This window comes from Peromyscus californicus, unplaced genomic scaffold (genome assembly GCF_007827085.1).
Source record: "Peromyscus californicus insignis strain IS unplaced genomic scaffold, ASM782708v3 Scaffold_8__1_contigs__length_139910024, whole genome shotgun sequence".
NCBI lineage: Eukaryota > Metazoa > Chordata > Mammalia > Rodentia > Cricetidae > Peromyscus > Peromyscus californicus.
In genome coordinates, this window is record NW_026294606.1 from 39,522,342 (window position 1) to 40,099,057 (window position 576,716).

Here is a 576,716-nt window from a genome sequence, read left to right on the forward strand (position 1 = left end):
GTGGATACTCCAGCAGAATCCACCGATAAAAAATTTTAAATATATAAAACAAGGGAAAGAATAGAATATGGAGAGGAGAGATAGATGACCCCTAGCTCCCCCTTTTTACTTTAGAAATATATGTTTTTAAGGTATGATGGCAGTCCGGTAAAACGTTAGGTGAGAAGGAAACCGACAGGGAATCTGAATAGGGAGGACATCTGGTCAAGGTCGACAAGCAAGGCGGCAGCCACTCACAGTGGGGGGCCAGGGCCCACAGGGCTCCCCTTAATGTTCCGAGGAGATGCTGCAGCTGTGTTAGCCTGTGGACAACAGTTTGCTGCTGCTGTGTCTTCATCCCTCTGGGCTTACTCTGGGCTTTTGGATTGGTCAGTTTAGGATGAAATTTCCAAACTTCCATTTGTTCCCATTTAACCCAGGCAAGTGATTCTCTAAAGCCAGTGAGTGCCTCTCAGCTTCCTAATGCTGTGACCCTTTAATACAGTTCCTCACGTTGTGGTGACCTCCAACCATAACATTATTTTTGTGCTACTTCATAACTGTAATCTTTCTACTGTTATGAATTGTCTTGTAAATATCTGTGTTTTCTGATGGTCTTAGGCAACCCCTGTGAAACGGGGGGGGGGGGGGGGGGGAGTCACACAACCCACAGTTTGAGAACTGCAGTTCTAAGTTCTCTTAGACTTACTGTCCATCTGTAAAATGAATAACCACAGAACCCACTTTGCCATGCCTTTTGAAAATTTAAAGACACATTGCATATAAAATATCTTACGTGTGTCTAGCGCACTGGACATTTTAGCAACTTTTGTTCTAAATCAGGCACAGTGCTTCTGTAGTGAGAATCTGCATAGTCACCACTACAGATGACTCAGGTGTATTTTATAAATATTTCGGGAGGAAACTCTCATCCCTGCATCCCTCCTGGCTGTCTGGATATTTGCTGCCACTCCGTCTACACAGTGCTATTTTAAACCAGAGCTGGCTGGCTCTGGAAATGGACTGGTGATCTTTCACCCTGCTCCTCTTTAAAGGATAGTGTCTGATTTTTATTTTAAACTGTGTGTGGTGTGTGCACATGTGTGTACAGGTGTGCACACCTACATGTGCATTTGCAGAGGTGGAGGCTGGATGTCCTGCTCTATCATGCTCTACCTCATTCGCTTATTTAGAGTCTCTCACCGAGGTTGGTGCTGAACTTGCAGGTAGCTGGCCCTGGCAATCCTCCTGTCTCTGCCCTGCCCTCAAGTGGGAGTTACGGGTGTGTGTGCTATGCCTAGCCTTTTATGTATGTAGGTGCTGGGGATTTGAACCCAGATCTGGATGCTCGGGTAGCAAGCACTTTTGCCTGCCAAGTCATCTCCCTAGGCACAAATGTGGTTGCTTTTCACAAATCTTTGTTATCGTTTTGAGGTAGCATCTCATACAGCCCATGATGGCGTCAAATTTGCTTGTAGCTGAGGATGACCTTAAACTCTTGCCTCCATCTTCTAAGTGTTGGGATTATGGTGTGCAGAATTCTGGGTTGATCCTTGCCCCGCCCCCCACCCCCCATGCTTTGCTTTCCAAATGCAGGGTTAACAGGTGTGTAACAGTGTGTAACAGTGTGTCTGATTAAGAAATCCCCCCCCCTTTTTTTTTTAGTTTTTCAAGACAGGATTTCTCTGTTGCCCTCTATGTCCTGGAACGCAGTAGACCAGGCTGCCTCTGCCTCCTGAGTGCTAGGATCAAAGCCGTGCACCACCACTCCCTGCTTAAATGGTTTTTAAACAAAAGGTTCAAGTACATGATTGAGACATGTGTTTCTGAAGGCAGCACTGTGCACATCTATCATTTCTCGTCTCCTTTTTACTCTATAAGGAAGGCGTTAGGAAATAGGCACAAACTCTACCATTCTCTTTCAAGTTACTTGGTAACATTGTTAAATATTCAGTCACTGGCAGCCGCCTGCATTGAAGGATTTGCTTTCCCAGCACCGGCTGCCTGGGGCTGGTCCCTCCTTCCCGTTGCTTCCTCCCTCTCAGATTTCAGTTAAGATTTTTCTACAGATTAAGATTAAGATTGGTTTTTGTTTGGGTTTCAAACAGAACCTCACTTCAGCCCTGTCCAGTTTAGAACTAGATATGTAGATGAGGCTGGCCCTAAACTCAGAGATCCCATCTGCGCCTACCTTCCAAGAGCTTCGATTAAAGATGTGGACATGGTGCCTGGCCTAAGACTGTTTTATGGGGGTGCAGCAGCATGGTATAGTAGGTAAAGGTGTCTGCTACCAACCCTGATGACGTGTTCCAAGGCCCAGACCCAACATAACGTAAGGGAAGAGAGTACTGACTCCCAAAAGTTGTTCTCTGACCTCTACACACATACTGTAGCTTGTATGTGCATCACACACACACAGATAAATAATAAATGTAATTAACAATCTAAAGGATGGTTTCATGGGGAGGAGGCATTGTTTGGGGCTATTGCTCTTCCAGCTTGTGCTGTAGTCCTGCTCGGAGGGTTCCTGACATGCTGAATGCTTAACCTGCAGGTGTTCTGGACTCTCACTGTTTCATTGTCTGGTTTTCTATTTCTTTGCTTGCAGCGCCCCGCCCCACCCCTAGTCCCGTGTTTTTGATGCAGTGTCTTACTATGTAAACCCTAGGTGGCCTGGAACTAGCCAAGACTGATTCAAACTCGTGTTCTTCCTGCCCCAGCTACCCAAGGGCTCAGGGGATAGGCATGTGCCACCATGCCAGGCTGGCAGTCTGCTTTAACAAGCTGTTTGGATAACTCAGATGCCTACTGAAGTTTGAGGTGCTGCTGGCTTTGTTATGGAGGCCAGCTCCAATTAGAGGCCTGTGGCTAAGCTTGGCAGTCCCAGCCTACCTGCTTAGGAAAACGGCTTGATGAGGCTGGTCAAGCGGATCTTTGCTGTCTGTCATCCTTCCGGGGCTGCTGTGTGCTCAGCTGTATGTGCTCCTTCCTGCACAGGTCTTGTTTGGCTTTGACTAGATCTTCTGCTTTTGTTGTTGTTTCCAGCGTGAGTGTGTGTGTGTGTGTAGACATTGAACAGCCTACTCATGAAGGATCAATCCCCAGCACCCTTTGGTGTGTGTGTGTGTGTGTGTGTGTGTGTGTGTGTGTGTGTGTGTGTGTGTATGTGTGTAGACATTGAACAGCCTACTCACGAAGGATCAATCCCCAGCACCCTTTGGTGGAGAGAACACAAACCTTTGGAAGCGGCTTCTAAGTCTGGTCTCAGCTGGGTGCTGTGAGGCCAGGGCTGTATCTAGTGCTTTGCTGCATCGAGCATCATTTTCTTTGCCTGGATCCCTTGCTTCATACATTTCTGAAGCTCATTCTCTCCTCTTCTTTTGGGAATAAAATCTATTCTGTCTTATTTTGATTCTGTCTTTCAACAGTTCACACAGAGGCAGCCTCCAGTCCACCATCTTATCCAGAAGTCTCCACAGCTACCTTTACCTTTCTTGTTTAGAAATAGAATCTCGCCGGGCGGTGGTGGCGCACGCCTTTAATCCCAGCACTCGGGAGGCAGAGGCAGGCGGATCTCTGTGAGTTCGAGGCCAGCCTGGTCTCCAAAGCGAGTACCAGGAAAGGCGCAAAGCTACACAGAGAAACCCTGTCTCGAAAAACCAAAAAAAAAAAAAAAAAAAAAAAAAAAAAAAAATAGAATCTCATGATATAGTCCAGGCTGGACTTGAACTCACTATATATCTCAGGCTGGCTGCAAAGTAACATTTATCCTCCAGCTTCAGTCTCCTGTGTGCTGGGACTAAAGATGCGAGCCACTGTACTTGGCTAGAAAGTTTTCTTTTAACAGTGTTCTGGATATTTGAACAGGGACCTCCACAGTCTGGCTTTCCGGGTTAGGCTGGGAAGGGGTGTACTTGACCAAAGGGCAAGTGTGTGGGGGCCAGCAGCAGCCAGTGCCTCATGCTACTCCCTGACATGGACCTTGGATTGGAACCCTTTCTATCTTCCTGTCGGGTGTTTGTGTCAAAATTGGAGTGAGAACCCAAGACTGATCCCAGACATCAAAGCTCTTGGATATGCAGACCCAGGAGGTGTCCGGGAGGCTGGATCAGATGATGTCACTGCACAGCTGCTTTGAAAAGGGTAACGCTCACTCTGAAGTTTAGTTGAAGGGCTTCAGTGAATGTATCCATAAACAGTGTTTCCAGTTAACTCCAGGCCCAGCCTAATAAAGCTGCTGACGCTGCTAGCCTCTTACTTCCTCTTCTGTTTACTTCTTTGATAACCCTTATGGGAGGGAGACCACTATGATCTGAGGCCACACCAGGATGCCATTGTTCTTCTTAGTGGCAGAGACTGTGGAGTGCACAGTGATCCCCTGAGCTCACTGATGCACACAGTAACCCCAGCACTTGGGAGGTGGAGGCAGGAGGATCACAAACTCAAAAGCACCTGGTGGTGGTGGTGGTGGTGGCACACGCCTTTAATCCCAGCACTCGGGAGGCAGAGGCAGGCGGATGTCTGAGTTCGAGGCCAGCCTGGTCTACAGAGTGAGTTCCAGGACAAGTCCCAAAACTACAGAGAAACCCTGTCTCAAACAAAACAGAACAAAACAACAACAACAAAACAAAACAAAACAAAAAAAGAAACTCAAAATCATCTTCAGCTACATAGTGAGTTCCAAACCTGTCCATTCCCAGCTGTATGAAACCCGTTCTAAAACAAACAGAACAAACTGGAGAGAAGGCGAGTGTCTCTGCAGCCACTTCCTCAGAGCAAGGGCACTCAGAACTCCTGGGTAGCGTCTGCCTTTTTTTTTTTTTTTTTTTAACCCGAGAGCACAGTCTAGGGGCAGGGCTTAGATGTAACTCAGTGGCAGAGTACTCGCCTAGCATACATGAGACCTAGGGATGGATCTGGGGAAGGTTCATTTCAGCATGTTGATAGTTTACCAAAGGACACTGCCTAGGGCATGTTTCAGGAAGCCTGGGGCCCTACTTTACCTTCGTAGATGAAAGCAAAGAGCCCTCCCCACCACTGTATCTGCTCTTGAGGTCCAGTGCTTTGGCATTTTTTATGTGTGTAGGCCCGCACATGCTGGTCAAGACCCTCCCCGCTGAACCACCCGGGTGCCTTTTCTCTTACTGTTCCTGCCAAGAGGCATTGACAGGGGCCAAAGCTAGTACCTTAAGAATAGAGCAACAGCGAACAAATGAACATACCAGCATTTGATGGACAGGGAGTGCTGTCCTGATTCCAGCCTGTGGAGCATCTTATAAAAATGTAGTAAGCCTAAAGGGATAGCTCCCTAATTTGAATGGTTGACATAGGTTCTTTTGTTGGCTGGCGCCTCCTGGCTCCTGCTCTGCCATTTCTTCTCTTTCCCTTTACAGCCAGAGAGAGAGGACACCAGCCCCAAAGTCTTTGTGTGCAGCGCAGTCCTCTGGTTCTTCCACATGAATCAAAGAGGTTGAGTGACATGCAGAGTATTCTACATGAGGACACCAGCCCCAAAGTCTTTGTGTGCAGCACAGTCCTCTGGTTCTTCCACATGAATCAAAGAGGTTGAGTGACATGCAGAGTATTCTACATGGCTGTTCAGCTGTGAACGAGTTGGTCAAGTTACAGCAGGAACCACCCTGGGCTTGTGTTTAGTACTTGTCTTCAAGGCCAGCGTTAAAAAAAAAAGGGTTCCAGCTAACAGTGCAAGGGAGAACTGTATTCTCAAAAAAGCTACTCAGGACTCCCGGACCTTTTCGGTTTTCCTCTTGGTTTTTTGAGATAGAGTCTCATGTAGCCCAGGCTGACTTTGAACTGACAAAGATGACCCTGAGCTTCGGATCCTCCTGCTTCCCCCACAGGCTTCAATGACAGGTGTGCAGCAGCAGGGCGGCTCCAGGACAGTTGATTGTATTTCTTTATCAAGTGCTTTGGTCCTAATGATGGTCTTTTCAGGACATGCAAAGCTTGTTTGCCCAGTAAATGACTGAGACCTGGCTTTGAAATTCAAGCCCAAACTGGTTTTGCAGGGCTTTGGAGAGTCTCTACTCAGCAGCCACATCTGATCTAGCTCAACTTTAATTAGCTTTATAAAGCAAGATGCAGGATCGATAACAGACACAGAGATGGGAGAATGGTCAGCTGCGTACAGCTGCCCCTCACAGCCTGTGAACTGGACCCTGTGGAACAGTTTGAAAGCCATTAGGGGCTTGTGGATTGGACTGCCTGAGCTCTGCTTTCCATCACACTCGGTTCCTAACCCTGGAGGTTCCCCAAAGCTAAAGGAGAAAACACATCCTCTCCCTGCCCTGCCCTCCACGTGGGTGGCACGGTGTTCCTGCTGTGGCCTTAGGACAATGAGTCATAGTAAGTCATAGGTAAGGCACTTGTCCTGTTTCCTCTTCTGCTCTGTCATTTGAGAGAGCAATTTATTTTCTGCTGGGGAAGGCTTGATCTCATCTTTTTCATAACACACACACACACACACACACACACACACACACACACACACACACGAGACAGGGATATCAGATGGACTTTCGCCTCAGCTCTTGCTGGACAGAATATTCTCTTCCTCATTTGTGAGAGATATTGTCTCAGGGTTTCTAATGCTGTGTTAGAACACCATGACTAAAAGCAACTTGGGGGGCAGGTGGGGGCGGAGTGTATTTCAGCTTACACTTCCACATCCCAGTTCATCACTGAAGGAGTCCGGACAAGTACCTGGAGTGGGGAGCCGAAGCAGAAGCCACAGAGGAGTGCTGCTTACTGGCTTGCTCAGCCTGCTTTCTTGTACACCCCAGGACCACCTGCCTGGGGACCCTTCCACATCAACTATCAACCAAAACACATCCCAGAGGTTTGTCTACAGGCCCATCTTATAAAGGCATTTTCTCAACTGAGTTTGAGAAAGGACCCCAGCGTGTATCAGGTCAAAACAACCATCCCCCTCCCTCCTCCAAAAAAAAAAAAAAAAAGCCCTAGCCAGTACAGATTTTTGTGCCAACTGAATGAAATACTTTTTTTTTTCTTATGTTTTCAGTGCTGACACTTCATTTCTCTTTTTGTATGGATGTTTGTTTGTGGACACAAAAGGTCTCATTGTGTGTTCCAGGCTAGACTTGAACTAGAGATTTTCCTGTCTCAGCCTCTTGAACGCTGAGATTGTGTGAGCCGTTATGTCTATGCCTAGCTTTATTTTATCTACTTAGATTTCCATTGCATTTACTATGTGTGTGCATGCATGTGTTATGGTAAGTATATAGAGGGCAGAGGACAGCTTGGAGTGGAGTTGGTTCTCTGCTTCCACCGTGTGGATTCTGGGGCTCAAACTCCAGCAGCCAGGTGACAAGAGACTCTTCCTGGTTCACACACTAAGATATTTCCCCAGGCCTTTTGTTATTGTTGTTGAGACGGGATCACGTGCAGCCTAAACTGGCCTTGAAGTCAGCATGCAGATGGCCTTGAACTTCTGATCCTCCCGCTCTTACCTCTTGAGTGCCTGGTTTTCACCAGTAAGCCCAGTTTTCTTCAGTGGGTGGGATCAGACCAGGCCTTGTTCATGCCGGGCAAGTGATCTTCTCACTGAGCTGTATCCCAGCCCTTTTCCTTTTGAGACAGTATTGCAAACTGGCCTACCCCCCTCTCTAGGATGACCTTGAACTCTTAAATCTCTTGCCTTAACTCTATAATGCTGAGATACTGGTAGGGTCTTGGCTCTGGGATATGGATTATTTTTAATGAGTAAACTTTTACCTGAACTACATCTAGTTGTTGGCCAAGAAAGCCTCGTATTTCCTGTTGGTTCTTTGGGCATATAAAGCAGAAATCTCTTGTGGCTCATTTCCCAGTTAGAAATAGATGTTCTTGGAGCTGTGTGCTCAAGGCCTTGACCCCGTGTGTTTCACACTCCAACGGGTGTCTCAGTGGGCGTCCACCTTGCAGTCCTCAACACCTCTACCACCCCTGTGCAGCACTGGCTCTACACTTCCTGAAGCCCTACTTCCCATTTCACAAGAACCTCAGAAAAGCTGGCGGGCAGGCTATGGCTGGGGTATTTTATCCTTTACACAAACAAGCAGTGTGTTTATGAGAATTTGGGCTGTTGTCATATCTGTCTGTGACATTTTATAAATTAGCCAGCTGGAAAAAAAATATGTGAAGAAGGCCCATTCATTCATTCCATTCTTTAGGAAGATTACTGAAGTGTTTCATTCAAAATTATTGTGGCGGGAATGATGGTACATGCCTGTTGCCCCAGAATTGGTGGAGACAAGATCAGAAGTTCACGGCTAGCGTTGGCTACTAAGCAGGTTTAAGGCCAGCCTGAATTAACCGAGGCCATGTATATATTATATTTTTTATTATTATTGAGTACTTCATGAAAAGGAGCTGTGTGCTGTGCCATAAAGGAGGAAGAGCACTGATAAGATAAAAAGGGAGATTATGGAATCTACTTTTCAAAAGGAACTACTTGTTTTAAATAGGATAAGTCATGAACAAGGACTTGAAACAAGCCCTGCACTTTCTCATTATGCAGCAACTGGACAAATGATACAGGACTTGACAATTAACCCAAAAATTTTCTTTTCAGGATTCCCTAAAGATGTCTTCGCCCCTAGAAAGCAAGAAGTAATTTTAAGAAAACAACGCCCACATTCCCAAGAGGTGGGATGGGAGGTTTTTGGTTGTTTTATGAGTTATGAATATTGTCATTGTTTATGATGGTTGGTTACAAGTTGTTAATTGTTAATGGTCAGGAAAAAAACTGATCATGGAGATTAGATTCAGAGGTTTGTTTTAAAAAATAAAGGAAAAATAAAGAAGAGAATATAGATATGAGGTAGATCACTGAATCTACCCTAAGAAAAAAGATAAAGAAATAATAGGATAAATGGATAGATCATTGAATTTACTCTAAAAAAAATGGGGAAGATATAAAAATGACAAAAGGTAGATTATTGAAACTTTTATGAAAAGAAAAAAGAGAGAATATGGATATGATAAGATAAAAAGGGAGATTATGGAATCTACTTTTAAAAAGGAACTACTTGTTTTAAATAGGATAAGTAATGAAATTTTTTTTTGTCTGAGTTTATCACATGTTACTGGACTGGACATTGTTATATATTAATAGAGTTTTTTGTCTGAATCTGTCAAATGTTAATGGATTAAACATTGTTAATATAATTCTTGACTGTATATATTGTATATACTTATTGGATAGTTTTTCTTGTATTAGTTATAAGCTTTTTTAATTTTAGACAAAATAAGGGGAAATGTGGTGGTATTGTGTTCCCCAAAATATTGTGCACCCTAATAAACTTATCTGGGGTCAGAGACAGAACAGCCACTAGATACAAAGGCTAGAAAATGGTGGCACACACACCTTTAATCCTAGCATTCCAGAGGTAGAAATCCCTCTGGATTTCTGTGACTTCAAGGCCACATTGGAAACAGTCAGGCATGGTGACACACGCCTTTAATCCCAAGAAGTGAGCCTTTAATCCCAGGGAGTGATGGCAAAAACAGAAAGATATATAAGGCGTTGGAGACCAGAAACTAGAAGCATTTGGCTGGTTAAGCCTTTAGGTTTTGGAGCAGCACAGTTCAGCTGAGAGGCATCCAGTCTGAGGACACAGGATCAGCTGAGGAACTGGCGAGGTGATGTAGCTGTGGCTTGTTCTGCGTCTCTGATCTTCCAGCATTCACCTCAATAACTGGCCTCAGATTTGTTTTTATTCATAAGTACCTTTAAGATTCATGCTACAGAACACAGTTTCTTGGGAATCGCTGGCCATAGATCAAAAAATGAAGTCCCTTTCCCAGGGACTGTCTTCGTGGGCTATCAGGTAAGATAGTAGCCTGCATGTTGTAGCTGTTAAAAGATACTTTAAACAATCCTGCTTAAAAAGCATTGAGAAATAGGGCTGAGAAAGGTTCTGAAAATAATTTCATCGTGCCTGTGACGTGGCACTTTGTAGTGAAACTGCTGAGTGGCCTTTGTACACAGAAGGCCACATGGAAGAGAGGAATGGATTTCTCTGTGTCGCCCTAGCTGTCCTGAAACTCACGCTGTAGACCATGTTGGCCTCGAACTCAGAGATCCTCCCCCCTCTGCTTCTCAAGTGCTGGGGTTAAAGGTGTGCGTTACAACTGCCCAGCATCTGTGGTCTTAAAAGGGGGTCATGGGCGGAGGGTGTGGACGGAAAGGTTGTAGTTAAGAAGTACCTTTCCAACGGTCCAACCCATCTATCGAGTAATAGGATGTTGCCGGCCAGGGGAGGGAGACTGAGCTCCCAGCAGCTGGACAGGCTCACATGGAGACTGTTTGTCCTGAAGATTGTTTGGCCTTCTCAGTGGATGCCCTTAGGGCATTCAGGTGTGAAATACTTTTGGGATTCACAATTTTCACTGCTCATGTGTCAAAGCACATGGTAAGTGTCACAATTTTACCATTAAAAACTTCAAACTAGGGCTGGAGAGATGGCTTAGAGGTTAAGAACACTTACTCTCTTTGCAAGAGGATCTGGATTCAGTTCTCAGCATCCACATCAAGTGGCACACAACCACCTGTCATTCCAGTTCTGGGGATCTGATGCCCTCTCGCCTCCACAGATATCTGCATGCACACAGTGCACATATTCTCCTGGAGGCACATGCACATGCATATAAATAAAAACAACAAAGATATTAAAACGATCCCTTAAAACTTCCCTTAGTGATGTCTGATAAAGCAGACCCTTAGCACAGTGCAGTCTCTCACTGGCCCCTCCTTTGGCTCCCTGCTGCTTGTGGCTGAGCGTGATCACTTTGACACCGAACAGAACGAGGAAGTCTGCTCATGGCTCTCCCGCTGGGTTTGCTGCATTTCGCTCTGGTAGAGATGAGAGAAAACATCTTGGACAAATTAAGCAGCGTTTGCCTTTTGCTTTTCTTCTCATTTTTTAAAAGACAGGGTCTCTCGTAGTCCAGGCCAGCTGGCCTCAAACTCACTAAGTGGCTGAGGATGACCTTGGATTTTCTGATCCAGTGTTCACCTCCTGAGTGCTGGGATTATAGGAGTGTGCTGCCACACCTGGCTTCTCTCGTGCTGTGGATGGAATTCAGGGCTTCATCTAGACAAGCACTATAACACCCTAGCCATAGCCCCAGCCTTTGATTTTACCCTTCTGCATCTTCCATGAGAAGAACTCTCTCCCTGCTCTTTGGATGGCAGAAAACTGTGGCTGTTGTGTGTGTCTCTACAAGGAAGGATACAAAGACATTTAAAATGACATTGTGGCTTTAAGAGTTTGAGAGTAGGGTGCAGGAGGGTTAAGGCTAACAGTTTTGAAAATGTTTTCTTTTAGGCTGCAATTTCGGTCAGCAGTGTTGCTGTGGGAAAGACTCCTTCTAGGGATGTTTTGAAGTTCAGAGGAAGTAGAGTCTTGTCAGGAGACCAGGTTGAAAAGCTGATGCAACGGCTATGTTAGTTATTTTTTTCATTGCTATGATGAAATAACGGACAGAAGCAACTTAGGGAGGGAAAGATTTGTTTTGGCCCCTGTCTCCAGAAGATATAGTCCATTGCAGCGGGAAAGCATGGCCCAGGTCTGCAGGGGGGAAAGCATGGCCCAGGTCTGCAGCGAGGGGGCGGGGCATGGCCCAGGTCTGCAGTGGGGAAAGCATGGCCCAGGTCTGCAGCGAGGGGGGGGGGGCATGGCCCAGGTCTGTGAGGCATCCAACTGGGTTGCCTGCAGTCAGTGAGCAGAGAAAGGTACATGCTGGTGCTGAGCTGACTTTCCCCTTTCCCTTTTTATTCAGACCAGGACCTTGACCTTCCCTAGCTGCTGACATTGTGCCACCTACCTTCAGGTGGGCCTTACACACACACACACACACACACACACACACACACCCCCCTAAAGGGAGGCATGGTAGCACATGTTCTATATACTGGGGAGGCTAAAGGATTAAGTTCTAGGCTAGTCTGGGCTATGTAGTGAAATTTTGTCTCAAAAAAAAAAAAAAATCCATATGGGAAGTTCCCTCAACAAACATAACCATCTTCCCAAACCATTACAGTGAATCCATGTAGTACTATGCCGAGTAGATCGTTCAGTGGCCCTGGGTGAGTTTATCATTTCTGCGGCGTCCCCTCCACACCTGTTCCCCATGCTGGCTTCTGGCCTCTGTGACTACCCTCCTATTCTTGGTCTCTAAAGTCCATTCATTCTGAACACTTGTAGAAGTGGAATCCTATGACATTTGACCTTTTGTGTCTGGCATATTTTATCTAGCATAGTATTTTCCTTTATCTTTCATTTTGTTGTTTACTGAGAGACGGTCTTGCTATGTAGTTCAGTCTGACCAAGAATTTGTGGTGATCCTCCTTCCTCTGCATGCCTCCACACATGGCTGTTGTATGTTTTCAAGCATGTATCAGAAATCCACTCTTTTTTTTTTTTTTTTTTTTTTGGTTTTTCGAGACAGGGTTTCTCTGTGTAGCTTTGTGCCTTTTCTGGAACTCGCTTTGGAGACCAGGCTGGCCTCGAACTCACAGAGATCTGCCTGCCTCTGCTGGGATTAAAGGCGTGCGCCACCACCGCCTGGCAGAAAGCCACTCTTTTTAAAGGCTGAATAATATTCTGATTATGTATGCATGTTTTTCCCTTTAATTTTTATTTTATTATTGGATATGTGTGTGTATATGATGTGTGTGTGTTGGGGGGGGGTACCTGCATGTAGGTGTGCATGTGTCACAGGGTGATTGTGGAGGTCAGAGCACAACTTCCCAGGAGTTACTTCTCTCCTTTTACCTATTGAGTTCTGGGGCTTGTTTGGCAAACACTTTTACCATGGAACCTTTTTGGTACCACGGAACCGTCTGTATGTTTTTTGTTTGTTGTTCGTTCATTCTTTGGACACTGACTGCTTCTTCCTGTTGGCAGCTTGGACAGTGCTGGGAGCGGCCTCAGTCTGTGGGGTCCCTGCTCTGTGCTCTGCTCCCATGTGCTGAGGAGCTGCTGTATCATGCAGGAACAGCAGGGGTCCTGCTAGGGAATCTGTCAGGCTGTGTCCTGCCCCGCTCATTTTTAGAACTGAGCAACAGTAACCAGGCTTGTGAGAAATGTCCTCATATTTATCAGCCGCTTAGAATTTTCAACTGGGGACAAGAACAGAGTGTCCTTTGGTCATGTGGTTTCTTAATCACATCATGGAATTTTCTGTTTGTTCCTTGCTTGTCAGTGTTTGGGTACCTGCGAGTTCCCTCCTTTTCCTCCTCATTTGCGCTCTCCCATCTTCGATCACTTTTTTGTACTCTCCGTAGCAGTTGAGATATTGATTAGATGTACATACAGCATTACTCTAAACCGTAAAGACAGATCTGCTTACCCTTCATTGCTTTCGTTTTGCTACGTTTAAGATCTGATGTCATCTCTTCATTTGTTTTGGCTACAGAAGAGGGAAGTATTCCTGCTATTGAAAACAAACATTAAGAATATAGTCAACAGAGGGAAGTATTTAGACAGCAGGGGCCAGCTTCCACACGGAGTCTGAATAGTGTGGGAAGAGGATTCTGCTGTTAGCTATCTCTGTGCTCCTTGTCCTCATTTTGTTTACATACTGTCTTTCCTGTGGCTCCCTGGTAGCACAGAAATCTGCAGTTTTTTCTTTGCATCTTAAGTTTTTTAATTAGATATATCCATTCTGTTTTATGTGTGAATGCTTCTCCTGCACGTATGTATGTGTGTTCATGCTCGGTGCCTGAGGAAGCCGGAAGAAGGCATTGGATCCCCTGGAGGTAGAGCTGGTTGTGAGCCTCCATGTGGATGCTGAGAATCGAACCTGGGTCTTCTGTAAGAGCAACAAGTGCTTTTGACCACTGCGCTATCTCTCCAGCCACCCCAGCACCTCCCTTTTTTTTTTTCCCCAGACAGAATCTCACTGTGATGTCCATTTGGCATGGAACTTATAGTAATCCTCCTGCCTCTGCTAAAATTTAAGCCAGATAATGCCAATACTGAGGAAGCAGAGGCAGTATTGGAATTACCTGGCTTAAATTTTTAAACTATTTTTTTTGAGAGATGAGGGGGTGAGTGAAAGATGGATTATAGTACTTGCTGATTTTGCTTTTATTGCACACTGAGGATTTTCACAGCTTGAGTCAGAATGCGGTCCACTCTTTAGCCAGGCATGGTGACCCAAGCCTGTAATCTCAACAATTGGTGGCAGAGGCCAGGAGATTAGGAATTAAAAGCTAGTCTGGGCTACACAGTACCTACCTCACAGAAGGAAAATAAGTGTGTGTGTGTCCACTTATTCCCCAAAAACATACCTAGCAGGTGCCCGTGGATGTTGGCTTTCAAACACACAATGATAAGACTTTAAATGGGTAGTCACCAGTTACGCTCTGGCTAAAATGACCACATTAAGCTCTCTATTTCACATTGCCATAAAATTTACTCTTTTTAACAAAGGTATCAGTGATCACTTTTGGATTCCTCTGTTTCCCCAAGGATACATGAGTCTGTATTTCTTATCTCTTTTGGTGGCTAACTGTTGGTCATAGCTGAGCTGCAACTGTTTTTGTAGGAATTAGGTTTAAATTTGCACTTGGCATGAGGCCAGTGCTTTCTCGGTTCTTCTTGATGGGCCTAGAAAGTTCTCATTAGCTGACTGTCGTACAAAGTTCTACAGGACAGCATTGCATAGCTCTCCCCTCCAAAGCGGAGCAGGTGGCGAAACAATATTTTTGTCTCTTGTTTTTTTTTTTTTTTTTTTTTGTTCAGGGTTTCTCTTTGTAGTGTTGGCTGTCCCGGAACTCACTTTATAGACACAGGCTGGCCTTGAACTCAGAGATCCACCTGCCTTTGCCTCCCAGTTGCTGGGATAAAAGGCATTCGCCACCATGCCATGCTTATTTTTGGCTCTTGAAGAAAAAAAAAATCCAGGGCTAGGGAGATGGTGAGTGGGCAAAGGACTTGCTGTGCAGACTTGAAGACCAGAGGTCAGATCCCTGGCACTCACACTGATTCCAGGTGGGGTAATGGCCTGCCTGTAATCCCAGTGCTTGTGAGGTGAGACTGGGAACCCCCACTGACTGGCCCCAGCAGACCAGAGTTCAGATCCCCAGCACTCACACAGATTCCAGGTGGGGTAATGGCCTGCCTATAATCCCAGTGCTTGTGAGGTGAGACTCGGAAGGAACCCCCACTGACCGGCCCCAGTGGCTGGAGTTGATGCATTCTGGATTCTAGTAGAGACCCTGTCTTAATGAAGAAGGGTGGAGAGGGATTAACAGCCAGGACTTGACAGAAACCCTGTCCTAACCCCCCCGCCCACCCCCCATGGCATCAACCTTTAGCCTCCATGTGCACACACACATGACTGCATCTTCACATACACATGTACCTCCACACATGCAAGCACAGTGACGTACACACTCAAACCACACACACATGCAAAGAAAAAAAAATCGTTGAGACTCTTCAAGGGTGAGGGACTGGAGGCTATGGTATGGGCATCAGTTAGTGCAAGCAAAGTTCATTTTCCGTCCTCAGGTGTTCACCCGGAGTCTCCTCAGGTGGACGCTTCCGCAGGGTCAGGAGTCTCAGCCGGCCCTGCAGTCACCGTCGTTATTGTTATTAGCCTGTGTATGTGTTCACCTCCGAATGTCTCTAAGTGGATACTGTGTACACAGTATGGAGGCAAGAGGTCAGGATCGAGCATCATCCCTAAGTAATTATCCGCCTTATTTTTCCGATTTTTCTATTCTTTGTCAGTTTCATACATGACTACAAGGAATTTTAGTTTGTTGCACCCCCCATTCCCGTCTCTTCTCCTCCTTACTCTGGAACCCCTCTTCTCCGTAGGTCTTCCTCCTACTTTTATGTGTAGCTCACTGAACAAAAGTTTCTTGCTGGAACCCAGGGCTCACAGATTTAGCTCGTTTTCAAAAAACACTTTTCAGCTAGGCTAGGCTGGCCAGTTAAGCTCTAGGAATCCCCCTGTCTCTGCCTTCCCAGTGCCCAACCGTAGCCACCTGTTGATGTGGGTGCTGGGGATTGAACCCAGACCCTCAGGCTTGCATGGCCAGAGCACTTTATTGACTGAACTCTCTCCTTAGCTCCTGTGACTATTACTGTTTGTTTTGTTTGTTTTTGGAGACAGGGTTTCTCTGTGTAATAGGCCTGGCTGTTCTGGAACTCACTTTGTGGACCAGGGTGGCTTTGAACTCAGAGGTCGGCCTGCCTCTGCCTCTGCCGAGTGCTGGGACGAAAGCCATTCCCTACCATTCCTGGCTGTTTTTTTTTTGAAACAGGATCGTGTGTATCGGAGCTTGCCCTGAACTTGCTATGTAGCAGTGGAGGGCAGCCCTAAATTCCCGATTTCACATCCTGAGTGGGCTTGCAGGTCTGGTGAGGCATACTTGGCTATAGGCATGCGTGAACATGTCAGGATGACATTCCGAGATGGAGTCAGGGAAGGACGAGGGGACTTGTGATCTCAGAGGGCCGAAGACTGTGCTGATGAAAAGCTGCCTCTAGAGCAGTGGTTCTCAACCTTCCTAATGCTGTGACCATTTGAAACAGTTCCTCATGTTGTGGTGACCCCCAACCATAACATTATTTTCATTGCTATTTCATAACTGTAATTCGCTGCTGTTATGTATTGTAATATAAGTATCTGTGTTTTCTGATGGTCTTAGGCAACTCCTATGAAATCAGCGTTTGACACCCCCTGCCCCCAAGGGATCTTGACCCACAGATTGAGAACCGCTATAGTTGTTTTTTAAACTCTTTACTCTTTGGGGGGCCCACCACCCAGCTTCACAAATAATCACTTATTATTTATTACTTATATATTTATTACTTATTATTTATATTACTTATAAATGCCCAGACTTAGCTTAGTTTATTTCTAGCCAGCTTTTCTTAAATTATCCTGTCTACCTTTTGCCTCTGGACTTTTATCTTTCTCGATTTCTGTGTATCTTTTCTTTCCTTCTTATTCCGTGTCCGACTGTGTGGTTGGGTGGCGGGTCCCTGGCATCCTCTCTCCTCCTCCTCCTCTTGACCCTTCCTCTTCTCTTTTTCTCTTTCTATTATTCTCTCTGCCTGCCAGCCCCGCCTACCCTTTCTCCCGCTATGGGCCGTTCAGCTCTTCATTAGACCACTCAGGTGTCTTAGACAGGCAAAGTAACACAGCTTCACAGAGTTAAACAAATGCAACATAAAAGAATGCAACACATCTTTGCATCATTCAATAAATATTCTGCAGCATAAACAGATGTAACACATCTTCAACTAATATTCCACAAGAAACCGCTGCTCTAGAGGATTGCAGAAGATACTCATCTGCTTTCTGGTCTCGGATTCTATCGTAGGTGGCCCTGGCTTGGTGGCAAAATCATGGAATTGCTGGGGTCAGAGTCTGTGCCCTGGTGGCCCTAACATCCTAGGCTGAGCTACAGTCCTCAATGACCAAATAAACAAGACAATTAGGAGTGAAAGGAAGAGAAAGAGTCGTTTGACGGGGCTACCCTAGGAAGAAGACGTGGTCCAGTGACCCCCTCCCAAGGACTTCCATCTTCAGGGGGTCCTGATTCGGGCTGTAGGTTTAGATGGAGGGCAAGAGGCATGCGCAGCTAGACTGTCAGGTCGAGGCCTGGCCCTGCCCACCATGGACCCCATCATTGTTTCATCTCTAGCTCTTCTGCAAGGTGGTCTAGCAAGTCCTCAGAACTGCTTGAGAGCTCTTCCTGGGAGACAAGCTCTTCCCCTTGTTGGCTCCAGGCTTCGTTCCTCCTCCCAGAATTCCTGGGGAAATTCCAATTTCTCGGGTTCCATTGTTTGATAGCCAACTGATAACCCAAAGGGAGGGGCAAAAAAGTCTCTTTAAAGATTGCCTCCATTTCTGCCTGGATGGTCACACACAGGAAAGCCACAAGGGAGGGGAAGATATTGAACATTTAAGCAGGTTTTTAGTTACTGAATAAATTCTAAATTACATCCTTTTTGTTTTGTTTTGTTTTGAGACAGGGTCTTGTTAAGTAGACCAGGTTGGCCTCAAACTTGTGGCAATCCTCCTGCTTCAGCCTCCGGAGTGCTTGGAATTACAGATGTATGCCACTACATCTGGCTCAAATGCTTTCAGAAAAAGGTATCTGGTCAGGTGAGCGTGAACTCCTTGCTTTGTTCTGTCCTGTCTGCACCCGTGAGCTCCATGCCCAGTGGGGGCTTTCTGCAGTGTCTTTAGCAGAGGCTGGGCTGTTTGGAATGAAGTACTGAAATCCTATGCTAGCCCAAGATCACGTGTCCCCCAAACCCAGACCAGGAGCTGTCCAGAGGTTCAGATGTTGAGGGCGGTTGTGAATTTTAAGCAGTCTTCCTTTCCCTTTTCTTCCTTTTAGGAAAAGGGCCAGCAGCGTTGCAAAACATAAGCCATCAATTATGCAGGCAGGCTGAGTTCTGTGAATGTGAGCAAGCAAGATTTCCGGAGGGCCGACACCCACGATAAACCAGGGATTTGACTGTTGATTCTCAACATGGTTTGGTTTGTTTTTATTCACATGCGTGGCATGTCTCTAAAATGGAGGCCACTTGGTTGGGAGATTTGTATTATGAATGGAACCTTTTTTTTTTTTTTTTTTTTTAGGTAGGGTGTCTCACTCTGTAGCCCAGTTGAGCTCACATTTGCTACAGTCCTGCCTCAGCTCTCCCAAATTGCTGAGACTACAGGCCAGGTGTGCACCATCATACCTTACTTTGGAGGCGTTACAGCTTATTTATTTACATTTTTGTCACTCTGTCTAAGGATGGCTTTAGAGTTGCCCATCCTGCCCCCCTTCAAATGACTTGTGTCTCTTTTTCACCAAGGTTGGAGCCAGGGTCACATTGCCAGGCGGTAAGTTGTACATTGCTTGAGGAGACAGCTGGCCCGGCTCTGTAGTGTCCCACCTCAGCTCTGCCACTACTTGAAATTTCCTTCGCATGACTCAGTTAAAAAAAAAAAAAGAAACAGAAAAAGCTAGGGGTCAGAGCGAGCCAGTGAGTGGGAGGAGAAGGCAGCGCGGCGCTTCCCGTTCTGGGCTGCAAGGGCCTTTGTGCAGGCTTTAGGGAACTAGCCAGTCTCTAGCCTGTGCTGAATGGAGGGAATCCCTCCCCGCTTCTTCACCTTGGAGGAACTCAGATGCTGGAGGACCTCCTGCAATTTTAGTTAGGAATATAAACCAAATAGAACAGAATTTATTTCTGTTTCACAATATGACTACTGTCTTTAGGAGCGTGGGGATGGTTGAGAGAAAATCAACCAATAGAGATTTGCGTGAAGGCAGACTTCCAGTTACCCATGGACTGGTTAGTTTTATGCCAACTTGACACAAATTAGAGTCATCAGAGAGGAGGGAGCCGTAATTGAGAAAATGCCTCGTGGGAGCCCACTCCCACCTTTTGAAGAGTTCTTAGGTAGAGGAGAGAGGAATTAAGAAATGATAGAAAGAGAGACTTCGACTAGAGGAAAGACAGAAACACAGGATAGCTTCGGGAGGGCCTGGGTCAATAGCCACCAGCTTTGTCCTTTGTTGAAAGGGCTTTTTATAACATGCCAGGGGGAGAGGCAAAAGATCTCCCCCTTGCTAGATCAAAGCACACCACACAGCCAAGTGTAGACCCTTCCAAACATCTGGCAAACACGTTCCTGGCCAAATCATCTCCTTATGCAGCCCTGCTAGGTAAAGCAAGCTCAGATTCTCTGACCCTGAGTAATTCCTCACTAGGAAGCCTCTGTGGGCTCCCACAGTGTCTCCATAAGATCAGGCTGTTGACAAGCCTATAGGGCATTTTCTTAATGAATGATTTACAGGGGAAGGCCCAACACATTGTGGGCAGTGCCATCCCTGGGCTGGTTGGTGGTCCTGGCTTCTATAAGAAAGCAGGCTGAACAGCATGGGGAGCAAGCCAGTAAGCAGCACTCCTCTATGGCCTCCGCAGCAGCTCCTGCCTCCAGGTTCCTGCCCTGTTTGAGTTCCTGTCCTGACTTTCTTTGATGATAAACAGTGACATGGAAGTGTAAGCCAAATAAACCCTTTCCTTCCCAAGTTGCGTTTGGTCATGGTGTTTCACCACAGCAATAATAACCCTAAGTCAACCCAGAAAGAGGGAAGGGCCCTCTCTGGTCTTTTGGCCCTTCCCTTCCTGTGCCCAGCCTGCCTAGGGTTAGCTCCCTAGCAGGGTTCAAAGGAATCCCGGCTCCTGCCCATTGGCTCGTTGTCCTCATGGTTTGTTCCCTGTTCGGGATGTTTCTCTTATTATTGCTTGGGTTTTTTGAGACATGGTCTCATGTAGCCCAGATTGGCCTTGAACTCACTGTGTGGCCAGGCTGACTAGCATCCCATCCCACATCTTTTCACACCCTGTATCTTTGGCTTTATAGACCCAGATGCACACTGGTACAAAAAAATAAAAAGAAAAGCAAGCCTATCACGGTGGCACAGACCTGTGATCCCAGCACTTGGGTGGTGGAGAAACATCAGGAGTTCAAGGTCAGCTACAGAATGAAACCCTGTCTCAAACACCAAACCAAACCAAACCACTACCAAACCACTACCATTGCCCTTCCCAAGGTGGCTGTGGCTTCAGCTGATATGCTGTAGATAAGTGCCGCAACTCACTTCTGATTTTAGAGTGCTTTGACATTTTTAAAGGTTAAAAAAAAAAAATTAAGAGCTAGATACATGAGCACTGCATCTAAATCACTCCTGCTTTCCCAGCTCCTCCTGCGTCTCCCTTACTCCCACTCACAATCTCTTGTTTATTATGAAATATTGTACATGCATGTGTATACACCCTGCTGAGTCCATTTAGCACTGCTTGCGTGCACATGTGTGCAGGGCTGACCACTTGGGGTTGGATGGCCTCTGAGGGGTGCTTCTCCCCAGAGGAAACTGATTGTCCTTCTCTGGGAGCCGTTGGTCACCTGAACCTCTTCAACTGTGAGTGGAAGCTTGTGGAATTTCTCTGTCATGCTGGTGTCACTGCACGTCCATATTGTTGAGATTTTACGCGTGTTTTCCCTGTCATGTCTAGAGGACACTATCTAATCTAGTAGCAGATGTCCTGGTCTTCTAGCTTTCATAATCTTTTGTTCCCTCTCCCACAGCTTTCCCTGAGCCTGTGCGTAGGAGTTGTATTGCAAATGTATCACGTGGGGTGGGCACTCCATGATCTCTGTCCTCTGCATTTGACCTCTTTGGATCCTGTAATGGTCTCCATCCATTGCACAAAGAAGCTTCTTTGATGAGGGGTAAGAGTGACTTTTTTTTTTTTTTTTTAAATTTATTTTGGTTTTTCGAGACAGGGTTTCTCCATATAGTTTTGGTGCCTGTCCTGGAGCTCACTCTCTAGACCAGGCTGGCCTTGAACTCACAGAGGTCCGCCTGGCTCTGCCTCCCGAGTGCTGGGATTAAAAGGCGTGTGCCACTGCCGCCCGGCAAGAGTGACGTTTATCTGTGGGCATAAGGATAAATATTTAGAGTACAATTAGAAATTATACTGGTTTAGGAAAGTGGCAGTAGTAGGCTGTTTTGAGGATCTGTGTTCTTTCCGGCCATGGGTGGTTGGCTAGGTTTACAGTACCATGCATGAATTCCCTATTGTTGAGTGGGCCTGAAGTCCAACAGTGCCACCAGTTCACCATTGTGGAAATCTTGCTGGGCCAGCCAGTTCATTGTTGTGGTTCCTAGTGGTTTACAGCTGGGTAGGACAACAGGTTGCTCCTCTCTCTCTCTCTCTCTCTCTCTCTCTCTCTCTCTCTCTCTCTCTCTCTCTCTCTCTCTCTCTCTCTCTCGGCAGCTTGTATAACACCTTCCGATAGATAATACTGTGAGAGCTAGTCATCGGGGAGGAGGCTTCCAGGGCAGTTCCCACGCAGTTCGCCGAGTCTTGTGTTTAATTTTGTGATGTTTTAAGCAATAGGGTTTTTTTTTTTAATTAAAAAAAAATAGAATGTTAAGCCAGGTGGTGGTGGCACATGCCTTTAATTCCAGCACTTGGGTGGCAGAGGCAGGTGGATCTCTGAGTTCGAGGCCAGCCTGGTCTAGAGAGCAAGTTCCAGGACAGCCAGGGATACACAGAGAAACCCTGTCTCAACTCTCCCCTGCTCCCAATGAATGTTATCATAGCTATCATTATTTTTAAAATGTCTTGTTTTATTTTCTTACTGGTCCTTTGAGAATTTGATACAATGTGTTCTGATCATATTTACTTTGTCCATACTCCTCCCAGATGCACCCCTGCTTCCCTTCCCCCCAGCTGCCTGTCGTCACTGTCATTTTCTCCGATCTGTGCTGTCCGTGTGTTCTTGGAGGAATGGGCTTCCACTGGAGTGTGGTCCACTTACCAAGAGGCTGCACTCCCCTGGAAAGCTGGCTTTTCCTCTCTCAGCACTATCCCTGTGAGTTTGTATGTGCAGCTGCCCTGCTGAGTTCCGAGGACATTGTTTCCCTGTATTCATCCATCACCTCTGTCTTACAGTCTTTCTGCCTCCTCTTCCAGAATGATCTCTTGAGATGACTGATCCCATCACCACCACAAGCCGATGCACGCGTCACTTCACACAGTTCAGGACCTAATTCCAGGTTGTGTCAAGTTGACAATTAAAGCTAATCATTGCGGGACTTTATTTTATTTTATTACTTTACTTTATGACAGAGGCTCAGTATATAGTCCAGGCTGCTCTCCAGTTTACCATGATCCTCTTGCCTCCGTCTCCATAGGACTGGGATTGTAGGCTCACCACGCTCAGCTGGCAGGCATCTTCTGGAGTGCCTAATCCTCTTTGAGAGAGGCAAGGGCCTCTCAGTGACACTTGTCTCCCTGCAGGTGCAGCCCTGGCATGCCTTCTCCCTCCCTTGCTCACCTTGAAGGGCTTCAGGAATCTACCTGCAGTGTTGGGCGGCACACCCAGTCCTCACACCTCCCCCACACCACTTCATCCTTCATTTCCAGCAGCCTCTTCTTACACCGCTTTTTATTCTTGGTCTTTTCATCCAAGCAGCTTAATTCCATTTCCTGTCTCCTCTCACCCCTCGTGACATAGTGAACACGTTCCTTTTGCCCCATTGTCCAGATGGACGCCGAGTTAGCGGGATTGCTTAGTCTATTTTTCACACTCACTTTTCTGTTCACTGCCCTCGCTCAAATTAGGGACAGCAGAGTGTAAAACAAAAGCACTCCAGAGGCTCTCTATACCATTACTTGTTAAGAAGAATCTCATTCCTGTCAGAACAGGGATCGGGAGTCCTTAGTCATGCTGTGGTGACTGTAAGTTACATTCAAGGGACACTGTGAGCATGCCTACACTCCCTACCCCCTACCATGCCTGTTTCTAGACTTGCCTTGAACATGTGTACCCCACCCATGCTCCTTGCTCTCTCCCCTCACTCCCCCATCTTTTTTTTTTTTTTTAATGGCCTCATTCTATTGTCTAGGCTGGCCTTAAACTTGCAGTGATCTTCTTACACCAATCATATCTGACTTAGTGTTCCAGAGTCTTCATTTTTGTTTGCTCTCGAGTTTCTTTTGGGAGTCATGAGGGAGGGAACACACTGATCTGGGTAGATTACGGGAAGAAGGAGTGAGCATGCTCACTGGCTTTCATCAGTCTTGGCTGCCGGCTCTGTGCACCACACCATAGAGCCAATCTGGGGCAGGAATGCCGGCCATCTCTGTGGTCTCAGATTGAGCATCCACTCGGAGAGGAGAGGATGGAGACGGGACAAAACAAGCCCCATCCCGGCTGCCGGTGAGGTGAGGTGAGGAGAGGTGAGTGAGGAAAGGGGGACTGCCTGTGTTTGTGAGCCTGGTTCAGGCCGTGGTGTTGTCTTGGGGAAAATCTTTTAGATTTTGATGGTCTTTCCTTGGGTCAGCGGAGAAACTTTGAAAAGCCCTATTTGCCACACTCTCTTCCCCCACTTCACCGTAAGTCAGGCGTGGTAGTGTGCTCCTGTGAGGGGGCTGAGGCAGGTGGACCGTCATGAGTCCCAGGCCAGCCAGGTCTATATGAGATGAGCCTGTCTCAAAGACAGAAGCAAAGCAAAAATAAACATGGCCTAGGGAGATCTCTCCATTGGCCAAGTGCTTGCCACACAGAGTAAGATTTGAACTTGACGCCCTAACATGCAGCAGAAAGCTGTGTGTGGAAGCACGATGCTGGAATCCCAGCTTCAGGGAGGCGGATGAGGAGGACCCCAGGGGCTTGCTGGCCTGCCAGTCTAGCTAAGTGGGTGTTCCAGGTTCACTGAGAGGCCTGTCTTCAAAATCTAGGAGGGGAGCCATAAAGCACCCAACGTCAGCCTGTGTTTGTCACATGCACTTGTATACACACACACACACACACACACACACACACACACACACACACACACAGGAGAGAGAGAGAGAGAGAGAGGTCCTCAAACCACAAATCCTCTGTGTCCTTGGAAGTGTGCTATGGTTACATTTGTTTCTTTTCCCCTGCCCCATAGTTCATTTTTTGCCGACAGAGGGAGGAGACTGGATTACTGCTGAACCAGCGCTCCTTCCTTCTGGCAAACTCCTGATGCATGGTGAAGTTCTGGGTGTGGAGAAGGGAGAAGTATTTCCTAGGTCCCCTCCCAGGATGTCTTATATGGGGACAGGGTTCCCTTCTCTCTGGAGGAGGGCCATGAGTACACCCAGAAGGTAAATGTGTTCCATTTCTCTGGACCCCAAAACAGGAGCTGGACACACTCCCCCTATATAGGCAAAGCTTCATTCAGTAAACTCTAAAATTTGAAAAATGCATTTATGGGAGACTGGGCTCTTTGGACTCTCTTGAGTTAGACATCTTTGTGTCAGTAAGGGAAGGCAGGCCCAACAAGGAGCGGCCTGCTTTGAAACAATGGGGAACATAGCCTCTTTTTAGAGTCCAGCAGCAGCCTCAGCTTACACATGCAGTTAGCTAATTAGAGCGATTGTGAGCTGCTCTCCTTTACTCTGAGAAATCCTTGCATGAGGTCAGGTTTCCCTTGGCTGCCTTCCTGGTGGGACTTTGTATTTGCCATTAAAGAAAAAAAAAAAAAAAATCAGTTCTTACCGTTGATGTGTGGCAGTAATTTAGAGATTATTATGATTTAGAGAAAATTTTATAGGGCATATTAGCATGTATTCCTCTAATCTGTGCCCTTTGATACTAAAAGTTATGCTAATTTCAGAGGGCTCCATTTCCTTAAAAGGAAGAGTCTATGAATCTAGCAGGAACCAATTAAGGGAGGATCACTGGCTTTGGAGGTGGCTGGGTGATCTGAGACATTAGTCACATTTTCAGGCTAACAATCCAAATCTAGAGCCCACTAATGTCCAGAACCACACATGCAAGTTTGAGATTTATTATTATTATTGTTGTTTCTTTTTTTTCTGGAGCCCATGCTGCTATTGGATCTGGGTTCTCTGGACTCTTTTGAGTTAGTCAACTTTATGTGAGCAAAGGAAGGCAGGCGTGACGAAGAAGAGTGGCCTTCCTCAGGCTCTTTTTAAAGATGCCATTTGCTACTCTTAAGGAGTGGATGATCCGTAGAAACTCAAAACTTGTGCAAAATGTTTTCCTGAGGATCATAAAATCGCTACAGATTTTTAAAATACTGAATCTTACCATGTTCTCACCTCTTTAAGGATGCATGGCTAGCCAGGCAGTGGTGGTGCATGCCTTTAATCCCAGCACTCAGGAGGCAGAGGCAGGCGGATCTCTGTGAGTTCGAGGCCAGCCTGGTCTACAAAGCAAGTTCCAGGAAAGGCACAAAGCTACACAGAGAAACCCTGTCTCGAAAAACCAAAAAAAAAAAAAAAAAAAAAAAAAGAATGCCCGGCAAGCCAGGTCAAGGTGATGGTGCACACCTTTGATCCCAGCACTCAAGGCAGAGGCAGGTGGCTCTCCAAGTTTGAGGCCAGCCTGGTCTACAGAGTGAGTTCCAGGACTTCCACGGCTACATAGAGAAACCCTGTCTCTAAAAACAAAGCAAAACAAACAAACAAAACTACATGGCTCTCTGAAGGAGGATTAGTAAAGTACCACTCACCTTGTCTGCTTTGACATCAAAATCCCTGTGCACATCTTATGTTTAGACAAGAGTCAGTTAATGGAGCTCAGATGCCGAGGGCAGGCAGGACCATAGCGCATCTCACTTTAAGACCCAGAATAAAAACCAGACATGGTAGTGTGTGCCTGTAATCTCAGCACTCTGCTGGGGAATGCAGGAGGATTGCCATCAATTGTAGGCTCGTCTGAGCTACTTAGTAAGTTTGAGACCAGCCTGGGCTACTGATTGAATCTCAGCCTTAAAAAACACTGACAGAAAAGCTGGACATGGTCGTGCACACCCGTCATCTTAGCGTACAGAAGGCTAGGACGAGAGCAGCTCACGTCTAGAGTCGGTCTGGGCTACACAGCTAGACTGTGCCACCCCACAGAAAAGCTTTAGACTGTGGGTGAACCGCACTGGTTTGTAATGTTTTAAAACAAGCCAGGTAAGATAGAAAAACGTATTCTGTTCCTCCCTCTGGTCTGCCCAGCCCTCCGTATATGTGTGAGCCACAAGTTTGGGGGAGGGAGGACCCCAGGAGTGATTTCCAGTGGGTGAGAGAAACCAGGCTGGGCCAGACCTGCTGTATTCACCCGTGGAGAAGATGGGACTGGCTCGAGGAAGAGGGAGGGGCTAAAAGGAAAGCAAGAAATGTTAGCAGCTGGCAGACACGTGCTTCCTGCTTCCCATCTGCTTGTGATCAATTCTGCATGTTTAACATATAACTCAGCTTATGCCTTGCAACCCAGCAATACACTACTAGTTCCCCTGAGTAGGTCCTCCGAGAGGTAGCTGCGATCTTTTCCTGTGCTGGCTGGGCTGGCTGCTTCAGGGGTCTCCGTGTGACTTGGCATCCATGGTATCCCAGGTCCTTCAACTGGACACTGCCCCTAGCTTCCTGTGGAGTCCAGTGGCAGGGGTCGTCACTGGCAATTTCAGAGGCTTCCAGAATGGGGAGAACCTTGACGATCTAGACCTTTCTGTACCCCCACCTCCACTCACATTCAGCAGTCTGTGTAAACAGCTCCCTGCCTGTCTTGTCTTTCTTGTTTTGGACTCTTATGTAGCTGAGGCTAACCACTGGTATCATTAGCCCTGGACTCTTGATCTTCCTGTCTCTGCCTCCCCTGTGTTATAATTACAGAGTTGTGCCATGATACCAGGCTGTTTAAGTTAGTTCTAGAGAAATGAAGAGGGATAAAAAGAACAATTTTTTTAGAGCCCATGGATGGCACTCAAGTGTGTGTGCACTCACACGTGCAGTACGCGTGCTGTTAGGGCAATGCAAGGCTGTCTGTGCACGTGGCACACACTTTGTAATGCCTGCTCCCCCATGGGGAGTAGACATTGCTCCCCATGTACTTATAATCAACAGAATTTTTTGATCGATGCCAGAATGTGTTACAGGGCAGTGGAGACACTTCTGAGGGAGAAGTGTGAAGTAGATGGAAAACAGTTGTCAGGTCTGACCAATGAGGTAATGGAATAAAACAGATGATGTGTGTCTGCGCGGTTCCCTGGGCATAGAGGAGATGCCAGTGTGTGGCTGGCTTTCTTGGGCTGTTTCTTGTATGTTCATGTCATGCCAGCTTCAGATCACTGCCGTATTGATGGGCAGTCACTAAGAAAAGTATTTCAGCCGAAAGGTGTTCGCATTGATTGACATTTTAACCTATGCTAGCGCAGGAGGGGAAATTCCAGTGCAGTAGGTTGGCGGCTGGAATGTGAGAGCCACGGTGAGAGCTGGTGCTCGGCACAGTGCCGCTGGTGCTCGGCACAGTGCCGCTGCCTGGCACTCCACACGCAGCACCACCACTGTAAGTTAAGGAGTGTCTGTTTGCTTCTCTGTGGGCTCATCTAGGAATGATAGCAGAAGGCAGGAGGTGCAGACTCCCCTAACGCTATAAGAGATTGTTTCCCATGCTGTTAGTGCATGTCAGAATTTCTATACTTTTTTTTTTTGGTTTTTTCAAGTCAGGGTCTCTCTGTGTAGTTTTGGTGCCTGTCCTAGATCTCGCTCTGTAGACCAGGCTGGCCTCGAACTCACAGAGATCCGCCTGTCTCTGCCTCCGGAGTGCTGGGATTAAAGGCGTGTGCTACCACTGCCTGGCCTAGAATTTCTATACTTTTTAAAGGCTGCTACTCCTTTGAGCATGCATACCACCCAGCTGTAGATGAACATTTGAATTGTGGCCTCCTCCTGGATATAGTTACTTTTTTTTAATTTTAATTTTAATTTTTTTCAAAACGAGGTTTCTCTGTGTAGTTTTGGTGCCTGTCCTGGATCTTGCTTTGTACTGGAACTCACAGAGATCTGCCTGGCTCTGCCTCCCGAGTGCTGGGACTAAAGGCGTGTGCCACCACCGCCTGGCTACTTTTTTTTTTTTAAGGTAGGATGCTTTGTAGCTAAGGCTGACTTGTAACTCCAAGGATGGCCTTAAACATCTGCTTTTTCTGTCTCTACCTCCGGAGAGCTGAGGTTACAGACAAGCACCACCCACACCCAGTTTCTGCAGTGCTAAGGATTGAACGTAGGCTTTGTGAGTGCTAGGTAAGCCCTCTACCAACTGAGCCACACCCTCAGCCATGAGTTACTTTCTTATGAACCTGGCTTATAGGATTTGAAACAGGAAATGGATTCAGCCCAGATCTGACCCTAAAGGATATCACAGTATCTTTGAGGAAAAAGCAAGTAAATCAAGTATGCTTTGGTTTCCTACAAGGAGAGCTATGGTAGAGATGAGCAGAGATTGCTGTGTGGCCTGAATTCAGTCCACGAAACTAGGCCTTGAAAGGCCATGAGAGTATGTATGTCACACTGTGACGGAAGGGACTGGGGAGGGCTCGGGAGCCAAAGGAAGATGGACTCCATTCCAGAACTGGAAGTAGCTAGGATGTGGAGAGAGGTGAAATAAAGCCAGAAGCATAGCAAACAACCAGGGAAGAGAAGAGAAAGGGTCTGGGCACGTACTACTAAAGAGAAGAGAGCTTTCCTTGAAGCCCACTGGAGCCACGAGAGGCTTTGGAGCAGCCACTGAGGAGACTGACAATGGATTTGGAAGGGGTTATGCCAAAGGCAGATGCTATAAAATGCTGCTGAAGGTGACTTTCTCTCTCCCCTTACCCTCCCCCCCCTGCTGAAGGTGACTTTCTCTCTCCCCTTACCCTCCCCCCCCCCCCCCCCCCCCCCCCCCGCTGAAGGTGACTTTTTCTCTCCCCTTACCCTCCCCCCCTTTCTTTTTCTCTTTCTCCCCGACCTTTCTTCCCATCTTCCTTTCTGTTTCAAGTGTCCTAGGTTGGCTTTGAACTCCTGATCCTCCTGTATCAGCCTCCTATGTGCCATCCATCTATCATTCGTTCATTGCTTTATACACGTTTTCTGGCTGAGCAGGTGTGGAGGATGCCTTCTCTCAGCCAGCAGAGAAGGGCACACTGTCTCGGGGACCAAGTTCCTCTGAACCTTGTGTGAATGTGCTCATTTGCTCTTGGGTATCTATGAGAACAATTCTCAGAGAGGAGCTTGTCACCATTTGGGTGGGGGACAGCCATGGAGATATGAATATTTGCCAACACGAGGCAGGAACATTTGTTTTGTGAGAGTGTTCACATATTGCCACGAGCTGTTCGGTCTGGAAGGATTTGTGCTGTGTCATCTGCTGGGAAGGCTGATAGTCAAGTGCCTTAGAAAAATGCGGGGAAAGGGGACCCACTTCCAGACTCGAGTACTTGCTGCAGGGCTGTTGCTAAGTGGCATTCTCCCTCCCGCAGCTCTCATATGGTATTGTTTTGACAGGCAGGGAAGATAACTTATCTTAAAGAGACTTACTGAAATAGTCTGACAGTTTGCATAATTACATTAGCTTGAAGTTTGCTCTTACTGCCTGGATTATACAGTTCTTTATTTGTTTACTTATCCTCTCATAGAGATAATAGAAATGCGTTCAGCTACCACCTAGGCGGCAAGAGAGACAGACAAATGACCTGATCTTAGTCCCTTTTCTATTGCTATAATAAAGTGCCCAAGGCTGGGTCGGTGATAGAGGAAGAAAGGTTTATTTAGCTGCTTTGGAGGGTCTTCTTGATTGGTGGTGTCCCACTGATAAGAGATTCTGGGAGAGGGAGGGTGACAGAGCAAAGCTGGAGATTCAAGGGCCTGCTTGCTCTTTTGTGTTACAACTTGTTCTTGAGAGCTGGTTGACTGGGGTCCCGGAGAACTATGTTAGTCTTTTGCAAGAGTACCATTACCAATGATCTAAGTACCCATTAGGTCCTGCATCTTAACGGTTCCGTCATCTCCACACTCAGGATTGAGCTTCTGGCACACACAGCTTAGTGGGACAGGTCATCTCAACCCACAGCACTGAGCATGCATGTTGCTTGTGTTAAGATCAAAAAAGCATCAACAAGTGATGTTTGGAGTGGGATGGGGGACGTATAGGGCACATGCCTGGCTTTTGACACGGAAGCTAGGCATCCAAACTCAGGTCCTCATGCTTTCATGGCAAGCACTTTACCACGGAACCATGTCCTCAGCCATATTAATTATTATTATTATTATTATTATTATTTTGAGATAAGATCTCACATAGCTCAGACCAGACTTTTAAACTCCAGATTCTGCTTTCTCCATCTCCCGTGTGCTAGTTAGAATTCTAAATGTGTGACGTTCATGCATGGCTTGGAGTTAGGTTTTTAAATTTGTTATTGTTATTATTATTTGTATGTGTGTGTACTAACATCAGTTTCTGTGTACCTCATGTATACTGGAGCCTGTGGAGGCCAGAAGAAGGCATCCGCTGGATTCCCTGCGACTGTAGTTACAGATGGTTGTGAGCTGCCATGTGGGTGCGGTAAACTGAAACTGGGTCTTCTGCAAGAGCAGTGTGTGCTCTTAGCCATCAGGTCATCTCTCCAGCCCTTGGAGTTTGGTTTTAAACAGAGAACAGAGCTGGGTGTGGTGCTACATGTGTACAATCCCAGCATCTGGAAGTTGGAGGCAGGAGGATCAAGAGTTCAAAGTCATCTTCTACTACCAATTGAACTTGAGATCAGCCTGGGCTACGTGTGTGTGAGTGTGTGTGTGTGTGTGTGTGTGTGTGTGTGTGTGTGTGTGTGTGTGTGTATGTATGTATGTGTATGGGGGGGGGGAAGAAGAGGAACGAAGGGAGGGGGGAAAGAGCAGAGAGAGGCAGAGTATATGAATGAATAAGAATGAGAATGAGCCATCTAGGATCAGGAAAAACAACCAGGAACAAGGAAAATTGGCTTTTCTGGGGAGTATCTGGAAGGACGCAGTGGTGACTGGGCCCTGGGCCCTCGCAAAGCTGAGTGGCTAATTGAAGTAGCATAGACAGCCCTGACCTTCTGAGCAGGTCAAGTTAAAATTCAAGGATCACCTCGACTTTGCAACGGGAATTTTTCATAGAAGGAACCAGAGATGCACAGCCCCGTCTTTTGTATTTAGTGGTTTTCCAAACATCAAGCCTTCATTGATTTCTCTGGCTCCCATCTAGCTGCCACTGCTGTGAGCAAACACATACTGGATGAGCATTTTGTTGTCTTGAAAAGGAGAGCATATGGGCTTCGACAGCCGGCCATATTTTCATTTATTACTGTATTTAAGACTACATCCAAGATAAAACCGAATTTCCTGGTAGCTAGCCTAGCAGGCTGTAATAAATGTGATCCCTGATCCCTGATCTCCTTGTGGGCCTCTGGGCTTCCTACGCTTCCGGAACCCGGTGTCTTGGAACTGACAGTCACAGAGCTAATCTGGCACTCGGCAGATTTCTACTAACAGTACAAAAAGGCTGGTAACTTTAGGCCCCTTCAGGTTGCTGTTCAAATGGGGTTGCTGTGTCTTAATTGTTTTTACATTTTGGGTGATTATGAAATGCTGGGACTCAGGTGGGAGGATCTGGTGGTAGTGAGGCCTCGGATCTGTTTCGTGCTTGATTCGGGGTCTTTGGAGTTATTTCATTTCATCACTATTATGAGGTAATGGTATTTTCTACTCTTGCAGATGAAGAGACTGACTACTAAAGGTAGTGCCTGTCACCATTGCTGTCGTCCTCGCCATCCCCGCCACCAATGTCAATAATCTTTTAGTGCTGGGGAGAGAACACCGGCCCTAGCCCATGTCAGTGATTTTTTACCGTGTTAGTGATGGAAGTCATGGCCTTGTCCATGCCAGGCAAGTGATCTACCACTGAGCTCTGTTCCAGTCTAAGAAAATGCCTGTTTAAATCTAGGTCAGGGAAGTACAGGCAGGAGGGTCAGGAGGTCAAGGCCAACTTTGACTGCATAGTAAGTTTGAGGCCAACCTGGGCTATGTTAGACTTTTAATATAATGATGAAGAGATGACATGGTTAGAAGTTTGGGCAGCCAGTTCCTTGCCTCTGTAGGTTTCTCATGTGTGAATGTGACCAACCATAGGTTATATATATATGTATATATGTATGTATGTATGTATGTATATATATACACACACACACAAACTGTATCTTTTATAAGTATGCATACATTTTTCCCTCATCATTATCCCCCAAATACTGCAGTTTAACTATGACATTTACACTATGGATTGCTATCACATCTAAGGATGATAACCTGTGCCATTTGCACCATATTAAATATTATAAGGAACCTAGGGAGGCTTTGAAGTACATGAAGAAACGTGTTTGAATTATATGCAAAGACTGCCATTTGAGACGAGGGTTTTTGTCTCCAAAGGTGCAGTTGAATCAATCCTCCTCACAAATTGAGCTGTGACTGTTATCTTTATGAAGGTTAAGGATGAGGAACTGCCTTTGAAGAGACAGTGCTGGTAGACCGAGGTGTGAGTAAAAGGGAGCACTCGCTTCAGTGGAATTCATAGGGCATCCTGGGAGAAGCTGAAAAAGAGGATTTGAGTTGGGCACAGTTACACATGTATTCCTGTAATCACAGCACTCTAGTTCCCTCCTGTTAGGGAGGGTGAGGGGCATGGGGATTCTCACGAGTTTGATACTAGCCTGGGCAACACTAGCCAGAGCGTGCAAAGAAGTGAATGGAAAGATTTTGATTAGGTTTTTAGTCATAACTAAATACAGATTTCTTCTTGTGCCAGACAGATTGTTTTCAAAGATTCACACTCTCAATTGCCGTGATATGTGGTTTGTGCATGTGTGTGCATGCGCATTTGTGTTTACATGTGTGTGAACTCGTGTGTGTGTGTGTGTGTGTGTGTGTGTGTGTGTGTGCATGCTCCTGTCTACGTGTGGTTGTAAGGCCCAAAGTCTTTCTTGACCACTCTCTACGTACTGAGGCGGGATCTCTTGTGGAACCCAGAGCTCGCCAATTCCAGTTAACCTACTTCGTCAGCTGACCCCAGTGTCTTAGGGTTTCTACTGCTGTGAGCAAACACCGTGACCGACAGCAGCTGGAGAGGAAAGGGTTTATTCCAGCTTACAGTTTGTAGTCCATCATCCGGAGACGCAGAGATGTCGGGACAGGAACTGGTGCAGAGGCCATGGAGGAACACTGCTGACTGGCTGGCTCCTCCTAGTTTTCTCAGACTACTTTCTCATAGGACCACCAACAGCCCAGGGTGGCACTGCCCACCTCGAGCTGGGCCCCTCACACATCGATCATCAGTCAAGACAGTGAACGCACCACAGGCTTGCCCACAGACCAATCAGATGGGAGCATTTTTTTTTAGTTGAGGTTACCTTTCAAAAATGATTCTCGTTTGTGTCAAGTTGACATAAAACTAACTAGCACACCCGGGGATCCTCTGCCTCTGCTGCCCGAGTGCTAGGGTTGTGGGTGTCAGACACACCCGCCTCACTTTTACTTGGGTTCTAGGGCTGTAGATGTAACCGTTTTTTAAAATAAGAAGCACCGCCGGGCGGTGGTGGCGCACGCCTTTAATCCCAGCACTCGGGAGGCAGAGCCAGGCGGATCTCTGTGAGTTCGAGGCCAGCCTGGACTACCAAGCGAGTTCCAGGAAAGGCGCAAAGCTACACAGAGAAACCCTGCCTCGAAAAACCAAAAAAAAATAAAAAAATAAAAAATAAAATAAGAAGCACAGAGCCGATTGCAGAGTTAAAAAGCCCAAGAGGTCAGAGCAATAGCTAAGAGTGAAAAACCTTACCCTTCACTGCCACTGCTGTCCTCCTCAGCCAGAGACCTACTTCCTGTGTGTCTGTCTTCTTATGGACTTTCTGTTCTGCCTTCTCATTGGTTGTAAACCCAACCACATGACCTCCTCGTCACTGCCCATCTATACAGACCTCCAGATCTTCTATGGTTGGTATTGAGATTAAAGGCGCGTGTCTCCATGCTGGTGGTATCCTTGGACACACAGAGATCTGCCTGTCATGTGATCGGGATTAAAGGTGTGTGCTACCACTGCCAGACTTCTGCTATGGCTTGCTATTAGCTCTGATCCCCAGGCAACTTCACTCTGGCCTAGCTCTGGCCTTCACTCCTGCATGACTTTAGTGCGTTATCCAATGAGCCCTCTCCTCTCCAGCCCCGTTTGAGTGTTTTGAATGGCAGGGCTGAGGAAGCCAGTGAGAAGAGTGGCAGGGTTTTCTTTCCCCTGGAGCTGCTCTGCAGCCTTGATGCATGGGAGGGTGTTTTCCAAATCTTGGTTCCCCATATCATCACGATAAGTTGTTTAATAATGAATCTGTGAGAGGCATGCGGTCCTGTCCCCACTGAGGACGCATGGCTAACAGAAGCCATCTGCACACACTGGGGGACATGGGGTTGGCCTAAGACTGGAAGGTAGGAGTAGATGAGGTAGCAGAAAAACAAAGCTTCATTCAGTGGTTCAATGAACACCCCTGGGATGCCCCACAAGGGGGGGGGTCAGGCCTTTTTATTGCTGCAGGGAGAAGGAAGATAAGATAAAGAGAATGTGCAGACTAGTGGGAATCCAGCTTGGCCTGTACAGCCATCTTGGGCATAACTACCTTTTTGTTCGTTGGATGACCTTGGCATGGATTCTAAACCCTATGGAATAAGTAGTTTTTAAGGCACACCGCCACGACACTGGGGAAATGCTTCATTGATAAAATGTGTGCCAGGCAGACATGAGGACCTGAGCTTGGATCCCAAGCATCCATGTGAAAAGATGTACTTAGTGATGTTCATCTGTAAACCTAGGGCTTCTGCGTCTCTGTGGGAAGACAGAGGAAGAGGAGGATCCCTGGGGGCTAGCTTATTGACAAGCTGAAGGTTCAGGGACAGACCCTGTCTCAGAATAAGGTGGAAAACAATGTGTAGCTGCTTATGCGTGTATACACACAAACCCGCACACACAATCAGCCCAGGCCAAGTGTTTTATGTCACACTCAGACCATTTCTTCACTGATATTGGGCTCTTAATAGTTTTCATTTATTTCCAGTGCTGGAGATTCAACTGGGGTCTTTGCACACACCAAGCAAACGTTGTACCATGGACTTAACGAGCTCTCCTGCTTTGTTACTACTTTTTGAGAAGTCTGTACGTCTTGGCTTTTGTCTTCCTGAACATGTTGTTCCCTTTGTTCTGTCTTGGGCTGTCCGGAGCCTCCTGTCCTGCTGCCTCTCAGGGCGTGCTTCTTTCTGTCCGTGTCTGCGATTGTCCTGTGTGTGATTCTGAATCTGTTTATCTCTGGTCTCTAGTGCCTTCTGCCACGGTGACCATTCCTCATGCCACGCTCACCACTTCTCTTTGCTACCTTCTGCTTTTGTGACCGTTTTAGATGCAGTGGGGTTTTGACAAAACAGGACTTTGACAAAAGATTCCAGTGCCGTGTGAGGAGAGTCACACCCATGGCCCTGGGGTTAGAGCAGATGGCACTGTGCCCACTCAGGGCTGGGTGGATGCTTCTGTGGAGAAACCGATGCCTGGAAGAGGCATCTAGAACTCTCGGTGATGCATGGTGGAGGTGGATGGAAGATTGCCTCACAGAGGGCTTTGCTGAAGATTTTGGGGAGGCAGAGAGGAAGGAGATGATCAGTGTGTTACTTTGACCTCAGGATGGCAGGTCTAGACTCCAGAACACCAGAAAAGTGGCATCCAAGTTTAAAAAGTCCTTTTGGCTTCGGAGGCAAGAGTCAGGGTTCTGGAGTGGCCAAGGCCTCATGTTCCCAGTAGCTTTAGGTGAAACACTTTCCAGAAGTGTGTGCCTTTTTGTCGATCCAGCTTATTTCAAAGGGTTTTCCCACCCCACCCCGGCCCAGGCCTACAAAGCTGGAACCCAGGCTCTTGAACATGCCAGACAAGTGCTGTGTGTATCATTGAGCGTTATCTCCAGCCCTGTTACCGTCATTTTGATAAGTTTAGCAGAAGTAAGCCATGTTGAAGAGATAAGTTGTACTAGATGCTGATCATACCATTGTTTCTATGGGAAATCCCTCCCAGAAGCAGTAGACTTCTGGGAGGAGGCACACACCTCAATCTCTACCTACAGGAAGCTGAGGACTGAAGCCTCGCCCTTGCTCATGCTCTGGGCTTTGATAATACTAGAGTGATGTGATGTGAATTGGATGAGGTTGGCGAGGACACTGCAGATAAGCAGGTGGGTTCCGGATATTTTCATGTTAAATAGTTTCTCTGTAGCTCAGAAGTGGGAAAGAGGGAAAAAGAGAAACAGGAATGTTCTTAAGGTCTTTGCTGTTTTGAGACAGGGCCTCTCACTGTGTAGTCTGGGCTGGACTAGAACTCGGGATGGCCCTGAAACTGAATGGATCCTCCAGCCTCTGCCTCACCCCTGCTCCGATGGCACCCGCCTTCCCCCGAGCCCAGCCATTCTCAGGTTTCCATCCACATACAGTGATGACTTGGGCTGAGATGGGGAGGGGGAGCAAATGGGGGAAGGAGGAAGAAAGCTGAGCGTTTGAGACTTTTACTCAGAAACAGCCATTGTTCAGGCCAATATAGATGATACTTAATACTCCAGAGCTCAGCGTGCAGACTCCTTCCCCTCTCTATCCCTAGCTTTCAGGGTTCGGATGCACAAACCTTGCATGCAGGTGCACACACTCAAACACACTTCTGAAGGGAACTTGTGTCGCCAACTGAAACCACACGATCCTTGGGGTGGTTCGGCTTCCCCAGCTTCAGGGAAGGCCCTGTGATTTTGGTGTCCATGGCTCCTGTGCCCTAGTTTTCTGGCTACAGTTGTTCATGTGACCCAAGCAGGTGTCCCTCACCGTGACTTTGGAAAGACAGCATTGAAGAGATATACACATCTCTCTTTGCTGCCTGCTCTATCAAGGAAGCCCTGAAGAGTAGAGAGGAGACACTTTCCCAGGAACGCAGAGACTGGAGAGCTGTGGACCTGCTGATATTAGCTACACGGCATCCCTTGGAAAGCCAGGGCGGCATGGTGTTGGATAAGTGAAACTCTGGTCAGCAAATTTAAGAAGAGGTTCCTGACGGTAGAAACTTTTAGAACGTTTCGTATCAGGAGTGATTCCTGCTGCCCAAGGCAGGCTGGTGCGCAGTGTTTCCTGAAGTTATTTGATGGTGGAGCGCTTTGGTTTGTTCCATGAGGGGTGTGTGTGTGTGTGTGTGTGTGCGTGTGTGTAGCTCTGCATGGGAACCAGTGTGACCTGCTGTTGGAAGGTGATCTTCATAGTGGTGGTGTCGCTGGGAGCTTGCAACCACTGGTAACTCTGTTTCCCCTCCTTCCCTTCCCTGCCTTTGTCTTTCTGGATCTTTCTTGTTGAGAATGGATCTCCAGAAGCCCAAGCTGTCCTGAAACTGCTTTGTAGCTGAGGCTGCCTTGAACTCCAGGCTCCTGCCTCCACCACCACATGCTCGGATTCTAGGCATGGGGCATCATGCCCACCATGCCCAGCTCCCCGTGCTTTCTTGATGTTTTAGATTACTAAGGTGACCGTAGTTAGAGCCAGATTTTATCCTCTGCTGCTAGTTTTGACTCTGTGACTTGCTTAGAGTCACAGCACTGGTGACCTAGAGGACTCTCTCTATGCTGTGTTCTCCCTGATTTCTCATATTGAGGGGTGTGTGTGTGTGTGTGTGTGTGTGTGCATGTGTGTGTGTGTGTGAGAGAGAGAGGGGGGGGCGTTTAAAGTGGTCTTCCTTCAGCCTTCAGAGGCACTGGGAACACATCCTGGCCAGTGGAGCAGCTAGAGGGACTGAGTGAGTGACACTGGTGTTGAAGGACAAGCTGCAGCTCATAGTAGTGGCCTCAGGCAGCAGTGTGTAGACACGTGGCTGGGGTTTGGAGGAACTTTCTGCTCTGTGGGGATTCTGGTGCCACAGAAAAAACTGATTGCCCCTAACCTCACACAAGTTTACCGTGTCAACTGCTGTGTGGGAGGATGAGGCTGGAGGATTGCTTGATTCTTGAAGGCCAATCTCGACAACATAGCTAGACCCCTCATGCAAGAGTGCTGTTCAGAGAGAGTAAGGGTTGTGTGACTCTGAGTGGCTTGCTGTCTCTCTTCTCCTGAGTTGAATTGTGGAATAGGTGAATTTCTTTTCCCTATGGTGAATTCTGGTGTTTCGGCCTACTTACCAGTTGAGCCCATGCAGTCTGTCAATTTCAGTGTTCTCTGAGCTCGGTCCTCTAGCTGATCACCTGTGCTCCCCTGAATCCTTGGTTTCCAAAATACCTGACCTCCTACCCTCCCTCCCTCCCACCTTGCCAGCTCCCTCCTTCCCTTCCTTCTTCCCCTCCCCTTTGTTTTTGTGTGGCAGGGTCTCAGGTAGCTCAGGGCAGCCTCTAACTCACTATGTAGAGTGGGATGACCTTGAATCTTACTCTGGCTCCCAAGTGCTGGGATTAGAGGTGTTTTGCCACCCTGCCCTGCTTGTGTGGGTTTTACATTTCAGTTTGTATTGCAGCTTGTAGGTCTGGTTGGTACTGTGTTACTCGGCCCTCCTCTGCAGATGGACAGTTAATTCACATGAGTCCCAACAGCATGCCAATCTGTTGATTGGATTTCCATGTAAGATGAGTGTATAAATAGCAGTGGTTTGAAATTAGGATGTGTACAATTGAAAAATAAGCCAAGCTCTCTGAAGCAATTTCAATTTTGGTGCCACTGTTATTAAAAAGATATACTTTCTAAGGATGTGGTCATGTTATTTTTCATCTCCACAATTTTTCTGAAGCTGTGCTTGAATGTTAACAACTGTTTGCAATCAACCGAGAGAGAAGATAAATGGGTAAGACATTTTACCAATTCTGGCACATCCCCAGATAAGAAGTGCTGTTTAGGACATGAAGAGGACCCGGTGTGTTTCTAGATTGATTTCGGAGAACCAATGGAGACCCTGTGTGCCGCCCCCTGTGCCCCCATGAAGCGCGGCCTGCCACGTGCACTCCCCTCACGTGTCCTTTGCAGGCTCGCTTTCTGGCTGCCTTTGCTTTCTGCATCCCCAACAGGCCACCAGACTCGCCGCTGTGGAAGACAGTGTGTGTGTGTGTGTGTGTGTGTGTGTGTGTGTGTGTGTGTGTATGTGTGTGTGTGTGTGTGTGACTCGGGCTCTCATCCCTGGCCAGCTCTGCACTCTGCAGCCCGGCCATCCTGTTTCTGTCATTTCCATTACCTCAGTCTGGCCTGCAGCTGCTTCTCAACCAGCCCTCCACTTCCTGGTTCTCCCATGCTCTGTACTCTGGGAAAACCCCTCCAAAGCTTTCTGGTCCTTCCCAGCCTCTCTTGAACCTCAGTGGTCAACGGCCCGGCCCGTGCCCTTCTCTGAGCGGCTCCAGGCTGTGTGGAACGTGGTTGCAGGCTGCGCTTTGCCCCGCCAGCTGTATTCTGAGTGCAAGTGCAGGGACAGGTTGTGCTGAGTGGGTTGTTTGCTTTTGTTTTAGGCCTCCATCAGATTAGCCCGTAGGCAGACCAGTGGGGCATTTTCTTGTTTAATAATTGATGTGGGAGGGCCCATCCCAGGAAGTGGGTGCCACCCCTGGGCAGGTGGTGCTGGGTAGTGTAAGAAAACAGGCCGAGCAACCCATGGGGAGCAAGTAAGCATCATCCTTTGTGGTGTCTGCTTCAGTTTCCCCCTCCATGTTCCTGCCCTGCTTGAGTTCCTGCTGCGGTTTCCCTCATTGATGAACTGTAAATAGGATGTGTCAGCCAAATAACCCCTTTTCCCACAAGCTCTCTTTGGTCATGATCACTGTCATAGCAAGAGAAAGTAGGTTAGGACACAGAATGATTGTGTGTGTTGTTTGTATTAATAAACAGCCTCTACTTTCCCAGTGTGAACCTGGAGGGCACACACAGAAATGACTACCCACTTAAGTAGCAAGTCCCCCTAAGGAACTTAACGATGTCGATAGGACCACAGAGGCACCTGGGCATGACACAACCAGAAACCTGCCTGTGAACTTTTGAGCACACCAGACCAGTGAAGGGTTCAACTGTCAAAACCTGCATCCAAAGGAGAGAAGCGCACTTTGGGACAGGGACACAGGGACACCCACTGACCATCTGGTGCCTGTGTTGTGGGGTGGGATGGACAGGTGACAATTTCTCTACTATCCCCAAGGGGTTAGCTCAGCACAGGCCTCCCTTGTGTACATCAGTCCTCTGGGACTTGCCTTGCCTCAGCCTGTCTTAGAGCTCCTTTGCCTCTACGCAGCTTGCCATGAAGGCCTGTGCGTCTCCAGGAACTTCCTGATTCGACTTGTGAATAGCTCTTCTACCCACCACACATTCTCTTTACATCTCTGTTGGTTCCTGTCTCTGCTGTTAGTAGTGTCTTTCATTCCTTCTTTACCATTCTGCAACTCACATGTCAGTGTGTGAAGTGTCCTATATGATCTTTGAGTTGATATTGATAATTGACATTGAAATAAAAAAATAATGTGATTGCTAATGTCACACTGTAGGGAGAAATTAGCATTACTCAGTGAATCATTACCAACGAAACTGGAAACCTATGTAACTTGTGAATTTGTTATTCAATAGATACTAATATGATGGACAGGGACAAATGTGTCCACTTATAATCCTGATGTAGGGTGCTCCCAGAATCCTCTTTGCAGACTATTTGCTGTCCTGACCAGATCAGGTCCCGGCCTCCATGCTTGCAGGTTGTATTGCCCCATGACCAGAATGCCCTTCTCCCTATTTTCTCTGGTCCGTACTTCAGGAGTTCTTCGTGTCATGGCCTCTCTCCACCTCCTTCCCTGAGCCTGGCCGTGACTTAATATCTTCAGGGTAATTAAGGTGCTCTGTGGTCCCAGACTGTCTGGGATCACACCTACCTGCTGTGTGTCACTCACAGTCCCTTACCCTCTGTGTTTCAGTTCTCACCTATGTATAAAAGCATGTTTATGTGCTAAGGCGATGTTAGGATAAGCCAAATCCAAGCATGTTAATTGTTTATGAAAGTGCCTGCTCAAACGTTCTATTATTTATATTTAAATGTACTGGTACATTTTATTAAGCTAAAATCTAATTCTTATTCTGTTTTTCATGTTTTGGGTCCTGGGTATTAAACTCTGGGTTTCCTGCATTCCAAGCACATGCTTTGCCAGTGAGCTACACCTCTGCTCTCTTAGTTGATTTTGGTATCTTTTGAGACAGGACCCTTCTCTATACCTTAGGCTGCCTGAAACTTGCTATGTACATCAGGCTGGCTCCAAACCCGGTAGCAATCCTCCTGTCTCAGCCTCTTGAGAGGTTAGCATGGATTGCTTGGCTCTAGATTTTTTTTTTACTGTATCCTATATAACCCACTCTGGCTTTGAATGCACTATGTAGCCAATGCTGTCTTTGAACTCCTGATGCTTAAATATGGGATTGTAGGTGATGCCTGTTCTGACTGTAGACTTTCCACTAACACATATATAATTTTGGCACAGTTCCCTTTAAGAGTCAGTGGATATAGGTCGAATATAAATGTCGTGTACAGACTCACAGTATACCTATGCTAATAAAGCCATAAAGTACTTATATTGGAGTATGATGTCATAAGGCCTAAGGACTTGAACCTACATTGTCTTTTTGTGCTTAACAATGTCAGTCACGAAGTGCACCGATGTACTTCCTTATTGTAATTTATCTGTTTGCAGGTTAATAAATGCCTTGCTGCACTTTAACCTTATTAATTCAGATGCTGGCAGTTTAGTTTCCAGGTATTTGCATATATGTGTATTCAGTAATATGCGTTTAATATGTCTGATCTCTTAAACTTCATTTTTCCTTCCAGCCTAACTGCTACATTCCTACTTTGCTCCTTGCCTGCCTGCAGGGCTGGTGCTCCAACCCACAGCCTTGTGCACACACACTAGGCATGCGCTCTGCTGTTTTCTTTCTTTGTACATTTCTGGCTCATTATGTACATTCATTACAGTAATTGATCACATGTCTTCTAACCTGTCGACCTCACCCCTTATAGAATGTAAGCATGTTAGAAGAAAAATGAGATCTAGACCGAGTCTAGAAAAGTGGATGGAGTCAATTGAGTTGGCACACAATGGTGTAATCGGCCAACATCCTCTGAGAGCCCATGTCCACAGTGGTCCTGGTGACAGCTGAACTGTATGGAGTTGTTCTCTGACAAGCCGTAGAGAGAAAGCCTAGTGTCCCGGGGTGATTATGGCAGCTGTGGGCCAGAGCCTGCTCAAGTGCAGTGAATGAGGCCAGCCACAAATGGGGACAACACAGTGAATGATTCTTTTGTCACAAGGTGACATCAAGTACTAGAAAGTGTCTCTAACAAAGGATGCTGCTTTGCCAGAATGGACATAGTGCTGTGGAGTGTTTGCAAGTTTTCATTCAGTGACTGATGTTTTGGCTCAGTAAACATCGATGTCCCAATAAAGTATTGGTTGGGAATGGCAGGTACTGTCCGTTGTAGCTGCTTTGGACTCTGGGTGAATGTCTCGTGTAGTGTCTTAGGGGATTGCTGTCCTCACAAGAGATGGAAGCAGTTTGGAGCTTATGCTGCAGGGTGTCTTAATAGTTCCTCAATATTAGCTTGTAGCTATTCTCCCCGCCCGCGCCCCCCCCCCCCCCCGCCCATGTGTGTGTGTGTGTGTGTGTGTGTGATATGTGTGTGTGTTCATGGAGAAGACAGAGGACAATGTTGAGATGGCCTTCTCAGTCAATCTCTACCTTATTTTTTGAGACGGAGTCTCTTCCTGAGCCTGGACCTTGCTGTTTTGGTTAGATTGCCTGGCCAGTGAGTCTCAGGCATCCAGCTGCCATCCCCCCCCCCCCCCCCCCCCCCCCCCCCCCCCCCCCCCCCCGATTCCTGGCATTATAAATGCATGCCACTGCACTGTCTTTGTGCACGAGTGCTCCAGGTCAGAGGTCAGTTACTCATTGTCCAGCAGGCTCTTCACTGACTCAGCCTTCCCTCTGGTCTTGTGAGGAAAGTCTGTGTGTGGTAACAGTTTTCCATTTTCTCGTCACCTCTGAGCAGATGTTAACTGCCACACTTAATTGATAGAATAAGAAAATTTCTTTTCTCTGCAAGTTTTTGGTGCTCTTCCAATAAGTGGGCCACGGACAGAATGAGCCCCTAATTTCATGAATGAGTTCTGTCTGTGATAGGATTTCACCCAATGTTTCTTGGGGCGGTGCTGCTTTTGTGTTTAGAAAGTTATTTAAAATTAAAGAGCTCTGCATGTATGGTTTATATGCGGCAGGTGGAAGGGTGACCGGGTTGATTCATTGGGGCCTTGGCCTGTGAAATTCCTCCCTTAAAGGTAATACTGTATTTTGATGGAATTCGCGTATTCCATGAGTGAAAGAAGCCTGTGGAATTCACTTTTTGTGATACCCCCTTTGCCACGTTATAGTTTTCTTACCAGTGAAAAACAGAAAGACCACAACAGACTCACGGGGAAAATGAGGTCGTCTCTGGTGTCGGGGGCTCACTCAGTAGGACATCTGCTGATGCAGGAATGGGTCTGTGGCTAATGCTTTGGGCCTGAATCCCAGCCTTGCTCCATGCAGCCTAGACCCAGGTCTTTACCTTGTTAAACTTCAATGATCTTGTCATTGGGCCTTTTGTAAAGATTAAAGAGCTAAAGGGTAGAGTACAAAGCCATTTGTGAGCAAAGTAAATTGTGGAGAGGTGGTTTTTTTTTTTTTTTTTTTTTTTTTTTTTTTATGTAGCTCAGGCTGGTTTCAAACTCTCCACATAGCTGAGGATGACTTTGAATTCCTGATCCTCTTGTCTTTACTTCCCCAGTACCAATATTCCAGGCATTGGCCACTGTGCTTAGTTTTGTGTGGTACAGCTTTGTTTATGCTGAGCCAGCACTCTACTACACCACAGCCCGAGAGGGATGATTTCATTAGCATAGAACTGAATACAGATGCCAGCATCCAGGCCCCTGGCTCGCCCTGCCTCTTATCAAACCCAAACCGCCAACGCCATGTTACAGACACATGGCTCTTATTTTCAAGATTGCTTTTTCTTTGGTCCTACCATAGTCAGGCAATTTCAGTCCTCCCTCCCTCCCTCCCGTCTTTCATGGGGTCTTGCTACATAGCCCAGGCTGGCCTCTAACTTGGGATTCCCCAGTAGCCATGCCCCAGCATGCTGACTCAGATTGTCTTCTGTAAGTAGAACTAAAGCAGAGACTTGAGCATCCTTGTCTGAGTCTCTCCTGAGTTAACCCAGCTGCACAGACCTTCCTTAGGAAAGTGGAAAAGCAGTAAGGAGTCCTTGTTCCTTCAAAATTCAGTTTCCATGAAATCGTTCATCTTAGAGTGCAGCATCATGTCTTGTGAAAAGAGAGCTGGCTTTTTGTTGTTGTTTGTTTCTGAGGCAGATCCCCATGCAGTGCAGATGGGCCTCCAAATTGCTATGTAGCTGAGGATGACTTTGAACCTATGAACCTGCCTCTCATCCCCCCAAGTACTGGAGTTACAGATGTGCATCACCAGGCCCAGAGATTGCTGTTTTTTGTTTGTTTGTTTTGTGTTTTGTTTTTTGAGACAGGGTTTCTCTGTGTGGGCCTAGCTGTACTGGAACTTGATTTGTAGACCAGACCAGCCTTGAACTCACAGAAATTCATCTGCCTCTGCCTCCTGAGGGTTGTGATTAAAGGCGTGCTCCACCACCACCCAGCCAGAGATTGCTGTTTTTTTTTTAAACACATGTTTATATCATAATACTATAAGCATAGAATATTCACTGCCTACCGACTTCCAGCTTGTTGGGATTTATAGATGAGGACTCACTTGACTAGAATGTATTACTTTTGGCTATATGCCAATAATATGGGCATCTCTTGGTTAGGTTGATTCTTAAAGAAGCCAGAGACCTGTAGGCCAATGAGTGCAGATTTGTTTTGTAACCTCAGATCAAACTGGCAATCTGTCTTTGAAATGTCACTGTTGACTATAGAAGCACTGGTCACAGTTAGTCAAGGGACTGGACAGATCCTCCGAAGACCTGCGACCACCCACACTGTGGGGAGAGAATGATCACCCACCTGCACTGTCAGAGAGTGTTGGGAGCGAGCCGTCGGCAGAGCCAACCTCCAAAATGAGGCCCGCGGAGACCACTGAGTGTGGTGTTGTGAGGAGCCTGTGTGTCGGTGAGGTGATGGCTCCGGAGGTGAAGGAGGTTGCCTCCAAGCCTGCCACCTTGAGTTCAGTCCCCAGAATCCACTTGGTGGAAGGAGAGAACCGGCTGCTTCAGGTTATCCTCTGACCTCTGTAGTGTGTGCTTGTGACATACATAAACAAATAACTGTGAAAGTAAAAATTCAAAGAATGGGGATAAGTGTTGCTAAGTGACAGATCTCCAGAACCTCAGAGTTTAGGAAAACCTTAGATATCTGAATTCTGATTTGGGGATTAGATGCTTCAGTGACAAAAAGGTAAGGGGATGTATTCAAAGGGACTTGACGATGGCAGTTTTCATATGAATTTAGATATGAAAAACACCTTTGCAGAAGGTGGGAGCCTGGCCCAGGGGACCCTCAGTAACAGATGTTTGCACACTGTTGCTAAGCACTGCCGTGAACATTCTGGGTCCTGGTTCCGCCATCATTGTGCTGTCAGAGCAGGACAAACCAAGGGGCGGAGTTTTTAGATATTTGATACAGCTACTTAAGTAGCTGAGCTGGAGTTTAAGTTGAGGTCATCTGATTCCAGAAGGATCTGAGACTTGCAGAAGGTGAGTAAAGACAAAAATTATTAAAGCAAGTTTTCAGAGTTAGCTGTTGTTCCGAACACTTGGAATCCCGTGATTCTAGAAGCCAAAGCAGAAAGATGCCAAGTTTAAACCCAGCCTTGGCTACCTGCAGAGATACTGTTCCAAAAAACCAAGCCAAACCAAAACAAAAGAAAACAAAAAGACTACAAGAAGAAAAACAACCCACCACACCAAATAAATTAGCAGAAATACCTACTATGTTAAAAATATATGTTTGAGAAGTAATAAAAATTGGGTTTTACTAAATGAATTTATTTCCAACAAGGTCTTGCCATGTAGCCCAGGATGGCCTCCAACTGCTAGAAATTCTTGTGTGTGTCATTACATCCAGTTTTTATTCGGTGCTAGGGTTCAAACCCAGGGCTTCATACTTGCCTAGGCAAGCGGTCTAGCCAGTAAACTACACTCCCTACTCCTAATTTAAGGATCTTAGTAGGACTTGTTTCAGGAACCTTTGGACATAAGGCTATGGATCCAAATTAGTGGAAGAACACTGGCCTAGCATACATGAGGCCCTGGGTTTAGTCCCCAGTACCACAAACTAGCAAACAAAAAGAACATTTGGGATACTGATTGGACAGAGCTTCCTTAAGATGTAATGACCCATATGACCCTTGTAAGATGAATGACCTGTGCTCTTGCTGAGTAAAAGGCTGTGAAGCCTTTATTATTCATTCATTCATTCATTTATTTATTTGTATTTATTTATTTATTTATTTAAACATACTTCAGTCTATAAAAACATGTAGAAGGACTCAGCAAGTTTCCTTATTAGCTAGTGAGTGGCCCATGCTTGGGAGACTTCCATATTCACTGATAAAGGTCATTGCCATTCCTTCTGAGAAAGCAGTTTGTATGCATAAGAAATTGGACCAGATCCTTGTCTGGATGTTTGGTTTTCCATTTGAGACAAGGTCATTTAAATCTCATTTCCGTAAGGAGAAAGTCAAGTTTAGAGAGGCTGGAACCACTTTCCCAAGGCCGCTCAGCTGTAAGCCAACTGCTTCCCTGTGTCTGTTCTTTACTGATGCTCGTCCGGATTGGGAGCGGGGCCTCGAATTCAGATCCAGCTCTACTACTGATCCTGTAACTCTCAGTATTGTAGAGATACAGATACCCAACTGCAGATAAAGGCTGAACAAACTGTGAAGCTAAATACATGTCCTCTCTAGTTAGACCAGAACTCTTGCTTTAATCTCTGTAGTTAAGTTTTTTGTTTTTGTTTTGAGACAGTCTCACTGTATGGTTCAGGCTGGCCTTGAACTCAGGATCTCCTCGCTTTAGCCTCCTGAGTCCTGGCGTAGAGGCATGTGTCATAATGGCCAAGAGGTTTCTCTTGTGGCTCTGTGACTGTATAAGGACATTCCCTAAAGTTTTCTACATGCAAAGATGATGGTCTAAGGCGTGGGAAGGAGTCAGCGCCTGGCAGAGCCGTTTTGAGCTCTAAACATTTGGATTTCATTCTTTTTGAAAAAGATGCTCCTGACTTTCTTGGTGTCGCAGCTGTGAGAGCAGTTTTCGTTGCTGTGGTAACCACACTCCAGTAGTCCTATCGGGAACCATGATGTGTCTATCTGTCTAATCTTGTTTTCCAGTCTGAAATGAGGACAGTTTCCTTCGAAGAATCCCATGAAGCATATGGCCTGTAACAATCTCCTCATTCTGATGTCTTGGGATCTGCAGAATAATGCACCTTGGGAGGGATTTCCTCAGCTCTGACATCGCCCATTTTCCACATGGACCCATACAACTGAGCATGCCTTGAGAAAACCACATATTATTATTCTTTTTAAAAGGGTTTCACATAATCTAGAATGGCTTCCAAACCCCCTCTGCAGCTGAAGACGAACTTGAACAACTCCTGATCCTTCTGCCTTTACCTCCCAGGCAGCAGGTCACAGCCACAGGCCGCCATGCCCAGCTTCACCCTGCCACATTGATCACTGCACCCTGACGTTAGGTACCCAGTACTAAGCAGACCCAAGAGGCTGCCCGTCAGTCACACCATGCTGTGCCTGTCCATTCTCTTTGACTGTGCCTGTGCTGTACTTGTTCTGCAGACGTCCACAGACTCCTTCCTTTCAGTTGTTTCCTTTTTCACCAAGAAGCAGAGACAATCAGAAGACGGCTTCCATCCTCCCAGGTGCCCACCTAACCATTCCCTGGCTCCTGCCCCATCTCTCTCCGCTCACCCTCCCTGTCCACCCCAGCTGCCCCGCTAACCATTCCCTGGCTCCTGCCCCATCTCTCTCCGCTCACCCTCCCTGTCCACCCCAGCTGCCCACCTATCTCAGTGCTACACACCCGTCTGTCTCCCTCCCTGTATGTTTCCTCAAGGACATCGCCGCATACAAGTTTCCTGCTTTCCTCTGTCATCAGTTTTGACTGCAGACCCTCTGGCATACCTATTTCCCTTCACTGAATAAAAGCGTCTTCTCTAGATTCTGATGTCCTCTTGCCTCTGGCTGGTTTCTTTTATCCTCTTATGGCCAGAGGTGTTTTCATCCTCTTCACATGGACCCTCTGAGTAGCTTGCCTGTGTTCAGTGCCTGGTGTCTCCTCTTGCGCGCTCTCCTGAGCACGGCCCTGAGTTCAGACCCTGCACACACTCCGCTCTCTCCTTTTGCCTTGGTCAGGACATCAGGAGTGTTTCTTTACTGAAGCCCATGGTCAGGTCCCTGTCGGCTCTTACTCTGCGTTTACTGCAGTCCATTATTTCCTCCTTGACATCGTTCTTCCTGGGCTCCCTGGACAACATCCCTGGCTGTTCTTTTACCTGTAAGCTGCTCTTTAGCCCCCTTTTCTGGTTCCTCATCTGTTTTTCCTCTAAATGGAGTGCCTCCGGCTGCACGCTCCATGTACTTATCTATAGTTACACTTACCTACAGAAACATGTCTATAGGATGAAGTTTTTATCTACAGCCCCCACCTCATCGCAGGCTTCTTTATCCAGTCACTAGCTGGGCCTCCAGTGGGGTCCTTCAAACATAGTGGGTGTTTCAGATATAGCTTGTCCAGGAGGGAAGCCGGTCTCTGCTAATGCCCGGGATGATCCTGCCTTGGCTGGCAGCCCACACTATTCCTTCAGAGAAGCCGTTGTAGTGTTCATGATGTGTTGTTCTCGCACACCCTTTCTAGCAGATGCTTCATCTAGAGTCTATCAGTTTTTCCACCTGTACCGCTGTCACCCAGGCCATACTTCATTCATTTATCTGTAGATTAATGATGTATCCTTGTAGCTGGCCTTTCCGCTCCTGCTTGATCTTCTTTAGTCACTGGATGGACATAGACTGTAGCTGGCACCTCCTACCTCCCTCATAGTAAGAGCCAATATTATTCCTGTGACCTGCAAGGATAGTATGCAGTTTACCCTCTGTCACTTTCTGACACGTCCCGCACATCCCCCTCCCTCCCCATTTGCAGGGCTGCTGTGGCCTCCAGTGGCTCTCCCTTCTGCCTGGCGTCTCTTGCCACTTCCTGCCGTCTATCCAGGTGGCTCCCTCATTTCCTTCAGACCTTTCCTCAGATACCTCTTTAAGAACTGCTATTGTGTATGCCTCTGTGTGCATATCGCATATGTCTGTGTGCGGGTCCATGCATGCATGGCATTCATGTAGAGGTCAGAGAACAAGTTTACAGGGTTGTTTCCTTCCTTCCGTGGTGGGTTCTGGGGCGTAAAGGTCGTCAGACTTGCGTGGCAGTGCCCTTACCCTCTGAGCTGTTGGCCAGCCCTCAAACGTTCCCTTTCAGTGAGGACTTTCTGATCACCCATCTGGTGCCCATCCTCCTCCTCTTTCTGTTCATCTTGCACAAGTTCTTACCCCTTAGTGTTTGCTGTAGCCTAGCGGCATATGTTCTATTTATCTCATTCCTTGTCTCCTTACCTCCTGGACTAGCCCACAAGGTCAGGGACCTCTGTTTAGCCCACTACCCATTCCCATTTATGCCCAGGGCATAAATCTGGGCATTCTTTTGCTTTAAATTCCTTGTGAAACTGCCAGAAAGCACTTCTGCAGGTCATTATCAATCTCAAGTTTTCTCTGAAACTGTATTTACTATCCGTGTGTGATGGAAGAATATCCTACCAGTGATTCAGGATGAGCCAGGGGAGGTTTCTCCATGCTGCCCGCTGTTTCTTTTCAGTGAGAACGTTCACGGTGTAGCTGTTTGGAACTGTGCTGGCTCACTGCCTTATTATAGGACAGCAAATCAAGGAGCCACCTGGGAATTTTGATGATGTCAGGAGGTTGGGACTTCCATATTTATGCCACAGCGTCACTTCTGAAAGTCTGAGTCTGTCTGTGGTGCGGTCGGCCACTGCTTTCGTACGCCTTGCTTCGGTTCCACCTGTCCTGTCTGGGTAATGAGGTCTGCAGCACTCCAAATGAGAGCTCATTTAGAGTCTACAGGGAAACACTGTGAGGGCTTTGACAGCTTGCTTAGTTCAAGTCAAATGAATCCTGTTGTCTACATGTGACTGTGTAATATTGTACCGAAAGTCCTGTGGTTCGTGTTCTGCTGGTGATAGCACCTGTTAGCAGGCGAGGGACAGAGCCTTGACTTTTGACCAGTGTGCCAGGTAGTCCAGGCTGACCTAGAACTCCTTATGGAGCCTAGGCTAGCCTCAACCATGTGGCAATCCTACTGCTTCGGCCTTCTAACACTAGGATTGCAGGGCTGCTCCACTAAGGGATTTGTGTTACTGCCAAGAGTTAATGTGTGAAGTCTTGACCAGGGGAAGGCTGGAGGAAGGAGATCCTGACTGAGCGGTCACCCCTAAAACCGGCTTTTGGGGACTGAATCTGACCTACAGGCTTTCTAAAATGTGATTTGAATTCACTGATTAAAAGTCTCTTTTCCCTAGAACTACTTTCCTATTTGACTCCTCCTTAGGAAACTGGTTCCCAGCACTCACTGGGTGGGCACAAGTCTTCCACGACAACACCAAATGCTCTTAACCAATGAGCCATCTCTCCGCTTGCAAATGGGATCATTTTTGAGAAATTTGTTGTTGGCCTGTTTGCTTGCTGGGGTCCAGTTGTTCCCTCTACTGGGTGTATGCTTACCTGGTGCCCTTTTCCTCTGAGGGGCCTGCTCCAGTCTCTGGGGGCCCTGGAATTCACAGTGCTTGCCTGAGGTTGTTATGTTGGAACCAAAGTAAACCCAGTAGATCTCCCTCCCTCCCCCCTCCTCCCCCCACTTGTTTGGTTCTGTGTGTGGTATTGTATGTGATTATGTGCTCATGAGAGAGGAACTTGTGATAGATGAGGTGTGTTCAAAGTAGTTACATATCTTTGTTTTCTGTGCCCTACATCTCTCCAGACATGCTATCCATTCCTTCTGTGTCGTCTAAAGGTTTCATGACTGACATATTAGCTTGGCATGTTCACCTTTCTGGAGCATTTTTTGTTTGCACACAACTCAGAGCGTGATATTTGAAGAATGAGGTAGAAGCCACACTGGAATTTTGGTATTTGCTGCTGGCAGCTCTGGCCTCTCATCCACGGCAGGAAGCATAGAAATGAGAGCAAAGTAGTCCCATTTCAGATCACTGGAAAAGTGGGCACGCGGTTAAAAGTCTAACCATTGAAACTTGGTAACACCTATCTCCAAGCCTAAATGAACCAATAGACGCACCTACCTCTACCTCTCTTAACCCTGGGCTGTCTAAAGGCTTCCACAGCAGAACTTAAGATTGTGTATTTGTGTAAGCCTAAGGACTAGGTATAGGCTGCCCTCAGTGGTAACTGCCAATCATGTGCAGCCCCTGAGCACGTTGGAGTGGACCTGTTTGGATTGTGATGTATTGAGAGTGTAAAATACACACCATATTTCACACTGTGAGGAAAGAATGTGGAGTATCTCATTGATCATTTTTAATTGAGCATTTACATGATAAAATTTTAGATATGTGCAGTTAAATAAGTTAACATCATTACTATTATTATTTTAGATTTTTGGATCAGTTCTCATTCTGTGCTCAGGTTGGACTTAAACTTACTGTGTGGTCTAGGCTGGCTTCAAATTTGAGGGAAATTTCTTGCCTTACCTTCTGAAGTACAAAAATTATAGGTGTGTGTCTCCATGCCTGTCTTAAATAAAATATTCTAAAAGTTAGTATCCTATTTCCTCCCCCTCTCCCCTCCCCCTCCCTCTTCCCTCTCTCCCACTTCCTCCCTACCTTCCGTGGCTACAAGACAGTTCAGTCTTACACACACAGAGTGTATGCCCTGTAACCTGTTTTTTTGTTCCCTGATATTCTAGGTCCCGCTGTACTTGGTGCTGAGAGAGAATTAGCAGTCTGTTTTCCAGGCCTTGGTAAAGCACAGAGGGCAAATGGAGGCAGTGGAGAGAGGCTTTCACAGCCCTTGGCTCTCGTAATGTCCTGCTTACTGCTCACGGTAGTGTCTCTGGTGTACTGAGATGGATTTGAGGTTGCCTTTGTCACTCGAGGTACTGGCTCATTTTGTGTCAACTTGATACAAGATACAGATATTTTGGAAGAGAAAATACCCCAACCAGATTGGCCTGTGGTCAAGCCTGTGGTGCGTTTTCTTGATTGATGATTGATGTGGAAGGGCCCATCTCTTTGTGGGTGGTGACACTGGGTGGTGGTGGTCCTGGGTGCTGTAAGAAAGCAAGCTGAGAGCCATGAAGGAGCAAGCCAATAAACAGTACCCCTCCCTAGATGATGGACTACAAACAGTAAGATAAACTCCTTCCTCCCCAAGTTGCTGTGTGTCATGGTATTTTATTAAGCAATAGAAACCCTAACTAAGACACTTACTTAGTGTCAAGAGAAATGAACCAGGAGTCATGCCGGTGCTGGTTTGAATTCCACTCAGACATTTGTCCTCAGGTCAATCATTTTGATGTCTATAAACCTCATTATCTGAATTCCACAGGGACGTTGATGACTCCTCCCATTGTGTGGTGTTAAGGGCATAGTGTTAGCACATCCAAGTAGGTCTTGTCTGTGCACTGCATCCATGGCCTGGACCATTATAATAAGCACACTAACCCCTCCTATTGATCGTCATTGTTCTTGGAAACCTTCAGAGAAGAGATGGTTAAGAAAGCATGAAACGATTTGGGCTTTTACATAGAAACATGTATGTTGGGCTCCCTATTGACCACATAGCAACTGTAGAGGGCAGGAGCTGGAGTGAGGATCTGCTCTATCACTAAGACACCATGAAAGGGGTGGGCCTGTTCAGAGAACCTGGCTCTAGTCACACATTCTACAGGTCTGGTGTCATGCTTAGGATGTGACAGGGCAAAAGGTCATCAGGGTAGGAAGCTGTGTTTTAGCAGGATCCTGTGTCTGGACATGTGGCCTCTATTCCTGTATAGTATTGATTATTAAATAACTTGTCATACTAATAGAAGCTTTACTGTGGCATGTGATTACGGCTATTGTTATATTACATATAATCTGTTATTATAGCTTTCTGGCAGGTGACTTTGACCATTGGTTGATTCTCACTTGCCCCTCTCAGTGCCCTGGGCGTTAGATGCTCAGATTCCCATTATTCAGATGATGAAACTGAGGCACAGAAGGTCAGTTAAGCTGCCCGGAGTCTCAGAGTCTGCAGAGCTGAGTCTGGAGTCTAGATTCACACTCCTTTTCTGGTCTTCGTGGTTGCCATTTTCTTCGTGTTCTGTCACCCGTGGAGCACACACTCTCCTCTGAAGTGACATTTCATTGCGGACACCAGGTTACATCACTGAGTGGTTTTTCCTGCCCCTCCCCCAAACTGAGCCAGCTGAAGGATGTCTGGCCTGTCGCTGCAGGACTTGACTATGTATTTTCTCCTTGATTGTTTCTTATACCTAGGTTTTGAATTTACAAACTTTATTGTCAGTATTTGTAATGTGGGGGCATTGTATATTTCTCTTAAATTTTCATTAATAGTTCAGTAGTGAGTAAGCTCATCCAAATGGGTGTATAACCAGTTTCATTAGTTCCATTTACCCAGCATCTTAGCCCACAGAGCTGGGGATTGGTCTAAATGGTTTTCAACTAGGAGCAGTTTAGCTCTGCAGGGATCATCTATCTCATAGTGAGAGGTAGTGTTTTTTTAAATTTTTACTTTATTGGTGTTTTGCCTGTATGTATGTCTGTGTGAGGGTGTTGGGTCCTGGAGTTACAGACAGTTGTGAGCTGACATAGTTTTAATTGTCACAGTAAAGTGTAGCATGAATTCTAATTGGCCTTAATAAAAACCTGGCGTCAGATATCGGGGTAAGTGCTGAAAGATCAGAGAAGGAGTCTGTCACTAGAAAGACTTCTTAACCTCTGCTGCACCCTCAGATGGGGAGGGGGGCGGAGCTCCTGTCTCCTCCCGCCTTATAGTCCTCTCTCTGCCCAGCCACGTCACTTCCGGTCTCCACCTCCTTAGTGCTGGGATTAGAGGCATGAGATCCCAAGTGCTGGGATTAAAGGTGTGAGCCACCACTGCCTGGCCTCTATGGTTAACTAGTGGCTGGCTCCACACTCTGATCTCCAGGCAAGCTTTGTTAGAGACAAACAAAATATCACCACAGTAAAGGTGGAGATGCTAGTTGCTATTATACATGGCATAGATGAAAGAATTATCTGCACTGGGTATGTTGATAGATGCGCATAATCCCAGCCCTCTGGAGGGAGGAGGGGTGCAGAGAATGTCAAGCTAGCCTGGGCTATATTTAGCAAGACCCTGTCTCAGCAGCCCTCTCCCACATGTTATCTGTGCACAGATGTCAATGGTGCCGAGGCTGAGGAGTGGCCTGGCAGTGTTCATGTGACAACGGTCTCTAGTTACATGTCAGTGCATATCAGTGGCACTTGGCTTGCAGCTTTCTGGAAAAATTTTGCTCTCCTGAGGTAGCAGTCCTTTCCTGTTTCAGTCTCTTCTGCCCGCAGCAGGGGCTAGATCCTAGAACTAAAATTCTTGTGACCAAGAGACCATGGATGAAAAGATAAACGTCAGCATGCTCATGGGATGAAAAAAAAAAGTTGCTGGTTTTCTCGTATTTGAAGTGAAAGTATTCTTAACTGCCATACCGGAGACTTAATGGGAAAGGACCTCAGCCCATTATCTTGTAATGATGCTTGCCCTACCATTTCTAGAGAACAGTCGCTCCTGGGGGGGAGTGGAAGCATCCTCATATTGTGAAATGCCAGAGGGTGTGGACTTCTGCTCACTTAGGATTTCGTCTTCTTGGCTCTTTTAACTCAAACTCTCTCATGGAAGTCACTGGAGAGCCGTCCTCATAAAGCTGGCAAGTTTGCCGACACACATTGTCCTCCGGATATTCTAGAATGGTCTGCATCCTATAACCTAACACCTTCTCCTTGGACATCTCCCACGGCCAAGATCCTCAGGCAGGGTCCTGTGCGAAAGAATCCCCTCTGGAACTGCCAGCAGGGATAGCGTATGTGCCTCGGCTTTATCTTGTGAACAGTGTGGAACGGCCTCACAGTCCCCCTTGACTCACAGCTGCCTGGAACTGCTTTCTTAGGGCATCTGCATCCATCAAGTCTGTCTCCCAAGAAGTGCCTCATACCTCTCAGACCAAGTGCTGGAGATCTGTCATTTTATCCTCACCGACTGCAATGTATAGCCTGGGCTGGCCTCAGACTCACTATTGGAGCTGAGGCTAGCTCTGAACTTCTGATCTTCCTGCCTCCACCTTTAAATGTAAATATGACTAAATGATGGAATTACTGGTGCTTTCCACCATGCCCAGTTTATGCAGAGCTGAGGATCGAGTGCAGATGTCATGCTTCCTAGGAAGCACACTACTGAGTTCTATCTCAAGCTTAGCATACCTCCGTCCCCCCTTTTAAACACCCCATATGCTTAGGCAGAGCATCAAGGCACCGAGAGTGTGAGGTGTGGGATGCTCTTTACCTGATAATAAACCAGAAGTAGAGATGGAGGAAGGAGAACCAGAGACCCATCCTCAGGGCCCTACTTCCTGTATTAAGCACTTCCTCTTAAGTTTCCAGACTGTCCCAAGAGAGCGCCACCAGGTGGGGACCACGCATTAAACACATATTTTGTATTCAAACCACAAGGCTCTCCTGGCTATTTTATTATTTTACTTTTTGTTGTGTTCAAACCTATGGTTGCATGTATGTAAAGCCCTCTCTCAGCAAGCACACATGTACATATCCATGCAGAATCTAGAGGTCAACCTCAGATGCCCTTCTTCAGGAGCTGGCTACCTTGTTCTTGATACAGCTTGGAATTTGCCTGGAACTGGCCAAGGAGGATAGGTTGGCCAGTCAGTAAGCTTCAGAGATCTCCCCATACTCCCACCCTACCCCCATCTCTGACTTCTCAGAGCTGGATTACCAGCACACAGCAAACAAATAGCATGTCTGGCATTTTTTTCATGTTTTTTTCATTTTTTATTTATTTATTTTCTATTATCAGCTTGATACCGTATAAATTCTTATCCTAATAGTGAAATGTTTCACTGAGGCTTGTCCAGTGATTGAGTAAAACCAAAACTTATAAGCCACAGTCATCCTAGGGTCTCCCCTGCTATGTAGCCTCCCTGGTTCTGTGGGTTGCAGTCTGATTGTCCTTTGCTTTATATCTAGTATCCACTTAAGAGTGAGTATATACCATGTTTATCCTTCTGGGTTTGGGTTACTTCACTCAGGATGATATTTTCTAGTTCCATCCATTTGCCTGCAAATTTCATGCTGTCATTGTTTTTCTCTGCTGAGTAGTACTCCATTGTGTATATGTACCACATTTTCTTAATCCATTCTTCGGTTGACGGGCATCTAGGTTGTTTCCAGGTTCTGGCTATTACGAATAGTGCTGCTATGAACATAGTTGAGCATGTATCTTTGTGGTGTGAATCAGTATTCCTTGAGTATATGCCCAAGAGTGGTATGGCTGGGTCTTGAGGTACATCGATTCCCAATTTTCTGAGAAACCGCACATCTGGCATTTTTATGTGGGTCTGAGACTCAAACCCAGGTCGTCATATTTGCATGGTAGGTATTCTACCAACTGAGCTGTTGTCCTGGGCTCCCTAAACCATCTTTGAGCTCCGTTCAGCAGGATTAGTATGTTCCCATTGCTGGGCTGTAGATCGGAACTTTCTCATCTTGTCTGTGGAATACTGTTTATGGCTGGGCAGGGTGACCCGAGTCTTTGTAATAGTCTCGCCTGCATCTTGTGTCTCTTCCACAAAGTGGTTCCCACTTAGTACAAGAACCAGATTCCTCCTTGTCCTAATACTGTGGGCCAGCTGATCAGTGAGTTTGCTCTAGTAAAATTAGACCGTGCAAGCTCTTAGGTGGAGTTCAAAGTAGAGGGGAGTTTGAATACAAGCAGTGAGTATCTGGAGGGACTCAGGATTCTCGGTTGCTAGGGGGTTGACTTCACCAGGCAACAACTGAAAACATCCTCTCCATCTTACTCAAGGTCTCAGGCTGTAACAATATGCAAAGGTGTTTTTCCCAGCAACTGTCCTTCCCTCCCACCCCCAACTTCCCCCATGGCAGTTCCCTAGTTCTGATCACGCCCTGGCATCCTTGCTCTTATCTCAAGGGAGCCCAACCACAGATGACAGGCTTTGTCTAGTTTTGAGTTAATTGAGCTTTGGCTGCTGTCTGTGAGGCTTCTTCAGCCCATGAATTCATCAGTGTGTCATCAGTCTGGAGCCCTGGCTACCTGGCTGCCTGGCCACACAGCAGACCTACTTTGGGGAAGGGTGCTTTCTGCTCAAGCTTTAGTAATTGATGCTGGGAAAGAGAGGTTCTTCCTAGATCTTTTGGTGATGGCCTTGTCTTTATCTCTAAGGCTCCCTCCGCACCCCCCCTTTTTTTTTAATTGAGGTAGGCTCTCATTATGTAGCCCTGGCTGACCTAGAACTCTAAGTCGACCAGGCTGGCCTGAAATTCATGGAGATCTGCCTGCCTCTGCCTCCTGAGTGATGGGACTAATGCGTGGGCCACCATTATGCCTGCCTGGCTACTTACTTTGCAGATGGGTTGTGGCTCTCACTGCATAAGAACTATTTCAGTGAGTTTTCCAGGGATGGGGTAGACACTTTGTTCTAAGAGTGCCTTTATTATTTTTGTGGCAGCCTAAAATATTAGAGTCAGTTACTTGAATTTTTCTCAAGGGACCTCTCACCTCTAGAATGGAATAGATTCAGTTGTGTAATTGAGATTTCCCTGTAGGGACTGGCAGTGGTGAGGATGCTTGTGTTTTCAGGAGAGCAACACCAAGCACAAAAGCCCAGAACAAAGCTCACAGCACTTGTGGTGTTACTATTTTAGCTAAGGGGAAGTCTTTAGAAGCTGTTTATAGTCCACAATGACTTAAGGGCAAGTTCCCTAGTTCAGGGGGCCGATGATGCAAGAGTTTTATTACCTTGTAAGGGATGCTTTGTGACAAACAGTTGGTAAGTGAAGTAAGGGAGTGGCTGTTTTTGATGGAATGCTTCTGCTGGCTTTGACTTTCTAGGTGAGCCCCCCTCAGCGTTTGGAATCCCCCCCCTGAGCCTTTTCAGTCAAACTGAACTGGTTGTAAGGTTCTGGCTCAAAAACACAGGCTGACAGATTTTTTTCCCTGATTTTGCCTCTCTGTATAAGGAGCTCCAAAGAAGGGCCTTGCCTATGGCAGAGGTGAATTCTGCTTGTCAGCTTGATTGGTCTCACAATGGGTCTAGGGTGTCTGGCGATGGTGTTTCCAGGGAAGACACATCCTGAACGTGGCTAGGGTCCCAGGCTGAATAAAAAGGGAGAAATAGAAAGCCACTTCCTGCTGTCATACCCGTCTCTGCCCCCTGCCTGGCCTGTGGGTTTTTGAACAGGAGCCTCACACCCCTGCCACCTTGCCTTCCCCACTGTGACGGATGTCCTCAAGCAAGGAGCCTGAATGAATCTTCCTCTTCCTCCCCCGAGTTACTACTTGGCACAGGAGGCAATGTCATTGTCACGTTAGACAGTGGACAGCGAGTGGTGATAGGGAGGCAAGAGGAGCTTCTGTCCACCTTGTCATTTGTCGCCTACCAGGTGAGGCTGCCGTATAAAGGCCTCGTCCAACCAGGCCCAGGTGTCTTGGGCTTCACCTTGCTCTCGGAGCTGACTCTCCCATGCTGGCTGGAAACGGAAGCCTAAGGACTTTGCCTGGCTGTTGTGAGCAGACACACTTTGAGCCCTGACGCTGGAAGCCTTTAAGTGGCCTCCGGCACGCTGGTGTTACAGAATGACATGACAGGGCACCCACTTCCCAGCCTCACACCCAGCTTGCTGATGAGCAGGTCCCAAGTCAGATGTGTTAGCCTCCCAGCTGGCCCAGGGCTCAAAGCCGCACACAAAGGCACTTAGCCCAGGGGGAGATTCGCCTAGCCCCTCGCTCCTTCCAGCTTCCTGGTCTGTGGTCTGCGTTTGGACGTTGAGAGCAGGAATTCTGAGGAGTGAGCTGCAAGAAATTCAGCTAGGAATCTTTTCCCGTGAGCTCCCTCATGTGCACAGTGGGGTGTGTGTGTGTTGGGGGAGGGCGGGCAGGAGGCTGACCTGGGGTCATTTTTTTGATTTCTGAGTTGGGTGTGGTGTTTCCTTTAGGAGCGGAGTGTTCAGTTTAGTTGTTAGTATTTTCTACTGTGCAAATAGAAGGTTTCACCAAGTCTGGCTGAATGGCTTAGTCATTCACTGAGAACGAAAGTGCTTTTTCTAACATGTAGGGGAAAGTTGAAGAGGTCTGACTTTTAATACTTAGCATTGTTGGCCTAAGTGAGCAATGGTGGGACTTTTACTGATGCGTGGCCGGACCTGTCACCTTTGCAGGTGTATCTTGTCCAAGTGGAGGCTGCTAGAGACGACTGCGTTCTGAGAGGCAGAGGTGGGAGGATCACAGCGGTGTTGGGGTGGGTCAGCCTGGACTGCTATCTCGAAAAGCTGAAAAAGAGAGGGAGAGAGCGCAGGCGCATGAGAGCGCCTTTCTGTCTTCCTGAGGTGTGAGGGCATGCCTCGAGGCACAGAGCAGCCATTGTTCCCACCCATGCACTCCCTGGCTCACACAGCACTTGGGAGTTTGCAATCCTGCTGACAAAACTGTGGGTCAGGAACGGAGACACCTGGACGCCTCCTGTTGGCAAGGGAATTCTGGGTAGTCTCTGTGTATGACCAGGGAGGGAGAAGGAAAGGCTATAAGGAGAGGACTATCACGGAGGAAGGAGTGGGAAGGGAAACGTTCTCAGAAGGTTCAGACGTTCAGCAGGTTCACCTTCCTACTGACCTTTGCAGGAGCTGAAACCCAGGCCTTCTGCAGAATACACAAGTTCTGGGGCCAATGGTGGGGTGCGGGGTGTGGGGAGAGGACCAGCAGTGTGAGGAGTGTGTGTGTGTCTGGAGGGGTAAGAGCAAAGTCTAGAGATACATACAGAAAATACCACAATGAAACACATGACTTTGTATGCTAACTAAAAGAAATTAATTAAAAAATCAAAGAAGAGATCAGGAATTTCTAGCTCGAAACATAGAAGCTGCCATCAACTTCAGAGGAAGCTGAGCTTTGGCAGGTCAGCCAGTCACCATTTGTGCCTATTACTGTAACACACAAACACTGCCTGCCAGTACTTGACATGTGTTCCGTATTTAGGATTTAGTAAGGGCTGGTAAGCCAGGGAAGAGTGGGAATTTCAGGATTACATTTTTTGTGAGGCAAGTAGGCTTCACACTTGACTTTTGACTGAGGCTGACCTTGAATTTCTGATCCTTCTGCCACCACCTCTCAGAGGCTCCCAGGGTCACAGCGTGTACCACCACGCCTGGCCTGATTGCTGCTTTTTGTAATCACAGAACACTTTGACTTTCTGTGGGCAAGATGGTATTAAAGGCTGGTTATTAAAAACCAGGCGGTGGTGGAGCACACCTTTGATCCCAGCACTCGGGAGGCAGAGGCAGGCGGATCTCTGTGAGATCGAGGCCAGCCTGGTCTACAGAGCGAGATCCAGGACAGCCAGGACTGTTACACAGAGAAACCCTGTCCTGAAAAACCAAAAACCAAACAAAACCAAAACAAAACAAAAAAGCCAAACTTTAAAAGCTGGCTATCTATTTCACACTGGCGCTTTCTGGTTAGTGACAGACAAAGGAATCAGTCTGGTATTTGCAGTAAACTTGGCTCCACTCTCCTGTCTGATAAAGACTCTATAGATTTTCTAGCTTCAGAGTTCAGATACCTCCTGTTTTGGATATGCAGATAGTTGGCTGTTAAAATTTGTTGAGATTTGTCCTGATTGGCTGTTCTTACATTAGCTGTTCTTAGAATTAGTCCTAATAAATGATTCTGAGTCTACAGAATAGCTCAATGGGTGGATTTCTTGGTTGTACATTTGTACATTGTAAGCCTACAAGAGGAGAAGGTGGAGACCCTAAAATAAAGCTCTTCTAGTTAGTGTGTCCAGGAGTAGGGGTTTGGGGAGAGGGTGGGGCTGAGGAGGACGGCACTGAGCACCCTCTCACCACCATGCCAGCTCACCTGAGGTTCATGTGGGAATGTGCTGACATCTGCACTAACTGCTCCTCAGTTTACCTCACCTCCTTCCTTGCAGTGCCTTTGGGGTGCTGGGAAAGTCTTAGAAGTGAATTCTCCCCTAAGGGTGTGTTCTGGTGCCTGGGTGGGGAGGTCCCTGAGTAGCCCTGGCTATGCTTCAGTGATTGAGCCCTCCTCTCTCCTTCCAAAGTTCTAGACCGGGGAGCACTTGCTTGGATGCCGTAGGTTTGAAATGACCCTTTGAACAAGTCAGTTTGTAGAAAGAGATGGACTAGGTGAAGTCAATAGGTGCTTATTTTAATTGACGATACCAGAAGATGTGTGTAGGACTTGAAAGTTCTGTGATCCTTTATTTTGGAACATGTTAGGGAATCACGGCGTCACAGAGGACACTGGGACAAATGCTGCTCCAGGTCATAAAGTCTACCTGCCCCCTTTTTCCTGAGACCTTTTCACGTAGATGTCCATGTCTGTCATTCATACAGAAAGCCTTTGCCTCTGCGGCTATCCTACGTGTGAGTTTCTTCATCAGTTCCTTAAGGACCCTTTGCATTTCTCCTGGGCATCAGTAAGGACCTGAAGGTCATCCTGCTAGATTCTTAGTGGGAAGTAGGAAATAGCAGCTTGTTTTATGGGTGGGAGGAAAACCTGATGGTATACCAAGAATACACACCGGACACTTTTTTAAGATGATGAGATTTTATAAAATACTTATTTGAGATAATTGTAGACTGAACACAGCTGCCAGAAATAACACGGTGACCAGAGTACCACTCATTTCCTCCAAGAGTGGCACATTTGCGGTGACTAATTTCTACGCCAACTTGATTGGATTAGGAAACACCCAGAGCTTTAGGGAGATCCACCTTTGGGTGTGTCCCCAGGGAGGTTTAATTGAGGAGGAAAGAGCCGTACTAAGTGTGGGTGGGATCATCCAGTCTGTGAACTGGGAGCCCAGACAGGGTAAAAAAGGAGAAAGTCAGATCAGCCTCTCAATAAGACCAGACCTGACCCAACTGCAGGTCGCCCCGCCTTCCCTGAACAAGCTGGGTCACCCCGCCTTCCCTGCCCAAGGCAGGCTGTATCACCTGAACAGCGATTCAAATTAAACCCTCTCCTTCTTCAGCTGCTTCTTTGGTTGCAGTCAGGGAAAAGTAACCCATGAAGTGTCGCATAGCAACGCATAGCAACCCAAGTTTGCGCTGAGGAAATTCACGTGGATGTAGTCGTTGACCTGTCTCTAGATCCCATAGGTTTATCATGTGCTCTGGCATGCGATTAGCCTGGACAATTTTATTAAAAGACACTCTTGTAGTTACCACTACAAACTACAGAAGAGTCCCATCCCCAGGACCCTGAGTGGTATCCTTTTATAACCATAACCAATTCTTCCCCTCCCCTTCAATCTCCAACCCCTGACAACCACTAATTCGCCATGCCTATCATTTTATCCTTTCAGGCAGATTCTATAAATGGATCATATGGTATGTATGTTTTTGAGTTCAGCTTTTTAATAGGCTGGCTATTTGAATCTATTATTCTAACCTCTGCAGCAGTTCCACAAAAGGATGAATTCCCTTCCGTCACTGAGGCAGGGAAGCCCGACAGTTAGTGGGCCAGGAAGCCAGGAGGAGCCCAGGAAGAGCACCTGACCCTCAGTCTTGCTGCTCTTGAGTAGACTTGGGTTCGGCTCTCAGGAGCCACATTGGTAGCTCACAACCGCCTGTAACTCCAGTTCCAGGGATCGATGCCCTTTTCCTCTCTGAAGGCTCCTAGAATGCACGTGGCACACATAAACTTACAACACACATGCGAAATCAGTAAAATGTAACGAAAGGTAGTGACTGCTCCCTCTTCCAGGACACAGGAGAACAATCCAGTCGCTATACACCGCTTAGTGCAGGCATCCTCAGCATGCTTCTCGTAGTGACTTCCCCAGCGAAAGATGATTAGCTTTGGGGAGCGCTTTGGGATGTAGAGGGAATTAACCAGCAGATCTGAGTAATTGAGCCTTGCATGCAAACTATCCTAGAAGAGTTTAGATTTCTGCCAAGTTGAAGCGCACGTTTGGGGTTTGCACAGCCTCCCATGTAATTATACGTGTTATCGTGCTACTGTGTGTTTTCTGGGCTGCACTCTTCAATTTGACAATCAAAGTATTTTCACATGTTGACTGCTACTGTGTAAATTGGTTCCTCTTGTACGTTGGGAAGGAAAACTGCCGTTCTCATTTGGGAGGGCGTAGCTTGGTTCGGTGATGGAAGCGAACTTTTGGTTTCAATTTCTCTGCCTCTGAGTGTTTTTGTGAATACTCAGAAGGGAAAATGAAGTAAGTGTTGCCTTTGGGATACTTTAGGTAACATGCACCCCATCTACCAAGAACAGTGTGGCCTTTGAGAAAGTGGGACCTGGTAGAGTAGGTGCTTGCTGAGCTGGCAAAGGTCTGGTTTCTTTGAGGCTGTGTTGGTGGTTTGGGATGCTGCGGTGAGGAACAGGAAGGGCAGTCATCTGTGGCGGGGAAAGCTCTCCTAAGGGAGGGCTCACCCTGCCCGTGATCCCGACACTCAGAGCTGTTTATGGCGTAACTGTGTATGGCTTTCCTGTTAGTGGGTTTGGTGTGCATTAGGTGACCTGAAGAAGGGAGAATCAAAGGAGAATATTACTGCAACCAGGAAGGAATATTTGGAGACAGTTAACACTCAGTAGCTCAAACCTTCATCGTCTTTAGACTTTCCTTAAGCATGTCTCCTGTGTTGGCTTCCCACTTTTCCATGTCAGCAAGGGAAGAAGTTCAGGGTTCAGTCACTTGATACTTCCTGATGTCCCCTAGAGCCACAAGAAGGCTGTCTTTGTTACTTTGTTAAACTTAAATAACTAATAGAGGTCAGACATGGACAGTTTCTGAGAATAATCCTTAGCTGCTCTTTTCCTCAGGGAAATAAGCTCAGTCGAGTTCCCTAAAGCACAGTGCACTTTTACCATTTCTTGAAATAATCACCATTTTCCTGCCTTGGAAGAGCAGGCAATTGCAAAGAGGTTGAGAAAGAGCTACAAAGCCATTGGGTTAAATTAGCCCAACACATCACCCTTAGAACTCATTAAGCAGGCAGTTAATGCCTCCTAACAAACACCACTTACAATCAGATCCGTGTTTTCAGGTGAGAACCAGGACAGATACAGCACCGTAAGTCTCAGGCAAGGCCACCTGTAGAATGACAGCAGATAACTAGCAACCCATGGTGGCCTGAGAGTTCCAGAATTTTCCTCTGGAAATGTTTAAATCTGACACACTTTACTTTTGTGGCCTTTTCCCCCCCACATTTCAGAAATGGTTGAAATACCTAGATGCGGATTTTTTTTTTTAACGGAGTCAGGCTAGCCTTGAACTTGCTAAGTAGCTGTGACTCACCTTGTACTCCCAGTCATTTCCCCTCCTTCCAAGTGCCAGGATTACAGATGTGCAGCACTGCACGCAGCTGGGTGTAGAGTTAAGGAGAATTTTGCATCACTATGATGATGCTGAATATACTTTAATATGACAATTGGCTTAGTGTCTCTTGTCTTAGATGCATTTTTTTTATCAAAACATTTAATTGGACAAAATATGTTGTGTTGCCTAATGTAATACACAGAATGGGAGAATTCCTGATTCATAGTGAAGAGTTATCTAATGAAGTGATTGTTAGGAGAGTTTTGAGTCCCCTCCCCCTCCAGATTTAGCAAGGAATGGCCTGTATGACCCTATTTCCTACGTGATTTTTGGCTACATTTAAAACTCACCTTGTGGTCATCTGTTCGTCTGTCATGTATCTAACAAAACAGGGGATTGAGCCCCAAGGCCTCATTCATTCTAGGCAAACACTTCAGCACTGTACCGTGCCCCCAGCCCCAGCTGGCGTTTTACAGGGCTACCTGAGAGGCGGAAGTTAAATAATGGTCCGTCTTTCTGGGTCCTGTGCTGCGGGTGGGTCCAGGAAGGGAACTCAAAATGAGTAGGTTTCACCATACAGCATGCTCAGTGCCATAGGTACCATTAGAGCAAGGCCCGGCAGCCGTGGCTTTTGGCTTGGCTCTCAACCCATTCATCAAGTCTGTTTACTTGCAGTTGACAACCACGCTGTATTTTGATTTTGTTTTCCCCCAAGGTATTTCAGAAATTACCATAGCTGCTTTTCATGGAGTAAGTTTGTACGCTCCTGGAGGCTCTGTGTAAGTATGTTTTTACATCACAGTTGCCTCCCCCACATCCCTTCCTAGCCCTCTGCCCCCTCTCCAGCCCGTGTACTTTCTATGCATTGAGGTGAGATGGACTCTGTGTCCTGCAGGGAGAGCTGGGCCTCTGGGTCACAGTAGCTTCTTTCATCAGCTGAGCCCTGCCCGGGAGGAAACCAGCTGTGGGTGGACCCCTGCTCTCGGAAGTGCCAGAGTTACTTGGGCGTGGATGTTCCTCCTTGGCTTGGAAACATTGGCAGGGAGGCTGAAAGGTCCTTTTTGTGATCCAAGGTAGCTTGCCCTTGTATGCATCCCCAAGATGTAAAAGCTCAGAGCCTTGCTGGAAGCCTGCGGCAGGACAGTTTTTCCCTGGATGGGAACCAGGCTGGTACTGTGGATGCTTCTGCTTCCCAGGAAGGTGGCAAAGCATCTGTGGTCCTGGCTGTGTCCTTGCTGTCTCCTCTGCTGAGCTGCTTTCCCTTGTCACCTTCTTAAAGGTGTATCTGTTTGCCTCAGCCTCCCTGGGCACGCTGTTACAGCACACACAAAAACACACCAGGACCCTACCTCCTTCCGAGTGCCTTAGAAACCAAGGACTATAACCACAGGAATTAAGTACTGGGAACTAGCTCAATAAGGGACCCTCTTCATACTTTGACAAGTGAGTGTTTTTATTTCCGATCTAGGAACACCGAAGCTTCTGTCCCCCTCCCTCAACCTTCCTGCAGCTGGAGGCAGGAAGGGGAAGGTGGAGGAAAGAAAGGGGTCTCTCAGATCTCGGGAACCCCAGCTTCTGTGGGCAAAGCTTTCTAATGCACATCAGCCTGGAGTTGACTGGCCTTTCCCTGGCAGTTGTTTATTTTTGAGACTGTGTTGATGTTAATGGTTGTCAGCTCTAAAGACCTGGATGGCTGCTTCACTAGTAAACGAAGATGAGTAGGAAATAATCGTGAGCTGTCTGCATGGTACGACTGCTTGTCGGAGTCAAAGAACGGAGTTCCCTAGCCCAAGCATTTGTGTGGCTTGCAGGATGTTGTCGGGCCTTTCTGCGGTGGCCCTGCCTCCCTGGTAACTTGTGTAAGCCTGATATGATTGATGAGGCTGAGGCAGAAGGATTCCTACAAGTTGGAGGCCAACCTGGGCCACAGAGAACAACTCTGTCTTAAAAAAAAAAAAAAAAAGGAAATGGGAAAATTAAAGGAAGATAGTATAACCAGGTCTGTTTTAATTCACTAAGTAGATAGTACTATATGCCTTCAGGGCAAAGTGGCAGGTTCGATGTTAGCCTTAGACTCAAACAGACCCTAGTGGGCACCCTGGTTCCGCCATTTTTAGAAAGGCCTCCATCAAATTGAGCATGTGTGGGCCTGGGCTCCCCAGCAGTGAAGGTGGACAGTGATAATCCTGCCTGCCTCTAGGACTGTTTTTAGTGTTAAGACAATGTATACAACGATTGCCTAGGGACACTTGTTTTTAGTGTTCTTATTGAGTTGGGAACCAAAAAAGCAAATGGAGTGAGTCCTGCCTCTTGGGAGCTTTCAGCCCAGAAGGCTGTAAGTCACGGATCAGGTCAGTGTGTGTGTGTGTGTGTGTGTGTGTGTGTGTGTGTGTGTGTGTGTGTGTGCGCGTGTGTGTGTGTAGCTCTGCATGGGAACCAGTGTGACCTGCTGTTGGAAGGTGATCTTCATAGTGGTGATGTCGCTGGGAGCTTGCAACCACTGGTAACTCTGTTTCCCCTCCTTCCCTTCCCTGCCTCTGTCTTTCTGGATCTTTCTTTTTGAGAAAGCATCTCCAGAAGCCCAAGCTGTCCTGAAACTGCTTTGTAGCTGAGGCTGCCTTGAACTCCAGGCTCCTGTGGTGTGGCCAGAGGGACTTGGTGGAGTCACTGGGATTAAAGCTGTCACATTACTCATGGCCTAGGAGTACCATCAGTTTCTTTGTGAATGGCCCACGTGCAGTGGTGCATTTGCAATGTCTGGGGTTTTGGAAAGGACCCTAAAGGACATAAAGCTTTTAGTTAGGTGGACGGTGGGTGACACTGCTTTGGTGGGACTGAACAAGGTCCTGCAGGGCATGTGAGGTCTCCCAGTGGTGGGAGGCTTTGGCATGGAGCACGTGAGTGGGCTGGCTTCATGGTCATCCCTGCTAGCTGGTGGAAGGAGCATCCTGCTGGGTGGTTCAGGCCAGGTGAAGTGTGATGCTCTCTTCACGTTTCCATGGAGACACCTTTGCTTCGGATCAGCTGCTGTATTTCCCAGAAGGCACCTTTCCGACTGCCTCTCTGGTTCCATTGCTTTCCTGAGCGCTTCGGTCCCATTAGGGTAGACGTTGTATGTTACATGTGTGACGCTGTGAAGGTCTGTGTTGCCTTGGCCCATTTTTGTTTTAAGCCATGCCCTCTGTAGAGGGCAGGCCATCCTGTGGAAACCAGGATGGCCTTGAACTCCCAGGTCTCCTGCCTCAGCTTCCTGAGCGGGAATTTCAAGTGTGTGGCAGCAGACCTTGCTCAACCCTGCCGGGTTTTCATTACTTTTCTTACCTGCTTAGGAATTTATTCTTCTTAAACAAGTCTGTTGGGGGTTCTAGAGGGTCAGCGAGGGCCCCGGGGTTTTAAGTGTGTTTCTGCATGTTGGTAGATTTCCATTGTGAAGCTCTGAGTAAAACTGTAAGGATCAGGAGAAAACCCCAGATTTGGTTCTCATGTAAAATGACCTCCAGTCAGCAGATCCTCCAAGTTGTTTACAGTATACACTATTGGTCCAGCCACTTGGCTCTGCAGGTAAAGGCGTTTGTTGTCAGTCTAATGACTGAAGTTCAATTCCCTGATTTCATGTGGTAGAAGGAGAGATTCCTGACAGACAATTCCTGATTGTCCTCTGATTTTTCACCCATAGAGTGCACACTCACACAAAAATTAAAAAAAAAAAAAAGTGTTTTTACTATCTATTTACATGATGCCCTGAAACAAAGATGTCCGTGTCCCCCCCACCCCCCCCCACCCCCCCCCCCACCCCCCCGCCATAGCTCTATGTAACAGCTCTGACTGTCCTGGAACTCTCTTTGTAGACCCGGCTGTCCTTGAACTCACTGAGATCCTCCTGCCTCTGCCTCTGCCTTGATTCCCAAGTGCTGGGACTAAAGGCATTTGCAACCACTGCCTGACTCTCAAACATTTTTTAATGGAGAGACAGAGAGCAAATATTTGGACTCGTCAGTCAGTTCTGTGGCGCAGACCCCAGCCTGCTGTCAAGTGTGTGTGTGTACTTGACACCTGCTACGGGCAGGATGCACAGAGACTGGTCACTTTGTAGTGAAGTTTTTCTTTATGGGAACCGGCCAGGTTTGGGTCTCTGAAGTGTCCACTGCCCCCTGCTCCAAAGATACTTTGTAGTGAGAGAAAGTAAATCAAAATTAAAATGGGATGAGCCACGATGAGCCACACAATTTACAGATAACTCCACAAAGGCTACACTTAGTTTATTTTTGCTCCTGCTGTGGTGTGCTTTTTCCCATGGTTTCATTTTCAATGGCTTTAGTAACACACGGTTCTCCAGGTGTGGTGGTGCATGCCTCTCATCTGAGCACTTTGTAGGTAGAGGCAGAAGGATCAGAAGTTCAAGGCCATCCTGAGATACATAGTGAGTTTTAGCTCTTGTAACAAACAAACAACAATGACAAAAAACTAACTTACTTCTAAATAAGGTGTTTAGTTATCAGTGATTATCTGTGTTTCAAATGGAGAATGCCAGAAATAAACAAATCCTTAATTTAAAATTGAATGTCATTCTGCATATAGTAACAAAATTTTGCTATTCCCCGCCCCCCTCCATCCTCTGCCTTTTGAGAGCAGTTCCCCTGTATCTAAGGCTGGCTTGTGCACTCATTGTGCTGCTGAAGGATGACCTTGAACTCTGACCCTATACCTCCTGAGTGCTGGAATTACAGGTGTGTACACCACTTGGATATCCAGCCAGTCAGTCATTCCTCAGCAGTACCTCGGTTCTCAGTATCACAGTCTCCGCACTCAAGTAACTGAGTTTTTTACTGGAGTGAAGGTCCCGGAGCATGGGGAGTGAATTGGTGCAGTTGAACTACAGAATATTGTTAAGCCTTCTGCATTTTATCATTGTTGCTAAACTCTTGCTGTATTTATAAGTGAAATGTTGCTGCAGATGTGCAGGGAAAGGTGTAAGCAGCGTGGGCAGTGTCTCTGCCCATCTTCAGGATTCTCCTGGGGTTTGCCAACCTACTCCCTCTGGATAATGGGGTATTGCTTGAATTAAACTGGATAGTTAACAGTGGTTTGCAAATAAATTCTAAACATCATTATCTGTAGTTTTTCTTGTTTTCCTACCATTCAACTAGAGTGCCCCTGCCCCCTTTTTAATCTAGCATCTGTTTATGGGATGTCTTCTTCCCACCAGGCTTTGGAAATTTACAAGTTGCTTAAGTCACAAAGGTTTCCTTTGGGGGAGCAGCCAGCTGGACTTTATCCTCATTCTAGCCAGATGTGGACTCTTGCTGTCCACCACATCAAACATAGGGCCTAGGGCACCAGGAACCATGTGTCGCAAAAGACACTTGGCCTTTTCCTCTGTCTGCTGCGTATGTGTTTGGGAAAGTGGTTTTTGTTTTGTTTTGCTTCTGTTTTTTTTTTTTCTTTCCTTTTTCCTGTTTTTTTCTTCCTGTGTGTATAGTAGAGAAAGTCTGGAAGAATTTACAAGCAGTGAAAATATTTTAATAACTTAGCTGTCAAAATTCCCAGTCTTGATGATTCAAGGGATTGTTTTTCTGGCCTTTAGAGTTTTCACTTAGTTCGTGTTTTGAATTTCTGTAAGTTCTGCCTGCTGAATTAAAAATAACTTGTACCTGGCTGCAGAGGGCTTTGCCCTGGAGTAGGTTCAAAATAATGTCCTTTTATGTCTAGCAGCCCCTCTGAGTATCCTTCTGTGTGTCTGTCCTCTGTCTAGCAACCCTTGTTTGTATGTTTGTGTGTTTGTCTGTCTGTCTAGCAACTCCTTTCCAATCTCTGTGTGTCTATCCCTCAGCCCTTCTGGCCCTTTCAAATTGAATGTGTCTGTCTGTTTCTGTTCATAACACTTCTGGCACCAAATAACCCAGCACCCCTCCCCACCTCCCAATCCGTGCTTTAACCCTTGGATACAGAGAGGGGCCGGGCTTGGTGTGTATGTACTGCTGCCACGCCAGCACTTGGGAGATGGAGGCAGGAGGATCATAGGCCATAGCTGTGTATCCAGTCCTTATTCTTCAACCCATCCACCCACCAGGAGCTACCAGGAGCTAGTGCAGTCCTGCAGCTTATGGGCTCAGAGCCACAAGCTAAACAGTCCAGGCTTCCTATATTTTAGTCCAACTGGTTGTAAAACTGGAGTTCCTATGAGCTCGTCTTTGGGTTCCGTATTGGCTAGAGCGGCTCACACAGTGGTCATGCATTTCTTTCTTTCTTTCCTGGTTCTTAGAAAGGCTGGACCTCAGTCAGCCCTATGGGAGAGCTGCGTGGAACTTCCCTGCCTTCTCTAGATACCTCGCCCTCTCAGCACGCCTGCACTCACCAAACCAGCAGTATCCGAACCCTGTAATTAAGAGTTTTTAAAGGGCCCAATCTGGGTGTACTGGCACTTGCCTTTAACCCCAGCACTCAAGAGGCAGAGGCAGGTAGATCTCTGTGAGTTTGAGGCCAGCCTAGTCTACATAGTTCCAGGACAGCCAGGGCTACACATAGAGAAATCTTGTCTCCAAAAGAAAAAGAAAAAAAAAAATAAGCGGAAGGTCCCATTATGGTCACTGGTGATTTAATTATTGACCAGCGGTGATTCATCCAGTCTTCTCCCTCCTGTAGGGGGTGGGGTGGGGTTCTGAAAATTCCCCTTCCAAGCACATCCTGGTTTTCATCCTGAACCTGTTCAAGTTTTTTTTTTTTTTTTCCGAGACAGGGTTTCTCTGTGTAGCTTTGCGCCTTTCCTGGAACTCACTTGGTAGCCCAGGCTGGCCTCGAACTCACAGAGATCCGCCTGGCTCTGCCTCCCGAGTGCTGGGATTAAAGGCGTGCGCCACCACCGCCCGGCAAGTTTTTACAACAAGCCCTCTTTGGCCTAAACTTAGGTGTTACTGAAAGGGGCTTAGTATGAGAAAAAGCAAACAAATGCCCTTTCCATTCCTGTGGCTCAGGAGGTCCCAGTGGTTTTAGAAGCTCTCTGCAGGGAGCTAGGGCTGAAGAACAGATGTCCATTCCTCACCACTGCGAGGCTGGGTGAAGGAGGAGAAGGGTGTGAGGAAGGAGAAAGGCTCTGAGGTCCTCTTGGGGGTGGAATTGGACCCTCTGATCCCAAGCAGGACAAAATGCTCGGCATGGTGGGTGACTTCGTGGGATGTGAGGAGCTATGTGGTCTCTCACGTGTGAACAGTAGAATGAGGATCGTGATCTGAGGAGGAGCCTTGATGACTGACAATCTCAAAGGAAGCACAGGGGACGGGGAGGAGACAGGAAGGGGACACAGTAACTTCAAGGCACCGAGGGCCCATGGGAAAGGCTTCGTCAAAAAACGTCAGCTTTTTATCTTTCCTCTTGTTTTCCTCACAGCTATGGAAAGGTCACTGAGTCAGTGAAGTACTTTGAGGTGAGAGAGAATAAAAGAGATTTTTCTTTAAAAAATATAGTCGGTAGAATATGCCAACGATAAAAGCATGATAAAGATGTGAGAATAAAAATATAATGGCAGTCCCTTGTGCATTCTGGTATAAAAACAGAGGAAAGGCCATTTGTGTTTCACGTAAACAGTGGCTTGTCCCGGGCTGGAGAGATGGCTCCGAGTTTAAGAGCACTTGCTGCTCTTGCAGAGGACCTAGGTACGGTGGTCAGCACCCCCATGGCAGCTCACAACTGCCCTTAACTCCAATTGCAGAGAATCCGATGCCCTCTTCTGGCTCTGTGGGCAATACACACACACACACACACACACACACACACACACACACACACCCCTGCAGTCAAAACTCACATACAGAAAACAAAACAATGAGTGGCTTGAAATCTGGGGTGATTCTACCTTAATACACACAGACCCTTCCGGCTGGGAGTAAGGCTGGGATTCAGTTGCAGCTTTGAGTATGCCCAGAAAATTCTATGTAAAAATGTAAACATTGAAAAATGTAGATGAAGAACAAAAAGCACCATATTTGTCTAAAGTCTCTTAGAAATAAAAATATGTTTCAAGGGCACAAGTGATTTCCCCTTAGAGGGCATCTTTGAGGAAGTTCCTCTCCAAGGCATCGAGCTAAATGCCGGGTGCAGAGCAGGTCCCTGATGGCTGCTTACTGAATGAGTGGGGCCATGGCAGAGTATGGCTATCAGAAAAATCACCAGTGCATGCTTCCTCTGTTCTTAAGTTTTAATGTTACCATACAAGGTAAATGGGCCTCCTTATGGAATTTTCATAAACATGTCATCATACTTTGTACTAACTCATCTGCTCCCCTACTGCTCTCCCCAGACATCCTTTTAATTTTTTACTTATGTACATGTATGTGTGTGTACCACATGTTCATAGGTGTCTGTGGAAGTCAGAAGAAGGCATTCGATCCATTGTTTGCTAGTCAGCCTCCTTCAGGGAAGACTTGGTTGTTTAGTGACATGGGTATCTGTGTTTAGGAAGATTTCCTATGGGTACTGTGGGCACTTTTTTGGTTTATTTTGTTTGGGTAAGATTATTTAATTTTATATGTGAGTATCTCACCTGTGTGTATGTCTGTGTGCTACTCAGGTGCAGTGCCTGTAGAGGCCAGAAGAGGGCGACAGATCCCCTGTAATTGGAGTTACCTATGGTTGTTAGCTGCTGGGTAGGTGCTGGGAACTAACTCCGGTCCTCTGCAAGAGCAGCAACTACTCTTAAACTGCTGAGCCATTTCTCCAGTTCTGGATTGTGTTTTTTAAGGATGAAGGAGCCAGGTCATAATGCTGGGCCTAATTATTTTAATTATTCATCCCTACATTTAACTTAGTACTCACTGACTTGAGTACTCTATTCTGAGTACTTGGTATTATATGTTTACATGCACCAATAGGAGAGAATTAGCCATATTTATTTATTTGGCTAGTCCCCAATGAGTTGCAGAGTTTACTGGGTTTGGTAATGACAGACCCGTGGATCCATGCTGTTTTCTTGAGGAATGAATTGGTGTGTGACTGTTTCATCTGGACTTTTAGGCTAGTGAGCTCTGATGTGGTGGATAGTTTCATCCACAGTGCAGAGTAGTGGGGCTTTGGCATCTGCTCTGGAATGTTCTAGGACCGATTCTTGGGGCCTGTAGATTATTCTGGGCCTTAGAGGATATTTACTGTTCACTGATACTTCTGCCTAATCATGGGGACAAAGGGGCGATGTGCTTTAGGCTGACTGGATGCTTCTTGGCAGGTTTGATAATACAGGCAATGCGATTAATCTTGACTTTGTAAAACGAGGCTGCAGATGGTCTCTGGTTGCTTCTGTGTTTGGCTCTTGCTTTCTTGTTGGTGTGGTTGATGCTCTCTTTGGGTATATCAGGCAAGTGTGAGTCCATATGCATAGAAGAGTGCAATTCACCTTGGAAATTTGGTGTGGGCAGTAGCCTGGTAATCAGCACATTTAATTATACTGCCAATCACATTAATCATTTGCAATATCAAAATACTCCAGAACACAACATGCTATCTACAATGTAGTATCTGTTATTGAACTTGTTAATGTAGCTTAGGGGTAAGAAATAAAATATGGAAATAAACGCCCCAGGCACCCAGTTCTGGATTAATATAAGGCAAAGACCATTGAGAATTCTGTGTAAACTCTGGTCATTACTACTGATTTATTTTTTTTCAAAATCTGTCAGAATTTGCATGGAATTAGTAGGTAACGGGTGGGAATCCTCCTGTAGCACATCTCATAGTGACTAGCAGTACATTTCATGTTTATATTATCCTATTATCCAATTTTAACTGTTCGGATTTAAGGGAACTTTGAAGTGCTTCTAGGTATAAGTCTACATTTGAAAAAATGCTAGTTTGTTGGGTGTGGTGGCACATGCCTACGATCATAGTACTAACAACACCTTAGGAAAAGGAGGCAGGATTCTCCCAAGTGTGAGGTCAGCCTGATTTACTGAGTGAGTTCCAGGCCACACAATAGTACACGGTAAGACTGTGTCTCAAGACAAATGAAGAAATAAACAAAAGAAAACCATTAGCTCTGAACTGAGGACAGGGCAGAATTAGTATTTGGGTCTGCTCGTCTCCAGAACAGTAATTCTGAGGAGTCTGTGCAGAGATGTAAGAGTTGACAGCGGAATCTACCGAACACAGAATCTGTTGATCGCCACGGACAGAGTTCCTATTTTGTAACACATGAAGGTATAGTGGATCACACCAGTCACCATAACACTAGGGAGGCCATCCTGATTTTGAATTTTGTATGGGAATTTCACATGCACAAATAAGAGAGTCATCATCATCGTCATCATCATTATCATCATCTTCATCACCATCATCATCATCATCATCATCACCATCATCATTGGCTAATAGCCGATGAATGGCAGAATTTGTTGGGGAGATGGCTCAGTCTGTGAAGTACTTGTTATGCAAGCAGAAGAACTTGAGGTCAGATCCCCAGTGGCTTGGTAAGAGCCACACATGGTGTACACATCTGGAATGCCAGTGCTGGGAAGGCAGAGGCAGGTAGAGCCCTGGTTTCCTGGTAACATTTCACTCAATTCTGTGAGCCATTCGGGAGATTCACCTGAAGAAGATGAAACACCATGAGGGTGAGGGAGGGCACGGGACGTGTCTTGGTTCTTGGCTGCAATGGCTTCTAATCCAAATGGGTCAACTCTCTGTGGAGGATGGTGGTAACTTTATAATTACAACCAGATATTGCCAGTGCTGGAACAAGACTGCAGGGGGAACAACATTTATTTGTGCATTGTGTGAAATGAGGAGGAGTCAGCAGGTGTGACAGTGACCCTTGTTCCTAGTGGGCAGTGACTCTGTCACTGATTGTGTGCTAGCCAATGAGTTTCACTTTGATACTTTCTGGAGTAAAGAAAAGACAAGAGCCAGCACTCAGGAGGCAGAGGCAGAGGCAGAGGTAGGCAGATCTCTGTTGTGGAATATTAGTTGAAGATGTGTTACATTTGTTTACGCTGCGGAATATTTGTTTAATGATGCAAAGATATGTTGCATTCTTTTATGTTGCATTTGTTTAACTCTGTGAAGCTGTGTTACTTTGCCTGTCTAAAACACCTGATTGGTCTAATAATGAGCTGAACAGCCAATAGCTAGGCAGGAGAGAGAAATAGGGCTGGCAGGTAGAGAGGATAAACAGAAGGGGAAGAACATGAGAGGGAGAGAAAGGAGGAGGACAGGAGGACTCCAGGGACCAGTCACCCAGCTACACAGCCAGCCACGGAGTAAGAAGTAAAGAAAGGTATATAGAATAGAGAAAGGTAAAAGCCCAGAGGCAAAGGATAGATGGGATATTAAGTTAAGAAAAGCTGTCTATAAACAAGCCAGGCTAAGGTCGGGCATTCATAAGAAAGAATAAGACTCCATATGATTTATTTGGGAACTGGGAGGTGGGGCATCAAAAGAATAAAGAGTGAGAAAACCCTAACAACTATGCTCTCTGTGAGTTCAAGGTCAGCCTAGACTACAGAGAGAGTTCCAGGAAAACCAGGGATACACAGGGAAACCCTGTCTCAGGAAACCAGAGCAGTGTGTGTGTGTGTGTGTGTGTGTGTGTGTGTGTGTGTGTTGGGGGGGAGGAGAATAGGGGGGAAGGGGTGGGAGGTGGGAAGTGAAGGAGAGAGAAGACAAGAGTAGATGAGAAGATGTCCAGAAGGAAGACAGTAAGGACTTTGAACAGATAGGCAGGTGGATGTCAAAGGCTTTCCTTTTGAGTTTCCTGGTGAGCCTCGAAACTTGTCAGAACCTGTGTTTGCGTGCAGGTGAGGTGCTGGGTGTTTGAGGCCTTTTTGATAAAGACACATTTTGTTTTTTCCAATGTTGAGTATAGAGCTCAGGGTCTCAGGTATACAGGGAAAATGAGATGCCACTTGGTAATCCCTGGACTTGGATGAAGCATTTTTTTGAGAGTCAGAAGTGTGTAAAAGCCATAGGTTATAGGTAACTTCTTTGTTTTCTCTACACCTCTGAGGCTGTAAACTTGGAAAAGCTGCTTCCGGTGGTGTCTGTGTGATTTGAAATAGTGGAGCATCCGTGATGGATATGAAGGCTTTACATTATCCTAACTTTGTATCTCCCTAGCAATGACCACCTCGTGGGGTCAGCTTCCACTGGGTATGCTGTGAGCTCCCCTCTCCCACCACCCTGCACACCCTCATATTCAGGTTGCACCTCCCACATTACCCAGATGTTTCCTCATGTTGGGATCTGTGATGCCACCAGGCTTCTTTGACTGGGAACCAGTCCGCCTTGTATTTGTATGTAAAGGATTCAGCTACTTTCAATGGGCAAAGGCATTATCTCTGCTGAACCTCCACAGACTGATTTCCTCATCCTGGTTCCCTATACCAGTACACTGTATACCAGCTATTTACACAACCTTTGTATAATATGTTAGGTATTGTAGGTGCGCCAGAGATGGTTTAGTATGCAGGAGGATATGCACAGTTTATATGCAAATGCCCGCCACTCAGTGTAGAGAGCTTGAACATTCAGCGGCATGGATTTGGTATCCCCAAGGTGTCCTAAAATAAATCCCTCGGGATTTGCAGGGGCAACATCTGAAATGTCAGCAGTTTTATTTCAAGAGACACTGAGCTGACTTCAAAGGGACCCGTCCTTCAGCTTCTCACTAAATGCTTAGAAATTATGGAGCTGTCCATCATATGTTTTTATAACTGCAAATCCTCTTTATGTCACAAATCCCTCTGCAAAATGATAGTTGCTTGAGGTTTTAGTTGGATTGGAAGCCGTTTATCAAATCTTTCCTTCAAAGTCTAAAATGGAATAATCACTGGAGTTGAATCCCCCTCTCCCTGTATGTATATATTTAATTCTAGACACTGGGAAAAACAAGTCACTATGACAAGAAGGCAGTTAATTCTTTCTCCATGCGGTGATTGGAGCCCAGGAGGGCAGGGAAGCTGATGCTGGGTGTGGGCCACAGCCAGGAGGAGTAGATCCTGTGATGATTACAACAGGGATGCAGTCTTCACATCAGGACATACTTTAAGTACTAAGAATTAGCAAACAGACCCCGAATTTTTTATACAGAAGAATTCTCCATGTGGCAGATGCCAGATGAGTGTACATTGTCAGAAAATATTTCCCTTATAAACAGGTAATTGGCTTATAGCACGTAGGCTCTTCTGGTGGCAATTGCCTGTTTTAAAAGAGGACAAACCTAGGCCTGTTGGGGGAGGCCTGTGATCCCAAGAGACTGAAGGCCGAGGCAGGAGGATTGTGATATTGAGGTCAACAGAACACGACTCCATGTAAAAGCAAGCAAACAACTTTAGAATATTGCAAAGGTACGCAAAAGAGCTTCCTAGATGGCCTGTCTTTCCTGATGGGGGCCATTGGTACAGGACAGCTCACTGCCCAATTACTTGTTGATGTCTCCTTCTGCACTGGAAGGCTGGCTTTATTAATATATGTTAGGACATTTGTTCCCGGCTTCCCTTAAACTTCTGTATACTCTTACTAAACCTGTCAATTTTTCAAAGGCAAGTTTTTTTTCCTCTTTTGAAGGTTGGGTGAGGGCATGTGCTGTACTCAGCACAGCTCCAGGGATGGACCTGACTGTGGCATTGAGAGAAAGAAGGAAAGACAGACACACAGACACATGTAGAGAAAGAGCTGGATTGGGTAGTCTAGGCTCTCTGATGGAGATGCTGCAGCACCCTGCAGCACCCTGCAGCACCCTGCAGCACCCTGCAGCACCCTGCAGCACCGTGTGTTTATTCAGTTGAACAGAGGCAGGTCACTACAAAGAGCCTAACAAGGAGATGGTGTTAGCCAATCTCGAAGCAGTCTCTGTAGGGAGCAGTCCTTCAGGCTCTGAATATGGGGCAGGGAAGCTGCGGTGGACATTTTCTCTATACATTGTCAATATCCAGACAGGGACCAGAGGAAGGTTTTGCCATTTCTCTGAGTCATACCCAGAGATAAGTGGGGGACACTTTGTCATTTTTTCCCATGGTGCTGAGGTACGCGTCCACTCAGGCCTTCTTTTGCTCCCAACAGTTTCCAGACTTACTCTTCCTCTCCCCTACCCTCCTGCCCTAAGGAGCAAACCCAGGGTCGAGTACATGGCAAGCACATGGTCTACCACTGAGTTACACCTCAGCCCCAGCTTTTACTTAATTTGATTCGAAAGCTAAAGTAACTCTGATGATGGATTTCATAAGAGATAGCTGTTTGTAAGCCACAGGGAATGTGACTATTCATTAATAGTCAATAATTATTTGAAAATATTCCAGTAATAACTTCTCTAATGTCTTTTAATTAGGACAGCTGGCTGGTGGACTTTCCCAAAGGCCTGGCTTCTCTCTGGTCCCCTTCCCAGGGAGCACTGCTCATTACACTGCACACTTCAGTGTGGGGCCCAGCTCAGGACCATCGGAAGATACAGGGATGCTAGCCTGCACCTCCGAGGGAAAGAGGGAAAGCCGGTGACGTCCTCCAGTATTCTCATTTTTATTCTTCCTTCGCTTCCGCTCGTCTCTGTGCTGTTGTGATCTGGAAATTGACTTTCCCCTGCAGTTGCCTTGTTGGATATCACTAATGATTTGCTACACATGACAGAAGCCGTTAGGCATCTGTGGTTGTCTCTGTAAGACAGTTGCAGTGAGGTAGGATTGATAATTATATTTAGGTTAGTATTTCCTCAAATGCATGAACTCCACGGGCCCTGGAGGCTCCCAGACGGAGGAGCAGAGCAGGTGCTATAGATGCTATACCTGGAGGACTTGCCCATGGTTACATGGTTAGCTAGCCAGTGTACAGTCAGGGATGCTGATGAATTTCACACCAGTTTCCAGAGGTGCCGGGCAGGCTTTTCTGTGCGGGTCTTGGCACAAGAAACCGTTTCTTCTTTGAGGCTGGCTTTTGATCAGCATCCCTGTGTGTGGTTGTCACCCAATTGTGGTTGCTGTTGTAGTTGAATGATGCTCTGGGGGAAAACAGGGAGGTGGACTTTCATCTGATTTCTCTTTTCCTTTTCATGTGTTTGTCTTGTTCTTTTATTATGAATTGTTTCAAACACATAGGGAAACTAGTTGTCCCACTGTCCATCCACATAGGACCACCTAGTTTCTGTCCTCTGCATTTGACTTAGCATACCTGTTTGGGCCTCTGTCATTAGCCGGTGTTTGGGAGCGTGATAGCAGAGCAGGAGGCTTGGTGCCTACCGCCGCTGGAGCCTGCGTCCATGCCACACGGTCAGTTCATCTTCCAGCAGTGACTGGCGATTCTGCTGAGGACGGCAGCAAGCCTGCCTCATGTTCTACTGCTCACTTAATCTTCAACGCTAGGAGACACATGCTGCCACTCACCTCCGTTGCTCAGAAGTGGAAACTGAGGCACAAAGGAGCTAAACTGATCCACAGAGTATCATACAACCAGTGAGAGGTGAAGTACAATCACTTGGATACACCCCTCCCACACCCTCTTTTTATGAAGATCTGTGGAATTCGTGTGTTCCATGTTTCTTTCTCTGTATCTCTTATTGTCTAAGTCTGCCAATATATTACACAAACAAACCAAAAAGGAAATTGAGATCTCGAGGGCTTAGTGGTGCATACCCTTGGAAGGGAGAGGCTGGAGAATTAGGAGTTCAAGGCTGATCTTGGCTATATTTAGTATTTGAGGCTAGCCTGGGCTACATTAAAGCCTGTCTCAAACAAATGAGTAAACCATAAAACCTGCAAGGGGGCTAGAGTTTCCTCAGGAGGTGGGTAGATGAAGGTCTGTGCACTCTTGTTCTCTAGCCCATCTAGGTGTGGTGGCTCATGCCTGTCACCCCCAGGCTTCTAAGAGACCAGGTCAGGAAGGTTACCCCAAGTTTGAAGCCAGCCTCAGATATACGGTTAGTTCAGCCTAGCCCAGGCTACTGTGTGGGAGCCTGTTTGCAAACACTGAAATTAGAATCTGCAGTGTTGGGAAGGAGGCAGGAGGAACTAATTTCCTGGGAAGGATTACAGGATGCTGAAACCAGCAGCCACAGTGACACCCTTCGTCAGTGTTGGTGGAATACACAGCTAAGAACTTTTATACATCCAGAACAAAGCCATTCTTGCTGATCAATGGCAAAGCCACTGGGAATGGAGACATTTCTTGCTTCAGGTTTACTGACTCCTTTGGCCTTGGTAACATTTTTATTTTATTTTTTATTATATTCATTCATTTATTTATTTTGGTTTTTCGAGACAGGGTTTCTCCGTATAGCCCTGGCTGTCCTGGAGCTCACTCTGTAGACCAGGCCGGCTTTGGACTCACAGAGATCTGCCTGCCTCTGCCTCCCAAGCACTGGGATTAAAGGCGTGTGTCACCATGCCCAGCAAGGAAGTTCTTACTCTGAATGCACAGATTGGCTGAGCCACAAGTGTGTTGGAGATGACCTGGTTGACTCTGCATATATAAGAGATGGGTTCAGAAGGACAAGTGGACATTTTTCTGGCTGGTATATGGCTAGGCAGAGATGAGTTTCTCTCTCTGGTGGCCAGTCCAGTGTCTTCATGACAGGAAGCCATTTATTTTTGGCCGCTGAGGCTCTGTCTGATGGACACTTTTCATGAACAGCCTATCAGATGAGGGAGGGTGTCATCAGCACTGCGGAGGAGGTGGGATGTGGAAGTGAGAATAGCTAGACTACAAGGAGTGATCCACTCAGATAAAGTATGCTTGCAGGCAAGCTTGGTGAAGGACAGAGCATTCTTCACCAAGGAGACTCAGTGATGTGCCTTACACAGCTGGTATTTACTGAGTCTGTTGCTGCCGAGGCACTTTGCTGAAAGCTGTTATATGAACCCTTATTTAATGCTTACATCACCCATGTGTGGTAGCTACCGTTCTGTGTGGATTTATAGGGACATCTATGAGGTATGAGGGCCTTGGGTCATTCGCTCCGATCATGCAGATAATGAACAAGGAGGCAGGCCCAGACATGTCTGTCCTGGGAGTTTTGAGCCGTCCACCCGCAGTTATACCTGTGGAGATGACCTGACTTGCAGAATTGATGTGCTGTGTCTGGGCAGCTCCAGATGTGGCCGCGGTAGGTATTGCTTTACCTCCAGGTCTGTTTTCACCCCAGAACTTCCATGAAGCCTATGCTGCTTTAGCATAGTGTAGAACATTCCAGCATTGTCAGGGAAAGAGTGGGAAGACCCAGGAAGGAAAGTCCATCCGAGGGCTCCCCTAGGCCAGTTCTGGGGCCTGAGCTTCTGTTAGGCTGATCTGGGCCTTCCTGGATGCCTTTCGTGCCCTGCGTGTCTGGAAGATTAGAGCTACAGTCGATCTTCCCACCATGGAGGTTTCCCGTGGAGTGAGAGTGACGTTTCTTAGTATGAAGATGGAATTTTGACTTCTTCTCTTTCATTCTTAATAATGCTTTTCCTCACTTACCTCCCCCTCCCTTCTCCAGGATTAGGACTGGAAATTTTTTGGGTGGATTCCCCACTCTCTCAACCTGTTAAGTCAGAGGCATACATACTGTCAGCTCAGGCTATCCCAAAACTCAACTATGTAGTTCAGCATAGCCTAGGACTCATTACACTCTGCCTGCTTCAGCCTTCCAGGAGCTGGGATTATAGGTGTGAACCACCACATCTGCCTTAATAACAGGGTCTCTTACGGGGACTGAGCCCAAAGCCTCGATGTGCTAGGCAAGTGTTCTACCATTTAGCTACATTCCCTGCTCAATTCCTATTAAGTTCTTTTAAAAGTGTCTGAGTTGGGGAATTAATAAAACTACTTTGTAAAAGAATATGAATAGTGGCCATCAAAATAATCGGCCAAGTGACGTCATGACGGCATTGACTGTTTGGGTGGGTAACCTATAGCACATAAAACAATAGAATTGAGAAAGTTGTTTCAGTGTTGAAAACTCAGTCATCACTAACATCTTCACTGTCCTTAGGAAACACATGTAAAATCGCTGCTCAGATTTCACATTTGGCATTGTGCCAAGGTGGGGACAGCTTGACTGTCTGCTCAGTCAGAGGAGCCTTGCTTAGGTGCACTCCAGAGACCAGGCTAGATAAACAAGGAGCCAGCCTCATTTCCAAAAAGCAAAACAAAATGTTATTAATTGACTAGCAATGATTTTGGCTTAGACTTATGACATGGTTCTAGTTTGTTTCAATATGTAATGTCCTTAGTGTAGTTAAGCTTATTTCACAGGAGCTGCCACTTGAATGATGCTATTATCATTAATTTTAAAATTAATATAGTGTGTGTGTTCACATGCATATGCTCATGTGTTATTGCATGCACGTAGAGGTCAGAGGACTCTGTTCTCCTGCAGGACTTGGTTCTTGCTTTCCATCATGGAGACTGGAGATTTAATTCTGCTTGTCAGGCTTGTATGACAAGTGCTTTTACCCATGGAGCCATCTCACCAGCTCAATTTTAAATTAATTCAGTGACTTATACTTTTTTTTTAAAATAAAAATAATATATCTGGATTCTGATTTAATAGTTTTGTTTAGGGATTTATCTGATAATTTCAGTATTCTCACAATGAGAGAAATTCCATATTTCCCACATCTATAGAGACGCTTTTCCAGTTGTACAGCAACTACAGGCATGAGGGCCGTCAGCATTTAGTGGCTCACACAAGATGTAGCGTCTGTCATGCCTGAGTGGTGTGCAAGGCAGGGACTGAGCATGCCGGTTAAGCGAGGCAGGGACTGAGCATGCCGGTTAAGGGAGGCAGGGACTGAGCATGCTGGTTAAGCGAGGCAGGGACTGAGCATGCCGGTTAAGGGAGGCAGGGACTGAGCATGCCGGTTAAGCGAGGCGGGGACTGAGCATGCCGGTTAAGCGAGGCGGGGACTGAGCATGCCGGTTAAGCGAGGCGGGGACTCAGCATGCCAGTTAAGCGAGGCAGGAACTGAGCATGCCGGTTAAGTGAGGAATGTGGTTTTCTGCCAGTATCAGTTTTTCTTCGACTCAGTGCCTTCATTCTCAAGGAATTTAACTGATTTCAAAGACGACCGTAAACTTAATTGACCTGCCTGCCCTGTTTCCCTCTGGGTTATGCCAGTCAGTGCTGACGGGAAGGTTAGTTAGCCTCTGAGGTTCAAGGACAAGCTCGTTGACGGCTCGTTCTCCAGCTGTCAGACTAAAGATTGTTCCTGAACACCGTTGTCCTGTTCATTGAATCCGCGAGGGCTTGGTGGGGAACAAATGAACCCTGGTGTAGCAGTAGGCAACTCACGAATGGGGCCCCAGCCTCGTTACCTAGTCCTCTTGAGTTGGTTGTGTATCAGGATCTTGGCAGACCTCAGGGTCATTGCTGAGTTGCCTGGAAGCCTCAAAAGTCCAGCCTAAAGGACAGACAGAGGCAGGAACTGGGTTTCCTCAGCAGCTGGCATTTTGAGGCCTGGCTGCCAGCTGCCTTTGAACTGGGAGACTATGGACTTGTGTGCAGTTTCCTTTGTCTCGTTTTGAAGTAATTTTCTTCCAAGCTCTCCTTTTCTGATTAAGCTGAGGATACACTGGGAAGCAGACTGCTCTTAATCTTCCTCTGCCTGGAGTCTTTAAAAGCAGAAAATGCTGAGACTGACCCAGCCTTGCCATTTGCTGTGATCTCAGAGGAGGAGAAATGAGATGCTGATGCTGTGAAGGGCCTTTCACCTAGACCTGGGAGGACAGCTCTTAAGTCTTTATTTTCATGCAGCATGCAAGATGTTAGCATTGAATCCAGATTAGGGGAGGAAATCTCATCTGAATGATATTGCTAGAGTAAAGGATGGCCTGGAATATAGTAGACTTGCATAAACACTAGGAAAGTGCATTTTAAACCACTTGTGTGCAAAACAGGAGACTTTGATGGTAATAAAATAGAACATGGCCTTTTAGAGTTTATAAATTTATTCTGTTTGCTTTTTCTAGTTTGTGTTTTGGTGCTGTGGCAAATACCAGGACCAAAAGCAACCTGGAGGGGAAGTAATGGCTTACTTCAGCTTACAGGCCCACTCTCAAAGGAAGGCAGGGCAGAAACCATGGAGGAATCCTGCTTGCTGGCTCACTCACAGGCTTATGCTCAGCTGCCTTCTTCATGTACTCCAGGACCACCTGCCAGGGGAATGGCACTACCCACAGTGGGCCGGGCCCTCCCACATCATTAATAATCAAGACAGCCCCTCAAGGACATGCCACAGGCCAGCCTGATAAAGGCAATTACTCAATTGTGATTCTTTCTAGGTGATTCTAGGATGTCAAGTTGACAGTTAGTGTTAAGTAGGACACTTGAAAAGTAATTCATGAATGCGTGGTGGAATTTTTTTCTGGAGGTAATATGGAGGTCTAATATGGTAACTATCAGCCACAAGGCCCATGTTAACTTCACAGAACGTAAATAAAACCCTCAGTTACTCTAGTCACATTGCAAATGCTTATATACTTACTCTATCCACATGTGGTCAGTGGATTGTGTCAGGATATCCACAAACAGGACATTGGTGGAAAGTTCTGTGAGAGCAGTGTTCTAGAAGAATGGAGAGTGTAAAAAGATGGCCTTGCCCTTTTCCTCCTCAAAGTTACTCTTTAGAATTAGAACATCTGGTTTATTATTATTTTGAAATGATGAAGGGTCAGGATGGAGGTTGGGCATCATTCTGATAGAAAGAACCATTCTCCTCTATTCAGAATAAGGATGTCGCTGTTGTGCTAAAGCTTCAGAGGATATTTGAAAAACCCTGGAATGAGTTCTTTGCTTTTATTAAGGCAAATTTTTATTACATTCGCCTATTTATTTGTGTGAATGTATGTATTTGCACGCATGTATACAGGTGCATGTGTGGGTATCAGAGGGCAACTTGGTTCTTTTACCCTGTGGGCTGCAGAGATCAAACTCAGGTCATAAGGGTCGGTGGCAGGTGCCATTACTACCTGAGACATCTTGCTGGACCAGTTTGCTTTGAAGTTGCACTTTTTCTGTAAAGATTTCCTTGCCTCGCTAGGTGTGGGGGCTCCTAATCGTTATTCTAGCATTTAGGGGGCTGAGGCAGGAAGATCCTTGTCAGCTTGAGCCAGTCTCAAACTACAGGCCAGAGAGAGATGCTGTTTCAACAATGAGCCCATCGACCAACTCCACACGGTCTTCTTGCTTTATTAGGTAAGACTTTATCTCGATCAATCTAGAAGGCCCGGAGTCACATGTCATCTTAAGTTGTTACATAATTATTTCATGAGTATAAGCCAAACTAGCAACTTTTGGTGAAATAAATCTTTAGTTTCAAGTACTTTCCATCACCAAAACCAGTTGGGCTCCATTCTTACTGCACAGAGTCTTAAGATGCCTCTCTCCATCACATGCCTTCTGTCGTCGACCCTCTTCTGAATGTAGCAGTGGCCTCCTAACTGAGTCCACCTGGATACGCTCTGCCCTCCTGCCCACTTTCTGGTTGGCAGCCACCGTGGTCACCAGTGGGAGCAGCGTGTGGTCGGCGGTCCCAGGCCTCAGATCTCTGGGCCCCAGTCTCCTGAGCTCTCAGTTTTTGTCTTCCAGCTGCCAAAAGCTCTTCTTCAGCCTCCAGTGAACAGACACTCTGTTTTCTCTGCTTGGACCACTCTTATCCAAGATCCCCATGTGGGGTATCACCAGCCTGGCATCGTCTGTTCCCATCACCCAGACTGTAAGGCCTCCCCCCTCCTTCTCTCTCTTCCTCCCTTCCTCCCTCATCCTCCCCCCACCCCCCACTATGTAGGTCAGCTGGCCTGAAACTTGCTATGTAGCCCAGGCTGGCCTTAAGCTTGTGGCAGTTCTCATGCCTTGGCTGAGTTCTGGGGTTACAGGTACGCCATCATTGTTAGCCCTGTTTCCCCAGTGCCGTGTGTTTCTCCATTTCACTTACCACTAGTCATGGGCCCGCGTTCTATTCAACCTGTAATGTGTCTCCACTCCAGTAGAATATGAGCCATGGAAGGCAGAGCTTACATCCTTTACTATTTAGTGTCTAGCACCGTGCAGCCACAGAGTAATTATATGTTTGCTGAATGAATAAACTATTTACTTAAATATTTAATATTGACTTTGATCGTATTTCACCATGGCCCAGAAAGAAAATGGAATAGATCAAGCATACTGAAGTGACTATTTTGTTTTTTGGAATAGATCAAGCATACTGAAGTGACTATTTTGTTTTTTGTTTGTTTCCGCCCCCACCCCCCCCCCCCCTTGGGAGGTGGGAGATGATTTTAAAAGTGGAATCTTCCCCTGTTTTCCTCCTAAATGCTGGGATTACAGAGGTGTGCCACTACTCCTGGTTTGAAGGGGAATCTGTTGTTTTGGAAACAAAGGTTCCTACAAATTTAAATTCATTATTTGCAAGAGAGAAAAGCCCAAGCCACCTCCTGGTAAGGAGCATCCCCAGGCAGAAGCTGGCTTCTACCCACACAGCCATTGCTCTGGTTTCAGGCCATTTTTTTCTGTCTGCCTCTGCAGGAGACCTAAGTTCTCCTTCTCTCTCATGGGCTCAGGAAGAAGGGAGTTCACCCAGGGTTCCTGGTGTGAAATGTGGGGAGAAGGGGAGGGGTAGCGGCAGGGGTGGGAGGTGGGGGGTGGGAGGTGGGGCTGGAGGTCTGCTCAGTTTCTTGTTGGCTGTATCCATCACACCAGCACCCTGGGGCATGCAGAAGAGTCGGAGCCAGGTTTTTACAGGTCCGTAGATAGAGGCAGTCGGGGAAGGATCTGCTCTGCAGTTTATAGAGTTGGAAGCCAGTCCCTGGCCATGGGAAGTCATGGATACCAGGTTGAGCATCTGGTCTGCTGCCAGCACAGAGGGGACACTTTGGGAAGGGTTGGGGGCATTAAAGAAGAGTCACCTACTTTCTGCTACTCCCCACTCAGAAGGGAGGCAGAGGCAGGGCGGGTGGTAGAGATGATGCGGAAACCTTGCAACTTTTAACTTCTTCCCTCAGATGCAAACAGTTTGATTTCCAAAACTCTGCCCATTTGGCAGGACACTTAGTGGCCGTAATAGAGGAATGATGATTTCTCTGTTCCCCGAGCAAAACACTTCGCTAAGTAGCTGCAGCTCCAAGGAAGAAAAATTATGCCACCTTAAAAAAAACAAGAACAGAAACAAAAAAACCCCGCCCCCTCCTCCTTAGTATGCCTTTCCACCATGCCTCGCTTTCTTTGTGATTTTGAGATAAATTTTCTCTGTGTAGTTCTGGCTGACCTGGGATTTGACGTGTAACCCAGGATACTCTCATACTTGATAATCTTTCTACTTCCATCTCTTGAGTGCAAGCAGGCCCAACTCTGTGCCCTGGCTTTCAAAGATGGCTTCTGTAGTATTGAAATTATCTATCCATTGTCACTAAAATAATACATGATAATTTTTATTTCCTATAAAAATTTCCTATAAAATCTTTCTCACTGGGATCCCGACCCATCCTTCATACATCATTTACTTCGTGAGCAGACATCTGAAAGCTTTTATTAAAGCGGGTTTCCCTGAACCCTCATCCATTGCGGAAGTGACGTCACAGCCCCTGGGCAGTGCGGAAGGCTGGAGCTGTGTCGTTGGTCTTTGAGCACAGTAGGCAGCAGACAGACAGACAGCAGTGCTCCACCCGTAGCTCTCCTCTGATTGTCTCTCTTCCTTGTTTCTCCTCTTTGGACAGCTAGTAGATGTGTTTGAAGAGGGTGCAGGTAAGTTGGAAACAGCAGATTTTCTGGTCTTTTCCTTATGGAATATGACTATTAACTCAGAAGGATGTATCAGTTTCATGGTAGGCAGAGGATGGTGTTAGACAGAACTCAGATTTTATAATTAGATTCACAGGAGCTGGAGAGATGGCTCAGTGGTTGAGAGCAATGGCTGCTTTTCCAGAGGACCGGAGTTCAATTCTTAGACCCACGTGGTGACTCCCAGCTGTCTACAAGCTCCAGGGATCTGATCTCTACTGGCATTGCACACCCCAGACATGCATTTAGGCAAAATACTCTCATACACGTGAAATAAAAATAATCAATATCACAGGTGTAGCAACTTCTCCCCTTCTAGAATCTAGAATTTTTGCCGCTGGAAATAAAGCAAGGAAGAAAGGTGAGCGTTCATGAGGCAGAGATGCAAGCAGGTGGGCTGTGTGCCAGGTACCATGGGGCACTGAATGAAGAGGACACAGCCTTTTCCTCTTCCCACATACCCTATGGTCTGGTAAGGTTGGCAGATAAGACATACACAATCCCAGCAATTCCAATTGTTCTGGGAAAGTAGGATGGGAGCCTGTGACAGGGACACATGAGTCTCAGGTTCTTCTTTAGAGATGTCCTTTAGGTTGGAATGTGAGTTGGGGGGTGGGGGGATGAGCCAGCAGGGGGAGGGGGCGCATTTAAAAGCAGGGTGTGGTGTAGTAAGCCTGTAACCCCCATGCTCTGGAGACTAAGGTTGGGGTGGCTGGAGTTGAGGAATTCAAGACCAACCTAGGCAACAGAAAGTTGATCAAGAATTCTGTAAGAGGAATTTCAGTTGAGCTGTGGGAGAGAAGCCAATTTTGGATACCAGAGTAGTGATTTTGTACCCAAACCTCCGACTGAGGATACAAACCTATTCTGAAAAGTTGTGTTAAAATGGGGAAGGAAGCTGAAGGGTCCTGCAAGAGCTGTGCAGCATGCATGGATAGCACTCTGGGGAAGGGGAGCCATACTTTATTTATGGCTTGGCAGTTCTGTGAAGGTAGGCAAGATGTTCCGAGCTCTTACGATGGCATGACCATACTCCCACTCCTAGAAGGGGAGGAGGAGAAGGAGGCGGCAGAAAGAAGGATGCCTGAGTTAGCAGTCCTCAAGGTAGCCGGGGAGATGACAGCGGAACAGTTGACTACTGCCTTTGAAGTTGTAGGTTGAGCCCAAGCATCACGCCACAGAAACAGAAGGGAGATCTTAGAGGTGGGCAGTTTGAAGTAATAACCAGCCCAGGCCAGGGCGTGGTGGGATGGTTGAGGAGGTCGAGGGATGGGAAGACCACGTGGAGGAAGAGCCCACATTTTGAACACTTCGTGTTCATCCTTGTGACAACCTCACCGAGGTGTGCAGTGTGGCCCTTAGTTCCACAACCAGGAGAGCAGGGCACAGAGATACAGCTTCCTAAAAATCCCGTGCTTGCGAGGTTTTTTTTTGGTTTTTCGAGACAGGGTTTCTCTGTGTAGCTTTGCGCCTTTCCTGGAACTCACTTGGTAGCCCAGGCTGGCCTCGAACTCACAGAGATCCGCCTGCCTCTGCCGCCCGAGTGCTGGGGTTAAAGGCGTGCGCCACCACCGCCCGGCTGCTTGCGAGGTTTTGTAGTGAGTCAGAATTCGTACTAGGGCGGCTCATCTTCAGGGTGTAGTATTCTGTGTGAATGGAGGCACCATTGTTCCTGAGGACATACGTGGGGCCGCGAAGGCAGAGGTCTTGGTGCTACGTGTGAAGTCAGCTGGAGTATGTAGGAAAGCACCTGGTCTTTAGTGCCCCAACTGAGCTAATCCTCTCACCTGCTCTAAAGGCACCTTAGAGGTCAGAGAATGCTGCAAGAGTTTGAAAATGGCTAGGTAGCCAGCCAGTGGGCATTACCGGGAGAGTTCAACTTGGAATTCCATCCTATGTTCGTTGTTCCTGGCTGTTACCATATCCCCCTCTCCATTTCTCTTCTCTGGATTGAGTGCACATGCTCACTCCTCCACCTCTATTTTATAATAATATAAGGTAGAGTCAGGTCCTTGTGCTCTGAGCCACCTGCTCTTTCGCAAAGTGGGAGACTGTTTTGTAGCTTTGCTCTGAGGAAGGAAAGAGAACACATATGTTTTTTCATTTGCTTATTCTAACAGGACAAAAGGGAAGAAGGGATGCCTGTGCCTCTGTGGGCTGGCCACACACAGGTTGTGAAGTTGAAATCCTTTAAGTGGGTGGGGGAGGGTGTGTGTGGCGGTAGACTGACACAAAGACAAGTGACACTTCACGTTCCTGTCCTGCGCTTGTCCAGTTGTTAGCTGTCATCATCATCCCTTTTGTCCGAGGACGTGCTCTCCCGAGGCGTGCGCTGGCCACAGTCGTGGGCTGTCACTGTTACTGTCTGTCCTTTGGAGTGATCTTGCATGGCCTGGCCCTTGCCGGATGTGATACACAGGATGGAGGACTCTTGCACGGGATGTGGATCTGGAGAGGGTTCGACAAGGGGAAATGATGACAGTTGATTCAGCTGGAAGGACTTCTCATATGGTCTTGCTTTTGTCTAGAGAGTTCGAAGGTACTGGCCGGTGTGGCCAGAAATGCTGCCATGCAGGCCAAGTGCCTCCTCATGAAGCTTCCATATGAACCCTCTGACCTGGGTCTAGAGCTTGGCCTTTGATTTACCTTCACCCTGGGCCTAAGAAGGTCCCATTCTAGTGCCTGTGATCATAATGCCTCTATTTATTTGTTTGTTTTTTATGTGCACGTGTGTGTGTGTGTGTGTGTGTGTGTGTGTGTGTGTGTGTGTGTGTATGTATCCATGGAGTTCAGAAGCTAGGTAGCTGATGAGGGGGCATTAGCAGGAGAAGTGAACTTGGTTTGGATTCCTGAGAATTTAACTTGGTCCGGATTCCTGTTCATCATTCATTGTTGCTGTTTGTTTGTGGTGGATCATTCAGAGCTGGAGTTACAGCTGCTTGTGAGCCACCTGACGTGAGTGTTGAGAGCTGGACTTTTGGCCCTTTGAAAAGAGTGGTAAGTGCTCTTAACTTCTGGGCCATCCCTCCAGCCCTAAGACACTTTAAAAGAAGGCCTGTTCTGACTATGTGTCACTAGTAGGGCACTGTAATTAAAAACATTGTGCTTCTCCTCTGTCTTTAAAAATGTCATTAAAAAAATCATGTGTTAGATTACAGAATTTTGTATCACCTGGTATTTAAAAAAGAGGTTATAATGTATAATTACATTAAGAACCGACTGGACATGGTGGTTCACGCCTGTAATCTGAGTACTCAAGAGGCAGAGACAGGACAACTGTGGTAGTTTGAGGCCATAGTTTGGCATACACAGTGAATTCTATGCCAGGCAGTGTTACATAGAGAAAACCTGTCCATTAAAATAAACCGGAAAAGCACCCAGCATTGATACTGTTTTGAAGGAGGCGCATGCTCACCTGTGGGGAAAGGTTCAGCTGGTTTGTCTCCTGCATGCTTGACTTCTTCCTGCTCGCAGTAATGGGATAGCAGGAAGAATGGAGCGATTATGTCTGACAAGCCGTGTGTAAACATTCCATTTCTGTGTAAGCAGAAATAACCAGGCGGGAAGAAAGGATTTGCACAGGTGTCAGAGCACACAGCCTTTGCTGGCGCCGGGCACCAGAATAGAAGCTGACCTCAGCGGCCTCTTGTCCCTTTCTGCAGGATCAGGACCATGGGAGTGACATCCTTTTAGCAAACATTTACAACCAGGGGCCTGTTATTCCTAGAAGTCCACATACACCAAGGGCAGGGAAGCCCAGAGAGGGCCTAAGCAATGGGTTCAAAATTCTGGAATGTAACTTAGAAACTCATTTCAACATTCATTCACTCATTCACTTCATTCATTCATGAATAACAGTATTTCATAGTGCAGCCCAGACTGGCCTTGTACTCATGGCCCTTCTTTCCCCAAGTTCTGGGATTACAGACAAATTCAATCCCTCTTTCTCTCTCAATTAAGCTGATATAATTAGTGGGTTTTTTTTTTTTTAATGCCGAATGCTGTTTATTGAAGGAGGGAAGAGGTCTTAAATACAGGCTTATAGCACAATGGGAGGACCCCAGAGGGCAGAAGTTCCATAGGGATGTTTTACAATCTTGCATCTAAGCTGTTAACGCCCATTATGCAGGTTACACAGACAAGGAACTTCCCTTAAGCATTCAGGAGGGTGGAATCTGGCAGGGAATTAGCATAGGGAGGATATCAAGGTCAAGGTCAGCAAGCAAGGCAACAGTTACCCAAAACGGGGGCCAGGACCCTACAGGTCCCCCTTTTATTAAAAAATGAGCTTCTGACTTAGGTTGCGTGGGATGTCAGCAGGTCACCTTACCTATCATGGAGACGCCTGCCAAGGCCACACAGGCACTCTGTCTTAGGTTGGTAAGTGACCCCCAGGTAGTGTATTTTTTTTTAAGTAAAAAAAAAAAGATTTATGTGTTGTGTGTGTGTCTGAGTACATATATGTACTCTGTGTATTTGCATTGCCTGTGTAGGCCAGAAGAGGGCATCAGATTCCTCTGGAGCCTGATTTACAGGCAGCTGTTAGCTGCCCACTGTGGGTGCTGAGATAGCCCAGCAGTTAAGTGCACCTGCTGCTCTTCCAGAGACATTAAAACTTATTCACAGTTGGTTCACCCGACTAGCTTATTCACTCAGGCTAAATCTAGATGCCTCTCTCCTCGGTTTCATCACATTATGGTTATACTATAAATTCAATTATAACAATATAGAAAGACACTATAACGTGTCCCATAGAACAGAATCCCTTTGAGCACTTTGTGTATTAGCTCATTTAACCCTTACAGCTCTATGAAACACAGATACTATTTTAAAATTCTTAATTGTTTGTGTGCACAGTGTGTGTGTGTGTGTGTGTGTGTGTGTGTGTGTGTGTATATGTGTGTGTGTATGTGTATGTGTGTGTGCATGTATGTGAAGGCCACAAGTTGGTGTCAGGTGTCTTCCTTGATTCGTTCTCTACTGTACATTTTGAGTCAGGGTCTCTCACTTGAGCCCGGAGCTCACTTATCCAGCTAGTGCGGTTAGTCATTTTGTTCTGTGGATCAGAGATCTTCTAAGCACTGGGGTCACAGGTTGGCTGCTGTGTCTGCCTGGCATTTAACTCCATTCTTCATGGTTTTATTTGATGGCAGACACTTTACCCACTGAGCCACCTTCCCAACCCTCGGGTTGATTCCCCTACCCCTCCCCCCCCATTATTTGTTTTGAGACAGGTTCTCACTACGTAGTATAGACTGGCTTCAAAGTCACTGTTCCTCTTGTTTTAGCCTCTTGAGGTTGGGATTATAAGTATGTGCCACCACACCGGGTTTATTGCTCGGTCACAAAAGAAGAAACTGAGGCACAGCAAAGGTTTAGTAATTTGCCTCAAGGTCATAGAAATAGTAAATACTGACGCTGGAGTCACAGTCGGACACTGCTAGACCCAGCATCCATATCAGATGGCATAAAATTGCCTCTGACTCCAGCTCCAGGGGATCTGACACCCTCTTCTGACCCCCTTGTGCACTTGAACTCACGTGTGCATGCTCCCATGTGGACACATCTAAGTACACATAATTTAATTTTTTTTAAATGCCATGGATGATATATTTTACAAACTGTTGTGGTTATATACCAGTAAAACTGAGCCAGGCAGGTATGGTGGTGCACGCCTTTAATCCTAGCACTCGGGAGGCAGAGGCAGAGGCAGAGGCATGCAGATCTTTGTGAGTTTGAGGCAAGCCTGGTTTACAAAGCAAGTTCCTGGACAGCCAGTGATGTTACACAGAGAAATGTTGTCTCAAAAAAACAAAAACAAAAACAAAAAACCCAACAACCGTATTTACAAAAGTATGAAGCTGGACACAGGGACCCAGACACATTACATTGTTTAAATTCAGTTATAATTCAATTTATAGTATGAATATAATGCAATTAAGCTGAGAGGAGATGTGTCTAGATTTAACCTGAGTGGATAAGCTAGCTGAGTGACCCGACTATGGACAAGGTCTACTATTGCTGGAAGAGCAGCAAGTGCCCTCAACTGCTGAGCCATCTTATGGGGTAGCTCACAACTGCCTTAGGAGGTAGGAAACTTGCAAGCTCGAGGCCAACCTGGACGACATAGCAAGGCTTCATCTCATAAAACTAAAAACTAAACCAAATAAGCAGCAGTCCCTACCACACCCCACAAATGAGATGGATGTATGCTTTTGCCATAGGGACTACAGTTGGTGAATCCTGTGCCAGGCTGTATTGTATAGTGAGAACGCTTAGTAGTGATGGGAGAACCCACACTTGCCAATCAGGAATGATGCTTCCATTTTGAAAGGGACTTGGAGCTGGGCGGTGGCGGCGCACACCTTTAATCCCAGCACTCGGGAGGCAGAGGCAGGCGGATCTCTGTGAGTTCGAGGCCAGCCTGGGCTACAGAGTGAGTTCCAGGACAGGCTCCAAAGCCATACAGAGAAACCCTGTCTCGAAAAATCAAAAAAAAAGGGGGGGGGGGACTTAGGATCTGGGGTGGCTCTACCTTGAAGCATTTCTGATGTTCCTTTTGGGTAAAGTGTCCTCCTGCCTCAGCTAGAAAGCTTGACGGCTACTGTGGCTGTGTGTGGTGCTAAGAGCCTTAAAACCCATGTGACCTTGCAGGAATCTCAGTATCTGTCGCTCAGCGATCTCACCACTTGCCCATGCCCCTTACTCAGGTGTGCGTGGTGGATCACACACGCCTTGTAGAGGATGGCCAAGGGGCTGGGGATTTGGAAGAGAGGGAAATGACTTTTATCATTTGGTTTGCTTGGAATTTACAGGATGCCTCAGGGTATAAGACCCTGTTGAGTATTCAGCTTGCCACCCGCATGAGCATGGATTTAGGCAATGAAATTTAAAGGGTAACATTTTTATTAGTGTTGGAGGGGGTTCCAGAGTCCACCTCAGAGCGCATCGCCCCTGTAAGAAAATGGAGGCATCACTGTGAGCCGTGTGCTTTAACAGTGTGCAGAGTTTTTAGAAAGTACTGCCGAGTGAGACTTTGATTGGAGTTCCTTTAGAAGAAAAGGGGCTGGTGCTTGCCTTTCCATGAAGATCAGATTAAACTCATTCAAGTTGGCCCTGTGGGGTGCACACTAAGCCTCTGTGGGAGAATGCATCTTTGGGGCTGGAGAGCAGTGATGGCTTTGTTCTTGGTGACAAGGGTCCCTTGGCTAAGTGTATGTACGCTCTCCATACTCCACTCCCCTGGTGTCTTATAGTCAAGGTCTTACTCAGTAGCTCAAGTCTGGAAGTGACAGTGATTCTTCTGCCTCAGCCCCCAAGTATGATAACAGGTGTGAGTTATCACGTTAACTTTCCTCATTTTTTTTTATTAACTTTGGAAGAAAATTCTTCTCCTTCAAGATCAAAACTTGTGTATTGACAGAAAATTTCAGCTTAGGGTTTGCCTTAGTGTCTTTGTGGGTTTTGTTTTGTTGAACAAAACTGAGGGAGTGGGCCTGCTTACCCCTTGAGACCTAAAGAAAGATTGGTAAGGAAAGCTTGTGTTCAGTAAGCGTGTGCGTGCTAGGTGCTGGAGCGACACTCTGCTGTCAACTGCTGTCTCCTCATCATGGTCCTGGGGGTGGCTGTTCATGCCTGAGTGTCTCATTTCAGGAGCCTCATTTCCTCACTTGACACTGCCCGCAACCTCTCATCTGCTGGACGTGTCAGCTTTGTGGAAGAAAGTGAGAGAACCTGAATTTCAATCCAAGGTTTTCCTGAGGCCCAAATCCAAGCACGTAGGTTGACCTGGGTTCCCAACAAGATTCTCGGTGCCAACACTGGAAATGTCCTCCGAAATGAGGAGGTTTGGCCATGATGGAAGTCCTGGTCATTGAGGAGGTTTTGGTTTGAGCATGAAGAACATGTGGTTGAACACTTGGTCCCCAGTGTATGGTGCTGTTGGGGAAGGTTGTGGAACTTTAGGGTGTCTTAGGAGCCCACTGCTTGGGTTACTGCATGAGGCCTGCTCTGCTTCCTGCCTACGACACAGTGCTACCAGCTAGCCACATGCTCCTCCCATAGCGCCTTCCCTGCCTTAAGGGACTGTAGCACCTTGAACTATAAGCCCAACTCAGCCTCTTCCCTTAAGTTGGTTCTTGTGAGGTGTGTGGTCACACCAAGGTGAAGGGTTACTCAAGCACATCTCCCCATGAGTATGCTCCTGGCCGTTCCCATGAAGGTGGAATCCATACCTGTGCCTGCAAATCCTCTGGGGCTACATCTTGGGGCAGTTTGGAGACTGCATGGATGGGGCTTCCCAGCATGGCTGGAGCCTCATTTATTGACTCCGTTTGTGCTGGTAAGGGAAGAGGCATGCTTCAGAATGGTAGTGTCTGTAGCTTTCAGTCTTGCAATAAGAGGGCCCACGTGCTCCCTGGACTCACTGTGCTCTCAGGTGCTGAAAGATCGGCTCCATTTCACTTCTGCTTTGTTATAGTTTTTCTGAGACCTTCCACATGACTCTGGGGACTGGAGCTAGCTCTCAGAAAGTAGGGCCAGGCAGCACAAATCTTTCATGGCTTGTCTGTCTGCCTTCAAAGCCGGGGCTTCCTCCTGAACGCATCTCTTCTCAAACAACTTATTTTGAACTGTGTCCAACTTCAAAAGGATGCTGTGTACTTACACAGCATGGCCACCCATCCTTGTAAAGATAGGAAGTTGACACACCAGGCCACAGATTGTGAGCCTGTGAAGTTCCAGGGTGAAGGCAGAATAATCATTCGAAAACGACATGTCTTCCTGTGACCAAGAAATGGTCCTCACTCAAAGGCGAATGTGTGGTTTTGCTTTTCTTTTCCATCTCTTTTATGTTTAAATGACTAATACTACTTAATACTCAGCCCATGACCTCCAGAAATACCTTGTGATAGCACCTGTGGAAGGGGCATGGCGGGAGAGGACCCACAGTTTGGCTGAGCTTGGTGGCTGGTGGAGGGAGGTGTTTATCCCCAAGTGTAGCCACATGGTGGGAAGGCTAGCAATGCCATATGCTTCCCTGTTCCAATTGCTTAAGTGCGTGTTTGGAGATTGGTTTTCAAGACTTATTAATGAGGTGCACACAGGGGACCTTGTAAGTGCTTAATTACCTGTGTGCTGCTCATTGATGTCCAAAGGCATCTCTTCATTTCCGTTTATGCGTTGTTCACGTTTCTCTGTAACTGTGCTGCAGATGAAATTCTCTCCTGAAATGCAGTATTTCTTCTGTGATCAGTGTCTGTTGGTTTTCTCAGAAGGCATAAAGACAACCCAGGATCTACAGTGACCTTTAGAGAAAGGGTTGGGGGAGAAAGGGCTACAGCCGGTGTGGAATGCAGAGGAAGGAAGAGGTTGGAGCAGGCTGGGAAGAGATCTGGTGGGAATAATGGCAGCAGTGGCAGAGATGGGGTCTGAGGGAAGAATTGGGAGACAGTGAGGAGGGACAAAGACTGAGAGGTCTGCATCTGGACCCAGGCAGACAGAGGAGGATGGTGACAGTGGCAGAGACCAAGCCATGACCAGAGAGATAGAGGCGGGAAGGCAGTCTGACTCACCTTTTTCTTAGGGTACCACTCATCCCTCTGGCTGCTGATGACCTGTGTATCTATTTGCTTCATAAGGCTTTACTCTTCTGTGACTTGTTTGTGGTTCTATGTCTGCCAATTCCTGAGGAATCTTGCTCGTAGAGGAAGATTAGAATCTGGGGTGAGTAGCAGGAAGCACCCCAGAAGTGTAACTAGAGCACCTGGGTCAGAACTCCAGCTCTGCCATGTGCTGCTGTGCTTGCTGTGGGAATGCCGAAAGCATGATGGAGCAGAGCTGCTCACTACATGTCAGTCAGGAAGCAGAAAGGGAGATGAAGGGGCCAGCACCAGCATCACATGGAAAGCCCATTCTTGCTATACAAGGTGGATAGTCTCTGTCTGCTCCAGCTCCTTTGGCTTAAAATGGGAATAAGGATAGTGTTTCCCCCATAACATGAACACAGGCACACATTCGGACAGTTCAGTGTGTATAACAGAGATCGACTCATCAAAGGATCCAGGTATTGGTACCCTGGCTCTCTCCACTTCTCATTCTTCCTGGCTACCAAGAAGTAGTTACAGATGTGCTCCTCCATGTATTCCCTGCTATACTGTTCCGATCTCTGACCCCCAATGAACTTCAGTGGTCATGGACTGATCTCTGACCCAGCAGACAAAAGAACTGTCTTTTCCTCTTAGGTTGTTTCTCTCAGGCTCTCTGCATCCTACATTCATTCTCATGACCAGCAGCGCCGCCCACACTTACCTTGACATTTTTTATGTGTATTGCTTTGTTTCTTTGCCTGGCCCCCAAGAGCTGTGACTGACTCATGGCATATAAAATCTTCAAATGATGATATCTTCTGTTGCCTTCAATCCCAGAACTTACTAGAGTTGTTTAGAGCAGGCCCACTTCTAAAGTCGAGCAGTGAAGGTTTTAGGCAAGAATGGATCCTGGGCATAGCCCCCCTTCCCTCTTCCTTAGTAAAGACTGACCTAGGTCCTAATGCAGTGGTTCTCAACCTTCCTAATGCCAAGACCTTCTAATACAGTTCCTCACATTTTGTTGACCCCTTACCATGAAGTTATTTTTGTTGCTAGTCCATAACTGTAATTTTGCTACTGTTACGAATTGTAATGTAAATATTCGGTATGCAGGATGTCTGATAGGCGCCCCCGTGAAAGGGTTGTTTGACCCCAAAAAGATCACGACCCACAGGTTGAGAACCACTGCTCTAGTGCATGCTAGCCAAGCGCTATAACTCTGAACCATATCACCCCCAAGTCCTGATGTGTAGCTTCTAAGATTCTATTCAAATCCAGGATTCTTAGATTAGTACGAGTGTCATTTGCTTAATGGGGATTTAGTGAAAAGGACGTTCTCTGGAAAATGAAGGAAGGCAATGCTCCTGTTACTGGACGTTCTCTGGAAAATAAAGGAAGACAATGCTCCTGTTGCTGCTCACAGGGTTTTGGCCTCTCTCTCCTTCAAAAGCTCACTCATGAGGCCCATGGGGATCTCTGTGGTGCAGAGAGCCAAGTTAGATAATAGGTAGGTACCCTGCTCAAAGCCAGGCATCAGCTTCTTTGGATTCAAGAGGGCTCCTCGGATGGCAAGAGAGGCTTATAGGCCCACAGGGCCCCATGGAGTCCTGATGTCATTAGCTGATTATCAGGAAGAAAGTTCAATCGTGTCCTGTCTAAGGAAGCAGCGCTGGGAAGGTCTCTTGGAAACTAGCCTGAGTTTTCTGCCTGTGTGTTATGTGAGTGCTACCAGCCTGCACTCTCGTGGTAGAAGCAGGAGGGCAAACATGGGTGCTGCTTGTCATTGGGGGGTGCGAATGAGAAGGTACCGACCTTCACTGAGTGTGCTGTTGACGTAGGTGACTTAGGACACTGCAACACAGCCACATTTCAGTGTCTTGCCCATTCCGCCATGGTGACCTAGTCTTTTGGCTGACTGCTCAACAGAGAGTTCATGGGTTACTTGTTCAATATAGGCCATGATGCAGGCATCCCTGGACTGGAACTAATTCTAGAGGACCGAGAAGCCATCCCTGGTCACTTACTCTTCTATGACAAGAACTAAGCCCCACTATAACACTGAATCATGCCACCTGCTGCAGTGGCGACAGGGAAAGTTTTAGGGTCTCAGGGTCATTGACGTCAGGCAGGTGAGACTGAATCTCCCCCCCCCCCCCCCCCCCCCCCCCCCCCCCCCCGGGACCATTTGCAGTACTGATGCCAACATCTGCTTTTGTGTTGCAGGTGCTCACGTCATGCCGAGCCTTCCTCCTGTCAGCGCGCATCCCCACCAAGGTAAGCAGTGTTAAGCTCTCCTTCTGAGACGGCCTGGCAGACACACTCAGGACACAGCCACATGCACACTCTCGCACATATCCAGAGATACTCAAATGAAGGGGCGTCCAACCTTTGACATTTCGATATGGTGTCGTCATCTGCAGATGTGTTGAGTTGCCCTCACAGCTGTTCTGGGATGCATGCTCTCTGCAGAATGGACAAGCCACATTTGCTCACAGATTCATTACACAGGCGTAGGGTTTAGGCTAATGAGTCTAGAGTTATCTTAGCGCACACGTTTTGTTTCATTCCTCTCCAGAAGGCCCCGAGAGGTTGTCATGAAGGATGCTTTTCATTTCCTTTCAGCTCTCTGTGGAAAGCCAGCCCAAGAAAAATGGTGACGCAGTTTGTGTTCCATGTCCCCGGGCTCTTCGTTGCAGTCACTTTCTCCCTCAGCTGTGCTGTCAAGTCCCTTTCCTTTCTGCCTCAGTCCCGCGGTAGCAGCGTTTGTCTGTCGGGTTTTGACGTGTGGGAAATAATCCTCAGATTCTGAAGGGGCGTGCCGGGTTGTGAGCGCTGCAGCCCTCTCGTTCTGCCTGTGGAAAGAACATTTCAAATTCCCTGTTCCCTCCCCTCCTCTCTCCCCTTCCCACCCCTCCCTCTCCCACTCTCTTCTCTTCTTTCCCCCTCACCTCTTCCCTTCTCTTTTCCTCATCTTCCCATCCCTTCCTTTTTAACCCTCCCCTCTTGCTTCCTTTCCTCCATTAACTTCCTCTTCCTCTTCCCCCTCCCTTTTTTCTACCCTCCCTTCTCTCCTTTCTTTCCCCCACCCCTCCCTTCACTCCCCCTTCTCTTCTTACCTCTTCCCCTCCCCTCCCCTCCTCCTTCCCTTGCCTCTTCCCTTTCCTCAGTTTCTTACTCTGGCCCCATACTCCCTATGTACCTCAGGCTGACCTTGAACTCACAGCACCCCTCCTTAGCTTCCCAGGTGTGAGCTGCATACTAAGCTCCAAGCTTACAAGCTTCTCTAAGGAGAGATACTTCAGGTTCTAACCCTTTGAGATGTAAAGTGATACATGTTTACTGTGGTATAAACTAATCGGTGACTATGGCAGCAAGGTTGGACTAAATTCTCTCTAAAATACCCAAGGCAGAGCTGGTGTGGTATGGCACTTCAGTAATCTGAGAGAGGAGGGTTGTGGGTTCCAGGCCAGCTTAGGCTACATAGTAAACTCAAAACAGGAAAGGGGCAAGGATGGAGAGGCAGGGTATGGGGTGGGGGTGGGGATGGAAGCACATTCCAGAAGGCTGCATGTAACAGACCTAATGCCGCTTTATTGCAGAGGGAGTTATTTGGGGCTTGAGAAAAATAGCTTGCCCTACTGAAGGGAAGGCTCCAAAGCTGAATGTGCCCGTTCTTACACATGATTCTAGTGCTATGGTGGTAGAGACAGGAGGTTCAGGAGTTGAAGGTCATCCTCAACTACATAATGAATTAATTCCAGGCTAACCTGGGCTACATAGTAGATTGAAGGCCAGCCTGGGCAATATGAGAGATGCTATCTGGAAAAGAAAAAGAAAAGGCTTCTGGGTAATATTTGGGTAAATATGTGAGATATCCCAAACGTATAGACACGGGCCCACAATTGAGTCATATGTCTCAGGTCACTCATGAAGAAATAGCTAGGCAGCAGGACACACACCTATAGTTGCAGTGTTTTGGGGAGTTGGAGACAGGAGGATGACTGTGAATTCAAGGTACCCCTGGGCTTTACAGTGGGTACCAGCCAGCCTAAAAAAGAATGGGGGAAGGGCGTTTGTGTGGTGTTGGAGGTTGACCCCAGTACCTCATGCGTGTGAGGCAAGCATTCTGACAATTGAAGTCACACCCCCAGTTACAGCCCTGCCCTAGGCATGTCTAACGATACCCCAAAGCTCTGACTGAGCCAGGCTCAGCCAGTCATCTGTTATTGAATGTTGGTCCCTTTCCACCTCTTGTCGGCTCATCGAGCTCGAGGTTTTTCTTCAAGGACCACCTACAGTCTCCACAGGCTTCCCTGGTTCTGCTAGCCCAGTGCAAGTCCTTGTTGGGCACAATGCCAGCATCTTAATTGTGGTCCAGCATCAGCAAGACAAATTGACAGGGTGGCAGAGCCCCACCTGGTGACTCACACCAGCGCAGCGTTCAGAGCTGTGCACCCACCCTGCGTCTGTTGGATGTGATGACCGCTGAGGGTCCCTGGCGTGCTCTTTATGTAGCAGTTATGTCAGATACTTTAAATGAGAGGTGTTCTCCATAGCAACCGGATATGAGTATACAAGGGAGAGTGCCTGTGACATAGTGGAGGCCAAAGGAAGTGAATTATTGAGAAAATGGATACCCTGAGGTCCACACAGAGGCGGAGTAAGAGGTATAGTCTAGAACATGCCTGTGCTCACCTGCAAAGCAGCTGCCTTCAAATGCTCTCTTTTTTTCTTTAAGTTTCTGAGACAGGGTCTCATGGAGCCCATTCTGCCTCTCCCTCCTGAATGCTGCAATGACAAGCATATATCACTGTGCCCTGTTGATTCAGTGCTGGGGCTCAAACTCGGTGCTTTGTGCATCCTTGGTCCCAAGTTCTCTTTTAAAAGGGATTTTAGTTGGAAGCTGGACACTCTGCCATGCTAGTAGCTCGTCTGTTAGGCTTGACTCAAATAAAGGCTTTGGCACTATAAAAAAGAGCAGACTATCAAAGTACATGTACATGTTTGTAAGTAATGCAGGTAGGCAAGTATGCCATTTTAGGACTCAATTTTCTGCTCTACTTTAAAGAATTTCACCCAGACGTAGATCTTGGTAGTACTGGGTAAAATGTCACTGTAAATGAATGTTTCAAAACATGGGCCTCCAAGGTTGCATGTAGCTCATAGAGGAAAACACTCTCCTTCCTCTCTGAGTTTCCAGTGTGGCACATAGTAGGCTGTTCAGAAGTGTCAGCTAAGTGAATATGAAAGAATGAATTCATTTGTTCATTCTCATAGACCACCCCCTCTAACAAAGCCTTGCTGTGTAGCCCAGCTGGCTCTGAACTCACGGTGATCCTTCTGCCTCGGCCTCCTGAGTCCTGGAATTGCAGACATCAGCCACCAAGTTCTCTGTGTCTAGCTCCAGGCATCACTGGGCCTCTGGTGTTTAACTTTGGGATCTTCTGCTTTAATATTTTGTCCTACTTGTGAATTTTTTTAAAAAACTTTATTTTATGTGTATTGGTGTGAATGTGTCAGATCCCCTGAAAGTGGAGTTACAGACAGTTGTGAGCAGCCATGTGGGTGCTGGGAATTGAACCCGGGTCCTCTGGAAGAGCAGCCACTGCTCTTAACCACTGAGCCGTCTCTCTAACCCAATTCTGCACCCTGTTTCTTAAGCATGACAGCTGGCCTTCTATATCGGTGGGTTTCCCATCTGTGGATTCCTTTATTTGGATCCAAACTATGTGAAAACAGTGCTCCCCTCAGACATTTTCTCTTCTTTCTTCCCCAGGCAGCACGGCCCTGCTGTTTACACTGCACTGCACTGTCTTAGGCTTTCTCGGAGCTGGAAAGATGGCGTGAAATGTTTGGGAGGGTGTGTGCCCATGCACAGTGTGCCCTGGTATAAGAGACTTGGACATCTGCAGATTGTGGTGCCTTTGGGCATTCCTAGAACCCCCCAGGGGTACCAAAGGGTGCACATGAGTTCCTAGATTTAATGTGAGATGGGGCACACACTCGACCCGGTCATCTCCCTCTGTCTCCCGGACTCACATCTTGTGACTGTTCGGTGTGAGATGAAAGACTGCACAGCTAGGAGAAGTGTCAGTGACCAGAGCTAGATCTGGGAAGGTGCTCTACAGTCTGGAGAACGTTTCAGATGGGGAGAGATGGTGGTCACAGGAGAAGAGATGAAGGATGCTTCTTAGTTGAAAAGACTCAGCTGAGTGGTAGGGTGTTTGTCTGGTTTGTGCATGCTGAGTTTGGTGCCTAGCATCATAAAATAAAAAAAATGAATAAATAAAATATGAAAGAAATAATATATGAAGACTTGAAGAAAGGGTAGCTTTGTTTAACTATGCACATGCCATTAAACATAGTTTAAAATTCATAAATTATGTTCCTCCAAATCCAGCTAAAAGAGGAATTTTATGGATTTTTGAGGAAGAATGTGACTTAGTGAGTGACTGGAGGAAGGTAAAGGTTTAAAAGAAAGGCCAGGCCATGGGGGCTGAGCCTTTCCAAGGGAACATGATGGAGAAAGGGGAAACAATGTGTATTTGGTGGCTCGGTCTCCTGAAGGCATTTGCCAGTGTACACAGTGGAGTAGAGTTCAGGTCCTTTATTTGGTTTGAGCCTGCATGTAATGTGAAAGTCAGGTATGCATGCACTTCCTCCCTTCTGTTTGTGAGGTGGGTAATGCCTCTTTTGAGATATGATGAATCCCAGCTCTGTTACTGTGGACAGAGGTATCCAGTAGCCTGGCTTCAGAAGGTGCACAAACCTTACTTTGCCTTGGGGTAGTTCTGATTATAGCATGTTTTGAACCTCAAATGATATGTTTTTAAGCCCTCATTACAGGTCTCTTTTTCCCCTTTCCCTCTCATTACAGCTCGAGTTAACCTTCAGCTATCTGGAGATTCATGGAGTCATCTGCCACAAGCCAGCTCAAGTAAGTATGAGCTCTAGGACCCTGTCACTGTGAGGTCACGTAAATGAAGATTTCTTGAGACAGAACAGAAAAGCAAGAGAAGAGTAGGATTTTCAGAAGGAGAGACTGCGGAGGCTGTGTGAGAGGGGTCAGGGGCTCCTTCTGATAAGGAAAATGATAAACAAGAGGGAACTGAGAGAGCCTCGCCAGCTGCTGCTGTGAACATGACTTGTCCATTTGGCAATCTGTTCTATGACAGATATTAACATCAAACCTTTGTGACTTTTATAAAGTCCTATGTAAAATACCCCTCAGCCCAGGCAAGGCTGGCCTCAAGTTCTCAGCCATCCTCCTGCCTCTGCCTCCTAAGCATGGGGATCACAGGTATGAGCCATGGGCCTGGCTTTATGAAAGTCTTTCTTGGAAGGAAGTGATAAGTGGTTTCTTTTTGGTGCTTCAAAACTGATTAAAAATAGTTTCATTTTAGCTGTAAGTTGTTGCAGTGGAGTGTAAAATTGGATAACTTTTGGCATAAGTATACCCACGGAAGTGGTAGTACAACCAGGAAGCTGATTATATGCATCCCCTCCCCATCTGCAGTCTCTTACAGGCACCTGCTTTCTGTCACCGTAGAGTGGTGACACTTTATAACATTTCATATGGATGGAATTATACCATTTCATATGGATGGAGTCACATAGTTTATAGTCTGGCCTTCCTCACTCAGTTAACTGTTTTGAGGAGGATTTATTGCATGTTGCTGAAGGGTGTGCTGTGTCACGGATGTGTCAGTTTGTCCATCCTTGCAGCTGGGGCTAGAGAATGTGCTGTTCCCGGTTTGGACTGTATCAGGAGCAGCTGCTTCTTTGGACATAGATGTGGGGGTCCCTGCAAGCGTCACAGCCAGCAGGGAAATGATCTGGGTGAGGTGAGAATGAAACTCAGTTGAGCCTGACTTAGCTGGTGCTGGGCCAAACTTCAAGAGCCTGGCACCAGGTCTTTTATCTTAGCTATATTTAAGCGCAGCATAATTTGGGAAAAACAGTTTTCTGGTGACAAGTACTTTAGTCCCATGTACACAACAAAGCTTAAGAGATGTTTACATTGAAACTGTTTAAAGATGGGTTTTGTTGACTCAGAAACAGTGCTCAAGATAAGGGTCTAGGGAGAACACCTGAGGTAAACATGGCACCTGTGGGAGTCAGGATTGGGCTGGCCGGAAGATAACAGAGTTACTTAGAGTGTTGTAAAGTACAAGTGACATATCTCATAAGCATGAGTTTATGGACTAAGGAGCAAGGCTCAAGATTTAGGGGGGAGAGTCTGGGATAAACAATGTTCTGGGGGATACAGGTGTAGCCTGGTCCTGCAGATGGCAGGGGATCACCAAGCTGTAAACTACATCCCCAGCATTTTGGGTAGAAGGCCGGCCAACACCTTCCTTTGAAGAGATAAGCCTGTGTTTTGAACTTTTCGGCTTCTCCAGTGTTCTCTCTGAGTACAAGGACTGCTTACCCTCTACACATGGGCTTTCGTTTGCCACGGGCACTTGTCTTAGTAGACTGGCTGGCTCCTCTGGTAGGTATATTGAGTACTGCCAGTCTGCCCTCAGGTAGTACTGTTTTCGGTTGCCATCAACAGTGTGCTAGAGATCTGGTTCTTTTATATCTCCCTGAACATAGGTAAGGGCCCTTTGTACAAACTGAATTTTTTTTTTTTAATTTTAGCCCTTTTAACAGGTGTGTGTGTGTGTGTGTGTGTGTGTGTGTGTGTGTGTGTTTTCTCTTCTGAATTTAAAAACAATATTCTGGATACAAATAATTGACTTTGGCATTTTGGTCTTACTTTCTCCTCACCTTGCTGTCCTCACCTGGTGGAGCCAGAATTTCTTTCAGATTTCTTTGTTTCTGTAGAGATGCTGTCATCATTTGTGTGACTATGGATAGCTTTTCTTTTTCTTGCCTTACTCCCATGGGGAGGGTACTCCTGAGTTGTATGCTCTCCTACACATCTTGCTGATGTAGTGAGAACTCAGGACACTGACTTCTTTTTCCCTAAGCTGTTTCCCAGAGTTATTCTGCAGTCAGCTACCTTGTAGAAAGATGGAATGTTTCTCTATGAAAGAGCAGGCTTACTTACCGTTTCCCCTGGAAACAGGAGACCGTGCAGACACAATGGTTCCCCTATTGTGTGTGTACAGGCATCCTTCTGACTCTCTCCATGTCACTCTGGGGGGACATCGAGCTCTGGGGAGTGTATTATGGTGCCCATGCCCCTTTGTTGTTCCACTCATTAACTTTGTGAACAAGGAGCTTCCTGGCTCCAGCCAACATCTGTGGAACAGAAACAAGCCAACCCACTGGCTCCCAGGGAGGGTAGAACCAAGTCTCAGACCTTGAGAGCACCCTAGCCAGCACCTCCAGGACAGTGCTGAGCAGAAGCGGCCAGACCAGATGTTCTTGTCTCCATGGAAGATTCCTTCTTCCACCATCAAAGATGACATTGCTGTAGATTGTTCTGTAAATGATTGTTACCTAATTAGGGACATTCCTTTCTATTCCTAGTTGAGTTTTTATCAGGACCAGTGTCAAATTTTGTCCAGTGTTTTTCTTTATTTCCTGAGGTTGATGAGTTTATTATGATTTCTTCCCTTGCCTTCCATGAAGAATTATATTTATATTTATTTATTTATTTATTTATGAATATTGAGTCTTTCATTCCTAGGACAGTCCCCATGAGTCATAACATATTACCTTTTTATATATTGTGGATTATATTGAAAAATATAATTAATTTTTTATTTTATAGTCTGTTTATCTTGTTATATCACCTCATAGGTACACCCTCTTTCTCTATCGTTTCCATCATTTTCTACACCTATATTTTTTATCTTTTAAATCACATTTCATTTTTTTAGAATATCATCTTATCTATTATCCTTTCATGTATGTGATAATATGTACTGATAATATATATAGTCCATATGTTACACTTCAGGAAGGAGGTTTTGCACTGCTGTTAAAGATGCTGGTTTGTCATTTTCTGTTTCTCTTTTCTTCCTCCAAGATGGTAGCATAGTCGTGGTGTTACCGGATGAAGTAGGAAGAAGTCTCTCCTCTGTTTCTCTCTTCTTATATGAACGGTGTTAGCATTGATTCTGACTTAGACATTTGGAGGTTGTCTGTGCTTTCAGGTAATGCCACCATCCTCCAACTGGCTCATGGTATTCACTTGTGTTATCTGTAGAAATCTTTCCTGACATTGATAATTTGGTATCTTTTGTTCTCTTTGTGCTAGTTTTGTTAGACATTTATTTTATTGTTCATCTCAAAAACTTGTTTTCTGGTTGAATTGCTTTTCTGTTACGTTGGTTCTTTCTCTGATCTTTATTTTTATAACTGATTGTTTTTATCTCTGAAAAGCATATGTGTGTTTAGGTTGTTGGTTATGCTTTTAAAAAGAAACTGTCAAAACTGTCATTTACGACAGCTGAGATTATATACAAATCCTTGGAAGTTTTCCATAGTTCAGCTGAGAGCAATATTTTATCATTCTCCAGAAACTAGATTTTGAACAAAAAAAAAAATCACGGCAACATATGTTTGCCCAAATGGCCAAACATATAGAGGAGTGAGTCATCACTCGTGAGTGATGGATGGTGATATCACCCTCGGCTGGTCTCTATTGAGGAATGTCTGCTTATGATTCAGGATGGGAGCAGAGGGCATGAGTGAATGTTAATGCCAAATTTATATTGAAAGTATGATTTGACTGTGGTATTTAATTATAAAAAAGGTGTTGGTACAGCAAGATGAAGTTTCCCCTGTGGCTGCAGGAGTTGACTATTCCATAATCTGTAGTCTTATCACCTCTGTATGCCAACCACTTAGAAGAACTGGGTAGGCAGCTATCAGCGTCAGTGACAGAGCTTCCCAGTTACAGGGAGCTCCTGATAGGAAGCTCTTAGAGTTCCCACGTGGGCTCCCCAGTGAGGTGGGCTTGGGAGATGAGTGCACCGATGGCCATGGTTCTGTGGTCTTACAGGTGAGACTACACCCCCAGTCCTGTAGTGCTGCTCAAGCTCTGCTGCGTTTCACAGTGGCCTCAGTGTGTGTAGGACGAGGTACAGATGCCCACTCAGATACCCATGCAGCAGCCTAGTCTCTTCCTGTCACATCACCCCCAACCCTTTGCGTGTATGCCCACATACACAACGTTTAGGGCAATATGGATTAAATAAATCTGAGTGGTTTGTTTGTTTTAAATCAACAACACACTTTGGTTATCTGCGTTCTGAAGATCGAGACTCAGTAGCCCATGTAACCCCAAGGGAGGATCAGTAACTCGAGAGCCTCATACCCCTTGAGTCTCTAGTTTATGTGAAGTCATGAGGACAATGACATCTGCCAGTTGCAATCACACTAACCTTTTTTTTTGAGTAGATATTTTATTTTGTTTTTATTTTTGAGAGAGACTATGAATGCTCCCGTATGCAGATGCCTGCTAGAGGCAAGAAGAGGGCATCAGATTCCCTCAAGTTGGAGTTACTGGTGGTACTTGAAATGGGTGCTGGAAACTGAATCTGGGTCCCGTGGAAGAGTGGCTGGTGCTCTTAACCCAGTGGGTCTCAACCTTCCTGATGCTTCGACCCTTTAATACAGTTCCTTACATTGTGGTGACCCCATAAAACTATTTTCATTGCTACTTCAATAACTGTAAATTTGCTACTGTTATGAACCATAATGTAAATATTAGTTTTTTCCGATGTTCTTAGGCAACCCTTGTGGAAGTGTTGTTTGACTCCCAAAGGGGTCATGACCCAAAGGTCGAGAACCAGTGTCTTAACTGATGAGCCACCTCTCCATTCCCTACAATCTAACCTTGATAGTGAATTCTTGCTAACATTCTGGGGTTATTAAACTTCTGCTGTTGCTATTTTTACCATTTATGTGTAGTTTATCAATTCAGGTAAAGTGCTTGGAACATAATGTAGTGCCTGTATATGAATGATTGAGTAAATATGTTACCGAATTAGTGAAGTTTGCCTTAATTATTGCTCTTTTCCTTTCCTTTGTGGAAATCTGGGATGCTGAAATCTTATTTTCAAGTCTTGATGTTGTCAGCACACCTTTGGTGCTCATGGTCTTACACCTCTATACTATGGGATTTTTAGATTTTTCATCTGCAGCCCAAGACCTGCTATTATTATTATTATTATTAAAACTAAAATGCTGCTCTGTCATAGAGTGACACAGGTAAGCCAACCTCTGCTCGTTTCTGTTAGAGGAAATAAAATCACCACATAAGTTTATTGACTGTGGTTTAGTAAAAAATGCTGCCTATATCTGGGCCCAGTGGATTAGGTCTGTAGTCCAAGCCACTGGATGCCGAGGCAGGAGGATGGCAAATTCAAAACCTGCTAGCACTACAGAGTGAGTTCAAGTTGAGCCCAATCAATTTAGTGAGACCCTGTCTCAAGATGGAAAAGAGAAAAGAGGTAGAGGATGTAGCTCACCCAGTCCAGAGGATGCTTGCGCTGGGTTCCGTGATCAGGAGTAGAGATGGTGGCTTGTCGTCTCTGGAGATTTTAACTAAGGACCTGGAGATCAACCCAAGGACCGTATGCACACTGGGCAAGCACTTTCTGGGTTACTGTTTTAAATGGGAGTAGAGGTTACTAGTTCTGCCCTGTGAGGTGTTTGAACATTCTGTTTCTGCTCAGCCTGGAGCAGAAGGAAGCCAGCATGTGACAGACAGCTCTTTTTGTTGAGGCCTTGATGTGCTGGGTGGCTCCATCTTGGTGGCTTTGTTGCAGACTTTACATTATGCAGAGGTGTTGACATCCATTGCCAGCCTCGCTCTGTAAGCACCTTCCTGTCAGGTTGGATCTGAAGGCTCATTTCTTCCCCCACCTGTTGCCCTTTCTCCTCCCTGCCATCCTATTCAGTCCTGTGTAATTAGAGATGATTATGTGCGAAGATGAAGTGGAATTAGAATAGGCTAATTATGAATCACTGGCACCCAGACTGTGAACTGCCTAGAAGTGAGGAATGGGAAAGGGCCTTCACAGAGGACTGGGGGCAGGGTGTCAAGCCTAGACACACAATGGCTCCCACACAAGCTGGCTTTAGCAAGGACTGTCAGCATGTGAAGCAAAGGAGCCCAATGTGGGCAGCAGCATCCTGCGGTAGCCTCCTCCCCAACACAGTGGAGTCTGGTTGGAAGCCAGCTACAAAGCTTCCCTGTGCATGGGGCAACTGCCTTGTTCAGCGGTCAGTATGTCTCCTGGACCACTGTGTACAGGACAGGATGGGACTTCAACTAGAGAATTCTGTAATTTCCTTCCTCCCACCTCCCTTGCTTCCCTCTCCTCCCTCCTTCCCTCTCTCCCATTCTTGGTTTCCTCCTGGTCTTCCCATGTCTATCCCAAGCTGACCTTGAACTTATCTTTCCATTTCAGCCTTCAGAGTGTTGAGGTTACAGGTGTGCACTACCATGCTTGGGTCATTGTTTTTTTTTTAGATCTTATTAATTTTATATTTTTTATGGCTTTTTGTGTGTGTGTGTGTGTGTGTGTGTGTGTGTGTGTGTGTGTGTGTGTGCCTATGTGTATACACATGTGTGCATGCTTGCCACTATGTACATGTGGAAATCAGAGGACAGCCTTTGGGAGCTGGTTCCCTCTTTCTACCATGTGGGTTCTGGAGAACAAACTCAGGTGGTTAAGCATGGTGGCCGGTGCCTTTAAGTACTGAAAAATCCCACTGGCCCTCTTTTCCTTCCTTCCTTCCTTCCTTCCTCCCTTCCTTCCTTCCTTCCTTCCTTCCTTCCTTCCTTCCTTCCTTCCTTCCTTCCTCCCTCCCTTCCTTCTTCCTCCCTCCCTCCCTCCCTCCCTCCCTCCCTCCTTCCTTCCTTTCCCTGCCACCTCCCCCCACCCCATTTCTTTCTTGACAGTGTCCTATTATTGTAGCTCAGTTTGACCTGAAACTTAGTGTATATCCCAGGCTGGCTTCAAGCTCATGGTGATCCTCCTGCTTCAGCCTCCCATGTGCTGGGATTATGGGTGTTCGCCACCAGGTTAGCTTCTGTTATCAGTTTTTTAAAGAATATGTTGAGAGTTAAAATTCGCCCCCTTGCTAGGTAGCCCCGAGAGCTAACCCTTCTGAAATCTCTGTAAATGAGCTTTTGTGACACTGCTAGGATCGTTAACTGGATCTCAGCATTTTAACACATTCTCCATTCCTTTTCTCCTTAGCAAGAATACATTGATTTAGATGATTCTTTTTTTCAAATTGGCTAATTTTATGGAAATCTAAAACAAACTGTGAGCATTGCTTTGTTACTCTCCCTGGCTAATTGCACATGGAATTCTGTTTCCTTTTTATATACATTTAAGTGACAAGAAGGAACAGATGCTGAGGATTAGATACTGTGATAGTCCCAATGGATTTCATTGTACATGGCTGCTTAGAGCAGTGGTCCTCAACCTTCTTAATGCTGTGACCCTTTAATACAGTTCCTCGTGTTGTGGTGACCCCCAACCATAAAAATATTTCCTTGCTACTTCATAACTGTAATTTTGCTACTGTTATGAATCATGATATAAATATTTGATATGCAGGATAACTGATATTTGAAGTTAATATTAATATTGATATTGACCCTTTGGGGGTCACAACTTACAGGTTGAGAACCACTGACTTTGAGGGTTAAGATAATGCCATCTTTTAGGAAAGTGACCAGTGACTATTTCTTGTGAAACGTTCCCATCATCAGCAAGTTGCCTGTTTTGTGGCTCAGCCTCTTTTTCAGGTGGATTTTGACTTATTTTTGGTACTAGGTGAGGAATACAATCTCAGTTCTTTCTGGGGTCTCCAGCCCACTTTCGACATTAAGCCTAGCAGAAGATTTTGTTACCTTGCTGTTTCAGTGTTTTCTCTTGCAGGTCTCTCTCTGCTTAGACAGGTTGGCTTTTTAATAATAACTTTCGCTCCTAGTGAAAAAGATTACTAACTTTTATTCAAGTATTTTATAAGATTTCTTTTTTTTTTTTTTTTTTTTTTTTTTTTTTTTTTAAATTTTTATTTATTTATTATGTATACAGTGTTCTGCCTACATGCATGCTTGCAGGCCAGAAGAGGGCGCCAAATCTCATTTCAGATGGTTGTGAGCCACCATGTGGGTGCTGGGAATTGAACTCAGGACCTCTGGAAGAACAGCCAGTGCTCTCAACCTCTGAGCCATCTCTCCAGCCCCAAGATTTCTTATCTTAAAAACACACTTTTCAAAAGAAAGAAAAAGAAACGCCAAATCGATGAAGTCATATCCAAGAGCAGAGCTACCACAAGCTTAGGCAGATGTTTCTCAGGATAGGATCAGACTGGAATGTGTGGGATGTGGTCACATCACCAGGGAGCTCTATTCCAATCAGTTTTGGACTTTGGGATCCCGATTCAGTTTCCTGATCACATCCATAGTCAGGAGCAGAGAATAAAGAAATGGATCTTTGCTTACTTATACTTGGTTCTGTTTCTCTATTCTAATATTGTTCAGGAATTCCTGCCTAGGGAATGGAACCACTCACAGTAGGCTGCCTCTTTTTCACATCAGACATTCCACCAGAGACTTCCTCACACCCCAGTCTGACCCACACAGATCCTTACTAAGACTTTCTTCCCCAGTGATCTGAGGCTGTGTCAGATTATAATTCAAAGTAACTACCACAGATACCTAGGCTGATTCTATTTCCTGGATGTTGTGAATATTCCAGGAATAAACATGGATGCGCAAGTATGTGGTATGTTGATCTAGTATCTTTTGGGTGTATTCTCAAGAGTGATACAGCTGTGTCCCACGGTGGTTATGGTTTTAGTTTCTGAGAGCCCTCGTGGTGACTTCATTGTTGCTGTACCAGTTCCTACCCCAGCCGTACGCATGCTCCTTACAGACATCACTTTATAATGGTATTAAAGAGGGAAGACATGGGCCCCTCGGTAAGTGTGCTGCTTGTTCTTGCAGATGGTCGTAGAAACTGAGAAGTGTAGCATGTCCATGAAGATGGCATCAGCTGAGGATGTGAGTGACGTGCTGGGTCACATAGGCACCTGCTTGCGGAGGATATTTCCAGGCCTCTCCCCACTGTAAGTCCCGCGGAAGAGCAAAGACCTTGTTCTTCATCAGACTCACACATGTGAAAATACTTTCCTCTTGGCCTTGTCCCTTTACCTCTTCTTTTCTCAGCCCTCTTAGACCACCCCCCCCACCACCACCCAGCATCACCACCACCACCACCACCACCACCACCACCACCCAGCATCACCACCACCACCACCACCACCACCAACCACCACCACCACCACCACCAGCCACCACCACCACCACCACCCAGCATCACACCACCACCACCACCACCACCACCACCACCACCACCACCACCCAGCATCACCACCACCACCACCACCACCACCACCACCACCACCACCACCACCACCCCCACCTCCTCCTTCTCCTCCACCACTACCACCCCCACCCCTCCCCTCCTCCACCATTACCAACCCCCCACCCCCCACCTCCTCCACCATTACCACCCCCCACCCCCCACCTCCTCCACCACTACCACCCCCCACCCCCACCACCCTCCACCTTTTCCTCCTTTTCTACCGCATCTTCCTTTCCTTACAACATCCCTTCCTTTTCTTCTTCCTCCCTTTTCTGGGTCAGGGAGGACAGGAAGGGGATGGGGGAGAACAAACAGTTTTACTGCATAGCCCAAGGCTGGTGCAGGACTTTCTTCTGCAGCAGCCCCCAGGTGATGGGGTTATAGGCATGAGTCACCCTGTCTGGTTTAGAATAGTGGTTTAGCTAACAGTCCACGTTGGGGGTGGGGTGTTGGAATGGAGGGTGGATCGACTGAGGTTTATGGTGTAGACAGAGGCTTCTGTCGGGAAACTCTAGGCTAAGATACTTTCCTGACAGGAGGATGTGTTCCAGGGGTTGTGGGAAACCCCTTCCCATTGCCCACTGAGCACGCTGAGGGGTGCTGGAGAGGCTAAAGCCTCACGCCTGTGTGTGCTGATTTCTGGTGGCTCTTTCCTGGTGGTGAGCGGGGGAATTCTGACAACGCTTGCCCTTTTTGGAACACGAAGGAAGGAAGGCCAGCCTTAGGAAAAGGGAATCTTTGTATCTTCATAGCAAAGGGCTAAAGAGGGCCTTGGGGTTAGGGACTGTTTCTGCTGCTTTATGCTGAGCGGACCTGCTTGGTTCTGCTAGGGTTCTCCTTATTCCCATCACAGACATGCTAATGTGAGCATTCTCAGGGTGGCTGGTTGCTGAGATTACCTGTGTGTGCCTGGCCTCATGGTGGTACAGGGGGAGGGAAGCTGGGGTTGGTCCCTGCCACCTGCCTGTAGTACTTCAAGTCTTGAGTGTTTTTTAAGGCAAGCACTGCTGATGTCCAGTCCCAATGTGCATGTTCGCAGAAGCACACGCCTGCAGGGTAGGCTGGGAGGTGAGGGATGAGTCAGTCACAGCCGCCGTGGGGAGACATTCAGAAGGGACACTTCCTCTGGAGTGGTTTCTGGTCACCCTTACCTTCCGGCCAGGTTCTTCCTACCTGGCCCTGTCCATGAAGGAAGTGAGCAGACAGTGAAGGATGACAAAGCAGGACTTTTTTATTAATGCAAGATTAACAGTGGAACCAAATAGGAAAAGTCAAACCAAAAGTCGCCATGCAGGAGTGTCACCTCAACGCAACAGTGAGAGATTTGAATTCTTGCTTTGCAACAGGATACAAACCAAGAACTTGAGGAAAATGTTAGGAGAGTTAGAGCTCTCACAGGCTGGGGGAGGGGTGGGGCTGGACAGCAGGTCTCAGAGGGCCTGAAGCAGTAGGTACCCAGCAGAAACAACTTCCTGCCTGCAACCACAAGTTGAATCTTGGAGGTTGAGTCAGGAATCAGTCACTCTGCTGTAGCCAAGACAGAGAGGTTGAGGTAGGAAGCAGTCACCCTGCCTGCAGCTGCAGGTCTGTGAGGCCAGAGCAGTGGTAGCCCAGGGGGCAAGGGAGTCTGTCTCCAGCAGGTCTTGAGGGCACGGACAGCCTTGCTTTCCATCAGGGAGCTGTGTCCCTGCTTCTCAACCTGTGGGAAATATCAGATGTCCTTCATATCAGATGTTTACATTATGATTCATAACAGTAGCAAAATTAAAAGTTTCAAAGTACCAAGGAAATATGAGGAACTGTATTAAAGGGTCGCAGCATTAGGAAGGTTGAGTACCACTGGGCTATGTGAAAGAGTTTAACCCTTCAGAGTCTTTGAAACCCCCCCATAACCCCCCCCACGTATATGTGGGTGTGGCTGTATGCAAATTAGGTATAGAATGGGACCAATTAGGGAAGAGCTATCAATCCTGGAGGAAAGAGGGAGACCTAAACCTGCCAAAAGCATTCTCAACCGGGTGTGGCTCCTTTCTTCCACAGAAGTGGTAGGGTAGCAAGTACAAGGAAAGGGTGCCACAGGATCGTCATGTCTGGAAGTCTGAAACGGTGTCTAGTGGTTGTGGCCGTGTTGCTGTGATGATTGTCCAAAAGACTGCTGCCATGATCTCTACCTGGAGGTGTCCTTCTGATACGGTTGGCTCCAATAGACCACTGGGATTGTTCCATCCGTGTTCCAGGCTGTCACATTCAGCCGATTTCCAGCTCCGATTGTGCCTGGGTTTTTTGGTGTGGTTTCTGCACTTCCTGCTGGCTGCCCCTTCAGTGACAGTGGGGACTCCTGCTACCCCATCTTCATCAGAAGACTGACCATGTGGGGAAAACCTGAGTCCCCAATATCTGAGACTTCCCCTTAATGTATTGCTCGCGGTGAAGGGACAGAGGGACAGCTCTACCCTGTCACCCTCAGCAGTGAGGAGTTTTCTTAATCTTTTAGAGATCTCGACTCAGGCAAGCTCAGCATTGGTTCCTTTGATACCGAAAAGAATTTCAAGACTAGTCGGAAGCAAAATTGGGCTTTTAATAAAAATTGAAAGAAAGATGTTTAAAAAAAAAAAAAAAGACCCAAGGTTCCAGGAAGGCTCCAAAGCTACATAGGGAAACCCCGTCTCGAACCCCCAGCCCCCTAAAACAGACCAAAGGTATATCTACCCAAGAGAGTGGGTGTGAGCTTCTCATAAAGGAACTGCGGTTTGTCAAAAAGTGTTTAAAACTAAAACAGTCTGTTTCAGTAGTGGTACTGGGGTTTGAACTCAGGGCCTCCTAGGTGCTAGTCAACCACTCTGCTACCGACTAGTCTACCTACCAGCCTGATTTCAAATTTTATATCTATTTACTTACTTATTTGTGTGTATGTGTGTGTGTGTGTGTGTGTGTAGTCATGTGTGTGCCACAGCACGCCACACATAGATATCAGAGGACAACTTGTGGGAGTTGCTTCTTTTTCTACTCTCAGGGGATTTTTTTTTCCTTCCAGAGCACATTTAGTACAGAATAATGTTTTCAGTGTAACTTCCTGTAACACCCATTTGTGGCTAGGCAGCTTTGATAAAGCACTGGCTCCTTCGTTCCTGCCGTTCCCCTGTTGGTGACCCACATTCTCCCCTCTAGTCTGTCTGGTGTGCATCTCCCGAGGGCTGTCCTCAGGCTGCATACTCAGTCTGTCCCAGAAGAACTGTTTATCTTACCCTGTAAAGCCCACCCGTATTGCCCAAGGATTGGCTTTCGTGGTCTCAGGAGGAGGAAGCCATGAGTTAGTTACCAAGCTCCTGATGTCATCTCAGTGAGTCTCGGCTGGGTCCTCTTTCTTTCTTTTTGTTTCCCTTGCCTCCGTTGAGACGGCGGCGGCGGGTGCCGCCTTCTCCACTGAAGCGTCTCTGGAACTTGTCTCTGGACCTCGGCTTTGCTGTGCCGCCAGCCCTCCATCCCATCCCGATAGCACTTGTCTGTGTATAGCTCAAGCGGTGTCTGCGTCTTGCGGAACTGCCTGATGGCTAGCTTCCTGATAAAACTGAAATTGTGTCTCCCGGCCCAGGAGGGATTTACTTCCCTACCATATGATCAGCTTATTTCAGAATGCGGCAGATGCTTGCACTTCCATCCTCTTTATGAAGGCTCCTTCCCTGATTAGCCCTGCTATATTTGATGGAAACTCCCTCCACAGGCTCACAGGCACTGTTCAGATGACTCAGGAGTGAGCGTGTGGATAGATTCTCAGGGAAGTTTTCCTTTGGAGAACTGCTGAGTAGGGCGTGGCTTGAGGGCTCTGGGGGATTCTAGGGAATGTTTGCCAGTGTTGAGAATGGGTGATATTAAGTCAGGGAGGCAATGAGTGAGTGAGGGCAGTAGGAAAGAGAGAGTGTGTGATCGAGCAGCATGCGATCAGGCACTTGAGCGAGCTGAGGAATAGCGGACGGGCCGTTGCTGCCCGCACCTGTCTCCTTTACCCGTGAGCTTTTGGCCTGTCACCATGTTTCGGACTCTTCTTCAATCCCCAGTCCCTGACACACAGGAGGCACTTCCCCTGACACCCTCAGAACACTGTAGCTCAGGCTGGCCTCAAGCTTGTGGCAATCACAGGACTCTGCAGGTGGAGACGGGGTTTCAAGATTCAAGACCAGCCTGACGAAGCAGCAAGACCTGTCTCAAAAAACAAACAGCCAGCTGAGCGGCAGTGGCACACGCACGCCTTTAATCCCAGCACTCGGGAGGCAGAGCCAGGCAGATCTCTGTGAGTTCGAGGCCAGCCTGGTCTATAGAGCGAAATCTAGGACAGTCACCAAAGCTACACAGAGAAACCCTGTCTGGGGAAAAAAAAAAAAGAAAAAAAAAAAAGCTCATGAATCTGTCTGTTTGACTGTATGCAAGTGAAACTATAGTTCTCAAATCTGAATTTCTGGCTCTACTGAATTATCTGAATTAATAAATAATAATTACATTATTCCTTACTTTAAAAAAATCTTGTCTGTCTTCTATACTAGCATACACAGTAATAGCAGGATAGTGGCTGTGTAATATGGCTTTGACATGCTTCCTGTGATCCTTTCATGAGTGTGAAACGTTTGAGGATTGGCTGTTAAGACTGGTGTATTACAACAGTGTTCTTTACTTCTAAACAAACTGATACTGTGAATTTCTCTAGAAGACAGACATTGATGGAAAATGCAGTTACTTTGAAGAAAAGTGGCCCAAGAGGAATTTATGTGGAAAGGAAAGTGGTTTACCGCTCTGAGATTCCCCTCACTTCCTAAAGCTGTGGGCAGCATATCATGTTAGGGTGCTATCGTTGAATCATGGACTGGGGCTCATGAGGTAAAGCACTTGCTGCTGCCAAGCATGTTGATGGGATGCTTTACATTCTCAGTCCCACATGGTAGAAGGAGAGAACTGACCCCCACAAATTGTCCCCTGACCTCCATATGCTCATGTGATACATGCACGTGCCCTGGAAAGCGCACACACACACACACACACACACACACACACACACACACACACACACACACACACAGAAGTCTTTCTCTGTCCTGCTAACCAGCTCCCAAAGAGTGACACGGAGACCTTTTATTATGAAAGCTCGGCCTGTAGCTTAGGCTTGTTCCTAACTAGTCTTTATAAATTGATCCAAATGTTTATTAATCTACGTTCTACCATGTGACTTTTACCTCTATCTCATTCTGTGTGTCTGACCGTGTCTGGCTGGCTTCTCTGCCTCTGTTCTTCCCAGCACCCTCTCTGTGCCTGGAAGTCCTGCCTATACTGCCTGTCTAGCTATTGGCCATTTAGCTCTTTATTAAACCAACCAGAAAGTGCTTTGACCAAGACACATCTTCACAGTGTACAAAAAGATTGTTCCACAACACACACTCCCACCTCCACACTAAATAAAGAAATGTTATAAGAGATGCTTAAATGGTGACTGTTGAGGACAGTCACTGCTTTGGATGCACACTGGGCTGGATTTTTAACTCGGTTATTCTCCATGGCTTGAAATCATTCAGAGATATTTTCATGCCAGCAGCTTACTGTGAGACATGCATGAAGAGCTGGTATGCGCACTGGAGATGTTTTCTTTTTGTCTTTTTGCCACACACACACACAGCAATTTTTTTTTTCTTTTTGAGTCTCAAAACCACCATTGGTTTATTACTAGAGCCAGTAAACAGTCTAGGGCCCAAGCGTATCGCACCTGCTCTCACAGCAAATGCTGTGTCTGGCTGGAGCTTCAGTTTGCTTGTGTGTGAGCTGGGTGGCACATGACTGCTCTGAGCTGTCATTTAGCTGAAGGCAGAAAACATGTTACAGGATTTTCTTCTCACACTTATATGTGCAGGCCTAGAGCAGAAGCAGCCCCCTCAGCCGTCTCTACAAGCTTAGCTTTTTATCTCCTATGGAAATCCATGCACATGTTTTGCAAGGCTCCTTTGGCTTCTGACATCTTAGCAAAAAACAGAAGGTGAGAACTATTGAAAAGTGGAGCTGCTTGGTAAAGCCCAGATGGATGCTTCTGCTGAGTGGCTCATGGAGACTTCTGTACCAGCTGCCTCTTTTCTTCCACTCATCTCCTCCCCTCTGGGTATGAGCGTTCTGTGCTGCTTTGGAAGTAGAAGTCTCTGCTCTGCAAGTCTGCTTATTTTGTTTTATTCTTCTGTATTCTTAGAGTGCTATTGGCACAATCAGTTTTCTCTTATTACAAAGCACCTTAGGCCAGGCACTTTATAAAGAAAAGAAGTTGTTTAGCTCATACTTTTGGAGGGAAAAATTTCAAGATTGAGTGTCTTTATCTCACTGACCTCTGGTGAGGACATAGGTCCCTGTGGACTATGTTACATGGGAAAAAAGCAAAAAGAAAACAAACAAACAAACCAGAAATAGAGGCAGCCTCATGCAAAAGAGGTAAGCAAGTGGGGGTGGGTTTGCTTTAGTATACCCTATCTGGAGAGAACCAAGTCCCAGAAACCAGCATTAATCTTGTCTTAGAGTATATTTTCCTTCTATGACTTAATTCCCTACTACCAGGCCCCACCCCTTAAAGGTCTCACTACCCCAGCATGCCATATTAGAGACACATGCTTGGAATGCACACTTAATGCAAATCACAGTAGCTGTTGCTTGGATTCTAAGGGCTCCCTCAGGGGACAGGGTGAGAAGGTGTGGCATCAATGACACAGACACTGGGAGTCTGTTGAAGGCAAATAAGGAACTCATTGTAACAGGGTAGGCCTTATATACCCTCCTCCCAGCACCTAGTCTGTGTGGTCATCCCTCATTGGCTGGGCAGAGACCAGGCACTCTGACAGCTCCTGTTGCTGGGCCTTCAGGCAGACTCTGCATGATCAGGAACTCTGACATTGGTCTGGAACTCTGACAGAGACCAGGCACTCTGACAACTCCTGTTGCTGGGCCCTCAGGCAGACTCCAGGTTGGCTCTTAAGGAAGTACGTTATGTGCATGCCTTGGCAACTGGTCTGAGCCAATTTCCTCGACCCTATGGGCCTGTCCTCCTACAAGTAGCCATCTTTAACTCATTTCACCAGCATCTGGCCAATGATTTCTTCTTTACTTTCTACCTACCTTTGTCTCTCCAATCCTTGTCCTATCTGTCATTGGAAAAACATGCCCTGCAGTTCTACGGAGACAAAACAAGAATTTTTGTTTTTGTTTTTGGAGACAGGGTTTGTCATGGAACTCGATCTATAGACCAGGCTGGCCTTAAACTCAGAGATCCACCTGCCTCTGCCTTGAGTGCTGGGATCAAAGGTGTGCACCACCACTAGCCTCAGTGCAAGAATTTTTAAAGAGAAATGTGAGTCTGGATATAGTCAGACAAACATCCTGCTCAGTATGTAGAAGTTGACTTAATTCTGCTGCCCAAGTGCTTGGGGCTGCTTCTGGAGGCTCTGCTATTTCTTCGTGTGACATCTGGATTCCCAGTGTTAACATAGCCAGGAAATAATGATGTGTTTGAATGATGGTATCGGATCAAAATGAAATTTTCCAAATCACTGGATTTTGTTCTACCATTTACTTGTGAATGCTTTTTTTTTTAACCCTGCCACCCCCAAATTAAAGAGCTTTGGAATAATAGTACTTAGTTAAATATGTTCATGTAAAATAAAGAGAAACCATGCTATACCTACAGATCTGGGATGTTTATGTGGGCCTTGAAGAACTTGAAGGCCTTAGACAGCAGTTGAGTCTACCTGATTTCAACTTACTCATAAATGCTATGAAGTGGCAACAGTCTGTTTATGTTTAATGTTTTGGTTTATTTTGTAGTCATCTGTGGGAGTAGAACAGATTGCCCAGGCAGTGAGGAGGTTCCAGCAGATTCTTTTTGGAATCTATCCATCAGAAAAATGAACGTAACTGGAATGATTTTCTTTGAGTGTGTGGAAAGTGGCTGAAATGTTCAAAGATGATTGAGAGACCCTCATAGAGCAGAATTCCCTTTAAATTCCCAAATAGGGCCATTCAGGAGGCCAGTGGACAATGACGCTTGCTGCCAAGACTGAGGACCTGAGTTCAATCCCTGGACCCCACTTGATGGAAGGAGAGACCTGACTCCCTTAAGTTGTCCTTTGACCTTTACACATGCATTGTGGCACATGTACATACACATAAATGAATGTAAAAAAGTGTCTAGAGAGAAGTGGGCAGAGTGGTGCACAATTGTAGTCCTACCACTTTGAAAGCTGAAGCAGAGGGGTGCCTGGGAGTTCAAAGCTAGTCTGGTCTATATAGAGAGCCAAGACCAAACAAAAGTTAAGCAAAAAACAAAACAAAACAAAACAAAACAAAAAACACCCATTAAGGAGATTAAGCTGTGTTTGGCATGACATATGAGCTATCTTATTGAGAGTTTCTATTGCTGTGATGAAACACCATGGCCAAAGAAAAAGTTGGGGAGGAAAGGTTTATTAGGTGTACACTTCCACATCACTGTTCATCACTGAAGGAAGTCAGGACAGGAACTCAAACAGAGCAGGAACCTGGAGGCAGGAACTGATGCAGAAGCCATGGAGGAGTGCTGCATACTGGCTTGCTCCTCATGGGTTACTCAGTCTGTTTTCTTATAGAAGCCAGGACCACCAGCCCAGGAATGGCACCACCCACAGTGGGCTGGGCCCTCCCACATCAATCACTAATTAAGAAAATGTCCTACAGGCTTGCCTAAAACCCAATCTTGAGGCATTTTCTCAATTGAGGTTCCTTCCTCTCAGATGACTCTAGCTTGTGTCAAGTTGATAATACTAGTCAGCACATAGGCTGAACAACTGTAATCTGAAAATCCAAAATCTAAAGCTTTTGAGAGGCAATGTGATACCACAAGTTGAAACACTTCCCCAGGATTTGTGCCTTTGTGATATATATATATATACACACACACACACATACATATATACATATACATATATATACATACATACATATATATACACACACACACACACATACATGTGTATCTATACGTGTGCTAATGGTGGCCAGAGGAGGATGTCAGTGTCCTGCTCTATCATTCTCTGCCCCTCTCTCACTCTTCCACTCAGCATAGGGTCTCTTAGAAAACCTATGTTAATGGCCAGCATCTCCACCCCAACAGGCACATGCTGGCTATCACCAGGTCTTTCCATGGGTGCTGGGGATTTGAACTGAGGTCCTTGTGTTTGTGCAGCAAACCAGTAAACCATCTCTCCAGCCCTACCTTATCATAAACCTTCTGTGCATGAAATTATTTAAAAAGACTGCGTCAACCTGTCTTCATTTCTAGCCTTGGTGGCTCAAAGCTTCCATCTAGTTACCTGGGAAAGATGAGGCCAGGAGTATTGGTAAAAATACCAGGGTAGCCTGGGCTATGTAGTGAGTTCCAGGTCAGACTGGGCTACATAGTAAGACTCTGCCTCAGAAGTCCCCCAAATAAGTAACCAATGAAGCTTCAGGTTGTGGCCACGGTGTGTGTGATTCAAGTTTCTATTATGCACATGCAATATCCCCACCTACAAAGCCTCTGAACCACTTTGTGACCTTTCTACATGTGTGTTCATTTCACTGGGACATCTCAAATTATGTCATAGTTCCAAGTCACCAACAGCACCCCCCTTTTCGGATGATACCCTCTCCACCTGGTCACCACTTTATGCCCCTGACTTTGTGGTGCTGCCCGGCATCTGGAACATCTGTTCCCATGGTGCATGGGTCACTTAGCCATCACTACTGGTGACATAACGTTTCTTTTCTTTTTCTTCCTTGGAAGAATTTGTGTTTGGACTTTTTCTTTACTTTTCCTTTTTTGACGTCTCTGTCTCTGGGAGAAATGGAGCTTCATGTAACTAAAGGCGGCCTTGAATTCACTTACAGCAGAGGATGACTTTGAACCGTTGATCCTCCTGCCTCCACCTCCTAAGTGCTGGGATTACGGGTGTATGCTACCACTCATGACCTTGGATTTTGCCTTTTTTATGGCTTCATGTTTGCGCAGGTCTCGATTCTCTCTCCCCTCCGTTCTCTCTGCGCCTTGACCACCAGGTCCACAGTGCCCATCACTCCGGGAAGGCCTTGTTCATGTTCTTTACTCCTGTCCCACCGTTTCTCTGGCGTGCCCTCCTGGAAGGCTGATCCTTTCTCCATACACATTTGGGCCCCAGAAGGTTCCAGGAGAAAACCCTCAGCTGTTGAGCTTGCTGTCTCGGGGGTGTGTGTGGGGGGATCATGGGCTTCATTCTCAGCAAGAGCTCTATCTGGTCCTGTGACCTTCTTTCCTATTTCTCAAGTTACCCGCTCCCCACTGCCCTCCCCTGTGATGGTGGGTATGCTGTGCCTGGCTGTCTCACTCTTCCAGTCTACATGGTCTCCTATGGCACCTCACTGCCCTGACAGTAAAATCCAGACTTCTTCTTTAGTTTGACTTGCAGGACTCCCCAGGGACCAGGTCCTGCTTAGCTCCGAGCCCCCGGCCTCCTCTCCCTTTCTGCTGACTAGTTTGAACTATAGAGACTCTGGTGGGCCTGAGCTTTCATATGTGACAGGCACATCGACCCTTTATCTGAGACTTCTTTTCCTTCTAGCTGCAGGCTCACTGCTTCTCCTGTCCTCACCCAAAGGTCTCTTGGTGCAAACATGTCCAAGATGAGCGTTCCTAACTGGAAAATTCAACATCTGACATGCTCTAAAATCTGAAGCTTTTTGAGTGCTTCTAGAACTCTGCCCAAAGCATTCCAGACACATTTCTGAGCTGTGCACTGAGGGTGTCTGCACTCCTCCACTGGAGGGGAGATGCAGTGCTGGTTCTCAGCTGTGGTGTGCACTGAGGGTGGGGTCTGCACTCCTCCACTGGAGGGGAGATGCAGTGCTGGTTCTCAGCTGTGGTATGCACTGAGGGTGGGGTCTGCACTCCTCCACTGGAGGGGAGATGCAGTGCTGGTTCTCAGCTGTGGTGTGCACTGAGGGTGGGGTCTGCACTCCCTCACTGGAGGGGAGATGCAGTGCTGGTTCTCAGCTGTGGTGTGCACTGAGGGTGGGGTCTGTACTCCCTCACTGGAGGGGAGATGCAGTGCTGGTTCTCAGCTGTGGTGTGCACTGAGGGTGGGGTCTGCACTCCTCCACTGGAGGGGAGATGCAGTGCTGGTTCTCAGCTGTGGTGTGCACTGAGGATGGGGTCTGCACTCCTCCACTTCACTGTTGCTGTGATAAGATACCATGACCCAAAGCAGTGTATAGAAGGAAGAGTTTATTTTCACTTGTGGTTCCAGAGGGAGAGTTCCCAATGGCAGGGGAGGTGTGGCAACAAGTAGCAGGAACAGGAAGCTGAGAGATCAAATCCCCAACCATGTGCAGAGAAAGAAAATTGGCAGTGGGACAAGGTCATAAACTCCCAAAGCCCACCCCTAAGGATGTGCTTCCCCAAACAGTGAAGCTTGCTGGGAACTCTGTGTTTAAATACTTTAACCCCAGGGGACATTTCTCATTTAAATCACTACTGGCTGGGCATTGTCCCACATTCCTTTAATCCCAGCACTCCAAAGGTGTGCTGGCTAGTTTAATGTCAATTTACACAAACTAGAGCCATCAGAGAGGAGGGAACTTCAATTGAGAAAATGCCTCTGTGAAACCAGACTGCAGGCAAGCCCTATAGGACACTTTCTTAATCCATGGCCTCTGCCTCTCATCTAACTCCTGGTTCCTGTCTTGTTTGAGTTCCTGTCCTGACTACAGTGATGGACTACAATGTGGAAGTGTAAGCCAAATAAACCCTTTCCTCCCCAGTGTGCTTTGGACATGGTGTTTCATCCTGGCCATAGTAACCCTAGTAACCCTAACTAGAGGCAGGCAGATCTCTAAGTCGAAGGCCGGTCTGGTCAATGTCCTAAATTCCAGGACAGGCAGGGTCATATAGTGAGACTCTGGATCAAAATAAAACAACCTCATAAACAGTAAACAAATGGTATTTTTATTCATGAATTTTATCCACAGCCTTCTTGAAAGTACAATATAGGCCTTTAGCCGATGTTTGGATGAATTGATACGTTACTCACTACATGCTCAGGGTGTGATCCTGTTAACAACATCATCTAACTTTTTTGAGATCCTGCTGTGTGCCCATTGCTGTTGTAAGTAACGTGTTCCTTTCTGTTCTCGATGAGCTATGAGTCTCCTTATTTCATCACTTCTGTGTCATGAATAATGATAGTTTGGAGGGGAAGGCTACATTCTTGTTTTTGTTAATTATGTGTTTGTGTGTCTGTGCATGTGTGTGCAATGCCTGCAGAGACCAGAAGAAAGTGGCCAATATTCTGGTGGTGGTGAGATGCCCAACATGGGTGCTGGGAATTGAACTTCAGCCTTCTGCAAGAGCAATTTGAACTAACTCTTTCTCCTCTCTCTCTCTCTCTCTCTCTCTCTCTCTCTCTCTCTCTCTCTCTCTCTCTGTGTTTCAAGATAGGGTTTCTCTGTGTAGTTTTGGTGCCTGTCCTGGATCTCACTCTGTAGACTAGGTTGGCCTTGAACTCACAGAGATCCTCCTGGCTCTGCCTTCCGAGTGCTGGAATTAAAGGCGTGCGTCACCGCCGCCAGGCACATTCAGAACTCTTAGCTGCTGAGCCATCTCAACAGCCCCGGGATTCATTTTTACCCATTCTGTAACTAGGCAGGAGCTTTACTAGGTTTTGAGGAGGAAGAGAGATGAGAGGAGTAGAATTCAGGCATTGCCTCAGATGACCCGCAGTCCCTCGGCATAGAGCCAAAGGACCCGCTACTCCAACAAGGGATGATCGGTCTATTGATGAACACTTGCACAGGGCATGATGGATTGACTTAGAGATTTGTACTTTAGTTCTAAGAAGCTGGTCACATGTATTTGGTAGAAGTACAATATAATAATTCACTAAATATAGTACTTCTCATTTTTTGAGACAATGCCTCATGTGCTCCATGCTGTCCTCAAATTCAGTCTGTAGCTACAGATAATTTTGACATTCTCCTCACTCCACTTTTTAAGTTTGGTATTACAGGTGTGTACAGTTACTTCTGGCTTATGTGGCACTGGGTACGGAAGCCAGAGCATTTTGCATTGCTGGACAAGCACTCTCCCAACTGAACCACACCCATTACCCCTTACCCTAGAGCACTGTTTTCTAAGTATTGTAACAAAAATTTCACATTAGAAAACAACAATGAAGCTGGGCGGTGGTGGTGCATACCTTTAATCCCAGCACTCTGGAGGCAGAGGCAGGCGGATCTCTGTGAGTTTGAGGCCAGCCTGGTCTACAAAGCGAGTTCCAGGAAAGGCTCCAAAGCTACACAGAGAAACATTGTCTCAAAAAAATAATAATAATAACAATTTTTAATGTGTGTATCTACAAGAGGAAGCAAATCAAAGTATTAATATGTCCCTATAGGTTGCCATATCCCTAGTGCCCATATAATGGAATTATTTTGACCAGAATTGAAGTAACACTCGTGTTGGTTTAAAACAAACAAACAAAAAGCATAGTACAAAATAAAAGTCTATATGCTGTTCCAAAATCAAGAGCTTTGAAATGTGTTGTTGGGGTTAACCTTTCAGGAGAATCATGAAGAAAGTCTCCATGGAGCCATCTGAGCGCCTGGCCAGTCTCCAGGCCCTGTGGGACAGCCAGACCTTGGCTGAGCCAGGCCCCTGTGGTGAGCATGCATTTTAAACTAAAACACAAGGGGTTGGATGCCCGTCCCCCTGCCAGGAAGCTGAGTCTATTCCTGGTCTGCTACTGTAGAGTACAATTAGTTCAAGGTGTAATTAGCATGCACAGACTTTAGATTGGTGGACAGAAGTCCTATATTTAAGCCCAGCTGCAGCCTGCTGTGTATGCACCACGGAGCTGGGGAGAGTCCTTGCTGCTTCTCTAGATGGGAAAGATAACCCGATTGCCAACAGCCGCCAGACTGAAGCTGTAAACTTGTGATGTAACAATTGTTTGACTGCAAACCTGTCAATATCAACATTTCTGCTTCATGCTTCAGGTGGGTTTTCCCAGATGTATGCCTGTGTGTGCGACTGGCTGGGGTTTTCCTACAGGGAAGAGGTGCAGTGGGTAAGTCAACCTGTCCATCTGCGTGCACGCGTACCGGACACCGGACGTGCGGTCTGTTAGCGCTGTCCTCCCCTCCCCCTCTCCCACTCTTTTGTTTTGTTCATTTTGATTATTGTCTTTCTTGTTCGGATTACTCAGAAATCTGCCTGTGTCCTCATGCAGTTCTCTGAGCTTGTCTGGCTTCTCTGTTTATATACATGGATTAATTGTCTAACCGAGTTTTGCTTTAAACAGGATGTGGATACAATTTATCTGACACAAGACACCAGGGAATTGAACTTACAAGACTTCAGTCATCTTGAGCACAGGTAAGCCCCGTCTTTCTCCCTTTCCTTTGTCCCTTCCCTGTTCTCAGAACGGTCACTCTTTGTTGTCACTTAGAGACAAAGGTAACTTTCAGAGAACCACAGAAGTGAGCAAACTCTAAGAGGCCTTGCTCATCACCACAGATGGTTTGTGGAGGTGCTTCTGTATACCAAGACTAAAGTCCATGTTTGGAAAATGCCCTGACATTTACTGTGGATGTAGCTTATAAAAGCTTATTTGAGGGGCTGGAGAGACGGGTCACCAGTTAAGAGAGTACATGCTGCTCCTGGAAAGGACCTAGATTCAGTTCCCAGCAGCCATTTTGGGCAGCTCCTAGCTGCCTGTAACTTCAGCTCCACTGGGGTCTGATGCCTCTGACCTCAGAGGGAACCTGCACATACACCCACACACATGCACATATTTAAAAATAAATGTTAAAAGTCCATTGACCAACTCCCTATAAAAACATAAACTGTTGTGCCAAGTTCCTTCTTTATAATAGTATTTCTGGGGCGAAAGTCTAAACTTCATTTCTAATAAATGACTTTTTGTTACAACTTCTTTATGCCTGGGGAGTTGCTCCTTTACATATGCACTTACCGGTGAAAATCAGTTTGTCAATATCTGCCTGGCGATACTGATAATGAAAGCATGTTCTAAGTCATTGGACAAACTTTTTTCACAGTTTTTCAGCCCTGACCTGAATGGGAAAAATAGCATTCTCAGGAGATAGCTGAGTGGGAAGAGTGCTTGTAACGCAAGCACAAAGAACTGAGTTCAAGTCTCCAGAACCCATGTGAAAAAGCCAGATGCTGCAGAGATCCCAATGTGAGTTGGGAGAAAGGCAGAGACAGGGAGTCCTTGGGGTCTGGCCCAACTACCCTGGTACACTCCGTGGTGAATAAACACTGTGTCCTTTCCTTATTTCTGTTGCTGTGATAAAATGCCGAGACCAAAAAAGTAGTTTTGGGGAGAAAAGGGTTATTTTCGTTCACAGTTCCAGGTTACAGTCCATCTTCAGCAGAACTTAAACCATCTGGTCACATCACAGCCACAGACAAGAGCAGAATGAAATGAATTATTCCTGCTTAGTGCTCAGCAAGCTTTCTCTACTGTTACACAGGCCAGGGCCCCAAACCATGAGCCGGTGCCACCCGCATTCAGAGCCGGTCTTCACAGCTCCTAACCAAATTCAGCAAATCCCTTGCAGGCACACCCACAGGCCAGCCCGACTTAGGCATTTCTCAGAGGCTCTCTTCCTGGGTGACTGGAGACTGTGGCAAGTTGACAGTTGAAACAGCCACCATACCCTGGCTTAAACAAGGCGAGAGTCAGGTCCTCTGACCCCCACACACATTGAGATGTGGCATGTGAGTGCTATAAAGTGACTGTCACCTGTTAAATTTAGAAATTATCAGCTCCTCCCCAGTCTGAGTAACAATGGTCCTTTTTTTTTTTTTTTTTTTTGAGACGTTCAATGAAAGGGAACTATTTTTGCTGACAGCTTCCATTAACTCATACTTTGTACTCAGACAGTTATCTCGTTGGGAGACTGGAGAAGGATTCTGTATGTACTTCCATATTTATAACACTGGATATTGGAAGGATTCATGCAGGTGCCTAGATATCCCAAGATGAGCAGCTTCCATTTCTTCATCAAGAGCATTCCAAAACAAAACTGACATTTAAGACCAAACAGACAGTGTGACAGTGGGGGTGAGTGTCTGCAGAGCCTGTGGTGAGTGTGACAGTGGGGGGGTGAGTGTGACAGTGGGGGTGAGTGTGACAGTGGGGGTGAGTGTCTGCAGAGTCTGGTGGTGAGTGTGACAGTGGGGGGGTGAGTGTGACAGTGGGGTAGTGTCTGCAGAGCCTGTGGTGAGTGTGACAGTGGGGGTGAGTGTGACAGTGGGGGTGAGTGTGACAGTGGGGGTGAGTGTCTGCAGAGCCCGGTGGTGAGTGTGACAGTGGGGGTGAGTGTGACAGTGGGGGGGAGTGTCTGCAGAGCCCGGTGGTGAGTGTGACAATGGGGGTGAGTGTGACAGTGGGGGTGAGTGTCTGCAGAGCCCGGTGGTGAGTGTGACAGTGGGGGGGGTGAGTGTGACAGTGCGGATAGTGTCTGCAGAGCCTGTGGTGAGTGTGACTGGGGGGGTGAGTGTGACAGTGGGGGTGAGTGTCTGCAGAGCCTGTGGTGAGTGTGACAGTGGGGGGGTGAGTGTGACAGTGTGGATAGTGTCTGCAGAGCCTGTGGTGAGTGTGACAGTGGGGGGGTGAGTGTGACAGTGGGGGGGTGAGTGTGACAGTGGGGGTGAGTGTCTGCAGAGCCCGGTGGTGAGTGTGACAGTGGGGGTGAGTGTGACAGTGGGGGTGAGTGTCTGCAGAGCCCGGTGGTGAGTGTGACAATGGGGGTGAGTGTGACAGTGGGGGTGAGTGTCTGCAGAGCCCGGTGGTGAGTGTGACAGTGGGGGGGTGAGTGTGACAGTGCGGATAGTGTCTGCAGAGCCTGTGGTGAGTGTGACAGTGGGGGGGGTGAGTGTGACAGTGGGGGTGAGTGTCTGCAGAGCCTGTGGTGAGTGTGACAGTGGGGGGGTGAGTGTGACAGTGCGGATAGTGTCTGCAGAGCCTGTGGTGAGTGTGACAGTGGGGGGGGTGAGTGTGACAGTGGGGGGGTGAGTGTGACAGTGGGGTAGTATCTGCAGAGTCTGGTGGTGAGTGTGACAGTGGAGGGGGTGAGTGTGACAGTGGGGGGGTGAGTGTGACAGTGGGGTAGTATCTGCAGAGTCTGGTGGTGAGTGTGACAGTGGGGGGTAGTGTCTGCAGAGCCTGTGGTGAGTGTGACAGTGGGGGGTAGTGTCTGCAGAGCCTGTGGTGAGTGTGACAGTGGGGGGTAGTGTCTGCAGAGCCTGTGGTGAGTGTGACAGTGGGGGGTAGTGTCTGCAGAGCCTGTGGTGAGTGTGACAGTGGGGGTGAGTGTCTGCAGAGCCTGGTGGTGAGTGTGACAGTGGGGGTGAGTGTGACAGTGGGGGTGAGTGTCTGCAGAGCCTGGTGGTGAGTGTGACAGTGGGGGGGTGAGTGTGACAGTGGGGGTGAGTGTGACAGTGGGGGTAGTGTCTGCAGAGCCTGTGGTAAGTGTGACAGTGTGGATAGTGTCTGCAGAGCCTGGGGTGAGTGTGACAGCGGGGGGCTAGTGTCTGCAGAGAATGGCAGGGTGCTGCCTTGCCTTTTCAGCTGTTGCTTTTGTGACACATGTGCAAATGGCAACACGGCAGAAAGGAGTTGTTTTCAGCATGATTATGAAATTGTTTGAGCCTGTGAATAGGCGAGTCAGTCTCCAGGGCCCCAGGGGTGAATGGACCGTAATTAGAAGGCATATGGCCTGCAGAAGTGGAGGTACTGGAGGACACTTTAACGCATGGCACTTGAGGTGTTTCTGCATCTCATGTCTGTGTTGCATCCTTGATAACCATGGTCTGTTAGTAGGCTGTGCAGTTTGGTGCTGAGCTTTGCTGCTCATCAGCTGAATTAGTTGCTCCACCAGTCCTCAAAAGGAAGCTAAGGGAGCCATGTGATGCAGATGCCTACAGTAATAGCAAAGTAGCTGATACCAAGAACTATTGTTAGGGCCACCAGACTTGCCCTGCAAGGGGATTTTCTCATTTCAAGGATGGAGAATTTTCGGTTTGTTTGCAAGCACTGAGTTAATGGGACAGATGAAGATCACCTACTCTTTTTTGCTCAGTTAGAGAATTAAAAGGACTCTTTTTGACCAGACATCGTGGCACACACTTTTAATCTCAGAACTTGGAAGGCAAAGGCAGATCTCTATGAGTTCAAGGCCAGCCTGGTCTACATAGAGAGTTCCAGGCCAGCCAGGGCTACATAGTGAGACCCTGTGTCAAGGAAATAAGATAAAATAAAAGGTCTCTTTTCATTATGGACCATCTCGTCCATGCTGGGTAATAACTACTTTAGACTCTGTGAGCCAGACAGCTGCTGTAGCAATTACAGCAGGTCCTGACTGGGATGCTTTTACTTAAGGATCTCTTGACTGCACAAGGATGTGAAAGCAATGCTCACTCAATAGAAACCATTCTGCAAATTTTCATCTTCGTGCTTTGTCAGGACCAGGGTTATGTGGTTTAATTCATTCTCTCCCATTCATGCTCATATTCATTCATAGTTTCTGTTTCTGCCTCTTACTCTACTGCCCCTCCTCACCCACCTCCCTTTTTCCTTTTCTTGCCTGTGGCATTTGTATTGAAGAACTGGCTTCCTGCTGTGGCTGCATAAGCATTCAGGTGTGGGCTTCAGAGTGGTCCTGCTGGACTCCTCCTGTCTGTCCCTAGAGAGGATTAGTAATAGGGACTTCTGGGAAAGATGCCTGCTCAGTTATTAGTTTTAGGTTCCAACATTTTATTGTAGGGTATTTGGTTTGCTTAGTATGCCTTTACAGTTTGCCCTGTCTTAGTGAATGCTGTGCCAAGAAGAGGCAGAGATGGAGAAACGCCTCCTTCCACATTTCTCTTGGGGTGTCTGGAAGGGTTTCGAGCCGACGTGTTAGAAATGTAATTACACTGTAATTTGACATGGCAGGGAGTGATGAGGGCAGGCGGTGCTGCCAAAGCAGAGGAGAATATACGGCCTTGGACGCATTGATTTCTCTGCCTCCCAGCAGACTTTGAAGAGGAGCTCATCTCTTTAATCCTCTGCAGCCTGGTTGGACACGCACCGCTGAGTTTAAACTTGGCCCGAGAGAGTCCTTCCCGCTGATTCATGCTCTTGGCTTGTCGTATTTCTTGGTCATGCAGGTGATATTCCTGAGCAGGGAGCTAGCAAGAATGAGTTCTAGAACAGCTTATGTGTATGTGGCAAGGTGGTTCTGAGGTCATGGGGACAGTCTTTTCTGCCCCAGGCCCAGTTCCTCATTCCTTCTCTCTTGTGGTTCAGGAGGTGGTACCGAAGGGGTGGGTCTGGATTTTGTCTCCATCACTAAATTTCTCTGAATTTGTGTGTGTGCACGTGCACACGTGTTTTATTCTAAAGTTAATATTTTAGTGCTATAGCACATGTATGTGATTATAAGTAAACTCACACAGGGTATACTTACAATCCTTTGTTGTTAGAAATGAATAATCAGAATATTAAAACTTTATAAAATTTATTATTTGGAAGTGTTTGTGTACACACGCATGCCATATGTGGTGTGGGCATGTGCCAGGGCATATACATGGAATCTGGAGGATAATTTTGTGAAGTTGGATCGTTCCTTCCGTCTTCACATGGGCCTCAGGAATTGGATTCAAGCTGTCAGGCCTTTGTGGCAAGCAGCTTTACCTGCTGTGCCGTTTTCTGGCCCAGTATCACAAGTTTATGGTCTTTTTGTTTGATTTTTCAAGACAGGGTTTCTCTGTGTAGCCCTGGCTGACCTGGAACTCTCTCTGTAGACCAGGCTGGTCTTGAACTTACAGAGATCCACTTGCCTCTGTCTCTCGAGTACTGGGATTAAAGCTGTGTACAACCACTGCCTGGCTTATTAGAAGATTTTTAAAGACTGCTCTGATACCCTGGGGATATCTGAGGACTGAATGCTGTTCAGTTAGTAAGCTGAGAGTGTACAGGACATACCTCTGTAAACTAGGAACCAGGAAGGAATCACTCATTTACAATGCTGTCCCCAATTCTAAGACAGAGTCTCATGTACCCCATGCTAGTCTTGAACTCAGATATGCAGCTGAGGATGACCTGGGAGTTTTGATCCTGCTACTACCTCCCCAGCCCTGGGATATAGGCATGATCCATATTCCCAGTTTTTGTGATATTAGAGCATGGAATCTAGACTGTTCTGCATACTAGGCAAGCATTCTGACCATTAGCTACAGCCCTAGCTATTTTTTAACTGTATTTATTTTCATGTGTGTGTACATGTGTGCATGCATGTGCATGTGTCTTTGGAGGTCCAAAGTTGATTTGGGCATCTTCCTCAATCATTCACTGCTTTATTCTTTGAGGCAGGGTCTTTCAGTCAAACTCAGAGCTCACCCATGAGACTAGTCTTACTATCTAGCTGTTTTGGGGGAATTCTGTCTCCAACTGTAAGACTGGAATTACAGGTGGGTCTCCATATCCACCCAATATTTAGGTGGGTGCTGGGAATGTGAACTCTGGTATTCTTTCTTGCAAATAAGAACCTTAACCACTCAGCCATTTCCCTAGGACCCTTTTAAGTTTTAAAGCTGTCCAAGTTGCGGGGTGTTTTCCCACCAACCCCACAGTTCCCCAGAGTTTTCTTGAGTGAGAGCAGCAGGAAATATAAGATAGAAGGATTTAGATTGTGGAGAAAAACAGATAGAAAATGCAGGATAACCTTTAGAGGGCCTGGAACCTATTCTAACTGGCCCTGACTAGCTCTGCCCTAGGGTATTTATAGAAATGCCAAAGGGTGGAGCAAAAGACCTCCCCCAGCACAGCCAAGTGCAGACCATCTCAGACACCTGCACTCAGGCCGGTGGTCCTAATCATCCTCTATGCAGACCTGCTGGGTAAAGCCACGAGGAACCTGAAAATGGGCTCCCACACCAAGTTCCGTTCCTGAAGTAGATATGATAGGAGATAGTTTCAGACATTCCCAGGAAAGCTGGCTATGACTATGCCAGGAGGCAGTACCGTTGTGGCAGTTTCCCACCGCTTGTCCATGTGTGGCCACTGTGTGTGTGCACAGAGCGTAAAGAGTGGCAGGACTTGATGTTCTCACACATCACCTATCTGAGCCTTTGTTTGTTAGGGTTATTAGAAGGAGAACTTCCCCCTTGTGTGGGTGTACCCATAATTCACATATTGCCCCTCGTTGGTGTTCTGTGTTTGAGATCTTCCCATCTTGGACATCCTGGAGCCGCTAGACATCTTTCAAACTTGTCAATTATTTTTGTTCTGTAGCACTTTCCTGGGGTCTTTCACACTGTCCATTTAAAAGTCTCAGTGTTTTTTTAAGCTTCAGGGAGAGAGGGAGGGCAGGGGAATGGAATAGAAGGAAAATTTGGCCTGAAAATAATAACACACAAAATGTCCGTGTGGTCACACAGCTCAGAGAGATGTCAGAACTAATGTCTCCTAGGCTGCCTGGAACCTAGGGCAATAAAGACCTTGACAACAGAGCCGGATTCGAACCCTCTTGCCAACTTTATCTTTATATTCAACATTTAAGCATTGCCTGAATGTGTTAGTATCATAATTCAGTTTTTGTTTGGCTGAGACAACATCTTGCTGTGTAGGAACACTGGCTAGTTCCACAATTGTAATTCTTCCATCTCTACCTCATGTATTCTGGGCTTGTAGTTGTTTCTCATCATGCCAGGCAAGTAATTTATTTTTAAGTTTAAGACAACAACAACAACAAAAGTTCTTCAAGAAGATAGTGCTGGCCCTCTGATGATGGATATGCTGTCGGACTCCTATGCTCAAGCAATCCTCCTGCCTCAGCCTATTGAACAGGTTACCCTTATACTGAGCATTTTAATTTATTTTTATTGTTCAAAGTAACAAAAGTAAACTTTGTTAGTTGAGTAATAACTTCAGAATACATTGTAGTGGGCTAAGGATGTAGTTCAGTTAGTATGCTCAAAGCCCAGGGTTCCATTCCCAGCACCGTATAAAACAGGGCAAATAATCCCAGCTGAGGCAGGAGGATTAGAAATTAGGCCACTTTTGGCTCTATAGTAAGTTTGAGGCCACCTTGGATTTCACAAGACCCTATCTCAAACAAAATAAAACGAAAAACAAACCAAAACAAACACCACCACCAGCCTACCTCTAGGTGTTGACTGGAAAATGAGAAAACAAATGATTGGTTCAATGTGCCGAAAGGGGTGGAGTTCCTTTGATTTGAAACTATGTAGACATGCCATCCTGCATTCTCTGTGGAGGAGACTGAAGGCTGGAAGTGTAAGAAGCAGATGGATTGATGGCAGTCGTTTAAGACAGTGCACTTGTGAGTCAACCATCGAGGGTTGAACACTCACTGTCTGGACTTGGTGTGAGAGCACAGACCGACTAACTTCCCTAGGTCTTGGGAACCGTTGTCTGTCTATGCGTTTTATACATAGAAATGTTCAAATAGCCAGGCATGGCAGCACACATCTGTAATCCTGCACATAGGAGGTGGAGGCAAAAGGGTCACGGTAACTTAAGAGCATCTGGGCTGTGCAAGACCTGGCTGAGCAAACAAACAAAATTTCAAATACATTTCAAGTTCTCAGTGCCTGCTAAACCTTTTCTGAACAGGGCTCTAGTGACACAGGAAATACCTCAAGAATCAACCAAGGAGATGTTTATGCACAACCAGAAAGGAACTAACTTCAGTGTGTGTGTGTGTGTGTGTGTGTGTGAGTGAGAGAGAGAGAGAGAGAGAGAGAGAGAGAGAGAGAGAGAGAGAGAGAGAGAGAGAGAGAGCGAGCATGCAGTGGAGTTTTGTCTGAGGTTTGCTTATATGTGCATCTGTGAAGTGCTGGCGAAGCCTTTCAGGATGAGCTCTAGGAAGTGACGACAGTCCCATGCTGCCTTGTGTATTTTCCACTTAAGTGGGAGTTCCCGGAGTTTTCTCCTTGCTGACTCCATGATGCTGTCGGTTGAATGCAGGACTGAGTCCCCATCTTGCTCTCATTTTCTCCCTAGCCGTCATGTTGACTTGTGGTTCAGAGGGTCCAGTTCAGACCTTAATTTGACACAGAGTTTTCTGAGGTATTCTCTGGGCATCCGCCAACCCAGATTTGAGGCTCCCCATTCTCTGCATGTTCCAGCCAGGTTGGAAGATTGTTAACTCTGGAAGACGGGGCTTTCCAGGGTGCCATGTGCCGACACGGTCCATTGACTTTTGTTTCAGTTTTTCTTTCTAAAGTAGGACATTGCACAGTCTAGCCATTCTGCTCTTGACCAGACATTCTGCTTAGCTTATTGTCTATTAATGAACAATTCTGTTAAGGCCATTCTTGTATTTGTTCTCTTAGAGAAAAATGGGCAGATGTGTACCAGGATGCAAATAATTGTAAATTCAGCCATTATGTCTACCACTTAGATCAAGAAAGAGGCTCCTGCCTCACTCTGGACTTGTATATATTAATTCCTAGTCATGGTTCCCTCCTCCCCCCTACTCTATCCAACTGTAAGAATTTCCCCAATCTTTTTTTGGTTTTTATGATGGAAATATGCTGTTCTAGTTTGATTTTCTGTTACTGTGATCAAATATCATGACCAGAGTAACTTAGGAGGAAGGAATCTACTTGGCCAAAGCAGGAATTCAAGGCAGAAACCTTGAAGGAACACTGCTTACTACTTACTGGCTGTCTCCCTGGCTTATGTTCAGCTGCCTTTCTTACATAGCCCAGAGCCACCTGCCTAGGGCTGGTATTGCCTACAGTGGACTGGGTACCACTACATCAATTACCAACCAAGAAAATAGCCGACAGCAGGACCATAGGCCAAACTGAGGGAGGCAGTTCTTCAATTCAGGTTCCTTCTTCCCAGGTGTGTTAAGTTGACAGCCAAGATTAGCTACCACATATGCATATTTGACAGGTAATCCTGTAAATCCACTTGGGAAGAATTCTCTACCTTTTGCTTCTTGTTCTAGCCTCAGAACACTCTTTGCACCTGAGGCTTCTCTTATCCCTCTGATGCTCCGCCCCTCCCCCCTCCCCCCAGCTTCCTTGGGTACATCCTCCCAGCCTTGCAGATAGTAGCTTTTTGAAAAATCTCTTTACTGAAAGGCTGTCCATGCTTTTCCTCCAGTCAGATTTCTTTACGCAGCTGTCAAACCTTCTTTCGTAGATAGCAAGTGTTGTGGGTATGTGTTACTATGTGGTAAACCTCTAAAGTTAATGGCCCACAGCAAATGCACCTATAACCCATAATGATGCCTTTTTCATTCAGTCTTCTGGTGGTTGGTGTCAGCTAGCTGGTTGCTGGGAGACCTAGATGTGGCACTTCCCTGTGCTCTTGGCATCCTCATAAAGTTCCTGAGCTCTGTGGATGAACTTGCAAGAGCCAGAGTCAGGCAGAAACTGAAATGGTCGCTTCTAACCCTACCTCCAGTGCATGTGCCGTCACCGAAGGACATCTGTGGTGTTTCTACGTTTGGGTGGTTAGAAATACAGTGATGATAAATAAGACGGTTTATATTTTTGCTTCTGTTGGGCAAATACCTAAGCGCGAGGTCAGTAGGTCACGTGGCAGGTGCCTAGCAAACTCAAGACTGAGTCGAGCTGTCTCCTGCACCGAGTCTTCCGTTTGTCTTTCTTGGGCTGCATCTGGCAGGTCCAGTTGTGCTGTGTCTTGATCCACATTTGGTGCTGGCGGGGTGTGGTCTGAAATTTTGCCACCCAGCACACACCTGTGGGGATGGGGTATTTTTGATTTTGGCTTTGAATTGCATTCCTCTAGTGGCTGGCCCCTTGAGCCTTCTCATGTGCTTCTTCGATATGTGGAAATGTATAAACTCTGGTGGAAAGTCTCTTTAGATCTTAGAGATCTTATGTCCAGTTTTAGAATTGGAGTGTTTGCTTCTGCCTGTGTGTGGGGAAGGTATGTGGGTGTGGTATGGGATGCATGTGGACGTGTGGACAGATCAGTGGTGGTCTGTGTGTGTTGCGGGAGCAGATGGGTGTTTGGGTGTGGTGTGGTATGCCTGTGGATATGTGGACAGTCAGTGGTGGTCTGTGTGTGTTGTGGGAGCAGGTGGGTGTGTGGGTGGGGTGTGGTATGCATGTGGACTTGTGGACAGATCAGTGGTGGATGTCTGGATGTCTTCCTCAATGGCTTCACCATATTTTTTGAGATAGGGTTTATCCCAACGAGCCTGATATTTGTTATTTTGACTGAACTCACTGGACAGCTGCGCCTGGAAACTGTTTATCTTCACACTCCCAGCACTGGCGTTACAGACATGTGCCACCTTGCCTGGCTTTTCTGTGGCTGCTGGGGATTGAATTTAGGGTGCGTGTCACATTCCTCTTGGTGCATGTGGCTTCTTTCCTTCATTATACTTGCTTTCCTCCCCCGGTTGCCTGCTAGGCTGTGCCAGGCTGTCACTGTTACAGGGCAGGGACTGGGTGCTATGTTCATTGTTACATTAGACCCTGTGATTCATGCATGGTGGCTGGCACTTTCTGAATCTATGAATGGAATGAATTACTGGGCATAGTCAGTTTCCCATGCCTGCACACATCTGTCCCTAATTATTTTAAGTATTCTGTTCTTTTCTTCCCATCTTTGGAGCCCTGTGAACCTGTGCCCATCTGCTCCAGGTGGGATTTCTTGTTCCCCATGTTCTGGGGCCCTTTAACATTCCCAGTGTTTGGGATGGCTCTGGGTTGTCTTTCTTATTCATTGCATTGTGGGGGAGGGGCAGGAGAACAAAGCACTCAACTCTTAATCCTCACAAGTAGTAATCCTACCCAGTATTTATTAAGCACTGGAGCAGTGTTTACTGTTTGCATTAAGATACATGACTGTCTCCTTCTAATGGCTTTGTTTTATTATTCATTTGTTTTGTTGAGATAGATGTAGCGGTTGCCATCAAATTACCTCTTCTAGTTAAGGCTGACCTTCAACTGCCTCCTGCCTCTACTTCCCAAGTTATGGGATTACAGGTATGAGTCACCATGCCTGGATTCTATTTTAACTTCAAAATAACGTTAACTTTGAGCAAGTTAATCAAAAGACACAAAGACAGAAAAACTGGCAGATGGAACCTGTGGATGAGCCTGTTCATTTCTGTGCATTGTTTTTCTGGGCTGCCTGTGAGGATGCATCTCATCTTCTTACTCATGTCTGATGAGCTCACACATGGTGCTTCAAAATCTGGCAAAGGCTGTAGTTTTGTGGGCATAAACTCTTTGGAACCAGAGCCAGAATATATCAGTGACATCTGCTTTATTTATTTGTCTGTCTGTCTGTCTGTCTATCAATCTGTCTATCTATCTATCTATCTATCTATCTATCTATCTATCTATCTATCTTCTATCTCTCTCTCATGTATTTATGTATCTATCTACTATCTCTATGTATTTATATATCTGTCTGTCTATCTATCTATCTATCTATCTATCTATCTATCTATCTATGTATCTTCCTCTCTCTCATGTATTTATGTATTTATCTTCTTTTTCTCTATGTATTTAAGTGTCTATCTATCTCATGTATTTATGTATCTTCTATCTCTCTATGTATGTATGTATGTATGTATGTATGTATCTATCTATCTATCATCTATCATCTATCATGTATCTAGCCATATCTATTGTAGTCAAGTTAGGAAATCATCCTAGGTGTCTGTTTATAGAAGACTGGGTCAGAAAACATGGATTATTTCTACAATGTAATTTCATTCAGCCACAAAGAAGAATGAAATCATATCATATGCAGGAAAATGGATGAAACTGCATAGCTCACCATGTTAACTGAAATAAGTCAGATTCAGGAAGACAAGCATCATGTATTCTCCCCACCCCCAATGCATGGAACCTGAGCGTAGTGGGTGGAACTGGGGAAGAACAACAGGAAAGCAGAAGTGTCTCTACCGGGGAACAGGAAGCTGATCATGAGGAGGGTGGAGTGGAGGGAAGAAGTAATGGGCAGGCGGTGAATATGATCAAAATATATTATATGCATACACAAATATGTCACAGTGAACTGTGTTCTGTATGATTAATATGTCTCCTCCAAAGGGGAAAAATCATTTTAATAAAAAGAATCTCATTCTCCCTCTGGTCCAGCCTCACTTCATGTCTCTGCACATCAATCCCTTTGCCTGTAAAACAACCGGTACCCCCTGGCTCGTTTGCAGGTTAACGGAGGTGCTTTTTGATAAGCAAGCAGACCAGCTGCATTCCTGAACTCTTTCCACCTCCTGCCCATCTTTGCTGTTCAGGCGAAATTGCAGCATCTGTGTCATATCATACACAAAACTAGAATTGGAGCTTAGGGTTCAAAGATTTACAGTCTGAGGTCGTACAAGCAATGAATACAGGAGAGCTAAGTGCGAAGTGGAGAGGCATGCACCATGCCGGAGTGCGAGTCAACAGGAAAGCGAACAGAAAAGGAGATGTGTGGTGAAGGTGGCAAAGGGCATGTGGACTTTCAAAACATGGCTCAGCAGTGAAGGGTAATTCTGCCTGTGCAGTCCTGTGGTGAGGCAGATGAGGAATGTGTGGCAGGGGCCAATACTTGGGAAAATGGTGTAGAGGCCGGGATTTCACATGCAAACCTTTACCTCACAGCTTACGAGCTCATATGAAGCATCAGAGATAATTACAGCTGCTCTGTTTCAAGGAAGGGATCACTGCTGGGATCACTGCTGGGAAGTGTAAGAACTACCAAATGGTGGCAGGACACTTACTGAGCACTGAGAATGATGGTATTTGCTGTCAGAGAGTATAAGGCATTGTCTTTGCTTGGGGACCAACCTCTCAGACACTGCATGAGATCCTTGATGCTTGTGTATCTATGAAAAAGTCTAAGGACGGGCTGGAGAGATGGCTCAGTGGTTAAGAGCACTGGCTGTTCTTCCAGAAGTCCTGAGTTCAATTCCCAGCAACCACATGGTGGCTCACAACCATCTACAATGAGATATGGTGCCCTTTTCTGGCCTGCAGGCTGAACATTCACTGTATACATGATAAATAAATAAAATCTTAAAAAAAAAAAAAAAGAAAAAAAGAAAAAGTCTAAGGAAACAGGCCCATTAATGTAGTGTTAGATGTGATTTCTTTCTGAATGCTGGCATCAGCTTCTTTCCCCTGGAAAGTAGGAATTGGAGGTGCTGGGGATAATGTACTTTAATTTCGTGAAATTCTGTTTGTCTTCTGCAGTATGAGGATCTGTTGCAGAGAACTGAATGGTTTACTACTAAAATTGTTTGGAGGCTCAGTAGGTAAAGGTTCTTGCTATATAAACCTGCCAATCACAGTTCAGTCCTTGGAAACCACGTGCAGAGCAGATGTGGTGGCATTCGTTTGTAATCGCAGCACTTCACAGTGAGGTGGGAAGCAGGCTCCCAGAGACAGAACTGCCGAAGCTCTCAGGCCAACTGGTCTGAAGAACACAACAGAGAGACAGGAGAGACTCCACCTCAGCAAGGTGAAAAACTCAAGAGCCTACTCTTGAGAGTTAGTCTCTTCCCTACACACCTAAGTTTTGGCATGTGCACACATACACACACACACACAACACACGTACACTTTTAATAAAAAAATATAAGGTTTTAGTTTTCTTTGTTTTGCTCTTTGAGACAGAGCCTCACATATCCCAGACTGGCTTGAATTGCCGATATACCAAGGCTGACCTTGAACTCCTGATATTCCGGCTGCCGTCTTCCAAATGTGAGAAGAGGACAAGCATGCACAACACACCTACCTAAAACTGCGCTGTTGCCGCAGCGCTTTTGCAGGACCATGCTCATGTTCTTCATTAATTTTGCTTCTAGAGACCTGATCCCCATCATTGCGGCCCTGGAATATAATCAGTGGTTCACGAAACTGTCCTCCAAGGATCTTAAGCTGGTAAGTCACTGAAGAGGCAGGCAGCCACAGCATTGCCCAGCTTTGCTGGACTTCAAAAGCCCGATGGTTGTCAGAAAGATTTTATTTTGGTACCATGCTGGTGAGCTGCACACACTTTATTTCTTGAGGAGCTCTCCTTCCTAGGAATGACTAACGTGACATTGTGTGATGTTTGGAATGTGAGCGCTTCAGAGAGATCCACCCTCCTGTTTTCAGTTGCCTCCGGCAATTTTAGACCAGAAAGGCGCTTTTAGTATTGACTTCTGTATACACTCATTCAGTTGGCAAAAGCTATTAAAGTCACATTTGCACAGCTGCAAACAGCTGGCTTTATATTTCCGCCTTCCTGTTCATCAACACTAGGTTCTCCATGAGAACAATTTCAGGAAATATCAACAGGTAGACTTGGTCTGATTGGATTATAATAGTTAATGTTAACTCTGTAGATGTTCTTTGTGGGGGGGGGTTAGGGAGAGGATTTATATATAGACACAATAAAATCAAAGTGAAATCTGTTGGTTTTTATATTAAATAGAGCACAAAATAGTTGGTCAGTTCTGGTAGTAGACACTGTTGGAAACTAGACAGATTCAAAGCTGCTCTATGGAAAGAAAACTTATCCACAAGTTAGTTTTCAGATATTTTATTTAGGATGAGAAGTAAATTAGATTTTGTTTATAGAGGCTTGGAATCTGGGGGTAAGATTTTTCTAATAAAGACGTTGGATTGAGAAAGGGCTTTGTAGAAATGGAGCGTGTGAACAGGTTTCTTGGGTGTCTGAATTGACCTAAGAAAGGTATGACTTAAGGCATTATAGATTCAAAATGAGCTAGACTCATTTGGGGGCCCTTAGGAGTCATGGTGGCATAGGAAACCAGCATGGAGTCAGAAACCGGAGTTTCCTCCCATGCCTCTTCCGCCCAGACTGTGGGAGTGGAGATGAGTTACCTCACCTTCCTGGACCCCAGCTTCCTGTGTGCCTATGACTGTGTGATAGTTGCAGTCTTGCTCATCTCCATCCTGTGTTTAGCATACTGTGTGGGTATTGTAGCTTCTTGCTGAACTGGCTGCATGGTAAAAACTTGCTTCATAAATATAGAATAAAATCACTGAATGAATGAATGAGAGAACCCAACCATGAAACTGACCTGCCCTTGCTGAGATGAGTAGCACATCACAGAGATCATAGTGAGCAGGTTTTTTTTTTTTTTTTAACCAGTCCCTGACTACCCAGGAACTTCACAACTGTTGACCCTTAAGATAATCATCATCACAGAGTAGTAAAGAGGTGGAGAAACAAACTGATGTGGGACTGGGTAGGTTGGGAATGAACCCAGCTAGGTAAGCCTGTGTTTACGTATTGTGATGGCGCTGGGACAGCAGGAATAGAGTAGGGTAGCCCTCTGTGAATGAACAGGTATCCATGAAGGACAACATGGGAATGGGAGCCTCAGGTCTGCTAGGGTGGGACCATCTCAAGGACTGAGCTAACAGAGGTTGCAGGTGGGAAAGGGGAGACCTTGGAGAATGCCCTTGTTACTTCTCAGGGGTTTCAGTTGTGTGTATGGTTGGTTTTTGTCCTGCTGTCAGTTCACCGGGATGTGTCAAAGCCCCAGAATGGTCTGAGACAGGCTTCCTACTGAATGGGATGAAGCAGAGTGGAAGAGATAAAAGCTATACAGTGGGGCAGCATTCTACAGCCTTCTTCCCCATCGTCCGGCTCTTACATTCTGTCCACCCCCTCTTCCACTATGCTTCAGCCATTCTCTTTTATGAAGCCTTGCAGTATAATATCCACAAAGACCACATTTCATTTCAAAATATGAAATGTTAAATGTAAGCCAAGAGAGCTACTGTATTCCTAGTTTTGCAACTGAATTGTTCTGATCCTGTACTGAGAATGTGATAGACAAGAAAAACTTTTATGCTTACTACATTCTTTTCATATCTAGGTTTGTGTATGCATTTCTTTAAACATGTCACCATTGTACATTCTTGGATACAGGAAAGACTGCTTTTCATGTAGTTGGCATAAATAAAAGTTAGCACCATTAATGGAGCTATGAATAACTTGTTAGAACTCTGCTTTTATGGACCTCTTAAAGAAGAGTTCGCCGCATCTGCATACACTCCCTTAAATACATTTTCGTTCCAGTGTTTAACTCAGTGTGGATACTCTTTAAAGCTCCCTTTGGGTGAATTCCTTTTCTGGATGCTCTGCTGGGTAGCCAGGACAGTGCATGACTGCTTGGATTGCTTCTAAAAATGAGAATAACTCCTGCTAAAACATGATCCAAATGCTCACTTTAAGCCTTGACAACACCTAGCTCAATCAATCCCCTTGGACATACATCATGAAACAAAGAGGTCTCCACACATAAGGGCCAAGACATGGACGATCACTGCTGTCGGCCTAATGGAAATGGCATTGGCTTCGGTAGAGCTCACTTTTGCCTTTGGTGTCAATACACCCAAACCGTTCAGCCCAGGAATTGGACTGAATTGAGCAAAGCAGCATGTAAGAGAGATGAGAGTCTATAGTGGGACTTCGGTTATTTCCAGGGTAGCCTTTTGTAAAGATTACCCAACTGGAGAGCTCTGGGGCACTTCGTTTCAGACTGTGTTTCAGTTATTGGGGATGCCAGCTAGACATGTGTCACTGGATAAGTCAGAGAACGCATATATATTTATGTGATGGCTTTGTTTAAAAAATTGCCTTGCTGTATGCTATGGCACATGGGCAGGTGGTCTCTTATTTATACCGTAAAAAATTCAAGTAAGCCCTTGGTTACAATGCAGTTGTATAAAATCATTTATCAGCACCTGAGCTACTGTAAGTTTTGCAGTGAGTCAGTATAAATAAAAATATGAACATGTAGAAATTCAAACATTAAAACCTCATGTCCAACTCTACCACCATGGCGTGTGGCATAGTTCTTCAATATTCAGTTCCTCTGTAAAATAATTATATAAATTCACTATTTAAAAACAAACCCCCAAAACTTTAGTGACCTGGAGAGCCGGCTCAGCAGTTAAGAGTGCATATTGCTCTTCCAGAGGACTTGAGTTCCACGCCTAACACCTGTATCAGTCGGCTCATGGCTCTAGCTCTAGGGGGATCCTATGTCTCTGGCCTCTGTGAGTACCTACACTCACATGCACATACCCAGATACAGATACTCACGCATATACTCATAGATACTCACCCATATTCACATATACTCACACATACAATTTAAAATAATTAAAAAATACTATTTACACGGAGACATTTATTTAGTTCTTTGACATTTCCCCTTTCTCCTACTTTAGTGAATCCTAGGGACCAACCACACCATGACGGGGCTGGTCCCTGTTGAAGTGCAGAACACTCTATCCCTTACTGTTCTTATTCGTAGTAGAGACTAATATGTAGCTACTGGTTTGGTAATGACATAGGCATGCAGATGTAGCTCAGTTCCCGGTCCACAGTGACAACTGTGACAAGACCCTCAATGTCACTATCACTATCACTTAGTCCTCAGGGCCTCACCTGGAACATCCATCACTGCCTTCGAAAGTCATTTTGCTTTTTCAAAGAAAGGGTAAGAGGGCCTTAGGTGGATTTGTAGCACTGCTAAAAAGGCCTTTGTTACTGCATCACGGCTGTATATTTTATCATACTCCATTCAGCCTGCTTATAACAATACCATAGGTGTTATACAACTTATACAACAGAAGTTTGTTTCCCACAGTTCTGGGTGCTGAGAAGTCCACAGTTCAGGCAGTAGCCTGTTCACTGTACAATGGCATCCACTTTCTGGTTTGCAGATAGCTCCATTGGCTGTGTCTTTATGTGGTGGGAGGGTAAGGCAGCTTTCTGGGACTCTTTTATCAGGGCACCAACTCCCATGACATACTCACCTTCCAAACCCACCTGCTGCTGCCATCACATTGCTGGGTATGTTTCAATGAGTGAGGGTGTGGGGCTTGGCTCCAGCTCAGGCCACAGCATTTGTGTCTCTTCTTTGAGGAGTAGTACACTTAGAGACTGTATTTTGTACCATGGTGTCCCCAAGTTTTCATGGTGGTGTGTAGTGGGGATGCTTTCTGATGAGTTCCCAAATGAATGTGTGTGGACGAGTGTTTCATTTACTTGTATTTCTGCGTTGTGTAGATTTATAGCACTCAAGTGAAATGTTTTTCATCAGACATGCAGAATGACCAACAAGTGTTTTCTGTTACAGTCCACGGATGTCTGTGAACAGATCTTGAGGGTGGTGAGTCGGTCCAACCGACTGGAAGAATTGGTGTTGGAAAATGCTGGACTCAGAACGTGAGTATTTTAGGCCATTTGCCCCTTTAATTAGTACATGATCTTTTAAAAAGTTGAGGCGCTCACATATAGTGTTTCCTTCTGGGAAAAAAACAAAAAAACAAAAACCACCGGAATGAGCAAAAACCATATTAATTTTCTTACTGTAACCAAATACTCCAGAGAAGGAGGGCAAAAGGGTTTGTCTAGAATCAGCATAGATACAAATGCAGTGCATCATGAGTCCTGGTGTGGAAGGCATGGTGCCACTGGGCACTTCAGGGGTCAGGAAACAGAACAAAGGCCAGGCTATAATCTGTATCCCCAAATCTATGGCCCTGCATCGGCTAGCTAAGCCCCCAACTGCCAGATGTTCCTCAACCTCCCTAAACACCACTGCTGGCTGGGAGTAGGGGCACATGCTAAGACACATGAGCCTATGGGGTAAATTTCACACTCACACCACAGCACAAATCAATCAACCAGTCCACAATACCATTATTATCACGAAAGCCAAGTGTTTAATAGCATGTTCTGTGTTGTGGGACATCCTGAGGGTTCACAGTGTAGTGGATAAGAGTATGGGCCTTAGTAAAGTGCCTCCTGCTTCAAGCAGGGAGTTTAGAAGTCCTACATCTCAGTGTCTTTACCTTGGAAATGGGGGCAGTAACTGAGGTTGTGCAGTAAGCGCATTGATGTGTGTGTAGTACTTATAAAATACCTTTCTCACTGAAAATGCCTGGGCAGCTTTTACTATTGTAGTCATGATACTAACAGATTCCCTGTGATTTTCTTACATTCATCAGCTTTAGTCATTTCTCCTAATCTTCTCCTGGTGGTTTAATGCCACCCCTGAGTTTAATACTGAAGAGCATGAGTTAGAATTTGTTGGAACAAAGGCTTTATTGTCATTAATGAGCAAGGCAGGTATTTTGTAATCCTAGCACTTAGTGTGCTATTTCAGGTTAAAATATAACTAAAACAGTGATTTTTCTTTTTGTGTAAAATAGGGTGCTAGCAATGGTGGCCTTTAACTCAGTAATTAAAGCACTCAGTTTTACATTTGTGAGTATTAGAGGAAATGAGAAGTAAGATACAGTGAAGAGCCTACTAGAATTTTCAAGAAAGGTTTGCTGTGGAATTTTTAAAAAACAGGAAGGGATCAGTGATACTGTTAGCAGCATTTAGCAGTGTCTCTAGAACTGGATGTGTTACCAAACATCTGACTGCTGGTGGACATGTGGGGGGGGGGGGTGAGGGGGATGTCTTTTGGCACAGTAGTTAAGAATAAAGTTCTTCATACCAGGGAAGGTGTAGTGGCAGGAACGTGAGGTGGCTGGTCATATTTGTCTATACTCAGGAAGCAAACAGCCCATAGGAAGTGTGACCCAGCTCTAAAACCACAAGGCCTATTCCTAGTGACCCACTTACTCCAGTGAGGGTCCACCTCTTAAGTATTCCACACCCTTCCAACATAGGACTAGTGCATGGGGACCAAATGAACCCGTGGAGAATTTTTCACAGGTAACCAAGGGGAAATGCCGTATTGTCTCTGTTCCTTTGTGTGAGGTTTTGTCAGATCAGAGTGAATTATTATATATGTGTGTGTTTTCCCTGCATCCCACTCACAGAGTGGCAGTTGAACCTAGAGTCTCCCCCATGTAGGCAAGAGTTCTATCCCTGAGCTGTACTGGTAGCTCTATATGGAAAACTGTAAGGGAGAGTTTCTTCCTTTTTGGTTTCATTCCATTTTAATCCTTAAATGTTTCATTTGAACAGTTTGCATCTTTTTCATTACTTGTGCCATTTTGTTTCCTTGCAGAGATTTTGCACAAAAATTGGCCAGTGCTCTAGCACATAATCCTAACTCAGGACTTCACACGATCAACCTCGCCGGGAACCCGCTGGAGGATCGAGGTACTGAACCATACGTACGATCAGGAAGGCCAGAGGTGTAGGATACTAGGGTCCTAGTTTATCCAGGGCTGGTGTGTAGTGACAGCTTCACTTTAGTCACCTGGAGCCCTTGTCACACCTACCCAGTCTTCCACATGTACCTGGAGGCCTCTCCACACCAACCCTCCCCACATGCACCTGGAACCTTCTCCACGCCCACCCAGAGTCCTTCCCATATCTACCAGGAATTCTCCCCACACCCAGGTGGAGTCCCACCCACACTCACCCTAAGTCTTCCTTATCTCTGTTCAACAGAAGATTAACTTTCCTTGGGGCAGTAGGACTCAGGGTCCCTCTGCTTTTGCTCACTGCTGCTGGAGACCACTCCTAGATCCAAGAGGCTGCTTAGGTTGTATTTTCCACCTCTCTCACAGGGCACTTTGTGATGTTAGGGACCAGCTAGAACTTGTCTCAGAAGCTTTTGTTTCTTCCAGATACCTCTGTGATAGGGTGACCCATTCAACATTTACCCCCTAGGGCCCTTATTATTTTTTTGAGACAAGACTTATGCTATGTAGCTTAGCCTGGTCTCACATTTGTACCTTTGTGCCTCTGCCTTGAAAGTTCTGAGAATGCAGGTCTGTGCATCAGTACAATTCCCAGGCCCCCTTGTAGTGAACACAGAGCCTTGTGCATGCAGGGTGAATGCTGTACTGCTGAGTTCCATTCCCAGCCTGTGGTTTCTTTGTAGATAAGCTTAGAATTCATTGATTTAATAATCATGCGGTGAGCCCCTCTTATAAGCCACCTGTCTGTCTTGCTCTATAGGAAGCATTTAAGAGGGGGCCAGAATCTGGGTGACCAGTTTAAACTTGTGCCTACTACATGGATCTTTGAATACTTGATTAGACTTGAACATGTGATTATAGTAAGGTTGAAGGACCAGATTTGTAAGGAGAAAGATTTATCAAACATGTTTGCATCTGGGGCTGGGGTATGGCAGGGTGCTTGCTTGTCATGTGTGAGTTCCTGGGATAATCCCACCACCGCAAACAGAAGGGGAACTCAAAGGAAAGTCTTCATAAGTGGCAAAGGCAGGGCCTGCAGCTGACCCAGGAAGGGAAGCCTGTGGCTGAGTTCTCCCTCCTGGTCTCAGAACATTGATGGATGGGGTTGGAGAAGGAATCGCAATATCTCTGGAGGGAACATTTTGTTTTCATTTGCTGCTGGAAATGTTTTCCAGCCTTGTTGAGTAGGGCCTTTCATCTTTCAATGTTAGGTATTTGATGAAGATTAATTATTCAGCTGAGCTGAGGGCACCCAGGCAGCTTCACATTTACTTTCTGACTGGGATGCTGCTGTGCGTGGAAAAGGATTCCTTTGTAGCACTAACACGGGAACCTCAGGGGTAACTTCCACCATTTGAAGTAGGGAGTCTGAAGGGAGAATCCAAAACTAGGTCACATGGCAAGCAGCCTAAGAAGAGCCCAGGCTGAATTGTGGGGCTGAAGTGCAGGGTTCTCTGGGGTGTCATCATTTCTGTAGGAAAAGCAGCTGTTCTCTCTACCAGCTCTGCTAGAAGTGGCAGAGTGGTGAGTGGGGTGAAGTGGAAACTGTCCCCAGCCCCTCCTGGAGTCAGGGGAGCTGTGTTGGGTTTGTTTGTAAGATGGGGGGATCTGGCTGTATTTAGCTACTGACAGGGCTGGATCAGTAGAGGGAAGTAGTCATGTCCCTAAGGAGGTGAACTCTAGAAGACAGGTGGGCCAGCAGGGCACTTTGAGTCATTAGGGAAATGGAAATTAAAGGCACAGTGGGGTACTAGTTCATAGCCAGTCATCTGGCTGTGATAGAACTAAATGTATTTGAGAGAATGTGAGAAAAGGAGAATGCTGCCATTGCGGGGGCAATCGAAAAAGAGGCAGCCATTTGGAAACTAGAGAGAGAGGTTTTTTAAAAGGTTAAACAAAGATGTTCCAAAGGACCTAGCAAGTCTACTCCTGGCTATCAAAAGAAATGAGACCGTCTGCAGAAAGACTCTGCTGTAAGCACAGGTTTAGAGGAGCAACACACGCACACACACACACACACACACACACACACACACACACACACACGCACACACACGCACACACACTCACATGCAGATGAATGGTCTTGTTAAATAAGAAACACCGAGCCAATGCAGAGATGAAAGCCCAAGAGGTCAGAGCTAAGAGTTAAAAACCTTACCCTTCACTGCTGCTGCTGTCCTCTTCAGCAAGAGACCTACTTCCTGTCTGTCTTTTTTATAAACTTTCTATTCTGCCTTCTCATTGGTTGTAAACCCAACCACGTGACCTCCTCGTCACTGCCTGTCTGTACAGACCTCCAGGTCTTCTGTGGTTGGTATTGAGATTAAAGGCGTGTGTCTCCATGCTGGCTGTATCCTTGAACACACAGAGATCTACCTGGCTCTGCCTCCCAAGAGCTGGGATTAAAGGCGTGCACCACCACCGCCCAGCTTCTGCTATGGCTTGCTATTAGCTCTGACCCCCAGGCAAGTTTATTTATTAACATACAAATAAAATCACATTTCAGTACAATTAAAATATCACCATACTCTCACACACAAACACAAGTGTGGAAGCAGCCTAGTGATCATCAATGGGTAAATGGGATGTAATACACGTGGATAAATGGAAGTGGTACATTTGTCCCGAGCATCAGTGTGGTTGAACCTCAGAAAGGAGACACACCCAGGAGACCACAAGTCAGGTTGTGGGCCTGGGAGGAGAAGAAGGAGTCTCAGGCCCTTTATCTCCTGTCCTGTGTCCTTCATGTACTCTTTGACAACTTGTCCCCTCAGGTACTGTTTCTTCTCTCAGGTCCTCCCCTTGGAGCCCCCGAAATCCTTTGATTTAACTCACTGTATTCTGCCCGTCCTAGAGCTGAGCATGGGCAGTTGTGCCCTACTCCTGGAGCACCCACTGCCTGTCGCTCCCTCTCCATGCCTGCTTCCTCCTATCCCCCCCTTAGACACACAGCATCTAGTGCAAGACTTTTCATATGCAATAAGTACTTCCCTTAAATGGAGTTGGATTGAATTTAGCTTCATTCTGTTTTGAAAAGTTTGCTTTTAAAAATTGCACTTGAAAGTCATGGTGAAGTTTATAGAGGGGTCTTTTGTGTGAGTGAGGGTCTGTGCTCAGCAAAGATGCCTTTCCCTCCACCTTCCGACCTCAGCGATGCTACTTGGTGCGTGTTTTCATCCACCGCCATCAACTGTGTCTGCTACAGATACGGTTGCCACGGATCGTTGTGAGTATTGCTCCGCTATTTGCTCACCAGACCTCCAGTGTGTATTCTGTCCACATTCCCTCAGTTTGGACACCTAAAAATATTTTTGCAGCCTGAGACTTGCCCATTTCTCCTCCAAGTTCATTCATTGCTGGGTTTGCCACTGCCTTGGCTGGCTGTCAACACCTACTTCACTCTTGGGGTTGAGCCTTTAGAAACAATTTTCATTGTCTTTTTCTTTTAGGAGAGAGAGGGCGGTGAGGGGGACAGATGTGTGCATATAGACAGGCCTCACCGTGAGGGGGAGAGGTGTGTGTATATAGACAGGTCTCACCGTGAGGGGGAGACGTGTGTGTATATAGACAGGTCTCACCGTGAGGGGGAGAGGTGTGTGTATACAGACAAGCCTCACTGTGAGGGGGAGGGGTGTGTACATATAGACAGGTCTCATTGTGAGGGGGAGAGGTGTATGTATATAGACAGGTCTCACCATGAGGGGAGAGGTATATGTATATAGACAGGCCTCACCGTGAGGGGGAGAGGTATATGTATATAGACAGGCCTCACCGTGAGGGGGAGAGGTGTGTGTATACAGACAGGTCTCACCGTGAGGGGGAGGGGTGTGTGTATATAGACAGGTCTCACTGTGAGGGGGAGGGGTGTGTGTATATAGACAGGTCTCACCGTGAGGGGGAGGGGTGTGTGTATATAGACAGGTCTCACCGTGAGGGGGAGGGGTGTGTGTATACAGACAGGTCTCACTGTGAGGGGAGAGGTGTGTGTATATAGACAGGGCCTCACCGTGAGGGGGAGAGGTGTGTGTTTACAGACAGGTCTCACTGTGAGGGGGAGAGGTATATGTATATAGACAGGCCTCACCGTGAGGGGGAGAGGTGTATGTATATAGACAGGCCTCACTGTGAGAGGGAGAGGTATATGTATATAGACAGGCCTCACTGTGAGGGGGAGAGGTATATGTATATAGACAGGCCTCACCGTGAGGGGGAGAGGTGTGTGTATATAGACAGGCCTCACCGTGAGGGGGAGAGGTGTGTGTATATAGAAAGATCTCACCGTGAGGGGGAGAGGTGTGTGTATATAGACAGGTCTCACCGTGAGGGGGAGAGGTGTGTGTATACATACAAGCCTCACTGTGAGGGGAGAGGTGTGTGTATACAGACAGGCCTCACCGTGAGGGGGAGGGGTGTGTGTATACAGACAGGTCTCACCGTGAGGGGGAGAGGTGTGTGTATATAGACAGTCCTCACTGTGAGGGGAGAGGTGTGTGTATACAGACAGGGCCTCACCGTGAGGGGGAGAGGTGTGTGTATACAGACAGGTCTCACCGTGAGGGGGAGAGGTGTGTGTATACAGACAGGGCCTTGCCATGTAGCCTAGACTGGCTTCAAATTCGGACCAAGCCTCTTGTCTCCGCCTCCTGAGTGCTGGGATAATGGTGCTGTTAATGTACCTCTGCTCCAGCTGGAATGGAATGCTTTTCATTGATGCTTTTTGTTTAGGCTAATTATCAAATATGCTTGGTCGTTTTTAAAATCATAGGTAGGAATATCATAGGAAATTTAGCTATGTGCAGAATATTTATTGAAATTTCAGTCTCAATAATAACCTTTGTTTCTTCTTTCTTGTCTTATTTATTTATTTTTAAGACAGGGTCTCATGTAACTTAGGCTGTCTTTGAACTCCTGTTTGTCCTGCCTTTACCTCCTGAGTGCTGGAATTATAGGTGTGTGCCACCATGGCAGCAATTCTGAACTTTCCAATGACAATGATTTGTATTTTAAAGCAATCAAAAGCTGGGGTGGGTTGAAGGGTCAGAGAGGAGGGCCTGTGACATAGAAGAGAGAGCCTGGGACAGTGGTGATTATTTACAAGGAAGCTCAAACCTGAGGCAGATAGGATCTCAGTGTGTTAACAGACCAGAATTCTGAGGCATTAAACACCACGTGGAATTTGACTTTGCCCCTGAACCACCTACCCTGAGACCTACTTTGGCAGCTCTCAGACAGAAAGTTTGTCTGTTGGCTTTGTGATATGAATATGGATACAGCAAACCCTGGTTATTTACAGCACGGACTTCTTGTCATACCAGAGTCTAAGGACAGTCTGCAGCCTTCGGATTATCATGGGCTTGTAGAGAGGAAGCATAAAGTGTGGTTTAGTGAGCAGAGGGAGAGAGGGTCTGGGTAAATGCATCAGAGGCTTTTGTAGAGACGTGACAGCTGTCACCCTCATCAAAGCAACCATGACTACTGCCACGAGACCCCCAAGACCAGGGAAGAAGAACAATGGTGCTGTTTCTGCTGTGAATGAAGAACTGAGGCTGGGGACAGGGGCATCTTTGTGTGTCAGAGGCAGGGAATCCCAGTATGGCCCTTTCTCTATGTGCTAGAAAATGGGGTTCCTTCCACTGTAGTGAGAGCTGCGTTGTCCTTGCTATGGGGAGTAAGACCCCTAACTAAGGCTGAGCCATCAGAAGGAGGAGGGTGGGGAGGTTCCCAGAGTGGCGGCAGCCTTCTCTGGTATAAAGAGGCTTGCCTGCTTGATTAGGGGACCCTACTGGGTGAGTATGGAGATTCCCCAAGAAGAGCTGGAGGTCTAAGGCAAACTTTGCAGTCTTCGAGAGCATCACTAAGGAGAGGCAGTACCAGCCAGCTCCTGCGGACTCATGCGACTCTTGCTATATGTACTGAGACACTCATCTGAGGCAGAGCTGGCTATCCAGAGGGAATTTATTTGTGTGAAGGAAGAATTAGAGTGGGAAGAGGCTATGCTTCCAGCACCCCCACCCCCAGTTGGGTTCTGATTTGATGGGTAAATTCAATAAGAGAGGCCAGGAGATGGAAGTGTTGGCTTGCCACTTAGGGCTGTGGGCAGAAAGGAGAAAAGAAGATAGATTAGAGGAGCTTTGATGAGTCCTTTTGGGATCCAAATCTGTGGAACATGAGGGAAGTTGGATGATGAAGAGGAAGAAAGTGAGTTAGAAGTGATGGATGACACTCCTCAAGCCTCCCTTTAATACAGAGAAAAAGATAATCCACGATTCAAATGCATCTGGGAGCTTAACAGTGGCCTAGTGTGGGAGACTGGTAATCGGGAAGTACAAAGTACCTGAACTGCTTAAACTGGAAAAACCTTTTAACAAACAACAAAACTTTCCAGCCTTCTCATGAGGCTGCCGATTATGGGATTGATGGTGTCAGTCTAAGTGCTACAGTAGCAGAGAAATTGAGTAATGTCACCACACAGTCCTCCGGGAGACAAAGGCGGTACAAAGGGAAATCACCCATGACAGACTGGCTCACAGGAGCTATTAGAGACACGTGGCCATCCTCAGAGGTCCCATGGTCATCAGAGACTGTAGGACAATAGAAGAGACAGGCATTGCCCAGGGAAGTGGGCATGGGGGAGGCAGTGTTTGGTGGCCCGTGTGCAGGTCCCGCTAGGACTGTGGTCACCAGAGAAAGAAGTTAATTCATGAAGGACAGCGAGGCAGGGCTGGAGCTCTGGTGACATTTCTGAGCCCCATGGTGGGAATTATATTATCTCTTTGGGGTAATATAGACATCTAGATCATGCCCACTGGCAATTGTGAGCAGGTTGGAGAACAGAAAGCCAAGCAGAGGGGCCTTTCCTGGTCACTTGGAAGCAAATGTGAGTCAGAAAACATAGAGTCAAAATAGATAGAAAGTCAGATGTGGTGCTGGGGAATCTTTGGAAGGCCTTAAAGCGTGACCAGCAGCAGTTCACCACAGGGGTAAAAGAAACAGAACAGAGAGGCACAGATGGCACCCCCTGGTATGTATAGAGGAAGATCTCTAGGGGTGGTACCTGCCCCCCGCCCCCCAGCTGCTTCCCTAATGAGATGGCCAGGGTCTTCTGCAGGCTAATGGAGAACATTGTGAATTTATTGTTTTCAAAATACTTAGGGTGCAGGATATGTGTAGGATCCAGGTGTGCTGTGGGTCCTGGTGGCCCCAGGAGCGTCGGAGGCCATGCGTCAGCTGATACATAAGGGACTATAGCTGTGCAGGTGAAAGTGATTATTCTTGATCTAGGGGTTGGCAGCTTTCTTCCCTGAGTATGCTGTGTACATTCATCCCCCCCTTCTCCCCAAATACAGCTCATGTGACCAACTAGGGGGTCCTCAGCAGCTTGGTGTGGCCTGTGGAGAGGCATTGGCTAACTGTAACTGAAGTACAGTGCTAGCTAGCAGTCTGCTGAATCCAAGGGATGGCTATCTGGAGCCGCCCTGATAGTGGGCCATGGTCCTGGGAACCAGCAGGCCTGTGGACTGCCCTATTCCCTTTTGGCCTTGGGCCTGGCCACATAGATTGAGCCAGTCCCATTCCCTTCATCAGAGGTGAGGAGATGCACAGAGGCCCCATGGAAATGTCCAGAATGAATAAGGGGTTCAGCTCAGGGAGGATGTCCTTGGATTATGGATAGCTAACTAAGGTGGGACTCCAATCCATGCTACTGTACCAAAACATTGCTCTTCTAATGGACCAACAGATACAAGTAATAGAATCTTTTCATGCTTACATTTTACTTTGGTATCACTTTAGCTGCTGACTCCTGGGATTAACTGAACTTCTTTGAAAGAGCCAACAGTGAACTTTCAGAGGAGAATAATCACCTATCTATGCCACCTTCCTCCAGGACCCAGGGAACATGGGTGGGGGTGTAGAAGAATGTAAAAACCAGAGGGAGGTACCGGGTGCTATGTACTGTTATCCTTCCAACCTAACAGCTGTCGTCGTCCTTAGAGCAGCTGTGACTGCTTTACAAGAGACCTTCAAGATAGGGCTATTGACATTGTCTCACAAAAGGAGGGATGTAGGGAGAATAGTTATTGGACCCTCACCTTCTCTAGGTCACTCTCTTCTGCATCTCCCAGCTAACTGTATTGTTTCACCCTAATTACATGGCCTTGTGGTCATGGGAGATGTTAGAGTACATAGAGAGGAGATATACTAATGAGGGGACTCTGTCTATGCAGCTATGGGAAAGTCATTGTCCATGCTGCTCAGAAACACCAGGTCTTTCATAGCCATACCCCACTCCTGGTACCAGTTTCTGTCTTAGGACTTTTATTTTGTGGTTAAACACCAGGCATAAGCAACTTTGGGAGGAAAGTGTTTATTTGCCTTATACTTCCACATCATAGCTCATTATCAAAGGAAGCCAGGGTAGAACTCAAGTTATATACATGGAGGCCGGAATTGAAGCAAGCCATGCCACTTCCTGGTTTGCTCTCCAAGGCTAGCTCAGCCCGCTTTCTTATGGCACCCCAAGACCACTGGCCCAAGGGTGGGACCACCCACAATGGGCTGGGTCCTCCCATATCAATAACCAATTAAGATAATGTCCCGTGGACTTGCCTGCATGCCAATTTGGAGGGGAGCATTTTCTAACCTGGGGTTCCCTCATCCCAAATGACTCCAGCTTGTGTTAAGTTGACCATACACTAGCCATCACGCCCTCCTTCTCACAGGACTTCGTCTACTGGCCCCATAGTGAGCTCCACAGTGATGGGTATGAGAACTCTGCGTTGTCTGTCACTTTGTGATGCTGACTGCAGATCTGCTTTTGCTTCCTGAATTGGTTACATGTTTTCCCGGAAGCCAGTGAAGCCTTCTGCTCACTTTATCTTCTTCCCTAAGTGTGGTAGTCTCCGTAATTTTATGTGTTTTTAATAAAAGAAAACATAGTCTAGCATAAAAGCAATGGGTTTCATCATGGCATTCCTTTGGATTTTTTGAGACAGTGTCTCAGTCTATAGCCCAGGATGGCTTCAACCTCTCAGCGATCCTCCTACCTCAGTTTTACAGGATGAGCTACCTGCCTAGCTCAGTTCAGTTCATATGATGTCAGCTTGGTCAGTTTCATCTTCCTCCCTTATTTTATTCCAAGTTTAATTATTTAACTTAAAGGTGATTTAGAGTCCCACCTAATGCTGTTTAGTTTACAAGTGTTGACCCGAGGTACCCAGTGTTTCTCTTCTGACCATCCTTGGTGGCTCTGATTTGAAATAGCTCTTGGGATTGTTGTTGACCTCTTTGGGGGCTTCTGATCCTGCCTATCCCTGTGTATCAGGTTTGAAGTTGTAGTACATGAGCTCAATTCTGGGCCCCCCAACTGTTGACAGACTTGTGTCAGGCAGGTCATCTGACTTCTTCATGTCTCAGGAGCTGGCTCATCTTTAGAATAGTTAATAACGAGAATGTCCGCCAGGAGGATGTTCTGAGAAGGGGAGGAGATGGTCCACAGAGAAAGAGCAGCCTGTGGCTGTACATCCAGGAAGCCCCAGTCTTCCTGCCTCTACCTGATTACAGAGGATGTGGTGCAGATATTCTCGCTCATGCCTTAAGGGCAAGGAAACTGTTGCATCTTTAGGTGTCTGGGACAATGATGGAGGAGACCATGTGTACAGACTTCCTCCTGTGATTTCCTGCCTCACTTGTTCAGGTCAATAGATCAGTGTACTGTGCATGGTAGTTCTGAATCTGGCTATACAGGTCCCCTTTGGAGGTAGAATTAAGCAGTTCTGTGCTGTTGGAACAAGTTAGTTTGTTCCATAATATGTCAAAGGCGTTTCTTAAACCTTTGCTCTAATGATTCAAATGTCAAGTTTCTCTGTGGCAGATATAAAACAGTGCTTTCCTTGATTGATCATTTTAATCACGTTTAATATCCTCATTGTTAACTAGAGTGAAGCAATACAATACTTTTTAAATGTCACAGGTCTGAATTTCAGAACATAAAAAGGTAGGTAGGTTGAGTCCGTTTCCTCTTCACCACCAATATCCCTTAACTTTCAAATTTTCTTCTTAATCTGTTTTCTTTTCCCCTTCTTCCCTTCCCCACTAAAACCTCTATTTTCTGCCATTCTTTCTCTCCTTCTTCCCTCCCTGCCCTGTTGCCCAGAGCCCCGTGGTCCTGTAGTAGCCCAGTGGTCCTGGAGTAGCCCCGTGGTCCTGTAGTAGCCCCGTGGTCCTGGAGTAGCCCCGTGGTCCTGGAGTAGCCCCGTGGTCCTGGAGTAGCCCCGTGGTCCTGGAGTAGCCCCGTGGTCCTGGAGTAGCCCCGTGGTCCTGGAGTAGCCCCGTGGTCCTGGAGTAGCCCCGTGGTCCTGGAGTAGCCCAGTGGTCCTGTAGTAGCCCCATGGTCCTGGAGTAGCCCCGTGGCGCTATTTGCCTGTTGCCCTACTTCCCTGTTTCCCATGTAGCCCTGTAACCTTATTGCTGTGTTTCCTTGGAGGCCTGTAACCCTGTTGCCCTGGGATCCTGAAGCCCTGGTAACCTTGTAACCCCTGTGACCCTTTCCCCCTGTAGCCCTGTGACCCTTTCCCCCTGTAGCCCTGTGACCCTTTCCCCCTGTAGCCCTGTGACCCTTTCCCTCTGTAGCCCAGGCTTTCCTTGAACTCACTCCCTGGTCCGGTCTGGTATCACTCATGACGATCCTCCTGTTTTCCTCAGTTGAGTGCTTAGATTTCAGGCATGAGCCACCACACCTGGTTTTCTTTTATTTGAAAAATAGAAACAGTTCATTTTATTTTATTCAGTTATTAGCTCTTTTTTAGTTTTTCTCCACTTTCCAACAGGAATTGGTAGAAATCTATAACTTTTGGGTTTAAATTTTACGAGTATGGGTGTTTTACCCGTATGTATGTCTGTGCACCATGTGCATGCCTGGTGCCCATGGAGGCCAGAAGAGGGCATCTGCTCCCTTGGAACTGGAGGTACAGACAGCTGTGTGCTAGGAATTGAAACTTGCTCCTCTGGAAAAGCAGCCATTGCTCTTAACTAACCTAAACCATCTCTTCAGCTCTGAAATCTCTAAATTTTAATGTGATTTGATATTTTTAGAGTCCCTATCTCTATATATTTGTGTTTTGTTTTGCTTTTTGAGGTAGGTTCTCCAAATCGGACTGCTCTGAAATCATGTCTGTCAACCTGTTTCAGCTCTCCAAGTGGTGGGAGCCATGGTGGTCCCTACATGCTTCGTGACAGACACAGAATAAGACTTGCATTTATTTCTCTGTATCACGTTGCTAGAGCTCTGCAGGCAGAATTTGGTTAGCTTATTAACATAATGCTTTAGATTAGTCAGGGCCTATTGATCCCATTTCTCACCATGTGAATCTCGGTGACACCAGGGTGGCCCAATGTTGGAATTGTATATGGCGTTGGAAGCTTTTAAGTGCACATGTGACTAATGGGGTTAAATTTACAATGTCAAATTTAATTTTCCTGTGTATGGGAGTTAATAATGATGGACAGCAAATTAGCATATGAAACATTGTATAATTACTTTTTCATTAGATAAAAATGCTTTGAAGTAGAGGAAGCCAGAACAGTTGCATTTCGAAGGGAAATATACATCTTCTACATACTTTTAAAAAATCCTTGGAAGATCTAGTAATAAAATCTCCAATGGAGGCTTTCGGTGGTAAACTTGGTTGTAATTCACGGCTCTGGAGGCTCCGCTTGATTTTGTTTAGTTCAAATGGTTAAATTGAATAGTCTTGGCCCAAAGTTTCATCACGTCCCCTGTCCTTTCTGTAAAGACCTTGTTCATTTGTGATCACTTTCTGCTCCTATTGCCATCGGGAAACCAGCTTCAGCCAGTGCAGAGCATCTGTGTTTCTTCCCTTTCTCCTGGTAACACCTACCGTCTCATACCTGCTGAGACTCCATTTCGGAACTGTGCCGAAGCGAGGGCTTTGTGTGGTAGCTTGTGGAGCTCTCCTGGCCAGTGTCCCACTCTTCTCTTCCTCAGGGTAAATACATCACACTTCTCGTGGTGTGTGTGTGTGTGTGTACACAAGGATGTACACATGTATAGTCTTTTTCTCCTATTCTCTCCCTTCCATTCTCTCCTCTGTCCTCCTTTCTCTTTATTTTGTTGAAGAAACTGTCTTTTTTTTTAAAAGATTTATTTATTTATTATGTATACAGTATGTATGACTGTAAGCCAGAAGAGGGCACCAGATCTCATTACAGATGGTTGTGAGCCAGCATGTGGTTGCTGGGAATTGAACTCAGGACCTCTGGAAGAACAGTCAGTGCTCTTAACCTCTGAGCCATCTCTCCAGCCCAAAGAAGAAGAAAAAACTGTCTTAATGAATACCACATTCTACTAAAGAAGGCAGGAACAGCTTTAACAAGGGCTATAATCAGTATTTGATTGCTTTTTTTTAATTCTTGTTTTTAAACCATCCAGAACAATAATTCATTATAACCTCTTCCTCCTCTATGATATAAACTATGTTTTAAAGACAGCTGTGATGGCAAAAGTCTGTGATCACAACACTCTGCAGGTGGGGCCTGGAGGGTCAAGAGTTCAAAGCCAGTCTGGCCTACTTGAGGAAAATGTTTTTAATGCTGTATTTTCTTACATAGCCATTATATGTTCCTAATTACTTATCTAAAATTTCATATAAAGATACTTACCTTTGCTTTTATTTATTTGCCTTTTTTGATTCTCCTTGCTTTTAGACCTATTGAAAAATAATTCAGAACTACACAGCATGATTTTGCATGTATTTGAAACTTAGGAGTTTGCTATTTATCACTTGTGATGCTTTGAGTTGCTCTGTTGTATTTCAAAAGAAAATACTGCTGGTTTGGGGTACCTTCCTTTTTAAAATGTGTTTACAAGTAATGAGTAAACAGAGGTATGAGTATGCCTAGTTGTGTAAAGCACACACTCCATCTACACCTAAAGCATATGGTCCACTTTTGTCTTTAATTTGAGTGTGGGCATTCACAGATGTCAAATGTTTTTCACACACATACACACTCACACACACACTCACACACACTCACACACACACTTCACACACTTGTTAAATGTTTAAAAACTGTGTCTCCTCAAAGAAGAAAGTTAAAATAAGTGAAATCAACCCAAATACAGCAAAACTTAGGTTTAATGATAATGTCTAGCAGATAAATTTTGTTCTGATAGGTATTACTTTTAGGGTGACTGTAGGGTAAAAAGTCCAGCCAAAGAAACACACTTTGGCCCTGAAACCAGATCCAAAGAAACACACTGTGACCCTGAGACCAGAGCCAATTCATTCCTGAAACCAGAAGCAAAAGGTTAAAAAGGACCAGAGAAAGAACATACTTTGGCCCTGAAACCAGAGCCAAAGAAACATACTCTGCCCTTGACCAACTTAGCACAAAAACCAACCAATCACTGAGCAGGAAAACCAACCAATGCCTAAACAGGAAATCCAGCCAATCTCCGAGCTTGTCCAAGCTCAGGGATTGAAATATGACTAATTCCCGCCCTGAAAATTTCCACCCTGGAAAAACTGTGCCTCAAAGAAGCCCCGTATAAGACCCATGCCTATTCAGTTTGCTAAGGCCTTTCCCATCCTGGCAGAGGCAGCCACCAACCTGAATTCCTCCCTCCCAATAAATCTCTTGAATGAGGTTTGGGTGAAGACCTTCTGCTGTGGGATGTTCTGTATGTCAAATGTGTTGCTGATTAGTCAATAATTAAAACACTGATTGGCCATTGGCTAGGCAGGAAGTGTAGGCGGGACAAGGAGGAGAATAAAGCTGGGAAGTGGAAGGCTGAGTCAGAGAGACACTGCCAGCCGCCACGATGAGAAACAGCATGTGAAGATGCCGGTAAGCCACGAGCCATGTGGCAAGGTATAGATTTATAAAAATGAATTAATTTAAGCTGAAAGAACAGTTAGCAAGAAGCCTGCCATGGCCATACAGTTTGAAACCAATACAAGTCTCTGTGTTTACTTGGTCCGGTTTGAGCGGCTGTGGGACTGGCAGGTGAGAGAGATTTGCCCTGACTGTGGGCCAGGCAGGAAAACTCCAACTACAAATGGCGTCCAACGTGGTGGCAAGAGTTTCCACCTAAAACTTGAGAAAAGATTATAAAACGGAGCTAAAAACAGCTTCCTAATTGTCTCTCTCAAATGAGCGGCAGCTGCTGGTTGAGCTACTTGTGAGTTCCTAGCGTGCGTGCTCGACCTGCAGTATGGCGGGAATGAGGTCTCTGCAAGTGGCACATTAAGCTGCATAGTGGATTTAGCCTTTGCAGGTACAAAACAAAAAAAGAGGTTTCTGGACTACACGCTGATAGCTCCCAGAGCTGGTGGTAAACGTAGCCATGTTGGGAAGCTGAGGTGGGCAGAGCCAGCAGCCACAGCTGCTGCAGTTAAAAGCAATAGATTCACAATAAGACAGATTCAGATGTAATAGTTTACAATGTGTGTAAAATATACGTAGGTTTAAAAGAGACAAAAAAGATGATATATAGAGTTATAGAAACAAATACATAGTTTTAAAAAATAAAGTCTTTAAAGAGACAGTAAAATTAATATAGAAAATAAGCCACATAAAGATGAATATTACACAGAGAATCTGGATTGTGTTGTCTTTGGGATTTTTAACTGCAGAAAAACATTTGATTGTAAAAGCTGTTGAGTTATGCCAATATATATATTTTAAAGGTACCTTGACTTCAAAATTTGGATATAAGGATATGTTACTTTGGAAAGGAGACTCTGCTTTTGTTTCCACAGAAAGCCAGAGGCTATGGATTTGTTCCAGATTAAGACACATCAGGTTTGACCAGCCAAGACCCCCTGAAAGGTCTCCGATGACACCATGGCCCAGATGATCCAACATCCAGAACGGTTTGAAGGCATCTGGCTCAGACGATACAGCCTCATGGACTATTCCATAATTCTAAAATTTTCTTTGTTTCCCCATAAGATACAGCGCCCCCCTCCAGCAGGAAGTAGTAAGAGAAGCTACGCCCAAATTCCCAAATTATATGTAATTTTACTTTGTTAAGGTTAAAACCTTCCTTTTTGAAAAAAAAAAAAGGGGAAGTGCTGTGGGATGTTCTGTATGTCAAATGTGTTGCTGATTAGTCAATAATTAAAACACTGATTGGCCATTGGCTAGGCAGGAAGTGTAGGCGGGACAAGGAGGAGAATAAAGCTGGGAAGTGGAAGGCTGAGTCAGAGAGACACTGCCAGCCGCCACGATGAGAAACAGCATGTGAAGATGCCGGTAAGCCACGAGCCATGTGGCAAGGTATAGATTTATAAAAATGAATTAATTTAAGCTGAAAGAACAGTTAGCAAGAAGCCTGCCATGGCCATACAGTTTGAAACCAATACAAGTCTCTGTGTTTACTTGGTCCGGTTTGAGCGGCTGTGGGACTGGCAGGTGAGAGAGATTTGCCCTGACTGTGGGCCAGGCAGGAAAACTCCAACTACAACCTTCTTTCACCAGAGTGGAGCAGAGAAGAAACAACTTTCAGAGGAGCCAGGATGGAGGGGGTGGAGCAGAGCAGAACTGTAACAGTCCCTGGGAAACTTTCCCCTAGTGGAACAGAGTTGTTACACTCCAGGGGATCTGAGTAAAGCTCCAACAGCTTTGCTTGGGCAAACTCGCCTGCTGGAGCACAGTTGTTACATTAGGCAAACCTTTCCCTGCAGCAGAACAGTGAGCTGCTACATTTACAGTGACTTTATGGTATTGCTTGGCCGGGGACTGCCAGGATCCCTGTCCATCCCAGCCACAGTGCTTTCAGTGATTTGAAGATACAGAATGTGGCTTTAAGGATAATGTGTTAATGTCATAGAATGCATTTTGTTAAGTAAAAAAAAAATCATATAATGGAAAAGGATCAAGAGTGGGCAGTGTTGATGCCAGTTGTCTTAGTTAGAGTCTCTACTGCTATGAAGAGACACCATGACCACAGCAGCTCTTATAAAGGAAAATATTTCACTGGTGCTGATTTAGTTTCAGAGATTTAGTTCATTATCATCATGGTGGGACATGGCGGCATGCAGGCAGATGTGGTGCTGGAGAACGTGCTGAGAGTTCTATATCTTGATCCACAAGCAACAGGAAGTGAACTGTCACACTGGGAGTGGCTTGAGCATATAAGACCTCAAAGCCCACCTCCACAGTGATGCACTTCCTCCAACAAGGCATCTCCTAATAGTGCCACTCCCTATGGGCCAAGCATTCAAACACATGAGTCTCGGGGGGCTATTCCTATTCAAACTACCACTTGTCAATTTTAAAAGTGAGTGTCTGGCATTCCCCATTCTTCCCAAAAAGTTTTTTTTTTTCTTTTGACATAAGATGTCATTATGCAGCCCAGGCTAGATCCAAACTCACAGTCCTCCTGCCTCAGTCTCTTGAGTGTTGTGATTACAGGTGTGTGCCGCCACACTTGTTTTCTATTTTTTGAAATAAATTCTCTTTGGAAAGATAAAGAACATTCAAAAAAGCCCGTTAAACCCCAGCTGTGTCAGGCTACTTCCCTCAAGTATTACACTCCCAGCTGAGTGGAAGGAGAAGAGTCTTGCTCAGGCCTCACAGTTCTGGGGCCTCCACTCCACAGTTGATTGGCACTTTTCCTCTGGGCCTGTCCTCAGGTACTGCATTGTGGATGGATCTTGTGTCAGAACAAAACCATTAGCATCACTAGTGAGGGAAGAAAGAGAAAGAGACCAGAATTGTACAGTCCCCTTGGGAGACTTATTTCTAATGACCTAAGCAGCCTCCAGAAAGCCCCACCTCTCAGAGGTTACACCACTCCCAATACCACTATTTTAAGCACCAGGTCCTTCATTCAAGACCCATAGCTACTATAACACCATATTTACATTGTAATAAGTGTTTGCAAAGTGAATATTCCAATACAGCCACTACCAAGAGCAAGAAAAAAGAGCTCTGCTCATACTACACATTACCTGTGGGGTTTGTGACTCTTGCCTCCACCCCTGGGAAATGATGCCTGTACTCTGACACCTGTTTTGGTAGATTAATGCAGTTGCTCATAAGTAACAGAACTTTATAAATAATGACTTAGATAGCAGGAACTCATAATGTACTTTGTGGCTTTTGCTTCTCTTTGTGGAGAGGATTTTAGAGATTTCAATTCTTGGGGACTAGTGTGTAGTGCAGTGGTAGGACACTTGCTCAGCATTCAAGGCCCTGACTCCAATCCCCAGCACTGGAATAGTTCCAGATGTGTGTTCTGGAAGAGATAAACTATTTCTTCCTACACGAGCTTTACTTGTGTCTTTCCTAAGGAATTTGTCCACTTTTTCTAAAATAATTTTCAAGCATAGCGTATTTTTGCCTTTGCTTGTGTGTGTAATATCTGTAAGCATTCACTGATAGTCTCTTTTAAATCAGTCTTTGTGGGATTTATTAATTCTATTAGATTTTTGAAGAACTACCTTCGTTAAATTTATTTTTATAGCTTTATATGACTAATGATTCAATTGTATTTCATGAATGTTGGCAGCATAATTTTTCTTCTATTCAATATTTTTCAGGCTTCATTTGTTATGTTGTTTATCCTGCTTAAGTTTCAGGTATCTGGAGATCTCCTGATTACTTTTCTATCAAGTGTCTAGTTTTGTCTCACAGTATTAGTAACATTTAGAAAACATACAGTATTGCAGTTAGAGAATAGTTCTATCCATTCTCATTATTTAAGGAATATTGCACTATTAAGATACACTTTGTGACTTAACTTATGGTCACCACTGGGACATGTATGCTCAAAGTGCTCTTTGGAGAAAGGATTTCTGTCTGTATATGTGAGTGCCTGTGTGTAGGAATACATGTGTTTTCATTTCTGTCAGACCCAGTTAATAGATTTTCAGGATGCTGGTCAGAGCATGCAGACTAGAATAATTATAGCCTCTTCATTGGTGAAATGTCACACTTATCTCTGGTGATAGTTTGGAAATCTAACTTATTTTATTACACTACACAGTATTTGTTTGAGTTCGTGATTTTGGTGTATTTTTTCATGTTTTTCCATTTTTGACTTTTAAACACACATGTGTAGATATATCTCTTAGCATCTGATATTTTTATTCAGATAAGCCATTTTTTACTTTTTTAAAATTTCATTTATTTACTTCTTTGTTTATTTATTTATTTTACATCCCAAGCACAGCCTCCCCTTGCTCTCTCCTCCTATTCCCTTCTCCCTCCTCCTGTCCATTTTTGACATTTGAATATTTATAACATTTATATTCCTATGCAATCTTTGAAATTAATTTTTAAAATTCACTTCCCCTCTTTCTTGCCCCCCAATTGATTGTGTATTTTTATTATTGTTACATATATATACATACATGCATAAATATATAAATACAACCTGCTGAGTCTGGTTAGTGTAGCTTGTGTGTATATGATATCAGGGTTGGCCACTTTGTATTGAATAACCAATTAAGGGACTCATCCCTTGACGAGGCTAATTCTCTCTCTTTCAACAGTCATCAGCTGCCTGTAGTTTTTTGTCTAATGGTGGGATCCCATGAGATTCCCCTCTTCTATTAAGGTATCTATTGATACTATCATTGTTCAGGTTTGGTTAGTCAGCCATGTTGTTGCAGTGTTATGAGTGTAGCATCCCTATCGTTTCTAGAGGCACATCCCACAGCGCACATTCTGCTCCTCTGGCTCTTACCATCCTTCTTCTCCTTCTTGTGTGATGTTTCTTGTGCCGTAGGTGCAGGAGTTGTGTTGCATTTTGACCTGTTGCGGTTTTCTGTAACGATGTGCACTTGCTGTGAGGAGACGCTCTGATGATGGGGAGAGCTGCACTTACCTGTTGGTATAATGACAAAGTTTGGAACGCAGCTGGCAATGGTGGTCTCTTAAAGTGGCAGGAGCAGGCTCTCGTTTAAGGTTCATGACCTCCTTGGCCTCAAGTAGTTGGTTAGGTGTCCAGTACCAGGCACCATTTTCCTCCTGCTGAGCGGATCGTAAGTCTAATGAGACAGTTGTTGGGTGCCACCAAGATGAGTCCCGCCATTGCACCTTTAGGGCTATCTTGCCGAGCTGGGCTTTGTTTTAGTTCATCAATGGTCAGTTGGATAAAATCCATTGATTGCTTCCCTCCCTTGGCAAGTTAGAGGTTTTCAGGTTTGCTCTAGTTTGAATCTTCTACTTCTGTGCCTGGAGAGTGTAGTGTTTTGGCGGTAGGTACTTATCTTCAATGCTGAGAGGTAACCAAGGGCAACAGCAATAGCCTAGTAGAGGTTCTTTTCTTAGATAGCCTACAATTCATGTGGGGAGCATCATTCACCTGCAGTCTGAGGCTGCTTGAAGGACTCTAGAAAGGGCACCTGCTCATCTGTTCCTTATTTCTATTTGCAAGAACACTTAGTTCCTGGCCGTTCCTGAGTGAGTGAGCTAGCATTTCCAGTCTCCGACACTTACTGTGAACTGTACAAGACACCTAGCTTTAAATAGGAGAATTTCTTTGTGAGGTATCCGGAGCCTCAAAACCCAGCTCTCTGTTTGAGGTTGTTAGCCATAAGCTAATTAAGTACCGGAATTCATCTGGTAATGGCAGAGCTGTTACTTGAGTAGTTAAAATGACCCTGCTCTTGACAATAATGAAATTGCATCTGTTCATTCCAAAGAGAGATCAGCTCATTAGGACAGAGGTTACAAAGATGAGGAAGGCTCTTCCTCTCCCTTCCTAGAGGAGTTGTGTCTTATTTACCCAGGGAGAGAGAGAGAGAGGAGAGAGAGACAGAGAGAGACAGAGACAGAGACAGACAGAGACACAGGGACAGAGAGACAGGGACAGAGAGACAGAGACAGAGGGACAGAGAGACAGGGGAACAGGGGGACAGGGACAGACAGTTCTTTATGGCTGCTTGGATTCAAGACTTTGGTTTAAGAGAACTTGTTTAGTGACCTCTGAAAACATATCCCAGGTGGTAATAGGTCACCAGCAACCTGAAGGCACTTGAAGAGCACATGCTTATTTGTTCATTATTTTATATTCATATGTGTGCATCTTTATGTGGGTGCACATATGCGTGCATGTGCCTGTGTGCACATGGGTGTGCCTATGTGTGGAGGCCAGAGATCAGCCTCCAGTGACGTTGTCTACTGTGTCTCATTGAGGTTGGAGCCCTTACTTTTATCTGAAACTTGTCCATTTGGTGAGACTGGGCCCCAAGCTTCAGGAATCCACTCTCTCTGCCTCTGCAGTGATGGGATGATAGGCATGTGTCACTGTGTCTGGCTTTTTAAAAATGTAGTCTCTGGGGCTCAAACTCAGGTCCTGGTGGCCGCATATTAAGCACTTACTGACGGAGTCAGTTCAATGTCATGGATTTGCTGTGAACAGCATGATGACGGGGGTATGTAAGGATGAAGATTTAGACACTGTACGCATAGCCCCTGCCGCTTCTCCGCTCTGGTGGGTAGCAGAGAAGGAAGGGGGCCAGCACAGAGAATGGCCACAAAAGAAGCCCCAACTTCAGACAGAAAAGGACATCCACTTTCCTGAACTCCTACTTAATTTTCACCCGTTGTAAAACAGTCATGCTTCTAAGTACTTGAAATTCTAACAATCTGTTTTTCTTTCTCAGGTGTGTCCTCCTTAAGTATTCAATTTGCCAAACTCCCAAAGGGATTGAAGCATTTAAACCTATCTAAAACCTCATTGTCACCTAAAGGTACAGTACATATGATGTGCTTCATATTGTGTCTCCAACTGTTGTACCTGTTGCTTTTGACCAGCTATTACTCTGCTCTGTCGTTGATTAAAATGGACAAGTTATATTACGATGGCAGTTTTAAGGTAAAGATGTTGTACAATTCAAATTTCATAATCTAAATTTAGATGGCTTCTTTGTAGAAAACAATTTTTAAATTTACGTGCAGTCCTAATTGTTTGAGCTTTGAGCCAGGGAGCGCTCACCGGCTGGCTGCTTCTAGCCTCGTAACTCACTTTCCTGGAGGCGCCTACTCTTGGTTCATTTTTGGCAAAAGATGTTGCCTTCTCCAGCTGTCAGAGTGGACGTCTACTTCACACCGAGGCCCTGGGGCTTGCTCCTGAGTCCCCACCATAGCCCCCAATTCTAGTTTCTTTTCTCAGAAATGGTTTCCTTTTCTCTCAGGTCTGACTCCCTCCTTCCCCTGTCATTTATCTTGTCTCTCATCAAACCTGTGCCTTTTGTTCCTCTGCCCAGCAGCAGCTCCTAGCAGCCTCAGAAAAGCCCCCCCCCCGCCCCCATCTCTTAATTTGTCTCCATGCTCTGCTTGAACATCCTTTCGTCTCCAGATATTCACAGTGCTCCAGCGAACCTGACACAATCGTCATACGTGGGGGACTCTGCTTTGACAGACTCCCCACTCCTGAGATCACCAGGTCACTTGCTTCTTCCTCTGTCTGTTTATGGATCACACCCAGGGTGTTACTGTCTCAGTGCTGTGTCCTTTCTATGAGAATGGCTCCCCTGGGGCCCATGCTGCTCTTGTGTCTGAATCTTCAGTTCCTGGCACAAGGCCTGTGCCATTGTGGGGTTCAAGGAGGCTTCCAGAATTGAACAACTTGCCATTTCTTAAGTGGCATTCTTTGCTGTCCATCAGTCAGTTCAGACTACCTGTGGTTGAAGCCTGGCTTTCCCACTTCCTGGGAACTGCCGTCCTCGTCTCTATTCCCCGATTGACTAGTGAGATAGACACGAATCGCCATTTTGTCACAGTAGTGGTATTCAACGAGTTGATAAACATGGCACAGCTTCAGGCACTTTAATAAATACTGCCAGCAGCTGCCACTACCTTCCATGATCACGATCACCATGCGATCACTGTCACATTCACATCACCATCGTTATCTCTATCACCATCACCACCACGTTCATTGTCACCATTATCACTGTTATAATTGTCACTCTTATTATCACCCTCACAATGGCTGGCACCAAACCATTGCTGTCATGGTCTGCTGTCAGCCTTGTTGCTATTGCTATGACTGTGACTCTCACTGTCACTGCCACCCTCAGAGTCACGGTCACCACGTTATCATCGTCACCCTCACCATCACTGCCCCTCACGCTTACCGTAACCATCATCACACACACTGTCAGCATCACTATCAGTGTCACCTCTATTGATGTGACCGTAACTGACACCATCGCCACCAGCAGTACCATCACCATCTCCGTCAGGACCATTACCATCACCGTGGCGTGCTCTCCTGGGTTACTACGCACTTTCAGTTAAACCTGGGACAGCCTGCCCATGCCTACTGCCGATTAAGCGAACTGCTTACTGTGACATTTAGCTTCTCTCCCACTTTCTTTTCGAAGCTCTTACCTCTCAGCTCATCTTCCCCACCTGCTCCATTCCAGGCTGCATGGCAAACCTCTCTCTCTCTCTCTCTCTCTCTCTCTCTCTCTCTCTCTCTCTCTCTCTCTCTCTCTTTTAACACATTGCATTTGGGTTTTGAAGTTTCTGGCTGGTAGAAGCATTACTCATTCCATCCTGTGCTGGACATCATTCCTGGCTCAGGGTGTCATCACTGGCTGGGCTTCGGTTAAACGCCTGCAGCACTGGAGGCTGGATGGTCCATGCAGTCATAACGTCATTCTGATTGTAGAATTACACTGGGAGTGTTTTGCAATTGGAAGTGATTTATACATCTCACCTTCTCATGTGCGTTTACTCATGTACCCCTAACGCATGCATGTCAACTACTAGTGGGAAATTTTCCCAGGTCAGTGTTAGTGATCTGCTGCCAGAAGCCATATACAGGTCCCAAGCTAAGGTTCACTTCTTTTATTGTTCCTGACATGCTCAGAAATTGATTCTCAGAAGAGCCCCTTTCTGATGATTATCAACTTATTGGCACATTCCTGATGAAGAATTCAAAGATAACTGATAGGTTAACTAAGGAAGCCAAGATTATTTCAGTGTCATCACTCTTGGGGCCCGACCTTCCTGCTGTGTGCTGATGTCCGTACGTGCGTGCAGAGCCACGTGGGCTGTGTTTGGTGATGCATAGGCTGTTGGCACTCAGTGCATTGTGATTTGTTTGTTTGTTTACTTTTTGGTTTTTTTGAGACAGGATTTCTCTGTGTAACAACCCTGGCTGTCCTGGAACTCAGTTTGTAGACCAGGCTAGCCTTGAACTCACTGAGATCCACCTGCCTCTGCCTCCCAAGTGCTGGGGTCAAAGGCGTGCGCCACTTCTTCTGTAGCTCAGGCTGGCTTCTAATTCATGGTAATCCTCCTGTCTCAGCCTCCTGAGTGCTGGGGTTACAGTCATGAGCTGTTGTGGCAGATGCCCTTTTTGCTCTCTCAAGCATGTGAGAGTTCCATTTTGTTTGTTTGTTTCTTTCTCTCTTTTTCTTTCTTTCTCTTCCTTTCTTTCTTTCTTTCTTTCTTTCTTTCTTTCTTTCTTTCTTTCTTTCTTTCTTTCTTTCTTTCTTTCTTTCTTTCTTTCTTTCTTTCTTTCTTTCCTGGATCTCACTCTGTAGACCAGGCTGGCCTTGAACTCACAGAGATCCGCCTGGCTCTGCCTCCTGAGTGCTGGGATTAAAGGCGTGCGCCACTGCCGCCCGGCATTCTCTTTCTCTAGTGGTGCTTTTCAACCTTCCTAATGCTATGACCCTTTAATACAGTTCCTCATGTTGTGGTGACCTCCCAACCAGAAAATCATTTTCACTTTTACCTCATAACTGTAACTTCCAATGGTCTTTGGGGGTCATGACCCACATGTTGAGAACCACTGGCTTAGGCCATTTCCCCCACTTTCCCTTAGTCTTTTGTGTATTTTCTTGGAATGTTGCTACCTGACATTCTTGGGTGGTTTTCTATTTACAGGGCTAAATATTTTTTCTTAATGTATGGAAGTTCTCTCCATATACTACTATGCAGCTGTGTTCCTGTATTTGTTAGTTATGGTAAAACAAATAGAGGGCACAGTGACCATCTGTCCTTTGCAGGACAGGCTTGGGTTCTGAGGTGGCCTGTCCGCACTCCTGTCCTGTCTCTTCGGAGTGGCAGGCGTCGGGTGACTGTACTGGCAAAGAAAGGTTCTTTATGTCCTTGGCTGAGGACTTCCAGTGCCTGAAACTGTCGTAACTAGAGTTTTCTGACTTGTCTCTTTCATATAATCAAGAGTCTGGATCAAAATATGTGCTTTGAGAATCAATATTGTTTTATAAAATAGGATCCACAGAATCTTAAATTGTCCTTTTAAGACATGTATCTTGAACTGTTCAGTTTAAAAAATACTGGTTTCTTCAAGGCACATATGCAGGTTCTGAAAGGTTGAGTTTTGAAATGGTAGTTTGAAGTTTCTACTAAATGTGGCATATTTTAGTTCCTAGAAAGCATGTATATTCATGGTTCCATAATAGAAGACAGACTTTTTAAAATCTCCCAGGGCCCCTACCACATTTACTCTCACTCACCTCAGACACTCGCTACTTGATGGCTTCCTGGACTCACACGAGCATCCTGCTGGCTGGCAGATTATGTCAAGGCAGGACCATCTGGAGCCACCTCTTCCAGCTGTAAACTCTCCAATCATGAATACGAAGCATGGTCAGAATCCCACACTAACCAGAGCCGAGGATGGCATGCCAATCTGTGCGGCATTTGGGTCGTAAGAGCCCTGAATTTCTCCAGTGCTATTGTGTATGACTTCCTGCCATCCCTGAGCTTATTAACACAGGCCTCATGTGAAACATGGGCTGGAGTGGGGGCGGGGGCGGGGGGCTTCTGCTTTAGGAGCATGACGCTGGGCTGGTAACAGGGTCTCTCTGGAGTCTAGTCAGAGGCTGGCTACTTGCCAGGCGCCTACACTTGCCAAGGGGCTCTTTGCTGTCAGGATTAATTTGGTCTTCTCAGTTTGGAATTTATTTATTGGGTTTTATAATACTTCACTTACATACATGACTTTATAAATGATTTTCTTGAGGAGAGTCTATTATTTTCCATATATTTTAGGCTCAGTCATTCCATTAAAAAGAGAATGCTGACCAATGAGGGCTGGAGAAATGGCTGGGGAGAAAGCAAAGAACTTTCCTTAGTAGTTTGAAGTTTAGATCTTGATCTTCAGAACCCACATGGGAAAAAAACAAAACAAAAAACAAAGGAAAAATACAGACCAGTATGGTGGCAGATATTTGTCATCCAGCACTGAGGAGGAGAGAGGTGAATCCTTGGGGCTCATTAACTGGTCAGCTTAACCTAATTGGTGAGCCCAGGTCAGTAAGATATCCCGTTTCAACAAACAAGGTAGATTGCTCCTAAGGCTGACTAATCGCCTCCACATGAACACATACCTCCCTCTCCCATACACACATGAATGTGCACACACACAAAAAGATGAATATGGATGACAGGATAAAAGAAAGGATGTTGGTAATGCATGCATTCATATAGATTCTATATCATGTATACACATATGTTATGGAGGGTTGCTCTGGGATGATACTGCAGGTTCTATCTGTGAAACACTTAAGTTCACCTCCTTGCATTGGATGCTCTTGGTCCTTGTGTGGCTGGTGGTAGCTGCCTCACTGGATCCTGAGGATGGCTGTCCCCAGGGTCTGTGGGATATTAGAGATTGGTTCCAACATCTCCCCCTCTGTGTGCCAAGTCCCTTATATAAACTGGCATAGCCTTTACATATAACCCACACATATCTTGTTGTATGTATTAGGTCATCTCTAGATTATTTATAATACGTGCTATAATTTAAGTCTGTGTAATAGTTATTATCTTAGTTTGTTTTCTATTGCTGTGATAAAACACTAATCAAAACCAGCTTAGGTAGGAAAGGTTTTATTTAGCTTATAGATCACAGTCCATAATCAGAGGAAGCCAGGGCTAGATAGAACTCGAGGCAGGAACTGAAGCAGAGGCCATGGAGAAGTGCTGCCAACTCGCTTGCTCTTCATGACTTGTTCAGTCTGGTTTCTTATAATTCTTTGGACCACCTGCTGTTGAGTGGCACCATCAATCATTGATCAAGAAAATGGCCTACAGATTTAGCTACAGGAACTCTGATGGGGGCATTTTCTCGATTGAGATTCCTTCTTCTGAGATGGCTCTAGCTTGTGTTAAGTTGACAAAAAACAAAAAACAAACAAACAAAAAAAACAACAACCCAGCAACAACAACAAAAAAACCCTTAACCAGCACATCTATATATTGTATCACTTAGGGGATGCTGACCAAGAAAAACATCAGCATATGCTCATATATAGGCCTCCTTTGTTTCTAGGTTTTTGAGATGGGTCTCAGGATATAGCTCAAATTTGCGGTGGCTTTTTTGGGTGGCAGTCCTGCATAGCCTGGTCCCTCAGACAACGTAGTTCAGGTTGCTTGTTAAACTCTTGGCCATCCTCTCTTACCTTAGCCTCCCTAGTGCTTGATGTCAGAATGAACTGTAACTTAAAAACAAAACAAAAAATCCACACTTTGGAATATTTCTGTGATGGTCGGCTGACTCCACAAATGCAGAGCCCCCGGGAGGAAAGCCCCCTGGGTTGCTCTGTCTGTGTCTGCCACTATATATTGTCAGGTGATGTCTTTGAGCCTCAGACCCCTCTGTCTAGTGTATGGTAGGCTTTCAATAAAGAATTTTTGAAATTCTTTCCCTCTCTCTCTCTCTTTCTTTCTCTCTGTGTGTGTATATATGTATGTATGTATGTATGTATGTATGTATGTATGTATGTATGTATGTATGTAGCACTGTTAGTTCTGGAATTTAACATTGTTCATGATGGTCTCTAGATTCTAGGACAAAGAATGTGTCTTTGTATAATACTACATGATATAAGCAATAAATGTTGAGTTGATAGTCAAGGGGTTCTTCTTTATACCTGTTTGAAGTATTTCTCAATGCGTCTGTCTCCTCTTTTTCCACATGCCAGTGTTCAGTCTCCCTGGAGCTCAGGGGTCTTTTACAGGTTCCCGTTGGAATGATCACCTCTCAGCTCAGTTAAGTTCAGCCTGAGCCATTTCTGTCATGAATATAAAAAATTTATAGTGTGTTAAATGCAAGTTTTCATTTTAGCCAGGCATGGTGGTCTACTCTGTCATCCTAACCCCCAGGAGGCAGAGGCTGGAGGATTGCTTCCAGTTTGAGTTTACTCTGGGATACATAGTAGAAACCCTGTTTCTAACAAGAACCAGAGGAAACAGTTTATTCTTTTTGACTCCTTCACATTGTGAGCATTTCATGTCACTGTTTAAAAATCCACTTCAATCCAAGTTTTACAATAAATGCACTTACATAGAATAATATATTCCTCTATCAAGCTCCCAATACTTAAGTAGCCCAAATGACCGGTATTTGCATGCGTATCATTTAAATACTATTCACGAAGTCAACAATCATCTGGTAGGATTAAATGTAGGCTCAAAATCATCAGCCAGATGGCTTTCGTCACTCTGGGACTTGAAAGGAAAACACTTTCTGTTCTTGTATAAATCATAAGACTAAAGTGCAGGTTGTCTTTGCGAAGTCTGACTTCCCAGAGGGATTGTCACAGAACCCACAACCAGTGGTCCCCTCCAAGGTCAGAGCTCTGGCCTTGCAGGCCTGGCGGGTTGATTTGACGATGCCGCTGTTTGTGGAAACTCACGAGCCTCATTGTTTCTTAGAGTGGACCCTGAGCTTGGGTGGTCTCTCTTGTTGCAGGGGTGAACAGCCTTTGTCAGTCTCTCAGTGCCAACCCTCTGACTGCCTCTACCCTCACCCACCTGGACCTCTCAGGGAATGCTCTCCGTGGAGATGACCTCTCGGTAAGTTCTCTCCTCTCTAAGGGGGCCATCTTCAGAAAGCCTGCGATCGATCGATCGATCGATCGCTTCTAACCCTGCTGTCCAGCTTGTCCCTCTTCCACACTCTTATCACCACACTGGAAAGTCATGTTAAAAGCTTGTGAAATGGTGTGACAACTCCGGAGCCTGCCTAAATTAAATGTAGCCTGTCGTCTTAAGCAAGTTGCATTTCCACTTCATGGTGCTGAGGTTCACATCCTTTTTGGAAATAGTTTCATCATCCAATAGCGTTGTTGGGATACTGGTGCTGTTTGCTGGTGTTGAGAGAAGCTGTCAGTCTAGAACCCACTGTGTATCAGAACGCTGGCCTCTACTTCAATGTGATTGTCCTAACCCAGTCTCTTCGGTGTTGAGATGGAGGGCACAAGCCAGGCGCCCAGCTTTTGTTTGTTTATTTATGTCGCTACTAAAGGGGCATTAGGATAACCCTAGTCACAGACTATTCCATAAATAAAAGTAATCAGGAGCTACTCATTAGAGTTTGATTTTGAAGGCCAAAATAAAAATAGAGATAGATAGATGGATAGATAGATAGATAGATGGATAAAATTCCCAATTCTAACAGTATGTTGTATGCACTTTAATAGAAATATTAATGTTTGACACATCTTCCTGTTGTGTGTGGGGTTAGTTATGAGTTCATTACATGGTAAAGGGTCCCTTCTGGTCACCATGCTGGAGTTTACTGTTGGCAACAGGGCATGCAGACCATGGGTGTTTGGAAAGGGCCTTCATTTGTATACTACTACTCCACAGAGATGAGAGACACTGGAATTTGTTCTCATTTCGTTGTTTTACTTTACCTAGAAGGCGGGGAATGCAAAATGAAAGCTTTGTGTGGATGTGTTTAATTGAGCTCCCTTCCCCTCCCACTTGAAATCATTTTAACAGAGCTTGTTTCCTACTGCCTTTTGACTTCCATTTGTCATTCTGGTGTCCACTTCCGTAATGATCCTCAAACCTACTTCCTCCCAAGATAAAGCAAGGAGCTCCATGGGAAGGACCACAGCCTTCATGGTGGCACCGTGGAGGGTAAATGAGGTGGAATGCTGGGTGTGGCAGCACATTCCTAGCACTCAAGAGGCTGAGACAGGGGAGTTGCAATGAGATTGAGGTTAGCCTGGGCTACAAAGTGAGTTCCAGGCCACCTGAGTTACAGAGTAAAACCCAGCCTTGGAAAATAAAATAGGGGCTGCAGAGATGGCTCAGTGGTTAGAGTGCTCACTACTCTGGCAGAGGACCTGGGTTCAGATTTCAGCACCCACACGGCAGCTCACAGCCACCTGTAACACTAGTTCCAGGGGGTTGGATGCCCTCTTCTTATCTCTGTGGGTCCCTGTGTGCATGGATATGGTACATATGCATACACTCATGTGCATATACACATATATACACTCATGTGCATACACACATTTATACACTTGTGTACATACACACATACATGCACTCATGTGCATACTCATAATATAAATGAGTAAATATTTTAAAATAAAATAAATGAAACAAAAGCAAAGGCAAACAGGGAGAAGAGGCTGGGGTTAAATAATAAGACTCATCTGTAATAGGAACATGAATAAAGATCTCAGACAACAAAATAGCTCCACGTTTCCTGGTCCAGGGGTACAGCTTGTTGCAGTTTGTCTCTGGGTACAGGGGAGTGCAGTGAAGGGGCTGAGTGAATGTGGGCTCCCAGCCAGGGACACACCAAGGTTCTAGAGTCCTCAGCAGGTGCAAAGACTCATGGCTTTCTGCTTTCTGGGAAAGCCACATGTAAAGGGCCCCCTCACTACTTCAGGGAGGAAGAGCTCCCCCACCTGGTAGAAGGAAGCAAAACCACACCAAAATAAAATGGCCTTAAGGAAGGAAGGTCAGGGGAGCTGGAGGCAGAGCCAGGGGGATTTCATGTAAAGGAAGGCAAGACGTTTCTGCTGAACCAGACCTTGCCACCATGTAACCCTTTCTGGGCCTCTGGTTAGTCCAGCGTCTGCAGTCTTGTTCTGTGTTCTTTTGAACTCCTGGCTGCAGAGGAATTTTCTGAAGTACTATAGAGTCACACTGCAGCATTTAGTGAATGTTAGCTCAGGAATGAGCCTGGTTGTCACCTGGGTCGGGAAACTTAACTCTGGCTTCTGTTTACACTGGAAATTAAGGACATCAAAGGGATTTATTTCATTGTTTTCATGCCCAGGCACGGTTGTGGGAGGTCAGGAAATTTTGGGCATTGTGGTGTCCTCAAACAAGAAATTCTAGCAGTACTTGAATTTCGAGTTCTTTTGGTTTTGTTTTCCTAATAGTTTCCTCAGAACAATCTTGTTCGAGTTTTAGAAGTCCCTAAAGATGGAAAAGTCATTATACTGGGGAGAAGAGAACATAGTCTGAGACCATCCATGGCTCAAATTCAAACAGCACTTTTCTTAACACTTTGAGTGACTTGAATTTTGATAGGGGGACTGCAGTCCAGGTGCTGTTTCAGACTAAGGAGTTAAGGTCAATTAGCCGTGCTCAGATTATATAATAAAGACTGAACTGATCAAGCAAACAGCCGCGCGTAAATGAGGGGTGTATGGCGTAAGACCCCTCTTGGCCGTAGCTTTTTGCCTGCGTAGTTTCTCTAAGTGCCCTTTGGGTTTTCGCTCCTAAGGAAGGGGATAGGAAAACAACAAGTCTGCAAATGTTCTGAGGAGCAGTCAAGAAGGTCAGGGGCACGTGGCTGACTGTATTGAAGCATCAGCTTGCATGGTGGTGTCTTTCTAGGGCCTAACATCACTCTTCTGTTTCTTTCCAGCACATGTACAATTTTTTGGCGCAGCCCAACACCATTGTTCATCTGGATTTATCTAATACAGAATGTTCTCTGGACATGGTAATGCTTCTGTCTGCCCCTCGGGCTCTCAGCATGCCTCCTTGATGCACCCTGTCTCTTTAGTGAAATATTCTCATGGACCTAGAATTATGTGGAAATGATAACTTCCGTTTCTTCCTCAGGTGTGTAGTGCTCTTCTCCGGGGGTGCCTTCAGTGTCTCGCTGTGCTCAATCTCTCCAGATCGGTCTTCTCTCACAGGTACGGCTGTCTCCTGCTGCCATGGCTGTCTTAGAGTCTCTTCTTCTGGGAAGAGGTGTGAGGATACTGAACGTAGAGTGAGTGATGGGAAGAGAATTTGTTGTTGTTGTTTGAGACACAGTTTCACACTATAGCCTGGCATCAAATTCATGCCAATATTCCTGCCTTGGCCTCTCAAGAGCCTGGATTATAGCCTTGTAGACCATCATACCTGGCTTGGGAACTAAATGTTGTACATGAAAGATGGTCTTAAATCATAACTGTAAGTTTTGGGCCTTGAAAGTTAAAGATTTTTTTGTTGTTGTTGCTGTGTCATTTAAAAACAAAGTTAAGGGCCTTTTCTACAACACTAGCCTGCAAACTATATATATGTGCATGGATTCACATATGTGGATAGTTACTCTCTTAATATAGTAAAACCCCTTTTAAAAATGTCTACATCTTCTTCTCAGTGAGGAGGTTAGAAGTAAATGTGAACAACCTCTGAGAACAAAGAAGAATGGTCACTCTGGGGCTCCTGATTGTGTTTGTAGGAGGGGAGGGCTAATTATAGCATCTCAGTTCTTCTTAAATCTCAGTTCCAGACTTACACCTGCTGACACAGTGCATTAGAAGCAGCAAGGATTCGTAAACATTGGCCACTTAGCAAGGAGTGAGTGATGAAGAGCACTTGTGCCTCACAGGTGCAGCTTCCCTGGCCAATCTGTGCATTAGTCAGGTTCAACCCTCACCGTGCAGGATCATGAAGACATGGCATCGATTGTATTTTACACATTATACTCTTTAATGATCTGCAGAACCGCCTAAGAGTAGTGCTTTCTCCATATTTACTAGCTAATCTTTTTAAAGCTTTATATATTCAAGAGAATAACTGACTTATTTGGAAAATTCAGCTTGGTGGCATGCTTTATTCTATATTGTGCCTTGCAAACATGTCAATATATATTTCCAAATACTTTGGGTCCATTATTCAAGAGTGATATAGACATTTCCCATATGGTGGCACATGGCCGTATTCCTAGATGGTGGAGGCAGGAGAGTTGAGAGTTCAAGGTGATCCTCAGTCACATGGTGAGTTTGAGAATAGCCAAGACTACATAGGCCCCTGTCTCAAACAAGCAAACAGAACAAAACGGAGAGAGGGAGATAATCCTTTACATACCAAAAATATACTTCCAATTCCTCAATAGAGTGTAGTTAGAGAATGTCAAAGTCTGGGAGACAGCATGGTGAGAGAGTGTTCATCCGGGCTGTCCTGTCTTATATGTTTAGAGGCAGGTCACGAAGCCTCACTTTGACAGACCTGTAATTGACTGAGGAACTGAATTACAGGATGACAGCTCCGCTTATAAAGGTTTTTGTATAATCAGCACTTTTGAGTTCAGTCGCTGTGAATTCTGCTGTGACTGGTCCTCAGTGGCGCTGTTCTTTGCATGTAGCAGAATGGTGCTAACACATTACCTTGTCATCCGGATGAAAGATTATGATTAAACCGTTAATACTCGGCACCTTGCTTGGATAGACTCCTGGAAAGTCCTTGGTTAATCTGTTAAAATTAGTGAGTTTATACTGAGGCATAGATTGTTAGCCAGGCTCGTCAGATTTTGTTCACAAATGATTTCGTAGTTCTGAGTGCCCCATGTGGGCTGACCATTGTCACCTTCAGCCTGGAAGGAAGCATCCTTTATCTGGAATATGTAACAGAGGACAGGAGGGGCCTGTCAGTGTGTGCCCTGGCTCAGAAAGCTGCTTTCTGAGAGTCACATCGGGTCCTTTCGCATTCCACTGGTCGCAGAGGCTCACAGGGCGAAGCCACCTGTCACTTGAGTGGTAACAGGTCACTGTCTCTTATAAAGGGAAGTGAATATTAGGGAATGTTCAAACAACCCCAAAGCAGGGAAACAGGAATAGAAGGATTTCAAAACAGCAATGTAAACCGCATTTACTTACCACAAAATAAACAGAACTGTACTAGCTGACAGACTCTATCACCTGGAAACAGCTCTTTGAAATAGCTGACCAGAATCCTGTTTTTTCCTAGTTGGTTTTTTCTCTTCTCAGGTAAAGATTCTGTGGCTTACATTTTCCTTCCCAAAGAGCTGGAGATCGTCATGTTTTTAAGACGTTGCTTTTAAAGCTCTCAAGTATCACAGGTTTTGAAAGACTTCTCTCTGCACACGCTAAATGCTGTTGCATATTATGTGGTGGACCTAGGCCCCTGAGGTGCCCGCTGCCCTCTGTAGGACTTGCAGTCCTCTAAGTGGCATCGTGGGCTTCAGCTAAGTGCTTCATGCTGCTGAGTCGTTCCCAATTCTTAGCGAGTGGAGTGAGCTAAGCCTGCACTCCACTGTGGGTGCTTGAGGCTTGTTCCTTTGCAAACCATTATAGTACGGGTTTGACTCAGCAGTATGGCTGAGTTTTGACGGATGTAGCAAGAGGAAGCACTATCCAGTCACTTCATTTTCTGCTTGTCTTTATTCTAATGTTTGGCTGAAGTGATGAGGTTTACAGTGTGAATGTAGTGGACAAGTGGGCTATTGGTCCTGCAGCCTTGATGCCGTTTAGTTGAGCTGTTCCTCGGTTCCGCATCAGGTCACCATGTCATGGAGTCTCCCTGTCTGGCCAGCATTGGGTACATAGTAAGACGATTTCAAAACAAAACTGGCTATGGTGATGTATTCCTATCACCCCAGCATTTGGGAGGTGGAGACAGGAGCTGAGGAGTTTGGGGTTATCTTTAGCTATATAGTAAATTTAAGAGCAGCCTGGGTTGCCTGAGACTGTCTCAAAACACAGAGCTGGCTCTGTGACTCAGTGGCAGAGGGCTTACTTGTAGTGCATGGAGTCGTAGGTTCAGTGTCCGGTACAGTAAAAAACCAAGAGCACACAAGCAAATGAACCGTCACTAGGCACTAGGCACACTGCCCAGTGCAGCTTCAGTGCGCCCCACAGCTGCAGTCCAGTGGCAAAGGTCCCCACCCTGATGAGCAACACATAATTCTAACCTCCTATTTGAATGTTTCTTGAAGATCAGTGGGCCAAAATACAGTGAGTTTATTAGATACCAAAAATAGGAATAAATTGTTTCGTGGGTTCAATGGCCTTAAGTTAGCATTTAGACACTTGTTTCCTCTTTGAAGGTCTGCTGGAAAGATGGCTGACTGTGGATCTCACGTCTGCATTCCCAGTAAGCAGGATGGATAGAATATAAGCACCCGCTTGATGCTTGTGTTCTGTTTTCTGTCTTTTTCTCAGGAAAGGAAAGGAAGTCCCCCCGTCTTTCAAGCAGTTTTTCAGCAGTTCTCTGGCTTTGATGCAAATCAATCTTTCAGGCACGAAACTGGCTCCTGAGCCCTTGAAGTGAGTGATTCATTTGTTGTCTCTAGAGCTTTTTTTTTTATTAAGAAATTTTTTATTCATTTTACATACCAACTACAGATCCCCCTCTCTTCCCTCCTCTCATCCCCCAACCTTCTCTCCCCAACCCTCCCCCCCATTCCCTCCTCCGACAAGGTAAGGCCTCCCGTCTCTAGAGCTTTTAAAGTTACCTTTGTGATTATGAATGTGCTGAAGGAAGGAAGGTGGAACAGGCCCGTGAGAAAGCCTTCTGAGGCAGGAGAGTGACTTGCAGGTTGACAGTAAATGGTGCACGTGGATGTTGCTGTATCTCCTGTTACTGTCTTTCTGTGGCTTTTGACCTTCTGTAAATGCTGTCACAGAAAAAAGTTGAGTCCCAGGCATGTGCAGAAATAACACAGTGAACCCCATTCGTGTGTAACTAATGTGCAAAAGTGAGGAAAGTTTGAGATCGTATCCCAGGTACCACTGTCCTTTTAAACCTCTGTCCAGCCCATTTGGGACATTCATACATGCACACGTGTTTGTGAACAGAAAAAGAGAACTGACGACTATGACCTCTTTTTTCACTTGGACAATGTCTACACACACACACACACACACCCCTCATGATTGGTTGCTGGTGGCTTGTAGAAACAGCTGTCAGGATTAGTAGTCTACAGATATTCTTTTATAGTTTAATAATAGTGTTGACATACTCACTCAGCTAATACTTATTTTGAACTTACCACGTGCTTAGTCCTCTTTGCTCATAGAGTAGATTAGGAGATGGCACATTCAGGATGGTTTGGGTGTACACAGTGCTTGCTTCTTTAAGTATGGTTGACCCTTGTACATGTAGACTAGCTGTCCATTGACGACTATGGAGTTCTCACTGTGTGCACAAGGTCCGAGAATTGCTGGAAGGACAAATCCTCAGGAACCTGGCATGAGTTCCTTTTTGTCCCACATTCCCTTTGCCCTCTCATCCTCTGGGGCAGAGGTCCTTTCCCTGGGTGGAGGTCCTTTCTCTAGGATCATCGGGAACAGGTGTCACTCCAGGTAGGAAATGCCTGGTAGGAGATGTTTAGTGTGCACTGTCTGCCTTGAGTCCTGGTCAGTTTCAGGTCTGTCTGTTTCCTTCCTGCTGCTCAAGTTAGAGTTCATCATGAGGTCTGATTGAGGATTTTTATTCATTTTGTGGAATTTATTTTTTAATTGTTTTTTTCTCTTGTTTTTACATTTGTCTATTTAGTGTGTATGTGTGTGTCTGAGTATACCATGGCATGTGTGTAGAGGTCAGAGGACAACTTGCAGGAATTGGTTCTGTCTATCACCAGTGTGACTGGGGTTGAACTCAGGTCATCAGGCCTGGTAGCAGGTGCCTTTTCCCACTGAGCCTCCATTCTGTAGGTTTCAGAGCTGCTGTGCAGGCGTGCTCAACTGTGTTGGACTTCACAGGACTGACTTGTAGCCATGCAATCTGCTTTTGAGTTTTGATATCTGGGCAGTGAATCCAGTCCCCTCAATTTTGTGGATGAGAGATAACATCTGCCCTGACCTGCAATTGGCTGGACTGCCAGGATCCTAGACACAGCCATTGACATGTAGCTCCCTATCTCCAAGGCGTCTGTATCCTTACCTGCACATTCTGTTAGGTGACTTAATAAGGTCATCTAGCTCTCATTTCATCCTCTGGAATACTGTGGGGCCAGACTCCCTCACTGTCTGTTCCTTGGGGAAAGCCAGCCTCTCTCTGCTATGCTAATAACAATCACCTAATAATATTTTAACGATCGTTAAAGCTGTTCTCAAGCAGATGCAGGTGGGACTTTATCTGCGATGAACAAAATTTGATTTCAATATGCAATTAGGTGGGCTGTGGGTTTATTTGCATAGGAATGGCAGTGTTTTCAAGGCTTGCATTTCTGATGGAGTTACCTCCTGTCAGACAGAAGAATGCACAAGTGTCACGTGCCCACCGTTGTCGGAGACAGAATGCAATTGGCATTTTCAAAAAGTGAGAGGGTGCTTGGTGTCTGACCTGTGTTTCAGAAAATGTGTTCGTTTTCCAGGCTTATTCAGTGTGCTTGCTGTATGGTGTGTGTGTGTGTGTGTGTGTGTGTGTGTGTGTGTGTGTGTGTGTGTGTGTGTGATGCATATTGCTGTTCTTCATGTGAAGTTATGCTTAATATGTGTGTTTCCTTTCTTCAGGGCACTGCTCTTGGGCCTGGCCTGCAATCATAGCTTGAAGGGGGTTTCTCTGGACCTCAGCAACTGTGAGGTAAGACCACCCTGACAGCACACTGGAATAGATCATAGCCTCAAAATAGTTTTTGCATTCTCCCTGGGAAAGTGTGATACTGTGATTCCATAGAGAGAAATGAAGTGGAAAAGCACATTATACAAGTGTCACATGTTCTGTGTTTTGCAATTTTATCTACAAGTCACCACAGAGCACCTTTCCAATTACTTTCGAGGATGCTTTTAATGACTTTCCCCTCATTCTTAGTGCCTGTTGCCTGAGTATTTTATGATGAATCCCCACAATATAAAACCATAAAGTAGCTTTACCGTCATGAAATACAGTGTACCACATTGCTTTCAGGGGACGAATATGTAGAGCTGAATTTGGACTTGTAGGATGTAAAACAGAATGGCTATCTTCTTATTAACTCTTTTTTAATATCTTAGTTTAAGACAGGAGCATTAAAGCATCTCTTGAAATTATGCAGCAGCTCTGAACACTTCCAGTGGAAGAGCCGTCAGAGAAGAGCCGAGGCTAAAGGCTTGTCTGTGTTAGAGGACACATAGACTTTCCTTATCTGGAAACTGTCAGCTCATGTGGAGATTAGTAAGGCAATCCCAGGTGCAGACACTGTTCTGAGTCTGGCTTTGCCCAGTGTGTTCTCCCCATCTCTTCTTCCTGGCTGTCTGCGGTCCTGTTGGCACCTTTAGGCTTACTGTACCAAGGTCCCCATGAGCCCCCCTCCTCAAGGCCACCCTCTTTGAGGACCTAATTCAAAGCCAGTCTTCCTTATAAATCCATCAGACTGTGTCATCCTAGGTGGACTGACTGATGTATTAGTATTTGGCTCGTTCCTGTGGCAGATGTCTGACAAAGGGAACTTGAGGAAGACAGGTTGATTTTGGCTCACTCTTCAAGGCTGCAGTCCATCATCTCAGGAAGGCAGGGTGCGGAGAACCAAGCAGCTGTGACCCTGGTGCCATAGCCAGGAAGCAGAGAGCAATGGATGCTGGTGCTGGTTGTTTTATCTTTTTTTTTTTATTAAATATAGGACCTCCAGTTCATGGGCTGTTTCTGCCTACATCATGTGGGACTTCTTTGTGGGAATGCCCCTATAGGCATACCCAGAACTGTGCCTCCTAGGTGGTTCCAGATCCAGTCTGGGTTGATAGTGTAGATGAGCTATCACTGATGACGTCACTGAACCTCTGGGTTTGTGCGAGATAGAAGAATTAGTGTTTTCCTGGGAAGATGTCACAAGATCTGAAGGAGCTCTATTTGGAAAAGTACCCCGAGTCGTCCTCTCTGGCTGTGTTCCCGTCTGACTCACTGCCTATCATTCCTTCGTTGATATGCAGCACTCACACAATTGTAAAATTGTGTTTGCTTTCCTAGCCAGGCTGTGGCTTTCTTCTGGAGGGTAATGTTTGTGTCATACTGACATGGGCTTCCTTACTGATTCACAAAATGCCAAGCACCAAGCCAACACTAGATACTGAATAAGATTTACATCCCTATATGAACAGTCTAGAAGTTGACAAGACTGAAATTGTTCATATGAATTATCAGTGTTACATTTTTCTTTAATTTTAGTGTGAAGGTCACTTTTGTGACCTATTAATCTTATTGCTTTGGAAAAGCAAAAACTCCACAAAAGTTAAAAACCAAAGGAAAACACTCTAGAATATTAATTTTGAGTAATGGAACTGTAATTCCAATCATTGGCGCTCTCTTTATAAAGACAGATGAGAAGTAGAAAGCAGCTCCAGCAATATGAACGTTTTACTTATTAACATTTTGCTAAGGGTGTGTCAGTAATAAAAACCATTTATCATGGGAATGGGCTGACAGGATCTGCTAGGGGTCATTCTCTCAGGAACAGGAAGTTGGTGAGAGTACTGTAACCAAACACTGGCCAAACTATATTAGCTGTGACTCAGCTGGGGCTTTTTCAACCTGATACGAGACAGTCTGTCACCATGATCAAGCTGTGACAGGCGTGAGTGATCTGTTGGTCTCATGTACAGATGAGGAAATGGTGAGGTCTAATGTATTTGAAGCAGTCCAGCTCTCTGCTGGCACTGTGTTGACGCCAACATTGGCGTCAACATTAAATATGATTAGATATGTTCTTCTTAACAATTTGAGACAGGACCTTGCTCAAAGACTACCAGGTGGACCTGGTTTAAAACTTGTTCTTAAATCTCTTCTTGTTTCTTGAAAATCTTTTGAAGGTAATATTAGATGACCCATATAAAATATTTTGATAGGTTAAAAATGTCAGACAGACCAGGTATGGTGGTACACTCCTGAAATCCAAGCATTAGGAGAGTGGAGGATACATTTGAGGGCAGGGGCATCACACAGTTTCTACGGCCATTTTTATGAAAGCCAACCTAACTACTGATAGGCCTTTGTGCTCGTAGTTTTCTTTTTATGACAACAGGAATCCTGATCAAATGATTCCTTTTGACAGTGGGATTGAGCATTATTGTTATGATAATTTTATCTTAATTTCCATCTTTCATTTATGCATTATAGGAAAATTTACAATGCTAAGAAAGCAAGCCTTAGAGGTATCATAGTCCTGTGTTTATCCAGTTTCATAGCTGAAGTTCCAGGACCAGTGACCATGCTTCCTGGTTATGTGTTACATTGCTGCTCATTAAACTTGGTGCAGCACAAAATTATTTTTCTAAGTTGTTACAGTATTTTGTTCCATACTTGCTTCTTAGAGCTAGATGTCCAAATATAGCTGGATTTCTTTACGACACAATCAGAGTCTTGGAGTTACAAGATAATTGAGACACTTGCTGTTTCTTGGGTTTGACCATCAGTCCCCAGTTTTGGTTACTAAGACTTTATGCATTGCTCTCAGAAGGAAACTTTCCTTAACATAGAAATATTATTTTACTATTCGTCCTCTCTTTCTCCACCTTAAATGCAGCTTCCCTCAATCTTAGTATGCTAGTCAAAATCATGGAAGAATTCCACACTTAACTTTCTCCTCATGATCAGATAAATACAATTTTTAAAACAAGTTTTGAAAGATATGTTAAATTTTTGAGAGACAGGGTCTCTTGTAGACTAGCCAGTCTAAAAATTTGCTTTATAGCCAAGGATGACCTTGAACTGTTAATCTCAAGGATTGGGACTGCAGGCATGTGTTATCACACCCACGTCCCTATTCCATACATGCTTGAATGTTAGATTTGACTTTTCGCGTAGAGCTGTACTGTCTACAGTGCTCCACCTCCATAAGAGGACACTCAGGAAAGCAATGCAGTTAAATTGTTCAGTGATGTAGTAACACTTAATTGCTCTCTGGTTTCCTTTTTTTTTTTTTTTTTTTAAGACAGGATCTTATATATCTCTAGATAGCTAGGACTCTATGTAGACCAGGTAGTCTGGCCTCAAGTTTGTAGCACTCCCTGTCCCCCAATGTTGGAAATGCAGGTGTGTACCACCACACTGGCTCCGTTTTGCTTATTTTTCCTTATCTGTTGGTTATTGTTTGAGTCAAGGCCTCACTCTCTGACTAGAACCACCATGTAGCACAATCTGACTTCAAACTGACCATCTTTCTGCAGTAAGTTCCTGAGTGTGGGATGATAAATGGACTACCTGCCACTCCCATCCCCAGCTCCATCTTGCTTTCTTTTAAATAATGCCAGTGGGGGGGGATGCAAATGAGCATGATTTAAAAACCAGTTTTATATTCACATATGCACACGTGGCTCTAATTATGCAAATTCATTTAAAAGGATTTTCATTTACAGTAATGGAAAAGCTTTTACTGTTTTGGGAAAGGTTTAGCTTTAAGGGAATTTGGGGCACCTAATAACTTATAAATGTAATTGAATACTCTTGGTAACCGAAGATGAGTATTTTAATTTTTGGATAGTGTTGGAAGTGTCTGTGGACTTGACTGGTTAGGCAGGGTGTTGAGGGCTTTGCCTTTATTCTTGTTCTGCCTGCTGCTGATAACGCTTTTTGTCTTTTTCCTCCCTGGGCTTCCCGTAGCTTGGCCACTGTGTAAGTACTTCACGCCTCAATAACTTAGGATATATACAACTAGTTCACTGTTCTTAAGCATCGAAAAAACATGCTAGGTGTGTCTATTCTACAAGTACATCACTAAAAATAGTTCCAAGATGAACAGAATCGGTCACTACATGTCAATGGCATTTTCTGTTTCTGTGAATGGAATATTTCTTTTACTGCACCTATAGTGATAGAGTGTAGGGATTTTCTTGTATAATTTTATTTCTATACAAGAGTCCTTGTCAGCACGTAGCATAATGTCAGAAAGGTCGAGGAACTTGGGCTTATCTTCTTAAATTTGCGCCTTTTTCATGCTCTGAATATCATGCTGTGTTTCCTGATGGCTTCTAATTGAGCTTTGGCATGTGTCAAGCAGGTCGCTTCAAGGGTGAACAAGGCTGTGGTTAGAGCAATGCGTCTCAAGAGCTATGGATGGTGAAGAATCTGCCTTTTCTTCTTTTCTGTTGACTGTTAAAGTTGGCAGTCCCAAAGTGACACTTTCATAAAATATATTTAGAATTAATTCCTAGAAATATCTACAAAGACAAAATATACAAGCCCTCCATTTTTGTTATTATGTACAATAGGACTCCAATTGCTACTAAGAGCTCTGAGGAATTTATATTTCATTTCTATGGTTCTGCTTCTTCCTCGAGATCGTTGGTGCAATGGTCCATGAGGGTGGAGGGAGCAGAAGAACAGGGTTCAGACAGCTTTGGGTACAATGGAGACAGCCCTCTGGGAGAGGACTTCAATGAATCAGCTCAACTCTATTCTGGAGTAAAAGGAACCTAAAGGATTGGGGGACCTGGGGACAAACCCTAATTTGCATTAAGTGGCACACTCCTATCATAAGGCTTCCTTTGTGGCAGCAGGGTCCTATACAAAGCTCCTAGCATAAGTCTTAGTTACCATATGTGCAGCAGGGCAGCCTTCTAGCAGGCAAGTATGCCAAAAGTCACCCTAGAGAGAAATCAGACATCCATGTTTAGAGACAGATTTCAGATAAGGTCAGTCCTGCAGGCCCAGGGACATTGTCCAGATAAGGGCAGGTAGAGAGCAGGAAATGCCACTGTGGGGGAGGAAGTCCTCATGCCACCGAGCTTTGGAAAAAGCAGGCCATGATAGACGGCAACCTCTGACTAACCAGCAAAGCCTCCCAACAAATTTTGACCTTATCATAGACCAGATACCTACTGTTTATAGATAGATATGAGCTTTCCCATGGCTCTTGGAATAGCATAGTTCTGGGAACCTTTAGAGCTGCCAATGAGGAATGAAGAGATGGCTCAGTAGTTAAGAAACCCCGTAGCCCTTGGGGATTGGAGGCCCTCTGCTGGTCTCTGAGAGTACCCAAGTGTGTGCATGTGTGCTCATATGCACACACACACACACACACTTAAAAAAATTAAATTGAAAACTACAAATCCTTAAAACCTTATGCTGAGAAACAAACAAACAAACAAGGTTTGTATGGAGTTGCCGTGGTGAGACAGGCTTGACAGTCCTTGGCGGAAAGCTGAAGAGTACCAGAAAATAACTAGCAAAGTGCAGCAGTTCCTCGGCAGCTTGGGAATCTGTATCTGAGACATCATCGACTGTGGGTCCAGAATACTTGTGGGTCTACACTGAACAGATCCAGGCTGTTCTCCTCATCACCAGTCCTTAAACAGTACTGCACAGAAACTCTTCACATGCCGTTGTTCACAGTTGAGTGTTGGAAGTAACGTGGAGGTGAATTAATGTCAAGGGAGGGCATGTGTACCTCACATGCAGCTCCCACGTGGTCTGTGTGTAAAGGACGTGAGCATGCTGGATTGTGGTGTCTACAGGAGTCCTGGGAACCAGCCCATTCCTATGCGCATGGTCACTGCAGAGTGAGAGGAACTAGGCAAGCTCTCCCCTGTAGGCTGGTGTCTGTTCCTTGGGAGTAGGCAGATCAGTCTCTTTTAGAGGTCTTCCTCTGGGTGACTCTCACCCAAGGCACCTGACAAATTTGCTATCACCTTAAAAAGTAAAAATAGTGGAATATCCTTAAGTACTCCTGGACAAAGAGTGACCCCAGAGATCTGTGCTTAACAAACAGGAGTGCACAGCGGAGTTTGTAGACTGACTCCAGGCATCATAAAACTATTGCGTATGAACTAAGAAATGAGGATTCTTTAAATTCCTGTATCAGCTTGAACAATTAGAAAATGGTATCTCATAAGTTTAGTGTAGAAATGGATATAAATGCTATAAAAATGCTTCATGTTCCTGGGCATGTAGTAGGTTCCTAATAAATGATAACTGGTCTCTTCCAGTTAGATGATGAGTTTCCTGACGAGGAAGGGCTATGGGCACTTTGCATCATGTAGAAGAACTTATGGTAGTCCAGTGTTATCAGAGAATTTGAAAGATGTGAGCCCCGCATACTTGCCTTGACTTCCTAGGGAAAGACTGAGGGGTGGGAGCTTGTCTCGTATGGCGGCTGCCTTGCTGCTCCCTGGGATGATGAGTCAAACCTTGGAAGCAGAAGCAATGGCTTGAAACGCTAGTGTTCTAGTGTCTGAAGGGATTCGCTTGGTTTCCAGAATTTGAACGAAAGTTCTTGTGTACTCACATGCATTGCCTTTTTGTTGTTGTTTTGGTTTGGTGTTTGGTGCTGGAGGTTGAGCCCAGAGCCTTGAGCATGTGAGATAAGCTCCCTACCACTGAGCTGCATCCCCCAGCCCTCCACTGAGTAAAGTTGACCTGCCTGTCCCCACTTCCCCCCCTTCTTTTTCTAAGAACTTTAGGATTTAAGGTTGGATCGTGTGGTGTAGCAAACAGTACACCTTTACCACTGATAATAGCATCCTCCCTCTATTTGGAGCTGATAAACCTTTGCTTCTCGATGGCTTATTTTAAGCATTCTGTAGTGATTTTTCAGTTTCTCCTGCAGCAGGAAGAGGACCTCACCTTGTGTTTGCTCTGTTTCTCTAGCTGAGGTCAGGAGGAGCTCAAGTGCTAGAAGGCTGCATCGCCGAAATCCACAACATCGTCAGCCTGGATATCTCCGACAACGGTAAGACACGAAAGAAACTAAAATGCTACTGGAACAAGCAAGGAACGGGAAAATGGCCCACTAGCCACAGCCCAATATGCAAATTCTAAAACAAATCATAACATATCTTCTCTCCTGTGGTGAAGATCTGAGTCCAGCAGTTTTAGCTTCTTGGTAGTCATAAAACTGTTTCCAAATTTTTACGTAATTAGCTTCATTTCTGCTGCTTTAGTGACTGTTCTGATCCTGTTAAATTTGTATAGAAAACTTGTATAACAAGTTACCTAGCAGTGAGCAGTATGGGAGAGGGGAAACTGTCCGCCGATATGATTTCTGGGTCCCGCTGACTTTGCATGGACACTGACTGTAGAGGAGGCTTAGGTAAGTCCTTGAAGAGACTGAGTTCACCCCTGTGAACCAATAGGCCCTGAAAAGAGGCCAGAGAGCTCCTCTGAGAAGAAAGACTGAGGGTCGAGGGGCCCTGAGCTCAGCACAGCAGGAATTCACTTCTCCACTTGTGTTTTAATGCGGTCTTTACTCTCCTTTCCAGGCTTAGAATCCGACCTGTCTACCCTAATAGTGTGGCTCAGTAAAAACAGATCCATACAGCACCTGGCATTAGGCAAAAATTTTAATAATATGAAATCCAAGTAAGAGTTTTGAATTTTCTATATGACAATGATGAAAATAACCAGCCTCCTGACAGCTTTTGATTTGATTCCACTGTCCACGTCTTTAAAATCTCTTTAGAAATCTGACGCCTGTGTTGGACAACTTGGTGCAGATGATCCAAGATGAAGACTCTGTGAGTATCACGTGACCCACTTGACTTGTTTCCTCTTTGTGGTTGTTTCTATTGGATTGATGCGGATGGGCTTTCAGATAATTTACATATTTTACATTTTATCAGTGTTTTAAAAATAGACTATGCCTTAGTAGAGTTTTGAATATATTTAAAATTCTATTCTCCTATTCACCAGGAAGATTAAAACCAAGAGCTTTTGCAAACATTGATAATTATTATTATTATTAATTTGTGGGTATGCACTCAGTCAGAAGTACCATGGTGCGTGTCCCGAGGTCAGAGGGGGCCTCACAGGAGTCAGTTCTCCTCTTCCACTATGTGGGTCTTGGGGATTTTAGGTTGTGAGGCTTGGCAGCAGGGACTGTTACCCACTGGGTCATCTCACTGGTCCAAACTAAGAGATTGTCAAAGGTGTAAAGTAACTCTTCAGCCTGTCTGCATCCTAACCAGCTAACCCATCAACCTGCAGATTATCTGGCTAGTTGTTTTTACCATGTATTATGGCAAGAAATATCATGTCTCAATTTGGACTTCACCTGGTAATTATACCGAATTTCAGTGCTAAAGAAGTTTGCTCTCATTTTCAGGGCTGCTTGGCCTCTGGTCACCTTCCTTGTGTTTTTATGCCTTTTTAGTTGCTTCTGAGCAAGACTTAGATCAGAGTGAAGGTGATGAATTTCAGGTAGAATTCTATTGTGCGTGAGAAGGAAGCTATTTAACTGAAAGTAGAAGACCCTTCAGGAAGTCATTGGATCAAGAGTGGTGTGCCTTACGTTACGTTCTATTGATGCTCCGTAAGACTTTGTCCTTCTCAAAGCCATATTCAGTCATGAAACATAGTTTCTAAAATTCAGATTCTTGTTGCCATTATAAAGAGCCACACTGTGGGTTGTAAGGTAATTTCTTACATGAAACAGGTGAAGCATGTCACATTCTGAAAATACCATTTCCGCTTTTGAACTGAAACCAGGAAATGATAGAAAATCCTATGACATCTGTAAGCTGACTTCCCTAAGGCAGCTATGGGGCTGTGGGGTTCAGGTACCTCTGACCTGCTAGCCCTCGCTTCACCTAAGATGTGAAAATTCTGTTTTCTTGATATTCTCACATGTAATTTCTGACCTGTGCTAAACAATTCGATTAATTATTGAATGGATTCTGCTGCTTTGCTGTGACCTCATCTGCTAAGAACCTCGGTATTCTGCTCCCCTTCTATTAGATTATTAAAGTCAAGGGTAAAATTGGAGTGTAATTCTAATTTTATACATTTATTTTGACTTTTTTCTACTCTGCTATACTAACATTTCAGATTTCCTAAGATTGGCCCAATTTTAAAAGATTTGAGAACTTAATGTTACAAATATCATACTTAGTATTCATCCCCAAATATGTGTCTTAGTAAGTAACTTAAGAAGTTTTTGAGTTTTTGAAGACTGTATATATTTCAAGTTCTGATTATTGCTTAAGGGTCTTCAAATTGTTTTTGTAGTTTTAGAGTTTCCCACTTAAAGATAATTTTGATATTTAAAAACGCACCTGAAAACACATTTGGAGATGACACATTTGCTATGTAAATGTGGATTCTGCCAAGTTGCAGGTTTGATTAGAATGTTGATAATAACTCAACGATGAATAGCTTTTTTTATTTTTGTGTCACTGAAAATGATGTGGGTTTTTCAAAAGGCAATCACCGCCCCCCCTTTTTTTTAACTTATGAATCTGTAATACGCAAACCAATTTAAAGTGATTAGGAGTTGAGCCCCATGCACTCAAAAATTCCACAGAAAACTGATTCCTTTGGGCCTATTTTTGGTTTTGCATAAGTAAGAGTTGGACATTCAGAAGTAATCTCCTCCTCTGACACCTTGCCCTCTGTGGAACACGTTCCTTGGCAGCCCGTGGGATATCTTAGTCCCCCAGAACTGCAATGACACTTGGTGGGAAAACCCAGATCCCTGAGAGTCCCAGTGTCGCCCCCCCACCGTAGGTGAAGGTGACTGCATCCATTCATGAGATGGTGACAGTGAGTGGCTAGCAAGGCAGAGAATCTTTTCTGAAGAACTGCGTAAAACCCCATGTGATCCACAGAACAGGATGAGTTTCCCCCAGGAGGGCCTGCGACCTGGAGACCGAGTCTAGATTAAACATTAAGCATTCAGGTAGTACGGCTGTATAGAAAGAAGGGCGATGAATCGGGAGAGCTGACCTTATAAATATGTATGTGGTTCAGACCCTCCTGTTCCCATTATGGCTCCACCCATTATTCTTCAGTGTTAACCGGGGTGTGTTGGAATTTGAATGTCGTGATGGAATAGTAGTTTGGTAGCTTCTTGATCTGGCAGTTTCCTAATATCAGAAAGAAGCCGTGACAGATCATTTTTGCCGTGGTGGAATAGAGCGCAGAAATGGGGAGCTGGCTACAGCTTTCCATAAGGCAGTGTTGCGTGTGTTTTTGCTTATGGTATCAGGTTGCCTGAGTCTGAGTATTTTTCATTCATCTAAATGTAAGATATTAAGAACACTGTAGCCACTTCGCTTTTTGGCTGAGATATCATTGTCTTAGCCACCACCAGTCCCTTTCACTTGTATAGGTTTGATTCTGATTGAGGTGCCAGTGCCTTCTGATTTGTCCCAGGGTGAGTCTGAGCAGCAGCATTTCATTTGGATGTCAAGGATGATGGTGTGGTCACTCAGTCTAACCGAGTCACATGATAGTGCTGTGTAGATATTTGAGTATTTCATTTTTTATCCTTCTTCTCCTTTGAAACAGGGTCTCATATAGTGCAGTCTGGCCTCGATTTCTCCTCCGGCCTATCTCTCTCAGGTGCTGAGATCAGAGGTGTGAGCCCCCATACCTGACTGATGTCTAAATTTTAACTCCGCCCCCCCCTCCTGTCCCTTGTACTTCATTGAGAGAGACCTCTTCCTTTTATATACTTTGGTGCGTGATCAGTGCGACCTGGTGGGACAGACACAGGTAGATCCTGTGTTGTGTTTGCTTGTTGTCATGGAGATCACTCAGGTTCATACTGTGCCCTAATTTCATAGGCCATGAAGGGAAACCTTAGAGTCTTCTAGCCATTCACCTGCTTGGGATGTGAGAGCTGCTGAAGGGAATGAGGCTAGAGTAGACCACTCCACATCTCCCAGAAGATGTCTGCATTCCCCAGGTCTAAATTGGGACTTTTAGTGCCTTTGTGGTTCATGCTTTGGAATTCATCCCATTTCATTAAGCTATGCCTTGCACCAAGCTCTACAAACGCAGATGCCCACAGAATTAGGGAGACAGTAGAGCAGGTTGAGCGATCTGGGCACAAGGAGGAAGCCCTGTTAAGAGTTTGGTCAGGTACCCTGTTGGCCAAATCAAACCTGTGTCCAGCCTGTGTGGCTTTCAGTCTCTAGTTTAAGGGAACAGAGAAGGTGCTAGTGTGCAGTCTCATGCAGTGTGTGGTCAACTGAACAGGTCATACAGATAGGACTTTTTGTTTCTGAACTGCAGACATAGCTTCTTATGGAAACTTAAGAGAGTTAGATGATGATGAACAAAACTGTTCTGAAATAAGCTCCTGGAGGTAGTATGATGGAGTTGTTGAGAGCACACAGTCTGAAACCAGCTCGTTCAAGCCGATCCCGATTCAGCTCCTTTCTAACTCTGGGACTTTGTTTCTGTTTGGCTGTTTTGTTTTTGGTAAGATGGAATACCATGCACCCTGTGCTGGCTTTGAACTTCTGCTTCCACTTCCCAAGTGTTGGGATTACACACTTGTACTCCCCGCCCCTCCATGCTGTCTAACTGTGTGACTTTGTTTGAGTTGCTTAACCCTTCTGTTTCTTGTTTGGTAAATGACGATGGGAATCATGTCCATGTAATGGATGGCTAAGAGGGTTAAAAGGTCTAGAGACATGGCTCAGCTGTTAAAGGCTAAATAATACAAAAATACGTGATCAACACATGAAAAGAGTATGTGGTGATTAGATATAATAAATGATTAATAAATATTTCATTGGCCAAACATTATTCATCTTGGGTGGTTTTTATTTTGTTCTTGGCCTCTGTGTTTTAGAGTTATTATTTCACTTATAGAAAATAAAATGGGTAGAAAAGAATAATACCTCATTTGGGACAGTTTGGTGATCCATGGTTTGACATAGAAGCCCCAGATAGTCAGCAATAATTCAGCCTAGGTTTCACCTAGGAGGTCTGTTTGATGCCAGAACCTTCAGCGTCCAGCCTCATCCCCACCCGTGGCTTTAGACAGCAGTTCCAAAGCAGACAGTTCAGTGGGTCCAACCCTTGGTTCTCCGTTGAGAGCGGGGCAGTGGTGATGACTTGGATGAGGCCATTCAGTGCTGTGTGTTGTCCGCCCTGCAGCCTCTGCAGTCCTTGTCCCTGGCTGACTCAAAACTCAAGGCTGAGGTCACCATCATCATCAATGCCCTGGGCAGCAACACCTCCCTGACCAAAGTGGACATCAGTGGAAATGGCATGGGCGATATGGGAGCGAAGATGCTCGCCAAGGCTCTGCAGATCAACACCAAGCTCAGGTAGGCAGGGCTGTCCTGGCCCTGAGGGGCAGGTGCTCCTTCTCAGGAGTCTGGGCCTCCCAGGATCCTCACTGGGAAGAAAGCAATTTCATAACTTTCCTCAGAGTACTTGGTCGGGACACTCTTGAAAGTATGCATAGTATTTCCTCAGATGTTTGTCTTTACAAGCTCTCTGTGATGTAAAACCCTGACAGAGTGCTGTGGTTCCTTTTTCACTGGAGTCTTGAAAGCTAACCGGGGAGATAATAATGGCAGTGAGAAACAGGGAAACCTTTGTAGGTCACCCTGAGGAGCAGACCCAGGAGGTCTGTGTCTTTTAGTGACAGGCCATGTTTTAAGAGATGCATCCTCAGGTGATACAGCTCAGCAATCATCACAGAACCTGCTCGCACAAAAGAAACCAACCATGAGATCCCCGGGCAAGAGTTAGTGATCCATCACCGACCATATGTGGTTGTGGATCTGAGGCCTTTCCTCAGAAACAAATGAATGTTATTCCTCATTTATATAATGCTGTTAAAACGCTTACAGGCCTGTCCAACCTTTGTCTTGTGGATGGCATGCCGTTGCATGCAGCCAGAGATAGCTAAGAATTCTGTCCAATACACACTCTTAAATTTACTCAAAACAGTATGATATTTTTAAAAACTTGAGTAACTGCACTGCACGGCTTTTGGTCATGAGTGTTGTTCCAGGACGTCGAAAGGTTGGATGTACCCAGACAGTGTTGATTCGAAGCCATTTATCTCAGTGGGACGATCATCTCCGCCGCACCTCGGTGTCTGATCATTGATATGGTCTCATTTCCAAACAGGACCGTCATCTGGGACAAAAACAACATCACCGCACAAGGCTTTCAAGATATAGCAGTTGCCATGGAAAAGTAAGTTTTAATTAGGATTCTTCTGAGACAGCACTGCAGAACCAATAGTATTAGTGCCTCCGACGGGGTGGGAGAAGAAACCATAGGTAGATATCGGCTCTCTGCAAATCAGCCATGGGGGTCAGGAGGACAGCGGCTCTGTCCTGATTGAGTTTCTCATGTGCACAGCGAGGGTGGAGGTGCTGATCTGCCAAGGCAGATGGTCATCAGCATCACTGTTCCTCCTGAGTTTGTGGTCCGCAGACTCTCTGCACTGGGTTTACTTTTCTGTTTATCTGGACAACATGGGGGAGGGTGAAGGTGGGAATGAAGGGGGGGTGGTGTCTATAGTCCAGAAAATAAAAGTGAAATTAATTAGTGGTGAGTCTTATTATTTTATTGCTAGGAATTTTTTTTTTATTGTAATTGATAGTTACATTTGTTATTTGCTGTCTAATGTACTTTTCTGATCAACGAAATGAAAAAGTAACAATACTAGACATGAATGAAAATAATTCTAGAATCTCTTCTGTTTTGGCCAATGTCAATGTAAGAAATCAATTGAGTGTCTCCAAAGCAGAGAGGTATTTACAGTACTCACCAGAAGAGCAAAACATCACATGGAGAACCCATGTACCTCTGTAGTCCTTCAGCACGTTCACAGAGGTTGAGGAAAGGCAAACAGGGCCACTTCACTGAGCTTACTGGACCGGAGGCAGAACCTGACGTCAGCTCGTTGATGGAGGTGCTGTTGCCAGACAAGACTTCCAGAGCATCTTGTCTTAATTGCTACAGCCTTAAAAAATGTTAAAGATGATATTTTCTTACTGGAACTTTGTACACATGGACCATGGTGTGTCCAGAATTGGAAGGATTGTGTCACTATTTATCTGAGACTTGCAGGCAGGAACCTGCCCTCATTAATCTCTAGGTCTAGTGTGGACCGATGTGACCAGAGTGGGGCCTAGCTACCATCAGATTCTAGAACACTCTAAGCAGATTCTGAGCCTTGGAAAGGAGATGTTCTAAAACACAATGGGAGATGGGGGCTGCCACAGAGAAACCTTTTCCCCAGGAAAGGGAGGAAATTCTCACTGTCCCGGATCTCTGCCCACCCCCAGTTTCCTATGGTGTATCTCACTTCTTCATTTATTCTTTTTTTTCCCCCCCAAGGGAGAGGATAAGAGTTAATGGTCTTCAAACACTTTTTGTTTTGTTTTATTTATTTTGAGACAGGTTTTCACTATGTATCCCTGGCTGGCCTTAAATCCACAGAGATCCACTTGTCTCTGCCTCCTACGTACTGGGATTACAAATACTTGCAACAGTCCTCTTGCCCCTCTCTGCCTTAGAGTCCTGGGGTTACAGGGAAAGTACCATGCCTGGCTCCCTTGTTTATAGTAACACCAGGCCATTGCAAGGTGTGGGGGAGGCAGCTGACCACATCCCAGTGCACCACCTCCTCCAAGAGCTGTCTGTGGCCACAGAACCACCCATTCTACAGTGACTCTGTTCCCAGAGTAGGCATGGAGATCTTCACCGTGTTCACATCCCAGCAGCCATCCCCAGTCGTATGGAACCCTGCCAGCCCAGGCTGGCAATTAGGAGAAGCCAGGAACACACCCTGTCAGCACTCACCATTTCCAGGTGGCTAGTGGTGTCTCTGGATCAGTCAGTTGAGTATGCTGTTCTCCGAGATGCCGGCTCTTCTACTGCTGTTTAAATAAGCCATGCTAGTCTGCAATGGGCTACAAATCGGATGCAGGAAAGATAATAAAAAGATGTATAGTCTTTTAATTCCATTTGGCTGGTTCCTTTTATAAACAAACAACTGTGTAAAACAAAGTAAACAAAGGTAGAATCACACTTGTAGGGATGGCAGCCTTCCTTGGTTCAGTTCTATAGTGAAGTACTCTATCTCTAGGGGAAACAGCTATCTAAATTGTGGCTGCTAATAACATGATTTTTTTCTTGATTATTTGTTCATTACTAGTGCCTTATTGTAGGGGGGTTAGTTGCTAAGTCACTAATCCAGTGATAGCCACCTAAATGTCCATGAGATGACAGCTCCTCACTGTTTGGAGATCTTAAGCATGACCCTGGTCTTACTCCATTGTATGTGAAGAATGCCCAGGTCACCACCAAATGGCCCAACAGATCTTTTTTTTTTTTCTGAACAGCATCTGTAGAAGTGGACAGTCACCTTGTGGGTGGGGATGAGCACACATCTGTTGTGTTGGAATGTGTTTCAGAGGAAATGGGAACGGTTGTCTGGGCATACAGCAACAGGAAGCAGGGCAGGCTCTGAGGTGGGCCAGGCTCTGATTGGCTGTTTTTCACCCCCAGGTGGCTGTCCCCTGCACTCTTGAGTCTGATCAGCCTGCCAGTAGCAGTGACGTAACATGGGCACGGTACCCCACAGTTGGTTCCTTTACCTGATGGGCTCTGGCTGATGTATTAGGCAAGCTGTATAGTGACTCACAGGGATCAGGGTGCCTACCCAGGCAGGCCACCCTTTTCCTCCAGGCTCATTCTAGAGATGACCACCTGTTATGGATGTATTTATCCAAAGAATGCCAGAATAGAGCAGAATGTTTTGTGGATGCTAATGGCTTGACATCTTGTTTGTTTTTGTGTTTCCTTCTTGTACCCATTTTGGTACATGTGATTGCCAGGTACCATCAGATCAGTAGATAGATGATACAATGAAACCATTTGAGACTAGACTTTCTTCCTAGACTTTTTCTCTATCCATCTTGTAGTCACAATGAGAAGATTTTTGTCTTTCATGTTAATTCAGAATGGAAAGCAAAACTACATTCATCAACTTCATCTCTGTTTTGTAGGACAGTACAAATTAATGGGGCCAGCCAGCCTTAATGAGCATGGGAATTAAAAACCACTCTGTAGTCGAGGGCCTTTTGATCGCTGGATGACTTAGAGAGGTGTTTTGTTTTGTAACCTTGGCTGGCCTAATACTTTCTGTGTAGCCCAGGCTGGCCTCAAACTCAAAGCAATCCTCCTGCCTCACCCTTTCCAGTACTATGATTATAGGTACACACTAGCTTAGCAAGGATAAAAAGATATTCATTTGTGTGCTTGTTTGAGACAGCATCTTTCTAAGTAGCCCTGACATAGACCAAGCTGGCCTCAAACTCCCAGAGATCAGCCTGCCTCTGTCTCCAGAATGCTGGGGTTAAAGGCATTTAACCCCACTGTACCACTGTATCTGACTTTATTTTTATTTTGGATTTTTCGAGACAGGGTTTCTCTGTGTAGCTTTGAGGCCTGTCCTGGAACTCACTCTGTAGACCAGGCTGGCCTCGAACTCACAGAGAACCACCTGCCTGTGCCTCCCAAGTGCTGAGATTAAAGGCGTGAGCACCACTGCCCGGCTGTATCTGGCTTTTAAAAGATATTCTTGCAACTATCTTTTTAGATCTAAAAACAGTGCTCAACTGAGGTAACACAATGGCATTTAAAATGTATGTTTTTGTTCCTTTCTCCAGGAACTACACACTGAGATTCATGCCCATCCCTATGTATGATGCCTCCCAAGCTCTTAAAACAAACCCTGAGAAGACAGAAGAGGCTCTACAGAAGGTATTGAGAACACTGTGCTCACATTTGAATTGTGTTCATACTTATTCTGGACATATGACCATGACTTTAACATAAAACTTTTGAAAACCATGTATTCCTAAGATCATGACTGGCATAATTTTTGACTGGGTATAGAAAAAATAATGAAGCCTGAAATCTGACATGAACTTTTAGGCAGATATAGTAACATTCTTATAATATCAGCATGTCCAAATGTAGACACCTCTCCATCTTTGGAGAATGTGGGGAGCTAAGACATCTTTTGCTCTATGGATTTCCTATATCTCATCTTTCAGAGTGCTTTTTTTTCTTTTGGGTTTTTGAAACAGGGTCTACTATAGCCCAAGGTAGCCTCAGACTCACTATGTGTCAGAGGATGACCTGAGCGTCTTGTCCTTCTGCCTTCATCCATCAAGGGACAGGATTGCACGCATCCTTTGCTTTTTATGGCTATGTTTCCTCTCAGTTAGGATGTGCTCATAAGTTCCATTTTAACTCTGATGCTTTTTCTAGAGTTTCTCCCTCTTTGTTCTCTCTCTTTGATGGTACCATCCTCTAGCCAGGCTCCCAAAGCCAATGGGCCACCCGTTTGCCAGATTATGTAGCCTAAAGCTCTTTTCTCGTTCTCCTGCCCCTGTGTTGATACAATATCTTTCTTCAAGACTTTAATCTCCCACCATGATCTTGCCACATTTGGTAACTCCTGTCTCTTTTCCATGTTAGAAGAATTACAGCATCTTTTACGGTAAACCTTCATGCCATCCCTCACTGGCAGCTTTTCTGATAAATAAAGCTTGGTCTTCCTAACATAGAATGCTGTTCTATCTAGGATCTGCCTTCTGTCTGCCTCCTGCTCTGTCTATTACCAGCTCTAACTTTTCATTCCCATCTCAAGGAACTGCAATGTTGAATCCATGGAAAGATTTAATAGTCTGTTTGCACCAGTTTTTCTGGTCATTGATGTTTGAGAACCATTGCCTTTCTCTGGTCAGGACTCGGCTCTTTCTACACTACTGTGCTTGGCTGTTGAGTTGAAATCTAGTGTTCAGAGCACCCACAGTGACTCCTTGGGGCAGTTTCACTCCCCTGACAGAGTGGCCTTCCTGGGGTTTCCTCACCTGACAGACTATTCATTACGTTCTGTTGCTGTGATCAAATGCTATGGCCAAATCCAATTTGAAGGAAAAAGGACTTAGTTTGGCTTATGGTTCCTAAGGGATGGAGTCCATTGTGGAGAGGAAGGCGTGAACACAGGCGAGGGAAGCATGGAGGCAGGAGCAGGAAGCTGATCACATTTCTAGCCACACACAGGAAGCAGAGAAGCAGAAGAGGAAGTCAGGCAAGGCTATAAACCCTCAAAGCTTTCCGTCCCCAGTGATGTACTTCCTTCAGCAAGGCTGCACCTTCTCAAGGTTCCGTAACCTCCCCTGGATGCACCACCAGCCAAGGACCAAGTCTTCACATACACGAGCCTACAGGGGACATTTCTTCTTCAGACCACCACAGACCCTGAGCTTCCTGAAGGAACAGCCCATGTGGTTTTCAAATCATTCATTCTCCGAAATTAGCTTAGATCCTTCTTAACCATTTTGAATAAAAAAGAATAATAGGAAGTGTCAGGGAAAGATCTAAAATGGCAAAAGAAATTATCCCAGATTTTTGTATAGGGTAGTAGCTCACTTCTACACTCCCAGGAGGATCTCTCTGAGTTCAAGGTCAGTCTGAACTATAGAGTGGACCCTATCTCAAAAATTAAACAAAACCCCCAACTTTTTCCAACTTTGTAGCCTCCAGTAATTACTAAATTCTTCTGAACTCTCATATGTATGTGTGCATGCATGTGTGTATACATATATTATGTGAATAGGAAAAATTAAGTTATACCCTAATTATGTTTAGTGGACATCTAACAAATATGTTAATACATGAGCATGAGGTACACCATTCAAATGTTTATCATACATTAACATGGGTGCAGTCTTTAAAATAGCACACAAGACAGTTCAGTTTCTTCCCTACTGTATAGATGAGGAAATGGAAGGGAAAGGCATTAGGAATTGGCTAGGATTACAGACGCCCATTATCAAGCCCAGCTGAGAAGTAAAGACAGAAACTGAGTTCTGTTGCATGCAAGTTCTTCAAATGCATAGAGAGAGCGGAAAAGCATGAAAGAGGGAATTAAGGCAAAATAAACCAATTTTCTTAGTTCAAACTGCTCTAAGAGAGGACTGCTTCCGTAATGAAAAACTAGCAACAGTGTGCTGGATGTCAGTCATGATGTGTGGAGACATATGAGGCGACTGGGGAATCATAGCTGTGGTGACCTCAGGTGACTAAATGTCATTCCGTGTGGAGATGGGAGATGACTGGATGTCACAGTGTGGAGATGCAAAGTGACTGGGTATCTTAGTGCACAGTGACATGAAGCAAGTAACAGCATGGTGAGAAAGGATGGAGATAGACCAGCAGTCCTCATGACAAGGGATTGCACTTTTTATGAAATGTGTAATGCTGCTTGGAAGTAGACTTGAATGTATTGTAAACTTGTATTGTGGACATAAAGACAAACACTGAAAAAAAAAAAAAGAATATTTGAAACGCTTGACCAGAAATGTTTCCAGATGGATATTTTTTTCTGGTGGGTAGAACTTGGGAATGTTTGCTGGTGTGTAATGAAATTCTGTGGGGTTAATACCCAGGTCTAAATAAGAATTTATATATGTCTATGTGTGTCTTGTGAACATGCCCCACAGGGAGTTTTCAACTGTGTTTAGTGCATTGGTGTTCTCACCACAGCCCATCACCTAAGGTCAGTTATGAATATTTCTACCTTAGAACAACATGCCAGTGTTTAGAAAATTTGGATTTTGGGATATTTCAGACTTTGAATTGTAGATTATAAATGCTCATTCTCTAAATCTGACATGCTGGAGAAGAGAAGAAAAATAAAAATCAGATAAATCTTTGGGGAAGACAAAGAGGGGAGAGAAAAAGAAGAAAAGCACAAATAAAAACAGGGTTACAAGTATCAGCTATTCATCCAACCCCATGAAGATACACTTTCCACAGAGGAAAACTTAAAAAAGACAGAAAACAAGAGTGAGGCAGGAGAATCAGAAGTTCAAGGTCACTTGTTGTTCGAATCTTAGATGGACTTTTAATAAAAAACCCAAAGCTACATATCAGGGTGAAAGCTGAAAGATCAGAGAAGCAGAACAGCCAGTCACTAGTTCTTACCTCGACGAAATCCCCAGCCTGAAGAGAGTGAGTTCCTGTTTCCTCACGCCTTATATACCTTTCTCTGCCCAGACATCACTTCCTGGGATTAAAAGTATGTGTCACCACTGTGTAGCTCTGTTTCCAGTGTGGCTTTGAACTCACAGAGATCCAGAAGGATCTCTGCCTCCTGAGTGATAGGATTAAGGGTGTGTGTTACCACTGTCTGGCCTCTGTGTCTAATCTAGTGGCTGGCTCTGTCGTCTGATCCTCAGGCAAGTTTATTAGGGTTCACAATATATCACCACAGTCACTCTTATCTCTAGTGAGTGGGAGGCCTGCCTGGAATATATGAAATGGCCCAAACGAAGTGCAGGAGAGTAGAAGTGTGCTTGCTTGTGGGTTTCAGTGTATGTGTGTGTGTTGGGGGATGGGGTGCGTGGGTATTTTGTACCTTGAATTTATTGTGTTTTCATGCTCAACTGAACCTGTTTTCATCTTGACAGCTAGATTCTGTCTTCTGTCTACTTTAACTTTTCTATAAACAAAAATATATTCAATCTTTGTAAATTGTTTTTAAATGCAGATTTCCTTCACTTTGATCCAGGACTTTTTCTTCTTGTGTAAGTCCTGCCTCTGGAGATGTCTGGAGACATATCCCTGGGTTTGGACCTCCTCCATCTTGCCCCTGCTCCCACCTCCTCACCGGGACAATGCCTATTTTGGCTCCTCCTCATGTGACCTTAACCAGGCTCTGAGCTCTTAATCCCCAGGAGATAGGTTTACATCTTCTGTCTGTGTGAAGTGAAATCTCACCCTGCTAAGTTCAGTAGTAATAGGTCATGACTTACAACAAAGATAGATGGATCTTGTAATTCCTCTTCCCTTTAAATTTATTTTCAGAAACAAGCTTTGGGGGGCTGGGGATATGGCTCAGTCAGTAAAGTGCTTATTGCACATACATGAAGATTTGAGTTTGCTCTCAGAACCCACATAAAAAGCTGGATGTAGTGGTGTGTTCTTATTAATCCTGGCCCTGGAGAGGCAGACACGGGAGGGTTCCTGGTGCTCACCTCGTAGCCAGCATGGCCTAAGTGTTGAGTTCCGGCCAGAGAGAAAGACTGTCTCAAAAACCAAAATGACACTCCAAGTTGACCTTTGGCATGTGTGGATACCAGCACTGTATACACGTGACCATGTGCGCACACTGCATTAGTTAGGGTTTCCATTGCTGTGAAGAGACACCGTGACCACAGCAACTCTTATAAGGAAAATATTTAACGGGGGTGGCTTGCTTACAGTTTCAGAGGTTTAGTCCAATGTCATCATGGCAGGGAGCATGGCGGCGTGCAGGTAGACCTGGTTCTGGCTACATCTTGATCAGAAGGCAACAGGAAGTCAACTGAGACACTGGGCAGTATCCTGAGCATAGGAAACCTCAAAGCCTGGCCCCACAGTGACATACTTCCTCTAACGAGGCCATACCCACTCCAACAAAGCCACATCTCCTAATAGTGCCACTCCCTATGAGATTACGGGGGCCAATTGCATTCAAACTACCACACATACATACACAAAAAGAAGCAAACTTCACATATTCTTCTTAAAACAACAACAAGACCATAAAGCTCCTTCCTGGCTTGGTGTGTGAAGCAGGATGGCTGGACTTGAGAAAGGTCTGGAAGCACAGGCCCTGCCGCCTTGTCTGTACCACATCTGTGTGAGATGAGCCTCCTGAATGAACAGAGTGCTCTCAGGCTTTGGGCCCAGTGTGAGTCCAGCTGTGAAAAGACAGAGAAGGAGCAAAGGACCCAAGGCTGGCTGGCCTCAAGTGTCTGTCACTTTTCAGAACCTCTGTAGCAAAACATTTCCCGTGGATGTGTCACCTTGGCAAGTCCTGGCTGCTGGGAGGCAGTGAGAGGAAGCCCATGTGATCTGGCTCCACGGGGGTCTGCACTGGGTGTCAGTGATGCTTTAGGAGGGGGACGGGAGCTTTCTTTTCTCCTATTGCCTCGTCAGTGTTTGGTGGGAAGAAGCTTTGGCTCTGCTTTCTAGTTTCCTGGGATGCAGGTAATTACTGTCTGGGTTTTAATTGTTCCTAATTGCTATTGAGTAGTAGTTATTTTAGCATATGGAAAATGAAAATGAAAATGTAATAACAGTAAGAGCTTCACAGTTGTTAGACATTCTTAACCAGAGAACCGCAGTGACAAATTAAAAGCCAAATGGTTAAGACACGTTATTAAAACAATAAAGAAGGGAAAAATAAACCAAGATGGCACAATTTATCCACTTTAAATCTTTTCTCCTTTTGAGATATCGTCTCAGGTAGCTCAGCTTGGCCTTTTTATCTTGGCTTTGTCATTTCTGATTTCACTGCATACGGTCGCTTCTTACGCTGTAGCTGCTAATGTTTCTAGGAAGGGGTGTGTGTGTGTGTGTGTGTGTGTGTGTGTGTGTGTGTGTGTGTATAAACTTATAAACTTACTGGGCAGTCACACATCCAACACTTTGTAACCGGCGTCTTAGTTTCTTTTCCTGTTTCTATGATAAAACACTCCAACCAAAGCAGCTCAAGAGAGAAAGGGTTAAGGGTGGCTCATAGTTCCAAGCTATAGTCCATGACGGGCACGCCATAGGCATAGGGGCTTCGGAGAGCTGCTCACAGTACCTCGGAGGTCAGCAAGCAGAGAAAGATGCTTGTGTTCAGTTCACGTTCTCCATTTTATGCAGTCCTGGATCCCCTGCCCAGTGAACAGTCTGCCCATGGCTGAAATGACTCTTCCCACATCCATTAACAGTAATTAAACTATCCTCCACAGGCATGCCCAGAAGCCCATCTCCCAGGTGATTGTAGATTTGAACTTCTGAGTCCTCTGCTACCACCAGCCCAGTGCTGGGATCACAGGCATGCATCACCATGTTTACATGGTGCTGGGGATTGAATGAAGAGTCTCATGTGTGCTATGTAAGCACTCAATTAACTGAGCCACAGTCCCTCAGATTGTTCTTTGAAAGTATATTTATTTTTTGAGATGGCTCTCTTTATGTAGCCCAGGCTGTCCTGGAACTCACTGTGTACCCCAGGCTGACCCTAAACTCACAGTGATCCTCTTGCTTCTGCCTCCAGAGTATCGAAATTGTAGGCTTTGAACACCACGCCCAGTGAAAACCCTCTTTATAGGCGCTCATCATCCTAACTAACTCATCCTGCGCTCTTGTTCAGAGTGCCCATCCCATGGTCTATTGATCTTCATAAACACTCCCTTTCCATCTGGTTATAATTCGTGCCTTCCCAGTTTTCAGGGTTTTTTGTTTTGTGTAGGACTGTGTTTTCTTATTTGCTATGACTCTAATAAAATCCGACCTGTTTTGAGAAACTATGAAAACATGGTAGCTTATTAAAATTAGAATATACCAAAGTTACTATTTGTATAGTTGTTCTTCCCACCTTCTCTCTCTGTCTCCCTCCCTCCATCCATATTTTCTTCCCTTCATCCCATCTGTCCCTTGTCCTCAACCTCTTCCTCTCTTTCCCTTTCCCTAATTCTCCTCCTCACCCCAAACCCCACCCATACATGCTCTTTCTCTCTTCCTTTTCCTCCTCAAAATAATTTGCCAGGTGCTGGTCAGTTCTGGGGTGTAGATGAGGCTGAGAGTCAGAGGGCACCATTGTTCTCCTTGGAGGAGAATCACTTCTGAGCTGCATGGCAGTTAAAACTGCTGATCTCATGACACCCAGGAATGAGAAGCCTGAGCTGGCAGCAGCTGCCACCAAATCCTGGCCTATCTCTGTCAGTTTCAGAGTCACACAGCAATGACTCCAGTTATCTGAAAGCTCATCTTCCCACTAAAAGTACCTCTGATACACTCTAGTGTCAGAGCTCTGCCTGAGCCTGTGTGGGTGGTGGGTCAGAGATGCTGGTGTGCCTGAGCCTGTGTGGGTGGTGGGTCAGAGATGCTGGTGTGCCTGAGCCTGTGTGGGTGGTGGGTCAGAGATGCTGGTGTGCCTGAGCCTGTGTGGGTGGTGGGTCAGAGGTGCTGGTGTGCCTGAGCCTGTGTGGGTGGTGGGTCAGAGAGCCGCTGGTGTGCCTGAGCCTGTGTGGGTGGTGGGTCAGAGGTGCTGGTGTGTCTGAGCCTGTGTGGGTGGTGGGTCAGAGATGCTGGTGTGCCTGAGCCTGTGTGGGTGGTGGGTCAGAGATGCTGGTGTGCCTGAGCCTGTGTGGGTGGTGGGTCAGAGAGCCGCTGGTGTGCCTGAGCATTGTGTGGGTGGTGGGTCAGGGAGCCGCTGGTGTGCCTGAGCCTGTGTGGGTGGTGGGTCAGAGATGATGGGGGGCCTGAGCCTGTGTGGGTGGTGGGTCAGGGAGCCGCTGGGGGACCTGAGCCTGTGTGGGTGGTGGGTCAGGGAGCCGCTGGGGGGCCTGAGCCTGTGTGGGTGGTGGGTCAGGGAGCCGCTGGGGGGCCTGAGCCTGTGTGGGTGGTGGGTCAGGGAGCCGCTGGGGGACCTGAGCCTGTGTGGGTGGTGGGTCAGGGAGCCGCTGGGGGGCCTGAGCCTGTGTGGGTGGTGGGTCAGGGAGCCGCTGGGGGGCCTGAGCCTGTGTGGGTGGTGGGACAGGGAGCCGCTGGGGGGCCTGAGCCTGTGTGGGTGGTGGGACAGGGAGCCGCTGGGGGGCCGTGCTTGCTGACTCGTTCTCTGACCACTTTATTCCCCAAGGAGTAAAAATGTGATCTTGAGGGATATGTGTGCTCCATTTCCAGATAGAAAACTATCTGCTCCGGAATCACGAGACTAGAAAATACCTTCAGGAGCAGGCCTACCGTCTCCAGCAGGGCATCGTCACCAGCACCACCCAGCAGGTAAGGGCACCGCTGTCTCCTCACGCTCAGCAGAGGCTGGCAGAGCACAGTCCCAGAAGGGCTGGCTTGGGGAAGTCACAGTAGATGGAAAGAGAGGAAAGTGTATTTGAGGCAGAAAGAAGAAACTGCATTAAGAAATGGAATCCTAGATGCTACAAGCTGAAGGGAATTTTTTTTAAATTGCTGCTTCGTAAGTGTTAAAAATTGGGAGACTGTGACGGTGGCGGCTCAAGACGGGGGGTGAAGAAAGCTGAGTTTTATTTATGTTTCATGGGATCAGATGCTATTTTTCATCATTAATATATATGAATAGCAAAAATACATTTGGTACAGAAACTGAAGACGATGATTCAGGCCTATAATCCCAGCCTGGGTGTCAGAAAACAGGAGAATTAGGAGTTCGAAGTCATCTTTGCCTATGTACAGAGTTTGAGTCAGCCTGGGCTACCTAAGACCCCATATCAAAACATTAAAAACAAAACATACAAACAGCTTGAGATGAAAGCCACAGCAGAATGGAGCCAGGCGCTTGTCTCTGAAGGTCGAGAGACACTGACAGGATCTACTTCACTGTCGTCGTCGTCGTTATCTCCAAGTGTGCTCAGTGAACCTGCCCTCCTTGACATCTCAGCTGTTCACATGCATTACACAATTGGGAACAGTCAAGTAATATGTGTCAAGACAAATTTTTAAAAATATTTCTGACCTAGCCGGGCGGTGGTGGCGCACACCTTTAATCCCAGTGCTTGGGAGGCCGAGGCAGGCGGATCTCTGTGAGTTCAAGGCCAGCCTAGTCTACAGAGTGAGTTCCAAAGCTACACAGAGGAACCCTGTCTTTAAAAACAAAACACCTGTCAAAAAAAACAAAAACAAAAACAAAAAAATTTCTGACCTACCAGAACTTTTGAGAAAGAAAAGGATTATTTAGATTTTGCTAGGTCTTAAAAATCTGATTTCCCCCCTGTTAGGGACTAATATTGCTTGAGTATTTTATAGCTTACTGTTACTAGCACGTTTTAATTTTTTCTTAAGATCTATTTTTATTTTTAATGGGGGGAGCACATATGTGCTCCTGAGTGTAAGTGCCCACAGAAGCCAGAAGAAGTATCAGGTCACCTGCAGCAGGAATTACAGGCTGCTGTGAGCAGCTTGGTCTGTGCGTTCTGCGACCCAAGCTCAGGTCCTCTGCAAGAGCAGCCGTACTTTTAAGCATGCACTGAGCCATCACTTCAGCCCTGTTTTCAGTGTTTAGCCTTCAAAGCAACAAGACTGTTAACACTGTACCTTTGCTTCCTTTCCCTTAATGAGATACCAAAATGTAGGCTTCTTTCTTAATCCAATGTCTTTCCAACCTCTTTCTGTTTGAGAGGGCAGCCCCCAATCTCACACAAAAAAACCAACAAAACACAACCCCCCAAAAACAAATGAATAAACAAAGCCCGACAAAACCGCACCATCTTTGGTGTTCGCTCTTCACATCAGATTCCCTCTTCTCGTGGAAAGCAGCTGCACACAGGAGAGCACTGTGGATGCTTAGCTCTGCCATGGGGCTCGTTCAGAATTATCTGAGTCATTATGCACTGGGTACATTGCCACCTTTCACTTCGGGGAGTCCTTGGGATTTTATGACCAGCTATTTTCCTACTGGAGTCGTTTCAGCGGCTTCAGGGGAGATATACCTTGAAGTGTTGAGGCCTTCAAATACAGGAAGAATAGACCCTCTGTGACTACTGGTGGCCACGCCCCAGATGACCAGGGAAGACTGCCATGTTTAATGGAAACACTGAAATCCCATGGCTTTTCAGGCATTGGTTTTTGTCTCCTGTCTTCATCTAGGATTTTAAGGAATTAATAGTGTCTTTTTGCTTTTGAATTCTCCCCTTTCCCTGACCTGATAAGCCCTCTTAACCAGGTCTTGGGAGACTTTGACATGGTAAACATTCTAGGCCTTGTATACCTATAGCAGGTACCACCTTCTGCCACTGTGGAGTAGACTCAGCCATATACCGTGTACCAGGTATAGTGCATGTACCGTGAGATTAGCTTTGTATTTAAAAAATCACAAAGTCAGGCCTGGAATTGTCTGACCCCAAAGAGCTGTTTTCTCAACACTCTTGAGCTGACTTTTCTCCTGGAGATCATTACTTGCCTAACCTCCTCATTCTGTAACATTCAGAAACATGACCCCTGTATGTATCCACTAAAATGGCTCTGAGCAATCGTCCTTGTCAGCAAGTCTAAGAGTCCTTTCTTACTGAGGCTGTTTATTGTTCTGGCTAGCTTCCAATTCTCTGTGCAGCTGAGGATAGCCTTGATGCTCCTGTCTCCACCTTCCCAGTGGATTATAGGCCTGCACCAGCACACGTAGGCCGTGCATTAGTGTTGACTGTGAAGGTTTCTTCCCTCTCTGTGTTGACATTGCTTGGGGGCAGAGCTATTGCCTTATTCAGAATTTTCTGTCTTCAACATCAGGTATACTGCTATATTTTTCTTGATTAAAGAAATAGCCACAGAGGAAAAGAACATTGTTTTCACAAAGAAGTTGTTTGGTGGAGGAAGTAGAGGCAGTTGTAACAAGTGAAGAGTGACTCAGGATGGCATTTACTATGAGTGGTTTCTATGCTTTGGTTCAGCAGCCTGGTAGCTCTGAAGGATCCTGCTTGTCCCTGCAAGTGTAACATGTTGTGTGATGAGGTGGCTGAAGAAGTCAACTCAGAGGATGGAAGTGGGTAGTCCAGCTCTGCCCACTCCTCCTGCGTTACCATCCACTTTACTGAGGGGTTCAGACAGAGCAGCAAATTCAGGGAAGGTGTATGTCAACTAGGGCCAGCCTGCTGATGACCACTGAACTGTATCATCAGGAACACAATTATCATTAATGTAATGACTGGGAATGCTAAGACCAAAGAGATGAAGGAAGAAAAGAGAGTTATGTTTCAATTCATGCACGATGCTCTCTAGGAACTCTTCAGTTTCTCAAGGGGAAAATGGAGCATGTATGGTAAGAGTTGAGGAAGCTAGATGACACACGTAAACGAAGGGCGTGTCGAGCAGTGAACAGTTCTATAGAGTTCTGGTGATCTTGGTCTCTTTTGCTGTTGCTGTGATGAAATACTCTGACAAGCAGCTTAGGGGAGAAAGGGCTGATTGTGGCTCACAGTTCAGGGGCTCATTCTCAGGGCAGGGAAGTTAAGGGAGCAGAGTTTGGCAGCTGCTGAGCATACGGCATCCACAGCGAGGACACAGAGGATGGTGGGTGCAGGCTGCTACTCAATTCCCTTGTCCGATGACGCAGTCCAGGCTCCCATCCAGGGAATGGTGCCACTCACAGTGAACAGGCTGTGCCTCGATGTCATCAAAATAATCCTGCACAAGCCAGCTCAGAGGCCAGACTCCCAGATGATTCTAGATTCTGCCAAGTTAACAAATAACACTGACCACAGCAGTCCACACTTCTATGTGTTAATTTAAGAAAAGAAAATGGACAATAGCAGTATGTGTGTGTGTGTCAGATGAAAGAGGGAAGGTTAGTGGAAGGACCCCATTTGTGGTGGGGTGACCAGAGGAGTCCCTTTCTACCCCTCCTGTCACTGTTCTCAATGATATGCTTTAGGGGTACGACTTGTAAAATGATCGCGAAATGCTTAGATTTCCTTTTTTCCCCCAAAATTTAACTTTGCGCTTTGCCCTACCTCATCATAAGTAAGTGCCTGTCCCATCCCTGGGCTCCCAATGTGCTGCATTTGGTTTTGTCAAAATCGAACAAATGCTTGGATGAGCCCTTGTGATATGAGTTTGTCTCGTTTGAAGAACTAAAATTTTATTTTCCTTTTGGCTTTAAAACTGTTCCATGTGGAGACCATTTTTGTGGAGTTCATTTAAACACTCTCTCCTCCGTGCACGCTGATGTACACACTTCAGGGAGCTCTTTAGTATTAGTGGAGAGGATTGACTTTATTGGGTCGCTTCCACATGCTTCTTGGGTTGGCCGATGTGCATCTGGTTTATCTTCTGAAATCAGAAAATCATTCTTGGTAAGATGTGAATTATTGATGACCACTTTTGTTTCAATCAATATGCCAGTTTGAGGAGTAAAGATTTATGTCCATCATGAAGCGTTTTAGAAACACAGAGTCAGCTCTCTGCAGGGCATTATGGGAATACAGAAAGTTTTCGATTCCTGCCTGAAAGCATAGATTGGAGGTGAAATGAGAAACTGTTCACACGATGTTCCTATGAGGGGCTCGAGATAGTCACTTACAGGAAGTCTGAGAATGGGACAATGGAAGGCTGCTGTGCGCATCAACGCTGCTCCTATTAGGCCCTTGTCAACAGGATAGAGGCTGTGAGAGGTGCTGGTTTACTGGATTGTCTGGGTAATGCCTGAAAAGACATTGTGAGCCTGACTATAAAAGGGAAGAGGAGAGAGGCCTCAGCACCACAGCAGTAGACCTTCCCTCTGAGGTCAGAGTCCGTCCTCTGTGCTGTCCTGAGACCACACTCCATCCCTCCCCTGAGGGTCTCCCAGTGTTGCCCTGGCTGTCCTGCAAATTGCTATGTAGCCCAGGCTAGCCTCAAACTTGTGGTGATCCTCCTGTCTCTGCTTCTGGAGTACTTGGATTACAAGGCCTGAAAACTGATTACAATTATATTTCATTTTGTAGTGCCGAGATTGGACCCAATGTATCAAGGATGCAATGCAATCTCTACCAAAGAGTCACGTCCTCTTTGCTGAGGGCTCTGTTGTTTTGGAATCTGTAGGAAAAGGAAGGGAGAGTTTGCTTCCTATTGACACAATGTCAAATTATTCCAAATAAAAAGAAAGGGGTAATTTAGCTTAAAAAGAGAACAGTTAAACTTTTTTGATTCAACTGACTTATCAGATGGGGCAGGACACTTCTTAGAAGGTCACCAAAGAGTGGACACTTTTCCTTTTATTCATTTATTTTGTTCTTTTTTTTTTTATTCATTCATTTCAGTTTACTCATTTATTTATTTGTATGTGGGGGTGGGAGGTAGGCATGCCCGTGTGCCTTGCATTCACAGAGATCAGAGGGCACCTTCCTTGCAGAAGCCAATTGTCCCCTTTGCCATGTGGGTTCTAGGCCTGGAACTCAGTTCCTCAGGCTGGGCTGCATGTGCCTTTACCTGCTAAGCCGTCTCACCAACCCAACAATTATTATTATTATTTTTATTTTGTGAGACAAGTCTAACATTCCAGACTGACTTTTTAGCGGAGGATGATTTTTAAATCGTCCATCTTCCAACTGCCTAGCTAACCATTATTTTTAAGATCATAAAATAGACGATGTTTAGCTGTGATGACGAGCACTGTGACTGCCGTTTCCTTGAGATGACTCTACTTCATTTTCTGCTGTCTACCCACACTTGGCTGGCTGTAAAAAATAGAGGTTATTTCAGCCCATGGTCCCAGAGGTTGTGAGGACCAGAAGTGAGACCTGAGAAAAGGGTGCCCATTCCACATGACACCCACCAGCATGGGGAGAACTGGGTCACTCAAGAGCAGGTCTGCCCCGAGGCAGGTTTCAAATAAGGATGTGGTAACCATCTGTTCCTGTCATTGTGTGTGCAAGGCTCTGCCACTTCCTTTGTGTTCTTTAGTTCAGTCCTGGACCCACTGAAAATGATTCGAGTCCAAATGGCTTGTGAGGCAAAGCTGCTGGGCTAGACACTAGGTGGCATTGACTTCACTGTTACCCATGCTAATATGGCAAGACACATCCCACCTTTATCGACTTAGACAATGTCTCATGTAGCCCCATCTATTCTTCAACTCGCTTTGTAACCAAAGATGACCTTGAACATCCAGCTCTTCCTGTCTCACCCACCCAAGTGTTGGGATATCTGATGTGTGCCGCCATGCCCAGTTTATATAGTACTGGGAATCGAACCCAGGGCTTCATGGATGCTAGGCAAGCATTGTCCCAACTAAGTTACATCTCTGGCTGCCCTAACTTGCTTCTATGCTTTGGTGGTTTTTGATTTATAAAGGGAAGCACCTCATATAATAGGATTTTTACACTGTCAACTTCCAGAAACTGTTTTGGTTTCTATACAACTGAGACCAACTGGCAGTTGTCAGGATTCTAGGGTCCTGTCCCCAGTCTTGGCAATGTAAACCACTGTGTTTGCAGCACCTCTCGCTGTGTCTGACACACACAGGGCACTCGATGACAGCTCATGAGGGCCACTGTCTAGCAGAACATCACCGGGAGCTACAAGATTTAATCATTAAGATGATCCACTGCACAGCGTTCTTCTTAAGGGAGAAAAGAGACCCAAAGCGCCTTATTATCTTTTCCTGGAGTTCATGTGCCATTGGTTTCTTGCACGTTTGGTTAGACTAATTTAATAATTGGTTAACCTCCCTTCTGGAAGATGCCAGCAAGAGGCTTTTCAACCTCATGCATTCTGTTTTCTTGAATTTTCATTGTCCATTCTGTGTCTTCATTTCTACACCAACTCGGATGCTTCTCTGGTTCCCACAGATGATTGACCGGGTGTGTGTGAAGGTTCAGGATCACCTCAACTCCTTGCGATCCTGTGGGGGTGACGCTATTCAGGAGGATTTAAAGGCAGCAGAGCGGATCATGCGTGATGCTAAGAACTCTAAAACGGTGAGTTCCTCCTCGGAATTCGTGAGAGTCTGTATTGTGTTTGTCCTGTGTGTACCTGGATTTCTAATAATAGGAGTAAGGAGCTGAGCATGGTGAGAGTTTCAGAGTATAAAATTACGCCCTGAGTAACTGACAGCACAATACTCCCACTGTTACCTCTGACAGGACACATCCTTTGTGGTAAAATTTGGTTCCCAGGTTACCCACACCTGTAATCCTAGATAGAACTCAGGGGACTGAGGCAGGAAGGTTGGAGCAAGTTTGACGCCAGCCTGGGCAGCATAGTAAGAGCCTGTCCACAAAGACTTTAGTCCCCAAAGTGTGACTTAATAGAAAATAGACTCAGTGTGAGTCAGAACCTGGGCTCTTCTGCTTTGGGGTCACATAAGTAGGGTTTTTGTTGTTGTTGTTGTTATCAATTTTGTTTGTTTGTTTTTATTTTTTGAGACAGGGTTTCTCTGTGTAGCCCTGGCTGTCCTGGAACTCACTCTGTAGACCAGGCTGGCCCAGAACTCAGAGATTCCTCTGCCTCTGTCTCCTGAGTGCTGGTAATAAAGGCATGCACCACCACTGCCCGGCTCATATAAGTAGTTTTATTTAGTTGTTTCATTATTGTTTAACTTGCATTTATTTATTTGTGTGTATCTGTGTGTGTGTGTGTGTGTGTGTGTGTGTGTGTGTGTGTGTGTGTGTGTGTGTGAGTCAAAGGGTAACTTGTGGGAATCTGTTCTCTCCTTCCACAATGTAGGTCCCTGGGATCAAACTCAGTTTGGTAAGCTTGGTGGCCTTGGTGGCGAGTACCCACTGAGATATCTTACTGGCCCCAGAATCACGACTTACAGATTAGTCATCAAATAGTCCTATGGTGCAATAATAATATATACTGAGCCATTGTCCTTGTATCCTGGCACAGAGCCTCTAAATCCCTGGAACATTCTGAGTGACAGAGGTAACGATATCATCTTTAGGTACCGATAACCAAAACTTTTCAACACAGCATTCATCTTAATGAGTGGATGTGGAGGAACCAACCATAGGATGAACATTGGCTCTTGTGTCCAGTCCACACCCCCTGCCGATGGGAAGGGCTGGAGACTGGGTCAGTCACCCATGACCAGTGACATCATCAACCATGCCTCTACTGTACCTTTGAGAGAGTCTTAAAACAGGGGTTTAGATAGCTTCTGCTTGGTGCCATCAAGGGACTTGGAAGTTGGCATACCTGGAGACAGCATGGACGCCCTCTTCCCCCAGCCCCTGTAGAGCCTTTTGTGAGGTCATTTCACTGTCTGGATGGGAAACCAGCAGTGGTGAGGAAGGCGATTTCCTGAGATTCCTGAGGCATTCCTGCAGGTCACTAAACCCGAGGGCTTTAGTGGTGGGGACCCCTTGACTTAGTGATCAGTTTTCTGTACCCATGATGACTAGGATTTGTGACTGGCAGCTGAGTGATATAGTCCTGTAGGTCTGAGTCCTTTCTTGTGGCATCTGACGACAATCTAGGCAGAGAGTATCATAACCGAGTGGAATCCTGGGACAATCGATTGGCATCTGAAGAGAAGTGGCATTACCTGCATCTTTGGTGACAAAAGTGTGCTGAAAATAGTTTAACCCTCACATCCCAGACAGAGACAGGAATGTCGAGGACACTGACTGACTCCATGGCCTCAGAGCTGCTGAGGGGCAGTAATGACCGTGTCGTCTTCCAGTGTCACTGTGTTGAGGTGCTAGCATTGCTGGTTTTCACCAAGATGAACAGATGCCAGTAAAGAGCATGGGCCTCCATTTACCATCTGTGGCTTTGGCGGAGGACTGATGATCTCTAATATGTTTCTTTAGTTCTCTGTAACTTCACAGTGGTCTTAATGCTTATTAACAAGGTTACTTTTCGCCTTTCTTACAGTTGTTACCGAACTTATACCATGTGGGTGGTGCTTCCTGGGCGGGAGCCAGTGGCCTGTCATCCAGTTCCATTCAGGAGACCCTGGAATCAATGGCTGGAGAAGTCACAAGAGTTGTCGATGAACAACTGAAGGTCTGTGGTCCTGTTATTTGGGGGAATGAATTTGTGGTAATGTAATTGTTTGATGGCATTCCATGCTGTAGCTGCCTGTATTTATAGGATGCAAGTGTGTATGTGTGTGTGTGTATTTGTAGTGTGTGTGTGTATGTGTGTGTGTATTTATAGTATGTGCCTGTGTGTTTACACTAACGGGGAAATACATGGGTAAAAGTAAATACAGCATCTAGTCTAGTTTATGTGTTTTAGAATGCTCTCCTACATAGTCTCACATTTGATGGCAAATCTCTAAATGCACTTAATATGATTGGTTGTTACTGATGGGGATGATTTCCATGTAGAAGACACAAAACAAAAGTGCTCTGGGGAAATATATTATATTTGATTTTGAGAGTGGAAAACGTGGTGGGGACTGTGAGTAAGTACTGCCATGTTGCTTACATGGAGAAGGACAGTAGAGGCATAGCCATCCATCCTGGACATGCTTAGGGATGGAGAAACGGACTTATTAGAATGGAGCTATAGGGCACTCAAATAAACAGAGGTCTGCTATTGGCTTACAGACTGAAAAACGGCTTTAAAAGGTCCCTAAGCCTTTAGAGGACGTGGGTAACCTAAGAGCAGCTTTTTCCAAAGGTAATTTCAGAAATCAGCTGCCTAGAGATGTTTCTCATTCAGGATTCTTGTCTTCAAGGATGCCTTGAAGTCCTTTGAGTTTCTGTCATTGCTTAGTCTGTTTCCTTCTGCAGCAAGTGCAGGAGTGGAGGCGCAGATGATCGACACCTTCCCAGTGTGCTAGTTAGTTAGTCTCTGAAAATCAAGCTAATAGGGCCGAAAATGCTGTGAATTCTTAGATATTATCCATCTCCCTGTGCATGTCTCAAGACACGCACATAGTGTGTAAATTTTACTTACCTGTGGCTATTTAAATTTGGACTGAAGAGACAGGGGCAGAAAAGAGCAGTGCACTGCTTCTGAGTCTTTCTAGACCACATGGTATTAAATTGCACTTGGATCCTTCTGTACAGGCCTGCCTGTATAAAGATATGCAAGGGTCTGCCTGTACAAAGATCTGCAAGGGTCTGCCTGTACAAAGGTCTGCAAGGGTCTGCCTGTACAAAGGTCTACAAGGGTCTGCCTGTATAAGGGTCTACAAGGGTCTGCCTGTACAAGGGTCTACAAGGGTCTGCCTGTACAAGGATCTACAAGGGTCTGCCTGTACAAAGATCTACAAGGGTCTGCCTGTACAAGGATCTGCAAGGGTCTGCCTGTACAAGGCATATACTTTTTTTTATATTAGTAATAAACAACTATGTTGCTTATTTTTAACTGTAAAAAATGGAAACTAATGAAAAATGCTTAAGCAATACCAACAGTAAATTTGTAAAGAATTACTGAAACAAAAATCACATCTGATTCTGCCTAGGTACTCCATCTTATATCTTTGTGATGATGCCATGCTAATGATTAGGAGCCTTTTACACAGGGAGTCTTTATTACAAGTACAGTTCTAGTAGTGAGGAAGCAGCATTTCTAATGGCTGCATTAAAGATGCATTCTACTGCATAGATGTGCCTGTTCTAATTTCTGATAAGCTTTGTTAGAATGAATTTATGTAATTGCTCCATTCCTGGGTTAATCGCATTATACTTTTGTATGGATTTGCAAACCTGTCAAGTAGTGCAGGGAACTGCTCATTTATTGTATTCTTAGTGGTACTGGGTACAGCGGGACACTTCTAACATTTGAAAAAAAAAAAAAACCAACCCATTGTATGTTTTTATTTCCTTAATAGCAGAGTAGTGCATAAGTATTTATTTATTTATGGTGCTGGCGCTTGGCCTCAGGGCTGTATGCTTGCTGGGTAAGCATTTGATCAGTGAGCTACATACCCAGCCCTGTGTTTTTTCTATTGAAAATGGCCTATTTCCATCTGTCGTCCGTTCCCCCCACCCACCGCCCCCTTAGAGCATCTGTAAGAATTTCTTCCCACTGTAAGAATGGTTGTCAATTAAATTGGCGTGAAATGCGGTAACAGGTCCCTTCCTGTCCAACAGCTTCCAACTGTTGCTGGTTTTTCATCTTGTCTGAGCCACAGACTGCCCTGACCTTAGCTGTCTGTTTCCCCGAAACTGCCTGGAGCAGTTGAAATTGATTCTGGCTAATTTTTCTTGGAAGGGACTAGAGCACAAATATCCAAAATAAAATACACTTGCATTTAAAAGCCTGAGATAGTATAGATGCTACTGTCCTGTGGATAGGCTTTGCCTGCTTTTTGTTGTGGGCTTTTCTGAGCCCTTGCTGAATGGCACCAATGTCCTCTGTTTTCACTGTGCCACTGGTCTTCTGCGCCACTCGCTCCCAGGCCCCAAGCCCGCAGTGCCTGTGTGTTTGTGTTTTTCCTGCTCCCTGCTTACATGTCCTTCCTGGACCTTGTGAGATTCAAGTGCCTTTCCCTCTGAAAACATCTGTCACAAATCACAGCAAGTCCTCATTCAGAGATTCATGTGTTCTACTGAAACATTGACTTTCTTACATTTTCCATGCCCTGAAGAACTTCCACTTCCTTTCTACTACTTCCTTCTGCTGACCTGACAAATAGCCTTTTGTGGGAGGGGTGAGGGGGTGGGTGTGGGGTGGGGTGGTGATGATGATGACACCATGTTTTCCTACTTTTTTTTTTTTAAGATTCTTTTTTTGTTTGGTTTGTTTTTTTGAGATGGTTTCTCTGTGTAGCCTTGGCTGTTCTGGTACTTGCTCTGTAGACCAGGCTGGCCTCCAACTCATAGAGATCCACCTGCCTGTCTCCTGAGTGCTGGGATTAAATTAGGCCTGTGCCATCACTGCCAGGCCAATTTTCCTACTTATGGTAACCATGTAATGCACTGATTTCCTTCGTGTTGCTGCTGCTGCTGTTACTGTTGTTGTCCTTGTTGATGTTGTAGTTGCTGCTGGTGGTGTCGTTGTTGATGTTGTTGCTGCTGCTGCTGTTACTGTTGTTGTCCTTGTTGATGTTGTAGTTGCTGCTGGTGGTGTCGTTGTTGATGTTGTTGCTGCTGCTGTTGTTGCTGTTTTGCAGTTCTGGCATGGACATCAGGACCTTGAACATACTAGGCAGGTGCTCTCCCACTGAGCTACATCCACAACCCTGTACTGAGTGTCTCCATAGCCAAAGAAAAAACAGTTTCCCAACACTCCTGTATGGACATTACATTTGCAATTCTGAGGCCCAATACCAAGTGCGAAAGGGTAGCTGCCATCTTAAAGATATTGATTCAGCTTGCTTTACAGACATTATACAGATTTCCCAACACCCGGTGGGTGTGTTGGTTATTTTACAGTTCAGAGGTATACACCTTGAGACTGTCTTAAGGGAACTGAATTCTGTCACGTTTCAGATCCAGGGCCTGCTCACTGAGAGTTGTCTGAAAACAATAACATAGAGATCAACAGAATGAAAACAGGGTCGGAAAAGTGCAGAGATGTGCACAGAGTTCACATCAGCCTGGCTTAGCTTTCCAGAAGGAGGGAAACAGAAATGAGAGACGGTGACACTGGAGAGTGTAGGGAACTGGGGATTGGCTGATTGGCTGCAGAAGCCCAGCAAACCCAGAGCAGGAGAGATGGACAGAGTCCAGGGGAGGAAAACTTCCTCTTTCTCTGGACTTCACACACATACCACACACACACACACACCACCACCACCACCACCACCACCACCACCACCACCACCAACAACAACAACCAGATTAGCTTTCTCTTCCTAGACTACATTAAAAATTAAGGGTTATACCTTGGGTCAAAATAAAAGCTATCAGAGAAAAAAAAAATATCTGAGCTTTATGAAACAAGGAATGGGGAAAATGTAGTGTTGCTAAATAGAAACACTGGCTTTCTGAAACAACATTTCAAGTCCAGTGTGCCAAAAACTAAGAAAAACCAAGTGTGTGTGTGTGTGTGTGTGTGTGTGTGTGTGTGTGTGTGTGTGTGTGTGTGTATGTGTGTGTGTATCTCAGGACAATGAACTGAAACTTTCTCATGCCCCACCTAGTCCTGTGGTGATGAATCAATGTAACATTAGATTCATGTAACATCAACATGGCCACTCTTTCCTATTTGTGCTCATTTAAATTTAAGCTAATTAACATCTGGTAAAACTTAAAATTCAGACTCTCAGCAACTCTCTGCCTCCCACATCACTGTAGATAAGTGTTTGCTTGAGACTCATTAAAACCTTAGGCACAACGCGGGGCTCCGGAAGGCGGGCTGTTGAAGGGTGGGTGCTGGGGGACAGAGAACCATGCGTGGTGGAGATGCAGTGTAAGTTAAGTACCTGAGCTGGAGCCCGCAGCATTGCAGATGTGTCCTAGGACCCTTTCTCCCAGCCCTGTATCACACGGATCACCCTGGAAACCTTAGATGCTGTTGCTCAGAGAACAGGGAAAGAAAACTGTAGGTCCTGAAGCAAAGGTTTGGACAGACTGGGGTGTCCAAAGAGAATACTAGAGGAGGAAACAGGAGAACTGGACAGGAGACCCTGAGCCCTTATGTACCAATTCCCATAAGCACTGAGTAGCCCTGAACAAGTCACTGACCTCCTCTGAGCCCCACTCTCCTTGTTTACAGACTAAATATATCAGAATCAGCCTTTGTTTACAGAGTATTATGTGGACTGAAAAAGCGTCCTGGATGAGATTTATTTTGTAGAGTGAAGTGCGGCCTTGATCCGTCACTTGGTATTAAGGTTATAGGCGGATAATTTGGTCATTCAGCTAAGGTTCAAATTTGGGTCTGACAGAAACACAGATGCCTTTTCCATAGAGCAATCTCGTCACCCATCTTGAGCAAGTCATTTAACATTCCTTAGTGCACACATTTCTCACCTGTGAGGGAAGATCCCTTGAGCAGCTACCCCATCCATCTGCACAGATGTTGGGAGGGTGGAATGTGCAGTGTTTTTTCTCAGATGCTGCAGGGCTGTGAGAAAACATGTTTTGGTGTTGCTATTGAAGTTGTTTATAGGATTCTCTGTAAATGTTTTCATCTGTTATTATTCATGTTGTTTATTGCTGTTCTTATAACTACTGTTTTACAGTTAGGAAAACTTTTCTCTTAGAAGAGAAAAATTGGCAGTCATTTCAATGATTTTGTTATTTTTCTCCTGTTGTGTTTTGGTGGAACTATTGAACGGTTCATTATAATTTAGAGGTTTGTGTGATTTGGGAAGTTACACACATATTTTAGCGATTTCTAATTTTCAAGTTTGTGTCTGTTAAGCATGCTTCCTAGGACCTGGGAGCTTAGTCTGCTGCGGCGAGTTGCTTTGTAAAAGCATGTTTTATTATTCTCATTCATAGCTGTGTTAAGTTCAGCTGCGGCCCGGAGTACTTCAGATGCCGGAGTGAAGCACAGGTTCTGCTGAGTGTCTGGCTGATTTAAAGTGATTCCTTGAGTTCACCAGTCACCCAGGAGTTACAGATCTCCTAGGGGCTGTCTGGAGTCCTTGGTTGCGCCCCAGGGGTTCCTGTCCTCCAGGGGTTCTGGTGGCTGTGTCCTTATCTCCCTCTTCTGTATTGCAGGGTTTGCTTGAGAACATGGTAGATGCGGCTGAGAACCTCTGCCCCAGTGTGATGAAAAAAGCCCACATCCGACAGGACCTGATCCATGCCAGCACTGAAAAGATTTCCATCCCACGCACCTTTGTTAAAAATGTCCTGTTGGAACAGTCCGGAATCGACATTCTTAACAAAATTAGGTATGTTCATTGTGTTAGTATGTGAGACACGGTCCAGGTTCTTATCTTCCCGAAAAGATAGTGTTGGTGGCTTCATCATCAAGGAGTGTGTTGAGATGTGTCTAACGGACTGAGGAGAATGTATGTAAACATAGTTATGCACACAAGCAATGTATGTAAACATAGGTTATACACACAAGTGAGAGTTCTGGACATGTTATATCTGCATTACCTAAGAGCACAGAGTCTCTGTCTCTGTCTCTGTCTCTGTCTCTCTCTCTCTCTCACACACACACACACACACACACACACACACACACACACACACACACACCATTCCCCCTCCCTCCCTGTCAGTTTTGTTATTGTTGTTGTTTTGGTGTTTGGTTTTTTTGTTTATTTTGTTTGTTTTGTTGAGGGGTCCTCAATCTATAGCCCAGGCTTTACTGAAACTCTGTAGCCCAGACTAGCCTGAAACTTATAGCAATCCTCCTGCCTCAGACCTCTAGAGTGAACCATCATGTGTTCACCCCAGGTTAGGATGGTGGGCTTTGAAGTCCCCAGATATGTGTTTGGAGAGGCTTGAGCAGTGTATCAGGATTTCAGTATTTAGAAGACGTAATTACAAACTTCCTTGATTTTCATGGAGAGACCCCTGGGGTCATGAGCATTGTGTTGTACTCAGTTCATCCTCCTTATGCCTCTTAGGTGGGGAATGAGATGGCTGGAAGCCCAGTTCCAAACAGGTTAAGTTTCCCCTTCCACCTGTTTCTGAATATTGATAAAGATATTTAGATGAGCAAGAAAATTAGCAGTTGTGGAGAGCTGGGAAGAGTACGGCCACACAATGAGCTTCTGGTATCTACTGGGATGAAGTCTAAAGCAGTTTGAAAACTCTGAGAAATTAGAAAAAAAGGATTTTGAGTTTATAGAACCACTCGAGGATTATCGAGTTTATGCATTCCAGCCCTTACAGGTGTGCTTACAAACTTTAGTTATCTAAGACTCAGCTTTGTTTCAAATATTTGTTTCAAATATTTATTGAAAATAAATATTTAAGAATCACGTATTTTAAATGTGAATATTTAAAATGGGCAGTGCGTAAGTATTAAATATCCCCTTTAAATGTTAGGATGAAAACTGTGTTAGCCAGTATTCTTTCATGGGAATAGTTTCTGCCACCAATATAGAACATGGCTGATGTCTGTACTGCAGTATCAAATTCTTTTTGTTTTCTCTCCCCCTTTTAAAAACATTTTCCTATCATCACATTAGTTATACATACTAATGGCTTTCCTTATGACATTTCCACACATGTACATAATATATCCAGTCATATTCACCACCACTCCTGCTCCACTCTGGTTAATCCTGCTCCTCTTCCTAACCCATCCCCCTTCTGTTTTTTATTAGCAAATTCTGTCAAATGTGGTCACCTTCCCTGAAAACTGGAAAATTCAGAAAGTTGCACAGGAGTGTAGAACCCTTTACATGGGTGGATCAGTTGTATGTTCATAGACCCATTTCTTGGATTTTTATAATGCATTGGGTAAACTGAGCACTGACAACTCACATACATACGAGGATAATACAGGCACATTTGTATGAGAGGTCGTGCAGGGTGAGGGACTCCTAAGAAAGTAGAACCCCAGCAACAAAATGATAGAACAGTCCAGAGACATCAAACAACAGTGGCCTTTTTAAGTCTTCACCTTGGAGTCTATAAACCACCCCTCCCCATCTTCAGAGAAGGAGGAAGAACGAGAGGTATGAAGTAATGCACCTAGAGGGTTAGAAAGAGACATAATCTCAGGCATGGCTAATGAGAATCAGGAAATACTTGTTATCACCAGATTCCAGCATCCTCTGGAATCCTGGGTAGGACTCTTTTCCATGTTTTTAGTATGAGACAAGAGTGAATCTCACCTGGATAACTCTGATGTGTTTAATTAAATGTCATTACCACCACCACCACCACCACCACCACCACCACCACCACCACCATCATCTCTAGTTTAGGCCAGCCTTAGACTCACAGCTATCTTTCTGCCTCAGCCTTCTGAGTCCTGGGATTCTGATTGTGAGCCATCACACCCAGCTTAAAGTATTAGATAATTAAATATTAGACAATCAAATACCAGTGAGACCTTGTTTCATCAAAAAAGAATTGAAGAATCCTCCTGGAGATTTACACAAGTATCAGAGTTAATCCCCCTCCTGCACCCTAGCAGTAATCTTCCTGAGGAAGAAGTCTCAGTACAAATTGTCACACTCAGGTTACAGGGATTTTTCTGTTACACAAATACACATTCAACCTCAGCTTTAGGATTAAGTAATTTTGTTTTGACAGCTCATTTGTCTGTTCTGAAAACATAAAATTGTTGACTTCAAAAGCAGGCTAAGCTCATAAGACGATTCTAGAATGTAGGTATGTGACTGACTTCCTGAGTCTCTCTGGACCTGTGTACACTTCCACTTTAGAGTAAGGTGATTCATGGATGGTAAATCCTTGTGAATGGCAGAAGTGTGAACTAAAACAGGAGTCGTCTGTAGGAGCCAGAGCCTGTTACTTAAAAACTATAAACCTCTTTCTGTTGCTGAGGAAATGTCTGAGGTCACATTAAGAGGCATCCAAACTAAAAATTGTAATAACCTCTATAACAAAAGGTGGAGCACTGTGGATTTTTGACATGCCTAGCATAATGATAAGTCAAAGCAGAAATAGTGTGGCACAGTTCCGTTGGTGCAAACATTTTATGTGCTGTGTGTGCACATGGCTGTGTGTGCACATTGAAGTGATAACAGAGGGGTACTAGCCTGACTAGACTCTCTGAACTTTCTGCAGTCAGAGTCAGCTCAAGTCTGTGACAGTAGATGCAGTGTGTCACGTGGCACAGGTGGTTCCTATTGAGTTTGTCTTTATCCAGGTGGTTTTCATTTCTACCATTAACTCTCAGGCTTCAAACTCAGAGACAGGTCGACACTGGCAATGGATGCCTGTCACCTGTGTGTTTATGGCATTGTTTAAGGGTTACTTTTGGTACTCCTTAGTCCTGTCCCCATATCCTTCCAGTCCATTTTCAAAGACAGGAACGGGATCCCAGTTGACCTTACCGGCGCATGCTCCTCCCTCCCCCGAATACAGGCTGAAAAGCTTCTCTCCCCTTTGGTGTCCACAGCGAGGTGAAGCTGACAGTGGCCTCATTCCTGTCTGACCGCATCGTGGATGAGATCCTGGAGGCGCTCTCCAGCAGCCATCGAAAGCTGGTGAGTGCCAGCGTCCAGAGCGAGCCCTTCTGGTTTGGCCCTGCCTGGGGCTTCTTTTCTCTGTCTTCTTTGCAGCATGATGGGTGGAGAGCCTGGCATTCCTCCTTCCTCTTCTACTGCTTCTAGCCATCCTGGAATGCATCAGAATTGAATGACGGGGGTAGAAGTGAGCAGTATTAGAAATCTTGTCCAGTTTTAATGAAGGTCAAACACACATGTTTTTTTTATATATATATATATATATATATATATATATATATATATACACACACACACACACACACATACACCTATATATACATATATGTGTGTGTATATATACATACATACATACATACATATATATATATATACACACACATACAGAGAGAGAGAGAGAGTCATGTAGCCCAAGCTAGCCTCAATTCACTCCTGATTCTCCTGCTTCTCCCTCCCAAATGTGTATGCTGTCCTGCCCAGCTAAGCCTATTCTTTAAAATCCAAAAGACAGTTATCTGTAGCAGCAGTACTCCAAATGTTCCCTGTGGAACCCAGCTGGCACCTAACACACGTTACCAGTCTGTGATCATTCATTAGTTAAGAAACCAGCAGGACCACTGAGAAGTTTCTAGAGCAATTTGACAGGAACACAGAATTCAAGCACATATTATTTTCTAAAATTTTTCTGTGTTGTATTTTATCAGCATTGCAGCCCTGTGCCAAGTTGTATAGAAAACAGATTCCTGGCCCATCAAGCTGAAGACGCTGTGTTCTTGTCTCCTGGCAGCCAGGAGTAACTTCATTGTCTAGAGTCCCCAATTCAGACTCAGTGAAGCGTGCTCTTTAAAAATTTATTTATTCATTTAGAGACATGGCCTCACTATATAGCTCCGGCCAGGCTGGCACATTCTATTTTAGAAACATTTTATTGATGTCCCATGGGCACTGGAGCTGCCTCAGAATGCTGACAGGGTGCCACCAATTCCGGATGATGTCTTGGCATGACTCCACCTGGGAAGCCTTCATGGGAAGTTTGAAGTTTTCACTTTTTTTTGCCTTTTATTAAGAATTTACTCAGAATATTGATTTTTTTATGCTTGGAAAAGTTTTGTATTAGTGTACTCTATTTTGTACTTTCTCATTGCTATAACAAAATAGTTGACGAGCCCTTCGGAATGCAAGGGTTTCTTTCGGCTCATGGTTGGAGGGTCCACCCTGGTGTGGCTCACACAGCAGCAGGAGCTGAGGCGGCAGGTCACATCGCATCCACGAACAGGAAGCAGAGAGACATAAATGCCGCAGCTCACTGCCCTTCTCCACATTCCCTTCTGTCTGGGACCCCAGCCGGGGGGAGGGAGACCCCCATCCTCCTGGCAGGCCTTCCCCGCTCAGTCACAGACAGGCCCAGGTGTGATTCCTGGGTGGGTCTCATAATGAACCTGCAGTGTACGCTCACATTGCTTTGAGATTAATCTGAACATCCATTCTGGGGCTCTGGCTTATAAAAAGAGAAATTCAGTATTCAGAAATTTCAGTATCTGAAAATAATGCTACCTTTGGAATGAAACTGGTCAACTAGTTTCTGCCCATTGGGGTTTAGGGAAGTCCTCCAGGCTTGCGTAGACTTCCTCAGCGGCATCTCATCCTTCAGAAATAGTTTCTGGTGTTCAAATCAACCCAGCACATCCCACTTCGTACTGTGTGCTTTTGTACATTTACTAAAACACAAAAACTGGGAATAATGGCTCATCAAATATGGTATTCCACACATGAAAACAGTGGTAGGTAACTTATTAAGTTTTCATGTATTTTCTTTTAGTATTTAAAAATAATGAAAGTTGGAATCATTTTACCATCATTAGATATTATTAAGTAACTAGATACAGAATAAACTTATTAAACAAGATTAATAAAAAGAAAGCTACTTATTTTCTTCTCAGGTAGTATTTTCATTTATTATTTTAAAAAAGATTTTTCAAAAATTTATTTTTTATTGGGAGTGTTTGGGTGTATCGATGTACTGGTAGGCATAGGGAGGTCAGAGGACAATTTGTGGGAGTCTGTTCTCTCTTTCCACCATGTGGAAAGTGAACCTCAGGGTTCACTTCCGTGGTATGACTTGGCGGCAGGTGCTTTTACCTGCTGAGCCACCTTGCCAGTACCCTCCCTTAGGAGGTTTCTTATTTCTCACTTACTAGGCCCGCAAAAGTCAGGAAAGGAACGTTACGTTTCGCTAATGTATATTGATTCAGAGACGTCACTGAAGCTGGGTCTGGTGGTACTCACCTGGGATCCCAGCACCCTGGAGCGCAGGCTGAATCAGGGAGGTTCTAGGTCGGGCAGGATTAGATAATGAGACACATTTCAAAAACGCTGAGTTAATTTTTTTAATCGCTTAATTAAATTAAATTTCCTTGACGACTTGCAGGGTAGCTCTCTACAGCGCCACCTTGTGGAGGACACCTTCAGGAATTCGCAAACCAGTTCTCCTTGTTTCCTGCTCTAATTTCTGCTTGTGCTCTCTTCACCCCTAGGCGGACCATTTCAGCAGGCGAGGCAAGAGCCTTCCCCAGCGAGAGGCCCTAGAGGTGGAGCTGGCGGAGGAGAAGCCGGTGAAACGTGCCACACTTATGGTGGAGGATCTCACCGAGGTGGAGAGGCTGGAAGACCTAGACACCTGTATGGTAAGCCGCAGCCCCTGCGGGTGCCATGCCCACCCCCACTGTGCCATGCCCCTGGTTAGTTTTTAAAGTCTCATTGTTTGAGATCAGACACATGGAGAACATGGAGAAAGCCATCCAGGACCACATGTATGAAGCAGCTTCCACTTTCGGAAAACACGTGTGTTGTATGGCCAGAAGGAGGCATGCACCTCCTGGATGGAACCTCAGGATGACTCAGTCAGGAATAGTCTTTCTCAGGGTCTGATGGCCCTTGGATTTGACCTTAGCTTCAATTTCAGGGCTTACATTTCTGTGAAGACCCAATAAATTCAGTTGCACTGGGGGAGGGTTAGGGCCCTAAGTGAGGCTTAGACATTGCTTTAATTTGGATTGAAGGGTTACTTCCGAGAGCACAGAACATAGTGAATACCACTGATCTCTCTGGGAAAAAAATCAGTACTTGGTCAACAACTGTTAAGAAGAGCATGACTGAAAGCCTTGAAAACAACCTGAATTCATAAGGGCGGGGTTCTTTTGGTAGTGGTGGGGTTGTTTTGAGACAAGGTGTTTTCTTTCTCGATACTAGGACTAAATATGTCACCCAGGCTGGTCTTGAACTCATGGCAGTCTTCATGCCTCATGCCTGGGGTTACAGATGTGAGCCGCCATAAAGTTCAAGTAAAGAATGCTCTTTTGTTGTTGTTGTTGTTGGTGGTGGTGGTGGTCTTTTGTTCTGTTTTGTTTTGGTTTTGAGACAGGGTGTTAGTAACTCTTGCTGACCTCAAACTCCTATATGTAGAGGATGACTTTGAATTCCACATCCTGACTCAGGTACCCAAGCACTAGGATGACAGCTGTGATTGCCATAGCCCGCGTTGATATTTGTCGGATATGGTGGCGCACACCTTTAATCCTGGCACTCGAAGGCAGAGTTAGGCAGATCTCTGTGAGTTTGAGACCAGCCTGCTCTCCAAAGCAAGTTCCAGGACAGCCAGGGCTGTTACACAGAGAAACCCTGTCTTGAAAAACAAAACAAAAAACAATGTCAGAAAGAGGGTCTTTTTTAAAAGGGGCTGGATGGGGTGGAAAAATGGCTTAGTGATTAATAGTACTTGCTGCTCTTTCAGAGGAATAGAATCAGCACCCAGTTCTTAACCTCAAAAACTCAAACTCCAGGGAATCTGACACTTTTTTCTGGCCTCCTTGGTTATCCACAAGTAGGTACATGCACACATGTGCACGCATACACACACACACACACACACACACACACACACACACACACACAAGTAAGTAATAAGATAAATCTGTACAAAATATATTTGCTGTCCATACCACCTGCTCCTTTCACAGATCAGGGCATCTCAGGAACTCAGGATGCCCGATCTGCAGCGTCTACCCGAGCTTCCTGCCGGCATTCCAGGTTTGAAGGGTGCAGTTCTTGTGTTACTGATTGATCATCCCTAATTTGTCACTACTTCTAATATAATACCTTTAAAAACTGCCAGGAGCTCGGGGTGGAGGTGAGAAGGCAGCGTCTGTGACTTGCCAGTTCGCTAATTGTCTGCTGTTTTCTCCGTTATTCTAATGAGTGTCAGACCCATTCAGAGTCAAAAAAGACGTTGCTGCTGAAGAGCCATTTATCTCCGACTGCTGTTTGCTTGGAGGAGAATTGGAGCAGGCTTGAATTAACTGGAACACCACTCTGCAAACCCTGTCTCCAGCGATAAAGCAGCAATTATTTCCCTCAATACTTTCCAGCCGCCGAATTCAATATATAATTTTAAGTTTTGAATACAGTCTAAAATTTAGCGAAAGTGTACTTGACCTGATCAAGAAACTGTTTTTGGTTTTGTTTTTTTTTAACTGAAGAAATTGCCTCATTTTCTGATCCCAGCAGTTTACATGTGTGGAAGTTCAGATAGGGTTTCCTGTAGCCCAGGCTAGACCTTCAACCTCTGTGAAACTGACGGTGATCTTGAACTTGTGATCCTCCTGCCTCCGTGGACTCAGTACTGTATTCAGTCACCATGCCAGCTCTTGGCAGTGGTTTTCTCTTTCTCTGTGTGTGTTTGTTGGCGTGTGGGTGCATATGTGCATATATGGAGAACCAAGTCAGTCACTGGGAACCACCTCCCATGGATTTTCAAACAGTGTCTCCCACTGGGATGTGGCACTTGCTGGTTCCTGTCTCTGCCTCTGCTGAGACACAGCTCCATGGCACTGTGTTTGGCTTTTTAATTGGGTTCTGGAACTTGAGCTCAGGTCTTTGTGCTTTTAAGACGGCTGAGGCACCAATCTCGTCAAAGCCAGCAGTTATTAGTTAAATGGTTTGTTCACAAGATGGCTAGCCACAGGCTGTGGTCAGCGTGTCTGATTTACAGCTAGCTGCATGGATGTTCACTGCACGACAGATGGTCCTCATCATGACTGTTAAGTTATTCCTTGCAGTTTTACTCTGTGACAGCCTTTTCTTATGGTTAGCACTTCGGAAAGAAGAGATGTGACAACTTTTTAGCTACTAGGTTCACCAGTCCCCCCTCAACCCCCAGGGTCTTAGTGTCATTTCTACTGCTGTGAAAATACTCTGACAAAAGGGGAGAGCTTTATTTTAGCTTACAATAGAAATACTCTGTGTGTGTGTGTGTGTGTGTGTGTGTGTGTGTGTGTGTATGTGTGTGTGTGTGTGTGTGTGTGTGTGTGTGTATGTGTATGTGTGTGTGTGTGTGTTGAGACAGGCTGTCATGTAGTCCAGGCTGTCCTGGAACTCCTGATGCTCCAGTTTCTAGTTTCTTAATGTTTGGATTATCATGTGTACCCACTATACCTCTTGAGGAAAAAAAAAGTTAGTGTTTTTGTTGGTGTTTTGTTTGTTGTTTTCTGTTTGTTTGTTTCTTTTTTTGAGGTAGAGATTTTTGTCTTGGTTCTGAATTCAATGATATTTAAATTTGGGTTTCTTTTCTTTTCTTTTTTTAAAATTTTATATGCATTGGTGTTTTGCCTGTCTGTATGGCATGCATGTCTGTGTGAGGGTGTTAGATTCCCTGTTACAGACAGTTGTGAGCATCTATGTGGGTGCTGACGAGTTCCACGTTCAGGGAGACCCTTTCTCAAAACATGATGTGGAGAGTGATACATAGGAAGACACATGACATCCACCTCTGAACACTGCACACACGTGAGCATATCAGCATATAGCACACACTAGAGAATGATGAGTGTCTTACATAGAAGCTCATAGCAGCTGCAGGGATTGACATCAGTCTCTTCAGTCCGATGGGAGGAAATCTGAGGGCAAAAGCAGAAATGTAGGGTGGAAGAGGATGTGGTACCCTTTAGAGTCTGGGCTTTGTAGAATAACTCTTTACCCCTTATCTCTGTTTTTTGAGCCCCCAAGTCCTTCCCTGGACTGAGGTATGAATTTGATTTATGTCTATTAAGGGCCCATTGAGTAAGCACCCCTATAAAATGTATCACTGGCTAGGTGTGGTGCTGCATTCCTTTAATCCCAGCACTTGGGAGGCAGAGACAGGAGGATCTCTGTGAGTTCCAGGACAGCCTGCTCTACATAGAGAGACCCTGTCTCAAAAACAAACAAAAAAACATATTGTTATGCTATTTACGTGTTCTGTATCATTGCTGTGGTCACTGCTGATTTCATCCCCAAATGTCATTGTTACAAAAGAAATTGCCAGATTTTAACCAACAGTGACAGATGTTCCCAGCAGTATACACTGTACCCCGTAGACACAGTTGTGTGCTTACTGAAAATTCAGAGCTGAATGAATGTATTTGACTATAAAAAGTAGCCAGAGCCTTAAGAAATATTGCTTGTGTTATTCAGCCATAATTCTGACTTTGTTTTTTTTTTTTTATTTATGAATTCATTTTGCATACCAACTACTGTTCTCCATCCCTCTCCTTCTCCTGCTCTCCCCCCCATCCCATCCCCCATCCACTCCTCATAGTGGGTAAGGCCTCCCTTGGGTAATCAACACAGGCTCACATACCAAGTTGGGGCAGGACCAACACCACCACCACCCCTGCATCAAGGCTGAGTAAGGCATCACACCATAGGGAATGGGCTGTAAAAAGCCAGTTCATGTACCCGGGATAAGACACACATGGATCTCCCCAGGAAGGGGAAATGGTTAAGATCTCCTGGGTAAACTGGAAGTGGGGAATAGAGGAGAGGGGATGGGGGTGGGTGGGAACATGAGGGTTCAAGATGGCCAAGTTGGGGGAGGGACAGAGAGGGAGAGCAGTGAAAGCGATATCTTAACAGAGTGAGCCAATATGGGGTTAGGGAGAAACCTGGTGCTAGGGAAATCCCCAGGAATCCACAAGGATGACCCCAGCTAAGACTCCTAGCATTGATGGAGAGGGTGCCTGAACTAGCCTTCCCCTGTAGTCAGATTGGTGACTACCCTAATTGTCATCGTAGAGCCTACATCCAGTGACTGATGCAGAGACTTCATTTTTTCTTCATCCTAATTTACTCATTTTTAAAAAGATTTGTCTTATTTGTGCTTAAACTCATTTTTAGATTGAAGTGGTTCTTCATTAATAAACCTGAAAGTTAGATACAATGAGAAAGTGTGTTCTAAAAGAGGAGTGCCAGTTGCTATGGAAACAGAGAAGCCCACGGGAGGGATGTTGTCAAGGAAGGCTTCCTGGAGGAAGGTTCTAAGCATTGTGCCACGTGCACAGTTACTGATGTTACACTGGCATTTGGATACGAAGTTGGTGGGGAAGAGAGTGAGTAAGTCAACCCAGGAGAGAGCCACAAGAGCTTGGAATAAGGAGACAGTTTGAATGCTGCTCATTATAGTGTAACAAGAATAAAGGGAAACGGGATTGCTGAGGCTGAAAGGGAAGCAGAGGCCATTTCATCACACATAGCCTTGCAGTGCAAGGGGAGTGGGCTGGAAGGTTTGGGCAGAATCAGATGTTAGTGATGTCCATGGAGATGCTTACAAGGACCTGGGTGAGCTGTTGGTTTGTGGGAAATAAATGACAGGGCTCTGGGCTCAGTGGGCAGTTCTGAATTGATAGCTAGTCACACCCACGTAAATTCATGTCTCAAATATGTGCCCCAGACTAGCTTTGCTCTCTATGTACTTTGAGACAGGGTCTTGTCTGGCCACCATGTGCAGTTTTTAAAGATTCTCGTTGGTGCTGTAACAAAGCATTTCACTCTGTGCTCTGTGGCCTCTTTCCCAAGTGACTGAAGGAGTCAATGTCCTGTGAGCAGCTACTTGATATTGAAACTCTAAGTGGTGGAGACTCCATAAAAACTCTTCTGAGGACAATAAGAAACTGCTCCCATGTGTACTAAGCCACTCATGTTTTGCTAGAAAACAATACCTTTGGAAATATATGGGAAGTATGTTTGATAGGAAATTTACCCAACTCTTCACAATAGTGGCTGTAAATCTTGAATTCATTTTAAGCAAGCTCAAAGCAAATGAAAAGTAGCTAACTATATTGCTGTGTTGTTGACATATTTTCTCATTGGTGAAATAGATTCTGTACAAATATTTCCTAAGCTAGGCTTGGTGGTGCATACCTGTAATTCTAGGATTTAGGGGGTGGAGGCAAGGAGGCTCAGGAGTAGTCATCTTTGGCTACATAGTAAGTGCCACGGCCAGCCTGATGTTCATGAGACCCTTCTCAAACTTTCTCACCAAAAGCCAGCAGAAAGGAATGATATAAAATTATGAAAACAGTAGGGTATCATGTGCATACCAATAATCACTGCATTCAGTAGGCTGACACAGAAGGATTGAATTTAATATTTTTCTCTTAAGGCTAGCCCAGGCTACATAGTGCATTCTAGTCATACCTTCAGTATAGAATGAGACCCTGTCTCAAACCAAAAACAATGATGAGTAAATCAAGTAACAAATCCACAATTTCCAGAGTCTCTTTTTAGAATCCAGTCAGGAGGGATGAGAAGTCAAAGGAGTTAATGTGAACATGATGGAACCTGGGGAGATGATGAAGACCTGGGTTTGAGCCCCTGCACCCACATAAAAGTCCAAGTGTGGCTGCAATGCCCTTAAAGTACCATTGATGGAAAGGCAGAGGCAGGCTGGTCCCTGGGGCTTGCTGGCCAACCAGGATAGCCAATCAGTGAGCTCCAGATTCAGCCACAGACCCTGGTAAGGGTAGAGAGCAATTAAGGAAGCTCTCCAGTTCAGTCTACCTCTGCCTCTGCATACACATGCGTACATATGCTTGAGTACCCCCCCACACACACACACAATCACATGTGCCACCCATACACACACATACCGTACACACAAATAGACAAAACATGGCAAATATTCTGGTTTCTAGTATAGACCAGGTTCCCAAGGTTAAGTGCTGAGCTGTCTTTATCCAAAGCCCTGTTTGAGGATAGAGTTAGAATGAAGGAAATTGAGGACTTGATCTCAAGAAAGCTTGGGGCTCATGGGATTTGAGCCTTGTGGTGAGACCAGCTGGTGGCCTGTTGGTGCCTACAGCATGCATCCATCCACCCAGAATCTGCACTCAGCAGCCCTGCGGTCCCCTGCTCGGTACCACTGCAGTTTGACTGTTTCATGTTTGTTCTTTTACTCGTGTGTGTGTGTGTGTGTGTGTGTGTGTGTGTGTGTGTGTGTGTGTATTGTGTGTGTGTGTGTATTGTGTGTATGTAAATGTATGTGAGTGTGCATGTGTGTATGTGTGTGTATGTATGTGTGTGTGTGTGTATGTGTGTGGTGTGTATGTATGTGTGTATTGTGTGTATATGTATGTGTGTATGTAAATGTATGTGTGTATGTATGTATGTATGTGTGTGTATGTATGTGTGTATGTGTATGTGTATGTGTGTATGTGTGTGTGTATGTGTATGTGTGTGTATGTATATGTGTATGTGTATGTATGTATGTATATGTGTGTGTGTATGTGTGTGTATATGAGTGTATGTGTGTATGTATGTGTGTTTGTATGTGTATGTATGTATGTATGTATGTGTGTGTGTGTACAACGTGAAGAGTCCGTTCTCTCCTTCTATCATTGGCTCTGGGGATGGAGCTCCAGTCCTCAGGATTGGTGGCAAAAACTTTCATAAACCTGCTGAGCCATCTCACCACCCAAATTATTCTTTTAAGGAGTAGATTATCATAAGCTTTAATATGTTCTCCATTAGCACTGTGGTCAGCTCTTAGCTGTGCCATGTTTACAGAGCTAATTTCATGATGTCACCAAACCGTGGAGTCTATTCCCAAGGCAGGATGGACGTCTTCACCTAACCTCCTTATTCTTGCCTTCCATGGTAAATGGGTTTTCTAAATTAAGTAGTTTTAAAATATATTCTATAGATGTGCTACTCGGAGGGGGATCTGTGGTTGGTATGTAAAATGAATAGAAAATTCCGTTAAAAAAATACAAAGATGTACTACTCTAGGGCTTTCCTCATTCTTCTTTCACAGTAATGAGAACAGATGCTGGCAAAGCTTCTGTGAAGTTGGAGTAACATAGTCTCACCGTCCAGCAATGTTCTTAGGAATTTCCTCTACTCTCTCTTCCACTGTTACAGGGCAGAGAGGACGTGTCATGTGCCCGGGTCCATCTGAATTAGCACGTGCTTAGGTACTTGCTTGAGGCAATATGATGGTGCCTCAGTTGTAATTGAGCACAAGTATAATTCCAGCACTCTGGACATGGAGGCAGGTGGATCTAGAAGTTCAAGGCTAGCCTCAGCTATGTAGAAAGTTTAAGGCCAGCCTGAGCTACAATGAGAACCCATCTCAGAACAGCAATATATATATATATATATATATATATATATATAATTGAAATCAGTACCAGATAATTTCGGTTTTTTGCTAATATCAAGAAAAATATTTCATTCTATTCATTTGTAAAGCGAGTACTCAAGTGTGAAATTTCACTTGGGGCTCATTTACCAGATTAAAGAGAATAAAAAGTAAAATGATTCCTGTTCCATGGAGAAAGTAGGATAGTAGGAAGGTAATGGCTTAATTTTCTTTCATTAAAAAATATTTGTCGATCTGATAAAATAAGGAAATGATCCATTTCAATTTCAGGATAGCACTCTGCTGATATAATGACAGTCTCTGGCCAGTACTGTTCTCAGAATGCGTGTGTCTGAGCATCACAGTGCCAGCTCCCGCTGGATGGGACACAAGGCCATGGGTGTGAGCTGATGAGGGCAGTGAGGAGCCAGATTTAGTGGTTTGGGAGAAGCATGGGGTATCCTCCAGTCCTACCCTTCCTCCTTTTGCCCCCTGACTTACTGCAGCTTTCTCAGGGTTGATGCTTTCCTCTGACTGAAGGGGAAGGCTCTGTGCTCTCCAGCCATTATCAAAGAAAGAGCTGTATCTGTTTCTCTCAGCTGATTTATGTATGCTACCTCAGACTTCTGAAGATAGAGATGCATTGAAAATGACTTTCTAACTCCAAGTGTGGTAACATTAGGCTAGACATTTGAGGCTATAAATCAATTAGGGACAGAATCGGCTCCCCTTTGAGCATTGACTCAGCAGATAATCTAGTCAGAAGCACTTAGGTTTTCTCATGTAGTTCATTAGACAGGGATTACCTATATCCATTTTCAAAGTGCACGGAAAAGTACAAGGTCAGCCAAGGAGGCCTTAAATCAAAGAGCAAGGATTGGTGTTGTATCCAAAGAAACCATCTCAAAGGACGTATGGGGAGGATCGAATAGACGCGGTGGGACACTGAGTGCCGGAAAGAATAGTGATTGTAAAATCTTAGGATACACTGAATCAATTAAAAAAAAATACACTTGATCGTAGTAATGCTCAAAAAAATATCAAGAAAGGAGTGGCTACAGGGGACATAAGAGAGGAGGGGTAACTAATAGATACAGGAAGGAGAAAGCAGAAGAAAATTCCATTTTTGCAGCTCTCATTGTGTTCACTAATTAAGGCAAGAATTGCCAGTAGTTGCTTATAAGTAGGCTCCTCTGCAGGGACTGGGAGCAGCACTTTCCCGAGTAGCTATTAACCACAGAGGAATGGCACTTGACAATGAAGCACGGGAAGTCCCCACTCCAATCAAGTGACCCAATAGTATCCTCAACAATGGTGGGCCCACCCGATGCGGGCTACCTGTTGTGACTGACTCAGCAGGTCACCGCTCCTGCTGTGTAAAATTCCTGCCCAAACTGTTTTAACCTGCACCTTATTATGAGGAAATGGAGGGAAGAAAAGCTGCGTTGAGGTAGGGGAAAGAGGAGGTGCTGGGTTAGATAAAAGAGGTTAAAGATACATTCTTATACATAATGGGCAATTCTCCATTAGGTTCTGGACCTAAAGAGGAGGGGTTTATATGTTTGAAGATAACTGAGGGAGGCTGAGTGTACTGGCATATGCCAGCACGTAGATTGTAGAGGCAGGAAGATCAGTTCAGCATCATCCTCAGCTACATGGAAGTTTGAGGCCAGCCTGGGCTACTTGTGCCCCTGTCTCAAAGAAAAAACTTAAAGAATCCTAATTGAGGAATTTTGAACATAGACTATAGTATGTGGATTGCATATTATGTGATGACTATTAATTTTCTTTGAGTCACCAATTGTGTGGTTATAAAGGAGTATATCATTTCTGGGATGATCATATAGAGGTACATAAGGAAGAAATATAAAAATACTAACCTTTGAGTGTTTCCACCATGGCAAGATGGCTCAGCAGCTAAAGGTGCTTATTTCCAAGGCTGACAACCTGAGGTCAGTCACCAGGCCCCACATGGCAGAAGGAGAGAGTTGGCTTCTGCAGGCTGACCTTCGACCTCCACACATGTGCTTTGGCACACATACAAACACACACCACATACACACACACACACACACACACACACACACACACACACACACACTTACATAAATAAATGTAATAAATGGTTGCAATAGAGTCTGTATGTGTAAATTTGCAGTGACGGGTCAAATGAAGGACGTAAGGTGATTGGGAGTGACAGAAATGCCACCTGGTAAGCAAAGGGAAGAGTACTTGTATTTATTTCCCCTCTCTTCATAAAATTGGAAGTGTGTAAATAGTTGAAAGAGTAGATGTACACATTTGAAGAGTCTCATGTCCAAGAAGTGGATGCCGGTTTATGACCCCTGAGTGAGAGTCCATGAGAAAGATTTTGTCGTACGAATGTGAGACAAGAATGGAAAGACGGAGTCGGGTGGATGTGTCCTGTTTAAAGGACTGTTTGGTTTTTGCTGTTTTGTTTTCCTGTTGTCTCCCTCAGTGCTGGACACTGAACTCTGAGCCTTGCACACGCTGGGTGAGTGCTCAACCGCTGAGCGGAGTAGACGAGTCCTCACAGTCTTACCTTTGTGCCTAATGCCCCTTTCCTACCGTGCTTGTAATTACAGCTGTGTAACATGTGGAACTGAAACTGATTCAGTTTGCTCATTCACTTACCAGCTTCCTCCAGGCTTGTCTTTCCTACCTAAAGATGTTCATTTAGTCCTCCAATAGATGTTTCGGAAGTGAGGTGGGAAGGAGGTGCCCCACAGGAAGCTTTTGAGCTCGTCTCTAGGCGTTCTCTTATTTCAGCCAAATTTATACCATCTTTCTAGATCTGTTTTTAGCACAACGGTTAAGATGTTTCAAAAAGCATCCTTCTATATATTTAAACATTCCAGCTGGGTGTGGTGGTGTACGACTTTATCCCAGTACTCTGGAAGCAGAGCCTAGCAGATCTTTGTGAGTTTGAGGCCAACCTGTGTGTACATATGGGTTCTAGGACAGTCAAGGCTGCACAGACCCTATCTGAAAACAACAACAAAATCCCTATTTTTTGTAATAAAAGATGCTATAATAAATGTTCTGGCTATTAACTTATAAAAAGTATTTACCTCCAACTAGATACCTCCTGTTTGTGCACTACGCTCATTTACAAAAGGTACATCTACTTGGCCAGCACCTACTTGTAGTTGGGATATGTGGGCCTGGGGCAGCCCCTCTGCTGGGGGGTCCCATTGCCCAAGCTGCTGCTCTTGGAGTTGTACCCCCCATCTCCTATGGTTCTGAGAGTTTCCCCTTCATCTCACCTGGTCTGGGACAGTTCTTGAAGTCAGATTTGCTGGCTTACTAGGAAGTACTAAATGTCTGACAAAAGATTTATATCTTTTTGTTAAATGGGATAAACGCCATTGGAACTCATATTGATTTTTTTTTTTTAAATCCATCTCTCTTGAGAAGTTTTCATTGAAGTAAATGAAAAATGTGGCTGTGATACTGGACCTCGGTATTTATTTGGATCTTGAGTTCAAAAGAATGTTGTCTCCTGAGTGCTGGAAGGAAGCTTTTCTGGAAAAACATGACAGTAGTGTTAAACAAAAAATACTTATTCGTGTAAAACAGCCCTGAGTTATTTTAAGAAATGTATACATTTCTTCCTGCCTATTATAGTACATTATTTTCTTATCCCAAATTCTTTTGATCTGCTAGGCCATTTCATCATGAACACCTATCAGGAGGTGGCCTTGGAGGTAGTGTGTGGGGTGTTCCGTTGAGCTCTTGTAGGAGTAAGCCCAGACTGTCAGTAGTTGCCCTGTATGTAGAGTGATTCCTTTCCATGGGTTGGAGAGATTGTGAACAAACATCTTGAGTTGTTTGTCTCAGTTAGGGCTTCTGTTGCTGTGACAAAATACCATGACCAAAAGCAACTTGGAGAGGAAAGTTTATTTCTGCTTACAGATCTCAGGTCCCACTCCATGGCTAACTGAGGAAAGTTGGGGCAGGAACTCAAGCAGAAGCCATGGAAGGATGCTACTTACTGGTTTGTTCTTCATGACTTGCTCAGCCTGCTGGCTTATCCACCTCAGAGCACCCGCCCCGTGGTGGTACCACCTACTGAGCCCCTCCATATCAATCGTTAACTAAGAAAAGTGCCCCACAGGTTTGCCTACAGGCGAGTCTTACGGGGGCATGGGTTTTCTCGGTTGTGGTTCCCTCTTCTCAGATAACTCTAGTTTGGGGTGGGGGGCAAACCAGGACAGTTATTAAAATAATACTGGCTAGTGCTCAATGCCAGTATTCCCAGCTCCTCATGAGCTAGCTTTTGGCATGCCAACATCTTTGGTCTAACTAGAACACGAACTCAGCATGGGAGTGTATCTTATTCACTGCCATTCTGTCCCTTCTCCAAGAGGAACCAGCACACAGTAGGTATTCTGTAACCTTTGCAGAACCTTGATTGATCTAAAGCATTACAAATAGCACAATGGCCCCCTTTGGCCACTGCCAGCCATCTTTCTGGCCTTCCTCTTCCCATAGGCACCATCGGGGTCTGACAGGACACATTGTTTTCCATGTTTAAATGTGCATCTGTTCATGAGCAGCTAGCTGATAGTACGGTCTGGTGGTTTTAGAATGTAAGTAGCTGGCATGCCAACGTGTATCTTCCTGAAACTGTTTGCTGAACAGTGTTTTGAGATTTCTTCATGTCGTTCTATATCAGTGGTTTTCAATCTGTGGGTTATGACCCTTTTGGGGAGTGCATATCAGATATTACATTTCATAATAGTAGCAAAATTACCGTTATGAAGTAGCAAGGAAATACTTTTGTTGTTGGGAGGAACTGTGTTAAAGGGCCGCAGCATTAGGAAGGCTGAGAACCACGGCTCTCTGTTTTTTTTCCTTTTAGCTGCTGTTCCATCATTTACTTTTGGACCTATCAACTGTTATTTCTTGCCTGTCTCTTTTGACCAGGGGCTTTTAGATTCATTCTAGGTATTTTTTTCTGTGAAAAAATCTACTCTACACATAATCTCTCCCAACCCTACTCTTCCCTTTGAGAAGAGAGAAGAAAAGGGGGAAAGACTATATTCACTCCCAGTCTGGACCCATCACGGAAGCTCAGTGAGGTCACTGATGGTCCAGCATAGCATGCTGGGTGCTGTGTAAACACTTCATAGTCTATAGCTTATTTAATCCCCACAATAATCTATTTTAAACTGGAAAACCAGCCCGATGTTGCAAAAAACATTGGCCCAGATTCCATAACTGAGCAAATGGGAGATCCAAGGTTTGAGCCCATCTCTGGGATGCCTGGGTATAGGGAGCTGCTTTCCACTGACAACTCCTTCCTGTCTTTTGTGAGGAGGTGGTGACATCAAGACAGCCTAAGTGAGTTTCAAGAACTTACAGGCATGAGAGTGAAGTCTTCACCGTGTCGAAATGTTGAGTTTTTGGTTGCCATGGTTTCCCTCTTCATGGAACTGTCGCTTTAGGAAATGAACCAACCGAAAGGTTCTTCAATGTTACTAGTAGTGATTGAGGTATAGTTTGGACAGAGGACTTGTCCTGATAAAGTAATCTTTCAGGAAGAGAAGGGAAGTCTTAAGATGATCTATAAGACTGATTCCTCATACTTGGAGCCATAGTCACACTTGTGGATGCTCCAGGGACATGTGTGTTAACACAGGCATGACAACTGAAGATTTGGAAATATAGTTTTACTCTTTTTCCTGTCATTTAGCAAAGATGTTTTTGAGCTCACTTGATAGGTCATAAAATGAACCATGTCTGCAGGAAAATGCTTAGTAAGTATGAAATTAGAGTTCTGAGAGTAAGGTTTTCCCCCTGACATTGCCAGCTAAAGCCTTTCTGTGAGTACGGATGATGGCAGGGATGGTATTGGGAAGTGGTTTTTCTTGCATCCTCCCTTTCTTCTGCAGTGACCCACACTGTCTGCACACACAGCCTGAGGAGCTCTATATTGTCATTTCATTTTATGTTGGGAACAATTGACACATGAAATACAGAACTAAGCCGCGTGGTGGTGGTGGCGCATGCCTTTAATCCCAGCACTCAGGAGGCAGAGGCAGGTGGATCTCTGTGAGTTCGAGGCCAGCCTGGTCTACAGAGTGAGATCCAGGAAAGGTGCAAAGCTACACAGAGAAACCCTGTCTCAAAAAAAAAAAAAAGAAAGAAAGAAAAGAAAACAAAAAAGAAATACAGAACTAAGAAAAATACAGCCTCAGATAGATGGAGTAGGGAGCCTTCTGCAAAAGATGTCTTCTGGAAGCTTAAGAAGGATTCTCTGTCACCTCATGCTATTTTCACACACACTGATGACTCAAGTAGGCCTTTTAAAATATATTATCCTTACTTTAAAAATGGGAAGATGTATTAACAGCTGTTAATGGTGACCAATGGATTTAAAAGTTTTAATGTAAAAATGTTCATTTCTACCAGGAAATATTGAGTTGCACTTGGACCAGTCAATGGCATCAGATTCTGTGTAAGAAGTTCTGATAATGGAGGGAGTGAGAGAATTGTAAATGCTTATCTCCTGAAATGCAATGAAAGTGGCCTTTCAGGGGACATCTGTCCTTACACAAAGATTCACAGTCCCCACACTGTTGCAGGCCAAGACAAGACCTGTGTGGGGGTTCTAGTATCTGTCCAGTGTTCTGCCCACTGAGTTCCCTGGCAGCTGATGATGTCACCATGGATTTGGAGACATACTTAGAATAAGAGTTAATATCTTTATGTATGAACATTGTGATTTCTCTTGCTGTAGCTGTGCTGCTGCTTATTAAAAGCTTGGCTGGATGCTTTACGCTGTGAACTTGGCACTTCTCTCCCCCTGTTCCCTTGCTGCAATGGCTTTTTGTGTATTTTAGCTTTTTCTACTTTGTTTATGTGCAGTCTGTCTCCCTCCTCTTTTCTTGTAATGCTGTTGCTTTGTCTCTCTTCCATTCATATTTTTTTTCCTTTCCTTTTGCTGCATGGAGACTCTCTGCTGTACAAGTGTAAGTATCCTCCAGTGGCGCTGCAGCCCCTGGCCGTGCTGGTTCGCATTCTCACGCTCCATTTGCTTCTTCTGCACTGCCTGGCTGGTCTCCCAGGAGATGCTGTCATTCCCTCGGCAGATCCTGAATGAAACAGGCACTAATTTAGAGACAGGATTGGGGTTGACCAGATGGTTTGGTCTTAAATAAACCAGGGGATGAATTGAAAATCTCTCCAGCTGGGTGCCTGAGAGTGAGAGAGCTTCAGTGAAGAGGGTGCCGCATTTGAGGGAGGGAGAGAGGAAGTTCTTAAGACACAAAGAGCAAATGCCCAAGTATTTCTCATTCTTGTCATATTGCTTGTTGCAGGCCCAGGATTGTAGAAAATTGGCATTATAATTTGTTTCTCGGATTAGTCCCTAATCTGCTTCTCAGCTGGTACTGATTTTGTGTGTGTTTGGCCGGGGTGGGGGTGGGGGTAGGGGTGGGAGGGGGTTGGGTGGGAGTGGGGGTGGGGGGGGTGTTTATTTTTTTTTCTTCTTCCGGAAGAAAAAAATAATTTTGGTTCTTGAGCTTAGAATGAGAGCATTATATAATACTCTTGGTGAAAACTTAGCAAAAATAAAAAATGCTTTAATAAGGAAACTACTTTATCCTATCTTCATGGTGATTCAAGCAATTTAAGTCTCATTTATAAAAACTGGTATGCTTAGAGATCACCTGTTAGAAGTGGGTCTGAGAGGGGGAAACTGTTGTGAACCAAGATCTATCATTACTTTGTAAACTGTGTTGACAGTGGACAAATCTTTGTTGAGTTACATGCAGAATAGTTTTCCACATTATAAAAATTGGATCCAATGAGAAAGATTTCCAAGTAATGTAGATATCCACTCTGCTTTTGGTCTCTTGAGAAACAGCCATGGTATGCTGTTCACGCTTATAGCACAGTGCAGATTTATTGGCACTTTATGGTGTCAAGATAAGAAAGTCTATATTTAGGGTTTCCTTCTAAAATTGCATTTTAAAATGAAGATTTAACATATTTTCCCCTTCTTACTCATAAGATGCATTTTTAAAAGTTAGTTCTGTCTGGGCTGAAAGCTAGCCTGCTCCTGCTTCAGCTGCCCTTGCCCTTCATCTGGGAGAAGCTTGGGATTTCCTTGACTCGGAAAGGTGCTTAGCTTTGACAAGTGTGCAGGGATGGTGGAAAGGGGCTAAGGCACAGTCAGAAGGAATTAACCCTTTCCTTTTGGCACAAAAGAAGAGCACGCACAGGTCTAAAGATGGGCCGCTGCCGTCCTCCCCCCAGGTTACAGTTTATCAACCTAACCACTGGGAGGAGGAAGAACCGTGCAAACAAGTGGATTTCTAGAGAAGCTGGACTATTTGCTGCTAAATAAGCTCTTGTACAAAAAAAAAAAGTCTGTCCATCTTTACATGTCCTCACTTAGGAGTGATGGGATGAAGTCATAAGCAAGGCAAGTGAGCCTGAGCAAGTCTGTACTTTCCCCAACCCTGAGAAGGGAAGCATTACAAGGAAAGGCCCCGCTCGTGAGAGGTGGAGTCCGCTTTTCTTTTTCCTTCTGCGTTATGTGTAAACCTTATGAGAGAGAGGGGTGGAAGCCATTGGCATTGGAGGATCCTTTGTTGCCTTGGAACAGGGTCTGTGTGGAGCCCCCTGGCTTCAAACTCGCAACAGTCCCCCTGCCTCAGCCTCTTCCACGGTGGGACTACAGGCTGGAAGTAGATCACATTCTTGACGTAGAAACCAGTTGAGCTACAGTTTCTCACTTTAGCCAAAGACCATTGGCCCTTTGTACGGATGGCAAAACTTGGGAACTAACAGAAATGGTAAGATCAACAAAAGACTTTTATGGGAAGCATAAGTAGCAGTTCTCTGCTCTTAGGTCATTCAAAATGCAAGAATGCAGTGGAATGTACTTAGAAGACATTTTTTTTCTGATATTTGGAACTTAATACCAGGCTTTGAAACACTGGAAAACACAATTATAATAAGAAAACTAATTCCATTCTGATCCCTATCAGCCAGTGAAATGCCCAGTGACTTTCATGTTTTTATGTGTCTCCAAAATTAGGTTAAGCTAAATGACTTATTTACAGATCAGTCACCAAGTCTGCAAATGGGTTTCTTTCTCTAGATGTTATCTATTCTTTATCTGTACATGAAATTATACATGTGTCCTTTTTCAAATATTAAAGCTACTATATGCACATACACAAAATGTTACCATTTTTGACACATTTCACGTGTATTTCTTACCTATCATACTAGGTTTAAGGAGGTGAAATCCTGAGCTAGGCTGTTTTTGTCTGTGAATGCTCTTTGTGAAAAAAAACCTAATCCTGAAGCACAAGGACACAAAATTTCAGGTCTCCTATACACCTACATTTTAAACTTCTTTCCTAGTTATGATTATCGAAATGAGTGATTATCTGATGAAATGTGTAGTTTTTGTGTGTGTATTTCAGACAGGGTCATGTGTAGTCAAGCAAGGCTCACTTTAAACTGGTTAAGTCCAGGCTGGCCTTGAGTTTGCCGTCATCGGTGAACACCATATGCCTTGTTCCTGGCTTCCCTGTTGACCCTTTCACTACCGAGGGTGTGTGAAAGGTGTATAAAACTCTGGAGAACTAAACACACCATGTGCCTTAGCAGAGACTCTTCTTATAAATAGATGCCTACCGGACTTTTGCTGAATCTGAGGAGTGAGTTGCTTTCCAGACCAGGCCACTGCTCTTCCCACGCAGCCTGCCTGCTTCTAGAGAGTCACACTGGTCTTTCAGGAAAGCCGTTATTTGTGTGGGAATCTCATTGCTCAGCTTTTCTCTCTCTAGTCTCCCAGCATTTAATAGCAAATGGGTTTTTGTTGTTGTTGTTTTTATTAAAACCAGGGTAACTGTCAAAACGGAAAAGCTGTTTGCTTTTCCAGGTCGGTGTGAGCCAGTTTACTCTTTTAAAGAACATAGACTTTGAGGAAGCCTTAGTTGACAACCGTTTCATCAACATAGGCAGCACTCTTTCAACTCTGTTTTCTCTTAATTTGTATGTGGGTCAGTTTTTTGAGCCAGGCTTGGTGATACCTGTCTGAAATCCCAACATATCAGAGTCTGGGTCAGGAGGATTATGAGTTTGAGGCTAGCCTAGGCTACATAATAAGACCTTGTCTCAAAAACAAAGCAAAAACCCTCACCTCTTCTTCCCTCCCCGCCCCCAAATGAAGTTAAAAAATTAGTATCTGTGCTGGTTTAAACACAACTGCAGTCCATTATCTGTATTGGTAGCAATGGTGTAGTAGGAAGGTTACTGGTTCATGCCCTGGCCCAGACCCTCTAATAGCTCAGATAGGTTAGTGTTTCTCACCCATCCCATGACTTGGTATTGACCTTCAAGTTTCTCTCTATAGCTGATGCCTGAGGTTCTACCCAGCCTCACCATCTGTCTATCTTCTGAGGGAGATAGCTCTGGGTGGTAGTGGAGGGTCCACACTGGGTGCCAGTGCCAGTGGTGGTAGATGGCCCGTGCCGAATGACAGCTGTGGGTGGTAGTAGGTGAGCCACACTGGGTGACACTTCCATGGGTGGTAGATGACCCATGCTGGGTGACGAGTGTAGGAGGCAGTGGATTATCCATACTGTGATACAATGTTGTTGTCGGTAAATGGCCTGTGCTGGATGACAAGTGTGGGTGGTGATGGAAGATCCACACTGGATGACAGATGTGACTGGTGATTGATGGTCTGTGATGAATGACAGTTGTGGGTGGTGGTGGATGCCCCATATTTGATGCCAACACTCGGAAGATGTTCTCAAGTTTGACCTTGCTTTGGGACTTACTTGTCTAGCAGGATCTAAGACATTTACTGAGAAGTACCAGCTGAGAGTTTTGAGTTGTGGCACATGATCCTAAAATTTTAATCACACACTGTGAAGCAAAGAGTGGAGCTACCTGAAGCGCTGAAGTGACACACAGAGCCCGCATACAGTGTACCTGCAGCAGTGTTGCTGTGACAACCGACAATTACAGTCGTGAATAATCTCTCTCGGTGCTTTGTGACTGATTTTTACAGTCTTCGCGTCTGGTTCTTTATCTCCATTCTGACATTCTCACGTATGGCTTAGAGTTAAATTATCATTCCCTGTTCTTTTCAGCCGTAGGAATAGATTTTTAACTGGTTAGAGGTGTAGGATAAAAGAGCAGTTGACTGAATCACTCGGGAAAGTTCTAAACATTTAGAAATCCGTCTCTGCATCTCCCGAATCCACCGAGCAGCTGCTCCAGTGGAGCCATTGTGAAGCAGGAACCTAGTTTAACTAGCTGATGCCTGGGGCCTTGGAGTTTGAGACATGTTTCCATGCTCACCTAAGTACTGTCTCCGTCTGATTGCCAGATGACTCCCAAGTCCAAGAGGAAGAGCATCCATAGCCGAATGCTGCGGCCTGTCTCCAGGGCGTTCGGTGAGTGTGGTGCCAATGCCAGCCACTTCCTTGTAGCTGGAAAACATCCCAGCAGGGAGCTCACACTTTCCACAGGGGTCCACTCTATAACTTGAGAAAGATTTGGGTAGTTGGTGAGGGGCAGTAGACTTTGAGAGGCCAGGTATGTTTACTTTTTCCTATAATCTTGTGAGACTGAGGTAGGAGGATGGATGTGAATTGGAGGTCAGCCTGGGCACGTGGTGAGTTCCAGGCTAGCCTGGCTACAGAGCGAGATCCTGCCTGAAAAACAGAACAAAGCAAAAAAAATGGCTTGTACAGATTTCTTAGGGCTTTATTACTGCTCGTGGTGGAACTGGGCTTCTCTGTTCTTCCTTTCTCAAACCCCTTTCTCCCTCCTCCCCTGCCTTTCCTCCTCTCTTTTCTTTTCTTCCTGTTCTTGTTCTGTTTTTGAGAAGGTCTGAGGGTGTACCCCAGGTTGGCCTGAACTGAGCAATCCTCCTGCCTCAGCTTCCCCAGTGCTGGGACTGGGGAGTTTTCCATTATACTCTTTGCATCACCCTTTGCTTTGGGCTCTGTTTTATTTCAGAAATGGAGTTTGATCTTGACAAAGCTCTGGAAGAGGTTCCGATTCACATCGAAGACCCGCCTTTCCCATCAGTCCGGCAGGAGAAGCGAAGCTCGGGGTTCATTTCTGAGCTGCCCTCAGAGGAAGGCAGGAGACTGGAACACTTCACCAAGTTACGGCCCAAGCGGAACAAGAAGCAGCAGCCCACACAGGCAGCGGTGGGTGTCCACAGGCCTCCTCAGGCCCCTCCTTTCCTCCACCTCCTAAAGGTTCCAGAACTGTAAATAGTACCACTAACTGGGGATGGAATAAATGTTCAAATATGTGAGCCTACAGGGGCATTTCTCCTTTAAACCATCACAGAGATGGAGACAGATGAATCCCCAGAAGTCCTTGGGCCTGCTAGCCTGGCATATGCAGCAGCAGACAGCAAAGTGACTCTGTCTCAATGAAGGTAGTGACTGACACCTAAGATTGCCCTCCAACTGCTGCGTGTATGCTAGCACTCACATATATGAACATGCATGTACATACAAAAGAAAGAAGAGGTCCTCGGCTCTCTGGTCTGGCCTTTGCTGCTGGCTGATTCCATGTGAACCCATTTCCAGAGCTGCTGGAGCCCATTTTTAGGTTTCTTAGTGGCTTTACTCAGCAGGTCTGCATAAAGAGGATGATTGGACCACGGGCCTGAGTACAGGTGTCTGAGATGGTCTGCACTTGGCTTTGCTGTGGGGAGGCCTTTTGCTCCACCCCTTGGCATTCCTTTAAAAACCCTAGGGCAGAGACAGTCAGGGCCCAGTGGATTAGGATCCAGGCCCTCCTGAGTCTATCCTGTATTTTCTATCTGTTTCTCTCCCTTCTATCCTTCTAACTAATATTTCCTGCTGCTTCTACTCAAGAGCACTCTGGGGAAATGTGGGACTGGGGAATGGCCCCCCACACAGAACTCTGCTTTTTCAGATCTGGAATGTTCTGGAACACCTCAGGCTAAGCAATTTCTAAACTAGGACCCTGTCTTCTCTGTCACCCTGCTTTTCCCTGTTTATCCTCTGTCCCCTGTGGGGTCTCACCAGCTGAAAATCTGGCTGTAGCTGGGCATAGTGGCACATCTCTTTAATCCCAGCACATAGGAGACAGAGGTAGGTGAATTTCCTTGAGTTCAAGGCAAACCTGGTCTATATAGCAAGCGTTCCAGGCCTGCCAAGGCTACATAGAGAGACCCTGTCTCAAACAAAGGAAAACAAACCACAGGCAAACCTGGCTGTGCCTGCCACTCCACACTACTACCACCCACTCAGTGATCCCCAACTCCCATCCTGGACGCTGGCTTCTCTCCATCCTCTTTTCTTACTGCTTTCCCTGGAGCTGATGATGATTGGCAGGTCTTTCCAATCTCCATGGAAACAAATCTTCTTCCAGGAAGCTCTCCTTGCCTCTTCCCTCTGGTCCTCCAGAGGTGACTGCTGCAGGGAAAAGTGTTTCTCACGGATTTGTACTTGGCACAGGGCATGTGACACCCACCATGGAAACAGGTATTTACCCTGAGATAGCTCTCATCACATATCCCCAGCTCTCTCCTCTTCACCTGTGAATTCCAGGGAGGCATGGCCTGTGACTATAGGAATGTGCCCGATGCTATGGGTTGAGAGTACAAACAAAGTGCCCCCAGGGTTTGATGGATACTTGGGGGTAGCTGAAAGCACAGAGGCTCAAGGGTTTCTGCACTTGTCCTCATGGTCTATAGGTTACTTTAGAAGATTGGTGTTTAGGTGTATTCATTTGAATCTGAAGAAGAGCTAGGCATACTTCCATAGTTTCCTTTCCAGCTTATTTGATTTTGGAGTCTTACCACAGCATTATGCAAACTTAGATGTATAAGCACTTATTGCTATTTTAAATAAGGGAGAGATGCTTATCAGATCAAGAAAGAGACACCTTCCCCTATGCTGGCTCGGACTCTGTACTCTAGATTGCTGCTGTGTAAATGGTCCCTCTTCGGCTATCACTTCTGCAATCATTAGCAGCGTTACTTCAATGAGAAATGATGGGTTCAGTGTCTCTGTGCCCTTGGAGAGAAACATTTTGTGGGTTTGTGCACTTGCTTATTCATTTTGCTTTTATGATTCATTTATCAAACCACACAGTCATGTGCAAGTTATTCTTTCTTCCTGCATTTAAAAAACTAAAAAGAACCAGGCATGGTGGTTCTTGCCTGTAATCCTAGAGGTTGTGAGGGCCAGGGAGGTGAATCAGGACCACAAGGACATCCTTCAGTGTACGTCTCCCTGGAAGCTAGCCTGGGCTACATGAGGCCCTCTGAAAAGTAAGAAGTACTACAGGGGAGCAGAGGACTGTGGTCATTCTTGGATATACAGTGAAGGTCCATTCATTACCATATGATTTCTCAAGGCTCACTGTTTCCTGAGTACTATCTCTTACAACACCCTTACATGTGTGTGGAGGGGTCACTCACATTTTCCAGGTTAGCATCAGGAAGAAGCAAAACCTGGAGAGAAACGTAACTGAACAAAATAGTTTGGGCTGCTTTCATTACTAGTGTTTAGTCTCAACAGTTGTCTGATGTGACCATCAGGTTTTTTGCCAGGCCTGTGTAGAACCAGCTCATCCTGAGTTGACCTTGGCATGTCTGAAGTCTGCCTTTGACCTCTACTGTACCACTGAGCTGCCCTAGACATCAGAATTCTGAAAGCTGAGGCTGGTTCAGATGCCCACATGTCACTGTCACTGAGCCAAAGCTAATAATGCTGTCACTCTGATTTTCATGCCAAAATTAACAAGATTGCATAAACACTGTCAATGTAAAAATGTGAACTCTCCTTTAAGGAAATAACCCAAATATGAGTGGCTATTCCTAGGAACATAGACTTGTGTACCACCATAGAAAAGCTTTAAAGTCACAGGAAAGAAGGTCACAAGTCACTGTGTTCACAAAAGCACAGAGGTTCATCAGGGAGGTTTTACAGCACTCTCAGCGTTAGAGCATGTAGAGGCATGTGGGGCCAGGCTTAGGAGACATTTAAAAAGGCATGAGGGAATTGGAGTAGATACTGAGGTTGACAGTCACTGGTTATCCAGAGGGACTAAGAGAGTACACAACAGCTTTGTCTCTCGACCATCAGCATTCCATCTGTGTTATCTGGGGTTCTCTGGATGAACAGAACCAACAGACTGTGTAGCTATGCATAATAAAAATGGATTTACTAGGATGCCATACACAGTAGGGTCTAGGCAGCTCAGCTATGGCCATGCTGGAGGGGCTGGGAACCTAGTAGCTGCTCAGCCGGTGAGGTTGGGTGCTTCGGCAGTCCAAATCTAGTGCTGAAGGCACCAGTGACTCCTGTCTACATTGGAAGGCTGAAGAAGAAGCTGGAGTCTGATGAGAGTGGAGGGTGGCAGTGGCCATGGTGCCAGACCGAGAAGCATCGATAGGCGCGGTCACCAGCAGGAAGCAAAGGCAGGCAACACCGGCCTTTCCTCAGACCTCTTTATATAAGAGGCACCCACCGAAAGGCGTTGCCTACTCTCAGGGTGCAGCTTCCCCCCCCCCCCCCCCCCCCCGTTAACCCTTCCTGGAAACTCCCTCCAAACATACCCGGAAGTGTGTCTCCTCTTGATTCCAGATTTGGTCAAGTAGACAAGGTGAACTGTTTCCTCTCCAGTTGCCATGTTCCTCCCACCCGAGGCGCAGCAGTGTGCAGGGTCTTTAACACAGAGGCAGCTTCTCCAGAGCGTCATGAAGTTCACAGTATGAAATGAAACACAGATGATCTTCCCCCCACCCCCACCCCCCAGTGATGGAAATGAAACCCAGGACTTGGCACATGTGGGGAGAGTGAGAACTCATCTGTGAGTTATAGCTCAGCATATATTTTTATAAAAAAAAAAGCACAAAAATTCACTCTTTGATCAGACTTCAATTGTGTCAAATTGCCAGTTATCTTTAAAAAAAAAAAGATTTATTTAATATATATGCAGTGTTCTTCCTGTATGTTTGCCTGCATGCCAGAAGAGGGCACCAGAGCTCATTACAGATGGTTGTGAGCCACCACGTGGTTGCTGGGAATTGCACTCAGGACCCTGGGAGAACAGCCAGTGCTCTTGACCTCTGAGCCGTCTCTCCAGCTCTGCCAGCTATCTTGTGGCTGACAGATACAGGCATCTGCCCTCCATACTTTAACTGTTCCCTGTGCTCATGCAAAAGCAAGATCTTTGTAAAAACAAGATTAATTTCTCCTCTCCTTTTTCCCACTTATTAAAGTATGTATGCATTCTCTTAGACATGTATGGTAGCTGGCCAGTCCTTCAAATTGATCTTGAGGCCATTTTAGTAATTTATATTTTCATAGACCATTGTCCATTTGATCAAATTGATCATTTACATAGGATTAGAATCTGAATTGCTCTTAACCATCATTAACTATGTCTCCCTTTCTCATTCCCTGTTTTTAATTTGTTAATATTTTCTTCTGGTTTTATTTTTTGAGACAAGATTTTGCTTGGTCTCTAAGCCAGCCTCAAATTCACTGTGTAGCCTAGACTGGCCTGGAATTTACGGCCATCCTCCAGCCTCACCCTTTCTAGTACTGGATCACAGGCATGAGCCACCATGCTCGGCCCCATTGCTGATCTCTTCTCATGCCTTCCAAACATCGTGTAACTGTGTCAGTAGTCGGTTTTCAAAGAATTGCCTTTCAGTTTTCCTCTACCTCCCCAGGCCACTGCATACTCTCCTGCATTGCCTTGCTTTGATGGAGTTCCGACTACTTTCCTTTGGGCGTCTGTCTTCCTTGCTTGTTGCGGTGGGAGGCATGCATGGAAGGTGTGTGGTCACTCAGCTCCCTAAGGTGTTCTCCCTGGGCACATTTGCTCAGTGTCTCTAACAGACCCACATGCCCTTATTTCTTTGTGGCTTACAAAGCCGTGCCAAATCCAGGTGTCTGCTATGCCCCCGAGTGTTCTGCTCGGTCACCCTGGTGAGGGAGATAAGAACTGCCTTTAACCTCACAGCACCCACTTAGCTTCTCATCATCCACAAATGAACCTTTCAGAGAGTACGCGTTCCCTGGAGGTGCAGGCACCAGTGACTTATCTGAGAAAGCTAGACAACTCCCGAGACGCGTGGGGTCCAGTCCATGCGGGGCGATCCCTGCTCTCCATCTCCAGCAGCCCTGCTGTGCTTTGCATCTGATGCTGATTCTGGTTGACAGAAGAGACTGGAGTCACGTCACAGCTCTTCCTTTTGCTAGAAAATGAGCGTTAACAGCATGTGCTTTTGGCCTTGAACTCCACTGACCTGATTCTCTTCATCGTCTGGGTTTGGGCCGCCCTTCCGGGCCAGCTCTACCTGAGCTTCCCTTTCACTGCTGCCTTTTAAAGCGCCTCTTGGGATATATCCAGCCATGCTGGGTGTCTCCGCTGTTCTTTATCTCTAAAATGGCAGGGGTGCAGGGGTGCAGGGGTGCGTTGCAGGGGCTAGGAGGTGCAGCCCAGCCCTGTAAGCTGCTGCTCCTGGGGGAGGGGAGGAGCTGCACTTTGTTCAGCTTTTCCCTCCATCTCTGGAGCCTCTATGCTCTCCATACTACTAGAGAACTCGGGGGGGGGGGGGGGGGGGGGGGGGCAGCTAGGAATTCTGTTTTCAAAGTGGGAAAAGCAAAAAGGGGTGAGGGGAGGAACTGAAGGAGAAAAATATAACCCTTTATTTGCCGGCTGGAGAAGGGGAGTGGTGGGTGAGGCCGCTAGAGGAAGCTACTCCTCGCTGTCCTCTTGACTCCTGGTACTGAGATTATAATTGGGTTCTTACTTTGTAGCATTTTGCAAGCATGAACTTTTCACAGCCTATTAGGTCCAGCCATACAAGTCCCCCATGATGCATTGCTTACACTACATTTTGTAAACCTGTTTCCTGGGTGAATGTGGTGATTCCTGCCTCTAATCCCAGCCCTAGTGAGGCAAAAGCAGGGCAACTGCCAGTTCAAAACCAGCCTGATGTACATAATGAGTTACAGGCCAGCCAGGGCTACTAGCAGAGATTGTCTCAAAACCTGTTCCCATCTACAGCCATACCATGCTTAGCACGTCTATGAACCTGTTTTTTTTCCTCACTAGGTTATGGTTCTACACCTGGCCTCTGTTCCTGTAAATCACACGGTCCCTATTGTAATGAGTCATGGCTGTGTTGTAGGTTGTTGAGTCCGACAGAACCGAAGGTACACTGAATTGACTGTGGAGTGAGGTCCTGTTTGTTTTGCAGATCTGTAACATCAGCATCATCCCCCATGATGGAGAACAGAATGGCCTCATGGGCAGAGTGGATGAAGGTGTAGATGAATTTTTCACCAAGAAAGTGACTAAAATGGATAGCAAGTAAGTTTCTAGTCATTTCATTAAAAATAGTATTTCATTCATATCTAAATGGCTAATGATTATAATTTATCTAGGCATCACAGTCTCATACAAGAGATTTACCATTTGAATTTATAAAATGTGGTCTCATTGGTGTTGCTTGGGAACTAGTTGGAAATTCAAACTCTCAAGCTCTTACCTCTGACCTGTTGAACCAACTGTGGGACCTGTTGCATAGCAGTTCATATCACGTCCAGACCAAACATCTGCTATCCAGGGGCTTTTCTCACACTCACCTGGAAGGTTCTGTTTCAGGGCAGTGAGCATCCTTTGAACTTTCTTATTCATAATTTGATCTGCTGGCAGGTTGGGCAGTTAAATGACGGGAGAGGTGGTGTAGGGCCCTCCGACTTACCCTATGCTGTGGTTGGTTTTGTCAGCTCGACAGGCTCTAGGTCATTTCTAGACAAGGCAAACCTCTAGGCATGCCTGTGAGGGATTATCTAGATTACGTTAATTGAGAGGGGAAGGTGCAGGCCCCCCCCCCCCATTGCTGGTGGCGGTATTGCATCCAGCCCCAAACTACATGAAAAGGAAAAAGCCAGCTGAGCGTGCTCCGCCCTTCTTGTATGCGTACAACTCACACGCTACCTGTGACTGCCTCTGTACCCTGGGCTGTACCCTGGAACTGTGAGCCAAAGCAAACCCTTCCTTCCTTAAATAGCTTTGGTCTCTGGGTATTTCATCACAAGAGGGAAAGTAACGACTGGGCCCTCTAAAGACTTTTCTCTACATTTCCTTATTACTAGAGTGTTGCTTCCTTAGAAGAGAGCTCAGTGATACTTTAACTTGAGCTGGGTGTGGTGGTGCATAGTCCTAGCACTCAGAGATTGGGGCAGGAGGATTGATAGAAATTTGAAGTTAGCTTGGAATACATAGTGAATTCCAGGTCAGCCTGAGCTAGATTGTTCAACTTAAAACACTCCTTTATACTGTCTTTATACATGATTTTTCTGAAGTGATTCGATCTGTTACTGAAAGCTGATCCATCTCAGAACAGACTCCAAGCTTGGGTTAGGTTTGTGAAGAATGCTTCACCTTAGAGATGAAGTTCAGGAATGCATTAAGCTTTGCCCATAGCTGAGGGCAGGCAGGCAGGAGAGCTAGGGAAGAGCTCCTCTGGGCTGTGATGGATGAGTCTTATCTATCCTCTGCAGGATGGCCAAGTAGAAATAAGTGAAGTCTCATATCCACGGCAGTGGAGCTTATAGACGCTTGTAGGCTTCAACGCCTGATTCTTGCTTGTCATTGACACTAGTCTTGCAGCTTAGCATAGCATAACTTGGCAGGATTCTGTCTTTCAAGACCCACCAAATATGTCATTTATTCATTGATAGTTTCCTATAATGCTTTATTCCCACAAATCAAATCCTGCTGATTCCTGGCATCATGCCTCTTCCCCACCCCCCAACCCATATACATCTTCAGGAGTGTTTGGTTTGGTGGTTTTAGAATACAAGGACTAGAGGGCTACATTTTCAGCTTAAAAGAGTCAAGAAACACCAATATAGAACAAAATGGAAAATTCGCTCATGATGAATTGCTGTCTACCTCACACAGAATACTGTTCAAGATCAATATCTGGGTCTTATTTTTTTTCCTTATCACTTCAGAAAATTTTATTGCTTTATATTTTGTTACTTTTTTATTGTTTGCATTGCTGTTTATTTTGTTTTTGAGACAGTTTCACAGTGTATCTCATACTAGTCTGGAATTTGCTAAGCAGTCCAGGGTAAATTGATACTCTCAGTCATCCTCCTGCCTCAGCTTCCCACATGCTGGGGTTCCAGGTGTACACTGCCACATGCAGGAACTTCAGAACCTTAGTGCAGGCTACAGTAGTTATTGACTAACAGTAGTTACTGATAAACACATCAAGACAATTGACCTATCTCTGTAATTACAGACACCATTGCTGGCTCTTCTTCAACCTAGAGTCTGTATTATGGGAAATGTGTGAGCATTGGGTGTGGACCACGTGCTCTGTCACATCTGCCCCACAATGATTTCCTCTCTTGATCAGGTGGCTTTGTTCTTCAGTTGTCTTTGAATGATATCTGGGTGCATTTGTCACATGGACCGTTTGTTTCCACAAAGATGTGAGTGCAGAATTCTGGTCATGTTTCTGTGTGCAAGACTAGATAGCTCAGCTTTCATCAACTGTTGGTGGGACCTACAAAAACTTGTAATTGTTTAAACTGCATTTTCCTATGGTATTATAGGGCATGGCATTAGGTAAAACACCATAAATTAGCAAAGAAAGTTTGATATTCAGTGTCATGTGCTCATACTTTTAAATGTGAAGTGAACTACAAGACTTTAAATAAAAATTCCCATTTCTTTTCCCGCTCCCTGCTCCCCAGAAGCAACTGGTGTTTATTCCATTAACTGATAACCTTGCTTCCACTTTTAAAAATACAATACTTTTTCCCTATTTTTCATTTTTCGGCTTCAGATAGTAGTTCTGTCAACATCTGACCCCTGAGAATGATAGTGTATCCTGGCTACTCTCTGCCCCTCCTGAATTCTCTCTCTCCTGACTTTCTTCATTTAATGGTAATTCCTGTTAGCTCACTAGTCAATGGTTGACTCAGTGTGCTTCATTATAGCCCTGTAAGTACCCACACCTGATTTACGTGGTATGCTGTGGTCACACTTCCTTTTCTATAGATTTTGTTTTCTCTAGAAGCTGTTCATCCCTTTTTGTTTACTTAGTTTTCCCACAATGCTCTCATCTACTCACTCCTTTAAGTCTCCTGTAAAAGCACACATCTCTGAGTTCTCTCTCATGTCCTCCATCGGGTCTTCTTGGATACATCTCACACCTGGGGCGGGGGGTGTGGGGGAGACATTCCCTTCATCCTCTGCAAGTGGGTCCCCTTCACCACATCCCTGGGTCTTATCTGCTTCTCAGTCTGAGATTTATGCCCTCATTTTGATGGATTTCCTCCTGTGGTTACTTTCTAAGGAATGGGGTGTTAACAGTGCATTTCTATTTCTACTTAAGATCTTCCATTTTGGGTCATAGTGTTGCTGGGTATGGAATTCTGAAAATACTGTTCCCTAATTTTCTATATTCTAGAGTTCTCCTAAGAACTCGGTGTCATCTTGAGTCTTGATCCTTTGTGACATGGTTTTGTTCTTTTCTCTTCTCAGGAAACATTTGGGATGTGTCTGTATTCTCAGGGTACCAAAATTTTATGATGCTGTATTCTAGAGGGGGATGCTGCTTTGTCTATCCAGTTTTTTGGCACACATAAAGTGTTTGACTCTTAAAATTTGTGTTGCTTGGTTCTGGAGCTTTTTTAATTGTTTCTTTTGTAAATCTCTTGTTTCCTTTATACACTTTCTGTTAAACTTCCTCTATTCAACCTGGTATTTCCTCTGTTGATCTATTAACTCTCATCATTTCTCTCTCAGTTTCTTAGTCTTAGCATACCCTCCCCACATTCTGAGGTATTTCTCTAGTTGTACTGTTTAACCTAAAATGTTCCACTTTGGCCACGTTTTGCTTTTATTTCTGTTTTGTGGCTGTGCTGCATGCCCTCAGCTGCACTGTTTCTCTGGTTGGCTCTGCAGACAGTGAATTTGGGGTGGCCTGGGCCTTGTTGACCCTGTGGCTTGGGAAGAGGAAACAATACTTGGTGAATTGGCTTTCGGCCAGTCCCGCTCTCTCTCAGCTTCCCAGTGGCTTCCCCTTGTGAAATGTGCCTGCTCTGCGGGTCTGCAGCCACTGAGGGTCATGTGGGAGCCCGTTCTCGGGTTCCTCGTGGCTTTACCCAGCAGGTCTGCATAGAGGATGATTAGGACCACGGGCCTGAGTGCAGGTGTCTGAGATGGTCTGCACTTGGCTGTGCTGGGGGAGGAGGTCTTTTGCTCCACCCCTTGGCGTCTTTATAAAAACCCTGGGACAGAGACAGTCGGGGCCCGTTGGAATAGGTTCCAGGCCCTCTCGAGGCTATCCTTTATTTTCTATCTGTTTATCTCTGCAAGATTCTCCGCAATAAATCCTTCTATCTAATATTTCCTGCTGCTCGCACTCAAGAACACTCTGGGGAACTCTGGGGGTGGTGGGTAAACGCCCCACAGGGTCGAGCTGCTCCTGGGCCTCCAGTTTATATTCCAGTTGCTCAGATCCGTGAAGCTGTTCTGTGCTCTTTGGACTTCCAAGTGGCGTTGCCTCTTCCCGACTGTGTGGTTTTTGGGTTTGTGTTTGTCTTTGGCTCTGGTTTTGGTGGAGTTTCTGGGGAGCTAAGTGGAGATCCAGTCTCTGGCTTTGAGTGACAGATTCCTTTTGGCACACTCCTTGTGTTTGTTCTTTTCTCCACTTCCCAAGTTTCAACTTTTTTTTTTCTTCCTGACAATCGATCCTAAAATTTAAACTTATTCTGTCTAGTTTTGTTTTTAGATACAAGGTCTCCTTTAACCCAACCTGACCTTAAACTTTATATAGCAGAGGCTGGCCTTGAACTCCTGACCCTCCAACTCCATCTCACAAATACTAGAGTCTCAGGTATGGCACCAGCACCCTGACCTTGAGTCTTTTATTTTGTTGTTTCTTCTGGTAATTCATTCCACTTAAGCAAAGATCCAAATATTTGCCAGGATTGAACAAATATGTTGGATTTCACCAATTACCTAATAATTAACAATGGTCAAAGAAGCCCTTTCTAGTATCCCCCAAATTGGGTAATTGCCCAATTATGTCTGAAGCCAGCCTCGGAGAAGCTCACATTTAAGCCTTTAATCATTACAAAGGTCTGTCCCCAATCCTGCCTGACTCCAGATTCGCTCATAATCTGTGTGCTTGGTTTCCTCATGGGTAGCCTAAGTTCTTCTGTCCCTAAGCACAGGCTTAACATTTTAAATGGCACAGAATGTGGCTGTTTATGCAGCGGTCACCTTCATGTTGGTTGACTAAGTCCTCATGGGACTTGTCTTCGTGGCCAAGCCAACGGTTTCTGTGTCTTGATTGTGGTGCAGGAGGTCATCCACACGCTGCTCCGATGCCCACGAACTGGCCGAAGGAGATGAGAAGAAAAAACGAGATTCTCGGAGAAGTGGCTTTCTTAACCTAATCAAATCGCGGTCCCGATCTGAGCGGCCGCCCACCGTCCTGATGCCGGAAGAGCTCTCCTCCCCAAAGGGGGCCATCCGGAGTCCCCCTGTGGACACCGCCAGGAAGGACATAAAGGCAGCTGAGCACAATGGTGCTGCCGAACGCACAGAGGAGGTGAAGACGCCGGATCCCCTGGAGGAGGGTCCGGCCGAGGAATCCGGCAGGGTTGAGCGCAGCGACAGCAGGGGTAGCCCGCAGGGTGGCCGGCGCTATGTGCAGGTGATGGGCAGCGGGCTGCTGGCTGAGATGAAGGCCAAGCAGGAACGGAGAGCAGCGTGTGCCCAGAAGGTGAGGAAGGGTCCCCGTGTCTGGGTTTGTGCGTTCGCTTCTCTGTTTTTATGGGGAAAGAGGTACTGAAAAATAGCTTGTTGCTGAAATAAAGTCAGTACTGGGTGATGGAGAGATGGTTCTGTGGTTGAGAGCACTTGCGACTCTTGTAGCCTGGTTCAGTTCCCAGAACCCACATGGTAATTCACAACCATCACTAACTTCAGTTCCAGGGGACCAGACTCCGTCTTCTGAACTGTGGGCACCAGATATGCATGAGGTGCTCATGTGTACACATGCAAGCAAACGCTCATAAAATCAGTTTTACAAAAAAAAAAAATGTTTTACAAATGTAAATCCTAAAGATTTATTCCTAAAGAATTTAGAGCCTGGATCCAGAACTATTTGCTTGTTTTCACTGCCCCAGGTCATGCCTTGTTTGTGTAATCTGTCGGCTGTTTTGAGACAGGGTCTCACACAGTAATGCAGGCTCACCTCAGACTCACTTTGTGGCCCAGCTTGTAGCATTGGGTGGCCCCAAACTCCCGGTGATGCCCCTGTTTCAATCCCCTACCCCTTCCTGGGATTACTGTCCAGCTCAGAGCTACACTCTGGAGAAATAAGCTTTGCCCCACCTACCTGTCTTCCCTGTGCTTTCGATTGAAGCCTGCAAGACTTGATCCCCAAATAAGACGGGCTTGGGTGAATCTGAGTGGAGATGCTGAGGGGGTCGCTGTAAGTGGCAGGACCAACACGCAAAGGATAGATGGCAGGCAGATAATCATTAAAGACCCGCTACATGCCCCATGAAGTTCAGGCTTCAAAGTCCTTTGCCATATTCCAGATTTAAATGGCAAGAGAAAAAGTCAGGGTCTCCTGTCAGAACTGCTAGAGTGCTGAGGCCACTGCTGCTGCTGTGAAGACAGCAGAAGACTGGTTTAGAAGGTGCTAAGTTTCAGGGACAAGGTAGAGGGGTCGCTTAGTGGTACAGTGTTTGCCTGGCATGTATAAGAACCTGAGTTCATTCCCCGGCAGAGCAAGGGATAATTTGGAAAAAGGAAGAAAAAAAAAACTGTTGAGTCTCCCCAAAGTCCAGTTGAAAGATAGTTTCCCTCCCTCCCTCCCTCCATTGCTGCAAGCTGTGTGGGACTAGAGAGCAAGCCCGCAGGGTCTCGCTCGATTGCACAATCAGCTCCACCATGCTGCAGTCCCAGCTGTGTTACTGCTCTCAGTTTCCTTTTCAGAGTTGTCTGTTTGCTTCTACAGTTCCTTAAAGGAATGCATCCTTGTGGTGATTATTAAGATAAATATGCCCAGGTTGTGTGCATCAGCCTGAGATCTGAGAAGTCCCCCAGGGAAAGGGAAGTTATGCATCTGTTTTTCTTGAGGCCTCAGAAGAAAATGGTTCTCCCAGTGGACCTTGACTTAGAGGAAGTGAAAGGTGGACTGCAGAGCAGATGCAGAGGACTCTTGTGTTGCCTCTTAACATCTGCTTTTTATTAAACTCTGCATGCTGTAAGATTCTGCAGCTGTTCACCATAGTTCTTCTACTATCCAGCAATTTGCCAGCTACAGATACCTGCCTTACTCTCCCCCAGGCCCTCACTACAGCCCAGAGTTGGGAGAGCCTACACAATTATCTCCTGTTGGTGCTGTAAAGGAGACATTATTGACCTTCACACAGAATACTGAAAAAATACTGCATCCCTACCACGAGCCAGATGCCTGAATATTTTATACATTTATAACAGCCAATGTTGTGTTTTCCTAATGAACTGTTTATCGCTGTTTCCTGTGATGAGCAGCTAATTTTGTTGAAAAGACAAGAGTTCTAGAGTGGTTTCCCATGTGTTTGAGATTGATCCGTAAATTGGCTCAGAGTGACAGATCCTTCTGGTTTAGTGAATGTGCTCGGTCCAGGTTTATGTTAATGTTCTCATAGCGCCATCTAGTGTTCTTTTCAACAGCCTCTGTTTTAAAAAAAAAAAATCTAAGCAATTACAATTTAGACCAGTCATGGCTATTCTACCAGAATAATAGAAGCTTTTTAAAAACTTAGTGTTAGAATATTTCCCGAAATGTATCACTGAGTCGTTTGCAAAGGTAGTAGGGTAAGCATCCGTGGTTGATACACAGTTGGCCTTGCCATTGGAAGAGCAGAGCGGGAGTCCCACAGGGATTTCATGGCCTGTTGCATGTCCTGCAGGCACCTGCACAGAGGGCTATAGCGTGAGACCCTCTTCTCTTGGGGTCATTTTTTCATAGCGATGCCAGATCATATGCTTTCTGTGAGAGAAGTACTGCTCAGCACCCCGAGAACCTGGGGCTGTGGTCCCGCTGAGAGACCACTCCACCTCCCTGCTACCTCCTAGTCAATGCAGTGAGGTAGTGAAGCTGCACCAGTGTGTCACAGGGATTAATCACTGTGCTGTGGACGCCATGTTGAACCTAGGAGTGGGTGGCAGATTCGTGCTTTTTAAATGAGGCGTGATAATCAGGCTACAGGTCAAGAGTGTCTACTGCTCTACCTGGTCACCTCAGTTTTGTATTTTAATTATTAATTGCAATTTTTTTCTTGAGACAGAATCTCACACTGTAGCTCAGGCTGACTCTGACCTCACTATGTAGGCCTTGGCCACAATCCCGCTGCCTCAGCCTTCCCAGTGCTGAGATGATAGGCAGGAACCACCATAGCATATTTTGGGGGTGTCGAATTTGAGGTAGTGCCCGGAATCACTGTCCCTTCAACATGGTCCCTTAACAGTGACAGAGTGCAGGAATAATCTGTTGTTATTATCTGCTTTATTGTTTCTTTTTCTTTTCCCTTATATCTCAAATGTGTTCTTTTTTTGGGGGGTGGGGGGGTCTTGAATTTTAGAAGCTTGTCAATGACATCATCTCCCAGGATTCCTCCAGTCCAGTCTTGAGCAGCACAGAGCGGTCGGATGGAGGTGGGACAGGTAAGCAGAGCTATTGCTTGCTTCTGATTTTAGGAGTCGCTTGTGATTGGAAAGAAAAATACAGATGAAAGAGCAAGTCTTCATGTTCTCCCCTCCAAGCTAACCCACCAGTCAGTCCCTTCCTGTCCCGGCCACCCCGGGGGAGCTACTCCCATCCCTGTAGCCATGATCTCAGGGGATTCTTTTTTTTTTCCTGATTTCCCAGATGGAGGAGATTGATTACCTTCCTCAACTTTTCTTTTTTGACACATTCCTAAATTGTGGGCATTCTAGTGAATGACCCTAGCATGATGTTTTGAACAGCAAACTCCACGTGGTGTGTGGAAGAAGGGCGGTGGTTTTGTTTGCCAGGAGGAAATCCTCTACTCCTGTGACGCCGATGGGAATGGAATCCCCCAGAACTGCTTCACCTGTAAGCCTGAGATCGGATCACAGCCTCAGCACAGCCTTTCTCCCTCAGCTTGTAGCAGATCCCTAAGGGGTCAGTCAACATCCAGAACAGAGGCATTTCCTGTTGGTGTGTCTCTCCAGCCTGTCAGGTCCCAGAAAGACCTGAAGACTTCAAATTCATGAAGAATTAGCTTCTCCTTGCATATGAATATAGAATTGTGCATGGTGCAGAGGAAGATTTCATATCTTATTGCAAGGATCTCCTAGTTCTCGTCTTCTGGAAGGAAGGAGTACAGCGGGAGACCCTGACTGTTGAAGCCATTTATTTAGCAAAGCAAGCATGTCACGGAGAAATTGAAGTGGTCTGTCCCAGAGTAGGCCAGCAGCCTAGCAGGCTCCACAGACAGGAAGGAGGACTTAGGCCTTTTGTAAGGCTCCTTTTTCCCAGCTCTGCCCCTCTGCAGTATCTGCCTCCTACCTGGTAATCCCTGGACCAGTGAGACCCTTTTGAGAGGTTTCTATGAAGAAAGTCAGTCTTCCACTAGCGTTGACTCTAAAAGCACACTGACATGGATGCTTTTGTTCTCAGGATCTGTGATGAGGAATGATAACCACAGCGTGCACCACATTTCTATATTAGGAAGATTAGTTTCATTGACTTTTGATGTTTAAAATGATTTTTGGACCACTTCTCATTTTAGTGCCCAAATTGTACCCAGGTCTTCCGGAGGCCCGCTTTGGTTTGGGAACACCAGAAAAGAATGCCAAAGCAGAACCCAGAGTGGATGGGAGCTGCAGGTCTCGAAGCTCCTCCAGCGTGCCCACCAGCCCAAAGCCCCCCCTGCAGACCCCCAAGCCCAGCCCAGGAGCCCGGCCCTCCATTCCCCAGAAGCCAAGAACTGCCTCCCGACCCGGTAAGGGCATTAGTGGTCTGGGAGTCAGGCTGGGCCTGGTCTGGCTGTACCCACAGGTGTCTCAAGTGTAGGTAGAATGTGGTAGACTCATTGGAGGAAAAAAAGTGGGCAGAAAATAGGAAGCTGGAACTGGAAAACACGTGAAACCTGAAGGGGCTGGGGACTGGGGAGTGCTAAGAGATTCAACACCAAGGCCTCCGTATACAAGAGTGGAACCTGAGACTCCCTGCCCATCAGGAAAACCAGCCTTAGGCATGCTGGTCCATCAGCAGAGGCTGACTTCTGAAATCAGTCTCCAGGGTTATTCAGACAACGCAAAAGGCCAGTTTAGGGACAAAGGCCGGAGAGCAGCACAGGCTTGTGCGGTTATCCACCATATCCTGTAGCATTCGGAGGTGTAGAACAGAATTTGGCACACTGTGGGCCTGGTTTGAAATAAGGTTTCCTCAAACGGTGCAAATGTTCTGCAGCTGCATTGCAGATGTGGTCGAGTATGCTAGGTACAGCCGAGGCCTTTGTGGCTTTGAAGACCAAGAGATGTAGCCTTTGGTCAGATACGAAGGTGTTTGCTGACTTAAAGTAGAAAGTCTTATAGAAGAAACCTTAAAATACTAGGAATTGAGTTCTGTCTTATTTTATTATGCAAAAAAAGTCTATATCAGGTCTTCTTAAAAAACTATTGTAAAAATTTTCAAAACATCAAAAGTTGAATGAGCAGTGTGATGAAATATCATGAACCTCTTTCAGCTCCTCTTCGCCTCTCCTGTATTTCCCCAGGAAGATCAGGAAACAGGGTAGAGATGCAGCCAGACCTTTGCCGTCTTCATCTTCACCAGTGCCATTATCTTCCTCTTTATCCTCCAATTGACGAGCTGAGGCAAGAGAATTGCTATGAGTCTGTAGTTAGCCTGGGCCACATAGTGAGTTCTAGGCCAGCTTGAGCTGCAGGATGAGACATATTGAAAACAGACTAAGTAAATGAAAAGCAGAAAGTTGTCAACAGAAGGACTGATGTTTTTCTGAGCTACATGTGTTTCTAGTTTGAAGTAAGGACAGGACTCATAACTTCTGACCTACTTCGTGGAGAATCTCGGCTGCCCAGCTGCCACTACCGAATGTAAAGAGAGCTAGATTCCTTTTATTCTGCCATAGGCTTTCACTCTCAACTGTGTTGTTTATCTCTTAGTGCATTTTTTTTTTTTTTTTTTTTTTTTTTTTTTTTTTTGGTTTTTCGAGACAGGGTTTCTCTGTGTAGCTTTGTGCCTTTCCTGGATCTCACTTGGTAGCCCAGGCTGGCCTCGAACTCAGAGATCCGCCTGGCTCTGCCTCCCGAGTGCTGGGATTAAAGGCGTGCGCCACCACTGCCCAACTTCTTAGTGCATTTTATATCAAAAATTAGGCTCAGAAACTGATAGGTGCTCTGATAAAGCTTGAGAATTCAGCAGTATTTCTAAGTGTGTCTTCTCAGTTCCTCTTCATGACAGTTCTGAGAGATACGGGGTCATCATGTCTGGTCAGAGCTGTACTTCTGTGGTGGCACAGATAGGAGACTAGAAGTGAGAGTGTAAGACTGAGGAGAGCCTGTGTTGGGCTGTCTTCCACATGCACGTAGGTGCACACACTTGCTTGAGAACCCCACACGCTGATGGGAAGGGCACACAGTTTAAGTCCTTTTGATTTCAGTGAAGTGATGCTAGCTTTCAGATAAGAGCCTAAAATCCTAATCCTGGCCATCTCTCACCCTTTCAGCTCAGGAGATCATTTAATCTTCTTGTAGGTCCAGAAAACAAAGTCCTTGATGGGTCCAAAAGCCCATGATTCCAAATTACTCCTAAGGCATTGGATTCCATGCATGTAGCTACATGAACATGTGTGTGTGTGTGTGTGTGTAGACACATGTGTGTTGTGACTTACTAGCTCTGACAATGGCATTGTGTTATATGCAGTACATGTTTCAAGACAATCAACAACTTTGTGTCTGAGGCAGAAAGAACCTGTGGTTCATTTATGGTTTCATTTTCAAGTATTAGCTCACTGAATATTTGCAGCATGGATTCAGATCTGTATGTATGTCAGCTTTTCATAGTTGTCCTCACTTTTTTCTTGGCTGTTCTTAGATGCTAATTACTCCCTTAGCAGAACTACACAAGTAAGTTTTGACTGGAAACATTCTGATAGTTTACAGAAGTAAGTTTGTTTCCAGTCAAAACTGATAGTCCTTACTTTTTTCTTGGCTGTTCTTGGATACTTCCCTTAGCAGAACTACAGAAGTAAGTTTTGACTGGAAACATTCTGATAGTTTACAGAAGTAAGTTTTGACTGGAAACATTCTGATAGTCCTTACTTTTTTCTTGGCTGTTCTTGGATACTTCCCTTAGCAGAACTACAGAAGTAAGTTTTGACTGGAAACATTCTGATAGTTTTTTTCTCTATGAGTCATCTGCATGTCAAGATTTACCTGGCTTATGCTTGTAGTCCAGTTTGTAGACCAGTTTGTTTTGTGTCTTTGCACCTCTGTAGAAGACACCCCAGACTCTCCATCTGGTCCGAGTTCCCCTAAAGTTGCTCTTCTTCCACCCACCCTGAAAAAAGCCCCCTCGGACAAGGAGCGCGATGGCCAGAACAGCCCCCAGGCCAGTCCCAGGACCCTCTCCCAGGAAGGTAAGAACATCTTTCTTCTAGCCCCATTCTCCCAAGGAGTGTCATTTCAAAAGGAAGACCTTGGTCCCAAACCTCACTAGTATCCTGGAGTTCAAGTCAACATCCCTTGGATTGAATATGGGACCAGAGTGGACACTTGATTTGACATTCTGTCTGACACATTCATGAAGAATGGAAAGTATAGCTGAGCCACCTATCCAAAGACCCACGTCCTCTACAGGAGTAATTGCCAGACACTTCTCAGTTGGGTCGCAGCATGTTAGGGCACACTTTTGAAGAGGTTTCTAGGTCCCGTTATTTATAAGGAAAGCAGCCCCCAGTCGGCATGTCAACCATTGCCTGCCATGGCTGAAGAGCAGCTGAAGTACATTCTTTGCCATCTTCGCCATGGCTCAGGAGCAGGTCACCTGCCCTGAGGAACCCCAAAGCTCACTGTACTCTCTGGGTCATGAGTAAATGTTCTGCCTTCTCAGAAGTGTGGCCCCTGTGTAGACACTCCCAGGGTGTCCCTGTACAAATGTGTTCCCCACAGGTCCCTACGGTGGGAATGGTGGTCCTGTGATTTACATGCTGCCCCTCAGGAACAGACTTGAGCCCCAAAACGGGGGGTAAGGCAGGCTGGGGTAACTGTAGCATCTTTGATGTTTCTATCATTTCCCCCACTTATTGTATGTGATGTTATGTCATTCTTTTAATTATTATTTTTATTTTGAGGCAGGGCTCTCATCATGTAGTGGCTGGCCTGAAACTTACTATGTAACTCAGGCTGGCTTCAGTTAATTTGTGGTGACTCTCCTGCCTCAGCCTCCCAAATGCTGGGATCACAGGAGCGAGTCATCATGCCTGGCCTTCCTTTATTATTTCAAATGCACAGGTGGCTTTGGGGTCAGTGTCATCCAGTGCTGGCCCTGCACCAGATGTGCCCTGTGAAGGGCTCTTAGCCCCATGTGCAGACCCTTGCTGTGCTTTGGGCTGCATCGTTAACTTTGTTTGCTCAGTGCTTTCGAATTCTGCGGCTTCCCTGGTACTGATATCTCCTGTTTTCTTTTCTTGGCAATAGTCTTGGGTTGAAGCCAATAATAGACACAGTTGCCTAATAGCCTTGTGTCCTAGGAGTTGAATAAAAATAATTAAAAAAGTATTATTTGTTAATATGTTTTGCTCTTCTGTCTCCATTCTGCAATTTTATTTTATAGGTGGAAGTTTCTCTCTCCTACTGTTTATAGATAAAAGAAGGTAGGGACTTGGCTGAAGTTGGTAGACTACTTTTGTTGATGAATCTGAAGAGGGGACTGGTATCAATTCTCATTTCACAATGAGGGGATAGATGCTGTACTTGGTATCACAGGCAAAGCTTTAGAATGAGTCACTATGTGGAGAAGAACCTTTAATAGTGCTGTTCAAAGCAAACTCCGACCCTGAGAGTCGGTCCTCCAGTCAGGTTGCCCATACAGTTCCTCTCCACTGGCACCCTTCTTCTCCTTCCATTCTGCAGTTTCTGTCTTTACCTCTTGCTTTTTAAGGAAGCTTTGAAAATGCCTGAGAGGATTTCAATGGGAGGAATGGGGACAGAGGTTGGTGATGTGCAGAAATATTCATCTTGTTAAAAACAATTGAAATGGGAAGGATTTACACAAAACAGGATAGGTGGGGTCCGGAGCATTGAGTTTAGTAAATTTCTGATTAGCATTTTTTTGGAAAATGATACCGGCTTGGGAGTGTCCAATCTGTAGCCAAAGGCCACCTGCACCCGAGTTTGACTGAGGATAGAAATGACTCCAGCCCAACACAAAATGATAAGCTTGCTATAAGCAATTGTGTTTTCAGCAGGTGTTCGTGGGTTTTTTTGTTGTTTTATTTTGAACTCAATTGCATGGTTCCCAAGTGTCAAAAAGTTGGACATACTTGATAGGTGATCAAAACTATCGGGAGTAGGAATGTGTCCCAGAACCTCTGGTGACAACGCATGTGACATAGGACACCATTAGCAAGCCCAGAGCTGCTGTGGAAAGTGAGGAATTCCAAACAAGGGAGCCATTTCTCAAGAATTAGTGATGCTTCATACACTTGTCCACCATGGGCTGATTGAAACTACAGAGCTCCGAGATTGCTTTTCCGTCTAGGTCCAGAAGGAGCTAGTCACCGTCATAGTACTCTGCACTGATGTCAGGCTGAAAATACACAAGGTCTGGGCACAGCTTTCCAATGTTTGAGGGGTGAGATTTTGACTTCAGCTTGTGAACTAGCTGATCTTCAACGGGGGTAGCAGACGTGGCAGCCACTCATGAGCCCTGCCTCTCTCTCCAGAAGATGTCCCTTTTGTCTCTTCCTGTTGTGTGTTATTTATGCTGGTTACTTCATTTCCTTGTTCTCTGCCTCCCTCTGGACTAGCGTGCCCAACTAATTTCTGAAACAGGTAAATGACTAATTCTTCCGGATTATTCCATAGTGAATGTGATTTTTGTTAATCCATCTTGGAATCAAAATGATAATACTGGGACATTTTTGTTACTACCTTTCTGGGGCAGGATCAGAACTCACCTCATTTTGCACATTTCCATAATGTTGGCTGTAGACAACATTCTGTAGACAACAGTGGATCTGCCCAGGACCAATATAAGTTCTTTGAATCCTAACTCGGGGTGGATAAGCTGATATTTAAGTTTTAATATTAATAATTTTAACATGGATGTCAACACATGGATGTATTTGCTACTATAAAGGGTAAAATGGACCCCTTTTCCTTAGTACTGCAAAGAGGAGATTATTTCAAAAGGCATTCAGATCATGACAGAGGCAAGCCTTCCGGTAGAGGGAAGAGATCTTCAAAACTCTACTCCACCATTGCGGAAGAGGAAGTGAACGCACCTGGGTACAGGAAGTCACAGCCAACAAATGGTTAGAGCCTTCAGTTTTCATCCCCGCTGCCCTCAAGCTGACGAGCTGGCACTAACAAACGAGCTTTAATTGAGTAGCTGCTGGTGGGGGCTGGATCACATAGTTCACAGATTGGAATTTTATTCTAGGGGGCAACAGGATGGTCCCTCCGCGGGTGGTGGGGGGATAGTAAATCAAAATCTAAAACCAGATTATGAGGAGCGCCAGGTTACCTTAGGGGTTTGTCTAGTCAAATTCTAGTAAGCATGAAAGTTAATTTTCATGTTTGGGGTCGTCTCTCTTTCTCTTCCTTTCTATCTTTTTTTTTCCCCCATTAAGTTTCCCTTGGAGTTAAACTAGAAATTCATAGAGCAATGGAGTATATTCCCCTACAGAACATTGATCTAAGATGTTACCTAAACACTGTGTTAGGGGCAGGTCAACAAAAAGCACCCAGTAAAATGCAGACCTTGAATTCCATGCGTGAGCATGGATGTTTGCCCATCTGTTACGATTTCACCTTGAGAGGCACTTCAGTGCGTCTGCCAGCATCTGCTCTTTCTGCTCTGTCTCCCGTTAGGCCCTCTGGTAAAACCTCCTCAGGTGAGAACAGTTCCAGGGGAGACTTCAGCCAGGGGTTACCCTCGGAGGCATGAGAGCCAGCACTCCTGACATAGGGAAGATGCCTTCCCATGACTACAGTGCAAAATTCATTGAAAGGAAAACAGCATGATAGAGGAAAAAGAACGTACCTAAGATGCTCGGCTACGTGAGATCTCCTTAAATGACATCTGCCCTTGGAGTGAATCTCTGTTTTCTGTAAGACTTTGAGAGCTTAACATGTGAGGGTATTTAGATGCCTGGGGTCAGGCAGGAGGCCCGCATTCTAATGTAGGGAACACTATGACCCTCATTTTCACTGAGCATTCTAGAATCCAAGTTGGTAAGAGTGGCCTCATGACAGAGAACTTGCTTGGGGACAGATGCAAGACTCGAAGTCCCTACTGATTCATCACCAGCAAGAACATCCAGGGCCTGGCTTGCAAGAATCCTATGGCTGTTTGCCTGCTCCTCTGATCAATTAAGCAGCTAGATAATAGGGTGGAGTTAAGGATGGCCCACAGCACAAAGCAAGGACAATAAGTCATGTGAGGATAGAGCACTCATTCTCTCTGGGTCAAGTAGCATCTGTCCTGGAGAAAACGAATGCCATTGGCCCTTTGCTTTTAATGGATGTGGTGGATGTGTATGGTGCTGAGGATGGAATGTGGGGCCTTATACCTGCTTAACAGGCTCTATACTGCTCAGCTACCCTTCATACCTGTGCTTCACTTTCAACTGATTCCCTATGTAGTACATGTATCTTTATCACAGAGCTGTAAAAATACTTCTCTTTACAAGAAATGTAGTTTGATGTTAGCAAACAAAAACAAAAACCAACTTTTAATTTCAATCATAGGAAAGTAAAAAAAAAATAACTCTTCATTTCAATTATAGGAAAGTCAGTGAACAGATACATTTGTGAAGAGCAAAAGAGTTATTTTTTGAGACTTAATAGGACAAAAATCTCTATTGCCTTTTTCATTAAGTACAAGTGAGAGTACATGGGTGTTTCTAGGTCCTGGAAATACACATTTTCAACTATTAGAGCCACTGACTTGCATCTCTTACTAACAAGGCACCTTGGTGCAAAAATAAGAACCACTAAAAGTACTTACACAGCACACAGGGTGCCCACCCCTGGGACACGTCTATCCACCAATAAGATGTAGAGTAAAAAGGGATGCTTGCAGGGATAGGCCAACTCTTAGAAACACAGTGAGAAGAATCCCTGTGTCTATCTCTGACTTTCCCACGACCTCAGTCATTTACTATTCTCCTTATGATGGGTTGGGTCAAATTTTGGTAGGATTAAATGGGACCATCTTGTATTAGCTTTTCTAGCTTGATTTCTGGAAATAGGGAACCCCAAAATTTTCACAGGTGCTTCAATTAAAGTAATTTCCGTTTAATACGTTTGTTTTGTTTTGTTAGTGCCTATTCTTCTCATGGTACCTTTACCTTTGAGAACGACATAGCCTCTGCTTTTTGAATAGTTTCTGGTTAGTTTGTTTCTAATGCGTTTAGCAAAGCAATTGACAGAACCATGGTGTGCACTCTCAAGTGTTCTAAGAGTAATCTTGGAACACCAAACCAGCTCTTTTAATTTCCCAAGCCTTATATTCATGAAACAAATGGCAGCTGTTGTTCTCAAAGCACGCTGCATATTTGATCATGGTTGACATGGTTTAATTGTGTGGCCATTTTGAGACTGATTTCATGTCCTTTCCTCTCTGGTTATAAGATGTGATATTTTTGTCAGCAAATATCCTATTTTCTTGACGAAAATAGCTGCGTTTGTTCGGCTTCGTTTGTGTCGCAGAGCTTTCTGTTTGTGCCCTCTGATTCTGGGAGTCCCTTCCTGTACCCCTTGCTGCTTTCCATAATCCAGCCTGCAGCCACAGACACTTGCCTGGGCTCACAGTCTGTGAGCTAGTGCTCAGCTCAACACCTTCCCCTGGATCCAGATCCAGGGTCGGTCCACTTCCTGTGTAAGAATTCTGCAAAAGCAGATAACTGTAGTGGTGTACACCTACTACCCCAGCACTTAGCAGGTAGAGGCAGGAGGGTCTAGAGTTCAAGGTCATGTTCAGCTACAGAGAGAGTTGAGACTAACATAAAACTCTATCTCAAAACAAACACAATTCTTCAAGAAAAATTTAGCAGTTGCTTGAGATTTTCCAACTATTGCTAGAAAGAATTTTCAAAAAGCAGGGCCAACTACAGAGTATTATTTTAAGGCAATGCCCTGTTTTCTCTTGGTAGATATATATCTCCCTGGAGTTTATGATGGGGAAATCATTTCCAAGTTTGCATCTGAATCTCTAATTCCAAGTCTGTCCGTGTATTTCAGAAGGCTTAAAATTTGCATATATACATATGCAAAGTTGAATCGTCTTCAAGAACAGAAGACCTTGTGTTTGAGGCTCTTTGCACCACTTATTTCCACCTCAGACAATATGTAAAGATGCAAACCAGTATTTCCACTTAATAAGTTAATTTTTGGTCTGTATCCTTGAATATCTTTTATTTATCAATAGCACATGAAATGATAATAAATACATGTATAGATAGATAGACTCGTCCACCAGGACACCCTGGCATTCTTAACCAGACTGTGTTGGAGAAGTTTAATCAAACATTGTGTTTTTTTCTTTTTACCTTGTATTAAATCAAGGTTAGGAAGAAGTCTGGGTAATTAGTGGAAGTGTAAATTTTATAATATTTTTAAAAAATTAATTCTGGACTTTTAAGTTTCAAGCAGACATAATCCTATTTAGACCTTCCTTTAATGGAAGCCTGACAAAAGCTTACATATAATTGTAATTAGCATCTTAATTGCATGCAGTCAAATAGATGTTCCCTAAGGGCTGGAAATGGACTCAACAGAGATCATTTTTTCTACAAAGTTGTTTGCATCAAGGATCAGGACTAAACAGGCTAAAAGACCAGCAGAGTGCTGAGCTCGGTTCAAATATTAGGTGAGGTTCTTTCTGCCACTCTCCAATACTAAGGACATGCCAGCTGCCACTAGGATACTTATCACATGCAATCGTAATTTAATCAATGAAGGTGAATGTGCTTAGAATGAACTTTACCCCAGTGGTCCTGAGGATCAAACCCAAGACCTCCCACAAGCTCCACCTCTGTTATAGAATGTATTTCCGATGTTCTTACCATAGTGAAATGCAATCATAGCCTTCTTGAAATTGGAATGTTTTCCCTCTTAGTCACTATATTGGTTAAATGTAGCTCTTACTTTTGTGGCAAAGTCTGACTGTGTTACAGCCAGAAAGGAGCAGATTAGCTTAGTGCTGTTTGCTCTGCCCTCCTCCCCACGGCCCCGTTTTGCTGCCCACCACAGTTCCCTAACCTGGAGGACTCAGAAGCCAGGATGAGCTGGGAAGATTATGCCTGGCTGGAGATGAAAAGACAGCCTGCCTTTTCCGAGAAGATCCCCATAGTGTGTCCCTCTAGATTTCCTCCATTCTTGTGGTTGTAGCCTTGATCTATAAGGCTACTTCTGTTTTTACCGATGGCATAAACTGTTGACTGCATGAATGTCTCCAAGTTTAGAAAGTATTTTTGTGTCCTCTCATACAAGGTGGATTTGGCCTGGGTTTCCTGGAAGTTAAAGTATTGGGAAGAATGAAAAATTTGATTATTATCTTAACCTAGGTACTCAAATGTGTTTTTCTCTGATGACAGATGAGCATCCCCACTCTTTATTTTCCCTTGAGTCTCCCACTGCGGTATTAGACATTTCTTCCCATTCATCTGTGTGTGGAGAAACAAGGTTTTGTTAGAATGCAGATGTTCTCGGAGACAGCACAGGTGCCCTTTACTTTTGAGGTTGGATTTCTTGCTGAGTATCCTTGGATGATATTCTAAGTCTTCTCTGCTCCCCCTGTCCTGCACACGCTCAGCCTGAAGGCTTAAAAGACTCTGGATATGAGCACCAAATTGGTTTTGTGACAAAGGGCAAAATATTTAGAGACATTTATCTTTTTTCTCCAAACCTGACTTATCAACAGCTTCCAAAGGACCAGTCACACAAGTACATTTTCCCCCCTCTCAATAAAAGCTTTAAAAAGCAACTGTATCCATTTCTCTCTGAGAACTTGCTCCAAACTACTGGCAAAAAGAAATCAGAATTTTAAGGGACTGGAAAAATGGTTTAGTATGTTCAGTATTGTAGAGGACAAGAACTTGGTGACTAAATCCAGCCTCTGTGGGTACCTGCAGAGAGAGAGAGAGAGAGAGAGAGAGAGAGAGAGAGAGAGAGAGAGAGAGAGAGAGAGACCCCCCAAATCTTTATAATTTAATTACTTGATTTTATAATGAGATTGAATAGGTTGATTGTGGGTCTCCCCCCCCACACACACACACTCTTCAGGATTTGGGGTAATTTTAATTTGTTATTAACTGAAAATCAAAATACTTATTGTTAAAAGCTAGACTCCATCATGGCAACTAAATTTGCAGGAGAACCTTGACATGTTTGTGTATAGGTTTTGTAAATTTTGCCTTCTTGAAACAGCTGTCATTTAAACTGCAGGCTCCTGACAAGATGAGGTTTTTTTGTTTCTTGTTTTTTGTTTTTAACATAATGTAAAAGTCCGAGTGACCAGAAGCAGCATCGCATGAGCCCTCTGTCGTTCCCAGGACTGCAGACGGTTCCTGGATGGATTCCTGGGGTTTGAGGGACAGGATAGCTGTGCTTTTCCTTTAAGCCGCTTTCCAAATGACATGGGCTTGGTAGTTTTAGCTCAGGTGGCTTCTCTTCAGTAGGCATGGGAGTAATATTTAATAGCTTGATTAAATATCACTGAGGTTTAGACTCTGAACTGAGTTTTTCGCAGGTATGGTGGCAGAGGAACCAGGATATGGGTGAAAAGACCGTGGGCTTTAGAGAGGGAAATAGACAAACCTGCCTGTGTGATCAGGAGGAACACCGGGATGCATGACAGAAGTCCAGGTCCAACTGTCACTGTGAACCCTTCCAGGTTACCTGGTACCAGTCAGAAGAGGCCGCAGGAGGGAGTACTTTACCTGCAGGGTTGAATTTGTCACAGGCATTGTTTAATTTTGGTCACAGGCTGTATCTGTAGGGAGTGAGGCAGGGTGGGCTGACGCACAGAAAGGAAGGTCTGTCTGACATCCTCCCCACTGCAGGAGTAACCAGCTTTCGGTCATCTGCAGAAGGCATGGTATTGGAACTCTGTCTGGCCAGCACCTCCGCAAGCCTCTGTGTGTCCTGTCCTCGGTGCTGGGTAAAGGACAGTCTTGGTTGTGGAGGTCACGTGGCTCAGAGCAGCCTCGGTGGCCGCTGCTGGTTTCTCCCTCTGCCTGTCTGCCATCTCCACCTCCGGTTCTCGTCCACGTCTATGCCGGGTTCACCCCATCATAGACTGGTCTTGCGTGTGTGTGTTTGCTTGTGTCCACTGGTTTGTGGTTGCAATGGTTTGTCCTTGACGTCTGTCCAGAGTCTCAAAGTGCAATAGCCATTTGTTTCTGAAAACGTCCATCGTGAACACTCCTACCCCCACTTCTCAGGGTCCCTCAGCCTACTGTTGGCCAGGTCCTGTTATTACCTTGTCAATCAACTGTCCCTCTTCCTTATCTTCTGGTTTCAGTCTCAAGGAGAAGCTGGGGTCCACAGGCCCAGGAGTGTCAAGAACAAAAACAGCGGTCCTCCGGCAAAGACGGTCACCAGGGAAGCAAATCCAGTGACTCCGGAGAAGAGGCAGAAAAAGAGTTTATTTTTGTGTAATGGTGCCCACCCCAAGCCTTCCCATGCAGGGTGCTCTCCTCAGCCCTCAGAGAGGAGCCGCGGGCAGTGCGTCTTCTCCTTCTCTGGTGCTTTCTTCTTTCTCTCCTTTCCTTCTTTTTCTTAAAAAAAAAAAAAATATCCGAAGTCCACTTTTTGGTTATCAAAGCACATTTTTTGGTCTTCCCCATTCTCAGCATTTGATTTCTAAACATTGTTTCTTATGCCTTCAACAAAAAGCCAGCAATTACTCCACGGGCCCTACTTGAATTTCTCTGAGGCAGCTACACATTGCCCTGCATGGTGAGATTTTTGGAAATTAGTGAAGTAACTGGACTCACACCCAAGTCACTATCCAGGCGACGCTGGGATGCTGCAGGGTGTATTTCCGTCAGACCCACACATGACTCGATATAGCAATTTATTCTTGATGTATGCAATTGCACATTGTAATTATATTAACAGAGCACACTAATAAATATTTGTATAAATTATATATATATTAGAACTTGGGCATTGTTCTTACATTCTCCCGTGGGGGGAGCACGTCCTTCCCCATGGAGAAGTGTACATTTAAAGCTTGGTTGGTAACCTTTGTAGACCATCAGCAACCACAGCTAAGAACAGAGTGTGAGAAGCCCAGATTCGTGTATATAGTTGATTGGAATGAGGTCTTATGAATATTCATGTTTTTGAAGGCCTTTAATTTCTGTCTGCTTATTAGCTTTTAATGTGTGGTTTTTAAGAGAAAATTTTGGCACCTGTAAAAAAAAAAAGTCTAAATACTACTCTTTATAAAACATCTCACAAATATTCACTTACATTACAGGCTGAAAGTATTTTATTCATATGTATATTTATACCAATAAAATGATTTTCCAAGTGGGACTGTTGCTTCCTCCAATTCTTTTGTTAGGGTCGGCTTGGGTAGTGAGCCTGTGGTTAGTTTCTAAAACTTAGGATAATCACAGTCCACAGATAATCATATCATCTAGAAATCATTACTTTCAAAATAAATATAATTTGATAATTCCATGGCCTGCTCTTCCCACCGGAACACAGATAGAATTTACCAGAAGGTCACAGAATTCATCATCTGCTCTGTACCCTGCTCCATGGTGAGTCATGTGAGGGGTGCTGGCTTGAGTCAGGTAGTACGCTCACCAGCTAGGAAAAACAAGACAGATGGGGCTTGTGTGGTGTCACTGTTTACTTCATCCCCCCCCTTGTCACCCCTGGGTGGCTGACCTGGGAGTGAATGCCAGTCCTAAAGGTCCGACCACTTGCTGGATGACCTCACGGCCACAGACATAGGTTATTCTCTTTAGGTGTGGCTCTGCCATCAGTTCAGACATGACGGTGATGGTGCCAGAGCTGGAGAAGAATAAGACGGAAATGGGCATGGCAGACTGTTTGGCGGTTTGGTCAGCAGACCCACAGCCTCGTTGAGCCCACACTTGGAATAAGCAGTACTATGGACGCTATGGACGGTGTCATTCACCTCAACCCCCAAGATGTTCTCGAAGTCTCGGTGACATTTGTACAAGGCTTTGAAGTGATACCTTCATAAGTATGAGGACTGTGCCTCATTCTTAAGTATACTGTATTATTCTTTAAGCTTGGGGACAATTTTATTAGCGTTTAAAAGAAAAGCCACTGAGCAGGGAAGCTGAAGATCTTGGCAGCTGCCGCAGGAGGGAGATGGAGAAGAGAGAAAGCCATACCTTTGAGTTTGACATGGAGGCTCAGCAAGCAGCTACCTGGCATAGGGACGTGGCTTTAGAGACATTGTGAAAAAGTCCACAGTACCAGAGAAAGCCTACATCGGCTCAGGCCAGCAGCCCAAAGGGAAAGGCAAGTTGTTACAGCTTTCTAAGTGAGGACCCAAGAAGGCAGGCAGAGAAAACACCACCTCCTGGTGACTCCATAGTGGCTCTGGCCACTCCCTTAGAGTGTGTATGGTATCAGACTGAGTCACAGGGAGTAGTGGGGAGGCACACAAAGTGCTTTGTCAACGGTGATCAAATTCACATTCACTTAGAATCTTATGTGGCATCGGATATACCTGCTGCCCATTACACACTTGGGGTTTCAGTGTAGGAGAAGCCCAGCCCGTGAATAGCCTTGGTGTTTGATCAAGGCCACTGGAGCTTGCCTCTGCAACAGGAACCACTGTGTTTTCAAACAGTGATGTGATCAGAGCAAGGAGCTTTAACCCTGGGACTGCAGGCAAGTCCTAAGAAAAATGGAAGAGCAAGAACTGACTATGCTTCTCTGTGGGACAGAAGAAGCCCGCTCCTCCTATCATCACAAAGGTAACATGCTGGCATGCAAGGCAGACAGCCCACATTCGCAGGCCTGGACTTTCTTAGACTTGCCCTGGACGTTTTCCTGCTCAAGTCTCCATTGCTCCCTCCAGGCTCCTTTCACAGTGATCATCAGCCTGTAAATGTGGACTGCAAGTGTCTCCTGCCTCCTATTCCCTCCCCTGCAATGCTTTACAGCAGTGGTTCTCAACCTTCCTAATGCTGCGACTCTTTAATGTTGTGGTGACCCCTGACCACAAAATTATTTTATTGCTATTTTTTACCTGTAATTTTGCTACTGTTACAAATCGTAATGTAAATATTTTTGGAGATAGAGGTTTGCTGAAGGGGTTGTGACCCACAGGTTGAGAACCATTGCTTTACAGGCTTCCCCGGAAGTAAATCTGCAGGCCCATCCCATTTCAGCACCTGCTCCTCAAAGAGTATGGATTGATACATTCCTCCAAAACTTGTCACCTTTCATCAGTCCCACAAGAGCATAAGAGAAAAGGCCACTGTGTAGGACCTGTGACCAGAAGCCGTCTGCCTTCATTACTGAAGCTCATGACAAGTCCAGTGAAGTGAAGAGCAGCAGTCTTCAGTTGGAAACATGGTGGGGACAAACGCTGGGAGAGCAAGTCTTCAGCTGCAGGATCCAGATCGGGAGACTGGAGGAAATCAGAGGCTTCTACAGTCAAAAGGCCTCTGTAAGAGGAGCAAAGACCCGGAGGAGGAGCCTGGGGTTGGAGAGCTGTGCTGAGCTGCACAAGTTTTATTTTGTTTTGTTTGTACAATGTGCAAAGCCTGAGCTGAGAGGAGACCAAGGGGTCCCATCCATCTCAGTTGTGTGAAATGGGAGCAGAATAAACAGGAATCGCTTTATTTGAGGGTGCTTCCATTGTGTGGCTTTATTGGGAACTAGCTTTCCAATTTTTTTTCTTTTGGTTTACTGTTGTCCAGTTTGGGCCAATTATCAGTCATACAAGTGATGTGAATTTTCAATTAAAAATTGGCAACTGGAAACCCTGAAGAAGATCCTGGACACCAGGCTCATCAGGAAGAACAATATGGAAGAGACAAGATATGGCCATGACTTTGGTCCTTTCCTGTGGTCAGCTCATCTCATTGGTGATTTGTCTTAAAACTCCATTTACTCTCCAGCCCTGGGTTCTAAGAGAAAAGATTTTGCAGAGAAGAAATACAACAGGAAATCTCAGCCCCCAGCATGGCCATGATAGTTCAGAGAAGTCCCCTGGCCTCAGCTCACCTGTCAGAATCCTAACCAAGAGAGGTTTGGAAAGATGGGTTCTGCTCACTTCGTTCTTGCTGGATTGAAAACTCTGCCGAGGTGGGTCTGCAGTGATCGCCATGTGGCCTCCATTCAGGGAGACAAGGCCTTGAGTAGCTTATGAGGACACCCCGGAGTCCTGTTTAGAAAGCTGCTGACTTGTGATGCTGACCATATCTGCTGTCACAGACCCTCCACTGATGTCCCCTCCATGGCTTCAGACCTGTCCTTTATTATCCCAACAGAAGCATATTATCTAAAAGGTTGGGAGTTTGGGCTAACCAGGACACTGAGGTGGTTTGTCCTTTTGAGTAAGAGACTTACTCGCGTCATTAAGGCCATGAACGCACAGAGAGAAATGTGCTGGGGATTCTGATTACAGTGTAGGCCCCATTGTATAGGTGGACAATATGCTAAGGGCTCTGATCAGAGTTCAGGCACTCTAGGCAGAGTGCGGTTTCCTTATAGGTCCGAGGAAAGGGAGGTTTTATGCCACATGGTTGATGAATAGCCCATAGCATGAGCCTGTAGTGAGGCTGTCCCTTGGGGGCAGGATGGGAGGAATGGAGTCCTGAATTGGCAAATTCATGACTGAAGATATGGAGGAAGGGAGGAAGATGAGCACATATGGCTGTGTCCCATTATAAAGTTAGCTCGCTGATCTCCGGAGTCAGGCAATCTGAGCCTATAAATTTCCTCGGGACAATGAAAATGGCAGCAGCCATTCTGGAATCCAGGTACCACAGATTCCCAGTCTCTCGGTAGAGAGCTTGTCATTTCCTCCACAGCAACAGCAAGACAGAGGCTGCAGGGAGCCTGAGAAGTAGTCTGGTCTGTATTCTAACACCTCTACATGTTTTGAACCCAGAACCCAAGCTTTAGCCAAACTGCTAAAGCAGAGGAGACATCAGTGTGAAGAAGAGCCAGGGTTCTTCTATTTGCCCATTGTCAACAATGGGCATTTCCTTTATGTCAGCAGTGTCTCAAAGTTAGGCCAGGTGTGGTAACCCACTCCTGTGATTCCAGTACTCAGAAGGTGGAGTTCAAGGTCATGCTCAACTCCACAGTGACTTCGAGCTAGCCTTAGCTACATACTCCCCCATCCCCTAGCTCAGAAAAAAAGAAATTTCTCAAAATCAGAGGAAATGGATTGTGTTGCCCGAGGCCACTGTTCCTGTTGTCACGGGCTGGTGACAGATTTCAAGGGAAGTAGGAAAATCTAGCTCTGCTTCATCTTTATGGCCTGCACTAGATCCAGCTCAGCAGGCTGCTGTATCACAGGCCCCGCTTAAGTGGGGGCCTGTTTCATGCTTCCACACCTAAGCTCTCACACCTCTGCTTCTCCTTTGGGGTGCAGTGATCATGGGGAGTCTCAACTGACAGTACAATGATTCCGTTGAATTTTATGTCTGGAGTTATAAGACATTCTGAGGGGGAGACACTCAAGTTGTCTACCAAGTGGACGAGAGGGTGAGGCAGACAGAGAAACCTGCTGGGAAGGTGAGCTTGAGCTCCAGGAAACCAAACCGCTGCAAAGATTCAGAATAAAAATGCATGAATCCTGCACGCAGGAGGGTTTTAACCATGGTAGTAACCATGGGAAGGGAACCCTGCAGAAGAGGAAACTCTAATGCCAGGGGGAACTCATAGGAGGGGCATTCCTAGACCAGTCCTGGGAAGTCAGCAGGTCTGCTCTTCCCTCAGGAGTGGGGATTAAACCCTGGCTACTTCCCTCTTCCCAAGAGCGCATGCTCTGTGGCCTGCTGACTCCCTTGCAGCACCACTCACTTAGAGGCCCTGGCATTCTTCTCTGTCATCAGGTCACTTAGAGCTTGCTGTTTCTCACTTTCACTGACGTCTCCTGGCCTCTTCCCTCTGCCCAATGCCAATTCTATAAAATCAGGGCAACTCGTGGGCAGCATTGGAAACTTCCTGGGCCCAGTACAGAAGATCCATGAGTGATCCCACACCATTGCCCATGAACGACACACTGTCTACAGATCTCTCTGGGGCTCAAGAGACTCATGTTTCACTGCCAGAAAGGGCCAGAACCACCTCACCCTTTCGCCGCCAGAGACAAGGACAGAGCCGCCATGGCCTTCCAGCTCTGGAGACACAGAGTCACCGTGCTGCACCTCCTCCCACACATGAGCCTCCACTGTTCAACAACAGAAGAAGAAGCAGGTGGCCTTTTCCCTTCCAGGTGAGAGGTCAGGGCAGACATCTTTGCCGTCAAAGATGATCTGTTTGCCTAACTGCTAGGCTCAGGGAGAGGGCCCCTGAGCCACAGCCAGCTCCACTGCTTGGCAGAAGACAGCAACTTTACTGGTGACTTTCAAGCTCTAGACAGGGCCCTTTGGGAGTCCACAGTCCAAGGAGGATTTGGGGCATTTGAGAGCTTAAATTCTATAAACCAGAAACCTTTATTTTGCTGAACTTCATTCAATACTTAGTGTTCCTTTTATGAATGCTATCATCCCAAAGTCTCTGACAGAGATTAATTCCAGAATGCCATGCCCATGGATACCCAAATCCATAGGTCTACCTAAGTCCTTTACATAAATGGGTCATATTTGTATGTTACTTATCTACATCTCCTATATTGTAAGAATCTCTAGATTACTTATAATACCTAAATAAATAAAACTTAAGTACCATGGAAATAGAATCTATGCTGTGCTGTTTATGAAACAGCGATGTGAAGGTTTCTATACATCTTCAGTACACTGTTCTTATTCAGACAGAGTCTAACAATGTACCCTAGCCTGGCCTCAAATTCTCTATGTAGCCCAGGTTGTCCTTGGACTCAGGATCCTTCTACCTTTGCCTCCTAAGTGCCAGGATTGCAGGCATGTTCTACCAATTCCAGCATGCATTTTAGTTTTTTTCCTAATAATTCATTCTTCTTATGCTGAATACATAGAAACAGGAGGCTGGCTGTATATGCTACAAACTATGTTATTTGTGCAAGTGTTACAGCTCTGGAGGGAAAGGTATCCTGACTGTCTGAAGACTGCTACAGCTGTGAATGGAAGGTATCCTGACTGTGGGGAAGTCAGGCTATACCTACAGCTGTGAATGGAAGGTATCCTGGATACCTCTACAGCTCTGGGGGAAAGTATCCTGACTGTTCGAAGTCAGGCTATACCTACAGCTGTGAATGGAAGGTATCCTGGATACCAATAGCTGTGAAGAGAAAGGTATCCTCACTGTCGGGAAGTCAGGCAGCTGTGAAGGGACAGTATCCTGGATACCTACAGCTACCCTAACTGTTGGAAGCAAGCGATACCTATAGGTGTGAAGGGAAGGTATCCTGGATGTAGGTTAAGAGGGCCAACCAAAGCTAACACTTCTGCTGGGTAACTCCCTTAGGGGAGCGGTGTAGGGAAAAGGGCGAGTGAAAGAAACCTACCCTGGCCCTGAGACCCGAGCCAGTGAAAGAAACACTTTAGCCCTGAACCCAGAGGCAAAAAACACACCCTGACCCTGAAACCAGAGCCAAAGAAACACACTTGGGCCCTAGAACCAGAGCCAGTGAAAGAAACACACTCTGACCCTGAAATTAGAGCCAAAGAGCTAAAAAGGGCCAGTGAAAGAAACACACTTGGGCCCTAGAAGCAGAGCCAACTCTGTCCCTGACCAATGAATGAAACCAACCAATCCCTGAGCAGGAAAACTAACCAATCCCTGAGCAGAAAATCTTCTCCCTGGAGAAACTCCGCCCCTAAGAAGCCCTACATAAGCCCCTCTGTCCGTTCTTTGTTGGCTGTCTTTTCCCACCCTGGCAGAGGCAGCTACTCTCCTGGACTCCTCCTTCCCAAATAGATTAAATCTCTTTCTTAAAAGAGTTTTGGGTGAAGATCTTTTGCTGCTGCAGAACTCAAGAACCTTGCTGAGATGTTGCCTTGGGGGGGTTGAGCAGAAAAGTAACAACTTTTGGCCAGAGCTGGAGGAGACTGCTACATTTCTGCAGGCGTTTTCCCCTTTAGTACATCCATTTCTAAAATAGTTTCCCCATATATGCACATACTTGTACACACACAAACACACACACACACACACACACACACACACACACACACACACACACACACACGTGCGTGCGTGCTATTGATAAGCCATACTCCAAGCCCCACCTTTAAAACATTTTAAATTAAGTCTCAGCATAGTTAATTGTCTTTGTAAGTCTCTCCTCTATTTTATTCATATGAACCTTAATTCTAAGCAGTTCCTAAGCTTCACATGATGTCCCAGAGGGTGATGGACAAGCATGTGATGGCCAGCTCAAAAGCTTCTACTCAGGCCCAGCAGAACAGGACAGCTGTGCTCTCTCAGATGTCTCTGGAAAGAAACTGAAAAAGTCTTGTATGGGTGTATGGTTCCTTCTGCCTTCAGTGTACCAGGTATTCCCCTGGAAACTTTTCTCATTGGGTTGTGAAGATGTGTCAAATTTAGGCCCACAGCTTTTTAGAAGGCGAAACTGGCTTTCAGAGATGGAACAGGGTACAGACTTCAGTTTGCTGTCATCTCGAAGGCTCTCAGGAGGCAGGGTGCGTCAGCTCTGTGTGCCCGCTGCCCCTGGCCAGACACTAGAGAAATTACTTTCCTGTGTCCGAAGGCACACTGAAGGCATTCTGTCTTCCTAGAGAGGGCCCTGGAGGATGATGTCATGTAGTTTCTTTTGTTGGGTATGGTGAGACTATCAGATGGAAGCCACTAAAGAGATAGTTGGGGGCACATGTTAAAACTTAAAGATGCTAGAGGCTGGTAGAAAAGAAACTACCACAAGCTTACCCTTCAAAGGAGCTTTACTTACAGCATCAAGGTCGCAGGTAGCCGTGAAGGGGCCCTGAAGAGGGAGAGAACAGTCCTAGGGTCAGAAAAGCTGCATTAGGGCAGCTGTCAGGGATAGTGTGATGGGTCCTCGAGAGAGGGGCGGACAAGTCCTTCAGTTCTGGAGAGCAAAGCAGGGTTGTCTTGCTCTTAGAAATTTGGGAGAATGGGGGTGTTAGTTCTAGCCTGCACCTCAGAAGTCACGGGACACTGATGAAAGCAAGGGATCTTTCTGTGTTGTCCTGGGCCTGGGAGTGGGCCGTGGGGTGCGTGTGCAGCTGCAAGAGGGAGGGAGGGAACTCAGGGGGCTGCAGGGCGCTGTGTGCCTGCTTACCAACTGTCTGGAGACAGCAAAGGACCACAGCCGTGATTTCTGGAAGAGAAAGCAGCTAGAAGATCTGTGAGCCAACAGTTCATGCCTTCAGGAGGCTGAAGCAAGAGGATTGCCATGAGTTCAAGGCCAGCTTGAGATACATAACACATACCAGGCCAGTTAAGGCTATAGAGTAAGACCCTATCTCAAAAATACAAGGAGGGAGACTGAGGGACAGGGAGGAGGAGAGGGAAGAGGGAGACTGCTTCATAGTTAAGTGGGCAGCCTTCACTGTGCAAGGCCATGTGGGAATAGCAAGTTGGGGTAAGCACCAGAGGGAGCAAGGGAAATATGCAGACAGGACCATGCCTTGAACTTTCTGCAAGAACGTTCGGTGAAGCAGGGTGTTATAAACGGAATGTGAAATGCAAAGCTTGTGGCACCATATGAAGAGGATGGTAGGGTGGTGGTCACTACAAGTGATCATGTGACAGTCATAGTCCAGCTCGGCTTCCAGTCTCACTCCTGCCTTTTGTCCACTGACACGTGGAGAAGTGGCCACCACAGTGTTCCCCCTGCCATGGACCAAGCTACCCTGCTTGTCTTCCCCACCGTGATGGATCAACAGCCTTCTGAAACTGTTAGTCAAGTAAACATCACTCCCTTAAACGGCTTCTGTCAGTTACTTCGTCCCCATGCTGATAAAAGTAGTGCATAGGGCACCCAGGCTTGGGATGGGCTCGTGTGAATAATTTCAGTGGACCTTGTGGTAGAGGGGCTGACCTGGCCTCTCATTTAGGAGTGTTCTTTATTAATTCATTAAAGAACATCATGTAGTAAAGAGTCTTTTAACTACCACAACTGTGCAGTAGATGTGTGGGGGGATGCTTTGTAAAGCATTAGACGGAATTGTCTGGTTTCCTAATACCTGGTCCTGAAGGTGAGTAGAGCAAGGGAAACAGTTTCCCAGAGCACGAGGGCCACTCAGACTCAGGAGGCTGTGGTGAGCAGCAGGTTGGGGGCATGAGACTGGGGAGGTCTAGAGGCCAGGAGGCTGTGGGGGCCGTGAGGCTGTGGAGGAAGGTCGGGGGCGGGGTATGGGGCACAGAAGACAATGAAAGTCAAAAGACTGCAAGGCAGGAGGTTACAGGGCGTAAGAGGCAGGAGGTTCCGGGAGGCAGGAGGTTCTGGGAGGTAGGAGGTTCCGGGAGGTAGGAGGTTCCGGGAGGTAGGAGGTTCCGGGAGGCAGGAGGCAAGAGGCTGGACACCAAAGACAGGAGACTCGCTGCCGTGTGGGTTTTAATGTCTCCAGGGACTGGCCAGCTTTGGGAGGAGAGTCCCTCCACTGTCAGCAAAGCATCAGAATTACAGAAAATCAAAGGTCCTGGTGACCACAGAAGTCATCCAGACGCCTGGGTGAAGGAGGGTATGCTCTGTGAGCATGTCTGCCCCCACAGCTGAGGGAGACATCTTCACAGCTCATCTCCCACTAGGAGCCCCCCGAGCCTCTGTGCACACCTGTTCTTCAGATGGAATGGTTCTCCTAGGCATCTTTCAGCATCACCACCTCTTCTGTCCGGACCACAAACCCCGTGTTCTCCTGGCAGACCAGCGGGTGTGAAAGAACTCAGCTTTTCTAACTTCGTGGGTCCTGAGTACCTCGGTAGTTTGAGTTGAGGAACAGAAGGCTAGAGGCCAGCCACCCGAGCATGTCTGAGAATAAAGCAAGCTTCAGGTCTGGAAGTAGCTGGCCCAGAGAAAACTGGTCCAACAGACTAAGCCTCAACTAGCAGAGACGCCACCACCCAGCCTTGCTGCTGAATGTCCACCACCCTGGGCCGTCACTGTAAGAAGGGCTTCCAAGCCTGGCTTGCAAACCTCCCTAGCCTCCCAGCAATGTAAGAACCAAAACAAACTCATCTGTTACTGATGAGTTCAGCTGACACTGGGAGATGGGAGACAGAGAGAGACAGAGACAGAGAGACAGAGAGAGACAGAGACAGAGAGACAGACAGAGACACAGAGAGACAAAGACACAGAGAGACAGAGAGAGAGCCAGCGCCTGGGGAGCACAGACATGGTAGGTAATTTGATGAATTCTTCTGGAAAGGGCAGGAGGAAGGAACTTGCATCTCTCTAAATCTGATTTCCCCTAACAGAATACTGAAGTTTTCTCTCTGGTTGCTTGTCACAGAAGGTCGTGAGGCAAATGTGGGGTGTCACTCAGTCTGGATGCCTGGCTCCCCCTGCACTGTCAGCATTAGTGCAAAAAGAGTTGAAAACCTGCACAGACGGAGATTTCTAGAAAAATGCACCCTGCTTTTGGGATTCTAAGTGTTGGGGGACCAGGGAGCCATGCTGAGCATGCATGTTCCTGCCTCCCCTGCCTCTTATGCCCTCTAACCTCCTGTCTCGCCTCTCTCTGCTCCAGAGTTCACTGGTAGACAATGTGAGCTCCCCAAAGGGCTTGCTCATAGTTGCATCCCTTTTCCTGGTGGCACCTCAGATGACTGAGCAAAGGAGGAATGTGAAAGTCCAACCCCTCCACAACACAGCTGTGGAAGGTCAACCTATCTTCCGAACGCTACTTCAGGTAGACTGAGGCTCCTTCCACTGTGACGGCAGCCCACTCATTCTTCTCTCTGCTCACCCGACTCATTCTTTTCCGAAGACCCCAAGTGGGACTCCAGAAACTCAGACTTCATCTCAGCATTGGCTTTCTGGAGAATACAGCCGGGGGGCAACTAAAACAAAGTGACTTTAAATTGGTTCAAGTCTATGCTAATGATCTCTAACAGGATTGATTTCCAGTGTGTAGTTTGCTGTGGAATAATTTTTTTTGTATACTGTGAAGATGTGTCTTTGCCAAAGCACATTCTGATTGGTTTAATAAAAAGCTGAATGGCCAATAACTAGACAGGAAGAGTTTAGGCAAGACTTCCAGGAAGAGAGAGTGGGGAAGAGGAATGAAACCAGAGGCCCAGAGAGATGCCAGAGGATACGGAGAGGAAAAAGGAGGTACAAGATGGTAGAGAGATAAAAAGCCATGAGGCAAAACATAGATTAATGTAAATGGGTTCATTTAAGTTATAAGAGCTAGTGTGACAAGCCTAAGCTACAGGCCAATCTTTCATAATTAATAAGTCTCCATGTCCTTTTTTGTGAGCTGGTGGCCCAAGGAAAAATCCGCTACAGTAGCTGACTCACAATGGGTAGGTGTCACAGACACTCAGGTCTCCCGAGTGAAACCCTCATGTCCCTTCCCAACACACACTGCCAGTCTCTTCCTTTAAGGACCACGCAATCCAGCTGTGAGGCATTTCCTCAATTAATAATCAATGGGGGAGGGCCCAGCCCATGGCAGGGTGGTGCCATCCCTGGGCTGGTGGTCCTGAGTTCTATAAGAAAGCAGGCTGAGAAAACCAGTAAGCAGGAACATGGCCTCTGCATCAGTTTCTGCCTTCAATATCCTGCCCTGCTTGAGTTCCTGTCCTGGCTTCTTTCAATGATGAACAGCAATGCCTAAGTGTGAGCCAAATAAACCCTTTCCTCCCAACTTGCTCTTTGGTCATGGTGTTTCATCGCAGCAATAGAAACCCTAAGACAAGCCCTGGAGGAATTCTTCTCTCCTTTGGCTTTGTCGAAGCCTCTCTATCTCCATAGCACTAGGCAGCCACTGATCGGCTCCCCAACTCTGTGAATCTTTCAGGAGTGTTTTCCAAGTGGAACGAAACAATGTAACCTATTTTTCCCCCACGGCTTTCACTCAAAGTTTTCAAGTTTCTCCCATATTGTAATACATACCATTCCTTTCTTTTTTAGTAGCTGGATTCTATGCCATTATAGAATATGTTGTGTTTTATTTTTCCATTTTTTTTCCTGTTCATTTGCTTTTTTCCTCTTCTTATCATGAAAAACACTGTCAAAATCCGTGTAACCCTTTTTGTAGATGGGTTGTATTTTTGAAAACTCAGTTTATATATATATATATATATATATATATATATATTAACATATAAAAATAAAAAATAAGACTGATATATATATATATATCAGTGGGACTGCATATATATGTGCATATATATATATATATACATATGTATATATAAAACTAGACTTGAACTTGTGGCGCTTTTCTTGGCTTAGCCTTCCCAGTGCTAGAGTTACAGGTGTGTTATATAGAGTTATAGTTACTATACCTGGAACTCCTTTTTTTTTTTCATTATTTTTTTCTCACAGCTTTTCTTTCTGTATTTAAAAATATTTTGTTTAATATTTATAGATGTACATAATGCACTTTGATCAAATCCATCCTAAATTCTCCTCTTCAGTTCCCCCCCCCAAATGTTTCCTCCCAAACTTGATGTGCTCTTTGTTTTCAATGCCCACTGAGTCCATTTACTGCTGCCTGTGTGTACATGGATGTGGGACCATCTGCTGGAGCTGGACAGCCTCCCAGGGCCCAAATCCCCGAGGAAAGCAGCTTCTCCATCCCCAGGAGCTATCAACTGCCCTCCTGATCCATGCTGGGATTTTGAGCTGGCTTGAGTTTATGTGTGTAGTCCCCGCTGCTGTGAGTTCTTATGCGTAAGTGCACTGTCCTGGTCAACATACAGAGAAAAAGAGAATGTGGCAATCCTTTTCTGTTCATTTTTTTTAGGATTCATCCTGTGTGGTCAGAGTCACCTGCATCCTGGGAAGAAGTTGTCATCAGAGTTCTCATTCCAGGCCACCGTTCTCTGCTGCCTGACACAGTTCTAACTCTATATCCTGCAGGAGCATTGTATATATGATGCTTCTGTCTTCCCTAGGGGAAGCCTTAAATTCAGATCACCACACATCTAGAACAATCCTACTGGAGGATACAATTCTCAAGAATTACTTACTATTTATAAATGTATGCCATGCTCCATCCCCCATCACCACAGAAAGCTCAACCTGTGTCTCAGGCCCTTGGACTTGGCTATAATGTAGCTGGAAAGCGTAGGAGAGCTTGACGGAGCAGGTACCCAGGGTTCACCCTAGTGCCGGAGCTGGTCTCCCTCCTGACAGTTCTGTCTGTGCCACACCCAGAACCGAACATCCGCAGTCATCGTGCAGTTAGGTCTTCACCTGCCCGGCTCTGTGACTTACTTCTCAACCAGGGAAAGAAACTGGTGCCGTGGAATGGATCGCTCCCAGGATAGGGGCGGCAGCTAGAAGCATGACAGCATGACATGCCATTTCCAGTCTGTGCTGTTTCCTTCTGTCCATCTGTGGGCCTTTAGTTAACCCCAACAACTTCAGGCTTTGACATAAAATAAATTTATGCCTTTAGTTAACCCCAACAACTTCAGGCTTTGACAGAAAATAAATTTGTGCCTTTAGTTAACCCCAACAACTTCAGGCTTTGACATAAAATAAACTTACGCTTGGAATGAGGAGCCTCCTATAAGCCACTCCAATCTTTCATTTAGACCCAGCATGGCATCCAGGCTTGCCATTTTTTTCCAAGGAAATGTCAGACCAGAGGACATCAGAACAGCGTGAAATCTGTGTGTAAATACTGACATATCAGAGCTTCCTGCAAATAAAGTGGCTGTTAGCCCCATGAGGTGTGTTCAGTTTAGAAGCAGGATTACCAGATATGGAAAGAATTCTCGATTGTTCTGTTTGTGGGCTTTCCTAAGCCTGACTCTGATGGAGGTCTGAGTAGGTTCCTAGAAAATATTTACTTTTCTGAAAAGAGGCTCCTCTTAACCCACCTCACCCTACTGTATCCCCTGGGAAAACTCCTGTTCCTCTGATCTGAAGTTACCCGTCTTCCAGGCCAAGCAGGATCCCAGGCCCATACTATGATGTAGAGCCAGACCTAATTTTTCTCAACATGTACCCCATCTGTACTCAAAGCCACTTTCTTGTCTCCAAATGGAAAAGTGCAGTTACCTGAGCATAATCCTGGACAGGCATTTCCATGAGTAGCAGCAGACACTGCAGGCCAGAGTTGGCTTTGAGCTCAGGAGGCTCCCAGTTTGAAGGAGGCAGAAACTTGAAGAAAACAAGCAACCCAGAGACCGTGTAGATCTCTACCTTCCAGCGTGAGGACTTGGGAACTTGTAGTCTCTTATGCTTGATTTTTAAAAAGTTCCTGCAGAAGATGCACTCCCTAAGGCCTCTTTGCTGCTCACCTCACTCAACGCATGCCCATAGCAGCCAAACGCTGCTCATGGACAACTGGATGAAGGTCATGTGAGGCATACTCTTCTGCTCACCATTCTGTGGTTGTCAAGGGCAGACACAGACCACTGGCATGTGTGTCGTTCTCCTCATGTCCTCTAGATAATCAGTGTCACCCAAATCTTAGGGGACACTAGAAGCTTCTATAAGTAGCTTCAACAAGCATGGGGGCCATGTCTATAGTCCCAGCACTCTAGAGGCTGAGTCAGGGGGATTGCTAATTTGAGGTTTGCCTAGGCTGTGCAATGAGCTTTTTGTCTTAAAACAAACAAGCAAGATACACAGAATGCTGAAGAATATAATTACTGTATCATTGAAATTGATAAATTCCATTTTTCAAGCACAAGTGAAATGTTTATTGTTGGGATCAGAATGGCTCTGACCCCTCTAAGATTGCCCCCACCTCCCCTGTTCTGAGTGCGCTGAGGTCAGGCTGTTCTGCGGATGTTTTGCTGTTTGGTATATCTCCTGGTTTGGCAGCTGTGGCTTCCTGGGGCATGCTGACCATTCCTTGACCCTGGGTGCTTGATAAACAATTTTGTTTGTTCCTCCTGAAAGGGTGTATAAGATGGGGAAGAAAGAATAAAGTGAGTCCTGATGCTTGCAACTTGGCTGGTGTGTGCTGTGTTCATCCCGACTTCCCTCGCCAGGTTTTGGGCCCAATTGCCGTGCAGGCACGACAGTTTATGGAAATTTACTTTATAAAGACCCATTCAGCAAAGCTCAACTTATTTGTAAATGTGATTACATAGATCACATTCTCCATCTACAATGGGATTAGGCTAAACATCAGCCCAAAAAACTTAGTTAGAAAACATGCACACATACACAGGAAGCAGGTTATCTCATAGGTCAAAGGAAATCAGAAAGTAATTAGAAAAAAGGTGTAATTAAACAAAACTCATAGGCTGTACCTAAAACAATAGTTGGAGGAGATTTGTAGCTTTTAAGGAAGTATATTGAAAGGAAAGAAATTTGCAAATCAGTGGGTCAAGTGCTCAAACAATCAGGTTAAGAAAAAAAGGCCTCCTGAATAGCAAAGTTTCAAGTCAGTTTGGGAAGCAGATGGCTGAGTCCTGTCCCATATGCTCACAGAGATTTAACTTTGGCTTCCATTGATTTAGGAAATAATACGCATCAGCCATGATCCCTAGTGTTACCAAATATCTTTGCAGTTGCAGAACATACATAGAACCAGAGGGGGAAAAGTGAAGAAGAAAAACATTAAGGCCTATGCCATGTTTGTATAATTAAATTAGTCTGTGTAGGTATGTGTGTGTATATGGGTGCATGTAAATATGGATACATACATGTGCAGCAAGCATGTGGAGGTCAGAGAACAATCTTGGCCATCAGTCCTGACCTCTCACCTTTTCTGAGAGAGTCTCCTGTTCAACACTGCATATGGCTGGCTGGCTGGCCGGCCCTTGAACTTCTGGGGATTCTCCCGTCTCCAATCTCTCAGCAGGAGCACTGGGATTACAGCTGCATGCTAGTGCACCCAGCTTTATGTGCTTTCTGGGACTCAAACTCAGTTCCTCACACTTGTGCAACAAGTACTTATCCACTGAGTCCTTTCTCTAGCCACAGATACTGTTATTGTATTATTAAATGTGTGATAAGATGCTGTATGAGTAGCTGGAAAAACATTTCAAGTTTCCTCTTACGTTAACAGGCCTGAAGGTTTAGGAAATGGTGTTGAATGTTAGTGTATGTTATCAGTCTCCTGCTATGACTTAGTGACATGTAACTCATTAAGAAAATGTAAATCCCATTGGGATGATATAGAAAAACTGAACAGTGAAACTGTGCATAAGGGATTTTGGAGAGACGTGTGTATGTTACAGACTTGACCTCTTTAAAAATATATATCCCATCTCTTTAAAATTCAAACAAACTCTAAACAATCACCATGAAATCAGCCCCACAACAACTACTTTAGAATGAATGGCATTTGAGGCTTTTTTTGTTCACGGTTAGCATAGCAGGAAGGTCTTTTTTCACCTTTACTGGGAGTAGAAAATCGTGGTCAAGATGAGAAGCCATTCTCAACCACATGTGTTAAAGATTTCAAATGTTAGATGTTGTTCTGTCCAGCACTTGTTTGTAATTATATACTGAGAAAATAATTATGAGGGAACAAACATTCAGTGGATAGTGAAAACTGGGAGAGAAATCAGGACTTAAATTATAATTTACTACTGAGATGACTCCATAGGAAATATTTAATGACATGACTCATGGCATTCACTGAAACAGCCAATGGCAGCTGAACAACCCCATTTTGGCGCATATAAAAAGGCCTGGGAGGTCGCGCACCTGTATGTTATTATTATTGGCTCATTCTGGGGTTTGAAATTACGAAGAAGTTTTCTCCTGCTTTGTTGTTTCTGAACTCTGTTATCTAAAGGATGTGTACTACTTGTGTGATTGTAAAGGACACAAAAATGGAAATATTAACAAACATTAGCTCTACATCCAGTGATTAAATTTTTTTCTTACAGTAAACATTGTCCCATTTTGTATCTGTTCCCTCTGGTCCTCCGTGAAGATGACCCCTTTGAAGTCTAAGTTCACTGTGCAGCCTGTGAGGTATCTACTGGGTGTGAATGTTCAGTAATGACCAGGAGATGATGCCAGAGAATGCACAGTTGGTGTTTCCAGTTCAAAATATTGAGTTTATAGATTGATGCAGATATTTCAACCTAGAATTGAATGCATGCTTCAAGGTTAATTAGCAATGCTTCAAATTATAGACTACAGCTGCTTCTTGTGCAACTAACCATTTATTAGCTATGCAAATGAGGAAATGATTACCGGAGGAAAAAAACACATCAGTTAGGGAAAAGAGAAAAATACTTCATTTTAGGCCTGAGTTTTAACCATTGATTGTTAAAACAAAACTAACCAGAGTGACTTAAAGTATATATATATATATTTCAAAGTTGAGGTAGTAATAAAAAAAATTACTTATACATTTGTTTTCTTTTGAGACTGTCCTTCCAAAAAGCCATATCAAAATATAACAAAATGACCAAACTGTAAACAAAAGAAAACTAGAGGTAAAAGTGTGGTCAGTGATTGCAATACAATCCCCAGGGGAGATTTTAAAATGCCACTTAGAGTTTGCCCTCTAAGCCACCTGATCTGGAGTCTTGGTGAGAGGAACTGAGCCAATCAATAAACAACATGATTCTTCTTCAGCTGATTCCCACTGCTCTTGAGCATTTGGGTTTCTGTAAAGTCTCTGATCAGTAGATAAGTCAGGGAAATCCTACCAGGTATCTTTCAACCCTCCCCTAATAACTCCCTCTGTCGAGAATTTGGGTGATTTTTCTCAGAAGAAAACTTTACAGGAGCCCTAGATACTCAAACAGAATTTATCTAGTGCCATGATAGATGATTGCATTAAAAAGAATGTGTCCCTGGGGCTGGCAAGATGGCCCAGTGAGTAAAGGCAGTTGCTGCCGGGCAGATGACCTGCATTCTCCAAGTTCAATTCCTGGGATCCACATGGAAAGAGAGAACTGACTACTCTGATCTCTTTGCTCACTTTGACACATGTCTACACACACACACACACACACACACACACACACAGAGAGAGAGAGAGAGAGAGAGAGAGAGAGAGAGAGAGAGAGAGAGAGAGAGAGAGAGAGAATAACATGTAATAAAAATGTAGCTCATGGGAGGAAGCAGCCACTATGTAGAAGCTCCAGGTGCCCCTAGGAACTTGCTGATTCCTTTGTTTTCCAGTCTTAAGTGGCCTCTTAATTGCTTTCTCTTTCTTTATTGTTATCTTCTGGTTTTGCTCCGTACGGAAGCATGTTTCTCTTGTCTCATAGTATTGACCTGACTGTATGTACACTTTTGCAAGTTGCATTTTAGTATTAACCTTATTATGTGGAGACTTTTTTTTTGTTTGAGATAATGGTCTCTCTGTGTAGCTCAGGCTGGTCTGGAACCTGTAATCCTCCTTCCTCAGCCTCCTAAACTCCTTCCTCAGCCTCCTAAATCCTGGAATTACAGATGTGTGTCACCATGCCTGGCTTCTGAGAAACGCTCTGTGACACAGGTTTTCTGTGTAGGCAGCAAGTCCCATCATGGAGATGCAGCCGGTAGAGATGTAACTTCCGCCTGGTTTAGCTCCCACCGCTGCTTTTGGCCTTTGCCTTGCTTTTCCTTCTTCTGTTACTGATCAGAGAACAAGGCCAGTCAGCAACATGGTGAGTTCACACAGGTTAGTGTGCCTTAGTGATGTTTGCGATTGTATCCCATAATTTCCCAGGGCCAGATGTGATCCCTGTGGATACTGAGCCCTTTCCCCTTCCCTACACGCTTCTCCAATTTGAGTGTCCACCACTTTCTCCACGAGTGATGATATTATTTTTCTTCCCTTTACCTAAACAATACTCCGCCAAACTCTTAAAATTTATTTCACCAATAAGTTTCTATGGAAGATTAATCATTTTAGTGTCTGATTTGTACTGTTTAGTATATACTGTGCTAAGAATTTATAGCATCATGTATTTAACATTATGACAACATGACAAACCCACAAGGCAAATGCTATTATGGTCTCATTTTATAGTAAGCTAAAAAAATGATAAAACAAAGACAAAACAACCTGTTTTAGATAGCTTGCCCACTGTCACGTAACTAGTAAGTTGCAAAGTTGCATTCTGAACCCAAGGCTATCTTCTTCTAACCTATTTTAAATATTATTATCTGAAATCCATATTTATTTAAAATTTTAAACATCACATTTAACATCATGTCACATTAGGCTTCTCTTGGCTGTAAATTTACAAATGTTCCACTTTTCCTCCAAATCCTTTTTAAAGAATACAGTCTCTCTGTCATCAGGCACTACATGGTAGCGGCCATGATTTACTGGGCATTTCCACATGTATCTCCGACTCTCACAGCAACCCTCCAAGGCAGACTCATACTCTTCCGTTTGAAATATGAAAATTGAGACTTAGAGAGCTAGAAACAGTGATCCATCACAGAGCTACCGTTTGGTTCAGCAGGATAATGAGCCAGAACTATCGGATGAATCTCATGCTCCTGTTACTTCTGTAGTTTAAATAGCTTACATCTGTGTGCTTTTAAAGAGTAATTTGGATGCTAATAGCATAACAAAGTAGGCAGGCCACAAAGAAAGGGTATTCCTGGTCCAACTTTTACCAACTTTCATTCATTCTCTTTCTCTGTCTATCTGTCTCTCTTTTTCTTTCCTCCCTCCCTCCTTCCCCCTCCCTCCCTCCTTCCCCCTCTCTCCCTCTCCTCTTTCTTTCTTTTTCTTTCTTTCTTTCTTTCTTTCTTTCTTTCTTTCTTTCTTTCTTTCTTTCTTTCCTTCCTTCCTTCCTTCCTTCCTTCCTTCCTTCCTTTCTTTTCTTTCTTTCTTGAGTTTCACGTGGCATTCCAGGCTCACCTGGAAATCATGGTGCTCCTCAGACTCTTAAGTCCTGAATTGTAGATGTAAGTTAGCATATCCAGCCCAACTCTGACCTAACACCCAAACTCTTACTGATTCCCCAAGAAAACATTTTAAGTCAAAGGCCACCAGTGTGGTTTCATTACTCTCTGGGAGATGAACTGGTCAAACAGTTCTGACCACTAGGAAATGTATTCTTTAAATGGTGGCTGGCTTTGGGTCTGAAAGTGGCCCCAGGGAGCCAAATGCGAACCTTTAGCACATGTCTGCGTAGTTTGTTTTTTTTGATACAATGTGACTAGGTTTGTCTTTGTTTGGGCATTTTTAGCATTTTGCTTTTTGTTGTTTTTTTGAGACAAGACGTCACTTTGTAACTCAGGCTGCCCTGGAACTCATTATGTGTCACAGCAGTCCTATTTCAGACTCCTCTGAGTGCAGGGACTACGGGTGTGTGCCACCCATGCCTGGCTCCCTTCAGCATCTTAATGAAGACACTTTAAACCACAGTGACGGTTGCTGTGGAATATTAGTTGAAGGTGTGTTACATTTGTTTATGCTGTGGAACATTTGTTTAATGATGCAAAGATGTCTTGCATTCTTTTATGTTGCATTTGTTTAGCTCTGTGAAGCTGTGTTACTGTGCCTGCCTAAAACACCTGACTGGTCTAATAAAGAGTTGAATGGCCAAAAGCAAGGCAGGAAAGAAAAATAGCCAGGGCTTCTAGGCAGAGAGAATAAACAGGAGGAAGAAGGAGGGGTGAGAAAGGAGGAGAGGAGGACACCAGGGGCCAATCACCTAGCCACACAACTAGCCACAGAGTAAGAAGGAAATAAAGGAATAGAGAATAAAGAAAGGTAAAAGCCCAGAGGCAAAAGGTAGATGGAATAATTTAAGAAAAAATTGGCTAGAAACAAGCCAAGCTAGGGCTGGGCATTCATAAGTAAGAATAAGTCTCTGTGTGTTTATTTGGGAGCTGGGTGGCAGGCCCCTCAAAGAGTAAAGAGTAAAAACAAAACAAAACAAGAACCAACTACAGTCTGCAGTAGCAAGTCCCTACATTACAATACAGCAATGTGTGTGTCCTCTGTTGACCCACTCTTCTGTCAGAGGGTACTTGTGGGCACCTTCATCCTTCTTCTTTCCCACCACAGTATGTGTCCTTCTCATCAGATCCAAAGGATGCCAGCACTGACACCTCTTCCAACCCTTTACACGGACTGCCCTTTCCAGAAAACCCCTTGAGACATTAGTTTGAAAGGTGAGTCAAACTGAGGGGAATGTTTTTGTGAGTTTGACAAACAACTTAAACCGGAAGGCAGTGAGCCGTGGACAGGAGAGACAGCTCCTTTCTGCCTGATTCCCCCCTCAGACCTCCCCCCTCCTACCCGGACACACCACCACTACCACCAGCACAGCAGTCAGGAGCCCCGCTGAGATCTGCCAGGCGTGCAGGGCGGGGCAGGAGGATGCCAGCGGCGGGGCGGGCTCCCTGGCTGCTTCTAGAGCCTGCCATCCAGGCTGCGGAGTGCTCAGCGACGTGGAGGAGCTGGCGCCCTCGAGCCCTGCCCACTGGTACCTAGCCATAGAGGGAGGAAACCCGCAAACGAGTTGGGAAATATTACCGGGCGACCTTACCGCCGTCAGCACCATGGACAACGCACGCGGACAGCCCCAGGCACGTCTGGACGCCGCTGGCTTCTGGCAGATCTGGCAGCGCTTCGACAAGGAAGGTGAGTCCCTTTGGCTACTTTAAGCGCTTAGTTTAGACACTGAGGGAACTGGAGTCTCTCCTAAGTTTCTTTCCCTATGGGAAAAGTTGACGATCTCGTGCCTGATAGAGTACACCCAGCGCAGTCGGCTTTGTCATACTGGTTTTACACATCAAGAAAGCTTCTGAAAATTCTGTGTGGACTGAGGGATTTTGCTTTCCAACTCGTGGGTGTGTGTAATGACATGCAATTAATATATTAACAAATATCATTGCAGACATATTCCAGGCTGTTGGGCCAAGACTCAGCAACCTCTGGTGCGTCTGTAAATGTGACACTTTTTCATTAGTGACTGTCATATTGCCCACTCTCCACTCTCTACAAAAGAGGATGAATTTTAATAACATTCAGATTTACTTCCCCTCTACCTCTAAACGTGGTCTTGGAAACAAAACATATCTGCTTGTCATTTGGTTTTGTTTCATTAGTAATTAAAGAAACACAAAGAAAGCATCTGAAACGCATGTTTACACACAACAGCTAGGATTCAGTATTTACCCCTATCAAGAGATTAGTGGGCAACTATTAAAATAACAAAAGTGTGGGGGCTAGAGAGATGGCTCAGCCAAGAACACCACAGGCTACTCTTTCAGAATACTCGGGTTTGGTCCCAGCACCTATGTTGGGTAGCTCACAACCACCTGTAACCCAACTCCAGGGGATCTGATGCTCATCTTTTGTTTCTGAGGGCACCTACACTGACTGACACCACCCCCCTACATACACACAATTAAAATAAAATACAAATCTTAGAAAAACTTAAAAAGCATGCACAGGAAATATAAAACCCAGACTAAGCCCAAATCCACATGGCAAGGTGTGGCGGCACATGCCTGTGATCCCAGCACTTAAGAGGTGGAGGCAGGAGAATCAGTTCAAAGTCTTCCTCAACTACATGGCAAATTGAGGCCAGCCTGGGCTCTGTGCAACACTGTTTCAAGCCTCCCTCACACCTACAATATTCTTTTAGACAAATACTGTCACAGTTATTCTATCTTGGTGACTATTATTTATGTTTATCTTCTTGCATTAGAAAAAGGCTACATAAGAGAGACAGAGCTGGATGCCTTCTTTGACCATTTGCTGGCAAAATCTGGCACCGGGGTAAGTACTCGTGGCACAGAGCACAGAGAATGTGTCTCTCAGCCAAACGCAAGCCTCAGAGTCTCGTGTTGATTTGAACCTATAATCCCACCTGACCTCATTTCTTCTTTGCATGTAACATCTTCCCCTCCCCTAGCAACCTAAAGAGGTTTAGGCAGATTTTATAAAAGGTACCGTCATATTAGGCATGCTGGCCACTGATTTTCATTGAAACATCTGTCATGCAATTAGAGCGCCTATCTCTTGTGGACTCAGTCAACTCTAATTTGAATGTTTCCTTGGTTACATCTCTGCTAATGGATTTCAACAAGAGGTAGGGTATCGCTTAGACCAAAACCACAGAAGAATAGAGAAGATATTATGAGCTTTAAGGTTCCATGGTCACACATGGCAAACAAACCATTAAAAAAAATCATTTCCCCCATGATCTGTTTGATTCGAGGTTGTAGATTTCTCATGAACTGCTAAGCCAGACAAAGCCAACCTTCTCAGAGTCAGATATAAATGTAAAGCAGTTTACTCAGATGGTAAATCTGGCCTGGAGAGATGTGGATTAATTCTAGAAGGTTCCTGTTCCAAAGAAGAGGGGAAAAAAATAACACAGAGACACCAAAGGCCAGGCCAGTCTGTGTGTTCACATGGAGAGAATTCCTTTGGGCGGGTGGTCATCACAGGAGGAAAGAATCTGGCACAGCTGTGTTTACATGAACTGTGCATCTCCAGGTTTTAGTCCTTTCCCTGGAGGAACATTGAGGGGTGCTTAGTCCCACTTCAGAGCTATGGCCATGGGTGTCCACCCTAAAGAGGGCAGGAAAGGGTTAGCGGGTGGGACAGGCAGCTGAGGAATGAAAACAGTACAGCAGACGTCTCGTGGTCTCCCCCGTGTGCCTCTTTCTCCTAGTCGGCCCGGCTTTTCATCTCTCGGTGTTCTGCCCACATCCGTGTTCTCCACCTCAGTGCCTCCTCTCTCCGACCTCGCTGTCTGGTGTCTCTGTGATCTTTGTGCATTTCTCACCTGCTTCTTCATCTCCCCTCTGCCTTTCTCTATTTCCACTCGCTTTTCAAAGTTTTCTCTTGTCTCTCCTACCCCCCAGGTCCTTTAGTTCTCCTTTTCTATCTCTTTCCTGTCTCTTTGTCTCAACTCTTCCTGCTGTTTGGTTTTTACTTATAAGTTTCTCCTTCCAACTCTTGGTCTCCGAGTCTCTCCTTTCTTATTGTTCGGCTACTCTCTTCATGCTGTTTGCAGTCCGTGAGGCAGAGGGTGGCAGGTAAGAGACATGGAGCCGTGAACTCCTCTGTCTTCTGCTCTGGACTCTGTGTATGCTTCTCTCCAGCCTTCATTATCTCCTTTGCACTCGCCATGGGCCTCGCTGAGGAAGCAGCCAGCAGCTGAGAGTCTCATGGCCACGTTGTCTCCCATGCCAGCAGCTCACTCTGAAGCCTCTGAGCCTTGCATCTGTAAATGCTCAGGCTATGGTTTCACAGGAACCCATGAATCAGGTACCATTTACTCAACTCTGGATGGGAGATGTTTTAAGAAAGCAAACAGAGGAAGCTAAAATCATTCAAAGGTCCCAAACTCCAAGACAGGATGATCACTTCCAAAAAGAAACATCATGGAGATCCCCCGAGGAAGGATTTTGATGGCTGGGGTAGCTCGGTTGCTATAGTGCTTGCCTAAAATGTATAAAGCCCTGGGTTTTGCATCTTGTGTTGCATAAGCCAGGTATGGTAGCAAACACCTGCAATCCTAGCCCTGGGGAAGTAGAGGCAATGAGATCAGCAGTTCAAGGTCATCTTCAGCTACATATCAACTTAGAGGCCAGGTTGGGCTACGTGAAACCCCATCTCAAATAAACCACACACACATACACACACACACACACACACACACACACACACACACACACACACATGCACGCACACACACATGCGCACACACATAAATGAAGTATTGATTTATTCTGAGAGGATTCTGGGGTTTCCAATAGAGAGCTATTTGCTCATCAATCCCACTGAGCCCTCAGCCTCTGCACAGGTGCCTGTTCCATAAAGCCTCTGATGGGGCTAGACTAACGGGCCATCTGCTGTCACGGCTGCTCTTGGTACTCCAACCTCACTTTCTGCATGGTGATGACCTGGAACCCCAGCAACCTGACTAAGGGTGGTGAGGGACCGAAGAGAGGAGAGATACACACACATACACATGTACAGGAAAGGTGGGGTCAGGTGGGCTGTATGCCCTCTGATGGAGTCCACACCTGGTTATGCAGTGCCAACGTGGACTCTCTGTGTTTTCATAAGGTCCAGCACAAGGGGAGGCGTTAGTTAGTCTTGGTAGAAGGTGTCTGTAGGTGAGCAGTCTCAGACGGTAAACATCCAGAGAAGGAAGCTGTGGCTGCTCAGTTTTGCAGACCCTGCTAACATTTGTACTCAGAATAGAGAAACGCTTTGCCGTTTCTCTGAGCTTCAGCGTAGGAGGGAGCTTTACCAGTTTCCCACGGGTCTGAGGCATTGGTCTTTGACATGGGCATGACCATGTCAACAGTACACATCCAGTCAGGACTTCATCCACTCTTTACACATTCAGGGTTTCCTTGGATCTCCACACACCTTTTCTTCTTACATGCTGAGAACTGAACACCATCACTCAGACAAACAGATGACCTGTGAGACTGAGCCCAGACAGGGTACTCCACATTTAGTATTTTGACACATGAAGGAAGCAGGTTGACAGGACATCTTGGAAACAAATGGAACCCTGTTCACCTTCCACAGACAGAGAATACAGGTTTTGTTTCTGACAGTCCACTTAAGAGAAGCCTCATGGTGTGAGGGAAAGATAGCTATATGTGTAGACAGAGTCTAATATTTATTGTACACTCCAGATCTGTAGCTGGGACCAGGATGCCATTGAAATACTCTAGTTCCGGATTTTAGTGTCCACAAAGTATGAATAATCGTGTCTTAGCCTTCCTGTTTCACAAGGAGCCAGCACAAGTGGAAAGTGCATTCTAGTAGAGGAAACACCTGCCATGCACATGCTCTCATGATATCGCGATGTATCCTTGGGATCTTATCTTTCCCGCCTTTACTATGCAGCCCTTTGCCTAACAGTCACCAACGGGTAACTGAAAATATGCTTTTTAATTCTTTGAACCTCTAAGATCTAAAACCAATTCTGGAGATTGCTAGTTTGTAAGATGTGGAGACAAACCTTTGAGCAAGTTTTCCAAAGTCCCAGCAGCCTTTGAACACTGGTTCGGAGAGTAAGAAAGACAGAGCAGTCACCACAGGAGCCCACAATATTTGCTCGGGGTGACTCGGTGGCCCAGGCAAGGTTTCCTGTTTTGCCACTGGAGGCTTGGGTCTCAGTTCACTAATGTCTCCTCCCACATTTGTCATTTGGTGTGGGCTCACTTAGGGACATACTCAGTTTTTTAAACAAGGCCCTTCACTCTTCCTCATTTATAATCCTCAAATGAATACATTTGGTTGATGTGTTTACAGAGTCAATCTGTCCAAGTCCACTTACTTTAATCATTGCTTTAATCATTCTAAATATTAGACCCAAACCGTCAGCCCGGCAGATGGCTTTGCTGTGGCTGCAGGATACAGATCCATTTGACTGACAGGCTGTCTTATAAAACACTAGTGGTTCTGCTTTGACTTGAAAATGAAAATAGCTGCTATTTCAGTCCATTTTTAGTGTTTGCTAATAAAGCTGTTCATTCCTGGTAGAGTCTTATCTCTGTGAAGCTTATTCCAAACAAAACAGATTCGGCACTTGCAGGTGGGGACTTGCTGAGACATTGAATCACCTGCCTTTTTCTCGTGCATGCATGTCAATGAGCCTCTGTGTTTGAATCTCCTCCTTCCAAAGCAGTGGTTCCCAACCTTCCTAATGCTGGGACCCTTTAATACAGTTCCTCATGCTATGGTGACCCTCAACCATAAAGTTATTTTCATTGCTACTTCAGAACTGTAATTTTGCTAGTTATGAATCACAATGTAAATATCTGACATGCAGGATATCTGATATGTGATCCCCAAAGGGTTCATGACCCACAGGTTGAGAACTGCTGTAAGTAAAAAGTAGAAAACATTGAGATATAACTTCATTTAAAAATTATTTTATTTTATTTATTTTTATGTGTACGGCTGTTTTGCCTGCATGTATAGATACCATGTGCCCTCAGAGGTCAGAAGAGGGAGTCAGATCCCCTAGAACTGGAGTTACAGATGGTTGTGAGACACCATGTGAGTGCTGGGAACTGAACTGAAGTCCTCTGTAAGGACAGCAAGTGTTGTTAACGGCTGAGCCATCTCTCCAGCTCCACAACTTCATTTCTATACTTGTTGATAAGTTTGCTCAAGATTAAACAGGGAAGAGGTAAATATTGATCAACTGACACAAAACTCAGTGGCCCCCCATATTTCTGGTGTTCACTGCAGTCCTGGAGGCATGGGAATGACCATGATCGTGGTTTTAAGAGCTTCCTCCAGAATGGAATGTTTTGCCTCCTTTTAGAACATCCTAAGTCTTAAGGAGGTTCCTTCCAAGGTGGAAGTTTTAATCTGGATTGCTATATATAACACACCCCAGTCTTTCCACACCACCAATGCCACTTTCCAAAAGTCTCCCTAGCTAAGTATTGTGCCATGGCTTACATGCCTCCCATCTCTGACCAAGTACACTTAACTCCAGATATACATAGCAGGATCTTAGAGAATCCAATAGCTCAGATCATCAAGGTTTTCTACCTTGTTTATAACTCAATACCAAACACATGATCTGTACCTTCTTCCTGCAACTAGTGAGGCAGGAATGCAGTGCCAGGGACCACATTCTCGAAGTGATGTCTGGGTCTTCCCTAGCACCAAGTTGATTCTATTGACCAAAGTACCTGGACTTCCAAGGATTGGCTTTTAAGCTTCAGCGTCTTATACTGTTAAGAGCTAAGCAAGGATGTCCATGGGCTGCCTGAGTTCAAAGGAAGTGATGAGTAAGGCCCAACCAAAATTGTAAACTTACTTAAAACATGAGATTGCTTTTCTTGGTAATTTGATTACATGATTCTCCACTGTGAACTTTGTAGATGACAATGTCTTGTCAAAATGCCAAAAGGTTGGATGCACCTGAGAGAGAATCATGTTGTTCAACTAATGGTTAGAAGCTATCTTGAAAAACTACCAAAGCAAGTCATCCAATTGTTCCTGGATTGTTTGAATAATTTCTCATTTATAAACCACCTGATTCTAGGCTTTAAGAGCACTGCTGGGGGCTCTCTGTTCTCAGAGCAGTGGTCATCTGAGGGCAGCAATAGAGCAGTGGTCATCTGAGGGTAATGATAGAGCAGTGTCATCTGAGGGCAGCGATAGAGCAGTGGTCCTCTGAGGGCAGCGATAGAACAGTGTCATCTGAGGGCAGTGATAGAGCAGTGTCATCTGAGGGCAGAGATAGAGCAGTGTCATCTGAGGGCAGAGATAGAGCAGTGTCATCTGAGGGCAGCGATAGAGCAGTGTCATCTGAGGGTAGTGATAGAGCGGTGTCATCTGAGGGTAGTGATAGAGCGGTGTCATCTGAGGGCAGCGATAGAGCAGTGTCATCTGAGGGCAGCGATAGAGCAGTGTCATCTGAGGGCAGCGATAGAGCAGTGTCATCTGAGGGTAGTGATAGAGCGGTGTCATCTGAGGGCAGCAATAGAGCAGTGTCATCTGAGGGCAGCGATAGAGCAGTGTCATCTGAGGGCAGCGATAGAGCAGTGTCATCTGAGGGCAGAAATAGAACAGTGTCATCTGAGGGCAGCAATAGAACAGTGTCATCTGAGGGCAGCGATAGAGCAGTGTCCTCTGAGGGCAGCAATAGAACAGTAGTCATGAATTGGATTATTTTTTGACAACTCAAGATGAGAAGACAGAGTTGGTGTCTCTCTTCAACCTGGTTTTACACTCTTGGAAACACACACCATATGCACAGCTCAGCTGAAGGGACTGGTCCTAAGAAAAAAGACACTGCTGCTAAGTTAGTCAAGTAAAAACAGAAAACCAAACCACATGCATGCACGCACGTGCACTCACAGACACACACATGCACACACGCATGCACATGCACTCCCTCACGAGTGTATGTGCAAAAACACACCTTCAAAGAAGAAAAGGGCAAGGGGCCAAGAGTGAAGCCAAGGGCTGCAAGGTACAGGGACATTTTTCGGTCTCCCACAGCTGCTGTGAAGGCTCTGAAATGTTCTTCATGGAAGCCCCTAGCTTCATGCTCATTTCCTATTTGGTATTCCCCAAATTTGTATTTCCCTGCCCATCCTTTCTGTTCTGAGCTCCACATAGGTGGTAGCTTCCCTTCTTACTATGTCCTCACCACTGTGGACACCTCTTAAAGAGAAGTCTGGTGGAAGGAAAAACAGGACAAAGATGCCCTCCAGCAGCCTGTGATGGAGGGCAGAGGCCAGGCCTGGGGCTGGCAGCATGTGTGGCAAGTCCATGAGGGTGTTCAATAGTAAGCAGTGTTCCCTGGGTTTGTAGCTGGGTTTGGCTGGTGTGTTTTGGGGCGTGCTATTCTGGATGAGACAGAAGTAATGAATGCCTAGCCATTCCAAACTTCTTTTTGATTTGAAGATTTTTATTTCCCAGCACTGTCTACAATTATTCCTGAGAATTTTGCGTGAGAAAGGGGGACATTTGGGTTAGTCCAAGGCCACCAAGCAACAGCCCTGCACCTGTATAGATGAATGGGGTTTCCAGGGAGCCCTCTAGAAGCTGAGTCAACCTTACCATGGCACCAGCATGGACGGTAGATATTCAACAGTCACATCTCTTTTGGGCCCTGGTAATTCATAGCTGATGGACTTGGAGCTGAGAGTAGTGTTAAGAAGAAGAAATGTGGCATAAAGTCCAACACCTATGGATTCAGAATTGGGCAATGTTTGGGATCACCTCTACATCTCAGTTCTTGGTGCCAATCACTCTTCACTGCTAATTACATATGTTATACTCCCTGAACTAACCTTGACATCCTCTGGGGAAGATGACTGAAGAGAAACAGGTGTGTAGGAAATGTCACACATGGGAGGGACCTGGCATATCTTCAGTAACTCAACATCTACTTTATTTCTTTGTTTTCCTTTTTAATTATTTCCCTCTTACAATTATTTTTCCCCAAGAGAGAAACCAAAGAGCCTTCAAGGCTGGACTGTTTAGTTAAAAAAAAAAAGAAGTAAAACCTTTGAGTTCTCAGAAAGAATTCTTGTACATTAATTATAACCCAGTCTTTTCTTTCAACCAAATAGCTGATGATATTTAAATGCATTATTTTAATGCCCACTGTGGTTGCTAAGCTTCTTTACATCTGTTTTAGTTAGTCAGGATATTAATAGGTGGTTGGTGGATCAAGAAATGTCTGGCACTGCTCTGTCTTCTGGAAAAGACAAAAGTCATTAAATGGTTAGAGCAACATGGTGATCGGGCTACATGCTTTGAATGCTTGGGGTCCTGGTGGCTTTAACATAGTTATGCATGGTTTGTTTCAGGACACTCGTATGGAAGAAAACGTACAGAGAGTGAAACAGCAGTTAATGACTGTCCGCAGCGTCTCTAAAGAAGGTCACATACGGATGAAAGAGGTAGTTTCATGACTACACACCCACGTCCTTATATTCACGAGCAGCCATTTCCTTTTAAGGACAATGGAAGCCAGACATGGTTACTCATGTCTGGCCTCCTACTTATTTATGAAATTGGATCTCATGTAGCCCAGGCTGGCTTGGAACTCACTATATAGCTGAGGTTGACTTTGAATTCTGGATCTTCCTCTTCCACCTTCCAGGTGCTGGGACAAGAGATGTGTGTCACCAAGTGCAGCTGTGTGACTCTTTCATCAACATTCACACCTGTTCTGGCCTTGGAGCATTCTTGATCCAACATTTCTCTGTATATCATCTCATGCAAATTGAATCTTGACAATTAGGAAACATTTACTGAGCACGAATTTAAACCTCAGCATCAGCTCCCAGGGAAGGTTGGAAACATCTCTCACTGAAGATCATTATCCCAGCTCTCAGGATGCAGGGGCAGGCAGATCACTGAGTTCGAGGACAGTGTGGCCTACAGAGCAAATTCTAGGAGAGCCAGGGCTACATAGAAAAACTGTCTCAAAAACAAACAAACAAACAAACCCAAAAACAAAAAATGAACCAACCAAACAAAGAACAAAACAGAAAGGCTGGGCATGTAGCTCATGGCAGGTGTAGAGCCCTGCATTTGATTCCCAATAATGCAACAAACAAACACCCACCAGAAAATACCTTTGTTTACTTCAACTCAACCCCCTTTTATTAAGCACCTCCTAAAGCAAGCTGCTGCCTTAGCTATGCAGTGCCTGCCTACCACAGTCCTCTTCTCACCGACTGTTCCTCTTCCAGTTAGAAGGTTTACTGTTCAGAAAGAGTTTCCGTCTACAGTCACACACCCCTTATCCCTTAGGGTACACTGGGAGACTTTCATGGTTAGGGGATTTTTTTGTTGTTGTGTAACTTCGGAGAGCATGCTTCCAAGACTTAGGTGGCACAAGCCAGTCACTCAGTATGGCTGTGATTCCATCAAGGGATGTAGTAGTCCTGAGAAGGATGAGGCTGCTGCTGCTATAACACAGCTCACAACTTTACAGCAATTGTGTGTTCATGTCGTGTCTGTATGTGTATGGTGTATATGGTGTATACATGTATGTGGATATGTATGTGTGCCCGTGAGCATTCATATGAAAGTCAGAGGAGGGTATTGAGTGCCTTTCTCAGTTGCTTTCCATCTTACTTCCTTCAGGCAGAGTTTCTCACTGAACCTGAAGCTTGCTGTCTTGTCTAGGATGACTGACCTTCAAGCTCCTAGGATCTGTCTGTCTCTGCCCCTCAACACTAGGGTTACAGGCACATGGTCACTACACCTGGCTTTTCCAGAGGTGCTAAGGATTTGAACTCAGGTCCTCATGCTTCATTTGCATCGTGTCCAGTGAGTCATCCCTCCAGCTTTGTAATAAAAAAGATAGGAGGACACACTAAAATGACGAAGAGCCTACTGTAGTAAATATATAAACCAGAAATTATCGATACTAATTATTCTCAAGACTTCTGTATTGCAAATGATTGGACGTGCTACACCTTTGTATGTTGGGAGCACAGTGGGCTTGTCACACCACAAGCATGTGAGTCACTGGTACATTCTGGGCTCACTCTGTGACCTGGCATAAGACCCACAGGAAATCACCTTTACTTGTGACAATTGGGAAAGAAGACAACACACACTTTAACCATCCCAGCCAGCCTTGCCTGTGCTCTGAGACAGTGCTGTGATCACTAGGGAAGAGGACATTGCCTGGTCCACAGAGCGTGTGAAGTAAATCAACCATTAACTGCTCTTCTATATTAACACATTTGCACATTGTAGTGTAAGATAGACACTAATTGTGTTAAGGAGTATAAACCCCAGCCAGAGCCCGGGCATCTAGGCAGAGAGCAGTCATTCCTGCTTCCACACCTGGCACTGAACAACAAGATCAGCAAAACATGGCCATTCAGTGTGGGCTGGAGGGTGTCGATTTGCAGTGTAGACTCTGCCACTTGCTGTGCAGTTCTGACAGCTTTTTATTTCTGTAATTAGAAAAAAATACTAGTAACGGTGTGTGTGTGTGTGTGTGTGTGTGTGTGTGTGTGTGTGTGTGTGTGTGTGTGTGTGTGTGTGTGCCTTATAGCTGCTTGTTAAGATTATCTGGATTTACCCAGGTGTGCTAGCTCACTTTTATAATTTCAGCACTTGAGACACTGAGGCAGGAGAATTGTCATAAGTGCAAGGCTGTTCCTGGCCATAGATTAGGACTCTGCCTCAAAAAGCAACAACAACAACAAAATAAATAAATAAAAGAAACCAGAAATGACTGAGTTAGCATGTATGAACCTTAGAGCTACACTTTCTAATATCAATAGATGAACCGTCAATTCAATGGCGGAGGTGCTTAGAGAAGCATGTAGAACAAATTCAATGATAAGTTCAGCAGCACCACCATTGCCACTGTTATTTTTCTATTGTGAGGATCTGCAGTTCCTATCTAAAGGAATATAGTACTTTTTGAAAGAGCCAATAATTAATGAATGACTATCAAGGGCTCAGAGCTGAGCTGGGCTCTCTATGCTGGGAGCTCTGAAAACACCCCCTATAATATGTGCGTTGCATGGTTTACTTCTCAAGTTGACCCTGGTAAGAGTTCATGCCTATTCCTCTCTGTTTCCTGTAGCTTGCCAGTATGTTCTTGTCTGAGGATGAAAATTTCCTCCTGTTCTTTCGCCTGGAAACTCCCTTGGATAACAGCGTGGAGTTCATGCAGGTGAGTGCTTGTTGTCTCCACGGAGAAAGAGGATGGGACTGCCATCCATTCCTCTGTCTGGTCCCTAAGACCCTATCTGTATGTCTGTCTGTCTATCATCTATCTATCTGTCTATCTATCTATCTATCTATCTATCTATCTATCTATCTATCTATCTATCTATTTATCTACCTACCTACCTATCTACTTACTTTTGTAATAAAGTCTCTCACTGAATATAGAGCTCATGGCTAGGAGCCCTGGGATCTTCCTGTCTCCACCTCTCAGAGCTGGGATTACAAGAGCATGCCATCACATACAGATCTTTCCCATAGGTGCTAGAGTATTGTTGTTTAGTTTTGCTCTTTTGGGGGGCCCTCCACCCAGCTCCCAAATAAGTCAACATGGAGGTTTATTCTTAATTATGAATGCCCAGGCTTAGCTTGGCTTAGTTTCTTGCCAGCTTTCCTTAACTTAAATTATCCATCTACCTTTTGCCTCTGGGCTTTTCCCATTCTCTTACTTCCGTAAATCTTACTCTTACTCTGTGGCTTGCCCTGTAGCTGGGTGGCTGGCCCCCATAGCCCTTCTCCTTCTCTGGCTGCTAGATTTTTTTCCAATCTCCAGTTTTCTTCTTCTATATATATCCTCTGCCTGCCAGCCCCACCTATCCTTTCTCCTGCCTTGCTATCGGCCAGTTCTTTATTAGGCCATCAGTTGTGTTACACAGGCACAATAACACAGCTTCACAGAGTTAAACAAATGCAACATAAACAAAAGTAACACACCTTAAAGTATTCTCCTACACCAGGGAAGAGCACTCAGCAGGTCTGAATGAGGCAACCACTCTGCCCACCGAACCATTTTCCTAGCCCTTTTATTGCATCTTAAATGTCCTTCTTTGTGTTCCTCCTATTTCCTAGGATGCAACCTTTCCTATGAGTCTGCTGGCAATATGCTTTTTCTGTTTGCCTGGGCGTCTTTTTACTTTGTACTCTTAAAGATGAGCTTACTGAATATTCACACAAAATCTTTACTCTCCGGTGGCTCAGAGGCAATATTTCTATAAGATCATTAAATGGAGACTGCTTGGAGACAGCAACTCCACAGACATGCCTAGGACACATTTGGTTCCTGTCATGTCTTACTTCCTGGAACTGGGGTTCTTTGTCCTGTGGGGTCTCTTAGAACTTCTCTCACATTTGTGACAGCTCAGCTCTATATTTAAAGAAGTATTTGCATAGTATCTTTCATTTTTAGACTTTTTAATGCAAAGAAGATATTTCTGCTTTATGTACTGTTCCCAGCAGAAGTCTCTTGTTTTCAGTTTCCAATTTGAATTTTCCAAAGGAGGGAGGCATGGTCCTCTGGAGTGGCTCTGAGAGATCTCAGTGATGCATCTCCATCTCTGCTGAGTTCTACCCAAACGATTGCTGTCCCCACAGCAAGCCTTGAACTCCCTGGAAAATGTCTATTTGCAACCAGGCATTGACCATTTTCAGCTGCCGACCCACAGGAATCCAGTATAAGTCAACTCTGAACTATCTTGAGGATGTACAGTGGTATGGCTTGAATGTGAGATGTCTTCCCTAGGCTCACAGGTTTGAACACAGGTCCCTGCTGGTGGCATTGTTCGGGAGGTAGAGCCTGAAAGGAGGAAGTGGATCACTGGGCCTGGGATTTGAAGTTTCATAGCCTGGCCCTGTATTTTGTCCATTCTCTGCTTCCTGACTGTGGATATAATGTGACCAGCTGCTTTGAGCTCCCACAGCCAAGCCTTCCCCACTATGAGGGACTGTGTTCTCCTGAACTGTGAGCTGAAATAAACCCTCCATTAGGCTGCTTCTTGTCAGATAACAAGAAGTCAGGCAGCTAAGGCTTGAGATGAGTGACTTTTGTGTGTTCCAGATTTGGCGCAAATACGATGCGGACAGCAGCGGCTTCATATCAGCTGCCGAGCTCTGCGTAAGTGTCGGTGGGAGGGAACACCGGGTGAGGGGTTGACGGTTTGTTTGGGAAATAGACATATCTATCTCTATCTCTATCTCTATCTCTATCTCTATCTCTATATCTATCTCTATATATACATGAGTTTGATTTCTGTGGGCCCAAGATGCATGGTTTTGAATTTAGTACTTAAAAGGAGCATATTTATGTTAAGATTTAGAAAGTGGCAAGATGGCTCAGCCAGGAAAGGCGAAAGCCTAACGACCCAACTTCAACCCTTAGACCCACATAAAGATGAAAGGAGAAGAACTCCATAGCGTTGTCCTCTGATTTTCACACACTCTTGCACACCCCTGCATGTTATATGCATGTGTCTGTGTGCACACACATACAGCACAATAATAAAAAATTCTGAGAAAATGAATAAATAAATGAGAAAATAAAGATTTAGAAATTGATTGTCATGCTGCTGTCCTTGGCAAAGAGGTGAATGGAGCTTTTACGATATGTTTTATGCTTGGAGTTCCTCTCTGGCTTCCAAGAGCTCCTTCAATGGCTGCCCTCCACGTTTATGCTTATTGCTTATTTAACGGCATTTTATTTCCTCCATGAAACAGATCACAATCCCCACCCCAACAGAAAAGACCTTAGACATGTTTGTATCTTATTTGCTCACTGTGTTCACTCTTCTCGGTGTCACAGAACTTTCTCCGAGATCTTTTCCTCCACCACAAAAAGGCTATTTCCGAGGCTGAACTGGAAGAGTACACCGGCACCATGGTGAGTGAAGGAGTGTGGGCCTATGGGGGAGCCTGCCCTGGCCTCCTCATTTCCCCAGGAAATGTTTGCTGATGGATGGCTGCCTGGGAAGAGCCTGGCTCTACAACAGCAGCTAAAACTGAGCTGTTGTAGCCTCTGTCAGATGCATGCATTTCAGGGAGAGGGCTGCTCAGTTGTCTTTGGGGAGGCCAGGAATGTCCGGAAAACACTAGGTTTTTAAGCTCCTTGCTAGCAAACTCAATGGTCATCGAAGGAACACAGATACAAGTAGACATGAACCTGTGCCATCAGGACCCAACAGGTGGACATGGCCTCCCACCACAGTCGTGATTCATTCACTGAGCCTGTGGGCTCAGAGCAGAGGAAATGCAGATGGAAACGCACATGTTTCCTGTGGCCGTGACCTAGGAAAGTGAGAACCTGGTGCTTGGGTATGTCAGGACAAAGCGAGTTGATGCTGAAGAAGCACTGTGCCTTCCACGGAGAGCACAGCTGCCCTGCAGCAGTCGGCTCTCAGTGCAGGTCATGCCGTGATTTCACACTCTTCTTAAAGAATTCTTGGCCTAAATAACCATGAGATGATGTCAGGTCAAGCTCCTTGGAAAGTTGTTAGATGGGGAAAAGTTGCCTCTGGTGGGCTCATCCTCGCTTTCTGTTTCAGAGTTCACTAAAGGCTCTCAACAGTTCATGCTGAAATGTACCTGTTGCCATGCCAGCCTCTTCCTGTCTCCAGGGCTGTGTTCCATTCTCCTTACATCTGCAGATTTCTTAATTAGTAAGCAAGTGACTTACAGACAGTCTTAGTTGAGTATTGTAGAAGCGTCACATTTATTTTATATTTTTAATTTAATGCTTTTTAGAATTTCAGACATGAATACTGTATTTACATCACTTTTCTTTTTTTTTTAACCAGTGTCTCCATGTTACATTTATATTTATACAAACAATTCTTGATCAGAGCTTATGAGAAGTTGGAGCATATCCAACTGACAACAGTATGTGGGTTTCTAAAATGTGGGCCACTGTGTGTGTGTGTGCGCGCATGTCTGTGCCTGGGGTGGAGGCATGCATATGCATGTGAAGGCATGAGGTCATCCTCAGGTGTCACTCCTCAGGAACCATCCCATAAAAATGGGGATCTCTCACTGACCTGAGGTCTATTGGTTAGTTGGCTAAGCTGATTGACTAGTCATCCCAGGGATCCTCAAGTTTGTTTCCCCAGTGTTAGGATTGGACACATGCTGCCACCCCTGTCTTTTAAACTGTGGGTTCCAGGGATTAAACTCAGGTCCCTGTACTTGAAGAAGCCCTTTACCCACTGATCTGTCTTCCTGGCCCTGTATATGGGCTTTTAATTGGGTTGCTCACATACTGAAACTGATTTCAAAGATCAGCTAACTACGAAAAACCAAGTTTCTCAGCCAAAGGCACCACAAGTTCAGCTTCCTAGATGTCAGCCCTGGACCCCTCCAGAAGGTCACTCTTGACCTTGGCCACTCTGAGTCTTCCCAGGGGAAAATGAAAGCCATCTTGACCGTGATGACCTGTAAGGAAGAAAAGATGATGCTCAGGAGAGAACCAGACTCCAGACAGGATGTCTGGGAAGCACTTGACTTATTTGTTCTAACTAAACGCAAGCACGGACTCAGCCCTGGGAGGGTGGAGCTCTCCCAGGGGCAGGAAGCAGGTGCCCTGTTCAAGAGCCTCTGAGATCCTTCTGACCTAAGCGCCAGTGAAGGTCTGTCATGGAATAAACATGAAAAAGGAACTAGTTTGCATCTTTCAGGGGGCCAGACTAGGAGGCCTTGAACATATTTAAGACATCAGTTGAACAGAATGTTAGCCTGTCTGTTGTTATCTCAATTTAATTAATTTGTAAAACATGAACTACACGATGAATATATTTGCATTTTAAATCTCTAGCAGCTTTCGGGCATTTCTTCCAGCTTGAAGCTGTTTGAGCAGAGGGCTCCTGTCCACCTCTAGCTAACAATTCCAATCTCTGCTTTCTGCTTCATCATGGAGCTCAGCTATTCTTTGTCTACATTCCCTCCCTCCCCTGGTTCTGGCACATCCTTCAAGACTCAGTTAGATGTTATCTTTCCCTGAGAAATCCTTACAACCTCCTTTCATAGTGAGCCCAGTACCACTCTCTGTCTAGCCTATTGTGCGTGTCCCTACCTTAACATCTCGGTCATTCACCTAAGTCACCCGGCAAATGGTCATTAAGTGCTTATCATGCCCCAGGCAGGAGTCTAGTCACTGGGGAGTCAACAGTGAGAAAAATGGAAAGAGGGGCTTGGCAGTGAACAACACATACAATAAATGATAAATTATATTGCAGGACAGAGAGTGGAAAAGTAGAGCCAGTACGGTAGAGAACTGAGGGTACCCTGGCCTTATTTATGTTGCTGTGATAAAATGTTCTAACAAAAGGAAAATTAGTGGAGAAAGGGACTTATTTCAGCTTAAAATTTGTTTACAGACTATCTTGTGGTGCAGTCAAGGCAGGAACTTTAAAATGCTGGTCACATCACATCCACAGTCAATGTCAGAGAGATTACTATGCCTCTATGCTCACTTGCTTGATTGTGCTTTGCTTGTTTTTTCCATTTTTTTATTTAAGCGAAACTCAGACTTCTTCATTATTGACAAAATGGGTTAGTCTGTTTACCATTTTGTTTGTTTCATTTTTGTTTTTGTTGTTGTTGTTGTTTACTGTTGAAGCACCATGGCACACTATGGCTGGTGCCACTTTCTGTACGTTTACACAGGCTAGGGACCCCTGCCTAGGGAATAGTACCACCCACAGTGGGCTCGGTCTTTCCATGTTAATTAAGATAGTACCCCATAGACATGTTCCAGGCCAGCCCAAAAGCAGATAATTCCTCACTGAGACTCTTCCCAGGTGATTCTAGGCTGTATCAAGTTGACAATTAAAGCTCACCATCACATAGCATCGCAATAGCCCACAGCTGATCTTATCTCCAAGTTCCTGCCCTCACAGAAGTCTGACACTCAGCAGGCTGCTTAATATAAATTGAACTGAATTTTCAGTTGTTGCCTAAGAATCAGCTGTGACTGAACTATGATAGAGTAAGTAATGATTCTCGTGGGCGCCCTCCTTTATCCCTTGCTTGTATAGTTCCTCATGACCCTGCACATTTCACATGGAGGATGCTTTCCTAAGCATAGTCCTGTGTCTCAAGTTTTTCCCTTCCCTTAAACTTAAAGCTCCAGGGCCAAGTAGATATGGCAACTAGAAGGTCCAAATTCCACTATTTATGACTCTTGCTGGGGTCCTTTACTACAGAAAGATTCTCAAGCAGAAAAATCCTGAGCACTGGTTATGAACCCTGATGACTCCCTCGGGCAGGGCTGACTACAAAGAGAGGGCTAAGGACATGTCCTGGTGGGCCAGGATTCATATCACAGTTTGTTTCCTTAAATGGAGTCTCTGCTCTTCTCTTTGGACTGTGTGTGTGTGATCTTCATAGTCAAGTTGCATGGGAAGAATGTTGCCAGAGATAAAACACTATGGGAAGGCATATGAGATGTTAAGGGGAGAGAAAGGGGGGCACATAGTATTGACATAGGGCTGTATAGGATACCTTGAATCCATCCACAGGGGATGGCCTTGTGATATCATTACCTTAACTTACTCTGTCCCCTATGCCCACCTTCCAAGGAACAGAGGACTTCATATCCTCACAGATAATTCTCGTTTGTAGATAGCTTTCTTGTTGGACTATCTTTGGATTGCCAGATCCCAAATAATGACATGGAGACTTCTTATTGATTATGAAAGCTTGGCCTTTAGCTTAGGCTTGTCCTTAACTAGCTTTTATAACTTAAATTAACCTGCTTCTACTAATCTACATTTTGCCACGTGGCTTTTTTACCTCTTCTCCATTTTATATGTCTGACTTGGTCTGTGTCTCTCTGGCATTTCTGTGCACCTAGAGTCTAACCCTGAGTTCATCTCTGCCAGGAAGTCCCACCTATTCTCTCCTGCCTAGCTATTGGCCATTCAGCTCTTTATTAAACCAATCAGAAAGTGCCTTAGGCAAAGATACATCTTCACAGTGTACAAAAAGATTATCCAGAACACTTGTTTGCTTCAGCCCCCAAACATTAAAGGGAGTCTATGGCCCCCAGGTCACTCTCTGGTCTCTGCCAATATTCATTGTCCTGTTGAATGTCAAGAACATTGGGAACGGCAATGGGGTGTTTCAGGGCCATGGTGTGAAATGCCTTCCTTTCCTTAGTGATCATGCAGCTCTCAAAGTGACTCAGAAGATGCCCTTTTCTACTGAGGGATGCCACTCTGCTGATGTTTTTCCTTATGGTTAAACTTGATCTGGTAAATGAGTTCATGCAAAGATGTGAACTCTGCCACTGACATGTGTTTAGGGAGGAGCTGGGAAAGAAGATGCAGTCCCTGCCTCTGCCTTTGAGTCTTTGTCAGGGGAAATCTGGAGAGGCAGAGGAGAGGACCAGAGTGCTCTGGTTATTCCTGTCACTCCCACTGTGAATGTCACCACCACAAAGCATCAACCAGCAAGAGGAGTGAGTTCAAGTTTCCTGTCCATCCTTCAATGTTGGTTTTACCTGGAGTCCCAAATCTAGGAAACCGCATACCTCCTGAGGGCTGAGTGATTCTCCATGAGTGAATCACATTTCTGCTGCTTTAATGCCTTCTTATTGAGTGATGAACACAGTCATTGCAAAGCTGTGCTGAAGATTTTCTTTTGAGGTTTAGCATGCAATGCTTTGTAAGAGATGTATCCTATCAGATGACTTCAAATTGACCCTAATGAGAATGGCCACATTGGACAGCTGTGTGAAACATGGCTCACAAATGAGCTGTGTGAAAACCAATCACAAGAGAAAGGCTCAGACCTGCACGCTGTGTTCTGTCCTGATTCCTAATTAATGTTCTGGAGGAGGAAGGGAGGAAAGGATGCTACCAGCTCCAGGCAAGAGGAGAGACTGTGTATCTAGATACAATATCATTAGATGATATTGAATTTTGCTAAATGCAAACTAATGACTCTGAGAGTTACTATCACAAAACACCAAATGAAATTCTGACACTTTGACTGACAGAGAAATTTCTATGAGGTTAAGCTGGCCTTATGACTTTCATGAAGTCAGTCTAATCTGAGACCACTCTGAATTCATTTATGAGATATTTTCTCAGCCTGTGTCTACTCTCTACATGCTGATGGTGCTAACCAGTTTAAAATGCAAGCTAATGCCAGACAACATTATGTCTCTGACTCAAACCACTCTTCTGAACTTCTTCTTCTTCTTCCTCCTCTTCCTCCTCCTCCTCCTCCCCTTCTTCTTCTTCTTCTTCTTCTTCTTCTTCTTCTTCTTCTTCTTCTTCTTCTTCTTCTTCTTCTTCTTCTTCTTCTTCGTGTGTGTGTGTGTGTGTGTGTGTGTGTGTGTGTGTGTGTGTGTGTGTGTGTGCATGTGTGCTAGAAAACCACTTTATTTGTTCTGGGGAGTTGTCCAGAGTCCCTTTATAACTTCTGGAACTGCATCTTGGTGCCAGCAGCCTTGGTGACCTTGAGCACATTGAAAGATACTATCTTGCTCAGGGGCCTGCACTCTCCCACAGTGATGATGTCGCCGATCTGTACATCCCTGAAACGGGGACAGGTGCACAGACATGTTCTTGTAGTGCTTCTCAAAGCGATTGTACTTCCAGATGTAATGGAGCTAGTCCCTGCGGATGACAATGGTCCTCTGCATCTTCATTTTGGTCACGACACCAGACAGGATCTGACCTCAGATGGAGACATTACCAGTGAAGGGGCATTTCTTGTCTATGTAGGTGCCCTCAATGGCCTCCTTGGGCATCTTGAAGCCTAGACCGATGTTTTTGTAGTACTGAGGGAGTTTTTCCTTTCTGGTTTCTCCAAGCAGAACATGCTTCTTGTTTTGAAAGATTGTGGGCTGCTTTCGGTAAGCAGGTTCGGTCTGAATGTCCACCATCTTCCCGGCAGCCTGAGAAAAAGCTCTTCTGAACTTCTTGGGCACATGGGGACATGTGTCTCAACTTTTATACTCAACATCTCAAACTTAGCATGTCCAAAATGGAAATTCTGACCTTGTCTCATCAACTTCCTCTGCTGGTGGTTCCCTTCATCTTGACTGATGTGTTGAGACAATTAGTCTTGATGCCTTCTCTGCTACTCTACATCTAATTAGCAAATCCTATTGACTACCATATTAATTTAGTTTCTGTCACTATTAACAAAATATTCGAAACACAGTGGTATGAAAACAAAAGAGGTTTATTTAGCTGACAGTTTAGGGAGGCTGGGAATCTAAGGTTGACTAGTCCTCACCTCTTTGCTTTGCTTCTGGTGAGAAAGTCATGGCAGATGCATCCCAAAGGCAGGAAAAGTGTATGTGAAACAGAGCAGAGTGAGACAGAAGCAGGACACCCCAAGGCCATGCTCAGTCTTCTCCTGACAACTCACTCTTCCTGAAACCTAGTCACAAAAGACCTGCACGAACCCCCGGAATGAGCTAACCACTTCCCTGGGTCCCACCTCATAAACTTTCCTCCACTCAACACTGGTTCACTGGAGACCAAGTTAAACTTTCCCATCTCAACGTTGCCCCCTGGAGACTAAGAACACTGAGACAGCATGTGTTCTTTTAAGACTCACAACATAATAGTAGCTATATTCAAGTGACGTCATGAACCTGGCCATTCCCACCCTGTTCTAAGCCATAATGATGGGTAAAGGAAGAGGTTTCATTTCTCCACTCTCTCCTTCTATGCTCTGGGTTGAACAGAGCAGCCTGTGACCCCATCATGCCGTAGCCAGATCACAGCTCAGCTTAAACCCTCCAGTGACTACTGTATTTCAGAGAAAATGACAAGGCATTGCTACCTGCTTATTTACCAAGCCACCGTCCGTCCCAGTTTATCTCCTTTTTATCCCCCTCCACATGTTGTGTGATAGACTCTTCCTGGGGAGACAAAACACACATGTCTACTCACTCCAGAAAGGGAACCCTGGCAGGCCAAAGTAATAATTGCATGAGTGTCCAACCTGGTTATCCAATGAGTTTTTATATGAACAGAGTATAGGTGAGGGGCTGCTTACCAGGAGCAGGGATGACTCAAAGACAGCTGTGTCACTGAAGAGCCTACTCCAACACGGGGGATGACTCACAAAAGCCAACCCCCCCCCACTCCGCCGAGCTCTCTGCACAGTTTACAGGCAATTCCAAAGTCTAAGACTCTCTTCTCTGAAGCACGGCTGGTCTCTGCTTCTTCCAGGCAGCTCGGCTGTTCTAAAAGTCCAGGTGACTCGGCTAGTCTGAGAGTGTCTCTCAGCATCCCCCTGCTTATATAAACTTGAAGAAAGATGGGCCTAGTGAATCTAGTCAGTTTCTGGAACTTTCTGAAGCTACTGAGTTGTTGCTTCCTGAGTTTTAAGGAGCTTCCTGCAGAATGGAATGTTTTGCCTTCTTTTAGAACATCATGAGTCTTCAAGAACTCCCTTCCAAGATGGAAGGCTTGATCTGGGAGGACGGTGCTGTGTAACGCCACCCGGGTATTTCCACACTACTGCCAATTCCACTTTCTAATAGACTGGCCGGCTAAGTATTGTGCCACAGGTTGCATGGCTCCCATCTCTGCCCAATACCCTTCAACTAGGTATGCATGCTGCTTTCGTCCACTTCTTCCCAACCTTTGCTCAAAAGGCTGTCTTCTCACTAAGGGTGTCCATTATCATGAGACGGTTGATCACTGTCAACTTACCATCACCTACAAGACAAGTCTCTGAGAGTGTCTGTGTGTTTTACATCTCATGTGTATGTGGTGTGTGTGTGGGTAGGGGGAGGTGTGTGTGTGCACGCACATATGTGCATATGCATGCTCCTTAGTGTGTAACTTCAGATACTCCCACGACATTGTACTCATAAGGAGGTCACAGGATAACTACCAATGTCAGGTCCTCACCTTCTGCCTTGTGGGAGGCAAGGTCCTTTGTTGTCCACAGCTGCGTATGCCAGGCTAGCTGGCATCAGGCTACTGAGTATTCTCCTGTGTCTGCTGCCTCCCAGGCCTGGATGAGCACTGGGGTTACAGATGTGTGTACTCGCAGCCCAGCTTTGACATGGGTGCTGGAGGGCAAATCCAGGCCCTCATGCTTGTACAATAGGTACTTTGCAATTGAGTTCTCCAATTCTGATTTGAAGTAAACCTCGAAGGCACTGTTCAGTGGCGGGCGTCTAACTGACCACACTGGTGTCCAGTTCTTCCTCAAGCACTTCTCAGCCTAGAAAGTTTTCCTTTTGAGTTTGCCCAGCAATGGAGTCCGGCCCATGTCCTTCAAGGGGAGGTTACTGTTTTCTTAGGGATCAATCTAATCTTGCTTTCTATTAGAACCCCCTGTAATGGTAGCATCACAAAGGGTGAGCTGTGGGACACCCTCAAAAAGTGCCATTATGTGACTGGACATAGTATTTATATTTAAAGGATATGATAGGACATGTAAGAAGTCCCAAGATACGCCTGGGCCATCTGTGACATCTCTGTTTTTGCTTTATGAGATAGAGTCTTACTATGTAGCCCAGGTTGGCCTTGAACTTGCACTGATCCTCCTGCACCAGTCTCCTAAGTACAGGGATTACAGGAACATACTGTTTGTTACAGGTCTGCCCCTGTTTCAGTAGGTTCGATAATAGACCTCTTTTTTATGCCAAAGTTGGGGAGAATAGACTTTCAAATTAATATCAAATACTAAAAATAAACTGAACTTGGAGGAGAAAGGATCTAAAACTAATATATCTTCAGATGAGCTCAGGCCTCCTTTGCCCGCACAGCCTCCTCACAAGATCTGTCCACAGATCCTCTGGAGCGCTAGAATCTGAAGTCACATTCCCACTGCTATATGTAAAGAAGTGTGTCCCCTCTATATGCCTAAACCCTGAGAGCTTAGAACAGAAGGTTTTTACCACTTAATACTACCTTACCTAAAGTTTTATACAGGTTAATAGTGCAAATGGGCTCTTTGGACAATGCTGGACGTCTTTTGCCCTCTGCTCTCCTCAATGAGGCATCCTCTCTAACGTGCCCTCATCCAAGGCTTGGTTGCTGAGATGCCGTAGGTAAATATAAAATACTTCAATAAAACCCTGACTCGAAGCCGGGCGGTGGTGGCGCACGCCTTTAATCCCAGCACTCGGGAGGCAGAGCCAGGCGGATCTCTGTGAGTTCGAGGCCAGCCTGGTCTCCAAAGCGAGTTCCAGGAAAGGCACAAAGCTACACAGAGAAACCCTGTCTCGAAAAACCAAAAAAAAAAAAAAAACCCTGACTCGAAGCAAAACACCAGATTTCAAGCTGTCATCACTGTGCAGTCTTAGTTCCCCTCCTGGAAGCACAGCAGTTATCGCTGCCATCCCCGAATAACTACATCTCTCCTTCCAAGCACATGGCAGGGCTGACTGCTCTACTCCTTTGAATTTAGATGTGGCCAGTAGCTTGCTTGGGAATAACAAAATTTTAATCAGTAAATGAGCTGTCATTTTCTTTCTACCATGGCAACCAGGAATGTTGCCAGAGATTAGCTGCTGTGAGGGAGAGCCGCCAGCTAGCTTTGGGTCTCTGTCACAGGAACAAGACAGGGACCTGTATTGTGATAATACACTGAGGACTGGTCACTGTGACCTATCCCAACTAGAAGCTGAGCTGCCAGTCATTTGGTGGCAGATACTCATTTCCCCCAGGTAGGTGTGTTCTTCAACTCAGCTGCTTTAGAGAGGTGCCTTAAAGACTTTTAGGATCACTGGGTGGCGGTAGTGCATGCCTCTAATCGCAGCTCTCCTAAGGCAGAGGCTGGACAGTCTCTGTGAGTTCCAGGCCAGCCTGTTCTACAGAACAAGACCTGGGACTCTGGGACAGCCAGGGCTATACAGAAAAAAACTGTCTCAAAAACAAAACAAAACAAAGCAAAGCAAAACAAACAAACAAACAAACAAAAAACTGTCAAGATCAATTCCTGGTACTAGCATTTGTTGCATCCATGGTCCTTTTTGCCTTTCAGATGAAGATCTTTGACAAAAACAAAGATGGCCGTTTGGATCTTAACGACTTGGCGAGGTGAGTGGTGCTGAAACGGTGGCAACCTCAGACGTTCCTGTCCACTTCCTGTCCACGGGTCTGGTGGCAACACACATCCTCTGAAATCTGAGATGCCCTCCAGCCTGGATCTGAGAGACAGGTTCATCTTGTCAAACCACTGTGGTGCTTCTGAAGCACTTTGGGAAACAGATTCCTTTGTGAAGATAATCAAAGCTCCATCCTGCTACATGCATAAGGCATACAATTCAAGGTTTTTGTTTTTGTTTTTGTTTTTGAATTTTGTGGATATATCATGAGTGAGTTTTGCCCAAAGAGGCCAGGCATTCACAGTCCCACACTGGGGTCCTAGGACCAAATTAAAAATGTCCCCCTCCAAACCCCAACTCTAACAAAACAGAAGCAGTGATGATGATGATGATGATGATGACGATGATGATGATGAAGGAAAGAAGAGTCTGAAGCTATTCCCTGACTTTGGGAATGCTGAATTGTTAATTCAGAACAAATGTAACAGCTGATTGGACTTCAGTAGGACTAGGTTTCTGCTGGCCTTTGAGGGCTGACTACCCTCTGTAGTACCCAAAGGCTGGCAGGGGAGGAGGGGAGGATGAGAATGTCTGTGAGTCTTGCCGGTGACTTGGGATTGATGGGTCACCATGTGTATTATTATGCAGCTTTCCATAACTATAATGAGATGTCAGAGGTAGGTTAAAAGACAAAGAAAAAAACCATTGAATTATTTTACCATTTCAGAGGCTGGATATCAAAAAAGCACGACACAACTTCTAGAAAGAATTTCTTGGCTGTGTCACATCATGTATCTCTTGTTTGTGTGGTTCTCCTCCCCTTTCTTGCTCTTGACATTGAACCCACGGCTTTGCGCATTCTAGGCTCTGTGTCTGGTTCTGAGGGTTGTCTGTGAAGAGACGTACTAGAAAGACTGTCATCAGTCCTCACCCTGACACTGACTCTGAAACACTAGATGGATTTCTGGGTTTCCGAGGAGCAGTGTCTTCCTAAGTGACTCTCCCCAGACCTTCATCCTAACTTTTAGTCACTTTGATGAAAAGGGACACTGAGAGACCGACCAGTCAAAGAGGGATACAGTGCTACTCCTCACAGAGCCCGGCAAGGGGACCTCAACCTGGACATTTTGTTTCTGCTCCCTCCACTTCACACTTGGGAAACTGAGGCAGAATTCTTACCCCAACCCCAAGAAGAGGTCAGAAAGATTTGTTTGAGAGTTCCTCCTCAGAATAAAAGTCAGTGTCCAAAAGATTCATTGAAATCAAGGAAATATGGGTGACAATGAGAGCTTTCAATCTTATTATTCCCTCCACTGACATCTGCCTGTTCTCAGCCTTTCACGTAAATGGAATCAGGGTAGGCAGCTCAGTGTACAGGGCCTTGGTGCCCAGCATGCCAAGACTGTAAGTTCCGTTACACACATGTGCATACACACAGAGAGAAACAAGAATATAAGTGGAATCATGCATGCACTTTTTATATCTAGCTATATTACTTGCAATAATGTTTTGAAAGGTGTGTCTCTGTTGTGACTGACCACTGACCCAGTCATTTCTTGTTGTGGCTGGGTACTCTGCTGCACACACCCCGTATGTTGTCCCTTCGTCACTTGACATACATTTGGGTTGTTTCTACTCTTTAGACACGATGAACAGTTTTACTATGTGAGTGCCATGAGCCTTTCCCCTTAGTTACATTCTTGGAAGCAGAATTTTGGTTCACATGGTAAATCTATATTTAATTTTTCCATGACACTGCCAAATGGAAATATTGGTTTCCACACTTCCCTGATTGATTGCTGGATATTTGTGGTAAGTTTTAAAAGTGTAGAGTTCTCCAATCTTGTTCTTTTTAAAGATTGTTCTGGTTACTCTGGGTCCATTTGCATATCTTGATATAATTTTAGGATTAGATAGTCAGCTTCTGCATAAAGGCAACTCAGATTTGCATGGATTTTGTTCTGAATCTGCTGTTCAAAATGGGAAATACTGTCACCCTAACAATATTGTCTTCAAGTTTACAAACAACAGCTGTCTTTCCATCTTCTCAGGTCTTTAGTTTCTCTAGAAGATACTTTGGTGTTTTCAGTCTATAAGTCGAGCCTGTTCTTGTCCAGTTTATTGTCAATCATTTGCTTCTTTTGGATGACGTCATATATGGAATGGTGCTTTGGAGCTTGTCTTAGCTCTTTCCAGTTGCTGTGCTAGAACACCTTGACCAAAAGCAGCTTAAGAAAGGGTTGATTTGGGCTTTCAGCTCCAGGGAGACAGAGTCGGCAATGGCTGGGGAGGCACAGCGGCAGGAGGCTACCTGGTCACATGACATCCACCCACAGGTAGGAGTGAGGGAAGGACAAGTGTGGTGAGGCTACAAGATCCTCAAAACACGCCTTCAGTGATGTACCTCCTAAAGGTTCCTTAGCGGACCCCCAAACAGCACCATTAACTGGGGACCAAGTGTTCAAACACATGAGCCCATGGGGGGAAATTTCTCATTGAAATTACCACAGTTCTGTTTTGCTTTCCTTTTCTCCCCTCCGTCCCTCCTTCCCTTCCTCCCTCCCTCCTTCCCTCCCTCCTTCCCTCCCTTCTTTCCTCCCTGCTGCTTTTTTCTCCCTCTTCCCTCCCTTCCCTCTGTACCTTTTGTTTTTGATGCAGGGTCTCTCCATGTAGTCCAGGTAGGCTGGCCTTTGAGCTGCTGCTGCCTCAACCTCCAGATTGCCGGCCTTACCCGTGTGCATCTTTGCTTTGGTGGTTTCTAGTGAACAAAAATGCACTGAATGTTCTGTGTGGACTGTGTCTCCTGTAACTGTGCTGGCGTGCTTATTAGCTTGAATAGGGTTTTGTTTGGTTCTTTGGATTTTATTGAAGATTATGCCACTTGCAAATAGCAATAATCTGTTTCTTCCTTTACATTTTGCTAATCTCTACTTCTAATGGAGCTATTAACCCATATATATTTAATGTGATTGCTGATGATGTAAGAATTTTTGTTTGCTGTTTTTCTGTGTTTTATCTGTGTTACTGTAGTACACTCCTGCTAAGCTCCTGGCCTGGTTCCAGAGACTAGCACCTAGCCCTAATCCTTCCTTTGGTTAACCACACCTTCTGTTTCTCTTACCTTTTGTTTCTCTTATCACCCTATGTGAATCTTGTCTGAGAGTCAAGGATCAGAGAGTCCCCCAAGGATCAAAGGCCTGTGCAAAACTTGGTTCAGGAAACCTGGAAAACTGAGGTACCTGATAAATCAAGTAATTTGCACTTGGCATTTGGTCTGTGGGAGCTCCTTTTAGGGTGCTTTGAAGGTATGGAAATTAACTGGCTAAACTGTAATAGAGAGCAAATAAAAATGCCCTAGGCAAAGGGAAAGTGCTTCAGTCCTTCGAGGCTGGACCCCCCTGCAGCCATGAAAGGCTAAATTCGTTCTTAAGATGCCTCTGAGTCTTCATTCCAGGACCCGCGTGAACCCACACACGCGTGTCGTGACACACAGTTACACGTTACTTTTGTTGTTGCTCCTTTCTATCTTATGTTAAATATATATTCTATAGCGAACTCCTTTTGTTCTCTTATGGTTTCTTTCACCATTAACATTTTTTGGTGCCAGGGGCCAGTCCCAGTGGTTGACAGGTTCCAGAGAGGAGGCAAGCAGTAGGCGAGGGAAGGAGTGAGCCAGGTCAAGGTGGTGGCGAGAATCTGGCAGCCTGACTGACTAGCAGCCAGAGCGCTTCTTTATTTATATAGAATTTAGTAAGCAGGAATAGATTCATGCTGTTCCAAAACATAGATCATACCATTTTTTGTATCCAGACATGTGTTTAACTTTTTCTCTTGTACATCTGGTCACAACTTAATTCATCATTGATGAACCATGACAGAACAGAGTTATCTTTTATAATCATTTTTACTCATCAACCCCATAGCCCAATTTTTAAGAATTTTAGAGGCATATGATAGCCTATTTTTCAGGCTGGTAGCTCTTGTAACTTCAAGGATGCTAGACAGAAAGAAAATTTCCAAGCCAGCCTGGGCAGACTGCCATGTCCCAAACAGTGTATTATTAACTCTTAATGACCAGAGTGCCAATTGTCAAATAGGCCCAAGAAAAATCCTCAGGCCAAAGCTGCTGCAGTTATTATTCAATTTCTGGCATAATACAATGTTTGCGTTTATATCTTTATAGAATTTATTTATATGTCTAATCCTGCATTCTTCTGTTCTTTGGTCATATGACATCACAGTGGCTCCGAGCAAGCTAATTTTTCTAAGAAAGGGAGGTCCTGACATCTCATTCTTTTATCATCTTTCCACACCATTCTTTGTCCGTCAATAGAAGTACCTGTGTACGGCGGAGGTAACTTCAGCTAATCTAACTTTGTTTCTGTATATGCCACATAATCACCTGCATAGCAGGAAGAGCTTGTAAGCTGATCTGTTGCCAACTTCTCTTCAAATATTGTTGACCTTTTAAGTTTACTTTGCTCTGATTATCTTTTTCTGGAGTAAGTACAGGAGCAGATATATTAGAGCCTCATAAAGAGATCTCTGGAGTCTTTATGTGAGTCACAACCTTCAAGGCGTAAGGAAGACCTTCAAGTAGATAAGAATATCTCCCCTAAAAGTGGAAGGGGTAGTATGTTCAGGACTTTCCTGGGTGAGGCTTAGAAGCAGCATTCCTGGGAGAAGGCATACATGATTCATAAGAAAATTTCCATCAATCCAATATCCCCAAATTGTACAAATATTAAAAGCCCCCAAACATGTAATACACAGAGAACAAAACCCAGACTGGCACAGTGGCCGTCATGTGGCTCAGCTCTGCTGGATCTTTGCCAAGCAGCTGTGCTGGCTTTATGACTTCTGCCATCCCATCAGATATGGCTGTGTCATTTTGAGTTATATTCTTAGTGGTTCTCTGGGGGATTACCATTAACAAATTGGATTAATAGCAGCCTAATTTCAATATTATAATAAATCTGTGTTTGTTTACAGTTCCAATCTACTGTTAAATCCCCCATGTTTTTTATGTTCTCCAAATCACATCATTATATGCTGTATACCCATCAACACCTATTTATTTTCTATCTTTCTCTGTTCTTTCTTTTCTTCCCTTCCTCCCTCCCTCCCTTCCTTCCTCCCTTCCTCCCTTCCTTCCTTCCTTCCTTCCTTCCTTCCTTCCTTCCTTCCTTCCTTCCTTCCTTCTTTTTCTCAATAGGCTATTGCTGTATTGTCTAGGCTGGCCTTGAGCTACTATGTTCAAAGGATCCTCCTGCCTCAGTCTTCTGAGAAACTGTCAGTACATCAGGTACCTGGGGCATGCACTTTGAATAATTGCTTGATGAGGCTAAAGCATTATAAACAACAACAGTGACATTAATCCTGCCTCTTTTTAAAAATGTATATGTATGAATGTTTTGGCTGCATGTATGTCTGTGCACCACTTGCATGCCTGGTACCTTTGAAAGCTGGGAGAGGGCACCAGACCCTCAGAAACTGGAGTGATGGAAGGTTGTGAGCTGCCGCATACTTACAGTTGAAACTGGATCCTCTACCAGAGCAGCCGATGCTCTTAACTGCTGAACTGTCTCTCCAGCCCCTCCCGCTTCCTTTTATAATTGTTCTTGTGCTTACCTTTGCTGGTACTTTTGATTCTTCACATGGATTCAAGTTTCTGCATAGTGTCCTCTCATTTCAGACCAAGGACTCTACTCAGTTTTCCATATAGGATGTATTTGTTGGTGATGACGCTTTTGTTGTTCATTTGTTTGGTGGCATTTCTGAACTAGTTCCATACAGTCTGTCTTTTTCATTGTATGTATCCACTGAAGTCTCTTCTTGGGTAGCTGAATGGTCAATTTGTGGCCAGAAAGAGGTGGCTTTTGTTTTGTTGTGGATGAAATGGGAGCCAGGCATCACAGCCAAGGCTTTGCCCATGTGAGACTGGTCCTCGACCACTAAGGTATTCCAATCCAAGGCTTCCTCAAATGTCTGCAACAATGAATCCCCAGTACATGTGGGGAAACAGAATGCTACATTTCTTCTTCTTGCCAACATGTAGCTGGCTTTTCCTGTTTTTGTTTTTGTTTTATTTTGATTCCTTGAGACAGTGTCTTTGAAGCCCGGGTGGCTTCAGACTCAAAAGTCTCCTGCCTCAGTGTCCAGAGTGCTGGGCCTACAGACCTACACCACCACACCATGCTGATCCCACTGTTTTTACAGAAGAAGCCCTCCCCAGACTGCTGAAGGCTTTAAATGATTTTTCAGAGTTTTACAAACCTTGCTCTGACCATTCTTTCCAATTTTTTCACTGCTCTTGTGGGGCAAACTTTCAGAAGTCTAGAATTCCTACCACGAAGAGTCATTAAAGCTTTGTGTAGTGAAGGGGATCGCTGGGAAAGTTTGCCCATCACTGTCCTTGCATTTATGATGTAGGAATTCCTGTATTTCAAGCTTCTGTACAGTTCTTCAGGGTAACGCGGAAACCATCCACCTTTTCCTCTGCCCAGAGCTGTGCATTTGCCCGTTTGCCAACTGATGGGAGAGTTTACAGAGGGTCACGTGGATTTTATTCTTTTTCCCATTTAGGATTCTGGCTCTTCAGGAGAACTTCCTTCTCCAATTTAAAATGGATGTAAGTGATGACATTTCTCTTGATGGGTTTCTGCTACCCTTGTTTCTTTATGTATCTGGAAAGAAGGAAAGAAAGGATGGTAAATTAGTTATTTTTCTTGTCGCTAAGGTAAAAAATCTGGCAAGAAGGGAGGAAGATGTATATTGGCTCACAGTTACAGAGATACAGTCCATCATGGCCATCATGGTAGGGGAGGCAGGAAGGCTCGAGCAGCCTGTAGCTGGGAAAATGGGAGCTTGCTTACATCTGGGTAGATCAGGGAGCAGAGGACCCAGTAGGAAGTAGGGCTGTGCTATATAACCTAAAGATTTGCTACTTGGTGACTCACTTTCTCCGGCAAGGCCCCATCTCCTAACAGTTCTACAGCCTCCCCAAACAGCGCCACCAGCTGGCAACAAACTGCAAATGCATGAGCCCGTGGAGGACATTTCCCATTCAAACTATAACAAAAGACATCTATTTGTCTTTTAACTCTTTTAGAGACTGACAATGATCAAGTTGGAATCAAGGAACTTTAAGGGTCATTGATTCGAAGTTTATAAGGGTTGCCCAAGACCTTATGGGAATTACACACCAGCGGCTATGCATTGCTGGATTGACGTAATGTTTTCTCCACACCCAGGCTTCTTCTACTGAAGAGAGGAAGAGGGACTTTGAGAAAATCTTCGCCCATTATGATGTTGTAAGTGCTCTTCATGCTTTGAAGCCATCTTTAGGGTAGAAAGCTCCCTTTGTTCCTGTGTGGCACCACCCTACTGACAAGGTCTAAACGAGACAGTGAATGGCGGTCCCCTGTGCGTGTTGTTAGGTCAAGGTGCCCTGAACATCGTTATGTAACATCAGATGGTTAAAGAATGGGCAAAGCTGATTTATAGTTGAACAGAGAGGTACTCATAATGCTTTTTTGGCTTGTAAAACTATGAGAAAGGCTCCCCTTGTAAGATCAGACATTTATTGTGTGTGCCAAAAGAAATGAACAAAGAGAAAAATCCTCCCCATCCCACCAAAGGATCCAGACAAAGTCAGTCCTGCCTAGTGTAAACTGGTTTCTCTTGTGGAGTGATTGTACAACCACTCTTCAGGTGGTGCACTGGCTGCTTGTGTGTGTCAACTTGACACAGGCTAGAGTTAGCGGAGAGAAAGGAGCCTCAGTTGAGGAAATGCCTCTGTGAGCTCCAGCTGTAATGCATTTTCTTAATTAGTGATCGGTGGGGGAGGGCCCAGCCTGTTGGGGGTGGTGCCTTCCTGGGCTGGTGGTCCTGGGGTCTATAAGAAAGGCTGAGAAACCAGGGGAAGCAAGCCAGTTAGCAGCTCTCCTCCATGGCATCTGCATCAGTCCCTGCTCCAGGATTCAGCCCTGCTTGAGTTCCTGTCCTGACTTCCTCCAATGATGGATTATGGTCTGGAAGGGTAAGACAAATAAACCCTTTCCTCCCCAGCTTGCTCTTTCCTCACGGTGTTTCATGGAAGCAATAGAAACCCTAAGACAGGTGGGGACAATCATTCTAGAACACCAAACTGAATTTCTGGAGATCACAGTGAGATAATGTGAGAAAGGGAAAATGAGCAAAAAGGTGGGAGGTCCAAAGAACTCTCTCCATGAAATTTTAATATCCCAGAACACCTGGGCTGCATTTTGAGCAGAAGCACTGTGCCTGGGCAAGGCAGCACTTAGGTACTTACTTCATCTGTTGTCCAGCTTTCCACCTGGATTTGTCAGTCATGTGACATGGAATAGGTACCTCAATTTCTTTATTCTTCCTGCCTCCCCCACTTTTGCGACAGGGTTTCTTGTGTAGCCCTAGCTGTCCTGGAACTCACTCTGTAGACTAGGCTGGCCTCGAACTCACAGAGATCCGCCTGCTTCTGTCTCCCGAGTGCTAGGATTAAAGGCGTGCATCACCACTGCCTGGCTTCTCCCTGCCTTTCCCCCCTATCTGTAAGCTAGGGAGATCAGGGTAAGAATGAACCTGTTGGAGCTGTGAGAGCCGTGTGAACTGCATTTGTGAAGCTTTTACAGAAGAGTTTGGTATGCAGCATGACCTGCTAGTGAATCCAGGAAAGAAAGCAGTTTCAAAATAACATGTTAAAGGATGAGAGTAAAGGAAACATGAAGAGAATAGATGGGATTCAGGGGTGCTGGTTCATGCCTTGAATCCCAGACCTCAGGAGGCTGAGGCAGAAGGATTTGCTGTGAGTTCAAGACTAGGATGGATTGCAGTGTGAGATCTTGTCTCAAAAATAAGTAGGGAGGGGCGAGAGAGATGGCTGGGTTGTTAACAGCAATAGCTGCTCTTCTGGAAGACCCGTGTTCAGTTCCCAGCACCTACATGACAGCTCACAACGGTCTGCAACTCCAGTTCCAGGGGATCTGACACCGTCTTCCAGCCACCAAGGACACAGGCACACACATGGTGCACAGAGATACAGGCAGGCAGAACACCCATATACATGAAATAAAAATCAATACGTCTTTAACAACATCGTGAGGTGGAAGGCATTATTATAACAGGTACTTTAGGAAAAATGGACATGTTTGAATGTTTGTACTTCATTTTACTTTCATGTTTACATAGGTTACAGAATGAGTAGGAAAAATGTCTTATATACAGAAAAAAACAATGTTTCATATACTGATTCAATATAGCCTCCCTCTATTTAAAGTTTACACTTTCAGTAGTGAACAAATGATTGCTCAGTTACAAAGCAAATATTTTAAATGTCCAACCTGTCTTCTAATGGTGATTGCTGTGCAGTTAACACTTCCCTGAACAGAAGCCAGTCCATGGGAAGCAGACGTCAGTACGTTTCATGTCAGTGCTGTTTGCTGAGGAGCTCAGAGAGATGGGGGCAGGAAGCTGTTGATGAGGGATTCTTTTAGTTCATGCAGGGCACTCAAACCCCTCAAGAATAAAAAAAAAAAATGGAGCACCGCATTTCTAAATTGGTTGGCAGTTACAAATGAACACTGGTCAATTTGTCAAATGTGTTCTTTAGCTTTTTGAATTAAGAAAATGATATTTGAGTGACTGGATCTTTTTTATTCTTCAGAGTAAAACTGGAGCCCTGGAAGGCCCAGAGGTGGATGGATTTGTCAAAGACATGATGGAGCTGGTCCAGGTGAGTTCCCAAGGCTGGAAGGGTTATTCCCATCATGCATTGGGGTTGACATTGTGATAAATTGCATTGTTTATCTGGGAATGAGTGAGGCTGAAGATTAATACTAGAGAGAAAGATCTGGAGACATTTCCTATTTCATAGCCATTGAGATTCTATGAGACTCAACACATCTTTTTCACTTTCTTAAGATCACATGAGTTAAAATAACACATAATCAACATAGAAGTGTGTTTGAACCATCATTTTAAAGTCATTTACTTTTCCCAAATAGCCCAGTGTTATTGTGTATTTTACTGGTTTATTTTTCAGTTGCCTGGAGTATTTTCTCCCCTCTACTTGCCTCTCTCAGATTTCATTATTACAGTATCTACAATTTTAAATTTAATTTCATACAGCACTTTTTTTTTTTTTTTTTTTTTTTTTTTTTACCAAGGGGTTTTTCAAACATCCAGCCTAGGAAGGATATGTATTGTTATGACATTGCTGAGTCTCGGGCTGAGGTGGTTTAGGTTTCATTATATCATATGGCTGTTTTCTGTAGGGTAGACAGTGTTTCTAAAATGACAATCTCCTTCTTTTGAACTTTATTCTCTAAACTTGTTTATAATCTCCTTACACAGACAATTCCAGTCTCTCTGTCTCCAGGGAGCAGTGTAGACAGTGGATTTAGTCGGCTACGTACTTAGGGATTACTTTGAAGTACATTATTAGATGCACAATGATTGCATACTGGCTGTTCCAGACAGCAAAGAATTAGAGTAACAGTTATTAATTACTTTTGAAATCTCAGAATTATTTGCAAATATGATTAAAACTAGGAAACCTTGCAATAAAAAAGGACATTACCCGTTTTTTGCACAGATCTCTAGGACGTTGGCGTTCTGTGGCTGAGCAAACACAGGCGCAGTTCTGTCTGACGTTCAGTCAGGATCACTGACACATCTTCTGTGTCTCCCTACTTACCATTCTCACCCCAGTGACCCCTCAACTGTTCTGTCCTTGTCCGGTGGCTCTCACTTCTCCCCGCTTGCTCTGTGGCTCTTCATCTCCCCCTACTCTGTGGCTCTCCATTCTCCCCGCCTTGCTCTGTGGCTCTCCATCCCCCCCTCTTGCTCTGTGGCTCCCACTGAAGATACCACAGGCATTCTCCACCAGAATAAGTGACAGATACTTGTGTGGTATTTCCTTTTAAATGGCTGGTTAAAGGACAATCCTATTCTGTCCACTTCCTCTTTAACAGCTTGGCTAATAGAAATGAAGAAATTATCTCGGGGATATTAAAGTTTCATGGCAGATGGATAGGCCCAACTGGAGTTTTAGCTTGCGCTGATAGACTGAATGGGAAAGCAAGCTGCCTGGTTTCCTCTGTGTCACAGGACCTGGGTTCTGACAGAGCATAGGCCTGGGGCTTCCATAATCAGACAGAGCGCTTGCTCTGCTAATCCTCCTGTGATCCCCACACAGGGCTGGACATCACATGTGGAGACCCAACTAGAGATGCGCTAAAATCCTCTCCTGTGTAGAACTTGGAAAGCACTCTCCAGACACTCTGTGTTTGATTCCCCTCTCCCCCATCACCTGCCATTTCTTCTCTTCTCTTCCTTTCTTCTTTGCTTGGAAATTTTTCTGTCCAACATATCAGAACTGTATTCCATACAGCTATTTATATTTATTTATGTCTGTTTATATATATTTATGTCTGTGGACAAGTTTCTCAAGCCTTCTGTTGCCTGACTTGTTGTCACAAGAGGTGCCCAGTGAGACTTGCCTTCCAAGGCTAGGTGGTAACTAAGGATGCTGCAGACATCTACCATGGTCCTTGAAGACAATACGACTTCCCAAAGTCCCAGTCTTTGTTACTGTTTCAGAGCAAGTCAGTTGTCATCATTAGAGTGCATTTCTGATCTGGAAAATTACCAACATATGGGAGGGAGTTTCCCAAAAGGAATCTTTAGCTCAGTGAATGACCGGCCACATCACAGATTACAATTCTGTCTGAAATACTAGCATGCCAAAGGCATGCAAGAAAGCCTCGAAGACAGGATGCCTGTGTCCAAGGGCAACTGACTCACCATAGTTTTAAAGTGTTTGCTTCCTTTTCTCATTTTAAGTTATCTCTGCATATAAAAAAATTGAAGAGATGGAGAGATAGTTCAGCAATTAAGAACAATTTTTGTTCTTGCAGAAGACCAGAATGTGGTTTCCAGCATTCATATAGGGTGGCTCACAACCACCCAATCACTTGTAACTCTAGCTCCAGGGGATCTGATACCCTCTTTTGTCCTCCTTGGGCACTGCATGTGTGCACGTGCGCTTGTGCGCGCGCGCGCGCGCACACACACACACACACACACACACACAAATCATCCTTAAATGTTTTTAAATTTATCAAAAATAAACCAAAATTTAAGAAGCCAAGGAGAATATAGGCTAACAGTTCGAGTTCTAGGCTGACTACCTAGTGTTCCAGGCACAGGTTTACCACTAGCTGGCAAGGTGATCATGGGTGCCATTTAGCATCTACAGACCCATTTTCTCTCCTGCTTGTCTTTTGTTTCGCTTGCCACAATGTAGATCGAAGGCTAGACTTCACACATGCTAGGTGAGCACTTTGCCACTGAGCTAAAGTCCAAGCCTGTTTTTATTTCTACTTGGAAACAGAGTCTCACTGCGTTGGCTAGGCTGACCTTGAGCTCCATGTATAGTCCAGGCCTCTGGTGTTCATAACACGTACAGGGCCTGAGCACCGGGAGAGACGTGGGCATGCTGGCTGATGGGCTAGACACTGGCTCCATTCTTTCAGCGGAGTTGGAATGCAGAAGGGATGGGGTATGATGAAAACCTGAAGATGACATTGAGGGACAGGGTCACTCACAAATCCACAGACAGGAGGAAAAAGCACTGGCTATGAGCATGCATGGGGGTCAGGGGGTCAGTCCTGAAATACCCCAATTCCTAAGACTCATGAGAGGCAGATCAGTAGTTTTCACTCAGTTGCCCTGGGCCTAGTCTCAGGTGGTCCTTTGAGGCAGATGAGAGAAAAGGTCTACTTTTAAAATGAACGCTTACAATACGGTGCTGGCCTGCCTGTTGAATCAGCTTTCTGACTCCAAGACACCTGCATGATGGTGGGCCTGTTAGACGGTCTTTCTGGGCTGTAGTTTACTCACCTATAATTAAGGATGAAACTCTATGAATCTCCTATATTTGTTCTGAGGATTTGAGATTATGTTTGTAGAGCCCCTAGGCCAGGAATCTAAGCACTCCTGTGTCATTGACTTGCTATTAAGACAGTCTTAAAGATGGAGGCCCATGGCTTCTGTGTTTTGCCCTCAGTGATCCAGATATTTTTAAGTAGCAATGTTCAGCTTTACTAACTCATAGTGATATGCCTAGAATTAAAAGCATAACTTGCACGGTACAGTGGAATTTCTCTTACAGCCCCCCTCCTTACTTCCCACTACTCAAAAACCCAACCATCGAAAGAATTATTCTGAAATAAAGTATATTATTCTTCAAATAGAAATAAAAAGGTTAAGATAATCTGAATGAGGTAAACACACTGGCAAATAATTCATGCTTAGGTGGAAATGTCCACCACTCCAATCTTCTCTAAGCATAAGTATTTACCATAAGGGTACTGGAGCTGGGTACCACTTATTGGAGAAGAGCTATAGCAGTGAGTTACTAAAGATGCTGAGGACTAGACATCTCCACTTTGCATCTGTACAACAGACGAGTTCTTCACGGGACTTCTTGTGCAGTTTGCATAAAGACTTCTAAGCTATATGTCCTTGAGCTGCACACACACCTGCCTAGTACCGAGGACCCAGGAAACTATGCTTTTTGAGCCCAATGAAAGGAATCTGGTAACAATGCATTTCATCTTGTCCTTGCAGCTTGATCATCAGGATGCTTCTGACGGAGGCATGAGCGGTCCCCGGCCCCTCCCCGGCCCCTCCCGACCCTAGTCCAGCCTGCTGCTCCTTTAGTTTCTGCTGCTCTTTCCTCCTTCTCCCTTTACAGCCACGGTCAGGACAGATGCAGCATAGGTCGGTCATTCTCCCTGTTGGAGTGTTGACTAGGTCCCCTGGTTGTGTCTCTCTAGTTTGGGAATGGAAAGTCTTGTCTCCTACCAAAGATCTTTCAGAAGTTTCTTTGGAAGTGAAGAAAGCTTGAGGCAGGGTTGGGGGGCATGGGGAATGCTTCCCGGGGGCTCAGAAGTCTCTGGAAGGAAGCTGCCCTTTTTCTCCTCACTCAAGTCATCAAGAAGAACGGGCATCAGATTCACTGATTCTCTTCTCTTTGGATATCAGTTCTGCAGTTTCGATCCATCCCCCTTCCCCAGCTTTCTCTAGAGCTGTGTGAGGTGGAGCCAGAGCTCGGTCAGCCAGGAGACCTGGCATAAAAACTTCAGCTCTCTCCCTTGGGAAGAAGGCTGAGTTCTCCTGAGCCTCTTCCCTAGTCTAGGCAAAGGCGGTCACTCTTTCCCTCCTGGACAGCTGTGAGGATGGGGTGACATGTGTGACAGGAATCACTCTGGCACTGTGGTATGGTGAAGCTCTGAATGCTTCCCTGGCGTGCAGGTAGGACTGTCCCTCCTTAGTCTGGAAGCATGCCTGGAATAAAGCCTCAGTTGCTACTCTGCTATCCATCGTGGACACTGGATTTTCCTTGTGTATGAACCCTCTGTAAACCAGAGGCACTAAGCATCCCACGGACAATAATAAAAACATGTCTTCTCTCATCGGCATACACATCAAAGACTCCTGTCACAGTTCTCTGCTTTGGGGCAAAATGCCTTCAAGCCAATTGCTTATAAGGCAGGCTTTTCTGAAACAACTGTGGGAAGTGATATGGAAACAAGACTTCAAAAATGTTTATTTACCTTGCCTAAAAGTGCAGACTAAGAAATCAGGCCACTGCCAGCGGACATCAGGGACCTTGGGTGGGATAAAAAGGCAGTAGCTGTCCTGGGCTCCTCATGGCCCATCATCTGCCCTACCCCCAAGTTCTCAACGCTTAGGGGACTCAGGGAGTTTGACACTGGCCTTCTGAATGACTATGTCCTCTCGTCCTCAGCCCAGCATCAGCGGTGTGGATCTTGATAAGTTCCGGGAGATTCTGCTTCGCCATTGTGATGTGAACAAGGATGGAAAGATCCAGAAGTCTGAGCTGGCACTGTGTCTGGGGCTGAAAATGAACCCCTGATCCCCGGCTGCTCAGCTCTCTGCTTATGTGTCTGTGCTCTTACCATGAGAAGTGTGTTTGTGCTTTGCTCTCGGGGCCCCAGCCAGCAAACCTTCTCACTGATGGTACTGTGGTACTCTTGGGCAGAGGGAGGGACCCTAGGGTGCTGCTTCCAGAGGCAGCCATGATCCTGCCCTATGAGAAGCCCCCATGCAGCTTCTTCTGTCTTCTCTCCTTGACCTTGGCCTGTCTCCTCTAGAGCCTCAGTTTACCTGCTGGTCTTGCTCTGCTCAACTGTCCCCTTCACCTGGTGGATAGGGGTAGCCTAAGCTACCATCTCCTGTTTGTCCTTGGGCATTCTACTTAGAGTGTCACCTGTGCCCTGCTGTCACCTCTACAGATATGTCCACATGCGGAAATAACTCTGTAGTCAAGAATAAAGATGTGTGTGAGTTCTAAGCTTTGTAGTGTCTTGATGGTTTGGTGGGAGCCTTAACCGGGCCTGAGGGGGGTCATCCTGAAGCAGCTATTAGCTACAGGGTGCAAGCAATTGCCCCAAATGTTTTTTTTATTGGATGGGAGCAGAGCATCCTGGGTCAGGTTTCGTTGTTTTGTTTATTTCTTTGAGACAGTGTTTTGCTGTGTAGCTTGGGCTAGCCTACATCTTGCGCTACAGCATAGAGTGGACTCTAACGAACATCCACCTGTAGCGTAAAAGAGCCAGCCAAAGAAACTCACCCTGGCCCTGAAACCAGAGCCAGTGAAAGAAACACACCCTGACCCTGAACCTAGAGCCAGTGAAAGAAACACTTTAGCCCTGAACTCAGAACCTAAGAAACACACCCTGACCCTCAAACCAGAGCCAAATAAACACACTTCGTCCCTAGAAGCAGAGCCAGTAAAAGAAAGGTGCCTCGTCCCTAAAACTAGAGCCAAAAGGCTAAAAAGGACCAGTGAAAGAAACACAGTTTGACCCTGAAAGCAGCGCCAAGTGCCCAACTGACCAACAAAACCAACCAATCCCTGAGCAGGAAAATTGACCAATCCCTGAGCATGAATTCTAGTACCCTGACCCTGAAACCCAAGCCAGTGAAAGAAACGTTTTAGCTCTGAACTCAGAACCTAAGAAATACACCTTGACCCAGAAACCAGAGCCAAAGAAACACACTTTGGCCCTAGAACCACAGCCAGTGAAAGAAATATGCCCTGGCCCTAAAAGTAGAGCCAAAAGGCTAAAAAGGACCGGTGAAAGAAACACAGTTTGGCCCTGAAACCAGAGCCAATTCTGTCCTGATTAACTGACCAACAAAATCAACCAATCCCTGAGCAGGAAAACTGACCAATCTCTGAGCAGGAAACCAACCAATCCCCGAGCAGGAAACCAACCAATCCCTGAGCAGGAAAACTAACCAATCCCTGAGCAGAAAATCTTCTCCCCGGAAAAACTCTGCCCCTAGGAAGCCCTACATAAGTCTCTCTGCCTGTTCAGTTATGAGCTGTCCTCCAGCCTGGCAGGGGCAGCCACCCTCCTGGACTCCTCCTTCCCAAATAAATCTCTTTCTTAAAAGAGTTTTCTTCTTTTGCTGGCCACAGAACAGAAGAACCTTGCAGAGACGTTCCCTTCGTGGGGCTGAGCAGAAAAAAGTAACTTTTCCTCAGAGCCAGAGGAGATTGCTACATTTCTGTGGAGTGGGTTTCCGAACCCTTTAGCAGAGTGAAGCAGAAAAAGCAACATCTTGGACCTACAGAGCTCTGCTGGCAAGCCCCCTTAAGCCGGAGCAAAGCTCCTCTGTAATGGCTCTGTAGGAGAGGAGCAGGATTGTTACATCCTGTGGGGAGACCATCCCCCTCTGTACCCCAGCTTCAGGTATAGCCCGACTTGCCAACAAGTCAGGATGCCTTTCCCTCCAGAGCTCTAACACTCACACCGCCCTCCTGCCTCTGCTTCCTGAGGAGTACTGGACTTTCAGACATGTAATGACCATCTTGGTTTTGTTTTTGGTCTATTACTTTGCTTTCTGTTGCTTGATAAACACCATGATCAAAAGGAACTTGGGTGGAAAGGGTTTATTTGGCTTATATGTCCCAATCACACATCTTGATCACACTCCATCTGTGAGGGAAGCCAGAGCAGGAACTTAAGCAGGGCAGGAACAGGCAGGCAGGAACTGAGGCAGAAACCATGGAGGAAGGCTGTTTACTGGCTTGCTTTCCAGGCTCGTGTTGAGATACCTTTCTTTTACTTTACAGGACACCTTTCCCAGATACGGCACCAGCCACAGTGGGCTGAGCCCTCCCATATTAATTACTGAAAATGCCCCACAGACTTGCCTACAGCCCAATCTGATAGAGGCATTTTCTCAAACAAGGTTCCCTCTTCCTAGATGACCCTACTTTGTGTCAAGCTGACAATAAAAAACAAAAAACAAAACAAAAAAACCTAACTGGTACAAGGGGATCTTCAAGAAATCTGTGGTTACACAAACATCTTGTCCTCTTCCAACAATATCTTCCAGGAAATTTGGGACCCTCGGGGTTTTATACTCCAGTGCCTTTCATGGGCACCTCTGGATACGCCCAGCCTACTGTGATGGTTCATCTCAGTTGTTCTGATGAGATCTAGAATCATCTGAAAGACAAGCCTCTGGGTATGCCTGTGAGGCGTTATCTTGGTCAGGTTGCCTGCAGCGGGAAGATGCACCCACAGAGGGTGGCAGCCGTCCCCGACTGGGATCCTGGGGTATATAAATGAAGAAGGGAAGTGCACAGCATGCACATTCCTCTGTTTCATGACTGTGGATACGGTGAACTATGCCCTTGAACTTGAGTTAAAGTAAATCCTTGCTCTTGTCAAAGTATTTTGTTTTATCACAGTGACTGGAAAAGTAGCCGAGACACCCTTTTAACACTACTCTGATGTCTCCCTTTCTCTCTTACCCGCGCACACTCATGGCTCCTTGCAGAGCATCGAATGTCTTCATCAGTGAAAACAGTAGTCTGTAAGGTGGCAGAGCTGCCAGCCTCAACACTGCAAATATGTGCTGCGCAGGGAGAGTGGCTGATGTTTCCCTTTGATATTTTAATCATGAATATCACTGATTAAAATCACTTCTAATATTAGTGACCATTCCCCTAAAGAAAGTTTAAAGCTGGAAGGTTCTTCTGTGAACTGAAGTGCTTCCTGGGGTAAAACATATGCTCAAGTCAGTAGGATAGTCCCCCTGGAAGGAAGGGACACAGTCTATAGAGGTTCCCGGGCTAGTGGAGTGCTACTGAAGCTATGGATTCCAAAGAATGAAAATTCCCTTTGGAATCCAGGCTGTGGATAGGAAAGGCTGAAGAGGCTTGCTCCAAAGACTCCGCATGCTGGCGACAGCTTAACATAGGCAGATTTCCTTAGTTTCATCTTTTTTCTATAAAATTATAACACTGGCACAGAAAAACTGGAGAGGAACTGAAAATAGGCCAAACTGTAAACAAATTGTTTGTCAATTTCTTATTCCTAATTAATTTTAAGAGGTGATAGGTTTATAAATGTAAGTGCCTCCAAAGGTAGGCTATTGGGTCAAATGAATGCATTCAGTATTTTAAAAGCTCTTGGCTATTTCCAGCCCAAAGGCACATGTAATAGGAAGCAAAACAAAACAAAAACAATATAAATGGGAAGAAAATTGTCTGATCTTAGAATTCGGAGCCCTGGTTAAATTTTGAGCCCACTATACCACCAGTTTTATAATAATGGTATCTCTATCTCATTCATGTAAAATCTTTTAAGGTCAATTCATTTTTAAAAACAGAAATAGGCTGGGTGTGGTGGTGGTTCAGCTGATAGAGCATTTGCTGCACAAGTTCAGATCTCCAGCACTGTAAAAGCCAGTCAAAGAGGTGCCCTCCTATAATCCCCTTGCTGGGGAGGTAGAGATGTGATATTTAGGGGCTGCTGGCCAGCCAACCCAGCTTAATGAATGAGCTCCAGGTACAGTGAGAAACCCTGCCTCAGAAAATAAGGTGGAAGGGATAGAGGAAGAAATCCACGCTGACCTCTCACCTCCACGTGCACCTGTACTCACAAGTGCACATACGCAGAAATAGTAAGTCACCATGGTTAGTGGGGAGGTTGTATTATTTGCCAGGCTAATGTGTGAGTATTTCATAAATATAATGCTCTACACAAACATTGGGTGAGACAGTGGCCGGGAAAAGGAGAGTGGCTTTGATCTACTACCATCTTGCTCTCTTGCTCCATCCCAGCTTCAAAAAACCTCGGGTGTTCTCCCCTGCCGTTTCCAGCAGCTCCTCACTGGGAGACATTCTTCTTGGCTGAGGCCTGACTTTATATGTTTGTGGTCAGCTCAGAATTCATTCTCGTGTTTAACTCATTTATCTTTGAGGCACATTTCTTATTCCAAAGCTTAAAAGGGTAGTGAATCTTTCCAGCTTCTCCTTGAGACCTGCATTTTGCACTAGAAATCTGGGATAGAGGATATACATGCATCCAAGCATGTCAAAGAAAAATCAGAGGGCAGGAAGATTCAAATATTATCAACACAGTTCATCACACCATTATCAATGTCAAAATTGTCATCATCGTCATCATCATCATCATCATCACCTTAGACTTTACTTCACTTCTCTTTTAGGCTGGTTCTTATTCCCAAATTAGAAAGAGTAGTAAGTTTTCTAGATTCCCCATGGCACCTGCATTTAAAGGAATCCAGGGACAGCTGGGACATGCTCTTGTGTAGAAACTGTAGAAAAAGGCTGTCAATCATGTTGAAGAACTGCATTCTCAGCAAAGGAAGGGCTGTGCTGAAGGTGCTGTTATTATTTCTGTTTTATAAACTAGAACATTTGGGATGAAGACAGTAAGCAGATATCTAAGGTCTCCTACCTAGGAAGTGACCCAGCTCACCTCTGGGTTTTGATGCAGGGCTCAAGTGGCTTTGACAAAATGGCTTAAACATTCTTTGCTTTCATTGAGGATGTAAATGTGGTATTTTTTTTTTTTAACACTAGTAACTTCCAGCTAGGACAGGGACTATCATGGAGCAGGTTGACATACTCCGGGGGCAAAGGCTGAGGACTTCAAGGAACCACTTCTAGAATAAAGAACACTGGAGTCAGTGTTGGCAATGCAGGAATGCAATTCCAGATACTAGGAATACTGAGGTAGGGGGATTGCAAGTTCAAGGCCTGCCTGGGCTATGTAACAAGTTTAAGGTCAATCTTAGAAACTCAAGGACACTGTGTCTCAAAATAAAAATTAAAGACAGGGCTGAAGATATAGCGCAGTGGTAGAATATTTGCCTAGCATATGTTGAAGCCCTGAGTTCCACACCATAAAAAGAACACAGACCAACCACCAACTAACAAAGCAAACAAGAAAATCTTAATGCAATATTTAAGTAAGTCACAATGTACAAAAACCCAGCATGGAAAGCATACCAACAGGTTAACTAAAAACAGGGCCAGTGTTCTTGATTTTTGTTTCAGGCTCCATGAAGTGGGTTTACCTTTGATGACGAGTGCTTATTGTGAATTTCAGTTCTAGGAGACAACTTTGCATTTTCCAAGTTCTTTCTTTTCAAAAAAAAATTATATTCATCATTTAATGTGTGTGTGTACATGCATGTGTGTGTGTGTGTGTGTGTGTGTGTGTGTGTGTGAGAGAGAGAGAGAGAGAGAGAGAGAGAGAGAGAGAGAGAGAGAGAGAGAGAGAGAGAGAGATTGTGCACATGAATGAAGTGCCCACAGAGGTCAGAAGAGGGCATCAGATTCTCTGGATGTTAAAGGCTGGCACCTGATGTGGGTGCTGAGAATGGAATTCCTTTGGTAGAGCAGTATATGCTCTTAACCACAGAGCCATCTCTTCAGCTCCCTCTACTTTACTTGTTAATCAGCAAATTACTAATTTTGCAGACTCCATTGACCCATTGCCTTGATCTACATAAATCTTCCAGAATTTTCTGTTTCAAAAGCTTAAGAATTTAGTCTGCAGAGAAGACACAGAAGGAGATGAGATGTGGGAGAGGAGAAAGCAGCAGATCTTGGAGGACCAGGAGGGCAAGCTGAGCTCCTCTCTTCCAAGTAGAACAAAAGAGATAGACCTGACTTGAATTAACGGAGCAAGCTCTCTGGACCCCAAAGCACTGGAATTGTTGCCAGCTTCATGAAAGAACACTACTGAAACAGCACAGTCTTAGAGAGGTATCTTGGATATTTCCTATTCTCATGAAGATTCACTATGTTCTAAGTATGATCAAGAAAAAGCAGAAATCCAGAAGACTCAAACATCATCATCACCATCATTACTATCTCACCATCACCACAATCAGCAGCAACATCATTTTCAACATTATCACCATCGGTGACAGTAGCATTGGCATCATCATCATCATCATCATCATCATAATCAGCACCATCAACATCAGTACCATCATTGGCATCAGCAGCAGCAGGAGTATCTTCAGCATCAGTACCACCACCACCACCACCTACATTAGCATCATCACCATAATCATTAGCAGCAGTACCATCAGGAGCAGCAGCAGCAGCATTTCCAACATCAGCAACGGCACTACCACCACCACCACCACCACCATTATTAGCATCATTGCTATTAGCACCAGTAGCATCATTACCATCAGCAGCATCCTTAACATCAACATTAGCATCCTTAACATCAACAGCAGCAGCAGCAGCAACAGTATCATCATCATAGTCATTATCACCATCATCATCATTATCTATTAAAATGCAACCTCATTTTAACCAAGACACTGAAGAATCATTTTTCTTCTCTAGCTTGTGGAGTACAAATGGTAGAACAATTGAGTGATAGAATGTTGAACGAAAGGCGGTGGGGAATCAGTTGTGCGCAAATCCTTGCTTAGTAACGCTGTGTCATTTACAAATCTGTGCCACTCTGAGTCAGCACTGTTGACTTCATGCATGATTATAGTAATCCGAGAGCAAATGTTAGCACTGTAATGATGTTGCTTTGCGGAGCGATCACCTGAGAGTCGTTCTCAGCTGCAGCATCAGGACCACAGCGTTTGTGTAGCTCCAAATTACTCCAGGGATAGAAAAGGCAGCATTTGCTCAGTCATCAAAGAGGGCAGCCTGCAATTAGATTGTGCATGCTGTCATCAGGGGGGCTGGCAGGCCTACTTCACATGCTGGAGGGCTGAGGATGACCTTTAACAGATGTGGAGTCTCACCATAAAAGCCCTTGAGACTGGAGCGGATAATGAATCACGTTTTGGAGGCAGCTGATTCATGTTTTTGTCTCTGCTTCATAAGCACTGCAGGGAGGGAGGGCTTCCAAATGTCATTGTTCAGATCTCTTGAAAGAGTCAAAAGAGCCAGATTCATTTGCATTTGGTGACCCCAGAGGTCAATTGAACCCAAATTGCTAGTCCTGTGACCATTTTCTGAAATTTTAATTTTTTAATATTTAATTATTTTGACTCAAGATTATTGTCTCATACTTTATCTGGGTACACAGATTGATCACACCTAATCCAGGAGTGGGTAGCCTCAGGAGAGAGGCTCCCCTACAGGTCGAGCTACTTGTTATAATTTGCTAAATGTCTTCCTCTCTCACCCTCCCTCCTGCCCCTACCAGTAAGCTAAAGAACAAACTTGCTTTTATGGAAGTCTGGCCTTTGATTATTGCCATGTCTAAATTCGGAAAAATCTTAAATGGTTCTTGACTGGATACAGATTTTATCTCTTGCATATTTACCACCCACTGTAAGAATGTTTATAAGATTCAGGGAACAGACAGTTTTAGCCCAGGCTTTTCTTATGTGGGTCTGCCGCTCCCTCAAGATTGCTTGAGAACATTTGTGTACACCTTACTCCTCATTCTCCTTTTCATACCAAATTCGGGTGACCTTTAAGCAAAACTGGGAAGCCCTCTCTTCCAGAAGGCTAGTCTTACTATCGAGACACAAGAGATTGAAAGTGGGACAGCTGTTATATGGAGAGAGAGCGCTGAACTGGAAATCACAGGGTCCGGATCCTGGTTTCGAAAGGAACCTTCTGGAGAGCTGTATTTATTCCATCACATTGCCATATCCAAGTGCCGCAAATTGACTGACTTAAACACCAAAATGTATGGATCTATGACTGTGAGGGCTGGAGTCTAGGAGGGACCGTTGCCAGACTGGTGTCCTGTAGGCTACGAGGGCCATCGTTCCAGGTGCCTCTCCTGGCCTTTTGATTTGCTCATAATTGTTGGTGTTCTATGGCTTGTAGAAGAATCACCAGTTTCTGCTTTCATCTCCACATGGCTCCTCCTGGGTGTATGGTGGTCTGCTGGTCAGTATGCCTTCATCTTATGTATCACATCTGCACTGATCCTACTTCCAAGTAAATTTACAGTCTGAGGTACAAGACAACAGGACTTCAGTACATGAATTTTTAAAATCAATTAATTTTGTGTGGAAGGCATGTTGAAATTAGAGAAAAAAAAAACTAATTGGTTCCATGGTTTAAACTCAGGTCGCGAGCCTTGGCAGCAAGTACCTTTACACACTGGGCCATTCCATGTGCCCTCAACATGCGAATTTTGTGGGGCCACAATCAGCCAATCACAGAGTCCTTGGGATAGTCCTTCTTAGTTTCCTTACATCGAGGTGGGACAGGAATAACTACTCACAGAATCCTTGGGAGGCTAAGGATAGGGGTCTAGTTAATGACCCTTAAGCAATGTTCTCCATTTTTCCACATGTGGCTGCTGATGACGTTTCTGTGCTATTTAAACTCTGGTCCTCTGAATGATGCAGCCCACAGTCTGCTGCCAGCCTGTGGGAATACTCTGATACACATCCTGCGGTCTCTGTGTTCTTCTCCCCCATGTTCACACACACACACACACACACACACACACACACACACACACACACACACACGAGTATGTGTGTATTTGGGGAAAAGAGAGAGATTAAGTCTATGGAATTTGCTATGAATATACTGGCCCATGATGAATTCAAAATTTTAAAAGGATATAAACCCTGTCCTTGTCTGCAGGGAACTTGCTTAGTCTCTACAATGCCATTTCTTGTTAAAACTTAGAGAAAATGTCATTCTGTGGGTTCACAAAAGCTGAATGACCCTAAGTGACACAACATGAGAGTGACAAGTGTCTCTGTTGGAAAGCACAAGTACTGTCCTGAATGTGGCCAATTTAGTCTATTGCAGCCTGGGAATCCAACCCAAGACTCAGAGTGCTAGGCAAGAGCTGCACCACTGAGGTATGCTCGTCTCCAGTCCTGTGTGTTTATTGCTTTACTTCAAGCACTCTCTGGGAACACCTTGTAAGAACATCATTGGTTTGGGGAGATACCTGCACTCAATTGCTCAGATACACTTATGCTACTAGAGTGTGGGACATTTATGGTAATACACACTCCTTTCAGATCTTGAGAGCTCAGGGGTGTGCAGGCATGACACACGGGTCATTGTTTTCCTCATGTGGTCATCTAGGATGTGTGGGGACCTCCAGGAATACACCAGGCAGGTGTAACCACAGCTGGTCAGTGGCCTTCTGCGGGAACACAGCAGGAGTGTTGTCAGGTGTGTGGGGAGAAGTTGGGGTGCATCTCCCTTTCTGGACACCACCCACCACAGCCCTGTCTCCCAGGCAACTGTACCTGTGTTTCTAACCAGTTTCTTCAAATGCCTCAGTGCTCAGCAGGCTCTTCTTATACAGTGCTAGTTCCACAGAGCTGAGGCCCAGTGAAATTCTGAAATTCCTGGGTGTGTTCCTCCCGAAGGGATGGATGATAATTTTCTGAAAGATTTCCTTCTGGAAACAATCAAGGAGATGACTCCGCTTGAACTTGGGGGGTTTTGTGACCCCAAAGCAGTTTCAGGAGAAAGGCAAGGGGGCAGGGGTAGAATCTGAAGGTCAATTACCTGCCCAGACCTTCTTGCTGGAAGAATGGTTTGAGTTTGCTCGGCATCCCGTTTCTGGTCATGCTGCTCAGTCAGTGTTACTGAACTTGAGAGAAAGAGGAGGGAGCAGGGGAGAAGGAAGGGAAGGGGAGGGTGGAAGAGAGAGGGAGAGGGGGAGGGGGAGGTAGAGAGACAGAGAGAGGCAGACACAGAGAAAGAGACACAGAGAGAGACACAGAGACAGACAGACACTAGGGGTCTGTGTGTGCAACCCTCTGTCCAGCCCTGGAGCTTCCCCTTGGTGGAAAGGGCTCCAGACCATGGATGCAGTTCTAGAAGAAGATAGCCTAAGAAAAAGTTTACTTTTGTCTCAAACAAGCATGGGCTTGGACAGGGCTATTGCACTCTCAAGGCACGGCCTTAGTCAGGTCCAAAGGAAACTCAGGGCAAATAGCTGGCTGTGGTGCTTGGTAGCACACTTGTCTACAGGCTCACCCAGTGCCTGTGGTGGTTCCTCTCAGCTCTTCTCATCTGCCCATCCCCTACTCTAAATCTCTCCAGCCCACGGGCTTCCCTCCCCGCAGCTTCTGATTCCTGTATGACCCTGCCATTTCAGCCAAGCTCTTGGTCTGCTTGCCCTCTCTCCTCTTCTACCCCCCTTCTCTTCCTGTCTTGCTCCTGCCCTCCTTTCCTGTCATAGCCATGTTCTGTCTACTGGTCATTTTAGTCTACTGCTCTCTCTTCTTGCTCTGAACTCTTCCAGATGCCTCATATCTACAATAAAATTCTTCTCCTCACCCATATATTGACTCAGCCATGTTCTCATTTCATTCAGCCTTTATCTCATCACAAAGAGTAGATCATGACAAGCAAGCACTGGTTGCAATCTGTCTTAGGCTGCCCTGCTGTGGGATGTCCTTCTGTATGCTGTGAACGTGTGTTGTGCTCATTGGTTGATAATGAAGCTGTTTGGCCAATGGCAAGGCAAGATAAGGTTAAGCAGTACAATCAAACTGAGGCCAGAGATAAAGAAGGGTGGCATTGGGGCAGACGCCAGCCAGCCTCAGAGGAAGCAAGACATGTAGAAAATTAGGTAACAAGCCATGAACCATGTGGCAAAGCATAGATGAGAAATATGGGTTAATTTAAGTATAAGAACTAGTTAGTAATAAGCCTGAGCTACTTGCCAATCATTTATAATTAATATAAGCCTTTGAGTGATTATTTGGAAGTGGCTGTGGAATGGGGTGGGACAGAGAAACTCCATTTATATTGCCCTGACACTGATAAGAGCTGAACTATCTAGAACTGGACCCCAGTGAGGTGTGCCATCTTTTACAGAGACTCAGCCTCATGAAAATAACATACTGTGAAAATCGTTCCTTTGCCAGAGTGAGATGTCTGCCTAGTCATCCAGTTATGAGCTCCACACAGGAGCCACACCTGAGAAGACCTAACTACTCACCTTTTAGCATTTTCCTCCCCTCCTGCCATGTGATCTTTCCAGGAAAATGCCTGCAAAAATATTTGTACTGTGTTTCAATAAATCCTCTCTTGGTATGTTGGTTTTCAATTCTCCTAAATTCTCTTACGCATCTGTCAGGACGGCCACACCCAGGTGTGCTGGTTAGTTTTTGTCACCATGACACAAACTAGAGTCACCTGGAAGAAGAGGGGACGTCAGTTGAGGACTAGCTTCATATTGGCATGTTTGCTGAGGACATTGTCTTGGTTAATGACTAACGATCAATGTGGGAGGGTCAAGCCCATTGTGGGCTGTGTCACCCTGGGCAGGTGGTCCGGAGCAAGCTATGGAGAGCAAGCTAGTAAGCAGCGATCCTCATGGTTTCTTCTTCAAGTTCCTGCCTTGAGTTCCTGCTTTGGCTTTGCTCAATAAACCCTTTTCCTCCCCCAAGTTACTTTTGGTCGGTGTTTAATCACAGCAAGAGAGAACCGGGTAACACATAGGGTCTCCCGTCTTCACCCTAACACCTTTCGTCCCAACATATGCATTTGCCTTTCAGATGTTTGGAGATGACCAAGAGCAGTTGAACCAAGAAAGGAGAAACAAATCAAAATTCCCAGGCTAGGTCCTGGAAAGCCACCAGCCACATTCTGGTCACCAAGCCTTTGTCAGAAGCAAAAAGGAAGCAGCCTTTGAATTTACTTCAGCTGTTTGGACTGTGGGATGAAGCAGTCTAGAGAAGGGAAAATAGGCAAATAGTGATTAGAAGTTAGCTTTTGGGTGTAGTAACCCATGCCTGTAATCCCTGCACTGGGGCAACTGAGGCAGGGGGATTGCTGTGAGTTTAAAGCATGGGCTATATAGTGAGTTCCAGGCCAGTCTGAACTACTCATTGAAATCCTGTTTTGAAAAATAGAAACAGAAAGAAGAGAAAGAATAAAGGAAAGAAAGAAGGAAAAAGAAGGGAGAGCACACTACCCTGGAACCTAGTGAAAGGTTTCTGTACCCGGTATTGGGGTTCTCTGCTAACACAGTAAATTGGATCAGGCCAAATCAAACAGAGTTAAAGTCCAGGTTTTAATCTGAGCAAAGCATTCCTGAGTGGTCCCAGAGGAAGAGGAGAAATCATGAGGGGAAACCACAAGGTAGGTCTATGGGCCGGGTCTTAAGTACCCTGGAGGAGTGGTCTTTGAGAAGCTCCAGGGGAGGAGTCGCTGCTTGGTGGGCTTTCTCAGGGGTGGGGTCTGGAGAGAGAGAGAGAGAGAGAGAGAGAGAGAGAGAGAGAGAGAGAGAGAGAGAGAGAGAGATGGGGCCGAGGTGGGGCTTCCACCGAAACACCGAGTACAACGTAAATAGTAATATTTGCCAATAAAAAGTCAGAGAGCCACTAAATGAAATGAGTTTTGATGTTTCCTTAGCATTTTCTAGAATTACCCCCCCCCCCCCCACACACACAGTTAATGGTGAGAAGACAGAGGCACAGTTCCACACTGCTACCCTCACTAACTTTTAGGGACCTTGACTCAGTTAGAACTGGGTGTGGTAGTTTGAATTTAACGTTCCCATAGTCTCAGACATTTGAATCTTTGGTCCCCTGTTGGTGATGCTGCTTGGGAAGCTTAGGGAGTGGGGCCTTGTGGGAGGAAGTGTGTCACCAGAGATGGGCTTGGAGAAGTTAAAAGATGCCAATTCTAGTTTGCTTTCAGCTTTGTGCTAATGGTTCAAGATGTGAGCTCTTTGCTTGCTATTCCAGCTGCATGCCTGCTGCTTCCTCATTGTGATGGACTCGTTACCCCCCTGGAACCATAATCCAAATAAACCCTTCCTTATATAAATTGCCTTGGTTATGATGTTTTATTACAGCAACAGAAAAATAACTAATTCACTGAGGTTCGTGGCATTGAGACTGAAAAGAATTTCACAATGAGCTGATTTAGAATAAAAGAGTTAGAAACTTTTTAGATTTATGTTTATCATTTTTGATTTGTGTGAGCCCACATTGTAAAATTTCTGAGGCAGCATAAAGAGACAGAGAACAGAGACTAGGGTCTGACCTTCAGTAAATAAGTCTGTGTTTATTAGCATGCACAGTGAGGGACAGCCTCTCTCTGGGGGAAACTGAGGGGTCTGCCAGGGGGAGAAACATGGCTCCAATCCTTTATGGGGGTGGGATGAGGGGTTTGGAAATGAGGAAATCATTGAAGCCATTGGGGGCTATGTGCAATTTCATACTCTCTCTTTTCTCAAATTATATGCTTCAAGCAAGACAGATTATTTTGGGAGACAAGCTATCTGCAAATTTTCCTTCTGGGATGACCAATAATGACTGATCAAGGTCATCTATAATCTCACAGGAATCTTGTTTTGCTACTGAGGCACTCTAACACACAGGAGTGCAGGTACCCACAGAGGTGGGAGGTGTCAGATGCCCTGGAGGTGGAGTTACAAGTAGATGTGAGCTCCCTTACATTGGGTCTAGGAATGGAGCTCAGGACCTTGTAAGATCTTTTAACTGCTGAGCCATCATTCTAGCCCCACAGTTAGAAATTTTATTAATGATATTTTAAGATCCGTTTTGATTTTATTTATGTGGATGTTTTACGTCTTTGCAGTCCATGTGTGCAGTGTCTGCAGAGGCCAGAAGTGGGCATCAGATCTCCTGGAACCAAGCCTGTGTCCTTTGTAAGAGCAGCTGTAGCTGGAGAGTTTCTCTCCAGGTCCCGCCAAGCCCTGGCAGTCCCGTAGCCCACTTATAAAATAAACACAAAGACTCTTATATTATTTAAACTGTTTGGCCTAATGGCTCAGGCTTCTAGCTCTCTAGTTCTTACATCTTAAATTAACCCATTTCTATAAACCTATACCTTCCCAAATGGCTTGTGGCTTACCAGTATCTTACATGTTGGTACTCATGGCGGCAGCTGGCAGCGTCTCCTGACTCAGCCTTTCTGTTTCCAGAATTCTCTTCTCTGATTGTCCCGCCTATACTTCCTGCCTGGCTACTGGCCAATCAGCATTTTATTTATACAGAGCGATAACCACAGCAAGTAGCAAGTCTTTTTAACTGCTGAGCCATCTCCCTAGCTCTCTAAAGATGTTTTAATATAGGATTAAATGTGAAAGTCAGAGAAGGAGTAGTGCTCGGCAAAAAGTGAGACACACCCAAGAGCACTTTCTTTGGGAGAGTAGCACAAACTGAGACTCAGTCAGGTGTGGGCACAGACTGACCCGAGAGAGATTAAGCAGCTCACTGTCGTGGCACCACTCTTATATATCCTTTGGGTGGCTCCCAGGTCACATCTCAAAAGGTTGCCAAGAAACTTTTCTTCTTTCTCTCTCTCTTTTGATAAGAGAGACGTGTGAGGTGGCTCCAAAAATGCCTTGAATAGAATTGTTATCTGATAAAGTAAGATCAGAGCCACCAGAGTTGCAGAGGTGTTTAGAACATGTCCTTTCCCTGTAAATGGGAGCTCTAGTCATGTTACAGTAGCATAAAAGGTGCATTAAGGGAAAGCTATTTCCTTCTGTTGGAGAGAATGGATCTCTAGCCTGGATGGGGACCAAATGTTCCAACAGGGCCAGTCAGTTACTGGCTAAGAGACCAACTTTTAGGAAGGCAAATTCACCTTGAGCTATGCTAAATAGATGGGAGGGATACTTATCCTTTGAATGGGATAATGACTTTTTCTTCCCCAAAAGACAGTCTCTGTTGTAGCCCCAGGAACCACTATAAGGTTCTGTTGGGTCTGGTCACCCTTCTGAGTCCCCGCTTTTCTTACTGGCTAGGGCCTAAGTATGCCTGTTTTGATACTTTGCTTATATTCACTGTCTCTGAAGCTCTTCTTCCACAGATGGGAGGAGAAAGACCACTGACCCAAATCACAGCCAAATTAACTAAAGCAAGCAATTAATTAAAGCAAGCCTTTATAATTCATGCACACAGCCTTCCCCCTAAGGCAGGGCTCAAGAGGTTAGCATTGAAAATGGGGAAAATAAGCAGGGGAGGAGATTTTTATAGCTCGGGGGTAGGAGGTTTCCAAATGGGGGATTTGGCAGGCAAATAGGCAGGGTTACAGAGCAGAACGTAAGTGTAACAAATCGGTTATAATAACCTCCTGAAACAAAGACATGGTTGCAAGGTGGTCATAACAAAGTTGTCAAAGCAAGGTACTCATAACAACAAGGTTGTGCTGTGGGATGTTCTGTATGTCAAATGTGTTGCTGATTAGTCAATAATTAAAACACTGATTGGCCATTGGCTAGGCAGGAAGTGTAGGCGGGACAAGGAGGAGAATAAAGCTGGGAAGTGGAAGGCTGAGTCAGAGAGACACTGCCAGCCGCCACGATGAGAAACAGCATGTGAAGATGCCGGTAAGCCACGAGCCATGTGGCAAGGTATAGATTTATAAAAATGGATTAATTTAAGCTGAAAGAACAGTTAGCAAGAAGCCTGCCATGGCCATACAGTTTGAAACCAATACAAGTCTCTGTGTTTACTTGGTCGGGTCTGACGGCTGTGGGACTGGCAGGTGAGAGAGATTTGCCCTGACTGTGGGCCAGGCAGGAAAACTCCAGCTACAAATGGCGTCCAACGTGGTGGCAAGAGTTTCCACCTAAAAACTGAGAAAAAAAGATTCTAAAATGGAGCTAAAAACAGTTCCTAATTGTCTCTCTCAAATGAGCAGCAGCTGCTGGTTTGAGCTACTTGTGGGTTCCTGGTGTGCATGCTCGACATGCTGTATGGCAGGAATGAGGCCTCTGCAAGTGGCACATTAAGCTGCATTGTGGATTTAGCCTTTGCTGGTACAAAACAAAAAAAAAGAGGTTTCTGGGCTCCACGCTGCTTGGATAAAAGCATAGACCCATGATAGCTCCCAGAGCTGGTGGTAAACGTAGCCATGTTGGGAAGCTGAGGTGGGCGGAGCCAGCAGCCACAGCTGCTGCAGTTTAAGGCAATAGATTCACAATAAGACAGATTCAGATGTAATAGTTTACAATATGTGTAAAATATACGTAGGCTTAAAAGAGACAAAAAATGTGATATATAGAGTTATAGAAACAAATACATAGTTTTAAAAAATAAAGTCTTTAAAGAGACAGTAAAGGTAGTATAAAAAATAAGCCACGTAAAAATGGATATTACACAGAGAATCTGCATTGTCTTGTCTTTGGGACTTTTAACTGCAGTAAAACATTTCATTGTAAAAGCTGTTGAGTTACGCCAAAATGTATATTTTAAAGGTACCTTGACTTCAAAATTTGAATATAAGGATATGTTACTTTGGAAAGGAGACTCTGCTTTTGTTCCCACAGAAAGCCAGAGGCTATGGATTTGTTCCAGATTAAGATACATCAGGTTTGACCAGCCAAGACCCCCTGAAAGGTCTCCGATGACACCATGGCCCAGATGATCCAACATCCAGAATGGTTTGAAGGCAACTGGCTCAGACGATACACCCTCATGGACTTTTCCATAATCCTAAAATTTCCTTTGTATCCCCATAAGATACAGCGCCCCCCTCCAGCAGGAAGTAGTAAGAGAAGCTACGCCCAAATTCCCAAATTATATGTAATTTTACTTTGTTAAGGTTAAAACCTTCCTTTTTTTTTTAAAAAAAAGGGGGAAGTGCTGTGGGATGTTCTGTATGTCAAATGTGTTGCTGATTAGTCAATAATTAAAACACTGATTGGCCATTGGCTAGGCAGGAAGTGTAGGCGGGACAAGGAGGAGAATAAAGCTGGGAAGTGGAAGGCTGAGTCAGAGAGACACTGCCAGCCGCCACGATGAGAAACAGCATGTGAAGATGCCGGTAAGCCACGAGCCATGTGGCAAGGTATAGATTTATAAAAATGGATTAATTTAAGCTGAAAGAACAGTTAGCAAGAAGCCTGCCATGGCCATACAGTTTGAAACCAATACAAGTCTCTGTGTTTACTTGGTCGGGTCTGACGGCTGTGGGACTGGCAGGTGAGAGAGATTTGCCCTGACTGTGGGCCAGGCAGGAAAACTCCAGCTACAAGGTTGTCATAGCAACAGATGGTCATAATAACACTTTGAAACAAAGGCGTGGTTTCTGTTTCCTGGAACAGGATGTACAGAACCACTTGTAGTTAAGGTTACAGGAGGTGCATAGCCCAATTCTTGAGAAACAGATTTAATTGTAAGCAGGAATGAACCTAATTTGTCTTTACTATAAGACGACCTTCAAGTCCAAGATGGAGCCATGCCATCTGAGCTAAGTTAACATGGAGGTCAACCACTGATGCTCAGGTGGCATGGCTTTCTCTTTTACTCTTCCCCATTCCCCTCTTCCAGGCAGTTGCTGAGATTTACAGCTTTCCCACTTTGGAGTTTTCCATTTAAACTATAAGAAAATTGTCCTCAAGTTTGTTATTTCTTTCTCCTTCTTCTAAGTTTGTTCTTAAACTTTATTAACAAGACTAAGAATCTTGAGAGGGGGCTCCAATTTTCTTGGTAATGTAGTACTTCAGATGGGACTCTGCAAAAAAAAGTTTGGTGACAGTGAGATCCCTAGAAAATCACAAACTTATGGCTGGAAAAGGAGAAGAGACTTGGCAGCTGTTAAGAGTATTGGTGTTCTTGCTGCACTTCTATTGACAGGCTTCAGGCAGATGCCTGAGTGAGAGGCTACTTTTCCTTTCCATGTTCCCCAAATTTTGCTGGGCATTCTATCCTCACAGTCAGGAGCGTAACTTATTCCCAAGAGTTGTTGAAATGCTCTATCCAAGGCACAAGAGAATGATGAGTTTCCAGTGTGAACATCTCTTGATACACACATTATAAGAATCCCAGAAGGAAGTCAGAGCAGATTGAGAATCTTGTGGTTCAACACCAGATATACCCCTCCCCAACAACTTGATTTGAAAGTTAAGTTTTGCCAGAAGCAAAAGAAATGCAAGTTAAAATTTTAGAGCTTTACTCTACCCACTAAGCAATATTCACTGAAACAACATCCAAGTTTCTGAAGGAAGGTGCTTTGCTGTCTCTATTCTTTCTCTTTTTCTTTCAGGATCACCCATGTTAGGTTAGTGTTACAACAGAGCTACACCACCCAGCCCATTTTGCATACTGTGTAGTTAGCGAGGGTCTCACTAACCTACCTGGGCAGGCCTTGAACATATGATCCTCCTGCTTCATCTGTGGAGCAGCGGTGATACAGACCTGTCTTAGGAGGTCAGACCCTGTTGCTGGCCTTTTGTGTTGAAAGAGGAAGGAGAAACAAGAGAAGATTATGGGGGTTAAATATGAGCAAAGTGTATGATAGACACATATGACATGTCATAATGACACCTTTCTCTTATCCTAATTTTTAAAAGTTGGAAAATAGGGCTGGGGATGCCATTCAGTGGGAAGTGCTTGCCCAGCGTGGTCAAAGCCTTGGGTTCGATGTCCAGCACTGAAAGAGAAACACAAAATAAATTGTATCTGTTCAAAAAATAAATTAAAAAAGAAAGAAAGAGAAAAAGAAAAAGGTGAAATTCATTAGGTAATATGAAGATGGAGAGAAGCCACTGACCAGCATTGGTAACCTTAAGGAGAGTCCTTGAAACACACCATGATGCATTAAAGACTGAAGATGAAAAAAATACATCTGGTCTCATCCCACTAGTCACTGCTACACCTTCACCAGACTACAAATATCATGAAGTCCTGCATTCCTGCTTTGGTTATCATTTCTGTGATCTCCTTGATCCTTCATCTGTCCCCGCCTTCCTCCTCCTCTCCCTCTTTCTTCCTCCTTCATTTTTCCTCTTTCCTTTCCTTCTTGAATGTCTAGCGAGATGCTCCAGGCAGTGTGGCAGGCAGAGACCATATTTTATTAAAGTTTATATCCCGTGGTTTGTTCAGCAACATACATGTATGCAAAGTGAGCTTGCTTGTATCTGAAACCGTATGTCAGAATCTTTTAAAGCATTTAAAAAAAGACACACACACACTGCACACACACACACACACACACACACACACACACACACACACACACACATCTAATTACAACTTCCTTTCTGGTTAAAGATCTCTGATATCCTCCTCCATCCTGCAACCACATGGTTCTCATGGGAATCATTTCTCATACCCTACCCTTTCTGGACCAGGTGAATGCAATGTCTGACATAAACTGGGCCGATCTAGAAACTCTTCAGATTTTAAAAGTTGCAGTTAAGAAAGAGGTTATTCTTGTTCTCCAGTGACTTAAACCAAGGGCATAAAATTGCTGCCTTATAATCCATTTTATGACTTATAAAATAACAGGTATTTGACTAGAACACTTGTTTGTGTTGTACCCATTTTGAGAAACCCCCAGAAACCACCAAGTTTCTGATACAAGCACATAAGGGTTCTTTTATTCAGGTTTAACCTGGGCCACAGCACAGCAGATGGAAAGAAATATGGTGGCCATGAGCCCAGGTGTAGAGGGTTTTTATAGGGAAAACCCACAAGTCAGGAATTGGCAACTTGGGATTGGGTAGAAGGGGCAAGATGAGTTTTAGAAACTATTGGTCTAGACTTTGGGCATAAAACCACATTTGAAACCATTGGGTTAGACTTTTGGCAGGGAACCACAACCCGCTGAACAGGATTATCTGGGCTGCTCAGCAGGATTATCTACATAGCTTCAAGGGCCATAAACTGCAGACAGGATGTCTGCAGGAGGATACTGCCCTGTATCTGCTGTCATGGCACATTCCTGAGGTCCTTCCTAGAACCGAGCACAGCAGGTGGTCTGAGATGGTGGCCCTACCCTAAGATGGAGTCTGTAAAGTTAAGTCTAGGCCTTCACATTTGTGCAACAAGTAGCTGCTAATTAAAGAACAGGGTAGACAACCAGATTCAGAAGGAGAGACAAACTAAAGCAAAGAGACACAAGTGGATACAATGAAGGAGAGACAGAGACAGAAGAAATCAGTTACAAAGGGTTAGGGGCTTATGATCTGGCTGTTAACACGTGAGTTGTGTTTTATTGTGTTTTTAACTTAAAAATACATAATGGAGTACATCTTTTTGTGTAGCTAGAGTTTTCCTGCCTGGCCCACGGTCAGGGCAAATCTCTCTCACCTGCCAGTCCCACAGCCACTCAGACCCAACCAAGTAAACATACAGAGACTTATATTACTTATAAACTGTATGGCCATGACAGGCTTCTTGCTAACTGTTCTTATATCTTAAATTAACCCATTTCTATTAATCTATAAGTTGCCACGTGGCTTGTGGCTTACCGGTATCTTAACATGTTGCTTCTCCTCATGGTGGCTGGCAGCATCTCTCTGCCTCAGCCTTCCACTTCCCAGAATTCTCTTCTCTGCTTGTCCTGCCTATACTTCCTGCCTGGCTACTGGCTAATCAGCATTTTATTTATACAGAGCAATATCCACAGCATTTTTGTAAAATAGATAATTTAAATTATACATTCATCACAGATGGGTCCATTTCTGTCTCTGAAATATTTCTATGCCTTTTAAAGGTAAAGATGCATTTTCCACTGTCAACATAATGAAGAATTAGTACAACTTCCAAGAGATGTTTATTATCAAATAATGATTTCACTAAATTATTTTCACTGCATAATATTATTTTTGATATTAATAGTATAAAAAAGAACTAGAGTGGTGATTTTATCTGAAATGTATATTTTTCCATTCTTTTCTTCCAAACCTTCTGGACTAGCAAATTTTAGGTGTAGAGTTTACAAACAGGACGCAGCTGTCTTCCATTTTGATTCAAATAGTGTATTTAAATGAACAGTAATATACATTTGTTAGTTTTTTTAGCGGCACTCTTACCCTGCAAGGAAAAGTTAAGAAACACAACAGAATCCACTAACAAGAGTTTTATTAAGATGAGGAGAGAGGGATAGATGTGAACAGGCCTGTGGAAAGACATGTGTATGAAGGGGGCTGGGGGAACATGGTGCCGGCTTATAAAGGCTGAGCTGCACCTGCGAACGCAGGCCCATGTGGCTATTCCATGCATGCACATAGATCACATGGTTGTACTGCATGCTTTATACAGCCATGTGGCCACGGGGTCATGGGTCATGCAGGACGTTTGACCCGGAAATGACTAGGGGGAAATGACTAATAAATGACGACCATACCCAACTGTGGGGGCATGTTGGGAATTTCTATCATCCCAGACTCTTTGGTTTTATAAAAAAAATGGTGGATGAGTGGGTATGGGGGGTCGTTTCTCTCAAAAACTGCTTCCAGCTGACTGGTGGACATCAGTTGGCTCTTGGGGGAATGGAGAAAGGAGCTTCTGAAGTCCTGGGATGATGGGCTGTCTGTCATTTGTTGCTCTGGAGTTGTCCATCCTTCGTGGCCGTGGCTGGGAACCTTTTGTCTGACAAGATACTGTTGGCACAGAAAAGCTTAGAGAGAAAACAATCATCATTATCATCATCATCATCATTATTATTATTATTATTTTGGAGTGCTCCCAGACCAGGGGAGTTGACACTTATCTGAGGTAGATAAGGCTGTTACTAAACCTTTCCAAAAGCTCCAACAGGCTCTTTTCCCAGCCCCAGCCCTTCACCTCCCAGACCTAACCCATCCCTTCTCCCTCTATGTAGCAGAGAAGGAGGGATTTGCTCTGGGAACTCTAGGGCATCAGCTGGGACCCTCCTTTGCACCTGTAGCCTATCTGTCAAAGAAGTTAGACCTTACCAGTCAGGGCTGGGCACCTTGCATCCGTGCCTTAGCAGCTGCTGAGCTCCTCATTCGGGAATCAAAGAAGCTAACCTATTACTGTCTTCCCTCACCATAACCTGTTCTATCTCTTAACTTATAAAGGCTTACAAACTTTACCTCTTTCCCGGATTCTTTCTCTCCAGGTGGCATTACTAGAGGATGCCACACTCACTTTCTGGACCTGTCCACCTTTTAATATTTCAAGCCTCCTCCCTCAACCTAATGCTAACTATTCTCCTTCTTATTCCTGCACTGAAACCTTAGAGGAACCGTTACCATACCCTTCACACATAAAGGAGGGCACAAAATTGCTTCAGGCTACTTATACCTGGTACACAGATGGCAGCTCCTTTTTATATGAAGGGACCCATAAAGTAGGCTATGCCATAGTGTCAGATACTGAGATAATGGAAGCACAGGCATTACCCACACACACCACTAACCAACAGGCTGAGCTGATAGCTCTCACCTGTGCCTTCCAATTGGCACAGGGACAATCTCTAAATGTACAGACTCCAAATATGCTTTTCATATCCTCCTGTCCCATGCTGCTATTTGGAGGGAGCATGGCCTTCTCACAGCAAAAGGGGGATCCATATCTAACTCAGGCCAGATAATGGCCATGCTAAAGGCTTCTCACCTCCCCAAGGCTATAGGAATTGTCCACTGCTGGTCTCATCAGACTGATAGCTCTATCATCTCTAGGGGAAACAACTGGGCTGACCAGGCAGCCAGGACAGCGGCCCTCCAGGACCAAGTCTCACCCTACCCACCACAAGGAATCCATACAGTACAGCTCACACCCTCACAGGGAACCCCTGACACCAGGTAAATTCTTTCCTATCTACACCAGTGCCAGATACCCTTCCAACATTACCATTCCACAAGTGAGGAAAGGGGGCATAGTGAGAAAATGTTGGGTCAAAGCAAGACAGAAACCCAGCAGGGAAAACTCCAAATTCTGTCTCCCTGTGTCAAGTGATGTCAAAGGGCTTATTAGATGGCTTGACATATCTCCACTTCTTCCAGCTTTGTTGACTGCAACACAGTTTTCCCTCAGGCTGGTTGAATACCCTGTCTGTGGCTCTCCTTGGTAGGTTTCCATAGCTCTGGCATCTCCATTGCAATCCAGACTTCATTTTCACAGCTTTGTGCAATGGCCATTTTTGGCCTCCATTCAGGGACTCCCATGTCACACGCTGGCTTCCACAGCTTTCTTTAACTGCAGACGAAGATTCCACAACCCCTTTATACTGTATTTTTCTTGGTAAAGCAAAGCTGCCAAATTCTGCTTCCTGCTGGGGCTGGAATCTGGCCAAATCCTTGAATTACATTTGCATAAGCTTTCTGTTGTTGATGTTGTTTAGGCCAGAGGGATTTCCTATCATGAGTTGCAGGATTAGCTGGGTGTATACTCAAACTCCATCACCTGCAGGAAGTAACCCTAAAGGTATGCAAATAAATGAAATTTGGCAAATGAATGTGTTTCATTTTGCAGAATTTGGAAAATTAAAATATGTACACCATACAGTAGATATGTTTTCAGGATTTCAATGGGCAACTGCTTTGAGTTCTGAAAAGGCTGATTCTGTAATTACACACCTATTAGAAGTCATGACCATCATGGGTATACCTGCACAAATTAAGACTGACAATGCTCCAGCATCTGTCTCTAGTAAAATTAAACAGTTTTTTCGTCATTATGAAGCATATGACAGGTATACCACACAATCCAACAGGACAAGTGGTTGTACAAGGATCTAATCTCACTTTAAAAGAAATGTTTAATAAATAGAAAGAGGTAATAAAGACCCTCAGAGATAGATTACATAAGGCTTTATTAACTTTAAATTTTCTTAATGCTAATGAGAAAGGAATGAAAGCTAGAGAGAGACATTGGACAATAGAAAGAACTACTGAACTAAATCAGCCTCTGTACTTTAAAGATGTGTTGACTTCAGAATGGAAATCAGAATATGTGCTATGTTGGGGAAGGGGTTTCGCTTTTGTCTCCACAGGAGAAAAAAAAGCTATGGATACCATCAAAATTAATAAAGATTTGATTTGAACAGAAGAGACCTCTTAATAAGGAAAAGTGATAGTTCATCAACTGATGTGACAATCCTACCAAATAAGGGTTGGGGCAGGGTTCTGGTTTTGTCTTTGCAGGAAAATAGAAATACCCACCTTCAAGAAGTCAAAAGACCTTGGACATCTAGACATCTAAAGAAGAAGGGAAAACTATCTGGAAAAAATTACCAAGCAAAGAAAAATCTGACCTAATGGTACCAATATTCTCTACAGGGTAAAATCTCTCTACCTAAAATTTAAATCTGTTCACTTCTCAAAAAATTTGTAGTCCTGACTCAATTAAAAATTAAAGCTGGCTTTGAGGTTGGAGTATGGCTGTCTCCTCTAAATCCAAGAAAATTTCAGAGTCTCTGTCTCATATCAGAAGAGCCACCTGGTGTATGGCAGAAGAAAACCAAAATTTTGGGGCTATTATTACAAATCTCTTTTCCCTCATACTTATTTTTGACTCTTTAGAACTTTTCTTTAGATATAGTACTATCTTAAATTTTAAACTTTCCATTTTGATATTAATAATGTTTAAGTTTTCCATAGTGAACAGTAAATTTTCCTAACAGCAATCTCTGAAGTCTCCAAAAGAATGATGGGGTCCCATAACAAAGATTCTACGTGGTCTGTAATAATGTCATTGAGCTGATAAACACCACTCAAAGATCAGCCTTGGACTATAAACTGCTCAGGACAATTCCAAGGTGGCTATCTGAGATGGTCCACCATCCTATACCACTCTAGCCAGAACTTCAGATAAGCTTTACCCTTACTCAGAGACTAGCTACAAGTGTTACAGCTAGTCATCATGAGACTTAACCATTGTTTTAGTCTTCTACAGGATCCCATAGGGATACCGTTGCCCACCCAGACAGCAGGAAATAATTCTAAGAAAACGACGTGCCCTCTCCCAATAAGTTTTTGTTTTTTCCCAGGGCTATGGATAATTGTCACCTGTAAAGGGTTAGTTATAAGTTGTTACAGGGTTGGGGGCAGAACAATAAAGATTAGAATCAGGAATCTTGTTTGGAATAGAAAAAAGGGGGATAGGTATGATAGGATAAAAAGGTAGATTATTATATTTACTTGTAAACTAAAAAAGCAACTATCAGTTTTAGAAAATTTGCATTGGTACGGATTCTTGCATATTGATACAAATGTAAAATTATTTTTGTCATACTGTATATATGTTTCTTCTCTTAGGCTATTTTGTATATTGATGAAAATTAAGGTTATTTTTGCCGTATTGCACTATACATTTCTACCTCTGGTTAAAATATTTTTGCATATCGTTACAATTTCGAGGTCATTTTTCTTGTGCTGTACATCTATTTATAGATTGTTTATTTTTATAAAGTGAAGCTTTAGTCTTTAAGCTATATAGGTCAATAAGAATTACAGGTTAATAGTCACCTATGTTTGTCAAACTTATAGTCATGTTAGTTAGGTTTTCTAGGTGCACAGAGATATAGTCCACAAAGATATATAATTTTAAAACACTTCTAAAACCTAGAGAATATGGCATTTAAATGTTTTAATAACTTAGAATTTTGTTGACATGAGATATGTCTGTTCCAGGCAGCATCAATCTACTCCCAAGAGGATGATGGGCACCGAAGATACTCCATATGGAATTTGTTTTCTTCTTGGCAAAACTGGTCTGTTGGGCAAAGAACTGCCCTTGCCTTGACTGCTGACGGTAAGCATGCTGTCCAATCCAGACAAGCAGGACACAAGGAAAAGCAAAGGCTGAACCTTCCAAGACAGGGTAAGGCAGTCCTTCAAATTTTCCTGCTTCTGAAATGGTTTACCAGATCTTCTAGGTCTATAGCCAAAGTGGGATGCCTCAGCATTGCAGAGAAACATTGGGTAACTGTCCAGGCAGCCAGCTGTTTCTGTCATTTCTTGCATTCTTCAGAAGTCACCTGCTTGCACTTCCTTCTTACTCAGGTAATATTACTTTCCTTCTCAGGTCTTTGATGGGGTTGAAGACTAGATAGTTACAGTTACAATCCTCTGGAATCTTAGCTAGGGGCATATTAGGATAGGACAACTATTGGAGTAATCTCTGTGATTTACTGATTATCTATGGTCTGGACATCTAGAATGTGTTTCTTGTTTGATGTTGTTCTTGTTGATTGTAGTTCCATTCTTGTTTATGTTATTACCTTTCCCCCCCTCTGGACAATACTTGATAATTGTTCTTATTGTATACAGTTTTGAATTAGGGTCATAACCTTAATTAGACAAAAATGGGCAAGTGTTGTGAGAATTCGATCTATTCAGCCAATGGTATTGGGGTGACTAGCCCTATGGCATAGTCTTGTCTGGGTTCGTGACCAGATAAGAACTGAGGAGGAGGGTCAAGCTATCTCTCTGGGATGTGGAAGGCTTCCTAACACCACAGTTCAGTGAGCTGGTACAGAGCTTTCCCCATCCTTCCCTGGTGGACAAGGAGGCAGTGGGGCTACTGCATTCTGTATTCGTGAGTGTTTTTCCCCTTTCATCCCTTAATAAATTGACCAGACTTCCATGGGTTCTCACTTTACCGGGGTCTTGCCCTGAGAGTACCACATTCCATTCAGCATTAGGCCTTTCTTTAAACTTCAAATCTCCTTGAGCATAAGACTTGGCTTCAACATTACATCCTCTGGTGCTCTTTTTTACAGTCAATATTAGATAGTATTGAAATCTCTGCTAATGACATTCACCCAAAACTCTTTGTTTTCACTTTCAGCATATTTTTAGTCCATTTCAATACATACCCTCCCAAAGCGGAGTATGGTGGTGAACAAGTATAAAGTAGCTCTCAGCAGGTTGAGAAAGGAGGAGCCAGTTCAAGGTCAGCTCTGGCTATGCAGGGAGATGTAGCCAGAAGGTTGCTCTGGTTCTGCCTGGCCCTGTGGTTGGGATAAATCTCTCCCACCTGTGTCCTGCAGCTGGTTGATCCCAGGTAAATACACAGAGGCTTGAATTATTTACAAATTGTATGGCCTATGGTAGGCTTTTTGCTAGCCAGCTATTATAACTTAATCCATTTCTATTAATCTGTAAGTTGCCACGTGACCATGGCATTACCAGTCTGCTGGCATCTTGCTTCTCCTTGAACGGCGGATGGTGTCTCCCCTGACTCTGCCTTTCTCTTTCCTGGCACCCAACGTTCGTGGTATGAATTCATGAAAAAGCTGCTTGCCTGTGGCCTTGTGGGCCCCAGCTTAGACCCGAGCTACCCTCAGCCGGTTGTGGTGGTGCTGAAGGAGGCAGAGGCAGGAGGATCCTGAGTTTGAGGCTGGCCTAGGAGGCTTGCTAAGGAAAAGCTGCAGCCGGCCGGGGACTAGTTACAAACGGTGGTAGGACCATGGAGGCAGCGGCTGCTGCTCCGAGTTGCTGGCTCCTTCTCATCATGTTGGTGACTGCAATGATGCTGCTACCTGGGATGAAGAGTTTACTTCTGCTTGTTCAGAGAAGAATTGCCAGGACCATCGTGTTACAAAAAAGCATCAGCAAAGGTCAGTTTGGAAAAGTTTGGCAAGACAAATGGTGGGGAGACATTGCTGTGAAGACTTTCTCTTCTAAGGAAGAACGTTCATGGTTCCGAGAGACAGACATTTATCAGACTGTGATTGCTCCAAACCACAGAGGAGGCACAAAAAAAAAAAAAAAAAAAAAAAAAAAAATCTAAAGGGAACCATGTCCACACCTAACAGCAACTTTGGAATCTTCAAAAGGATGACAGGATCCCACAATGATGATTCCACAAGGACTACGGTAAAGCCATTAAGTTGATTAACACCATGGAAAAATCAACTTTGGACTACAAACTGGTCAGGACAATTTCGAGATGACTGGGTGAGATGATCCAGCCTGACAGACTACTCGAGCAAGGACTTGTGACAAGCCCTGAACTTTCCTATTATGCAGAGACTGGACAAATGATACAGGACTTGACAATTAACCCAAAAATTTTCTTTTCAAGATTCCCTAAAGATATCTTCACCCCTAGAAAGCAAAAAGAAAAAGAGAATATAGATATGAGATAGATCATCGAATCTACTCTGAGAAAAAAGATAAAGAAATAATAGGATAAATGGGTAGATCACTGAATCTACACTGAAAAGAAAAAGGGGAAGATATAAAAATGACAAAAGGTAGATTACTGAATCTATTATGAAAAGAAAAAATACTTTTAAAAAGGAACTACTTGTTTTAAATAAGATAAGTAAAGAAAATTTTTTGTCTGAGTTTATCAATGTTACTGGACTGGACATTGTTAATATATATAATGGAGTTTTTTATCTGAATCTGTCAAATGTTAATGGACTAGACATTGTTAATGTAATCTTGACTGTGTATATATTGTATATACTTATTGGATAGTTTTTCTTGTATTAGTTATAAGCTTTTTTAAAATTTTAGACAAAAAAGGGGAAATATGGTGGTATTGTGTTCCCCAAAATATTGTACACTCTAATAAACTTATCTGGGGTCAGAGACAGAACAGCCACAATATTAAACATAGAGGATAGGCAGTGGTAGCACACGCCTTTAATCCTAGCATTCCAGAGGCAGAAATCCATGTGTTCAAGGATACAGCCAAGCATGGTGACTCACGCCTTTAATCCCAGAAAGTGAGCCTTTAATCCCAGGGAGTGATGGTAGAAAGCAGAAAGGTATATAAGGCATGAGGACCAGAAACTAGAAGCATTTGGCTGGTTAAGCGTTCAGGCTTTCGAGCAGCAATTCAGCTGAGACCCATTCTGGATGAGGACTCAGAGGCCTCCAGTCTGAGGAAACAAGACCAGCTGAGAAGTTGGCCAGGTGAGGTTAGCTGTGGCTTGTTCTATCTCTCTGATCTTCCAGTGTTCACCCCAATAACTGGCCACAGGTTTGATTTTATTAATAAGACTCTTTAAGATTCCTGCTACATCCTCTCTCCTTGGATTTCCTGCTTGCTTCTAATCTGCCTTGCCATAGGCCAAAGCAGCTTATTTATTAACCAATGGGAACAACATATATTCACAGTGTATAGAAAGACATCCCCCAGCAGGGAGATCTGTCATAATTTAAAACATTTCATTCTCATACAAAAATAATTTGAGGGCAGAACTTTAAATTGAGATTTATTTTGCCTCATAGTTTGAAGATACTTATTCAATTGTTCTGACTTCAGAGGTCCCTAATAGAAATCCATGAATTTGCACAGGAGATAAAACCACCTCTTCCCTAAGATTTTTCACTTGGTCTCAAGAATTGTCACAAATCAAATAAATAGTAAAGATATGTAGGAATACATTTACCATAAATATTAAGGAATGTGATGACTAAGAAGTAGCTCCATTTCAAACTGAGCTTCAAATTAAATTATTGTGTAAAAAGGAAATACCTAGGACTCAGCAGAACCTTAGTCTTAGTCTAAAGGTTTTTAACCACAGGATGCCTAGACCACAATCCTAAGGTCTGACCCATCAGCAGTTGAATCTTGACAGCAACCTAAGGAGGAGACTGATCTCAGAGTCACCTGCCTCATCTCCAGAAATTGTTTCCCCTTCCTTTATTGTGTAATTGTTATCCTAAAATATTAACCAGACACTCACTCTGCTTCTGTAATCTCACTTACCTGCTGTTTGTTCAGAAAAACAAAACACACACACACACACACACACACACACACACACACACACACACACACACGATAACTCCTCACGTAGCAGAAGAATCCTCAAGAATTTAAACAGTTGAAAGACTCCAGCGGTCTTCCCCTTCTGCAGCAGTTCTCATATTGTGTCACAACTGTTCTCAGTTGTCACAACATTGCTATAAATAAAATAAACTTCTTTACTTTGAAGTTGGAGTTTTGTCTGGTGGTCTTGAACTCTGAAACAGAGGTATACGAGAGCACTTACAAGGAGATGAAACATCACGTAGAACCTTTACATACTGAACTGGTCAGTGGATGAGGATGTGATAAGCCTTACCGTGGCATCCCAGTTTCTTTCGTTTTACAAAATGAACAAACCAGATGGCTCTATTTTCTAGTCAAAACTTCAAAAATGCCCATTCCTGGATTTAAAAAAATTATGACAATTGGGCTGGACAGGTGGCACAGCTCTGAAAAGCACTTGCTGCTCTTGCAGAGGATCTGAGTTTGGTTTCTAGAACTTTCATGGCAGCCCCCAATGGCCAGTAGCTCCAGTAAGGGGTCCAACCCCACACCTGGCCTCTGTAGCTACTGAATGTTCATAGTGACACAGCACACGTGCAACTACTTTGATAGGCCTCGTCCTCTGCCGTTAAAGCTGACAGGGCTAATTCACAGCATTCCAAATGTCTCACTTCCTTGACCAACATTCTAGCTCACTTTGTGATGACATTTGTTCTCCGTAATGGCAGTTTTCTAGGACGCTTTGGTACAGTTGTAGAGCCTGGGCATCCTCAACTACTTTTAGGTAGGAGGGAGCTGATTAGTGACCTGCTTCTTCTGATTCAGCGGCAGTTTTACTCCATAACTCGCTGCAATATTAGCTTCATATCCTAACCAGGTCATGTCACTTTCCCAAGGAAGGTCCTACACACTGTCATGAGCTAATAAAACGTAACCGCTGGTGCAAATTACTTGTGGAGTTATGTTTTCCGTAATGTAAAAATTTGAAATTTTGACTTCCCAAGATTGTCCCTGTTCAAGAAGAAAACTTATCACTCATGCACAGCCTTTCCTGAAAATGAAGGTGGCTCTGAAAAGAGCCGTTTGTTTCAAACTATTGAGGACAGTCACTTGTTCTGCGCCTTGTGGTGGCTCTCGGTCTTCTTGGGCAGCAGCACCGCCTGGATGTTGGGCAGGACGCCGCCCTGCGCGATGGTCACGCGGCCCAGCAGCTTGTTGAGCTCCTCGTCGTTGCGGATGGCCAGCTGCAGGTGGCGCGGGATGATGCGCGTCTTCTTGTTGTCGCGGGCCGCGTTGCCAGCCAGCTCCAGGATCTCGGCCGTCAGGTACTCCAGTACGGCCGCCAGGTACACTGGTGTGCCAGCCCCGATGCGCTCGGCATAGTTCCCTTGGCGAAGGAGCCTATGGACACGACCCACAGGGAACTGCAAGCCAGCCCTGAAAGAACGGGACTTCGCCTTGGCGCGAGCCTTGCCGCCCTGCTTTGCACGTCCAGACATAGTTCCCCAAAAGCCTTAAGACGAATGTAAGCAAAATAGCGGTTCCAGGCCTATTTATAGTCTGATGGAAGGTCATAATTGCCACCTGATTGGCTGGTTGATAATGGGCTAGCCAATCAGGAAGCACTACTTGAATTCCCCTTATTTGCATGCACAGAGCCCTTATTACCCAATCAGATAACGTATGCTCATACGTCATTTGAGGTCCACACCTATAAATACCACTCTTCTCAGTTTAAAAATAGACGGTGTGTTCTCAGCAGTTGGAACTCCTTTGAGCCGTTGGGGGTGTGAAAGGTTACTTTCACGATGCCGGAGGTGTCCGCGAAGGGCACTACCATTTCCAAGAAAGGCTTCAAGAAAGCGGTCACCAAGACTCAGAAGAAGGAGGGTCGGAAACGGAAGAGATGCCGTAAAGAGAGCTACTCCATCTACATCTATAAAGTGCTGAAGCAGGTGCACCCCGACACGGGCATCTCCTCCAAGGCCATGGGCATCATGAATTCCTTTGTGACAGACATCTTCGAGCGCATCGCGGGCGAGGCGTCGCGCCTGGCGCATTACAACAAGCGCTCGACCATCACGTCCCGGGAGATCCAGACGGCCGTGCGCCTGCTGCTGCCCGGGGAGCTGGCCAAGCACGCCGTGTCCGAGGGCACCAAGGCCGTCACCAAATACACCAGCTCCAAGTGAGCGGCGGACCTCACCGAAACCCAAAGGCTCTTTTCAGAGCCACCCACCTCTTTGGGCAAGGGAGCTGTGCTTAGTTGCTGGTCCTAGTGCTGCACTTGGGCGTATGGACGCTTGACTAAATAAAGCCTGGCCCAGGCTGCAGTTAAGGGACTGTCACTTGACATCGGAACAGTTTTCCAAGTGTGGTTTGGTTTTCAGAGGAGGACCACATAATCCCAAAGCCGCTGGAGGCCCGAAGCCGAGGGCTTTCTGGCCTAATGTCTTCGGTCTAGTGAGGGTTCTAGGATTTAGTTTTGCTGGGAAAACCAACGGTAGGTAGGGGCTGTCTTGTAGACACACGCTTCCTAGTGGAATGTGTCCCGCGGAGCCAACTGACCAACCGCAATAACGGAATTCCTCCGTGCTCCTGCCGAAATGGCCGCCTCGGCCTATGCCTTGGGTGGCCGAGTCTAGCTGCCCCAGCTTCCAGATCCTTGCCAATTTTGTGACCACTGTTAATGGACACTCCCAGTTATCCAGCGATAGTGAGGACCGTTCAGGGAAAAAAGCCAGTAAAGGCTCCTGTCTTCAAAGCAAACCCGGCATAGGTTTTACGTCATATGTAGTCTGGCTGCAGTCATAGAAAATGTTAGCTGTCTAGGCTGGGGTAATGCCGAACGGGACCAGCAAGGGCAGAAAGGGTCAACTAGGAAGAGTCCTGCTCCACTGCCCAGATCCCATCTTTAGAGTAGTCTGTACATTAGAGTCTTACAGTTATATTTTCAGATAATAGAAAGTAGTCATTGTTTTACTGCCTTCCATAGCTTCCCCCAAACAGTCCTCCGTTGGGCACGTCCTTACTGCTCTATTGTTTTGAAGAGAGATAGGACAACTCTACAACAGGAAGGAAGCACAAATTGGTAGCTTACTTAGTTTTAGAGGGTTAGCCCATGATCATCACGGCAGGAAGCAGACAGACATTGTGCTGGAGCAGTAGCTGAGATCTTTACATCCTGATCTGAAGACAGGAGGCAGAGAGAGAGAGAGAGAGAGAGAGAGAGAGAGAGAGAGAGAGAGAGAGAGAGAGAGAGAGAGAGAGAGAGAGAGAGAGAGAGAGAGAGAGAAAGCGAGCGCCTGGGCTGTACTTTTGAAGCCTCAAAATCCATTCCCAGTGAAACACTTCCTCCAGTAAGGCCACACCTCCTCCAACAAGGCTACACCTCCCAATTCTTCTATTCCCAAACAGTTCCTATTCTCAAACAGTTCCACTCCCTGGTGACTAAACATTTAAATATATGAGCCTATGAGGCCATTCTCATTCAAATCACCACAGGAACCAAGAGTTCAAACACATGAGCAAATGGGTGACATCTCACACTCAAACCATTACAAGGGTCCACTCCACAACGCAGATGACCTCATTTCAACATTCTTAAAACTACATCCTCAAACATCGTTTCTAAGCATGGCCATAAAGAGGGTGAGGCATAAGCATTCTGTCTGTAAACAGTTTAATCCATGGCACTTCACATCTTAAACCTGACCCTTAGCCTTTAGCCTCACATAAAAAATGTCAGAGCACATGTATCAGGAGTATTTTACAATTAATTACAGATAGTGCCTGGCCTTCTTTGGTCTTATAAATTAACCTGCCCCAAAATTTCGATGCCATTTTCTTCATTAAAAAATGATTGAGACAACTTTCTCCTTTGTGTTTACTTCACTCCAGAAACCCTGTGTTACTGGGGACTTCCTTTATCATGTGCAATCACTCACACAAGCACACTCACACACCCTGTTCACTCAGTGAGCAAATGTTATGAGACCAGGGAAAGGAACACAGTTTTTATAAAGGACTTTTTGGAAAGGAAAATAAGGAGAACTAAGTGGAGGTGTGTCTGACCCAATCCCACTGTACAGGCCAATGATACCAGTGTGCAATGTCTGTGCAATGTAGACATGTAAGATGGATAGGCCCTCTGTTCCTGTTCCTTCAGGGAGAGCAGGTTTCTATTGCTGTGAGAAAAATCTTACCAATAGCAACTTGAGGAGAAAAGTGTTTATTTCATCTTATAGTGGTAGTTCATCGTGAAGAGAATTCAGGGCAGGAATTCAAGGCAAGAACTTGCAGGTAGGAACTGAAGCCGAGATCATGGAGGAATGCTGGGAACTGGCATGCTCAGCTTTTTCTTATACAACCCAGAACCACCAGCCCAGGATGGCACAGTACTCTGGGCCCTCCCACATCAATCACTAATCAAGAACACATCCCATAGACTTGCCTACAGAAACCAATTGATGGAGGCATTTTCTCAAATGTAGGTCCCAAATAACTCTGTGTCAAGTTGACAAAACTAACCAGGACAAATGGTATGTCTACCCAGTACTATTCAGTGATTGGAAAAGGAAAAGGAACAATTGCTGCACATAACAAGATGGTGAATTTCAAGCTATGCTTCCAAGTGAGAGAACAAGCCTGGAAAATCTGCCAGTGTTTCAGAGGCAGACACAACAGATATTTGCTGCCTCCAAGTGTGATCCCTGATTACAGACAACACATGCTTCTACACATGGACCTTCAGATGCCCTGTCTGTTATCTCTTTGGTCTCACAGCTAAGCACTCAGGAGTTCCCCTCATGGACATCTCACTGTGCACAAAAATACAAGGCTTTCCCCCTGTGAATTAAAAAATGCATTTAAAAATTATGTGTGTGTATGTACAGTTATGTGGACATATGCATGTGTGTGTATGTACAGTATGTGGATATGTGCATGTGTGTATGTACAGTATATGTATATGTGCACGTGTGTGCATGTACAGTACGTAGGTATGTGCATGGGTGTGTATATGTATGTGAAGAAAGAGTTCTATGGTGGTATTTTATTTGTACTGAAATGTGATTTTAATTGTATGTTAATAAATAAAGTTGCCCGGGGGTCAGAGCTAATAGCAAGCCATAGCAGAGCTAGGTAGATCTCTTTGTGTTCAAGGATACAGCCAGCATTGGAGACACACGCTCCAATGTGTGTCTGGAGGTCTGTACAGACAGGCAGTGATGAGGCAGTCACATGGTTGGGTTTACAACCAATGAGAAGGCAGAACAGAAAGTCTATATAAAGACAAACAGACAGAAAGTAGGTCTCTTTTTCGGAGAGGTCTCTTGGCTTAAGAGGCTAGCTGCAGCAGGCGGGTAAGGCTCTTAGCTCTGATCTCTTGGCTTTCTTCTTTGCATTGGTTCTGTGTTTCTTATTTATTAAGACGGTTGGTTACATCTACAGAGTTCAGGTGATGGAGAGTGGCTCTTTCACTCAGAATCCTCTAACTGAAATATATAGCCTATATTCTCTCCCATTAGTACTGAAGGACACAAAGGATTGTGTCATAAATGTGAGCCAAGCACAAATTATGAAGGAATGCAAACTCAGACAAACTGTTGGTTTCCAACACAAATGATTTGAAACAAGACCTTTACATTCCACTTCAATCTGCTTTGTAATTCATTGGAGACCCAAATGAATGCACAGTGTCTCCTCAGAATCCTGGTGCTGCAGCCTGGGCTCAGTAGCTTCAAGGGTGCTGACTTACAGGGTATAAGTTCCCCTACATGTTGCCAAGAGAGAAAAAAAATCTTCCTCTCTGGTCCCATGGCAGGCTTCACCCCAAACCTGCAGCTCTGGGATCTTCTGCCCTTTGTCTCTGGTGATGCTAATTACTGAGAGAGGCCTGGAAAATGTCAAGCCCCACCCCCCACATGGACAATCTAGCCAGACTTACCTGGGATCTGATTTTTCCCTAAAATATATGACAAAGTTCAGTTGGATATTTAGAGATACAGTCGGATCGATTAGGAAGCAATTTTGCCTGGTGGGCCTGTCACATCAAGTATCATTGCTATCATACATTTTGTTATCCAATCCATGAAGTCCAGACATACCATCAAAGTTAAAAGTATGCTGATATGGGTGGGATGTCTTTCTGTATGTTATAAATATGTGTTGCTCCCATTGGCTAATAAATAAAGCTGCTTTGGCCTATGGCAAGGCAGGATCAGAGCCAGGCAGGAATACATAGATAAAAGCATAGATACAGAGAGAAGAAGGGCAGAGTCAGGGCAGGTGCCATCCAGCCAACCAAGAAGCAAGATGCCAGCAGACTGGTAATGCCACAGCCACATGGCAATACATAGATTAATAGAAATGGGTTAATTTAAGTTGTAAGAGCTAGTTAGTAATAAGCCTGAGCAATAGGCCAAGCATTTATAAATAATATTAAGCCTCAGAATGGTTATTTGCAAGGGGCAGTGAGACGGGGTGGGACAAAAAAGCCCTGTTTACAAACGGCGCCCAAATGTAGAGCCCGCATATCCACATAAAACGTGAAAAAGCTTTAAAAAGGTTCTGGTGCACAGAAACGGAGCCACACTGGGCTTCCTAATTGCTCATGCCAGCTGAGGTGCCCATGAAATGGAGCTGGCTGCCAACCGCCATGAGCCAAGCCACATGGTGGGCTTCCTCAGTGTCTCACAGGGGACACAAAACAGAGAGGCTTCTCTCAGCTGCTGCCTGTGGGCTTAAGCTATCAGTGCAAGCTCTGACAGTGAGCTTCAGACAGGTTAAAGTTTTTTCTCCTAAAGACAAAGGGTTAAAGATACACAATAAAAACAGATTCAGACAAAAAAGCCTCTAAAGTGGTCAGGATATGTTTAAAAGATATGGTTAGGCTTGAGAGAGAAAAGAGAAAAAATATATATAGGCTTAAATTAAAATAATAAAATCCTTAAAAAGGGGAATAAAATAAAATAAAGAAAATGAGCCACATGAGGATGGAAAATGCACAAAAAAAATCTAGTCTTCAAGATTTTTAACTGCTATGAGACATTTGATTATAAATATTGCTGGGTTAATCCAACTTATATATTTAAAAAATGTTTTAACTTCAAAATTTAAGTCAAAAGATTTATTACTTTTGGAAAGAGGTTCTGCTTTTATTTCCATAGGAAACAAAAGATTGTGGATTCATTCTTTATTCAAAATTAAAAATGATCAGATTTGACTGAGAAAATCCTCCTGAAATCCTCACTAAAGACATGAATAAATAAACCTAAAAAAATTACAAGAAACATGACGTATGCTTTACCTGCTCAGACATAAAACAAAAAATTATCTTTAACTGGCTTATATACAATGCACAATTTATATTTATATTAATACAGATATATATAACCTTTAAAATTTTATATATTTTCAGAACAAGGTGACCAGACACCAATAAAAATAGCCCAGATGATCCAACATCAAAAACAGCTTCAAGGTGCTGGCTGAGATGATCCAGTCTCACAGACTACTTCAGTCAGGACTTGAGCAGAATCCTAAATTTTCTCAGGGTCCCCCAAAGATTACCAATGCCCGCAATCAGCAGGAAATAATCTAAAATTAAACTATGCCCACATTCAGGGGATTGGTTAGAAATTGTTATTGATTATAGTCAATCTCTTTCTAAAAGAGGAAAAGGGGATATGATATAAAAATATATGATATAAATATAATAGGATAAAAAGATAGATTATTAAATCTACTTTAATCCAAAAAACAACTATTAATATTACATATTTTACATTAATATGGATTTTGGTTTATTAACACAAATTTAAAATCAATTTTGTTATACTATATATATAAATATATTTTACTCTTGTTTAAGATGTTATGTTCATGCAACTCATTTAAAAATATAATATATAATTAAAAATACAAATTAATAGTCATCTATAATAATCAAACTTATAGTCATATTAATCAGGTTTCTAGACATACAGAGATATATTTCAAATAGATAGGTAATGTTCAAACACTTCAAGGACCTATAAAATATGGCATTTAAAATGTTTTAATATCTTGAACTTTTCATGGCAATGAAACACATCTGCTCCTGGCAACACCAATTTATTTCATAAAAGGATGATGGACATCAAATAAACTTCATAGGAGTTTACTTTCATTATGGCAAAATTAGCCATTTGGGCAAGAAACTGCTCCTGCTTGGACTTCTTGACAGTATGCTGTATAAACTGGACATGCAGGACTCACAGGAAAGTGACTGCTGAACTTTGCCAAAACAAGGTGGAATGGTCCTTCAGGGTTCCTGCTTCACAGAAGAAACTGCCAGACATTCTACAGGGCACAGAAAAAAAAAAACAACAACTGATGAACTTTGCCAAAACAGATGGAATACTCCTTCAAATTTCCTGTTTCACTAAAATGTCTGCCAGATACTCTAGGCATATAGGCTGAAGATGGATGCCCCAACATTGCAGAGAAACTTTGGGTGTCTGTCCAGGCAACCAGATGTCTCTGCCATTTCTAGAATTTTGGAAGTTGCTTACAATATGCTTCCCCTTTATTCAGATAATATCTTTCTTAGGAGGTCTTTGATGAAATTGAAGACTAAATAATTATAATTTTCCTTAATTATGATAAGATAAATTAGATATGAAACTTTAGACTCACAAAATATGATAGATGATAGAATATTTTCTTTAATTCTGCCAAATACAAATAGACTAGATATTGTAACTATAATTCTTGCTTGATAACTTTTATTACATATAATTTTACTATGTTAAAATGAAAACTTTCCATTTTGGTTAGACAGAAAGGGAGAAATAATGTGGAATGTCTTTCTGTATGTTATAAATATATGTTGCTCCCACTAGTTAATAAATAAAACTGATTTGGTCTATGGCAAGGCAGACTAAGAACCAAGTGGGAAATCAAAGCAGAGATACAGGGCAAAGAAGGGTGGAGTCAGGGGAAGAGCCATCCAGCTGCCCAAGGAGCAAGATGCCAACAGACAGGTAACGCCATAGATTAATAGAAATGGGTTAATTCAAGTTATAAGAGCTAATTAATAATAAGCCTGAACAATAGATCAACATTTATAAATAATACTAAGTCTCTGAATGATTATTTACAAGGGGCAGTGGGACAGGGTGGGACAAAAAAGCCTCCATTTATTTATTTATTTATTTATTTATTTTTTTTTAGAGTTTCACTTTTTTTTTTTTTTTTTTTTAATTTATTTTGCAATACAATTCAGTTCTACATATCGGTCACGGATTCCCTTGTTCTCCCCCCTCCCGTCCCCCTCACCTTCCCCCCAACGCCCCCCCCCCCCATTCCCATCTCCTCCAGGGCAAAGCCTTCCCCACAGACTGAGGTCAACCTGGTAGACTCAGTCCAGGTAGGTCTAGTCCCCTCCTCCCAGGCCAAGCCAAACAATCCTGCATAGGCCCCAGGTTTCAAACAGCCAACTCATGCAATGAGCACAAGATCTGGTCCCACTGCCTGGATGCCTCCCAAACAGATCAAGCCAATCAACTGTCTCACCCATTCGGAGGGCCTGATCCAGTGTGGACCCCTCAGCCATTGGTTCATAGTTCATGTGTTTCCAGTTGTTTGTCTATTTGTCCCTGTGAAAAAGCCTCCATTTATAATATGCAGCCCTTCAGAGCGTGGGATGGCTCACGAAAGAGCCTTTGACTTGTGAACCTGATGTGGCCATCGGCCAGTTTTATTAGGCCACTGTGTAGCTGTGGATGACTTTCATTCTTGGACATGGGCTAAGTACAAGGCCATGTCCATCTCCCCACCACTGCAGGGAGATGCTTGTTGAAATGTGCCGGGCACAATGCCATGAGCTGTGCCATGCAATGCAGAGTTGTCGATGGCCAGAGCTTGGCCTGATAAGGCCCCTATCAGTGAGATGTAGACTATGTCTGGCCTTCCCAGCCACGCTGAGCGCCAGCAGCCTTCTGGAGCACTTTGTGGCAAGCCTGGCATGGCTGGCACAAGAGTACCTAAAGACAGCAAAAGGTGAGCGAAGCCTGGTGTTGGTGGAGCACACCTTTAATCCCAACTCTTAGGAGACAAAGGCAGACAGATCTCTGTGAGTTCGAGGGCAACCTGGTCTATAGAGTGAGTTCCAGGACAGCCAAGGCTACACAAGGAAATCCTGTCTTCAAACAAGCAAATAAACAAAGTGAATGGAATCTGAGCTGGAGTGAGGTGTGAGGTTTACAGTCACCAAGGTCACAGGACCAGCTGTAGGTATGTAAATGAGGCAGTACTATTAAGGTTCTTGGGTTACTAAGAGACTAACAGCACCCACGAAGCCAGAAATCTGGCCTTAGCATCACAGTGGGCACCCATGAAGTCAGAAATCTGGGCTTAGCATCACAGTGGGCACCCACGAAGCCAGAAATCTGGCCTTAGCGTCACAGTGGGCACGAAATGTGTCTTAACAGTCACCCGTTTTCTGTTATTTTTGTTATAACAGCTACTTTCGTGGGGAAAGACACACGCCCAGGCTAAGTCCCATCCGCAGAGGGGCCCTGCTGACTCTAAACCATGTTCAACAAGACCAGTTTTGTTCCGTGGTGCAGGCGTGAAAGACTGGGTGAACAGCCAGGCTGAGTGAGATTCAGAGAGGGCCTGCAAGGCGTTTAAACAGAAGATGGTCACCTTCTCTGTCTACATTCAGGTGGCAGAAGTCAGGACAAGCTCAAGCTGTGACTAGAGACCATTGCTAGGAATGGTGTTTCTTCAATATGCAAATACTAAGCCATCAGCACTCAGTTCCAAGCCAGCGAACACCTCCCACGTGGCAAAGGCCAGCGAGTGACCTGGACTTCCAAAGGGAAAAACAGGAAGCCGAAAGGAGACTCTTGTTAGAGCCGCTCACGCTTCTCATAAAGAGCGTGGCTGGATTGCAGGGTCACGGAGGATTTGATTATCAGCCATAAGTTTAAGAAACCACAGCTTTCACACAGTACCAGGACTGTAGGGAGAATTTAGTACTGGTGGAAGGAGTGTCTGAAGTGGTTTTCTCTCCAGCGATCCAAGGCTGTAATTTATGGTCTTGGATGGTACGGGCTGAGGGTTGGAGCAGGTTCCTGGTTGTGATGTCATTATAGGGGAAAAGAACGGGTCTAATGGTTGTTGCTGCCCCGACCTATATAGTTCCTGAGAAAAAGGAAGAAGGTGTGCAATTCTGTTTGGGAGCCTTCCGGTATCCTAAGGGTAAAATAACTGTGAATGATTGGATTCAGAATGAAAATAAATTGCTAACTTATTTTTGGAGAGTGGACATACACAGGATGAGTTATATGCTAAGCACCTCTGGTGCAATCATCATTGTTGTCTTCTAGCCAAGGTTTTTCAGGAACAATAGGGTATCCTGTATCTGTAACTGTAACATGTAAACAAAACCATGAAAGACACATGCGAATCTTTGCTACAGGTGAAGCCATTTAGTAAAATAATAGTTACACTTCTTTGTAATATGCAGAGGTTATTATCTCAAGAAAAACATTTTAATAGTGGAATGGGCATGACAGGGGGCTCTGGTGCCAGACAGGAACACTGGAGACTGAAGACTAAACAGCAAGAGAGAGGTGAAATGCTCTGTGATGATGGTACACACAGTGGTCAACAGCCACAGAAAGGACCAGTCATGCAGCAGCAAGCAGATTATGAAACAGTGAAACTCTGCCATGACGAGCTACAGAAATTCCCCTGAATGTCACAAGTTAACGATTGTCTCAATACTCTTGTCTGTGGAGGTAAACCCCAACCTACAGAACTGAGCATGCTTCATATAAAAAGAATTGGAACATGAATTGAGGGATTGTTTTAAAATTTTAGGGCTATAGTTTTGAAGAATGTGAACTTATTTAAAAAATAATGATGGAGCCGGGCGGTGGTGGCGCACGCCTTTAATCCCAGCACTCGGGAGGCAGAGCCAGGCGGATCTCTGTGAGTTCGAGGCCAGCCTGGACTACCAAGTGAGTTCCAGGAAAGGCGCAAAGCTACACAGAGAAACCCTGTCTCGAAAAAACCAAAAAAAAAAAAAAATGATGGAATGCAAGTTTCTCAAAAAATGTGAAACGATGAACATGAATCTAGAAAGCGGTGGGGCATAAGGAGCCCGGGAGGAAACCAAAGTCACGGATGGACTAACATCCTCACACGTGCCTCCACGGCTCACTCTCAAACCCTTAAGGAAAGGACAAACGTTCCAGTGGGATGGTTCCAGATTGTGCAAACCCTATTTTTGTTGTTTTAGAAATATGGTAAGATCCAATAAAATCTAGAGTGCTGACCTTGTGGAGCACAGAACGGCCTCAGTTACAAGCATCCGCAAATCTTCCTTTAATATGAATGACAACATTGGGTCCCATAAAAAACAAATACAAACAGACAGACAAATAAACAACAATAATGGCAAACCAGGGTCGGCCAAGGAACATACGGCTGCTTGAATATTGTGTGAGATGCAAACTTCAATCACTTTATAAAACCAAGGGAAAACAAATCCATTTCAGACTCAGCAGACATTTACAAACTATTTGATAGCAGACTGAGTTCCATAACTCTGAGTTTGCTGTCTGGTCTATGTCAACTTGACACACAAGCTAGAGTTATCTGAAAGGAGGGAACCTTAGTTGAGAAGATGCCTCCATAAGATCAGGCTGTAAGGCATTTTCTTAATTAATGATTGATGGGGGAAGACCCAGCCCCTGGTGGGTGGTGCCATCCCTGGGCTGCTGGTCCTGGGTTCTATAAGAAAGCAAGCCAGGGAAAGCAAGCCAGTAAGCACCACCCCTCTGTCGCCTCTGCATCAGCTCCTGCCTTCAGGATTCTGCCCTTTTTGAGTTCCTGTCCTGACTTTCTTCAACGATGAAACTGTTGACCGTGTAAGCCAACAAAACAATCCCTTTCTCTCCTACTTGCTTTTCGGTCATGGTGTTTTGTCAGAGCAATAGAAACCCGAGCTAAGACACTGGGAAAGACACCTGTAGTTATTACAGGCCTTTCTCCATCACTAGTAATATCCTAGCATGTCAGACAAATCTTTGAAAAGAACAGTAACAATATGTAGCACCTCAGAAAGAAAAAAATAACATTAATGTCCATGACTTTTGAGGTGTAACGCCACACAGAGCACATTGGAATCAACTATCCTCTTCAGGGCCATGCATGCTTTCTGAGAACTGTGGTTGGGTTTCAAAAAAAAAATACTATTCCGGTAAATAACACGTATTTGATGTAATAATTGTGCTCACTCCAAAATGTTAGTGTTGCTCTCTCTCCAGTTCATAAGAAGTATACTCTATGGGAGAAATTTTGGTGTAACATTTTTGGGTAGTATTGGTTGTTTTTCATTTAAAAAGTGCAAAAGCATATGGTAAATAGTCTGTAAGAGCCTGTTTTCAGGTTCCTCATGGCTTTACCCAGCAGGTCCGCATAGAGAGGATGATGGACCACGGGCCTGAGTGCAGGTGTCTGAGATGGTCTGCACTTGGCTGTGCTGGGGGAGGAGGTCTTTTGCTCCACCCCTTGGCGTCTCTATAAATACCCTAGGGCAGAAATAGTCAGGGCTCGTTGGAATAGGTTCCAGGCCCTCTCAAAGCTATCCTGTATTTTCTATCTGTTTATCTCCACAATCTAAATCCTTCTATCTAATATTTCCTGCTGCTCACACTCAAGAAAACTCTGGGGAACTGTGGGGGGTGGTGGGAAAACTCTGGGGCGGGGGAGGAAAGGGATTAAAGACAAACGAAATTGGGAACAGACAAGGACAGATAAGACTGGCTGTTCAAGCCAGGGGAGAGCATAAGTATGCCTGATTACTCTCCAATGTGGGTAGATGAGAAGCAGAGGGATTAAAGTGAATGTCTGTTTATGAGAAATCTGGAAGAGGGAACTGCCTCACTGATAAACATCTAAGCGGGGACCAATTCAGACATGCAAAATGTATAGCAGGGTTGAAAAGTTTGTAAAAATTGTTTTTACCACAACACAACCTAAGAAATACATTTTATCATAAGACTAAGTCCCAGAAATACATTTATATGAGTAACAGGTTAAAAAAAGTTTTCCAGGACAATGTACAGTGGAAGGATCCTAAAACTATTATTCTGAATCATTCCGTTTCATCCTAATGCTCCTCATCAGTTGGGTGAGGAAAGAAACTCTAGTCACCCAGTCCCCGAGCTTGGTTCAGAGGACAGGAGTGTGACACAAGCTAAGCCACTAGATCTTCCAGAGATTGTCGGACACGTGGTTGGAAGGGACACATTGGTGGCGTACAGGGCAATTGAAGACTTCAGAAAGACGAGTGAAGAGCTGTCCCTCTTACTGCAAGAGTGGGAGTGCTTGTTATTGGAGTAAATTACAAAAATGGAAGTGATGTAAGACTAAGAAATGTCGTGGCTGTTGGGAGAAAGGGTGGAGGACTGTGGGTATCAGATCCTCCCAGAAGACGTCTTCCATCCCTGCAGCCTCTCCTCACATAGCAAGTGCATCTCAGGAGCTGTCCTGTCCACGGCTCTTCCCTGTTTCTTTAATCTGTTTCAAGCAGGTCCTTTCATCGCATGCATATCTCTCAGACAAACCCAAGCAACAGCTTGGAATTTCGTATGCTGAAAGCGACACCCAGGACCGTGGTCAATTTAAATCTTTCTGCTCTGCCTTGTTCTTAATTAGAGTAGACCACAGGGATAAGCCGAGAGTCAGGAGGAAGCACGGATTTAAGCTGACAGATAGATTTGTCTCTGTATCTGGTACCAGAAGGCAGTCGGAGGAAAAGTTCAGAATCAGACAAGAACAAGAAGGCATGGTTGATCCTTTGAGGAGATTGGTGCGTTCTCCTGGTTTCTTTGCTTGGGATTGTCAAGCCAACCCTCCCGTCTGCTGTTAGGAACCAGGAGAGCACTGGGATGCTCAGGCCTGCTTCAGTACCTTTTCTGTGCTGTGGTTCCTGAAATCCTGAAACTCATCCAAACCTGACCACATGTAACTGTATCTGCCTTCAGGATCCTACACAGCAGCAGTAAAATCAACGTCCCATTGTTTTTACCTGGACTTGTGCTTTCTGCTGCAGTCTAAATTCTCCAGTGAGAATCAACTAGCAATACATGAGCATCATGTGACATGTATACTGTCACCATCGTGCTGGCTAGTGTCATATGTCAGCTTGACACAAGCTGGAGTTGTCTGAAAGCAAGGAACCTTGACTGAGAAAATGCCTCCATAATATCAGACTGTAAGGCATTTTCTTATTTAGTGATTGGTGGGGGAGGATCCAGCCCATCGTGGGTGGTGCCATCCCTGGGTTCTAGAAGGAAGCAGGCTGAGCAAACCATGTGGAGCAAGCCAGTAAGCAGCACCCCTCCATGACCTCTGCATCAGCTCCTGCCTCCAGGTTCCCACTCTGTTTGAGTTCCTGTCCTGACTTCCTTCAATGATGGACTATGATGTGGAAGCATAAGCCAAATAAACCCTCCCTCTCCATCTTGCTTTTTGGTCATGGTGTTTCATCACAGCAATAGAAACCCTGACTAGGGCAGCCATCATGTGCTACCCAGTGACATGATTCTAGTAACAAAAGCTCAGCCTGCTGCTTTTGCTGAATGGTCACAGCCTTGCTGACACTTTCCCTTTTAAATATATAGCAAGATTAGGGATTTAACCAATGAATGTCCTTCCTATTATGTAGCTTAAGTTTTCCTGCCTGGCCCACAGTCAGGACAAATCTCTCTCACCTGCCAGTCCCACAGCCCCTCAGACCCAACCAAGTAAACACAGAGACTTGTATTGGTTACAAACTGTATGGCCGTGACAGGCTTCTTGCTAACTGTTCTTACAGCTTAAATTAATCCATTTCCATTAATCTATACCTTGCCACATGGCTCCTGGCTTACCGGCATCTTCACATGCTGTTTCTCATCATGGCGGCTGGCAGAGTCTCTCTGACTCAGCCTTCCACTTCCCAGTTTTTTTCTCCTCCTTGTCCCGCCTACACTTCCTGCCTAGCCAATGGCCAGTCAATGTTTTATTTATTGACTAATTAGCAACACATTTGCCATACAGAACATCCCACAGCACTATTACCTCAGAGAAATGTAAGTATTGTATCATATAAGAGGCCTCTTTTTTTTTTTTGGTTTTTCGAGACAGGGTTTCTCTGGTGCCTGTCCTGGATCTCGCTCTGTAGATCAGGCTAGCCTCAAACTCACAGAGATCCACCTGCCTCTGCCTCCCGTGGTGCACGCCTTTAACCCCAGCACTTGGGAAGCCTCATTCTTAATTTCTCTCTTCAGAACTAGACCAGAATAACAAACTCAAATGCAGTCACCTGCTGTGGGAGGATCCTTCTGTACGCTGTGAATGTATGTTGCTCTCATTGGTTGATAATAAAAGCTGATTTGGTGTATAGCCAGACAGAATAAGGCTGGGCAGAAAAGCCAAATGGAGATATAGAGAGCAGGAGGTGGAGTCAGGAGAGACACTGCAAGCCACCCAAGCAGCAAGATGTGAAGGGACCAGCAAGCCACAGGCCATGTGGCAATACATAGATTAATAGAAATGGGTTAATTTAAATGTAAGAGCTAGTTAGTAATAAGCCTGAGCCATTAGCTAAACATTTAAATTAATACAAGCCTCTGTGTGACAATTTGGGAAGTGGCTGCTGGGTATTTGGGAGTCACTGGCAAGACAGAAACTTCCCTTTGATTACATATAGTGCTCCAACATGATGCACATACATCCACATAAAGCCTGAAAAAACTTAAAAGAAAAGGTTCTAGATACACAAAAACAGAGCCAACATAGCAGATTCCTGCCACAGTACACAGAGGTGTCTCCAAGCCAGATGTAGCTTTTGCTAATACAAACGAAAAGGGTTAAGATACACAGTAAAAAATAGATTTAGACAAAGAGGCCTCTAAATGGGTCACAGTGCATTTAAAGATGTACGTGGCTTGAGAAAGGAGAAAGAATATATATAGCCTTAAATTAAAAATATAGTTTTAAAATAATAAAGTCCTAAAAGGGGGAGTATAAAGAAAATGAGCCATGTAAGGATGGAAGATTCATAGCAAGTCTGGATTATGTATGTTGTTGCATTTTGTTTGGATTTTTTTTTTACTGTTAATAAGCTAACTGCTGAGAGACATTTGATTATAAAAGCTGCTAAATTAGATATGTTACTTTAGGAAAGAGTTTCTGCTTTTATTTCCATAGAAAATGAGAAGCTATGGATTCATTCTATGTTAATTAAAGTCTGGTTTGATTGAGGAAGACCCCCTGAAATCCTGACTACAGACATGGGAAAATAAACTTAAAGTAACTACAAGACACATGACATATTTTACCTGCTCAGACATAAAACAAAAAATTAGCTTTAGCTGGTTTATATACAATACACAGTTTATATTTATATTAATACATATATATATACATATATATATATATATATGTTACCTTTAAAATTTTATATATTTTCAGAACAAGGGCACCAATAAAAACAGATGGCTCAGATGATCCAACATTTCAATACACTTCTATTACAGTTTCCTTTGAGTTCGGCATCTAAAACAACTTCAAACCTGCTGGCTGAAATGGACCACCCACACAAAATACCCCAGTCAGGACTTGACCATAATTCTAAATTTTCTCAAGGTCCCCATAAAATTACCAGTGCCCCCAATCAACAGGAAGTAGTCTAGAGAACTATGCCCACATTCCTCAAAAATATATTATGGATGTTTGTCTTTGTTTAGGGGGTTGGTTATAAATTGTTAATGGTTATAGTCAAACACTTTCTTATGGTGATATTTTATTTTGTACTAAAATGTTATTTGTATGTTAATAAATAAAGTTGCCCGGGGGTCAGAGCTATTAGCAAGCCATAGCAGAAGCTGGGCGGTGGTGGCGCATGCCTTTAATCCCAGCACTTGGTAGGCAGAGCTAGGTAGATCTCTGTGTGTTCAGGGATACAGCCAGCATTGGATACACATGCCTTTAATCTCAATACCAACCATAGAAGACCTGGAGGTCTGTACAGACAGGCAGTGACGAGGCGGTCATGTGGTTGGGTTTACAACCAATGAGAAGGCAGAACCGAAAGTCTTTATAAAGACTTTAACACAGGAAGTAGCTCTCTTTTGGAGAGGTAGGACCACCGCAGGAGGAAGGGTAAGGTTTTAGCTCTTAGCTCTGACCTCTTGGCTTTCTTCTTTGCACTGGTTCTGTGTTTCTTATTTAATAAGACAGTTGGTTACATCTACACTTTCTAAAGAGAGATGATATAGAAATGATGGGGAAAAGGGTAGATATTATGATAAAAAAAGGGTAGATTATTGAATCTACTTTAATCCAAAAGCAACTGTTAATCTCAAAATATTTTATGTTGTATGGATTTTAGTTTATTGAAAGGCATTTGAAGCCAATTTTGTTATACTGTATGTATATTTCTACTCTTGTTTAAGGTATTATGTTTATGCAGATCATTTAAAAATACAAACTAACAGTCATCTATAATAGTCAAACTTATAGCCATATTAGTTAGGTTTTCTAGGTATACAAAGATATATTTCAATTAGATAGGTAATCTTCAAACATTTCTAAGACCTATAAAATATGGCATTTAAAATGTTTTAATAACTTAGACTTTTCTTGACAGTGAGACAGATCTGCTCCTGGCAGCACCAAAAACTTCAAAGAGGATAATGGGCATCAAAGAAACACCTTATGTGTTGGGATCAGAATGGCTCTGACCCCTCTAAGATTGCCCCCACCTCCCCTGTTCTGAGTGCGCTGAGGTCAGTCTGTTCTGTGGATGTTTTGCTGTTTGGTATATCTCGTGGTTTGGCAGCTGTGGCTTCCTGGGGCATGCTGACCATTCCTTGACCCTGGGCAGTTGATAAACAATTTTGTTTGTTTGTCCTGAAAGGGTATACAAAATGGGGAAGAAAGAATAAAGTGAGTCCTGATGCTTGCAACTTGACTGGTGTGTGCTGTGTTCATCCCGACTTCCCTTGCCAGGTTTTGGGCCCAATTGCCATGCAAGCATGGAACTTATGGAGTTTGCTTTCAATGTGGCAAGGATAGCCATTTGAGCAATAAACTGCTCTTGCCTGGACTGCTTGACAGTATGTTGCATTACACTGGACATGCAGGACCCATAGGAAAGTGACTGCTGAACTTTGCCAAAACAAGGCAGGATGGTCATTCAGGGTTTCCGCTTCACAGAAGAAACTGCTGGACATTCTGCAGGGCACAGAGGAAAGTGACTGATGAAGTTTGCCAATACAAGGCAGGACAGTCCTTCAAATTTCTTGCTTCACTAAAATGTCTGCCAGATACTCTAAGCCTGTAGGCTGAAGATGGATGTCCCAATGTTACAGAAGAACTTTGGGTGACTGTCCAGGCAGTCAGATGTCTCTGTCATTTCTAAGGTTTTTGAAGTTGCTTGCAATGCACTTCCTGTTTACTCAGGTAATAGTATATCCTCTGGGCTCTTTGATGGAGTTGAAGACTAGATAGTTATAATTACAATTTTCCTTAGTTATGATAATACGCAAAGTAGATATGAAACTTTAGACTCACAAAGATAGGATAGATGATAGAGCATTTTCTTTAACTTTTCCAAATATAAATAGACTGGATATTATGACTGATATATATATCTATAATAACCTGACAACTTTTTTGTTGTATATAATTTTACTATGTAAAAGTCAAAAACTTCCTTTTTGATTAGACAGAAAAGGGAAATACTGTGGGATGTCTTTCTGTATGCTGTGAATTGGTTGGTAATAAAGCAGTTTTGGCCAGTAGCCCAGCAAGATAAGATTAGGTGGTATGATCAAACTGAGGATGGAGATGAAGAAGGGTGCAGTTGGGGCAGATGCCAGCCAGCCACCAAGGAAGCAAGACATGTAGAGAATTAGGTAACAAGCCACGAAACACGTAGATAAGCAATATGGGTTAATTTAAATGTAAGAGCTAGCTAGTAATAAGCTTGAGTCATTGGCCAAGCATTTATAATTAATATAAGCCTCTGAGTGGTAATTTGGGAAGTGACTGCTGGTTGTAATCAGATGTACAGGACAGAAAGCTCCACTTCCAGTTCTAGTCAACCTTATTACTGAAGTCTTTAAAAGAATGTATTTATGAATTTTTTGAGTGCTTTATCTGCATGTTTGCCTACATGCCAGAAGAGGGCATCAGATCCCAATATACATGATTGTGAGCCACCCTGTGGTTTCTTGGGAATTGAACTTAGGACCTCTGGCAGAATAGCCAGTGCTCTTAATCACTCCAGCCCTAAGATAGAAAAGTCTTAAATGGAATGACTACAAGGCAATCAAAGGACAAATTTAGAGCCAAACAAGACTCAAGCATCTCATTAAGAAAAAATACAGTGTGACAGTACACTTAAAAGTCCCCTGTCCACTCACTGAATAAGGGCTACTGAGCATGAGAATACAGAGTGGCAATCAAAAATTAGTTGCATATTAGACAGTGTTTCAAGAAGTTTGTATATCAAGAAGTGAACAAATGAATGAATTGAGGATTTGAAAAAATCCTAAACTTGTTGAGACTTAGGAGGTCGAGAGTCTTCTTCTTATTTGAAGGGACTAGAGAGCAAGAAAATATTTCCAAGGAAGGACATATTTGAGCCACATCTGGAGGACAGTGTCAGAAAATGTCATTCAGGGAAAAGCAAGATTCAGTGAGGGACATAGAAGAGAGTCCACCAGCACTGAGGTGTGGCCAGGGATTGCTTCTCTGAGTAATAAAAAGCAATCTAATGTGACTAGAGAATATAGGATGCAGCAGGGTGACGTCACTGGGTAGCAGCTTGAGGTCAATTGATGTTGATGCAAAGCTTTGGGTCGCCAAAGAGTTGGAATGTGTAATCAAAAGGGGAGAGAGACAGAGCTCCTGAGTAGAGGGGTGAAACAGATGGGTGAGGTTTTAGGAAGCTGGTGGCACCCATGTGGATAGATGACCCACGTGGATGGATGACAGTGGGGGAGGGAACTTATCCAGCATCTTTGTGCTCAAGCCAGAAACCCAGCATCCCCTGAAGCACAGGACTCTGCTCTTACTACTGATAAGCAGTCACAGACAGAGCCACCGTCGTGTGTGCCAACTGTTAAGCATTACCATTATTAAAAATTAAATTACAATAAATCACAATAGAATAAATTAAATTTAGGACAGTGAGAATGCTCATCACATCCTGCTTGCCAGCATCTGCGGTTTACTGCCTAGGCTCCAAGGCTGTTTGTCAACAATTCTCTCTGAACGGGAAATGCTGTTGAAGGGCACACTGCTATGTGTGGCACCCTAGCTCCACTGTGAGTGATGTTCCAGTAGCTGGTAATCAGGCTGGACTTGGTTCCACCTTAGAAATTAGAACTTCAGTTATTCTTCTATTGTCTAAACTCATGAAAATCTGGGAGGAAGTGTTAAAAATATAGATTGAGCTTAAAAGTGTGATGTAGCTATAGTTACATTACGAACAGCCTCCATCCAGTATGAAGGAAATGTTCTTTTAGTATTCAAAATCAGGAAGCTGGTTTGGCAAGGGAGTTGCTCATTCCACTGATACCTGGCAAAGTTCCAATGCACTTTCATTTTATGTGGTGAACTTTCTTCCTTCTTTCTCTCTCTCTCTCTTTCTTTTTCTTTCTTTCTTTCTTTCTTTCTTTCTTTCTTTCTTTCTTTCTTTCTTTCTCTCTTTCTCTCTCTTTTTCTTTCTTTCTTTTTCTTTCTCTTTCTGTCTGTCTTCCTTCCTTCTTTCTCTCTCTCCTCACTGCTTTTCTTTCTTTCCTTCCTTCTTTCTTTCTTTCTCTCTCTCTTTCTTTCTTTCTTTCTCTCTTTCTCTCTCTTTTTCTTTCTTTCTTTTTCTTTCTCTTTCTGTCTGTCTTCCTTCCTTCTTTCTCTCTCTCCTCACTGCTTTTCTTTCTTTCCTTCCTTCTTTCTTTCTTTCTCTCTCTCTCTCTTTCTTTCTTTCTCTCTTTCTCTCTCTTTTTCTTTCTCTTTCTGTCTGTCTTCCTTCCTTCTTTCTCTCTCTCCTCACTGCTTTTCTTTCTTTCCTTCCTTCTTTCTTTCTTTCTCTCTCTCTTTCTCTCTTTCTTTCTTTCTTTCTTTCTTTCTTTCTTTCTTTCTCTCTTTCCTCTTTCTTTCTTGTTCTCAAGAACCAGTGTCTGTATCAGGATTGAGCTCAGCTAATGCATTAACACTTTCTGACTGTGGTGAAGTGCCTGCCAAAAACACTCTAAAGAAAGAAGAGTTTATAAGGCTCACAGTGAGCACAGTGTGTAGTGATCTGGCTTCATGATCTTTGGCCCTGGGTAAGGTGTGGTAGAGATCTGTTTACCTCATGGCATCCAGGAAGCAGGAAGAGAAAAAATCTGCAATGAGAAGTGGTCCCAAGAACACTTCTGTGTTGTATTCCTACCAACTAAACCCCTACCTTCAAGTCTTTCCACCACTTCCCAGTAACACCATCAATTTAGGAATCCCTCAGTGGATAGTCAGAGTCCTCATCCAAATCACTTCTCAGAGACTGGACCCACCACTTGAGGACCACATCTTCAACACTTCATATCCAAATCCTAACTGTGGAAGTGTGCGTCACTACTGTGGTGAAAAGCTAGTGAGGCAGCTGTTCAGGCTGACTTTGTGGCACTATTGTTGGCAATCAAGTTACTTCTAAGTGGAAAGCAGATTTCACAACAGATGCCAATTTTTGTAAAGCTATAGGTCTAAATCTAAAGCCAAGGAAGCATTCTAGCTGAATGTTTATTTTCGTTTTTTTTTGTTTTGTTTTGTTTTGTTTTGTTTTTTCCGAGACAGGGTTTCTCTGTGTAGTTTTGGCGCCTTTCCTGGATCTCGCTCTGTAGACCAGGCTGGCCTCGAACTCACAGAGATCCGCCTGGCTCTGCCTCCCGAGTGCTGGGATTAAAGGCCTGCGCCACCACCACCCAGCGAACGTTTATTTTCAAAAGTTATATTAAGAAATACTTAAGGGGTTGGGGAGATGGCTCAGCAGGTAAAGGGCATCTGCTGTGTAATCCCTGGAACCCACATAAAGGTGGAAGGAAAGAGCTGACTCCACGAAGCCGTCCTCCGGCCTCCACACATGTGCCACAGCACATATGCGGCCACTCCTCATCATGCACACACAATAACATAAGGATTTAAGAAATTGAAAAAAAACAGAAAATTATTTTGCATTAAGCTTTGTGGGACTTTGAATTTTATGAGTGTGTGTTTTATAGGTGTGTATATAAGTTCATTCATTTTTCTCCCTTAGCTAGCTGTTAAACATTCACTAGTACATTGTAGCCATAAGGTTTCTTAGGTCCCGCCTGGCCCCACAGTCCCACATTCCTCGGGTCCTGCCCGGCCCTGTGGTCCCTCAGCCACTTATAAAATAACCATTCAGAGGCTTAATATTAATTACCAATTGTATGGCCGATGGCAGGCTTCTTGCTAGCTAGCTCTTATAACTTAACCCATTTCTATTAATCTGTAAGTTGCCACGTGGCTGTGGCATTGCTGGTCAGCTGGCATCTTGCTTCATCTCTCTCCCTCTCCTCTCTTCTCTCCACATATCTGCTTGGATTTCCCGCTTGCCTCTAAGCTGCCTTGTCATAGGCCAATGCAACTTTATTTATCAACCAGTCAGAGCAACACCTATTCATGAAAGACACCCCACAGCAGTACATAAGTGGAATATGGATATAGAAGGCACAGAGAACCAAATGGAAACATTAACATTTACTGTAGACAATGTCCCGTAGGCCACAAGGCCAGAGTATGGGATGAACAACTTCCCCTGCAGTAAAGAAGATTAGACTTTCCCACACTGGAGAACTTTCCAGTTTTTTCTACATCCTTTTATTACAGACTCTTATGACAGTTTCTCATCAAGATAACAAACCTGTGAAGGCCTCTCTCCAAAAAGGGCTGATGTAGTCACTGCTTATAGTACACTGATCTGGATGAGAGGTATGGAGACCAAAACCATGTGGTAGCTTAGGACACTCACCACTTGATTCGTAAAGTTTTAAAAATTACATTGATTGATTGACTGATTGATTATGTGCATGTGTATGCCATCATGCATGTGTGGAGGTGGGAGACAAAGTAACCTGCAGGATTAGGTTCTCTCTTTCTGGTACATGGGACCCAGGGATAGAACTCAGGTCCTGTGGCTTGACAGTGAGTTTCTTTACCCACTGAGCCATCTCATCAGCCCTCCTGCTTGAGCTCCACCTTTTTTATTTTCTCATTAATTTTTTGTTACTGCTGTGCAAGGTGTGTGTGTGTGTGTGTGTGTGTGTGTGTGCGCGCGCGCGCGCGCGCGCGCGCGCGCGCCCATACTCTCAAGTACATGATGGTTGGGAGCCAGCTTTTGGGAGTCAGTTCTCCCCGACCATGGGTCCCAGAGATTGAGCTCAGGTGCCAGGCCTGCACAACAGGAGCTTTCCCCATGAAGCCACAGTTCTGCCCTTCCTCCTTTATTTGAACAAACCTGTCCTCCCATATCCAGTTTATAACATCCAGATAACATGCCCAGAGGGGCTCTCCAGAAAAAGTGCCACCACACAAGACTGCTTCCGAGGACTTCAGAGAGACACCCAGAAGCAGATCACACTTGACTCAAGCAGAGGAGAGAGCCGATTCTGCAGCTCTCACAGAAAATCCAACCGGAATCAGCCTGGTAAATTCGAACATTTGCTATGTCTGTATGCAAATTCAACAAAGATTCCCCAAGTCTTAGGGAATTACCTGCATGATTCTCAACAGGAGCAGGTGCTCAAGGAGCTAGTAGTTGATGGCAGCTCTTAGTTTAGAAGCTTAGTGCTCTAAAAAGTGATCCCTGATGACCCAATCAGCTTATCTGTAGCCTGAGCCCTGGATAACTGCCTCACAGGACTGTTCTCTGGAGTGCAAACTTTCCATGATCCCTAGAAAAGGACATCTATAGAAGTGACTCAGCAAATAAAATGAGATCAATAAAACATAATTACAAGATCAGATACGAAATATACACTAAAATGCTAGTTATGGCTGGGCATGATGGTACATCCCTGTAACCCCAGCACTTAAGAGGTTAAGTCAGGGCAGCCATACATGTCAGGCCAGTCTGGACTACATAGCAAGACTGTGAGAGAAGAAAAGAACAAAAGAATGAAGGGAAGGAAGGAAGGAAGGTCTTGAGAGGAGAGAAAAAGGAAGAAAGGGAGAGAGGAAGAAGGAAGAATTTGGAAGGAAAGAAGGAGAAACAAGCCAGTTATAGCTTCTTCAAAGTTAAAAATCTTAGTAGGTTAGGGATCCTGGTATAAATCCTAAAAACTGCTGACAAGATACAATCCCCAAAGAATTCCAACACTCTGAGTGTAGCAATGAAGTTGTTTTCTCGCCACCAGAATCATCACCCTGCCCCTAGAAACGTTCCTATCACCAACACATGTCTTGGAATATTATACAAAACTTCTAAGCGTAGACACAGTAAAACCCCAGTCACTATGACCCTTTTGGATGACTGTGGTAGTCAGTTTCCAAGGTAGTGCTCCCTGTCTCCAGCATCTTGTGTTGCTCCTCCCCTGTTCTCAGGCTTGGCTGTGTGTCCCTGAGAATAGAACATGCGGAAGGGGAGAAGTAATGAGACATCACTTTGGAGATTGCTTTGTCACAGTCACTGCAGCTTCTTTCAGTCATAAAGTGAAAAAGAGTCCGCATAGCCGTTGACTGATTCACCAGCAATAGACTGCTAATAAAGAGACACCTTATCACCACCTCCAAGTTCAGAGTACTTAGAAAGAACTTTTGATACTGAAGACAAAGACCTTTCAAAACAAAGTTCCAAAAATATCACCAACAGAGAAACCCTGAGTACTGTGGCTACAAAGGAGACATCCTGCTGGTGTGTTTGCACCCCAAGTGCTGTGAAGGCAGTGATGGTGACATTGGGGGAGGGTCCCTGCGATGGCCAGTCTAGCCTATTCCATGTCCCAGAGTGAGAGGGCCAAACAAGACAGACTGTTCCTGAGAAATAACACTCAAGATGGACCTCCAGCTTCTACAGGCATGTACACACACACACACACACACACACACACACACACACACACACACACACACTGGGAATCTAGGTGACTCTGCCTTGGGAAGCTCACTGTTGATGTCTCTTATTTTCTTCCTGAACATGCTCATTTTAAATCAATCTCAGCTCTACTTTAAAAAAAAAGTGAGAAATGACACAATTAGTTTTGAAAAGGGAGAGTTTATTATAGAGATTATTAAATCTAATAGCTAATAGATTAGCCTGTGTAGAGAGAGCCCCAGGATGAGACCCTGGCCTTGCTGGAGGGTGGGCACCAGTAAGGTTCAAGTGAGTCTTGCCAGGCATCAGAGGAGTCCCTGAGATTTTTTGTGGAACTTGCTAGACATCTGGTCTTGTGTGTGTGTGTGTGTGTGTGTGTGTGTGTGTGTGTGTGTGTGTGTGTGTGTGTGTTGAGGGCTGGGGGAGGGGCAATGGTCTATTAAAGCAAGCAGTAAGTTTGAAGCTTTGTCAGCTGCATGGGGATTTCAAATTGCTTCCTTCCAAGTACATTTATCAGTCTACTCAGGAATCCCTCTAAGTTTCTATATTTTTAATTGACAAAATGTTTAAAAATTCTCTGAAGAATATAATTTCTTATGGTGGTTAGAGGAGTCAAGGAGCCAATGTGTGTAAAGTCCTTTGAACAGAGTCTGCTCCATATTAAACACCATAGAAAGGCTTCTGTTGTGGTCTCTTTACAAACAACACCTGCTAATGTACACCCTACACTCGAAAGTGTGGGTGCAGGTAAAACCTTGCATGTTGAATGATTGTGTCAAAGTATGTTGGACATTTAAATACCGCTAGACTTCTTAGGGTTGCTGTTTTTATAGAGATCATAACAATTTGCAAACTCATTTTACATTAGTCACCTTGGGCTGTTAGGACAAAACAACCTGGACTGGGTGATTTAAACAATGGAAATTTAAAGTCTCATAGATCTGGAGGCTGGGCACTCCAGGGTTAAAGTCTGGCCTGGTTCAGTTTTGGGTGTCTGCTTCCTACATCCTCAGTGTGAGCTCACATGGCACAGAGATGGGGTGGAGAGAAAGGCACAGGGGAAGAGGGATGGGCGGAGTGAATTCTGGCTCCTCTTCCTCCTCCTTCTCCTTCTCAGACACACATACTATTGGAGGTACTATTGTACCTTATCCAAACCTAATTATATTTGGCAGGCTCCAACTCCAACTACAATCATGTGGAAGATTAAGGCTTCACCATAAACTTCGGGGATACAGACATTCAGTTCATATCATCCATCAACCACACACCTGAACACGTGTTTCCCTAGTTTCTAAATTTATTTTATCAAATTTTTAACATTTACAATTTTGAACAGTAATAACTTTTGAACATTTACAAAAGCTGCCTCACAGTTTTAATTTTTATCTTATTCTAATTTTATATGTATAAATCCATTCATATTCTTTGTAATTTTTTATCTATAGGGCTATTACTGTATATACTCCACCCACCCCTGGAATCTTTTCATTCAAGAAATCAGTTCCTTGTCATATGGTCTCTTGTGTTTTTCTTTTGAGATTTTTAAACTGAAAAGATATTTTTCATTTTCATTTGGTAGGATGTATTAGTCTTTATGATATTATGTTGTGATTTTCTGTAGTATAGGCAGAGATTATTTTTAACCACATGAGAATGCATTTTTCTTATTAATACACCGCCTTCCCCTTCCCTTCCTCGTTCCAGCTGGGAATTAATCCAGGGCCTTGCACATGCTGAGCAAATGTTCTACTCTTAAGCTACAGCCCAGCTCTTGCTTGATTTAGTTTCTTACTATGTAGGTCAGGCTGGTATTGAACCCCTTACGTAGCCCAGGCTGGCTTCTAACCCATGATCTTCCTGCTTCCATATCCTGGGTGTTGGGTTATCGGCATTCACCACAATGCCTGGTTGCCTCTCAGCTCACCTCACCCTCTCCTCTGCCCAGCAGTTCTCCACGGCCTCTGGTGACACTGAGCTGAAGGGCCCACCTCTCCCTGGGTTACTGGGGCAGGAGTTAAGCCTTGTTAAAGCACTGCAAAGCACTGTTAGAGTGCTGTCAATGTTAACAATACGTTTTATCATAAGCACTTCTTATAATAGTCATTTTTCTTTCAAATAAGCTAAGGTATTGAGAGCAGAACCACTTGACTTCCTAAGGAACGTGTTTTTAGATTCTTCTGTGGTACCCTGGTTGCCTTGGTAGAAGGACCATCCACCCTACAGCCAGCAGCCCTCCCTTTATGCCAGCCCTGCTGCTTTGACCACCCCAAAGACCACTTGAGAAGATAACAGAGCAACCACAGCTGCCAGCTGCTCAAACATAACCCTCAGCCTTCCCCAGACTGTTTCAGAAGCCTATCACTCACCGGAGGGGGAGGGCTCCCCACCACCCGTGACCACAAAGGGATTGGTGGCTGGCTCGTACAATCCTTCACTTGCATAAGCCCCTCCCAAGGATGCAAGTGTGGTTTTTATTTTGGAGGAAGCATCCTTTGGAGGATGGGGCGGACTCCCTTGCTGTTCCTTGTTCTGTCTACATTAGCAGGCTGTTGGGTTCACTTTGTCACTCTGCAGGAAGACGTCATCCTGATGTGGCAACCTGAGGCCCCAGCCCAAGGAAGAGCTTCTCTCGAGTGGTCTGTTCTTTGTTGATCTTTATCATTTCAGGGCAGGGTTAGCTGGTAACAGGAAGACAGAGTGGGGAGACAAGGGGACTTGAGGACGACAGCTGCATCTGTGGAGCTGGAGCACCGGTTACAGTAGAGACAGCAAAGGCAGCAAGCGGATGTGGGGCAGAGCTGGTGAGAGCCGTGCCGAGCTGAAGAGAAGCAAAGGAGGTCATTGCAAGAGTTCCCGAGAGGTACTGAAGGGTCTCAGGCACCACGGGTCCTTAGCTGTGAAACAGTCTCTGTCAACAGCTCAGACTCCTGAACGATGCAGCAGCCATCAGTGTAGGGCCGAGGCCTGTGCCCGAGGCCTGCACCAGAGCTGCAACACTCGAAGGTGCACTGGCTCTGCTGTATCCACTGCTGCTGGAAGCCGGGAAGGACAGCAGCTGCCAGGAGCTAAGGCCACCAGACTAATCCCAGAGCAGGAAGCCTCCAGCCTGGGAATGTGGTGAGCCGTCAGTGCTGGCTTTGGTGGAGGCGGCAGGCCCACAGCTGCGATCTGTATACAATTAGTTCTATTAAACGTGGGTTTGGTGGAAACTGGCCACATAGGAGACAAGGTGTCACCCCGACCTTTGAAGACTACAATACCTCTGAGACCATACAAGGTGACGATGGCACTAGTGAGCTGGACTGAGGGTTGACATGATGGCTTGGCAGAGCAATATACGCCACTGTCTTGACAACTTGAATGAATTCCGTCCTTGGGACCAGCATGGGGGAAGGAAAGAACCTACGCTTGAAAGTTGCCCTTTGACCTCAACAAGTGCACATTTACCCACACAGACGTCACCACATAAATAAATAAACACATAAATGTAAATTGAAAAATGACACAGGCAGAGTATCAGGATCCTCAGAGAATCAAGGAAGATATATGTGACCTCAGACGAACTCAAAGTATGAGGAAGATTCAATGAACTTGATCAGCTTATCAATTAAATAATAAAACAAAGTTAAAAATTAAACGGTTGAGCCAATAAAATCCTCCAGCTGGTAAGATAAGGGCTAAAGGTTCTGAGTAATCATTTACTCCGAGGGGCTAGACAGCTGCAGAAAGCTGAGAAACCGATAATGACCGGAACCAGAACCACGCACTCCACCCTCCTCAGGTTCGCTCTCGACTTCTTGCTCTGGTTTTGCTGGTGTGGGAGTGGGTCTTTTCCTGTGGAGCTTGTGGGTGGTGTGCGAGTGGGCCTTTTCCTGTTGAGATTGTAGGTGGCGAGCAAGACTGTGTTTCTCTTGGGAGATGGTTCTGAAACGAGAGACAGGTGCTGCCTTTTCCTAAAACAAATGAGGTCCCTGGGAACTCCAGAAGAAGAGGGAAGCAGGGAGACAGAAGATGGGGGGTGGGGGAGGAAAGGGGAGGAAGGGGGAGAGGGAGAATATTGTCTGTGGCAACTAGAAGTAAATGGTGATCGTAAGCTCGGGGTTTGCATTTCTAAGGGTTACTGATGCGAGAAAGTTGAGCGTAGCACTCATGCGTTTAATTTGCTTTTGTTAGATACACCAATTTGAAGAACAGCATTAACCAACAGATTGAGGCAATACAGGCTGGTATCTTTTTTTTTTTAATTTTATTTTATAATTTAATTTAATTTTACATATCAGCCACGGATTCCCTTGTTCTCCCCCCTCCCGCCCCCCATTCCCACCTCCTCCAGGGCAAAGACTCCCCTGAGGATTGAGTTCAACCTGGTAGATTCAGTCCAGGCAGGTCCAGTCCCCTCCTCCCAGGCCGAGCCAAGTGTCCCTGTATAAGCCCCAGGTTCCAAACAGCCAACTCATGCACTGAGGACAGGTCCCGGTCCCACTGCCTGGATGCCTCCCAACAGATCAAGCTAATCAACTATCTCACTTATCCAGAGGGCCTGATCCAGTTGGGGGCTCCTCAGCCATTGGTTCATAGTTCATGTGTTCCCATTCGTTTGGCTCTTTGTCCCAGGCTAGTATCTCAAAGAGTATTCTTAACAGGTTTCAAAGATCAACTTAACCAACACAGAGGGAACACGGGGAATTTACGTGGGGAAGTGGGGGACAAAACAAATAAAACCTCCTATGGCTTCGTGCAGTGGTGCCGAGTAAAGAGCCTAGGTCAGGAGACTTTGGGAGCTGTGGAGTGAGTGATGCCATGTTTCTCACCAGGAGAAACGATTTAGAGTGGAGACCTGTTAACCTCGCCATGGTCACTGCAAAGCGGCACTTGGGAGGGTGGGAAGTAGGTTAACACCAATGGCTCAGAGAGAAACCATCTTGGTAAGAAAACGTGTTACAGTCAGTGGACCCAGTTGCTTTCCTGGCTCTTTTTAATTTACCTGCCCTAAAAAGAAATAGATAAGACTGAGAAGTTCCAAATTTATAGCTCTGCCCTAGCCTTCTGTCCCCAGAGACTGGGGCCTGCTTGGTCTTCTTCCTTTCCGTGTGCACTGGAAACCCTTGCTGTCTTTTGGGAAAACTGCACCCCACCCTCATCACCACACCTCCATGGGACATGACTGGCTCTTACCTCAAGCCACCCACCTAGAGCCTCCAATGGCGACTGCTCTGCCTCCTCAGCTCCACACCCATCTCTCCAGCATGTCCCACAGGCTGGTTTCCAAACACAATCTGAGTGTGGGATTTTTCACGGAAGGCAGCTCAGCCCGGCCACCGTCGACTCTGCACACAGGGTGAGAGCAGCTACCGCCCAGGTCTGCTGTGCCCAGTCTTCCTGCATGCATCACACACCGGCTAGAGTAATTCCCGTCCCTTGCCAGGCCTGTGGGACCCTGCCTGCTGTGGCCCTGCCTGCTGCTTTCCGTTCAGCTCCCACCTTGAATCTCCTTTCTCACTCTGTGCCAGCTCCGTCAGACTGCCTTCTGTCTTCAAAAGCAAGCCAAACCTCCTTTTTTCTTTTGCTGCCATGCTCATGTGCAGCTGGACTTCCCTCTCGGCTCAGAGCCACTGGGTACCAGCAGACTAGGTGGTTAGACTAGGCAAAGCAGGTGCCCTACCTGGCAGTCTTAGCCCCTTAGTCAGTATTACCCCGACTCTCCCGTCCTTTCCAGCTAGGCCATTCTTGGTTTGTTTGTTTGTTTTCCTGTCATATTGCATCCTCTTACTCACCAGGGCACGTGTCCTGCGTGGTGCTGTTCATGGTCCTGTCTCTGCCTCCACCAGCCTTGACCCACCCTCATCCTTCAACTGGCAAACTCCACTGATCTCACAAACTCCAGAAAGTCCATTTTCAGGCATCCGTGCTTCTGGTTAAGTAGCTATAGAAAGCAGTTAGTGAGAGTCAAGGCCTTCTTCAGTCATGCTGGAGAAAGCCACGGAAGCAGAGCATTCCATTGGTTCCCCGAATGTTTACTGAATCCATGACTGAGCCATTGGTCAGTGAGCTCTGAGGCAGTGCCTCACGGGGAGCTCTGTAAAGAGGACATGCTGCCCTGAATCCTGTCTGCAGTTCCGCCACTGGTAGAAGCTTCTGTTCAACCAGGTCTCCCCAAGGTGTGAACAAGCCTCCGCACCTCAGTTTAGTTTTTCCAGCAGAATTCCAGGCTTGACCAGCTTGATTCCACCATTCAGTGTTGGTTTGGATTGAGTTGTTGATTTCTGATTTCTCACACAGGCTGACAGGCTCACTGGTCTAACCACCGATGGTGGAAGTCGGAATCTTGTCTTTTAGCTGTAGTAGTGACATGCCTGGACAGTAGGTAACATTTCCAATGGCACCGAAACACAGGGTCACCCGCAACCCAGCACATGCTGCACATCTTCTTGAATATGAACAGATTTTATATTCCCTAGAAAGCAGGTAAAGAATGGCTTGGCCTCACCAGAAGCTTTGTCCACACTTACTTTCCTTTACCTAGGCTTGACCTTTCAACGTCTGTGTTCAGCCTCAGGTAGTAAGAAGGCATTTTCAGACTCCTTATAATCCCAGTGTCATAGGTAATAGGCCTAACAAAGCAGAGTGCACAAAGTTCCAAACTTTATCTGAAGTGAAACTTCCCAGTTCCAGGCTGGACCCTGAATGGAAGGGGCTGTTGGGATGGCCCCGTGTTTCCTTTCTTGGTCAACCCCTCCCCTCTGCTCTCCTCCTAGCTGAAGTTTCTCATTCTTCCAGGGCTGGGCTAGGGCATAGAGGCTGCTACGAGGCAGGCAGTGTCTTTCTGACTGGGTGGACAGGCCACGCTGCATCTTTAGAACACCTCCCTGGGGACTTCGTGGCCCTTCTCCTGTCAGGGGTCACTCATGACTTTTGGCTTTTTCCCCAGCTGTTGAACCTCTTTAAAAAGTCCACTTCTGCTGCGGTCACAGAACACCTTCTATGCAGTGCTCTTGGAAGGTGTTGTTGGGGGGTTTTAGCTGTTTTTGGGGGGCCCGCCACCCACCTCCCAAATAAATCACACACGGAGGCTTATACTTAATTATAGATGCCCAAGCCTCAGCTTGGCTTAGTTTCTAGCCAGCTTTCCTTAACTTAACTTGTCCTGTCTACCTTTTGCCTCTGGGGTTTTCCCTTTCTATTCCTAAATACATTTCTTTGTTTCTTACTCTGTGGCTGGCTGTGTAGCTGGGTGGCTGGCCCCTGGAGTCCTCCTCCTTCTGGCTCCTAGATCTTAGCTCTCTCTTCCCAGTTTTCTCCTTCTATGTATTCCCTCTGTCTGCCAGCCTCGCCTATCCTTTCTCCTGCCTTGTTATTGGAGGTTCACTTCTTTATTCGACCATTAGGTGTTTTAGACAGACATGGTAACACACCCTCACAGAGTTAAACAAATGCAACATAAACAAAAGTAACACACCTTAAAATAATGTTCTGCCACAGGAAAGACTTTAGAAAGTTGTGACTTTGACTTCTCTCCAGTCATCCACATCTGGTTGAAATGGAACGTGTGGGTCTGTGCCCCAGCTTGTTCGCATCTGCTACCGTGAAGGCATCACAGGCTTCCTGTGTGGGGTGTGTGCTTTCTCCTCTACACAACATACACTCAGTTACAGCTTGTGCCCCCTGAATTCAAAGGCATCTGAACTCACCAGTTCCTTCTCTCTGCCTTTCTGCCTCTGCCCCTCCCCACAAACTCTATTGGGCACATATGTAGCCCTATAAATGCTCCCTAGCAGGTAGCCCTATGAGTTGGCCCTGTCTCTCTTCCTCTTTCATAAAATCTGGGTGGATAAGACATTCCTTTTGCTTGTCCATCTCAGCTGGCTTGTGCCTCTGCATTCGGTTCAGTAGCATCTTTCTTCTGAGACCTCTGAGGTGGTCTCTTCCAAGTTCAGGTAGGGGTCAGCATGTGGTATTTTCTTCTCACTATGTGTTCAGATGGGAGGCAAGAGTCCTGTTACATACAAAGAGAGGCACACAGACACACGCACACACATATACACAAGAAGATGTCATCAGAATGAACAATTTCCACACCCTACAGGTTGTAATCAGAGTTTTGCTGTGGTGAATATTTGTTGTTGTTGCTTTAAGTTTTATTCATTTATGTTTATGGCGTGTGTGTGTGTGTGTGTGTGTGTGTGTGTGTGTGTGTGTGTGCGGTACCTAAGGAGGCTGGAAGAGGGCCTTGGTGGTCAGATACCTGCTGGATTAGTAGGTGGTTGTGAGCCTCCTTGAACTCAGCTCCTCTTCTGAAAGAGTGGCAAGTGCTTTTAACCATTGGGCTGTCACTCCAGACCCTTAAAAAATTTTTTAATCACACCAATATTTCACAAACAATGATTAGACACCAGAGATGAAATGAAATTCCTGTGTGCCGTTTTTACCTGTCTTGCTCCCCCTGCAGAGATGACAAGACCTATTAGACTAATGGATCTTAATTTTTCTTTCATAACTTTTAGCTCACTTATGTGCACATAAAATATGTAAAGTGGATCTTCATGTGAGTTTGTCTTATTCAATTTTTAGTTTTCTACGACTTGCTTTTCACCTAACAACTTCATTTGTTTTCTCATTTTTTAAAATTAGTTCTTAGGGAATTTTGTACAATGAGTGTTTAGCATATCCAGCCCTCCTCCAGCTCCTCTCAGATCCACTCTGCACTTCTCTACATCCCGTTTTGTACCCTTTCTCCCTTCCCCAGCAGCTATCAATGGCCAGCAGCTTCTCAGCTATTGTTAAGAAAGGGCAGGGGAGAGGCCTTGGCAGGTTTGAGCTGAGGAGACACAGTTCTGACAGTTCTGTTCGGACAGCGGCCAAGCGGGGCACAGCGCGCTGGAAAGTTACTCACACCACACAGGCATGGCATCCACGTGGAAAGTTTTATTAAAGGGGGAGAGAAGAGGGAATAGAGAGAAAGAGGGAGGGAGAGAGAGAAAGAAGGAGAAAAAGGGAAGCAGAGGTGCACGCTGCCTTGTGAAGAGAGAGAGGGGAAGAAGAAGGAGGGGGAGGGTTTTTTTTCTTTTAAAGGGGGCTTTACGTAAGATGATGTAGGGTGACGTCAGGACGCTGGGCGGGTCCTAACAGCTATGGGTGGGACTTTGTGCACACTCCCCCTCTCCTTGGGGATTTAGTCCCGCAGAGCTTGCACAGGTCCCGTGCATGCTGTCATGTGAGTTCACATGTGCCACTTCTGCTGTGTCTGGAAAGCATCGCATCATTTTCTTGTTGTCATCTACCCCTCTGGCTCTTAAAATGTTTCTACGTCCTTTTCTACAATAATCCCTGAGTCTTGCGGGGGGGGGGGTGGGGGTGGGGGCATGATTATATTTATACATACACACACACACTATATATATATCTGTGTGTGTGTGTGTGTGTGTGTGTGTGTGTGTGTGTGTGTGTGTGTGTTCCGTTCAGGACTGAACATTCTGCAGTCTCTTATTTCCCACACTTTGACCAACTGTATATCTCTGTCTTGCTGCAAACAGAGGCTTCTTTGATTACGTTCTAAGATGTATTAATTTATTGGTATATTAAACCTTTACGAGTTGGTTTAATAATATACCCATTCAACAGAATAATAGCAGTCTGGCATGTGACCTGTCCACAAGTTCTTCTTGGCTGGTTAATGGTGCCGGGCATGAATGTGTGCTTGTGGAGTGGGCCTTAAACCCCAGCAGGAAGTGGTTGCCTGTACTCCTGATGTCTGTTCCACTGAGGCACACAGTTGTTCTAATGGGCATGTGGGGTGACTTGAACAAGAAGACCCCATCGTCTCAGGCCTTTGACTTCTCGATCCCCAGTTGGTGGCACTGTTGGGGAGTGTGATGCCCCATGTGGCTTGGTTATGCAATCCTAACAAAGGACAGTGAGGGAGTGGAAAAATGACAGACACACATACAGAAAAGCTAGGGTCAGGTAGGGTGTGTGCACTCTGGTGGAGCTGCACCTGCTTCTCCTGCAACCCAGAACCTTAGTGTGTTTATTATGTACAGCTCAAGGAGAAGTTAGCTAGTCTTGGTAGGAGGTCTCTGCAGGAGAGCGGTCTGCGGCTGTAAACACCCAGGAGGAGGAAGCTGCAGTTGCTAGTTTTTGCACGCACTGATCAATCATCTATAAACACTGGTACTTGGACTAGAAGAAGGAGGCTCGCTCAATCAAGCGTCACCCACACGGAGAAAGGCTTTGCCATCTCCCATGGGTCTGAGCCCTTGGTTCTTGTATGGCTATACCCATATCAATAATACATATTCACTCAGGACTTCATTCATTCGGGGCTTCCTCTGCTTCCTACAGGGTAGGTTTAGAAGGTGTAACCTTGCTAGAGGAAGTATGTTACTGGGGGCAAGCCTTAAGGTTTCAAAACCATGTTCCATTCCCAGTGTATGCTCTCTGCCTGGTGCTTGCAGTTCAAGACCTGAGCCCTCAGCTTCCTGCCCCTGCGGTCATGCCTTCAATCCACTAATGTGGATTCTAATCCTCTGGAATTGTACGCTCAAATAAACACTTTTCACTATAAGTTGCCGTGGTCATGGTGTTTGATTAATTAACGCAGCATGTCTGGCCTGGCCAGTAGTTATTGCAGCTTGAGTTTGCAGCTAGGTAAGGCGGATGATCATTTTTCTCCTCTGGTAGTGTGCGCAGAACCTTCTAGTACTCCAAAATAAAAACCAGGCCCTTTGCAAGAGCTTAACTGCTAACCTGCCTCTCTGGCCCCTCCTTAATCACTTTAAGCATGCCTACATAATGTTGTTATAAGGCTAGTATATTTGAGGTACCTTCTATCTACCTCCTGTGTGTTAAGTCTGAGGACTTGGCTTAGACAGGCTTCTTCTCTGGATGTTTATCATTTTGAACCTCACGCTCATATTAAGTGGAACTTTACCTGTAGTAATTTGTTGTGATCTGTGTATACCAAAAGAATCTAGCTACAATCCTTGATTTTTCATTAGGGCCTTAGTTCTCAGACAATATAGTATGAATTCAAAACCCCAGTTCTCCAGGAATCCTCAGAGTCCCTGTTTTTAAACTAGAGGCTGGGGAAAGTGAAGAGATTCCTCAAGTTTGGGGCCTCTGGGGCTTCTGTCCATGTGTCTGGATCTTCCTTATCATCTCCTTCCTGCCACGGGCCTGGCTTCATCCTTCAGAGTCACTGGGCTGCGCCCCTGCACCACTGACGGGCCCTGCCTCTACGCCCCACCCCTACATCACAGTAGTGCATAACCCTTAAGTTTTCACTGAATCCATGGAGGCAGCTCTTTCTAGCTTTGGCACAATGTGCCTCAAAGGACAACTGTTTGCCATATTTTACAAGTCTAAGTGTTTTTAAGGGACAGTTTCCACCACCCCAGAAAATTTAATCTGTTGGAATCTTCCAGATAAGATTTTAAATAAATGATTAAATTTTCATGTCCAGGTGTTACAAATACTGGTTTAAGAACAGAGAATACACAGACGTAAAAACGGTCTTATGGTTAATCTAGACAATCCAGGCTAGATTCTCCCATTTCAAAGATACAGCTAGTAAGACTTGGGGAACTATATCTTTTCCAAGGCCTCACATTTGGTTACTAACAGAGCTAAGGATGGGGACCACACTATATAAGATACAAGATGTTTTCCTGTCTGTGTTTGCTCTTACGTGCTCTTATTTCAGTAAGTAGATGCTGGACCTTAGGAGGAGAGAGACAAAATGTCTACTGGAGCAGACATCAAGGCGAGAGTGGGAGCCGTTCCCAATGACAGCAATTTAAACGTGACCCAAGAACAATCCTTCAAGAAAGGTAAAATCACACACAGAGCTCTGGTTATGGGAAAAATAGGATCGATGTCACCCCAACTTCCTTTTTCTTGATAGCTAGCATTTTTCTCATTACTGCCAATGGCCAACAGAGCTAGACAATGATAAAGCACTTTTACTCCTAATTATTTCATTTCTCATAGGTAATCTTGAAGGCATACACAGCAGATAAGAATCATGTGGCATTATCTGGAAGTGAAAACAAAAACTCAAAATAACTAAAAAAAAAAAAAACCTAAAACCAAAACAAACAAACAAAAAACACCAAAAAACAAACAAAACAAAACACCCATAAAAACCAACAGACCAACAAACTCCAATCACTTCAGAGCAGATTTGAAATAGGAAACTGAGTTTGGTCTTTGGCCAAGGGCTGGGGTCTATTTAAATCATTTCGGATCACTGTCAAGTTGGAAAACTTACAACTTTCCCCCCACAAAACTAACAAGGACAGAATGATAGATGTGTACGTGGAAGACAAATTCAACTCAATTACGTGTGCTAAATAAAATCCTAGCTAAAGTAACAAAACAAGCTGTTCTGTCATTAGAAACAGCCTGTGAATAAGAGACTATTTCAGGAATGCAAGGAGAGTCAAATGTTAGCAACCACCATCATAGTGCATTGCGTGAATGCTTCAGCTCTCCTCCCAACACCTACAGATTCTTTTACAATCCTGGCAACGCACGGGAGCCACAGAGACTTTCAACACTTGCTACTGGTAGAGCATCTTGGTTGGAGATCCAAATGACTGATTCCAAAATTAAAAGATATTTGATAAAACCCAAGAATATTAAAATGGGAGTGGGATATTTAGTGTGGTTGAAGTACATGTCACACTCACTCACAAGCAGCAACATAAAGGAGTATTTCCAGTAAATTCTGATCTAGCAGGAGTGCTCCCCGCACCATGCTGATGGACAAAGTGAAAAGATGATATCAATGTTGCAAACAGTAAAGAGAATTGTTTTCCCCCATGATGTGTAATGTATATGTAAATGTGTATGTATTATCTGTCCGTCTGTCTGTCATCTATCTAATCAAAGCCCAAGGGGCAAAAGAAACATGAAAATGATAAGTACTGGGTGTGGTCACACCTGTAATCCCAGCACTGAGTAGGATCTTGAGTTCGAGGTCAGCCTGGTGTGTATAATGAAACCCTGTCTCAACAAACAGATAAATAAAGGCCATGATAGTAAAATTAATTCAGTTATAATGAAACCCTGTCTCAACAAACAAGTAAATAAAGACCATGATAGTAAAATTAATTCAGTTATAGAAGCAACACAAAGTACTTGATGAAACCTACAGGGGCTTAACTGATGATTACAGTTTCTTGTTGGGGCGGAGAAAAGACTTGAGTACATGGGTGAAGCATGGAGAAGACAACCTGGCCACCCTTCTTACTGGAATATGACATGTCAAAACAATGACCCAAATTCCACTCTAACTTCCAGAAGGAGGAGAGAGGCTTTTCAGAGTTAAATGGTCCTAGACTTAGGGCAAGGTGATTTTAATTTATATTTCACCAATCCTGTCAATCCTGAACTTAACAAGTGCGTCTCCACATGCCAGGGTGCAATGCTGGCTACCTCAGCTTTGTCTGCTGCCTGGCTGCAGCCTGGAAGCTGTAAACTCAGAGTCTGACTACAGTGACCACATGTTACCTTTGCCTCCCAGTTGTGGTCAAACTAACGAGTTTGGAACAGAGGCAAGCTTTTTGCAAGCCTAGCTTACAGTATGAAGATGAAGATGACGTCTTTAACCTAGCACCAGCCTGCCACTCACACTTCTCCTTCAAAGCCCTGAACAAGTGAAGTAGTCTACTGCTAGTTACAGGTGATACTTATCTCCGCGCCTTAAGCAGGGAATCTGGAGTCATTTTCAAACCCCCTATACACACACACACACACACACACACACACACACACACACACACACACACACACACACATACACACACACCAGACACTACATAAAGCAATTTCAACTTTCTGGCAGTTCTTGCTCTAAACCTGTTCCTGCCCTTGATGGCTCATCCCAGAGCCCTGAAAAACCCATCTCTGAGACTGACGTCCCAAATGTTCTTCAAGGCTCTGCTTCCAAGGGAACTAGCTCTCCATCTCAGGAGAACAGAGCCTCTCACAGAACAGTGCCTGGACCCCCCTGTACTTCCATGAACCAGCAGACACCAGTCTTCTGCCTCCTCCAGACCTAGAAAGAGTAGGAACAAAGCAGGCTGACTGGATGACCTTTGTCTCTTTTCCTCTAGGCTTCTGCTCACTGAGGCATGGTCTAGCCTTCATCTTGCAGCTCTGTAATTTTTCAATTTATACCCAACAAATGAACTTGAGCATTGCCATAACAGCTATGGTGAACACCACAGTAGCAGCCAGCCAGTTCAATGCTTCCACAGAAAGGCCCCCTGCCGACTCACAAGACTTTGGGAATGAAACACTACAGGCATCTAAGGTAGCGATGTGTTTTGTGAAAATCTGAACTGTTTCTTTCAGGGCTACCTTATGATCAAATGAGATTCCCCTAGCACGAGAACATAATGCATATCTGAGGAGATTTTCATCCCTCTCTATTTAGTGTCTGTAAGTGAAAGCATGGCTAAGTCAGAATAAAACATGGTTAATCATCCAGTAAAAGTAAATTCTTCTTCTGTAAGGATGAAACTCACCACAGAACCAGGTTCATAGATTATGTCTACTTTCTTTTCCACATAATACTCAATACCTCAGCAATGATGTTTCATTCTTTATGAGCTTTCCCTTCTATCCGAATCTATTACATATATAGTATATATGTATCTATCTATAATATATAAAATATGGTATTCATATATATCCTATATGAATATTATATGTATTTGCCTTTCTGAGACAGGGCCTTGCTTTGTCTTCAAACTCATTATCCTCATGCTTCAGCCTCCTAAGTTGTTGGATTCCAGGCATGCACCAGCATGAACTCCCTTATTTCAATTGGTCAGTTAATCATGCCAGGGTGATAGGAAAGAGTATGATGTGCACATACTTAGGCTTTTGTTTTTTTCTTTATAAAACTGGTGAATTGGAAGAATTGAAGAGAGGTTAAAATGAACTGCAAAGTGCTTGTTGTGTCTCAAGTCTTACAGTGAGCAGTCAACAGCTGAGCCAGGTGTGAGGTACAGCTGTAATTGCAGGACTTTGGAGGTGGGAGCGAAGGACTAAGAGATCAAGGTCAGCCTGGGCTGGTGAGAACCTGTCTCAAGAACAAAATGAAAGGAAAGGAACCACACCACCTGTGTAGCCAACAACGAGGCCCTCCTTGTCGCCTAGGCCCCTGTGTATGACTGGACTCCTGAGATCCAGGGAATCCTTCTCAGCTCCCTGAGCTATGGATCATTCTTAGCTCCGATCCCCACTGGCTATGTGGCTGGAGTGTTTGGAGCCAAGTATGTGGTTGGAGCAGGCTTGCTAATTTCTTCCGTTCTGACCCTCTTCACTCCCCTGGCGGCTGGTGCTGGAGTAGCCTTGCTCATTGTCCTTCGGGTCATCCAAGGCATGGCTCAGGTATCAAGATCTTTATCGAGTATAACTGGCATGTATCTATGTTCTCGAATGATCTCCTATCTCTAAGAATGGAAAATTTCCCCCAGGTTATGGTATTGACAGGTCAGTACTCAATGTGGGTCAAATGGGCTCCCCCATTGGAAAGGAGTCAACTCACCACCATCGCTGGATCAGGTAACTGGTATCTTAATCTCATTTTATGGGCACTGTCCAAGAGTACTCAGCAATGGACTAAGAGAATGACAGCCTGGTATCCTGGCTACTCTGTCTTCATAATCCTTGCTTTTAAGAACTAGACTGTCTTTTTTGATCAGGTGTGTTAACAATGCACCAAACATTTTTGGATTTTGTATACATTCATTTATTTTACCCTGATAGGAACCTTATAAATCAGTGAAGAGTAAATACGCAGTATAGAGAATCCAAGACACAAATAGACTAAGTATCTGAGATCATACAGTCCGTGAGTAAAGGAGCAGGGTTTGTATTGTGGTAGTCTGGCCATACCCTCAGTCACTGTCACTCAGCTCTGTAGGAAGCATACTGATTCCCAAGGCCAGCTCTCATCTTCATGATGTCCTCACATCTTTTGCTCAGGGTCAATGCTTGGGACCTTCCTTGTCCTCATTGCCGGTGGGCTTCTTTGCCAGAACCTTGGATGGCCTTATATCTTCTACATCTTCGGTGAGTTTGTTCTTTTTTAAAATCTCAAAATGTTTCTCTATAACACAGAGTGCTGGGCATCTGTAATGAACGTATCTCCGGTTATCCAAATTCTAACACATAGCATTTATGTAAAGTTGGCAATGTTCAAATTTAGTCATGGTGTAAATCTTGCTAATTTACAAAAGAGCATCTAAATTGTAGTATTCTGGGGGCTAGAGAGATGGCTTAGCAGTTGGGAGTATTTGCTGCTCTTGCAGAGGACCTAGGTTCAGTTCAAAGCATCCACAAAATGGCCCATAAGCATCTGTAACTCCAGTTCCAGGGGATCCCATGCCCTCTTCTGACTTCCACAGGTGCACATACACATATGCCGACAAAACACTCATGCATATTAGATAAATTTTCTTTGATGATGGTTAATTTCATTCTGCAAGTAGAAATGGTCTAGGTAATCAATCACACATACAACAAGAAAGTTAGAAGAAAGTCAGGGAAAGGTTCAATGAAGAAGAGAACTTTGTGGTACAACCTACAGGAGTACTGACTGCTGCTCAGTTGTGAGGGAGAAGCGCACCAAGAGCTTGTGTGCATCTTTAGTGTAACTGTGTGTGTGTGTGTGCGTGTGTGTGTGTGTGTGTGTGTGTGTGTGTGTGTGTGTGTGTGTGTGTTTCAAAGCCTCTGTGAACTCAGTGGCTTGCAGCAGCTGTCATTCTTCCTGAAGTCCCATGGAACAGCTGGTGGCCTCTATTCCCTGTTTCTCTCACCTGCCTTGGATCATGGAATCACGGGAGCTCATTCCTCCCCAGAGGACAATGAAGAAAGGCAGTGTCTCTTAATGCCTCAGCTGGCAGCTGCCGAAGGGCAGAGGCGAAAGCAAGTTGCATGAACAAGACCAAAGTCAGGTGGTGGGGAAGAACCCTCCTTGATCACGCCATTCAAGGGTGCAATGTTGGGGATGGGGTGAGGCGTGGGCACTAGTTGTCCTGTCAGCCATGGGAGTCATCGAACTGAAAGAAAACGCCAACGCAGTGCTGACTGGCTCTTCTCCCACAGGTGGAATAGGCTGTGCCTGTTGCCTGATCTGGTTTCCTCTCGTGTATGATGACCCACAGAATCACCCCTTTATCAGCACCGGTGAGAAGAGATACATTGTGTGTTCCCTGGCTGAGGAGGTACACCGAGGCATTTCCCTGTCATTTTCCCTATCCCTGGACGTCTCAGAGCCCCTGTCTTGCCATGCAGGGGATCATCACATGTGTTTTCTTTTAGGATTGCTCGCCAGGATGGTCTCTTCCCATTAAAGCCATGGTCAAATCTCTCCCACTCTGGGCCATTGTGGTGTCTTATTTCTGTGAATACTGGCTGCTATCCACAATAATGGCATACACACCCACATATATCAGCTCTGTACTTCAAGCAAACCTCAGAGATGTGAGTACAAAGAAAGTGTACCCAGGCATTGTGTTTCTCTGTATGACCTCACTCATGGCCACAGGATGAGGGATTAGACCAGGACCCCCCACAGGAAACACAACCAGTTAACTTGGATTCATGTTGACCTCAGTGTGACCCACTGCTTACCTGAGCAGAGATATGGTTCCAAATCAGGTCATGGTGTCATCCTTTTAAAAGTGTTATGCAAAAATTTTATACTTAATGAAGTCAGCATTTATAAACAAGATGCTCTACTGGCAGCATAAAATTTTTTAAGAGATTAATAAATTCTAATGCAAATAAGATGTTGTTAGGCTTCTTTTCCCTCCTTCCCTCCCTCCCTCCCTCCCTCCCTCTCCCCCTCTCTCTTCCTTCTTTCCTTCCTTCCTTCCTTCCTTTCTCTCTCTCTCTCTCTCTTTCTTTCTTTCTTTCTTTCCTTTCTTTCTTTCTCTCCCCTAAGATAGGGTTTCACTAGGTAAGATAGGCTGACCTGCAATTTGCTATATAGCCAAGGCTGGCCTCAAAATCCAGGTCTTCTTACCTCTACCTCCCACTGTAGGATTATAGGTATGTATCACCAAGCCTAGCTCAAAATCATTAAAATAGCTATTTATAAGTGATATTTATATATGAAGAAAGCCTTTGTCCTTTGCTTTTATTAAAAATGATTGAAGTCAGGTATGGTGGTGCACGTGGGAGGCAGAGGCTGTAAGATATGTGTGAGTTTGAGCCAGCCTGCTCTAAATAGTGAATCCTGAGTCAACTAGGACTACACAGTGAGAATTTCTGTCAAAAAAGAAATTAAGAAGATTGAGTTATGTGCATATTTCCCCTCCAGAATTAAAGTTAAATTAAAATTCTAGTAACAAAGAAGTTGATTGACACAGAAAGTGATGTATGTATAATGCAAAGCCACAGACATGGACCATCCATCAGGATCAGTCAGGACCATGACAAAGATGCTGAGGATGCTCATACTTACCCACCTCTAATCTCCAGAGTGGAATCCTGTCGGCCCTGCCGTTCGTGGCTGGCTGTGTCTGCATCATCCTTGGGGGTCTGTTGGCAGATTTTCTCCTCTCCAAGAGAGTCCTCCGACTCGTAACTATCCGGAAGCTTTTCACTGCCATAGGTAAGGGCCAAGCTGACTGCTAGGTGGTTGTGGGAGCTTGGGAGCCTCTTTCTTATGTCTTCTGTTCTGCTGCAGGGGTCCTTGTCTCATCCGGGATCCTCGTGCCCCTGCCTTGGGTCAGATCCAGCCGCAGCACCACAATGGCCTTCTTGGTTATATCTTCTGTCTTCTGCAGCCTCTGTGATTCAGGGGCCCTCATTAACTTCTTAGATATTGCTCCACGGTAGGGACCCCTTTGCCTCATCCTCACAGAAGCTCAGTTCAGGTCCAGGAACCCTACCTACCCTTGCTCTGATGCAAAGGTAAAAGAGAGTGTGTACATTAGGTCACAGAGGATAGTGACATCAATGCTACATCTCTGTAACTTCTGGATGGGACCCTGGGCTAGTTGGCCATTGTGAATGCAGCCTTTCCTAGCTGAAACAAGAACAGTCTGTGGCCATGCAGACACCTGACCTGTCAGTCTCTGCTGAAGAATGCAGCAAGTCCGTTGGGTTGGTTACTGAAAGGTCTCAAGAGATCCCATAATGGAGGCCTAAGTGAGGCTTAAATAAGGAGAAAGAGGGTTGGGAGGAATGGTTCAGCTGGTAAATGCTTGCCAGGCAAACATGTGGACTTGAGTTTTATCCCCAGAACCCACATTGCAAGAAAAAACAACAACAACAAAACAAAACAAAACAAAATCAAATAAGCCAAGTACAGGGGTGTGTACTTGCAATCCCAGCGCTGGGAAGCTGGCGAAAGGCGGAGAGCCTTGCGGCTTCTTGCAGTGGGCCAAGCCTAATGAGCAATTTCCAAGCTGGTAAGAGACACTAATTCCAAAAGAAATGTGGACAACACCTCAAGGATGTACCCAAGATTGTCATCTGGTCTTCACATGCAGTGCACATACATGCATGCATACTGCCACACATGTAAACACATATACATCCACAAAAACAAAGGGAAAAGACATAGAACCCGAGGAAAAATCCTTATCTTTGGTGCCAGTCATGCCAGAGAGAACTGAGACCAGACATAAAACTCCCAGAGTTTAACTCAAGCAACAGGATATGCTTCACCTTTACGCGATGGGCCACTGAGATAGGCTGGTCTCAGAGAGTAACCATCTCATCACATGAAGGTCTTTGATGCAGAAGGAAGAGACTTTTGTATCCCTAAATAGGGCTGCAAGATTGGGCTCAATAGTAAGAACCAAGAAGTTGACATGTTAGCATAGACTACCCCTGAAAGGGTGAGCCTGTAGCCTAGGAGTATAAGGATCATTAGTTAGCATCTTTTGTTCAGGTTTAGTATCCACCACCCTAAGCATCCCCAGAAACATGCATAGAGATATAGCAGTGCGATGCAACCAGGATGAGCCCTTTGCTTACATGAGACTGCCCCCTTCTCAGGTACGCTGGCTTTCTCAAAGGACTGTTGCAGGTCTTTTCTCATATAGCAGGAGGCATAGCTCCCACTGTTGCTGGATTTTTCCTCAGTCAGGTAAGGTTAAACATCATAAGGAATATTAATAAGAGAAACTGAATGGTGGTAGCTAGTAGCAGTCAGTCTAAGATACTGTTAATTCCTTAGTGAGGAAGAACTCAAAACTCTTGAATCTGGAGCCCCTAACATACCTTCATTCCCAGCTCAACTTATGTAGGGAAATTCCATATTCCGTGGGTGTGGTATATGTGAGAATGCTCAGTGTAGTGGGTTATGGTTTGTGAATTCTTACAAGATGAGCTTCTCATGCTAAAATCCCACATATCTAGTAATATTCATGGCATTTCTCCTACAGTCCAGTATGATCACCCATCGTGATTTATCTCAAACTGAGCACTCTCAGAATTTCTGAGAGGTTTTCGGTGTTAACATCTTGAATACTCTGGGCAAACCAGGATGAGGTGGTTTTCTGTCTAGTAAGCTAAAAAGTCTTTGGAAATTGGTGAGCAAGATGTTTAATGAATGGCAGAGTGGAAAGCTCCCTGTACCTCATACCTATGCTCCTGAGTTCTCTCTGCCATTCATTCATCTTGCTCATCACTCAGACCAGAAGCACCCGGGGACCAGTGCTGCTGGGATGCTGGATTTTCACTCTGAAACCTTCCGTCCTGGAGAGAGGCACTATGATGTCGCTAAAATAAGCAAGGCAATGCAGTGCGGGCTGGTAATCCCAGCAGGTGGGAGGCCAGTTTGGTCAACACTGTCAGACCCTGTCTCACCAACAAATCCCTAAAAGAAGAAAAAAGTAAGAATAAGCAAATGATTAAACCTGATGACTTGAACATTGCCTAAGAATTATATAGATATAAATTTCACATGGAAAAGGATGTCTGGGAGATTTGTGAAAATCTCGTTTCTAATTTTTCCATGACCTTGTATCAGTAACTCAGAAAAAGACAGGAGATTCACAAAGAAAGGATTTTTGTTTTAATAAAATCAAGTCCTCTCTTGCCTTCGAAGCTTCTATCCCTTTCTAGTCTCTGAAAACACTGTTAGGTATTGGTTAAAAGGAAAATCCTCACATAAACCTTGTTCCTCTTGCCACTTGATTCATTAATTAATTAATTAATTCATTCATAAAAAACTATTAAATATTAGTGTGTACTATGCCAATTGTTTTAGCAAACAAACCCACAAAAGCCCTCCAACCTTGCCTCATGAAATGTATATTGAAAAAAAAAAACTGACAGAAAACTATAGACATATTGGTGGTAAGTGTGGAGAGAAGAAGAGAATAGGAAACATGACCAACTTATCAGTGTGGTCAAAGAAGCAATCTTTGAAAAGGTGACATGGAGCAAGTCAGGAAAGAGTGCCTGATGGGACACGCTTTCCAGCAGAGGGAACAGGGGGTGTGATGGTCCAATGTCAGACATGCTGCAGTATATTCCAGGAGCAAGATGGGAGTCTTGGAGACGGGGCTGAGTTAGGAGAAGGACCATCAAGGCATAGAACCTTGTACAAGAAGTAATCACTGTTACTAACAAGGAGTTTCCTGCCTCCAGGATCCAGAGTTTGGCTGGAGAAATGTCTTCTTCCTTGCAGCTGCTATTGATGTAGTAGGCCTGCTCTTCTACCTCATCTTTGGCCGAGCAGAGGTACAGGACTGGGCTAAGGAACAGACATTCACCCATCTCTGAGAAAAGTGAACGATGTGTGAGATCCTGACACTTCCCTTCAAAGACCTGCTTTTGTGCCTGCTTGACCGCTAAAGCCATCCAACTGGAAGGGGCTTCGTTTCCAGGATCATCAGAGATCCTGGCTATGTAACCCTAAAGGTATCTTTTCCACACAACTGGAGGTTTCACAAGGAAAGGAAAGGATTGGTTGTTTATAACTGTATGCTCCTGGAAGCACAGGTGTGTCCAACTGTCTATGAATCCTCTATACTTTCACCTGTTGCCATGGCAAAAAGCATCAGGGGCTGGAGGACAATTTACCATCAAAGCTAAAGAGGAAGCCAGAAGTACAGGAGTGATGAGTTGGAACCATAGGAGTGTGGTACCATGAACTCTTTAAGCTGTCAGCCAAAGAGACCTGACAACCTGGAAAAGAGGATGTCTACAGGCTGAAGTCCTGGGGCAGGAGGCCAAAGTGGACAGTTGCTCTTATGTTAAGTGAGGGGGTTCAAGAACCATTGTGAGCCTTGGTGTGTGCAGGGTGTCTAACTGAAAACAGTCAGGATAAAAAACAATGGAGAGTGAGTCTATCATGCAGAAAGGAATGAACTTTCTTCAACTAATATAAGAGGGGTAATGGAATTCAACCATTCCGGACAACTTTCTGTCTGTGGATCTTGGCTTTGGATCAAAACCACTTTTACAATATAAACCCCACCCAGGCACTCTCTGGAGTCAACTCTTCCTCAGCTACCTTCTTTCTAACCCCTCTGACCTGGGCCCCTCATCTGGATGTGGGTCTGTGCACATCCCTTCTGTCTTAGTCTTAGTAAGTAGACCTTGTCTTGTGTGTCTCTTATCACCTCATGCACTGCTTTATGGCATCTGTCCCATCATGGCTGCCCTGTGCCTGCTTCTCTGACTCTTGTGGTTTCAGCCACTGTCCAATGGGTCTCATTCAATGTAAAATGTCTTCTAAAAATGTTGGTAAGACCCAAGCTTGCTTCAGCTCATTTCAAATGTCTAGAGAGTGTGTATGGTGTCTCTTTGCATTAAGAATCTACATGGGGGCTGGAGAGGTGGCTCAGTGGTTAAGAGCACTGGCTGCTCTTCCAGACGACCGAGGTTCAATTCCCAGCACCCACATAGCAGCTCACAACTGTTCGTAACTCCAAGATCTGACACCCTCACACAGATGTACAGGCAGGCAAAATGCCAAAGCACATAAAATAAAAATAAATTATTTCAAAAGAGAATCATATATATATATATATAAAGAATCCACGTGGGTGACAGAGGGACTACAAAAGAACATAAACACTCAAACATTCAATGAATGTTAATGAATACATTAGTGTGTATGGAGACATGGCGGACATCACGGTCACGCACAGCTTGGAATAGCTCACTATCACAGGAGCATAGACGGCTTTAATAAAAGTATCACAAGTGAGCGTGCAGTGACAGCTGTGGGATATGGAACAAGGAGGCGCACTTCTTACTAGATAAGTAAGTGGCATGCACTAATTTAAGGGTGAGTGGCAGCCACCATGACAGAGCATCAGTTGAGCTGGTATCCGAAGGTCACCTGATGTAGAGGCCGATGGAATGAATGTTCTAGAAAGACTCTGTGGGAAGATCCACAGCAGCATACGCAAAGGTTTGGTGGCAAGAGAGAAATGTCAGGAGTGAATAAGAGCAGAATTGACTGGGAGGTGATTAAAGAAGAAAAATCAGGAATGAATAAGAGCCAACTGGGCTGTGAGGAGGTTATAGAAGTATCGAAGTCAAGAATACACAGGGCATTGTGGACCCAGGGAAGAGTATTGGTCTTTATGTTAAAATCAGTGGTTAAAAAAAAAAGCTGGGTGATGGTGATGCATGCCTTTAATCCCAGCACTCAGGAGGCAGAGCCAGGCAGATCTCTGTGAGTTTGAGGTCAGCCTGGGCTACAGAGCAAGATCCAGGATAGGCACCAAAACTACACAAAGAGACCCTGTCTTGAAAAAAACAAAACAAAACAAAACCAAAACAAAACAAAAAAAACCAGTGGCAGTATTTTAATGGAAAAGGACATAATCAGGGTTCTGATTTTCAATAGTCACACTGCATCAAAGAATTGGTTAGGAGGTCCCAGTGCCATCCAGGAGAGTAGTAGTCCATGGAGGGAGTAGTGAGAGATAAAAGCAAATAGATAGCCTGGCCACACTCATACTCTATGAGAGGATGGATGATGTATGTCCACAGCAATAGTTGCATTTTGGTTTGTTAGATCAATGGGGATGCTTCTCACAATGATAGCAGCATACACAATGAAGACCACAAACAGGAAAATGGACACAAAGGTCTGGATAGCACATGTGACATTTGGAGTCCAGTTAAGTATTTGGTAACAATTTAAACATAGGTCATAATTAAATTTTTCAGTATGGATAAGGTTGTGTGGGTGGACAGTATGACATAGAAAGAGAAAGCCTATGACTAATTTTCAAGATTTCCAGTGTTTAATGGTCAGCTGGAGGATAATTAGAGAAGGGAGGAAGGAGGAAAGGATAGAGAGAGGAAGGGAGGAAGGAAGGAGGGAAGGAAGGAAGGGAGGAAGGGAGGAGGGAAGGAAGGAAGAAAGGAAGGAAGGAAAGAAGAAAAGTATAGAAGGCAAACCAAGAAAACAGTGTTAAGATGGAGAAGTGGAAAGAATGACTCATGAAAAGGAGTGATCACTCTGCAGAGATCTGGCTGATGAGGAGAAACAGAATGAGAAGAAAGGCGCCCAATCCTGAGACATTGGGGGCAGAAGAGTGGGAGGAAGGAAGGTGAGAGGATACGAGTCAAAGAAAGTTTGGAGCAAGCTTCTTGAAGACACTCCCCTCCCCCCACCAGGCAGAGCTTGTTGAAGACACCCCCCCAGGCAGAGCTTGTTGAAGACCCCCAGGCAGAGCTTGTTGAAGACACCCCCCCAGGCAGAGCTTGTTGAAGACCCCTGAGACAGAGCTTGTTGAAGACCCCTAGGCAGAGCTTGTTGAAGACACCCCCCCAGGCAGAGCTTGTTGAAGACCCCCAGGCAGAGCTTGTTGAAGACCCCCAGGCAGAGCTTGTTGAAGACACCCCCCCAGGCAGAGCTTGTTGAAGACCCCTGAAGCAGAGCTTGTTGAAGACCCCCAGGCAGAGCTTGTTGAAGACACCCCCCCAGGCAGAGCTTGTTGAGAAACGCAAGTGGCATAAGCCAAGCATCAAGTATGAATGGAAAGTTCCTGGGAGAGGGATGAGGAAGGGCTGTTGTGCCTAAAGCCCAGCTAGGAAGATAATAAGAATGGAATAAAGGTGGTCTTGCCTTTTCACTGACAATCCAAGGTCATGCCTATATTTGCTAGTGAGAAATCCAAGGGGGGCTTCGTTCTTAGTATCTTTCCTCCTACTTCAAAGTACAGAGGGTGCATAAGTGGCTTGCGGGTAAGACAAAGGCTACAGTGTTCTTATTAGACAGAAGAGCAACATGGCAGAGATGCCCTGCTGGTGGCCAGGCAAGGTCTTCACCTTCCTTACAACTCCTGGAATGCCCACACATTCTTCCTCTTCTGGTCCATTTATGCAGTTTCCACTACCCAACCTGAATATAAACCCAGGAAGTTCAGGAACCAGGACATGTATTATTTGATACATCTTCAGCAAAGTGCGGGATTCCATTTACAGTAAGTGCCAATAAATGTTTGATAAGTCACTTTTTGGAGCAGCTCTGAGCTGGTATAGAAGACCAGTTGGGGGACAGAAGGAATAGGAAAGTGTCCTAGTTTCTGCCCTGTTGTTGAGACAAATACCATGACCAAAGCAACTTACAGGAGGAAAGGATTTATTTGACTTGCACACCTAGGTCACGGTCCATCATTGAGGGGAGTCAGGGTGGGGACTCAAGTGGGGACATGAAGCAGAAGCCATGGAGGAACACCACTTGCCAGCTCACCCACAGGCTCATACTTTGCTACCTTTCTTATACAGTCCAGGACTATGTGCTTTAGGGTAATGCTGCCCACCATAGGCTGGACCATCTTGCACCAGCTAACAATCAATCCCATACACATGCCCAAAGGCCAATATGATCTGACTAATACATTGATTGAGACTCCCTTCTCAGGTGACTCTAGGCTACGTCAAGTTGACAGTTAAAGCTAACGGAGACAGGAGAAAAGGAACCAATTTTGCCCCAAATTTATGCCTTGATTTCAGAGCCCAGGGGCTCCTTTTCTTATGGTGTTACAGTGTCAGAAACCTGGATGTGATGCCATCACTCTCTTTGGCAATCCTGGAACTGACCCATGTCTCATTAAGGCACAGAGTCAGCTATCCAAAGTCTTCATTAATCCGTTTCTTGTCCCTCCCTGGACTCTTTTATTTTTAGTTTTTGTTTCTTTTTTCTTTTTTGAAATTCACTTATTTTTATTTTATGCATACAAGAGTTTTGCCTGTATGTATGCCTGTGCACTGTAAGTGTGCAGTGGCTATGGAGGCCAGGAGAGGGCACTGGATCCCTTGAAACTGGAGTTACTGATGGTTGTTAGCTGCTATGTAGGTGCTGGAAATTGAACCTCGGTCCTCTGGGAGACCAGTCAGTCTTCTTAACTGCTGAGCCATCTTGCCAGTCCCTAGTTTTTGTTTGTTCATCATTCATCTTTAGCTGTTGCAGATAAAAAGTTTGATTTCTCCCTGGGCCCATCAAAGAGGAAGCTGATTTCTTTTATATTTTCTTTCAAAATGGGCCATCCTGAAAGAATAAAAATCATTGAAGATTTTTTCAAGTGGTTTGTATATTTACAACAAAGAGAAATGAACGTTGAAAATGGAAACAACATGAACAAAAACAAATCCAAACCAAAAGGCCTTTCATGAGGTTGTAACGTTTCATCTTATGTTTGTTTATTGGATCACAGAGGAAGACAGATAAATAAAGCCACCTTTAAACTCAGATGTGTAACTTGTCACATATAATCCACAGTGCAAAAAGAAGCACACAGACTCAAGTGGCTGAGCCTGGCCCCTCAGGATTCTCCTGCCACCCCTCCTGGCATTGGTGGCTCCCGGGGGTGGCAGTCTCATGCAAGTTCCTCTTCCTTTCAATCAGGACTCTGACCTTGTGCTTCGAAGGTGCTCACTTTTCTATTAACTTTTGTAGACAAAGGAAAACAAAACACATAGAGACGTCACTGGAGAGTCCTTGTACCTGGAGACTGTACCAACACCCCAAAGAAATTAGTGTAGGCTAGGACATTTTTCTGAAGTTGTCTTTTGTCCATGCCATCTTCACATGTCTCCACTATAGACATAATAATAAATAGAACTGCCAGGGGCCAACCTGCCTCCTTCCTCTGCCCTACCCTGGGAAATCTATGAAAATATCTGAGTAACTGCAGCATTTTTCTAGGTCCAGTGTCAGGGCATGAAGATACTCAGTATCGAGGCTGTATCCTGAGAATTAAACAGATAAAAAGCCACTATGTCCATAGAGTTGGCACTCCGATAGTTTGATATTGCTACTCTCAAAACAGCACATTGCATTTATAGTACTAATAGGTACATTCTCTGTGTCTCCAAATTTCAGCTTTTAATAAACTAATTTGTTATTAAGAAAATGAAAATAAAACCTTTCTTGGTGATTCTGCACCAGGTACATGCTCCAACTTCCATGGTCCTGCACTCTAGCGCCATCTGCCCGTTCTAAGAACCATTCCAAATGCTGTAGGTATTTGAACACCTCTCAACAGCGCTGCTACTGCCTTGAGTCCACAGATTTCTTCTAAGTAGTTTACTTCTGTTCTCCTAATGTGAGGTAGCCTATCTGTGGTAATATGGTTCTCAGAAACTCATGGTGAGTCCTTGTATAATAGGCCAAATTGTGATGTTACAATGGTGCCTTCAGTATGGTTGGGGAACACATAGCAGATATACACCCCCAAAATGAGGCCCTGGGAGAGATGAGGTTGAGAAAGGCTTTGCAACAATGTAAAAAGACCTGTTTTTGCCTGAAGGTCAGAACAATATAAATATGTCTATACTTAATTCTGGTCATGGTGGCACACACATGTAACTCAAGCCCTCAGAAATGGAGGTAGAAAAATCATGAGCTTCAGGTCAGCTTGGGCTGTATAGAAAATTCAAGCCTAGTCTAAGCTATATTTATTGAGGTCCTGAATACACACACACACACACACACACACACACACACACACACACACACACCTCAAGTCAAGCCAAAGCAACAAAGAAAAACCAAATAAGGGATGTTTTCTCTTAACCCTTGCATTCATTTGTACTATAGGTTCTAAGCAGAGCAATTAGAGAAGAAAAAAAAAAGAAGAAGGTTATCCAGACTGGAAACAGAAGTAAAATCACCTGTATTTGTAGCTAACAAAATCATTTATATAGAGATCAAACAGTACCCACTAGAAGCTGGTAGGATGAGTTTCATGAAACTGTGGGCATTACAAAAGTTAACAGTATTGTATTGTATTTAATACAACAGTTAAACTTAGAAAACCATTCCATTTAAAGTAGAATTTAAAAACCAGATACAGTGATGTACATCTGTAATGTGAGTGTCTGAGAGGTAGGGGTAGAAGTTCTGCGATAAGTCTGTCTGGGCTCCATAGCGAGTTCCAGACCCACCCAACATCACCACATGCTGGTTTCAGCTCTTACACAGGAGTAGCACACTTGGTAACACACTCAGACCAAAGCAGATATTATAAAACTACATTAACATCAGCAACGCATTAACAACACCACAAAGGACCAATGAGCAGTGACTCATCCGTACCACGGGCTTACAAGCAAGTGTATCCCCCCTCCAAATCAAACAGCCAGGGGCAATGAGAAAACCCTCTTTGATTCCACATTTCTCTCTTTTCCTCTTCAGGAGGAATATCTGTCTATTCTGACTGTTTCTATTTCCTCGCATCATATTTTCTTTCTTTTTTTTTTCCTCTACAGATAGAACAGACAACAGAAAACTGCAGAAAGAAATTACTTGACTCAATGGTTTGCAAGCACAAAGACCTGAGTTTGAGACCCCAAATCCATGTAAAAAGAAGGGACACATACTTGTAACTTGAGCACTGGGGAAGCAGAGACAGGAAGATCACTGGGCCTGATTAGTCAGCCAGGACTGTTGTGCTGCCCACCAATAAGAGACTTTGTCTCAAAAGAGGTAGGCAGCATGAAGATAACATCTGAAGCTGTTTTTGACACACACACACACACACACACACACACACACACACACACACACACGCATGCACATGAGCCCATACACACATATGCACTCTCTTTCCTCATGCCTAAAACCAAAGTGGGCTCACAGCATCTTTTTGTCTCTCCTAACAGCTGCTGGCATTCATCACAACAGGGTGCCTTGATTCAGTGGGGCTTAACAACAGGGCTATTTCACTACTGCCAACTCAAATCCAGGAGTCATTTCTTTTCCTGTCTATTCACCATCCACAGTTTATATGAAAAGCAAACTACCTGAGTCTCTTTGAGCACACCTTCACTGGCCTCCTGTCTTCACCACTCATTTGAAAGTTATTTTTACCAGGATCATCTCTATGACAGCTGTGCCTAAGCCAGTGGTAAGTTTTAGATCCTATGTAATTTTAGTCCTGGACAGCACTTTCCAGAGGTATTGCTTCCTTCGCCTCAATGCTCCACATTTTCTAACCCTTATTCCACGTCTCTGAAGGCATGTCCTCATCTCTTTTGCATTTTTCTTAGCTGTTCATTTGTGAGAAGCTCAATTTCCCAAATTTGCTATAGCAGCTCTGATGCTGTACTGCTGGGCGGTGTGGTATTAGTGATATTGTTTCAAATGTAGCCTGCTCCTGCTCCCCCAGCCCACATCTGCATCTCAGTGATTCATCATCAGCTACTCTCTTGCCTGCAACTTCAGCTTCCAAACTTTCCTCAATCTGATAATGTCTCACCTTCACAGTCGTGTGTTTTCTGTTTCTTCAGCCCAGTCCTGAATTTCTCCCTTAGCAAATAGAAGGTAGAAAGTCAGGCATGCCACATTAATGCCCGCCATCAAGAAGAAGATTATATGCCAAGCATTTTCCGGATCCTGAGGGATTAAAATACAAAGTAAGTGTGAGTGACTGATCTTGATTTTGTGTCTTATAACATTTAAAATATAGTGTTAAAGTAATATGTAGACTCAACACAGGCCACTTAAGCATTCAAAACACTTATAAGAAAGTCATCATTTTACTCTGGACAAGTAATTGCTTTTATATAGAGAGATTTCTGTTTTCACCAGCTATTAATATGACAATTTCTTTTTCTTTGTGTGTGTGTGTGTGTGTGTGTGAATTCTTTCTTTTTTCTTTTCCTTTTTCTTTCTTTCTTTTGTTTTTGTTTCTCTGTGTAGCCCTGACTGTCCTGGAACTCACTCTGTTGACCAGGCTGGCCTTGAACTCAGAGATCCACCTATCTCTGCCTTCCAAGTACTGGGATTAAAGGGGTGCCCTACTACCTACCACCAGGCAATATATCAGTTTCTTAGAAATAATGCATCGTTTTTCTCATGATTTATTATTTTAAAACTTCCTGTCCCTTTCAAGATACTTATCCAGACAACAGTGTGTTATACCACATAAGCATGTATGGATAGGTGTGGGACTCTAGCTCCCATTTTTTCAAGGGTTCTTAGGTGGAGAAGAGAGGAATTAAGAAATGATAGATAGAGAGACCTAGCAAATGAGAAGAAAGACAGAAACACAGGATAGCTTCGGGAGGGCCTGGATCAATACTGAACGGCCTCATTCTCTATTGAAAAGGTCTTTTTTATAACATGCCATGGGGGGAGGCAAAAGACCTCCACTTGCAAGATCAAAGCACACCGCACAGCCAAGTGTAGACCCTTCCAAACACCTGCTAACCATGCCTGTGGCCAAATCATCTCCTTATGCAGCCCTGCTGGGTAAAGCAAGCTCAGATTCTCTGTCCCTGAGTAGGTTCTCACTAGAAAGCTTCTGTGGACTCTCACAGATAGGTATGTAGAGAAAGTGTGCTTTTAAATGCAGTTGGCAGATTCTACGCACTATAACTATTATTTTTAGCCACTCTATGTACAGTAATTGTTATTTTGCTATGATGCCTCTCATATTTCCCGTGGCCGTGTTCTGATACAATTAAGCGAAAGCAGTCCAGGTTTTCTTCTTCAAGGCCTTCACAGTGGTGGACGTGGTGGCACACACCTGTGTGTCAGCATTCAGAAGGCAGAGGCAGGAGGAGAGCTGCAAGTAAGAGACCAGCATGGGATGCATAGTGAGTTCCAGGTCAGCCAGGCCTACACAGCAAGGTCCTGTCTCAAACAAAACCCCCAATCCCCTCAGTTATTCTTAGCCCTTTGTGAACACATGCTAGTTGTATAAAAACATTATCATTTCCCACAAAAATAATCTAAAGTTTTGGTTGGGAGTGTATTGAACCAGCAGATCTTATAACAGAATTTGAAGACATTTTATAATTTTTCAAGTCTTTTAATATAAGAGAATGGTGTATCTTACCATTTATGAGATTTTTTAAATTTTGTAAAAACTATCTCCTGATTTCTCCACTGATATGTAAACTGTTCATTAAATATATTCTTACATATATTATTTTATTTAAGGGCTATAAATGATATACTAAAATTATTTTGTACCATTTATTCAGATATTTAGAAAATAATTCATATAGACCATTGATTTATACTATTTATATATTTATGCTGTATCAGAAATTACGTCAAATTTTTTGTTAATTATCACACTTTAGCTGTAGAGCCTTCTCATTGTCTTTGAATCTCTTCCCTTTGTCATGAGTGTCTTTCATATTTTAACTAGAACACAGTACAAAGCTAATGAGGTCATCGCCTCCTTTTCTTGCTCTCGGTGTCAAAGGAAAACTATCGCACGTTGCACTGACCTGTGCTGTTTTCTGCAGTAACTGCAATGTGACTCTTACGTTCTGATAAGGGATAACCAACTTCCAGTTCACCTTCACCTGTTAGATGTGGGCCCATCTTATTCTACCCTAGAGTTGGAACTGCAGTTTTTTAAGCCTGCATTTCTCTCTGCTGTGGAAAGCTAGATTCCACTTCTTTATCTCTGAGCTGCCAGTTTAATCTAGGAAGAGGTATTTCTTAGTGAAAAGGTAGCTAACACGTCAGACGAATGTCTCTTGAGAACATTTTCTTTTACGTCTGGGTTATTTACTCTGTGTGTATGTGTGTGTCCACGTGTATGGATGTCATGACACGAGAGTGGAGGTCAGAAGATGGTTTTCAGGGAGTTGGTACTCTCCCTCCATTATGTAGGCTCTGGAGATCAAACTCAGGCCATCAGTCTTGGTGGCAAGCACCTTTATTCACTGAGCTTCCACAAAAATCTGAGTGTACTGATAACAAATGCCCTCTTCTCAGTGGGAGAACTGAGCTAACAATTGGGCTAGCTGGTGCAGTGTATTTTTTCCCCCAAACATATGGATGTGAGGGCAACATCTGTCACCCATTGACCACCAGCGTTGATTTGGCTGATCTGACTGGCTAGGTGGGTGTTCCCTTCATCCCTCACTGCTCCATGCACTTTCCTTCCCTAAACAGAGGAAGACCAGTCTTTGGTCAAGGGTACATGGGTAGCTGTGCTCCCCTGCTGGAACCTCCGAAGAAGCTCTCAAATGCGTATGGGTTTGTACAGTCACTGTTGTTTGGTCTTTGTGTTGAAAGGGTACACTGCGTGTGACTTTGTCCTTTTACAATCATTACACTTGTACGTTAACAGGCGCGGTGCGTGGCCGATTTCTATAAGTTCCCAAACTACTTTACAATTACAGGTAATTTCTAGGGACAGTTTCATGGATGGTGTCACCTCTACCTAGAGGTATTTTGATTTGCTTCTTTGAGGCTCACTGGGAGGTCTCAGCACCCCGAAGCACCCCAATTTGGCTTGGTATTTTCTGCCACCCAAATGACACCAGGCAGATTATAAGGACTGGCTATTGATTTCTGATCACCCTTTCCTCAGATGCAGCCCTTGGAAAGTCTAAATGTTTTGTTTATCAGGGTCTCTATCATCCATGAACTCTGGAGAGCACCCCTAAAATCAGAAGCCCTTTTCCCAACAGGAAAAAAAATCCAGTCATTTTGGAACAGTTCTTCGAGTTCCTGCTCCTTGCAGCCATTGCCTGCTATTGCCTCTGCTCAAGCTTCACAGAAGATGCACCTTCCAGTTTCCAGCCTTGATAACTGTTTACAGTAAGAAAATTGACTCAGACCATTCACTCTCCCATTGATGGAAGTAGAGTCCTTAGAGGTTCCTTTTGTTCACAGTAAATCTGATATTTCTAGTTTTAATTTGTATATTGTTGATTACAAGGGGGTAAATTAGATTCCTTGTCATAGGTCATATTTCTTATATCTTCAGTCTCTTATTTCACTTTTTAAGACGTGCATTGTTTGCAGTATCTTTGAGGCTCTAATTCTGTGTTTTTGTTTGTTTTTTTCACATTTCTTCAAGTGTTTTGAAATTTTTTTCAATGTTGAGCCATATTTATGGAACCCCCATGGGGCATGAATTCAGGATGTTTCTCTAGAAAAATTTAATTTGCTCCAGTCAGGCAGCTAAGGTCCTGAAAAACAATTCTTGGTGTGTGACATTTAGAAGAAACAAGATTTGATGGGACTAGAAAGAGAGCTCAGAGGTTAAGAGCACTAGCTGCTTTTCTAGTGGACTGGGATTATCTATTTCCGGCACCCACATGGTGTCTCACAATGGACTGTATCTCCAGTTCTAGAGCAAATGATGCTCTCTTCCAGACTCTGGGGGGCACCAGGCACACAAATGGCATATATTCAGGAAAAACAACCATCACATAAAATAAAAACAATTAAAAAAAAGATTTTGGGGAGAAAAGAGATTTGAACGTAGACTTCAAACTCTTGTTGGCTTACTTTTTCACACGCTCAGTGGACATTTTAGTCGATGCTTCTCTTCCCTCACACTGAGGCAAAGGCAGACAAGATTCCTTCCTGGGCAGAGATAACTTTGTGGAGTTCTGAAATCACATTTCCTCCCACCTTCCAGAAGTTAGAGGAGAAGTTTGCTCAGCTGACCATGATTGGAAATTGCTGTGGGATGTTCTGTATGGCAAATGTGTTGCTCTGATTGGTTAATAAATAAAACACTGATTGGCCAGTAGCCAGACAGGAAGTATAGGCAGGACTAACAGAGAGAACTGAGGGAAGAGGAAGGCAGGGAGGGACGCTGCCAGCCGCCGCCATGACAAGGAAGATGTAAGGTACCAGTAAGCCACGAGCCACGTGGCAACGTATAGATTAATAGAAATGGGTTAATTTAAGATAGAAGAACTAGATAGCAAGAAGCCTGAGCCATTAGGCCAAACAGTTTAAATAATATAAGCGTCTGAGTGATTATTTTATAAGTGGGCTGTTGGACTGCCGGGCTTGGCAGGTCCTGGAGAGAAAACTCTAGCTACAGGAAATCAGCTCAGGGTATTCAATAGACGCAGTGGAAGAGGAGGGTGTGGTTGGCTCTTATGCTCAGAAAGAGAGCTGATCCCGGTTGCCCTGAATTTCCCTTCTCTCGTGAGGCCAGCATTCCTCCTAAGGAATCTCCATGGCACTGTCTGTGACTTCTGCCTTTATGACACCATAAGTATGTGAAGCAGGATTTGGGGAAGCTCCTCTATGGGAAATGTGGCCACAATGTATGCTGACTACCTCACCCTGGCCCATGCTGTGTGGTGGGTTAAAGAAATCCCCAACACGACTTCTCCACGTGAGAGCTTTTCTCCAAACAAACCAGTTTATGAGCTAGTGAAATTGATAGGGGATGGGGTTGGGGTAGATAAGGACCCTTTTGTATTCTATATTGTAAAGGGTACTTTTGTCCTCCATAAGGTAGAAAGGAACCTGTATGTTCATGTTATCAATAACTTAGAACGCACACAGTGCAAGCATCTGGCTGTTGTAAATTAACGCTCCAGTCCAGAACAGGGTTGATAGGCAGATGCTAGTTAGACCCAGCATTTTAAGAAGGGACTGGTCTCAGGCTTCTAGAGAATGAGGGCAAAGTGCAAAGCCCAACACCCAGAGTGTGCAGACACCACAAGTCTCAGCAATATTGCTGACCACCTGACCAGTGGGGCAAGATGGACTTCTAGAATGATTAACTGCTAGCTGGCTACAGTTTTTTCCTAGGATGTTAACCCGCTACCTTCTCAACTCACTCTTCGAACATTCCAAATCAAGTGCCACTTAAAGATGCAGTTCCTGCCTCTGCTCACAGCTTTCATGGTGGCAGGGAGCATGACCTTCAGTATTTGGATGCAGAATGAGGGTGCAGTCCTTTCTCACTACACACTTAGCCAGTATGCCCATCCTGGCTCCGCCTTTTCGGATCAATGTTTGTCCAATGATCCACAGCAGCCAGTGGCCCTGTGGTCATTCACCTCCCTGGAATCAATTTTTCTGAATCTCTAAAACATTCTTTTACTTGTTTTCTTCAAGATGAGGCATGGATTTTAAAATTGTTGTTACTTGTGTGTGTCACAGGATATGTGCGTCTGAGAACACGCATGCACCACGGCCTGGGTGTGGAGGTCAGAGGAAATGTTTGTGGAGTTGGTTCTCTCTCTCCACCATCGTGTGGGTTCCAGGATTCAAACAAGGGTGTTAGGCTTGTGCTGCACCCCCTACCGCCCCCTGAACCACCGTGCTAGCCTGAAGCATGTGTTTTAAGTAACTTTAAATTGGCAGAGTATTTCAATTGTGTCCAGCAAAAGGATTTTAAATAATTCTGTGACAATTGCAGATGCAGTGCCTGCCTCAGTAAAAGTGACAGTGCCCCCCAACCTTTACTTCCGTGTCTTCCTGTTTCTAACTTCCTTTCTGACAAAGCTCACCTTTGTACTTCCACGACTCTCACTCAGCCAAATCCCATTTCTGTTCCCTGTTCAAGCCAGAGACCCATTTCCTTTCAAACAACTGAAGAGTTCCCAATACCAGCAGCTGCTGCACAACAAGAAAGAATAGATTGTCTGTAGGAGAAAGAATATATTGCCTGCTGACTCAGAGGACCACTCGCTGTTGGCATCTCCTCCAGCAAGTTTTATGCATGCGTGCATATAACTTTCTTTATACAATTAAGAGCAAAAACAAAATGGAAAACAACTATGCATATCTGCATGCTACTTACATGATTAAGGATCAACCCAGCCATAGCTGAAGAAATTAGGCCTCCAGTCATTCCAAATAAAGATGAAACTGCTTTAATAAATCCATAATATCTGTACAAAAAGGAAAGAGAACGTGGATGGTAAGTGGTCCAAATGCTTCAGGCAAAGCTACCCCAATCCAATGAGGCCTGAAGGGGCAACTGTGATGCAGTGAATACTCATTCCAACTGTTTAAGTTCATCAGCCCGGCAGAAAGCACGCACGGCAGCAATGTTCTCCTTGTTCTTCAGTGCCAGAAAGGCTGACGTTAGCAGTAGAGAATCTACGACATTATCAAAATGGCCCCACGTGTAGAGGAAAACTCAGCAGTGTTTGAGACGTCCAAGTGCAGCCAAGAGACGCGGAGGGTGATATGGGGTGCGCGTCGGGACTGGATTGAGACTTACTGACTGAAGGGCCCTGACCGCTTACTTGGTCCAATCACAGAGACCGGAGCCACTGACCCCAGGATTGCTGTCAAGCCTCTGATGAGGAAGCGAAAAGGCTGTTTATAAGCAGCTATGATTGACCAATCCTGGATGTTCATATCAACGTTAGCAGGAGATGAGCAAGAAAAACGAGGAGGCCACGGAAAGCCACAGACCAAGGAGACGGCAAGTCCATCAGCCACAAAGAGTGAGTCAGTGCTTAGTTGAGACCAGATTGGTTCAGGCTGGGAGCCTTGGCCTTCAGCCCGGCATTAGAGGTTCTGAGTTAGAAGGTCTCTCCTCTCATGGGTAGGAAAGTCTTCAGGATCTTTTGTTTTATTTCCTGTGGTCTATACTGTTTCACTTTGCCTTTACATGTTTGATGTGGGAGGAGCATAGAGCTTGTCAGTTAACTTACCAGCCCCTGCTCAGGAAAGGGTCACTGCTGAACCCTCAACACTGTGAGGTCACAGATTAGAATTTTGACCTCAGTCTTGGGAGAGGTGGATAGTATATCCACGAGGATACTATCCTTTGAGTATTTCTATTGTGAAGAATACTTAAGCCTGTGAGCAGACATAGGGATTGGTGGGGGCAGGGACCATTAACTGGCCTCAGTTTCCACAGTTCACCTATTTGCTGCAGCAACAGAATCCATGGATGGAATTGGAGCCAGTTATGACTTTTCTGAGCCCTTGTTACTTCTGTCTTTATGAGCTCCATAAAAATACTCAGATTATATATATATATATATATATATATATATATATAATATATGTGTGCATGCATATATATACACATATATACATATATACATACATACTCATATAAGGACAAATACACTAACACTATTGAGTTATTTTTGTCACCATAAAAGTTATATTTTGTCTTTTAATCTTAAAATAAATGGAAACACTTGTGTGGGTCCCTCTTGAGCCATGTCTTTTTGGTAAACTGGTATGAACCTGTTGTTCAGGTACATTTACATTCACAGCATCCCTTGCAGCTAGCTGCAGCTTCAGAATTAAATTTGGGTTGGCTTTTGGATGAATAGAAACTGTGAGAATTTATTCTTAAAGACATTTCTTGCTATGGACTTTCTTCTTTTCCTTTCAATGGTAAACATATGCCACTGTGACCGGAGAATGCCTTCTGGGTGAGTACAGTCACGTTGAATTAACTGCAGCTTGCTTTATGATGATGCATGTTTGTCAACTTCAGTTGATCTTACAGACCATTCAAAATGACATAAACTCAGTCCTTATTGAGTGCTGCCTTGCCTATGTCAATTAGTTCAAGTATGTTCATTTGTCCTTCTACTCATCAAAATCATTTCCAACTTTTTGTCTACCTCTTATTGTGGGTGATCTGTTGAGACCCCTAAAAGTCCCTTACTTGTAATTGTGTGTAAGTATTTGAGAGTAGTGCCTGGCTAGTTCAGTCGACACAGCATGAACCTCTTAATTCTTTGAATCTCTTTGTTCATGATGAATATAAATAAAAATGTCTGGGCTGGCCAGGTGGGTCAGTGAGTGAAGGCACTTGCTATGCAAGCCCGGCAGCCTGAGTTCAACCCCTGGAACCCATATAAAGATAGAAGGAGAAAACTGACTTCACAAAGTTGTCCTGTGACCACCAGATACACACTTGCACGTGCGCACACACATATACCTGCATGCACATGCATAGTAATAATAAATAAATAAAGGAATATTTTAGTTTGAACAAAAGTAGAAGTCTGATATATTTCTCTTTACCATTATGAAGTATATTTTAAAATTTCTAGCTGTGTTTCTTGAACTAAAGTATATTTTATCTGATATTTTGATAGTGATGCTAGGCTTCTTTTTATTTGGTTGATTTTAGAATTCTTTCATTTAATCAGTGTCTCTTCTTGGCAGCAAAGCCATATGTCCTTGTAGATTTAAGTTAACCTGTGCAGGAAATCAGGAAGTTGGACACAAGACTTACACCCTCAGTCCCAGCATGTGGGAGGCTAGGCAGAGTTAGGACCCTTCCTCTGGAATCCATTATATACCCACAAGATGTAGCACCTCTCTGACACAGGCCAGGCAGGCTTCACCCTTCATCTCCATCCCTCAGTCCCCTCACAGTGGGGACTTGATACAGGAAAGCAAGAGAACCTTTACATTGCTTTAACATAAGACTTTTTCCCTTTCTTTCACAATGCTTACCTGCAATTTGCTTGTTCTTTAGAGGGAACAGCCTGTGGTTTAAAGTATTTTGTAAGCAAATTAAAAAGAAACATGGCAGTGGGTTTTTTGTGTTACTGATTTAATACTTGAGCATAAAAATGGTTGAATCAAACCCGAACAAAATTAAGATGTCTGAACTATGATGCAGTCCACTGTGGGAGGGAAGGAGAATTCAAGAGCACACAATCCACTTACTGATTAAATAACTAAAACAGTTGAAATCGCTGTTGCAGCTGCCTTAAGAGGATGGCATTGCTGTCTGACTGCACCACAGAGCATCCTAAGAACCTCTAGTACCATCTGCTTTTACTGCTCCCCAAAGACATGGTGGCTACTACAGTCCCAGGCCATCTCTGTCTCACTCAATCTTATTCTCCCAAACAGGCTTTCATGAAATCACATCTGCATGACTCTTCTTCATTTCAGACCTTTCTTTGCTGTAAAAAGGACTTTAAGTCCATTGGAATGATGCAGCTTAGGCCAGATTAGATGTCACCCAGGTCATTACCTGCTCAGATAGCTTACATGCTGCCAGATGCTGATAGACAGCATCACTGAGGACGTGACTGACTATAGCTAGTCTTGGAGAAAGACATATTTAGGTGTGGATCCTCACTGCCTCCACCCTTTGTTTTCCTACCCATAGCATGTGGATAAGGTTATTATTATAGTCATACCAGGGCATGATAGGTACATAAGATACTTAAGATTTTACAGGTATTATTTGTGGATATAGTCTTAATATTTAAGTGAACACATTTTAATTGACTTTCTACACTTGAACTTAGTCAACAGGCTGAGAAGCAATTGATGTTGCCCATTCTTTATCAAATAATTTTTGTGTCTTTCTATAATTCCATGCAATTAGAATACTTGCTGGCATTTTTAAAGGCAAACCTCAAAACTAAATAAATGAAATGGATACATTTGTTGTTTCTTATGGCATATATTTTATGTGAACCTGGTAGGCAAGGTTCTTTTCAAATTTATGATAATGATTATTTTGTTTGTTTTACATCACTAGAGGTCACTGCTTTGGATAATCTTATTAATATTTTGCCTGCGTTCTCCATGGAGTGTTAGCCCCACAGTACAGTGTGAGTGTTGTCTGTTACCTGGCGTGAATTACAGAACTGTTTTTGTTAGTCACACCAATCTCTCAAAGGACATATGATAGTAAAAAGCAGTTTTCATGCTAAGAAAGTATGCACTAAAATCTTCTGTAGGATCCTGCTGTGGTTTGTATGCATGTTCTAGAGGTTTGGTTGCCAGGGGCTTGGTTGCCAGGGGCTTGGTTGCTCCCGGCTTGGTTGCTAGGTTGATACTACAGGAGATGATAGAAGGGTGTGGCCTGTTGGAAGGTCTTTAGGTTATTGAGGGGATATGCCCTCAAAGGAGATGTAGTCTTTATGTTCCAGATGGGAAGATGAGTAGTTTTGCTTCACATGAACTCTTGCCACAATGACCTGCCTCCCCACAGACCCAAAACAATGGAGCTAACTCATAAAGGACTATAGCCTCCTAAACTATGACTCAAAATTAACCCTTTCTCATTATAAGTAGGTTTACTTCAAGTATTTTTTTAGAGTAATAGAGAGCTGACTAACACAAATTCCAAACCAGTGGTCATAATTAAGTATTTGAACATAAATCTCCTTGGTAATAAATAAGTATAGTTTGTTATGAAATTAGCATCTAAACTTGCACATAATAGCAGGAATGATGAAATAGACAGTCCCAATGACATTTGCTACATCCAAAGCACTACTATGCATGTTTTATCTATACTGAATTGTTCAGGACTCTTTTATTATTTCATTTTCTGTCTGTGTGTCAGAGACTCTTGCTCTATAGCCAAGGTGGCCTTGCTCTTGCAATCCTCCTCCTTCTGCCTCCTGAGTGCCGGGTTACAAATATGTGCCAAACACATGGTTCCTTAATACTCTTAACAACCCACAAGCTAAGCATTCTCCTTTTACTCCAGATCATAGATGAGGATATCAACACAAAGGTTTGTTTGAGGTCAATGGCCATCTAGACCAATAATGCAATAATATGACTCTAAAATAGGCACTTGCTATCTCTGGGCTATTCTCTATAGGTCTGTAATAGGTGTGCAGTCTATATGTGCAACTATTCACATCATTATTTATATTTGACATACATGATTTTCCCTCAGAACTGTCACTCTTATGCCTGTGAGTGTCATAATATTTGAAATCCTAAGGTGCTCCTGAAATTAGGATTCAATAAAGAAAAAGAAGGTATTTTTTTTCCTTTTTTTTTTTTTTTTTTTCGAGACAGGGTTTCTCTGTGTAGCTTTGCGCCTTTCCTGGAACTCACTTGGTAGTCCAGGCTGGCCTCGAACTCACAGAGATCCACCTGGCTCTGCCTCCCGAGTGCTGGGATTAAAGGCGTGCGCCACCACCGCCCGGCTTTCCTTTTCTTTTTTGGGCATTTTGAGATAGGGTCTTATATAACCCAGAGTGACCTGAAATTTGCTAGATAGCTGAGACTGAATTTGAATTCCTGCTTCTTCTGCCTTAACATCCAGAACTGGTATTAAAGTATATATCACCATACCAGAAAGAATGGTATTTTAAAATTATTACTTAATAATAAACTAAGAAAAAATTACAATAATCCCTTTTAAAAGAACTAGAAAATAAAGTAGTTAGGAATAAATTTAACCAAGGAGTGGAATGATCTGTACTTCTAAATCTATAGGGCATTGATGAACTGAAGACGTGCAAAGGATCAGAAGAATTAAAACTGGTAAAATATCTATGTTTCTTAAAGTGATCTAAACACTCTATCCATGCCCTGTGAAAATCCAAGTGACACTTTTCACAGAAATAGAAAACAAATTATTAAACTATATATGGCCTCACAAAGATAGGCAAAGCCATCCCAACAACAAATAACAAAGTAGGAGGTCTCACACTACTTGTCCTCAAAATATACCTCGAAGGTTCGGCAGCCAAAGGGACCTGGGCTGACACCAAAGCAATAAAGCAAAATAGAGAGCCAAGAGATAAGCCTAGGTATTTATGGCAGGATTAATTTTTAACAAAATTGCCGAGAACAGAAAATGGAAAATGGGCAGTAAATAGTGTTGGAACCAATGCAAGTCTACTCACAGAAGAAAACAGAATTGTACCTTTCTTTCAGACAATATATAGTGCATCAACCCAAAAGTAACTGAAGCCTGAAACTATAAAGTCATGACAAAGAAGCACTGTGGGAAACTCCAAGACTTTGGTTGGACAATGATTTTTTTTATATGACTGAAAAAAATCACAAGCAACAAAAGCAAAAGGAGAAGAGTGGAATTCCTTCAAACTACAACTTTTCTGCAAAGTCAGGGAAACAGTCAGTCGAATGAAGAAGCATAGGCAATGGGGAAATTGTAAACTACACATTTGATAGAGGATGACTATCAGAAATACATCAGAAACACAACCTAAATAAAGATGAGCAAAGAACCCAAATAGATACTTTTCAAAAAAGACCTCAATTGTCAACAAATATATAAGAAAATTGTTTAACATCACCAATCATCAAAGAAATGCAGATTCAAAACATAGTGAGACGTTACCTTGTATGTTAGGATGGCTGTAAAGAAATGAGAGAGGTTTTGGTGAGAGGTAGAAAACTGAATTAGTGCAGCCACTAGAGAAAACAGTGTAAAGGTGCCTCACCATATTTCCTAGAGCTGTGGCTGCTAGGCACACATTAGAAAGAGACTGAGTTGATATGTTAGACATTTGATAACATTATCCACCCAGATAAGACACAGAAAAAGCTAGTGTCCACCCACACAAAATGTGGTCTGTATGCACAATAGAATGCTATTTCCTTTAAAAGAAGGAAATCCTGTCATTTTTAACAATATGGATGAACCTGGAAGATATAATGTTGAGTGAAATAAGCAGGTCACAAACAAATGACACACAATATCATGTACATGTGGAATATAAAGAAGGTGACTTCATTAAAGTAGAGAATAGAAAGGGTATTTTCAGAGTCTAAGGGTGAAGGGAGATGTTTAGGAAGATGCTGACTGAAAGATATAAAATTTCAATAAGTTTAAGAGACGTATCAAAAAACAGTGACTGCTGTTAACAGCAATGCATTGTATTCTTGAAAACAGTTACTATGATAGATTTTAAGCATTTTCATTACAAAAGAAATGGATTCTATGATATATATATATATAATATTACTTAACTCCATTTAATCATCCTACAATGTATCAATTTCAAAACATCATGCTGTATACAATAAATGTATGCAATTTTATTTATTAATGCAAAAATAAATACATTTTAAGAGAGCCCTACCTGGGAGCAATATCCAAGGCATTGATAAAGTATCCACCGAAGGAAAAGCTGAGTGTTGAAGTGGCAAATATCAGGAAAATGATGGTGCTGTAGAAGTTGGAGCTCAGGTAGAGCAGGCACATGATGAAGATCACAGGGCAGAAAATCCCTGCAGAACGATCCAGACCATACAGTTAAGTGCTTCTGAACACAGAGCCAAAGGACTCCCCAAGCATTTGTCTGTCCTGGATGTTCCTTACCTAGTGCAGTGAAGAGTTTCCGGACAGTAACTATGCTGAAAATCTTCCTGGACAGGAAAAAGTCTGACAGCTGACCTGCTGTGATGCCACAGATGTAGGCAAACAAATAGGAGAGACTAGACAGCAGCCCATTCTGAGGAGGAAACATTATTCTGAGTGTGCATAGTGGAGAAACAGTCCTGTACAGTCAGTTTTTTCACTGAAATTCAGTAACTAATGTATACTTTGGACTTGAAGATGTGACTCAGTGGTAAAGTTCTTGTCTGGGATGCACAAGGTACTGGTCCAGTCCCATCTAATTAATGAATGAATTAAATGTGTACTTTGATACAAGAAACCATCCAGCTACATACAGCGCTAGAGTTGTGTCTGGGAATATGAGTTCCAATGTAAAGAGAAACTTAGTTTTGGGGTTAGTAAGAATTGTCACCATCCTCTATTGTTGTGGAATATTAATTTAAGGTGTATTGCATTCATTTATGCTGTAGAATATTTGTTTAATGAAGCAAAGACATGTTACACTTGTTTGATTAAAGAAAATTAACTTGGGGTCAGGAGGCTGAGTCAGCAACTAACTGACAGGAAGTGGTAGGGAGGAACCACATGTACCTAGGGTTCTTAAGTGGGGGCTGAGCAGAAGGATGCCCCGTTCTGGGGGAGCTGCAAGCTAGGAGAGGAGGTTAGTTACTTGCTATTCAGCCTCTCTGGGTGAGCAGGAATTCACCTCAACCTTTGAATCCCGAATTCTATAGAAGGATAGAGATCTGGATAAAGTTCCCTTCAGCAGCCATAATAGAGCTGGTGCCCGAGGGAACAAAATTCCTGCATGGCTATGGCCACTTCACCTAATAGCTACTGATAGCTGCAGAGTTGCAATTGCAGATTAGGACAGCAGTTGCTTAAGGGGCTGCTGTGAGCCACAGAAATATGAAGTAGGAATTTAGTTGACTATGGAAAAGCTGTTACTTGGAAAAGTCAAGGACTCTTCCAGAGGATAAAGCCAAAACTCAAGGAATATTAGTGATATTGGCTTTTGAATATATTAACTATATCCTGCAATGAATTTCTTGTGTGCTATTGTACCTTTCCCATTTGATTCTTTCCCCAAGAACTTCTAACAATGTGTTTGATCATTTGCTGGGCACGACTTTGCTTATACTATTGGGTTATTTTGGATAAGATTCCCCAGTTGTGTTTATTCTTCATTAGCAAACATTTGGCCAGGGCCATCTCTGGACAAAAGTATTTCATCTGAGACACTTCTCCTATATCCAAGGACAGACTGCAGATAGATAAGCATTAGCTCATCTCATCTACAGATAAGAGAAAATAACCACTAACAATTAAATCCTTAACTCCTTACCTTCACCCCAGTTTATTAACACAAGACTCTAATTTAAGAGATTTACTGCTTACTATTCTGAGATGGTGTTTTGGACATCTACCAGTTACACGTAAAGGTAATTATTCCAAGGAGACTGCCAACAAGGCCAGGCAGACGATGGGTGCCAAGCTTCATTTCTTATGCAAATCGAGCTTTAATCCTCCCTCTTTTATCTCAGCCCAGGTGTTATTTCTATTTCTAAAGACTCCCCCCTTAGCAATTAACTCAGAGCAAAAGTGCTTTTACTAACTGAATACTACACATTGTGACACAGGTTGCCTAGCAACCAAGTAAACTTCCCCCACCCTACCAGAAAGTAGCACAGCCAAGAAAGCTGGGACAAAAATGGCACCAAGGGGAAAAAAAGGCAGTTTCACTTTACTAGTGACTCACTGATATATCATCTCCTAACACTTTACCTAGCCACTTCTAAGAATATAGTCTGAGCACATAAATTCCTTTTTAGAATCCCCTAATTGATATCAGCCCTTAGTTGACCTTACCAGAGAACTCCCATTAGTCACTCCCTTTTTTGGGTTGTAGAAGAAAGCCTGACAGTCACTGCCTGGTGTAAACTCTTATCTGCCTTTATGACCCTGAAAGAACTCAAGCCTTGTGACCTTGCCTTGGCCAGAGAATTGCTGATTGTGTGTGTATGTAAACTGGAAACTTCAGAGACTGGAGAGAAGAATGAAGATGGAAAGAACTAAGATAGAACAATGAAAGAACAGTGGAAGAAGGGACAGAGAGGAGCTAAGTATGAGAGCAGAAAAGAAGCTGTGTAGAGGGAATTGACTTAGAAGAATAAGTGAATGGATTAAGAGCTTGGTGTGTTTAGATCGTCAGCTGGTTGTTAGATTCTTCCATGGACCCTGGGAAAAGACTATAAAGGGATGGACCCCTATAGTCTTTGATAAGGGGCAGCTACTGAATTGAATTTAATGAAAACAACAGTCTATAGATTTTCGTTTTTAGTGTCATGGGATCTGGAAAACTGCAAGAGAAGACTGCTGAGAACAGCAAGTGTCAGCCCTGAGGAAAATGATGGAGGATAGAGATGATATTGATAATTGATGACAGACAATTGCATGTTTGCTCTAACTGGCCATGGTTAACTCTAGGAATGACTCCATGGTTTCATTAAGATAAGGTTGAATCAGGGAGAACCTGTATGACCACAACATTATGCTGGCCGCTAGCTTGAGGCAGGAAGTACACTACAAAACATTCCAAAATTGGGAGCTCAGACTCCATTTCTAATGGAGTCTTTTCTGGTTACTTTGATATCAAATGATAAGCAGTTCTAAGCATAATTGACTCCCAATGTCAGATGAGCAATGAGAATCCTTTAAGAGTAAGACCCAAAGCCCAGGAGTTGTAGCTTTATTCCAAGACAGTAGGTTGACAACAGCTAGGCACAGTGACAGAGGCTGGCTCAGTAACGTTCACATTAGGACTCCATTCCCTAAAGAGAATGGTACTGTCAAGCTATTTTCAATTTTCTGAGATAAAAATCTCACACTGTGGCCCAGGTTAGTCTCAATGTTAGAGCAATCTGCCTGGTTCAGGTTTCTAAGTGCTGAGTTGACAGGCAGGCATTTACCACAATACTAACTTGTAACATTCTTAAGTAACATGCTAAGACATATATTGAGAGGAGCTGGGGGACCGTGTGGAAATGTGGCTGCATGTGTGTTGATGGTAGTATTCCAGACACTGTATTGATACCAACACCCTTTGTCTGGGCAGAATTCACATGTAGGAAACCATGCATCTCCAGATAAGGAGAACTAGTTAGTGTATGAGGCAGGCAAAGACTGAGTCTATGGTCACAAAACACAGAGAGATAAAGAAAGAGTCCTTTATAAGTTAAAGGTGAGAATAGGTAGTACACTTACCTCTCTAATATTAACATGAAGCACTGTGCTAATAAATATTGGAGTGTATGTAACCAGGAGGCTGTTGCACCATATGAAAGCAAAGGTATTGAGGATAATAGCCCAGAGTGGAAGAGACTTAAGCATAGCTTTGATTGGCAGAGATTGTCTGGGCAAGTCTACCTGGAAAAGAAATCAAGAATCATTCTGAGTGAGGATCAGCTGGAATGTGTTTTGTTTGGAGCAGAATCTAGGAGCTGTCCAAAAGGAGCTAGGTGTTTTACCTGCTGGGTAAGAGAGGAGGTGATGTAGTCCTTCTCACTGGTGCTAATATATGGGTGGTCCTTGGGGTCATCATAGAACAGAAGGAACCAGGAAAGACTCAGAACACAGCCAATGATACCTATCAGAGAATCACATGTTACAAGGAGGTTCTACCTGGAGTTCTGGATCAAGTCCACTTCAGAGCACCAGTCTGAGAATCTAAGTGATCTCTTTCTTCTCCAAAACCCTCTGAGGCTCACACTTTGAAAGTGTTCTTTGTAACCACAGCTGGTCCTTGTTGTGGAGTGAATTTTACTGAAATGCTGGTGTCGGTGAGCACTTTGCTCTGTCCTGATCCAGTGAGTCCGTCCATTCTTTTAGGGTTCCCTAATGTTGGCCCTTTATGTTCTCAGATTTGTAATGCTCCCTACCTCCAGAGCATGCCGTACTGAGCTTTCACAGAGCTAGACAGCGGTACGATTTGAACCATCACCGCAAGGGTAGATGTGCTTCCAAGTTCTGACTCTGCCTTTGGCCCACTATGGGAATTAGGCATTTTCTGTAGCCTTCTGAAACTGACTTAGCCAAAGATGGCTTGAATAAATATCAACAGGCCCTCCATCCCTGTACTTTCCTGTTGAATTTGGCCATTAGAAAGCCTGAGAAGGGATGAGAGGGAGAGAGGGAGTGAGAGCAGAGTATCTTTTCAAACCTATGACATCTCCCTCCTAGAGTTACCTCCTTATATGCCTTTTTTTTTTTTATGACTAAACAGGGGTGTGCTTCAGGCATCCAATCTATGGGACTTTTTGATTGGTTCTGATAACTCTGACTCATTTGCTGTCTTGGGGTAGGGGTCAGGGGTAGTGGTAGATGTTGTAACCTAAGTTTACATTATGACATTGTCCCTATAATTCTACAATCTGTCTTTCAAAGTAATTGCTTGGTAAATATGATGATTTGAATAAGAGCGGCCCTCATAGGCTCATATGTTTGAATGTTTGATCCTCAGTTGGTGGAACTGTTTGGGAAGGATTAGAAGGTGTGGCCTTGTTGGAGGAGATGTATTCCTTTTGTGATTTTGAAAGCCCACAGCAGTTAGCGCATGCTCTCTCTCTCTCCCCGCCCTTCTCTCTTTCTCTGCCTCATGTAAGTTCTCAGCTACTGATCCAGAGCCATGCCTGCCTGCCTGTTGTCCTGCTCTCCACTATGATGGTCATGAACTTACCCTCTCAAACTGTGAGCAAGCCCCCAAATTAAATGCTTTTTAAGTAAGTTGCCTTGGTCATGATGTCTTATCACAGCAATAGAAAAGTTAAGAAGTCAGTAAATAAATCTCAAGTTTGCCGTAATTGTGACTGTGAGCAATGTGACTTGAGTAGGAAAAGTCCCAAGAGGCTTTTGTGTTGAACACTTGGTCCCCAGCCGGTGGCACAGCGAGGAAAGGTTGTAGAATCTTTGGGAGATGGAGGGACTTTTACTGGAGGAAGTTAGTCTGCGGGGGCAGACACACAACTTGAATCCACCGGTGACCTTTCAGAAATCAGTATAGGTAACTATTATGATAGTCTGTTCCCCCAGAGAGTTTTTTTACGTAATATATACCAAACCGTAACATGTAGTTGTGTAAACTGGGTAGGAAATCACGAACTTCATTTCTGATCATCAGCCTGCTGAATGCTGATTTCTCTTTCCCTTAGTGAAGACTGTGGGTTGTTTATTATTATTATTATTATTATTATTATTATTGTTATTATTATTATTTTACATCCCAACCACAGTTTCTCCTCCCTCCTCTCCTCTCAGTCCCTCTCCTCAACTCCCTTCTGCCTGCAGGTTTTTTTTTTTTTAAATAGGGATTTCATATAAATTGTTATGTTATATTAAATTTAGATTTTTTTGTGTATTCTTAAATTTTGATGCCTTACTGAGGTTTTATAAAAAGAGACTCACCAAAAATGTAGAAAACCATGGGCCAGCCCAGGAGATCACAGGTGAATCCACTCACAAGCAGGACAATAAATGGTCCCATTGAAAACCCTAATCAAAGGGCATAGAGGACACCCCTGTTAACAAAGACACCTGGAAACCCTAATCAAAGGGCATAGAGGACACCCCTGTTAACTAAGACACCTGGAAACCCTAATCAAAGGGCATAGAGGACACCCCTGTTAACTAAGACACCTGGAAACCCTAATCAAAGGGCATAGAGGACACCCCTGTTAACTTAACAAAGACACCTGGAAACCCTAATCAAAGGGCATAGAGGACACCCCTGTTAACAAAGACACCTGGAAACCCTAATCAAAGGGCATAGAGGACACCCCTGTTAACTTAACAAAGACACCTGGAAACCCTAATCAAAGGGCATAGAGGACACCCCTGTTAACTTAACAAAGACACCTGGAAACCCTAATCAAAGGGCATAGAGGACACCCCTGTTAACTTAACAAAGACACCTGGAAATGCAGCTAACAAACCTCTGTGTCGTAATGAACAATCTCCATGGAAGAAGTTTGTGTTTCCAATGCTCAGGAGGAACAGAGAAAGTCTTTTCTCTTCTCTCCTTTTCTGTTGTTTAAGATAAGGACACCTCTTTTTCATTCCAAAACAACTTGTGTGTGTGTGTGTGTGTGTGTGTGTGTGTGTGTGTGTGTGTGTGTGTGTCCATCCATGTGCATTCATTTGGAGGCCAGAGGTTGAAGTCCAGTGTTTTCTTCTCTTACTCTCTGTATTGAGACAGGGTTTTTCAATGGACTTGGAACTCGCTGTTTCAGTGGGGCTGGCTGGCCAGCGAGCCATTGGCTCTGCGCCAGCTGTGCTGAGGTGATAGATGTGTGCTGCCATGCCTGCTACTTCACATGGGTGCCAGGGTCCTCATGTTTGTGTGACAAAAACTTTATCCACTAAGCCTTCTCAACCCTAATTAAAGCAAGAATATTGCAGGGGATGTTTCTGAAGCCCCTAGCAATTCAAAGCTCACATTTTCAATGACTCTTAGAAAGACTTTGACACAAGGAGGTAAAAACAGGACTTAACCATTCTTGGCTTAAGTACTTACCTGATAGAGTCATTGAGGTAAGTCGGCCTCGTTCCAAGGGAGGTGCCCATTTGACCCATATTCCATGCTGGCCCGTTGACACTGTCCCCTGAAATGAAAAGATAAAGATTTTTGAACTCTAATACTCTGCATCCAAGCTCTATGTCTGTTTTAACCATGTCTTAATACCTGGGCTATTCCCTGGAGTACTCGACACACAATAACTAAGGCTGCTCCAACTTGTGCTGCTGGTGGGATGAGCAGGGACAACACAGAGCTGAGGAACAATGAAGACCCAATTATTCTCTTCATTGGGTATATTCCAGATAGGTACCCAACAGGAATTTGAACTGTGATCATACCAAACAAGACAGAACTGAGAATAAGTCCTTGGATATCAAGACTCCAGGAATACACAGGGTTCTAAAAGAAAGAAAGAGGAGACATGTCTAAGGCATGAAGATATAATCTGGTGTTCATGGGTTCCAGGAATGTGGTCTTCCTGCTCAGTCTGTGTAAAGTAGTCCCCCCCTTTCTAAAATTTGCTTTGTCTCAAAAAAAACTTTATTATCTTATAGTGTCACTTAGCATATGTATGTTCATTTTGTCATTGATATTTTCAATTATAGGTTAAGTATCTCTTATCTGAAATGCTTGGAATCAGAAAGGTTTCAAATCATTTTGGATATTGGAGATATTGGCAGCAGAGGTAAGACACTTGGTTGTATTGCACTCATATTTAGGAAGAAGAAGAGATGAATGCTCACAGCATCAGGGGTAAGACACCTGGTTGCTTTGCAGCCACAGTTAGGAAGAAGAAAGAGATGAATGCTGATGCTCAGGCCCTCTGGAACAATAGCTATCTTAGCAGCTGAGCCTTCTCTCCACCTTTTGAGCTAGCCTTTAATCACAGAATATGCTTATTTTGATCCTTACTCATAGACTGAAACTTGAACTTTATTTTCTAATTATTATTATTATTTTGCCAATAATACATGGCCTCTGTAGAAACTAGCTAACAAGATAAAGTCTTAAACGTGTACTTTATACTTTCAATATACCTTTAGATCATCCAGCATCTCCAATGTAGATCCATTAGGTAAATGAGGTGGCTTTGTGCTGTTCACCATGGCTACCATGGTGAGGTTCAGGCATACCCTTTGGGCCATGATGACAATATTACAGAAGTGCAAGAAGATGGCCAGTCCATATCGGAAGGAACAGAAACCTGGAACTGGGAAGTAGAGATGAGCATTGCAATTAGTAACACCGTTAGAGTCAAAAGTCAGGCATTTAGAACTCTAGACGTCCTAGATAGCAAATTAAAATTTTATTGTAAAAACGTCCTTCTAGAAATTACCATAGAATAGGAAGATGTGGGACTGATGTAATAATCCCTATTGCCTTAAAACATAGTTTCAATTAGAATGTCCTGGAATGTTAATCCAGTTTGCAAATGCTTTGGTGCATGTCTATTTTAAAGGAACCTTTGACAAATACCTTGGGTTTTCATTGGAAGTAAGTCCCTTTAGTGATCTCAGTGGTATTTTCTCTCAAAGAAACTGCTTTAATCTTCAAACTGAATGACTTTTGTGGTTGAAAAACTCATATTTTCGCATTGTGAAATTTTTTTTCTCAAGAGAATAAACTTATTGAGAAAGTATCAAGCTGTGGTAAAGAATGCAGTATTGGTATAAAACCAAGTATGTTCATCAGTGGAAGAAAGCAGGAATTCCAGAAATATATGTGCATCTATGACTAAGTGGGGTGTGTGTGTGTGTATGCGCGTGTGCGCGTGCGTGCGTGCGTGTGCGTGTGCGTGTGCGTGTGCGTGTGTGTGTGTGTGTTGCACATCTGTATACATGTTCACATTGGGGGAAAGTGGTTGTGCATAATTGGAGTCCAGAGGTCAATGCTGAGCATCTCCCCCTATTGCTCTCCACCTTATCTCCCTTAGTTTTAGAGGGAGTACCTCTCATGGAACCTGGACCACTCTGATTAGGCTAGACTGTCTGGCTAACAGACCACAGGAGTCCTCCTATATCTCTCTCTGCAGCACCAGGATGACAGGCACATAGCACCACACCTAGGTTTTTATGTAGGTGCTGGGGATCTGAACTTGGGTCACTGTGCTACTGTTGCAAATGCTTTCCTGATGAATCCATCACCCAGCTTCTAAACACTTTTGGGTAAATGTAATTCAGCGAAGGAAAATAATGTGTGCTTTCAAGAACAGCATTTCTCCCAAGAAAAATTAATACATGCTCACAAAAAAGATTTGTAGAAAGTGTTTGAATCAATTTTATTCAAAATAAAAGAATGTTTAGAAAGAATGTACATACTGCATTTACTAATATCAAGCATACTCATCAGAATTAAAAAGGAAGGAGGCATTGAAAGACTCAGTTGTCTGGATTCATCTCAACAAAACATGCTAGGCTAAAGAACTTGTTACCAAAGGCTGTCTACTGTTATGAAGTCCCCTAACAGTCAAAAATAATTGGTATGGCCTCTCCTATAGACAAAACCAGCAGTGAGAATCTCCACCATGCCAAATCCATCTCACATCTTGCATCTGTCTGACTGTTCCATCTGTGACCTCTAAATGTGGATTTCAAGTCTTATGTGATTCAATCGATTCCCCTTGATAATTACCCTATTTGACTGGGAAATGGTTTGCATGTACCAGGGTTAGGATATGTTAGGGGTGATCTTAGAATTCTGCCTACCATGGTCCATCATCTGACCCCTAAACATTTATGTTCATCACACATGCAAAACATAGTCAACCCATCCTAAGCATCCCCAACCCCCATTTTATTGTAATGTTACCTTGAACCTCATCAAAAGTTCATTACTTCAAACTGCAAAATCTCACCATCTAAATCAGGCCCAGATGACCCTTACAGGAGCAATCCAGCTGGGCTACAATCGCTATCTGTGGACTTGCTGAAGAGACAAATGTAAGTTCTCACCACTGCCACCATGCAAGAATGGGACAGGCAGGGGCAAAACTACGAACATTAAGATTCTAAAAGAGAAAAAATTCATGAATCCACAATGGGTTTGAAGTTCAGCTGAACAAATACTGGGTTTTAAAATATGAATTTTTATCCTACTTATAAAATAAAATAGTATAAAGTGTTATAATCTGATACATGTACTGTAAGGGTGCATTTTCATTGTCAGTTTGACCATATTGCGAAACTACAGAAACGTGGTAACTTATACTTTTGGGCTTCTTTTGAGAATTTTTCCAGAGAGGTCTGGAATCTGGGTCCCTATTCAGATGAGTACTTTTTCCAGTAAGCCCATGGTGGCTGCTACCTCTCATGCAGGCTGATCAACATAATGTCATCGATATAATCGACCACTGTGATACCTTGTGAAAGAGAAAAACAATCAAGATCCCTGCGAACTAACTTCCAACACCAGTTAGAAGATTGACAGAAGTTACACATGGGCACAGCGCTCACCAAACCCCATATATCTATAGCTGTTTCTCAATGCTCAACCTGCCAGCAACAGACACCAACATTGAGCCCACAATAAGCCAGCCCCTGTGGGTGTTCAGCTAGCAAGCTGATAGCAGATAGATTCTATTGGATAATTTCCTGCATAGATCGGGCAGTGTTTTGTATTTACTAGATAGACAGTTCTTCTGGATATGAATTTCTCCTTCTTCTATGCAATGTTTCTCTAGAAATAACTTTCTCTGAATTCAGAGAATGCCTTATTTCCCCTTCCTGGCATTCTATAACACAACAGGAGGTCACTTCCCATTCAGAGATGTGAAGTAGCAGGCCTGTGTTCATGGAATTCGTTGGTCTTACTACACTTGAGTTACAATGGCCTTTTGAAGACACAGTTACAGCATCAGCTTGGTGGCAATACTCTGCAGGGCTGGAACACCATTCTGCTGGAAACTGTGTGTACTCGGAATCAGCATCCAACATATAGTGCTGTTTTTCCCATAGTCAAAATTCATGAATCCAGGGATCACAGGGTTGAAATAGAAACCATCACCCCTAGGGATTTGGCAGTAAAGTTTCGCTTCCTATTTTAAGGAACTACTGCTCTGCTGGACTCTACATATTGGTTCCAGGGGGAGAAATTCAGACATTGATGGCATAGCAAGGACTCCCCTGAACTGGAAGATAAGGCTTCTTCCCTGGGGGACTTTGAGCCAATGGGCTATGAATGGAGTTAAAGGTTGATGGGTGATAAATCTGATCTACCAATAGGAAAATCTGGCTTCTGTTCTAGCTTGGCAAGGAAGAGTGTGGCAAACAGCAGTGTCTTTTAGTGTCTCTCTTAGGGTTTCCCAGCCTAGTGATTAAGGCCAATGAGACTCAATCACAATCCTACCCAAGCAGAACTACAAATGATGCAGACCTTAGGAAACTGAGCTGTAGATCCCTCACCAGGTAAAGACCTCAGTCCATTGAGGTGCTTCATGAAGACAAAGGCTGTGGAAGGTGGTGGTTATAAACATCAGCTATGACATATGACCTATTTATAAATACTAACTATGACATGCGATCAGTCCCAGAAAAAGCAACGGTGCTTATCCTGAGCATTTCTTCCCTGTTTTATTAAGAATACGTTTGTGACTACACATATATGTATTAAGCAAATTGTTTTCTTTCTTCTGTTTGGTTTTTATCATTTATATGGGACTTGTTGATGATATACTAATATTTAAGCACTGTTAGTTGCACGGTAGTTATGGGATGTTAGAAGAACATTAAGAATCATGTGAAAACTCTATTGCCTTTTCTGAATACTTCTGAGTTTATGCTTCCATAGAACAGTTCTCTCACATGCCCTCAGTGGTGTTGTGTTTAAGAAGGTGGGCCCCCCACACACCCCCTGTACAAGGGGATAGCACTACCTTTCTTGGGAAGGCACTGGTTCTCCATTTGATACTTATCTTCTTGTTGATGGGTTTGGTCTCCATCCACTGTGGATGCAAAACACACTGGTCAGCATAATAAAGGAAGAGCAAGTACTCAGGACTCCTCTCTGACTGAAACCCAGAATCAAAGGATGACTCACCCCATCACACCAGTGCCCTTTCACCTCCACTGAGGGCCTTAGTTAACATTCCACTTCCATGATATTATTTATTTATTTACATTTTCTTTTTTCATTTTATGTACCAACCACTGTTCCCCTCCTTCCCCTTCTCTCACTACCTACCAACCTCCCCCATCCCACCCCCATCCACTCCTCATAGAGGGTAAGGCCTCCCTTGGATAGTCAACACAGGCAGGCACACCAAGCTGAGACAGGAACAAGCCCTTTCCCCTGCATCAAGGCTGAGTACAGCGTTGCACCATAGAGAATGGGCACTAAAAAGCCAGTTTGTGCACCTTGGATAAGTCCCACCCAACTGTCACCCACATTCAGAGGTCCTAGTGCAGTCCCATGCAGGCTGCCCAGCTGTCAGTCCAGAGTCCGTGAGCTCCCACTAGCTGAGTCAGCTGTCTCTGTGGTTTTTCCACTCATGATCCTGACCCCCCTTGCCCCCATAATCTTTCCTCCCTCTCTTCGACTGAACTCCAGGAGCTTGGCCCAGTGCTTGGCTGTGTGTCTCTGCATCTGCTTCCATCAGTTACTGGATGTAGGGTCTATGATGACAATTGGGGTAGACACCAATCTGAGTACAGGGGAAGGCTAGTTTTTTCGTTCATTTAAAATGTATAGAAACTTTGGTAATTATAGAAAACAAGCAACCATGTCAATCCAGTTTTTTTTTTTATTCAATGAAAAATGAAGACTTTATTACAGAAACAAAAACTGAGGACACTTGCTGACAGTAGGCTTGCCCTGCAAGACAGACTGACAGAAAACCATCAGGCAGGAAGAGGCTGCAGTGAACACAAGCTAAATGTTGGAAAAGGAGTAAATACAAGGAAAACACATTTTCTGTGGTTTTTTTCCTTTTTGTTTTTTGAGACAGAGTTTCTCTATGTAACAGCCCTGGCTGTCCTGGGACTTGCTTTGTAGACTAGGCTGGCCTCAAACTTACAGAGATCCACCCACCGCTGCTTCCCAAGTGCTGGAATTAAAGATGTGCTCAACCACCATGGCTCATTTTGTTTGTCAAGAGAGGTGAAGTATGATTGTCTTCTTAGTAATGCTTTACTCTCTGGAGATAGACTGTTCTCCATAGCCCCATGTAAACTTGTCTGTAGCTTCAGTATCTCTGGAAACAGAGTTACTGCAGCCAAGCCTGTATCTCCTGGAGGAGGGGGTGATGAGGCTGAGTTAGAATTCAATTCCCACATATGCTGTGAGTCTATACTATGAGATCTGACTTCATCAGTTTACATGACCTCTGTGTCCCCAATACCCCTAAGATTTGTGTATTTGAAGCATTCTAGAATGCATAGAGTGTCACCCACAGTTTTCACACATTGGAGCCTCTTTTGAATGGCTATTTATGCAACACACACACAACACAATACAGACATCTACACATACTCACAGAAAAACACTACATGCATACTATAGTTAGAACACAGTACACAGACACTACCTTACAAACCTACACATGCATACTACACACAGAAAGAAGCACTGTATACATACTATGCATACAACACAGTACACAAATACTGGACACACAGAGAAAAACACCACACACACATAATTAATACACATATGCTACACATATACAAAACACTACACTCATACTATACATACAACCCAGTGCACAAATCCCTTATATATACCTATTACACACAGAGAAAAACACTACACACGTACTATACATACAACACAGTACACAAATTTACACACAAACAGAAACACTATGCACACAAAACAATATACACAGACTACACTACTGAATGTACACAAACACTATACAAAGAGAAACATGACACATACAACATACTTGCAACACAATACATGGACATTACTACACACACACACAGGGAAGCACTAAATACATACTACACACAGAAAGAAAAGTACACATATACTGCACACACAACACAGTACACAGATACAACAGCCATACAAATATACTACATACATATCACACCCATAACCATACTACACACAAACTATATGCACAAGAACATGTTACATACATATCATACACAAACACTGTGCACAAACCCAGTACACTCCTGCTATACACACAAATCTACTATACACAAACCCAGTATACACACACTGTACATACACAAACCACATGTAAATGTGCATTTCACACACAGACACAACACACACGAATAATACAAACCCTCCTCACACCCAGTAGAAACACCTCCACCCACAAACCAAACCTACATCTATCTCTATAGACTATAGTGATACATGTGCATAAACTGCACACACCACACACCATACCCACTTGCAGCCAGCGTACCACAGGCTGTAAGCATTTACTCTTTCTCTCCAGCATGTCACACTACAGCAGTCACACTCACACAGTCCCCAGCATGTCACACTACAGCAGTCACACTCACACAGTCCCCAGCATGTCACACTACAGCAGTCACACTCACACAGTCTCCAGCACGTCACACTACAGCAGTCACACTCACACAGTCCCCAGCACGTCACACTACAGCAGTCACACTCACACAGTCCCCACCTTTTCTTCCCTGGTATCCCTGCAAGTAATGCCCATGTCACACTTCTAAAAATAAGTTCTTTCCCTCACTTGCTTGTGAAAAGCCTCTACAGATAAGCAGATTCTTCTAACAAATCTCTCCACATTTGCTAACTCCCTTGGGAGAGTCTCTGCTAGGGACCCCAAAGCCCTCTGGAGAATTAAAAGGTAATTTCCCTTGGCATATAATGAAGAGCACACTGACCTGATTAAGACAGACAGCCCTTCCTCCTTCAAGGAAGACTTTTCACTCAGCTTCAGTGAGGAATTTTTCTACTTACTGGTAAACCCTACACTGAATTCTTTGACCTCGTCACGTCAAGGGGGAGCGTTTAATTTTTAACTTTTCTTTTACTGTAGCCTTGCATCTTCTGATGCCCAAGTCTTGAGATCATCCACTGGACTAGAACCTTCTGGGAACCAATCAGCAATTTCAGGATTAATAAACAGATCCCATAATCTTTAACCCACTCAGGAGGGAGACTGCCTTCCAAAAGTGTTCTTAAGATGTCTCAGTTGAGGCGGACTTTGGAGTTCCATGGATTGCCACAGAAATGCTACGGCTTTAGAGATACCCCATTAGCTTTATTATCTTTCCTCCTCCTCTGCTCCCTTCCTTCCCTCCTCCCCTCCCTTTCCTCCACTTCCCTTCTCTTTCCCTCCTTTTGTCCCTCCTTTTGTCCCTCCTTTCCTCTCTTTCCTTTCCTCTCTTTCCTTTCCTCTCTTTCCTATCCTCCTCTGCTGCCTTCTCCTTTCCCCTCCCTCCCCCTCCTTCCTTCCCCACTCCTCAGAGATCACACCTGTTTGACATTTGACAGGTTCAGAAAGCCATGCATTATCTATGGCCTGCCTCTCAAAGCTGTGACTTGCTCTGTGGCTTCTTCTGGCTCAGCTCCTGGGTCTTCTGAAACATTTGAGCTGAAACTCTTTGAATGTGATCAGCTAATCAGTTAGGGATATCAAAGCCCTGAATCAGAAATTTTTCACTGTTGATAATTTGTTAATAATTATCAACTTAAGCATTTTAATTTTTATTATGCCTTTTCACTTCCCATCAATAGTTGACATTTAGCAGATACTCCATGACTTGAACCCTATTTTTCCTCCTAAATAGATGTTGAGACTAGATGTGGTACGGGCCTGTGAGCTCTGTACTTGAGGCAGAGGCAAGAGGATCATGAGTTTGAGGCAGGTCTGGGCTACATAACCAGGGCCAGACAAGCCCTAGATGTACAATGAGACCCTGTATCAGAAAAGGGAAGAGAAGGGAGAGAAGAAGGGAAGGGAAGGGAAGGGAAGGGAAGGGAAGGGAAGGGAAGGGAAGGGAAGGGAAGGAAGGGAAGGGAAGGGAAGGGAAGGGAAGGGAGAGGGAAAAGAAAACTCAAATGTTGAAAACCCTTGGCTCTGGAGCCTTGTCTTGTTAGAGTTGTGATTCTAGGAGGTGTTGATCCTCAGTGTGCCCCAACAAGTCTGTATTATCTGCTGGATACTACATCTGGCAATTTCTGACACTTTCCAGAAAGGGGGACCTTTTAATGATTGAAAGGCCCGAGTTAGCAGTTGTTCAATGTCCACATGTGGATTAAACAACACTTCCACATGGCATCAATGTTCCGAGGTCTAGGTACAGATTACCTAAGAAGGATCTGTCTTTCTGTTGACTGCCTCTACTTTCTGTTGCACCATGAGGCTCTGAAATTGCTTCATCCGGATTCTTTGTTTTGCTTATTAAATTTTTACTTTAGCGCTTTATCATGGAAAATTTCAAACACACAAAAGAAATGGAACAGTCCAGTGAAACCATGGACCTATTAACTAGCTTCAATTATTATTAGCATTTGAATTTCTCTGTCCAATAGCTGTTTCTGTAGTGTTCTAAAGCAATTATCAGACATCATGTAATTTCTTCTACAAAAAAACCCAAAAAAACAAAATAACCTCAGTAAAAGAAACTTAATTCATCAGAAAAATTATAACATAAATTTATAACATAGCTCACGCTTAAACAATTCACTCCCAGTACCACATGCCTTCTGTCTGTAAGAAGTTCATATTAAATCAGGAATGTTGTCACAGGCTTATAAATCTGAGCACTTAAGAAACTGAGGCAGGGGGATCATGAATTTGAGGCCAACTTGGGCTACATGTAGAGTTCTTGGCTAACTTGTCTTGCATATTGAGATCTTATCTGAATAAATAAATAATAAATAAATGAATCATGTAATAAAAATAGCTATATCGAACCAGGAGTGGTGGAACATGTTTGTATCCCAGCACTCAGGAGACTGAGGCCCGAGATCATGAGCTTGAGGTGAACTAGGACCACACAGAAAGTCCAAAGGTCCAAAGTTCAGCCTGAGATCCATACCAAGATCCAGTATTCTAAAAAATAGTTCTATGAAAACTGAGGACATACTTGGTAATGAAATCATCTGGCACACCTAGTCAAGGGAAAGAGATCATAGTCTACACAGGCCAGGGGTGTCTACGCTTTGGCTTTCCTAGGCTATATAGGATGAAGAATTTCCATACAGTAAATATGAGTAAATAAAAGTGTCTGTGTATATCTGCCACTACAGTTAAGCAAAGTCCTTACACAGTAGCCCCAATTATATAGTGCCCCATTAGGAGAGTCTTTCAAAGTTGATGAGAAGGCTCCAAGTTTGTGATCAATAATAAAGGAAGTAAACACATCTAACTAATAAAACTCCATTGACTTAAAAATTCATTATAAAAGTCAAAGAAAAAACCAGGCGATGGTACTGCATGCCTTTGATCCTAGCACTTGGGAGGCAGAGGCAGGTGGATCTCTGTGAATTTGAGGACAGCCTGGTCTACAGAGTTAGTTCCAGGACAGCCAAGGCTACATAGAGAGACCCTGTCTCTACACCCTACCCCCAAAAAAAAGTAAAAGAAAAGAAGGCAACATGGAACTACTGGGCCATTTGATGTTGTATTTGAGAAGCTCTTGCCTCAACATCTGGATTAATGGAAACAGCTGCTTTCTCACTGAGTTCTAACAGTGTTCATCAGATATTTTCCTTCTAATTCTGCTTGAACTGTGCTTCATTCTTGAAAACAGGTTCTCACAAATGTAGGCCTGGGCAAGAAGTTATGACGCAAATGAAAGGTGTGATTGAAAAGTGAAGGATATTCATCTCTGGGGAGAAGGGACCTATAGAAGTCTAATAAGAGAGGCATGTGGTGGTTTGGATGAGAATGGCCTCCATAGGCTCCTACATTTGAATGATTAGTCACCAGGGACTGGAACCATTTAAGGACTAGAAGGATTAGGAGATGTGACCTGCTTGGAGGAAGTATGGCCTTGTTTAAGGAAGTATGTCACTGGGGGTAGGCATTGAAAATTCAAAAGCCCACGCCAGGCCCAGTCTCTCTCTCTCTCTCTCCTCTCTGCCTGCTGCTTGCGCATCAAGATGTAAAGTGCTGCTCTAGCACCTTGCCTGCCTGCTTGCTGCCACACTTCCTGCTGTGATGATGGTGGACTAACTCTCTAAACCTGTAAGCAAGCCCCCAATTAATGCTTTCTTTTACAAGAGTTGTCTTGGCCATGGTGTCTCTTCACAGCAATAGAACAGTGACTAAGACAAGGAACACTCAAAGATTTCTTTAAATGGAATGTCAGATTGCAGCTCAGATTGGAATAGATGATGTTCCATTTAAAAACTGCCAGGCAACATATTTGTGTCAACTAAAAATGGAATTGCAAGTATACCAAAATACTGATTATTTTACCAAGAATTATGAAATGCGTTTTAGTTTAAATGAACCAATAAGGCTTCTAAAAATGCTAAATATATAAGCCTGTTTTCATCAGCAAATTTTGGTACAAATTTCTGTTTTGATACCATAAATGACTAGATAACATACAGCAAATCATAATCTCTCAACATTTGTCCTTGACTTATTCATCTTATATCCAAATGCAAATGATGCATTGCCATAGTCAGCACACCAACACTTTTAAAAAATTCTTGGATTTGATGATGATTTGGCCCTTAGGAAAGTCAGTTTTGATGATAATTTGCCTGGTGTTATCCATTTTTAATGCCTTTGTGCATATAATATCTTGATAATATTTCATTAAGCATGAGCTTGGGACACCAATTTCTTTATCTTCTATTATTTGAAAACCCCCCCCCTCTTTTACCATCATTGCTAAAGCCTGGTACATGCCTTTAATCCCTCACTCAGGATGCAGAGGTAAATGGATCTCTTGTGAGTTCATGTCAGCCTGGTGTACAAAGGGACTTCTAGGCTAGCCAGGGCTATACAGTGAGCTACTCGAAAAAACAAACAATAGAAAAAACTGCACCAGATATATTGATAGTGAACAAAGAAAATCAATTTTAACATATCCTGTGATTGCTTCATATAAATCCCTTGATTTATATGTGTGTTTCCTTAGTGACGTTATGTTTCTCATTGACACCTTTAATAAAAATTGCTAGTTGAGCTGTTTTTGTGTCATTAGTACTGTCACCTATGGCCACAGCATAAGATTTAAAATAAGAAGTTATATCTCTAAACTTCCTTTAATATATTTTCCAGTGTCTTAATTCACCAGACGAGACAACTGATCTGAGCAATCCTCCTTCCTTCTCAGCATGGTTTATGTATGCCACACTATCCTCTGCGCTGTTCCATAACTTCACCATCAGTAACTGATTTGGGTATTTTTGCTATTAAATATTCTACCATATAATTAGCTTTCATAAGAGAATCTGTTAACATTGCAACTTTAAAAAAAAAAAAAAAAACCTTTTTATTGAGAAGACAGACTCTTGTTCAGCTCCGCTCATTTTCCTTCAAACACAGTCCTTGATATGAACCAGACTTGGCAGCATGTTTTTGTGCGTAATGCCTTTTCAAATTACCATCACTGAAAACTTGCACAAAGCCCTTACACATGAAGCAGAGCAGTTTTTTGCTTCAACAGGTTAATTAGAGTGATTATTTGCCTCAACAGAAATGCAGTCATCTGTTCACTTTCATTGAATAATCTTCCTTCATTTGACAATGCTTCTTTTGAGGGGGAGTTCAGTTTTCTTTTGAGACTTTGGAGAAGCCATGCTGAGATTGAAGAATAATAGTACATATGTGGCTATATGTACTTTTATTATGAAAATTAATTGGCAGGAAATGAGAAAGCAAGGATTGGTCCCTTGGACACGCCTCAACTGCTGATGCAATGTAAAGTAGAGGGTGGCTTGTGAAGGTTGGCAGATAATACATAAGGTGCTGGATGAGGTCTGGACATAGTCTCAGGAAGTGACTAGGAATCCTTACCAGTCTTCTAAATAATGCTGAGCTCCACCACATTCAGGTAGTGAGTATTATCTTGACGGCTTGGTCCTTTGAAAAAAACACATAGACTAGAATTTGGAACATGTCAAAGGTAAATTCATACGAAGACCAGAGAGAGACTGCCACCCTTGGTTATACTCATCCTCAGGGGAGAGGGGTATTTGAGAGGACTCTCCTGTGAGATTTGGTTGGATTTTGATAGCTCACCTACTGATGTGATATCTTCTCTCTATGGTTCTCAACTCCCATGGTGAAATAGAAGCTACTGTGTATGCCAGAGAGACAGCTAGCTTTGGCCTGTGATAGATCTTATGCTAATGAGGTAAACTTTCAGTTATGGAGACCCAGCAGCATAAGACAACACATTGTTTAGTGCAGTACCTGCAACTTCTTTGGAGATTAATAAAAATATTAGCCAAGATTCATAGTATGTTTATTTTGTGCTATGAAATTTTAGTCATGACTAATTTCTTGCCTCTAATGTAATACTTTGAGGAAACCATTTAACCTCATGGTCATAAGGAAATTGAAATAATAAATGCCAGTCTGTGGAGTTGTCATAAAGATTTAATAAATGAACAGATATAGTTTGTTGACTCCTAGCAAATGTTCCCGATCCAAGTAGAATACATCTTCATTGGTGGTACTCATAAAGCTAAAGAAAACAAGGGGGGAAATATGATGTGTTTTGAATTCTGAAGGCAACCAAAATAACTTTTAAAAACATCATTGCAAGACAAGCATGGAGGTGCCATCTTTTAATCCCAGCACTCTGGAGATGGAGTCCAGTGGATCAGAAATCCAAAATTATCCAGTTTTATAATAAATTCAAGGTCGTGTTGGTTTACATGAGACCCTATCTCAACAAAACAAAGCAAACTATATTAATTGCAACAGCATTTCAGGTTTTCTGGTCTTGGTCCTTGTCTTATGACCACAAAGAACAAGGGCCATGAAGCAGAAGCAATGAGAAGAAACTAAACAAAAAAAAGTACCCAATAATTAAGAGGAGACCCCAAATGTCTTGCCAAGAAGGAGACCTTGTCTGGAGTTTGTGTTTTGTTTTTTTGTTTTTTGTTTTTTGGGGTTTTTTTTGGCAGTGTCTCTCTATGTAGTCCTGGCTGCCCTAGAACTCACAATGTAGACCAGGTAGACCTCAAACTCACAGGGATCTGCCTGCCTTGGCCACCCAAGGCATGCGTTAAAGATATATATGCCACCACACCTGGCTCTTTGTCTCGGGCTTTTAAATGTTGATGAATAAATAAAGTGGTTTTGATTGATCACCGAAGAGCCTGCCAGTCTGGACAGGGCACCTGAGAAGTACAAGTTCATTTCCTCCCCACAGTCCCATCTTTCAGACATCATGCCTAACAGGCGAAGTGGATAGGCTTGTTGCTTGAAATAATGTGTATTCCTGACTTTTCTTATCAGGGACTTGGTACTGGAGTCATCACTGTAGAATGTTCCCGTAGGTATTCCTTGCCATGGCTTGTGTTATCTTTTTTTTTTTCTTTCACAGTTGCCTTTTATTTGACACCCAATATGTTTAAGGCACAAGATATAGCTTTTAATGTTAAAGGAACATATCAAGTATAAATATCCATACAGGATTTGGGTCCTGAGTGTCCTTGTGTCGTCTTGAGAGTACATTCCTATAGGACATAGAGAGGTCTTTGTGCTAACAGATAAGTACTAGGGGAACCTGGAATGTTAAACACACAGGGTTGTTCCTTCAAAAGAAAAGATGTATAACCTGTTATCTGCTCAGAAGGCTGGGAGCAGACATGGTTAACATCCTGGTGACCTTTTGCTATCTGTGTGGCGGAGACCACACCAGATACTCCCGCAGATCTTTATCATGAGCTTGTTTTTCTTACTCTGCATAACCCATCTTTATGGAAGGTGTCATATGTATTTACAAAAGTTTTGATGTGGCCATGTCTGATCTTTGTTAGGGTCCTGGAGAAGTCTCACAAAAGACCACCATCCATGTAGGCAATCAACAAGAACATTTATTATTCCGGTATTCTGGGGCTGACCATTCTACACAAAGGCAAAATGGCAATTACCCTGAGAGGGATGGGTGGGCTCCTTTTAAGCACAGTTAAGGGGAGTTCCTAGGGCAGTTAGGTCATTTCTGATATGATTGACTTAAGCAAGTGGCCATCATATTAGTATGTTCTAATTGGCTAAGGCTAGTCAGGGGCTGGTTAAGGCTACAGTTTTTCCCTTTTTGGACAGGCCTGGACAAGTCCCAGGCTCTGACCTTGTTTGGTTATTATCTTCAGCTGTTGTTGGCTGGCTGACCTAGCGTGCACTGGTATGCACTATCTCCCTCTTCCCTGCTGTTAGGGGCATTGAAGATTGATTGTCCTTTGTTAGTGGCTTCCTCAGAAACTGCTTGCTCAGTCTCAGGAAACTGAAATTGAGACCTGATCCCTGACTGAAGACCAAGCAGCTTATTGTAGTGTCTGCTTGGTCCTCTCAATCTTTATTTAGCTTACCTTTGTGCTTGAACACATGGGATCGAGTTAATTATAACCAGGAAAGATTTCACCAAACTGTAACATGCTTAAGTAGGCCTAAAATAAACTTCTCAGGGTCAGACTCCTGAAGTTTGAGCCAACTCTGGCTACTTAGTCATGTTGAACCAAAATACCTTCTGGTCTCCCACAGCAGTAGTCACAAGGCACCCCTGCCCCCCTGCGCATCCCAACGATTAGTCAGGATTGCTAGTCCCTATCTGTCTCATTTAAGGGTCTGTCTGTCTGCTGTCTAGGCAGGGTAAAATTGTCTTAAACTCTGAAGGGTTCATTGCATAATCCATTTTTTTTTTTAAGCACCTAAGGTGATGTCATTTTCATCAACTGGTTCAGTTTTAACCATTTTTCATTTCCACAGAGACACTTACTTAAGTCACGACTTTACACTGGCAGCAAGTTTAACAGGCAATGATGTTGAAGGGAACATGCACAGGCTGTATCTGTAAATCAGCACTAGCCATTGTGACCAAAGGAAACAAGGAGACTCTATGAAGAAAATGTGCATCCACCTTTCGAGACCCAAGCTAGTTTAGCAGCTGTTGTGAGTGGCCTTTTACAAAGAAGGAAAAAAAAGACATCTTCTGTTTTCAAAAGTTTATATATTTTTAAAATTTTTATACTTAGTTGAAGGCATCCTCCTGCCTCAGAGCCTTTACTGTGTCCTACTAGCCTTTGAATCATCTCTTTCATACATTCTACCACTGTTTCTTCCTTCAAAGGCTGTTTCCTTCTTTCTTAGGTCAGCCTTTACCCAACACCCCCTCTACTATATTTCCATATCCTTATTTTAATTAAACTTTGTAAAAATACTTCTGTTGCTTGATCTACCTCCCTTTTTGTGGTGAGCCACAGGAATATGAAATAGAAATCCAGTTGTATATTATAAGCTATACCTTGACAAGGCCAAGGGTCAGTCGAGTGGGAAGCCAATCAGCAAGGTCTATTGATGTTATGCAGCTTAATATTCAGTTGTGCCTTGCTATGAATTCCTTGTACTCATAATTCTCCTAAAAAGTGTATGTGTGTGTGGATCTTTGTTTCAAAGCACCTGGATAGTCACATAGACAGAACCTTCTGCCTCTGAGCTCCAGGCCTCCTCTTTAGCATTTGTTTTGGGTATCTGCCATTTGCAAATACTCTCCTTGAGCTACTTCCTAAGATAGAGTCAACCCCCAACAAAGCCTTAAAAGACAAGCAAGGAACAGACAGCTACCAGGCTATCTGTTAGACGCCTGAAAACCCCCAGAACTGAGATAAAATGTCCTTTCTGAGACTGCGTGTCTCACAGGCCAAATGCCTGCCAACTAGACAAACAAGCTTTGTTTCTTGTACAAATCAAGGCCTCCTCTTTCTCTCTCATCACCCCAGAGAACCTCTTAGGTCAAAAAGGACTTTCCTCTTACCAGGCGTTTCAAGCTGTGATGCAGATTGACTAGCTATCAGTACTCTTCCCCTGCCCTGCCAGGAAACTGGCGGCAGAGGAAAAAAGTGACAGTTTTAACTTTTAGTGACCTACAGACTTTCCCTACCCTATCACCTGTGAGTTTAGAGTTGAACACGTTTATGATAGACTCAAAATGCCTTCACCCAACCACAGTAAGGATATGTTTCCAGCACACAAATTCCTTTTCTGATTTATTTCAACTGCTAACGGACTCCACTCTTCTCTCTCCCCTTTTGGGTTGCAAATAAAATCGCCAGGAAGCTTCTAGAGGGGATCCCTATAATCTTGTGCTGTATCCAAAACAGAAGGTGTTACTGTTTAGGATAGGATGTAGACCAGCCCCGGGAGAAGCGGGGAGGAATGGAGGGAACTAAGGATTGAGGGAACTAGGATGTAGGGAAACTAAGAGAACTGAAACTAAGGGAACTAAGAGAAGAGGGGAAAAGGAACCAAGGAAAGGAGAGATTGGAGAATTGAACTGGTGGCTGAAGGATGAGGACTGAGGAATAGACAAATTGAACTAAAGAGCTCTGAGCAACGGGATTCATTCCCAAGCCGATGGTAGTGTCTCTCCCGAGCCCCTTATATATGGAATTATATAAATTTAAGGCTGGACCCTTAAATATTATACGAAACCTTTTAGTGTTCACTTTCTTGATACAGAAATCACAATACTGACCTCAAAGAGGATAAGAGACATTTTATTCTGGATCCAAATATGAGTGACCATGGCCTGGAAACAGATTTAAGTTACTCCAAGTTCTGTGTTCTAATGTGAAAGCAGTTTTATTAAGTCATTGCAGAAACAGAACAAAGGAAGTCATAGGTCCAGATACTTTCATATACGTTGGTGGAAACAGTAGACAGGCTGGTTAAAGAAAAGCAGGGGTAGCTGAGAGCCTCAAGTGTGCTTTTATCCAGCACAAAGACCCAGGGTCTTTGCAAATGATAATTGAAATGAGACTATGAGAGTGGAATGGGATCCCATAGGACCAGCACCCTCATGAAAGCAGGAAATACTGACGCACACACAGAGGGAGCATGATGTGAAGTCTGGGGGTGAAGGAGAGGGCCAGTCACAGCCTGACAAACAGACTTTGCCTCTTTAATTATTTGTCTCCTTAGTCATTATCCTGGCTGGTTTGTTTTGTCAATGTGATGCAAGCTGGAGGTATCTGGGAAGAGGGACTTCAAATGAGGAAATGCTTCCATCAGATCAGCCCATAGACAAGTCTTGTATGGTATTTTCTTGATTAATAATTGATGTCGGAGGACCCAGACCACTGGGGGTGGTGCCACTTTTAGGCAGGTGGTCCTGAGGTGTGCAAGAAAGCTGCATGAGCGAACCTATGGAGAGCAAGCCAGTAAAGCAGCACTCTTCCATGGCTTCTGCTTCAGTTTCTGCCTTGAGTTTCTGCGCTGACTTCTCTTGGTGATGGAGTGTCACCTGAGAGTTGTAAGATGAGATAAATTCTTTTCTCCTCAGGTTGCTTTTGGTCATGGTGTTTTAGCATAGCAGTAGTAACCTAACTATTGACCCCCATTCTCTTCTGCAGTTACTTTGAACTCCAGGATTACAGTATTGATGATAAACATCTTTGTGACAAAAGACCCAAATTACACCTTGTAGGACAGATCACCTGCTCCCAAATGAGGATGATACCAATTACTCAGGTGGTGAGGCTGCACCCTGGAACAGGTGTCATCATTCCATTGGACTCAGATACTCCCCTCAAGCAGTGACAGCAAGGACAACTTCTCCAGAAGTGGAGACAAGGAGCAGAACTGAGACAATGGCCAATAGACCACTGGCACCTTGAAGACAGACTTAACGAAACTGCTTCCCGATGTGGCCATGTCAAGTTAATCTCCTTTCTTTGTTGTTCACCACCACTCCGTAATTTCTTTGATTGACATGTGGGAGAAAATGTGGAGTCTAGTCCTCTGAGAGTCCTGGAAAGTAGTGCTCTTTTCCTAAAACTCCTGTAACCTGAGAAGGCAATATCGAAGCCAAAGGACTCCTGAAGCTTCAAAGAAACTAAAATAAAAGCAGAGAACAGGTCCTCTTTCACAGTCCTCATAGAGAACCCACCTTGTCAACACTTTAATTTCTGAACTGCGATAACAGTTGCTATTGTTTAAGTTGCCTGGCTGATGGCACCTTGTCAAGGCAGAAAACGGACACACATGGCTACTGGACCATCTCACCATCACTGCCGACTCAACATTCCCCAGCCAGCTTGTTATCACTCCTCCAAACAGAGCTCATCTTCCTGCACTCTCTGTGTAGTGCTCTATCTACCTGGTCTCACTCTCCTCTGTCTTCTCTAGCAGCTACCTCACTCCCCCCCACCCATACATTTTTCCACCTCTCTTCTTTCCATTTCGGCTTGCCCTGCCTTATTCTAGTCCCTAACGCTGCCGTAAAGACCGGTATACAGATGATGACTTGGCTAGTCGTCAGAATTCTGAAATTTTAGGAGAATGCTCCATGTAGCAAGATCTGCCCGCGTAACTCTTGCTGTGAGCCCTACTTTCCTACTTCTAAGATATGCTCAAACTCTCTCCCATGACGCATGAGCACTGCCTACTTTAGCCACAAACACTCCTCTAATTTAGTGCTTTGTACTTTCCTAACTGAATATGTAGACAGGGGACTCCCTTCAGAATGCACCCTGTTTCCTGCTTTTATGCTTTTGTAGAGATTGGACTCTGGTTTTGGAAATCTGACCATAGGCATTCCCATTTAACATCTAGTCCAGGAACTGACTGATGGAAGAAACCTTCACTGTGTCTTTCAGCATGGGATTGCAAACCTTCATCTGTGCCCTGTGTGGTGTGTCCCTCTAGTACTGTACCTAAGACAGTGTTTGCCAGGCACATTAGAAGGAAAACTCTACTTAACATACTCTAGTGCTCCAACAGACAGATTGGAACTTATATCAAGATCACAGTCATTGCTGAGTTTGTTCATGCTTAGCCTCGCTAACCTTGCCCTGATCTAGGAGATGACTTGAGGACAGTAATCTCTGTCTTAGACTGTAGAGGTCAGCATGGAGAACAATCCCCAGTGCTGTCTTGGGCCTCTGAACTTGGTTTGATCCACTGATACCTACAAACCATTATTTTACAAAAATACTAAGCCAGTTTTACTTTTGAGCCCTACAAGTGATTTAGCTACTTAATTAGGCAGATCCCACAGAAGAAAGATAACAGCCACACTGGGCAGTCTAGGACAATGTTAAAAGGGATCATTTGGACAGGACCAGGCAGAGGGCAAAAAAAAAACTACCAAGTGTTCTAGAGAGTATCAGAGCTGGCACAAAATAAAACAAAACAAAAAACAAAAAACCAAAAACCAACCAACAAGCAAAAACCCCAATGGACAGAGGAAGGAAGTTACCAGAACACAGAACACATGAAGAGGGTTGCCTGCTAGGACTGTGGTTCCTCAGACAATGTTTTCCTTTCTCCATCAAAACTCTGGCTGAAGCTGGTGGACAAGGGAGTGTGGGGTACAGGCCATGTAACTCACCTTCCAGTAGCCTGAGCACCGTGAAAAAGAATTGAACACGTGTGGAGCGTGTGACAATAGCCAACCCAGCAAAGGAGCCTGCAGGCCAGCAGTGTAAGCCTGTGGTAGAGCGCGTGCTCTGCTTCCAGGACCGCATGCATAAAACAAAATTAATATCAAATCTGACGAACAGAAAATAAATGATTGCTCTACTAAGATTACCACTCTGGACCTAGGGTTCAAAAACTTTTGTTCTTGTTTTTAAAAACTGTGAAACTACCACGTCCGTACCCACATTCTCAATTAAAAGATGACAACTTGGTCCTTTGCTATATTTTACTTTATTTTTTATTCATCTTATATTTTCTTCACAAGAAATCTGAATGAAAGGGATGGGGCGGGGGGGGGGGGGGGTGGGGGGAGACCCTGATGGCATTTTTGATGGCAGTCTTCCCACATAGGAACCAGCATGTGTAATGATTTCTTTACTGGAGGTGGGACAGCTGAGGAAGAAAAATGACAGGAAATTAACAATTTGAGGTCCTGCCTCTGTGATTGTACTTCTACTGAAATCATTGTCTGTTACCTTCACAGCCGAGTGAGCGTCCTCTCTTTAGCCCATTCTTGGACATCTGCTTTCCCAAACACGAGGTAGAAGATTAAGCCAAATAGGTTAATGGCAAGCAATAAGAAAAATAAATTCCTCCACCCGAATTCAGAGTCCTGGGAACACAAGACCCAAACTACATATTACTTCTCTCACCTCTTTTTCTATGAAACTGAATCACTAATTCAGAAGACAGTCTCCAGGGGTTTTCCATGTTGAGAAGCATTGCCTAGAAGTATCTTGATAGTTAAAGAAAGGAAATCCAAAATATACTCAAAATGTTCTGCATTAGAGAGATTTGCAAACTGTCACTATTGACCTATAGATCTATGTCTGTCATTATCAAAGTGTCACATACATTCTCTGTTGCCCAACCTTGCCTACAAATGCTATGCCAAAACTGGTTCTAAGATTCTTCCATCAATGTCACAATGTGTTGGAAAGATACTGGGCGTCAGAGCTATTTCCTTGGATCAGAACGTCTCATTTTACCAGATTTTCAGTTTAAGCATTAGGAGATGAAGTGATGGTATTAATTTTCATACTGATATGAGAATGAAATGCTAAACAGGATTGTGATGTATAAAATGCTTGTCATAGTCAGGCAGTGGTGGTGCATGCCATGCTTTAATCTCAGCACTCAGGAGGCAGAGGCAGGCGGATCTCTGTGAGTTCAAAACGCTTTACAAACGGTGGTTTACAAGACGAGTTCCAGAACAGCCAGGGAAACCCTGTCTGGGGAAAAAAATGCTTGTCCTGATACCAGCATGCATCAGGCACGCACTTACCCATGCTGCTTCTCCTCTCCTTCCCTGTGTGTGATTATTTACACAAATGAAAATTCGGCCTCGGAAGGCTTGGCAGGCCAGCATGGAAACATTATTCTGAGTCACCTATGGGGTTGTCTGTTTCCCATTTCAAATGGAGATTATGAGTGGAGCTGTGGTTAGTTCTTTGACTCTAGAATGACCTCAACTCTGGTTCATTCTGCTCTCTACTTCATGGTCACCCCAAATTCAACACTATTTCCCAACCTTTGAATATACTCTAGCTATCATCCCTTTACAAAAGCATGTGGCAGAGTATTTTAAACGTCTGTCTTGGCATGGAAACTACCTGATTGAGGAAAAAGCCACCAACAATGGGTACCAGCACAGCAGATGAATGTGCCAATCCTCTTGATGTTCCCAAAAGAAGGCTGGCATACCTGTGGGTGATAGGAATGTCCCAAGCTAAATCCAGACATCTTTCAGCCCCATTTTATGTGTGAATTCACCATGTAATTACATCCAAAAGGACATGGGCAATGTATATTCATGTGAGGCGATATGGCAAGTCGACACCCCTCCACCCAACACACCCTAGGCCCATCTACGGTCCGTACTTATGATTTATTGTTTTACAAACTTTGAGACCCCAGAACACTACAGATCATCCCCCCCGAAAATGTGAAACTGGGAGTAGACATAAGAGTCCTACCTTGGGGCAATATCTAAAGCATTGATATAGACTCCGGACTGACACAGAGGACTCAATCCACAGGCAAGCGTCAGAAATGCAATTGTTGTGATATAGCTGGACTGGACATAGGGCAGAGCCACAATGAGAGCTAGTGGGGGGACATTTCCTGGGGAATGTGGAACAGACAAATCCAAGAGTGAGATGCATTCACTGACTGTTGAATACTTAGAAGTCATTCAACTCTTATGCCCTGTTCTTACCTAAAATTGTGATGATTTTCCTCACAGTTACGAGCCTAAAATTCTTGCTCAGGAGAAAATCTGCGAGCTGGCCTCCCAGGATACCAACGACCCAGGCAACGAAAAAAGGAAGAGAAGACAGGAACCCATTCTGAGGTAAAAAAAAGACTGAGTGAATGACCATAATTTAGGCAATGAAAAAACCTGTTGGTAATTCCCTCATAATTATCCTGACACTCAGAAACCATTTTTTCTTGGGAATCCTGGCCAACTTTTAAGTCATACCCCCAGCACAGTTACTGTTACTGGTTTGAAAGATGAGATTATCTTGGGAAATGAGAGTTAACGCCCTGCAGATAGAATGATTTGTGCCAGCTGAGAAACTGAGGAATCACGCGAACACGAGGGAAGAATGGAGTGAAATTTACTCACGTCTCTGATGTTAATTTTGAACACAGAACTGATGTAGGTTGGGGTGTATATTATAAAGATGTTAACAAGCCACTGGTGAGTCATAGTGCAAAGACATATGGACCAGAGTGGCAGAGATCTGAGCATGGCTTTGATGGGAAGCGGCTGCTCTTCTGAGCTGACCTGAAAACAAATGCATTGATCTGAGCAGTAAGATCAACAAGAGGCTCAGAGTTTCAGCCACCTTTAGGAACCTGGATGTGGATTCAAGGTTTCTGCAGAGGCTGGAGTTTTTATGAGTACCTGTTGGTGCAGGGAGGATATGATGTATTCCTTTTCTGGACCACTTATCCACCGGTGAGAGGCGGGGTCGTCATGAACCAGAATGAACCAGAGAAGGCAGCAGATACAGCCGATACCTCCTGCAAGCGAGGGGAGTATTCATCAGAGAGCTCATTTTTGTCTTTTTTTAAAAAATGGACTTTAAATTATGGAATAATGATAGGCTTGTTTAAATGTTGCAAAGATAGCCTAGAGTTGCCACACACCTCTTGTCCTGCATCTTCAATGTTGACATCATAGAACATCTGTCAACACTTTCTTGACTCCTTACTACTAAATCCTGAACTTTACATGGATTTCACATTTTTTTCTTTTTTAATTGGTGTAACAGTCATTGCACATAATGTTGCTTTTTGATAATTCCTTTTAAATGTATCCCATGTTTTGAGCACAGCAGCTTCTTCCCATCCTCTCCCTAGTTACTCCTCTCCCTCCCCCTCCTTCCAGTTCCTAATCTCCTTCCTCAGCTGCCTGCCTGCTTTCATGTGTGTATATGTATGTTATGAGTCATCTATGTGTGTATGTATATATGCATGTTATGACCATGTATGCATGTATGTATATGTATGTTATGACCCATGTATGTATGTATGTATGTATGTATGTATGTATGCATATAGATAGGTAGACAGATGTACTTTATAAAGAATTTTAGTTTCCACAAATGAGAGAAAAATACGTGGATTGTTTTCTGCATCTAACTTATTTCTCTTACTTTGATGATCTCCAGTTCCATCCATTTTCCAGAAAATGACATAATTTCATTCTTTGTTCTGGCTGAATCAAATTCCACTGTGACTCTGTGCCACATTTCCTTTATCTGTTCCCTGTTGCTGGACATCTAGGTTGGTTCCATGCCTGGGATACTGTGAATAGTGCAGCAATAATTATGGATGTGTAGATCTCTGTGCTGGGCTGCCTAGAGCCCTGTGGGTATATTGAAGGACTTGTTCTCATGCTGGGACATTTTCTAGGATAAACTATTGCCAAAGCTCATTCTAAGCCCTTCCCAGTTCTCAAACAAGCGGTCTCATACATTTCTTGTTTATTTGTGTTTGGGAAGGGGGTCACAGACCTTAGGGAGAGCATAACACTTATTAGCCATTTTAATAGGTTATATGGAGGTATAATTTTGATTTTCATGCCTCCATGACTAAAGATCCTTGGTTAAGTGTCTGGTTGTAGATCTGTGACCTCTCTGTGTGGATTTGGTGAAATATTTCTTCTCATTTTTCTGCTGAGGGTTTTGTATTCTCATTGAGTTTTGAAAATTATTTACAAATTTTAGAGAAACATATCATTGTTTTGTAAATATTTTCTCCTTAAACCAGTTTGTCCTTTTACTATTTTAGTAATATTTTTTGAAGAGGATATATATTTCTTAACTCTGTTCATATCCAATTCATCAATTTCATCTATGGCTCATATTTTTGGTGTCATATTTAGGAATTCTTTGGTTAGTTAAAGGACAAAGGATTTCCCCCTTTTTCTTCTAGAATAATTTTTCTAGATTTTATATGTAGATCTGGTGTTTCTGTGTGTGTTTGGGGGGGTGGTCTTCCTTGATTTCTTTGAGAGAGGAATCTAACTGACTCGAGCTCATCTAGTTGCCTAGGCTGCCTGGCTAATATTTCTTTATGGTTTTTGTTTTCTCAACCTACTCCTACTCCACAGAACATTATTTCGAGTAACCCAGACTGGTCTCAAACTCTCTGTGTCATCAAGAATTACCTTGAACCTCTGGTCTTCCTGTCTCTGTTCTCTGAGAACTGGGATTAGAGGCATATGGCACTGTGCCCAGTTTTCTGTGGTACTGGGAACCAATCCCATGGCTTCATCCTAGGCAAGAACTTTATCAACTGGCCTACATCCCAACCTTGTTCTGTCAGTTTTTGCATGGTGCATTCAGGAGCTCTGCTGCTGGGTACATGTGCATTTCAGATTCTTGTGTGTTCTTGTTGCATTGGTAATACTCCTTGTTGTGAAGATATCTTTGTCTGGTATTAATATATCCACCCAATTATCTCTTGAGTAATGTTTTCATGTTTCTTGAGCGCTACACAGTCTCAAGAACTGACAATAACTCATCTCTGGCCTCAAGACACTCACTGACTGGAAGAGGAACAGGTGTGTAAACAAAACAAGCTGATGAGAAGTTTGAAAATAAAATGCAAAGTCACTCCAGTGGAAACTGTAGGTGAAGCAGTACTTTCTTGGTTTCTAGCTCAACTGAAGTCTGGGGGCCAATCGTGAAGTTACCACGAATTACTCTCAGTGTTTGATATGTTCTTTTCTTTGGGAAACTTGAGGCTTGCCCAGGACCCCGCCCCCTTGCTGTGTTTAACCACAGACAAATCCACAGCTACACTTACCTCCCAGGATTGCTTTCTTCTGTCTCTGAGAAAGCACTGCTCTGCAGGCCTTCCCCTCCTGCCTGCAAGGCACAGTGGAACCATGATGGTTGAGCCTCATGGCAGAAGAGCAGTACTTTATATGAAGCCAGAGGATTTCCACATCTTGGCTAACCAAGGTTATCTCCTTATATTAAGATATTTTGTTTCCCTAACATTTTGATATTTTGACTCTCTTTCTTCAGAAAAGTACACACAGATGTACAACCTCAGAAGAACATCACTGAGTATCTCAGAAGCCAGCTGCTTACCGAAGATATAGAAGACAAAGGGCCATCCAAGGGCTTCACTAATGACGCCACCCACAAGGAGGACAGCGAAGATTCCCAACACCATTCCTGTAGAGAGACAGAAAGAAGATGGTGGAACTCCTGCCTTCTGCCAGACAAATAATGTAGGCTGGCAGGTGAACGCCAAGAAGTGCCACCAAACTATAGAATAAGCATGTGCAAATGCAAAATCTTCAGCCTTCTCATTTAATTCATATACTTTCTGAGAGTCATTCTTCCCCCTCAAAATTACCATTGCAGGTGACTGTCATACCACCCTTCAGGTTGTCTTAATTTTCAATTATATACACTTATTATTGAGAAAAGCACATGAAGAGTCAATGTTGTTGTACATCCTCCAATTCTATCCCCTCATCCTTCTGAAGACAAATATCACATCAATTTATTGTACAAGAAACAGTCATTCACCGTATTTTCTGTGCACTTATATGCTATTTATAGAGATCCATATATTCATTCTCTTTGTAAATGCATTTACAGGAAGCTTATTTCTTCATAAATATGCTAATGATACTGTTTCAATTTCTCTAACTTCATAGAGCATTCTAATATATGTTAGTCATATTCCCATTTCACAGTTTTTCAAATATTTGCAAGCTATCTCAGTTTTTATGTTTAGTCAACTTGTCAAATTCCATGTGTGTGGAGTTGTTATTTTAAAAGAAGTACGATTGTAATGGCCCAAGGGTTTTAGTCATCTTTAAATTTTTTTATGTGTGTGTGTGTGTGTATGTGTGTGTGTGTGTGTGTGTGTGTGTGTGTGTGTGTGTATGAAGTGTGTGTGCACATGAGTGAAATGCTTGTGGAGGATAGAAGAGGATGTCAGGTCCCCTAGAGCTGCAGTTACAGGTATGAGTGCTGGGAACAGAACTTAGGTCCTCTGCAAGAACAGTACATGCAGCCGGGCGGTGGTGGCGCACGCCTTTAATCCCAGCACTCGGGAGGCAGAGGCAGGCGGATCTTTGTGAGTTCGAGGCCAGCCTGGTCTCCAAAGCGAGTTCCAGGAAAGGCGCAAAGCTACACAGAGAAACCCTGTCTCGAAAAACCAAAAAAAAAAAAAAAAAAAGAACAGTACATGCTCTTAACTATGGAGCCATCTCTCCAGCCCCAACATTCATCTTCATTGAGCAATTGTTCTTACAAATATCTCCATTGCACTGTAGATCTTGTAGCACGAACCCTAATTGGTCTTATTAATAAAAACCCAGTGCGAAATATAGGGGGAAAATGCTGAAAAATCAGAGAAGCAGAACAGCCAGCCACTAGTTCTTACCTTTACGAAATCCTCAGATGAAAGGGACCCAAGTTCCTGTCTCCTCCTGCCTTATATTCCTCTCTCCACCCAGCCATATTATTTCCTGTCTCCACCTCCCTAGTGCTGGGAATGAAGTCGTGAGATCCCAAGTGCTGGGATCAAAGGTGTGTGCCACCACTGGCTGGCTCTGTTTCTCTTTTAGATTGGATCAATTTTGTGTAGCCCAGAGTGGCCTTGAACTCACAGAGATCCATCTGCCTCTGCCTCCCAAGTTCTGGGATTAAAGGTGTGTGCCACCACTACCTGGCCTCTATGACTAACTAGTGGCTGGCTTTGCCCTCTGATATTCAGGCAAGCTTCATTTATTAGAACATATACAAATACCACAACAGATTCTAATTCTAAACAGGCATTATTACTCATTTCTGAATATAAACATAATTTTTTGTGAATAGAATATCAGAGGTAAACTTATTAGATCAAAGGCTATGTATATTTTAAATTTTGGTAAATACTGCAAAAATTCTTTGTGGAAAGCTGTAGCAACTTAAATTGCCAACATACTTCTTTCTCATCTCCTTGATAACATCTAATATCCTGAAAATTTTTAAGCACTTGTCTTCCAACATAAATAATGAACACACCCTCATTTTAAATTTTGTTCTTTATAGTAAAGTTGAATCTTCCTGTTTACCAACTTTATTGTTTGTTGTTGAATATCAGTTCAAAATGTGTTACATTTGTTTTTGCTGTGGAATATTTGTTTGATGATCCAAAGATGTATTACATTCTTTTATGTTGCATTCATTTAACTCTGTAAAGCCGTGTTACTTTGTCTGTCTAAAACACTTGATTGGTCTAATAAAGAGCTGGATGGCCAATAGCTAGGCAGGAGAGAGAGGACAGGTGGGACTGGCATGCAGACAGAATAAATAGGAGAAGAGAGAAGAGAAAGGAGCAGAAAAAGGAGAAGGAGAGGAGGATGCCAGGGGCCAGCCACCCAGCCAGCCACAGAGTAAGAAGTAAAGAAAGGTATATAGAATAGAGAAATGTAAAAGCCCAGAGGAAAAAGGTAGATGGGATAATTTAAGTTAAGAAAAGTTGGCTAGAAATAAGCCAAGCTAAGGTCGGGTATTCACAAGTAAGAATAAGTCTTCGTTTGATTATTTGGGAACAGGTGGCAGGTCCCCAAAGAATAAGAGGAGAAAAAATCAGCTACAATTATGTACTGTCTTTTTTTCTGTTTCTTTCAGTTGTTTTCCTTTGTCTCAAGTTACAGACTCTCTGTGCATTGTGAACAATCCCCGTGTGGCACACTGGCAGCAGTTCTTCCATTTTAACTTTGTTTATATCATTGTATTTCACAGTCAGCAGTACAGACATTTGTGGAGTCAGATCTATGACCCTCTAGATTTACTCTTTTGCCTAGATTTCTTTTTAACCTACACTGCAATGTACAAATAATTGTTTACATATTCTTTTTCTTTTATTCATGTTTATTAAAGCATATTGTCTATGCTATCTCATTTAAATACTAGCAATCAAACTTGCCTGTGATCAAGTATAGCCAGCTACAGTTAAATAAACTGCCCCAGGTTGGCCTTTTAATAACAGGAAAGGAGCATTTAAAAGAGAATACCAAGTTCCATGGTGCATGTATAGAAAGCCGGAAGTGGGTACCTATTCTACCACCAGGTCCATCCAATCCGTGTCTTTCTCCTAAATGTCTGCCTCTACTTTGGTTATGATGGGGGATAGACTCCTCTATCCAGCCAAGGTCAAGTCCTTTCTGTTCTCTTGATTTCCCCTGTCCCATTCTACTTCAAGCCCGGCCTTCTAAGTGTGTGTCTTCTCACTTCTTCACCTTCACCTTCCTCTCCACTCCTGACTCTTTCCCAACCACATGCAATGCCAATAGCATAGGATCCATATTGGAAAGAAAGTGCAGGTTCTGGCGTTCTGCTGCGTAGTAGCAGGCAGAGTGTAAATAATGACAGCATACTACATTTCAAAAAAATCTGAAAGGGAAAATTTTGAATAATTTCACTACAAGAAATGATCAATGTTAGAGGAGATAGATATGCCTGGATTTGAACATCAGTAAGTGTTCACGTGTACTCAAATATCTCATGGCACCAGGCCATTAACATTTATGATTTTTAAGTCAATTAAAAACAGATTTAAAAGTTAAAATATTTTTCAATATTCTAAAAAAAAATAAAAAGGAGTGAAAACAAAACAAATATTGGCCTCTTTGGAGCCCCCTCTGTACATTTTGGTGTTTCTTTGTCCATCTGCAAGGGAAAACTCCCAAAAGGCTGTGGCCCTGAACATTCAAGAGGCATATGAGCCACCAATCCCTAGAGTGCTGGGGTCTGCGACATCTGAATGTACCCATGCCTTCTTTGTTCCATATCTTAAGACTGGTATCTCAGGAGTTTCTTTAGCATTTAGACATTGATAAGTACTTTACATTGGTTCACTCCCCACCCTTTAAAGGGACCATATATCAACACAGCACTACTGAGTCAATACATACAAAGGCCTGGGGCAGCCAGCCATCCTATGGTGCTGCCCATTCTACCCCAGTTACTCAAGAAACAAAACACAGCAATGATCAGGGTCTTTAGTTGACCTCCTCTACTCTTTCCTGTGTCTCTTCCATAGAGCTAGTAGATGTCTTTGGTCCAGGATGTCTTTCCTACGGGGACAGTTTTGCTTGAACTCTAACTTAGTTTTTCATAACCACCCCCTTGGTGAGAAGGCTGATGAAGTAGAAAGACAGAGAAGGAATATTTAGGCATCTGAGCACATATGGTCCTTCCATGTATTTTCCTCCTATCTCTCATGAGATAACTATACCATTCCCTTGTCTCTCTCTCTCTCTCCTTCTCTCCTTCTCGCTCTTTCACTGTGTTTTAAATTAATTCAGAAAGCTCTGCAATGATGGCATCCAATTTGGTTTGAGAGCCTGTCTGTTTCCTGAGCTCTGGGTTAAGCCAATAAGACATTTTTCTTCTTCCCATCACTTACTAGCCTTAAGAATGAGCTACGAGCCCTGTTTGACCTGCACTGTTCCAAAGTTCTGTGAGTGGTTGCAAACTTCCCTACTTCCATGTATCTTTCGTAGCCCCTGAAAGCATGTCCAACCGATGATGCACAGACCACCTATACTCCAGGATAGTTTGGGATGAGACTTCACGATGTTTTAACCTCTCGACTTTGTTCTCAAGTGTGAACTCTGTAGACGACAATCTCAAAGGTTTGAAACACCTACAAAGAATATGCAGTACGTTCTGCACTGGAGGCTGGTAGTAGCCAGGCTCTCTGGGCCCTAGGCAGGTGCTTTTCTGGAGAGGGTGTTTTTCTCTAGCTTTCTGGATAGAGCAATCCTGTCTTCTATCTCAGGCGTCACTGTAAGTGATGTCAGTCTTACCGTGAGCTCAATTGGCTCTGTTTGGATGGAATTTTTCCATCTGCTCTCTCTGTGCCACCCTCAGGAAGCCAAGAGGTTCCCTATGAGGAAGCCAGGATGTTTTCTGAAGTCAGAAAACAATTTATTCCTGGAGTTCCTCAAGCAGTTCCTCAACGCCGAAGACAAAGAAGCTTGGCTGGGATTGCCTGCATTAGTTATCACATCGCTGTTCATTCCTGCATTTCATGCCCTGTTGTCCGAGTGAATCCCACAGCCAATGTCCACATTCTCATGCTCCTTATTCCCTGGTTTCTCTTGTGTTCTGGGGTCATCTCACAATTGGGTAACTGAGGTGAATTTCGTTTGTCTAAATTGGATGCTCCCTTTCTGTCAGCTAACATAAACTCCCATGCCCCACACTGGATACTACCATCCTGGGTTTCTGAAGGAGTTTTAGAGGCTCCCTTTAAAATATGTGGTGATTTGGGACTTGAAGAGCTCTTGACTATCTTTGAGCACATCCATTACCTGCATCCTACCCTTTTCTTATCCAGTGCTAGCCTTGACAGTGGCTGTTGTTCATTTGTACCAGCTGTTCTCCACTTTCCCTACTTTATGCTAAGTAGGCTTCTGCTTCTAGAATGGGTACATTTCACCGACAGGTCATTTTCAGAAGAGTGCTCAGGAGCAGGTAAGATGGTTCAGCGAGTCAAGGTGCTTGCTGAAGCTTGATCGTGACATGAGCTTGATTCCCAGAACCCACATGGCAAAAGGGAAAAAAAATGGCTCCCGGTAGCTGTTCTTTGATTTCCAATATGTGCTGTGGCATGCATGTATATTAAGTAAATAAATGTAATAAAAACTTTTTAAAATAAAGATGTTCTCAGGACAATTTAGTGCAATTACAAAAATCATTAATTTGAATCTATATGTCACACTGAATGCAAATATAAACTTCATATGATGGCCAGGAATTAATATATAAAAAATTAAGCTGTACAAATTTGTAAAAAAAAAATTGGTAATTACTTTTACAACCTTTCTGCCAGTGAGTTGAAATTAAATTCCACAAAATAAAAGTGATCAATTTGAAGACATAAAAAATATTTTTAAAATGTCAGAAATCATATCATAAGCAAAGTTATGCCACAAATCACAACACGGGCAAAATAAGTCATGGCACGAATGAAGAGTTGGTTTTCTTAATTTGTATGAACACTTCATTAACATCAAGTAGAAGATAAAGAACTGTTCGACAGAAAAACTGTTCAGGAGCCGAGTGGAAAGTGCGGGGTGCCAGCCTCCCATCTGTACACATTTACCTGACAGGGCAATGCTGCAGAGTCGGCTGCGTTCGTTCGGAGGAGCCCATTTCTGCCAGAGTGCAAATTGACCCCCGTATCCAGCGCCCTGAAATCAAAATGGCCAGAGATATGGATATGGCCTCATCTGGAAAGTCATACCCAGCTCAGAGTTTGAAAATATTCAGTATCTGGGACTGAGCATAGTGACACACATTTTTAAGCCCAACACTCAGGAGGTGGAGGCAGGTGGTGGAGCTCTCTGGGTTTGAGGCCAGCCTGGTCTACATTAAAAAAAAAAACAAAAAGGAAAGGAAATACTCAAAACACTTGGTACCTGGGTTAAGCCCTGGATTGCTCGCGTTGCCAGGAGAACGGCTAATCCGAGATTGGCAGCCAACGGGATGAAGAGAGTGAGCAGTGAGGACCCGAGCAGAGCAACTCCGACTACTTTCTTAGTTCCTAATTTCCCAGCCAAGAATCCACCAGGACCCTGCATCAGCATCATGCCGTACTGGACGGAGCTGAAGATGAATCCTTGGGTTTGAGGACTCCAGTTATACACAGGGGCCTTTGGAAAGCAGAAAACGCTCTTGTGAGCCACATACCTGAAGGCACTTAATTAGTCTAAGAAGCCTCATTAGATTTGAATTTTCTCAATTAAGATTTTTGAACACAGGTGGACCTGGCTGCATAGGTCTATAATACCAGTTACTTAAGAGGCCGAGGCAGGAGAGACACAAGTTCAAGTCTGGTCTGGACTACAAATGGAGCTCAAGGCCTGCCTGGGCAACTTAATGAGACCCTTTCTGAAAACAGAATCAGTATAAGAGAAAAGGGAGAGGGCTGGAAATAGCTCAGTTGCAGAATAATTGATCTAGGATGTGCAAGGCTCTGGCTTCTCTTCCCAGAACTGCAAAATGGGGTTTCGAACATATAAACTCTTGAAAAATAAATATAAAATGAATAGAAAAATTTGAGTACAGGGACTGGAGAGATGGCTCAGTTGGTAAAACGCCTGCTGTGCAAACATGACGAGCTCATTTCAACGCCCAGAACCCACGTAAAAATCCCAGCATTGTGGCTTGTAACCTCATCACTGGGGAGGCGGCATCCCGAAAATCCCTGGGACACTCAGGGCAGTCAGCACAGCCTGGCATGCCAGCCTCAGGTCCCAGGGAGACATCCTGCCTCATGAGAAAAGGGGGGTGGCTCCTGAGCTGTGACACCCAAATTTGACCTTTGGCTTTCACATGCATGCACACACATGTGTGCAACACACACACACACACACACACACACACACACACACACACACACAAATGGGAGCACAAACTTAAATTCTGCATTGCCTACCTTTACAGAAAGATGCTTCGAGGCTTCATGTTGGTCACCATTTAAATCGGTGGGAAGCCCTTCTGTGGAGCTGTTGAGGTGAGGTTGGTAGTCTGTGCTGTTGACCATGGCTACCATAGTGATGCTTATGATGGAATTCTGTGCTATGAATGTGAAGTTGCTTAAATGTGCGAGGAAGGCCATTCCGTAGCGCACGGAACACAGACTTGGGACTGGAAGGAGGACACGACATCATGGCTGGCTTTACTGAGCTAGCGTTAATTTTTCACAAGGTACAATAGAAAGCATGGCTTGGTGGTGTAAGCCTGTAATCCCAGCACTTGGGAGGTGGAGGCAGGAGGATTAGGAGTTTGGTCATCATTGGCTGCTGTTTGAGGCCAGCTAAATATGGCCTTGTTTGAAAGTCACTACTGATCATCTGATGACTTAAATGACCATTCTATTTTTGCTGGAGTCAGGAAAGGGAGAGTCAAAAGCAGCTGATAGGTGAAATGAGTCAAGGAACATTTTATGCTACAGATTTGCACAGCCTGGCTTCCTTCCGGACTTTCTGTCCTTCCTATCTATAATTTTGTCTCTCCCATTCCTAAGTAATTCAGTTTTAGAGCCGATGAAACAATTCACAGTAAGTAAATATAAAACTTCCATTAAAAGTTAAATATATATAATCACAATTCGTAATAAATTATATGCAAATTACACGCATATGTACATGTATAGCATGTCTAACTAGTGAAATACCGTATATTATGTTTATCTTACATATCAGACATATAATGTATGTAATATATCATGCCTAACGTATACAAATAAAATTTAAAGTGTGAAGAAGCTGAGGATAAACTTTCACTTAAAATGTAACATTAGAAAAAATGAATCAAGTTTAAGATTTAAGTCCTAGAGAGGTTTCCTCATTAGAGAAATTGACACCCTCAAATGCTGAAAACCTGTAGTGAAGCTATACTGGAAAAAGAAGTGAGCGCCGTGTTGACACCACCGGTGTGTGGCTCCGAGGCACCCCTCCCCGTCTCCCTGAGCCTGGTTGCCTTGTCCAAAGTACTGAAAACACAGGTGCCACGCATGTGAGAACGGTTCAGAAACGGACCTCCGAGGAATGTTGGCTAGAGAGTGGATTGCTTCCCAAGCTCTTAAGGCGGCTTTCCATTGCTCCTGAGAAAGCTCTGCAGCTTGGCACTGTGTAGATGCCCTGGCAGTGCACTTTAGACAGACCCGACATGATAAGAGCGTTAAGACTGCATGCATCTGTATTCACTAGCCCCCAGGCAGCTTTTACAGCCGGCCTTCAACAAAGGGCACTCCGGAGGGAGCACTCTCCAATTTGTTTCTTTCCCAGGAGAATTCTTTTCCCAGGAGAAGTAGAGCTTAGGTAACCACTGTGGTAAATCAGCTGAGCATGCAGAGCTCAGCATCTTCTCAGGGGGTGTCCTGCATGGGTACTTTAGCAGACCAGTTCTCTGTCTCTTGGGGAAGCCTACCTCTGCCCAGCTCATTCTGTGGCAGGACAAGCCAGTTGGTTCACTTCAGGGAACTGGATAGGAGCTTGACAGAGCACCCTCCTAAGCCATGCCCTCCAGTCTAGTTTGTATCTTCAGTTCTTATGGAACACACACCTATTGATCACTCCCCGTGTGTAGCAGCACACAGCTAGTGAACCCCACATTCCAGAGACGAGAACAACATACAAGGCAAGGCAGTACGGCTGTCTAAGAGGGTGCCAGTGCTGTGCAGAAAATAAAGCAGGAGGAGGCGGAGTCCCCGGAGAGTACCTGAGAGTTGGTCATGCAGGCATCTGAGGGGAAGGCATGCTCCACACCCTGCAGTGAGTGTTCAAAGAGCCAACACCAGGTGAGTAGGACAGAGGAGAGAGGGCCAGAGCAGAATCCAGTCTTAAAGGTCTCATGGGACTGTTGGAGGTGTTGTGACTTTTATTTTGAGTGGGGTGGGAAGCACTGGAGGGGCTTGTGAAGGAGTGAGACAGGGTGAGACCCAGAAAAGAAGTTAAGCCGAGCTGCCTAGAGCTCTGCCCCACAACTCTAGCAAATGCATGTGTTTCAGGCTATTGACTTTAAGACAATATGTCTGCAGGGATCACCAGGTGACATCAATATAGAATGTACTATTTGACTACACAATAATTTTTTTTTCCCAAAGGCTGTCCTTAGTTAGCTTTAACTGTCAACTTGATACAGCCTGGAGTCACCTGAGAAGGGAGTCTCAGTTGAGGAATTGCCTAGATCAGATCGGCCATTGGGCGTGTCTTGATTATCAATTGATATAGGAGGGTCCAGCTCACTATGGGTGGCGCCATTCCCTGGGCAGGTGCTCCCAGACTGTGCAGGAAAGCTAGTTAAGCATGAGCCAGAGTGAGTCAGCAAGCAACATTTTTCCATGGTTCCTGCTGTACTTCTTGACTGAATGAGTTCCTTCACTAAAGATCGTACTGGGTAGAAGAACAGGCAGACTTGCCTTTGAGTTCCTGACTTGATGTCCTCAATGGTGGACTATAACCTGCAAGCTAAAATAAACCTTCCCTCCCCTAAGTTGCTTTTGATCAGAGTATTTTATTGTTGTAGCAGATATAAAACTACAACCAAGCAGGGTGGTAAGCATTGACTAACATTTGCATTTTAAAGCACCGAAATTCGACTGAGAACAATATAAAATGGCAGAAAAATCTATGGAATGATACCAGTATACCCCAAGAATGACGTGTGTGTGTGTGTGTGTGTGTGTGTGTGTGTGTGTGTGTGTGTGTGTGTGTGTGAAGGATGTGGCAGGGAATGAAAGAGCACTAAATTACCATGTTGTAGAAAAAAATAATGTTGGAGTCATTCTACACTTAAATAAACCAGGGGACCAGTATGGCAACACTACATTTCTTGACACTGACGCTCTATTTAAGCATTCTTCATTTTGTCTTGTTTGGTTTTGTTTATTGTGATGGGGTCTTGCTGGGTAGGCCAGGTGAACCTCAAGCTCATGGTCTTCCTGCCTCTGCCTCTGCAGGGTTGGATACCAGGTACTCACTGCCATGTCCAGCACCATTTTTCTGGTTTTGTTTATTAAAAATCAATTGATCAACTGATGAGCAAATCAAATTTAAGCTGATTAACAAATAAAAAGTAAATCCTTGAGCTCTGACAACCCCCAACATTTTCCAAAGACTTATCAGCTTGAAGTAATTCCATTTTCCCAAATATTGCAGTTTTCTTGCTTTACTTAATATTATTTTTGGAGGGTGATGCTGGTTCAAACCCAGGACCTTGTATACACTGGACAAGTACCCTGCCATTGAGATATATAGTCTATCTGTAGTTTTCTTTATTTTTTTAAATCCGCTTATCCAGTCTACCTGGAACAGACTGCTGTCTTTTCACTTAAGATACACAAGACTCTAGCCATTCATCCCTCTTCTCTCTTTTGGTTTGGGGCTGTTCTACATGACTGTGTCCTATGTCTGGATGTTTGCCTTAGTCTCCATCCGCAATGGCTCCCTGCTGCCAGTTTTAACTTGGTGGAGCCATTTGAGGGTTACAATCACGCTGCAAGACAAGTAACTTCCTCTTTTTTTTTTTTTATTTCCAAGACAGGGTTTCTCTGTGTAACTTTGCGCCTTTCCTGGATCTCACTCTGTAGACCAGGCTGGCCTCGAACTCACAGAGATCCACCTGCCTCTGCCTCCCGAGTGCTGGGATTAAGGACGTGTGCCACCACCGCCCGGCACAACTTCCTCTTTTGCTCACAATCCTCCACATATTTTCATCTGTATTGAGACTGAAAACCAAAGCCTGTTTCACTGGAAGAAAAATAATCATGAATTTTGTCTCAAAATTATCATTTTCATTTCAAAAGCTAAGGAAATAATCCAAATGTGATTATCCAAGTGCTATGTTATTTTACCATAAGACATACAACTTAATAGTTCTTATGTATAATCCAAATGCATATAATAGCCAAGTCACATATACATTTCACATGTAGATTATAACAAAGCATCAAACCCAAAGGGCACAATTAAATATCAGCCACAGGAGGGCTTCTCAGGTAAATAAATGTGGAAGGTGGACCTGTTAGAATCATCAGGCATGCATTCTGCTCCCTTCCTTCCTCCAGACAGTTGTCCTTTCTGCTTTCACATCATCTGTTCTCCATCTGAGGGAAGGAAGGGACAGAGCCAGAGGTGGACAGGGAACACAGGGGAGGCTAGAGAAGAGGAAGAGGAACAAAATATAGTGTCACGTGGATGAAGATGCCATAATGAGACCCATTCCATGGTGTGCTATTTAAAGAATTAAAAAAGTTGAAAAGAATAAGGCTTTGTTATTCTCATAAAGTAATACTGAAAAGTATGTTAGCAAGTTAAAATACAGAATGGAGTTACATAAAAATCATATAGAACAAATGCAGTAAAATTATAGTGGGTGAATTAAGCTTACACAAATATTACATTTCTTGATTTTGGATATTTATATAATTTGTTACTTTAATCAAGTAATGTGATTATGTTTGCAGTATTCCATGTAGATATTAAAGGAATGGGACGTGGAGCTGTGTGCTGACAGCTTTGTTAACAATTATGAAGAGTAAACTCATGGATAAAGATGAGAAAGTAACTGAAAAACTATTTTTAGAAGAGTGTATTTCCTTCTTTTACATAACTGTGAGATGTGCATTAATGTTACTGTGTTTCAAAACGAATCAAAAACTTAAAGGTGATGAGTTCACTATTACACGTGACTACATTACAGAAGAGAATGCTCCTTGAAGTCAGTGGACAAGCAGCTATGCACAGCTTACCTTTCTGGGGACGGGTCTTCTTGTCCACCTGCATGCCTAGGACGCACTCACTCTGTTCACTTACAGGTTTCAATTCTACCTCTGTGGCCATGGTGGTTTTTTCTTTCTGGATGACTAGTTTTTGTCAGAAAAAAAAAAAAAGGAAGAAAATAAAAGAAAGCAGGTTCATAGAAAAGAACTGATATGATGTTATCCTTCAGTTGAAATTTATGAAGAGAGAGAGAGCTTCATGGGCCACACTAATGGGACCCTGATATGAGAAACAGTGGGGGTAGGACTTGAAATGGGGCTTCAATTCCAGACAATAGAGGGGGTTTCTGATTTTTATAGGTTTTTCAGGTTGGTGAGCAAGTTCCACTCCACAAGATCTAGTTTGTCCTGGCTTATGTACTAGAAGCCAGGAAGGCACTGATAAGATTAATATAATTCAAGGTTATTAGTTTAGGGATGGGTTGGAGGGGTATGTGGGGAGAGGGAGTGGTGAGGAGTGAGGGGGCTGGGTTTCACAGCTGTAAATGAGAGAGAGACTGAAAGTCACATCAAATTTTATTATCAACTCTCAGAGAGCTACAGAGGTGTGAGAGCTGATTTCTGAGGGGAAGAGGGGGAGGGAGGGAGAGAGAGTAGAGGATCTGTGGCCTAACAGTATCCAGGCAATATGTAACCCATAGATGTTAGTTAAAAGGAGATGCCTTTGGGACATTTGAAGATGAGGACCAAACAGTCAAAACCGGGCCCATTCCATCTAACTGGGGCACGGAGTTCGGTGGAGCTGATCACTATCTCCTACTTCAACACACTAGGTATCCTGCAACTAAGGCCTGGAACTGCTTATCATAGGATTTAGCAGACTCACTGCAGAATGCCTGAAGAACTCTGGCTTGGGAGCCAGACTCACCTCAGTTCAAATACAGGTTCACAGTCTACCTACTTTACCAGCATGACATAGGAGCAAATCTGAATGCCCATTTCTCTGTCTGGTACTAATGACAAAGTCCTGAAAGAGTTGTTGTTGCTTTGACACACATTGCTTGTCCCAAGCAGAGTACTAGGAAGAGAGTGTATTAGAATATGTAATTAGAGCAGACACAGATCCTGGTCACCTCAGGCCTGTGCTCCTCTGGCATCTTCTACTTGTATCAAATACACTGGCTTCTTCTATTTTACTGCCCTGGAGGATTCCCATGCTGATACCCCATATGACCCACCATGAGTATCAAGGATAACTAAGGAGCAAGTCTACATGAACAGGTGATATAATTCAAATCCTGTATTGATACTGTCCATGAGTTGATGTTATGTCTGTAGAGTTTATTGAATAACCAACAGACTTCATTTTTTTTCACATGAGAAAGGTCATTGTTGTGGTATAATATTGGGGTCTCTATGCAAAAGGAAATTGCTATGTAGTACACTGTGTGGAACTGCAAGGTGTGTGCTGTGTTCAGTGCTCAATTTTACTTAAGGATTAGGTCAAGAAAGACATTTCATTCACGCCACTAGTAAATTGATTTATTGGTATATTGTTCCAAAATCTTCTTGTAGCATCACTGAGCAGCCCTGCTATTGCCCTGCTCTCCCTTTCCTGCTATTGGTGATCTGCTTTTGGTGACAAGTAGTAATTGATACCCCTAGACATGCGATGGAAACAACAATGCAGGACACTCTTTCTTGTTCTTTCACTAGGCATAATTATTTTGAAGTTTATGTGTATTCTATATTTTGATGGCTTGGCTCTTTGTTGTCACTGAAGAGTTATATTAAAATATATGTAACCACTCATTCTTTGATGAACAACTGTACTGTTTATAGATTTTGAGAATGACAATGGGCCCCTATGGACACGCATGGTCAGGTCTCTGTATAGCCATGTCCTTTTACTTCTTTTCCATAAATACCTAGGACTTGAAGTCTGTGTTATATAACATGCACATATCTATCTGCATAGGAAGATAGCAAACTGCTTTTCAGTACAATTGTGCTATTTCACATTATCGCCAACAGTGTTTGAGGCGTCCACATAATCAATTTGTATGGTCAGCCTTTGAAATCTGAGGCGTTCTAGAAGGCAGGTAATTTGCTTTATCTTGGTTTTAGTTACACTTCTCTAGCGAAGCTGGGCATCTTTTCATGGCATTATTTGCTATCAATGTATCTTTCTTAAGCTTCTCAACATTGGACATTCTAATTCCATAATGTTCCATGGAATTTTAAAATTCAACTTTTTTTTTTTTTCAGTTTTTTCAAGATAGAGTTTCTCTGTGTAGTTTTGGAGCCTGTCCTGGAACTCGCTCTATAGACCGGACTGGCCTCGAACTCACAGAGTGCTGGGACTAAAGGCATGCCCTACCACCACCTGGCAAAATTCAACTTTTGGTGGGCTGGCAAGACAGTTCAGTGGGTATAGGTGTTTGCCACCAAGACTGATGACCTGAGTTTGATCCACAGGACCCACAGGAGCTAATGAGAAAGATGCCTCCCCCAACTTGTAACATGAACTCCACATACATTCTGGGCACAAGCCTAACACACACACACACACACACACACACACACATACACACACACACACACACACACACACACTAATGTGATAAAATGTTTAAAAACTAGCCTTTGGTTTCTAGAGAAAGTGCTTTGTTTCTCCACTCAAAACCGCCTCTTAATTTTAGTAAGGTGTATCACCGCACCTAGTGGTGATATAGCATCATTGTCTCAGGCCGAACAGAGTCTACCCTGTTTTCATGAGCGATCAGTGTTCTCCACTGAGTAATAGCTACACCTAGTGCTGTGATCTTTTGTGATGTCAGTCTCTGTGAATGTGGCTTGGAGACTTGATTTCAGTTTTAGGACTCTGTGATTGCCTCTTCCCGCTGCCCTTTCGCCACTAACCATCTTCTCATGCCCCTGCCCACTGTGACAGCTCCCTCTTCATTGCTTCCTCTATCCCTAAGCCATTTTGTTCATTTTCTTTTTGCTGATGTTGTGGGTCAAGCCCAGGGCCTCATATATGTTATGGAAGCTTCTACCTCATCACTGTACCCCAGACTTTTGTTTTTTTTTGCGTGTATGTGCATGTAGCTGTGCATATTTACATGAGGATGGATATGTGCGCTCATGCGTGTGAAGGCAATGTCTTCCTTGGTCATGTTCTACCTTATTTTTTGTGACCAGATCTCTCATTGAACCTGGAGTTCAAGGATGCAGGTAGACTCTCTGGGCAGGGAGCTCCAGCAATCCATTTGCCTCCCTAGAGCTGAGATTACAGACACATGCCACAGCACCCAGCTTTTTACATGGGTGCTGGAAAATCTAAGGTCTTCATCCTTAGACAGCAAGCACTACTACTGAGCCCCCTCTGCAGTCCCCTCTCAGACATTTTCGCTTATTTAAAGTTCATACCATCTCAACGGTTTCCTTAATCCAGTATTCTTTCACAAGACCAACCCTACCCCGGCTTGTGCTATAGTTGTGCCCCCTAATTAATCTGGATGGGAATCTAAGACAATGAACTTGACTGTCAGAGGCTGCTCCCCTTCAGGACACTGTGGTAGCCACATTGCTGAAGCATAGCCGTCTACAAAAAAAGACCAATATAATCTGGGGGGCAGGGTATACATCTTCATGTTGTCAATGAGAATTCCTGGAAAGAACCTGTGTCTACAAAGACTGACTGACTGATTAGAACCGCAGTGATAACTGGGTTAGGAACCAGTCTGGCCGCAGGAGGCGGCCAGTCCAGGTTACATAGAGGCTGTTGTTAGGATTCTGAGCTGCGGTCATCCTTGTAGATTCCCTTGTGGAGATTTTTACCTGACCCCAAATGCCCCCTCTTTCCAGTAGTCTCTTTCAGTGTTCTTCCCCTACGACCCTCCCCAACCTGATCACTCATGTTCCCACCCACCCTCAGTCCACTCACAAAAACTCTTCTATTTCCCTTCCCAGGGAGATCCATACATCCCCCCCAAACAAACCCTCCTTGTTACCTAGTTTCTCTGAGTCTGTGGATTGTAGCATAGTTATCCTTTACAGATCAGAGATGCATCATCCAGCAACTGATGGAAACAGATGCAGACCCACAGCCGAACATTAGGCGGAGATCAGGGAATCCTGCAGAAGAGGGCGAGAAAGAATTGTGGGAGCCAGAGGGGTCAAGGACACCACAGAAAAACTCACAGAACCAACTAACCTGGGCTCATAGGGGCTCCCAGAGACTGAACTGACAACCGGGGAGCCTGCATTAGACTGACCTAGGCACTCTGCATATATGTTACAGTTGTGCAGCTTGATTCTCTTGTGGGACTCCTAACAGTGGAAACAGGGCTTGTCTCTGACTCTTTTACTGACTTTGGAGACCCTACTCCTCATACTGGGTCCCCTTGTGCAGCCTTTAATACACGGGGAGGTGCTTAGTCTTACTGTAACTCGATATGCCATGTTTTGTTGATATCCATGGGAGACCTGCCCTTTCCTAAACAGAAACAGAGGAGGGGGAAACAGATTGGGGGATGGGGGCAGAGGGGGGTTGGGGGAGGGACTGAGAGAAGAGGGAGAGAAAACTGATGCCTGAATGTACAGTAAATAAATAAATTTCTTAAAAAAAAAAAAAAGAGCTGCACTGACATGGAGAGGTTGGAATGTTACGTATGGATCCAGACGCTAATTATTTTAGCTTGGGATAGATTTAGCCACTTCAGCAGCCATTCCTTGCCCACCTCTGTTATAACTAACATCCCATGGCCAATAAATGAAAACCTTTTGAAATCTATTGACTTAATAGACTACTTACTAGCTTCCACCAACTCAAAGTCTCTGAATATTATCAGGTAGCATCTGAGGCCTACAGAAAAACTTCCTCCATCTCACCATACCTGCCTCTCTAGTGTACCCTCCAATGTATTTTAAATTTGCCTTGATTTATGATTTTCTTTGTTCTGTAAAACTACAGAATTCATGAAATGGCTTCCATGTTGATACATAATTTCGGGGCAATCTAAATTTGTGTTCCCAGACCATGGTCACTCAAATACGGCTCTAGCATAACCTTGTATTCCTTATAAGGTAAGAGCTGTATGCTTTTTACATTGATAATGTAACAGGCTAATGCTGTTTTATCTAGAATGATTTTCATAAATGCCAGAACCCTCTTCCATGTCTCCAGCAGCTGTCAGGCTAGCAAAAGTAATTGCAGCCAGCTGCTGCTGTGAACTCAGGACCCTGACAGGGTAAGTGACCTCTAAGAACTCACTGACTCTCCTAGTTCACCCAGTTCATGAACAGAAGAGCTGATGTTCGTTCGCTAGCCATTTTGTCTACCTCCTACCATTTTCTCTCTTTAATTCTTTTTTAAATTAAAAAAGTTCTGGTGGCATGGTTGACCTTCCTTACTTCTGTAGACAGTTCACTTCTGCACACATACATGATTTCATTTCTGCACACATGCATGATTTTACATGACTATAGAAAAGTTTTGAAAACACTCTTCATAGTTATCTGTTTCTTGGATTTGTCTCCACCAGCTAGCATCAAAGTTCCTGGTGATCTGGCACAAAATCTTAGCTTCCAAGCGTCTTCTCTCCTCCTCTTTCTCCTCCTCCCTCTCCATTCCCTTCTGTCTCTCTATGCTCCTCCCTTTCCTCTTGGACCCTCTCCCTCCCCCATCCCAACTCCTCCCCCACTTCTCCTCTTCATCCTGCCCCTCTTCCTTCCCCTTCCCCTTCTCTCCCTCCCCTTTTCTACTTCCCTATCCCTCCCCTTCTCCCTTCCCATCTCTTTCCCCCTCTCCCCATTTTCCATCTTCCTCACTCTACCCCAGTTATCCTTGTGGATGAAGATTTTTACCTTCTGTCACACACTTTTTATTTTGTCAACAGGAGAACATTGAGGTTTGACGAGAGAGGTACAGAAACCGTCAGCTGTCACTCAGGAAGGACCAGGCAGCCCTTTGGCTGCACAGTGGAGGTAAGTGACTTACCAGTTTAGTGCCTGAGGTAGGGCTTCCTGCCTTTCCTCTGAGCAGGCGTTTCTTACCTGGTGCCAGAGACTCTCCGGGGTTTTCTGCCACTCCAGGGCCTGAATTGTTAATCATTAATGAGAGGCATCAAACAGGAAGCTCAAGAAGGGTTCCTTTCCAAATGGCTTTTGAAAAGTGTAAAGAACCTCGTGTCGTTGGACTGTAGAATTCATCCAGCCTCTGCAGCCCCTCCTGCCTTAGGCAGCTACGAGCTTGGCAACCTCCCTCGGTTCAGGCATCGCCCAGCACCCGGAGACATCCGCGGTCTCTGGCACCTGCGTACACTTGTTGCTTTTCGGTGGTTCTAACCACTTCTGCTCTGCTTTGAGAATGTTGAAAGGTCAAAAAAAGAGATAAATGACAATCAAATCCATCTGCACTTCCCCTCTTTCTTGTTTTTGCGCTTCTTTAGTTTTCTTTCTCTTTGAACTATGTGAGCCGTAATTTCACAGATGAACTTGAACTTCAATCACTGTTGCTTCACCTTTTTTTTTGGTCTCTGTAGTTCTTTATTAACCAAATTAAACGGACAAAAATCACAAGCCTTTCTCGTAAATTCAGTGTGACTTTCCATGTTTTTCCCCCTGTCTTAACCACTTCTATATTTGTTGACAAGCTACATAAAAATAATGCTTTGACATACTTCTCAATTTGCATGCATGCTATCATGTACAATGGGAGATTCTCTAACTCACTTCATTGCTTGAAAAATTCATACATGCACATAACGCATTTTGGTCAAATCTCCCTCATTCTCTCCTTCCCGTTCCTTCTTCACCTCCCACTATCGCCAGCGGCCTACTAGAGCACTGACAGCATTTCAGAGTGCGGATCCCTGACGAAAACTGGCCTTTCCACGTGCCATCAGCCATCAATTGCCAATAGCTCCTAGGCCACGGTGGGACTCCATGAGCATCTTCCCTGACCATGGTGGGACTCCATGAGCATCTTCCCTGACCATGGTGGGACTCCATGAGCATCTTCCCTGACCATGGTGGGACTCCATGAGCTCCTTCCCTGACCATGGTGGGACTCCATGAGCATCTTCCCTGACCATGGTGGGACTCCATGAGCTCCTTCCCTGGCCATGGTGGGACTCCATGAGCATCTTCCCTGACCATGGTGGGACTCCATGAGCTCCTTCCCTGGCCATGGTGGGACTTCATGAGCTCCTTCCCTGGCCATGATAGGACTTCATGAGCTCCTTCCCTAACCATGGTGGGACTCCATGAGCTCCTTCCCTGACCATGGTGGGACTCCATGAGCTCCTTCCCTAACCATGGTGGGACTCCATGAGCTCCTTCCCTAACCATGGTGGGACTTCATGAGCTCCTTCCCTGACCATGGTGGGACTCCATGAGCATCTTCCCTGACCATGGTGGGACTCCATGAGCATCTTCTCTAACCATGGTGGGACTCCATGAGCATCTTCCCTAACCATGGTGGGACTTCATGAGCTCCTTCCCTGACCATGATGGGGTTTTGAATGGCTTGGTCTTGGTCAGGTCTATGTTTGCAGTCACAGATGCTGTAAATTCATGTGTACAATGATACTGTGTGTCTGACAAGTACAGTTTCGCTGCAGATGTCTACTACTTCCGGCTCTTACAGTCTTTCTGCCCCTTCTAACGATGCTCCCTGAGCCTCGTAATCAAGGGAGTGAGATGTCTTTTAAGGCTGATCATACCAGTCTCTTATTCCCTACATTGCCTAGTTGGGGGGGTCTCTGTATTAATCACCTTATATTGTAAAAAGAAGCTTTTCTGATGAGGGTTGAGAAATGCACGAATCTGCTAATTTCATAGTTTTATTTTATTTTATTATTTTTTTATGGTTGGATAACTGGCATAGACCACATATCAACCTTTGCTGCTTGACAAAGTTCCAGCATTTTAACTTTTCTGATCACAATTCTCCAGCACCTTTTTACTTTCATTTTTAATGATTCTCAGTATATGTTATGAGAGTTTTCTTATGCCTTTTCCTTTGGGAAATTTTGTGTAGACTTTGAAGGCTGAAAATGTATAAAATGGCAGCCTCTTTAAACAAAATAACTCTTCAGAAAAAGTCTCTACCACCACTAAACCATATAGCATGATGACTCTACACACAAGAATCCCATTGTGCCCCCTGATTACACCAAGAACTGGAAGTTAGAAATTTACTCACTGGCATACTTGACCCCAAGGATGAAAAGTGTGCGATCTAGATCCAGAGCCTGAGGCCATTAGGGACAAGAGTTCAGTTAATAAGTATAGAGTAATCAGAATGGTACCGTATATTGGGAAAGAGTAAGACATCAGGACATTCTCTTTGGGGAGTGTATGAGGGGAACAGGCCCATATAGAAGACACAAAGGAACACAATTAGGGAACAGCTCAGTGGTATGCAGTATCGTGCCCCTTGAGGAATGAAAATTGCTCTTAGATTGTAGTGGAGAGTCTGGACCCCAGACATCCTTTTCCCAAGATCAGGCATTTGGATAAGGGCCTCCATTCCCTCAGGGCCTTGAGGAAAGTTCCTGCTTGCTAAAAGTAGCCATTCTCCTTATCTCTGGCAAGAGGAACTGTGGCCCTTCCATTGATGTAAGAGGGCTCCTGGTAGTTACTGAACCTTTGAGAACAATAGACATTTAGATACTTGCTGATCTTATCACTGTTGTCTCAGGAAAAATACTATGATGAAGTTAATGGCCACTTTCTGTCCCTGAATCATTGAATCTGCTTTCAACCTGGCCTGTGGATAAGCTGTTGAGTATGTAAAGGTATAGCCTTTTTCAATAAACCCCTGGGCAGCCATCCTGATTCACCCTCAGATTCTGTATGTCATCCTCTCTCCCCACCCCGCAGCCCTCAGACTTCACACATTCTCACTGGGACCTGAGCCTCGCTGGAGTGGGTCTCCAGCAAATATTATTCTATTGGGTCGATGCATCATATCGTTATTATGCTTTCATTAGTTGATGGACATCTAGGCTGTTTTCATTTCTTGGCTATTATGAACAGAGGAGCAACGAACACGGATGAGCAGGTAAATCTATAGTAGGATATAGAGTCCCTTGAGAGTATTCTCAGAAAGTGTTATAGCTGGATCATATGGCAGATCCATGTCTAGCTTTTCGAGGGCTCTCAACACTGACTTCCAACACAGGATGAGTTTGGAACACCCACAGCAGCCCATCAGAAGCCAAGCTTGCTCATTTCTCTGCTTGACTCCTGCCAATACCTTGGAAGTATAAAACATCCTCTCTGTCTTCCAAGCTGGTGAAGCATGAGTTTGTCCTTGTCTCGTAAGTGAGCTAATGCTTCAAACCCACTTTACTCTGGAGGTAGATAATGTTCAGCTTTCCAGAGGGCCCTAGGTTTATGACTCAGATTGAATGCTGATGTCAGGCTCATCCACACACACCCAAAAAAAAAAATAATAATCTGCAGGCATTAAGCTGCCCTGGCAGTTCATCTTCATTGTGACTTTAAGTCCTGTCCTACTCTATGATCTAGAGAGATCTCCTTTGATTTTTGTGTTCAATTATAAGTAAGAGGACAAGCCACTTCTCAATGGGAAGTGCTGACTGAGAACTTGGAGTTACTAGATCTGTCACTGAGATCAATAATTCAAGAGGTCTATGACCTGGGGAATAAGAGTTTTCTTGAGAGTTTTTTTTTTATAAGAGAAAGAAGTACAAACACATTCCATGTACATGTCTAAAATTTAAGAATAGAAAAATCTTGAAGAGCGCAGGAATATGAAAAATTGTATGCCTATAGCCTGATAACGACCTTAAAACAAGCTACCTGACCCTTTGCTCTACATTCTCCCACATATGAGTAAACGGTTAGAACAGACCCAGGCTATGTAAACATCTTGTACTAATACCCTGTAATCAGAGGGCGTAAAAACCCTAGACGCCAAGACACCAAGAGTCCCAAAATGCCATAAATCCCAATATATGCTCTCTGCCCTGTGTATAACCTTTCACTCTAAAAAGACACTGTAGTCCCTTCTCAGGGTCACAGAGCCAAATAACTCTCTGTGGCCCTAACTAGTTGGAAGGGTTTTTTTTGCCCCCCCCCCCACAGTGCTTTTAATAAAGTTGCTTCTGGTTTATAGACTTTGGTGGTCTGTTCCCTGTTATTTGCCCAATTCCAGGACCCAACAGTCTAAGTTCATTGTGGAATTGTAGATGGAGTAGTCCATGAGGGTGTATCGTCTGAGCCAGTTGCCTTGAAACAGTTCTGGATGTTGGATCATCTGGACCATGGTGTCATCGGAGACCTTTCAGGTGGTCTTGGCTGGTCAAACCTGATGTGTCTTAATCTGGAACAAATCCATAGCCTCTGGCTTTCTGTGGAAACAAAAGCAGAATCTCCTTTCCAAAGCAACATATCCTTATATCCAAATTTTTGAAGTCAAGGTACCTTTAAAATATGTATATTGGTTTAACTCAGCTTCCTTTACAATCAAATATCTCTCTGTAGTTAAGAATCCCAAAGACAACACAATCCGATGATACAGCCTCATGGACTATTCCATAATCCTAAAATTTTCTTTGTTTCCCCATAAGATACAGCGCCCCCCTCCACCAGGAAGTAGTAAGAGAAGCTACGCCCAAATTCCCAAATTATATGTAATTTTATTTTGTTAAGGTTAAAACCTTCCTTTTTGAAAAAAAAAAAGGGGGGGAAGTGCTGTGGGATGTTCTGTATGGCAAATGTGTTGCTAATTAGTCAATAAATAAAACACTGATTGGCCATTGGCTAGGCAGGAAGTGTAGGCGGGACAAGGAGGAGAATAAAGCTGGAAAGTGGAAGGCTGAGAGGGGAGACACTGCCAGCCGCCATCAGGACAAGGAAGATGTAAAGTACCGGTAAGCCACAAGCCACGTGGCAAGGTATAGATTAATAGAAATGGATTGATTTAAGCTGTAAGAACAGTTAGCAAGAAGCCTGCCACGGCCATACAGTTTGTAAGCAATATAAGTCTCTGTGTTTACTTGGTCAGGTCTGAGCGGCTGTGGGACTGGCGGGTGAGAGAGATTTGTCCTGACTGTGGGCCAGGCAGGAAAACTTTAGCTACATGGAATCTTACAAGTTTTACCTCCTGTGTAAAATATTTTTCCCAAGTCATTTTTAAAGAACTTTGTACTGTGGGGTAATCAACAACTTTAGAATGTAAGTCAGTATTTCTAACTCTAAATTAGCCAAGTTGGAATACATGGCTTAGTTTCACAATTTAATATTTAACTTTACTTTAAAATGTTCATGTATTTTAACCACATGAACTTAACATTCTACTTGGTTTGACTTCACGAATAGACCCAAGACACTTCATCGCTACAATTAGTTTTTAAACACTTGAATACACATTTACATATTTTCCTCTTAGGTGAGCTTGAAATTGCTTTGTGGCGGTACAAGCCTCTTCAGAGCAAGTACAGTGCATATTCCCCCCTCCACCTTTAGTTTGAATGTCCAAGGAGTGCTTTGTGAACAAGTAGTAAACAATTGTCCTTGCTAATTATCCATATGACAGCTCATCAGGATGCTGGCTCTGATTCTGACCAATATTTCAGAGGACGTCAGTGTACAGTTAAGGCAACCACAAAAGCCAGTTGTCTCCAGGCTAGAGGGCTAGGCCAAGCCCTGACAGAGGAAGGACAGTTCCTGTGTACCCTCGGCCTCACAAAGTTCAGCCATGCTCAGATGACTCAACCATACCGAGAAAGCTGACACTTGACACAGAGACTTGGCTCAATGGCAGTGGACATCCCCTGGAACTTTAGAACTAAGCCACAAATCTAAATGCTGTGTCATCTCTACTCAGCACCCAAGTCCTCATTAGGATTTCTGGCAGATGCTTTGGCCTCCATGATCAAGTTAAACTGTGATTTGGCCCCCTTGTTCACCATGACGAACTGGGTCATGGACACGGGTCACAAATCTAATATTACCTGGTCATTCACTGTTTGCCATACTGCTCGTACTGGGAGACCATCTCTGCTGTTTTGCTTTGCTGTTTGCATTTTCTGCTATGCACACGAGTTCACGCTTGTGCTGGGTTCTGGGCTGCAAACACTCCTCACCACTCTTCCATAAACTTGCTGTCTTCTGGTGCACTTCACAGTGTCTGTGCAAAGCATGCTGGTCATCGAGGAACACTCAGCTCGAGCTGGCAAACCTCCAGTTTGGGAGATAATGGACACAGGCTAGAAGAGAAAAACAACTGACAAATCCACTCTTCAGAGAAGATGCAGACAAAATTGAGGATGCACTTACAGCTGGACTGGCTAAGTGTTTCCACATAGAATAGTAAACAAAACCAAGTTGGTATGTGTAATGTAAAAGATTTCGTGACTGTCAAATAAGACCTCCTTTCTCTTCCTTTCCTCCACCCCTCCTTGGAGAAATTCATTCACATATACAGTGCACCACAATCATATTCACCAACCATTTCCCACTTCCGGCTCCCCTGAACCCTTCTTCCCAACATGTCCCCCCTCCCAATATTATGTCTTTTTTCTTTCTTTTTTTATATCCTCATGAATCCAATTAGTGTTGCCTATATACATGTATGTAGGGAACCTACTTGTTTTATTTATTTATTTTTTAATTTGTTTTTGGTTTTTCGAGACAGGGTTTCTCAGTATAGTTTTGGTGCCTTTCTTAGATCTCACTCTGTAGCCCAGACTGGCCTTGAACTCACAGAGATCCACCTGTCTCTGTCTTCCGAGTGCTGGGATTAAAGGCGTGCGCCACCACCGCCCGGCTGAGAACCTACTTGTTTTAAACATATCAATAAATATTTTTGATGGAATTCATAGGTTTAATTATTTATTTATTTTGAGACAGGGTCTCACTATGTGGCACCAGCTATCCTGGAGTTTACTATGTAGACCAGGCTGGCCCCAAACTCACAGAGGTCTGCCTGCCTCTGCTACTCAAGTGCTGGATTAAAGGTATGTATCACTTCTCTCAGCAGGATCCATAAATTTAAGTATTTATATTAATGCTCTTCCATTTGAGGACATACCTTTTCTATTGATTTTGGCAGTCTATTCTTGAGGCTATTGAGTTGATCTTGTTAATTGATTTGGGAAGCCTGAGCTGCTAAATAGATGTGATATTCCACAATTGAAATGTTCATTATTATTTAGGTGTGCATTAGTGACTTTCTTTGCACTTAAGGCATGCCTTGAGAGAAGAGGGAGGGTAAAGGTGGGCTGTGCTACTGGATGAAGTGAAAAAGATGTTAGCATGTTGAATCTGACTATTCTGCTCTTCTTTGGAACACGCGCATGCACCTGTGGTGTGTGTGTGTGTGTGTGTGTGTGTGTGTGTGTAGGCCTGAGGTCATTTGTGAATTCTATTCCTCAAGCATTGTGTCTTAGTTAGGGTTTCTATTGCTATGATAAAACAGCATTACCAAAAGTAACCTGGAGAGGAAAGGGTTAATTTTGCTACACTTCTAGGTAATAGTCTGTCTCTGAGGGAAGTCCAGGCAGGAACTCAGGCCTGGCAGGAACCTAGAGGTAGGAAGCTAGAGGCAGGAACTGAAGCAGAGGCCTTGGAGGAGCACTGTGTACTGTGTTGTTCCCCATGGTGCTTGCTCACCTTGCTTTCTTATAGCGTCCTGGAACTACCTGCCCAAGGGTGGCACTGTCCACAGTGAGGTGGGCCCTCCTGAATCAATCAGTAATTTAAAAAATGCACTACAGACTTACTTACAGGCAAATCTTAGGGAGGCACCTTTTCTTCCTTTGAAAATTGATTGATTTATCTTTATTTGAGGTAACTGAGTGTTTTGCCTACATGTGTGTCTATGCAGCATGTGCAGCAGGTGCAGTGCCTGCAGAGTCCAGATCCCCTGGAAATGGAGTGACAGGCAGTTACAGTGCTGGGAATTGAACCAGGTCCTCCGGAAGAACAACCAGTGCTCTTAACCACTAAGCCATCTCTCCAGCCTGGAGGTACTTTTTCAACCGGGAGTCTTTCTTCCTAAATGACTTCAGCTTGTGTCAAGTTGACACAAAACTATCCAGGATACACTGTCCACCTTGTTTTTGAGACAAGGTCTCCCTCTGTTCTGGAATTTGCCCAATGGGCTAAGTTACCTGACAGCAAGCCTCAGGGGTTCATCATCTCGTCCTTTCCAGTGCGGGAATGACAAGCACAGAACACTGTGCCTTACATTTTCACATAAATTTTAGGGATGAAACTCAGGTCCTTATGCTTGCACAACAGGATTGTACCTACTGAGCCATCTCCTCAGACCACAAAACGATTTTATTATTCCCAGTGGTAGTCCCTTAAAACATAGGTCGATTTTAGTTCAGTACTTAAGAAATATGCAAAGGATAATTCATCTCTTCCCCCTCCAGCTCACTCTCTTCTCCTCTAAATGTTTTGGGGAGACAGGACAGAAAGACTCTTTGCAGTTGAGGCTGGCCTTGAACCCACACAGATCTGCCTGCTTCTTCTTCCCTAGCACTGAGATTAAAGGTGTGTAACACCATTAATCCTCCTCCACTTCTTCCTCCCTCTCTACCCCTCCCCATCATCCTCCTGCCCCTCTTCCCTCCCTCTCCTACTTTTTGTCTTCACCTTGGCTCTGTGCTATTTTTATGAAGATGAGAAGTTTGCCTCAGGATTGATTTTCTTCTTTCAAGTTCCAGTATTTATATTACAGTCTCGGTTTGGATCAGTATGTGTTGATACCTGCTTTGCCTTACCTATCAGATTGTTTTTTTTTTTTCCTTCCTTATTGCTAAATGAGGACAATGGGTATCACTGACCTCTTTTGTGGCCAGCCAGTAAAAAGGATTAGGGGCTAGACATATTTACTGGCCTCTACACAACAAGGTTAAGTTCTTATTGTGCTTATTGGGTGTGGCTTCTCTTTGTTCGATTGTGTTTATAAATGATAGAAGTCCAGATGAAATGTTTGGGGAAGTGAGTATACTCATATATGAATGAGCGTTCATGACATGAGCTTGGTCATGTCAAGGACCCCATTGTCTCAGACACATGTGAATGGCAAGGCCTTATCTGTCAGGGGAATGGTAAGCCCTTCTCTGTTCCAGGTCCTGATGTTGATAACCAGCCGATCTTTAGCTCTAAAACAATGTATGTAGAAAGTAACAGTCACAGCTTCCCCCTGGCTGATGACTGCAGCCAGGGATAGCTCCCCAGAGACCCTCCCAAGATTAGCTCCCCACTTCCTCCCCAGCTGTATGTGATAAACATGCTGAGTTTCATTGCTGCTGGTGTATCTCCATCAGAGACCCCAGCCTCTCTGTATGTGTGTCTGTGATTTCTTGGTTTCTCCTTGCCCTAACAGGTCAATCCTAAAGTCACACAGGTCGAGGCAAATGTCTTTGGAAGAGAAAAGGTGAAGATGGGGGTGTGTGAAAGGGCACAGAAGGACAGACAACACAGACAAACATGGCCCTGGAGACCAAGAGATGAGAACTAAATCTCCTTTTCCAGCGCAGTATCAAGCTGCCAGACTCAGATTTTTACCCTCTGCCTCTACTTCACCCCCAAGAGAACATAAACAGATCTGCTGCCACTACTGAAATCTCATTTTTCACCGAGGGAGAGCAGCTGTGCTCAAGTTCTAAGTCTGAGAAATCCCAGGCCAGGCTCCTATTGACTCGACTCAGCATGTTCTTCATGTCTGGAATCAATGGCTGGGCTATGGGGCAGTCAAGTCTTCCGAACGACCGGCTACTCTCCTCATCACAGTACACTGTAAGTTACCACTCTCATAAAGAATGTTATAAACAAATAAACAGGCCAGGCATGGTGTCCCATGCATTTAAACTAGCACTTAAAAGGGAGGCAGAGGCAGGCAGGTGGATCTCTGTGATTTTTGAGACCAGTGAACTACATTGTGAGTTCCAGGCCAGAATGATATGTTGAGATGCTATCAAAGAAAAAAAAAAGGAATAAATAATTAAGTAAATAAATCACAAATGGTTTAAGCTAAAGTAGAACGGAATAGATTACTACTGTTCATCCCACACAATAAGAATTATTTTGTGAAATTTTTTTTTTTTTTTAAATTCTAGAAAACATACCTTTTTATTCACCTGGGCAAAGCCTTGGCAGGAACTGACAGTTAATTGGTGCACAGCAACAGCTTACATTAAAGTGTTTAAATACCAAGGAATGTCTCCACACATTGAATACAAAATATTAGACACATCTTTGAGACTTGGAGAAGGAAATATATTAACATTTTTTTTAATTCGTTGTAACTTGACTTCCAATAAAGGGTCTAAGACTTAAAGTGCTTTATAGGAAACCACACCAAACTGTGTTGCACAAAACCCCAGCATGCATGAAAATACAACGCTAAAGTTTTAGGAAACTACCAGTAGGTAACGCTGCAGAAAACAGACCAAAGAGGCTGTCATGGTAACTACTGAAAGGAATGGAGAGAGGTTGTCGGGTGTGAAGTCCTGCGGCACAGTGTTTGTGAACCCCTGCTTGGCTCCCAGCCGGGTCTTGGGGACCACTCTTTCTAAAAAGTAGGTCCACAGTGGGCCTTTACTATCTAGCAGTGGCTCTCGGTCTCCTTGGGCATCAGCACCGCCTGGATGTTGGGCAGGACGCCGCCCTCCCACACGGCCGCCCAAGTACACTGGGGCACAGTAGTTGCCTTGCAGAGGAGTGGGTGCAAGCCATTTACCAGGAGTTGCAGACTTCCAGCCGGTCTGTCAGCATAGCATTCTCTAAAGTAAACTTGGTGCGTCTGTCTGCATAGCACCCTCTAATGTTGAAGCTGAAACTTGCAAATAGTTTTTTTTTTTTTAAATTGGATGCATCCCAGCAAAAACCCAAAACAGACACACACACACACACACACACACACACACACACACACACACACACATACACACAACCCCAAACCAACCAATCGAACAAAAACCTGCCTGACACCTTGCTTTTTCTGTATGTTCAAGTAGGATGTTAGCATTATTTTTGAGACTCCATTCGAATACAAGGATCTACAGTAAGTACCCTCCTTGCTAACTATGCTGTCGCGTGGATGTTCTCAGCCAGAGCGTTCCTTTCTTCAGGATTCAAATGTACACCAAGATGGCTTTCTCTCTCTCTCTCTCTCTCTCTCTCTCTCTCTCTCTCTCTCTCTCTCTCTTTCTTTCTTTCTTTTCTTTTCTTTTTTTCTAGAGACACTTTCTTGGATGTAGCTCAGGCTGACCTTGAACTCAAGATCTTCCTGCTCTCCACCATCAGAGGTTACAATCTTGGGCCATGATGCCTGGCTCCCACCTTAGCTTTTAAAAGTGGAATCCTAATTAATGTGCCTTTCTGCTTGCACTTCATTGGCGGCAAATCTTCCAATTAATTCTTTTCTTCGTTGTCTCAGGGTCTCATGTTTTTCAGTCCTTCATGTAGCTGAGGGTGACTTTGGAGTCCTGATCCTCCTGCCTCTACCTCCCACGTGCTGGGACTACAGGCATGCAGCATCCATCTGGTTTATTCAGTGCTCAGACTCAAACCCGGAGGAACTGAAGCATGCTAGACAAGCACTCCAGCACATCCCCGGACCACTCAGGACTCTGCACTCATGGCTTAAATGTCTCCCAAAGGTCAGGTTCCTGTTACTATCATTTTGGGGATTGGGATTATAGCACTGATGTTTTGGGGGACCAGAACCATGGCATGAATATTTGGGGGTTAGGATTGTTACAAGGATGTTTTCTGGGTTAGGAATGTACCATGGATGTTTTAGGGATTTGGACTTCAGCATGGCTGTTTAGGGGGTTAGGATTGTGGCATGAATATTTGGGGGATTAAAACTGGCACAGATGTTTTGAGGTTAGGACTGTACTATGTATTTGGGGGATTAGAACTGTAGACAGATGTTTTGGGTTCCCAGATTGTAGCATGGATGTGTAAGGAGAACACAAACATTCAGCTCATAGCATATTCCACTGCTTTTATAGGAAACAAGTCAAATCAAGATCAGTTTAATGTTGCATCCTGTTTGGTTTGTGTCATAGGAGGAACTGAGATTTCCTATGATAAAGGGCATGATGTAGGATCATGAGTCACGGAGAAGCCAAATCTCAACCAGAGTGAAGCAAGAGAGTCGTCTCTTTCCCTGAATCCGCAGGTAGTGGGGACACACTTCCTGTTGGAGCCTTCCACAGTACAGATCCCTTTTGTCTGCATGTCAGACTGATGGTACATGAGCTTGGAAAGTTCCTCACAAGCCTGGCCCTTCTGCTCCAGGGAAGACTACAGGGCATCCTACTGTTGGGGAGCACAAAGTAGATGTGGTTTGTTCATGTGCAGAGCTGGGCAGTTGCTTAGGTGCTGTGACAGAGCCAATCTGCTACATAAAACATATGAGTATTTCTCTGTGCTCTTTTCCTTAGTTAAGTCACACCATGCATTAATAGTCAAGCTATTTAAAAAGAAACCCATAATGATTATCGTAGGTTTTATTTTACCATGTATAATAGCTCTATTTCGTATACATTGCTCCCATGTTACCAACAGGCTCTAATTAAAAATAAATACTTTTTATTTATTTGTAATTAATTGTTACTACGCATACATTTAGCAATTGCTAAGATGCATGTGGTAATTTCTCTTTTAATGTGTACCATGTATTACCTCTGTGACTCTCACCTTCAGCAACAAAAGAAGCCAGAACCATAGAATAATATCCAAGCATGATAATGCAAAGAACTTTGCAATCTAGAATTCTCTGCACAATTAAGTGACTTCAAGGGTAAGGGTGAAATAAACACATAAATACACACTTAAAGAAAGACTCAGAAAATCTGCCACTCAAAAGTATATTTAATTTAATGTATAGTAAGAGAAAATAGCAAGCTCATTTTCACCATTATGACTTCAAACATTTCAAAGCTTTACAGCAACGCTGAGAATGTCAACCACAGGGCTGGCAGATGGCTCAGCAGTTTAGCTTGCTGCTCCTGCAGAGGACTGTGGTTTGGCTCCCTCCACCCAATGTTGATGACCGTAGATACCCGTAACTCCAACTCCAGGGGATAGAATACCCTCTTCTGGCTTCTGTGGGCATCTTTACGTACACGAGTGCATGCTCATGTGTATACACATGCATGCGTGCACCTACTCACAACTACAAACAAAAATAAGATAAAATCTTTTAAAAAGAATGTAGGTAAATAAGCAGTGAAACAAAAGCATTATTGATGCATCTGTAAGTTTTTATCGTTCTCAGTGGACAGCAGTTTGGCAGAAGCTCAAACCTTTAATTTTTCACTTGAAGTGTCACATGTACAAATGTATGCTGAAATACGTGCAAGAATGGTTACAATGCATTTTAACAGCAAAGAGAGAAATCAACATAACATCGCATCATTCAAAACAGCGAACATCCAGTTCACGGTCCTGCCCATACATTCCCTCATCAATTATGTCTTCTAACGTCTCCGTCTGATGTGACAGACGAAAAAGCTGAGGAACAGAGGTGACTTTCAGGCAGCCTTCTTAAGGTGTTATTGACTGTAGAATCGCTTTCAATGGTTCTTGTCATGAAAATGAATTTTAGCTTTTTTAAAGAAGTCCTTTCTAAATAGAGAGGAAGAGTTGCCTGTCGAACATGTAAGTATAAAGATCCCCAAGCTGGCCGTTATTCACTGGTTTCCCGTAGTTTTGTTGTTGTCGTTGAGGCCTAACCAGTAGCAGCGAAAGCACTCTGTTAGGGCTGGTGTCACACCTTCGGGCCAGAGCACTTGCTTAGCATGTGGAGGCCTTGGCTTTGAACTTTGGTACCACACAATCAAAATGAGCCCCAAATAGACCGAGGAATTAAATGTCAAATACAAAGCTGAATTTGAAATTGGGCATGGTAACGCGTGCCTGCAATTTCCTCATTCTGAAGATAGACACGTAGGATAATAGGTTAAAGGTCAGCCTGGGATGCAAAGCAAGACCTTCAAAAAAAAAAAAAAAAAAAGCAAGGAAGAGGCTCAGCCCAACATAGTTATCCCAATCACTTCATCAAAATGAAGACACTCATAAGAACAAGTATAAAACATATACAAATGAAAATGTCATATGAAACTCGTTTTGTATGCTCAAAAGGAAAGATTCCCATAAGGTTTATTTCCTCTTTCCAACTTGCTCTGCACACTGACTGAGCCTGAATGTGACCCATCTGTGTTTGTACACTCACGTTTGTCTTAGGGTAGGACTTCTCATAGTATTCATGCAGATTATACAACAATGAGAAAAACAACCTACAGAAATGAGGGGCTCACAAGTGTCCATTTCACGGATTGTGATCAAGGGTCAGCGGCTGCTTCCTTTCCACCTCATCTTTGTGCTGGACGCTGGGTAATGCAGCACTTCCTGTCTAGAAGGCATCAAGCCTTACGAAAGCGAGAGAAGAGAACATGCGGGAAGCTTCTGACTGAAAACATCGCCCCATGTCATCTCTTATTGTGACACTGAATGTGTGATGTGCCCCCACCAACCTCATGAGTTTGAGCACTTGGTCCCCAGACGGTGGTGATGCTTTGGGAGGCTGTGGGACTTTCAGAAGGTGGGGTTCAGTGCAAGAAGTGCAGAATGGAGGGACTGACTGCCCTTGAGGTTTACAGCTCAGCTCTGCTTCCTATCTAACTCATGTATTAAGACTTTTGCAATTTGTATTTATTAGTAGTGTGTAATATGGGGTGAGGCATGTACCTGCCACAGCATGCACATGTAGGTCAGGGGGTAACTCTGTGGCAGTCAATACGCTTTGTCCACCTTTGCATGGGTTCTGGGGATAGAACGCAGGTCATCAAGCTTGGGCAGCAAAGGCATTACCCACGGAGCCATTTCCCTGGCCTGTGATGTGCTTGCTAACAGACGCTCCAGTTAGCTAGCTTCTATTCCCTCCTCATGTGACTCTGCTGAGTCTGTTAGCTTTACTTCGATTGGTATGCTCATCTCAGCTATTTCCTCCTATTCTACTACTTTCAGAGAGACTATATGCAGGTAGAACAAAGAAAAGTACAGGGCTTTAAGATAAAAAGTGAAAATATGATACTGGGTGGTGATTCTGCCTGGGAACATTTCAAAGGATTTTCAACGGGACCAAATGTTTTCTTCACGGTTTTCCAGGTAGAAAAACAAGTATGATGGAAAGTATATATACTAGAGTGTTGAGGTTGTACATTATGACTAGAGGGAAAGGTCTCTGGTTCGATGCTTACAAAGCATTTGAGTTTGCAGATTCTTCTGGACATATGGAAAAGCACAAGTAGTCCACATATAGGAGTTAGAGGGACATCAACAGGACATGATGAGAGAAAGCCACAATGACTGAGAGGAAGAATATCGATATCCAAGTCTAAAGGAGGAGGGAGGATGGCAGGCATGATGACATCCTACCCATGAGGCAACAGGGCAATGACCCTGGATTGCTGAGTTAGCAGTTATGTCAGAATCAGTGCTAGGTCCCAAAGAGAAAACAAACCAGGTGGTAGTGGAGAAAGTCCAGTGTGGAGCATTCAACAGTAAAGAAGTCGGTCAAATCCGCCGCCGGACTTTCTAAAGGTGTGAGGCTCCCTCCCAGGCAGCGGTAACCTGGAAACCAAAAGAACTGTGCTTAGTGGACGCAGGTTCAGAGTGTAACTAAGAACAGCACTTTCCAAATGCCCTTGCTGTGTTTACAGAAACCTTGTGACAGATCTGCTGGCATTTTCTTAATTCTAGGAAAGAAATGGGGCTACCAGCAAGAGAAGCGGAGGTTGACCTCATGCTGGCTCTTCTGTGCAGCACGCATGCGCGCTAGGACACGGTGGGCCTGTGCACCACGCACGCACACCGAGGCAGGGCGGTTCTGATCAAAGGGAAGCCAGTGCAAAACTTGGTAACAACTTCAGAAAAATATGTGCATAATGATCACATCTGCTCAAAAGGAAAATGTTTCTTGATTTCATTGTACCAGAGTTATAAGTAATATTCTACGCCAGCATCCTGAGCCTCTTGGACGTGTTTTAGTTCATTTCTCTGAATGTGAGGCCAACGATTCACTGACATGCAAATTCCATGTGCCAAGCTCTGTATATGCCACTGTCTACATTGTCTAAACAGTTATTCACAAATAAGAATTTTCACACGCCAGAGTTCTAGGTGATGATGCTGCTCATTGATTTTTGTGGCATTCGGCCTCTTCACTCCCCTGTGTCTTTCTCCCTACATTCATGGCATGTTGGTTTGGGTTTTTTGTTTATTTGTTTTTTCTGATAGTCCCCCAGGTGATATAGGGTTACATGTGAGTGCATAAAGCTGGACCATTGGAGGTGATTCTCTGTTAAGACTAGAGGTGCTTTCTGGAGCTGGAGTCACATATCAAAAGAGGCCGGGAAGCCGGGCGGTGGTGGCGCACGCCTTTAATCCCAGCACTCACTCCGCTCACTCGGGAGGCAGAGCCAGGTGGATCTCTGTGAGTTCCAGGCCAGCCTGGGCTACAAAGCAAGTTCCAGGAAAGGCGCAAAGCTACACAGAGAAACTCTGTCTGGAAAAACCAAAAAAAAAAAAAAAAAAAAAAAAAAAAGAGGCGGTGCTGCTGGAGAGATAGTGAAGTACTTGCTAGACAAGCATTGGAACTTAGAGTCCCTAGAAGCCATATAAAAAATCCTGAGCGTGGTGGCAGGTGCTCGTAACCCCAGTGCTGGGGAGGAAGAAGCTTGAAATCTCTGGGACTCATTGGCTAACCAGGATGTTCTTTCTACTTTGTGATTGCTAGAACAGTGAGAGATTCTGTCTCAAAACAAAAACAAAAACGGTGGATCGTTTCCGAGGAGCAACAGCTGAGTTCTACTCCGACCGCCACTTTCCCTGGTTTCCAAAAAGCAACTGAGCAGCCAGGCCTGAGAGCATACATGGACATTTTGGCACTCAGGACAGTGAGGAGACAGGACCATGTGTCTCATTGCTTGGGCTACAGAGGGAGACTTTGTGTCTTAACCTTCCCTTACCCACAAAAAACAACAAGATATGGCCATTATAAAAGTGTTTTCAACACAGACTGAGGAAAGTCACTCCACATTCCCCCAGCAGAACACTGATGGATATGATCTCTCTCCTCACACTTGAGTCACTTAAAAGAATTATTCAGCTGTATCACCTGACATCACATGGTGTCAGAGGCCAGATCCTGAGAACTGTAGTAGCACTCAGAAAAACAAGGCATACAAAAAGAAAAACACCCTTACCTTGTTTACTTAAGCACCTGACCTAGGAAGAACTAGTCCTCAGTCATGAAAAAGGAAAATAAATAGTTTTTATATAAACTCTCTTACCCTTCGTGGCCAGCATTGCATCTTCATTTTGGGAAATGCCTTCTTGCTCACTCTGTGTGATGTACTGTAACAACCACGAGGAACTTGCTTCTCTCTAGAAGCTCAGATTCCATCCACCCTCCCTCTTAAAGCCCAGCAGTGAACATTTGAACTAATTTTCATCACTTGAATTCTCTCCTGAGTCTGTTGAGCTCAGGAAGAAGAACATCAAGACTACAGGTTCAGCACAATTGTATCAGCAACGGAGCAAACTGCTGTAATTAAGACCTCGCAAGGTTTCTCCTCAACCCCGGAGCAGCCACTTCTGCTTCTTTCAATAAATTCAACTCAATCAACTAAACCACTTTTTTTTGTTTGTTTTTGTTTTTGTTTTTGTTTTTTGAGACAGGGTTTCTCTGTGTAGCCCAGGCTGTTCTCGAACTCACAGAGATCCGCCTGGCTCTGCCTCCCAAGTGCTGGGATTAAAGGCGTGCACTGCCCGGCCTACATAACTTCTTAGACTTTCTAAAACTTTATTGGGGCCTACACACACACACACACACACACACACACACACACACACACGCACACGCACACGCACACGCACACGCACACGCACAAAATAATGGACTGAAAGGAAAAAGGAATTGGAAGTATTTCCAAAATATATTTTACTGGAAAATAATATAATTGCAAAATTTTAAAAAAATAGTAAATGTCAGAATAGTTACTGTTTAAAAATAAATAATGTACACAGGAATTGAAAGGACCAGAGTTGGCATAGGACACTCCAAGACCAAGTTCTCAGCACAAAGGAGATTTATTTGCCCCAGAGGGACAGAGGGCAGGGATAAGAGGCAAAGACAGGAGACAGAGGACGAGGGAGAAGGGGAAGGAAACAAGGGGGCAGGGGAAGGCCCTGGAGGGACAACGGACTGCCTCTGAATAGAGATGAAACAGACATGGCCCGCAGGCAAACATCTTACAAAGGGAAATGGGGGGAACCCTGTGTTAGGATGAGCTGGTTAATTTTCATCAGACAGGCTTGGTCAGTATAGCATTTTGATGGCTGGACCTTGGTGGTCAGCCCCAGGAAGAGAAAGTGGTCAAATAAGGGAACGGACCTTAGTGACTAGTCAATGGTTTAGCAAGGAAGAGGGAAGAGGGGAGGCAAGACCTGCCAGAGTCATGTTTGCCATTCTCAGGCCCACTGGGGCCCTTCAGGAATAACCATCAGTCCTTTGACTGTATACATAATCTTGAAAACTTTAGGTACCGCTTGAACAGTCTGAATTGACCGACGACTAAAGCTTTTCGTTAAAATACTAGTGAGTTATTTTGTGAGTAAAAGACACAATTGGATGAGAAATTACTACAATTAGAATAAATATTTCATGACATGGTTTAATGTAAGTTTTACCATCTGATTATATAATGCCTATCGATTCTAGAAACAGTCACAGAAGTTTTTGAATCTGATGGTTTTTATCTAATTTATGTTGAAGCGTGGTGCTTTGGGAACGAATTCCACCTCCATGTACCAGGAGGAGTTGCTGCCAAACTGCCCTCAAGTCAACAACCCGGAACAGCCCCTTCGCTGACAAAAGCTGTGCAGATACTTCAGACGCTGCATGGAAATAAGGTGTGGATGTCTTTAAAGTAAGTAAATTACTAAGTATCCAGGTGAAGCAGAAACAAATATCCTTACAATGCGTTAGAAGTAAAAAGGAAGCTAAATCTTCTGATATAGATAAAATGAATATAAAAAGATAATTTAATGAAACATTTGAATATTGTGACAATGAATTTTGCATGAGGTAGAAGAGTGAATAACTGTCCAAGGTAACACAATTTGTCAAAAGTGATTGGAGAAAACCCCCTTAATAAATCAATAGCATTGTGGGAAATGGAGAAAACTATCAAAGAAGTCTCCTGAAATCCTTCCAGCCTATTTGTTTTATGAACCAATGCTTCAAGACTTCAGAAAGCAACACCAATCACCCACACTTCACTCTAACTTGTCAGAGTGCTGGAAACAAGGGAGGTGATCTCCTGTTTGTCTCATATCTAGACACGCTAGACACAAAAGCACAGGCAGAGTGCAGCAAGCTTCATCCTTCACATCAGCACAGTGATCCAAGTCCAGAACAAGCTGTTAGCAAACCCAACTGAGAAATAAACTGTTCTCTATACTCAAGGAGTCCATCTGGGACAGCTTCTGTCCCGGCAGGGCCCCCGCCTCTGCCCAAGGGAGTCACTCCATTGATTTTTAACAGGTTGTTAGTTCTGTCTGCTGTAAGGACCTCTCTGTAATCCTTCACTATAATGTGGTTCTGTTTTTTTTTTGTTTTTTATTTTTTTCCATTCAGCATTGTATTTCTGAGTTTCACCATGGTGCTGTGTGCTGGGGTGTGTCAGTTTTCACTGCTGTAGCAACAGATCATGACTTACTACTTACCCTTTGTTGAATGGGAAGTCGAATTGCTTCCTGCTTGTTACAATTACTCTCCTACAAATGTACATGTTTTCACTATATGTACTTTTCTGAGTGAAATTTCGGAGTCTCAAGGTTTAATTTAAATTCACATTGATACCATGCCAAAGTTCATCTGCTCCACACCTTACCAACGCTTGATGTTTTCTTATTCTTTCATACTACTCATTATGCTAAGCCTAGTGATAGCTCTTTGTTGTTTGATTTTTAGTTTTTAGTGACTGATGAAGTTGAACTTAGTTTCTTTTCTCTCTCTTTTTTAATTAAAAATATGTTTTTTTCCATACAATATATTTGGATCATGGTTCCCCTACTCCAAACCCTTCCAGATCCTCCCCACCTCCCCACTCGCCAAATCTACACCCTTTCTTTCTCTTATTAGAAAACAAACAAAACAAAAAGGCAAACAAAAAAAAATCAGAATAGGACAAAACGAACATACAAACAGATAAGAACAAAAAAAGCCAAAGAAAAAGCAAACACACAGACATGCAGAGAGGCACATCCACACACACTGAACTCCTATAAAACACACAGACATGCAGAGACCACATCCACACACACTGAACTCCTATAAAACACACAGACATGCAGAGACCACATCCACACACACTGAACTCCTATAAAAATGGAAACCATAATGTACAAGCAAAAGACCTGTAAGGTTTAAAATCAAAAAGCACAGACAAACCATTAAGAGAAAAAGAACCTTCAAGAATACCATTGGGTTGGCCATCTACTGCTGGTTCTGAGGCCCTGACCGTCAGTGTGGTTTGTATACCCAGTGAGATCTCATTAGAGAAAACAAATTTTTCCTTTGTGAAGGGCTGTTTATTGGAGAGAGCTTCTGGGTCAGGGATGGGGGCTTGTGTCCACTTCCCTTCTCAGCACTGGTACCCCATCTGACTTAGAAGTGTACAGTGTGTGTGTTCAGGCCCTGAGTATGCTTCCACCATCTCTGTGAGTTCATGGATGCATCACCCCTGTTGTGTCTAGAAGGCCTTATCTCCTGGGTATCTCCCACCCACACTGGCTCTTACAATCTTTCTACCTCCTTTTCCAGCTCCCCGAGCCCTGAGGGGCGGGACTTGATTGAGATATCCCATTTAGACTGAGTGTTCCAAGGTCTCTCACTCTCCGCACATTGTCCTGTGTGGGTCTCTGTACTGGTTCCCATCTACTGCAAGAGGAAGCTTCTCTGGTGAGGGCTGAGCAAGACTGATCTGTGAGTACAGCAGAATGTCATTAGGAGTCATTTCATTGCCACGTGCCTTTTGCAAAACAACAGTGTTTGGCTTTCTCCTAGGCTCAGGCTCTTGGCTACCTGAGCATTCTCAGGCATGGGTTCCATCTTGTGGAGTGGACCACCTTAAGTCCAGTCAGATAGTTGGTTACTCCCACAACTTTTGGGTCACTGTTCACCAGCATATCATTCAGGCAGATCACTATTGTGGACAAAGGTTTTTAGCTGGGTTGGTGTTCACCTTTCTCCTCTGGTAGCATCAAGGTGCCTTCTTGTACCACGAACCAGTCAGTAAGGATGGAGGCTCTAGTTAGGCACCAGTGTGACTTTTTTGTGTTCAGTGAACCATGTTTCTTGAGAAATAGGGCCTAACCTTCAATTTGTGGAAAGCAACCAATAGCTATGGCAATAGCCTGGGTGTTTCCCGTGGGCCTCTCTGCCAACAACTCAGAGTGCTATTCCTGGCACTGGAGATTCTATTTGGTGGTGAAAGATGTCTGATTAGAGCTTGGTCTGCCCTGTTACTTGGTCATTCCATTGAGATTTCTTTCATCCACATGTGCATATATTTTAAGAAGCTTCTACTATAGTAGAAGGTTTCCTTTGACATATGACCCCTCAAATAGCCCGTAGTTCAGTTGTTCCTCCTCATATCTCCTGTTACCCACCTCTTCCTTCCCCTTCTCCATTTAATTCTCAGACTGCATATATACGTATAACACACACACACACACACACACATATAAAACAACACACACACACACACACACACACACACACACACACACACACACCCCTATAACCACAGAAGTTAGATATTGAGTTCAGGATTCGGAGGAGGGAAGGGTTTTCTGAGAAAGACAGACTGTTTTGTAGGGTGGAAACTGGAATAGGAAGATTTTTTCTTTTTTAGTTTTTAGTAGGATACTTAGGACAGAATTTCTCTTCTTTGAATCCCTGTCATGTGTCCATTTTCCTATTGGAGTCTCTCTCTCTAACTCTCTCTCCTCCTTTCCTCTCTCCTTTCCCTATCTTCCTTCATTTATTCATTCATTTGTTCATCCCTGAGCTCTCTCTCCCCTCATATGTAACGTGCCAGTTCATTCTATTTCCTCTCTTTCCATGCTTCTTCTAGTTTTCTACACCTTTTTTCTCTGTGTAGGATAAATACTCAGAAAGCAGAACCAATGTGTCATCATCTCAGCATCGCCCTCAGGACCTGACACCAGCTGTTATCCTTACAACATCTGCTTAAGGGTACCTCTTGGTTCTGACCCAGACCTGATTAGAAGATTCTCTTCCCCTGACGAATTCATCTAAGGTTCAGGTCCTGTGTTGTTTTGGAATTCTGAACATAGTTTAAATAATACTGCTTTTCTGGGGAAATTGAGGAAAAACAGAAGGAGGCATCTGTATGGAGGTACTTTAGAGTATATTTCACATAGTAAGATACAACATTAACTACTACTATAGTTGAAGATGATTATTTGGGAGAATATAAAGGTCAAATGGACTCTCTCTACACTCAGGATGAACTGCTCTTGGGAAATTTCTTCCCATGCCTCTCTCCCTTTCCAGCTCACTTTCCCTTTAGTAATTTCATGCTCGGTGGAAGTTATCCATTAACTTAAAGGTGTTTCTGTTTCCTCCTTCTATTTTTACCATGTGACTAAACTTTCTCAGTGTTTTGGGGTGTCCATTTGTTCTCATGTGATAAGCATTCCAATTTTGTTATTTCTCTTCTTGTATTCCATTTTAACTTCATTCATTGAATCTTTTTCTCATCATTTTCTGGTAATAACCTCCAAGAAATTAGCTAGGATTCATAAATATTATTCCATTTATAGAATTAATCCTATTCTAGATAGTTTTAACATACTCTGTTTTTTCTTAGCATATTTATTTTAACAGCATTTAACCACATAAACACCCATGAACAAAGTCAGTTCTGTGGTTATAGGTTTAAATTCTGTCCTTTGCTGAGTTTTATAACTCATAGAAACAATTCTTACAAGATCATCTCTGTGTCCATAACAGTCCCCATGAAGGTATTTATCAGATTATTTCAGATAGATTTTTATTCATCTAGTGCTCTCCAAAGAGGAAAATTCAAAGGCGACTAGAATTGACTTCAAATTCCTCTACCAATTAACCATAGTTGCCTGTTGGAAAAAAATCCTGGGGAGTCTAAAATGTAGTGGCACCTGGGTTCCACCCCAGACTAACTCACTCTGAAAAGCAGCCTGGGAATACGTTTTTGAAGCTCTTTGGAAAAGGTAGCACCTAGCCAGAGGAGAGAAGTGCTGTGTCTATGGTCATGAGAAAGAGTGGCGATAAGCAATGGTAAGAAGTTGAGAGCCAGTACTTCATTTTGGTTTCCATCCCTCCATCCTCAGAGGCGGGTGAGAGTCCTTTCTCGGGCCCAGCTCTGAATCTCTGTTTGTCCAAACATAAGGTAAAAGATCAGACCGAGCATGTTGACAGCAGCAGACAGGAAAAACACATTCCTCCATCCTGATTCAGAATCCTGGACACAGAAATACACAATAATTATTAATATTATAAATTCCTTCACCACCAGTTATACAGATCCTCTACTTTGCATATTGCAATGCTAATCACAAATATTTAGGGGGCAAATATAGAAAGCACTTAGCATCTTGTCAGCCAAGAGGGACCATAACACTGTTGGGAAGCAAATGACTCTAAAGAGCACATTGGGGCCTATTTTGTGGTAGCTATTTCTTCAAACAAAACCAAATTAAACGATATTGATTTTCTAGAAATCTGGATTTCCACAGTTATGAAAGTGAAGCTTTACAGTTGTGACTAAAATGCATCATTAAGATCTGCCCTTCTTGCTTTGTTGAGTTCCATCAGGTCAGCTCCTTCTGAGGATCTTTCACTGCAGTCCGAGCTACACTTGACCTGTTTGAGAGACCCTCCTGTCAGGCCAATCATAGTTCATTGTTGGCATTATCACCATAGGGAATTCTTACAAATTTACTCAGAAGTAGCCTGGAATCTAGGTCACCTAGCTGTACTAAAAACAAAACAAAAATTTGCTTCTCGGGTTTGACACTCTTCCTCCTATTTGGATTCTTCCATTCCTGCCTTCCTCTTGCTCACTAGTCCACACCTGTAGACTTGGAGCAAACCTCCCACTCCATGATCCCTGGACTCTCTCGGCCTTTGTCTTCCTTAAACTGACCCTGGGGTACTTGGCTTTCCCGTTAGGAGGTGAAAAACTGTCTATAATCGATCTGATTGGACTCTTCAGGATCTCCCCCTTCCTTCCTTCTGTCATCATCATTTACTAACTCTTGACATGTCCCCATCATTCCAGTCATAATGAAGACCTCTCTTGTCTATTTGATTAGTAAGCCTGGTCTTTAATGGCTGAGCTACCACTCCAGCCCCCTCTCACTCTTCTTACCTCCTGGGAGTCATAGAAAGACTGTCATTTGCACCCAAACAGCTCGTTTCCACAAAATGAATACCTATCCCTTTCGAAAAGTTCAGCTTTCATTTTTCTTTCCCTGGGAAGCATGGCATGCCAGGGTCTGATCTAGAGGTCTTCATGACCTGAGTGTTCAAATCCATGCTTGCTTCCCCCGGCCAACCATACCATCTGTGAGAGCACAGTGTATATTTTCAATGCCTAAAACAATACCTGCCACTTGCAGATGTTCAATAACATGCCCAACCTGACTGATGAGGAATCCGGTGGTAGTGGAAGAGATGATTCCTGCAGTAAGCCCAAATCCCCTGGAGATGCCCATGAGGAAACTTGCATATCTGTGGAGGAGATGACTTTATGTAGAAACCATCTATGACACCTGCAGCACTTGAACTTTCATGAAACACGTTTCTAACGGCAAGGTCACGTGGTCTACTGCTGTGGGATGTTCTGTATGGCAAATGTGTTGCTAATTAGTCAATAAATAAAACACTGATTGGCCATTGGCTAGGCAGGAAGTGTAGGCGGGACAAGGAGGAGAATAAAGCTGGGAAGTGGAAGGCTGAGTCAGAGAGATACTGCCAGCCGCCACAATGAGAAACAGCATGTGAAGATGCTGGGAAGCCACGAGCCATGTGGCAAGGTATAGATTTATAGAAATGGATTAATTTAAGTTATAAGAACAGTTAGTAAGAAGCCTGCCACGGCCATACAGTTTGTAAGCAATATAAGTCTCTGTGTTTACTTGGTTGGGTTTGAGCGACTGTGGGACTGGCAGGTGAGAGAGATTTGTCCTGACTGTGGGCCAGGCAGGAAAACTCCATCGACAGTCTACTGTGGTTTTTATTACTAAAGATATCCAAAGAGATGCCTCTTCACCAACTTTGAAATTATCTGTCCACTGAATCAAGAGCTAAATAACCAGAGAACTAGTCTCCGTGGGAACTGAGTTTTTTCATCACACTGCTCAGTGCAGAAGACAGTTTGAATAGCAGACAGGATATTGGCTCCGAAGCTACACTCTATGCCTTTAGATCCCGGCTCTGCCCTTGTGTTATCATAGACACATACTGTATACCCTTGTATACACCTTGTCTCCTCTCCCTGAATTAGAGGGTCATAAATGGGATCTACCTAATGTATTTGTGATGGTGGCACATATTGATTTATGAGAGTGTGCTAGCATAGGTCTGGTTCATGGTGAGTAGCCCATGTGTGGTGGCTGATGTAACAAACACCCTGGAAATTTCCAAAACAGACATCTGTGACCTTGTCCCAAAACACACAGTCTAATCTCTTATCAGGAACTTGAAAACCTTTCATCTAGCCCGGAATGAGACACATGGCTGTGAACCAACTTTTCTAGCTATCTGTCGCTCTGTCTTGATTTAGTACATGTCAACAACAAAGACAGGCAAAGACAGGCTTTGCACATTGACATTGACAGCTGAGATCTACCAGCGCTTTGGTGGTCTGATGAAGGCAATAGACAAGCCCTTACCTGGGGGCAACATCTAGGGTGTTGATGATGAACCCTGAGTCACACAAATTGCTGGTCCCAGGAATGAGTATCAGCAAAACAATGGTTGCTATGTAACTGGAAGTCACAAAAGGCAGGGCCACAGCACAGAGGGATGGAAGAAGGAGCCCTGGAGAATGAGCACACAGTCAAGAGGCTTCTCAAACCCCACGCAAGAAGGGGGTGGTTACCTGAATCCACACACCTGTCCTTACCCAGGGATGAGAAGAGTTTTCGAACTGTGATTAAGCTGAGAAGGTTCCTGGACAGAAGGAAATCTGCCATCTGTCCTCCTAAAATGGTGCAGCTGGCGGCGGCGATGAAAGGCAGGGAGGACAGGACCCCACTCTGAAAGAGGGAAATGGACACAGAATGTCACAGAGCAGTGCAAGTGCCAGCATTTATCACACAGACCCATCTTAGCCCAACCTCCACCATTCCAAGCCGTATGAGGGAAACTAGCACCTTTGCCACACTGGAGGAGCACTGTCTTAGGGAAGAGAACCAACTCCTGAGAAAAGCTATGTCAGTTTCTGGGCAAAATTTCTGGACCGTTTCAAGTGGCAGAAGACCCTTGTGATTAAGAACCCTGATGCACAGCAGCTCCACCGTGCTGCAGTTACCTAAGCCAAGGCAAATTATCTCACCTCTGAGTGTCCCAATTCCACTGCTGTGGAATAGGAATCATGAAACTGCCTCCGTCACCATCATTGTGAAGGTTAAATGATTCTATACACTGGAATATAATGGACAGCACAGGACAACAGTCATTATTGTCACAGTAATAGTAGAGGAGTGTACTCACATCTCTGATGTTAACGTGGAGCACCGTACTGATGTACGTCGGTAGGTAGGTTATGATTATGGTGCATAGCCAGAAATGACTGAAAAAACCCATGAAAATGGCCCACAGTGGCAGGCATTTGACCATAGCCTTTATGGGGATGGATCTTCTGGGAGAACTAGACTGAAAAAAACATCAATCAACATCGGCATTAGGATAGGTCTCCCTAGAGACAGTGCTCTGCAGACCTCTGCATGGCCCATGGGTGGAAGGAGAGGGTGCAGTGTACCTGCTGAGCCAGTGAGGATGTGATATGTTCCTTTTCCCTCACACTTATGCACGGGTGATGCATGGGGTCATCATAAATCACTGTGAACCACAGGACACAACAGACACAGCCAATGCTACCTGGGAAGTAGGGATGACGTTAATTTTCAGGTAGAATCATATTTTGGAAGAATAGGATTTTTTTTCTGAAATATCACAGCCTATCACACATATTGACTTGGGATTATTCCACCATAAAAACCAAATTTCTTGTATCTTCTTTTCCACTCTGCAAAACTCTTCTACTGAAACTTTTTAAATGCCAGAATCCTGGAGATAATGTGAGCATGGATAAATCACAGCACAGCTGAGGCTTAAGGATCTGGTGTTTATACTCATATGTGGTCTTAACAGTAATTTCTTAGCATACATATCATTGTCTTCTTATGGTTTGTGTGGTCAGAACTGAAGGAAAAAGTAGTTATGTGTGCATGAAACTACTGGTCATAAAGTCAGTCACTGTGGCACAGAAATATTTCTAGTATGTTTGCAGGAGATTGCAATTTGTATTCAAACTATAGATTCCTTGTGGGGTCCCAGGAGGAGAAGCTCTTCCATGCCTGGTTAACATATGTGAAACACAGTGACCAGGGTTCACATTGTTGGGGAGAATGAACCTCATGCGGGGAACATGTTTAACAATACCATAGGGCTAAAACGAAAGAACAGACTGAAGGAAGTTGTCTACTTATTGGGATCTTTGTCATCTCAAAAATATTCTATGTTAAAAGGTTTTGGGGACTAATATTCTTTAAATCCCTTCCATATTATTGGATTAATTCATTATTTTATTGGGAACTAAATTTCAGATGCTATGGTCATCAAAGTAGTCTAGGAAACGTGATGTAATGGACTATTTAAGCATTTCACAGTTCAATGAGGAGATGAGAAACACAGTAGAACCTGAAAGGGAAGTACCAATAAGAACCAGAGAGGGGAGGATGGCTGAACCTGATGGGTAAGCCAGAGAAGGGAAGGAACATCTGATTAAGCTTTGCAGGACTCACTTGGTAGAGGATGAAGAGTGATAACTATTACACAGTGTGGAGACACACTAAAGGTGCACTCAACCAGCTTTGATGTCTTAACTGTGCAGAGTCACAAGGCCAGGAACTTCATATGTGGTGGTAGAGATGCTGGGGAGGTAAAGAGTGATCTTGTCTGCCCTGCGCATGTGGATTGTCCAAACCACCGGGAAGGTATGAGACCAAGATACATGAACTATATATTAAGAAAGCTACCAATCTTCAACATTCTTCATCATTTTCCATTTAACAAGGGGCATGGGGAGAGTGCGAGTGATGTATGTCTTAAAATCAATGACTGAAAAATGGAAATATGATTTAAATTTAAGTTAGGATTTAAGAGACAGTGACTCACCAAAGATATAGAAGATAAAAGGCCAGCCCAATGACTGTGAGATTAATCCCCCCACACAGAGGATGATGAAGGACCCAAATGCTGCCCCTAAAGAGAAGACAGAGAAAAAGCACTCATGGAAATAGCAATGGCTAGATTGTGGACATTGTCCCTAGAGTGAGGTAGCTGATTTGGAATTGCTGGGTGATGAGAGGGTTCATTCCTGTTCACTAGACTCTCCCAACATCACATGAAATGATGAGCATTGTAATGAGCAATAATTTATTTCAGTGGCTCCTTAACAGCAATGTCACCAACTCTAACTGCTCAGTTCGTCATAGACTCTCTCTGCAAGTACAACTTACTAATATTAAAGTGGTACAGTCCCTGCCTTCAAGGAGATTTTGGCCTGAATTGGTGAGAAAACAATGAGTAAAATTCACTCTCACAAATGTATTAAACTAGATTACAATTGGACCTCGGGGTCTATGCTGACCACAGCAACAACCAAGCATGGTGGCACATATCTGCCATCCCAGCAATCAGGAGTCTCGGGGAAAAAAGGAGTGACACGAATTTGAGGCCACGCTGGGCCTCATCGAGAGTACCAGGCCAGCTGTGGCTATCTACTAAAACCGTGTCTCAAATAAACAACAACCAAATCAACAAAACCGAACAGCAATTACAGCTATGTATTTACAGACTATGCTTGTCACAATAGGAAGTGCATTTTATATAGAAATACTACACATACCTAGTGTACATAAACACTTGCACATACAAACACATATACAAACCCCAGAAAGGTTTCATGAGCTCATAATCACCTGTGCAATCTGAAAGCAATCCAGTGTATTCCATTCTATTCCATTCCATTCCATTCTCTTCTACCCTCTCTTATCCTCTCTGTTCATTTGCATGCTTTAAATCCCAGATTCTGCTGCCACTAAATTGATATCATGATACAGTTATATGTCTTCAATTTGAAAAGTGACGTAGAATGTGAATGTGATAACAGAGTTATAATGTGCAATGGGAACAGATCAAGTTAAGTCAATAACAACTGGAGAACGAAACAATTGCCTCAGCAGTACAAAGCTAAACTAGCGGTGATGGAAGGAGAAACCAGCCAGAGAACTTCGCAGTAGAGGAAGTGGTGACGGTGCTGATGGAGAAGCAAACAGGAGGGTCTCCGTGTGGGGGCAGACAGCATGCTGTGACCTGTGCTGGACACGGGAGTGAGGTGTGGATAGGAGCTTAGTTCTGTTCTTCACATATGTGTTCTCGGGTCTACAAGCTGCTCTGCAGTCATCCCAATGACATTTTAATGTAGTCACTGGTCTTAATAAATAGTAGTGATGCAGCGCCATGATTCTTCAGTGACTCCTCAATACCAATGGGACCGAATCTAAACACCTTAGTTTGTTTCGCATCCTCACCTGAGCCAGCAATGCTGGTGAGCTTGCTCCGTTCGAGTGGAGGAGCCCACTTTGCCCAAATTGTAAACTGACCGGTCCACGCCATTCCCTGCAACAAAAGTCATTAAGATCTTGGTTCTTTTTGCAGATATTGGGAATCTGTATCCCACTCAGTCTGAGAAAGCATCTGGATACCTGGGCCATTCCCTGGACTGTGCGAATGGCGATGACCAAAATCACCCCAAAGTCAGCAGCCAGTGGAGTAACCAGCGTGAGCAGGGATGAGATGAGCAAACCAGCACCAAGAATCTGCTTTGCTCCAAATATGCCCGCTAAGTAGCCACTTGGAATTAGAGTCAGTATGATTCCATAGCTGATGGAGCTAAAGATGATGCCCTGCGTCTCTGTGCTCCACTGATAAACAGCAGCCTGGAAAGGAAGAAAAGGGGCTGAGTAGGTGAATCCTCCTTGCTAAGTCCTGATTTGAAAATCTACATTATACTCACAGTTGTTCGGTATTCAAGAGATTCTATTATAAAAATACTTATTTTGGTGTAGGGTTTTTTTCTCTCAAATTCTTACCTAACATTATTTTTATTTGTTTGTTTTACAAATAACCAACTCTGGCCTGGTGGTGGTAGTGCATGCCTTTAATCCCAGCACTTGGGAGGCAGAGGCAGGCGGATCTCTGTGAGTTTGAGGCCAGCCTGGGCTACCAAGTGAGTTCCAGGAAAGACACAAAACTACACAGAGAAACCCTGTCTCGAACCCCGCCCCCAAAATAAATAAATAAATAAATAAATAAATAAATAAATAAATAAATAAAAAAAACAAAAACAAACAAACAAAAAAACCCAAATAACCAACTCCATCCCTAATTTGTTTCCCTTAAAAAGAGAACATTTTAAACATAAGAAATAAAGAAAAGAGATAAAGATATATAATTGTGGGGCTGTAGAGATTCTTAGCTGTCAAGAGTAGGTGCTGCTCTTCCAGAGGACTCTGATTCAGTCCCCAGAACCCACGTGGTAGCTCACACTGTAACTAAGCTCCAGTGGATCTGACGTTCTTTTGGCTTCTGTGGACACCAGGCACATATGTGGAGGACACACATACACACTGGCAAATGCCCACACACAGAATATAAAGATAAATCTTTACAGAAAAAGATGAACAATCACATAGACGAGAGGATGAAAACCGTAACTAACCACAGCAGGATGGCTTATTTGCTAAAGAGCTTCTTTTAAAACCTGAGTGGTGGTGCTCATTGAATAAAGTGAACATAACTTTGCTGATTTCTTATCAAAATTAACCCGAATGAAAAACAAAATCACATTTAGTTGTTACACATGGTCTTCCTGGAAGAGCCAGTTACTACAACATACATTGTGAATGAGTAAATTCTTCTGACATAACTCAGTACATAATTTTGATAGTCTCTAGATATTTACATCTGGAATCATTATAAATTAGATCACCAAAGAATATAAAACAAGAAATACTTTATTCATTTAAGATAACTCTTATCAGCCAGGTGTTGGTGGAACACGCCTTTAATCTCAGCACTAGGGAGGAGGAGGCAGGCAGATTTCTATGAGTTAGAGGCCAGCCTGGTCTATATAACAAGTACTAGGACAACCAGGGGCATATAGAGGGGCCCTGTCTCAAAAAATAAGCAAAGAAAATAAAGATTATTGTAACTCAGAGTATATGATTCATATTAGAATAAACATTTGAGGGTAGACATAAATAGAACAGAAAATTTGAGGATGGGAAGACAGTTTGGGAGGGTACAAGAGAGAGAAAAATTTCAAGCTATCTTTTGAAGAATGCCTGGGATTTGTGTAAAGAGAACAAGAAAAATGCATTCCTCCTGGATAAAAAGGAAATTAGGCTTGCAACATGTGGGATATGAACTGGTCCCATACTGCCAGTGACAGTGGCTGGCTGAGAGCAGAGACTTTTTTTGCCATTTACGGATGGGAATGTGCTGAGGAGGAAGACCGGGCTCTGGTGGAGCACACCGTGTCCCGACACATGTCAGTTAACTAGAAGGTGCCCTGCGTTCCCGAGCACAGGAGTGTGAATGAGTAGGTGAAATATAATACAGTCCTAAACCATGAATTATAGGGATGACATTAGGAATGTGTAGTAAATGAGAAGATAAAGGATGATTGCCAAAATAGGGTGTCTTTATGATTCTTATACAAATGTGATGAACACGTGGTAAAGGTATTATTTAACTCGTTGGTTAATGAGGGAATTGGTAAAAAAAAAATATGGCAGCTTGTGAAAAAGAGCGTGAAGAGAACCACATGTATCTAAGCTGGACACAAAGCTGGAATGGAATGTAAATCGATGGCAAACTGCCTTATTCAGTCACAGTGCGGGAGCTGCTGACTGGGGAAGAGTAGAGTTCAAGTCTCCACAGGACTAGAATCATAAGCATTTCTATTCATCATATAGAATTTGAAGAGCTATAAATAGCTAAAAATGATGAAGGCTGTAGGGACTCAAACAGAACTGGATAACCCAGAAGGGTTCCCCTAGACAGTAACTAGTTTTTCTCTGAAGATATCCAAGTCGTTTATTTGTCCTATTTTTAAATTGCTAACATTTTCTTACAATTTGTCTATAATATTACTTCAATGAACGATAATTAATTACTATTACACACTCAAGCAGTGCCTCAAAAATCATCTCAGTTCCTTTCAGTTTAGAGTGAAGACTGCAGCCTCCCTTTGCTGTTCTTCCTCCCTGTCAGGGACATTTTCTCTCAGCATAGAGCCTGCTCCCCACCACACTCACCCGAGTACTAAAGTCCTTGATGCTTCTGCTCCAGTTACCAAGGGGGTCTGTCAAAGGCCCCTCAGAGGATGCGTTAGCTGGGTCCTGATGCTGTGTGCTGTTCACCATGGCGATGATGGCAATGCTCAGACTCACACGCTGCGTTATCATGGTGAAGTTGGAGAAGTGCATAATGAGAGCCAGCCCATAGCGTAGTGAGCAGAGACCCGAATCTAGGCAGTACAAGAGTTACACAGTGAGCGCCCTAGAGGACACTGCTCTTTCCCATTTCTTCCACAGTCAAATCTGAAAGAACTCCAGATCACAGGACTCAATGCAACTGTCTTGCTTGTTGTTGTTGTTTTTCATCCTTTTTCTTTCTTTCCTTCTTTCTTTCTTTCTTTCTTTCTTTCTTTTCTTTCTTTCTTTCTTTTTTTTCTTTCTTTCTTTTTTTTTTTCAGGTCCTACCTTTGCATATGCTTATCAGGCAAGCAGTCTGCCTCTGAGCTTTACCCTAAGCCCTTTTTAGAGTGCTCTTGGGACTGGTCTCATTAAGTTGCCCAGATTGACTTTGAATTGACTTTGTAGCCCAGGAAGGCCTTGAACTTTCAATCTCTCGTGCCTCAGCCTTCCACAATGCCAGAACTACAGACCAGATGTCACCAGGCCCAGCTAATTCCAGTGGCCTCTTTTCACAAAAATAATATTTCTTCCAAACTCCATTGCCATATTATTTTGCTAGCTTTATTACAGTGGGTATGATGAGTTTGGGATCTTGCAAATATGGCCTTCTTTAGAGGCGTGGAGACAGATGATGAGCAAGAGGAAAGCTTTAATGCAAGGGTTTCATGTCACATTGCTCCAAAATAGGAGATCAGGGGAAAGAAGGCAGAGCCAACCATGAATGCCAGCTCTCTGCATTGCAAGTGAGTGGTCCATCTCCTTTAGCATGTTCATTCCTCACAGAGCTTTGTGAGATTATGCACTGACAGCTGCCTTTCAGGGACACTACCTCCCTGTCTGAGGATTCTTCTTTGAGCTGTCAGAGAAATAGCATTTCTCTCCTTTCCTGTTCTGAACTCACTCCCTCACTATCCCCATTGTCTCTTTTCCACTGAGACAAGATCTGAGTTTGTTGTCCAAGGCTAGTCTGGAACTCCTAGGCTCAAGCGACACCCCCAGCTCAGCCTCTGGAACATCTGGAACTGCAGCTGTTCACCACCGTGCCCAGCTGAGAGCTGATATTCCACAACACCTGATCACTTTAGTAACTCCTCTTTCCTGTGTATTACTAGATCCTGCCTTCATGGCACTTCAGCTTTTCAAACAAATATGTAGAAACAATTCTACTAAACTTATAGGTAAAATGGTAGAATAGTATTCATTGGATGTATAACACACATGTATATATTTATGCATTCAATATACTTCCAATATATATGTATGTGTAATGTGTGTACTGGTATTCTGTATCTATTCCCAATAAAATAAAGCAATGGGCCAATATTAGAAGGATTTCCAGGTCACTGATGGGTTAGGCTTTTTTCCCCCTGCATATTTGAAAAACTGAGTTGTGGGACACAAACAGGATCTGTGAAGAAATAGAAAAATAAATGGAAGAAATCTCTAAGTAGCCCGAGGGGTAGAACTAGTTGCCTGAAAATGAATTATTTCAATATCTGTTTGAGTTTCCAAGCTCAGAAGAAGTGGCCAGCCGTTTGGCAAATATGTTCTGCAGGGATCCGTGCCTGAGCTGGCAGTTTGCGTTAACATCGCTTGTTCAAAACTCATTGCATTCCTTAGATACAAGATTTATTGATCATTTGGTTCAATTCTGCCGGATTAATTCATGGTGTCTCCTGACAATGAAGCAGCAGGTGACAGTTTGGGATTGAGGCTTGGTCTGTTTCAATTAATCCCAGCCCTCAGGAGGCTTAAATAGGATCCAGAGGAGGCTTAAAGAGAATCCAGAGGAGCAATATAATAGAAAAGCAGGGAGAAGACAGCAGGCAAGGGTGAAGAAGCTGGAGTCAGGCACCGAGTCTTCTAGAATGACCTGCAAATGAGGACAGTGGCCTTACCTTTCCTGGTGGTAGGCTTCTCATCCATTTTGCTTCTCTGGGGAATGGTGTGTACTCTGTGGTGGAGTTCCCCTCTGCCCCGAATCACGGTCACCACGACAGGCTTTGACCTGTGAGAAGAACATCATGCAAGAAATGACCCACAGCCTCCTCCCGCCATCACTGCCTTCTCTGGGGATCAGGAAGAGGTGCACATTGGTTGTTTGTTTTTCTTTATGACTTCCACATCCTGACTCTCATAGATTCTGACTATGCTTTCAAGTGGACTATGTTATTATGAGGAAATAACTGTAAATCCTTAGGGCAAATTGTTTAAATTCTCTAACCACCCATTTTTGCATCTGTTTAATAATTTTTCTTTCTGAGTGATGCTATAAAACTGAAAAAAAAGGAAGCTGAAAAGACTTAATCAAACCACAGAGAACCATGCAATGATAAGAAGCATCATTACTTATAGCTAACCATAAAATAGGACAGTTGAGCTCAAGAGCTGAAGATCAAGGTTCCAGAGCAGCCTTTACCCTCATCCTGACCATTTTTCTCTTCCCTCTGGACAAGCACAATGTTCTGTGGCATCTTTAAGATGCCACATGACTTTCACATGCTGTAATGGTCAGTGTTAATTGCCAACTTGTAGAATCTAGAGTCACCGAGGAAGATGGACCTATGGGTAGCCTTGTGTGAGATTATCTTTTTTTTTTTAATTTATTTATTTATTATGTATACAGAAGAGGGCACCAGATCTCATTACAGATGGTTGTGAGCCACCATGTGGTTGCTGGGAATTGAACTCAGGACCTCTGGAAGTGCAGTCAGTGCTCTTAACCTCTGAGCCATCTCTCCAGCCCCCGAGAGATTATCTTGATTGTGTTAACTGAGAGGAGAAGTTTCATCCACTGCGGGTGGCACCATTCCCTAGGCAGGGGACCCTGAACTGCATAAGAGTGGAAAAAGAAGGTTGAGCACTAACGTGCATGCATTACTCCTTCTTCTGACTGAGGACAGATGTAAACTGAGCAGCTGCTTCAAGCTTCGGAGGCCTTGACTTCCCTTCCATGATTAAAGTATTGTTTACTGCACATAAAATGAACATTTTATTGAGCTGACAATATCTTTAAAACATTTATAAAATTATACTGAATGGGAGACTTCTGCTGTAATCATAAATGAATTTAGCTACTTTGAAAAGCAAATAAAAATATTGGCCCCCAATATGGTCATGTTTAATTCAGTATCTGTATATCTTTGGGAGGAGTATATTCATTTGCTTCTTTTAGGGATTCTAAGAATCTTGTAAATTAACCATTTTTAGACTGTGTCTTCAATGACTGTTAAAACCACCTGCATCATATTTATGTTTCATAATTCAGAATTTTATGCTTTCTGAACCCAAATTTAAAGAGATACTCCCACACTCTTAAAGAGTCTCATAATCTATGACAGAGGACCATGACGGAAGATACAGATGAAGAATTTTATCCAAAACATCCATTGTAATTTTTTTTTATAACAGTAATATATTGGAGACACAGTGATCAAACTGTAGGGGTATGGAGGGTCAGTTTTGAGGGCTTCTTGTCAAGGACTCTGTTAAAACAATGCTTTTAAATCTCTTGAGATAATATCGGAGAAGCACTTTGTACTCAGAGAGTGTAAGCAGGATAATGCGGAAGCCACATACAGAGAAAAAAATTACACCAGTGGAACCATGAATGTTCCCAAGGGGCAGACTCTGGGAATTACTTTATTATTCGTTATTTCTCATATGTATGATGTTTTATGTGCCAGTGTATGTGTTTATTTATGTTCAGGTTGTATGCTTGTATGTGAAGGTGTACGTGGAGACCAAAGTCAGACTCACATGTCATTCTTCAAAAGCTGTCCATCTTGTCTTTTGAGTTAGGGTGTGTCACCAGGATCTGGGTTTGCCGATTGGGCTAGGCTGGCTGATCAGGAAGCATCAGGGTCCTCCTGTCTCTACCTCCCTACCTAGGAGCCAAGTTCACTTACAGATAACTATTAGACTTTTCAATTTTGAGATATTCTTGTTAATTTTTTCTTTCCTTTTCTTTTTTCCTTCCTTCCTTCCTTTCTTCCTTCTTTTCTTTCTTTCTTTTCCTGAGTCCACTATGTAGACCAGGCTGACCTTGAACTTCTGATACTTCTATTTTTCAGCCTCCTGAGAGCTGGGAGTAATTGAAACTTTGTTTTATTACAATGGACCCACATCTAGGCTCAACTGCCACAAAGAACAGATGAGCAACAGGGTAGATGTTGGTTGGCTGCTCTGGCCTGAAAGGGCTCTGAGTCTCACTAACATCTGGATGATGCCAGTATTCATCCCACTGCTCTACACACAGCTCTAGAGGAAGAGACATAGGTCTTCAGGTTCAATTCCCAGTACCCACATGACAGCTCACAGCTGTCTGGAACTCCAGTTCCAGGGGATGCAGCACCCTCACACAAATGTACATGCAGGCAAAACATCAAGACATATAAAATAAAATTAAATAAATTACTGAAAAAAATAAATAAAAATAAGCCTGTTCTGACTATGGTTTCAGTCTAAGCCTAAAACGGAAAGGAATGAACGGTCTTAACAGCCTTTTGTTTCCCCAAGGATTGCCCCAGAACCTCATGGGTGCCAGTCAAGCACTCTGCCTCTGAGCTACATTCCACCACCCCAGGTGGGGTCACAGGGCTTCTACTGCCTTCCAGTGTTACTTTGATTGTCTTAATAGTTTTCTATTGTTTTGTTGGTGCTGGTGTTGCCTTTTCATAAGACAAATATGAAAATTGGCCATTCCAAACTGTAGTCTTTCTGTGACATAATGAAAACCATGCTTCTAAAACAGTCACCAGGTTTCACAAAGTCACACGTCATTAGTGTGATGGATAAAGACAGTCCAATCATTCTAACTGTAAATGATTGAGACCATGGAAACTTTCAAAGACCTTTCCATTCAGGAAATGATAGGGAATCCTAGTGTCCAAGTTGCAGGTAGACCTATAAATGCTGAAGTGAAATTAAGTTAAAGTAAAATTTATGTTTAAAAAAGTTTATGACAATATAGGTTGTATTTAGGGGGAAGAAAAATACAGACATTAGGGTTATGCATATAGGGTTTTATTTGAGGGGGAATGGGACTAGAGACATTATGGTTGCGTAAGGGTCTTCATCCTGCTCTTCTTTGTCTAGAACCCATTATTTTGTTGCAATGGTGTTTCTAATACTCTTTGATTTTCCCTAACAACCTGCTTGTCTTGCATAATTTTGTTAGCCCGGTCTCCTGGTTTACTCAGAGCAAATGTCGCATATTGTTCAAATATCAAGAGCCAGCAGTCAGAGCCTGAGTTCCCAGTCTCTGCAAATCATAGCAAGCTTCATAAACTCTTAAAGCCTTAAATACTTTCAGAGGGAAAGAGGAGACAATATTACTTCATGAGACTGTTTGTGTGAAAACAAAATATGAGGTGTGCCTGGGTCACTGCAAGGCGTTCTACATTGTCAAATGTCACCAGTATTAACATCGGTAACAGCTACTATATCCCCACTCCAACCATGTTAGACCATCTCAGATCCAGGAACAAATACAGGCATGTAGCAAATTTAAAACATTCTGATAAAATAGTTGGTTTTAAACTTTTTTTAAAGGGTGTTCTTCTGCCTTGGAATCTACAATGTGGATGAAGAGGGTGCTTATCTTGCCACAAACCTCAAAGAACATGAGGAAAATAATCTCCAGAGTGTTAGGCAAGATGAGGTCCTCATCTACGCTCTACTTTTCTGAGGGACTGAAATAAAATAGGCTATTCCATGTGTTATTACATCACTCAAACATTGCATTTATAAGTTAAATCACAGCAAAAAGAAAAAAGGTCCTAGGACCAGAAGTGGAAAATTCTAGAAGTGAGGATTATTGCAAAAAGCCAAGCACACTTCAACTGTAGCACTGTCCACAGGGGCTCACAGCTCAGGAGTAGCCTCACTTGGTTCCTCTTCCCAGTCCGGAGCTGTGCTTTTGAGTCAGGATTTCCTCCGGGTAGGCAGGTAGGATGAGAGAGGTGTCTGTCCTCACTGAATCCTTTCTGCTATGGCTCCCACTCACAAACAGCAGGCACCTACCATAGTCTCTCGGGGGACCTCTTAACTGTACAAGCCAGCAAGCCTTCTAGAAGCATTCAACTTGTCTTGATTTCCACCTTATTCAGACTTCTGTCAGTCTCGTTTTCTCGAGAGCCAAGATCAAGTGTATTGAAACCGGAAAAGACTGACCGCGGTCCCAAAGCTAAGCCTTCTCAGTTCATTTTTCATAGTTTCATCTACAGCCAAAGCTAACTGGACTCATCTACATACCACAGTCAATACTCACACGTTCCTCTGGCTAGCGACCACTGACCACCGTGGCCCTCAGCACCAGTGGCCTCTCAAGCCTTAGGGTCTTGAATGGATGGTTGCTTTGTAAGAAAGCCTCTTCTTCACTTTGGAACGAGACACCATTTCCAAATGGAGATCCTCAGGCTGCAGTTGGTATGTTTTTGAGTGCTTGTAAAATCAATGAATGCATCTCTGATAGTTTAGTAATTAGCATCCTATTTAAAAGAAGATAACCACTTACCTTCACCATTAAACTAGTATGTGAAGCCCTAGACTAGAAAGCTAGCTTGGGAAAAGAGGGCGTTCCTTGTCTCCTTCCCTTCACAGGAAACATAATAAGTCACGTGGGAATGGGACAGAGCCAGGTTTGACCCTGTGCCCTCAGGACAGGGAGTCTGCATTTGGCTGGGCCGTTTAATTTTTAACTTCACTTTCAAGTTGTCACTGACCTAGTGAATATCTCAAATATGTCACTATGTTTTTCTGCTTTGAACTGTGCACACAGCCATTCAGTCAACAAGCCATTTAGCCGAGTGGAGTGGGAGGGAAGCAGGAATGTGTTCTGTGTCCACAGACAAAGCACTCCACCTCTAGGATGGGTTTCTGCATTAAGAAACCAGGCTTGACATGTTCACAATGCCGAGTTCTTGGACAGATGAGACTAAATCTATCTGCTAACAGGTAGACGGCCTTAGTGAGATGTTCCTGCCAAGGGATCCAGTCAGTCAGCTAGACTGTCCTTCTGCCTCTGGTGCCCATGGTGAATCAATGTGAACTGTGGCTCTGAGAATTTCCCGGGTCCCCACCTTCTTTTTGTCTGGGTCCTCCTGATGTGCTTTTGCTCCTGACTCCCGGGTTTGTTTTGTGACTTTTAGGTTTGGGAATGTGGATGGTAGTAGATCTTGCTAGTTTGCCTCTTGGCCCTCCTAAAACAAGGTGAGGACCTGCCCTCTCTACTTTTAATCCCCCTAGCTGAGCTTCTGAGCTCAGTCCTATCATCAGAGTCCCCCAAGGAGCCGGAACTAGACAGCCGCTTAGCCAGTCTGAGTGGTCTCTTTTAATTCTCTTTTTTTTATTATTTAAAACATTTAAACTGTATTAATTTTCTAATTTTTTTAATGTGAATGTATGGTGTGTATGCTTGTGTGAATGTATGGTGTGTATGTGAGTATGTAAGGAGGCCTAAAAAACCCCTGGAGCTGAAGTTACAGGTAGCTGTGACTCCCCCCTCCCGTGAGGGTTCTGGAAACTCAGGCCCTCCAAAGAGCAGTATGTGCTTTTAATTGCTCAGCCATCTGTTGTGTGACACCTCTTCCTGGGGGAGACGTGAACAAAGACCTGCTCACTCACACAGGAACAAACAACAGGCCGAAGTAAGGACACCACCCAAGCCCAACTCGGCAAGCGAGCTTTATTGGGGTTACTTCCAGGAGTGTAGGTGAGCGGGCTGCTTATAAGAGCTGCACCACCAACAGCTAACCCCAGCATGGCTGACAGCTCACAGAAACTAGAAACCTGGAGTTCACTGCACAGGTGTCTCAGCTGGCCTGAGCTGCTTCTAGGCTGCTTAGCTTATCCGAATACATACATACATACACACACACACACACACACACACACACACACACACACACACACACACATATGCTTGGAAAGAGTGGGACCTAATGTATCTGGTAAGTTTCAGGGACTTCCTGAAGCCTTTGAGTTGTTTACTTCCTGGGTTTAAGGAGGCCCCCTGTACTACAGAATGTTTCTCTTCTCTGTGATCTTAAGTAGCTTCCCTCAAGATGGATGTTCATCTGGCAGGACATTGCTGCACATCACTATCTCTCCAGCTTCCATAATTTTCTATATGTACTTACAAACTTGGGGTGTTTAAAGCAGTTTATGCTTATCCCCTTAGTTGTAGAAGTCACTAGTCCAATGTGTTTCACTAGGCCAAAATCAGTGTCTGCAGGGCAGGGCCCCCTCCAGAGGCATGCGACAGCAGCCTGAACAGAATAAGACAGTGTGTGCTCAGTAAACAGCAGCTTACGGAATGAATGACTTCTTGAGTTACACTCACAATGAAAAAAATCAAGGTTTTTGGAGCTGGCTCAAACTCCTTACCCACACTGTGATTTTCACATGATAAATTCAGTATGGTTTAGACAATTACAAACACATTTAGACAATTTAGATTTTGGGAGGCTGAGGCAAGAGGATTATGAGCCCAAGGCTTGACTGAGCTACATAGTGAAATCTAGGGATGTAGCTCAGTAGCAGAGTGCTCGCCTAGCTTGCAGGATGCCCCCAATTTAGTCCCCAATACTAGAAAAAGATTGACTATATTACATCTGTAACATTCATAAACACCAAGAGTGATAGAACAGAATTGGTTAAGTCTTAAAAATGTAGGTTTCTCTGGATTGTTCTTGACAACTGTCCCCAGGTAAAGCAGTTTAACTGCAATGCTTCTTGATTCTTTTTAAAATTGGTATGTTCCAGACATGATGCTTACTTTCTGAGAATATCAATTTGTTTAATGCCTGGCCCATGATCTACAGAGCCCAAAGTCCACTGAGTGGGGCTGGACACAGACAGACATCTAGGATGAAGGGTAATGAACACAAGCCACACAATCTTGCACAAGGTAGTAGGAAAGAGCAAACAAGGAGCCCTGCCAACATAGAATTGTCAGAGGAGGGCTTCTCGGAGGAGGTGGGGCTGTGGCTGGTTTCATAAGCTGCATGAATAAATACCATGAGGGAAGTACCAACCAGAATGGTCAAAGCCATGGAAGGTTGGTATGGTTCCTCCTGACTGAGGATTAAAGGGCAGAACCATCAAGGGAATTTGGTAAACTGACTTGAAACATGATCATTCTTTTCAGGAAATTGATCGCACGTTCCCAATAGTAGAAACAGATTTTCCAGAATAAAACTACAAAAAATGTTATGTTTCCTGCAACAAAAACTGTAAAAATTTCAAGGATTGCTTGAACAAGAACAGTATGACTCAACAGCAGTAAATTATTAAAAGACATAAGGCAAGCTCTGTCTAAATAGAACTGTGGTGGTTTGAATGACAGATGTCCACCGTAGAATCAGAGATTGGAATGCTTGGTCCCCGGTTGGTGGTGCTATTTGAGGAGGCTTAGGAAGTGTGACCTTATTGGACAAAGTATGTCACTGGAGGCCAGGTTTGAGTATCAGATCCTTATGTTATTCCCAGGGATCTCTCTGTTTTGTGCTTGAGTTTGAGACTGGAGCTCTCAGCTTCCACCTCTAGCGACCATATCTGCTGCCTGCTGCCATGCTGTCCCATCATTATAGACCCTAACTCTCTGAGACCATAAGCACAAATAAGCCATTTTTTCTATATTTGCCTTGGTCATGTGTTCTATCAGAGCATAGGAAAGTAACTAAGACAGGAGCCAAATACTGTGTTTTTAGATGGGAAACCTTAATATTACAAAATATTAACCCTCCCTAAATGAATAAACCACTGAATAAACAACTTGGTGGCTACTGGATTAAAAGAAAGGCATGATAGAGATAGCCTAAGGTCCCCAAAGGAGACAGAATGAGTGACACGTGTAAGAGAGAACCGGAGGGCCTCACCCCAGCAAGGGAGGGATGAGTCACATCTGTCATGTGGATTTGATGCTTTTACATACATAAATATAGTGGATTCGTTTTTAGACTTGTTTGTTATGTACCCCCGGCCTGTTTTCAAAGTGGTGATCCTCTTGCCTCTGGGATGCTAGAATTACAAGCATTCGCCACTATGCCCAGCTAATGCAATGTAGTTTCAAATATGTAAAGCAAATAGAACATGTATATAAAGGGTCTAATATTTTTCTAAATGTTTTCCCCCAAAGACTCGTGTGTATGTGTGTGTGTGTGTGTGTGTGTGTGTGTGTGTGTGTGTGTGTGTGTGTACATGATTACATAAGGCGCATGACTGGTCACTTTGGGAACTAGTAATGTAATTTTTTCCTCCAGTTAGAGGACTAAGCACAGGAGGTGACTCTGAGGAGTGGAGAGATGATTCCGTGGGTAGAGTGCTGTCTGAGGGCCGTGGAAGGAAGAACACACTCAGCATGCGAGCAGGGACAAACGAGAAAAATGAACGTGAAAGTCCGAGTCAACAGACAGAGGGCTCTGAGCACCGCTGATGCGTGGGGCCACAAGCAGAGAGGAGAAAGTGATGAACCAACAGTAGCCAGGAGTGGACGGCACGTCCCGGGCAGGAGGCACGGGTGTCTCTGGCTTCTCTTTCGCTCTTTCTCTTTGCTGTGCTGTCCCTCCATCGATCATGTCTGAACAAAAGCTTCTTCCTCATGTTACTCCTCCATGACAGCTTTTTACTGTTTCTCCTTGCCATGGCATTCAAGTCAGAGAGCTGCTTCTTCCGTAGTGGACTTCACCGTGAGTTGGCTTTCTCTTGTCTCTTCTTGACACTTGGGACCTAAGATGTTGAGGGAAGTGCTTGAAATGTGGTCTGGAAAAAGCCAAGCAAGAGATTCTTGCCTGGAGTGATCAGATGCAATTACTCACAGCTTTTCCAGTGTGGTGCAGGCTGGATCACAGGGACCTGTAACCTAGAGCCAGTTAAACAGAAACATTAAAAAAACCCAGACATCTAAGGAACTCAGATGGTGAGATGGAACTCATCTAAGTGGTGCAACCAGGCTGGTGTTTTTCTTTAGTTCGTCTGTCTTTATAACAGAAAGAGGACAAGCAAAAGCGAGACGATCCCGGCTTGGTGGGGTAGAAACCAAGGCAGACCACAGACACAGGGCAAAGGAGTCCCAAGAACAGAAAGACTATCAATTAGAGGAAGCAGGCTGGTGGGAGGTCCAAAGGAAACTCCACTCCCCCAATTCTGGCACCCATTTTCAACGGCCTACCAAAGGAGCCCTTCCTGTCTACTTTATCCTGCTCCTTGACTCAACAGGCAGCTCATTTCCTTAAAGCAGTTTCTACATAGTCATCCTGGAAAAGGGGTTCTCGACAACACCGAGAGAGTCTGGCAGACAAGCAGGCAGCACATTCACTCAAACATTCCTTCAAAGGAACATATTTCCCTTCCATTGTTTTCCTAACGGGCAACCTATGAGCCTTCTTAGGAAGGCTCCTTGGTGGGCACACAGCCCTACCCCAGCCAGTTAGCTTACTAGAAAGCTCCCTTGATCAGAGCCCTCTTCCATTCTATATGGTAGGACCTGGTTGAGACCTGTGATCTGGTGTAGGTGGGACCTGGTTGGGACCTGTGGTCTGGTGTAGGGTGGGATCTGGTTGGGACCCATGGTCAGGTGTTGGTGCCCCTCCCTTATCCTGGAATTTATGAGTTCTTTATTAATCTCCAAAAGACTCTGGACCAGCGATAAGCAGAGGAGTGTGGTTTACGGGAAGTATCCGGAATACTTGGGAGTGCTTTCATCTCTACATGACCACCAGATTAAATGATCTAAAAACATCAAGCTGACTCTGTCCTACTCCTGCATGAAACATTCATGTGATCCCAGCTCACTTTTTGTTTTCACTCTGATGTCAGTTTTAACTGCAGGTAGATCTAAGTGTGCAGTCGGAAAAAGCCTCTATCTTCTCCCCTTTACAGTCCACTTCCAATTCCTTTAGAGATGAAAGTTTGGCATTTGAATGAGCCTACTTAATTGTTAAAAAATCCTCAGACTGTTGAGTGTCCATGGCACTTAGAAAAATGTTTTACATTTTTTCATGACCTCAGCACCATGGTATGTGTGACTACACACTTGTGCTCAGCAACTACTGAAAGAATGTGATAATGTTCTTGCTCCTAAACAGTTCACAAACAAAACACTCTTGTGGTCTGGAGCACCTTTCTCTCTGTGTGTGAGTTTGTGTGTGTGTGTGTGTGTGTGTGTGTGTGTGTGTGTGTGTGTGTGTACAAGTACATGAGCATGCCTTTGTACATAAGCATAAACATGGAGGCCAGAGGTCAACATTAGGTTTTGTTCTTCAGGATGCCATCTACACTGTTTTTGAAGACAGGGCCTCTCACTTTTAATTTTTTTAAAGATTTATTTACTTATTTAATTTTTATTTATTTGTTTGTTTATCTATCTATCTATCTATCTATCTATCTATCTATCTATCTATTTATGTATTGGGTGTGTAAGTTTGTGCCCACATGAGTTCATGTGTACCATGTGTGTGCTGGAGCAGGAGGTAAGAAGGCATTGGATGCCGTGAAACTGGAGTTACTGGCAGTTGTGAACTACACTACCTAGGTGCTAGAAACTGAGCCCAGGTCCTTTGCAAGAGCGGTGTGATGGCTAATTTTGGTTGCCAACTTGACCACATCTGGAATTAACTAAAACCCAAGCAGCTGGCCACATCAGTGAAGGATTTTCTTGATTGAATCATTTGAGGTGGGAAGACACACCCTAAACCTTAGTCAAACCTTCTGGTGGCTTTCTCTGGTGTGAGACCCTCTCTCCACCTGTGCCCTTTCATGTTGGGAACCTGAATCATTTTGGCTCTGCCAGGCAGCCCAGAGAAACTACAAAACAACAAGAAAACAAAACAAGGAAGCCAGCAAACCCTTTCCCTGTTCTCTCCAGGAGCAGGAACACTTGCTTGCTTTGTTGCTTGACCCCTGCTCACAGTTAGAGCTGGTCCCTGTGTGGAGGGGGAGGGCGGGGAGAGCGGGGAGGGCCCTCCTCCCCTCCCTCCTTCCCTCCCTCCCTCCCTCCCCGTTGCCATCTGAGGGGAATGTACACGGGGAGGGGGAAATAACTCCCCTGGGTGAGCATTCCCTCTGCTCCTTGACAGCTCTAAACAGCCCTGGGAAGTAGTCAATTTCTGTTGGACTAAGTCCCAAAGGAAAAGAGAAATTTTCACTTCTTTCTCTTTCATGATTTATGCCACTTTTAAACCAATAATCCATATATAGTTGGAAAAACTCAAAGCCCATCATTCTCTTAAAATAAGAAAGAAAGGAAGGAACATTCAACACACAATGTGGGATAACAGTTCCTCTGACTTGATATGAACTTTCTTCTTACTACAATTTTAAGGATGTGATTGCTTGGGAATTACCAAGAGAGAGGGAAGGGAGAGGAGGGAGGGAGGAAGGGAGGGAAGGAGAGAGAGAGAGAGGGGTGAGAGAGAGAGAGAGAGAAGTGAGAGAGGAGAGAGAGAGAGAGGAGAGAGAGAGAGGAGAAGAGAGAGAGAGGGAGAGAGAGAGAGAGAGAGAGAGAAGAGAGAGAGAGAGAGAGAGAGAGAGAGAGAGAGAGAGAGCCAGTCACATGCACACACTGGGCTTATCTTTACTTCTCTGCCCATTCGAGGATGGTGAGCTGTCTGGAACCTAGCTCTCACCTTAAACAGCATAGCACAGTGGTATGCCACTAAGGACCCTAAGTGGTCACTGAATGATCCACATAGAAGAAATCTGAAAGATACCCCAAAAACTTTGAGAGCTGACCTGTCAAGAAATCAGATGGGAGATGAAACCTGAATCTAATGAGCTTGATTATTTGCTAAATTAAAAGAAAATAATAAAATAAGATGTGAGGGCTCTTAAAAGGTGACATTTTAAAACCACCAAGGGGCTTAGGGACCTATATATATTAGGAATATATATAGTATATATATACTTAATTGGTGGAAAGCCTGCTTAGAATGTATGAAGCCCCCTATTTGACCACCAGATTCACATAAATTGGATGTGATAGTGCCTGGTTTATTTCTAGCACTCAAGAGGTAGATGCAAAAGAATCAAAAGTTCAAGGTCATTATCTGCTACATTGTGAGTTTGAGGTCAGACACGAGATCCTGTCTCTAAAAACTGAAATTAATCAACCAGTCAATAAAATCATAGCTGTGCATGGTAGTTCATACTTAGAATCTCAGTGCTCAGTACTTGGGAGGCTGAGGCAGGAGGACTTCCATCAGTTTAGCAGCGAGCCTGGGCTACATAGTGAACTCCAGGACAGCCTGGGATAAAGTCAGACCTTATTTAAAAGAAAGAAATTTTTTTGTTGATTTGAATAAAAATTAATATTATTGCCAGGTGTGTTGTGCATGCCTTTACTCCTAGAACCCAAGAGGTAGAGTCAGACCAATGGATCTCTGTGAGTTCGAGGCCCAGCCTGGTCTACAAAGCTAGTTCCAGCTAGAGTTATACAGTGAGACCCTGTCTTGAACAAAAATGAAAAGAAACAATATAAAAAACACCAAAAATATTGTTGGCTTAAATTGTTTAAAATAATTTGTAAGAACAAGATGAATTGTACATTTATTTGATCTTGGTCCAAGTATTTATGTTTTATTAAAGGCAAAGCTGTATGACCAGAGCCACCAAAAATTACAAGAGTGCCATCTACTGGTCAACATATTAGCTAACAGCATGGTGAAGCGGCACAGAGCACACTTCAGATCGTCTGTCTCTGGTGTAGATGATGTAAACTATGAGAGAAGGATGGAATAAAAAATGAGAAACATGGTTATAGAATTTTCTAAGAAACTGAAAAATATATTCTCAAAAGTTCATGCAAAGTATATTGTTAATTGTAGAAGAAAATGGTATAAATTTTTTTTCAGTCCCCATGCCTCTTTTCCAGAGTAGGAATGAAGCATGGATATCAATAACCATATATATATATATGATTCATTAGTGTGGCTTACAGGATATGGTTCAGCTAGTCCAACAACAGCTGTCTACCAACGGAAAGTCCAAAATTCTAGCAGTTGTTCAATCCATGAAGTTGCTCTACAGTATATGCTGGAATACCCAAAGAAGTAGGCTCCAATGCCAGTGAATGAGTGGACATGCCAGAGAGAACTGAGGCAAGAAGGCAGGGGTGGGGGGGTGGGGGGGTGGGGGGGGGGTGGGAGGGAGAGAATGTCCTTCTTCCATATCCTTATGTAGGCTGCCACCAGAGGTGTGGCCCAGATTAAAGGCAGCTCTTCCCACCTCAAATGATCCAGATTAAAGGTGTATTTTCCCCACTTCAAATAATTTAATTTAGAAAAAAATCCCTCCCAGGTGTACCCAGTTTGAACAGAAAACAACAATTACCTTAAGATTTTTTTCTCTGACTGTGTGGTATGTTTAGAATCATTCAATATTTCAACACATCTTGAAAGAGTTATTTTAATACGTTGAAATCTACTTCTTTGAAATGTGGTAGTCTAGTTGGGATATACCAAATGGTCTTACACACAACTTTGACTCGAGTGTCCTATTGGAAAAAAAATTAACAATAGCAACAGCAAGAACAATAGTTAAGTTGATGTTATTTTCAGATCTTGTTCCTTTATTCAGTTAAAAGACACTGCCATTAGTTCATTTCTCATACTGGAGTTTGAAACACACCAAAAAAATGTAAAGACTAAAAAACTTGACCTTGGAGTCATTTTATCACAACTATAAAGATATATATAACTGAATTCAAAGTCCTGAACCCACAAAATGCAGTGGTTCTCAAAATGTGGGTCACTACCCCTTTGGTGAGCCTCTAAGTCCAAAAATATTTATATTATGATTCATAAGAGCAGCAAAATCACAGTTATGAAGTAGCAACAAAATAATTTTATAGTTGAGGGCACCACAACGTGAGGAACTGTATTAAAGGGTCGCAGCTTTGGGAAGGTTGAGAATCACTGCACAAAAGTGAAGGAGGAAAAAAGATAATTGCCACTATTGTATTGTTTTGTTTTCCTTTCCCTGAAGCTGACCATGTATGATATTTTTAGCCTTTCCGACAATCAAATCAGTGCACATTTTTTGAAGGTTCATCCAAAGCATTGGGACAGTGGTGAAGGAAAACATTCAAGTTTCTGCCTTGTGGGATTTATGTATTTTCTGTGATGCCTTCACCGTGAGGACTTTACCCCATCCCTTGATCATTTCTGGCAGGCAGGAACAAAGGAGAATGTTCATAAACCTGGAAAAAGGGCCTCAGAGTATCCCGGAAGGAAGCCTTGGGGAAGGTGAAGATGTGGGAGCCAGAGGTCACATTGTAAAAGGATACAACCCCAGCCTCATAGTCTAGAAAAACTCCCACCAGCTGGGGCTTCTCAGTCAGATGAAGGGAAGTAGGGGTAGAAGTGAGAGCTCCAAGGCCATCCTTTTTACACATCCTGATGGTCCAGAATCCAAACTCAGGCTCCTTCTTCATGTCAAAGCCCCTCGGCACATCCTTTATACAGACTCCCACATCCCAAGTGGTTGCATTCTCAACAGACACTTCAAAGTAGTATCTTCCTGAAGTAAAGTCCTTACAGCCCAGGACACAGGGTAAAACATAAAATCTCTCAGTAGAAGCCTCAAGATTCTTGTGGCATTGTTTGTAAGTCACTTGTCTTCGATCTTTAGACAGAATTAGGTCAGGATGGGCTGTGCTTGGGTCCAGAGTCACACTGACTGTAAAACAACCACAACCAGTCTTTTGGGAGCTGGAAACAGGATAATTTAAAAACAAACAAACAAACAACAATACAAACCCTCTGTGTTCAAATCTGGGCATGATTTGACATTGAAACCCTAGCTATGTGAACTATGTGTGAAGTGCCTAGGAAGGGGAAATCATCGAGCCTAGTGCAGACACCAGTGAGTAGAGTTAAGTGAGTTCACGTTTGCCTGGGACATGGGACATGCCTAATCAGCAGTGGCAACAATGAGTCAACCCCCTCATCTGTATCACCAGCATCTTGAGTTACTCGGAGATGCCAAGGATCAGAACTCTTTGGAGTTACTCTGGTTCTGTTCTGCCCCAAACCCTCCTGAATTCAGAACTTTTAGGATTGGTGACTTTGACCATAGAGCATAAAGGAGCCCTTCCCAACTCTGTTCATATCCTATGCAAACACTATCTCAGAATAAAGGAAAGAAAACACAAATAAGCAGAAAGCACAAGCAAAATAATCACCAACTGGAAAGAGAAACAAACAACTTCCCCAAAGTTTTATTGACTAGAAGCTTTTGAATTTTGTAATCATGTAGATTGTGGCAGGCACTGGGTAACAGGACAGAGCAGGAAGCTTATTCATTGGGATCAGCAGCATTTCATTTTTGTATCTGACGTGTTCATTCATTATCTGAGAAGAGACCCTGTCTTAGTTAGGGTTTCTATTTCTGTGAAGAGACACCATGATGTCGGCAACTCCTATCAAGGAAAACATTTCATTGGGGTGGCTCGCATACGGTTTCAGAGGTTCAGTCCACTATCATCATGGCGGGAAACATGGCAGCATACGGGCAACTAGAAGTTGTCTGAGACACTGGGTGGTATCCTGAGCATAGGAAACCTCAAACCCACCTCCACAGTGACACACTTCCTCCCAAAGGCCATACCCACACCTCCTAATAGTGCCACTACCTTTGAGGGCCATTTTCTTTCAAACCACCACAGTCCCTAAAATTATTTCCAGCATTCTACATACTGCTCAACTACTGTGGAGTTTTGAGTGAGAATGGCCCCCATAGATTCATAGACTGGAATGCTTTCCAGTTGGTGGAAATCTTTGGTAGGGATTAGTCAGGGTGGCCTAGTTGGAGGAGCTGTGCCACTGGGGATGAGCTTTGAGGTTTCCAAAGATTCTAGCCATCCCCAGGCACCCTCTTTCTACTGACTACTTGAAGATCAAGAAGAAGTACACTCTCAGCTGCGCCTGCCACCATGCCTGTGCTCTGCCATTGTGGATTCTAACCCTGAGGAAGCATAAGCCCCAAGTTTAATGCCTTCTTTCATTTACAGTTTCCTTATTGTGATCAAATGCCTGACAAAAAGCAACGGGGTGGGGTGGGGTGGGGTGGAGTGGGGTGGGGTGGGGGTTGTCTTCTTCCACAGTTCAGAGGAATGCAGTCCATCACAGAAGGAAGGCGTGTCTGCAGGGATGGTTTGGTCCCTTGCACTGACCAGGAAACAGATACAGATGAAAGGAAGGCCTGTGCTAGGCTTGCTTTCTCCTTTTTGTCTTTTCTTTGTTCCCAAGACTCCAGCTCATGGCATGATGTTGCCCACATTCCGAGTGGGCTTTCCTTTCCTCATTTTATTTGATATGGAGAAGCTGAGAGACTGGGTGTTGCCTTCAGAGACACGGCTAATAATGGAAATGCAGGATCTAGACAAGTCCGTACAGAGAGCTGTACATACATAATGTGCAAAGCATGCTAAATACTAAAAAGCAAGAGTGTGACAGCTCCACAAAACTAAGTGAGCAACCAGATCTTCATATGTGAGTGAGTGCATCTCCTGGAGTGACTCTAGAAACCAGGAAATTAAAAATGGACCATTCCTGGCATGGGGGAGGTGGGTGGGAAGCAATGGAGAGGGGAATAGCAGTGTATAAGTGATGGGATTGGGGAAAAGGGAAAGGGGGTTCTTTGGAGAGGGAGAGGGAGATAAACACAGAAGAAGGAGGAAGGATGGTAAAATAAAAGTAAAGAGGTCTTACAAAAGTCAAAAGGAGTAGTACTATTATCTGTTTAATTAAAAAACCTTATAATACGAGTAAGTCTGTATATAAGTATACATACATAGTTTGAGTGAACTTTCCTCATCTGGGTTGACAATGTTTCCTTCAAAAGCCAAAGATGGTCTAGCAGAAACTCCAATACCAGACATGAGAAGCCCTCTTTGAGTTGTTGGTCAGAGTAGGCCAAGAGATTTCCAAAACATACAGCCTATTGCTATTGCCCTTTCTTGTCCCCCAGGGGCAAAAGATAAGTTCCTGCTGCTAAAGACACCACGCACTGCAGACACCGAGCTCGGGGGCCTCCTCCCTAAGGACTAGCGCTCATGGAACCAGAAGATGTCACACAAGCCTCCAAAGGAAGACAGCAACCAAGAGTCCTAATCAGATATGATGCCCATGAACCAAAACAATGACCAACATGACACAACCATGGGGTGCAGTAGTGGCACACATAACCTGGTGGTAACCAACAGCTCTCTAATTGGACTTAAGACCCCCTCAACAACAGGAAACCATGCCTGGTGCTGGAAACCTGGCCAACCCCTCAATGCTAGTGAAGTCATGGATCTTGGAGGAGAACCCACCCCCACATGGCCCTCACTAAACCAACACAATCCCTAACTACAATCTAAATATTTGTCCTTATACCCACAGATAAGTGTTAAAAAGTGGTAAGTGAGTATGTGTTGCAGCAGGAGGTGACATTGGCTCCTGCTTAAGATCCTCCAAGCTGTATTTTACACACCTACCTTGGTGGCATCTTAACAATGTCTTCACATCAAAGTAAAGCTCAGAAACATTACATGTAGTCTGAACCTTCGGGAGTTCGGCCTCCCATGGTTCTAGCTTCACAGTCTCAAACCTAGGAGAAGCAAAAGATGGGGCTTTCCTCGGTATTATGTTCCAGGCAGCTCTAAATGCCCTGACCCCCTTCTTTTGGGTGTTCATGCAAGACTTACCTGCTCAAAGTGTTTTTCACATCCTATGAAAAAACAAAAGCAAAAGATGATTGTGTTTACATCAGTATCTCATGGAGTTTTCCATGTGAAGTTGTTCTCTGAATAAACTCCTCTCACAGAAAGAATAAGATCATCTATCCACCCAAATGATGGATACAGAGGAGTGTTTTACATCCAGTGCTGTGGGATGTTTTTCTGTATGCTGTGAATATGTGTGGCTCCCACTGGATAATAAATAAAGCTGCTTTGGCCTATGCAAGAAAGCTTACAGCCAGGTGGGAAATCAAGCAGAGATACAGAGAGAAGAAGGGTGAAGTCAAGAGAGATGTCAGCCGGCCACCCAAGGAACAAGATGCCAGCAGAGTGGTAACAGCCACGTGGCAACATATAGATTAATAGAAATGGGTTAATTTAAGATGAAAAAGCTAGTTAGCAAGAAGCTGAAGCCATAGGCCATACAGTTTGTAATTATTGTAAGCCTCTGAGTGATTATTTTATAAGCAGGTGCAGGCCTCGGGACTGGGTGGGACACAGGAAAACTTCCATCTAAAATCCAGTCTCTAGCCAATAAAGTGGAAGCCTGCTTCTCCATTGTAGAAGCCTGTGTAAAGCCTATAATGTGGGCTGCTTAGAATGTGAACCAAGAGCTTTTCTCACCCTTCCTCTGACAAGACTACTTTCGGTGACTAATCTCCTTCACAGAGAATTCTTGTTGGCGATAACTTGTAACACGAGTCCCTAGTGGTAAATCTGCACACAACTCCTGAGACTGGGCCATTGAAGTGAAAAAGCAGGTACCACTGTGAAGTGGAGCATATATGCCACATTCACAACCTCCCACTGTAACCAGCAGCCCCAGCCGAGGAAGGAGAACTCAGAGCTCCAGCTATTTATCTTGATGGGAGGGATACATCAATCATGCAGCTATGAGTCAGTTCTGGATCAGGGACCCTATAGTAAGTCATGGAGTAGGTATTATTCTCTTATATGTCTACACTGTCACCATCTGTCACTTGAAGGAGTATTTTAAGAATGAGTTTGACAGATACCTCAGTGGCTAAGATAATGTGGCAGAAATTATCCCATTTTGTCATTCCACGTTCACCCTGAGGAAGTGAATTTTTCTAGTTAACCTAAGGAATCTGTAGACTAGTGGAAGTCCCCCTGAGGCTACTCAAACACGACCCTGAATTTCCCACTCCAATATTCTTGTCATTCTGAGTGAAGGCAAGCCTCTCCAATCTCCATGCTTCCTTACCAGTATCCTCCTGCCATGGGAATCACCTGCCTTCTTTCCTGCCTCCTAGCCCACAGCCTCACCTGTAGTATATCCTGGGCTGGGCCCTCACATTTTGCCTCCAGTTCCTGAACTTGGCTTTCAGTTTTCTCATACTTCTGCTGTAGATTGGCCTCAGCATCCTTCAGACTCCTCAGCACCTGCTCTCCTTCATTCTCCAATCTCCAAAGGTAAGACTTCTCTTCTTCATGTAGAAAACGCTGGAGATTCTCAAAGTTAGAGTGGATTCTTTGCCTCTGATCCTCTATGGCAGCCTAGAGTCAATGAAAACTGATCAAACATGGGGACACACCCATCTTTGAATTGACCAGGAAATGGATAAACAAGAAGCTTGACTACATCCTGCTAAGAGACATAAGCACAGAACTTGGGGACTAGTGCTTCCGTGATTCATTTATTCAGATCACCAGCAGTGGTCAGTTTCATAGACACAGATCACAGTGGCTACCAGGCACTGGGAGACGGGAAGAATGGCAGTTCCCATTTCAGTTTGAAGAGCAGAAAAACGTCCTGGAGGTGAATACGGTGATGGTCACACAACAACAGCCTCAAAAAGCACTCAGCGTCCTCAACTGTATAGTTAACAATGGCAAAGCTTATGCTACACACGTATCACCACCAACAAACGCCCGAAGGAAAGCAGGAGCAGCTACAGTCATGTAAGCTCCCAGTGAGCCGCTCAAGCAGAAAGAACGCTTCCAGTTCTTACCTGGCACTCAGAGGTTAGTGGAAATAGTGTCTCTAATTCCTTAATTAATCTAATTAGTGAGTGATTTTTCTTCTGGTTCAACTAAAATATGGGAGAAAGGTGGGGTAGGAACCCTGGAAACCTGAATCACAGAAGCAGGGCCTTGTTCAAACACGTTATCTGTTGTAAGGGGAAACACAGGTTTGTATTTGATGAGTAAGAAGGCATCTCTGATGGTGGAATTCCTTGCAAGCTGTGAAGAATATCACTATATTGTAATTGTAAGACAACTACAGTGGTACAGGAGAGATCTTGACTCCTGGGAAAGGAGGTATTGGTGTGGCCGGCTTTGGCTAGGGCTGAGGACCGTTACCCAGCAGCCCAGGGTCACTGTTCACTCCGGAAGACCCAAATGCTTATGTGGTGGGGCTTGACTTTCACTTTGGAGTCAGAGACTTGAAATGTCTGAAGTTGCTTCACTATCATGTTGTGACGAATGGTTATTGACTTAAGAAGAATGGGCATTGTGTGGGAGACAGGTACAGCTTTAGCCTTGTGGGAGGAGACAGGTACACTTTAGCCTTGATATTCATGAGGTTTTCCATGTACATTAGATACAATCAGTTTCCTTCATTTCCCACAATCCAGGAAGAAGTGAAGTAAAGGAAAACATGTTCTGGAAATTCAAGTTAAACATCCAGATGTAAAGGAAGCTGAGAGAAGAAACGGCACTAGCTGTGGAAACTGACTGTGGAGTAAGTGTTAGGTCTCAAACCCAGGACAAATGGCTAACTGAGGTGCCTATTTCACGTATTAAAGTGGAGCACCAGGTTCTTCTAGCATCCCTCAGTCCCCATCTGTTACAGGGTTCTTTTGGCTGGCATACCCTGCCATTACCTTAAACTTCTGCAGCGCAGGGGCTGGCCTCTTTCCTATACAGTCCAGCCATTTTGCTTACCCGGCTCTTTTTGTCTACCCTTTACTCTCTTGGCTCTCTTGCCTTCCACTCCCCAATCCCTTCATATGGCCTGCCTCAGACTCTCCCACATGTCTCTTGCTATACTCTCCCTCATATCCACACTAAACCTTCTCCTGTACCATATCTAGGAGCAGATATGCCCTTCCTTTTTTATTCGTTTTTTCTTTAAGTAATCGATAATAAATATACTTGCAGAAAGAATGTACTTCAGACACGTAGGCAGCCTCTACAGTCAGCCATGGAAATGTCTGAAGCCCTTGGTGTGCTGTGGTATGCAGCCGTGGTATGCAGCTGTGGTATGCAGGTTTTACAGCAAGATCCCTGTGTCTTAGAAATCACATAGGTTCCTTTTTCTGTCCTCATGATATTCAGGCTGGGGTGACCCTCTTGCTGAATTCTCTCAAAGATTAGTTTCTGACCTGGTGAGGTCAAGAGCTGGACTCTGACAATCACAGCAAGGTCAGAAAGTTGATGCCTGAGTGTTAGAACACTGTCCATGGAAGAAGCTGTGTGAGAATTCTGAGTGCTTGTGAGATAACAGGACATGAGTCTTGTGACTTCAGCCTTCCAAAGCACCTGACTGTTCCTGGAATGTGTTTTCGTGCCCCTCCCGGGTACAGTAAATAGGAGTGGGTTTATTTCAGATTACCCACTATCTTATTGTTATTCAGATAGTGTTTCCAGGCATGCCTTGTCCTTGTGATTGTATATATCCATGCGAACTTTGCTCATATGACCTTGCTTAACCCTCAGAATATAAATTGTCTGATGCTTTAAATAAAACTGGCTACTGCATGCGTCTTTAGTCCACCTCACTCTTCAGCTCCTTTCTTCCAGAGTCTACCTCCTCTACAGCAGGGACCCCAGATTCATGGATTGAAAACGCAAAACAAAGTGTGCCACAGAGTAAATCCGTAGTTTTGAGTATTAAAGACGAAAGTCTTTCGGCTAGGAAGACGGCTCAGCAGTTGAGAAGGAGGGAGTAGTGCTCGTACAGAGGACCTGAGTTTGGTTCCCAGGACGGACCCAGGTGGTTCACAGCCACCTGTCACATGAGCTCCAGGAGGTCTAACGCCCTCTTCTGGCCCCCTTTCGGCACCTGAACTCAAGTGCACAACCCCCCCCCCCCCCATATTTAGTTTTTTTTTAAATAAAATATTTTCTTCTAAAGAATTAAAATCTGGGCCAGGGAGTAAAGATGGAGGTTGAGGACATCCTACTAAGTAAAATATGCATGAGACAAGGGGTAGATGTTGGTACCTTACACCTGTGTACGGTGGCAACAGGTTCAGTTTATAGAGAGGAGGCTACGTGCAAGGAAGCCGAGAAGCCAGTTTAGCTTCTGGCTGGATTATCAGAAATCCCAGCCAGTTATCGTTGGAAGATGGGGGGACTTGGTGATAAAATCTCACGGACGTAAACAACTAGGACATAAAAACAGCACTGTGTTCTTTGGGCTTCCTCTATATTGGTGATAACCAGCCACCCTGTATGTCTCCCAATCTTCCTCTATGTTGGTGATAACCAGCCACCCTGTATATCTCCCAATCTTCCTCTATGTTGGTGGTAACCAGCCACCCCATGTGTCTCCCAATCTTCCTCTATGTTGGTGGTAACCAGCCACCCCATGTGTCTCCCAATCTTCCTCTATGTTGGTGGTAACCAGCCACCCTGTATGTCTCCCAATCTTCCTCTATGTTGGTGGTAACCAGCCACCCCATGTGTCTCCCAATCTTCCTCTATGTTGGTGGTAACCAGCCACCCCATGTGTCTCCCAATCTTCCTCTATGTTGGTGGTAACCAGCCACCCCATGTGTCTCCCAATCTTCCTCTATGTTGGTGGTAACCAGCCACCCCGTGTGTCTCCCAATCTTCCTCTATGTTGGTGGTAACCAGCAACCCCATGTGTCTCCCAATCTTCCTCTATGTTGGTGGTAACCAGCAACCCCATGTGTCTCCCAATCTTCCTCTATGTTGGTGGTAACCAGCCACCCTGTATGTCTCCCAATCTTCCTCTATATTGGTGATAACCAGCCACCCCATGTGTCTCCCAATCTTCCTCTATGCCTAGACTCACAGCAGAAAGTCGCTGGACACCAATGAGCTCAGGCTCTTACCTTCCAGGCTTTTATTTGTTTTGTCATGAGACGTAGCTGAGCTCTGTGGTTTTCTTGGAGTTCACTCAATTTTTTCACAGTTTCCTGGAACTTCTCCTGAAGGAAAGATTTGAGTGAGTAAAATCAAACCATTTTGAAACAGGGTCTGATGTGGCCCAAGTGATCTGGATCTCACTGAGTAGCCAAAGATGGCTTTGAACTTCCTGCCTTCACTGACTGAGTGCCATGAGACATATGTGCACCAGCAAGTCCTGCTTTATGCAGTATTAGGGAACACTAAACTTGGGGCTTCATGCGTGTTAAGCAAGCACACTACCAACTGAGCTACACCACTCATCCTCAATTTGATTCTCCACTGGGCCCTTAATATGAATCTCAGTACCCTAGAATATGATAAAATCACAAGAAATAGCTGTTGAGCTTTAAGTCCCTCAGAGTGCATGCTGAGGATTGTGTATATGGTAACTTACTGATTGCCTTAACAATCCTCACAGTTGGTAGAATGCTTAACATTGTTGCTGTACCCTGGAAAATGAGGCAAGAGAACAAGTAACTCATCTCAGGGGCCATACCTGGGATCCTCAGGAGTACAACTAGGACTCGCCTCATTGGCTGAACCACCTCCACCACCACAGACTCACTTAGGGAACGTTGTCATAGACTACCATAACCATTTGTGGGGGAGTTTATAAAATAATGTGCTGAACCAAACTTAGCCGGTACTGAGATGTTTGACACATCTGGAACTCTATGTCATGGGTGAGTTAGAAAGGAAAGGTCTTGACACTAATTGAATTTAGTAGAGTTTGGAGAGAAGAGGGGTCTGGAGGATGGCATCAAGAAACTAACTTAGCCGGGCGGTGGTGGCGCACGCCTTTAATCCCAGCACTGGGGGGGGGGGGGTTTGCAGAGGCAGGCGGATCTCTGTGAGTTCGAGGCCAGCCTGGTCTCCAAAGCGAGTTCCAGGAAAGGCGCAAAGCTACACAGAGAAACCCTGTCTCGAAAAGCCAAAAAAAAAAAAAAAAAAAAAAAAAAAAAAAAAAAAAAAAAAAGAAAGAAAAAGAAAAGAAACAACTTAAAGGAAGTAGTGTCCTTGTCCCCCAACCCCTGAGTTAATTTCCAATGTGGTTTCTCATATTTTCACTGGGAGCAATTTGAGGCTACCAGAAATTGCCCATTGGGGTCAAAGATAAAATAGCTGGTTCCAGTCCACTGTAAACTCCACAGATGGGTATGCACTCATTTCCAAGGAATCTCACAAAAAGTCTCTGACTCTGTTATATGCCGCTCACTGTTCTGAACTTTACATAGTGTAATATCCGTAAACAAACACAACTCCCAGCATATGTGCTGAGGACCCTGAGGCTATCATCTCTGTTTACAGACAGGGATAACAAGATGGGAAAACTTCAGGCAAATTAGCACAGTTACCCATCTGCTCAGTGCCAGCACTAACACTCCGCCCTGGCGGTCTGCCTCTGTGGCTGGTCACTGTCACCCTGCCTTGCTCCTTTTCTTACTGCTCAGTGGAAAAATCATCCAAATAGCAATTTCTGCATTGCGGCTGTTCGAGGGAGGCTGAGGCAGAGCCCAGTGTGGGGTCACCTTGCCCAGCTTTAATACATGGGAGATGCTTAGTCTTACTGCAACTTGATATGCCATGCTTTGTTGATACTCATGGGGGACCTGCCCTTTCCTGAACAGAAATGTAGGAGGAGTGGATTGGGGGGTGGGAACAAAGGGTGGTGGTGGGGAGGGACTGTGGGGAGAGGAGGGAGGGGAAACTGTGACAGGGCTGTAAAGTTAATTAATTAAAAAAAGGAGTCCAGTGTGCTGAGTGGCAGTTGGCACTGATTCATCTTTAGGAGGCCTTTATATGAGACTATGTCTGCCTCACAGAAGACAACACCAGGAGGCCACACTTAGTATGCCTTCCTGGAAGTCACAAGAGCAGACAAGCATCAAGACAGCAGCCAGGCGTGATGTGTACGCCTTGGATCACACCACTGGGAGGCAGAAGCAGGCAGAGTTCAAAGCTAGCCTGGGCTATATAGTGAGTTCTAGGACAGCCAAGGGTTATGTAGAGAGACCCTGTCTCAGAAAAACAAAGCAACAACAAAATCAAAAGCCAGCAGGACTGAGCCTGTCCCTCCGTGTGTCAGAGCGGAAGGTCCTGTGCTCTCCAGGGAGGACCTAAGAGCCACGGCACTCCTCCCGCCACGCAATTCAGCACGAGCATTTATTTTCAGATCTTTGATTCTTCAGGAGTCTTTGTGAGCCTGCCCTCTCACACTCTTTCTTCTGAAGATAATTTGAAATTTCCCCTTGATGTTTTTATTTTACAGCACCAAATCTCAGTGCCTCTGGCCCTTCGCTTCCCAAATGAACATTCCTCCATAGTAAGTACCACTTGACCTAGGGTTTAGAACTAGCAGTGGTGGGAGGGTCTGGGCTCTGGCTTCTTTCCTGTGTCAACACCTCCCTTTCCTTCACAGGGCTGCTTGGCTTGACCATGATGATCAGGAAGTTCCTATGGTGTGACTTCGCATGTGTAGAGTCTCTCCTACTATCTTGGTAGGTGATGATTGTAGGGTAAAAGGGTAAGCCAATGAAACCCACCCTGACCTTGGAACCAGAGCCAAATCTACCCCTGACCAACTGAGCATAAAACCAACCAATCCCTGAGCAGGAAAAGCAACCAATCCCTAGGCACAAAACGAACCAACCCCTGAGCACAAAATCCAGCCAATCTGAGCTTGTTCAAGCTCAAGGGGATCAAAATCTGACCAATTCTCACCCTGAAAATCTTCTGCCTGGAAACGATCCGCCCCTAAGAAGTCCTTTCTAAGCCCGGTGCCTGTTCAGCTGGCAGCCTCCCTTCTCTACCTCACAGAGGCGGCTACTCTGCTGGATTCCTCCGTCCCAATACATCTCTAGAAAGAGCTTTGGATGAAGACCTTTTTCTGGCGGAGCAGAGCAGAATCTCTGCTGGGAAACTCAGAATGGAGCAGAGAAGCAATGGACACCTCCCTCTGCTGGGAAACTCCCTTAGAGGAGCAGAGCGGAGCAGAGCCGAGCTGAGCTCAGCTGTCTGATCCAGCTGTACCAGCTCTCTCAGAATGGAGCAGGATGGCCACATCCTGTGGGGTGACCATCCCCCACTGGAACCCAGCTTCAGGTATAGCCTGACTTCCCAACAGTCAGGATACCTTCCTCCTCACAGCTGTAGGTATCCAGGATACCTCCCCTTAACAGCTGTGTGTATAGTATAGCCTGATAGGTGTGAAGGAGAGATGTAGTTGTATGCATACACAGGCATGGGAGTACTCATGCTTGTGTGTACACAAAGAGGCCAGAAGACAGTGGTTGGCCTCTTCTGTCTCTCAGCATTATCTAGATAAAGTATATCCTTGCTAAGCTTCTGTGTGGGTGCTGGGGTCTGAACTTGTTACACAGCAATTCTTACAAGAGAATGGACACTTTTAGAAACCCCCAACCATTATACTCACCTTGTAGCCCCGGCACACATCTCCCACAAGAGCCACGGAATGACCTTTGTGCCTATCCTCCCAATTACAGCGCCAGCAGAGGAGCTGACCCTCATCTTCACAAAAGAGATCAAGTTTCTCTAAATGTTCCTTACATAGCATCTTATTACCCTCCTCTTCCATCTCCTTGATGACATCAATTATGTTTTCCAGATCCTTGTTGGGTCGGAGGTTCTCTAAACTAAATGGACTCCCACACAAAGGACAGCCTGGTCCTGTCTCTGAGTTGACTTTGTTACAGTCCCTCTGTATGCAGGATTTGCAATAGCTGTGTCCACAGTTGATGCTCACTGGGTGAGACATCAGTTCCTTGCAGATGGAGCAAGAAGAGATCTGTATCATCTTTATTGTGCTAATGCTTGTGCCCATGGCTTTTCCTGAGTAGTTTCCAAACGAAGCAAACAGAAGTGGAGAAATATTTTCCACAGTGGTAGATGTACGCCTCACCTAAATATAAGTGCAATCACTGGCTGCTGCTGGTTTTAGAAGTTTGGAGTCTCTAGAAAAGAAAAGCAGATTGGAATTGAGAAGATGCATAAACAGTTTCATGGTATTTACATAATAGCCACTATCCCATTTGGCCATTTACATTCAACCTGATAAAAGTTTAATCATTTTTAAGTTCAGTTTCTCAGTCTTATTGGGCACATTCCATTTTCAATTGTCACCTGAAGCTGGTGACTCCATGATAGCCCAGATATAGAACAGTTCATTGCTGTCCAGTGTTCTCTTGTGCCATGTGCTGGGAAAGGTAGAGAAGACTAATTCCTCTCGGAAGTTGAACACAGAGAATGTGAAAACTTTTCCCATTCTATGGGCTCATGAATAGTGCTGTTGCTGTCATTATTTATAGCTGTTGAGACATTTAGAGCTCTACCCAACCAGATCTTGCACATCCTTATCCTGGGTCTAGCTGGGTTAGTCTGTCTGATTCTCTCCTCCATGAACCTTCACTGGCCTCCCAGATCTAGCCTCAGGTCCCATACCCAGTGCCCTTGCCTAGTGTGGCCACCCGTACCTGTGTCACAGTCAAGCTCTAAGCTTCCTCCTGGAAAGGCCCTGTCTGCACCTGACCCATAGGCCCCTCCCACACCACATTCAGCTTCTCCACTCAGACAAGATCCTGACCCATAGGCCCCTCCCACACCACATTCAGCTTCTCCACTCAGACAAGATCCTGCACATTCTTTTCCATGGGCTAGCCTGGTAGGTTTGCCTGAGCTATCCCTTCACACACACTCCTTAACACCCAAACTCCAGGCTTGGACTAGTATACACATCCTGCATACCAGTCCAGCTCCATGTGTCCATTTGACTTCATTTCACCAACCTCTAGGCCTAACCCAACCCACACATTCTTTCATCTGCTCCAACCTCCTCTGTCTATATCAGACATAGAACAAAAGAGGTCCACATACCCAAATTCCATTGTAAAAATACAAATAATATGGAAGATCGAGGCTGTATCTCCTCACCCCCCCAAAAAATTCCCTATTCCTAGAGAAATGTTTGCCAATGAAATTTTCCTAACTGAAAATTTTCCTAACCTCAGGATACAGAATTTAAAATAACAATCATAAACCTTATCAATGAATTCAAGGAGTTTAAAGAAAATTCAAGGAGTGTGAAGAAACAGCTCAATGAACTTAAAGAGAAAGACTTAGAATAAAAGCCCGAGTGACGCTCAAGAAAACACAACCCTAAGGCTGACGGAAATGACGAAGACAATCCAGGGTTTCAAAACAGAATTCAGTAAAGAGACAGGAACGTTTAAGAAGACTCGAGGTGAAGTGAAAATGGAACTGAAACCCCCAATAACCACACCACAAAACCCAAACAAAAGCCTTACAAGCAGGATGAGTTAACTAGAAGACAGCAGAGCAGGACTCAAAGACAAAGCAGAGAATCTGGACAACATGAACAAAGAATTAAAAAAACCTGAAACTCAGCAAAGGAACATACAGGAAATGTGGGACACCAAGAAAAACCCAAACCTTCCAATTATAGGAATAAATGAGGGAGAAGTGTTGGACCCTGGCCCCCGCTCCTTGGGCAGCTGCTGACTTGCTTGCTGACCTTGACCCCCGCTCCTTGGGCAGCTGCTGACTTGCTTGCTGACCCTGGCTCCCGCTCCTTGGGCAGCTGCTGACCTGCTTGCTGACCCTGGCTCCCGCTCCTTGGGTAGCTGCTGACTTGCTTGCTGACCTTGACCCCCGCTCCTTGGGCAGCTGCTGACTTGCTTGCTGACCCTGGCTCCCGCTCCTTGGGCGGCTGCTGACCTGCTTGCTGACCCTGGCTCCCGCTCCTTGGGCAGCTGCTGACCTGCTTGCTGACCCTGGCCCCCGCTCCTTGGGCAGCTGCTGACCTGCTTGCTGACCCTGGCTCCCGCTCCTTGGGCAGCTGCTGACCTGCTTGCTGACCCTGGCTCCCGCTCCTTGGGTAGCTGCTGACCTGCTTGCTGACCTTGACCAGATGTCCTCCCTAGGCTGATTTCCTGCCGGCTTCCTTCCTGGAAAACAGCTAACTGCAGGTTCCTTGTTCCGCGTACCCATCTCAGTTGAGTAAACAAGTTAGGGTGTGGGATAGGGAACCTTTGCCCTCATGGGTTTTTCCACTGTATTTAAGGCCTCTCCCTTCCTTCAACAAACGGCATTCTCTTGAGACGAGTGACCCGCTGTCTTGTCTTTATTTAATCCTCAGGCCCTCGCTAGGACATAGTGAACGGGTTGTAGCGCGGGCGCTACAGAGAAGAATCCCAGGCCAGTGGCATAAATCCTATATATCTTCAACAAGATCATAGAAGAAAACTTCCCCAAACTAAGGAAAGACATATTCATATAGATGCATGAAGTACACAGAATACCAAAGAGATAAGACCAGAAAAGAAAATCCCCACAGTGTGCTATAGTTAAAACAAAGAAACTATATTGAAAGCTGCAAGAGAAAAAAAAGACACAAGTCACATATAAAGGAAAAACAACAAAGATAACAGCTGATTTCTCAGTGCAAACTTTGAAAGCTAGAAGAACCTGGAGCAGTGCATTCCAAGTCCTTAGAGGAAGGCCACAATGGCCAACCTAGACAAATATATCCAGCATAACTACGTGCCATAGTCGAAGGAGAAAGATATAAACAACCTAAAATATTTATATCCAACAAACCAAACCTAAAGAAAATATAGGAGAGGCATGAGCACAGTCCAGAGACTGTACAAAGAAATACAAAGCCGTAATTACTAAAACACAAAGTATCACTAAGAACACAGGACTAAAATCAGCACAATGACTGCAATCAATAAACACACTTCAGTAGTAACTTTAAATATTAACGGCCTCAATTCTCTAATCAAAAGATACAAGCTGGCCAATAGATCAAGAAACAAATTCCACTTGTCTTTTATCTACAAGAAAAGATAGCTTTAAAGATAGGCACTGCCTTAGAGTATTCCAAATGGGACCAGGAAGCAAGCAGGTGTCACTGTCTTAGTATCTAACAAAACAGACATCAGACTTATAACTATGGGCAACACTCTGATGGTCAATGGAAGATTCCAGTCAGACTATCACATTTGAATCTTCCTAAACCCCTACCCCTAAAGATCACAAGACATCTCGATAGTGAAATCTCAGTGGAGTCACAAACAGGAGGATGGTAAATATAACTGAGGTAACCAGAACTGATTTATTGGTGGGACTCTTTGTCTGTTTCAGACATGGCTTACCTACATAGCCCTGACTGGCAAAAAACCAAACCAAAACCAAAACAAAACTCCATGTCTATCAGTCTGATTTGGGACGTGGTTAATCTGTCTTTGCCTCCAAGTGCTGGCATTACAGGCATGTACCACCATGCTGACCAAAGATTGGTTTATTCTTGTGCCGAGAAAACTGGGAAAGGGGCTGAGGAGGGGAAAGTGGGGCAGGGAGCAGCATTCCTTAAGAACTTGGGCATTTATGTATCTTCTCTGGACTAGAACCTGTTCCCAGAAGTTTAGGTGACGAGAACTGAGGGAATGCCATGTCAGAGCCCAGGATATAAAGTGGGAAGGAGGCCAGAGCTCAGGGAGAACCAGAGATCTGATGTGCCCCATGAGGACATGATGACCAGAGGGAGTGGAAGTGTCTGACAGCAACACTTTCTGTTTCCTGTCCTGTGGCAGCTGCTTCTGAGACCCATCCCAGTTCTACACACACACATACACACACACACACACACACACACACACACACACACACACACACACACACACACACAGAGAGAGAGAGAGAGAGAGAGAGAGAGAGAGAGAGAGAGAGAGAGAGAGAGAGAGAGAGAGAGAACTAAAACAGGAATCAGGAATTAAGTTGAACTGAAAAACCGGCTGCATTCCTCTTAAAACCAAGCCACAGAGCCACAAAGGGTTTCTTCAGAAGCCTTCTGGTCACAGGTAGGATACTGACCCCATTGGGTACAGTTGGGCCTGCTCTGCAAAGAGGCACCACATTCATGACAGATGGACTTCCCCACCACTTCAAAGGCCCCAGCAACCTGGCCCAAGCTTCACTCACCTGTGTTCTCGGTTTTCTGAGATTGTGTCATTTAAGAAGCAAAAGCAGATGTGAGAGCTGCCTATGCTCTGAGCCTTTTCAGAGCTGTGGGGCGAGGCCTCTGTTATCTGGAGATGACACTCTCCCCTCAGCTCCGCCCTGCACGCACATTAGTCACCTGTAATCACCTTCCCGCCAGAGTACCCAGGCTGGCATCTCAGGAAGACAGCCAGGGGTCCAGGACTGCTCTGCTGGACAGTTGCCACTTCCAGAAACTCTAGGAATCACTGCCGAGTCACTTCACAGTCCAGAGCTCTGTGGGAGGCCAATCGCCCGGCAATGGAGGCGCTCCTCTCCTTTGACCCCTCTTATCCTTAAAGGACAGAGGGGACAAAAGGAACATGATGTAAAGTATTTAGTGCAAGGAACAAATCAGTGACAAAGTTCAAAACTCTTGTGATCCAGCAGGAAGAGAGCAGAAGGTCAGCGCATGCTCTGATGTGAGATCTACCTGCTTTTACTTCCAACCTTGGACTCCAAAGGCTTCTAAAGCTGCTATTCCACTGGCATTTTGGTTCATAACTGCTTCTTGGTTCATAACTGCTCCGGTGGCAGTGGTACAAAGCGGGGGTTGTCACAGCGCTTCCCTGACATCACAAAATTCCCCCAAGCCAGCCAGCTCTGTCTCTGCCCTGCTGGGATGTCACCTTTCCTCCTCACCACTCTGCAGGATACAGAGACATTTCCATGAGCAGACTCAGCACTGCAGAACAGGGAACAACAGAGAGCACTGTGGAGGCAGCCGGGACGCTCATCATTGATACCTACATGCCTGTGTGCCCGGTGCTTTATGGACAAAAGGCGGGAGGTGACAGGGTGCCACACATTGAGTGAGTCAGCCTCAGCCTCTCGATTCCAAAAATCCAAGCAAGGGTGACTTCACGAAGACAGAATTATTATAGAAAGGAGGGAAATGGATCATCATGTTCAGACAAGGCCTGACCACATTTGTAATTGCAGGTTAATGGGGTAAGTGCACAAATACCCTTTCTGCTTGCTTACGTAATAACATGCACAATGGTTCAAGGGAGCTGGTAAAGGGGATAAGGGCACAGGAGGAAGTATGAGTTAAACTTGGATTCTGGAGTCCGTTGGGGAATAATTATGATAGTTATTCATGTCCAGTGCTGGATCCTCAGACTGCAAAGAGTGCATGGAGTTCATTCCAGCCACTAGCCAACACAGGCTAGACGCAAACATTAGACAGGTTCCTGCCTTCCCACCGCAAACAGGAGACTCTTCAGCACTGGGAGGTCCTGGAGCCGCATCAGTGCCACACACCATGTGATGGGATGGAATGAACCCATGCTTCTGCACTTACTCCAGGAGATGCACTCCCATATGAAGATCTGGTTGCTCACTTAGTTTTGTGGAGTTGTCATCTCTTGTTTTTTAATATTTAACATGCTTTGCATACTAAGCGCATAGCTCTCTGCACAGTCCCTTCTAGGTTCTGCTTTTTCATTATTAGCCATCTCTCTGTAGGCAACACCAGTCTCTCAGTGTCTCCATATGAAAAACAAAAAGATAAGTATAAGGAAAGTCCCCCCTCCATTGAATTGTCATGGAAATTAACTACGTCAACAGTGTGGACCCATTGCATAGTAACTCATGCATGCTCAGGGAACAGTGTGGTCTTAGAGATGCTTACAGAATATGATAGTTAATTTTGTCAACTTGATTAGATTAATAAATTCCTGTGGCGTTAATGAAGCACACCTTTGCTCATGTTGTAAAGATGTTTCTAGAAAGGTTTGGCTGAGGAAGGAGGGTCCACCCTGAATGTGGGCAGCATCGTGCCATGGGCTGGAGTCTTGGGAACAAGGAAAAGACAAAGAGGAGAAGCCAAGCCTAGCACAGGCCTTCCTTTATCTGTATCTGTTTCCTGGTCCATGCAGGGACCAGATCACCCCTGCAGACACGCCTTCCCTCTGTGATGAACTGCATTCTTCGGAAATGTGGACGAGGACATAAACCCCCACCCCAAGCTGCTTTTTGTCTCAGTAAGAAAATAGTAACTGACACCCAGTGTTTCTTGTGAATTGTTCTGACTCTTGGAGCAATGTTAGCAAGGCAGATGTCTTAGCTACTTTATCTATTGCCTTAATAAGACACCATGGCCGGGGCAAACAAATAAAAGAAGGCAATTAATTTGGGGCTTAGGCTTCCACAGGGTTAGAGCCAGCGATGGCAGAGCACAGGCATGGTGGCAGGCGCAGCTGAGAATGTACTTCTTGAGCTGCAAGCAGGCGGTAGAGAGGGATACTGGGAATTGCTAGTCTTTTGAAACTTCAAAACTGTCACCAGTGTCAGGGCTCCACCAATAAGGCCACCCGGCCTAATCTTCCCAAAGATTTCTACCAACTGAGGACCAAACATTCCAATATATGAGTCTATGGGGACCATTCTCATTAAAAACACTACTGTAGTTGAGCAGTATGTAGTATGATGGAAATCATTTTAGGGTCTCTTCTCAGACAATGAATGAACATGTTAGATAAAAAAATGAAATGCTACTAATCCCAATGAATAAGCTTCCTGCTCTGTTCTGTTACACAGTGCTTGCTACGTCCTATAGCTTCTTGTCCATGATTACAAAATTCAAAAACTTCTAGTCAATAAAAGTTTGGGGAAGTTCTTTGTTTCTATTTTTGGTTGGTGATTTGTGTATTTGTGTGTGTGTGTGTGTGTGTATGAAATTTCTGTTTATTTGTGTTTTGGTGTTGTTTTTGTTTTTTGAGATAGTGTTTGTATAAGATATGAACAGAGTTGGGAAGGGCTCCTTTATGCTCCATGATCAGTGTCACCAATCCTAAAAGTTCTAAATTCAGGAGGGTTTGGGGCAGAGCAGAACCAGAGTAACTCCAAAGAGTTCTGATCCTTGGCATCTCCAAGTAACTCAAGATGCTGGTGATACAGATGAGGGGGTTGACTCATTGTTGCCACTGCTGATTAGGCATGTCCCATGTCCCAGGCAAACATGAACTCACTTAACTCTACTCACTGGTGTCTGCACTAGGCTCGATGATTCCCCTTCCTAGGCACTTCACACATAGTTCGCATAGCTAAGGTTTCAATGTCAAATCATGCCCAGATTTGAACACAGAGGGTTTGTATTGTTGTTTGTTTGTTTGTTTGTTTTTAAATTATCCTGTTTCCAGCTCCCAAAAGACTGGTTGTGGTTGTTTTACAGTCAGTGTGACTCTGGACCCAAGCACAGCCCATCCTGACCTAATTCTGTCTAAAGATCGAAGACAAGTGACTTACAAACAAAGCCACAAGAATCTTGAGGCTTCTACTGAGAGATTTTATGTTTTACCCTGTGTCCTGGGCTGTAAGGACTTTACTTCAGGAAGATACTACTTCGAAGTGTCTGTTGAGAATGCAACCACTTGGGATGTGGGAGTCTGTATAAAGGATGTGCCGAGGGGCTTTGACATGAAGAAGGAGCCTGAGTTTGGATTCTGGACCATCAGGATGTGTAAAAAGGATGGCCTTGGAGCTCTCACTTCTACCCCTACTTCCCTTCATCTGACTGAGAAGCCCCAGCTGGTGGGAGTTTTTCTAGACTGTGAAGCTGGAGTTGTATCCTTCTGCAATGTGACCTCTGGCTCCCACATCTTCACCTTCCCCAAGGCTTCCTTCCGGGATACTCTGATGTTGTGGGATATTTGTACACTGTGTAAAAATGTATTCTGTGATTGGTGTAAGAGCTGAGTGGCCAATAGCTAGGCAGGAAGAGGTTAGGTGGGACTTCCTGGGACAGAGAGGGCTCTGGGAAAAAGAAAGATTGGAGTCATCAGCGAGGCAGAGAGGAAACAAGAGGTACTATATTAAAGAGAGGTAAAATGCCACATAACAGAATGTAGATTAACGTAAATGGGATAATTTAAGTTATAAGAGCTAGTTGAGACAAACGTAAGCTATAGTTCCAGCTTTCATAGTTAATAAGAAGTCTCTGTGTGGTTATTTAGGAGCTGACTGGTGGGACAAAGAAAGACTCGTAACACTTGAGGCCCTTTTTCCAGGTTTATAAAGATTCTCCTTTGTTCCTACCTGCCAGAAATGATCAAGGGAAGAGATAAAAGTCCCCATGGTAGCATGGAAAAATGCGTAAGTCTCATAAGGCAGAAACTTGAATGTTTTCCTTCACTGTTGTTCCAATGCTTTTTAATGAACCTTCAATAAATGTGCACTGATTTGATTGATAGAAAGGCTAAAAATATCATAGATGGTCAGCTTCAGGGAAAGGAAAACAAAATAATAGCGACAATTATATCTTTTTTCTCCTTCCCTTTGTGGGTTTAGGATTTTGATTTTCAGTCCTCTTTAGGGTGATGATAAAGTGACACCAAGGTCAAAGTTTTTGTTTCTCAACTGTATTTGTTGCCCATCAACCTCCTGTGTGAAGGATGAATGAATGACAATGTCTGTTAACTGGATGAAAGAATAAGAACTCAAAACAGCATTAACTCAACCATTGCTCTTGCTGTTGCCCTGGCTTATTTTTTTCCTTCCAGACAACATAGTCAAGTTGTGTGTAAGACCATTTGGTATACTCCAACTAGACTAACATGTTTTAAAGAAGTAGATTTCAACATATTAAAATAAATCTTTCAAGATGCATTGGAATATTGAAAAATTATGAACATACTACACAGCCTCTGTGTTCAGAGGAAGAATCTCAAGATAACTCTTGTTTTCTGTTCATACTGACAGGATTAAAAATGTACTATGGTTCCTGTTTTGTCTACCTCAAGGTGGGCAGGGCATGAACTTGACTAACACAACTTTGTATGAATTCTGAGTATAATTCAGGAAATACTTACTAGAAGGCTGTGGCAGGAGCTCTTTCCCACTCCATCCCACCCAAGCTTCTCATATATCCAGTCTGGGAACCCATCATCGGCATGCAGAATTAGTGGATATTGTTCGGGACACATTTAGCTAAACAGAAAAGGAGAATCTTCCCTTTGAACTTCTGTCCTTTGTTAACTGTTTGGCAGGTCAGGCATGGGTGGGGCATGGAGAAGACCAGCTGTAGAGACAGGGCATAGCAGGAATGTTAGACAGGGGCCGCTGGAGAAACATCAACAAGATACTACACAGAAGGTCTGTTATCAGGTCAGCCTGCTCTCCCCGGCGCAGTTCTGGTCCCATAGACCTCAGTCTTAAATTCTAGTAACATCAACGGTAGGAACTTCCTGTAAATATTTTAAATAATTATGTTCTTTAATCAAGTTACGGTGTTCATCCTATTTGATATGATTCCCCAGTTGACAGCTGTTAGCCACTTTCCAGGTGCCCCTGCCATGTAAGATCCACTCCTGGGTACTTCCTTTAGTGCACTGCACATTCTGGGTCCATTATAAGTAGTAAGTGAAAGCTAGACATACCCCTCACACCTTTCCATGGGATCCCTCTGGTCTCTGCTGGAGCTGTGACCCTGGGTTCTAGTTAAGAAGTGCAGGAACAAAGTGCTGGATATTTTAATGAAATTAATGAACTTCACCATCAAATGATTGAATTATTGGAAAACATACATCCTCTTCCCCTCTCTCTTAACCACTTCCCCAAGCTAAGTAGCTGAGCATGACCTTGAACATCCGATCCTTCTGCTCCACCTTCCAAGTGCTGGGATTACAACTGCACACCACCATGGCTAGCTAAAATAAAGCCACTCCCAAACAACAAGGAAAAGATTTGAACCTCCAGCCTTCCCATCATAAGTCAGAGTCACTAAGCAGCTCCCTCTCATGGTCTCTCTTCTGATTTTGTTCCGAAGTGGCCAAAGCTCTATGGTCAGCCTTTTGTCGGGAGGTTGATGGGCGGCAGTGCCACAGTTGGTAGAGGGAGAGGCCCATGGCCTGTGGGCACCCTGAATCTGTGTCTCCTCATCAGCTGTATCAGCAGAAGGGGGCCAAGTCTAATTATCCAGAGAACCCTCAACTCAGGACCTGACCAATGAGCTACAAGGAAATTAAAGATATTTTTGCTGTCAATTCACAATTTAAAACAATAAGTTCTGCAAGGACATGATCATGAGTTTATTTCTTGTGAAGATGTTTGGAGCCAGAAATCATGCTAACCCAAAGAAGACGGACACGGAGAAAAATAGTTCATGTTTTCTCATATATGGAAACTAGATTTAAATTTGTGTGTGGTGGTGGGGATGGTCATGAAACTAGAAACCAGATTTGGTAATGAAAGGAGATGTCTTAGGAGTAGAGAGTCGGGAATGAGAGGGGCAATGATAGCTGTGACCAGAAGGCAGAAGGGGGCTACTTGGGGGAGAGGAAAAGAACCAGCACAGGGTGACCAGGAAAGATGTGAGGAGATGGATTAGAACGAAGTATACTATCTAGAAGTGCTATAAAGAAATCCATTGCTGGGCTGGAGAGATGGCTCAGAGGTTAAGAACACTGGCTGTTCTTCCAGAGGTCCTGAGTTCAATTCCCAGCACCCACATGGTGGCTCACAACCATCTGTAAGGAGATCTGGCTCCCTCTTCTGGCCTATAGGCATACATGCAAACAGAACACTGTATACATAATAAATAAATAAATCTTTAAAAAAAAAAAAAAAAAAAAGAAATCCATTGCTTTGTTAACAAGTATTGTGTAAATAACTAAAATAAGGAGTTTGCCATGTTTTGTTCTGCTAAAAATAAATTGTTCTCGTGATATTTCACAACAGAATTTTGGCTATTTATGAGACGTACTCCTGAGCAGCCAGCCCCCCTGGGGAGCATGCGTTCAGACTCAGCTAGGCCTGAGACCTGGTGTGGCAGGCTTAGCTCTGGGACTCCATTGACACAGCGCTGACAGCAAGGTTTGATTTTTTGATGCTTCTGATCGGGCCGGCTGTCACCAGACCCAGTATCTTATCAGCCTAGGTCACTGTGAACAAAGCGCCTGAGGCTAGATCGCTGCATCCCTGATTCTCTAGGTTGAGAGGTCCAGATGGGAGCAGCAGACTGGGGGTGATGATGGCAATAGAGTGAGACAAGACCCGAGTGGGCGGTGGGGGATGGGGATGGGCGGAGCCTAAATGTGATCCACCCTTTCTGGCTTGGTAGACTGCATCTGCACTTAACTGACCTTCCTTGTGAAAGACTGAGTGGGATTCAATTCTATTCCCCCAAATAATGGAACTTTGCGGACTGAACCTTCCTACTTTTAAATACATGTGACTGTATTTGCTTTAAGGTGTTTATAAAGAAATAAAAGGTGAAGTGAAATAAAAGGAAGAACTCGCCCACATCCCCCAAACAGCCACACTTTAAAGACAGGCTGTGTTCTCTTGTGCCTGTTTGTATTAAAAAGATGTTTAAAAGTTGGGCTTGGAGGCGCAGGCCTTCTTGTTGCTAGAGAGGCTGAATCAGCAGGGTCATAAGTTCAAGTCTTGTGTGGTTGATATATTGTGCACCCCAATAAACTTATCTGGGGGTCAGAGAACAGAACAGCCACTGTATTAAATATAGAGGTTAGGCAGTGGTAGCACACGCCTTTAATGCTAGCACTCCGGAGGCAGAGATCCATCCGGATCTCGGATCTCTGTGAGTTCAAAGCCACACTGGAAACAGCCAGGCATGGTGACACATGCCTTTAATCCCAGGAAGTGATGACAGGAAGCAGAAAGGCGTGAGGACCAGGAACTAGAGTTGGTTAAGCTTTTAGGCTTTTAGCAACAGTTCCCCTGAGATCCATTTGAATGAAGACTCAGAGGCTTCCAGTCTGAGGAAACAGGATCAGCTGAGGAATTGGCAAGGTGAGGTGGCTGTGGCTTGTTCTGTTTCTCTGATCTTTCAACATTAACCCCTATACCTGGCTCCGGGTTTGTTTTTATTAAGACTTTTTTTTTTTTGGTTTTTCGAGACAGGGTTTCTCTGTGTAGCTTTGCACCTTTCCTGGATCTCGCTCTGTAGACCAGGCTGGCCTCGAACTCACAGAGATCCGCCTGCCTCTGCCTCCCCAGTGCTGGGATTAAAGGCGTGCGCCACCACCGCCTGGCTTATTAAGACTTTTTAAGATTCATGCTACAGTCTTGCCTAAGCAGTTTAGGGGAATCCCGTCTCAAAATACAGACACAGATACAATTTTTCTGTTACCACTGCTGCCTTTGGAGTGTACTAATACATACAAAAATAATAAAAACAATAAAAACTGGGACTATAGCTCAACAGTGAATGCTGAGCACAAGGCTCTGGGTTCAATGCCCAGTACCGTACAGAAAGTACTGTATATTAAAGTTTTCCAAATGTCAGATTCCATACCACATTATTTAAGTGACTTTAAAAAGAGAAGGCAAATTAGTGTGTATTAACTGCCCTCTTCTACCGGCCTTCCTGTCTTTCCTTTAGTCACTCGCTTTTCCACTGCGTTGATATTGGTTGTACTTCAGCTATGTAGATAATATGCATTTGAGTCCAAGGACTAGGTTAACTCTGTTATTTCGTTCTTCCATCGGTGGACACGTCTATGTATGTCACCACCATGTGGATTTGGGAGTGCCTCAGTCTCTGCTACTGTGATGTTAGGCTGTTTCATATTCCTGTGATTCAGAATGCTCTTTAGATATGGAGGCAGGGTAGCTACTTAGGAGACAGAGTGGTAGGAGAAGTCAAGGGTTCCTGTTGTGATTCCCATACTCTCTGGTTGACATCCAGGAATTTCAACTTAACTGACCAGACCACCTGCAGAAAACTGTGCTCCCTTGTCTGAGAAACAGCTCAAAAGAGATTGTTAAAGAGTAACCAATGCTTCTTCCTATTTTAGCGGCGGCCCCCCCCCCCCCACCCCATTTTTACCTGCAAGCTGCAAATATACCTAAGGAGTCTCCAGAACAGAATTCTTTGGCTCAATGAAAGCATACCAGTACACACAGCCTTTCTACTGCCTAAACTTAGTCACAGATTAGAGAGCTTCAATCCCACCCCCACCTCTCTGCCACCAGCACATTTATTGCTACTGCTGGGGCACTGGAGGGGCTCGTCACCTAATGTCCACACCTCACTCTTCAAGTGTGTCTTGTCTTTCTGTTTAATCAAGAAACTCAACAACTTTTGTCTCACTTTAATGTGCTCTGAAATTCTTTCTTGTGGATGTCAAGGGTCTGGGTGCACCTGAGCACCTTGAGAGGAATTCCTCAGGCTGCACTGCTCAGGGCAAAAACTGACTCACTTCCAGTGACTAGGCCCTTCCCTGGTGCATGTGGAGTTTATCTCAGCTCCAGTAACTTCAGACTGAGCCTCTCTACAGTATACAGCCGCTGCCCTTCATCATCACCCCCTCAACGAAGGCTTTGATTCAAACAGGTACTGAGGACTAGCAGGTGTTCTTGTATCAGACCCTGAGAGTATTCTGAATTTCAGTCATCCCCCTTCCGGTCATCCATGACACTTTCTAACATGTTGCGTCATACCGCTCTGGTAGGAGTAAAGTGGTATCTGTGTTAACAGTGTAAATCTTAACAGAGAGCCTTAACTTTACTGTAGTCAAAATTATTGAAACTCACCTCATAACTTCTGCTTAGATTTGAGAAATTCTTCCCTACCCCTTGTTTCCAGAATGGCCATTTGCTTTCTGTTAACAAAACTTAGAATCCGTTTTGTTCTCTTCAGCACTTAGCACACTGGATTGCCGCTTGGGTAACTGAGTGGTGGAGTTTCCTGGCACCATTCGAAGTCCGGCCTTTCCTGTTACAGGTGCTGCCCCGTGGAGTCTGGCCCTGAGCTCAGTCATTGTCCACATTCTCCTTGTTCGCTCATTTCCATGCTATTGACCACGGGGAGCTAAATCATCTTTGGCTCCTTTTTAATCTGTATACATTTCAAAAAGTATTTATTAAACCAACCAACCAAACAAACCAAAAAACCACAAAGTCAACCAGGTGTGGCGGCACACGCTTGTCATCCCAGCACTTGGGAGGGAGAGGCAAGAGGATCAGGAGCTCAGGTCATCCTTGGGCACATAGCAAGTTTAATGCCACCCTGGGCTACGTGAAACTTTGTCTTCAACCAAAGCAAGCCACACACTTCCAACGAGACTTTGTTCCAGGTAAGCAACAAATGTATTTTTGTCTCAGTGTTTAAATTTCATCCTCCTCTTCTATTTCTCTTGGTTTCTTATGGGCCGGGGAGGCAGATTCCTTACTACCCAAGCTGGCCTGGAATTTGTGTTCCAGCTGTTTCCAGAGTTCTTAGGGCAAGATCTGGGTCCCCAAAACCTCAATAACCTAGGCTCAGCCACCTGTGCTCATTATACCAATTAAAGAAATAGGGGAAAGGGGACTTCTTCATCGCTGCCACAGTGGGAAGAGGAGTAAAGGGTCCAGCAGCCTTCAAGCCTGTCTTCACGGGCACTGACATAAGGCTTGGGTTTAAATAGAGGGCAAGGGGCTAATTAGTACGGAGAGTTCAACGATCCAGGTGTAGGTATGGTCCTACCATGGTCTAAGCTCTGCTCTCTCTGTGTGGTCTGATGAGTTCTCAGAACTGTTTGAAGTCTCCTCCTGGAAGGCAGATGCCTCCTCTGGCTGGCACTGGGGATTTAGTTTTTCCCTTCCCTGCGTTTGGGACTTCTGGGGATGATTTTATTCTCTGGGATCCATCATTTCAGCAGTCTGATAGGCTAAGGAGATGCACATCTCTCTTTAGAACATCTCTCCTGCCTGGCACCTTAGCCTCTGCTGTGCTAGGATTACAGGGATTTGCTACCACATTGGGCTTAATTTTTTGACAAAGATCTATCTTGCTGACTTCAAAAGAAGAGGCTTTTATATTGCTTCAACTCTTGCAGACACATGACTTGTATGTTACTGATTTGTACTTAAACATGATCCTTCCTTCCTCCTGCTGCTGGGTTCTGAATCATCTTAAACTGAATCATTAGCCTCAGCCCTTCTGTCTCAGTTACGTTTCTATTGCTGTGAAGAGACCACGACCAAGGTAACTTATACCAGAAAGAGTTTACTGGGGACTTACAGCTTCAAAGGTTAGAGTCCATGATCATCAGGACAGGGAGCATGGCAGCAGGCAGGCAGGCAGGCAGGCAGGCCGGCCTGAGAACATTTGGCATAAGTTTGTAAGAGAAACATGTAGGGGTGTGGAGATCAGTGCCTCTACCCTTGAAAGGTTCTGTAACGCAGTCTATGAAATAAACTGACATCAGGCACGTTGCAGGGGAACAGTTACTTAAAATTTGTTCACGTGCAAAGAATATTACATGAAAGAGAAGAGACTATCCTAAAACTCAGTGAGATCGACACGCTTATACGATCTTCAGAAGGAAGAGACAGGGAGATACAGGTCACTTCAGGAAGAGAAGCGGAAATGATTACAAGTATGGCCATAGACCTTTTTGTGCCTAGGTGTTAAGAAGTGAACTTGGGCCCTCACCTTTTCAAGTCAAGCATTTTACCAACTGAGCCATCTCCCCAGGTCCCTTATACATTATCACTGGCATGATTATCTCAATATGCCAAGGCCCCAGTCTAGGGATAAATGCTAGACCTCGCATCATGGCAGGAAAGAGCAAAAGTGCTTGCCAGGCAAAGTGATAGCGGTATATTTGTTCTGATGTCATGACATGTTTGGCACAGCTCCTTTCTTTTTCCCTCTTGTTTTAGGGGTTCTTTTGCTGCAACGAAACACCATGACTAAAAAGCAAGCTGGGAAGAAAGGGTTTATTTGGCTTACCCTTCCACATAGTTGTTCATCATTGCAGGAAGTCAGGACAGGAACTGAAACAGGGCAGGAACCTGGAGGCAGGAGCTGATGCAGAGGCCATGGAGGGGTGCCATCTATTGGCTTACTACTCCTGGCTTGTTCAGCCTGCTTTCTTATAGAACCCAGGACCACCAGCCCAGGGGTGATACCACTCACCATGAGCTGGACCCTCCCACATCAATCACCGATTAGCAAAATGCCTTACGGCCGGATCTGACGGAGGCATTGTCTCAACTGAGGTCTCCTCCTTTCAGACGACTCAAGTTTGTGTGTCAAACTGACACAAAACTAACCAGCATGCTTCTGAACTCAAAGCTGATTCCTCGTAAGACCTGCTTGCTTTACATAGCCATCTGACCGAGTTAGGAGCAGCTAGTGGGGAAGAGTTGTAAGGTCATCCAGAGTTCATACAAGCTAGTGACAGCAAAGATTCTCATCGGACTACTTGTTAATAATCCTGGCTGAGTCTGTGCCTTCAGGAGCCAGGGGCTTCTTTGTATGGTTGTCCCAAGGTATCTATGGGACATCTGAATTAGCTGGTGTTGGCACAAATGCAGTCTTGGCTCTATGTTTGGCTGACATTCTTTTTCCTCAAGGTAGCCAGTGCAAGAAGAAAGAGTCCAACAGCTGCCAATCAGGGAGGCAGATGGCTCCATTCCCAGCACCTTCCATTAGTAATCAACAGTGAACACCCAGAGGAGTGCTGATAGCAAAGACTTCAGAATTCATCATCAGCGCTAGTAGAGATTCCAAATGCTTCCTTTTGCACTTGAGGGCTCTGCCTTATGAAGCACTCGCTGTGAGTTAGGCTGAAGTGTAGGCACTGAGAGTGAACAGTGGAGAGCAGAATCTCTGTCTTCTTTGGGCCTCTGTTCTATACATGCTGGCTAGTGTTATGTCAACTTGACAGAAGCTGTAGTCATCTTAGATGAGGGAGTCTCCATTGAGAAAATGCCTCCAGAAGATCAGGGTGTAAGCAGGCAGCCCTGTAGGGCTTTTTCTTAGTTAGTGAGTGATGCGGGAGGGCCCAGTGCATGGTGGGTAGTGCCATCCCTGGGATGGTGGTTCTAGTTCTGTAAGAAAGCAGGTTGAGCAAGCCATGAGGAGCAAGCCAGTAAGCAGCACCCCTCCATGGCTCTGCCTCAGCTCCTGCCTCCAGGTTCCTGCCCTGTTTGAGTTCCTGCCTTGGCTGACTTCTGATGATGAACCGTGGTGTGGTAACATAGATGAAATAAACTCTTTCCTTTCCCCAAGTTGCTTTCGGTCCTTATGTTTCATCACTGCAGTAGTGACCCTAACTAAGACCCTGTATGACAATATTTAATACATGCTCCCCCCGAAAGCTTTGAGTTTCTCCCAGCCTCACATAGTCCCCACTTGTATCTGCCACCCCACTCCCTTTACAGGAACAATAAAAACCATTTTAGTAGGATGCCAACACCATGACTGGTACGGATTTGGTATCCTTTACTCTTTTTGTGCCGGGAAATGAAAGGATACTGTATTAGGATTCCCACACGAAGAATTCAGATCAAAAGACTATACACAACAGATGTAATGAAGGGGCCACTTACCAAGGTGTGACAGCAGCACCAGTGAGAATGAAGCCGTCCCAGATCAGGACGTGATGACCTAAGCCACCGTGTACTGCTCAGGAGGACCTAGCCCCAGCTCCAGATCTGGCTGCCTCACAACCTCCGTCAGGTCCTACATGGGAGTACCACGGGAAGATGAAGGCCGAAAGGATGAGAAGGACCTCGTTTACTTCCTGTTTACTTCCCAGTTTGTTGAGACCATCCTAGGAGGCGTTCCTCCTAGTTCTGACAGTTGAACCCAATAACAGCATTCAGCATCTTCTCTGCCCCTAAAAATCAGCCTCTACAGAAAAACCCAACTCTTAGAAAAACGATCTCCCCAAAATACATGCTCAAAAAAAAAAAAAAAAAGCCCTCCTTGTAATGCTGCCCATTTTTATGGCTGAACTATTCCCACCAGACAGTCAATTAACAATGTGACTGAAGAAATGCACAGTATCACATCATCTCAAAGTACGAGAGGTGTGGGATGCTTATTATATAGTTGGAAGAGCTTGGTACCTGACTTGAAAAATATGGTATTTAATTGTAACTTATATGCTTTTAGTAACTGCTGGGCTGAACAATGGACTCACAAAATGCCTGAAAAATTTCCAGCTGGCTCTTTCAAGCCACCAAATGCTGGGATGTGGCCTTTAACACACATTAATATACTCTTGCTTGAAGTAAGATACGCTGTTATTATAGCCCAGGTACAGTTAAGAACACTAAGTCTCTGGAGGAGTAAGCAGATGGTCAGAGCTCAGTGCTTAGGAAGAGAGAAAGCAAGTATAACTTTCATCTTCCTACCTTCAAAACTTGGGGAAGTTCTGAACCCTCACATCCTGGTAGCTGGGCAGTGGGTTCTCTTGGGCATTGGTTCCTATCACTAAGTAGGCATCCTCCGGGTGTTTGATTTCCCAAATTGGCCTTCCTCCTAGAGGAGGTGGTCCAGACCAGCTAGGGTGGAGATGGGTCAGTACGGTGGTTTGATTAAAATATATATATATATATATATATATATATATATATATATATATATATATTACACAAAAATAAAGAAGATGGTGTCCTAGTTAGGGGATACTATTGTCATGATGAAACACCATGACCAAAGCACCTTGTGGGAGAAAGCGCTCACACTTCCACATCTCCAGTCATCATTGAAGGAAGTCAGGGTAGGAACTTAAACAGGGCGGGAACCTGGGGTTAGAGGCTGATAAAGAGGCCATGGAGGGCTTGCTACCCCTGTCTTGCTCAGTCTGCTTTCTTGTAGAACGCAGGACCACCAGCCCAAGGATGGCACCACCCACCACGAGCTGTGCTCTCCCCCATCAACCAGCAATTAAGAAAGTGCTCTACAAGCTTGCGACAGCCTGTGGATATTTTCTCAGTTGAGTTTGTCTCCTCTCAGATAACTACAGCGTGTGTCAAGTTGACATAAAACTAGCCAGCACAGGTGGTATAGCAAAATTCATCCCAAACAATTCTAAAGACAGGTGACTGACTATCTTGAAAAAGGAAGTGTAGCTTGCATTTTTTTGTATTGCAAAGGAAGGACTAATTTCTTACATACACACACTCACCTGTAGATAGATATGAGCCAGAAAAAAGTCTTGTTCCATCACACGATGTATGCCACCTATCACTGAGAACAAAAGAACTATGTCCCTTTACAGACTCAGCCCAGGGACAGACAGTCCAGAATGGGTATTATCCTGTGAAAGGGTGAGGGAGAAAAACACAAAACATTTGTACATACTTTGTGTTTGGATTTGCATAAACTATGGCCATGACAGAAGGAAGCTCAATGTGCATCTTTCCACATAGTTTTGACTTTTGAAATAATATATTACTTACTAAAAATAAAACTTACAAAGCTGTGTCAATGGTAGTTGAGGTCTGTCAGCATTTTGTCCTTCATTATTTGTATTTCAAAAAATTATATAATGATTTCATGAAAACCTGTAATTTATTGTGTTACTTTTTGCCACTTTGCACAGAAATCCTCCCTCTGGGGATCTGCTCTAAGACACACTTGACAATGACGGTGTAACTTTTGTTAACATTGAAAAATATTTGCAATGGTAGCCGGTTAAAGCAATGGAACACACACGGGAAGGAATGCTGGAGTGAATTCCTAGGCTATGTCTTTATTAAACATCTAGTTAGCTGAAAATATTTCTGGCTTAATCTAGCTTTGCTTTTTAAAATTTATGAATTCCATTTATTTATTGTGTGTGGGGCGTGGGGGGTGTATGTGTGTGGGTGTGAGCATGCTATGACACACACATTGAATCAGAGGACTTGTGAGCACTGAATTCTGTAGTGCGGGTCACAAGGATCACACTCAGATCTTCAGGCTTGCAGCAGCAAACATCTTTAGTTTGGATGCATCTCACCATCTTTCTGGCCATCTTTTATTTACATTGCATTGTACATTGTCAACAAGCTGAAAAGATAAAGAAAACAATAAATTCTCTCCCTTTCCCTCAACATTTTCCTTTTGTAATTTGGCTGCATAAGACACAATAAAACCTGCGTGAGAGATTCTCCTCCGACTCCCTGGCCCATCTTTCTCCTGTCTGTGTTGCATCGTTGTATGAACTGGAAAAACCCATTATTTGTAGTGTATGTACCACTTTATTGAGGTCCTACAGGTCTTCAGTTATTTCCGGTGATTTTTCTCAGCCTTTCCCTTTCCCTTTTAAAAAGTTCCAAAGGCAGAGACAAAGCAAGTGGTAAAGGATAGAATCTGGATCCATAAGATTGGCTCAGCCAGAAAAGGTCCCGACCCGCTTCAGTTCCCGGGACTCACGTGGTAGGAGAGGACTGGTTCCCACAAATTCTTCTCTAGCCTTCACAGGAGGCTGTGTCATGTGCTCTCACTCTCTCCTCCCTCCTTTCCTTCCTCCCTCTCCCCCACCTCTCTCTCACTTACAAAATAAATAAACGGAATAATTAAAAACATAGAATATGTACGTGCCTGCTGTCACCTTGTGGTCTCAGGAAGCTCTGTCTTCAAGTCTCTGCTGCTTGTATGTGGAGGTAGATCTGCCAATTCTACAGTCAGGACATCAGCTTAAACATGGACTCTCCAGACTGGAAGACCATGGTCACATCTCAACCACTGGCTTTATGATGCAGAAAATGCATGCACACAGCTAACAACATAAATGTCTAAAATATATACTATATTCCAGGAAGATACTTTCTGCTCTGTGATGTGACACGCTATAACATGTTCTCTTTTATTCCATTCCTACCAGGCTGTAGTCGGAAAACACTACTTTAGCCAGCCATGGTAGGCCGTGTCTTTGTAATCATAGCATTTTGGAGATGGGGCAGGAACATCAGGCATTGAAGATCATCCTCAGCTGCATACTGAGTCATGAGATCCCGTCGCAAACCACTAAAAGCAATTCAGAGCAAATTACTTTAGGTCTTTACTTTAAAGTCAACAAATGGAAGCCCCAAAATATAGACTTAGAGATTCAGAATTATGTGTGATAAATGTAAAAGGCCAGATCTCCCTCACCTTTGACACTGGAAGAACAGGAATGAGATCTCTCTCTCTCTCTCTCTCTCTCTCTCTCTCTCTCTCTCTCTCTCTCTCTCTCTCTCTCATATACTATCTCAGTCACTACCTTGGTGGCCTGACCCAATCTCCAAGCTTTAAACACACACATATATTAAAGATTCGAATTTATAACTTCACCCTCCCACAAGCTGTTATCAAGGCCATGAAATGATTCCGCACAGCAGAACTAAGGAACTCTGACTCACGTTGGTCTATCAGCAGCATTTGAGTCAGCTGGTGAGTCCGCATTCTACTTGCTAATTTCCCAGGCTGCAGACTCACAGTATCGTGACTTGCCCTCTCTCAACTCCATCACTCCACTCTGCTTCTCTCAGAAACATCCATCTCAGAAAAACAAGTTTCCTTCTTCTACTCCCGAGTCTTCCAGTCCTACCATATCTGTGGGCCTCACATTTAAGGAAGTACTAAACAAATTTAAATCATATCACTATATAAAGAAGATCTATCAGCTATCCAAACAATTTAAATCAAAAGAGAATGAACAGGAACTACTTAAAATACATATACTAAAAAATTAGTAAGAAATATGCTAACAAACATCCAATACAATACAAATTCAAACCAGGAGTTAAAATGCCTGCTAAAACCAATTGAGTTCTGTAGCAAAAGCAGCACAAAAATGCATGTGATTCATATTGAGGAATTAAAAAAAAAGTGGATTTATTTATTTTGCTGTCGACTATGAAAAACTCCACACAGTATTTTTAAAAGAGTAATATAAAGTAGAATTTCACAAATTGGCAAATTAGCTGGATACAAGAATTCAATATGCTTTTTACCTGTTACCGGTAAGAGGCAACAAAAGGCCATGAGAAATGTTCTAGTCACAGTAGAAATAAGCCTATAAATAGGAATAAAGAATTTAAAAGGTACCTCGGAGAGAATAGTAGATGCAAAAATAGACTCTAGATCCTATTATGTAAGAAGCTTAGAAATAAAAGAGTTTATGTTAGCCTAGTGAAGGAAGTGAATGAATTATTTATGAATGTTTTTGGAACAGCTAACTAAAACAACATTAAATATATTATTTATGGATTAAAAACTGATTTTTCTTTTCTTTTGGCAGTACTGGCAACTAAACCCAGGGTCTCACACATGTTAGGCAAATGTTCTACCATTGGGCTACATGCTAAGCCTTTTTTTTTTTTCAGCCCTCCCTCCTTTCAACTTTCTAGTCCGAGGTAGGGTCTTACTAATTTGCACATGATGGTATCAAAAACCTCACTCTGTAGCCCAGGCAGTACATGAATTTGGCGTCATCTTGCCTCAGCCTCTCAAGTAGACGTGTACACTAGATTGACCCAGCTGAACCTAAAAATGTTTTAAAAAGCAACATTCTTAAAATCTAAGATACTACACAAATAATTCAGTCACTGGGGTGTAATTTCTTAACCAAAACTTGAAACTCAGAAGCCATTAAAGACATATGCATATTTAACACATTAAAACATTCACATATAATATTTAAAACATTAAATTTAATATGCATCACACATGAAAATAAAAAAAGTATGCCACACAAAAAATAAAGAGAAGAAAAGATCAAAGTTAGAATACTGCAATGCTGATGAAAAAAAACCCTAAAGTTTCTTTTTCTGCTAAAAATTATAAAAAAATATAATAGAGGCAAGCGGAGAGATGGCTCAGTGGTTAAGAACACTTGTTCTTGTTGAGAACAAACCCTTGGTGATTTGTTCCCCACACCCACATGGTGGCTCACAATCATCTGTAACTCCACCTCCAGGGCATGTACAGTGTACATACATGTGGGGAAAACACTAACACATAAAAATAAACATACAAACCCGTGATGGAACAAGAAGACAGACCACTCTGAAAAAATGAGCAAGAAATACTAGCAAGCAATTCCCAGAAGCAATATTAAGGTAGCCAATAAACAAAGTAGATGCTAGTGGTCAAGATATTTTGCATCCTTTCGACTCTGCAGAAATGAATGAGCCCCCACGGAGGAGGGAAGCCGAAACGAGCTCGCTTCTGGAAGTTGAGCTATTCTTAGAAGTCATTTACTAAAACTGTAAAATATACTTTATAATTAACAGTATGCATGGAGTCCTATTTGTTGTATCATGTTCAATTTAGTGCTTACCAACAGATTAACAAATGGATAGATCAGAATACTTCATGGGAAATACTTTTTTGGTTAAAAACAAAACAAACAAAACTCAATCAAATCCTCCCTGAATTTAAGACAGCCTCTGGCTGTGTAGCCTAGGCTGGCCTGAATTCAGGATCCTAGCTTCAGCTTCAGCTTCTCCTGTGCTTGAGATAAAGGGCCTGTGCCTTGACTAATTTGTTTTCTAAAGTTTTGTTGAAAAAGATGTCTAAACGTGCATATATCACATTTCAGTAAAATAACCCTAATTACTGTTTATGGCCAAATGTATTAAAAAAAAAAAAGAAAAAGAAAAAACAAAAACAAACCAAAAAAACTAAGTTTAGAGCCAGAAAGATGGCTCGGAGAGTAAAAGGCACTTGCCACCAAGCCTGATAGAGATAACCCCCTGGACCCAAGCTGTAGAAGAGAACCAATTTCAAGTTGTTCCCAACCTCCAGACACAAGGGTACACCCACACCAATAATTCTTAAAAAAAAAAAAAAAAAAAAAAAAAAAAAAAAAAAAAAAACTGAATTCAAAGGATTAAATAGGGGAGCCCAGCAAGACTGGTGGGTAGGGGTTGGGAGTAACCCTGGTACTTGGGAGGCAGGAGAATCAGTTCAAGAGCACAAGTGGGTAGCAAAGTCAAAGGCTAAATAAGAGCTGCCTGTGACATTATTTCCAGCGTGTGGGAGATGGACCAACTGTGTTCTAAGAGCAGAAGTACCAGGAACTCTCTCACAAAACCGAACTTCCA

General features: G+C 44.4%; 9 protein-coding genes, 1 long non-coding RNA gene and 1 pseudogene across 23 annotated transcripts; 4 read left to right on the top strand and 7 right to left on the bottom strand.

Moving 5' to 3' along the window:
• The first annotated feature begins 23,670 nt into the window (after positions 1-23,670).
• On the top strand, positions 23,671-280,463 carry Carmil1 (capping protein regulator and myosin 1 linker 1). Of its 12 annotated transcripts, none has more exons than XM_052729001.1 (38): positions 23,671-23,786; positions 100,678-100,728; positions 105,332-105,391; positions 114,389-114,510; positions 128,428-128,525; positions 128,862-128,932; positions 129,167-129,240; positions 143,709-143,784; positions 148,011-148,099; positions 149,901-149,995; positions 170,685-170,771; positions 177,761-177,864; positions 180,689-180,766; positions 180,889-180,965; positions 184,221-184,325; positions 186,516-186,585; positions 193,558-193,639; positions 194,169-194,268; positions 194,369-194,423; positions 198,796-198,968; positions 199,783-199,851; positions 203,340-203,433; positions 211,408-211,506; positions 218,016-218,144; positions 220,048-220,179; positions 225,744-225,919; positions 229,078-229,165; positions 231,679-231,828; positions 246,575-246,592; positions 250,981-251,047; positions 251,616-251,812; positions 257,866-257,978; positions 263,001-263,424; positions 266,282-266,363; positions 267,455-267,667; positions 270,188-270,328; positions 273,077-273,226; positions 279,442-280,463. In XM_052729001.1, exons 4-38 carry the CDS (start codon positions 114,389-114,391, stop codon positions 279,576-279,578), a joined length of 4,035 nt encoding a protein of 1,344 aa, XP_052584961.1. In that variant the 5' UTR covers positions 23,671-23,786; positions 100,678-100,728; positions 105,332-105,391; the 3' UTR covers positions 279,579-280,463. The 12 variants fall into 12 exon arrangements, with proteins under 12 accessions (XP_052584961.1, XP_052584971.1, XP_052584960.1 ...); XM_052729011.1 differs by lacking the exon at positions 23,671-23,786 and adding an exon at positions 28,980-29,161; XM_052729000.1 differs by lacking the exon at positions 23,671-23,786 and adding an exon at positions 29,135-29,161 and having other exon boundaries at positions 267,473-267,667.
• A 20,912-nt stretch (positions 280,464-301,375) lies between these two features.
• Scgn (secretagogin, EF-hand calcium binding protein) lies at positions 301,376-341,481 on the top strand. The gene is made up of 11 exons (XM_052729163.1): positions 301,376-301,702; positions 302,775-302,845; positions 310,390-310,482; positions 313,143-313,232; positions 315,120-315,176; positions 315,861-315,938; positions 326,018-326,073; positions 332,667-332,712; positions 333,335-333,394; positions 335,764-335,832; positions 340,915-341,481. The coding sequence occupies exons 1-11, from the start codon at positions 301,621-301,623 to the stop codon at positions 341,041-341,043; spliced, it is 831 nt and encodes a 276-aa protein (XP_052585123.1). The 5' UTR covers positions 301,376-301,620; the 3' UTR covers positions 341,044-341,481.
• LOC128103652 (40S ribosomal protein S11-like) lies at positions 321,467-321,941 on the bottom strand (annotated as a pseudogene).
• A 30,469-nt stretch (positions 341,482-371,950) lies between the features above and the next one.
• Positions 371,951-372,343, bottom strand: LOC128103712 (histone H2A type 4). Its single transcript, XM_052728309.1, has one exon. It carries the CDS (start codon positions 372,341-372,343, stop codon positions 371,951-371,953), a length of 393 nt encoding a protein of 130 aa, XP_052584269.1.
• Positions 372,344-372,652: 309 nt separating this feature from the next.
• On the top strand, positions 372,653-373,036 carry LOC128104108 (histone H2B type 1-A). The gene has a single exon (XM_052728864.1). It carries the CDS (start codon positions 372,653-372,655, stop codon positions 373,034-373,036), a length of 384 nt encoding a protein of 127 aa, XP_052584824.1.
• Positions 373,037-408,727: 35,691 nt separating this feature from the next.
• Positions 408,728-418,752, top strand: Slc17a4 (solute carrier family 17 member 4). The gene is made up of 11 exons (XM_052729568.1): positions 408,728-408,818; positions 411,108-411,307; positions 412,159-412,392; positions 412,479-412,566; positions 412,990-413,076; positions 414,112-414,230; positions 414,328-414,489; positions 415,492-415,624; positions 415,700-415,847; positions 417,019-417,109; positions 418,618-418,752. The coding sequence occupies exons 1-11, from the start codon at positions 408,728-408,730 to the stop codon at positions 418,750-418,752; spliced, it is 1,488 nt and encodes a 495-aa protein (XP_052585528.1).
• Positions 418,753-426,700: 7,948 nt separating this feature from the next.
• Slc17a1 (solute carrier family 17 member 1) lies at positions 426,701-451,703 on the bottom strand. The gene is made up of 11 exons (XM_052729415.1): positions 451,676-451,703; positions 447,843-448,015; positions 446,971-447,204; positions 446,803-446,890; positions 445,695-445,781; positions 443,762-443,880; positions 443,499-443,660; positions 440,217-440,349; positions 439,978-440,125; positions 432,972-433,062; positions 426,701-426,835 (listed from the first exon to the last, which is right to left on the bottom strand). The coding sequence occupies exons 1-11, from the start codon at positions 451,701-451,703 to the stop codon at positions 426,701-426,703; spliced, it is 1,398 nt and encodes a 465-aa protein (XP_052585375.1).
• Positions 451,704-467,828: 16,125 nt separating this feature from the next.
• Positions 467,829-485,237, bottom strand: Slc17a3 (solute carrier family 17 member 3). Of its 2 annotated transcripts, XM_052729302.1 has the most exons (11): positions 485,147-485,237; positions 480,329-480,540; positions 479,310-479,543; positions 478,994-479,081; positions 472,963-473,049; positions 470,262-470,380; positions 469,980-470,141; positions 469,569-469,698; positions 469,327-469,474; positions 468,964-469,054; positions 467,829-467,963 (listed from the first exon to the last, which is right to left on the bottom strand). In XM_052729302.1, the coding sequence occupies exons 1-11, from the start codon at positions 485,235-485,237 to the stop codon at positions 467,829-467,831; spliced, it is 1,497 nt and encodes a 498-aa protein (XP_052585262.1). The 2 variants fall into 2 exon arrangements, with proteins under 2 accessions (XP_052585262.1, XP_052585263.1); XM_052729303.1 differs by lacking the exon at positions 479,310-479,543.
• A 29,350-nt stretch (positions 485,238-514,587) lies between these two features.
• Positions 514,588-525,961, bottom strand: Slc17a2 (solute carrier family 17 member 2). 2 transcript variants are annotated; one of them, XM_052728946.1, is made up of 11 exons: positions 525,934-525,961; positions 523,874-524,085; positions 521,258-521,491; positions 521,084-521,171; positions 519,666-519,752; positions 518,248-518,366; positions 517,980-518,141; positions 517,390-517,522; positions 517,157-517,304; positions 515,903-515,993; positions 514,588-514,722 (listed from the first exon to the last, which is right to left on the bottom strand). In XM_052728946.1, exons 1-11 carry the CDS (start codon positions 525,959-525,961, stop codon positions 514,588-514,590), a joined length of 1,437 nt encoding a protein of 478 aa, XP_052584906.1. The 2 variants fall into 2 exon arrangements, with proteins under 2 accessions (XP_052584906.1, XP_052584907.1); XM_052728947.1 differs by lacking the exons at positions 517,157-517,304; positions 525,934-525,961 and having other exon boundaries at positions 514,659-514,722; positions 523,874-524,044.
• Positions 525,962-539,603: 13,642 nt separating this feature from the next.
• On the bottom strand, positions 539,604-559,326 carry Trim38 (tripartite motif containing 38). The gene is made up of 7 exons (XM_052729371.1): positions 556,902-559,326; positions 552,316-552,853; positions 548,807-548,902; positions 545,046-545,276; positions 543,726-543,748; positions 543,516-543,628; positions 539,604-540,712 (listed from the first exon to the last, which is right to left on the bottom strand). The coding sequence occupies exons 2-7, from the start codon at positions 552,721-552,723 to the stop codon at positions 540,177-540,179; spliced, it is 1,407 nt and encodes a 468-aa protein (XP_052585331.1). The 5' UTR covers positions 552,724-552,853; positions 556,902-559,326; the 3' UTR covers positions 539,604-540,176.
• Positions 559,327-561,689: 2,363 nt separating this feature from the next.
• LOC128104294 (uncharacterized) lies at positions 561,690-572,021 on the bottom strand. Its single transcript, XR_008215941.1, has 4 exons — positions 571,829-572,021; positions 570,243-570,375; positions 566,457-566,760; positions 561,690-561,978 (listed from the first exon to the last, which is right to left on the bottom strand). It is a non-coding gene; the product is annotated as an uncharacterized LOC128104294 (long non-coding RNA).
• Positions 572,022-576,716: the final 4,695 nt, after the last annotated feature.

Coding starts and splice junctions, on each gene's coding strand:
- Carmil1 (XM_052729011.1), top strand. Junction 218,145..220,047: donor ATGCTAAGAACTCTAAAACG/GTGAGTTCCTCC, acceptor CCTTTCTTACAG/TTGTTACCGAACTTATACCA. Junction 257,979..263,000: donor GTGACTAAAATGGATAGCAA/GTAAGTTTCTAG, acceptor ATTGTGGTGCAG/GAGGTCATCCACACGCTGCT.
- Scgn (XM_052729163.1), top strand. CDS start 301,621: ATGGACAACGCACGCGGACAGCCCCAGGCACGTCTGGACGCCGCTGGC. Junction 315,177..315,860: donor TATCAGCTGCCGAGCTCTGC/GTAAGTGTCGGT, acceptor TCGGTGTCACAG/AACTTTCTCCGAGATCTTTT. Junction 335,833..340,914: donor ACATGATGGAGCTGGTCCAG/GTGAGTTCCCAA, acceptor TCTCGTCCTCAG/CCCAGCATCAGCGGTGTGGA.
- LOC128103712 (XM_052728309.1), bottom strand. CDS start 372,343: ATGTCTGGACGTGCAAAGCAGGGCGGCAAGGCTCGCGCCAAGGCGAAG.
- LOC128104108 (XM_052728864.1), top strand. CDS start 372,653: ATGCCGGAGGTGTCCGCGAAGGGCACTACCATTTCCAAGAAAGGCTTC.
- Slc17a4 (XM_052729568.1), top strand. CDS start 408,728: ATGTCTACTGGAGCAGACATCAAGGCGAGAGTGGGAGCCGTTCCCAAT. Junction 412,393..412,478: donor TCATCCAAGGCATGGCTCAG/GTATCAAGATCT, acceptor AATTTCCCCCAG/GTTATGGTATTGACAGGTCA. Junction 417,110..418,617: donor CTGGATTTTTCCTCAGTCAG/GTAAGGTTAAAC, acceptor TCCTGCCTCCAG/GATCCAGAGTTTGGCTGGAG.
- Slc17a1 (XM_052729415.1), bottom strand. CDS start 451,703: ATGGAGAACCAGTGCCTTCCCAAGAAAG. Junction 443,881..445,694: donor CATGGTTTTCTACATTTTTG/GTGAGTCTCTTT, acceptor ATTCTCTGATAG/GTATCATTGGCTGTGTTCTG. Junction 433,063..439,977: donor GCCTTGGATATTGCTCCCAG/GTAGGGCTCTCT, acceptor CTTTTTGTACAG/ATATTATGGATTTATTAAAG.
- Slc17a3 (XM_052729302.1), bottom strand. CDS start 485,237: ATGGCCACAGAGGTAGAATTGAAACCTGTAAGTGAACAGAGTGAGTGC. Junction 469,475..469,568: donor GAAAATCATCACAATTTTAG/GTAAGAACAGGG, acceptor CACATTCCCCAG/GAAATGTCCCCCCACTAGCT. Junction 467,964..468,963: donor GTGGCTTTTTCCTCAATCAG/GTAGTTTCCATG, acceptor TTGTGTTCCCAG/GACTCTGAATTCGGGTGGAG.
- Slc17a2 (XM_052728946.1), bottom strand. CDS start 525,961: ATGGATGAGAAGCCTACCACCAGGAAAG. Junction 521,492..523,873: donor TCAAGGACTTTAGTACTCGG/GTGAGTGTGGTG, acceptor CTTCCTTTCCAG/GCTGCTGTTTATCAGTGGAG. Junction 517,305..517,389: donor AAAACTCTTCTCATCCCTGG/GTAAGGACAGGT, acceptor CTCATTCTCCAG/GGCTCCTTCTTCCATCCCTC.
- Trim38 (XM_052729371.1), bottom strand. CDS start 552,723: ATGGGCACAAGCATTAGCACAATAAAGATGATACAGATCTCTTCTTGC. Junction 548,903..552,315: donor ATGTGTGCCGGGGCTACAAG/GTGAGTATAATG, acceptor TCTTTCCTTCAG/GAGAAGTTCCAGGAAACTGT. Junction 540,713..543,515: donor ATTGTTAAGATGCCACCAAG/GTAGGTGTGTAA, acceptor GTTGTTTTACAG/TCAGTGTGACTCTGGACCCA.